This window comes from Ambystoma mexicanum, chromosome 12, assembly GCF_040938575.1.
Source record: "Ambystoma mexicanum isolate Mex_15411 chromosome 12, UKY_AmexF1_1, whole genome shotgun sequence".
Lineage (NCBI taxonomy): Eukaryota > Metazoa > Chordata > Amphibia > Caudata > Ambystomatidae > Ambystoma > Ambystoma mexicanum.
In genome coordinates, this window is record NC_090936.1 from 538,291,274 (window position 1) to 538,867,989 (window position 576,716).

Below are 576,716 nucleotides of genomic sequence, written 5' to 3' on the forward strand. Positions count from 1 at the left end.
AACATTTCTTTTTGAACTCTCTACCTGTTGTTTGTGTGTTGCTTCATGATACCTTCACAAATGGTGTCAGGGGTGGGATGTAGCTCAACTGATACAAGTTGGGGGACCCTAGAATTTAGGAAGCTAAGTGCATGGGCATCAGACCCCTCAGTAGCTACAAAGGGCTCTATTGAGTTTGATGTTTGTAGCAGTAGGGACGGGACTATTCCCCAGTTGAAAGAGGACTGATACCCGCTGATTTTATACTACTTTCACCCACTGATACATACATCAGACTAGCATCCAAATCTGGGCTGGCATGGAGGTTTGGAATTGATGTATTAGCTGGAGTTACAGAAATTTAGAGGTGATGTTAAGCTGTTCACACAATCACACAACAGACCATTCCAAATTCAGCAAGGGGATAACATTGCTCAAGGGGTGCTTGAGAAAGCAATGTCCCCAAGGGTTAAAGAGGAATCTGGGAAGGAGAGAACAGACAGAGGAACCCGAGGCTTTGGAGAGGCGGATAAAACATCTGATGGTTTTCCAACCCTGAACCCAGAAAAACTAAAGAGGAAGAACCAGAGACACTTCCAGACTTTGAATTATCTCTTATTAGCTGAAGCATTTTTACAAGCCCTATCTGAGCCAGAAGGTCATGAGAAAGGGGGACCCTTTTTCTTTTTGAAACATGGACTTCTATATAGAGGAGAGACCACTTCAGAGGGCTTGGTAAAAGCACAGTTGGTTATCCCTAAAAGTCAAGCAGGTGGTCCTGGAGATAGCCCATTCACATCTGATGGGGGACATCTTGGACAGTCCAAAACTCAGGGCCAAATACCGAATACATTTTACTGGGCCAGAATTCATCAAGGAACATACATAGCAATTTTTGTCTGACGTGCTCCTTCCCACTTCTTTCATATGCTGGTAACATAGGTTATTCTTTAAGTGTACCACATTATCTAAATAAGAGTTTATAGGTTCATGATCCTCCACACGCTCTCTGTTATGTCAAAACAGGTGCATTGTTATATTATGAAATCTGCCCATTATATCTTCGGCAGAGACCATAATAGATGTTTCTGTATCATTCGTTATGCTATTTTTTTTTATTCAATTTAATTGATTACAACATTTTTTTAAAATAAAAGAACCAACAAAATTTCCTTCTCCTGGAGGTCGGTCCTTTTGGAAGAGAGAGAACGTCAGAAAATTCGTGGCCCGAAAGGGAAGGCAACAGTCTAGTGGAACAGAGTCGTGCTCCAGGTAAAAGTTCCTTCCCTTTTTCATCTACCCTGTTGCTCCAAGTTGATGTTTTTAATGAAGGTCGCTACAGCAATCACACATCAATTTTCATCACCACTTGTCAGTGCCGTCCACCAGTTGTCTTCTGTAAGTGTGGTGAAAGATTTCAAGATTTTTCCTAGGGATGCTGATCTAACGGATTGCGTCCCTTCACAATCAAGCAGAAGGTGTCTGCTTGTTTCTACTTTATCCAAGTTTTTGCAGTATGTACACTTGTCCGTGGTTGAAAGCTTTCTTGTAAAAAGTATTTAATTTGTTTTAAGTTGGTTCAAGCGAAATCGCGGGAAGGTCCTGCTTAAGCTTTTGTCTGGAAATTTTTCCAAGTAGCTTTTCACTTCATTTATTTTCTTGGGTGACGTGGGGAACAGTTTAGTCAGACTGTACTTGTTTGCAGTTTGTCCAGTGATTATCCAGTCTAATTTAAAGAGCTTCTTGGTCACCTTGTCAGAGTTGGTAAGAAGTAATTAAACAGGAGCGTCTAGCCCTTTCAACAGACTGATGTTCCAGTTCTTCCAGTCTGTCAGTGCTTGGATGTTACCAGCTTCCATTTATTTACTGACCAATTCAAATGCCTTTGGTTTAGCATCTAGGAGAACATTTCGGTACAACATCAGCGTGTTTCTCTCTTTGATGGCCTTTAATGATGAGAGACATAATTCATGTCTGATGAGTGGTATAGGTGTAGTATGTGCCAAACCCAATACTCTTCTCCAAAATAAACTCTCGAGTTTATTACGGATATTTTCAGGTAATAGAAACATTGCATCAGTCCCATATAGGATCAATGGCACCACCTTTGACTTATAAAAGTTGATTACTGCGACGAGAGAAAATCTGCCGTATTTTTTAGCAACTACCCTGGCTTGGGTTGTTAGGGACTTCAGTTTTGACCATAGCATGTCCTGCATTGAAGTCTCTGCAGGACTATTGCTCATTTTGACTCCTAAGTATTTGAAGGTGTTAACTTTTTCAAGATTTAAACCTTCTGCAAACCAATTTGGTTTGTTTTGTTTCTTTCTTACTGATGCTTCCCAAGACATCACCTCGGTTTTCGTCGTATTCAAATGCAGATTGTTAATTTTCAAGTATGTCACCAGGTTCATCAGCTGCCTTTGGAGTCCAATTGACGTCAGGTCCAGCAGAATGATGTTGTCTGCATATAAAAGACGCAATACCTTTACTCCTCCAATCGTTGGTGGAAAACTTCTAACCTCTGCTTCTGTGTCTTGATAGTCAGCAATGTAGGCGTTATATAATGCAGGGGCCAGAGGGCAGCCCTGTTTGACTCTCCTGGCCATGCTGATTTCTTCAGACAATAGGCCTTCTTCACTAAGCCTAACCTTCATCGTTGTTTTCTGGTATAAGGCTTGAATCGGGCCCAAAACTGATTCAGGGCAGTTCATGAGTACCAGTTTTTGCCATAGCAAGTCCCTGTTGACCTGGTCAAAAACCTGGACCAGGTCAACAAAAACCATGTGGACTTCCTGGCCTCCCTGATGAACCTTGGCTTTGATTGTGCTGAGCATAAGAATGTTGGTGGTTGTTCCCATGTTTTTGTCAAAACCCATCTGAAATGGGTCACTAAGTTTTTATGAGTTAAACCAAGTTTGGAATGCTTCCAATGCAAGCCCGCCGAAGATTTTCCTGATGACGTCAAGGGGTGATATAGGACGGTAGTGACACAGGTCCTCTCTATCTCCTCGCTTGAAGATAGGAACAAATGTGGCTTTTTGCCAGGATGCTGGGATGGTTTGTTCCTGGATACAGTTCTTAAAGATTTTGCTGATAAGACGAGACCATGATTCCGGGTGTTGTTTTCAGGTCGCTATTTGAAATCCCATCTGGGGCTGGGGCCCTTGAGTTGTTACGTTTCTTGATTTTGATCAGGATCTCCTCTTCATTGCAGGGGATGTTCCAAGTCTGTATACTTCCTGCTCTTTGGAAGCTCGCTGGAGTTCTCCCACGATTTTCATTGGTGACTGGACCACAAAGCTTCGAGCTTCGAGCTTTGTTATGCTATCATCTTTTACAATATTTCTACATGCCATTATAATAAGGAAGAAAACACAGACCATAATATCGATGGAGATTGCTACTAATATCACATGAAATCCTATCGATTTCTTGGAAGGCAATGAATCTCTGATCTGTTGAAGCTTCTCCATTGTATGAATTTGCAAATGCATCACCTCCTTTCAATAAGTTCTATATCAGAAATTGGAGTATTGTCTTGATGATCACTCTCCAAATAAGCCAACTATTTTTGGGATTCTCCACAAATGTGACAATGTTTACGTTTCTTCAGATCAAAGCTGGATGTTTCGGAAATGTAAGCCAAAAGAATAACTAAGAATGCGTATACCAATGTAATAACAGGCATCATAGATGAAATTTAGAAGATGTCAAAGCTCGAAAGTTTCACATTTTTCCTTGAATCATATTCTAGGGCAAATGTTCCACGATTACTGCAAATTAATTAGTTCATAAGTCAACCCTAATCTAAAAATGTTTCGCTTTCTTTATCCAGATTCTTGGCCATTGATTGGTCATTCTTTGTTGCTCTTCTTGTGCTTCACTGTGGGCACTTGCTTCGCTGCGGATACTTGCTTCACTGTGGGTGGGTGCAGGAGAGGTCAATGCTTCACCTTTATAGGGCTTACTATCATGCAGATGGATCCAGGCTGGTCAGCCCTTGAGCTTTACGGCAGTAGGGCTTAATTCTTCCACCTTCAAAGGTCCATTAAATTGGGGGGTATTCCAGGTGCATAAAAACTGACATACTAGCACTTGGTACCCTGGGTATAATTTTGGAGGTTTTAAGGAGTCTTCCAAACTACTAGGCAAATTGTTGGTTTCATTCACTTTTGACCCCTCTTGTTGCATTTTTATCTGTTGAGAAATAAAAGAAATATTTTGAGTCATTGGGGGTCATTACGAGGTTGGAGGTAAGGGAAAAGCGATGTCGGTAAAGGATTACCGGCATCGCTTACCGCTCCAGGCTATTCCGATCAGTCTAACCGCTATTAGCGGCACCGTAAATAACGGTGCCTCAAATAGCTGCATGGGCACGGGCACGCGGCCCATCATACCGGCAATAGTGGCATGCGGTAAACTGGAGGACATCACAAGTCAAGCGGACATGCAAATACCGGCATCATGAAGGCGCTAAAAGTGGATTCCGGCATGCCGCAAATACCGGCATCGCTGACCAACCGTTAAATGCCATGTGCATTGTTCCCAACTGCCACAGGTGCACACCATCAGCACAGGTAGAGGCATTGGAGTCTGGGCCTCAACAAAAGGAGCACACCCACACACCACACCCCTTTCCACACCAAGATCAATCCAATAGTAGCATCAATACTTCAGCTGGAGGACATGCCTGCATTGCAATACCAGCAACAACACCAACACCAACAGCAGGAACCACAGAGGGGACACAGCAGGAGAAGGAGGGTGAGACAGGCCCAGCATGCCCCACCAGTGCAGCCAGCGTAACCACGCATGCAGCCCCAATCCCAAACATCAGAGCCAGTCCTTCCAACCCAACCCCGGAGCACAACCACACCCTGTACCATCTGGACCGGGACACCATCAACACCATCGTGGACATGATACACAATTGTCAGCCTCATTGAAATATGCACCGCCATCCCCCCTCTACTGAAGGTAGTGTCGGTGCTCCACTTCCTTTCCACAGCCACCTACCAGCGCACAGTGGGGCACATGCATTGCATATCACCACCCTTATTCACTTGCATCCTGAAGCAAGTGCTGGATGCCCTCCTCAAGCACACAACGGAATACATATTCCTACCACGGACTCCCCAGGAGATTCTTGAAACAAAAGGTGGCCTCCATGCCATGGAGGTGGTTTACCGCAATCGCAAGCAATACCACTCCAACAAGGTGCAGATGAGAGGTGACGCAAGCAAGATCATCACACATTGTTGTGCCCAATATCCCGGATAAACCACAGGAATGCTGCATGTCACCATAGGAACAATCAGTGCAGAATGCCTAACATTGCAGAGCCTACTGCCAAAGCTCCCCATCAGAAAATCCTACAGAACTCTAGACATCATTAAATGGACACGGACACAGCTGTATGCGTACACAATGCATGGGCAACAACACGGCCAAGCACACCGTGTATCATCTTGAAGATGCAACCCACACCATTATTCCTTGGCACAGGACACATTGAGGGCCCAAAAATGGCATGCATACATCCAGGGACATGTGCATGTGGTCAACGATAATCTGGCGGCATGTGTATCCGACGCAACCTGCCCCTGCCCCCTGCCAACTGCAACCACCTGGTGATGATGAAGGGGATGAAGAAGAAGTGGCTGCACATCATTGCGGTGCCGATTCACAGGAGGGACGTGCTGTGCATCAGTCAGTGATTGTACAATATTACTGACACACATGGCTGCAGAGGGTGACATGATAGTTTGGCAGAGGGCACTGGGTGTGTGGGTACATGCACACTACACACTGTATCTGAATTAATGACACATGCGCAATGATGAATGTCCACTCAGGTCTTGCTTTTGACACAACGGGTGTATTGAATTTAACAATGTAAACGATAGTGCAATAACCCTCCACCTCCCTCGCCCCCCTTCCCCTCCCCTCCTCCCACAACTCCCAACACACCCACACCCTCACCCCCATCCCCCCCCCTCCCCCACAACTCCCCCAACCACCCTCACCCCACTCCAACTCCCCCCACAACTCCCCCACACACCCTCACCCCCACCCCCTCCCCCACACCCCCTCCCCCACACACCCTCATCCCCACCCCCTCCCCCGACAACTCCCCCACACATGTCCCATCAAGTCTCTAATGCCTTCATCAGGCTGTCCAGACTATTAATTAGCACTCCCTGGACCTGGTGGCGACATGTCTGGCCGGTGCAGGGTGCGCGACGACCTGCAGAGTGGGCTTGTCTGGGTAGAGCTTGACGAGGATGGTGTGGCCGCCTGCTCAAATTGGGTTGCCGGACGTCCTGACTCCATGGCATCGGCTATGCGGCTGACTACCTGCCGCAGGTCGGATACCTCCTCACACAGGCGGCTAGTGTTATCCGCAAATATTTTGCCAATGGAGGCAGTGTGGTCTGTGATGGTCTTGCCTTGAGAGGCAATGTTCTCCTGCCACTCCTGCCTTGCCTGGGCGTTGTCCTCCACGAACTGCCGCACAAGGGCAGTCAGCTGTTCTGAACGCTGCAGCCCTGCGGGTGCACCTGTGGAGGTGGACGGTTCCTGGGTGTCATGCTCGGCCTCACTGCTCTCTATTATGGGACTAAAGGCCCCTTCAATTAACTCCCGCCTAGACTGCTCTGGGGTGGTGGCGTGGTCCGACTCAAGAGATGAGATTTGGGGGGATGCCTGTAGACTGGGCATGTGGAGAAGTTCTGAGGTATCGTCCTCCATGGGTACACATACCTCATCCTGTACCTCCTCCTCAGCCTGGGGTACTGTGGCTGCCAGCTCCCCAGCCAAACTGGACTCTTCCGAGTGTAGAGCCTCAGCGGTTTCCTGTGGCTGTGAAATAGGTGTTGGTGCTTCCGCCTCAACGGCCCTCGGCAGCACCGGTGCCTTGGCAACCTGAGGTGTTTTCACAGGTGGTGCACGGCGGCCCTTGGGGTGGCCCTTCGAGGTGACAGGCCGGTTGGCCTCATCCCAGGCCCTCCTCCGGGGTGTGGTTCTCGGTGGGGTTGAGTCCTGGGCATCGCTGTCATGGTCTGAGCCTGTGGGGGTCGAAGAGAGGGACGGCATGAGTGATGTTTTGATAGGCATCATACATACATTTGTACAATTGATCATCCACACAATCGAGGGTAATAGGCATTAGAGTTTGGATGATCACGTTGTTTGATACATGGGTGGGTTATGCAGGCATACATCGGGGTCACTCATGTTGGCCAAGACCTATGGTATGGAACATGCATATTTGTTGGGGACTGCATGCAGTGTGACTTATGGCATTTACATTTTGTGTGGTATGCGTCAGGTACAGCATTGCATTGATACAGGCATCTGCATGTGTCTGTGATGCGTCCGACAACTTTGCTGGGAGTACGTGTGTGTGTTGGGCCATGGCTTGCCAAACATATTGGTTGACTTTCATCAGACTCTGCATTACAGTGTTTTCTTAGGACACTCACCTCCATCTGCCGATGTTGTGGTGCCACACTCCATGTCTCCGCCACCTTCTATCCCCTCAATGCCAATCATGCTGGCACAGATGTCATCCCATCGGGACAGCTTGATGGGGGAGCTGGTTCCTCCGACTGTTCCCATCGTCTGGCTCCTGTTTGCAGATAGTATGTTCCGTACTCGCAGCCACAAGTCGCCCCAACGCTTCCTGCAGTCTTTTATGGTGCGTGGAGTGTTCCCAACTGCGCTCACTTTCTGTGCCACAAGTGCCCAGATCTCTTTTTTTCAAATGATGGCCTCCCTCTTCATGCTGTGTGCGAACACAACCTCAGCATGTTCCTGCAGGGTCCCAGCTAGCATCTCCAACTCGTCTTCGTTGAAGCGCTCCTTGCGCTGGCGGGCGGCGACCTTCTTGACTGCCTTGGGCATTGTGATGTGTTAGATGAAGCTTTTCCAACAAACAGCAGAGTTCCACAGGTCCTGTGTGCTGAGTATGGCAATGGATTGTGTTTTTAAAGACGGCCGCCGTGCTCCTTCCCATTCCTGTGCGATGACGCTACTTCCAGTTCCACTTATTTACGGTGATCGTTATTAGCGGTCAATGCTAATGCCACATTGGTTCATGCCGGTAGTGCAATCTGCGCTATGCATGATGCTGCGAAGGGCATTTTTCGTGCCTTTAACGGCATGGCGGTAATGCACTTACCGGCATGGCGCAAAGCTTGTGCCCGTGAAGTCATAATAGCCCTCTGTTAGCGGGCTATTGACTACACGGACACGCTATTTGCGCCATGCTGGCAAGGACTGTTACCTCCAATCTCGGAATGACCTTGCTTGTTTTCAAATAATCATGCATCCCATTGCCTACTGCCCTTGATACACTGTGGGAGTCTTTATTTGCCCTTCCCATGTAGTTGAGAGGAGTTCTCACTCTGCATCCAGTCACCAACTCATGGGGCTCTAAATGGTGATCTGAACCAGGTTGATTACGTAAAGCATATAATGCAAAGGGTAGGCAATGCAACCATCCCTTCTTCAATGTAATTTTAAGGTTCAGTATTCTTTCCTTCCGAAGACCATTTCATTTCTCACATATTCTGTTGGCTTGCAGGGTGATAGGCCGAAAGAAACTTATGCTTAATGCCTAAAAGTGAGACTATATCTTCAAAAAGTTCATTCGCAAAGCATTGCACAAACCCCAATCTTGGGAATACCTCGCAGACTAAAAACTTTGCAGTGCATGCAGCATCAGGATGCGGGCACAGACCTGCTTCAATCCATCTGGAAAAAGGACAAACTACAACTATCATGTATCGATAACCATTACATGTTTGCAACATATCCACATAATCTATGTGCAAATGTTGGAACGGGCCATTAGATCTAGGGATTGGTCCTCTCACCGTTTGCAGGGTGTGCCCTGTCATACATTTCTGGCAGACAATACCGTTTACAATGAATTGTGCCACATGTTCACTAAGGTTTGGTATGAACCAATCTCCTGCTGTTGTAGCAGCTAGACTCTCTCGAGTCACATGCGCGGGATAGTGGAGCTGCTCCAATACAACCCCCAACAATGCTAGAGGCATAACTGGCATTTCTGTACTGTCCTGTCTCAAATTGCCTCAGTGGGGGATGAAGAACACCCACACGTTTTTTCCATAGCTCCTTTTCTTCTTTCGATGCTCCTTCTTGTATCTCAATCAACTGGACATCATATTAAAGCCTTCTTTGACAAACATGCATCGCCCTGTCGCTTTCTTTAAATCTTATAACTCATCTTCATACATAGTTGAATATAATGCAGCACGCTGGGCGTCTAAGTCTGCTGCTTTGTTCCCGCAAGAGATTAAATCTATTATTTTTGAAGGCGGTGTGCATTTCACGATGGCTATGGTTGCTGGAAACCTTAGGGCTTCAATGAGCTTGTCTAATAGCCCCACATGTTGCACTGGAGTGCCATCTGCAACAAGGAAGCCCCTCCTCTTCCAACACGCTAGGCCTGCATGTACTGTTGATGTCACATAGCTGTTGTCTGAGTACACCATCACTTCCTCATCCTGAACACTTCTTAGTGCATCAATAAGTATGGCTAATTCTGCATCCTGTGCTGAATAGGTTGATGGCTATCATCTGCTCATTAATACTTTGAAGGTGCCCTCTCAGGCCACCCTTTCTTCTGCTGATCCCAAATGTCTCACCCAAGTTTGTTGATCAATTTTAGATGAACCATCAATGAAAACCTCTTCCCCTCTTCCTAGAGCATTCTCTCTAACATGGGGAATATCATTATAACACTCTTTATATGTAACAGTCATGCACATCATCATCTTCTCCCACTGGTTCAGCTATGAACATTGCAGGATTCACTGTGCTACACCTTACAATTTTAATCGCAGGGTTTGAGATAATTACTTCATACCCTGATGCTCCTTGAGTGGTCAACATACTTTTGGGTTTCTCTAAAATTGCAAATAATGCATTCTCTACAAATAGAGTAATGGAACATCCCATAGTTATACCATCCCATAGTTATACTTGAAGCCTTTTCTGCTGTCATGACTTCTCCATTTGAAAGGGGAAAATAAATAGAATTCTTCACTGTAATGTGGAATCCCTAATACAGTAGTTGTACTAATCGCATTTTTTAATTCATTAAATCATTCAGTCATGTCTTCTGTCGACACTATTTTTAGTTTTAACCACCTCTTTAAGTGCTTTAAAAAGTGGTTGAATATATGTACTGTAGTCAAAGATCCAGGCCTTGCAATAATTACATAGACCTAGAAATTGCTGCATTTGTTTCACTGTGTTTGGCTGCACGGTTATTCTAATGGCTTCTGCTCTTTCAGGTGTCACTTTTCTTCTTTCATGTGTGATTAACTGTCTTTTGTATAATACTTCATCTTGACAATACTGTAATTTTTCTTTGTCTACTTTGTACCCTATTTCTGCAAGTATCGTCATAAGTTTGACATTTATCTTCTGTCTCACTGCACACTAAAATTTCATCCACGTATTGAATTATGGCACTCTCAAGCTGAACATTTCCCAAGTCCTTCTTAAGGACTGTAGTAAAAATAGAAGGGGACTCAGAGTACCCCTCAGGCAAATGAGTATGTTTCAGGCACATTTTACTAGATGAAAAGGAAGTCAAATCCTGTGAGTCTTCATGTAAAGGAATTGAGAAAAATGCATTTTTCAAATCGACAACAGTAAAATACCTGGCTGTTGATGGGATATTGCACAATACTATCGCAGGGTTTGCAACTAAAGGAAACTCTGCTTTGACTTCATGATTATGAAGGCAAAGGTCCTGGGTAAATCTCCACCCCCCCCTTCAATTTCATTGACAGGGTACAAAGCCGTGTTGCTTGGGGAATCTGATGGTACTAGAATGCCTTGTTTCATTAGGGCGTATATATTTTCGAATATTCCCTCATCTGCTTCTCTAAACATCTGGTGCTGTATTGCACGTGGCAAAATAGCTCCTGGTTAAGCTTAATTTTCACTGCTCCTACAGGCCCAGGTCATATGGACTTGTGGTCCATAAGATACTTAGCACTTTTTCCTGAAAAAATGATGGCTTTGTTTTTACCAATGCCATTCTCTGTGGTACTGTCACGACCCTCGCCCAAAACCCTCTCTGGCAAACCCATTGGCCAGGTGGAGTCAGGACTCGGGCCTCTAGAGCCTGGCATCCTCTTCAAAAGCCCTCATGGGGCCAGTCCTGGCGCCTATGGCGCCAGGCTCATACACCATGAACAACAATGTGCTTGGGAACTACTTTATTGTATTGTCAGCCAACATGGAGGCATCCACATAGCTTGGTTCCTAAGAACCAAGCTATGCGGTCTAGTGTTTTGGGTGTGGCAGGCCTGGTACTACTTTCCCTGGTACTACTTTACCTGGGCTATATAAACCACACCCTGACTGCAGAACATGCTTCATGTTACTTTGCAGCTTGCAACGTGACGCTCACCGTGTCCAGCTATTTCCTCGAACCTCAGAGAAGCAGAACCTGCAAGGAGACAAAAGGAACATCATTAGCAGCAGCATCTTACCTGCAGTCTTCATCTTTAAACACTCACAGCTACCGAGAACAGCCTCCTCGAATCTGCACGCCTCCCGGACAGAACGACCTGAAAGAGGAAGATAGAGGCAACATTAAAGAAAGCTGTAGAGACATTTACAAATTACAAACTGCTCAAAAGGCTTACCTGGCCGGTCGCCTCTCGGCTGGCACCACTCCGGACATTCCACTCGCGCTGAAGAACACCGCAACCTACAAGGAAGGAAAACACAGGTAAGCATAGCGCTTACTTACCGCATCGTAGCGCTCTTAATGCGCCATCATTTACCAGTGAGGCTCAACCAAGCCAGTTCGCCGCGCTGAAGCTCTGCATACCTAAGGGAGAAAAAAGAGACATTTTAAACAAAGAAAGGCATGCAGGATAGCAACAAAACTAAAGAACAGCAATAAGACCTACCTGAACAATATTTAACGGGCCGGCGTCAGTGAAGTACTGGACCGCACTCGCCCATGAAAGACAACGCGCCCCTGCAAAGAAGGCAGGACGGAGAGCACGCCTAATTCTACCACAAGGTGAGGAGAGGGCGCCAGAGGGACTGAAAGCATACGGGGATGGAGGGAGGATACTTACCCCAGTCGGTCAGTCTTGAACACAGTCCTACTGTATATTCAGGCAGAACCTTCCCCGCAGACCACATCAGGGCAAAGCTGAGAAGCATACCAGCGAGTAACCCAGCTGGGTGGCGTCCCTGTGGATACCAGGTGAGCATAACAGATACCTCTATGCTCTCAAATATAATCCAAAAAGTGAGAATAATTTGTCATCCCTAAATAGTTCTTCATCTGTCAAATCTGTCAGTCTATGTGGCTATCAATGTTCTCCACCCTCTTCCTTCACCATCTGTCCAACGAAGCATCACCCTTTCTTCTCTTACCACTGCTGCTTCTAATTTCAAAGGAATAACTTGCCCTTCTTCATCATCCAAGGGAATTTCTGGCCTGAACAAAAATGTATCAGACATCCTTATTATTTTACCTGCAAATTTAGGTAACCATGATAATAAAACGTTCACTCTATACAAGAACAATTCCTCATCTAGAGGGACTCCCCTTAAGGCTTTCTTTACTGCAAAGGCTAACATAAATTCCCTCACATTTATATAATGTATCCCCAGGGTTGCACAGACTATAACTTTGTCAGTAAAAGATATCGTCATGTTAAGTTTTGTCATTAAATCATGTCATAGTATGTTCACTAGTGTCTATTTTGAGTATAGCAATGGTAGAGACATGTCGTGTTCCCCTATAGAAATGGGTAATTCATCTGTAAATGGAAGTAAACTTGTTGCCCCAGAAAATCCCTGAACATTCATGGAAATGCCTAACATTGAATGTTTTCCCTCACAGACCAAGGAACAAGTCACTTCAGTGTCTACAAGAAATGAGATCGTCTTGCCTCCTATCATCATTTTGATACTTGGCACCTTTTTGGGTCTGGTGTTACAGATATTACTGAACACATCAGGTTGTCCTATGCACTATCCTATTGTGGGTATAAATTCATCCCTATGCCTGTGAAAGGATTCCCTCCAACCACAGTCACACTCCCTAATTTGGATTTTGCTATATTTTAGACCCTGTGTCCATCTGCCATTGTGATGCGCTTGTCTGTTGCATTGGGATGTATTGCACTTGTTGAGTGGGTGCCTGTTGCATTTTCATAGGTATTTGCTGTTGCTGCCCCTGTTATGACTGTGTCTGCAATAGTGCTTGTTGAAATTGCTGCAGTTGTGGCAATTGTTTCTGTATTGGTACTTGCTGAAACTGCTGTGGTTGTGGCGTATATGCTTGATTCTGTGTGTGATCTTGGGCATAATATCCTTGTGAATCTGTATTATATTGTGGAGCATATCCTAGCCCCCCCTTGGAGATTGCCAATTCTGTTGTTGCATGCCTCCTCTACCTCTGCATATTCTAGCCACATGTCCTATTTTTCCACAATTCCAACATGTCAAGGGCTGTCCACCATTAAATCCTCCCCTTCCTTTAGGATTTTGAAATCCTCCTCGCCCACCTCTTCGAGGCCCATTCCCTCTTCCTCTTGGCATATAATTATACCCATTCTGATCTTAAACATTGGGGGCCATTACAACCCGGCGCAAAGGGATACCGGGCACCGGTAATGACACCGGTGCTGGTAATCCCTTTGTGCCCTATTCCGAGGTCCCTTTGTGGGTCCTTCCTTAACGCCTGGTTTTAGCAGGCGTTAAGGGCGGGACCCGCAAAGGGACTTCAGAGCTAATAACGGTACCGTAATTTACAGTACCGTTATTAGCACCCTCCCCATTCCCATTGAGCCCTATGGGGGCTCAAATGGGAATGGGGACTGACATTTTCAATGGGGACTTACCGGTCCCGCAAAGGTCGGACTAGACCGGTAAGTCCCCATTGAACCAGGGCGGACACGGTACCGGTAATGGTGCTAGTAGCTAATAGCGCCATGACTAGCACCAACCTCGGAATGAGGGCCATTGACTACATTATTTTGCTGTGCGAACTGCATCACTTGCTCTGTGCTTCCCTCAATACTTGTCAACACTGCTCCTTCTATGGCGAACTTTGATCATTTGTTCTGCACCCACATCGCCTCTTCCTGCTTTCTACCCTCAACTTTCTTCTCGTCTTTCTCTTTTAGCATTTTGTAATAATGCACGATTGCCATTTGTATATCTGGCCATGGTTTTGCTTGCCTTCCCATCTGTTTCTTTAACTGCCTCTGTACTGGTTCTTGCAGTCCCAGACATAATATGTGGTAAAATAACACTACCGTTTTACCCCACAGTTCATTCGTCTTTGCACTCCATCTATACTGAATATCCTGAATTAAAGCAATATGATCTTCATCCTCCCTCATCTTCCTAGTCATTATTGCACCAATATCCAATGTATCTGGATATTGTACTCTAAGCGCTTGCCATAGGTCTGCTCTACAGTTATTAAATGGCACCCCATCGTGCACTGTGTTTTGTGCAGTTACTTTTGGATACCCTACCCTTTTCCAAATGTCATCATATCTAACCCATACGATGGCTGATAATAGGCCTTTTATATCGCCTATAGCTAACGTCATTCCTGGCGTCCTTTTCTCCAATTCCTTAATCCATTTTCCTGCAGTGGAAGTCAAACTCCACAGTGTGTATTTTTAATTATTCTTATCCATCTGGGGCATGGTATATATTGTGGTGGACCCCCTCCTTTCTCGAATAGTGAATATCCTTTCTCGCCTGCCTGTTTTCTCCCTGGCAATGCCCTTAGCCTGCTGACATGTGTCGGGGACACATCCCCTGTACTGTGCAATCGTACTTGTGGTAGTTCAGTATATGGTATTGGTTCCAGTGTTTCTCTTATAGGGTCCTCTAGATGTAACCATTTTACCCCTTATCTACACGTGATTCTCTTGAAAATCCATATGCACCTTCTTCTTGCATCTTATTTTATCTCCTTTCCTCGTCTAACATTATTATGCCCCAACTCCCTCTTTGCCTCATTCCCAGGGCAGCCTTCGGAGTAGCCAATGCTGAGAGGAGTCATCAGTCACAAGGGGAGGGCCGCCTAGTCTCACAGATTTATGCAGAACTGATGAAGGAGATACCGTGGGAGGGGAGTGGTCCGAGAACACGATGGGAGACAGCCCTGGGAGAATCCATAGAGGATGCGGATTGGGAGTACGTACTGAAACAGACCCAGAAAGTTTCCCTGAACTCCAAATATAAGCAGATACACTTCAACTTCTTGCACCAGGTCTGCCACACCCCAGCTAGGCTCCATAAGCACTTCCCTACCACCCTGGCCACATGCGGCAGGTACAATTTCGCCCCAGCAGGTTTCCTCTACCCGGCGTGGGAGTGCCCACAGATTCACAGGTACTGGTCTGAGATACTAGCCAAAAGCTCCCTTATCAAAGGTGTAACATTGGAATCAAGTCCCGTTCTGACCCTGTAGGGGTGCACAAGGGCCTTGCTGCCCGTGAGGAGGCGCCTGGCAGGACTACTGTTGGTATTGGTGCACAGAAGGGTGGCTTTGGCCTGGGGAAGGGGGTGTCCCCACAGTGTACAAGGGTGACTGCGAAATGTCGCTTATTGCCATGATGCAGAGATTGCTTTTATACAAACCTTACCACTGAATGCCTGTCCCCAATACTTGATCTCCACAGCCTTGGGAGGATAATTTAGGGGCAACGTGCTCGCCTTGGAAGCAAGACGACACGGAGCAACACAGGTTCGATCCCCGGGTCCGTGCTTAGAAACCTCTGGGTATTAAGTGCGTTATAAATAACCTATCATATCATATATCATATCATATCACAGCGGACTGAAGACTCTATCTGCAGTATTGTTGAGGCCTAGGCCTCAAGTCCTACTTATGACTATATGACTATGCTGTTTTTGGACGGGGGTGGCGGGAATTGGACTCTGGGGTTGTGTTTGTATTTGTTGGTTGTTAAAAATTAGAAAATAAAGTATTAAAAAAATTATTATTATGCTCCAACACTATTGGAACAACTATTGTCTTCCTCCACGTCCTCTAGATCTAACCCACTTAAGGATATAGTTCTATGATCATCTACTCTGACATCATCCAGGCTTTTTCCTGTTCCTCTAAAAGGTGCTCCTTGTTTGCCTTCTTGAGTTCTGTATCCTTCCTTATACCTCATTTGTCTATATAGTTTCCCCATTCTTGTTCTTATGGTCTCTGTATCTTCTTCTCTCCATAATGGTCCTCGTCACCCTTCACATGACGGTTGTGACTGTCTCTCTTTTTTGGTTCAATCTTGCGTTTCTATGGGTATCATGCTTCTACTGCATACATATTCAATCTCATAGGGGGTCATTATGACCCTGGCGTTAAGGGTTTAATGGCGCCGTAAAAGGTGTCGGCGCCGTTAAACCCTTGACGCCTGATTACGAGGTCCCTTTGCGGGACCCGACCTTAACGGCTGGTCTACACCAGCCGTTAAAGTAGGGTCCCGCAAAGGGACCTTGGTGCTAAGTACGGTACCGCAATTTGCGGTACCGTACTTAGCGCCTTCCCCAGTCCCATTGAGCCCTATGGGGCGAAAATGGGAATGGGGAAGGGCCATGTTTCAATGGGGAATTACCGCTCCACCAACCTTGGAATGGGGTGGTAATTCCCCATTGAACCATGGCGGACCCGTTACAACACCGGCACCAACCATGGTGCTAATAGCACCATGGTTTAGCGCCGGTGTTGTAGTGAGGGCCATAATCTTTAAATCCCCTACTTCTGCCCATTTCTTCCTCCTGTCTCCTTATTTCTGTTAATTCCTCTTCCTCTCGCCTTCTTTGTAACCTACGTGCTTTCAATATTTTGGCTTCTATTTCTCATTCTCTTCTTCTAGCCTCTCCTTCTCCCTTTTTGCCTCATATTTTCTTCTTTCTTCATTTACATTACTTGGGCCTCATTACAACCCTGGCGTTGGACCATGGTGCTATTAGCACCATGGTCCATGCCGGATTCCGCCATGGTGGATGGTGGATTTACCGCCCCATTCCAAGGTTGGCGGGGCGGTAAATCCCCATTCACCATGGCCCCTTCCCCATTCCTATTTTTGGCCCATAGGGCTCAATGGGAATGGGGAAGGCGCTAATTACGGCACCGTAAATTACTGTGCCGTAATTAGCACCAAGGTCCCTTAGCGGGTTGGACTTTAACGCCTGCAAAAAGCAGGCGTTAAAGTGTGAATCGGGCGTTAAGGGTTTAACGGCGCTGCAGCCTTTTACGGCGCCATTAACCCCTTAACGCCAGGGTTGTAATGAGGCCCATAGGGCCTCATTACACGGTAGGCGGTAACCATGGCGCTATTAGCGCCATGGTTGCCGCCGGTATTTTACTGTGTCCGCCTTGGTGGATGGCGGAATTACCGCCCTACTCCAAGGTGAGCGGGGACGGTAATTCCCCATTCACCAAGACCCTTCCCCATTCCCATTTTTGCTCCCATAGGGCATAATGGGAATGGGGAAGGCGCTAATTACGGTACCGCAAATTGCGGTACCGTAATTAGCACCAAGGTCCCTTTGCGGCACCCTACTTTAACGGCTGGTAAAACCAGCCGTTAAAGTCAGGTCCCGCAAAGGGAACTCTTAGTAAGGCGTTAAGGGCTAACGGTCACCGGTAGCATTACCGGTGACCGTTAACCCTTACCGCCTTCTGTGTAATGAGGCCCCTTGTCTCATTCTTGTATATATAGCCTCTCTTCTTCCTTGTCTTTTGCTTTCTTATCTTGCTCTTCCCTTTCCTTTCTTTCTCAAACTCCACCAATACCTTTGTCATCTAGTTTGAGCAATATTTGTCTTCCCATCCATTTGTTCTGTTCTATTGTCGTACCCTTAGCTATATCTGTTATTCTTCTTTGTTTCTCTGCCTCTTCATCTATCTCTATCTGTTTGTTCTGTCTATCCTTTTTCTTATCACACTGTTTACTTTCATCGCATTCTCTACTTCTGCTCTCTTCCTCTGTCTCTTCACTAGTATAGGCAGGGGGTTTGTATTGTGGATTAACATAGACCGCTGCTTCTTTCAGTTCCTTTACAGGGTAAATTCCTTTCTCTTTGTCTTCTACGTCTTGTTTCTCGGGAGGGGAAAGTGGAGCTACAGTTGTTGCATCTTCCCCTTTATGCTGCCTAAGCATCCACTCCCTATAGACTGGGTCTTCTTTCTCATTCTGGTAATTTTCCAAAGCTTTACTACTGCCAATCTTTTCTCTGGCTTCTTTCCCTTCTGCGTGTCATGTAAATATGTCGTCAGGTTTCGTAATACTGTATTTGACAAAGAGCCTCCTCAAGGCCAGGGCATAAATGTCTTATTAGTCGTACCCTTAAGCCATTCGGAATGGTACTGCATTATCTCTGCTGTATATCTTTTCAGTGTTCTTCATAGGTTTGTGAGAGGTGTTTCTTCCTTTATGACAAGCTAATTCAGACGGTCAATACTTACTTGAATGTTTCTCTTACTTCCAAATTAATTAAATATACTGTTTCAATATATTTGAGTAGGCACCATCAATTGCCACTCGTATTCCAGAAGATCAGAATATTTTCCCTACCTTTGTTTATTATTTTTTAAAACAAAATATATTTAACACTATTTTTCTGACTCCTTTGTTTACACTTTCTGCTAATTATTTTTATATCGTTCTTGATTTTTTAGTATCTTCAAACGGTCTTTTTACTTCTATTTTGCTTTCGTCTAATTCTAGCCTTTTTTGATCAAGGTCAATTTTTTGTCAAAAAAGTGTAAGGAAAAAATATTTATAAACAATACTTATTTGCACTTTTCTTTCTTTATTTTGTTGTTGTTCGTTTTAAACACTTAATCAAATATATACCCTTTACATGTGTGCACTTCCAATATATATATGTTTCCCTTTACGTACTTCTTTCCTCATTGCCTTAGTGGATCTATTCTCCTTTATTTTTTGCCCCCTCTGGGAGTTTGATACACGCTCTTCTAATAGGCTCTGTCCTTAGGAATCCTTAATGCTCTGATATGGAACTATAGCGTGAACCCTTTCCGTCTCTCTTGAGCCTGTATATTCGAGGTATCCTTATCTCCCTTCCTTTTATAATCCCCAAAAATCCAGTTACTCTTTATGTCTCTTTTAATTACAACATAACACAATTACAATCCCTCACCGCTTATGATTTTACCAACTGCGATGATCTGCTTACGTCTGGCACTCAACTCGAGCCCCGTGGCATCGACTCTTCCATAATCAACCAGTTTGCCTTTCGATTGAACATGAATTTCTTCCAAGGGGGACGTATGGACTATATGTTGATCACAAGATACTTTTGGACACCGCTCACCGCAGGAAACTTGGCTCTCTTCTGGTTTATGGCGGGAGTTGCCGAACCTCTGGGAATTTAGGTCTGGCTTCTAGGTCTGGGGTCAAAGTCGATTAGATCTGAACCGTCCGCACTGCTATCAAATGTGCTCTAGCACCCTGGAGCATCTGTGTACTAGATGGAATTACCAATAAAATATCTCAGACCAAATAATCGGACAGACTCAAAGGAGATGGTAAAATATTGCTTTAATCTTAAAGAAGTAAAGTAGGGCGAATAAACACTCACCAAGTCGATTCATGCAGGATCACACTGTCTTTTCAATTATACTTAGCTTATATAATGCTAGATGCGTCATCTATGATGTCATCCTATGTAGCATACCACAAAACCTATTGAGGGGTGGGATTGGATTAGGGGAACATGTCTACATATAGAAAATATGCGTGTTAGTCCCTCATTGACGGTCTCTTGTCTGTGAGACACACCCTGAGCTACTTCTATACACGTGGCGTAATATACTCGTCATATCAGACAATATGGCAGCAGAATAATACTTTGCAACATTGTATGTAAATGTGCACGGCAGGCTATTCTAAATGGTTGGCAACCCATATCAAACCATGGACATTCGGCTTGCTAACAGCACGTACATAGAAATGAAACCAAGGTGCTTGGAGATACGTCAGGTTTCCCCTTGTTTTCCCATTTAGTCTGCCCTCTCTCATTGGTAGGCCTCATGCCAGTGTCTTCTGTTTAAAGGCTAACCTTGCCAGCCTGCATTGTCTTGGGACATTCAAGGGAGTGCAGGCACACCATTATCTTAACTTCAGACTTAATGAATAGCGCTTGTTTGCGAGCTCTTCATATTGTGTTACAAGACCATGAAATTGTCCATATCGACAATGTATATAACACCGTTTGATTCAATAATGCTGGATGCAGTTGCTCCTCTTGGTCTTTAGAGACTTGCTAACTATATCCCATATACACTTCATGCCCTTTTAATTGTCCAATATTTGGCATCCATAAAGTTTTTGTTCCTCCGAATCTTTGGAAAATATGTACTCGCACATGGTCTGCTCGTTGGACTCCCTTTATGCTTTTCCTTCATCGCTCAAAATAGCATCCTTGGTTCTAAGCTAATGTACTCCTCTATTTTGCAAGGGAAAACAACTTCTTCATCATCTTCCCATGTTAAGCTCCTGGGCTCATATTTTGAGGTAGCTGGGTCGACAGGAGCTGTCATCCATCTTCTTCTAATGGTCTTCTTAAACGTTGAATATATACCTCTCATAAGCAAACATCTGTGTATTCTTTCTACCTTGCGTTTCAGCGTATTTAGAGTTATTGACCAGTGAGTCACTTCATTCTTCTTTATGTTCATGGTGCTGGATCATGGAGTACATGTTTCTCTTAGTGCTTCAATTACATCGTCATTCTTAAGTATTTTCATATAATTTCAGCATAGGTTCTTATCTTCTTTATGATATTCTTTTGCTGTCATCGAACTTTGTTTTAACACACATCCATTCTGTTCATGGCTGCATTTGACAGCTCGGCAAAGTGCATCCTTCTTGGTAACTGTTCTGCACTATGTCAGCTTGCGGGTACACTCTGAAGGGATTTCTGAGTACATATCGTCTCTCCTATACTCTACGAGGTGTAGAATCATTGCAAGGATTCTGGCATGGATTCCCCATCATGGCTCTTCATCTGTCATCCCAATATGATAGTGGCAAGGGGGCAGGGACTAGAGAGAATACAGGAACCTTCCCCTCTACAGAACTGACAGTGGACATTGGGAAATCCTCTAGCCCAGTTTTCCCTCAAGGTTATGGTTGCCCCCTTCCATATTCCTGATGGTTGATTATACAAACATGGGTCTTGATGGTATTGCCTGTGATCTAGATTGGTAGACAATGAATGGATATTAATATCAGACTTCTGTCTTTGTTTCAATTGTTTTTTCTTCCTTCACCACCTTGGGCAACTGACTCTTTCCTTTCTCCCCCTTGGGTCATGGTTGACAGGATTGGAATTATGGAAAATGAGACCTCGATTAGGGAGACGGGAATCAATGTATCCCATGAAGACGTCCGGGACTTCCTCCTCCTCTTCAATTGCCCTGTCAGAGTACCTCATCTCGCCTGGGCTATTCCCACGAAGACAACCCTGGATTTTCCTACCCAGGTGATCCTCCCTCGCTCGTCCACCCCCAGGGGTTGGATCGAAGAGCAATGGCCCTCACCTGGCCACCTGAATAGAGGACTCTTGGGGTCTTGGGGAGAATACCCCTGGGTTTCTCACAATAGGTGGTTGCGTTATTGAATCAATGTAAATTCCCAATGGATGTAGGACACCATTAGTGGCTGCCACAATTGGCCTGCCTGGTGGTTTGGTGAGAGATTTGTAAATTTTCAGAAGATAGAAGAAAGGTATCTCTGGATATAGTTTATAAGAAATGTTTTCGTTTTGTCATTGATCCATTCTTTGTCTTCAGCCTGTTGAACTAGTACTCTTAAATTATCAAGAATTTCATGTACACAATCGTTCTCAAGTACAGAGTGTGTATGGCTGTCACTCAATTATCTATCACACATGTCTTTGTAATCTTCAGTCTTCATGATGACTAGTGCCCCTCCTAAATCAGCTTGTATAATTACAATACTTTTGCTTTCATATAAACTCCTGATGATTGTTATTTCAGTCTTGTTGAGGTTACAATACAAGGATTTCTTATACAAAATCTTTTTTAAGCCTTTCAAGATTGATTCATGGAAGACATTGATGGTTGAATATGGTATGGGAGGAATACAATGGCTTTTACTTCTGAGTGCCAAATATTCACTCTCATTGGTTATTTGTGTTTCCTGTTCTGAAAAATCAAAATTGGCAAAGAAATGATTTCAATTTCATCTTACGAATGAATTTGAATAATTGCATTTTGATGTTAAAACATTGAATGCTATGTGTAGGACCGAAATTCAACTGTCTCTGTAGTACATCGAGTTTGGTAGGGCTCAACATTCTTCTAGATAGATTAACTACTAAGTTATCCTCATTTGTAACCTGGTTTGCATTTTCTGCATGCAGATGTTTTCTCCAACCCTGTCGGTTATTTTCTTCTTGTATCCCTCTCTAAAAAAGTCTCAACAGGTCAGCGTTGTCTTTCTGATTGCTCTTCTGCTAAATGTTGTTGGATCTCATTTGCTTTGTCTTATTCAGAATTTCTATTATCATGCCTTGAGCTTGGGCCTGCAATGTTACTACCAGAGTCTGAACTTGAGAATTCTGTGGAACCACCAGGGGGCGCAAAAGCAACGGTAGCCTGACCCGGCATCTCCCCTCATCAGGCCGAATCACACGACAAGATTACTATATAAACAACAATTTCCTACACCAAGTTCGCATGATTCTGCCCATGAACACTCTGGGCACTACTGGATGAACTCTCTTTAAAAATGGCGGAGCCGTTCGGTAATAACGCAGCTTACGGATCCCTCTCCATCCCTGCCGCGTGCGTGCCATGATGGTGTGCCCAGTGTGACTTTCACACGTTCGCCCCCTTTGCTCCAGCTGCGTACCTCCAGGCTAAACGATCACTAATCTACCCAGCAACTACCTCCTACTTGACAGTGTGGCTCAGTCACCACCACTCAACTTAAGCGTGGATCTGTGAGCATCTCTATACAAGGCGGTCTCGCTCAGTAACCGCCAGTTTAATCAGCGGCAACTGTGACCATCTCACCGACAGCCTCAGCTCACTCCCTCCTGCACCCGCTCCCTTGGTGAAGACCTCCTCTGCGAAGACCTCCTACGCTGCAATTTCACTTCAAGCCTCCGGTAAGGTGCACGGAAGTTGGGATCCTTTTACTTGCACCCACGGCTCACTGTACCCTCCCCCTGCCTGCTTCCTTGACAAAGACCTACACGGGAACTGCGCGGCAGTTTCACTCCATAGCCACCGGTAAGGAGTACAGAAGCTGAGACCCTCTCACTAACACCCACGGCTCACTACTCCCCCCCTCACCTCTCAGGTGAAGACCTCTACCGTGACTGCCAAATTTAAGCTCTGAAACCACTGGCACAGACAGCAGCGAGCCGTGATCTCATCGCTGTCACCCACGACTCACTGTGCCTTCCCCCCGCTTTCCAGGCTAAAACCTCCTGTACAGCAATTACATTCAGTGGCCTCCAGCGAAGAGAACAAGCAGCCGTCACCATCTCACTGATACCCACCGCTTGCTGGTCATTTCCCCACTACACCAGCGAAAACCTCCTGCACAGCTGTTACGGTTTTAACCCACGGAGAGCATGGAGCCGTTACCATCTTTTTTGACAGCACCGGAGAGCACAGAGCCATTACCACCTCATTGACAGCATCTCTCTCCCTGGAGCCCAACGCTGATCACACTACAACCAACCATTTGTACCCTGACGGGCAAATCCGAAGACTCGAACTGCCCAGCCATTCTCACCCGCACACCAACTGGAAAGTCTAACTCCGGTCACCACTTCTGTTACGCTCTTAACCCACGGAGAGCACAGAACCGTGGTTCTGCTCTCCCAGGAGCCCAGGAGCCCACCGTTGACTACACTACGACCAACCATTTGTGTCCTGCTGGGCATAGCTAATGGCTTGAACTGCCCAACCATTCCCACCTGCACACCAACTGGAAAGAGTAACTACCGGACAGCACAGCTGTTACGCTCTTAACCCACTGAGAGAACGGAGACGCTACCATCTGTTGTCAGCATCAGCTCGCTGCACCTTTTCCCCCCACTCCCCTGTCATTGATATGATATGATATGGCGTTTCCCTCCTATGCATTCCCTCCTTGCTCTCCCTGGAGCCCAATGTTGTGTGCCCTACTACCAACCATTTGTGCCCTGCTGGGTACAGCTGACAACTCGAACTGCCCAGCCATTCTCACCTGCGCACCAACTGAAAAGAGTAACCACCAGTCTGAAGAGCGGTCCTACACTGACAGCTAAGACTATCCCCTCCACTCCCCCTCTCCCAACACTATGACCCCCGATTCACTCTCTCTGGAGCCCGTCTCATCTTGCACTGCTATTCCCCTGGACTCACAATGTATAGACTCATTGAAGCAGCCATCTATTTCATCCAGAACTCACTCCTCACTGGAACTCCACAACAATGTGTGTTCCACCCCATAAGCTGCATCCCTACTCACCCTCACCACTCCAAACAAAGTCCCTGCCCTTGACCTTGACTCCTCCTACCCCCTCCCCAATAGCCCTCAGACCACATCTGCCCAGACCCTTGCTCCACCCACCTGAAGAGTCTCTCAACTCTCACTCACTGCCGTTGGGCCACTTCATGCCAAGCCCCACTTCACCTCATACCCTTTGGCCCCACCACCACAAGGGTCAACCTCATTCCTCTTAACCTTGCTCATCAGTTGGTACCCACTCCTTTCTGCCTTACCATCACTCCACTCACTGCAGTCGCAGATTTAAACTCCAGATGTAGCCATATTGTGGCGCACCTAACTACGTCATAGTGGCCCACTGCAACTTCGCTCTTATAGGGTTCTCAGGCATGCTTAATCCCACCTACCAGCTCCCTCCATTTTCCCCTTCCACACCCCACTTCACTGCCTGGCCCTCCCCCAAAGCTCTGTACTTAATCATTATGACCATCTCCAAATTCAACTATCCGTCACCCCTCCAACCCCAGAAGGTTCACTGCCCAACTGCCCCAACTCGACATCACAACCTTATCTATCCCCAAATCGTAGACATCGATAGTGCCTTATGGAATGCAAGATCACTTTGTAACAAGACTGCTGCTGTTTTGGACTTTTTTCTACGTCTAAACCTTCACTTCCTCTGCATTACAGAAAGTTGTATCCCCCCACAACACATCAGTTCCTGCATCTCTCACTTCCTCCTCTTCTTCCTTCGCCCATGTACCCCGCTCCACTGGTTGTGGTGGCGGCATTGGTCTCCTTTTTCCCCCAAAGTGCCTATCCACTCCCTGTCCTACACCTCTTAAAGTTTTCCTCTCCTTTGAATATATCTACAAAATCTTTACCTCCCCACATGCCATATCTTTTCTCATCATTTAACGGTCCACCTGGCCATCTTGGATCCTTCTATGATGACTTTGACCCCCTCCTCGGCCTCATCTCTCCCAGTCCCACACCCCTAATCTTGCTTGGCGACTTTAACCTCCACCTCTCCACCACTTACCTAACCTCCCCTTTCCTATCAATATTTGACTCCTACCTTCTTACCCCTCTCCCTATCCCTCCCACTCACTCTTCCGGCACCACTCTTGACCTTATCTTTGTTTCTTCTTTCACTGCATCTTCTGTATCTGACCTCCCTACCTATCTGTCTGATCATTCTTTATTCTCTGTCTCCCTTACCCCCTCTCCTCTGCCCCCTTCCCTCTCCCCCTCCATCTCCTTCTCCTGACGTGACTTGCATAATTTTAATCCCCCTCTTTTCTACGATCCCTGTGCCTCCTCCCTCCCCCTCTTACTCACTTTTCTCCTCTCTCTGAAAACGAGGCCTCATCCACTCTATCTTCTTCCCTTACCTCCAGTCTTGACCAACTATACCATCTCACCTCCTTCCGCCCTTCCCACTAACCCGCCCAACCCTGGCTCTCTCCACATCTTTCTTCTATGCGCCGCCTCCTCCCACGCATTGAAAGACGCTGGCATAAACACTGCTCTCCAGCCAATCAAGCCACATACCTCTCCTACCACACCCTCTATGACAACTGCATCAATTCTGCTAAACAAACCTACTTCTGAGATCTCAATCCTCCCATCCTCGCTGAATCTTCCAAACCTTGACTCGCCTTCTCTCTCCTCCTACCCCTGATCACTCTATTGCCTCACCTCTTTCAGCCACTGACCATGCAAACTTCTTCTCCTCCAAGGTACACACTCTACGTCAAGTCATTTTACAATCCCCCTCATACACTCACACTTCTCCATCTCCAACAACCCCCTCCACCACTATTTCTAACGTCAGACCTGTCTCTCACTCTAATGTTTCCCTCCTCCTGACTAAAACTCACCCAACCGCTGCTCCCTCTGACCCTCTTCCCACCTCTCTCACCCCCAAAGTCTACCCTCTCCTGATACTGTACCTTACCTCCTTTTTCAACATCTGCCTTACAACTGCTACCTTCCTTTCTGCCTTCAAGCACGCAACTATCATCCCAATTCTGAAAAAGCCCTCAGCTAACACTCTCCTGGCTTCCAACTTTCGCCCCATCTGTCTCTTACCCTTCCAATCCAAACTCCTTGAACGCCTTGTTTACTCACAACTCTCAGCCTACATCTTCAACCTCTTTCTCCTCCCTCCTACTCAATCAGGGTTTCGCTCCACCACTCCACTCTCACCTCAATCTCAACACCCTCCTCACTGCCCGCTACTACAAACACTGTCCTTATTCTCCTTGACCTTTCAGCCCCCTTTGACACTGTAGATCACGCTCTTCTTCTTGACTCTCTCTCCTCCTTTGGCTTCTGTGGCTCTGTTCCAACTGGTTCACCTCATATCTATCCAATCACACCTTTGCAGTCTCTTGGGGTGGCTGCATCTCCCCTTCATACTCCCTCGACTACGGTGTCCCCCAAGGCTCCGTACTTGGCCCTTTTCCCTTCTCTATGTATACCTTCCATCTTGCTCCAATCACCTCTTCCTTTGGTGTCTCTCAACACTTCTATGCCGATGACAACCAGCTTTTCCACTCCTTCTCATCTTTTACCCTCCGACATCCATCATAAACTCTCAGACTGCCTCACTGCCATCAAATCCTGGATGTCCTCTCACTTTCTTACCCTGAACACTGACAAAATCGAAGTCTTATTCTTTCCTACTAATACCCTCTGTCTCCCCCTCCCTCCATTTTCTGTCCTTCCCTCCCAGCTCCCTATCTCCCCCTTTACCCGCAATCTTGGTCTCCACTTCGACTCTAACCTCTCCTTTACTCACCACATCTCTCTTACCTCCCGGGCTTGTCGTTTCCATCTTTATAACATTCGCAGTATCCGACTATTCCTTACCTTCCACACCGCTAAACTCCTGATATCTTCCTTAATCTTCTCTTGACTTTTCTACTGCTCAGCCCTTCTCTTTGGCTTCCCTATCTTCCTCACATCTAGCCCCCCTCAAATCCATCTACCATTCAGCCATCCGTTCTCTCTGTCTTCTCTTTCACCATGATTCTATCTCTTCTTCCATCTCCTCTCTAAGCTGGCTCTCCTTTCACTCTCAACTCAAATATAACTTCATCTGTCTTGTCTTCAAATCTCTCTACGGATTTGCCCCACCCTACCTCGTCTACCTCCTCTCATTCTACTCTCCCTCTCGTTCTCTACACTCTGCTGATCACTTCCTACTCACTGTCACACCCCCACCTTGTGCACCATACCATTTCCGTTCCTTCCGACTTCTTGCTCCACTTCACTGGAACCTTCTCCCTCTCCCTATCCGCTCCATCACCTCGTACTCCTCCTTCCGCACTTCTCTAAAATCCCACCTACTCCAATCACCAACTTGACAATTCTCCACTGCTTTCAGACAACTGTCCTGCCCTGCATATGTTTATTTCTGATTGTTTCATGGCAAATTGTTCCGTATATTGTTCTCTGCTACCTGATTCATGAATTAGTATTAACTTGCTTTTAATGTATTTCTTGTTGTTTCATGTAAAGCGCTTTGGGTAAAAGTGCTATATAAAATTCAATAAATACAAATACAAACTTGATCTTTTTGTGATATTACTGTGTTCCTTGTACCTGTTCATCCACGTGTATACCTTTTCATGCATGTAATCATAAGTGTCCTGTTTGAATCTGCATATTTTTTTATTCTCCAATTCTGTTTTATAGCTTACTAACTTGTTGTTTACGTCTTCTAATATAGTGGCAATCTCGTCCTGACCTAGTGCAGCTGTAAGCTCTATCTTAATGTCCTCTATTTCCACGGTTGTGATTTAATTGAGATGAAAGTTTCTGTATGGTAAGCAGAATCAAATCTAAGAAGCATTTGTTGAGAATTAATTCCTACTTCCTTACTGATTCTTTGTTTTCTTTGCAAAAAGTAGGGCAACTTGGGATGCGTAAACTTAGTGGTTTTCTTTGTACCCTATTGTGCTTGGTCAGGGTTGAGGTAGGACGTTTTCTATTCATTTCTTTTCTGATCAAATACTCTAATTGCTGGATTTCCTTTTTTTATGGATCCCCACCTGAGCTAATGTGTCCTGCCCCTTGGATTACATTGAGAATGGCATCTCCCTTCTCTGTAGAGAAACCTAAGGTTAGCTATCTCATCAAATGACATGTCTTAGTGTGCCTCTGATAATCTGTGTGCAGAGAAGAGATACAATCAAGGTTGTATAAGCAGGCACCACTGATCCTATGCCGCTAAATACTTATATGTAGAGACTGGTATATGGCACACACCAAAAACCTGAAATGCACATTATCAGGAATCAAACTGTATCTACCAACTGATGGAACCCCACCAGCATTGGCGACACCTTTGTAGTATTTACTACTTCAATTCAATATAATAATCAATAGTCAGAAAGTAGATCTTTTTGTTAAATTTTCTCAAATACAGGACAACACCAATAAGATGACTGTAGATGTTAAATCTGCCAGAGATAAGCTTTCTTAACTAAGTAGATGACACCGAGCTCTTGGTTGATATATAACGAGGAGATTTTATTTCATCATATATAATTTGGAACACCCTATGTCTAATTAAACAATGGATGGATGATAACTTCCTAAAGATAAACCCGAATAAGACAGAATTACTATTAATAAATGAAAACCTAACTGCTCGGTCAGCTTTTGGAATATGTCCTGATTCAAAACAAGAGGTGAAAACTGAGGGTATCATCTTTGCTAATAACCTATCATTAGAAATGCATTTACTTACTTTACTTCCCCCAACAAATTTCAATGATGAATGCCTTGGTTTCCTCACAGCTTGATTTCAGCAATAGTATTTACCTGGGCCTCCCACAATCCTCTATTCAGAGATTGCAGCAAGTTCAGACCACAATGGTAAGAATTATCCAAAAAATAAAATAATGTGACCATATCGCCCTGGCATTACGTACACTACATTGGCTGCCAATACACAGATGTATTGAGTTCAAAGGTTTTTGCATTCTATTTAAGAGGCTCCAGCAGCAGTCCCTCACTACCCCTCTACAGCAAATTGAAACTACATGTATCCTCAAGATCTTTAAGATCCAGCCTGGACAGACAGGTAAGTATCACTAAATATCATAGAGATTGAGCACAAGGTTGTGCTTTTACAGTCCAGGCGACCAAAAAATGGAACACAATACCTTGTTCTCTTCGCATTGAGACTAACTTACTGACATTCCGTAAATCTCTGAAACCACATTTGTTTAATCTACCTCAAGTAGCCTTTTCTGCTCAGCTGATTTGTGATCTTCTTTTCATTGCACCAAGATTCCCTGGTGGTTGACAGTATGCTTTATAATGCCCCCCACCCGATGTTCAATACCCAATATCCAATGCCTAACATTGGGACTATACATCACTGTATCAACTTCCTGACTCATTATCTACAGATTACATAGCTGCATCAACAAGCCTTTTGGCGTACCTTCTTTTGCCTCTCTCCACTAGGATATTCCTTCTGCCATTTTTTTAATTTCATTAATTTTGAATGGAGGATAATATACAGCCTTTAGTGTTACCCTGAACTCACTGGTGCTTGGAGTGAGATTTGGTTGTGATGCCATCAGGTGAATTTTGACTACCAGCTTCCATTTGGGACTAACTGGAGTTCACTTCTGTTTATCAGAATATACATTTGGGTGTTAGGGAGAATTCTCTGTTTAGGCTGAATTTCCTAACCTAGTGAGTCCCCCAGCAGCTCTGCTGGATTTCTGGAGTTTGTTTTTTTTCATCCTGCCAAGAGTGAGACTCATTTCTCCCACTCTTGGACATGATTGGTGATAGATTTCTTTGAATGTCAATGTGTTCAATGGGCTATGGGGTCTTTCACTCCATAGGGTCTCATGTGTTTTGCTATGTGTGTTACACAGCACCCTCCGTGCTGTAACACTGGGGTGTCTTAGGTGACCCCCACCATAGACTCCATACCCTGGGACTGACAACTGTCTCCCAGGGCATGTAAAGTCACCATTGGCTTTACTAGACCTAAATTTACTAACAGAACCAGTACAAACCATCCTGTTGTGGACGTACTGGTAGGGGTAATTCGATTACCCCTGGGTCTGTTGTTCGAGGGGGCACTGTCCCGTCCCCCCTCGTCGAGTTTTGGCTGGTGGCAGTGGAAACTACTTTTTATATTCAACCCCAAATATATTCCTATGGGATTCTTCCCATTGTTGGAGGCTAATACTTGTTCACGTTAGTCTCTAACCTACCGCCGGTTTATTTGTCTTTAATAAATCTACCGGTTGGTATTTTCTGCCAGAACTCGGTTTTTAAAATAGCATAGGTGTTCGCCTCTGTAACTCCGAACCAAAGGTTGAGCCCTTTGTTCCACTTTTGGCGGGCTTCTGCACAGAAGCCCTCCAAAGTGGTGCCATTCTGTCTGGGTACCACAGAGGGTGTGGGAGGGGGTTTAGGCACCCTGGACTGAGTTGCCTTGCTCACCACTTAGCGTGTTTTGATTGACAGCTAGGCTGAATGAATGGGGGTTTTCTGCATAAAAGCAGGGCTTTTGGGACTGGATCTTGAGAAGTCGCCACAGGACCTAAGAATCCGAGGAGGGTAAAGCTGAGCCGACCTGCAACGACGACACCTTTGGTGGAGCCCTGCTGAACCGACTCACCACTTTCCAACGACAGAGGAGATCTCCCTGCTGGAGAGTCTTCTTCCCCTGACTGGTGGGAACAACCAGTCCCTTTGCTTTTTCTTCGCTTCCAGGGCGTAGTGGTCAAATTGCCCGTGCTAAGCATCCCGGCAACCGGATAGCCACTAGCCCGTACCGCGGGGGTGTCACCCGCTCCCCTTGTTTAGTATTTTTGGTCTAGGGTGGTTGCAGAAGTGTTTTCCCCTTTTTCCTCAAAATTGGAGGCGGGGACAGAAAAAAAAGGAAAATAACGAAAAAAGGACCCTGCAGAGTCGGATCCGACCCGCGTTAGAGGGACGGATCCGACCCGCGTTAGAGGGACGGATCTGGCACCGCAGGGTTGCAGGGGAAGCTGCAGCGACCAAGCGGTTAAGTAGGGGAGGGGGTCGGGTGGTGGTGAAAGGTACATTTTGGGTTGTTTGGCTGAAGTGCAAATCAATTTGCAGCAAAATTGACTACGGTCAATTCCGCCGCAAATAATTACACTTCGGTCAAACAACCCAGAACACCATTCAAGGCAGCTGCCAGCGCACAATTTGCGCTACAGCTCAAGCCTGTGGAAATGCGCCGGTCACCTTTGAGAATAAGGTGACCTGCTCATTTCCAAAAATGGGTTGTCTAAAAATAGCATATCCTCCGTTCTTTTTTTAAATGCCCCCTCATTTGAGGAACTGGGACAAAATCTACATTTAAAAAAAAATAATAAAAATGGTTACACTATGAGAGAGAGGGAGAGTGATGGGTGAGATGTGAAGTGATGGGCAAGAAAGCAGAGGAAGAGCAGTGGGTCAGAGGAGGAAGTGCTGCACAAGAGAGCAGAGGAAGCAGTGATGCGGTGGGCCAGAAATCTGAGAGCGAGCAGAGGTACAGAAAGTAGAGGAAGCGGTTGGCCAGAAAGAGGCAGTGAGCTGCAGATTGGGAAAAAGGATGAGGGAAGAATGTGATAGAATGGGAGAAAAGATGCAAGATGCAGAAGCAGCACAAAAGAATGAAGGACTGTATATTGAGGGAGGAATTGTAGAGTGTAAGGTGTGAGTTGGGAGTATGATTTGGAGTGTGGCAGGGGCTGGGCAGTGCAGATTGTGACTTGACAGTGTGACATAGCACGTGAGTATTTGTATGACAGAGTGAGAGGTTAAGGAATGTAAGTTATGATGGAGAGTTGGTGAGATGTTTGTGGGTGTTTGGGGGATTGGAGAACATAGAAGGGGAATATTTTCAGCATTACAATTGATAATGATCAATTTAGTTAATACTATTAAATAGGCATGAACATTAAACCAGAAATGTAGCCAAATCAAACACTGTTCTGCCAAGCCAGAGACATCTGGGACTCTTCCTATTAAATTAATACAAAAGACACATAATAATGATACCCTGGCTCTCTTCTAGCCTTGCACTCTACCTATTTCCTGCAATGTGGCAATCTTACACCCTCCAGTTAATACAAAATGTCCCGCAAAAATGCCGCAATAAATAAAGGTTTGTGCCGCAAAATTTGCCATTTCATGCCGCAAAATTTGCCATTTCATGCCGCAAAATCCTGGAAGGTCTGCCAAAGTACTATTCTGGCCCTCACATTCTAATAAAATAAACTCTTATTATATAGGCAGGGCGCTTCGTAAGTGGGGCGCGTCCCGAGGGTTGTGCCAACTCTCACCTATTTGGTGTTTCCATCAAGCGTTCTGTAGCAACATAACAACATTGGCAAGATGGTACCTCACAGTCTAAATTATGTTGCCCTTCTTCACAATGTACATGCGCAGAAACGCAAGAAACACCCTAATTCGAGTGACCTGATACTGATAATTTTGCCTTAAACTTGGCCTTTCAGACAAACACTTCTCAAACCAATCCTCAAGTCCTTCGATCCTCCTTGAGTATATGAAGGGAGCAGGTATCCCTTATAACCATGTGCTTCAGTGAGCAGGGAAACCACCCACCGCGTACTGGTAAAATGTTTCTCTATGAGCATACATGTTTCAAACTTAGTCTGGTTACATGTCAGCATTACTTTCTATTCCATTTCTTTCTGAGATTAGACAGAGTAGTGATAGACACATCAGTAGTTCACACACTGTTCCAAGAATGTTGCGCTATTGACATTTCATGTGAATACTTTTAGGCCATTCGATGAGTGAAAGGCCCAGTGTGAAATTGGCCAGCAACATGGTTCACTTGTTGGTGCCATAAAGTGAGGCTGTACCCCATGTCCCTTTTGGGTACTACAAGGATCCCCTTTTTTTTACCTAATCCATTAAATGTATACAAACAAGCACTTTCTATTACTGTCCACGCTTTTAAGACTGTCAATAACACCTATGCATATGACAGGGAGGTCTCTGTGAATAAAAGTTGTCAGTGCACTAACTCTGTCCCCACATGCTGGAAATAGTGCAAACGTTATGCGGTTCAGCAGGGACAAGGCAAACATCCTGGTTCATTTCCACATTCCTGAGCTTCCAATATCAGTTTGTTATGGATAATGCACCTTTCTTTCAATGCTTAGGCTTTCCCCCAATTCCCATCTTAACATAAGAGGACAAATTAGTCACAAAATATGAAACTAACAGTTGTAAGCAGAAAAGAGGATATAGGGCCTCATCACGAGTTGGGCGGTAAGCGTGCAGAATTAGAGTTAAAGCCGGGAGCTGTGGTGCAAATTGTGTTGTACCACAAGTATGCGGACACGCACACACACGGGCCTGGCGTTAACGCTAATAGCGTCCGTCATCAACAGTGCCATGAATCGGGATACCGACTGAAAATCCAGCGTAAATAGCGCTAGCGCCGGCGGCAGGCAACAGCGTGTGCTATTAGCACACGCTAGTAGCGCTCGCGGGAAACGCATCACCAGTGGAACAGGAAGAACTGTGACGGCCATTTTGAAAATCACAATCCATTAGATATCGGAGCCCCTTGCAGCCATCCAGACAAGCTGAAGAGCAAACATGTCTCAAAAGCGTGCAAGGGTAAGGCAGCACAAGATCACCTCCGGAAACCCACGTTTTCAGATCCAGAGCTCAACACACTTGTGGATGAGGTACTAGCCCACTATGAAGCGCTGTATGGGGCCCGCCAAAAGAAGACCTCATCCCAGCGGCGCACCATCATCTGGAGATCAGTCCCCCAGAAGGTGTCGGAAGTCGTCCATGTCCCCCGGGATGGAGAGAACTGGCGAAAATGGTGGAATGTCCTGCAAGTCCGGGGCAACCTAGCCCAGCATCGGACACACAGCATGGCTACCAGGGGAGGCACACCTGCAGAGCTGGATCTGACGCTCTGGGAGGAACACTGTAGCACCATCATCTTCATGGAGGGATCCATGGAGTCGGAGGAGTGAAAGCTGGCACCGGCACCCTGGAGGCAGAAGGTAAGTCAAACAGCCCAATATTAAATGTAATGACACCATCCCCCAGTTGAAATACCCATGAGCTGGCATTGTGACAGGTGGCAGTGCATGGGAGTCACCACAGGCACCTACGGCAGCACCCATGTGCCACTGCACCTAGGCCACCCCTGTGAGCCCGAGCAGCAGGAAGGGCAGCCAAGGGACCCATCCAAGCGTCATGCACCACTCAGCCATGGTGGGGGCACAGCAGTATCCCATTGGCAGATGGCCGTGTGAAGTACAAGCCCCCCCATAACCAAGTGAACAATCCAGCTGGCCCTGTGCATCAGATGCATGCGAGTGAAGCAACGGCAAGGCCACCAATATACCACTGCCATGCCATCCACATGCCCAAGTGCCCCCCCACCAGCATCTGGCCCCATACTACCCAATCCACTACCAGATGCAAGTAGGTCAGGTCTGTGTATAAGTCCATCAGCCCTGTGCCACACCCCGCTCCCTGTAACTACTGCCATGCATGCAAAAACATGTGAAAGAATGTCTTCCAATGCCATCTCCTGTGTCCCCTACATGCACACAGGCATCACCTGAGGCATCAGGGGAAGAGGATGATGTGGGTCCGTCCAACTGTGCACCCACCCATACCTCCACCAGCACCACCACCCCACATAGGGGCCGTCAGGACACACCAAAGTGCAAGACGTACCCCACCGCTGCCCGACACAGCAGTGACGCACCCAATGCAGGGGCCCAGACCACCAGGGGCAGACCTGCGCCCAGGGTCCAAGCCACCGTGGCTGACCTGGAGGAGGCTGAGGACACCGCCCCAATCAACACCACCCAGGAGAAGGGAGAGCCAAGAAGCCCCAGCAGTGATGACTAGCATGCGGCTGCAGCACCAACACAATACAACAGCCAGCCCCTGGCATCTGACACCCCACCCGAGAGCCAAGCCTGTGTTGATGAGCACAGCCCAAGGCCACAGGGCCAGGCACAGCGCTGACGCTGATGCTGCCACACCCCAGAGCCTGATGTGGATGATAGCTCATATGGGAGCCCAAACAGAAGCCCCACCAGGCAACTTACCCCACCCCATCACCCCGACTTGCGCCTTTGGTGCTGTGAGGGCGCGCCTGGTGTTAACTCTGTGTCTCTGCGGCCCTGGGCGCCGTGAGACCGGATGGATGTGAGGCTAGGCCGCGAGGCCCTTATGTTGCGGCTCCATCGGGAGCTGCAAATAAATGCACACACACAGAATGCAGGTCTGCCCTGGAACTGCCTCCCATGCTCGGGGGCGGGGCTTTTATTAGCACGACCTGCGTCACCGCGTAGTGGGACGCAGGGCGGATGCAACATTCCTCCTTTATTTCAAACAAGACTAACGATAAACACAAATACTATAAATTTAACTTCAAACCAACTGTTCATGTCCAGAACCCTTTGTGCTCACAGTCCACAGGGGGCCGACTACCATACATAGTCTTTGAGCCTGGCGGGCGGTCTCGTGGCAGTTCTCAAACTATATCGCCCTCCTCGGGGACTGACCCCCGCTGCCCCATCGGGTAGCTCACCTTCTCTGTCCGGCTCCCCCAGGTCCGGCTCGCTCCACTGCTCCCACGTCCTGTCACCCGCTGCTGCCTCGTCCCGGACGGTCGCAGGCTCTTCTTCGTTGGACTGAGCTTCTTCATCTTCATGGTAGCCCTCACCATCAGTCCACAGATTGCGTGGCACCGCCTTGAACCATGACGCATTTCTTGTCACCTGGCGGTGCCCTCTCGTTACCGTCACCATGGTCCCTTGCCTGCCACTGACAGTCCCTGGGAGCTCGTCATATCTGGTGTCCAGTTTTGACTTTGTGGGGTTACGTAGCATGACCACTTGGTCTCCCACCCGGTGATCAGACGGTCTTGTCCTCCTCTTGGCACTCATGTGTGCGTTGGCGCTCGTTCTCCTCCTCTCCGTGCGCTCCTCATCAACTTCGTCCGGGGTCCTGCTAGGGTGATGTGGAATCGAGGATTTTATAACTGTGCCAAACATGAAGTCAGCTGGCGGGATGCCCGTTGTGCTGTGGGGGGTGATCCGGTAATTCTGAAGAAACCGGTATAGGTCAATCTTCCACGGGCTGGCGTTCGCCTTTGCCACTCTTAGTACTTTGTTTAGGGTCCTCATGAAACGTTCTACATCGCCATTCGCCTGAGGCCACCTTGGCATGATATGATGGTACTTTACGTTCAGTTCGTGCAAGTACTGTTTGAAATCCTCCCCCATGAAGGGGGGGCCATTGTCACTTTTGATGGTGGTGGTGGGTAGACCATGTGTTGCAAACATTTTCTCCATGGCAGGGATGACCACCTCTGCTGCGGTGGATTCCACTATTTCGACCTCAGGGTATCGGGAATGGTCGTCAATGGCCACCAGCAGGTAGAGGCCTTCCCGTAGTGTGCAGAAGTTGATGCTGATTGCCTCCCACCGGCTACGACCACGTTCTGCCGACTGTATGGGTTCGGGTTCAGGTGGTGCCCCGGTGATCTGACAGGGTAGGCATGTGTTTATCATATTCTCAACTTTCTCGTCAATCTGTGGGAACCACACCCGGTGCCTGATCCAAGCTTTTGTTCGTGCCATCCCTTGATGTCCTTCATGGGCCAATGCCACTATTCTGTCTTGTATGCTCAGTGGGATGACAATCCGATTACCCCTAAGCAGGAGTCCTCCCTCCGTGATCGACAGGTCTTGTCTCACAGTGAACATCCCGGAGAGAAACCCTTTTGCTACCATGGTCTTGTTATGGGTGTTCTTCATGAATGTTTTCCAGTCGCCTGAGATGATGGCATCCTTCACCAGGTCGCAACAGGGGTCTTTGTGGGTTTCCGATTCAATGTCCTCAATACTGACAGCCTTTGGCCTCATGGCTCGCACCACCTGGCATATGTGTTCTTCCGTCTCTTCGGCTATTTGGACTTCCTGTGAGGTCACCTCTCGAGGGTGCCTTGAGAGAAAATCCACGGGGTTTCCGCTGCCCGGCTTTTAGACTAGTTCAAAATTGTACTGCTGGAGATGCAGAAGCCACTTGCTCATTCTTGCAGGTGGGTGCGACGACGTACCCATGAAGATAGGTAGTAGAGGTTTGTGATCTGTTATCGCCGTAAATCTCCATCTGTAGAGGTACAAGTGAAAGTGACGGCACCCCCATAGTACGCCAATGGCCTCCTTCTCAATATGGGAGTACCGCTGTTCTGTCATCGTGAGGGCTCTTGATGCATATGCAATGGGTCGCTTCTCCCCTTCTTTGGTGACCTGCATGAGGATGGCTCCTAGCCCTACAGGACTCGCGTACGCGTACAGCTCCGTCGGAAGTTCCGTGTTGTAGTATGCCATTCTTGTGTCGACACACAGGGACTCCTTGATGTTTTCAAAAGCCTCCTGACACTCTTGCCCCCATTCCCATTTGGTGTTTTGTTTGGTCAGTTCTCGTAGGGGCTCCGAAAGAGGGGCCAGATTGCGGATGAACCTACCACAGTAGGTGGCCATGCCCAAGAAACCGCGCACTTCCGTGGGTGTTATTGGCGGGCTTGCACCTTGAATGTCTGCGACCTTCTGGGGGTTGGGGGAAATGCCCGTGCTGCTGAACCTGTACCCAAAAAATTTAATTTCCGACTTGAGGAATTCACACTTTTCCTTGTGTATTGTTAAACCAGCGTCTTCAAGCCTGCCCAGAAGTGTTTGGAGCCTTTTAAGATGTTCTTCCCTGTCGTGAGCGTGGATCAGGATATCATCGCTCACGTTGAGGACACCAGGAATGTCTCTGATGACCTCTTTAATAGTTTGCTGGAATACTTCGGCCGCCGATGATATCCCGAAACTCAGGCGTTTATATATCCGCAAACCCAGATGTGTCGAGAAAGTAGTAATGTAGCGAGACTCTCTGTGAAGCTTTAGCTGGTGGTATCCTGCTTTTAGATCGACTTTGGAGAACACTCGCGACCCTGTGAGGTCGGCCACAATTTCGTTTATCGTGGGTGTTATGTGGCGCTCCCGCTTGATGGCAGTATTTGGAAGACGCATTTCAATGCAAATTCTGACTTTACCGGGTTGTTTTGGCTATCTTGTCACAACCATCGGGGAGACACATGGCGTAGGCCCAGTCACTTTCTCTATTATTCCGGCTTCTTCCAACGCCTTGAGTTCTTTCTCCACCTGTTCTCGCATATGGAAAAGTGTTCTTCTATGTCTCACTGCCTTGGGCTGCACCGACTCATCAATGTGGAGTTTTATAGTCTTTCCTTTGAGGCACCCTAACCCCTTCTGTAGGTTAGGGTAGTGTTTCAAAATGTTTTTTCAATTTCTTGCGTTTCATCCACTTGGCAGACAAACTTGAACAAACCTAGATCTTCAGCCGCGTCCCCACTCAAAAGGCATTCGATCCCCGCCCTTACGACGTAGATTTTGGATGGTAGTCTGTTTTCGCCCTGGCTGAGGATGGTGCGGAACCAGCCGACGACCGGTAGGGGTTTCCTGCTCCCATACGCAAACAGCAGTGTGTCCATGTCTTTCAACTCTGGTTGAGGTTGTAGCGTCTGGAACGTGATTGTGGGCATGACGTTGACGGAGGCTCCCGTGTCGATGGTCATCCATACTTGCTGATTTTGTAGGGTGACCAAGCATTTGCGCCTCTGGAGATTCTTTCTCTGGGTTGTCTGCCCTTGATCCAACGCCGACACTAAATAGACCTTCCTCCCTTTTCTCCACTGTTCCTTTCCGGATTCATGTGGCGATCCTGTTATATCATCTCCTTCTTCCTCGGTCGATGAGTTAGTGGTTTCGACTCGCCTTGCGTTCGCCTGCTTCTTCTTCTTGGTCCCACCCTTCTCTGTAGAGTTTTGTGGGGGCTGTATAGGGGTGCTCGCTGATCGGCATACCTTTGCATAGTGGTCCTTTCTCCCACATGACCCGCAGATGGTACCTTGTGCAGGACAGTTTCGCCGTCCATGTCGCGGTCCACCACACCATCCGCACTCCGTGGGACCCGGAGTTCGTGGCTGCCACCTATTTTGTGCGTAGTTGCCACCAACCTCATCCCTCGTGAATTGTTTATTCGTGACGTGGGTCACCATGGCTGTGGAGAGTGCAGGCTGTAGTTTTTGTAGCGTTACCTCCATGTTGGCGGCCCTGGCATGTGCCAGTTCTCTTTGTTGACCCAATTCGAGGATGCGTATGAGGGAGATGCCTTTCTCACTGAGCACCATCCGCCTTAGTTTTTCCGACTGGATACCATTGATAAGTTGCCTCCGGATTTCTTTCTCAACATTGGTGAACTCCCATGAAACAGCTAACTTCCTCAGCCGTGTGTGATAGGTGTCCAACGTTTCTTCTCCTGTCTGAATGGTGGTGCAGAAGATGAACGTTTCATAGTCCGGGTTTAATTGTGGGAGGAAGTGCGCTGTCAGAGCATCTTTTGCTTGTTGGTATACATCCTGGCCGTCATCAATGGTTAATGAGTTGAATATGCGCAGTACCTCGTCCCACACATTCAACAGCAGGTGCGACCTCATCTTCCTGGCAGTTGTTATGTCTTTGCATTCCATCGCCATTTCGAATTTCTGGATCCATAGCTGCCACCTGGGGCCAACTGATGATGGGTCGTTGAAAGGGTCAAATGGCTGGATCATCCCCGAGAGGTTCCCATGCGGGCGGGCCTGTGGTGGTGGCAGCGTCGACAGGTTTGCCGCCATTCTGGCCGGCGTGCCGGGTCTGGGGGTGGTTGTGCGGATTGCCATTGCCGTGGTTCACTACCCTCACTGCAGTGTAGACTCTTGGGCGATCCTCTTTCCTTGATGGACGTCAGCAGTGGGCCTTCCCTGATGTCGTCTGTGGATTTAGACCCCTGGATGGTGGAGGAAGAGTCTTGGTGATTCCCCTTGTTGCAGGACTGCCCTTGTGTTGCCTGGGGCAGGTTGATGTTGCCAGGGATTTTAGTCCCCCAGGATGGCAAACGGCAGGAAAAGGAGAGAGGAAAAAAAAATGTTTTTTTATTTTTTTTATTTTGTGGGTGGGGGGGCTTGCGTTGCTGCCTCCCCCCACCGGGTGTCCAAAAATTGTTTGCGATGGCCGCAAACCATCAGCAGCGTCGATGTGGTTACCCTCGTCGCCATTGTTAACTTCGTGTCTCCGCGGCCCTGGGCGCCGTGAGACCGGATGGATGTGAGGCTAGGCCGCGAGGCCCTTATGTCGCAGCTCCAGCGGGAGCTGCAAATGAACATACGCACACAGAATGCAGATCTGCCCGGAACTGCCTCCCGTGCTAGGGGGGCGGGGCTTTTATTGGCAAGCCCTGCGTCACCGCGTAGCGGGACGCAGGGCGGATGCAACACCTGGATGTCATAGAGGCATGACAGGACAGGATTGAGGGCCTTGCAAATGTCAACAACCAGCATGTGAAGGTAATCAGTCCGGTGATTAGAGGGGCCACTAAGACAATGACGTGGGGCAATGCCCGTACAAGGCAAGTGGTCGAAGAATGTACTGCATCCCTGACTGGGTTTGGCCAGAGGGTGTGTGAGCTCTGTGAGGGTCTATCTGCCTTTGCAAAGCAGATGAGGGAGTCAAATGCCCTCCACCACCAGCATATGCAAATGACTGCTTCCATTCCATCGACCACGACAACCCCCACAGCGGAATCCCAACAGGGAACTCCCGGGCACAGGTCCCAGCGCCAGCAATAACAGCGCACCCCAGAGGCCTGGGCTTATGGGAAGAAGGCACAGCCGTATTGAATGGATTGTGCACTGTTGGCCTGATTGCCCATCACATGGACACATTGTTGGTCGGGGAGAGGTGGGGCTGTGTGCTGGGGTGTTGGTGGTGGGTGAGGGAGGTGGGACTATGTGCTGGGGTGTTGGTGGTGTGTGGGGGAGGGGAGACTGTGCTGGGGTGTTGGTGGTGGATGGGGGCAGGGTGGATTGTGTGCTGGGGTCCTGGTGGTGGGTGGGGGTATGGGGGATTTTGTCCTGGGGTGTTGGAGGTGGGTGGGTGGAGGGCAGATTGTGTGCTGGGGTGTTGGTGGTGGGTGAGGGGAGGGAGGATTGTGTAATGGGTGGTGGATGTGGGAGGGGGATGGGGTTAGGATAATTGACATTAAAGCCTGTTGAACTCAGACAAATGCACAGACATTCCTGATTGTGTACTTGTGCTCTTGATTCAATATGTGCAGGTTGTGTACTGGGTCGGGTCACCGTGCTAAAATTAATTGTCTATCAATGCCTGTCGGGCCAGTCACCCCTTCTCTCACCTTCCCCCTATGTGTGTCAGCTTTGCCTCCAGCCACATGGTCATCTTCATCTTCTTCCCCTGGGTGTTGCCTGTCATGTCGGGTGGGGGGGTGGGAGGGGGTAGGGGCACATTCTACATCAGGCAAATGTTGTGCAGCATTGCACATGTCAATATAATTTTGCCAACTTTGTCTGGGGCATACATCAGGGCCCCCCTGTGGTCGATCTAGGCACCGGAATCGTGCCTTTAAAAGTCTGAAGGTGTGTTCTATGCAGATGCGTGTCCGGCTGTGGGCATGGTTGTAGGCGTGGTCATGTGGTGTTCGTGGGTCATGCACAGGGGTCATGGGGTGGAATAACAACATCAGTCATGCATGGGTCTGCAGACTCAATACATTTGGCCAGTATGAGCCATGGGCATTCTTGTGTTCATCAGGGCCATGCAATATGTATGTGTGATGGGTGTGCATCTTTAGTACATCATGCCATGCATTACTTGTCTTGTACATGCACCCTGGGTTGTTGTGGCGGCTGTCCTGTGGCAGCTGACGGTTGACTGCACATGGGAAGACAGCTGTGGCATGGCTGAACACGGCCCTAAGATAAGGAGTGTATTGGGCACTTTTACTTATTATGAATAGGCAAATACTCCCATTAAATTAGAACAGGGAGTAAGAATACTCCGAACATTAATTGGGAAACAGACACCTAGAACCTTGTGCCTCAGCTTGCACCCGCACTGCTCTATGGATATGCTCAGACCAGTAGACAAGTAGTTAATGTAGTACCACATGTAGGAGTTACTAATATAACTCCCTGATCAGAAAAAGTAGGCATTCATCTTTTAATGTTCATGAATTATTAGACCGAAATAAATATTTGTTCGTCAACATTTCCGTTTTCCAGTTGAACCATATTTTTATGCGCTTATGGATTATTCTCACTGGGTATTTGAATTACATTTTTACTCCCTAAAAATAATTTTGCTCGCAACTTTAAGAAATAGGGTTTAGAATACTCTCACTTCTAATTCCTATCTGGATCCCTCGGTGGACATGATGTTGGGTGATGCACTGTGGATCTGCGCAACAGCACATTCAAGGTGCATTGTGGTTAATGTGGTCTGATGTGTCATTGTGTTTGCATCAGTGTGTGTCCATCACCATGTGTGTGTCCAGGTGTGGTGGACATATGCATGCGCCCTTGGATGCCCCCGTCAATGGTGCAGGTGCTGCACAGGTGATGCCAGTGCAACCTCTTGACATGCAAAGCTTCCCCCCCCTTTTTTTACTTGTAATAATGTCAGGGCCACAGGTCATCTTCACATTTATGGAGTGATAGTGTTTGCAGTTCCTGTAGACTGCCTCATGGGCCTGGGACGCCACTAACGCAACATGGGTGCAGTCGATGGCTGCTATCACGTTGAGCACTTGTGTGGTGGCATAAAAGCATGCCTTCATTTCATTCACCTGGGCCTGGATGGTGGGCAGTGCGATGTGCTGGTTGAAATGGTGCAGCAGGGCATCCAGCACCTGACCAGGACTGTGCAGAATGTTGATTGGGCCATGCATCATGGCCACGGAGTGCTGGAAAGTGCCCATCCCCAGGAACTGCAGGACTGCCATCCGCTTGACCATTGGGGGGTATGGCTGTGCGGATGTTAATCATGCTCCCAATTCCATCTTGTATTGTGGCCCGCAGCTCAGTGATGGTCACCCTGTCTAAGCGGTACTCAGTTACAAACTGGGTGTCACTGAGGGCCCAGGGTGCTAGCTTAACCCTGGGGATGGGTGCACACCTTGCTGGGGCTCTTCTCATCCTCCTCCTCCTCCTCATTCCCCCACACCACTGTGCTCCCTGTGCCCTGGCCTGGTTGTCCAGCATATGGAGCTCCAGGCGCAGCATGAGCAACTGCATGTCACAGCTTCCAGCAGAGAATGGCAGTATGGTTTTGGAAAATGTGTTTGGGGTCTGGATGGGTCTTAATTAGCCCTCTATTGTGCATTGTTTGCACTTTGATTCCCGACACCTGGGTTCATTTACCTCCAGCTGGAGGCTGGGGGTAATTCCACTGTGTTAGTGGCGGTTTTCTACCGGTATTACCTCTGGACATGTAGTGGTGATAGGTCTGTAATAGTGCTCTATGTTGACAGCGGTATTACCGCTGGCTGAAATTGCACCGGCTCTAATAGTGCCGGCTGTTTAATGCCGGTTCCTTTTGGGTCTGGCGCTAATTTTGCAGGGTCATGATCAGACGGAGTGGTATTCCGGACGCTAATACCATTGACGCCGCATTTAAGGGCTACCGCACAACTCATGATCAGGCCCATAGTCAAGGCATTACTACGTGCAAAGTTGGACCTCATTAGTTATCTCTGTTCTATAGCAAACATCCCAAACCCATCACATAATTGTTTTGACAAGATCCCATATACTAGGGTTGGACTTTTAACACATTTTCTGTGAAGGCAACACGTAATCCAGTACTGTGATGACTGAACTGGCTAACAGAAGAATTGAGCATCACAATGAAAGTGTACTGCCTCTGGAAAAGGGCTCTAGTGGGCGCCAGTTGGACTGTAGTATCCTCTTCTGATGGTGCTTTGCAACCAGAATACTTTACCTCTAGAAGAACCCTGATGACTACTGAAATGGCTTTGGAAGTGTCTTATAATTTCTTTCCGAAATGAACAGAAGATGTGGCAACCAGTTGAGGACAAAAAAGCATTTTGTTACTCATATATTTCCCCCCATTCTTACCTGCATGTGTATTGTGACGAATCGAGAGGTGTTGTCACTGCTTTAGATGGGGAAGCACCTTCCCATGAGGCCAGGGAGGTGAGGCTACCACCCGATAGTCCCCCTGGGGGTGGTACTCAGTGGGAGGATCTCATGGGGAGGGAGGACCCACTTGAGAGTAGTGATCGCTTTGGGAGAATGTGGTATCCCTTTGACCCTCTCACCTTCTCTCAGAAACCTTCTCCTACACCCCCAACGGTGCCCCAATGTACTTTTACTACACATCTCAGGTGGAAACCACTGGGAAGGAAAACATCCATAAGGCATCCAATGGCAGTACTGGGACGAGAAAGAGGACAAGAGCAATGAAGATCAATACTGATAACCAAGGCATGCGATCCAGTCGTTCGAATCAACCGTTTGGCCTGCTGTCATTCAAAACAGAAGAGGGAACAGAACAGTGGCGTCTTCTACCTCTTTGAGCAGATCAGGAGCTTCTTAGGCTACGCGAAGGAGGTCAGACCAGAGAAGCAGACAGAGTTGGGGAAAGAAGCGTGTCCGCAAGGGTCCCACGAAGCACAAAGCTTCCTGCAGTGGGGGAAGTACACTCGCCGGAAGTGGGGATAGAAGGAGCACAGGAACTCACCATTCGGCTGCTGGAGAGGCGTGCGGGACCCCAGAAATGGTTCTGGCTAGCCAGAGAAGCCTCTGAAGACCGTGGGAGACATGAAACAACTGGAGAGAATCCGCCAGCACCCTGCAGGTACTAGGGTAGCTGAGGCCGGGGTTGGGAAGACCCAGAGAATGTGGGAAAGATTAAATGAAATAAGGACTAACATATGTAAACATTTGCCAATGCACAGTAGCACAGTAAAAGGGGGGGTGAAACCCATATTGGCAAAACATATCCCAAAGAGCAGTAAGAGGAAATGCAAACTTTGCTTTTACAGTTGACATTCACAGACCTTGGCAGTGGAGTAAACCAAGGCTGCAGCATCAAGAGACAACATATAAAGAGAACAGTAAGTTAATCAAGCAAAGGGGGGGTCTAGGACCTGTGCTGGGGAGGTGCACCCCGGCCAGTGATAAAGAGAAATACAAAGCTCACGTGCACAAATGACACTCAGAGACCTTGGCAGGAGAGTAAACCAAGGCTGTGGGTGGAATTGAAATCAGAGAGAAGGACAGTGAGAACAAGATCGTTGAGTACCCCACTTGGCAGGAGAGTGGGCCATAACTTAGTAAAATGTTAAGGTCCGACTCAGACAAATGATTCTGTGTGCCCAATATATGAACATTCTGTTTGGAAAGCAAGGCACTCTAAGTGTTTGCATCCATCCTTTGGAACTCCCCTCTCGCTGTGTACATTAGGAACATGGACACACATCTGCTCTGCCCTTCCCTTGTTCATGGACAAGAAGTTGAATTCATATTATCTCATGCTTTCTATACCCACCCTCGGCTAATGTTATTGTCAAAGCACCAAACAACCACATGTAGTTGGTAGGGCTTTAACATAAAATGGCAAAGCATAACATAGCACATACAATTGTTGATGGTATTGCCTATGAAGATAAAGCTAACAATCAGTTTTAAAGACAATAATAAGAGTCGGGGCGGTTATGAGTATAACTATAGCAAATGGTCAGAATCCGGGGATTTAAAGTTTGCGTATTCTCACTGCAGTTAATTATGAATGAGTATACATTAAAGTGGGAGCAATATGGGTTGTATGGAATTTGATAGAAGTAGGATTCTTCTTGTGATACTTTACAAAACATCATCAACAAATAGATAAATAACTACATCACAATGGACAGAATCTAAGAAATCAATCCAGAGAAGCAAACATTTTAGCAATGCGGATGTTTGTAAGTGAGTGAGTAAATGTTTGAATAAAAGAATGAGCGAATGACTATGCTAGTGTGTAATTGAGTTTGTGTGTGTGTATGCCAGTCATCGGGCATACCGCTGTTCATACCTTGTCCTTCTTAGAGGATGGCGGTTAGGGACGTAGCATTGCTTCTGCTACACTGCAGCCTGATATGCCAGAAGAAATTCAAGGTAACCGAGGGGAAAGGTGCTTCAAAGACAAAAGCCAGATGGAGGCAAAAAACTGTCTAAGTGCTTTGTTGGGTGAGCCCAGGCAGAGTTTTCAAGGTGCTGGCAATTGTAGAGAAAACCAGCTGAACAAATGGCAGCCAGGCAGAAGGAAGGAGGATGGAACGAGCACGGGGCAGAAAGGAGATAGGCAAGGAAAAAAAGATGCAGAAGGGAAGCCTGTGGTTCATCAGGGAACCAAAGATATTGAGGGTCAATTATGCAGAAGGGGTGTTGCACAGGACAGGACTGAAGTATGGAGAGTTGTGATGCGCTGAGATTTCCCTGTACCTTTTGTCCTGGAAGTACAGTGACGAAAGAGAAGCGCCGCCTGGCATATTTGATGGCAAGCACGATAGTGCGTGCAGGTGGGTGCCATGTTTGAACAGGTGCCTGCTATGTTGAATTGAGAACAAGATCAAGGAGAAGGCTGGTGCAGCACCTGGACCTGATGTAGAGACCGGAGCGGGTTCCACGGCATGAACAAGTGGCAGACCACAGAGACAGACAGGACCAGAGTGGCTTCCCACCCATGAGGAAAGTATCTGCAAACATCCCATGCTGCAACTACAGTGCACCTGCCATGTATTGTACGAACCAGCCAATGAGAGAATACAGATCAGACGAGGCGAAGGTGTGCAGTTACAGTGTGTATTTGTATAATATACACTACTCGTGTAAGAGTCTGTGTACCTGGGCCAAAGTGCAGGTTTTCATTAACACAGTAGCACCACTCTATATCCTAAGGCAACAGCTCCCTCTAGTGGTGACAACAGGCGAAGCTACTGCATTTGACAAACATAAAGGACAAACATACATTTGGCCTTTTATTATATTGTTACATGGTTACATTGTCTTTAGTTAATATCACACAAGACCAGTCAATAAAGGAGGCAAGGTTAAAAAGAATGTATACATTTTTGCACCATTGCTGCCCCACCCACAGTAGACAGAAAGGAAAACTATTTCCCAGAATTTGCTTCAAGGACATGAAATACCATCTTCAGGGAAGAACATGTAGAAAGTGTTAATAAAAACATAAACGGTAAGTAAAAGCTTTGAGTTGAATTAGATTGGACACTCCAGTCTAAATACAAGCAGGGAAATATTTTAAAGCCGCTCTATTAGAAAGGGCTAGTATGTGACTTGATGTGTGTCTCAACTGGAAGCAAGTGTGACATTCCGGTGTAACATTCCAGGTCCAGAGGCAATGTGGAAAATCAAATATGGCAACATACCTCTGTAGCGATTTCATGTTATCTAGGCTAGATCCGGTCTACATCCTAGACATTCTTCTCATGAATTTTGAGGTCACATACTGCTCTGCTTCGTAGTCCCTAACAAGCAGAATCTGAGTGCAGTGGGTTATATCTGTGCCCAGATGTTAGTTCATATGTGATTAGAGATGCACAGGAATTCTGTAGGCTGGAAAAATCCTGCATAAAAAGATAATCAAATGGTTATCTCCGCTCAACACAACAATGATTTGGAAAATCAGGGATATGATAGTACAGAAAAGGAGGTGAGAGAATAAAGGTAATAAAATGTGAGAAGTTGTCTTTGGATTATCATAATGAGTTAACTCAAAGTGGTTAAATAACGTGATATGCTAGGATGCCACGGAAGATTCAAGATCTATATAAAGAGGGAAGATGTGTTACCATTAAGCACTTCTCTAGTATGCCCTCATCTGGAACAATGCATGCTGTTCTAGGGACCGCATTTCGAGAATTAACATGGTTCTGATATGCAAAATGATGTAAAACAGCAAATGTGATAAGAAACTTATTTTAACTTGGGTATACTGGAACGAATGGATGATTGAGGGTTTAACAAAGGACTTACTCTTCCCAAGGGGGGGTACATAAAATAGATGAGACAGGCCATGTTTAGTCGAAGACTTGTGTGAGGAGCCAGGAATGAGACGCGGACACAGAGAGTTCATAGTTTTGGCTATAGACTTTTATTTCAAACAAAAAGGGGTTGGAAAATGGCCTGCTGTCCCTTCTCTAAGAGGTATTTTCCCTATCTAGACCAAAACTGAGGGTCTGTCCGATGTCAAGATGTCCAAAGCACAATGTCCTGTGTCCAAAGTTCTATTCTGGCCCTCACATTCTAAAAATAATTTAAGGTAAAATGGGAAATGTCGTGGCCTTGAAAGTGTACAAAAAAATGTTCGAGTTCAAAAGGAAAGAGGTCATTCTAATACAAAAAGTTCCCAATTGGATGACTTTCACAGTTTCAGGGGATTGTTCCCTTACCCAGGTTTTCCACTTATAGATATCCAAGCTCCTAATGGTAGGAGCCACCCCTACAGATAAGGGGTGTATCAGCTACTTTTACTCCCTAAAAATAGGCAAATTCTCACCAAAAATAAAAATACGGAGTAAAAATACTCCCAACAAAAAATGGGAAACAGACACGTAGGACCTGGTGCACCTGTTTTCACTCACACAGCTCCATGGACCAAAAGTGCACATAGTACTATAGGAAGAAACTTCTGTTATAACTGCTTGATTGGAAGAAGTAAACATGCATCTTTTAATGTGTATGAATAACTAGGTGCAAAGAAATAATTATTACCAAAATATTTCCATTTTCCAGTTAAAACATATTGTAGTTGCTTATAAAATACTCCCACTGGGAATTCGACTTACATTTTTACTCCCCAAAAGTCATTGTACTCCCAACTTTAAAAAAAACAGGCATTAAAATACTCCCACTTGCAAATCTTATCTGGAGCACCGGTAGGACCCTTCCTTAGACTTCTCTGTTCAGCAAAATTGGTTTGTATGTTAAACAACTTAGCTATCAGTCCTAATTTCATAGGATACCTGGTGTATTCCTTTGCCAGGTTTCTTCTCCTCTTTAATGTAATTTCAACACAGACTTCGGCTATACCTGATGTATCCTCACATCAGGACTTCCTCATATGATCTACTTCATACAGTTGCCAACTTGACTTTGCCTGGTATACTCTCCTGCCAGGGCTTTTGCATATGCTTTGCTTGACACACTTGCAAACTCGAATCTGGCTGGAATACCCTACTGCCAGGGCTTTTTCATGTGCTTTACTTAACAATGTATTTTATTCACTCCATTATTTCTTTTTTGGAAATATTGAGTCTCACATTCTGTCTTATATGCTTAATTTATTCTTATTTGCCTTCGGTAGGGTTGCCAAAGTTATGTTATGTTATAGCTATTTATATAGTGCACAGTCACCCGAAGGCATCTTAGCACTGAGGAGGTCAAAAGCTACTAGAACACGAAGGCACCAATAGACCCAGAACAGGAGGTTTAAAAGAGATGGGTCTTCTAAGCTTTATGGAAGGCCAGATGATTGGACAGTAGCTTCATAGCAGATGGAAGACTGTTCCATAGCTGTGCCGCTGCGATGGAGAAAGCACAACCTCCTAGCCGAGACCAGCGGAAGGAGGACACACACAGCAAGCCAGCAGAAGCTGACCGCAGTAGGCGGATAGAAACATAGGGCTCAAATTTTACACACATGTACTCTGCACCTTGACCATGCATAGCCCAGTGCACGATACAGAGCGCCTTAAACTGAATACGCTGCACCAAAGGTCGCCAGTGGTGAGAGCATAGTACGGGATATATGGAATGCATAAGGGGTACCCATTGCCACCCTAGCTGCCAAGTTCTGGAGGCGCTGTAGCCTGCCAACCTGACCCTTGGGTTGCAACAGGTACAGAGAATTGCACTAATCCAGCCTGCTCAGAATCATAGCTGCTACTACAGGTGGATGCAGTATTGCTGAGATCAAGTGGAGCACTTTCCTTAAGATCTTAAGCTGAAAGTGCACCTGTTGGCAAACTGAAGAGACTTGGGCCATCATGGAGAGATCAGCCGACATAATCACTCCAAGAGGACCCAAAGAAGACAGCCAGAAAGAAGAAATCCAAAGTGAGGGGTCAGGGGGGGAACCCACTACCAACACCTCAGTTTTGTCCCCGTTCAGCTTCAGCCAGTTCTGACCCATCCCCGCTCCAACGGCAGCCAGGTACTTATTCAGGCACGCAGACACCTTGGCCTGATCTAGATCTAGACAGATCAGCAACTGGGTATCGTCTGTGTACGAATAGCACCTGATCCTGAAGGAGCGGATGAGGCGAACCAGCAGAAAGATATAGATGTTGAAAAGAATCAGGGACAAAGCAGAACCCTGGGGAGCACCACAACTAAGATGTGAAGATTGAGAGAGAAAAGGTGTCAAATAGAGAGTTTGAGATCTGTCAGCCAGAAAGGAGCCAAACCAGGCCAGTGCCTGACCCAAGACACCAATCTGGTGTAGGGTGACGTGATCCATGCTGTCAAACGCTGCTGAAAGATCTAAAAGGATCAGGGCGCCAACACCCCCTGATCAATGAGCCTGCCCATAACATCCTGTACGGATACCAGGAGACTCTCTGTACCCCTGCCTGGATGAAAGCCAGACTTGGCCGGGTCAAGCATCCAGGAAGACTCCAAAAAGGATGACAGTAGGGGCGAGACTAGTGATTCAAGAAATTTCATAAGATAAGGAAGGAGGGAGTTAGGACGGAAATTAGACGGAAGAGTGGGGTCCAAAGACGGCTTCTTCAAGAGAGGAATAACAAGAGCGGCCTTAAGCTTAGGCAGGATAACTCCCGACTGGCAGGAAAGATTAACAGCAGTAGTGATCTCGCTCAGAAGACTGGCAGATAGCTGTTTCATAACTCCAAGAGGCAGCGGGTCGGTAGGGACACAGGACTTAATCCTTTGCATCGCCTTAGATACAATGTCTTCCGAGGATAAAGGAAAGAGATGCCACGTGGTACTGGGAGGGTCAATATCTTCATAGATAGCCAGAGTGGGCAGAGGGAACAAGACTACCTATAATATTTGTGTGAATAGTTTCAACTTTAGTGGTAAAGAAAGTGGATAAGGAGTCACACAGCTCCTGAGTCGGTCTTACAGCCGGAGTACATTTAGAGGAGGATGACAATGATTTCATTACAGAAAATGGGTCTTAGGCTGATTTATTGCGGTTTCAATCCTTTCAGCAAAATAGAGTTTCTTTGCTGCAAGAATGGACGCCGAATAGGCTAAGAGGCCGGCCTTGTACAGAAGTTTGTTGGCGGAGTCATAGCCATGACGCCATTTCCGCTCTAGTTGTCTCACCCGCATACGCGCCAACCTTAATTGGTGAGTAAACCAGGGTTCAGAAGGGAGTCTGCAGGGTTGAAAACTGCGGAGAGGAGCCACCTCATTGGTCGCGCCCAGAAGCAACGTAGCCAATAGGGACATAGAACAAAGAGGGGCCACTGACCACTTTTCCTTAACTGAGCAAACCAAATTCTGTAAGTTGGCTACACGCCAACTGCGCCTTAGAGTGCGCTCAGGTAAGATCTTAGGTAGCTGACAAATTTCTCAGAATGGTACAGGTTATGAAATAGTGGTCAGTCCATATCATGGGTTCGGCTGAGGAAAAAGAAAGCAGAGCTTTGTTAGCCAGCAGAATGTTGAGAGTGTTGCCTGGTCCAGTGCCCCGGTAGCCCAGCTTCAGTCTTATGGACTTGACGGTTCTCTACGGCATGCTTCGGTTCTGCCGCGGTATGCATGCAGCGGCTCTTCGTCATCCCGTTCCTTCTCCCAGGGTTTTCCAACCTCGCTTTGTGGCTTCCACTTCCCTCGAGTTTGCTTTTTTCTACTATGCGCTTCTCTGTTTTCGAGTGGCGTGGATTCTGCTCTCTGGTACCCATGAATGCCTGGAAGTCCTCCCTTCTCTTACTCTCATGGCTTCCTCGTGGCGGGACAGCTCCTGCAGTCTTCTTTCCATGGCCTTCTCCATGAGCTGGTTAGCTCCACGATCTTCCCAGCAGCACAGTGCTCCCTTGATCAGTACTGAGAGGACGAGATTCCACTAGCCAGCGTCTCCCTCCTGTCAGCTGGTTCAGTGTTTTCAATGTCCGGGCACCAATTATGCAATTATAAGAGAGCCCGAGAGCACGTGTATTCCACTTAGATTGAGGGCGGCAAGGATGCAAGCAGCTTAACGGGTGTGCTCAGCAGCCGAAGCAAAACAGGAAGTGAAACTAACATATGTTTTGGAGGAATTACGGACTTGTCAGAAACAATAGAAACAAGGCGGTGTGCGGCACAGTGTGTCTAGTGAGGACTGAGGACAGACCTCTGTGCATTTCGTTCCGGATTCCAGCGATCCCTGTGACAGTCTGTTTACCATTTCCACAAAGACTCTTCAAAATCACTGCGCACGCGCGGAGCGCGGCGCGGTGTGCGGCACAGTGTGTCTAGTGTCCAGTGGCCTAAGGCCGAAGAGCGAAAAAACGGAGACAGACAAACGGAGCCAAACGGAGCCTGAAGCAAAGAGCGGTGAGCAGCAACCAAAGCTTTTCCCTCCCCCTTTCCCCCTCCCTCCTTCCCTCCTCTCGCCTCTCCTCCCTTTCTCGCTCCTTCTCTTTTTATCCCCCTATCTCTTTCCCGTTTCCCTCTGCCCCCTTCCCTTTTCCCCCTTTCTTTCTTTCTCCTTCTTTTTCCCTACTTCTAGTCCCTTCCTGCACCCTTTCTCTGCTGTCTCTCCCGCCACTCCGCTCCGGGGACACCTGTGAAACAAGACACTAAGGCACTGGAAATATCCCGATCCTACGCAAGTCTCGCTTAAAGACTTTCCGCCTTACTTGAGCGTCCACAACCCCCGTTCGCGTTTCATTTCGGCTATCCAAAAATATCAAAAAAGGAATGGCGCCGCTCTCACCGACAGAAGTGGAGGCCGGGAGGTGGATGCGCAGCGACAAAACACAGTTAGATCATGGCCACAGGGTGGCCAGTGCTACGCTAGAACACAACAGCAGCATGCCAAATGCCTCGCAAGAGGGGCTAGAGGGGCAGTCTTCAGATGCTTTTCCACTGACCTCAGGAGTAAAAAACACAAGCATCATGACCCCAGCGAATCCTACAGCCACTGTAAGGGGGCTGAAAACTGGAGACCAAATAGATCTAAACGTGCCACCCGAGACCTCCCTGCAAAAAGCGACCGTAAATAAACAGAAAGGCTATCTAAACCTGGAAAGAACAAAAGGCCCTGCCCCTGCCCCTTCCACGGATTCCACACAAACGCCCCGCCAGCGTACCGCCTCGGTGAATGACACCAGGCCTGAAGCTGTTGGAGGACGGCCTCGGCTGGGGTCTGCATGGCTAGGGTCTCTTCAGGTGGAAGGAGACATGGGGCAACCCACGCACCAACGGCATCTTACACCAATGCCGAGTGAAGACATGAGGAAAGGCTCGGTAGGCACAGGTGAAAAAGATGCCCTAGTCCAGAGCGGAGAGGGGGGAGGCCTGGCAATGGCCATTGTACATAACAGTGTCAGAAAAAGGGCCCCAATCGCGGCGGCCAAAGACAGAAACATGCTGGACAGAGACAGAAAAAAGCAGACCATTTCGCCGTCGGAAAGGCCTCCCTCCCCGAAGACACTCGAAAACGAAGAACGAGAGGAGCCAGGGCCGGGGGACGACGCAGATGACTCCGTCTTCATAGAGTCAATGTCGGATGGCGGAAACATATCCAGCCAAGACCCATCAGCAGATGAAATAAAAGCCCAAAGAATTCAACTAGAAAAAGTACAACAAGAAAAAGAAGATCTCTTACAAGAGTCAAGGGCCAGAAATCCAGAGAACAAAGGGCCCAGGGATCAAATTGTAAATTGTGAGATGACGGTGTCATCTGATCAGTCTACATCACAGGACGAACAACATAAACAACTTAGAGATACAACTATAAGGAAAAAAATCTTTAAAAAAACCAAGAAGGCTGGAGGCAAAGCCAGGGCAGGGAATGATATGCCACCTAAAAAGAAAGGCCGGAAAGCAGGCCCTCAAGCGGGTGAAGTTTCGAAAAGACAAGATATAGTGTTACTCTCAGCTTCCTTGAGGGATTACTTTATAAAACAAACAAAGCAAAAACAAGCCACAGACCAAGAATTGTCAGACGCTGAAATTCTGGCGGCTATCCGAGAGCCTCCCTCACCGTGTAAAGCCCAGAAAATTGATCAGCCACAGGAAAAATCATTACCAAGAGTCAAATGGCACGCTCGTACTTCACCAAACAGAACGCATAATATTGAAGTCGTGAAAGGAAAGCCCCCGGCAGAAATGAGTGCGAAGGACCTTATGACATCAGAGAAAAATGCAGAACAATTAAACATCCTAAGGACAAATGCCGAATGCATTAGTGAGCCAAGTGGGGAGACACCTCACTCAGGAGATTCAAAACAAAAAGACAATACTCAAATAATAAAAACGGTAACAGACCATCAAACGTCAGACCCATCAAATGTAGTCAGTGAAGGCCCACACAGCTTATTGAGCAAAAAAGACACTTTAGACCAACCCGAATGCCAAGCACCCGCAGCCATGGCAAATCAAGAGACTCAGACAAGACTAAAACCAAGCGAAAGACAGTCCTACGTCGAAGATCAAGCGGCGCGGACGAGATCGCATAGCCAGGCACATAGTAACACATCATGGGCGGAATCTTCAACCAGCTTACAAGGCGTGATTGCAGGAGGGGACAAAAGATTCTCTGAAAAATTCAATCAGCTCCATAACGAAAAAGAACTCTACACACCAACCAGAAACAGGAGGCCAAGTGACATCCTGGCAGGGTTTGAGAAAGAAACACCTTCAGAAAAGAAAAAAAAGGCTGACTTACTATCAATCATGTCAGCCTTTTCAATAGCGCTCAACCCCTTCAGCAAACTGTATGAGGCGATTCATGAGGCCCTAAAGGACAACACGTCCATGATCACCTCACTTAAGGATAAATTGACCTTTATAGAAGGATACCTAACAGCAGTAGAAAGGAACTCAAACACCATACAAAAGAGCCTCGAAACCAAACTAACGAATTTCGAAAACAAGCTGCTCAATATGGATCGACAAACCAGGCAGACACTAGCAATGACCTCTCAAAGTACTCAAACGGAAGAGATGGCCAGAGTCACAGAAGTGGCTCCGATTTTCACGAAAGCCCGTGTCAAATTACCAAGAGATGTGCCGGATCAGAGTCGAGCCTTACAGACAAAAAACATGAGGAAACAGGCAATGGAGAGCCCCCTCCTGTGTGTTCCTCCAAAGAGTCTCCCAGACACTCGAGTGACAGCATCCCTCACCTCCGCGGTGGACCCCCCCGTCGACAGATCCGACAGAGCCATTCCCAGCAAAGAAAAGCGCCAGGCGACCACAGTGGGAAATCACTCACAGCAAGATCGCCCCGAAACCGCGCAAAGGTCCCCCACGCTGATCCACGCCCTCGATTCATCTAACTCTTCTGACGACTCGGCCTGCGCTGAAGAGGAAATCTCAAGCCCGCAGCAACCAAGAATAACTACCCCGCCGGCTTGCGTTAGGACGCGATCTGGAGCAAGGAGGGTTACACATGTGGAGGCTCCAAGCGACCAGGGTAGATCTCGCTCGAGCACCCCCACCACTGGCTTGGAGGTTATCCAAACCTTAAAGAAAATGGAAGAGAAGCCAGTCCCTAAAAAAGAGACAGACCGTCGCGATGAACGGATCCCTTATCGCGAGCATAGAAAATATAGGATTAATTCCTATAAAAAAGACCACGGTCGATCAAAACCGGCCGAAAAAAAACTCCTAAAACTCGAAGGGACATCGCTATTTAAATTAGAGCAATCTTCATCTAAAGATAGATACATGGTCCTAAATAGAAGGACAGTCTTAAAAATCACAGCAAAAATTGACAAATTGCGGCATCTATCCACAAGGGACCTGGTTCTGGTGGAACCCTACCACAAAGACCATAAAGCTAAAGCATATCTACACATAAGGTCGAAAGCCCTGCATGAATGGCCCCTTGAAATAGCAAAAGAGCTACAGTGTTTAGGCCTAAAATTAGAAAAACTAAAGGAAAATGAAGATACGACAGGCTCTCAAAGATACGCCCCCTCGAAATTTGCTAATAGAAAGGAGGAGTTGGACGCTGGCCAAGTCAGAGAAGAAAGCGGGAATGGGGAAGACTACCCCCGGAAACGGGACAGAAATCATCACATACCACTTACTACGCCAAGGCGACGAGTGGAAAGCTCGCGTAACGCCTATATAAAGAGGGACCAGGCGACAGAGATCAAACCAGCTCAATCCCCTTCCACGTCAACCAAACCTTGGAAATGGATTGCAGACACGTTTGGCCGTAAGAAGAAGGCCTAGCAATCAATCCATGACGCCGTCAATAACAAGATCCAGGTAATGATCCCAGACCAATTTAAGGAAAAGACCTCACTTCAGATGGCGTCGTGGAATACAAGAGGATTCAGCCACCTAACTAAGCCCAGCGATGTAAAATTGAACCGCTTCGACCTAATTTGCCTGCAAGAAACATGGCTAACAGAGAAACCTACTCTCGAGGGCTACAGTATCGAAGTTTCGCCAGCTCAGAGACCCGCATCAGGAAGACCCTCTGGAGGGTTGTTAACAGCAATCCGGTTAGGCTCAGGAATCTCACCTAAGATCAAAATCTGTGAAAAATATGGTATGCTGGCAACCCTAACAAAGTGGAATCCCCAGGCTCAAGGGAAAAATGTCCAGATGAGCCCTGATCTGGTCATAATAAACCTTTATTGGAATCCCGAGAAAACAGCTACGAAAACATTCTGTGAGCAAGTTGCAACAACAATAGACGAAATTAGAGTAAACTTCGATACCCCCAACATAATCCTTTGTGGGGATCTCAATGCAAAATGTGGAACCCAATCGATAGGCAACACGATGGCAGTAGCATTGAGGAAAAGGGACAAAAGAGGTCAAGCATGGATGGACTTGATGAAATCGAGACAATTTCACAACGTCGCCTCTCTCCAAGAACTCGAAGTGCAGATACCAACCTGGGAGAGAGCGCCGGCAGCGGCAAATCTCGACTACATCTTTGTTACAGAAGGTTTGATTCCATACTTTGTGGAATTCCAAGTGGAAAGAACCAGAGAAAGTGACCACAACCTTCTATTTCTGTCGTGGAGGGGGGAAACCAAAGAGCGATCATTTTATCCCTTTGTAATTGGTGTCAACACGCAACAAAATCGAATTCGGCTGACCTCCGGCAACATAAACATATTGGAGAACAAGCTTCGCAAAAACCACATGGAGATAAACAGCGCTAGGGAAGCGTCTCAACCTGAATATGTCTCTTTACTGATACCCCACAAAGTAAGCTTTGGGGGAAAGAATGGAACTCAACCCATACACAAACACACGTTTAATGCAACATTGGTCGAAAAACGTAAAGACCGTACAAAATTGAAAAGAGCGGCAAAAAAAAGCAACACCAAAGAAGCCTGGGCAAAACATCAAGAAGGGAAAGTAAAGTACAAAGCATGGCTTAAGCAAGAACGACAAAATCTCTATCAGAACGATGCAGAAGCAATGATGAAAGTCTGTGTGTCCAAGAACAATCGTGACTTCTGGTCACTACTCAAAACCGTTAATGGACAGAAACCAAATCAGATCTTGTGTGACGTCACAGAACAGCAGTGGATCACCCATTTCGCGAAATTATACGCACTTCCGACCTCTGGCACCCTCTGCTCTATGCAAAACCAACCCCCAAAGGAGGAAAACGGGGGCTGGGCGGATATCACCAGTCTAGACGAGATTCTAAAGGCAATCAGAAGCTTGAAACAATCCAGGGCCCCCGGCCCAGACGGTCTATCTAACATAAATCTGAAACAACACCCTGAAGCATGGGCGAGGGTGATTAAAGAACTGTTCGAACAGTGTGTACATCAAAAACAGATACCGACTAACTGGACAGAGGCTGTACTTGTTCCCATCTACAAAAAGGGACCAAGAAACATACCATCCAATTACAGGCCCATAGTCCTATTAGACATTATTGGAAAAATCTTTGCGTCACTGATACTCACCCTCTTTAAGAAATGGGCTAAGAACTCGCCGGCTACTGACACTTTTCAGACAGGCTTCCAAAAAGGAGCGGGAACAGGAATCAATCTTCTGATCCTTAATACAATCAAAGCAAAGGTGAAGGAAGGCGCCCCCAATGTCCATATGGCCATGATCGACCTATCTCAGGCATTTGACATGGTGGATCGTCAAAAACTTTGGTCGAAATTAACAAACTGGGAATGTCCAAAAGAGATCTTGGATCCTATCATGTCCCTCCACACGAAGACTTCTCTAAGAATTCGATTATGCCAACAAGGAACACTCTCAGACAAGATTGAAACCAAGAGAGGAGTGAAGCAAGGCTGCCCGTTGGCTCCAGCTCTATTCATAGCCTTCATTGGCGATTTCCAAACCACCGAGGAGCTCGTGCGAGCCTTCCCACCTAAGTTGGGAGAAGTCAAAATTTCAAGGCTATGGTACGCGGACGATCTAATTCTGTTGGACCAGACTGCCATAGGCCTCCAAAGACAGTTAGCTAATCTGTCAGTATACATGGAGAGCAATAATCTAAAGATAAACACTACAAAAACCAAAATTATGTCATTCTGCAAACATACAAGAGGAGTTCAGCAATCTCACTCCTGGTTTTTGGAGAAGTCAAAAATTGAGGCAGTAAAAGAATTTAAATATCTGGGTGTGCAGTTAGACAACTCCACTAAAGACACTGCCTTGCAGCACACACTATGGGAAAAAACTCGAAGACTCACAGCTCAAACCCGTGCTGTAGACAAGAAATTCGGAAAATTCTCCTGGATACCGGCAGTGCAGTACTACAAATCCAAAGTAGTCCCAGCTTTAACTTACGGCATGGCGTCAAATTTACACCTACCACCTGAAATTTGGGCGAAGTTGGAAGGTCACATATGGAGATCAGTGTTATCCTTACCAAATTCCGCCCCCATAGCTGCCATACGGAGAGACCTGGGCTTACCTTCTCTAGCCTCAGTGATATTACAAGGTGCCGTCCTACTGTACAGAAAAATTCTGTTACCCAGCTCGTTGCCGATATTTCGCATTATGGAAGCGGAAATTGTAAAAAAGTCTTGTAAACCCTTATGTGATTGGGAAAGAAAGATTCTTGAAAGCCTAGAAGAAGTGGCCTGTTCAACAAAAACGCTCCTGAGCAACCCGGGAAAAGTAAAGAAAAAACTGGAAAATCAAGACTGGATACGCACTACGGAAAAAATTCTTTGCTATAAATCATTAAAACATCTGCCACCTACTACAAATCGTCTAAAAGTCCCTCTGAACTATTGCGAGAAATTTCCAGAGAAGAACCTGAGAAAAATTTTCATGAGAGCCAGGCTGAACTTATTGAATACAAATGAAATTATGGCTATCAGAAGTCCAGGAACCAATGCGCATTGCCGGCTCTGCGCTGATCATGCCAAAATAGAAACAATCCGACACCTGCTCTTGTTTTGTCCAGCTTTAGCAGGAGAAAGAAAAACGTACTTAGCACCACTCACTTCAGATCTGACAATAATGGATGAAGAGACCTTGTGGTTCCGTCTGATCGCAGGAGATTCTCCAAGATGGGCTAGGTCGACAGCCAAATTCTTGGAGGGAGTGTTAAAGAAAATCAACCCTCCGACGACAGCGCCCTCTGATAGTAGTACAAGAGAAACCACAGCCAGAGCAAAGCCCGGTGTGGACTAGCATGACACATCGAGAGTGGTGTCCTAAGTACAAGTACAAAACTTAAAGCAAAACTCCAAGCATAGCGAAGCATCTTTTGTTAAAACCAATAGGTTAAAGCAATAAAGGAAAAAAAAAAAAAAAAAATTATGCACTCGCAAGCACTCGAGCGCAGCTTGCGCTTATTGTCTTTATCGATCTTCATTACTCCACTCAGCTTTCTTGTCAGAGTACTTTTACATTGATTTAAAGGGAATTCATTTTTTGGTGACTTACAGACAGGGCATGGGAAGATATTCTTAGTAGCTTCCATGGGTGGGTGAAGGGAGTTATGACAATATGTCATTAAGGCATGGGGGATGGAGAGAGTATCCCTTAAAGGAAAAGGAGGATACCATTTCTCGTCGGATGATGTTGTGTCACTCCATTGAGGGTTGCCTATACCCCATGTGATCTTCCCTCATATAGCCGCCCCCCGGGTCAGGATCAGGTAGCGGCTGCCGTCCCCTAGCCACATGGGGAGAGGTCACTGCTGGGAAAGGTGTGATTACACCATCCGATTCATCACACTTGTCTGAGTGCTAGTGGTCATAAAATGAGACAGGGGCAGTTGAGTGTGTGTACATTTAGAAGTGGCGGAGGGAAAGAGAGTAAAGAAATTCTATTACCGCTGTGCAGACATCGAAGGTCAATTATCATGAGAAAGCAAGTGTAAAAATAAAGCCAATATAGTGTGCATCCACCAGGAATAGACAGCAATGAACTTTCTCATATTTACATGCTAATACATTCTATTTTGTCAGGTGACAAGTCAAAAATGAACTCTGATCTTCTGACTTTGGAAACTATAGTCAGGGGTAACCAAAGATCATTAAATTGAGGAAATCATTGAGATCACAAGCAGAGGGAGCAGTAAAAGAACTTAATTCTTCAATATTCTGGTAGGAGGCCCCAGGATTGATGCTACTTCAATAACAGTTTCGATTGGTTGTTCATGTCTTAATCTTCTAATTGCAGGTCGCCCAGATCCTGATAGGACTAATGCAGATCGTCCTGGGGATCATATTAGCATTCTCCAGCAGTGTGGTCTTGTCCGTTGGATTGATAAGCGGCATTCCTTTCTGGGGAGGAATCTTTGTAAGTATACTAGTCATAGTGGAGGATTTGTGGCACTGGATCCCACATCTAATGTATGTCTGCCCCCTTGACTATTCTTTACCAATTCTTACGATAAAGCATGATCATCAATGCCGTCCACATGCAAAGATGTGCTGTCCAAAATTGGATTACGAAATATTTTTCAAATGCTTCTATCTGCTGGCTGGATTTTCCTCTGCAAACTTAAAATGTATGATTTCTATGTTGGAAAGTAGACTATAAATAGTTTAGCAGATCCAAATTTTTATTTAGCCTAAGAGCACATTTTACTTTTAGTACTGGATGGAAAACATGTACAATTAAATCAGAAGTTTTGATTGTTCAAAACATATTACCTGATCCGACCTACACTTTTGAGTTAATAAGTCTAGGATGAAAGGAGCACCTGATAGCACAAACTGGTAATTATGACCTGTTTTTATCAAGGGCCAGGTTTGCTTACAGCTGTTTTAGTGTCCAATGGTAATGGTTCAAAGGAAAGCAAATAGGGAATAGCAGGTTCTCTTTTGCAGTCAGATAGAAAATGAGACATACATTGCCAACATCAGATCAGGCATTCGTAGTCTCAGATAAAGAACACTGATTCACCAAAGTGAAATAGCATTTGGAAAATGACCCACTGAAACCTCCACAACAACTACCCGGGTTTCCATTTTCTGAGCCCACAGGTTTGGAAAACGTCCCTTTCTAACTTTGTGAGTAGCTGCCAGCTCTCGGATAGCGCATCCTCCCAATGCGTTATTCGAGAGGATGCACAGACCACATCTTAGGATACACACTCATGATTGTATCAGAAAGGCCTTAGGCGTACACCTTCAAAGCCCCTCACTGTAGCTGGCAGACTCCACGTCTCCTCCCAAAGTGTATGTGTAGAGCGCTGGGGAACAGTAACTTGGACTCCAGAGTTCATAGTGCTATCAAGGATACACTGACCAGAATTCAGGATCCTCTGATGGTACCAGCTAGGTTTCACATGTGCAGTGAAGAGCACAAAGAATCAGCGTCACTGTTTGTGGATGTATCAGGTATAGGACTGAGGTTCAACTGCATTCATTATTTGAGAGGACTAAGGAAGAAGCTGGGGGAAAACAGCAACCATTTGATATCAATGTGAAAGATATAGTCCCTCTCCCTGCAATCCTAATAAACAATTTTTTAAAATATACTTGAGAAGTACTATGCTGGGACAGCAGGCAGATTTAGTTACATATTTGTTATGGGCTTCTCCTCTTAGTGCCACATTGTGACTACTTGTTCACTGTTTAGTTTTGAATAGATATGCACATGACATATTAATCCCATGATAGCCTCACACCTTTTTCTGGGCCAAATACTCACTCCATGTTTACGCCCCACACTTCATATATGCCAATGCATCGAATGTGCCTATGATTTAGGCATGGATTCAAGTGTTTTATTCTAAAGTGTTTAAATCGAACTGTATTTTGTTGTTTTCTCACCAGTTCGTTGTTTCCGGATCCCTGTCCACCGCGGCAGAGAGGAGACACAGCTTATGTCTGGTAAGTGTAATTTTCCAGAGCAAGTCTAAACTCTCTGCTAGGACTGGCCATCGGTTGGGTTATGTGTTCACAGGATTGTTGGTTCTGTTCACTGACCATTGCAGAACCTGATCAAAGTGAAGAGGTTCAGGGAAAGGGATGGAGAAATCAAAATGAAGGTAGGGCGTCATAGGAGGGTTGAACAGGTGATGTCGATGGGGAGCATATGAAAAGAAGAAAGGGAGAATCCATAGAGGTGAGGGAAAAGAGAAGAGAGAAGAGCATCCGGAAGGAAAGGCATCAAGCTGGAGGTATATCCTTCACTTTACCTAAAGAAAAATGGCAGATTTACTAGCACGGAATTACTGCTCGCTATAAATCCCAAAATATTCCCATGGGGCCATAATGCCAGGGTAAATATGTGGGTTGGTGGCTATGACAGTAAATGAGGTTTGGTGATAATTTCAATGGAATGGAAGACGTTTTTGCGAAACAAATAAATGGGGTATGTTCTCATGAAAAGGAAATAAAATGGGTAAGTTATTGGCCCATTTAATTACGCAAAAACAAATGACCAAACAATATGCATGGCTTGCAGACAATTCACAAGCAATCAGGAAACTATTAACAATATATTCACACAATGTTAGAAGTCCCTATATACATCCATAGGGCACAAAGAGAACATGTGCTATGAGAAATTCTTTCAAGATCTAAGTATTCCTAGGCTGTCTCCTGCAGAGGCAAAGAAGATGATGCTTCTAATCTCAGAAGAGGAAGTTAAGCTAGTGGTATGTAGTTTAAAATCGAACAAGGAACTGGTCTTGATGGGTTTTCCACAGAGTATTATGAATAAAATATAAGCATACTATCCTCCCATCCTGTTAGATTGTTTAACTATGTTATGACCACTGGCATACTGTCAGACCCTATGCAGCATGTTAATATTATACTGATATTGAAACAGGGAAAAGATCATACAAACTCTGGCAGTTAAGTTTGTGGGAATTTTTTTATTAACAGACCTACTATGCAATGTTGCTCCTTGCCCCTCCCCCGCTCCCTTCTCTTTGCAGTGGTATCAGAACCCTTTGCTTGCCACATCTGGGCGTACCAGGAGATCATGGGGTTTCCCATAGGACCCAATCAAGATAAACTAATGATATATGCAGATGATATTCATTTCACTTTGCAACATCCAGAGTCTGACCTTCCAACAATATGACTATGACGGTATCCCTACATATTATCCCCACCAAACATCTCGCCATATATATGGTCGTCTGTAACGCCATATGCGATATTTTTGGGGGGGATAATTTGTGGGAGCGGGGGTTGTGGGTTGTGTCCCCTGCACATTTTAAAATAATGCAGGGGTTGCCGGGGTGTCACCGGCAGGGTCCATGCCTCAATATCGCTGCAAAAATATGGCGATATTTTTGTATCACGATATTTTTGTGGGGATATTAACACATGGAACCAATATGACATGATATGACAGATAAATATGGAATATTATCAGTTTTAAGATAAATTTGGACAAAACCGATTAATTGACCTTGTCTGCTAAACATGTGAGTGAACAGCAAAAAAAGATAGGTCTTACATGTAAGGACTCATTGAGACATTTACAGGGTAATTCATAGAATTTCGCAGAAAAGTGTCGCAAGCGGCTGGCGCAGAGTGTCCGCGTGCGATTGTCTGCGCCAGGCACGTGCGCTAAAACCGATTTCCGCGCACAGCGTATTCATGGATTTTAGGCTCCCAAACCAGCCGTGGCGCAGAGTATCGCAGCGACCCTGCAGCAGCGCCAGTAACGCCCCCAAGAACGCCCTCGCGCAAGGAAAAGCCATCAAAATCGCTAAATCATCGCAAAGGGCTGCGCTAACCCTGGACCAGTTTACAGGGCTGCCAAACAAGGAACGCAAAGCGGGTAACGTTCATATCAGGGGTACGCGGGAAGTTGTACACGCGATTAGCCAGGGTACGTGTATTACAGGGGTACGCGGGAAGTTTAACACGCGATTGGCCAGGGTACATGTATCAGAGGGGTACGCGTTAAGTTTTACACGCGATTAGCCAGGGCACGTGTATTACAGGGGTACGCGGGAAGTTTAACACGCGATTGGCCAGGGTACGTGTATTAGAGGGGTACGCGTGAAGTTTTACACGCGATTAGCCAGGGCACGTGTATTACAGGGGTACGCGGGAATAATCACACGCGATTTGGCTGGGTAGGTGTATTACAGGGGTACACGGGAAGTTTTACACGCGATTTGGCTGGGTACGTGTATTACAGGGGTGCGCGGGAATTATCACACGCGATTTGGCTGGGTACGTGTATTACAGGGGTGCGTGGGAAGTTACACACGCGATTAGGCTGGGTGGGTCCTCACAGGTGTTCCCTGTACACCCTCCACGGCCCCTGCAGGCAGTCCACAAAACAGGGGACTACCCTGCACACCTGCTCATGTCCCCCTGCACCTCCACAACCCAGCCACCAGGGGCAGCCTCCACCAGGCCCCCACCCATGTCTCCCAGCGTGCTACGTGTATTTCAGGGGTGCGCGGGAAGTCCCACTCGCGAATAGCCTGGGCGCGTGTATTTCAGGGGTGCGCGGGAAGTTCCACACGCGAATAGCCTGGGCGCATGCATTTCAGGGGTGCGCGGGAAGTTTTAAACGCGACTTCAGCAGGGTACGTGTATTTCAGGTATGCGCAGGAATTCTCACACGCGATTTGGCTTGGTACGTGTATTACAGGGGTGCGTGGGAAGTTACACACGCGATTAGGCTGGGTGGGTCCTCACAGGTGTTCCCTGTACACCCTCCACGGCCTCTGCAGGCAGCCCACAAAACAGGGGACTACCCTGCACACCTGCTCATGTCCCCCTGCACCCCCACCCCCCAGGGGCAGCCTCCACCAGGCCCCCACCCATGTCTACCACCACCCCCACCCCCCAGCCACCAGGGGCAGCCTCCACCAGGCCCCCACCCATGTCTACCACCACCTCCGCCCCCCAGCCACCAGGGGCAGCCTCCACCAGGCCCCCACCCATGTCTACCACCCCACCCCCACCCCCCAGCAGTGCAGGGGCACCCTCCACCAGGCCCCCACTCATGTCCCCCTGCACCCCCACCCCCCAGCCACCAGGGGCAGCCTCCACCAGGCCCCCACTCATGTCTCCCTGCACCCCCGCCCCCCAGCCACCAGGGGCAGCCTCCACCAGGCCCCCACTCATGTCTACCACCCCACCCCCACCCCCCAGCCACCAGGGGAAGCCTCCACCAGGCCCCCACCCATGTCTACCACCCCACCCCCACCCCCCAGCAGTGCAGGGGCACCCTCCACCAGGCCCCCACTCATGTCCCCTATCACCCCCACCCCCCAGCCACCAGGGGCAGCCTCCACCAGGCCCCCACTCATGTCCCCTATCACCCCCACCCCCGAGCAGTGCAGGGGCAGCAGGCAGTCAGGCAGCAGCAGGTGGGAGCGTGCTCGGGCTCTGGGGGGCAGTAGTTCGACCTTCCGGGCAGGAGCGTGGTATTCCGTGTGCGTACGCGTGGCCAGCTTGGTACGGAGTGATTTTGCACGTGAAAATCCTGCACGTCAGCGTGAAAACTGAGGAAAGGCCCTCAGCGCGTAAGCGAGTCTGTGACGTGACCCGCACAGGTGTTTCCCACACAGCACGTGATGACAGAGCACACGTGGAAAGACTGCACGTCACAGTGTAATCGCGTGTGATTGGTGGAAATGGCCCTATACGCAGAAGTGACAAAGCGTGTGATTGGTGGAAATGGCCCTACACGCAGAAGTGACAAAGCGTGTAATTGGTGTAAATGGCCCTACACGCAGAAGTGACAAAGCATGTAATAGGTGGAAATGGCCCTAGCGCGTACACGCCGCGTAAGTGACGCTGGACGTGTGTGCCTGTATAAAAGGTACGTGTAGAACACGTTTTCCTTGTACGTGCTTTTCGTGGAGAGCGAGTGGGTGAATTCTGTACTTCTTGTCGTTTCACACGTGATTTACTTCACGGCGTTTCTAGTTCGTATTCCCTGTTACCTCTGACAGCTTTTTCTCTTTTTTCTCTTTTACTGGTTTACCTGAGCCTGTTCCCTCAAACAGTGTTCCCTTCTACTGTTGTCCTGTCTCCTCAGACAGCGTACAAATCTTCTTTTGGCGGGGGTGTTGCCAACCAAACGTGCTCCTTTTACACGCTCGTTTACCTGGCAGACGGTGAGTCACGCACGTATCTAACATCTGTGCTAGCCCCGTGTGTAGCCTACCCCTTCAGAGGTCATTCTAGGCTGCGTGTGACACGCATACGTTCATTCTTGTGTTTCTGGGTGCCACAGCGTAGTGCAGGTTTTTCTTTCTGCACACGTGGTCTAGGAGGGGTTGCGTGCACGTCATCTCCCTTTTTTGGGCCTCCTGTGCGTTGCGTGACCCGTCATCTTTCCCCAGGGGTTACATTCAGCCTTGCTAGAGCACTAGGGTACAATTACCATCTGGTACCCAACCCCTTTGACCCCCAATTGCCCAGGACAATAGTCTACATCCACTCCCATACGCACATTAACATCAGTGCCATGGCTGGGAGGCGAGGATTCTGTAAGGGTGGCAAAGGTGGAAGAGCCACAAGTGGTGGCCGTGGTGGATCCGGTAGGGGACGTGGTCGTAACTTGCAGGGTGAGCCTGTCCCCCCATGTGTGGAGGACCAGTCACGGGCACCCATAATCCCCCCCCCTCCCATTGAGGCTGATGTGGCTGACACCATCCATGCTCAGCCCTTGTTGGACCAGCCCATTGTGGCACCAGACCTGGCTGACTCCATGGCTGACTTCCAGGTCAGCAGGGCTACGACACGTGCGCTGGTGCACGTTGATGCCATCATGCCACGTGGATCTGGGGCAGCAAGGTCATCTGCTGCACCAAGGAGGCAGGGCGGAGAGGCTGCAGGGGCAGCTGCGGCTCCATCCACCCCAGCCCTCACACACCCAGCCAGGACAGTGTCGGTCCTAGTCCATGCTGCTGACATTCCCCCTGACACCATCACACTAGAGCTAATGCCTGCACCAACTCCCATGCTGAGTGTGCAATCCCACACTCCTGATACAGAGTCCACCAGGGCTCCTGCCCCTAGTGTCCAGAGCGGCGCAGGACACTCAGGATCACCACCACCTTCCAAGCGGAAGAGGAAGAGTGCTCGTCCGGCACAGGCTGATGCCCCAGACACGGCTACATAGTCCGGCCCGTCCAGGAAGCCCAGCTTCACGGATGACGAACTGAATGCACTTGTCGAGTATGTGTCCGGACATAACAACGAGATGGTCATTGTTGCAGGATCCAAGACCACACCTGCACAACGCCAGGCACACTGGCAGACCGATGCGGACATCGTAAGTGCCCTTGGAATTGTGAGGCGCACAGCCAATGATTGCTATAAGCGCTGGAATGACCTAAAGCGCAGGGCAAAGAGTAAGCTGGCCTCAAGTCATGCCGCAACTCTAGTGACTGGAGGTGGGTCTCCAGTAGTAGACATGGAACTCACTCCACATGAGTCAGTCGCTGGGACCTACGTCACGGAGGAACAGATCCAAGGCGTGGGAGATCTGGCTGATTACGAGGCATTGTCCGGTGAGTGCACATGCATGTGTGTGTCATCCATGTGCATGGTGTGTGTGTGAGGGCTTCTGTTCGGGTGCCAGGTGAGAGTGTGTGCGCCTGAGTCGTATGGGTCAGCCATGTGCTTCATGCAATCCTTCCTGCGCAGCTGCATTTGGCCATAGCAGTATCCCTTCTGCCAACAGTAGACATCTAGCCCAACTGCACGCCAGTTGCCCTTGAAGTGTCACCTTGCCACAACATATTTGCTTCTTTTTCACTGTTCATTCAGTCAGTTTGTTTGCATTCCACCACTTTCACTAGGCATGTCGCTGTCCACTAGTCACATGTCTGACATGGGTATGGTAAAGTGGAGTGACTTTGTTACCTGGATATCATTTATACACACATGTCCCTGTGCAATTGGACCATTTCAGACTGGCAGCTCCAGGTGAAAAATCTGACCTGTTAGAATTAGAAAAGCAATTACATGCGGGAACTGGACTGAATGAATAGGTGCTGCCCTCCTCTCCATCTTCACTCAATAGCAATGGTACATGCCATCTGTGTGATGGCATGTGTGTTTCACCTGCCAATCACAGGCCAATGTGTGATGCCACTGCCAGGCAGCATGCAGAAAATGTGTTCATCTTCCATCTTGGTGTCATCAGTGTGTGCCATTTGCCTGCACTTCATACGCAGTGAGGGTGCATGCATGGGAGGGTTTTAGTCATGTGGGACATGTGTCAATCAAGTACTGGTTCTCTTGCTTCTCAGCCCTCAATGTGTGCCATGGTGCTAATGCCTGTTTCCATTTCTTTGTTTTCATGTCTTTGCAGGGGAAGACGCACCTGATACTGCTGGGGTTGTGGAGATGGTGCAGACCCAGGAGGGGTCCGAGGGCCGACCAACCACCAGTGAGGGACGTGGTGTGGTGGTGGGGGAGAACCCACAAGTGCTGCAGGTCGTGCTCTCAAGGGGTGTCTCTGGCTGCACCTCCCCCGAACTGTACTCAGGTGTTGATTCGGATGAGACCTACGTGCCGTCGCAGGTGAGTGTTCCAGGGAGGGATTCTCTTCTGTCTCACCCACCTGCACCAGGGTCAGAACCCTCCATGGGGATGTCAGTGTTGGCAGCTACGCCTTCGGTGGTTACGGATGCAGGGTCACACTCCGCGACATCTGATCCTGTTCCTGGGCCAGCAGATCAGAGGGGGAATGCAGTCCTGCAGCCTCAGGCAGTGCCGGCACAGCAAGGCGCAGTTCGCCTTGCCCCAGACAGGTGTGGTGCCCGCCGACGTGGTGGCCGTACGCCACCCGGCAATACCGCATGGGAGCAATCCATTTACGCTATGGCAACCCAACAGGCTGCATCATCCGAGATGATGGCTCAGGCCATGGATAGGGTGGCCACTTCCATTGTCCCCCCAGAAAAGCTGATGGAGCGACTAGAGCAGGCAACCGACTCCATCTGCCAGTCACACAGGGAGGACATGTTGGGGTCCAACAGGGACAGGCGGGCGGCACTGGCGACTCTGCAGGAGGCCATCTCCATTGAGTCCCAGGGCCACAGGGAAGCCCTGAGGCAGGAGCTCCTTCACCTCAGGACGACTCTTGTTGAGCTTGAGGCTTCAACACACCAAAGGACAGAACAGCAGCTGGAGCGTCTCACCCGTACGCTCTCATCTGAGATGCAGGCAACGAGGGCGGAGGTCCGGGCATCCCGTGAGTTGTTGCATGGGGACCTCCGCACACTCATCCTCCAGAACCAGACCTACCACACCCGCATGCTTGCAGCCATGGAGGAGCAGACTAGGGCCTTGCGTGGGCTGCCTCCCATAGTGCAACCACCTCCGGATGCAGCTGCACAGGGTGATAATAGCGACAGCAGTGATACTCCCACAATAGGGTAGCCGTGTGGGCCATGAGCCCATGGAGGTGTTTCATCTTCCCAGGATCCACGCAGGTGGGTTCTGGTGTGCATCCTGTCCTCGGACCTCCTGGGTGGCCTCCCCAACCCCCCCGGGCCCATCAATGGCCATTTTTGATTGTTTCTTATTTTTATTTTTATTTCTTTTATTCCCAATTTTTTTGGGACGATCTGTTGGCTTCCATGGTTCCTGTGGGCATACGCTGCATTGTGGCTGGGCACATGCAGGCTTGTAATGTATTTGGTTCATATGCTTGGGTTTGAGTCACACACACCCCTCCTGCTTCCCGTTTCCATGGGCTTGTAAAGGGTGTGCCCAAGTGACAGTGAATTACACAGTGACGTTGGACTCCCATGAGCTGTGTGGGCAGTCTGTAGTCAATACTGTGTATACATTCCTAGTGCATATTGCTGTTGTGTTGTACACTGCATGTTGCATTGATGTGTAACTCTTCTTCTGTGTCTACCTCCCAATTTGCAGGTCCCTTCCTTATGTCCACACAAGGACCTCTAGTCTGGAGATGGGGTCCATGTTGGCAGCAGTGCACCTACAACTCTACATGGCGACAACACTGCACAGTTGGTAGTGGTGGGAGTGCAGGCATTTCCAGGTGGTGAGACTACTAATATGTAACATTTGTGATGTCATGTTAATGGTACTACGTGCTCAAGTATGTTGTTGGTCCGGCATTGCTGTGAGCATTTCAGGTGTTGCAGGTTTCTAATAGTGCCACTGTACATAGTGAGACTGATGTCATGTTGTGGGGATTACTTTGTTTACCTGCAATTAGCATGACATGGCACGGTGTGTCGTGTGGCGGTGCTGGGGTTGGGTTGGCTGACATGGCACTGTCCTCTTGTTGCATTTTGCAAGTGGGTATTCATTTTAGCTGCTTCAATGTGTAACTTCACAAAACTGCATTGGTGGTGTCTGTGTGGGTAGGGATGCACACATTGTGACACTTCCAGGTGAACAATCTCAGGCTGACATGGTATTCCCGGTTCATTCTCCAGACATTCAGGATCAGTGTCAGGTTGAGTCATCATTGATTGTCAGATGGAATGTGCCAGGGCAGTGTGCACTCCACAGGGGTGTGATTTCTATGTGAAATAATTAGCCACTAGCTGTGTACGGGCTGCCTCCCCCGTGCCCTTTCCCCTCCCATGCGCAGCGGCTGTGCATGTGGTTGGGGATGTGGGGCCACCACCATGTCCACGGCCAGGCCCCGGCGTGTTGCAACGTTGTGCAGGACACATGCTGCCACTATGATCCTGCACACTACTGGGGGAGCGTATAACAGCTGCCCGCCAGAACGGTCAAGGGAGCGAAAGCGTGACTTTAGCACTCCGAATGTGCGCTCCACTATGCCCCGGGTCGTAATGTGGGCTGTGTTATATCTTACCTGGGGTGGCGTGGTGGGGTTCCGAATTGGCGTCATCATGTGGGGGCTGAGAGGGTAGGCACTGTCCCCTGTGGAGGTGGTGATTGGTATCATTGGTGGGGTTGTGACCTTGCTCAGTATCCAACATGCATGCATGTGCAGTGGCATACATACTCACCAAGCAGCCATGTATCGCCATGCCGCCCAGCTTCTAGGTCCCGGCTTAGGGTGGACATTCGGTAAATGAAGCTGTCGTGGGTGGAGCCGGGATAGTTGGCATATACTGAGGTGATGATTCCCTTGGCATTACATGCTACCTGCACGTTGATGGAATGCCAGTGCTTGCGGTTCCTATAGATGTGCTCAGATGCCCTGGGGGGACGTAGAGCCAGATGGGTGCAGTCGATGGCACCTAGCACTTTGGGGAATCGTGCCACAGCGTAAAAATCCAGGGCGGCAGCATGCCTTTCTGCAGGGGTTCTGGGCAGGTATATGTGCCTGCGGACTGATGGCCGTGCAGTGATGATGTTCAAGACCTGGTGTAGGCAGCGTGACTGGGTGGCCTGTGACACCCCACCCACTATGGCACTTGTCCGCTGAAATGATCCAGTGGCTAAGAAGTGCAGTACATTGAGGACCTTCTCCAGGGGGCTGAGTGCTTGGGAGCACAGGGTGGGTGATGTGAGGTCATCCTCCCACTCACTCACCAGGTCCAGCATAATGTGTGGTGGAAACCTGTACCTCCCATACACCTGGTCATCAGGCATCCCGAAAAGGCTGGTTCTGGGTGTGAATATTCTGGCCCTGACTATCCTCCTCCTCCTCCTTTGGTAGCCCACTGCCACTGCTGCTAGGAACGGTATGTTCATCCTGGCGTCTGAGCTTGTTATTGTTAAAGTCCGCAAAATTATGCTTTGCGCGTGTTCTAGGCGAGCGTGTGACCCGCGCACCCCTGGAATCCAGTTCCCAGTCCAATAGCGTGTGGAAATTCACACGCACCACGGGATACAGCGTGTGAGCCGCGCACCCCTGGAATCCAGTTCCCAGTCCAATAGCGTGTGGAAATTCACACGCACCACGGGATACAGCGTGTGAGCCGCGCACCCCTGGAATCCAGTTCCCAGTCCAATAGCGTGTGGAAATTCACACGCACCACGGGATACAGCGTGTGAGCCGCGCACCCCTGGAATCCAGTTCCCAGTCCAATAGCGTGTGGAAATTCACACGCACCACGGGATACAGCGTGTGAGCCGCGCACCCCTGGAATCCAGTTCCCAGTCCAATAGCGTGTGGAAATTCACACGCACCACGGGATACAGGTTCGCTGACGTACTTGCGTGTGTAAGTGCCCGCGCACCCATTAAATACACGTACATGGGCCAATCGCGTGTACGCGCACTTTTGTCCAATTACACGCGATGACACTCTGACGTGCAGTATCTCCACGTGTGCCCCGTCATCACGTGCTGAGTGGGGAACACCCGTGCGGGTCACGTCACAGACGCGCTTACGCGCTGAGGGACTCTGGTCCAATAGAATCGCGTATGCGTGCTGACGCGCTTACGCGCTAAGGGCCTTTCCTCGGATTTCACGCTGACGTGCAGGATTTTCACGTGCCAAATCACTCCGTATCAAGCTGGCCACGCGAAAACACACGGAAGACCACGCTCCTGCCCAGAAGGCCGAGTTACTGCCCCCCAGTGCCCCGAGCAGCCTCCCACGTGCCATCTGCTGCTGCCTGCCTGCCTGCCTGCTGCCACCGTGCCCTGCCATTTGGTGCCTGCACATCAGCCATCTGCAGGGGTCCAGTTGCTGTGTCCACCCCTGCTGGAACTGAAGACTCCCGACTGGGATTACATCGCTCCACAGCCCAGCCCCAGGACCCAGTTGCCCACCCACACCTGCCTCTGGGGTTGCCATGTCGGGCACTTCCACATCTGGCACCAGTGGCAACCCCAGGCCAGAGGGGCAGAGGGGCACCAGCTTCACTGTCACCGAAGTTGGTGTCCTGGTGGAGCATGTCCTGGGGCAGTATGATGCCCTCTTTGGATCGTCCCGCGCCAGCAAGGAAGGACGGCAGAGGATCTGGGCCGACTGTGTGGTTGCCATCAACGCGGAGGGGGTGGCAACCCGCGACGTCCTGAAGATCAAGAAGCGCTGGGAGGACTTGAGGTCCAGGACCCTTGTGAAGGCCCGGCGCCTCGTGGAGGGGGGCCGGGGCCGCATGAGTTCCATCCAGATGAGGGTCCTGGAACGCGTACGCCCAGCGCTCCATGCCCAGATCCTTGAGAGGGAGGCCCGTCTGGAGTTGAGCGGTAAGTGTCCATGCATTACTGTGTGAGACAGGGCATGTTGCGGTGTGCTGGTTCTATGATACTTGCCTGTATGTGTGCCATAGGCCATGTATGCATGTATGTGTGCAGGGACATCATGGTAATGCATGTGCGACCAGTGATGTGTGATGCACATGGTTGTTGCATGTGTTGAAATGCCGCATGGGGAGCCCTATGCAGATTTAGAACATGAGAGCATGCCAGTCTCTGTACCTGGACATGGGTGGGGGTGAGGGATGGGTGCTGATGCCAGGTACATATATGGTAGCCATGTCTGTGTGCCTGACCTGCGTGTCTGTGACTTGTGCATGCCATGGATGCATGACACATGTGTGTGACAATGCACAGATTCAGTAAAGCAGCCAAATTACCCTTGTATCCGCTGTGTTTGGTGTGTTTGGGGCCAGATGGATGTGACTGAGGTGAAGTGTGTGCATGTGATAGGCATGAGCCATGATGCATGTGAGTTACATATCATTGAATGTTTCAAGAGTCCATTGGACATGCATGGAAATGTCCATGGCATGCACCATGCCTGTTACTGTGTGTGTGTTTTGCCTGGACTGACCCATGTGTTGTGGAGGGACATGATGGAAGTGTACTTTGACAGTGGTGCTCATCTGCTATTGCTTCCTGTCTAGGGGACCATTGTACAGTGCCCTGATGCTTGTGTTCTTTGTCTCCCTCTACGCAGCGGCTAGTGAAGAGGAGGGCGGAGACGGTGCTGTGGAGCAAGGCGGCGGGGATGCCCCCACGGCTGCAGCGGAAGGGGTGGGTGAGCCCCCACAGGGGCCTGCTACGGTGGGAGACGTTGAGGAGCCATCCAGGTTGGTGGTTTGCACAGAGGAGGAGGAGGCCGCCACTGGGGCACACATGGGGCCTGGTGGGGGCATCCCTGCTGGTGCAAGTGGTGCAGTCCAGGGCCAGGGGCAGGAGGCAGCACAGGTCACCGTGGAGGGGCCTGTGCATGTCGCTGTCCCTGACCCTGTGAGTGCACCACCATGCACCAGCAGGGATGCCCCGTCCCAGGCCTGTCCGCAGGTAGAGGGGATGTCCATGTCACCTGACTCCCCTCCACCTGCGGACGTGGGAACCCCTGGCCGTGCGGAGAAGGTCCTGATTGGGGTCGCGATGCGCACGGCTGTGATTCGTGATGCCGTGCGTGCTTCCCGGGAGGAGCACGCACGTCATCACGAAGTGCACCGTGCCGACGTGGCCCAATTGGGATCGGCCATGTTCGGGGGTTTCCTGCATGTGTTGGCCAATGTGGCGGCCCTCTCCACCTCTGTGCAGGCTATCCACCAGTCGTTCTCCTTGCCGTCTTCCAGCCCAGATGCCACCAGGGCCCCCTGTGGACCTGCCCCGACCAATGCAGCCAGCTCGGTGGGGATCCCATCCCTGCCACAGTCGGGAGTCAGAGATCCAGCAGGGGTGGACACCACAGCAACTGGACCCCAGCAGATGGAGGATGTGACGGCATCATCGGGCAGGGCACGTGCACGACGGCGTCGGTGGTTTCCATCAGCCTGGATGCCGTCGTGCTGGCACAGGCAGTTGCGTCGGAGGCAGCAGCAGGCTCAACGTGGGAGGCATCATGGCTCGGGGCCATCAACATCAGGGGTGCAGGCATCGGCCGGAGGGCAGGAGAACCCTGGAATGGGAGTGGCTTCCGTGTGGGAGCGGTTGTGCCAGCGGATAGGTGCGGAGCGGCAGCGGGCAGAGGAGGAACGGCTCACGATGGTCAGGGCGGAGGAGGGCGCTGAGGCGGGCTGAGTGCCTCGAGGGTCTTCGCAGGGAGTTTGAGCTTGACACTGCGTTATCCCTGCGGGACCTCGGGGCCAGGGAACATGCCCGCCTCCAAGCCATTGACCAGGAGTTCGATGATGCCCTGGCCCATGACAACAACCAGTGAGCCGTCCGCATAGCCCGCTGCCTTTGTATATAGTTGTATAGTTAGGGTTAGGTTTCCTTTGTTTTTTTGATTTTTTTTTGGTAGCGATTGGACAATGCACCACTTTTTTGTATATAGTTCAGTTTTTAGTTAGTAGTCATAGTTAGGTTTAATTTGGTTGGGCTCATGGACCCAGGATCATCTTCTTCATGGTTCTTCATTGGCTTATTTTAATTTTTCAGATTATTTTCTTGGACATTCATCTTGTTTTGTTTGATTTGCTTTGTGTTTTTTCTTATTTCATTTCCATTCTACTTGCTGTTCAATACATTATTTTTTTTATTCTTCAATGTGTCGTATCATCTCATTGCTTTCGTGGAATGTCATGTTGGGTGTTTTGTCATTCACTTGCAGCCATTGTGTGTGACAGACATGTGTTCAATTGCATTATTTAAATTGGGGGGGTAACATGTAATTGCCTTTGATATGTGGGTGGGTGTGATAGTTGTTTGTGCCTTTTGGCAGGGGAGGATGGGCATTACGGACATGATTGGGGAATGTTGGGACCCAGGTGCAGGGGGCATGGATTGGACATGGGTGGGGGCCTGCTGGCAGGTGCCCCACAGTGCTGGGGGGGTGGGGGTGGTGGGAGACATGGGTGGGGGCCTGGTGGAGGGTGCCCCTGGTGGCTGGGGGGTGGGGGTGGTGGGAGACATGAGTGGGGGCCTGGTGGAGGGTGCCCCTGGTGGCTGGGGGGTGGGTGACATGAGTGGGGGCCTGGTGGAGGGTGACCCTGCACTGCTGGGGTTTGGGGGTGGTGGGAGACATGAGTGGGGGCCTGGTGGAGGGTGCCCCTGGTGGCTGGGGTGTGGGGGTGGTGGGAGACATGAGTGGGGGCCTGGTGGAGGGTGCCCCTGGTGGCTGGGGGTGGGGGTGGTGGGAGACATGAGTTGGACATGGGTGGGGGCCTGCTGGCAGGTGCCCCACAGTGCTGGGGGGTGGGGGTGGTGAGAGACATGAGTGGGGGCCTGGTGGAGGGTGCCCCTGGTGGCTGGGGGGTGGGGGTGGTGGGAGACATGAGTGGGGGCCTGGTGGAGGGTGCCCCTGGTGGCTGGGGGTGGTGGGTGACATGAGTGGGGGCCTGGTGGAGGGTGCCCCTGGTGGCTGGGGGGTGGGGGTGGTGGGAGACATGAGTGGGGGCCTGGTGGAGGGTGCCCCTGGTGGCTGGGGGTGGTGGGAGACATGAGTTGGACATGGGTGGGGGCCTGCTGGCAGGTGCCCCACAGTGCTGGGGGGTGGGGGTGGTGGGAGACATGAGTTGGACATGGGTGGGGGCCTGCTGGCAGGTGCCCCACAGTGCTGGGGGGTGGGGGTGGTGGGAGACATGAGTTGGACATGGGTGGGGGCCTGCTGGCAGGTGCCCCACAGTGCTGGGGTGTGGGGGTGGTGGGAGACATGAGTGGGGGCCTGGTGGAGGGTGCCCCTGGTGGCTGGGGGTGGTGGGAGACATGAGTGGGGGCCTGGTGGAGGGTGCCCCTGGTGGCTGGGGGTGGTGGGTGACATGAGTGGGGGCCTGGTGGAGGGTGACCCTGCACTGCTGGGGTTTGGGGGTGGTGGGAGACATGAGTGGGGGCCTGGTGGAGGGTGCCCCTGGTGGCTGGGGTGTGGGGGTGGTGGGAGACATGAGTGGGGGCCTGGTGGAGGGTGCCCCTGGTGGCTGGGGGGTGGGGGTGGTGGGAGACATGAGTTGGACATGGGTGGGGGCCTGCTGGCAGGTGCCCCACAGTGCTGGGGGGTGGGGGTGGTGGGTGACATGAGTGGGGGCCTGGTGGAGGGTGCCCCTGGTGGCTGGGGTGTGGGGGTGGTGGGAGACATGAGTGGGGGCCTGGTGGAGGGTGCCCCTGGTGGCTGGGGTGTGGGGGTGGTGGGAGACATGAGTGGGGGCCTGGTGGAGGGTGCCCCTGGTGGCTGGGGGGTGGGGGTGGTGGGAGACATGAGTTGGACATGGGTGGGGGCCTGCTGGCAGGTGCCCCACAGTGCTGGGGGGTGGGGGTGGTGGGAGACATGAGTGGGGGCCTGGTGGAGGGTGCCCCTGGTGGCTGGGGGGTGGGGGTGGTGAGAGACATGAGTTGGTGTTCATTAGTTCAAGGAGACATGTGCCTTTGCTGGGGGGCATGCCCATGGTGGGTGGGCTGCCTGCGGGACATGACCAGGGATGCAGGGTAGTCCCCTGTGGTGTGGGCTGCCTGCAGGGGCCGTGGAAGGTGTACAGGGTACACCTGGGAGGACCCACACTGTCAAATCACATGTGGAACTTCCCGCGCACCCCTGAAATACACACGCGAATCCCGCGCACCCCTGAAATACACGCGCCCCCAGGCTATTCGCGTGTGGAACTTCCCGCGCACCCCTGAAATACACGCGCCCAGGCTATTCGCGTGTGGAACTTCCCGCGCACCCCTGAAATACACGCGCCCAGGCTATTCGCGTGTGGAACTTTCCGCGCACCCCTGAAATACACGCGCCCAGGCTATTCGCGTGTGGAACTTCCCGCGCACCCCTGAAATACACGCGCCCAGGCTATTCGCGTGTGGAACTTCCCGCGCACCCCTGAAATACACGCGCCCCCAGGCTATTCGCGTGTGGAACTTCCCGCGCACCCCTGAAATACACGCGCCCAGGCTATTCGCGTGTGGAACTTCACGCGCACCCCTGAAATACACGCGCCCAGGCTATTCGCGTGTGGAACTTCCCGCGCACCCCTGAAATACACGCGCCCAGGCTATTCGCGTGTGGAACTTCCCGCGCACCCCTGAAATACACGCGCCCAGGCTATTCGCGTGTGGAACTTCACGCGCACCCCTGAAATACACGCGCCCAGGCTATTCGCGTGTGGAACTTCACGCGCACCCCTGAAATACACGCGCCCAGGCTATTCGCGTGTGGAACTTCACGCGCACCCCTGAAATACACGCACCCAGGCTATTCGCGTGTGGAACTTCCCGCGCACCCCTGAAATACACGCGCCCAGGCTATTCGCGTGTGGAACTTCACTCGCACCCCTGGAATACACGCGCCCCCAGGCTATTCGCGTGTGGAACTTCCCGCGCACCCCTGAAATACACGCGCCCAGGCTATTCGCGTGTGGAACTTCACGCGCACCCCTGGAATACACGTAGCCCGCTCCCCCAGGCCCGATCGCGTGAGGAACTTCACGCGAACCCCTGTAATACACGTAGCCCGCTCCCCCAGACCCGATCGCGTGTGAAACTTCACGCGAACCCCTGAAATACACGTAGCCCGCTCCCCCAGGCCCGATCGCGTGAATAACTTCACGCGAACCCCTGTGATGCACGTACCCTGCTGAAATCGCGTGTTAGACTTCCCGCGCACCCCGGTATACACGCACACGTATTTTTTGTCAGCGGGTGTCCGTGTTTGTGGGTACCCCTTTGCACGTCATTTTTCCTGGAGGGCCACAGTATGGGACATTCATCATGGCAGTATATAGGTGCTATTTGTTGGCGCACCTTTTGGCGCACATTTCTTACAGCCGCAGAGACGCTACCGCCTGCTTTCTTGTGGCGGTCGTGTTTGTGCCTGTGCGCTGGTTTGAGCGTGCGCTTTTTTGCCCTATTCTATTCCATGAATACGTGTTGTAGGCGAGCGTGTGGGCGTTCCGCGCACTTGTGCCCTGTACTTCCCCCGTGACGCCCACGTTTTGGCAAGTTGTTCCCCATTCCGAGTGTTACGCCCGTGTTCCGCCTACTTTTGTTGCGTGCGCCGCGCTATGTGCGAATTTCGCTGTGGCCTGTGCGATTTTCGCTGTGACCTGGCGCACGCTGTTAGATGGCCTGTGCGCCAACGTGCGCCGCGCACTTTTTTATCGCACATCTGCTGGTTTTCTCGCGCACGGCCTTCCATGAATCGACGTGCGCTGCTTTTCGTGCGATTTTCGCAATTGCACTGCGATTTTCGCTATTCCACTGCGATTCGCACGTTTTTGCCCACTTGCGCCGCGCTAATTATTCCATGAATCGGCCTGTTAGTGTTTTATTTTATATGTGAATCTTAGAGAATTAGTCTCAAAGAGCATCAAAAGAATTTTGGAACCGACTCATTTGAACTCTGATAAATGGAAGAGACTTGCATGAGTAGTTGCTTGATCCAACCTCCCACGTCAGGTAGTAGTGAGCCAACCATTTAAATATACTCTCTCAGTTGGGGGTTCCTACCTTAGCCACTGCCCCAAAGACTGTACTCGGGGACATAAAGGGGGCACATCAGTTTATACCTGGCCCTGGCTATCTACTAGGAAACAGCACAATGTGTTTAATAGGTGGCATACTCCACCTTGCGAGGCGAGAGGGTAATCAAGAGCCATATGGTACTAAACCATATGTGCAGACATACTCATAACCTCCCACTGTAGGGTCTATATTGCATCTGCTGTAGCATTAGCAAATATTTCCAGTGAGGCGGGCATATTGATCAGTGCCCTTTCATGTTCAACAAGCCCCAGAGTTGAGAGGTATACACAAAGTAGGGTATCATCCCAGTCGGGGTGGGCAGTGTGACAAATCCCCGGATGTCGTCACTTCTCCCCTATGGGGAGCCCCTTCCCGTGAGGCCAGAGAGGAGAGGCCACTACCTGATAGTCCCCCTGAGGGTGGTACTCAGTGGGTGGATCGCATTGGGAGGGAGGCCACCTATGGGATTAGTTACTACCTGGGCAGAACATGGTTTTCATAAAGCCAGCAAGGTGGGGAATACTGAGACGAGGAAGAGACCAACTGACTCACTGGGAGTCCTCAAGTTCAGTACTGAGACGAGGAAGAGACCAACGGACTCACTGGGAGTCCTCAAGATCAGTACTGAGGACGTTCAGCAAAAGCTTTGCTGTCATCGGATCATGTCTGGAAGCAGGAAGACAGATTGTCAGCTGATCGAGGACGCTGTATAGCGTGGTCAATCTGGGTCCCGATGCCCGAAAGCAGGAAGTCGCTGCAGAGCATCCGCAGAGCTCGGAAGCAGGAGGAAATCTCTGAACGGGGGCGAGAATCTCAGAAGCAACCGACAAGGACCGGTGAGCAACCAGAGGAGGGTTGGGAAACCGAGAGGCTTGCTGGGAACCCCAAGAAACTTGTATACTGTGGGATATGGGTCAGGGACTTGCATCCAAAAAAGACTGGCTTCCAGAGCCATCTTTGTCATGGCAGTCCCTGGCAGCGTGGAAGACCATGGCTGCCTAAAGCATGAGATAAAGAAACCAAAGGGGCCTGGGAGCCGAGTGAGTGAAACCAAAATGGCCCGGAACCCAAGGGAGAAAAGCCAGGGGTTTGGTACCTGAGAGGAGATGCCAAAGGGGTCTGGGACCCGGAAGCAACTAAAAGTGTCTGGGTCCTGACTAAAGGGATACCTAGCAGGATATTGAACCGGGTACAATTATTAAAAATGAAGAACAGCCAAGTGGAGATTTGTATCCATACCCAATAACGAACCTCCAAAACCTTTGTGATAGTCACAGTGCCTGGGAGGATAGTAAACCAGGCAGGGTGTGAACATGGTGAACATTGTGGAAAAATCCAAGGGAGGGGGAAATATCCCCATATAGTTATAAATACTGTGGAAAGTGTCAAGAGAGGACAAATCATTATTTTGGTATTGTAAATATTGGGGAAAGACCAGGGAAGGGAGATATATCCCCTGGTGTTTGTGTGCATTATAAAAGTAATCAATAGGAAGGGATCCTTTCTGTTCTGTGTGCCTTATTGGAACCTCAATCAAAGGAACCTTTTTTTTTTGTCTTTTGATTTGCATCCCTCAAGAAGAACATTTCATTTTGTATCACCTGGAAGTGAACTTTCAGCTATTAGTCCAGAGAGAGACACCTTTATTCTAAGGCAAGAAGACCACCCCTTTTCCTTAGTTAAATATAGTGCAAGGGTTGGAAATAGGTTTTTGGACACAGGACACTGGACTCTTTGCTTTAGACTGACATACTGAGGCATTCCTTAGTATTATTTGAGGCCGGGAATCCCTCTTAGAACTAGGCTCAGACAGGTTTTCCTCTTTTGCTTTGCCGCCAATAAAGGTCTATAGCCAGAAACATGCCTCCTGTGTCTAGGTCTCCTTCTTCCGCACCCTTACAGTGACAGGGGGATTTCCCACCACTCCCCATCGGGGCCTGGCCTGGGTCTCATGAACATTTGTGCGGGGTGTAAGCACATATGATAAAGGTATTACTATGCCTTTGGTGCATGTACCCATCCAATTCAGAGGCAGGGTCTGGTGTGCATATTGTCAGCATAGACATTGGATACCAGGTTGATCTAAGAATGAAAACTTCTATACAGGAAAATGCTCACCATCAACATGGCAGCAGGCACAGACTGGGAAAATCAGACGTGTTCCGGGAACATAGATTGTTAGTGTTGTTAACAGTGCCCAGGGAAGATACATATACACCTTTCCCAGGGGATGCTATTTTTTGACCTTCCTGGTCATTGTCCTTCTCATTGGCTCAATTGCAGATGACCCCATTGGGCAATATCATAGCAGTGGACAGATGCCCATTGACATAAATCAGAGTTTTTATACACGTTGAGTCAGCTCCAGAAATGACAGGGTATAGGTAGTATTTTTGCATGCAAAAAGGGGTACTCGCTCAGCAGGGTTCTCTCAGAGGTGTTGCTCTCAACGCTGGCATTTCTTGCGGACACCAAATGCCTGAATCCAGAGGCAGTCCCTGTATGATTGGTTCTGCGGGGCAAGCAAGGAGGGGCAGTCCTTGCTGGTGGTGTTCAGGACCATTTGTGCACACCCAGCAGTTAATTAGATTGTTTGTGCGAGCCATGGAGGCTGATAGATCATAGACTGCATTGCCTGTCCATCCAGAGCTTCCAGCCAAACAGTGTTACAGACATTTACTGAAAACATGAATTTAGACCCTTCCTGGCCACAGTATCCATGGTGCAAGAATCCGAGAGACGGCAAACGTTGCTATAAAGAGCCTTTGGCAGTAAGAACTGTTCAAAATCATCTCTGTTCCCACCCTCCCCTTTCGCCCCTGGGCAGGCCTCACACTAAAGCAGCCATGTTCTGACACACATCCATGCAATAAACCGAAATTCCAGTTATTGCTAACATATGCTCATGTATTGGCACCAAATGTCATTACATATCAGCTCCCATGCTAGTACCTGTGCAGTACCTCAAGGATCCAGCCTTTCAGCCGCTACTTTTCAATATCTACATGAATCCCCTCTTGTAAATCATCACTCTGGCCTTACCTGCTACACATATGAGGATAATGCTCAAATGATCTACAACCTTGCCCAGCCTTCAAACCGAAATCAACCAGACAGTCTAAATTGTCTCTCACATATAGATTCATGGATTACCTGAGTCAATAAAATCGAAACCCAACTAAAATGGAACCCATGATCCTGCCCCAGTTATTGTTCTCTTTCCGTTCCAGTACTTGTAGTTTTTTCCTCATGATAAACAGAGAACAACGCTCCTAATATAAATACAATATTGGGACTGGATGAGCCACTCATGCCTAACATGGGACTACTTGAGATTTAATTTCATTGTATTTTTGTAAACAGTGTTACTCACTCTTTGTGGCATTTTGGCACTGGGTATGCAATGATACGCAAAAGTAAAACAAAGTTGGAAGACAAAGACCAGACAAAATACTTAAACATAATTAAAAGAGGGCACAAACGAATTCCAAATGCACATGTTAGAGAGAGGTACCCAAAAGAGGACTGTAGCCACACAAACGGACTCATCACGACCCAGGCGGTAAGTTACCGCCTGGGCCGTGACTTTACCACCATGGCGTAAACTACGTTTAAGCCATGGTGGTTGGCGGACTTACCGCCCCATTCGGACCTTGGCGGGGCGGTAAGTCCCCAATCCCCATTTACCCTTCCCCATTCCCATTTTTGCCCCATAGGGCATAATGGGAGTGGGGAAGGCGTTAATTACGCCACCGTAAATTACGGTGGCGTAATTAACTCCATGGTCCCTTAGCGCCATGGATTTTAACACCTGCTAAAAGCAGGTGTTAAATTCGCCATGGCGCTAAGGGACCTCGTACTCAGGCGGTAAGGGTCGGCGCTGTTTACGGCGCCGTAAACCCCTTACCGCCTGGGTCGTAATGAGGCCCAAAGTCTATCGGTGGGGGATGCTGCACCACTCGCAAGGACTCCTGCGGTCTGCTGCGTGCCAGCACCAACCACCATCGGCATTAATATCCCCCACCAACACATCTGCAGGAACAGTCAGTGGGATCCCACATCCCCATTGGCTTTCAGTTACACGTCAGCTGAAACTCCTGGCACCATTTAGCATGGTAGCCTTGCAGCCCCAGGATCCCCTTTTTAGTTGGGTCATCCCATGAACAGGAGACTGCATAGGGCTGATTTGCAAAGTTACTGTGGTGTTGGGTGCTGCAGATACCCATGGAGAAGAGAAAAGAACCCCATGGAGCAGTGGGTAAGACAAAGTTTGGTGTACCTGCTCCACTATAGGAATACAAGGAATTTTCCTACCTAATTTTTGAAAAAATAAATGCTTAAAAACACAGAGGCACACTCAAGTTGAGAGATATTGCATGTATTCATTTTGTGGAGCTTTGTAGGGTGATCATAACAGATGGCATTACTCGCACATTTGAAGCTGCCCTCTGTATATGATGACAGTCATAACTTATGACTTCCGGCGGTGGACTTTTGCATTATGTTTCACTGCGAAAATGTCAACCTAAAACCATGTTGGTCAACGGGAAGTGGGTTAAAGGATTAAAAACAAAAAACAGACAACAAGCATTAGGGAAGGAAGGGTCCTCGGCATTGCCCACGAAGGAAAAAGAGAAAACAACCGAGCAGAGTTGCAAAATAATTACCTCATGTTGTCGACCTTTTTAAGAAAGAAGTTTTTCAGAAAGATGTTTTCATATAGAATGGATTCCAGCATCTGGTGAAGTGATACTGTATCTTACGCATGAAGACTATGCCAGGTGTATGAGTGTTCATTGCCAGGATACAACTGTTCCTCACATGCTAATAAAACGGAGAGACAAAGTCCCGCTTGAAATTATTTGTTTGGCTTTTGATTCTTGGGCACTTCAGAGGGAAAGCATTGGAGGAAATTGCTTATTTGCAGATGGGGTGAATACAAGGAAACGCCTATGTGACACCTTGGTGTAGGACACAGCAGTAACATTCATAGAACACCTATCTATGGTAAAAAAAAAACATACTTTTTTAAAATGAGCCCCCGCCTTTAGGCACAGTTTAAAAAAATGTATGTATCCACTCTGAAAGGTTTTTGTCTCGAAAGGCTCTGCCTTAGAGCAATCTTGGACAGATCACTGTACACATTTGCATAAAAATGTTTTGGGGCAATATTCCGTCCCAGCACAGGAATACAAATAATAATTCAACAATTTTTGTTGAACATTTTTGCATTTGTGTTCCAGTTTCATCAAATGTTTTTTGTTGTCTTTAAATTAGGCTGAGTTGCGCATTGTTTTACAACATGAAGCTTAGCAACACAAATCACGATTTCTCATACTGTCATAAAGTGTTTTTGCTTTTCTCCTCTAAAAGGGGACTGGGCATAGGAGGGTCGCCAAATTCGGTTTTGCCCAGGTTATTGTCTGAGAAAAAGACTGTCCCTGAACAGGTCTTTAACTGAGTGAATGGCTCTGACAGCAACAGTTCACGCAACAGCTCACACTTTATACATTTTCAATAAGTGCAGAAACAGGATCATGGATTTGCACCATGTGACAGCTCCATAATATGCGCTGGTTCTCCTGTCAAATACTTGATATTGCCATGAAATGCCAGTGTACTCTCACTATGTGCACATATGTGTCACAATGTTTTTTATAATGTGCCACTATGGTGGTCTCAGATGCTTGGCTTGTTTCAAGGTTGGTATATTGTGCCATCTATACAAAAAGAAAACTCACTTCATTGAACGGCATATGAGTGTTACGGGCTAGTCCTGCTCCCCCCATTACCAGTTCTCATCCAGCTCCCCCACGCCACCTCAAGCATTCCAGGCACTTGGCACTTGGACACAAATAATACACAAGAGGCCAGAAGTGGGGTGAAAAGCAATGTAATGCAAACACACCCCAGTGCATAGGAGGGCTGCATTCTGCTCTGCCCCTCCCAGTCCTGGTTCATCCTTATATACAATGGAATAGCTAGATCTTTTGTCCACCCATTACCAGCACGTATCATAACAAACAGGTCCTTTTGCCAGACAGGGGGAAGAAAGTACATTCTGCAACGGCAGGCTGTTTCTGCGAGGCAGCCTCTGGCAGGCTTGGAATTTGAGCCAAAAGCATCATCACTGTGTACTTCTCATGCGGGTCTGTTCATGTCTGGCAGTCTGAGGCATCACTGAATTCCACAGCTCAGCTCTGCTGTGCTCTGCTCTGCGACACCGCTTGGCACAGGTGTTCATATGTTAGACCAGTCTCTTAGGCAAGTCTTTAGGCCAGTCCGTTTGTATGCGTTAAATCTCAAAGAAACCAAAAGAAAGTGCAGAATCAGAAATGTAACAATGAGAACACCTGTTACCTGAGTATAAATCTCATTAGTCAAACAGTGACGAAAAATATATTTTTATTATTTCATGAATAGTTGCTTTTAGCAAACAAAAAATGCGTGCCTGTTTTTAAAAACATCTGACCATACATTGTGGCCCCACCGGGGTTAACCAGACCTTAGTCTGTGAATGCAAAGGAAAAGTGAGAATGTAAGAGGATGGTAAAGTGGGTGAAAGGCAAGAGACAAAGGGATGGGGGTGATGATGAAAGGAAATTGGAGTGTGGGAATCATTAAGGTGGACCATAAATCGGAATTGCAGAAAGGAAGGTATGTTCTAAACGTGCCTGCAATCAACAGGATTGTCTGTGTGAAGGGGCAATAGGTAGTTAATAGGAAATAGTGCTTGGCTGTGTGGTGGGCTTGAGATGTGTCCCGGCTGCCCATTTAAATAATGGTGGCTTTTAGACCTGGGATTATCTTTCAAATAATGGGATAAACTCACAAATAATGGTAGTAAGGGACCACCAAGCCAGGAGGCCAGCTGTGGCTCAGTCTAGAATAGAAGGTGCATGTAGTTGGTGAATAAAAGGGTATGATGGGCTGAAATGGCTTTGTGGACACATTCTAGGATCTGCTGAAGGCCTAGCACTTAGAAACAGGGGGACCCATTTGATATTCTGATGATCTAATGTCTCAAAGTGCAGGCGCTGCACTTCTCGGGGTTCCTGCATTGCTGCACTGTTTAGGGGCCTGCTTGTTACATGACTGTTAGCAAAAGGTTATGACTCTCTTGTTGCATGTACAGTGCTATGTGCCACAGTAAGGCCAGCTCACATGATGGAGGTGCAGGGAGGACATCTCTATTGCTGCGACTACCACCGTAAACACCAGTGCACCCAAGTATCAGAGCTGAAGTGCCGGCCAGCCCCTGAATGGCAGGTACAATAGTAGGAAAAGGTGGGTGACTCTGAAGGCACATGCTCTGGCAATTGTATATGAATGCACTCATACATATACAAACAGGTGCTCACACATGCCCATAAGCCACCATAGTTTCCAGCTTTGACTATTGCAATGCCCTCTTTGCGGGTACCACGGACTAACACATTCGAAAGATGCAAATCATTCAAAATAACACACTAAACATCCCCAAAGCTGAACAAATCACTGCAGCGGGTAGGAACGCACACTGGCTCCCTATTCGTGAATGGGTCCTCTTCAAATTAATGTCTATCACACATAGATGCCTGTCCAGGGATGCCCCTCCCTACTTAGCACAGAAAATCTTAAGAACCTCCTAGTCAAGACCTATCAGAGCAGCCTATGCCCACTGCATCGTCCAGCTCAAATTTAAACGGACCAAAGCTGGGGGCTCCAGCTTCCCGACCTTCCAGGCCAAACACTGGAACCTTCTCCCCCCTACTCTGCGTGCTGAGCACTCCTACTGGACTTTCCGAAAAGTGCTAATAACGTTGCTGTTCTTGTAAATGTGCCGTGATAAGTTCTATGAAACTCTATTAATCACAAACAGTGGCTCGCTTTTGTTGTGAAAAAATGTATGTACTCTTGACTGCTGAATAACTGGATCACATGTACATTTGTGTAAAATGTGTATATTGCCGATTCGAGTAACAGGTCACGTAATCCAGCGCCTTGATGCATCTGGGCTTAGCACGCTATACAAATGCAAAAAGAAATAAATAAATATACCCACAGGGGCCTTCCCTGCAGAGATTTCCGAGACTCTGGATCAGCCCCATGACAAAGTAATGAATTAACTCTGGGTTTAGCTCTGCCCTATTGTCACCCTGATATCAGTTTTCCTGTCAACCTAATTCTAGCCCACTGCTTGTTCTGCTGATCACCCCTTATTGACCTCCCGCACCCTTAATCGTAGTGTGATATAGCTTATTCCAGGTCCCATACATGTAACTCACTCTCTCCCTCTCCTACTGATCTTTCAGAAACAACAGAATATCTGGGAATCTCCAAATGCCACTTTAGGCAGTGCTTCAGTTAAGCCATTTTTGGACGATTTAGTGTCCATAAACGGCAAGATTTTTAAAAATGTTACACAAATAGGAGCCATAATTCCACCGATTGCACTTTGTTGACGATATAACTTCTATTTGTGTATCCTCAGAAATATTTTTAAAATTGCTGACAAATATTTGTTACCTTTGAACACCTCTCAGTCCATCCCTCCACTCATTTTTATAGATGTATACTATCGTTTTGTTCAGAAACTTGAAAAGTGTAGGTCAGAAATATATTGGCTGACTCTTTACCCAACTGCTGGATTCCATTAATTTGCACGTACGTATTTTGACATCCGAAAAGTAGAAAGACTAAAGACTCACACATTTTTAGGTATTGAATTTTATGATTTCATCTCTTAAAAAAATAACTGAAGCTCTCCTTGAGGCTGTACAGAAAGACACGCTATGGAAAATAACACGTAGGAGGTGTGCAGAGAAGCAGAGGGAACCAAAATGAATGAGTGTTGATAAGCCGTAAACACATGCAGTATACTGAGCACCCCTCTGCATTCCCTCTGCAGGTGAAGGGGAGCCTGGGGATGAACATCATCAGCTCCATCGCAGCTTTCCTTGGATTCATCTTCTTTGCCATCGACTTGGGCATCTGCTCCACACACTTCTGGTACTCAGGAGGAGGCTATGGCGCAGGTCACGAAGAGCAATTCAGGCATCTTGCCCACAGCTTGCTGGTAAGTCTGTCAAGCCTCCCAGAAAGAAGGGATAGTGACCTCTAGTCCATGGTAATCTGAGAAGCTTGCCAAGCATTCGCTAGATGTAGGCAGGGCAGATGTTCTCTATTTGACAGGAAGTGAGTCATTCTGGGAAGCTATACATTTGTTAATTTCATTTTGTGGAAACAGATAGTGTTTGAATCCTTCTCTTTCCATATTTAGTCTCTAGATCAGGCTGGTAATAACTAGGGCTTATGCTTTCGTGAGTGTTTCCCCGCTTCCACCTTTGGTGCATGGAAGATCTATGGGGAGGGGGGTTGCTTCCACCTTAACTGAAGCACTGGGGGTCCTGCTGGTTGATATCTGCAGAACAACCATTTGACCTACTCCCCCCCCCCCTTGTCAGTTGAATCACAACGTACAGATTGATGTTTTGTATGAAGCCCAGGTGGGGTCTTCAGTTTTAGGTTCTGAATCGATTTCATAAATTGGACTTGGTCCTTTTATGACCAATAAGCTTGGTTGGCATATCATTTGCTTATTTTCTGCTGGTTGTGCACTTGCGACTGGTTGAGTCCTTGTGCATATCCCTATTTTATAAGGGAAGAAGGTGATTAGAGAGGAGTTATGGGAGTAATGCCTCCATTGTGCTGGGCAATCACCATTAAATAGATTTTCCTCACTCGTGGCATTACTTTTATCATTGCGTTCCTGCCCAGAAATGTCAAAACGGAGATATTGAGGATGCTGATATATATAGCAAGTCTATGTGTGACTCCTCCCCCCTTATTGGACCAGGTAATTGGGGCGGGGGAGTCAGGGGAAGGGGCTACAAAGCGGTGAAGACCTCATGGTGTAAGTGAGTAAGGTGACAAAGGTGGAAAGACCAAGTAATGGTGATTAACCAGTGTAATCTAGGCTTCACAGTCCCTGGAAATAGCCTTCCTACCCCTGTTTTTGAGCAGTTTTTCACAAGGTTGGAATAAGGGCACTAGAAGAGCAGTAGAAAGCCTGCATGTTCTCATGCAAGAGGACAAATCTTAGTTTTGTAAATGTGAAATGGACTAGTGTAGCCCCATCATTTATGAGAATCAATGTTTTTGAAGATTTCCGTAGCTTGAAAACAAAAACTACTGAAGTAATACCTCTGCTTTTCTCACGGCACTCCAAACTATTTACCCCATGCAGGATTTTCAAGTATTTTGAACCCTAGGGTTTGAATTCTTGGTGCTGTAGAATTGCTTTACTCTAGACATTGTGCAGAATACTTTGTGACATGTAAAACACACGTTTCCATTTACTTTTTTAGGCTGTCGTGAAAGGGATTGAGGGTCTGCTCCTGCTACTCATGCTTCTGGAATTCTGCCTCTCCATTTCAACCTCCGCGTTCGGCTGCAAGGCTGTGTGCCGGGATTCTACCTCTGACGTGGTAACCAAGATGTCTCATGTTCTCCCTTTCACTCTAGCACTCCCCTAGTTGTTTCGTTTTCCAGACCTCTTCTTCTCAACCCCCTTTAGTGATGTTTCTTATTGAGGCGATATACACCTTGGCAGTAGGCCGATCCTGCCGGTAACGCCCGCTGCACAAGTTAAGGACCCGAGTGAAGTGGAGGTCCCTAATGTGGACGGCTGTGCCATTACCGTCAGGGGCAGTCCGCCGCTGAAGTGTATGTCACCATTAGCACCCATGTAGTTTTTACGTAGGTGCTAAGGGTGTTTACATTTTTTTTTTAAGTAAACTTACTTTTTTTTTAATTGTAATTTTTTTGTTTGACTTTTTATTACATTTCATTTCATGAATCCAAACTAAACTTGACAGATCATCATGTCAGTTTGTTCGAATATCTGTGCAAAACTTCATTTTTCAGATAAAGCAGAATCCATAAAATTAGTTACTGCACAAGTCAACCTTGTATTTATTCCTGTAATTAAATAACTCCACCTTTCTTCCAGGTTATTGTTTTTTGGAGTGAAAATTGCGAGATGCAGCGACCTTTGTGCTGTGATGGCTGTGCACTCAGTTATTAGATGTTTGGCAGATTCAACTGCGCTGTTGCGGTATCTACATCGATTATCTGATGTTTCTGGGTCACGCTTCATCATCAATGTGGCTTTAGTCTTATAAAGATTGAAGCGCAATCTCTCTAAACGTACTTTTACCTTGCGTTGCGCCACTGCGCGGTCCTCCTGAAGTACGTGTTCTATGTTAATGAGCACAATGTCATCAACAAGGAAACGCAGTTCAGAAGGACCAGGGGCGCCGCACCACAAGGTAAAGGAAATGTTTACATTTTTTTTATTTCAACACCCTTTGCACTCATGTATAAACTAGACGGGTGCTAAGAGGTGAGGCAACAGCGGGGTAGCGAAAGAGGAGCAGGGAAGGGCCCTGGAAATCCCTGGCCAGCAGAAACCAGGCAGCTTGGAACACAGGCTTATACCAAAGAATAGAGCCCCTACACAAAACTTCCTGATTGGCCAATACCCCTTTCCAGGTGCTAATTTAACAGCAGAACTGCTCACAGTCTATTGATAATGATGTCCACAGCCACAGTGCTAATGGTGATCTCAGTCTGGCTGGTAGGGATTCATGTCATGATGGCGATGAACAAGGTGTTCATCATAGCAGAGATATTATTGATGCTGCAGATTGTACTGACAGGTGTTTTTATGGCAGTGCTGCTGAATTTAGCCATGGTAGAGTTGTAATGATGATATCATTGTTTGTCATTATGATGGTTTTCACAGTGAAGATGCCCGGTACCTGTAGCGCATAAAGTGGCATTGACCATGAAAGAGACAGGGAGACAGAATGTTTTAATGGCGCTAATAGTAGTTAGGGTGATGATCATGGTATACACGTTGAGGTCTGAGATGGTGATGAATGTGTTGATGGTAATTCACTGAAAGGTTTCCTTCTTCATAGCTGACTGGCCTGTAATTGCTTCTGGAATGCTTTCCATTTGCCAGAAAGGATCACATCCGGTTTATTGATGCTAGAGCTTGTTGTGGGGGAGACGCATACTTCCTTCTAAAGAAGTGAAAGGACACCAACAAATGCCTGGGATGTTCCTGGTATTATGTTGTAGGAAGTGTGTCAAGCAAACATATTGTAAACAACACAATGCGAGTGTGGTAATTTTAAGTGCAAAATTAAGCATTCAATTGTATCACAATACCGGTTCCAAGGAACCAGTTGTGTCACTTAAACAAAATTCCAATCAAGATGTAATATGTGTTTTCATGTGACCATCCTAAAACAATGCATTTTGGGAATTTTATGTTCAAGGAACTCGTGCTTTTAACTTACAAAATGCTCAAGTCATCTTTAATGTTGGGGGCACCCTGATTCAACCATACCTGCATATGATTTGAAAGGGCATTTCGGTTCTAGACACTTGACTAGGCTGTACTGACAAAGAGTCGTGAAACCATTTTATTTTAGATCATGGATAGATTTTATGCTCGCAATTCACGTTCATGTTAGCTGGCAGCATCATTGATTGAGATATGATTTCATGGGCATGTGGCTAAGTGAACTAATTGATCCACTACCAATATCTGGAGTCATAGACTCGAATCCCAGCAGATCCATCCAGCCTTTCATCTTTCTGAGAGGATAGCAATAATGCAGGAGTAAAGGCCATAACCGGTGGTAAAGCAACAAGGCTAAAGTTAATAGACCTGATCGAAGCAAAGGCCTATAAAGCAGGTTACAGGTTGTTACCACTGAGTATGACTCGAAGAAGTGGGCATTATGGCTGCTAGCACCATGCGTGCTACACCTTTTGTGTGAAGCAATGGGCCACTAAGCACGCAGCTGGTTGTTTCACACAGCAAATACACCCAAGATTTCCACAATGGAAATAGAGAATGGGGCTCTATGGGGAGCCCGTCTTCAGTGTTCATGATGGGCTGGGGTTAGTGGTGGCATGGACTGTGGAGCTGAATTGGTAAGGAACTGTGCAGTGGCAGGTAAGGACGGGTCTTTGACTATTTGGAGGCTTGTGGGATGAGAGGACAGGTGTGGACAAAGGGTAGAGGGTAGTAGGCAGGCAGAGGCAAGGGGCAGTGAGCAACTCAGAGGGCTCGGGGGAAGTGGCACTGAGCCACGGGGTGTAACATGTGATTGTATGTGTAAAAGAAACCTGAATTCTGCGGACTCTGAATGGTTGGTCTAAATTCACCGGGTGCTAATGCCCCAAGCAGCCATCCATCCTTCATTGCCAAATGAATATCATATCAATGATTTTTTAGAAGGTTGTTAAACATTCTCATACAAAAGCACTTATGGAATCATGCTGTATGCAGCCTGTGCCACACAGTGCTTATGTGATGGTGGCAGGTTAGCTAGTGGCAATGGCTTCCCCATTTCCTCCCCAAAAAAAACATAGGCTCACCTTCTAAACTCCACCCCTGATTCCACTGCAGCCAGATTATGACAGGGAGCAAGCAGGCCATCAGCTGGCCTTAACCGATGATATGTCAGGACTGGCAACAGCAAAGAAGGCATCATGAAGAGCTGCCAACAACCCAGTTGCAGAGCATGGAGCTATCTGATTTCTTGCCTCCATAATAGCCACACACCACGTCAGGGAATACGTGATCTTTGTTCGGGAGGCTGGTGGTTGCACGCCTGACCTAATGGAATCAATTTCCAAATGCACATGTACAAGAAACCCATTCCAAGAGTGTTGATTTGCTGTGGAGCATGCACATTCGTTTTTGGGCGCACTGCAGCAGTGCAGGCATCCTACTGTTAGGGATGGTTCTCTGAACCCTGTGTTCAAGGTGGAAGGGTATGATAGTTTATGATAGTTTATTTATATACACAATGTGTTTCAAAGCGCTTCAAGGCAAGGAAGGGAACAAGGGAAAATACAACGACATTCTTACAGGCCATGAACAGTAAGGATGTGAAATGAACTATCGTACTCGGCCTGACGACATTTCAGATAGTGCAAGAGCTAAGACATAGATAAGGAAGGGAGGGGGAGAGTGGGAAGGAAATGGAAACAGACACGCGACTACCGTACTAGGCCTGACGACATTTCTGGTAGAGTCGGAGGAAAACAAAAGGTGAGGGAAAGGGGTGCAGAAAGGGAGGGGAGAAACAAAACAAGTGACTATCGTACTAGGCCTGACAACGTTTCAGATAGTGCTGGAGGGAGGGGGGCAGCAGTAAGGGGATAGGGGAGCGACAGCCGAGGTTGCTATCATAGTAGGTCCAGGGACAATTCTGACAGAGTAAGTGCATAGAAGAAAGTAAGGGGAGGAGGGGAGGAGATGGGAAAAGGGAGAAGGGAAAGGAGGCGTGAACAGAGAGTAAGCCGTCAAAAAGAGTGGAGAAGCAAGAGGGGAGAGCGAATACAATTGCAGAAGTCAGTAGTAACACATAATGTTGCAAGCCAGGATACAAGATGAAGATGGAACAGCTTGATTCAGGGCCACCATAACTACAAGATGCAACGGAAGTCCAAAATGAGAGTTGAGAAAGGGTGACACACTGTGAATCAATGCAGTCCATAAAAGTAAAATCCAGCGTTGGCCACAAGACGGTGATGGTGAATCCAGAATGTATCAGGACAGACTCCTGTGTGCGGGAAGGGTGGGGGGTGCACAAGGGAACAACACGGGGGGACCAGAGAGGGTGGGGATGGCCTGTGGGGACAGAGGGAGTAACACATGTTGGTGCATGCTTACCTGCTGTCTTAGCAGAGGGTCGGACCCTGGATCCTCCTGGTCCGAACAGGTTCAAACAGCAATAGCCCTTTTCTTTGACTGCCCTTCACTTTGGACACCCGGGCGAGAGACGCCCTTCATCTAAGAGTTAAGAGCAGGAAGGAAGAGGCAGGGCTAGAAGGTGGGCGGGATTAGGACAGGTGACCTAGATCCACTTACAGCTGCTCTCCAGCTGCAACGGAAAAGAGGCTGGAGGGCTCCTTAAGTAGGGAAAACAGCAGCAAGCAGGAGGGCACCAGGTGGGCAGGCCTTGCTAAGTGGTGAAAAGGAGCGGCAAGCTGGAAGGCACCAGGTGGGCGGGGCTTGCTAAGTGGTGAAAAGGAGTGGCAAGCAGGAAGGCACCAGGTGGGCGGGGCTTAGGCCAGGTGACCTAGATCCACTTACACCTGCTCCCCAGCTGCCCTAAACCAATGCAAATGTGTTCTTTATAGTTTCCTTGAACAACTAGACACTTAACTGGTAAAGCAGTGATACTCTAGTATTAGGGTTAGGGCCAGGTGAACAATAATACAAAGTCCTACAGCAACACTCTGAATTACAGGATATCCAGAAAAAGGTTATTATGAAAATAAGCTCTACATTTCCTAAATGGTACGTAAATGACGACATGCAGCTACAGATAAGCAAATAGTTCAGAACATGTTCTAGGTGCATCGCTTCCAGCTTGACCCTTCTTGTTAGGGTCAAACATCATTAAAAGCCCAACTGAGACTTTTGGCGACCAAGTTTGATAGTTGGTAAACCAGTGTTACATGTGGACTTGTTTGAGCTCAACCATACTTCATTCTCCCATAGGAACCAACAAGGGAGTCTGACTGACTGGCTGAGTGAGATATGGGTCCTGAGGCTGAGTGGCAAACAACTTTAAATATAGGACCCGACGTTGGAGCTATATCTCAATGGATACATAAGACTTTACTTCAGAATTGTTCAGCTGCCTTTTCAAAGACATTCCCAGAGGTGTACACCTTTTGATTTTGGTGCCTTCGGTTGTCCGATGAAAACACTCAGGTCTACACAAGGTTTCTGATCACCTTTGGTGATGACAAAGTGGATCTTCAACAAGGAAGGACTGCTGTGGAGCTACTGATAATGCTGCGATGCTACAGAAAAGCTGAATTAGTGGAGCTCGGGTATGGTGTAGTTGTCTAATTGCTGAACGTGTATTTCTAGTGCTGGTGAAGCAGATATCAAGCCTACAGCCAACCCAGCCTCCTAATTCCTTCCTTAATGCCCATCATCCACTGGCCCAGGGAGGGCACCCCTCTGCTGTAATCACTTTCCAAGCAGTGCACAGAGACATGCACAGGAGGACACCAGGGGCATGGGTAACCAGTAGATCTAAAGTCCTGTTGTTTGTCTCACGCAGCAACCACAGGCACCTGGCGCTGCTCGTCCCCCATGCTCTTGTTGTCCAGTTCTTCTGCCTTGTCATATTGGGTCCAGGTAAGGTCGGGGCAGCAAAGCTTGATGGGGGAAGGGGAGTCTTGAGTGCTTGCATCTCAGATATGCCTCAGATTATCACCAGCGGTTTGGTTCCTTCTAGTCGATTGAAGAAGTCTATGATAGGTAGTAATGTGCTGTTAGAATGAGTTTTGGAAGCATGCTGGGACCAACGGAGCTTTCCCATGATTCCTCTTTGGGTAGGTGCCTCCGTCAGTGTTTCATGACTCTTCCATATGTAAGTGTGGAGACACCCGGGTTAAATAAGGACTTGGGGGCTCAGAGGTCTCACAACTCCCATTCAAAAGATTACTTCCATCCAAATATTTTCTCATCACCCAATCACGGGGGGGATTCCACATTCAACATTCACAGAATTCCTCCCGGGTTTTCCCTCCAGGTGTGGACTCAGGACTAGACCAAGACACTATTCACTAACAGGTCATATCTGATTCTGGCAACTAGCCCTTTCTCATTCTGGAAGCCTGTAGCCATTACTATGGTAACATCCATATCCCACTCACTCTCTGGTAGGAAACAATGTCTACCTGTTGGACACAGTACTGGATTTGAACAGGAGTCCAGTGTAGGGACCCCTTAAAAAATTGTTGGAGGTATGCTGTGCTAACTCATGGAGGATGTCATGACCCGGGGAAGCTCACGCTCCCAGCTGTGTGAGAGTACTTGCAAACTAAAATAGAGTGCCTTTTGGTCAACCTAATTGTAAATGGTGTTGGGCCTCTCTGGGGCAGATTCGGGTCCCTTTGATGAAGACTCATCAGGGAAACAGGTTGATTAATCAGTGAGGACATAGTAAAAAATACAATTTCCTCATGCCAGAGACACATGTAGGACTTTCAACTTCACACTGTGCAGAGACACTGCCTTGGTGTGGCAAATTAACTATCACTGAGTGAAGAGGAACATGCATGGCAAAGCTGATGAAGGTCTAGGGGCAAGGCTGAGCCGGCCGAGAGCAAAAGCAAGTAATTGGTTGCAAGAACTGGCAGAAGCCACAGAGCGGATCCATATATACCAGAGAGCAAGTGCACCACATGGTCAGAATAAGAAGTACACTTGCCACCTATAATCTTATAGATCATAAATTGAACTAGATGGGGAGGATTGGTTCTCTTGGGAAACCCACATGCAGCATAGGCTGATTGCCCAGCAGCTGGACAAGGAGTGAGGGCAGCAGAGACAGCAATGTGTTTGGAGAGATACAAAAACAAAGGATTCTTTCATAGTTTGGAATGCTTAGAATCCACACCAACACACACACACACACACACACACACACACACACACACACACACACGATGCTCTAAATGCCCTCTGTATGTATCCATGTATATAATTGTGTTCTTACAGCATGAGCATAGCTAGTAAGCAGCATAGTGGTGTGAAAGAAAGGGCAGCACTTGCAAAGAGGGATGGTGTTCTGTAGGTTTATTGAGGTGGGGATGCTTCTTATGCAGGATTGTGGGATATGATGAAATGTTGCGGTGGAGGTGGTTCCTGCTCATGAGGGATTCGTTAAAGGGTATTGTCTACAGTACTTTCTTAAAGCGTATTGAAGTGGAAGGTTGGCTCTATCTGAGTAGGATATGGTAACAAACAAATATGGGGCCTCTTGTTCCCTAGTCACAGTTATCTCTATGACACAGAAAATGGTTTTGTATCCGTTTTAGCACACACTGTATGTAATAAATGATATAACATGTTTCTGGGCTTCTTGGGAGAGGGTTGGAATTGGGGGATCCCACAAACTGAGGATGTACTGATTTTGGTGTTTGCCGTAGTTTGTCATAATGACATGCATATCTCCTTTCTAACTATTTAAAACTTATTAAACCATGTCATGAAAAAAGGTTATGCAATTAAACAAGTGTTTAACGTAAAGTCACATGGAACCCTTTGGGCTCCACAGTTTACTTTAAAGACTTTTGATCTGTGTAGGATATTAACCCCCATGCTTTTTTCAATAACTCTTTTTAAAAGGGCACATCATTCCGTGCCAATTTACCTAAGCAAGTCTTTCCCACATGCCTTCTCTATTCATGTTTTGAGCTACTTTTGTTAGGTCTCGGCTTGAAAATATTACAACTAGTAGAAACGTATTCTCAGGGGTAGGACCATCATTTGCAACAAGCTTATCCCTAGATTGAAAAAAAGCCTTAATTTGACCACATAAAGAATATTTGCTCTAATCAGTCACCGAATTGAGTCTGCTTTCTCCTCCCTGGATTGCTGGCTTCTGGAGACTAAGGGGTTTCAAGCAGTATACATGTAATGAGTGTAGAAATATTTATACTAGAATTGTTGATCAAAGTGATGAGAGAAATGCTGACAGTGATGATTATAGAGGTGGTGACAATGGTTGTGAGAACGGTGTGTGTAGGGTCAAGGTCAGAGCAGGTACATTTTATGACATATATTAATGGTCAGATCAGTGGTGATGGTATTCACAGATTGATTGATGTACAGTAAATGATGCTTGAATGGACACAAGCACTACAATGTCAGTGGCAATATTACTGTCAGAGAAGAATACAGGAAAAATAGTCTATCCAATTTAACGTTAATCTCACACCAGAAATCTCCTTTCAATCTACAGCCAGTCATCATCATGCAGAACGAGCAGCCTAGAACAGATGCAACATGTCCGCCGCCGGTGACACCACCTCCAGTGTACAACGAAAAGGACCAGCACCACTGGGCCTGACCCAAGAGGGGACGAAGTCTGAGGGGAGCGCAGTGGACATGGAGTCCCCCTCATGATAGACTTCGGCAGAAATTCACATGGCCCCCGTGTGTTTGCCAGGGGGGCATATCTTGCGTGTGAACACATATTCATCCCTGCTGCTTGCAATGTATCATTTATATTCATAGGTGGTAAGAGACAGGACCTAGTTTATGAGAGAATGCTTATAAAGTCAGGAGGATAGAGTGGCATGATGAACAGCATAGTAGGACGAGCTGGGAAGCAGGGATAGTCGGCCACATAGACAGAGGTAAAGAAAGAGCGTGGACGTAGATAACAAAATGCACATGTATAATCAAGTGGATGTTTTGGTGATTTCTACAATCTCTGTTTTGTTCATAAATGATTCTAAAACTAATTGCTAGATGGCTCTTCATGGAACAGTAAGGAATTTTGGGAAAAGTGTGTCATTGCTGACTTTAATTGGCATTGAAAATATTTTCCTGAGAAAACTAAAAAGCAATGGATGCAAGTGCTTGACCCTACACCTCCTAACCTCTGGGTAGCATTTGATTCCATCATTTCCGTTTCTTATCTGTGTCATTGTAAAAGGGGGCAGCCACATGCAAATTCTTGACCCTGCCTCCAAAAGAAGTGCAACCCAAAATTCTAGGCTGTGTCCCTGTTGCACAGCAATACATGTAAGCCTAGGCATGTTCAACCTTTTTTGGCAGCAGCAGCTAGGGGGTCTAGACACAAAGCACAAGACCACATCTGGGCCACCATGTCATCCGCAAAACTCACTGAGAAGACAAATAAAAGTGATGGATGGAAATGCTGGCACAAGCACATCTTAACCACTGGGAGGTTCTCTGTGTAGCCTTCCACTCCATCATGTTTAGCTCTTCAGTGCCATTATGGAAGAGTTCAAAGCATATGCATATTATTCTTGGCTGGCCAGTACAAGGAACAGTACAGCCTTAGCTAAAATACAATATTGCCCTGTGTTCTGTCATTGGAAACCTGATGACGCAGAGCACGGAGGAATGCAAGCAAGCAGGATTTGTCATGTTTTTATAGTGTTGCCCTGAATCACTTGACTTGACCAGCCCTGCGATAGGGTACATGCTTAAGATCATTACAGGCTTTTCAAGAAAGTTTGGTGGGAATCTGAAAATACCCTGTATGAGATCCTGTGAGAGGTACAACTCCAGTGATTCCTATACAGGAAATGCTCCTGGCACCCAAATGAGTGGCATGGGAACCATTTGGCTATGTTGTAGACCATGGAGAAGGGATGTATACTAATCCAGATGTTTTTCAGTGATCATATCAGGACAGGAACAGCTTTTGTCGTAGAGTCTTGGATCATACAGTCAAAGGTGTCCTATTGGCAAGCTTATCCACCATTAGAGCATGACTCCACAAAGGGTCTGGCTCTTTAGATGAGTGCAAAGGCCCATGAAGTAGTAGGCATGGGGAGTTGTGTTCACTTGTGTAAAAGGGCACCACTAGTCCTTTCGAGATAAATCCATAAAAGAAAAAAAAGGAAGTTTAGAGGAGCTACTGTACAAATGACACGGGGAAGATTACAAGTAAAGGCAGGAGGTCAAACAGTGGGCAGGGAATTGGAAATAATGCCTACTTCACTTAATTCCCATGATGAAGGTCAGATCAGCCCTAAATGGGAATGATGTATTCTCCATCATAAATAAAGAAAAATGTCTCCAGTTTCTGTTGGTGATTATTGCTGTCCAGAAGTAAGTGGGTGGAATGTAAATGAGGCTTGGGGTGTTGAAAGAAATGAGACTGCTCTAAATGAAGGCTGGTAAGATGAAAATGTCTATTAATGGACACACCTGCCATCTAAATAGACTAGATGTTTCAGTTATGTCATGCCAGCGATTTCGCTAGAGCAAACCTTGCTCGGGAGCAAGCAATCACTTTCAAGTATTGGGCTTGAGGAATGTTCTTGTACAAAAATAGAGGGAGTCAGGGGAGGTTACAGGTACACAGTTCACCAAATTACTGATTCTAAGACTTCACTTGGCATAGAGTAACGAAAGTCATTTTAATGATTCACTTTTTTAATTGAATTTGAACTGGAGTGATGACAAAAAGGGTGCACATATTACATGGAAGAGAGCCATTTGACACAAACAAAGCAGACTTGCAACATATCCCTGAATGGCAATCGATGCAAGGGTGGGTGACATCTCAAAAGGAGAGGAAACTGGTGGATCACAAAGGAGAAAGGTTTGGTACAGACAGAAGATATTTGAACTCTCCACAGCAGAAGCCATGCTGTCCTATTTGCTGTGGCTCACGTGGGAGATTTTGATGATTTGAGTGGAACCAACTGTTTAGTAACAGCCTGTGTTAGTAACCATTTGCATGGCCACCAACCACACCCTAAATGTGATGGACAATTTTCCTTTCTACTTGGAATTTTAAACTTATTCAAGTATCTCATGTGGAGGTTCAGAAGAAGGGTGAAGACTCTTTAAGGGCATTGATACTTCAGGTTTAATTAAATAATAATTGCAAAGGCCTACCTATCCCTATAGCAATATGGGATTCCCTACCTAAAGGAATGACTAAGGTACTCATCAGTTGTCTTTCTCAATCTCCAAAAGAATACGTCCACCGTCCAAACTCTACCTATCTGACCCCATCACTAATACAACAATACAAAAGGGCATGTGAATGACGCCCTTCCCCAACTTAGTGCTTTCGCACTTTCCTTCCTAATAGGTGATCTTTCCACTTTGGGCCTAAGTGTACTTGATTCAGGTTGATTTATCCTCAAGGATATTCATGCTTTCCACTCTTCATATTCTCTCTTTCTTCTCATTCACCCCCCTTTTCTACAAAAATGTATTCTGTCTGCTTGGCAGTGTAGAAATATATTCCCTTTATGACTCAGTCCTTCAAGTATATCTATAATTCTCTCTTTTATTCTGATCATTCACATTCATGAATATTGGTGTTATGTTTTTCTCACTTTCAGTTACCTCCATTATCTCACATTTCCTTACATTCGTACAGTTAAAGGAATAGTGCGCTCTGCAATATTATTGTCCCGAAGATTCGGGCGTGTGTTTTTAAGTATACGTTGATTGATCGCACAAACTTTTCCACTGCACCTTTCTGTAGTTTTCTTCTTTTGTACACTTGCGAAATCAGGCAGCAGGGCATGGCCATCTTGTGATCATCTGATCTGTTGCCGCATCGCCCAAAGTGGACTGCCCTGGCGGCACTAAATCATATCCCCCGCCCTCAGGCTGACATCACCAAACCTAGTGATATTCTCAGCCTATCTCCATGACGTTACTGGGCAGCATAGCCAAACGTGCCCAGTCATCACCTACGTGACGTGACGCAGAACCCAGAAATCAACACACATCAACCCACAACACAGCACGTCACAATTCGGAATACAAAACTATACTTTAAAAGGAAATAGAAAATAGTACAATTTTTAAAGTACTGTTTTTTCACAATCAACGCTCCGAGAACATCCAGCGAGTGCCATATTCAATGAATAGGGTTATTTTCTTCTTTTTTTCTCATTTTTTTCTCGGTCCACAAATGTTTATCGTGAGTCACGCAGTGTTCCTTTTGGGAAGGTATAAGAAGCCATCAGATGCACCATGAATCACAAGGATTGGGCATCAGCTTGGCTCCTTATCGCAAATGGGCCTGTGTCGATCATCCCAAAAAAGGGTCACTGTGACCCAGCCATTCAAAAGTATCTGCAGCTGGCGGTTGAAAAACCTGTCTGTTGGGATCTGGAATCGATGACAATTGCAGAAAGGCACGATGTAGCTGTTTGGAAAACATAACAGAAATGTGTCTCAATAGCCGATCTTTATTACAATTTATCATTTTACTGATTAATTTGGCCCGCGTTAAAACTAATCATGAACACAGACGTGAAACAATAGCAACAAAGAGAAAACAATGTGAAAACTAGTCCACAATTATATTCAGAGGTTAAGGCTATGGAGTATGTTCAGCTTGAAATGGGATGCGGAAGCTGACGCTACAATTCGAATAACACATAGGCGGCATTTTAATTAAATATTAGCGTTGAACCTGGGGGAACCGAGTGGTGGTCTACATGCATCTCAATGCTGGACTCCCCATGTGCCTGGGAACAAAGACAAGTATACACACAGGTTGTACTTGCGTGTCGTTGCAATATGCCACAAAGAACAACCCAGTACAATGTAACCTAGCAATAACAGTGGGCTAATGATAAATTGAGTTGTTGGTCTATATAAATGGTCAAAAGTAAAACTTACATTATATTCAGCATTTCCATTCTCTTAGCCTAACGCAGAGACAGCGTTCAGATGAACGCTTTTTCTTAAAATGAAATTGCATGATCCCTTGTCCAGTTTTGGAATGGTGAACCTTATCATATTTGACGTTATTACACCCCTCCCTTAATTCATTCCTTTGGGAATCATGCCTTTCTCTCAAGGTCGAAAAACAATTGCACCTTATACTGTGTGCGATATGTGGGTTTGCTGAGCGCAAAAGCAAAAAATCAAAGCTGCTGACCTTCACTCAGAATGAAGATACATTCTGAGTTTGCAACATCCTGTCTCGGAGCATCCATGAGAAAGGGACTTCTGAGTCATAGGCATAGGAGGAGAAATGTGGGGGCTGTCAGTGCTCGCTGTTCTTGGTACTGCTGAGGGGTAGGGGAAACTTTGCAATGACAGAATGCAACCTAGTCCAAAATTGTAGTCGAGGGTACAGAAAATGGAGTCCAAGTGTGTCTAGCAATAGCCCCACCTCTGCTTATGTCAGGGCCTTCTTCCACATGGCAGCCGAAGGGAAAACGATGCGCCCCCACGAGTGCAAGAGCCGGGAGTCACTTTCGCATATAATGTATGCGGGTGCGGGGCTCAACGGACCCACTCCTTCCTTGCATTCGCAACGACCCCCAACACATGCCCCCATGAATATATTGGTCAGAGTGCAGCTATTTCTCACCAACAACCCACTTTGATCAGTGAATGTCCCACAATAGGTTGACCAAACTGGGAAGTGTGAAAGCACAGCGTTACATTGTATGGCATTTGTAAAAATGGAACTTGTTGAAAAATAAAATTGACAAAGAGGATGGATTTCAAAAGACACATTGCATGCTTTTTTTGGACACTTAATAAAAACATTGTTGATCAAAAAAAGAGATGGTAATCATTTGAACCTGGAAGTGAACTGTTCCACGAGCTCTGCTTTAGGTGGACAGGGCACGTTAGCAATGTTTTGTGGCAATGTATGTGTATTCAGAACAAAATCGCGTATGTATCTCCAAGACAGTCATAATAAGATCTTTCACAAAATTGAATTCCATTTCCTCATATATTGGCTTGACCACCCATTTCTTTCTTCTTTTCGTAAAGGCTATTGTGTAGCGAAGCATCCCAAAGTTTCCTGCAGTCCTCAATTGTTCACGCCCTACATTCTCATTATGCGCTAATACCGCTAGTAATGTCCTATATTTCATACCGTCTATGACGAAATGTAATCTCTTTGGCCTGTACTTTATGCACATATTGTGGAACACCTCCAAATCTCCAGTGTGACAGAATTCTGTGAGTCCCTTCAGATCTCTTGATAAGAGTTTTATCAAATACAATCTTCTCAAGGGCTTTGTGTGGAGGTGAAGATGGAATCAACAACTTCTTCCATTCATGCTCCGGCGACAATGCACATTGGTGGAAATGTTGGTTTTCTGTCCAAGAGTAAACGTTGGAACAGTGGTGCATTAGTGACCGCCATTTCTCTAGTAGAATTTCAACAGACCCATCACAAGTTTTGGAGGTCCACCAAAGATGGCTGCTTAAAGACTGGGACCACTGTCAAATATTTTCAGAACCTTATTTTTTCCCTGCTGCTGAGATTTTTTTATTGATGGATTTGGCAACGTGCCATACATCAAATTGATGGCAAATTTTTGGGAACTGCTCTCGCATGTCTTGGCTATTGAAACATGTCTGTCCATGGCTATTAGGTCGATTTGCATTCCCCTCGATTGGAGATCTTCCAGTGATTTTATAAAACTGAGTTTCTCCATGGCCACTGAGGATTTACATTCGGACACCTGCTTGACCACCGAACTCACCATGTTTTTACTTTCCATGTCCTGAAAGTGGTATGTGCAGTACTTTGCTGAAAATCTGGGGCTGTCACACTGTCCATCGCCAGCTAGACTGAACCGTTTTTCAGAGAATGTACTTTGAATAGACATTTGTTCAATTTTCCAAGCTTCACTTATGGCAGGGAAGAGATATTGACGTTGATATTTACAGTACTGAGTTTTAGAAATGAAATGGATTCCCACAAATTCACAGAAACTGGATAACTTACTGAAACTAGAGCCACTGAAAAGTAAAGCAGCTGCACACAAAAGATTCCTAGCTGGCAGTTTCCCCAGCATTGGTTGAGTGGACCATGAACATTTTTCATGCGGCATTTCACAGGTGGCATATATTTTGAGGTTAGTGCCTTGTGATACCCAAGTCACATTCACCAATGGCTTCCCAAATCTTTCCCTCTCACTGAATGCACACATTTCAGCATCATTATAATCTTCATCAAGTAGCTGTCGAATACAATGTATTTGGGCTCCTTTATTAGACTATCATCCTGTATTAATGTTGTTTCTGACTGAACTATGGTTGACATATCAGCCAATTTGGACATACTGTAGATGAGATCTTGGTCTAGTTCCTCGGTCAATTGTATTGATGCTTCAGTCTCTGTCATTTCAGCATCTTTTACTTGAACATGAATCAGCGAAAACATCAATGTCGATTGGTTTTTAGGTGGCCCTTGTTTGGCGGGTGTCGATTGTGTCATGCATGTGGTCTGCGACTAATTCAAAAGCACCTTCATTACATTCAGTTCATCTTCATCTGGTGGAGCAGTCACATTGTAGCAATGGTCCAACAACACTTTGCTGGCATCGCCGGTCACATCAAATTCATTTTCTGGCCATTGGGCAAAAGCATCTTGAGTCTGCTTATTGATTTGAACATGCTGCACCTCAAATAATAGTTGCTCCATGGTGAAATCAGTTTGGCAAGCAGCATCTCTGATTTCTGTCACTGTCTGTGTCTGCATAGTCCGTACACCATCGGGCAGGTAGAAGACAGGTTTGAAAAACATGTTCAATGTAAATCCAACATACAGTGTTGGACAACTTAGATTTAAAAAAAAGCATGTTATGAAGGCACCAGCACAAAACACTGTTTGAAAATGAAATTGTTTGTAACTTACTCCATCTTTCTTGCTTTTCTGTGAAACTGTAACGACAGCACCAGCAAGCTTGTTCACAGACTCGGATCCACGTGCCTCCTCTTCTATATCCAGATCTTGTATACATCCCAAGAAAAGAGTAACCATTAAAAATAAGTCATTCGTATTTGAAATCAAATTATTCCATCGCACACATGCCTTACCCAGATACCCTCGTACACCGTGTGCGTAATTTAGTCAAAATATACATTTCGAATTTCACCTGATTGATGGATAGTTTACTCGATCAAAGATGACTGTGCGAAACACACTGATTGAAATGTTGCACTTAAGCAATTTGCAAAAGCTGCTTGTTTATAATAATCTCACTGTCTAATAGTATTAGATATATGACCTACTTTCTTTCATTCGAGGGAACTGTCAGTATGCATACTTTTTGCTCCTGATCAACTAGGAGGGATGATGTAATTGTAGTAGAAGTATCGGCATCTCCCTGTAACACAGTACTTTTTTTGTATGGATGAAAAAATGTAAATTGAACACACACAATTTTATGCAGACAATGGTACATAGCAATAAAAAACCATGAATGAAACATTGTGTAAACGAATGACACGATACGTAAATATGATCATATTATCTCAAATTCCATGCATAAAACAATTCCGGAACTGAATAGCTAAATAAGACTACCTGATACACGCTTGAGGTTGTTGTTGACTCCAGGCATGACATGAAGGCAGAATCTTGCTCCTTCATATTCAGTGCATAGTCATGGAGTTGTAAAGGGAACATTTGATTTGATTTAGAAATGCTAATCTTAAAAATTGGCATGTAAAGAGACAGATTATGAAAAATATGCTTATTTCAAAGGGTACTATAGCATAGTTATCTGTGCCCATAAATCGTTTTCTATGATGCTCCTAAAACTAAGGATAGATGTTTAGCGAAATGGGGTTTAATTATAAAGCAATACAATCTTGTGAATAAGTATTATAAGGGACATTTACACCTAAAACACCAATCTGTCCATTTAGTTACCTGTTCACTACCCCAAGGGCTACAGCTAAATCCAGAACCGTGACTCACCTGAGGCGCCCTGTGCATGAATAGAGTCGGAATTGCATTTGGGAGCAATTTACAAGTCGTTCTGAGTCGATTCTTCTTTGTGTACTTGGATTGGTCGTACAAATTTGTGGCAAAGTGCAGGCTGCAGACGCGGAAGCGATCACTCCTTGTGTCCTTCAAAACTTCACGGGCTCTACTTTCAAGCTCTTCTGGCTTAAATCCGCAATATCTGGCCCATTCTCTTATTAGATCTATATTCCTCAGGAATACATTCATTGTAGTGCCTTCTGATTTGTGATGGGTCTTAGAAGGGCAACCGAAAACAGTACATGCAGGCATTGTTGAAAATTCTCTAAAGAAAAGGTCAACAATATTCAAAAATTACTTGGCATAAAAGCGTGAGAAAGAAGTAATTATACCATACTTTTCTTCTATGCAAGCTATGTTTTGATCACCGAAACAAAACCAGTTTAGCGTGTCCGGCTGTATTATAGGATAACTTTCATAAACAATTTGTTGATGTGACGAAAATCATAACATGTTACTAGTCCCTTGAATGTACTATCGTGCATCAAAAGGAAACATACTTATAAACACGGTCCACGAAGGATGCAATTCGGTGCCAATTGACACTGAGGACAATTGATATATATTGATAACACAACAAATTAAAAGCAAGCCAATCGCAATGAGATGAATGAACATAACAGTACTGGGTACGTGCTTTCGAAATAGATAGAAATTTAGAGATCAAGGAGATATGATTAGGTGACCTGCCCCTACCTTGACCAACATACAGTTAGATTCTGCAAGCAGGGTACTTATTGGTAGGAGAACAGGTAGATGTCCACAGGTAGCACGACGACGAGCTGACTCACAGTGGTCACAGAGGTTCTCAGGTAGCACGTTCACGAGTTGACTTGCAGTGCTCAAAGATGTTCTCATGTTAAATATCAAGTGGTTTATAAAGAATTAGAAAAGAGGGTGTGTATGTGAATGAATGACATGTATATGGCGTGGTCTTATGTGGATAGCAGGGGCACGGCCTGCTTCAGGTGTCCATGCCTGGAGACACGGGGTCTGGCTAGGCCATGTGTACAATGGGCACTGGGCGTAAGATACCTTTGAAGTGTACATGGTGTTTGGCACCTTGGCCGTTCCCACCCCCTGCCAGCCCCCGTTGGCAGCGCACATCCATTGGTGCAAACTATCTTTGATAATGGAGTGGGGGGAGGGGTGATGGATGGGCCTGAGGCGTGCAGACAAGGCCCGGATCACTGCTGAATGGAGACACATTTATGTGGATTTCAGGGGCACGTCCTGCTTCAGGGGAGCATGCCTGGAGACACAGGGTCTGGCTAGGCCATGTGTACAATGGGCACTGGGCGTAAGATACATTTGAAGTGTACATGGTGTTTGGCACCTTCGCCGTTCCCACCTCTGCCTGCCCCCTTTGGCAGGGCACATCCACTGGTGCAAACTGCCTTTGATAATGGAGCGTAGGGGGGGGTGGATGGGCCTGAGGTGTGCAGACAAGGCCCGGAACACTGCTGAATGGAGGCACACTTGAATCACTGAAAAAATGAAACAACCATTGATGATAGTTCCGTTGTGTTTTATTTTGTTGCTGATTTTGATGGAACAAATGTTCTACACATTATAAAGTTCTGGTTGCAGCACAGTGAGGGAAAATCCCATGTACTGACCGATGTCACTCAGGAAAGCTTCTCTAATGGCACCAACGACACAGGCGGGTATCACTCGTCGAACGCGATGTCCAAGCCTCCCATGAAGCCACCATGTAAACGAACAATAGGCCACCAGCCTGTACCACCTGTGAAAGAGAAAGAAACAAACGGTTTTTAAATGAACAAAATAAGTGTATTAAATCTTAGTTGCCAATGACAAATCTTGTATCCAATGACATTGTTACCAGTACAATGTTACCTAGACACTGTACAATATTGAACGTCTATGTATTACATTACATTTGGGACACAAAGAAATAGAATTGCAAAACTGCATTTGTTTGGCAATGATAGATCAAAGTTCCGACAATACAGGGGACAACCATGAAATGCTAGTGGCCTAAGTGACATCACAACTAGAGTACACTTACTTGTTGCTTGGATTGGGAGGGCGAACTGTTGCGCGAAGTTTGTGCATAAGCACCATCATAATCCTCAACACGGTCCGTGTGAGGCAGGCTGTCCTGAAGTCTGGCAGCTCGGTTATGCATTGTGGCCGTGTCTCGCCTTCCAATATGTAGGACAAGCATCCTGAGTTTTCTTGGCAGCAGCAGTTCTCCTCCTCGGTTGGCATTAGCACGCACCGAGTGCAGGTACACCAGGTGGAAACGCCGTCCATGCGACTAGGCTCAGCCTCTTGATCTGTTGAATCGTCCTCCCAACTGTCGTCCGAAGCCCCATTGTTTGTGCATCTTTCACTTTCTAGTAATTCCTCCGGCTCGTACTAGAAGGGCTGTATTGTTGCCATTATGTGGAGAATTTTTTTTTATAGTAATGGTACTAGTATCTGTTCTCACAGGCTACAAGCAACGAAGGTAGCTGACCAGAACACAGAAAAAAGGCACAGAATACTCAAAAAAAAGACAGTGAAAGAAATGGAAAAGCAAATCTTATGTCTGTTGAGAAGCGCTCTGTTTATACTTATTGCGGAAAGAGGTGTCATGCCATTTCCATGGAGACACATCATTAGCTGAAGCGCAGAGAACGTTGACACGAGACGTGCAATGGCGTTGTGAAATGGGCAGAACGCGTCTACTGATCTCAGCCTGAGGGGTGGGGGATATGATTTGGTGCCCCCAGGGCAGTCCACCTTGGTCGATGTGGCAACTGATCAGATTATCACAAGATGGCCACGCCCTGCTGCCTGATTTTGCATGTGTACAAAAGAGGAAAACCACGGTAATGTGCACTGGAAAAGTTTGTGCGATCGATCAATGCATACTTAAAAACACATGCCCGAACCCTTGGGACAATAAAATTTCAGAGCGCACCATTCCTTTAAGGTTTATCAATGAATTCACATTTCCCTTAGCTCCCCTTCAGGGAATTGTAGAATTTTCTTTCTCAGACTGTTAAAGTTCAATTTCAACAAACTTCCTCTCATGGCTTTCTCTATATCACTGAAATTAGTTAGCCGGTGAAAATAATGTTCTTTCACAATCTTCCTGTGCCTCCCAGGTTTCCTGTTACCTTCCTCTTTACTGGAAAACCTCTCTGGGCTTCTTACAGGCTTCACGTAGGCTTTGCTCCCACCGCACGGCCGTTCCACTTTCCTCAGCGCCTCTCACATCTACTCATTGTTCGTCCGCTCGGCCACTCGGTATGGTAACAGGGAGCTGTGCACCTTGCTGCAGCTGCCCACTGGCGGTACCACCACTGTTGTATAGACCTTTTGTCCACCACAATTCTGTTGTGGTCACACCACCATGCCTCAAACCCCCTAAACGTGCACCTTCTCAGGCTCTCAGCTTTGTAAGCCCCACTCAGTGTGTTCCTTCTAAGCCCTGCCGCTACGCTGGCTTCCAAGTGTTCTCCTTGCTGCCTTCCAGCAAGTTTTTATCTCTCTGGCTCTGTGTCCCATTGCAGATTGCCACCTCTCGGCATCACGTAACAAGGGCACCTCCCTTGCTTGGCAACAACTTCTTCTCTTGCTTCTCGTCCCTCTTCTCACTTCATGTCTGGCGAGTCTTCATATTCAATCCACTCGTCTCAGCGGAATTGAATACTTCAGCTTAAAGAGACAGTTTCTTTTTCTTCCAAATAATAGCATCTTCTAGCTTCTTCCTCTTCCCAGTTTTGATATATGTTATGGGTTGACAGTACCATATATGCTATCATGTTTTCTGGTGTAGGAAGTTCCTCACAGGAACTGGAGTCCTTGTCCCCTAAGGGGGAGTCTCTCCCCGTGAGGTCACACTTGCCTCATCCCCCATGAATGGTGTTTCGGAGTGGGCTCATCTCCCTAATCTCACAGGGGGAGCTCCCCCTGGGAAGAAGGGACAAATACCCTTGATTCGTCACACCCTTTTCATCTTTTTTAATTCCCCTCTCTTGTGAATATGTAAACCCTTTGTGATTCCGTGCAGAGTACTGGTGGCTGGTGAATTTTTTGCATCAATATTTCCCACAAAAGACTGCAAGTGGCCTAGCATAGTAAGGGAGCCTCAAGCAGTCACGGGTGGTTTTGGGCTTTCCCCCTAAGAATTGTTTTTCAATAATTGGTCACAATTGTGCATTGCACTGAACAGATTTAATGACAAATGTGCTAAGACCCATACAATTCAGTTCTCTAGAGTAATACATGAAAAATAAAATAGATGTCAGGTTATTAACAGTACACAAGAACATTTTCCAACACATTTTCGTGATGCCTTTGCCCACAATGCATGTCAGCATTGTCATTGTCAAAGACACTTTATGGTGCCTTTGCAGTGCCCATAATAAATCCCTGTATTTTGCCACTTTTAAAAGGCATTTCAATTCTGGCTTTGCAAATATATGCCAGTATTGCGACTGTAAGAACACACTAGGCTATCATTATTGGGCACGGCCCAAATTAGTGTGTTTATGATGAGGTAATACTGGCAATATTAGGCATAACCATCACTAGTATGTTCTTAAAGTGGCAATCCTGGCATTATTGGGCACAGCCAACATGAGTGTATTCTTAAAGTGGCAATACTCGGATGAATTTGCACAGACAACTTACGTGTGTTCTTGCAGTGACAATACTGGTATATTTTCTGTGGTCAGGAAAGCCCCTTATGTCGCTTATGGAGAGTTTATGGCTATCACTAACAAGGAAATCTGTTGGCTAGAGAGAATGTGTTCCTTTCCCTCAGAGAAATTTCACATTTACCATTAGTTGTGTTTATTACTGAGAGATGGAATGTCAAGAGTAATGACATGCAAGAGATTATAGAAAGAGAAGCAAATGAGAGCTGGTTCAGATAGGAGGAGTGCTGTCAATACTGTTAGCGTATGAAACTGTAATAATAAAGAGAAGAAAGAAGCTTACTGAAGTCTGCTGTCTTTTCCTGATGGATGCAGCATATAACAATTGGCAACAAGCTTAACTAGCCATTTCACAGCCACATTGAGCCCTGGTAGCTGACACCGCTCTTGAAGTCCTCCAATCCGGTACGCTTGTGCAGAATTGTGCAACCGATAATGCTACCTGCAACACTCATCAAGAAGGAAATGAAGACTGGGGACAGGGAGGCCAAAATAGTACATTTTTAAAGGGGAAAAGCGACACAGTGCAATTTTGGCAATTCTTGAATTAAGTGCTAAGAGACCAATTAATGGTACATAAGATAAATGATCACATAAGAGAAATCATATGGGAAGAATCAGAACCTACACTTGATGAGGTTATTCGTACTGCAAAGAGTATAGAGAAGTCATCTGAGGCATGCAAGAAGGTGACGAAAGACAGAACAGTGGACAATGCACAAGTATGCGCAACCAGTGACAAAGGAGATTAAGGAAAGGTAATTGTAAGGAAGGCATGTTATCAACAGTAAAACAGACACAAGTGATCACAGTTCAAGGGTGTTTATTGAACTTCAAAAAGGGTTTGAAAAACACCTATCTGATCCTATATCTACAGATGGGAGCAAGATACGACCATCAAATAATAATAATGCAGTCCTAGTGGTGTCTTGTCAAAATTAAAAGGGCCTATACTAATAAACCTATTGCTAATCCTTACCTCTAAATACAAATATTGTGGGAAACAATGTTATGCAAAAGAAAGAAGGTTTTCAAAAAATGACATGTTGGGATGTTCAGGCCGTTGGCCTCCCTTCCCCACATTCTGAGCACCGAACAAGGTGGTACACTCGAACCTAGCATAGTCTCCGGCTTCTCTAGCATGGGGGTGCAGTTCAAACATTAGCATCAGGGCCTTCTGTGCCCAAGTCTCTTTGCCGTTCTGCCTTTCAAAGTCTCTTCTTTCAGAGGGCCTGATGGAACAACCAAACAATAAGTTATTTCCATTTTAGGATTTCATACGTACTCAATTTCTCACGTGATTCACTAATCACCTCAGATCCCTCTCATATCCCCTTTCGACACCATGTTCAACTTTTCAAATGTGTTCCTGTGCACCCCGGATCCCCCTCTGTCAGGCTCAGATCCATTTCAATTCAAGGTTCTCGATTTCTCAGGTGACTTTCTGTTCTCCCCGGATCCTCCTCTGCCGGGTTCAGATCCCCTTTAACACAATGTTCAATCAGTCGCCCTCTGCCGGGCTCAGACCAACTTGAATTCACTTTAACACAAACTTGCTTTATTCTAAAGCTTTCTATTGATCCCCCTTCTTCGGGCTCATATCAACTTTATCTATGTTGTCATCAACTTACTTGACTGTATCAACATCGAAAACTTTTGATTGTGCATCAGATTTTGCTTGACCCGTTGCAGGACCACTTCGATGTACAATTCCTTTGCCAATCTTTCACCTTTCTTAACCCTCAGGTGGATGCCCTACAGAGACATTCGAATGAGCAAACATGCGATGCCGGGCCACTCTGTCAAGTGCATTGTCTGTCGATTTCAAAGTTCAAAGTTCAATTAGTCATCTGTTGTTTACTTTTACTCGTGTTGGTTATCACATGCATTTCATACACTGGTGGCTTCAGCGTTCACCATACAGTGTTGCTGTTTGCAACGTTGGCTTCAACACAGACCGGTCTGATATCAGTCTCCCTGACTCTCTGGGTGTGCTGACTTCACTGGTTCTGCTTTGTTGTAGGATTCAAGGACACCACCATGGTGGCAAGCGATTCTCCCCGCCTTAACTATCGACGCGGCAGGCCCCCGAGTTCCTCAGACACACAATGCAGGATTCTTCAGCCTTTCTTCTTGGTCTTACAGTTTCTATTCTTGAAGGTACACGAAAGTAACAGTTCCTCATCTAAAAGGTCCAGGGCACTTTCCTTCTTGCGATCCCCTTCCGTTTTACTGGCTTTCGCCTCGTATTAAACTTGCCATCTTGGAACTGCTACTTCCTTGTGTGTTTTGCCTTGCTCAGAGGGTGCTCTTGTGCGCCTCCTTTTATCCTTGTGGGGAGGTGTAATGGAAGTCAGGAGTGCATGATGGTCAGTAATTGCCTAACCATTGTATTAGGACATGTCAGGTATACGGTTCCGGTGTTAGTCCGTCTTCTCTCATAGCAAGCTGTCTGTGAGAAAGTGTGTGTGAAGGGGGGGGTTGAGTTCCTAAATATCCTACCTGGTAGGATGGGGTAAAGGTGTTACAGGGAAGGGGATATCATGTCTCACCTTCTGGTGTCCCACTCCCACTCCCCGAAGGCCCCTCACCCAGGTGATCCTCCTGCACTGGTCCACCCCCAGGAACTGGATCCAAAAGCGATGGCTGTGTCTTGGCCGCCTGCATGGCAGATCCCCTAGTGAGTGAGACACCTTCTGGTTTCTCACAGCATGAAGAAAGAGTATGTAGAAAAGATGCAAGTTAACATCAGGTGTTATAGATGTAGAGCCTGTGGCCATGTTGCCACTTCTAAAACCTGCATAGCCTTTGGAAAAATGTGCAATGTTTGTGCAAGGAAGGGACACATTGCGAAGGCCTGTAGGAACAGAAGTTGAAATATAAATTTTGGCAAAAAGAGGAAAGATGTGTTGATAAGTGATAAAACCATCAGCAGATGTGAAGATGAAAAACAAGAATTGCATGGTGACGGTTTGCATCAGAAGGATGTCTTGATGATATGGGACCCAGATGAAGATTAAATTAATTTTGCGAAAATTGAGAGGCCCACCTGTGACATAGATATTGCAGGAGTAAAGGTGCAGTTAATGGAAAACTCTGGCTCCTTACATACCATAAGATGTATGAAAACTCATTACAAACAAAAATATACATGTCAAATCCAGTCACAAAATGTCGACTTCCTATCTCGGTTTCCAATGGGAGTGAATGGGGAAGATGAAGATTTACAGGAAAGGGTATGTGGTGATCCTCCAAATGGTGACCACAAAAGTGATGGGTGGAAGGTTTTGAATGAATCTGTACCACTGGTGTTGCTCTGGGCAACCTTCCACACCACCGTTTTTTAGCCCGTCTGCGCCATTGCAAAAGGGGTCCAGCCATATGCAAATCAGTCTGGTTCTGTTACCAATGGTAGCAGCCCAGACCAAACTGCTACGCCAGGTCCCCTCTGCACGGAAACACAAGCAACCCCAGACATGTTTCGGCCTTGTTGGGCCTCCTCAGTGAGGTGCAGCTTGGTTCCCTATGGCGCAGCGAGCAAGGGGCCCACGTCTGGGCATACCCTCTCTCACAAAGTGAGACAAACTGTGACCACAAAAGTGATGGGTGGAAAGTTTTGAATGAATCTGTACCACTGGCGTTGCTCTGGGAAACCTTCCACACCACTGTTTTTTAGCCCGTCTGCACCATTGCAAAAGGGGTCCAGCCATATGCAAATCAGTCTGGTACTGTCACCAATGGTAGCAGCCCAGCCCAAACTGCTAGGCCAGGTCCCCTCTGCACGGAAACACAAGCAACCCCAGACATGGTGTCACTTCTCCCCAGAGGGGAGTCCCTTTCAATGAGTCTTGTGTTTAGGTGACAGTGATAGACTAGGAGTTTTGACTAGGATGGTTCCTTTTCTTTTGACACACAGACTTCCTGACCGGCCCAAGTTTTAGTTTTGTTGAGGTATGGAATCCACCTCTAGTTTTAGGGATAGATAGGATTTAATTTATGTGTGAAATAAAGGTTTGTAGCAGCAAACATGCCTTTGATTGGTCTGACTCCTCATTCCAGGCCACCACACAAGGAATCATAGAAAAGGCTGAAAACAGAGTGGGTGGCTCCTGAGGGGATGGTTATGAAACCTGACAATGAGCATTAGACTATACATAGGCCTTAGAGGACAAAATTGCAACATAGTTGTGGATACATATCCTCTACCAAACATAATGGAAAGGATACATAATATTGAGGACGCTGCAATATTTTCAATGATAGAATTGCCACAAAATTAAATTAATGGAGGAAAGCTGATAGGCAAACTATTCAAAGAGATTTCTGGCATCATGTACTATGAAGATGACTGTCATGATCTCTGCTTCCAAAAGGTCAGGGTTTTCCCAACTCCCTTGGAAGCAGATCCATAACCCAGGTTCCGAGTGCCAACCAGTCCCAATTGGGACCTTTTGGACCCAGTCCTGGCGCCAGTGGCACCAGGCTCATAAATATGCCTAGTCCCAGCGCTGGAAGCGCCGGGCTCATAATGCTTGGGTGGACTTACCTGCAGCAGACCATGCTGCTTACTTGCCTGCCAGTTGAGCCTCTGATCCTCTTCTGTTTGGAACTACTTTTCCTGTTGGGTGGGGCAGGAGCCACTCCCTAGATTCAGAACACTGGAACTCTTCTGGAAAGCAGGAACTCTTTTCTTACCTAGGCGTGGCTGTGGAAGGAGACACCTAAGCACTACAGGAGGCTATTTAAACCACACCCGATGGATGAATCTTGCTTTGCGTTATTCTGCATCCTCTGCAGCAGAACGCTCATCGTGTCTTCTGCATCTGATCCTGGGCCTAAGGAGGAAAAAGGCTTACCATCCTGAATCCAGTCTTCAGGAACACCTATAAAGACAAGAAAGAACAGGTTAGCATTACGGTCTTCAGTGACAGCTCTTCACTTACCTGGTCCATCGGCTGTCACCAACGCCTCGCGCTGCATTCCGGCATCTGAAAGACAAAGGCTTACCTACTCTTCGTGCGCTCCGGAGGTCTTCACACTGCATTCCGGCATCTGAAAGACAAAAGCTTACCAACTCTTTGCACGCTCCGGAGGCCTTCGGCGCTGCATCCCACATCTGAAAGACAAAACAAGGTGCGTTTAAAGACATTGGGGAACTTTAATACTCACGTGCCATTACTCCTTTCCACATCCAACCCAGTGGGTATTCCGGCACCCTGCAGCCGCTCCGAACTTGTACCTGCAAAATAAAAAGACAGTTAGAGCGCATTGTGAAGCAGGCAACAAGCGCTTACTTACGTGCTTCCAGGCGCTTCTATTCATCACACGGGCTCCATCTTCAACTCACTTCAGCCCGTCATCCGCCATCGCCGGAACCCTGCAAAACAAGAGACATCATTACTAAAGACTTTAAAGACATTAGAATTACTCGAAACTTACCGTTCGTGCAGTAAACGACGGACAGCAGTCCTCTGAAGTCAAGAGGCCTGCTCCCCTTATCCAGTGAAGAAACTGGTTACAGCACCCTGCCCCGAGGCAGATGGAGAGCACAGCGTTCACTTACCTAAGGTGAGAGCGTTAACCTTTGGGGTTCTACAGGAGAAGAGAAAGGGAAGAAGAGAGAGACATTCAATAACCCAGTTCCTTAATCCCATATTTTCTATCTGCAGACATCTTACCCTTCGAGTCAGACATACAGTGCACAGAGGTCCAGCCCAAAGAGCCAGCCGTGTGTTACACATCACCTTTGAAGATACGGTATACGCCCAGTCAAGACCGGCGCCTCTACGGGAATCAGGTGAGCGGTACAATGACATATTAATATACAGTAATGTGATATTCATGACTGTGTTTAGTTTTCCCAGGATTCAACATTGTATTGTACACAAAGTTATACAATAAACCCTAACTGAACTTACTCTACAAGGGCATTCCCTACCTAGTGTAGAATCTATGGGAAAACCTCCTAGCATTCACAAAATTAACTGTCACACTAAACATAATAAAGATTCAAAGCAACATAAAAATAACATAATTAAAAGGTTACCAAACACCCAGTGTCATGGATGACTTCTATTGTTCCTGGGCAGATACTCCTCCCCAGGAATGTCCCAAAGTCAATTTTTTCCAAGGAAAGGACAAGTCTTAACTAAGTCTTGAAATGTTCCAAAGAAACAAAAGTTCACACACATAAAAATCCACTATCAAAATTCCCTTCTTTGCTCGATGAACAGATTCCCCTGTTAAAGTTCCACAAAGAAAGATAACAGCACAAATGGAGTTTCCTGGATGACTTCCTTCCAGGAGTGAATAGGTAAAGTTGAAGACAAAAGTACCACTTCTGCTTACATCAACTTTTCTGCTTTCAACATCTGTCTTTTTTACACAGTTTTGTCAGGATGCTTCTACTTAAGGTTTGCTCTCCCTTCAGCAATTTTCCTTCTATTATTAAAGCTTTGCGAGCAGGCTCCCTTGCCCCACAGTTGGCTACGGATTCTACTTCGTCCAGCTTTTACAATTCTGTCAAGAAAAGTGACGAACACAGTTGCTACTACAACTTCTGATATTAGGCAAATTTTGCTGCTACAACTGCAACTTTAGGCAACTTCAACAAAACTTCTTCTACCTCTACAGGTTGGCAAGGCACTCTTCTCTCTTATGTGGTAAGAAAGGGCAACCTCTTTGTCAGTCCTCCAGCTACCACAAAATCTGCTTCTAGCTTTTAGACACTTCTTCTCCCTTCAAATAGTCCATGCAGATTTTAAAAACAGCTTCTTTTAACAAGTATCCAACTCCCTTTAGCGCCTTCATATACACCTTTCCTCCAATGGTTACCCCAACCTCAAAGCTGTTGGGCCACCCTTCCAGCTTTGGATGATCTTGTCACATTTATTTTAGAGGACTTTTGGGTAACAACAACTTCAACAACTCCAAAACACTGGTGTATAGTTCTTAATTGAGCAGGATTCACTTTTTTAGAGTTCACTCTATGGGCTTGGGTAATAATTGTTCCTGCTTAAGCTTCAACCACTCCTGTGACTTCTGCTTCAGCATTTAATATGTTACAAGATGTGGACTTCTTACTGAAAACAAAATTAGGCACACACAATTTCCTTTCACTCTTTAATTGCCACTTCAAAGAGAGATGCCTGCTCACCTTTTGGTCAGCATTCAGCCTCCAAAGTATCGGGAAACATTTTCTCATGCACAGCCTCTTTAACACTTCTGAAAAGTCAGTTCTACTTCAATTAAGCTTTTACAGAAACGTGTGTTACATTCACTTTATTAGAAAGGCTTCCCACTTCTGTAATGAAGGTCTATTTGCTTAGATGTATGCGCGAGTGCAATTAAAGCTGGCTACAGTTACTGGAAAGGTATTTCTGTTGTTCAGGCGTATGGAGCTTCATTTTCTGACTCCCCAATTACAATGACTGCGGGTTGCTGCTGCTTCTTGGCTTGGTTTCTTCTCCTGCTGTTGCTACGTGCACTCTTGGGACCCACATACCTCTGCTGCACCGGTGTCTCCGATCCGGCCTCATCAAGGGAGAGACTTCTACTCTCCAGATCCCTCGGCTTACTTCTAAACACAAGCCTTGGGAGAATGCAAAACTTCAGCTCTGAATTCACAGCAATTAGGCACACCTGGAAAGACTGCCTGTTGCTTCCAGTCCGTTCCAGTGTTGCCACAGCTAAACAAGGTTTGTGAGCACGGGACCAAATTAGAGCCTGCAGGTAAAATGGGCCCTTCGTCTGCTCCGGCATCTCTTCTGTGGTCACACCTCTTTGTGAACTTCCAGCCTTATGCTCTGCTTCTTCTACTACTGCCAACCTTCCAGCTCCTGTTCCAGCTTCTTTCTACTGCTCCTCCCTGCTGCAGCCTTTTATGCCCCTCAGGTGGGAAAATTGGTTTCAGGTACAGGCCCTTAGGACTCATTGCCTGGCCTTACCAACACCTATTAGACTTGCCTGCCTGACTTCGACTCTTGCATGCTTCTTCAGCCTTCTTCTTCTTCACAGTCCCCGAGGGATTCTGGGACTAGCAGTTTATTTTGGGAAAGTTCAATTATTCTAATTCTTTAAAGGGTTTTAAAATGGATTTCCTTCCCATGATATTATTAAGAGAGGAATTATAAGGTTTAGCCCTTTTAGAGAAAAGAGGGGCAGGAAAGGCACATGTTCACCATTCCTGTTGGCATACCTTTGATATTGTGGAGGATATGGGTTTTTTAGGGATTCAAAAGAATGCTTCTAGAAAGTTAACATCTTTAGACATTTGTGTCTCAGATTTTACTGGCTTACATTTAACTCTACACTGACAAGATGCTATAACCTCTCTGGGAATGATCTTACGGTCATTCAAGGGGTAGTACCATGTCTCACCCTGCAAAATCTCTCCACCTCCCTGGACCTGGTCTCCACCCAGGTGATCCTCCCGCAGTACACCACCCCCCGTACTGGTATCAGGAAGTGTCTGCCCTCTCCTAGACACCTGGGAGGAGACTCTAGGCAGGATTTAGTGGGGGATCTGCATGATTCTCCACACCTGGCAGGAGAGTACACCAGGTCAAAGGACTTTGTAGCATTTCATTCTGTTCTGGCAGGAGAGTACACCAGAGAAGAGAGTGTTGCAGCAGTAAGCCTGGCAAGTGAGTAAACCAGGTGGTAGTTGATAAAGTACTGTGGTGTGGCAGTGAAATGTCATAAAGAAGAAGTGGAAGAACCACTGAGATGTCTCTGTGAAGTATAACAGAATCATCCTGACAAACTTACATAGTTGAAGCTAGTGCTGCGTAAACTGATGCAGAAATATCTAACATTTCAAAACTATTTTTTTGTTGCAGAATAATCCCAACAAATATCATCTTGATCCTAATGAACTAAGGAAGTTGTGAGGGGTCAGAAATGTTAGGTGTACAAATTTGTAAAGTGTTTTCAAGATTAGCCATTTTATTAAATAAAAAGATTGGATGAACGACTAACTATCCCTACCCTGATGAGGATTTCCCTGCCTAAAATAAACTCAAACACTATAACACAGGGTTGTCCAACATGCGGCCCGAGGGCCACAATGCGGCCCTCCAAGCCATTTTATGTGGCCCTCGAGGCCCAAGAGCACAGACAAAGCATTAGGGTTACCTTTGTACATTTTACATTTATTTTATATGCAGTGAGTGTTGTGGCTGCAGTTTCACGGTAGGAATCGTAGTACACACACATTACGATTTCCATTGGCTGAGAAATGGAAATACTGTTACCATGCCAGCAGGTCGTAGTAGTGGAAATAAATACAATAAATACATGCCTTGTACGTAACACTATTTCCATTGGCTGTTTCTCAGCCAATAGAAATCATAATCACGTAATGTGTGTGGGTGGCGTGACGGGCACACCGCGCCACCTTCACACATCTGCGTTGCCGAGCCCATGGCAGTGCCTGCGTGAGCCAGCAACTCAGCCCAGCCCAGGTTCACAGTGCCATGTGTGGTGCACACCGAGGCCTAGTTCTCCTTGCCTCCAGTGGGAAATACTGCCTGCTATATTTTCCGACATATGTTTGCGGCATGCATTGCTTTTGAGCCTCCGAGATACTGCTGGCCAGATACACCGAGACACAAGTATCTGGCCAGCAGTATCTCGGAGGCTCAAAAGCAGCGCAGGCCGCCTTAAAGTTTGAACATCCCACCTGGGGAGGGAGGGTACAATTTGCAGCACATTTTGACAAAAACCTCCCCCTTGGGTACTGTTCAAATTGCGTCACAAAAGGAATGATTTTCCACATGATTTTACCGCATGTGGGAATGATTTCTTTGCCAAAATGGCTAGGCAACACAATCATGCCATCCATACTCGGAAAAGCAGCACAGCAGGTAAAATGCCTGCCTCTGTTGGAGGAAGGCCAGCTGGGCAGTGAATTTTCAGAGCGCATACCACCGTAGCCCACCAGGTCCAAGACACTGTGGGCTTTACAGCAGACACCATGAGGTCAATTCCCTACCCGGTTCCTACAACATGGCCCTCAGCTCGGCTGGAGTGATCCGGCGCACCGGCCGCCCCTGGGCGCTGGGCGAGGAGGGCACCCAGCCATGTCTAGTTCTTCATACTTTAAGATTGTGCTCACATTGAGTTTCTTCAATTAGGTTCACCTTTGGGTGATTGCTTTTCCACATTTTATCTGTTGAATTGGATTATTCTTCTTTCATTAACACAGAAGTAATGAATGTATTACAGTAGATACACTGCCATATGTATTAAGCACACTGCACAGGCAGCATCAATCATTAACACAGAAGTGATGAACGTGTTTTACAGAGATAAGCTGGCATGTGTACTGGGCACAATGCACAGGCAGCATTAATTATTAACACAGAAGTAATTAATGTATATTACAGAGATAAGCTGGCATACGTATTGAGCACACTGCACAGGCAATCACTCATTAACATAGAAGTAATGAATGTGTATTACAGAGATAAGATGGCATATGTATTGGCACAACAGTGCACAGGCATCAATAATTAACACAGAAGTAATGAATGTGTATTATAGAGATAAGCTGGCATATGTATTAAGCACACTGCACAGGCAGCATCAATCATTAACACAGAAGTGATGAACGTGTTTTACAGAGATAAGCTGGCATGTGTACTGGGCACAATGCACAGGCAGCATTAATTATTAACACAGAAGTAATTAATGTATATTACAGAGATAAGCTGGCATACGTATTGAGCACACTGCACAGGCAATCACTCATTAACATAGAAGTAATGAATGTGTATTACAGAGATAAGATGGCATATGTATTGGCACAACAGTGCACAGGCATCAATAATTAACACAGAAGTAATGAATGTGTATTATAGAGATAAGCTGGCATATGTATTAAGCACACTGCACAGGCAGCATCAATCATTAACACAGAAGTGATGAACGTGTTTTACAGAGATAAGCTGGCATGTGTACTGGACACAATGCACAGGCAGCATTAATTATTAACACAGAAGTAATTAATGTATATTACAGAGATAAGCTGGCATACGTATTGAGCACACTGCACAGGCAATCACTCATTAACATAGAAGTAATGAATGTGTATTACAGAGATAAGATGGCATATGTATTGGCACAACAGTGCACAGGCATCAATAATTAACACAGAAGTAATTAATGTGTATTATAGAGATAAGGTGGCATATGTATTGGGCACACTGCACAGGCAGGATCACTCATTAACACAGAAGTAATGAATGTGTATTACAGAGATAAGCTAGCATATGTATTAGGCACACTGCACAGGCGGCATCAATCATTAAAACAGAAGTAATGAATGTGTATAACAGAGATCAGTCATGTTTTGTACAGGACAATGCTGGCCTAAATTGGGAACAGCCAGGATAGACATGTTGCTAGAGAGGCATATTTTGAGCACAACCAGCATGACAATGTGTTACATCAGTGACAGTGCTGTTTTACACTGTGGACACATTGAGCATTAAAATGTGCTGTGTTGTACAATGTTCTTGTCTGCTGTTGGTGACATGGAATGTACATGTTCCCCTTTAGAACTGATTGTAAACTTATGGCTTTTTGGTCACCTTTTCTGCTGTAAAATGCACCATTTCGACCCCATATTTGAAAAAATATTCTTGGAGGGGGATCCCCCCAAACTCTCCCTAGATCCTTATAGCTCCCTCGCTATGCTCGGTCGCCCCCACTATTTCAGGAAAATATGAACACATACACACTGAAAGAAATCACAAGCAACTGACCTCGGATCATTTGATGGAGGGGCCCCCTTAGATACTCACTGCCCCTGACACCAAAAGCTATATTTGGGACTGTATGGCGCATCATTGCCTGTGATGCTTGTGTCAAAGGTCACACAATATCGCTTTTTAATATACTGCTTTGGGTGAGGTTGTTGACTTTTGGCTCGCCGGCCCACTGGGTGACAAAAAGTGAATGCTTCGGCCCCACATTCAAAAAGGTTGGACAACCCTGCTATAACAAAAGGATATCTGCCCCTTACACTTATACATTCAATAAAGCAACAAGGAAATGCATGGCAGTTCAATTCAACAAACATATATATAGCATAAAATTAACTTCACAATATGATCACTGTCTCTTCTCATAACCTAGGTGAATGCCACTTCTGCAGATATGAGCAAGGTTTTGCTCCACAGTTCAAAAAGAAATAAGGAAATCCTGGTCTGCCACAAAGTTCTTGAGGTTTTAAACTCGATAACAAAAGGTTCAGTTCTATCAATAATGTACCAAAGGAATTAGTATATTCTAGCTCTTGCTGCAGTAAGAATAAGTTTCACAATTGTGTTCTTCAAGTAAAACAACAATTATCTTTGTCAGGATGATTTGACACAAGTGTTGTTTTCTGAAGAAATGTAACTCCTCCACAACAGATTTACACCATTCTTCTTTCAATGTCACAATTAACATGAGTTGTCTTTGTAAGAACCACAGTTCAGCACTTTTATCAACTACTGCCTGGTTTGCTCACATGCCAGGTCTTCAACATCAACAACTTGCCATACCTGTATACTCTCCTGCATGCTCAATACTTCACAAAAGAACAAAGAGTTCTTCAGTGGTAACTTCCAACTTAGAACAACAACAACTTCACAAAGTTTCTTTGGCATAAAACTTTAAACCGATTTTGGGGGAAACAAGGAATTCCATTAGTGTTCTTTATGGCTCCTTGGCAACTATGCTCCTCTCCCTATGGAAAAGGGCAGCCTGTTTGCCACCTTTCTTTACCCTCTACACCAACAACCAAATAGTGACCCAAATATGGTCTTACTCTGCTTCTATCTTGGCTTTGGCAATATGTGTTTATTTCACCTGATGATCTGTATTGTACAACACATGAGCAGCAAGTCTACAACTCTTGGGTTTCCCAATATTTCCCTCTCGCCTTGAGCAATGTTTGTTGTATTGATATTGATGGGTTTTTTAATACTCTTGGCTTGGGAATTGCTTGTACGCTTTTGTTTTTATTAAAGCTTCCCCACAGGGTCTCTCGGCCTTCCACAAACTCATACGCTTGCTTGCATTGTCATTTTTTAAAAATAAGTATAACTTTCGTTGTTTTCTAATAGTTCCGTATTCAAAATTGTAATTACTGCTTCTTTCACTCACACATGAGTGAAACTGCCTGCTGTGAACACAAGGACAGCGTCGGAGCGCTCCAGAGTCACTTAAGGTATGAACTCACTGGGAAAGGTTGCTCGCTCACCCTCCACTTGGTGTTTGCAGGTCTTCTGTCATTGTGGCTCCTCTAGATCTGACGAACAGCCTCCCTTGGTTTACCTCTGCTCACACCACTCATAAATGGAGCTTCCTCCACTCTGGGCTTCCTCCACTCCGGAGAGGCTCAGGTGCAACCCAGCCACCTGAAACTTCAAAAGAGGGCATACTTCCATTGCTACTTCTGCTTCCCACTGCGTAACCTCTGCACAACAAATCTGCAATGGGCAAGCGTCCTTTTCTCATGATTCCCTCTGCGCGACCTCTTCAACAGAGACAATTTGAGGCAAAGACCCTGTCAGTGCCAGCACCACTTTTGGCTTTACAGTGGTCCCGGCACATTCTCCCACCTCCAGCTTCACTTTCAGCTGCATACATGGCCTATGCTGCTTTCTCCTCTTCTGCTGCTCTCCTGATGTCTGCACCTCAGGGGGCTTTTTATGCCTCTTAGTCTCACTCAGGTGTAGGACATCTTCACTAATTGACTGACCGCTCCTTCAGCAGTGCTTTTCTGCTTCTCTCTTCCTCGTCCCAGTACTGAGGGAATTATGGGATTTGAAGTCCCTGCCAACAAAGTTAGATTTCCTAACCTTTTCTACTTTGAAATAAGCCATTAACAGATTGGGGTTTCAGGGAAAATTAAACAAGGGGGTTCCCCCTTTCATCCTGACCTTGCCCCTCCCCAATGTGATCCTCCCACAGAACACCACCCTCAGGGTCAGGATCAGGATCAGGAAGTATCTGTTTTCCCCTGGCCACATGAGGGAGATTCCAGGCCAAGGTTTTGGGGGGAATCACTCTGATTCATCACAAAGGGGGTCATTACGACTGCGGCTGTAAGGGGTTAACGGCGCCGGTAAGGATGCCAGTGCCGTTAACCCCTTACCACTACATTACGAGGTCCCTAAGCGGGTCCCACTAAGGCCGGCTGATAAAACCAGCCATTCTTAGCGGGAGCCGCTAAGGGACCAGGGAGCTACTAACGGGCCCGTTATTAGCTCCCTCCCCATTCCCATTGAGCCCTATGGGGGCTCAAATGGGAATGGGGATGGGTATTTTGAATGGGGACTTACCGGGTCCTCCAAGGTTTGAATGACCCGGTAAGTCCCCATTCAAGGAACCCGGACACGAGTTTGGAGGCAGCCATGGCACTAATAGCACCATGGCTACCTCCAAACTCGTAATGACCCCCAAAGTGTTCTTAGTTTATGAGAAGAAGATTGTTTTGTGTTCTTTGTATCACAAGTGGAAAGATGAAAAACCTTGTTGAACGATTTTGAAGTACTGGAACTTTTGTTGTCAAATTAGAATCAAAAAAGCAGGGCTCTGCTGAACAGCAACGATAATGGTAGACTGAGCTGATAGCTCTGCGTCCAGCTAAATCCGTCACAACAAATATCCTGATATTTTGGCACAATTCACAGATCCAATGGCAAAACCCTGTATCTGACTGTGGCAGGGGTAAAGTGAGCACGTTTCTGGTCTTTCAGCCTTGGAACAGCAGAGTACTGATAACAAACGCTGCCTTTGGTCTGGCCTCACACAGGCCGATGGTCATATCTTACAGAGGCTGAACGCATGCAGGTGACGGAGCCCCATCCAGTTGACTGTGCTTTGCGCCATGAGAACCGAGGATTGGAAACACAGCTGGGCGGGCAGCAGCAGGACAGTGCAATGTCCTCTTGCCGGGTGGCGCTGTACTGCTGGTGGGCATCCTAACACTTTAGGAGGCATACAAACTGGAGCCGAACCACTCCCTCTGCTAGAGCTGGACACAGAGTCTGGGATTGGTGATTCCAAGCGGCGGTAAACATTGGGTACGGAGAGTGCCTCTTTCGTATAGGTATTTTGGAGTCAGTCCCCCTCGAGCCACTGCTGGCATACGACACAGATTTGGGCCCTGAGAGGAGAACAGGAGAGACAGCCTGGTGTTGGTGCGGGCCTAGCACAGAGGTCCCGGTCGGCGTTGGGTGAGTGTGAACTGGAGGTGATTCTGGAGCACCAGCTGAGGAGTTGGGAAGAATACAACACCACGAGATATTTGTGGCCCTGTGTGATTTGTGAAGTTGGGAGCCCTGATAGTGTGGTTGTATTCCTTGGCGCAGCACCTGCTCCCTGCCAATATGACCAAGAACAGTGGTAAACACTCAAGGGCCAGGTGGACTCCTTCACCAGCATCCCTCATAAGGAGGCAGAGAAGAGCTATTCTGCTTTCGACTGTTCCAAGTGGTGCCCCACCCAGGGCCCCCAATATAACCCATATATGACAGCCATGCAAGCCGGATTTGCAGCGGTGAACACTAAACTTGATGATATTGTTTCTACAATAACTCCTTACGCACCAAGTTAGATAAGGAAAGCGGATAAATAACCGATGTGGAGACAACAGTAGGGGCCTAGAGGATACAACAGAGGAACATGGCTGTGAGCAGCAAATCATCAAAAAGGAACTCACAGTGGTACGTTTGAAATGTGATGATCTAGAATCCTGTTCCCACCGTTATGACATTAGAATTGTCGGGATCCCTGAGAAGTCAGTCCATGACCCCATGGAACCCTTTGTTGAGGCCCTGTTGCACTGCATTTTTGAGGCGACTCAATTTTCTGCGCAGTTCCTGGTGGAAAGGGTGCACCGCTCACTCACCCCAACTCCGAAACCTGGGGCCCCACTCTGCACTATCATTGCCAGGCTAATGAATTATAGGGACCCAGATCTTGTACTTAAACTAGCACGAGAGAGGGGGACACTCGATTATGAGTCAGCAAGGGTGCATTTCTATCTGAATTTCTCGGTAAGTGTGCACGCGGCCAGTTGGACATATGACCACATCAATCGGTTTCTTTGTAAATGGCAGGTGTGGTATGCCATTATGCTCCCTGCAAAGCTGCACATCCACCATGGAGGATGGGCACATTTTTTTGAAACCCCGGAGGTGGCCATACCATATATTGAGAGTTCTATTGTGGTGCTGGTGTGCCAAGCTCTGGGCGCAGACTAGCAAGAGGGTACATCGGAACGGGCCGCATCAGGAGACTGATTTCTTTCCATATACTGAGACCTAGGATGAACCTGCCGCACTCTATGGATACTGTTGAGTTGTGCCTTACTGGACGCTATGCAGTTCGTTGCTTATGCTCTCAAGGGAAAAGTTGAGGTTCGCATTGGGCTACCTGATGTTACGTGGGAAGGAGGTTGGCGAATACAGTCAAGTTGGGGTGGATGGTGAGGGAAGGGTGTGGGGGTTTGGCGGCAGGGTTTATAAAGTTAAAATGTTGGATGGGCATGTTGAAAGCAGCAAAATGTGGGACACTATGTGAGGTCTTGTATTGCATAAGACAGACAACAGTATATGCCCGGTGACGGAACAAATGGGGGCGAGCTCTCGATGCAACCTTTAACATGGAACGCGCAGGGCTTGAATAATGTTAATGTTAAAGGACATTTGGACTGCACACTATCACCACTGGAATGGTCCCCTGGCGCTCTGGCGGATCTGAAAGGGAAAGGGGCTGCGGGTGAGTTAGTAGGACCGAGCGGGAAAAAGTTCAAGAGAGCTGTGATTTGCTCTTGGCAGCTTTAGTTTGGTTGGTTGTATACTAATTGACCTTTTCACAATTGACCTTGGGAGAATTGACCTAATTTAGAAAGTCAATTACGACATATATATGGGGGGAAACCCCCCACAGCCCCCCACCCAATCCAAAAAACCCGGCAACCCCCACCCAATCCCCTTATATTATTTATAATCCAAAACCAACCCAAAACATATATAAAATAACTAAAATAATATAAAGGTCAATTGTGCAGAAGGTCAAGTAGGACCACTATAATTAGGTCAATTGTGCAAAAGGTCAATTGTAAAAGGTCAATTTGGGTAATACCGTTTGGTTGACACCGTTCGCTGAGCATAAGTGTGCTTTTCAGTTGGTAGCTGTCGGGTTCTGTTGTGCAAGGCTATGTGTCATTTGTTTTGTTGTTGTGGTTTAGTGAAGTGCATGCAGTTTGGGTCCCATCTGTAGATTTAGGATTAGAAAGGCGTTTATCAGACCCTTGTTGAAGTTCAATAAACACCCTCGAACTGTGGTCACTTGTGTCTGTTTTACTGTTGATAACGTGCCTTCCTTACACTAGGCTGCAGAGAGCTGGTGAACACTTAATTACAAACCACTTCTGCAGGCTACAGTGGTGTAAAACAAACTTTGGGGGTCCCCCTGCGAGCCAGGCTGAGGGGACCCCACAACTTGGCAACAAATCACGGGGCATGCCACACTCTGTTCCCGCCTAGATTATCACGCTTGTGCAATATTCCCGGAACGTGCTGCTGCAGGGGTACCCCGCACACTGCACTAGGAGAACGATATAAATATGTGTTTTAATGCATTATACAGCACACCTTCTGAGAAAAATTGGCTAAAAGGCCAGAGCGTTTGCAATTGTTTTGTAGGGAAACACTAATCCAAAAGTCCAATACATGCAAGTCACCAACAGTGCACAGGAACATTAATACTTTGTTTAATATAATACTTTCCTATTAAAAATGCCATGGCACAATGAAAGCATGTCCAACTGGCTGCACAATGTAGACCAGGCCAGACACGTAATAACCTATTACAGTAAAGCATGGCAGGCCACATTTAGACATACCTAGACTGGTTTCACCAAAATGCCAGTTGAAGCAATGACACATATTATGGTTATTTTATCACAGTTGCCCAGAAAAATATACAATGCTGTAGTAAGAAATGGCTAGACTGGCAGCACCCAAATGCCAGACTTGCCAGGTAATAACACTTAGCAGGACTGCTTTATCAGAGAGGCCCAGTTAAAAAAAATGTCAAGCCAAACTAAGAAATTACTAGACTGGCTGCACCAAAACGCCGCTCTAGCCCCTAATACCACATATCATGCCCGCGTTAGCCTGGACATGGATGACCATTTCGATTTATCGCACAATCCCCATCCCACCCCCTCTATGCCACCCCGTGCCCAAACCTCCAAAATCAGCTTCTCAGCCCAGAATGATCTCCTTGTCCTTTTCCTTGTCCCAGTGCTTATGTATGAGGCTCCTTGCCTCATAGGTAATTACTGGGGTGAGGAAGAGTGGAACTAGGAGTAATGAAGATTACAGGTAACTAAGCCAGGCATTATCTCCATGTCCCTTGACCTCATCCCAGTTCTTGTGTGTGAGTCAAAGTGCCTCATACACAAGTACTGGGATGAGGAAGAATAGGGATATGAGTAATTCACATTACCAACAAATAACCAAGGGATTAAACAAAAGTTGTCAACACCATTGAGCTGACTGGGCTTCACCCCCCCCCACACCTCTTGACATTTTTGGGCTATGTTGACTCGACCTGGGTGACCTACAGAGCCGTTGCCGGACACAGATGTTAAACGGCACCTGGGTTTTGCTGTTAACAAAGGCCCAGCAATTACTAACGTAAAGCATTTCACTGTTAGTACCTGCATTCAAATGCATAATTCTTTAGGCAATTGAAATCTTGATGTGGGTTTAGTACTTGCATGCCAGGGAATTGATTGGAAGGGTAGAGAGGGGACAGGAGACCGCTTATTCTCACAGCAGTCCATAAGTGGGTACTTTCAGACTTAAAGGAGAGAGTTAACTGCTTGTAACATTGAAGCTGCACTAGAATGGTCTCATTAGTATGCATAAAGAAGTTAGATGCCCCACACGAATAAGTTTGCCCCTCCCCCACCACCCATGAAGTTAGCACCTCTCCCAACATTTGAAGGGTTAGCACGCCCCCCACCCCACATTCCCCGAAATGTACAAACACACGGAAACACGCAGCCAGCCACACATTTAAGTCTGTACCCTTTCACCAAACAGGCACACCCAGGCAGCCACCCATACATGTAAGTGTGCGCCCTTTCACCATACAGGCAGACCCAGGCAGCCATCCATACATTTAAGTGTGAACCCTTTCACCATTCACTTGAGAATCACACACAGCCACCCATACATTTGATTGTGCACCCTTTTACCAAACACTCACACAGACAGCCACCATACATTTGAGTGTGCACCCTTTCGCCATACACTCACACAGGCAGCCACCTATACATTTAAATGTGCACCCTTTCACCATACAATCACACAGGCAGCCACGTATACATTTAAGTATGCACCCTTTCACCATACACTCACACACGCACACGTCATGAGGTTGAGGGAAGCCCTATTACATCAAAAAGAGACCGACTTCATAAAGAAATGATTTCCGTTCAGGACCGAACCATTATGGAAATAATTTCTTTATGAAGGCAGAGTCCCCCATCGACCCATGACATGGAGGCCTCCAGCCTAGAGGCTTCCATGTGATGGGGTGGGGGAGACCTCAGACTACAAAAAGAAGTAGCTTCATAAAGACATTATTTCTGGCAGAGTGACTACAAAGATTTATTTTAAATTTTTTTAAGGTCAAGGGGACCCCCCTCCCAGAGGAGGTTGCAGGGGCTCCCGTTACACCAGTAGCAGGCTACTGAAGCCAGGGCTGGGCTTAGTTGAACACAGCTGCCTGAGACTGCAATCAGCTCCACCTTGTTGGCCTGTTGGTTGGGAGGGCCTTTATAAGCTCACGTTGAACAGAAGCCAGAAGCAGTTGTCAGTCAACTGCTTCCACTAGGAGTTTATGCTCCTGTGACCAGTATTTGAACCTTTCCTGAATCTGATTTTGGCTTTTGAATTCCGTTTGCTCTTGTTGCTTTGTAGCACCCTTTCCAGTCTACTTTTGCAGTCTGCCTGTTTTTGAACCTTTCCTTGATTTTCAACTGATATCTTTTCTGCCTTTCTGACTCTCTATAAACACTCTGTTTTCTGTAAACATTTCTGCTTCACAGACATATCCTGTTTCTGCCAAGCTTTTCTCTCTTTCTCTCTGCAATCCCAGCCTTTTGAAGTTTTCCTGTGTGTTCCTTGCCTGCAAAATTACCCGACTTCTGTCCATAGTTCTAGTGCCTGTTCTTAAGTACTCTGAGTTTCCTGAATCCATCATATACGGTGTGTTGGCTATCTTGTCTGAGGTCTTTGCCTTTTGTATTCTGATATTGCAGTCTCTGCTTTGTACTTTGTTTCTCTATCCTGTCCGTACCTGGTTATTTCTTTGAACGCTGCTTTCTACCTGCATTACATCTTGGTCCACTGTTGTGCCTCCGCTTTGAATCTGATTACAGTGTGTCCCATGGATTGGTCTCAGTTCCGATCAGATAAGGGAAAGACTTCTCTTGCCTTCGCCTAGTCCATTGAATTATTACCTGCCTCAGGATATGGTCTCCAGTTTTACCCTGGCACTGAGTACAACAGTCTCTTCAGCATGCCTAACTCATGACACTGCTGTATGACTGTTAAGAGTAATCTGCTGGTACCGACCCCAAGGGCTTTCCACATTCCCGGAGACCCTTTCTCATATTCCAGAGTACACCCTTTATTCTGATCAATCCGTGTTGCCCAATATGTTTGCTTGTCTTTGTTTTCTCTCTGTCTCTTTACTTATCACCAGCTCCTGTCCCTGCAATTCCTGTGAATACCTGTCTTAACTCAGATTAGCTTGGCATATCACCTATTTCTGTTATATGCTAGCGCTGCCTCAGGAATCTCCCAAAATCGACAGTACAGACTGTGAGATATAGCTTTGGCCTGTGCTCTCTGCCAGAACCTTGACAACTATCACCCCCAGACAGGTAGGTGTGGGCACCGCTGAGTAACCTGAGAGTACTGCAAGACCGTACCTAAATTGCACTGAAAGGATTCCATTCGATCCATATGACATGATCGGCATACCCTCATCGCAACTAGATATCAGCCATGATTCTCTGGTAAATATATAGCACTCCATCTTAATGTTACATAGCTGTATCCCTGCTGGGGCACAGCAAACCAACCCACATACGTTTGCAACAACTCACTACTCAACTTCATATCACACATCACCCTGACATCAGAATGCAGCTAAGTCCCCATGAAAAAATGTGGTCCAGTTGCGCACATAATCAGTCTCCTTGACTCGCCTACACCCCTTACAGTCTATCACAACACCCATCCACTAACCCGATCTCCATGGGTCGCTAGCAGGGACTTAGCGACCCCTCCCTAGCCTCGTTGAGGCTAAAATGCACACATGCGTTCTTAAATACTCCTTTCAATTCTCATACCTTGGACTTCGGTCCTCTAAGGGCATTCAACCCACAACACTTCGAGGCCATACCAATGGTATTAGGCGCTATACAAATGCCATATAACATAACAAGTGCATTTCCCTGGAGCCCTTCTGGCCAGTGAAAGAGGATTCTCTTATGCGGCCCAAGTGGTGACCTGCTGTGAGTGCCATCAAGATAAATGTGAGTGCAGGTTTGTGGCAGCACCGCAACTTGTGATGCGGCTAACTACTCGGGCATTTGAAACTGCACTTTGCCTGTGGTACTAGCATTTGGGCAAGTGATGCTGTATCTTATACATGAGGACAACTGTATACCTGGGACAGCGTTCTCATGGAGCGGTGGGTGGGCCGCAGCCAGAGTGAGCAGTCAATGCCACAGCAGAATTCTGTTCTCGCCTGGGGGAGAGTGATTGCGGCGTGGCCGTCTGCTGCAGGAATTTGATTATCTCCTGCCTAGTGGGAGAGGGAACGTGGCAGAGCTCGGACGCCGTTGTCTGTTTTGCTTCTCATCTGGGGGAGCAGGGTGATTGGTGCAATGCCGCCTGGGAGGGGGAGCTGGGGGAGCCTGAAGTGGCACGGCCCGTGTGCGGCAGCCTGTCCCACCCTCCTCACTGGGGGAGTCTGAAGTAGCATGGCCATGTGCTGCGGCCTGCCCCACCATCCGGACTGGGGAACCTGATGTGGCACGGTCTGGAAGCCCATCCCGCAAATCTTACCCCAACATGCTGCAAGGTGTTACCCGCAGCCCCCACACATGCCATCATGAGGAAGGTGACTCCTGCCTGGGGGTGCATTGTTGCTGCATGCTGGTGCCTTTCCTAAGGCAGCCCAGTACCGCCACCTGCCACCTGGCCCACTACAACCAACGCCTGCCACCTGGCCCACTGCCATGCCAGAGCTAAACTAGCTGTGGCCCTCCACTGAGATGGTGCTCATGCGGCTTAGAGGGGCGAGGGGTGAGTAACACTCTCCCACCCAGACACCCTAATGCCCTGCCAACATCCAGAGGCACTACTGCCTGGGGGAGCCTGACCGTGGCGCTGCCTGCAGCCTTGCCCTAACGAGGGGCCCTGAACCATTGACGACACGATGCCCCGCAGCCACTCTGGGGCCACACCCCCTAAGTGTTCCCGCCTGAGGGAGCCTAAATGTGGCGCGCCTTGATCGTTGCCTGCAGCTGCTCCACCAGCGGTCAGGGCCATCATGAGGGGAGTGCAGTGGGCCCAAACTGGCCCGGGCCTCGCGCTCAGGGGGGCCTTGCGCAGGTCACTGTGTCATGAGAATAGATTAGCCGAGGTCAGGCATGAGTGTGCTGCCATTGATTTGCTGCTGGCTTCAGTGCCAGCCTGCAGGCATCAGTGATGCACAACAAAACAAAAGTTGCGCGCACTCAAGACATACATTTCTCAAGGTGTGAATCACACCATCAATAATGGGCTGGCCTGGTCTCACTGCCTCCTGCCCTGGCAGGGATGTGTGAGCTTGCTCGGCCAGGGCCCAGCCAGGCCCAGCAAGCAATCAATGACAGTTTACTGCCACTGGTGCTTTGGGAAGCTAGTCCAATACATGTGCGACTTGTATGGGCACTTTGGTTCCCTAGTTTGTCCTTTGTGCACTCTTAAAAGGATTTCTTCTTCTTCCTCACTGTACGGGTGCGATTGGTGACACGGAGGGCACTTATGTTTGTTTTTAATGCCATCCAAAGAGCATTCCATATGGCAATGCCTTACTGTTGCCCAAATAGCTGAAATAGGTTGTCCTTGTGTTCCTCCATATGGTAAATGTGTCCACTTTTGGTGCATCAAACACAGTGCACAGTTTTGTCATGCAATGTGATGTACGTGACACCATTTGCATGTGAGAAGTGCGGATATAAAGGATGCCCCAGAAACGTGCACATTGTGTCGTTTGTGCTGTCAGATGCACTGTTGTTTTGTGTGTCTTTTGCCCAGCATTTGATGCTGTGCAGCTCACTCTGCATTTTTGTTAATTTCTTTTTTAATTCATGCCTCGCTATGAGAGGCACGATCATGCACATACATCTCTGCATGCTTGTGCATCTCACTGAGATGCATATGTGTTTGTGAATCTGCCCCAATGTCTTCTATTGTGTACAAAAGTTTGGAGAATGTATTTTTATAAATATAATTAAATAAATCATTATCATACATCACATTTCTGCATGCAGGGACCAGTAGACAGAGTGGACAAAATAAATATTGACGGTTGTCATCCTTTTTGGTCTGCCTTTCTATTTTTGCTCATAGCAAGACAAAAGGAAGGTTTTAAATACATCTTAACCTCTGTCATTGTTCTGCCAATCCATTACAGAAAGAGAAAAAGACCATGTACAAACCAGGCTTGATCGCACCTAACAAAAAGGCTTCAACCCAAGATCCTTTTTGGGTTGAAGAAGTTGTGCATAAAATATCACTGCACTGTGAGCCAAATACAGTTCTCTGGATCTGGAGTCATGCATTTGAGCAAATACCTCAATGTGTTGAGCAACTCTATAGTCAGGTTTTATTTCAATAACAGAATGCAATATTAACATAAGCTCTGAAGTGAATCACAGAGCTGCAGATAAGACACTGTTGTTAAATAATTCGCCCAGGATCACACACTTTGGTTAAATGGGATGTGGATCATTTAAGCAACGAGCACATCTTCACAGGTTTAGTTGCCATAGATATTTCTAATAAGTGCTTGAAGATAATGCATTCACTACTTTCAACAGTGCCAAATGCTTTGCTGTGATACGTGCGTCTTGACTATGATAATGCTGTGTTTTTAGGGCTCCCCTTTTCAGGTCTCTCCCAAATGCAACCTTTTCACAACTCACCTGCTGGACTTATTGCAGGCCTGAACAAACATGCCTGCATTAACCCAATTCATACTAAATTACATTGGTTTGAAGAGGGTTTCTCAGTCTTTTGCAGCAATGTTTGTAATGGAGGCACTGGAGGAAATCATAGGGATTGGGTGACCTGCCATACATATCACTATGGCAAACGTGGAGACTGTGCAGTGGCTGCCTATGTAGGATTTTTGAAAGCATTGTGCAACATCCGACGATTGGCGGGGGAACACTGAAGGAGGTGAACACGGTACACCTGTCTCTCAGGCAGGGCCGTCACAAGGTTAGGACTGGTGCAAATAATTGTCTTGGGCACCAATGGAAAAGTGGCCATAGTCGCAAATGGCAATTCATTCCTTTTGTGACAGACTGTTTGAATAGTACCCTAGGTTGAGTTTTTTGATAAAATATGATGCAAATTGTGCAAAATAAACAATATCCAGCCACAATGCTAAAAACTACTAGCCACATAGTAAAGTAACTCACAAACTGGCCCAGCTCAGAGAGGTGCAGTGTAGTGCTCTTTCTTCGCACTGAGTTTTTATCACTACTCAATAACTAAAGGTAATGGTCATGTTTCGGCTTATTTATGGTGCCACTGGCCAAGTGCAAAAAATGAAGGGGCCTCATCGCATTTTTGCCCCGGGCCTCACCTCACCCAGTGACAGCCCTGCCAGCGGTGGTTCTAATTTGCTGCCAGGGGTCTATGACAGAGGGGCGCTTCGAAGCCGTGGTCCTGCACGTCAAGTGTGCTCAAAGTGGACACCGCAAGGACACATGTCAGTGCCCGGGCCGTGACATTGGACTAGAATAATGTTTAAATGTATATATGCCATTATACTCCCTGATGCAACAAGGAACACCGATAGATATCCAATGCTGCGATACTTCATGGCCTCATGCTTAAAGTGGACCCTCTACAGAGACTTGTCACCAGTACTCCCTCTGTGTTTTCTGAATTGTCCAACTACTTTTGTAAACATTTTTTAATTTTTAATTCCGGTTTAAAAAAAATGTTTCTCCTGATATTTAAACGGCGTATTGCATTTTCTTCTATGAACATTTAGTTTAGGGAGGCGAAGCCAGGAAAACCACGATTTGTCATGTACGAAACTGGAAATTGTCGACTCTGGTGGCATGGGGCAAGCAATTTGGCTAACATGCATGTAAACAGAAAAATAAATACATAACATAAGAATACCCTTTTGTCCTGCCTTCCAGCCCAAAGCTCAAGCCTGTGCCGTTTATCTCGTTCGCTGCGTTAGCACAAGCTCTTCCCCTATCACTGAAGCGAACACCGGGGTCACCCAGGGGATGATGTGCTAATGGGAACCGGGTTTCTCCGAACTGACGGGAGACGGCAGGAAGCAGCTCTGACAGAGAGAGCTCCTCCTCCTCCTCCTCCTTCCCCTCCCCTAGCTCCCCACCAGAAAGCCCCGAGTTAAAAAAAAAAGAAGCGGCAGATAAACAAGACCCGTACAGAGAACGTCGCAAGACTCCAACAGTCCCATAACGGAGTTGCTGTGACAGAGGTAGGTCACCTTCCAGGGAGGCAAGAGGGGTCACGGGCGATGCAGCACCTGAAACGTCTTGCACTTTTTAAGTAGGGCATGCTATGGGCCAAGAATGAGTAAGCTCCCCCTAGCAACAGCGCCGCGAGAAACTTTCTCTCCTTTCCACGCAAACCCCCCCTTCCCCATCCCTCCCAACAGAGCCCTCAAAAAGACAATACTCTGCAGCTGGCATCTTCTTAACAAAGGCCTAGACTTATCAGTTTAACTTTGCCATCATCGTTTTCTTTGTTCATGTGAATATTTAGTTGATTGGGCACTTCTATTTGAAAGGCCGTAGTACATCTCCCGTTAACTAGCAAGTTTGTATTTTCTTCAACACAATGTGCGTCACAAAGTAAAACGCCATCTGTAAAGCTTGCTATATAGTCATAATCTCTGCTATTTTGGCACAGAAAAAAAGGATAGTATTTTTGTTAATACTCACATTTTCTGAAGCACTCTGCATTAGACATACATGCCAACATTCTGACACTCCTGGGAGCGAGATTTCTACAGAGAAATCGGGAGACAACAATTTCCCCATAGGAATGCATTGGGGAAATAATGATTTTAGGCGGGAGAACATGAAAAATAGCAGTATTTTTCACTAAAAAATCGGGAGTCTCCTGCCTAAATCGGGAGGGTTGGCATGTATTTTGTGCTAAACAATGGCTAACCCCCTGCACTGTCGTGAGCGGGGTTTAGATTCTGTTAAGAGGCACAGAGGCATTATGCAATATCATTTTTACTCTCGAAAGCAGCAAAGAATATAACATACTTTAAAACGTTAGCTCTTTTAAAACATGTAAAACCAAAATTAACATTTTAACAATTTTGGAGAGGACCCCAATCCAAGATGGCAGCCTCATCCCTCTACACCAATGGGGGTCCGAGCTCCCCTATAAAGCCTTATGCACATAGTCCCTTGTCCTCTCCTGTAGCTGTTGGGCAAAGGCAAGAAAAGTCCAAATGAGCGCTGAGACCCATCCAGATAGCGATGTCCAGCTCCTATGGAACTCCTTCTGGTCACTCTGCGAAACTCCTGCACGAACCACATCCTCAGAAGGGCACCGCAACAAAGCAAACACTTAATGAGGGATGGAGGGCAGGAGGGCTAATCCTCACTTCTGACATGATACAAGTTCAAAGCTCTTGCAAAACCACATTAGCAACATGTTGGACCTTGTTGTGACCAAAGTTCTTAAAAGTAGACTTCCTAGACCAATCAGCTGCTTTAAGGTTATCTTGCAAACTACCCCCAAAGAAAACAGACTTAGAAGCCATAGCGCCCCTACAACAGTGGACCCCGAAGAGAGAGACATCCACCCCTGTCTCCTTCATAGCCCACCGCCCGAATGTGGCGGAAGAAACCGCTCCAAAGGGCATCCTAATGGAAATAAGTAGCTGAGAGACAGCGGGAGGCCGGTAAACAGCAGTTACATTCATGACATTGCAAACATTTAACCACACATCGTTTCTGATGCTCCCTGAATAAAGGATAAGAAATTGAGGTGATGAAATTCTTGGTCCTACGAGTGACAAAGAAGGTCACGCCTTCAGCAGAATATAACTTATTGTCCCCATCTAATGCCTTGACATACAAAACTCTTTAATGCTAGTTTCGCACACAGCTGCTGATTTGACAAAGAGTCATTATGAGGCCAGGACTGAAACAGGTGAAAAACCAAATTAACATCCCAAAAGGTTGAATACTTAATCCTAATGGACCGTAATGCCTTCCTGACCAGGAAATGTGTTCCAACCGGTTCCCCTTTAACTCGCCTATATGCTTCCCCTCCTGGCAGAAGGTTTCTAAAAAATTGACCCAGTTCTACGTAGGGGCAAAAACAAGATCAACGCCCCTTTCCACAGACCAGCTCGCCCACGCAGAAGAGTAGGAAACCTGAGTGGACCTAGCCCAAGTGTCCCTGAGAAACTGGACAGTGTCCCCTTGAAAGCCCAGGAATCGCAGAAATCTTCCAACCGATGAGAGGCAGTTGACCCTGCAGCACAAGCTTGTGCGTACCCCCCTCCCTCTCAAGATTTGTGAGAAGAAGGGGAAAGGACGGCAGCAGTGGGGAACATCTACAGCCAGCTCTAACAGAGTCGGAAACCACACCTGGGATGGCCAGACTGGGGTGATTGGTACTAGAGACACCTGCTGTTTGTGAACTTGCAGGAGAACCCGAGGAATGAGTGAGAAGGGGGAACTGCATAACCCCTGAGGCGCTTCCAGTCCTGTAGGAAAGCATTTTCTGCCTTGGCCTCCGGATGCACACATCAACTGAAGAACCGAGGTGCCTGGCAATTGAGGCGAGAGGCGAAGAGATCAGTGCAACACGGACCCCAGACCTCTACCAGGAGCTCAAAAATGTCTACGTCCAGTCGCATCCATCCCAGAGAAACCTGGAATTCCAATCCGCTACTGTGTTCAGTAGACCTGGGAGATAATCTGCCTGCAGCGTTATTCCCCTGTTGAGACAAATGCCAGAAATCCAAAGCCAGATCTACTAGCCCCTTGGATCACGTCCCTCCCAGCTTGTTGATTTATTGTACCGCAGAGACATTGTCCATTCTCAGAAGGATGCAACAGTTCACTTTGTCTTTGGCCAGACTCTTCACCGCAAAGGACTCTGCCAGAAGCTCAAGACAATTGATAGGCAGAGACCTCTCTTGAATAGACCACTTTTCGCTGTGGGTATTTCCTGACACGTTGCTCCCCACCATGACAGACTGGCATCTGATTCCAACACCACACTGGGAAACGGACCAAAAATAGCTGTCCCGAAGCCACCACTGGAGCTCTTGAGAGTATGGAGCCCCTTGCCTTAAATGAGCATTCTTCAATCTTTGAAGGGCGTGATAATGAAGGGGAACCGGAAAAATGGCCTGAATATAGGCCGACAACATCCCTATTCTTGCTAGCTACCAAAGGGAAAGAGACCCCCTCTTCAGCACAGGCTTGATCTGCCTACGAATGCCATGAATTCACTTCGGGGAAGAAGGAGCTGGCACAACTGAGAATCGATAACGAAGCCCAGAAATTGGATGCATTGTGAAGGCACGAGGACCAACTTGTCTAGGTTGATGACAAACCGCAGGCTCTGTAGAAGAGAGGTTGCTAGCCTGAGATGGACATGAATCAGTTCCTGCTGCTGGGCCAGCAGAAGCATGTCGTTTAGATAAATGATTATCCTGACACCCTTCATCACTGGGCGTAAAAGCTTTGTGAAGCACCACGGAGCTGATGTCAGCCTGAATGGGATAGAGGTAAACTTCCAGTGCCAATCCTGCCACTGAAACTGCATATACTCCTGATGGGGAGGATACACTGGAACTACCAGATAAGCGTCCTGGAGATCTATCTCGCACATCCAATCCCTGGGAAGGAGAGAGTCTCTGAGGATATCAATCCCCTCCATTTTGAAGTGTAAGTACCTCACAAACTTATTGAGGGCTTTGAGATTTATCACTGGGCGGAACCCCCATCTGGATTGGGTACAAGAAAAATCAAACTGAGGAAGGGAGAATCACTGCATGAGGCGGGATCCACAGCTCCTTTGAAAATTAGATCTTGATTTTCCTTGTCCACCAGATCCTGTTTTTCCTGACTGAAAACCAGCGGACGAGGAAGAGCCTCCTGAAAGGGAGGGGCGGGGGGAGTAAAATTGTATCCGAAACCCATACACTGTCTGCAGAACCCATGCACCTGAGGTTGGAGCTGCCCAGCTGGGGAGAAAATGAGCTAACCGCACCCCTAGTTCTTTCTGGTAAGAAACACTTTAAGGCTAACTGCTCACCAGATAAGGCAGTGTTGGCATTACCTAGGAGGCACATGCACCTTTGAATCCAGCCCCTGAAGACTGGCATTTCCACTAGCAACTAATATGGCCTTCACTCCACAGAGCGCGGGTGTTGAATATTTCCCGGATCAAAAAAGGGCTCCCCCATAGTGTCTTTCAGCACTTCCTGCTCCTTCCTAACCTCTGTCTTCCTAGCTTGCTTTATTTCTTTTGGGACTGGACTCCTCCGAGGATGTGAAGGAAGAGGAAGAAGGGGAATCTCTATGTCTCCTGCTCCTTTTCTGGGACCGGGAACCCAAATCCTCCGTGGAGCCTTCTGCATTGACCTCTTTCTCCAAGTTCTTAGTCGGGGCCACACATTTCCCATGAGTATGAACCTTGGCTCCTGAACTACCCTGTGGAGCAGCTGCCCCCTCCCCCCGGAACAGTGATCAGTAATGGCTGCAATAAGGCGGTCAAAGGCCAAATCCAACATGGTGTTAAGATCCCACAATGCACCATCTACTGACTCTTGTACCACCCTTCACATCTCCTTACTTCCTGTGGCCCGGATCCCACCTCGTCCTGCCTACTAGGAACCCGTTCTGAGGAACTACCACCCTCCACCAACACACTATATTACCAGCCCCAGAACCTTCAGACGCTGCCATACTACCAAGCAACCAAACCACCCTTAGCTTCACCAAAGGACTCCTCGAGCAGAGGCTTCTGCTGCCTCAGCAGGCCAGAGCCATGCTTCAGAGGACAGGAGGAAAAAGCTTGAGCAGGCCTTGTTGTAGTGTGATTGTGCTGAGAACCCTGAGCAGCACTCTGGCTCTTTAGAGTGCCCCCGCCGCTCCTACGTGCCTAGAAGGCAACCTCTCCCATTATGAGCACACTGGCCCCACACGTGCCCCCTCCGGCACTGTCACAAAGAGAGCGCACAGCCCTGTTAATGCAGGCAATTAAGGACGATTGCGCACTGATGTATTCACCGGTGCATGGGCCTGGGCCACACATGCCCACACCAACGTGTCGGGGCGCACTCCACACAGACTGCAAGGCCCTGGAACAAATGCTGACAGCGCTGAAGAAAATCACCTCTGCCGAAGTAGGAGACAGCAGGTAGATCCGCGAACAGCACAGTGCGAGCCCCCACCCTCCTGAGCGCTTGCGCTGAGGATTAATATAAACAAACTCTCCCGGGCAGGTGCCCGGGCACCACCAATGCAGGAATACTATGATGCAACCTTACAACGTTCCCCAATTGACACTATGAAACAAGAATACTAATGTTACACTAAGAAACAATCTGCATAAGAGCTCATTACAGTAGAAAGTACTTATCTGCTGTGTCGAGGAGCAAAGAAGAGGCCAAGGGTCTATGTTCAGAAGGCTTTATAGGGGAGCTTGGACACCCATTGGTGGAGAGGGGCATGACTGCCATCTTGGAATGGGTTCCTCTCCAAAATTGTTAATTTTGTTTTACATGTTTTAAAAGAGCTAATGTTTAAAAGTATGTTATTTTCTTTGCTGCTGTTTTTCGAGAGTACAGAAGATAACGTGTAATATGAAGCCTCCGGTCTCGACATAAACTATATGCACTAACATAGGCAGTTTGGTACTGTTCGAGCATGGAAAGAGACTGCTCCCCCTGCGCAGCCCCTACATCTAGAGGCCTCTGAGGTCACCCCATGGAGGTGCGAAGATCTCTTCGCCCTCCAATCCTGGAGCATCCCTGAAAAGGGGCATTCCTCCCTTTCCTGCCCAGGGCAGCCTTTTTATTGCCCTACTTCACTTCCTGAGGGGTCACCATGCCGGTGACCCCTGCATCTTGTGCCTTCTCTCTGTAGAAGGAGGCAGGGGGCTCAGCCCTCTGCCATTTTAAGCCTTAGCACCCTCAGCCCTTCTGGGGCCATGCCAGGGGCTTCCACTATGTGTCATTAAGAGCAAACTTATAGTAGAGTAAAACTATACATCCCAAAATGTCCCATTTAATTCAGTAGATGCCAGCCCTTGTATTGACTTTCCATTCTGGGATTTGTAGTCCTGTGTGTGTAATGAGGGCAATCCAGGTCTACAAGTACCAGAATGCAAAGTTAAAACTAGGACTGAACTATTACCTCCCGAATAGCATGGGGCATGTTAGCATGTATGTAAAAGAGAGGAGATTTTTTTAGGTGTGCATTATTTTGTATTCTTGGAGTTTTAGTGTTTCGGTGTTCAAATTAGGATGTGGAAAATAAAGCTACAATTATCTTATGGCCTTAACATTTGTCTATAATGCAGCGGTCTTCAAACTTGGGGGCCGGTCACCATAAGGGGGGCCCGAAGGATGGCCACAGGGGCATGAGGCTCTTCAGAAAGTGAGTAGGGTGACTGCTTTCAATAGAAAATATTAACAAATATGGCATCTGGGGGACCAGTCAACACTATTTTTACTCAAGGGGTGGCTTGACACCAACATTATTTACTCCAGAGGGTGCTCAGCATGAAATAGTTTGACTAACACTGTCACTATAGGGAGTATTACATTGGTTGGATTATAATGTGATTTGTGTGTCGTATATTTGAACCAACTAGAGCTCTGAAGATATGTGGTCAAGTGCCTGAATTGCTGAGCAGTTTTAAATTCTGGCTTCATTGCATATCCAAAGTATGTGTGTTCCCGGGCAAACACTTTATTTTAACTGTCCTGTCCTGACTGCAAACAATTGGAGATCATAGAAGAGATTTGTAAAATGTCTGCCTTAAAATGGGATAGATTTAATGTTTATGGGGGAAATGGTGTTGCCTCGTGCTCCTCTCCTAGTAGCCCCCAGCTGTCGGCTAGAATTGAGGTATTTTAGCGATGGACCTCCTTTATACCATATGACTTGATTTGACAGGAGAATACATATTCTCAACAGTAATTTAGGGAACCACATTTTCTAACATAGCGCACCAACAGCAGCAGAGCAACATTAATTTGCTCTCCTGCTCCTGCTTGTTACTCACCAGAGTAGCTTGGACCATGCAGGTCTCTGCCCCAAAGCAGAATGAGTGAAACTCTTTGCTTTGCCATGTAGTTGTTCTGTCATTGGATCTTTTATATCACGACTTTGGCCCAGTGGAGTAACTTTGCTGAAAATGTTGGGGGGGACATGACATCTGAAAATAAAGTGCCCCAGCCAAATAAATGGGGACAACATGGTGTACCATGAAAGTTGGGGGGGGGGGGGCAAACACCCTTGTCCCCCCCCTAAAATTACGCCCATGCTTTGGCCGCTTAATAGTGTTTTGGTGCTTCAGCACCTGCAAGTGAGAGATGTGGGGTAGGCGACTGTTGTAGAAGGAGCAGTGCAAGGTTTGCTTTATTGTAGTTTGTGTGTGCAGACCAGAAAAGGCAGGGCTCTGTGTGGTGTGTAAATATGTAGGTGGTTTGCAAGTTATCTGGAGCGGCGGTTAATGTGGGCGCCAGGTTGTTACTGTGAATTGTTTGTATGATTGTCTGTTGCCTGGCAGAGGGGTGTTTAAGAAAATGGTAGACTGTGGTGCTGGTGTATCTGTGGTGGGTTAGTTCGGTTCTAAGGGAAATTTGCAGTGTGCGTTCCATTGTGTTAACATATGGTGTTTTCGATTTTGGAGTGGTGTGCTGTTAGTTACAGTAGGATAGTCAATGATATAGAGGTGGTTATTGTTGCCATACCTTGCCCAACAGACCACCCAATAACTGTAGACAACCTCTAACTTTGGAAACATCGGAGGAGATCGCATTTATTAATTTATATCCACAGAAACCATTCTTTATACAGCTTTTATGACTGGTTATACTTTATTATGTGATGTCATGTTCTGCAACACTGTGACACAAATTCGGGGCCTAAAATATGTTGCCAATTGCCCAGGGCTTCCCTTATGGTTGCCCACTGACACCTCAAAGACTCTCCAGCCACAGTGCCACTAAGGTTTACATGGGATTATGGTACAATGCAGCTGGACATGCACCATGAACTAGCAACAAGAAGTCTTAAGGCACTGTCAAACCCTGTGAGAAGCAAGTTATTTAAGACATGTAAAGCCTGTCGGAGGAGCCATGGCAGAGCTAGGGTGATAAATGGGGTCTGTTACATGTATGTAATTCTATGCGGGGACAATGGTATGTTTCCTCCCCACCCCCATCTTTTGTGGCACACCATTTTGTGCCACTGATTTAGCAGGGGCCCCTTTCATTTAGATTTCATGTACCACCCACTCCCCCCACCCGCCCTCAACATTTTCAGCAAAGTTACTCCACTGGTTTGTTGATCCCTCCATGTGTCCCGCCCGGTCCACCACTTGCTGCTCGCTTAGCCCGTGACTTGTATTGACATTGCAGCTTGCAATTACGCTCCGGAAGGTGCTATGCGCATTCACAAATTACAATACATGCATGACAACAAAGTCTTTTTATCTTTGTGGTATTCCCCTTCCTCTTCCAATCCCCTGGCTCTGTACTTTTTATTAGGTCTGTAGTCCAGATGTGAGCAGTGTTTGTTGGTGGCATATCCGCACCGAAAGTGCTACTTTTATCTTTATACGTTTACTTTTTGTAGATGCCTGACCTGAACCCACACCCCCGCCCGACACATCTATGGCTTTGGTGCTACTATAATATTTGCAAATGCCCCTCCACCTGGGACCCATGTGGCAGCCTGCCTTACTGGTGTGGACTGACTTCAGCCTTGAACTGAGGGAGCAAGGATAGTGGCAACACCATTTTGATAAAGAACATCTAAAACACTGGGGTATAAATATGCGCGTGAGTGCTGTTTGTGTGTATGTGCAGGTGTTTGCGCAAGAGAGTTTGAATGACTGAGTTTTTGCATGTGTATGTATGTGTTTGTTGGGGAATGGTTATGTTATGTTATTTTGCATTTATATAGTACCTTATATACCATTGGTGTGGTCTGAAGGCGCTGGTAGGTTGAACGCCCTTGGGAACCGAAGTTCAGGTCAGTAGAGAGAGTAGAGAGAGTTAAGGTGCTAGTGGGCACCGGGTATGTGTGCAGCTGGTGCGGTATTCGTGTAATAGCTGCTTCTTAGCATTAGGTGTGGTGGTTGAGAGATCTGGAGTATGTGTTTGTTCTGGCAGGAAATATCCAGACCGGATGTAGCCGAGTTAGGCCTGAGGAGAACGCCTGGCTGGGGGTGAGTAACCAGCAGTGATGACTTAGAATGATGTGGAGTCTGCAGATAATGTTGGTATGAGAACAGTTATACCGAATGGTGTCATAGTATCTCTGTGTTCTAGCTGAGTGGTGGTGTAAAGGAGAGTGTAAGCGTGGTGGTATGATATGATGGGTTATATGGTCCGGATTCATCCCCTCTACGCGCTCATCCCCTCTACGCGCTCATCCCCTCTACGCACTCATCCCCTCTATGCACTCATCCCCACTATGCACACCTCCTCTCCGGTACCTCTTTTCAAATGCACTCATTCGCTCATATGAACTCGTCTGCTCTATTTATTTGACGGCCCTACCCACTAGCCCGTTCGATGGGGTCCTCCGCTCTACACATTCCTCTGCTCAGGTCGTACATCCCGTTCCGCTCATCGGTCCGTTCCCCACATTCTATATGCATTTGGTGCTCGTTCATTTTACATGTTTATCCGTTCTACGCACCCACACGGTCTGTGTAATTCATCCGTTCTAGACGTTTGTCTGCTTTAATCCCTTGCGTGCACTACATCTTCATCTGCTCTAGACATTCATCCACCCTACGCACTCACCTGGTCCCCGCACTCACCTGGTCCCTGCACTCACCTGGTCCCCACGCTCACCTGGGTCCCGCTCTCATCTGGTGCACAGGCACCATGGATATGAGGGCCTTACCATGAATGGGATTTACAGTGATACACTGGCAAACATTCTGGGTACCATCATGATTTGTTTACAGTTGGAAAACTGGCATATGTTTGTGCACAGGAATCAGAAAACGTGTTTTACCAGGAAGTTCTGGCATGTATAATAGACAGTCTGCTTGAACATGTGCTTTACATTCTCAGTGCTGACCTGCATTGTGTACAGGGCACCATCATTAAAGTGTTATAGAGTGGTAATGCTGATCTATATTTGGTCACATGGCCTATATCAGACATAGGTACCATGAACATGTGTTTAGAGTGGCAGAGCTGGAATATATTTTAGGCACCATCATGAGAGTGTTTTAATACAGGCATGTATCTGGTAATGGGTAGCATGGAAGAGTGTTTTATGTGGAAATGATAACATATATATGCTAGATGAACATGTACTACAGTAGCCATGCTGGTGTATATTGTGGGCTCAATATACACCAGCAGAAGACAACACACGCAGTGCATTCTGAATTACATTTCAAGTGGTGCTACACGTGTCTTTAGGGATGTGTGACTATACTTTCTCTCAATGCTACTAGAACCCATGTTTCACATGCCCAGTGGTACAGGCAAGCAACATCTCACTTTGCTGTGCTGCATTTGCCTCACTAGGGGCCCAGGGCACAGGCACCTTTGCCCTCCCCAAACCCCACTTAAAACTAAAGAAATTAAAGGATCCAGAATCTCTGGCCACGGTATAAGGAAGAGTACTCCCTTAAAGTCCCTTTGCCATCTTCATCGTTATTGGAATACAACAATGTTTACAAGTGGCATTTCGAAGGCAAAATTCGTACGTCATGACCAGGGCATTTGTGTTCTAGCATAGGTGCAGGACACTTTTTAACAAAGGCCCCAAGACTTCTAGAGAACTCAAAATGCCAAATTCACAAAAATACAGATCCGTGCAGAGCTCAGGCAGTAGCTAACAACCAGAGCCAAGATTACAGTGAAATAAGGGAGGATAGGAACGGCAGAGAGAAGGTACAAGATGGCAATTTCCAGGATGCAAGCAGTATACTCCCAGATTAATTAAGAGTACAACTAGTCTTTGTTAGCCAGGTGCAGCCAAACGACTCTATGAAGAATAACTGAGTGTCTCCAGTTGCAACAGAAAACACAACACTTACATTAATATTAGTTAAATTCTCAATAAATACGGGATAAATCTATCCCACACACGGTCCCACACGTGTCTCACAACTGGAAAACATTTGCTATTCATTAGAAGCTTACACAGATAGGACACCTGCTGTACTCCCTACACGGACACACAGACACGAGACATCGTGCAAGGCCAAGTACAAAGAGATCACCCTGGCTGATGGCTTGGAAAAAGGACTGGTCATTTTGTAATTGGAAGAAAAGCAATCCGTGGACTTCTCTCCCTCTACTCTACATCTGCCTCATGTCTTGACAATCTGTCAATTTTCCAAGGTTGGTTGGCAGAAAGCCAACCTATCAGCGCCTCTGGTGTTATGCCGCCCATGAAGTAAGGGGCCAACCAATTACATGTTGTAGAGATGATGTACTTTTACCTTTATCAATATAGGGGTGGTCTCAGGAGGAGACATCAGGCAAGTATTTTATTTTATTTTATTTATTTTTATTACACGCCCAGACCCTCGGGTGTCACTGCTTGGTTATAAGACAGTTTAGAAATTAATAAGAAACATCATTACAATAGTTACATTACATCAAAGATACAATTTACAGATATTCACAACCATATACAGTGGGCCGGCATCCTGCCTATAGGTGCAAGTATTGGTTAAAGGGATGGTTCGCCCAAACATTTTTATTTCAAAAATAGATAGGCAATATTAAAAAAAAAACATTGGCATTTTTTTTTTCCAATTCCCTATGTAAAATTTTGAGCAATTGAAGCTCAAAATTTGCAAAAGCAAGCACATGGGCACATCCATTTTGTGAAATGGATGCCCGTCTGTGCTGGGTTTTGCTTTTGCGGCACTAATGAAGGAAAAGCCAGCCAGCTGTAGTAAACAAAAGCTACCACTGGGTGGCTTTTCCTTTATTGGTGCCGGGACTCGGAGGACGCGGACCAGAGATTACAGGCAGAAAAGCTGCAGCTGCATCTCGGTAAGTGCTATTTTTTTTTTTTTTAAATAAGCACTAGCTGCGTTTTTTTTTTTTAAAGTTTTCCGGGCTGGAGGAGCCCTGAAAACTTAGAAATAAAACCGCAGCTTTAAAAACGTATTTATGTTTGCGGTCGCTTTTGAAGCGACCGCAAACATAAATACAACGTTATTGTGTTTGAAAACGCTGCGGTTTTTCTTTCTAAGTTTCTCAGGCTCTTCTGAGCCTGAGAAACTTAGAAAGAAAAACCGCAGCGTTTTCAAACACAATAACGTTGTGTTTCTGCCTAAATCTGCTTTCCCATTTGGGGCTCTAGGGCTCCCCGGGAGCCCTCGAGCCCCAAATGGCAAAGCAGATTTAGGCAGAAACACTGCAGCATTTAGCATTGCAGAAAACAACCGCGTGGTGTTTCTGCCTAAATCTGCTTTCCCATTTGGGGCTCTAGGGCTCCCCACGGGGAGCCGGTGGAGCCTGAGAAACTTAGAAAGAAAAACTGCAGCGTTTTCAAACACAATAACGTTGTATTTATGTTTGCGGTCGCTTCAAGGGCTACCGCAAACATAAATACAACATTTTTAAAGCTGTGATTATTTCTAAGTTTTCCGGGCTCCTCCAGCCCGGAAAACTTAGAAAAAAACGCAGCTAGTGTTTATTTTTATAAAAAAATATATAATTTACCGAGAAGCAGTTGCAGCTTTTCTGCCTGTAGTCTCCAGTCCCCGTCCTGTGTGTACAGCACCAACGAAGGAAAAGCCACCCAGTGGTAGCTTTTGTTTACTACAGCTGGCTGCCTTTTCCTTCATTAGTGCCGCAAAAGCCAAAGCGAGCACAGCGGCGGGCATCCATTTCACAAAATGGATGCCCCCATGTGCTTTCTTTGAACTTGATTTGCTCAAAATTTTACATAGAGTCTTGGAGAAAAAAAAAATTGCCAATTGATTTTTTTTTAAATATTGCCTATCTATTTTTTAGATAACAACATTTTTTGGGTGAACCATCCCTTTAAATAACCAGGTTTTTAGCAGTTTCTTATAGACCGTGAATGATGGTTCTTTTTTTTATATTGATGGGTAGGGTGTTCCAGTGTGGGCTAGCGTGGTGAAACTGTTACCCCCGCTCTAGTGGTTTTGAAGCGAGGGGGGGGCAGGAGGAATTTGTCGTTGGATCTTAGTGATCTCTTGTCGACTTTGGGGTGTAGAGTATTGTTGAGATAGGTCCTTTTTTGGTCAGGCATTTGTATGTGATACATCATGTTTTGAAGATAATTCTGGCTTTGATGGGGAGCCAGTGGGCATCTTTCCTAGTCTTAGAGATATGGTCTGATTTTTTTTTTTTCATGCCTAGAGCTGCCCTCAAGACTTTGTTTTGCAGGAGTTGCATTTTGGCTAGGTTAGTGTTGGATGTGCCTAGTAGTAACACATTGCAGTAGTCCAATTTCAATAGGACTAGAGCTCTGGCTAAGGTGAGGCAGTTAGCTGGGTCAGAAATTGTCGGCTGAGAGCAATTAGTTTGGAGGTGTAGGCCATGGATGAGGCTAGCACGTTGATCTGTTTAGTCCTGGTCAGGCTGGCGTCAAGGTACACGCCCAGTGTTTTGACTTGCTTCAGCACGGGAATATTGGTGCCATCGATATTGATGGTTGAGTATTCTTGGTGAAGGGTTGCTATTTTGGCTGGGGAACCTACGATGAGGACTTCTGTCTTCTCATCGTTGAGACATAGGCTGTTAACACCATCCAGTTTTGTATAATGACGTACATTTTGTTGATTGTTATGGTGTCCTGGTCATAGTTACCTGTGAGAGGTATTAGGATCTTGGTGTCATCCGCAAAATTTGTGTATATGACACCCATATCGTCAAGTGCTGAGAACAAGAGTTTAGTGTACGCGTTGTACAACGTGGGAGAGAGGCAAGAGCCTTGGGGCACTCCTATGGGGACTGGGATGGGATTAGCTGCTTCTTTGCCTATGGACACTCTGGAGGTGCGGTCGGTTAAGAAGGATTTCACCCAAGAGGTGGCTTCGCTAGAGAAATTAAACTCGCGGGCAAGTGAATTACATAGTTTTTCATGGTCCACCAAATCAAATGCAGCTGAGTGGTTTAACAGCAGGAGAATGCAGAGTTTCCCAGAATCTCTGATGGCATCCATCTGGATTTTGAGGTCCAAGAGGGCTGTTTCGGTGCTGTGGTTAGGCCTGAAGCCTGATTGTCTGGTGCCAAGGAGCTGGTTAGATTCCAGGTGTCTTTGAATTTGGTTATAGGCTAGTTTGTTGATGATTTTAAGTAAGAAAGGAACCGTGGTTATGGGGCGGTAATTAGTCGGAATGGTGGGGTCTAGATTTGTTTTTTTTTAGAAGCGGCGTGACCCAGGCTTCTTCAATGCAGGTAGGAACTGTGTTGGAGATAAATGAGGCATTGACAAATTTGGTAATGATGGGGGTTAATGTAGAGGCACAGGCTTTGACTAGTTTGGCTGTATAACCCAATTAGATGTTTAAAACCTATAGAGTTTATATGTTGCCAGCGCCACTAACCAATCCCCATTCCCTGTATGTTTTTGTAAACTGATCAAATGTGATGACGTCATTTATGATGAAGTTGTACTACTTAAATCGTTGCTTGTAATGGATGCGTTGAGTTTTTATTGCTTGTATGCTGTCCCTACATTATTTGACTAATAATGAAGCTGGATCTTTCCTTGCACTTTGTCTTCTTCGTCTTTGAGTCTGGCTTGGGTTGACTCCAGGTCCTATCGGTTTTTGGGGATTTTTTTGGGCCTGTCTTAACATTTCCACAATGTTGAATTTGACTGAGTAATTGCCTCCATCTAACTAGCACTTGGGTTGCTGCCCAATTCTGTTTCAACCCTTGTTTTGGGAAAACTGAGCTCTAGAAGTACATAGTACAGATGCTATGTTCATTTTTACAGCTTGTGCGATCCAGTGCTGGTGTGTTGTTGTGTAACAGAATTGTTGTTACTATCCCCAAAGTATATATTTTCATGCAAGTTTATCAACCTCTGACATAGGAAATGAAAGAGTCGCCCTTGCCAGAATTTGATACTGCGTTCCAGGGATATGAACAAAGGTCTCTGTAACCGGTGCTTAACCCATTGAGCCATCTTCTGAAGCATAGTGGTGCATTTTATCTTGTTTTTCCATTGATCCATATATTGTCCACGAAAACGTGACACCCACCCCCCAGAAGTTAGTATTATAGTAAATGCACACAGCATGCACTACAGTAACAGTTAGTATTATAGTAAACGCATACACTGTATGCACTGCAGTAACACAGGATGTATTGCATGATTGTACTTGTCAACAACATCTAGGCAGCAGGTTTATAGCTGCACAAGCGCACTATAAAAGATCCTGTCTTATGTTATTCATGATTGTTTTTAAAAATGGGCACAGACATCTATGCATTAGGCTGCCATGTGTTTCTCCTCTCCCCCTAAGGTGCGGCCTGGGCACGTGTCCCCTTTTACGGTCGCTTAAAGACGTTTCTGTGTACATTGAGAAATGAAGGCATTCCCACACAAGAGAGGGAAAGGATTGGCCGGGTTCACGCTTTCTTAGTTTCTTCATGGAGGAGTACTTCTATTGTCCCAGTATGTCAAAGCTTTGGGTTGTAGTTTTTGATTGCAGTGGGGGACATATTAATATTCAAAGGGTGGGCTATTTCTCACCATGCGACAAATTGAATGTATCATGTTTACATTTAGCCTTCGTGCGTAGGTTTTCTCTTCCCCATTAGTACGTATCACATTTTCTTTTTCCATGACAGAAAACCCTGCTAGACAACAAGGGCTGTACTAACCTCTACAGGCTCTAAAACACCCAGACAAAAATGTTTTTGGCCATAGAATAGCATGCATAAGGAGCCAGGGTAATCTATTCACCAAAATGTCAGAGGCAGCGAATTACCTCAACGTATGGAATAGCATAAAAACTTTTGACTCGTATGATGTCGCACCTCTTTTGACCCTGATGACTTCACAGGATGTGGCATCATTAATAAAGCACAATATCCACACGACTTTTTTTAATATTGTTTTTGGTGAAATTACTTCAACCTTTTTTACTACTCATGCAAAACCAATATTCAGTTAGAATTCACAAGTATACCACGCACATAAAAAGAACATTCATTTCTAATAACATATATAAACACCCTTAAAAAAAAACAAAAGGAAATCGATACATTAACATTCCAATCTCCTTAATATATTCGCACATAGTTTAACATATTGTCATATTTTAGCAGCATATTAATATGAACAATCAGAACAAAGACGTGCTTTCCTATTTCCCTAAAACATATACACGTTCATGTTTTTAATAAAACCCCATACTGCTACAGATACAGGAGTGAGACTCAACAACCTCTGCCACAAGAGGTTGTTGTCAACATAACTAGTGTTGTGCACAAATTGTCTAAAAATATAACATGGGGAAAAAAGATTAGTGGGGGGACAAAATGAAAACATATTTTACCACGTTTCTACTTCAGTATTCTTCTTACTGGTGACAATAAGCGAGATCTGGAGAAATAAGACCTCATTTTAACAAAACCTCTCTAGTGGGTAGTAAATTTAAAACAATGCCTTAATAAGGTATTCCATGCCATGGCATCAGGGAAACATATTAGTTAAGGTGCTGCAGAACCCATACTTTTGTGTTCTCTGCAGAGATGAGCCGTAGAACTAAAAACTTGCTGTTTTTGCTTTTTGCTGGAAAGTCAAACCTTGCTGTTTTTGCTAAATTCTCAGTATTTTGCTTGTATACTGTTGCTTCTCTGTAACTTGCCAGCCCAGTGACCTCACCACTCTCTTTTGTCCCACACCTACAAGCATTAGTCCGCACCCCGCCAGTTTCTCCATCCTCTCCTCGCTTCCAACACAATGGCACTTTCTGTTTCTCCTATCTTTTCCAACTGCTTTTCCATTGACTATCCTTCCCTTTTCACTAAGTCTGGTAGAAGAAGTTCAAAAAGGATATCTTGGCCTCTAACTGTGGTCTTCCTATTGCCGACACCCACTCTAATACTTCCTCCAGACAGACCCTCACCGACATCCTCTCTGACATTCCTTCGCCAGATCTATAGACTCTTCATATGATCTCTGTGCTCTGTCCTATCTCCTCCTCCCATTAATGGTGGCACTCGCTGGGAAGTTCTCATGGCTTCCTTCGACTTCTCTAAAGTCATCATTAATGTCTACCTTAATGGCACTGTCATGGTCCAAGGCCCTCAGGCTAATCTCCTCTTTGATAGGCGCTTCCCTCGCCTCATCAACTTCCTCTAATCTCCTGCTGTCCCCTCGTCTCTACCCTTGGCTACCTTGTCCACTCTCCTCCTCCGCCTCTGCCCCTCTTGGGCTCTTTCTCCTCTGCAGGGCGTACCTCTGATCTGTACCCCTCCCCAGAAGGTCTTTAAGGCTGGCAACCTTCTTCATCTTGCTACTCTCAACTCGCGCTCTGCTGTCAAACACTCCTCTGACATCTGCCACCTCCTTGAAGAACTAGACCTTGATGTCCTTGGTCTTACTGAGACATGGTGCATGGCCAGCTCTGTCACAAGATTTGACACTCTCCTCCATGATGGCTACAAGATCCTCTCCGCACCCAGATCCTCCCGGTCCGGTGGGGGGGGGTGCCCTGATCTTTCCTGAGTGGATTCCTGCCTCTATCATTCCTACTCAGACCTACTCCACTTTTGAATGCCTTGTCTGTAGGCGCTCTCTCTCTCTCCTACCCATTATCTTACTGTGGCTACCATCTACCGGCCTCCTGGTCAAATCACCTAATTTCTCTGAGTGGGCGGACCTCTCTTCATCCCTCCTGGCCTCTACCACTCAACTCCTCCTCTGTGACCTCAATATCCATTTAGACTCTCCTTGTTCCTCCTCTGTACTCTTCTGTGACCTCTGCAACTCCCTCTCCCTGTCCATCCTCCCCTCTGTCCCGACTTACTCTGCAGGGCACACACTTGATGTCTTGATCTCTTCTGACCTCCCCCTCTCCATCCCCCTGACCACTCTTTTCTCTCCTGGAGCGATCACTCCCTCCTCTCCTTTCATCCCCCCCCCACCCCCCCAAGCCGAGCCTACCCCAACACTGCCACCTACCTTCTCGGACATCCGGCCCATGAAGCGGGTGTCAGTTGAGGCTTTCGCCGTCACCCCCCCTCACCCCTCCACCTCTGGTTGTCTCACGCCCTGACACAGCCCTGCCTCTGCTCTACTCTTCAATTTTTGATACTCTTGATGCTCCTGCCCCTGTCATGAGGATCTGTTTGAAGTTCAAAGCCAAGTGCAATTCCTGGTATGACTCCGACCTAGCTACACTTAAACATAAGTGTAGGGCGGCTGAGAGGAAATGGAGGGCTTCTTGTTCATCCTCTGACAAACTGGCCTGTCGCCTGCTCCAAAGGCAATACCGACTTTCTGTCCTCACCAAGAAGAGTCCACATTCAAGCTTGTGTCTCTGCGGTATCTAAAAACTCAGCCAAACTCTTTAAAATCTGCAAGGAGCTGGCCAACCCTACTGCAGTCTCTACCCCTCCTGTTGCCTCCCAGGCTCTTTGCAATGCCATTGCCTCTCACTTTATCTCAAAAACCCAGGACATCCTGTCCACCCTCCACCTCTCCCCTCTCCGTCTGTGCTTGCTGACCCTCGTTCAGCCAACCCCCCACCCTCCTTCTCGTCCTTTCCTCTTTTCTCCCGTGATGAGGTTGCTAGACAAGTCCGATCTATGAAAGCCTTGACAAAACAGGTTCATCCCTGTTCCTCTAAAACTATCAAGGACCACATTGACACCTTTGCTCCGGCCATTGCTGAATTTTGCAACCATTCCTTTGCCTCAGGATCCTTCCCCTCCCCTCCGAAGCACTCCCTTGTGCATCCTCTTCTCAAGAAACCCACAGCTGATAACCTGGGTATCACTGATCAGGCTCTGGCCTGGCTGACCTCTTTCCTCTCTGATCGATCCTCCCAGGTCCAACTTGGGACCTTCCTATCATCTATCTTCCCCTCTACCTGTGGTGTTCCCCAGGGGTCTAACCTCTCTCCCTGGCTTTTTAACCAATACCTGGCAACTCTCACCCACTGCATTGCAATTTTATTCTCAAATTTCCAGTGCTACGCTGACGACACTCAACTCATTTTCAGGCTGCCCTCGCCACCTCCTCTCCCTCTCTCATCTCTGATTGCCTAACTGCCATTCAAGATTGGTTTGCTGCCAATGATCTTTGTCTGAATGCCAGCAAGACGGAGATCCTCCTCATCGGCACACCTTCACCATCCTTTCCCCTCACTATCTTGCCGGCCTCCCTTGGCCCTCCTCCTACCCCCACCTGCGAGGCTAAGAACCTCAGGGTCATCTTTGACTCCACACTTTCCTTCTACGCCCACATCTTTGATGTCTCTAAAAAGTCAAACTTCCTATTGCACCTCCTCAGAGGTACTCTGCCTTTCCTCTCCTTCCCCCAAGAAGCTCATGGTGTCCCAAGCTCTGGTTCTCTCTAGGTTGGACTATTGTAACAGCCTCTTTCTAAATATACCTACCTCTACTGTCCGCCCTCTGCAACTAATCCAGAATAGGACTGCAAGACTTGTCCTTGGTCTCAAGCCCTGGGATCCTATCTCTCCAGCTCTGAAATCTCTCCATTGGCTCCCAGTGGATGCAAGGATTACATACAAAAAAACCTCTGCATTGTCCACAAGGCTTTCTGGGGCCTGGGTCCAAAATACCTTCAGCTATCCCTCTGCAAATACCTCCCCTCTCGAACTCTTGGCTCCTCTATCTCTAACTCCCTCAGGGTCAGTCGTTTTTCAAAGAAACAAGCTGAGGGTAGATCTGTCTTCGGCTGGGGCCTCCCTCTGGAACAGCCTCCCTGCCACTCTAAAACTTGTGGAGAACCGTCTCCGGTTCCGGAAGCACCTCAAGACCTTCCTCTTTGCTTTTGCCTTAGCTCCCCCTCTCCCCTGCTGATCTGTTTTCTCTTGGCACCATGCACCTGGCGAACCCTCTGTCCTTGGGGCCCAGGTACCTGCTCACCCTGCCACCCTCCTGCACTGCTTTCGGGCCACCCCTTGCACTGGGGTCTGTATCTGTACACATACAGCCCCCCCCCCCTTTTTTTTCCTGCACTTATCAGACCTACCCTGTCTGGTGCCTTAAACCCAGCACTTGCCAATTGCTGGCTGCACTACCACTGTTTGTTCCCTTTATTATTTGTTATTATTTAACTGTTTCTCCTTTGCTCCATACTCTCCATTTCACCCCCTCCCATACACTTTTCCTCTCCCATGCACTTGCGCGTTCTCAATGTCACTGGGTCTAGTAAGATCGTTGTTTTGTTCTCCCCTTTTCCCCTCCCTTGCCTTCTCGCGCTCTGAAACACTTGTGTACGAGCGCGATAGAAATAAAATATCAATATCAATACCCGTGAAGATCTTTCATGTTGGTAATCTAGTCAACCCTAAATAACGCAGTCTTCACTCAGCCAGGTCTAATGAATATATCGATCTCAGAAAAACCCAGCCCCTGCAACAGCTCTATACAATGCGCCTTAAGATGATTCATTGTACTGTAGCACCCATTGGCCATTTAAACTGCTAAGTCCCCATGCAAAGAAGCAGCTGGTGGTGCAGCACATTTTTGGAGCAAAGGGAGCAATTTCCAGTTTCCTCTAGCATAAAGTGATTTTTAGGCCAAATTTGAAGCTTATCGGGGCCATAGGCGTACAGTTTGTCAAACCAAGAGCCTGCCTCCAAATAAAGGCTTCCAGTTTCACCATACTTCCTAACATTTCAGAAAGAAACCATTCAAGAAGGTTCCAATGCCTTGGCTGATTGATATTTTTTTAATTATGCCTTTTTTCCAGTGCTCCAGATGCGACAATGCTAAGGACGCAAAAATCTTACTATGTGCGTCCATTAGTATTATCGGTCTGTAGTTCTTGGGGTCTGAATGCCAGCCTTTTTTGTAAATGGCGATTACGTAACAGTTCTGCCATGATTGAGGAAAGATATTAGTCAGCAATATCCGCTTCAAAAACATGTCGATTATTGCCGCCCAAACCTCTGGCGTAGATTTAAAGAGCGAATTAGATAACCTGTTAGGGTCCATAGCTCTAGACACATTGACCCTCTGTATTCTCTCCAGAACATCACCATTATCAAAAGCCATACTACAACCACCTTCACGATATGATAACCCAGCATTATCCGCACGGTTTTTATCCACAGAGCAAAATTTACCCTTAAAATACTTGGCCCACTCATGTTCAGAAATGTTATTAACCCGTAGTGATTCCTGGGTCATCCCCATATTGTTAATAATGCGCCAGTAGCGTCTTTCTTCTTAATAATTTTGCTGTATTGCCGATCTATTTCCCACCTTTGATTGCTCACCCAATTGTGATACTGCTGTTTAACTTTCTTAATGGTAGTTACACGTGGTGCAACATCCATAGGTGATTTACCTAAATTCCTCACTTCCTTCCTCAAATGATTTTTCCGTTCTGTTATCTCCTGATCGAATACATGTTTGTGTCTTTTAACCTTTGTTATATTAGAAGCCCCACCTGCATTTGACGGGATTGCTTATTCACTAACTCCTCAATATAAGTGTGAACAGTCTAGGGCAAAAGTTTGCAGTTTCCAATCATAACATGTATATGCCATTTCTTTCTGCAGCTGTCCTGTAAAAATGGCCATCCTCGGGGACGTAGCCAAGCAGCACCTGAGATGGCGGCATAAGTTTAGAGCTCCCTCTGATAGAGAGAGACACTCATAAATATGGGCACACTTTTATAACACCTTTTTTCCCAAAAGTCACTGTGGAACTTTGAGAAAGCAACAGTTTTCATTTTGATGCGTTTCCTAGCTGTAACGTTTAAATATCACCCTTACCGTGCTGTCGGAAGATTTGTGTGTGAGGAAGCGTGGTGTCCCCGTCACACAGGGTTCGACTTCTTTGGCTCTTCTCTCGGTCTCTGTTGATGAAGTTTTCTGGTATAAGAGAGTGGGGATGTTCCACGCCACGGCGTCCTCTAATTTTCTGCGAAGGCAGCGACAGCAGACTGGTAAGAGTTATCGCTGGTAAGAGTTACACATGTTTACATTTTCCCTCTTTTGAGGTGAATTTGCCCCAGGCACATAAGGCATTACATTTTGGAGATTCCTCGTTTGTCATTGATCTATGGCCTCAGAGGGTGTGATCCGCGATCCGCTTGTCGCTGTTAAGACAGTAATTTCATTTTTTTGTTTGTTGCCTGAATTTCCGTTCGTATGCTTGCCAGGGTGCCCTTCTTCTTCCTCACTCTGCTGTATTGCTTCCTGTTCCACGGCATGACGGATCACATTACTCCCCGGTTTCTAGAGTGATGCTGTGGCCTACTCAATACTGACGCCAGGTGTTGAAATAGTATACTGCGTGCCTCCTATTAATTGGAACTTCTTGTTATTGGCACACTATAGTTTTTTTCATTGCAACTATGGTATCAAAACTACACCTCTATTAGATAACTTTACATTAAACTCATGCATGGAGACAATTCTGGAGGATCTAATCAATATTCGCTCTCCCATTTCCACACTTGACTCTCGATACTTCAACATTCAAGAAGAAATTAAAGGCTTTAAACATGAAATAAAAATGTTCTCGGGCAGATTGGATGAGGCTTAGGAAAGAATTTCTTTTGTTGAAGATGGAGTGGAAAGTCTAGAAAACATGCAGCCAAAAATACTTCAATTGGAGTTGGTGTCACAGAATTAGGCCTCGGTTCTCTTCCAACCACTCTATGACAAGACCTTTTTATTGCTTGTTTCCACAGACCTCAACAAGCGCTCCAAACTTTGCTAGCTACCAGAAAAAAAGCTCCTATTCTTTTTCAGGGTAAAAAAAATCTTTCTCTCCTGGTTTTTCTAAGCCCACAGAAGGCAAAAGAAACAATGTCTAGATATGAGACCTCATAAAAACCCTAGGCATGTGATATGGACTGCTTGATCCTTACAATTCCAGATGGCCCGACCAAGGAATTCACTGAACCCAGCAATCGCTTCAATGGAACTTCTTCTCTCTCATATCCGACATCCTACCCTTCTCAATCTGAACTTCATCCAGAGTAACCCCTGTATAAAAGATCAAAGAATAAACAAAGCAAATTTAATTCTGTACAAAGCCGATCTGTTTTGTCGGCTTCTCCCAATCCTAGCTCCTCCAAAGACGAATCTAGATCACCTATTGAAACTATGGAACCTGCTCTCGCTGCCTTTCAAACCTGAACATATTTCTGCTCTTTTGCAATGTTCCACTATGATTCCTACATATTAACATCCTATCTAATATACTATCTTCACTTAGCTTTGGTATTGTTGGTTTGGTGCTTTATATGTTGCCTTGCTCTTAATATAATATTGTTAGTTCTCTTTATCTCCTGTTGATTAGCTCTCATCTCTTGTCTTCATTCGTCACTGTGCTCTTGTAAATGCCATGCCATTTATTTGGTATTTTATGTGGATTCTCTTAATTTTTCCTACTGATGTTTTTCAACCTTTCCACATTAGCTCAATTACAATCATTGTTTTCTTTTTTATGTCCTTTCCCCTGTTGTAATGTTCCCACCCTTCTATACTTCCCACAAATCCCAGTGCAGGTGTAATGCTTTGTGGTTAACACTGTGCCTGTTCCACCTACTATGCCATGTTTTTTGTCTGCCTGTTCAGTTATATTCATTTTTGCGATGCCCATGGGTCAACTGATCTACGATATATATATAATTATTAATGTCTATTACGGTTATCTCTTGGATTGTTAAGTGACTAAATCACCCCATTAAACTCCACAAAGTCATATCTCAACTTACTAAATTCAAGGTTGACCTCACCTGCCTTCGAGAGACTCCTCTGAACTCTTGACAGCGAAAACTACAAAACTAAAGCATCTTGTACTGTCATACCCTCTTCTCAAATGCTCTGGATAAAAAGGGTGGTGTCTCTATTTTGATCAATATACGTTTAACCTACTCTCTTGTCAATTAAGAAAAGGACCCTGAAGGCCAGTGGACCATTATTGATGCAATTATCAACTAACCACCAGTGACTATATAGTTAATGTTCATGGCCCTACTGCTCCTGACCCCCCTTTTTGGGCTAACTTCAAACTGAAACTTGTGCAGAAAAAGTCAGACTTACTTGTTATCAAGTTTTTGACTTCACTCTTGCTAGAAAACTTACATCCAACTTTGTTAACTCCAGTCTCGCAATAACTCTTAATATGTTAAATAGCCTTAGTTGAATTGACTCTCTTGGTCTCTTGGTGTTTTTGTCACCCTGATGTTAAAGATTTTACTTTTCTCCCCCATCAGTCCTTTACATATTTATTAACCTGTCGCTAACCTCTACCATTATTAATTCTGACATTGGTTCCATAACTATTTCTGATCATGCTCAAGTCTTTACCACTTAAGAATGGAAACATATCCCTACATTTTCCCCAATATGGAAATTGTATTATTTTTTCCTTAAGGACAGCTTGTTCATTGAAAAAACAAATTCTTATATTAAAGATTTCCTTTTCCACAATAGACCCGAACATACTTCAATTCACAACTGGGATGCTTTCAAAGCTACCTTTTATGTAGGTTTATTATTCAATTATCTGCTTTTAAAAAGCGACAATCTAAGTCCAATTCTAACACATTATTAACTTCCATTAAGGATCTTGAAAGGTTGTATTATGGTAACACTGACCCTATTGTTGCTAAAACTTTCATGAGTAAACATATTGAATTTAATAAATTAAGTACTGATAAATGTACAAATTCTGTACTTCATTCCAAGTTTAAATTATATTGTGGTTCCAATAAAGCTGGACAAATTCTGGGCTCTTACTTAAAAAAAGAAAAAAGAAAAATTGTTTATTACATTCATCACCTCTTCTGATGGCAACAGATTAACAAATACAAATTATATTAATAAGGCATTTCTATATTTCTATTCCAACCTATACTCGTCTGATCCCTCTATTAAGGTGTCTGAAGTTCATTCCTTTTTTGAAAGAAACAAGACAAAATCTATAGACCCTATTGATCTTTCTCCCCTTAATATACATGTCTCTTTATCAGAAATTAAACAAGCCATTTTAGTCCTTAAACCTCACAACAAAGCTCAAGGCCCTGATGGGTTATCCATCAATTTCTAGAATGTGTTTTTTTAACTGCATCTCTCCGAACCCTCTACAATTGTATACTCATTTTGCTGAAATTGGCCATAGAATTGACTCCTTTGGCGAGGATCTCCTTTTCCCAAACCCGATAAAGATCCCTCACTTGTCAAAAACTACAGACCTATTTCCCTTATAAACTCTTCCAATAATTTTGCTAAAGTCTTAGCTAAACATTTAGAAAATGATCTTCCCAAACTATTCATATTGATCAATCAAGTTTTATTAAAGATCGCTGCGCTTCCTTCAACACTAGATTACTATTTAATATCTTATCACACTCGCAGAAGTCAAATGATCCCTTAGCCCTTCTCGCACTAGATGCGGACAAAGATTTTGACTGTGTCTCCGGGACCTTTATGTTACACTCCTCAAAATGGCATGGTCTAGCTCCTTTCTTCATCAACATTGTCCAAATTCTATACTCTTCTTCTTCCACCCGAATTCTCATTAATAACATTTTCTCCCTCTTTTCAAATAATGAGAGGTACTGGCCAAGGCTTCCCACTCTCACAATTATTGTTTAACTTAGCATTGTAACTCCTGCTACAGTTTATAAGAGGTATTTCTATTAAAAATATAGAAGTAAAGATTTCTGCTTATGCGGATGATCTTTTACGTTTCTAATCCTGCCTCTTCCATTCAACAAATAATTCCTACCATAAATGATTTCTTTAATGTTTCAGATACAAACTAAACCTTGACAAATCCGAAGTTATGCCTCTCACTAACGCCTGTACTTTAATCAACACCCCATTGTTCGGTATGACATGGCAATCCTCATATATAAAATACCTAGGACTTCATATCGCTAAAGATATTCATAATACTGTTACTTTTAACACTAACCTCTTTATTGAGAAAGTTACTCATTTGATTTCCGGATGGTCCCCTCTTCTTGTCTTGGTGGGGTCGTCTCGATTCTATAGAAATGATGATTAGCCCTACAATATTTTATTCTTAATGATACATGTGGCTATTCATGCTAATTCTTTCAGAATACTTCACTCTTAAATTCTTGTGGAATCATAAAACACCCAGAATTGCCATCAATAAACTGAGACTTCCTAAGCATGCAGGAGGAGTACAATTTCCCAACTTTCAGTAATATCATAGAGCCTTTATTTTAAAGCAATTGGCTTCATTTAGCCATTTTGAAAACTACCTTTGGGGTGCTCTTACCTTGATCAATATTGAGACCAATATTATTGCCCCACTTTCCCTTTCTCACTTTGTAGCTACTTCCATGTGGCCTAACATCACTTCATATACCTCTTTACACTTCTTTACATGCATTTGGGGTAAAGTCCCTGCAAGTTCTTTTTCCTTAACCGAGTTCAATAATATTTTCTTTTGGTTTAATAAGTTCTCCTATTAAATCTAACTCCAATAATTTCTATGGATGGTACTGTGACTTGAACGGTACCCTTGGCTGAGTCTCCCCTGTGCACACGCTCTCCTCACCTGAGCTTTCCGAGTCGATGGTATCTTGCAGGCCTCGACGTGCCAGGTAGTCTCTCTCCTTTTTCTGGTGCCTGGGCTTGTCACGGAGAGAAGCCACTGTGGCCGCTGGGTAAGAACAGCGGCACAGTGACCTCCTTTCCGGAATCAGGCCAGAAAATACAGGGAAAAACCCGCAAGGGAAAAAAAAAAAACCCCTGATAAGAGGTGTCAAGACTTGTCTCAGAAGGCCAGTTGTTCACAGATGAAGAAGGAAGCGGAGGCTCTCCAACACTGAGGTAGTGGCCCTCAAAACGTCCAAGTCCAATGGTAGCACTAGGCCATAAGAGCAGGCGGAGAAGGCAGCAACTGACGAGAGAGAGGGAGAGAGCGACGCAGCGACACAGCTAGCGCCGCCCAGGGAAGGCGGCGGAGAGAAACGGAAAACGAAAGTGCGGTGTTCCGGGGACAGGAACACCGGAGAAAGTAACCACGGAGAAAACTCCTCAGTAATTCCAAAGCGGGGTGCAGAGGAAGAGCGAAGGACCCAGAGTCGAAAGGTAAACAACAACCTGCCGGGAGGCGGGGATTTAAATACTCCCGGCAGCGTTGCGTCCCGCGTTTGGAGCGGCGGCTGCGAACACAGAAAAGGGACTAAAGTACCCTTCCTCTGCGTCTCCTCAAACTCCAAAGCGGAAGAAATCGCCAGTCACGGCGATGGCCGCGACTGCGAGTGACAGGTACTCATTGTGTATCAGGCTTTTTAAACATCCGTCCATAATACTATAGAAATTCCTTTTGGACAGCTTTGTCAACAATATAATATCCCTGAATCTGATCTCTTTTTTCATTGATCTCTTATCAATTTGTTAATCACATCTTTGCCTACATTAACTCAAAAATCCCCCCATTTTAATATCTTTAATTTGTAAACCTTCCATTAAAGCCACCAAGTTATACACCTTCTTATACGATGCTCAGTCTACTGAACTGTGAGTATCATTAGGCAATGGGAATTAGAATGGAATTCCAAACACTCCAGAAATGTGGACCGATATTTGGAAACTATATTATTCCACGTCTGTAGATGCTAATCTAACTCAAACTCATTTCTTTATCTTGCATCGTGCATTCCTTACTCCGTCAAGAATCGGAAAAGTTACTATTAATTCATCCAATAATTCTTGGTTTTGTCACTTACCAAATGCAGATTTCTTTCACTTAATCTAGAACTGTAAATGTTTGCATTCTTTTTGGACAAAAATGTGGTTGTGCCTACAAAAGATTTTTCATTTTCAGGAACCATTGTCACTTAGTAATCGTATGATTCGTCCTATTGTTAATCCGTATTTACAATTGATTGAATCTTCTAGTTTGTTTAATTTATTTATTAGCATTGCAGTCCACAACATTGCTTCTATTGGAAAAATGTCATGCTTTTTCTGTTAATTGCCTACACAATTAAATAAGAAATTGACATTTTTTATCCAATACCTCAATAGGACTGCTTAATTGTGGTTTACTATGCATCACTATCACCTCATATATATATATATATATCATTTACCCCCCTATCTTTCCCATTGTATTCTGTCTTGTATGTTTGTCTTGCATTAATTTCACAAAGTGTAATTTTCATCACTACGTTTTACATTATTAAACCTGTTCACTCAATATTAATTATTTAATCCTAAAATGTTATGCAATTTTTCATGTCATATTTTTGTTAATTTAACATGTCTAAATAAAAATGATTAAGCATAACAACAAAATATGGCCATCCTCTGTTTATTCCCTGGAGTAACCATTATGGGCCCTGGTAACATATTGTAACTTCACCCTTTCTGGATGGTTGGCTCGAGTGAAAGCATGTTATGGTCACTCAGAGACGATGCTATAACCTTCATTGTCATACACTTGCCGAACAGAATTTGGTCAACACAAATATAATCAATTACAGATTCCTGCGCCACCTAGCTTTCTTAGCCAAGTCACCATCAGTAGTGCCATTAACGAGGATAAACATACCAACCATGACCACCCATCTACCAGTTTATGACAGTGTTTATTTAATGCAGAAACATCCATCACCTCACTCAATATAATTGTCCTCATGCACACATGCAGAGTTTAGATCACCTCTAACATTCATGTACTGCCTAATGTGTGCCTGCTCCATTCATCTGCACTTGTTTGTAATATATGCAGGAAGTGATGTAATGGCGCTACACCTCTATGCCAATAGATTTTTGTAATCAAAATTGAGCGACAATCGCCCTCAGCAGTTATTCACTTCACCCAAAGGCTCTGTTGGATGTTAATATTATGCATCAAAGATATATTAGAACTTAATTTTACAGCCGATAATGAACTACCAGGGCGGCCTCCTCTAACGGGTTTAGCTGCTTGAAATGCCAATGAGCAACCATCCATAACTGGCTCAGTCAACAGCCCCAGCTCTTGTAACAATATTATATTATGGGCTTTAAGGCTTTTACACATATTTGCATTTTTGTACAAATGATTGAACCCTTGCGAGTTCCAAGAAACCAATTTTAGCGGGGTGTTAAAGAGATTGTTCTAGTGGAATACCGCCTTCTCCTCTGAGGCATAAAGCCCTTGAAACACAAGACTAATCCTGCACAACAGAATTGTGAGGTGTACAATTGGATACTGATCGCACCTCCTGTTCCGCCTCATCAACCTCATATAAATCTTTCAAATGAGGTACTGAGGATCTGGACCACCTACGGGAGTCACAAATTGGCAGTGTCACATATGGAGTAATGTCATAGCCAAGCTGTCTCAATAGATCAGATTCTTTCAGGATAACATTATACACAATTTTTGATTTTATGTCCAAAGGGACATGATCAACCTGCTCATCCTCGATAAATTCCACATCTGAGAGATCCCTCGTGCAGAACGCTCTCAAATTTGGGATCTCTGCAAAGAGTAAACCATATTTTGCTGATTCATTGCCACAGGCTGTTTCCTGAACGATACACTCCAGTCACAGCCTGTTCTTACGTATAGGCCCACAAGGTACAGGCTGTAATACATTCATACATGAGGATCCTTGAACGAGGCAGGCTTCCATAGGAATATTCCAGCTCTATTAGCCGAAGAGATGGCACCTCTCAAGATTCTATAAACCTGTTTTGCTGGTTGCTTATGACCAGTCTCAGCAACTATACCGATCACAGTAAAAGTGTTACCAGCACCCAACCTCGGGCCTAGGACCTTTACATGTTCTAAGGTATCTTTCTGGGGACCCTCCTTCAGGCTCTGAGCCAATAGGTTCTCTCCAACTGACTTACTATCATGCAATATATTACTCTGTAACTGAGAGCCCTGAAAAAACATAGCAGCAATGACTGGTGCTTCGCTCCTTATGCTGTTGTTGGAGGATTAATGCGAAGTCCTTCTGTAATTCTTTCTCCCAAGTCGTCCACTAGAGCTTTTGTACATGCAGCCATGTTTTTAACCGCCTCAGCATAGGAGCGAACAGAGCCAAGGCCAGAGACTTCATCCGACCCATTGTCTCCAATCACTTCAGGCAGCACTGTCGATGGGGTCACTTGGTACACTTGATTTATGGGAATACCCACTACACTCTGGATGCCCCCTACTCCCCTAGGGACCCATCCGGTTGTGCTGCACAGGCAGGTTGTAATATGCCCCCTTTTTTCCACCCGGTTACCTGTTTAGTATGGGAGATTAACTGCAGAAGAATCCTTAAATTCATAGACCCACGCATGTTATTACATTTTGTTTTTATGTTCTTGCTTTTTCTTTCCTGCTTTCCATCTGTCTTTTTACTCGCATGTATAACCTTACAGTTGGGGACCTTATCAACCGACTGTGTACTCACTCTGATCGAACTGTTGCAATCGAAATGTCCCCATTATTCTTGTCACCTTCGCCTTTGTTTTCAGTAACCGCAGGGACTGTATCCTCCTTGCATACAGCTGGTTTCAATGGAGCTATCCTCATAGTTACTTGGTCTTTCATGGGCCATGTAGGGAAGATAGAATGACACTCTGAAAGCTCATCCACCTGTGCAATTTTTGCCCCGTTTCTTCGTCACAGATTCTAATATCACAGTATGCCACTCCACGTCCATCTTGATGTTTTCACATAGGCACACAAAGGATGACCATACATAGTTCAGGGCATGTTAGACTGAATGATCCTGCCCCTCGCCCCTCCTGCTCTTCATTATCAGGTTTGAATTGCTTCAGGCAGGAGATATGTTTCCTTCGAAGAGAATAGGGTGATAAACCCACTGAGTTGAGTTTGTCATCCAACTCGTCCTCGTAGACAGACGGTGGTGAGTCAGGTGTAAAACCCCCGTCATTGGCGTCCTGTGCCTCCATATGAGCGGTTCAGACTTAAATTCAATAACTCTGTCCAAAACCGACAATCTTCTAATTCCGGAAGGGTTTGTGTGCTTGCTTGCCTTGCTCAGTCTGTTAAAAAGGATGTAATCTTTGCCTTTTATCGACATTGGTTTTTGCAATACACAAATTCTGTTTACTGAGCCCACTCGTAGAGGCCATGTCAGGTGGTAGTTCTAAAGGAGCCATTTGACCGGCTGACAGTTCACCCGCACTGTTGGTTAGGATGGTGTTTTCCACAGCCTCCACAATTGGAGAAACAATTGGTGATGCAAGAAGGCGAAGAGCTTGTGACTGCTTTAAAAGCTCTGTTACTCCCTTCTGATTAGCACCATGCCTCTACTGTGCAATTTGTACATTCACAGAGTTCATTACTCAGTTGTCACTTGTTAGTAGTCACCGTTCCACACCATTCTACAAGCTGTGTATTAACCACACACCCGACTCATTTCTTCTCCTGCCTCTCCACAGGCCGTCTGCAGTGCTGTCTGCACTCCGTGGCAGTTCGCGTTCGACCAGAGGTCTGAAACAAAGTGTTCAGCAATATAAGTCCACCTCATGCTCACCAAACCATCCCGGGGCTGTCTGCACACAAGACTAAATCCAGAAAAGGTTATTGACGTACACAACACTTTTTCAGGTACTAACACTATATTAAGTCTGGTGGTGCTTTGTATGTTGGGGTGCCACGAGCCAAACACAGCAGAGCCATTATATGCTAGGGGAACTGTCTTCATAATGCCAGTGCAGCGTCACATAGCTAGTTACTGTCATCGTATGCCAGGTCTAGCCTTGCATGCCATGCAGTGCTGTGGCAGTGCAGCCATGCAGGGCTGAATGTCTTTTGAATAATCACTGCCTCTACCCTCTTAAAACCAAAACAATATTTTGTGAGTCCTTCCCACCAATGCTCTTTCCTTTTGATTGGTCTACAAGCTTAGGACAAGAACCCCTAGAGGCCAAGTCAGTAAAATCCTTGGTATTTTGTTTAATACCTCTATGACCCGCTCACCCTGTGTTTAAATGCAACCTCCAAATCCACGTTACGCAAAGCCATTCCTTACTTGGAAGAGGCCCAGAAGATCGACCATACCAATGCCGTGGCCATTTAATTTCAAATCTTGACTACTACAAAACCAACTATGTAGGACTAAATAAAAAACAACTTCAACTGAGATTCATCTGAAACTAATTGGCCTGACCAGCATTATACCGCTTTAAAATACGAGAATCTGTTACCCAAGTAGCAAAACGCTTATATGGTCACCCATTGCAAAAACCTACTGTGGACTCGCCATAGTCTACACAATATGCGACCTAAATACATACCTAAAGCTATCTACGAATTGCAAAGGAAATCCTCCCCACTGCACCCAGGTTTAATAGACTCGAACATGTAGGCAGATCCTTTGTTGTCAATGCAGCTAAAATAGGGATTGCTCTGCCCAAACAGCTGCAAACTAATTTCCTTTGGTTTTAAACCAGCGGTTTAAAAACCTCTTTATGCCCTTCCTGTCTCCGGTTATATTCACTGTTGGATGCTTTCTTTTAACCCAGTTTTTGCCACACACCCCAAATGGGGCTACATCAAAAGGTCTCCCTAGGGCAGAACACTTCACCTACCCCTCACCTCCTAATTCTGAACCCTCCATGGAAAGGAACACTTACAGCCATTTTGGCCTCTTAAGATGTTTTAATGTGGCTTTGTCTTTCTTTGGTATAAACTGCACATTGCTTTGGTTGTCTCAGATAGTGCTCTACTTGTACTCTACTATAATTATTTTATTGCACCGTCCCCCCAACCCTGGGGTCATTGTCCCCGCATTGTTCCCCTCTCCCCCCAGCGTTAAACATCCATGTTGTAAGTTGGCTGTGTGCAAAACAATAACATAATTAGTCCTCGTATCCAAGGTACAGCACAAATAACGAAATGAGCCTAGCAAATTCCCTAAAGGCGCAGGAATTGCCATATTGTGTCATACAAATCTATTTTAGCAGGCATAGATGTCATATGCAAGGCACAGTCCCATAGATCCAGATGCTGCAATCATATGTCAAGTGAAGCACAAAAGCAGAAGCACTTCAATCTTATTCCAGGTAAAACCTCACAAGCCATATATGGTCATCTTACATAAAGTGCACACTGTGGTAAGTCTAGGCAATCACACACTTAAATGTGAAATGAATGGTTAAAAGCATATTTACTATTTTGTTCTTTAGAGAACGGTTTGGACTAACTCCTACAGGATCCTAGGGTTCAAACTATAAAATATAAGGATGTTCCTAAAGTAATGCGTGTCCGGAACGGGTCAACAAACAGTTGGGCTTTCTCCAGGTGTCCACCATAATCTGAGCTCAGCCTCCAAACAATAAAGGTATTAACCTATACTAATGTTTTTGACAAATATATATAAGAGGCGAATGAGGTAATGGGATATCTCCCTACACATTTAGGCTGAACAACCACACCACCATCGGTCTCAATGAGGTCTACCAACAAAGACAAAAGCGCACCTAAGCTCCCGACTGGGGAGCCACAGGACTTGAGAGTAACTCGGTTTTGGGGGGACTTCGGGGGGGATTGGGTTGTTTGATGAATTGTTAAGTAACTATTTGTTTTGTTTTATTTGTATATAATCTAAAAATAGATTTTTTCAAAAAGAAGCAGACAATACAAAATAAACCATTCATTCAAGTTGAAGATCGTAAGTCTTTTTGTCTAGAGTCAGAGGGCTTTCCAAAGTCTTTAAAATGGAGGAATTCTCTGATTCTGGACCGCACAGAGCATCAAGATCTGCAAACGTGAATATACACACACACACACCTCCATCACTGCATAAAAAACGTACTTCCAGATGTTCATCATTCATAATCCATGCCCTATTCCAACATTGAGAATTCATTATGCTATTTGAATGATCAAATCTCCACCATGAGATCAAACCTCACAAAATCCGACCCATCTGCAGATCTACGCATGTACACAACTAGTGAAATAATGTCTCACAACGCCTCCACCTTTTTACTGTTTGATCCACACCCCACCCATACATTTTAAAGATCCTACCATCCAAAAAATGGCTATTCCTCCTACACAGATATGTTCTGTGTCTTCGTGCCATCCTTTCTGGCGTGGCCTTACTTTACCCACTCCTTAAATGCAACTGTTCCTTCTTTTTTGTTGTTGTTGTATGAGCTACCAATTATTGTCGCCATTTACTTTTTTATTTGCCTTTTTGTGGAAGCCCTCTGAATGCTCTAACAAGCGAACTTCACCCATGTGCCCATACAGTGCCTCCTTCCTCATATCGCAACTATTTTCCCTAACACGGTGCCATCCCCATACCTCACAATTCCCCACCCTCCATGCCACTGTGCATAACCCACCAAACGCCTCATCCCCTACACCCCACACAGCCCTCCCCCTCGCAACCTCCTTCTGGCCTGGCAGGTGTGTTGTGAGAGCTGTGTGCCAGACCCGTGAGCTGCTGCCGCCGCCGCTGCCTTTTTCTTCCTCCTGGCATGCATGCGCTTGTGTGTGGCATTTTTCATCGGTTCCATTCCAGTGGATCAGCATTTCTGGGGCATCCTTTGATATGGGTGGCGTTGGATGTGATCCCTTATCACGTCATATGCACGCAATATCAGAATGGCCATTGTGGTCCTGGCAATATCAGTTACCCTAACGCACTCTTCATCCGTTACCTTAAAAATTGGGCTGTCTCAAAGAGGTTTAAACGCATATTGATGACGCACTTAATGAAGAATCCAAATGCATACCCTAAATACTTGTCTGATTACAGACCGATCTCTGTCCTGAAAACTGTGTTTCTAGCTCAAATCCCGTTTCACTCGGTAACTAGTTAACTGCCTCTGATTGCCCCTATGGTTTCTGCCTGTGACGAGGGACAGGCAGCCCCCCCAATTGGACATTAGAGAGCAGCTGCTAAAACGCCCAAGATTACTGTCCTGCTAGCATTTTCATACTGCTTCATCTACTTTCTGCATTTGATATAAATCACAGACCAACCACCTCAGGGGCTGTGGTTGGCATGACACTTACCTCTTTCAGTCTCTCCTCGACAGCAATCCAGGAGGACCAACATCACCTGTGGTGTCACACAAACATGCCATATCACTGATGCTCTTTTAATATCTACATAGCGCCATTATCCTGCATTGTTGGAACCTCCAACACCAGTTTTTGCATGCGTCTATGACCTCCATATTCATCTTATACTACTTGCAGAGGGATTCGGGAACAGAGGTCACGTCATTGATTTCCTGATTCATGTCCAGAAATTGATGATGAAACAGTGCCTTTGCTTATGGATTTAAGACCGAGAGGCTGCGATCTAAACAGTACTGCTCTACCCTTTTGTGACTTAGAAGGACAGGACCCAAAATCCATGGAGAAGGTGCACAACCTTGTGGTCGTTTTTGACCGGAGTCCTTTTATTTATTTATTTATTTACTTTTTTAATATTTTTTTTTCTCTTACATAAAGATACAGTCACTAAAAATGGAAGATGCCTGTCGAGAAAATACAGGAGGTCGGACGAGAGAGCCAAGTCATATTGTGGACGAGTGTGTCAGTCGAGGAGGCTGTTGGTTACTCAAACCAGAGAGTGCCCAGGGAGGCTGGTAGAAGTTATTAGGCATGAGTTGTAATGGGCATTTGGTGAAAATCGATGCATGTGGAGAACAGTGCATCCAGGGAACCAGAGAATGATACCCCACTTTTTGACTAAGGAGAACTGAAAATCGGTCCAGGAGGGCTGTCTCAGTCCTGTGTCGGGCCCGAAAACTGGGCTGATACATGTCCAGGATGTCGTTCTGTTCCAAGAATTCCAGAAATTGGAGATAGGCCACTTTGTCCAAGATTTTTAATAAAAACGGGAAGTTAGTGATAGGCCGATAGTTCTTTGCTAAAGAGGGGTCAAGTGAACTCTTTTCCAGGAGGGGGGTTATCCAGGCTTCTTTAAGGGAGGTCGGCACCACTACCTCTGTAAATTAAAGACTTGTTCTGAAAATGTTACAGTTCACACAAACATTCCTGCGCCCAGAATGAAATGTTGCCAATTCACCGAAAAAAACCAGCATTCTTCAAACATTCAGAGAGTTCAAACGCCTTATGAAGGGTGTTTCCGGCATATAGTTGACATGCTGAAGGAAGAGGAGGACTGGGCCCTTCAAAGGCAATACTGTAGTCTGGCAGAAAGGAGACGATGCAATCAAAGATGGCAGAAAGGCCAATTAAAGTCATCGTCTGGCCCCCTCAGCCCAAAGGGAGGCCAAGTGCACCCAGAAGCAATTGCCAATCCCAACCCTGCGCCAATTCCAAGCACTTGTGCATTCAATTGCCAAATGTTCCTGGGGAGGAGGGAGAGAACTATGTGAAAAGCTCCCCGCTCCCGTGCTGGAGTGCCTGGTGCCAGGAAGCTTTTTCACTTAAATATGGCGCCTTCAACACGCCAGCTCCTGGGAGCCCTTGAAAGGCTCCCCCGTGCTGGCGCGGCAGCTGCTCCCAACATAAGCGAAAAACTCCTCCCACGTGGGAGGAGCTTTTCACCTACGGAGGGTAACACTAGTACCATGGGGGAGCTTTTTATTTTACATAGGGTGCCACCCACCACCCATGCCTTAGGCCGACCCTATTCAGTACCTCTGCATCTGTACTATTGCCTAGACCCCTGCCAACGTCTTCCTGGCTGTTGTGTGTTCTGGACCCTCGCTGTGAATTGCGGGTGTTGCCCTTGAAATGCCACCCGTTTTTATTCGAATTCCAGTGGGGAAGATCCACTACTTATTTTGCCCATTCCATCGTGCCAGGGCAGCCTACCAAATGATGGTTTTGTGACTGGGACGAAAGGGCTGAGAGGAGGGGGTGAACAGAGTCTTGTATCCGTGGGTTCTTTGGTTGGTTGGTTGGTGGGTGGGGGGTGCATTTTTCTTTGCCTCTTCATCTGCCTTTGTCTCTCCCTGTCTCCCCCACCCCCTCTCTGTGCCCATCTCTTCCTCAGTCTCTCCTGGTTATCTCTGTTCCTATATGCATTCCTCTTAGCATTTACGTCTTTCTAGGTTCAAATCGTTTCCTTTTCAAGTATTCCTTTATGGTTTTCCCTGTCCGTCTCCCACTCTCCATGTTGCACGTTCCCAAACCATTTAATATTCCAAACAAGGAGCTGTTTGACGGAAATGCGGGAGAATAAACTATTGAGGTGCAGAGGGGTGGGGGCGGTGATATTTTGTAAAGGGAAGGATGACAAATGGCATTCCATTTTTATCTGAAAAACAAGATTTTGTCATTTTTCATGGGGTCACCGCCAGTTATGTGGGAGTTGCCGGATCTGTCTTTTCCTTCCTATGTGACTTTTGCTACTTCCTTAGATAGCTTCTATTTTATCAGTCGTCTTTTGGGCTTGTGGTGGCAGGGGATTTTTTTTGTTGCAACACAGGAGGGCATGGCTGCTACCAGACCCAGATATACTATGAATACTACAGGAGCCACTTCAGAATGTAGCTGGAAATGGGCTCCCGGGCCTGGCATGCTCGAAGCTGTGCCGGCATACCCCTCACTGGGAAAGTATTCGTGACGCAGAACTATTTCGCAATTCTTTCTGCCATTGCTCAAGACGTGGCCGCCTCAGACTGGAAAGAAAAAAACGTACACATGTGTCCGTTTATATTTGCTCAGCTGTTTACGCCAATATTAAGAAAAACACAAGGCTGCTAATAATGTTACTTTTTGTGAGGTAATCCACGCAAAGCAAAACATCCCAGTTTGGAAGGTCCGCGGATCCTGTGGCCAGCAGATGGTGGATACTTTGAAAGTGCTCCGTGGGTCTTGGTTGCATTTCTAAAATGTTGGAAGTAAAAGAAAAATAATTGGGAAACTTACTTTTTAAACCTGTATCGCCTCTTTAAGTGGGCCATGTCTGAGTCATTCATTGTAAGACATAAAGCTGTGTTAATTGCATTATTTCGCTACCACAGAATGCGGCTATCGCATCTCATTTAGTGGTTTTCAAACGGTGGGGCTTTCCCCCGTAGTGAGGCCCGGAGGATGTCCGGGAGGCGGGTGCTCTGGGCACAAGGCTCTTTAAAAGGGAGGCTGTGTATGCTTTTATTAGAAACTATTAGCAGGTCTGGTATTTGTGTTATGGTGGGATGGGGGAGTCGGCAGTATTTTTACTAATGGGGGGGGCATTGGCACGAAAATGTTTGGAACCCATCCGCTGAGCAAGCAAACCCCACACCATGCAGTCCAACATTAAAAAGGTGCTGGGATGGAATGTAGAGTCGAGTGAACGAGGAGACGATGTTAATGATTTATACATGGCCATAAAGCTACAAAAAAATGCCCATTGCTCTTTGGACACAGCCCTTTTGCCAGTGGAACCTCTACGGTGTAGGCACCACATGGCCAGGTATTGATTGGCATTTGGAGCTCAAGCCTCCATCTTGGCCAATGAAATGGGAGTTCCCCTGCTCCTTATACCTGGGGGGGTTTTGGGGAGGTGTGATTTCCCCAGTCAATCCTGATGTCTATGGCCCCTCTGTCTTGGTGAAATTGACAAAGTATCCACCTGGAAGTGCACTCAGCACTCCCTTCCTCTCTATCACGTTAGCTATTCCTCTCTATCCTCCAGGTAAATGTGTCCATCAGGGAGAGAGTCTAAAAACGGGTACCCACTGTCCTAACCTATTTCTTTTCACGGACGCCCCTTTTCAGATATTTTCCATCCCACTGCTCCTCCCTTCTTATCTCTCCGTATATTGTTCCTCATCCCCTAAAGCGCTTTGAAGTTACTTGATTGGTAGTGTTAAGTGCTCTGCATGAAACATGCATACATACGGAAGAAAGCAAGCAAGTCGCAGCAGGGAGAAGCACTGGGAAACAATGGCATGCATGATGGCGCCACTTCGGAGGGGCTCAGGGAGGGAGACTGGCCAAGTCTGCAGGCCAGTGGAAGTCACCCGCTATACAATGCAATCCCTAAAGGTCGTATATGGGAATCCCAACAGGTGTGCGCCATCTCACTTGTCCACTCCTAAGGGATACCCCACAGCCAACCTATCAAGACGGTGCGGGTAGGGACCTAATAGAAGATGTGATATGTGTGTATTAAGCAGGGAAGGATTCCATACAGTGGAACCCAGGGGAAAATGGGATTTTGGGAGCATCCCAAACCCTTAAGAGAAATTGTGAGACCCATTGCACTAGAGGTGAGCCTGCTGATGTCTTTGGGTTTGCTAAGCAAACCCATCCGTGGAGCGGTCAAACTCGACACGCTACACACAAAGATTAAAAAGCCCCTAGGGTGGAAAGAGCAGCTTTGTGCAAGAGGAAGCAGCTGTTCATGGGTGTTGGGAAGCGACCAACTCGCACATCTACAACATGATAACATTACTGAAGTGAGTATACAGTCACCCGTAGTCAAGAGGGATGGAGCAGGGGTCTTCCATCTCAGACTTTTGATTCTGCCTAGGTTCAGGATGCACTTTGAAGTCCTCCCTCAGAGACCTAATTACAGATGTGCAATAGGAAGAAGGGAAATCCATGAGTGGGAGGTGGGCTCACTTGATGTCAGCCTGTACCCTGGCCCCAAGTAAAGGGTGGAAGGGCTCAGTCAATCATGGCCATTATTGGGACACTTGAAACAACTAATGCCTCCGAAATATGCAAGACTATGTAGAAATGAATGCAAATGTATGTACTGTGAATGCTTCCCACGTATAATCAAGATGCCTATAACTACGCCGTGATACCCCAGGGGTTGGGCGTCTAACAAATGTAATAAAATAAAATAAATCCTGTGGCACACTTGAAGCATCCAAACATGGAAGGCATCACACAGGAACCAAGCTCAGCCAGTAAGCACGAAAGGAAAAGATGTACTTTATTGCTTCTTGTTGCAGTAGGAGGTCAGGTGGGAGAAAGGTAGAATACATCCTTCTAGTTCAAGCTCCCATGTAGAAGTCCTGCCTAACTGTCCAATCTGTAAAATTGAGGTTCTCCAGGCTCCAATCCAACACAGCACTCCATTAGTTATTACATATGCATACCACAACAACCTAAGGCAGAAGGCTGCCAGAGCTGTTTGAGTTCTAGAGAGTTGGTGTGTTAGTGTAGTGGCAGGGAAACAGTAGGATGAGGGAAGAGCAGATGGCTCAGCCAAATAGCCAGTAGGCTAAGGGAGGTTAGAGAGAGAGTGGTGCAAGGAGTCTAGTGGGAGCTGTAACCCAGATGCTGCAGGAGCCAGAACTACTGATGGGGAGAAGGTTGATTAGCCAGGGGGTGTGGGGGGGGGGGTCCTGCCCATATTCATGCAGCCCAGGGAAGTGTATGGACTCCCAAGGGCCTGCCTTCAGGGGAGTGTTTTCCAGGTGGAATGGGAGGGGGTAGGAGCCCGATGTCTTGCCCCGGTGGGAGTGTGTTGTAATATCACTGCAGACTTCGGGAAAGTGACATCTGCAGAAGTAAAGGATCATATCCAAGAAGGACGCGTATTTGGATACTTTAAACCCCCTGAGACTGATGGTTCTGCTGGCTAAGAATTGGACATTGGACTAAGGATGTTGGGTCTTTTTAGGCTAGGCCTGTGCACCAGATTTATTTTCTCCTCCATTCTGGACGGGTTGCTTTTGAGACCTCCGCCTCCTGCCCCTTTGTGATTTAGTTGCCATACCATCAGAACCTGGATGTAATTTCTCACACTAAACATATTTCCAGTTCACCAAGGGCTATAGTGAGCTGCAGGGGACAGCTAGGACCCTGGCTTGGATAAGTCGCACCATGATCAGAAACGGACAGCCAGGGAGAAAGATAACCGGGAGAAGGAGGATACCCTTATGTTCCCAGTTTCTCATCCTCACATCCACACGCCATTGTTCGCTGTCGAGTAGGCTATCTTTTGTTTATGGAGCACCCCTTTGGTCTTATGATTGATAACTGAATCTCAGCTGACAATGAAGTGTTTATGATCCCCCTAACGCTTGTGTGTTTGGTTTTCTGTTCCTCCTCACCTCTGACACATGTCTCTACTCCACTGGCAGAGGGTTTCTGTTCCTGTAAGCCACACTTGAAAGTTCACCTAATACTTTACCGACACGTTTTATATTTTAAAAGAATATATAAATAGATTCATCATTCTGTTTCAACACTGACTACTTTTGCCAAGTTCTGATTGTTTAATTGCTAATGTATAGATTATAATTGTTCTTTTATAACACCCTTAGTACCAGCTTGGGGTTTCGAAGCACGGCGTTGCCTTGCTTCCAAGACAAATGTGTTGCCCCTGAGCTATCCTGATGAATATGCAGAGGTTGTACTAAAAATTATATTGGTGTCACAAAGCTGAATAGGAACTTCTTGGGGAAAGTTGGTGGGCTTAGACTTCATCTGGTGGGCTTTTTGTCAAAGTCCATAAAGTCTTCAGAGTGTTTTTAATATTCGGATTTCCCCCACAAACGCAACAAAATAAATATCTTCAACCATCTTCCATATGAAAAAAAGATCTTGTCCAAGATATCTCAATCACTTACAGACTTGCGGTGTGGGTGGTTTAAATGACCCATCACTTATTTCCTGGACATCTGAGTGGAGTTTGCTTTCTCCTGTGTGTTTCTATTCTGCTTCTTAATTCTGATTCACCTTGCCCTCTCTAGAGAGGATCACTGAGTCTCAAGTTCCAGGTGATACTGTACTTGGTTTAGGCGGCACCAGAAATGAGGAATACCTGCCTTCCAACCAGGCCCCAAAGTCTCCACTAAGGACTGACCCCATAAAGCTGTTTTTTATGGGTTGGGTGTGGTATTGCTCATCCTTTCCCTATCCAGAGAAATACTTCTGTTCCCTAATATCCATTTTCCTCTGCCTGCTTGCTGTGGTGAGATGCTTTCAGTTCTAGGTAGACCTTGTATGACCCCCCCTTTTCTTTCTCTATGAACTTTGACCCTCACTGAGTTCATCAGACTCCACAATGATCTGCCTCCTGCTTGTTCCTCCTCCACTCTTATTCACCATGCATGTGGCGTACCTGGGATTATTCCCTTAGCGGCTATTCGTTCTCTCTTTTTCTTGATGTTTTTCTGTCTACCTCTATATGCCTCTCCTCCTCTGACTTCTTGGCGTTTCGTTCCATCTCGGTCCCTGTGTACTTCTGGTACACCTCCCAGATCCTTAGCCTCCTTCTCAACCTACTCGTCTGTTTGTTCCTCCACACCCACCGCCAACACTGTCAGGACCACTTTGGCCTTTCTCCAGCCTATTCTCCTCCAACTTCAACTCCTCTTGAGTCACATACCTCCCCTTGTTCTCCTCTCTCTTCTCCTCCCCTTTGTTCTTGCCAACCTCCTCCCCTTTCCTCCTGCCAACCTCCTCCCCTTTCCTCCCAATTTACCTGCTCCACATAAAAGTCTTTTCCACACCAGATAAATCTTCAGCACTTCCTGCCTCCACATCCCTCCTGCTCCACACCTCCACTCACTCTGGACTCCAATACTCTACTCACTTTTACTTTTTAAGAGCCTGGTCCTACTTCTGGGGCTTGACCTTGCTCAATATTATTCAGGTGTAGGCCTTTTTTATGTATGGGATCAGGATTTCTTACTTTTGTCCAGGTGCCTTATTGTCACGGCACTCTTGTCTCCGCTTCTGTAGACCAAGTTTCCTTAGAGGGATCAGCCAACTTGAATTATCATAGTATGTCCACATGATAGAAGACGTTCATGCAGTGAGCGAATCACTGCGCGCAGAGGCTTTTCACTTGTGGATCCTTTCTGCCCCCCTCTTGATCTCCCACTTCCCCTCGCTATCTCACTTCCACTCCCCCTTTCCCTCTCTCTCTCCATTTTCTCTGCCAAACCATTCCACAACAGAAACTAAGTTTGATTAACACTGCTTGACCATGTCATGCTGCCAAACCAATTCTGGGGGTTTCCTCACTGCGAGAGGGGGTTATGATCAGCTGGCACTTTTGGGGAAAATTGGCCTTTCAAATGAATAGTACCATAGCGTAGTCTTTGGTGACAAGCCCCTGCCATGAGGTCAGGGTTTGGTGGAGCGGATGAGGGGATCTTCCCTGTAGTCCCCAGGCCCTGTATCACTTAAGGGGTCATGGCATTCGGCCCGCATCATCACCCAAACCATAACACTAAGAGCCAGGCCGGGGACTTAATCACCCGGCCCCACAACCCCATCTTTCGTCCAACTCCCTCTTGTAATGTTGATTGTTCCCTGAGAGGTTTCACTTGGGATGTGATTTCGAGGTATAACCGATATTTCTCGATTATCTCATGGCAACGCCCAGCTATCCAATCTCTTTCAGTCCAGTAATCAATTTCTTTCCTTCATGTTTGGGGAAGGTTGCTTTTCACTTCGTTGCTCCCAGTCCACAGGTGACTTTGTTGGAGCCAGTGCTCCAATTGTTGTAGATCCATGCCTATAATGACCAGTATTTATGCCATGACAACAGCTTCTGAAACTGTTCTGAATAGGTACGAAACTTAACCGGGTCTTTGGGTACATTCCTGAGGTTCACTGGAAATAATTATTCAAGATCTACAAAATATGCTTGTGCTAGTGTTTACCTGCTCCTAGTTTTATCTGCAATTACCAGCCTGCGTAGGAAATGAACGCAGTGGCCAAGAAGATACGTATACATTTCGGCCAGGCATACAGTGCAAGACATGTGCTGTACTGCAGCACAAAATGAGGCCCCAATGGTGTTCCACTTTTCACATGCTGGACCAGTTAAGTTATCAATGCAATCACTAATTATTGCAACAGTCATGGCCAATTATTAGATGGGACATTCTTTATTCCAAGATGGTAGCAGCTGACGTATGTTGTTTGTGGTGTGCTACAGATTTTTTGTGAGTCCTGCGAGGTTGTTAGCTGGACCATGCGTTGCTCCGTGAAGTATTGCCACTGATGTACCTACTAGAACTGAACCTGTCGAACATAAGGACTGTGGGATTTGATCTGAACCTTTCATTATATCCACACATAGCCCTAGTGAGAATATTGAATACTTATTAGCATCAATTTTCAACCCACATTTCAAGTTTAAAGGGGGTGATTTTCAGCTGCATTTGGCAGAGTGAAAACTCAGAGAACCCAGACTCTGCAGTATGCAACGCAATTCACATAGGCAAGTGTTGCTTGCATGAAGCATAGAAAAGATCATACAACACTCCCTGGACTCCACTCACCACCAGAGATGATGATCCACTACTGTACTGGTGTAGTACATGGTCCACGTGGCTAGTGGTACATGTCAGAGTATTCATGAAATGCCTCCATGCCAGTGTGCACTGTGAGTGAATCATTGGTGCGGCTGAGGCTATTCTGGCTGACCACAGGAGAAAGTCTCAATTGCTCTTGAACAAGCACTACATTGTGGTAGACTATGGCAATGCACTTTGACATAATCAATACAACAGCTCTGATGTAGACTTGTCCACTTTCAGTCATGAACAAAGACGTGGTACGGGGTAGCTTGATGGCTGTGCTTGTGGTTCTGAAACTGATCGCTCTAGTGGCTGATTGTGTATGACTTTGCTGGCGGATGATCTGATTATGGGTATACAGATCAGCCTCCACCGTATCTTGATTGCTCTGTTCTCCAGCTACTGACCACCACACACAATGCAGGCAGTGTGTTTTATTTCATGACTGAATAGGCAGGCACTCCAGTTTACCCACAAAAAAAGCACAGCAACCATGTCAACCACAATGTATTGGGGTGTCAACACAGGCCTGATGGCTGTGGCAAATACTACACAAGACAATGCCATAGGCTCTGGTATGGACTTCCTTGCATACTTCCAATATAAATGACAAGGTGGTTAACAACATGCATCTCGAGACATGCTGGAAGATTCTTTTTCCACACCAGTGGAGGCTACCGAGGAGGCCAGTGTGGTGGATGCCATTTGTGTTTATAGGTAATTTAGTTCCACCACCTATGTGGTTAGCGTTGCAATCCTGACCAAAGTGTAAAGCTTGCTCTTCTTGCATATCTTGGTAAAAAACGGTGAACTCCTCTACCTGGGTCTTCCCCCTCAGGCAGGAGGAAGAAATGCCACACTCTGGTGAAGCACACTATAAACCTTGATGGGGTAGTGCTGCATCTTGTCTTTTGGGCCATTTTGCCAGTGGCACAGGGAGACCACCTCAGCAGTCCCCAACAATCTCCTCCTACTCCGGCTGCCTCGCCTCCTTCTCCTCCCTTCTGCTACTCATCCACACCCCCACCCTCCTCCTCCCCGCTATTGCATCTGCCCCTTCATACTTCACATTTTGCCCCTCATCTGCCTCCTTGTGTTTCAACGGTTTCCTTTCCTCCACCTGCCATGCATCAACATGATCGCCCCCCCGCTACTTCTCCTCTTCTGGCACAGCTTCCATATCCTAATGTTTCACTTCCCTCTGCCTCTCCATCTCCTACTTCTCTTGCCCTGCATTGGTCTCATTGTCTGCTTTTTCCTGCTGCTCTTTACCCTCAGCTTTCCGATGCAATACTTCCTCAATAGCTACTTCCATTTCCGTTTCCTCCACAGAGACCATCTCCTCCATCATACACCTCGCCGCTGTCACGATCTCCTCCAACATCATTTGCGGGAGAGCCCCTTTTTCACAATCCTGAGGCTGGGTAATTTGAATAGTGGGGAGCCACCTGCCCCTTGATGCCAACCACAGAAGAGGTCAATGGAGGATTCCCCCAGGGACTCTCCCCATTCGCAACCCCATTACACAGGCAACCCAAATACCCCTAAACAAACACTTGTAGCATGTGGCCCAAAAAGGGCTCGGCTGGGTAGGGCTATATGTTTATTCCCAAGGTCTACTGTATGGACTACTGTAACAGCCTCTATCTAAATCTTCCTGCCTCTACTCTCCGCCCTTTGCAACTCATCCAGAACAGGACCGCGAGACTTGTCCTTGGCCTTAAGCCCAGGGACCTTATCTCTCCAGGACTGAAATCACTACACTGGCTCCCAGTGGCTGCGAGGATTAAGTTCAAAACCCTCTGCATTATCCACAAGGCCTTCTGGGGCCTTGGGCCATAATACCTTCAACTCTCTCTTCCTAAATATCTTCCTTCTCGAGCTCTTCGCTCATCCACCTCCAACTACCTCAGGGTCAGCCGCTTCTCCAAGCAACGAGCTGGGGGTAGATCTCTCTCCGCAGCAGGGGCCGCCCTCTGGAACAGCCTTCCTGCCTCCCTGAAACTTGAGGAGAACCATCTCCGGTTCCGGAAGCACCTCAAAACCTTCCTCTTTGCCTCCGCTTTCTCTCCCTCTCTCCCCTGCTAAAATCACTGAACCTTCACTGAATCTGCAACTGGGCCACTCCCCGATCTCGGTCCTTGGCCCAGCCACTCTTCCCTGCACTGCCTACCTGCACTACGGGACTGTCTCTGTATCCTACAGCCCCTCCTCCCGGCACTTACCTTGCACTTGCCACCAGCTGGCCCTATTATTTATCTTGTACTCTACTAACCATGTACTGCACTTTCCCCTCTCCCCTTCCCCTTTTCCCAGTCCCCTCTACCCTTGCACTTGCGCAATCTGAATGACACCTGGCCTAGTAGGATCGTTGTCTGTCTCCCCTTGTTCCCCCCCCCCCTGGCCATGCCCCAAGGGCCAAACGCTGAACAAGGTGCTGAGAGAGGTACATAGCTGGATCAGTAGGGGCCGGAGATGGGGTGTTGCCAAGGTACTAGCTCTAGTGAAGTTAAAATCATGGTAGACGTAGGCCTGAAGACATATAAGACCAAAGCCTAAAGACTCCAGAGAAGCAGAAGTAGGAAGGGAAATGGATTAGAAGGGAGCCATGATGCAGATTCTTTTGAGAAGAAGAGACACGAAGGAAATTTCAGTCCATTCTGCTCTCAATTCTATGGAGAAGGCTGGATCAGAGAACTCGTTAAATCTAATGCAACATTTTGGCAGCCTCAATATTAACACAGGACAACCCAGGAAGGAATTGTCATCTCAATGGAAAATGGCCAAAGTCTGGCAGGACATCATTCACCATCGACTACTCCTGAGGGGTTCCCAGATCCATGATCCCCAAAGAAATGTGAATGATTTATTTTTTTCTTCATCAAGCAAACATTACTTTATTTCGCCACATGAGCTATAAGAGCAACATTAAAAATAATAAAATCAGTACATGCATAGTTAATATACAACATATGGTTTCATTGGTTTAATAAAATACATAAAAGTAGTTGTGGATTCTAAGTACTTGAAATGCTATTAAAAAAAACCTTGGGCCATCAGAGAAATCCAGACAATCTGGCAGACCTCCTTCTCCAGGTCCTGGTTAGATAGATAGCAGTGGCAAATAACAGCAGCAACCAACAACCTTATTCCATAATTTCAAATACGATGTTTCAGGTTTGACTGGTGGATCTTCGAATAACCAGGACAAACGAACAAAAAGTATTGGAGTGATTCGGAAAATAAAACCTTCGCAGAATGGGCAGCTGTTGGACCTAGTGTAAAACCAAAGGTTTGTTATCGGTGCCAGTGGGAAGATATTCAATCTCATTTTCATGAAGAGAGAGTGTTCAAACTGGGACTTAATAAATATTAAATAGCTCTCATATTCATAGAAATGTTTGTCATTCCGATAGTTCCAACCCACCATCGGTGTCAAATAACTTTTTACTCTTCAGGCTTGAGCCCAGTCGATGTATGGATCTTTGATTACCACCTTGCTGTTCGGTTGTAAACGTGTTGGATTCTCCCAGAATTGTTCCAATTGCAGCTGGTAAAGTGATTTGATGTGGGCAAGCCAAGGAACCTTGAGCACCCCCTCGTGCCCCATTAAGTCTCTTAGGGCCTCCTTGTAAGTAAACTCACTGCTTGACCAGAATTCCGCCCAATTTAATAGCGGCTTGAGTGCATTATGGTTGCTTATTGGGGTCAAACCCAGTTCAAAATATGAGGTGGTTTGGTGTGCCTCTAGGAAGCATAAGTGCTCTTTTGAGAAGGTTATTTTCCGTTACAGTTGCGACATTTCTGTGACCCCATAGTTCTGCCCCATAGGTTGCTGCAATTATGGCCTGCCTGGGATCTGTACATCTCCAGTGCTGGCACAATTGCGTTAATCCCAAACTTCTTTGAGAAATTGACAACAGCCATGCCCTACTTTTCAAGGGTGACCTTGGCTTTCTCAATGTGACTGAACCATTTTCCATGTGTGGTGAACGGAAGCCTAAATAGTTGTAGAAAGGAACTTCTTCTATTGGAGAGCTTCCTATTGAATGATATTGTGCAACCCAGTCAGGAAAATCCAATCCTGACTATGAACTGTTTTAAAGTAGAACAAATGAGCTCATGGCCATCGTCCTTATCTCAAACTTCCTTTTCACTTGCCTTTGTTTAATTTGGACCACCTACACTGTTGTCTGGGATCACCTACAGTGTTTTAGGACTTACTTCCACTTTGGTTTTCCGTATAATAAACCTACCTTATCTTGCAGTTGTTGTTGATGCCTTGCTATGTTGCACACTATTGACTCCATACTTTTGTGGGCATCCACTCTTTCCACCACCTCCTTGTGCTGTTTCTGACCATTACTTGGTGACTCTCGGTCATGTCCTAAAATAAGATCACTCCCAACCCCAAGATGGTTCACAGCACCTTCATCATCCCCCAAGCCTATTACATCTATTCCTTATCGTTAAACAAGGTGTCAGTCTGAGTAAGTCTGTGTCAGTCATCTCTTTTTCTCTGTCTCTCTCCACATCAACCTCCTCCTCCTAGGCTGAAAACTGAAAGCTCCCAGAGAGATCCCGTACAACCTTTTATTTGAATCCATCTCTAAAAACATCTCTAAAAAACACAGGAAAGAAGTGTGTCCAATCTAGCAACATAATCACTGATTTTCTTATTTTGACAATAAAGGTCCCATTTCATACTGAAACTTGTTACTGTGTCTTGCTCTTGATTCCTTACAGAAAGCGCAAAAAGACAAAGGGGGTTTCACAAAGTGTTACAATTGTTTTTTGGGTAGAATGGAAAAAGGTAAAGGAAAGAGTTTTTAAAAATCAGAGAGGTTTTCACAAAGAGTTTCTTGAGACTAGCACAATAACAAAATGTCACTCACAGGGACTGAAACATCTGAAAGATACTTAAAATTGTCTGAAAGAGCTAAAGTGGAAGCGTTCATGTACTCGGCTATTGTGAAGCAGGCCTGTTCCTCACTCTAATGGCCAAGAAGACCTCACAGAGAAACAGGATGGTACATGTACCTTTTTATATGACCACCAAGCCTTCTTATGGAGCAGGGGACTGCAAGCTGCAGCTCCTCGGATGTTTTGACTAGGGTTTCTATGATTCCTCACTATTGAGTTTGGTATTTAGCATTGATGGGAGTTGTAGTGTGAAACATCTGGAAAGCAAACGATTGTGGACCCCATTCTAGAACTCTGATTGGTTTAAAGAATCTTCCTGAGATGCTGTGGTTTTCATTTAAAGTTCGCTCTGACTTGCAAGTTCAGCAAATGTCTGATTTGTTCAGCACTAATGCGAGGGTGTAGAGGTTCTGGCTTTTTTTCTTATCATATTATAAAATGGTGTGGGTAATTCCATCTCGGAGAGTCTGTCTCTTAAGGGTTGTAGGTCAAAGGATCGACAACCAAAGGGTCGAATGGTCAAAGGATCGACACCAAAGGACCGAAAACCAAAGGATTTTTTTTTTTGGGGGTGGGGGGGTCCCCCCCAACCCCTGTTTTTCTGGTAAAAACCACTTTTTTTCACTAAACGAAACCCCCCCCCAAAAAATATATAATTTAAAATAAAATTCGATCTTTTGGTGTCGATCCTTTGACCATTCAACCCTTTGTATTCGATCCTTTGACCGGACACCTCTCTTAAGCAGACCCCACTTTCAGAAAGCCCCATCCCAAAAGCATAGTGACACGAGTGTCCTGCTGCATCAGTCTCCTGATTTGCAGCTGCTGCTCTTCAGTGCTACATAGCATGTTCAAAGGTCGCAGAAGCCTTTTTTTGGCAGCTGCTGTGACGGTACGCAACAGATCTCGAAGCAGATGAATCCCTTCCATCTTGAAATGGTTGTATACCACCCATTCGTTTAGATCTTTCAAATTTATTATGGGCCTTATTTTGTCCCCTCTGTGAACTAGGAACATGGTGCTGAGGAAACCGGGACCCTGTTGGTACTCGCGCTCTATCGCGCCTTTGCTTTGTAACTTCGTGAGCTCGCAGTGCAGGAGCGCTGCTTCCTCTTGCGTCATGTGTATGGGGCGACGTTCTGCTGTTTGCACGGGTGTTCCTATAGACTCTAAACGCAGCCCCACTACTGCTTGCAATACCCAAGCATTGCTAGATAAGGCTTGCCATTCGTTCAGGTAGTGGAGAGTTCTCCCTCCCACGCGCTTGCTTGCGGCACTCACCCGCTGACTGCCCCGGTTGCCGGTACGAGCCTCTTCCTCTTCGCCCTCTTGGAAATCTTGTTCTGGCAGGGAAGAAGGTATCCTGCTGTCTAGACTCCCAGTAATTTGATCGTTGAGCTTGGGGTCTTCGCTGGAAGGTATAGCGACTGGACGAGCGACCCTTATGTCATCCGGTCCCGGCAAAAACTCGCCCGGGGAAGATCTTCCTGATGTAACTCTGTGCTCTCTAGAGCAATATATGTGCCCACGAATTGAGACATTTCTTTAGCGAACGCTTCGCCGAACAACATTCCTTTTGGCGCCTTCACCTGCCTCGTAGCTGGCGAGATCACTCTATTTGTTATCTATTTTTAACAGGACTCCTCTTCTTCTTTCTGAAGAGATGGCACAGTTGGCGTTGCCTAGGAGGCAAACCACTCGTTGCGCCCAGTTACCTAAGACTGTCACGTCTACGGGATACCGGTATCTTTTGATTTCTCCGCCAGATCATGATCTTGGCTAGGGGCCCTGAGATGTCTAGGAGCTTGTCCTGACACCCCCTCCAGGCACGGTCTATTCCTTTCCTTATATCACGAGCTGCTTTGGTCACAAAGGTGACCATCTTGGGGTCTAGGTCTGGAGTATCTGCAAGCTTATTCGGCAGCTCTGTCTGGGGCACTCCGACCTCATGCGTGGCCTTACTTCCCTTTCTAGGGGTTTTCTAATGTGCTGGGCCATGTATGCTGCCACTCTGGGTGACGGCTCCCAATCCGATGACTTGGGATGCCGAATGGCCTCTGGATCGAGCATGTCTGTTGTATCGTCGATACTGTGGGGCCTTCAACATCTTTATCGATGTAATCTTCCTCCTCACCCCCTTCATCGTCGGGCGAATAGCCCTCGTCTTCGTCCCCTAGATTGTACACCTCTGGGGCAGGGGGTCTGTCCTGACTTTCTTCCTGGCAAAGAAAAATGGCTTCTTTAAGCCTGGCGACAGGGTCGCCTTCCAATTGGGGAACAGTGTTAACCCTTTCATCGATACCCGGGGGGGGTCAAAGAGTGCTTGCTCTTCCGGGCTACTTTACACCCCTTCTTTTTAACCCCTTTCTGGGGGTGTCCTGCCGACGTTCCTTCCTCAGGGCTGCTAGCCCGTCTTTTCCTGGCTGTAAGCTGTTTCTGCTGTTTAGCCATAATCATTTCTAGAGTCTCCAGCCTTTTCGTAATAGGTTGCACCCCCTGTGAGACAGCTTGAATCAAGGAATCTCCAAGTACCTTCTTAAAACTTAATGATAAGTCAGAATCTTGTTGGGAAGGGTCTTCTACCCACTCTTCTTGGCTCCATTCTGGGGAAGTGGAAGGAGTATTGGTGGGGTGCCAAATGTAGCCATGTCCTTGGTGTTGGCAGAGCCAACTGTGAGGAAGTCAGCAGCTGGAAATGCTTCTGCACACTTCTTAACACGTGCTGTATATTGCTAGCAGCGTGTGTGTGAAAGCAGCTTCCCTTTTTTTTTTTTTTTTTTTTTCAAAAATCTGACTGGAGCTCTATCAAACCAACTTCCTTCATTCTCTGTTCGTGCGCAATAAGCGTGGAAGCTGGATTCCCAGGGGATGCTGAGAACTGTCGAAGGTTCCAGCTCCCCTGGGTCCTAACGGCTGCCGTGTTCGCCGGCGCCGAAATACGGAGAGAGAGAGAGCGGGGCGCGGTAGTCTAATGCGGGCTAAATATGCACGCGACTCCGGCCCCAGCTCGCTCACAACACTCTTCTTACCCGCGATGTGCAGGAAACACGCTGTGCTCGCGCTGCCCTAATGATACGCGCCACGGTAAGAACACGCGTGCGTTCTGAGGCGACTACAAAATCATTGTAAATGCGTTTCGTTTTCCTGCGCGAGCCGTTGAAAATGAGCAATAAGCATTACTAAGTGTATTACAACAAATATCCAAGCAATTAATATCCATATACTGGTAATCTAGAGTTCATCTATCTCTTCTACAGAAGAAACAATAAATCATGTCACTTATCTGTTGGCAGCAGAAAGAAGGAGGAAAGGACCTGGTCAGAAGGGTTCTTATGGAGAGGGCTGCCCTCGGATAGGGGCAGAGGGGAAAGGTCAGGACTACCTCAGACCTAAGACTCATGGGGCTTGTAGTTCCCTGATGCAGATTGATCAAATAAGACTATGGACTAGAGGATCTTTAAACTTCTGCATTTTGTTTTCTAAACTTTGTTTCTAAAAAACAGAAATGTTCAGTATTAAAGTTGAAAGTTTTAAAGTGCTGACATGGCAGTAAATAAAGAAAGAAATAGCATAATGCGAGCCTCCTGTCTTGTCATAGAATTATGAAATCGCCTAGTGGCAGCGTAATCTCGAAATGTAAACCATACCTGGGTTTTGGTATTGTGATGAATCTGGACAATTTGTCCCTTCTTCCCAGAGGGGAACCACCCCCTTTTAGGCTAGGGAGGTGAGCCCGCTCAGCAAGAACCCTCCCTAAGGATTTTCGCAAGTGGGACCTCACTGGGAGTAACTCTCCTCTCCTGTACAAGGACTCCCATTCCAATAAAGGAGCTCCCAGTCCAGTGCCCATTATCCGCCTACATGAGAATTGGAAAGTCTGTTCTTCCTTCTGTTTTGAATCCACAGAATACTGATATTTCTTCAATCTCTTTGGCTTCAGATAATGCTGAATTTTGCATGAACACCACAGTCGAAAGGATGACACACCCTTTTTGTTTGTGATGATGTACATAAAACCAAGAGCAACTTTGAATCGGAAACTCCTATGCAGGGAGGAGAGAGAATCCTATGCAGAGGCAAGTCTCTGACGAGAAGAAGTCCTGGAGGGGTGAAGCCACGCTCGATCAGGGAGCCAGGGGTAGCATGGAGAGCAAGCAAAAACGCTAGCTGGATGCCAGAAGGCTGGCATCCTACTTGACTGAGAAGCCAATGGCATGAAGGAGACGGAGACTGAACAACAACCATCTCAACTGGTGGCATACCCACAAGGAACCCATGGTGGGCCTGATAACCGACACCGAGACAAGACGGCAGAGTGGAGCATGGATCCCTGAACTCCGCATATGTGCATTTGCTGCTGAGATGAGCAACAGAAGAGAAGCAAACCTTCCCAAGCATAGAACGCAATTTAGAGGCACAAACCTTGATAATCCAGCCTGAGGAAGGTGCAGAGGTTACAGGAACCAGATAAACGCAAGCAGAGAGAAAACAAGCCTACAAAAGCCATAGACTTTGGAGAGTCCTGAGAGATGGGAATGATAGGAAAGTAGACATGGTTACGGGAGCCTGATGAATCCGAGTGGGCAGAGACCCTATTTAAATCAAGCTGCACCAAGGCTGCTAGGCAGCCAGAGGAGTTTGGGGAGTCCTGAGAAACAAGTAGACTGTAACATATGAGGCTGGGAGAGCTATAGGGGTCACTGGCCCCACCGAGACCAAGAGAAAGTAAGCTTGTCAGAGGGCTAGAGGTCTTTGGAGAGTCCTCGAATCACAGAGTGGCCGCCAGGGTTTTTCAAAGCAGTTTAAGGAGGACACTGACACACAGGTGGCATGTTTGGGGCTATAGACCTTTATTAGCCAAATGAAAAGAAAGAGAAAACCTAATTTTCCCTAACGCTAATAGGGGGTTCCCTGCCTCAACAAAAATACTAATGGGTTTGTCAGAATGTGCATAACTTAATGAGTCCACCGTTGTGTGTCAAATCCTATCTCTGTCCCTTACCCTTCAAACTACAGTCCAAACAACTCCAAGTTCTGTTCCCAGGAGAATGACTCCCTTTTCCAGGTACTAGGTTAAAACAAGTCACAAAATAAAATAAGGATTTTCTTACAGCCAAAAACTGGAGGTAATGGCTCCCTTCCCCTGGCAGAAAGGCCTTTGTATAGCTCACCACTGTAACCAGGGGGAATGACTCACTTCCCCTGGTAGAAAGGCCTTTGGATACTGTAACCAGGGGGAATGACTCACTTCCCCTGGCTTCTTAACAGTCGTTGCTGGCTGGTGACTACCAAGAGAATTTCTCCCTTCTCCTGGTATTTCTGGACATGATCACGAAGTCCAGGCGGAATTACTCCCTTCCCCTGGATCTTCCTTTCCTTCTCCATTTTGTATTGGGTCCACAACCCTTGGTTCTCTTCTTTTTCCTGGCCCCTTTGGTTCACTCTCCTGCCAAGGACTGGCGACCCTGGGTCTCTCCGACTCTTCCCTGGTGGTCAGTGGGATTTACTTGACCACCCCAATGAGGATGATTCCCTCTTAGCTTTGTTATTGGTTTCTCAGGGTTCCAGACCCTTCTTCTTAGCCCAGCAACTCTTGAGGCGTGCTCCGAAGATATTTCTGTACAAACTGCGTCCCTGTTGGCCAACTCGTACCTCCCGTTACCTTCAGGGACCATTGCGAATGGCGGGGGCACTTCCTGGTACTGGACCGGCAGAGGCAAGTGGAAGACCAGCTCGTCTGCTTCAGGGGTTGTCTGCTCCACATAGTTTGGCTTCCTGCAGTATCAGTACTATGGAGGAACTCTGCAGTCCCACTTCTCACAGGGTTAGTACCACTGCCTCACATGGATGTTGCTGGACCTGTCAACTTTGGGTCCTTGAGAGCCGCCTTCTGCTTCCCACTGCCATTCTCTGTTCTCTGTGCAACTACTCCTGCGCCTGTCAGCACCCATGCCTGTTGCTACTCTGGGGCTGGCTAGACAACTATGTAAGTCCGTTGTTGATTTATATACAATGCTGACCGCCTGGTCTGAGCCCATTGTGTAAATCCTTCATCTCTTTCATGGACTCCATGTTCATAACTCGGCTGGGCCAACTCGTCCCAGTACCTGGATTACCTGGTTTCCCATTGTTCTTCTTCGTCTTGGTGTTTTCAAGAACACTTAGGTCTTCTGCCTTGCAGTAATACATGGATCGCAAGTCTAGAAAAAGGTTAGTAGAAGAAAGCGGGACAAGTGGGGGTGTGATATTCTTATAAGGGCTGTACCCTAGATGTTTGTCCTTGTCCTCAGAGGGGGAGTACCTCCCCATGAGGTCCTCCATGCTGTGTACCACCCCAAGGGGACTATTGGGTAGCTGCCTCCCCTCCCTGGCCTCATGGAAAAAGGCTCCTCCTCTGGCATAAGTGTGTGACGATTTCATGGATGTCGTCAGTCTTCTGTGAGCTAATGGTTTAATTGGTGCTGTAAACGTACTACTGATGTAATAAAAATGTCTTAACCAGGTCTGCCTTTAACCACCTGATTTATAAGCAGTATGCGTGTCCTTCACTGAAGTCCTGTTCAAAACAACCATTAGCAAAGCCAACAGTTTAGGCTTGTGTGTAGGTATTGGGAAGACATTTGCCAGGCACTGCTATCATATGCCCAGGGACATGCACCATTTTCAAACTGCTTCCATTGATGGCCAGTTAGTACCATTACGGCAATGCCTGGCTACCTTTCGCATAGCTACACAAAATCCCAAATGGTTGGCATTGCCTCTGCTTGTTTTTCCTGTGGTGATGAGATGTGTTGGCACAATTCTAATGCCCTCCTTCTCGCCACACATTAGGGTCAAAGCAGACATTTCTGTGCATTTTTTTTATTGCATTAGCATATCGCACTCTGCTCTACTACTTAAATCGTTTCACCATTTCAATCCCCAAAACGACGGTGGAAATGGATACCAAAAAAATTGTGAAAAAGAATGCATGCCGGTTTTCGGAAATACTGCAAGAGAGGTACTTCAGGAAATCTGCATTTGTAACCAACATACCTGCAATATTCTCGCAAAGGTTCAGATTTCCCGGATTACCGGGTGCATTAATGGTAACAAGCAGATACAGAATGCAGACAAAAAATGGCGATCTGCTGCAAGGTCGCCTTTGAGTGAACCACTCGCTACTCCTGGAGTACATGTTAAAAGTGCTATCACGGAAAGATTGAAGAAAGAATGTATTTACAATGCCTCTACAAAAGCTAAAACGAGCAATTCTTAATGTTGTAGCTATACTATACGGGCGATGATGAGAGATTCTGCTAAATGTTCTATAAAACTATTTGGGACTTATTTTGAAACTGGTTTGAAGTGAGGGGTGTGTGTGAACGGACAACCCATCATTAATTTCAACTTATTAGCCCCAATCCTTTTGTTTCATTGGGGGCTGTATTACAGTGATTTTAAAAGATTTTGGGGAAAAGGTTTGGTTAACATGCGAATTACAGATCAATGAAAACTATAAACTAATCCTGGCTGCTGCAGTTGGTCATATTGTTCGATCCTGCGCAAATTTACATTTCTCCTTGTGCATTCATATCCCATGTTCGTCATATATGATGGTATTTCGAAGCAGGCTAAATACTGAAGCACTGTAAATGTAACTAGACCGCACAGCATGGTTTATTTTAAACTAAAGCTGCAATGTAATTAATGAGAGTTCTTTGACTTATAAAAGTTCAGAGGGAGGCACTGTAGTGTCACGAACACACTTCTGTGGAGTAGATCTGGGCTAGTATCTAGTAGCTGTGTTGCTGTGTTGCCAACTGCAAGTCCTGGAAATCTTGATTCTGATCTTGGTTTTTTTGGGTTGTCGCCATTGTGTGATCCTGGGCGAATTCTCCTCCTCCTTCTGATTTATTTCCCAAAATTGTAAAAGCAGGCATGGTTAGGAACGGTCGAAATGCCGATATGAACTGATTACTGGATTAGCAGGTATCCTCTACTTTTAGTAAATTAGAGTATTGGTATACTTGTCAGTGGTTTTGCCATCATAAAGTCTTGGTTACTCGTTACAGTGACTTTAGTGTACTTTTAGATTGGCTGTTTTTCTATTTTTAAGTTGTACATGACATTTGGCACTTAACATATATACATTTAGTAGTATAAACCTTTTCTAAATTAAACAGAATTCCCAATCCCAAGTGTAGGATGCTTGGCAGGGCCAGTCTCCCTAAATCGGAATCCCTCACACTTGATGTGAATGCAGTTCGGCTATCTGTATCATTGTGGAGTCTCGTCTATTAGCACACTAATTCGATCTAGGCAATGCTTAATTTGTAAAGGAATAAGTGCCAAAGCCCACATTTTCTAGCATTCCTGTTGCTCATTAGATCAGGCAACTCCCAACCCACTGGTGCCACCACTGATGGCTGCCCCCCCATACTGTCTGCATATTTGGAGTTAAAGCTACCTGAAGGTGTCTCACCCGCTAGTCCCCAGGTATCTGTCATCCAGGTGGCTATGACACGGCCATCGCTTTTGGATTCAGTTCCTGAGGGTGGACCAGTGTGGGAGGATCACCTGGGTGAGGGGGTCTTCGTGAGTAGGACACCAGATGACGAGATGTGGTATCCCCTTCCTTGTAACACCTTTACCCCATCCTACCAGCCGTATAACTGATATGTCCCAATACAATGGTCAGGCAATTACTGACCATCACACACACCTGACTTCCATTGCACTTCCCCCACACGGATAAAAGGAGGAGCACGAGAGTACACTCTGAGCAAGGAAAAAGCACATGAGGAAACAGCAATTCCAAGATGGCAGTTTAACACAAGGAGAAAGACGGCAAAACAGAAGGGGATCACAAGGAGGCAAGTGCCCTTGACCTTTTCGACGAGGAGCTGTTACTGTCACAAACCCTCAAATAGAAAGCATAAGACCAGGAAACCAGGCTGAAGAATCCTGCATTGTGTGCCGGAGATACCTGGGGCCCTCCTGCTTTGATAATCAAGGCAGGGAGGATCGCTTGCCACATGGTACTGTCTTTCGCTCCTACAACAAAGCAGCGCCAGTGAAATCAACACAGCTGGGGAGACGGATACCAGACCGGTCTCTGTTGAAGCCAAGGCTGCAAGCGGCAACATTGTATGAAAGCACTGAAGTAAACAATGTATGAAATGCATGTGATAACCAACGCAAGTAAACATTGAACAGATGAGTGATTGAACTTTAAAACCAAGATACGATACCCTTGACAGAGTGGACCGGTTGCTCATTCGAAGGTCACTGTAAGGTATCCAACTGAGAGATGAGAAAGGGGCCAGAGTGGCAAAGAACTACACATAGAAGTGGTCCTGCGATGGCTCAAGCTAAATCCTGTGCACAATCTAAAGTCTTCGATTTTGATACTGCCAAGCAAGTTGATGACAAAATGGAGAACGCTGGTCCGAGCCGGAACGAGGGAGATCAATTGAAAGCTTTTGGGATAAAGCATGTTTGTATTACAATGAAATAAATTGGTCCGAGCCTGGCGGAGGGAGACTGATTGAACATTGTGTTTAAACAGATCTGAGCCCGGCTGAGGGGAATCCGATGTGAATAGTGAACCACCTGAGAAATTTAGTGTCTGTGAAATTCCAAGAGGAAAATAATGTATTTTTTGTTCGTTGCATCAGGCCCTCTGCAAGAAGCGACTTTGGAAGTCAAAGAGACTTGGGCTCAAAAGGCCCTGATGCTAATGTTTGAACTGCACCCTTGTGCTAGAGAAGCCAGAGACTGTGTTAAGCTTGAGTGTACCACCTTATCCCGTGCTGAAAACGTGGGGAAGGGAAGCCAACAGCCTGAACCTCCTGTCATGTCATTTCTTTTTTTTTAATACCACATTTTATTGTTTTTTTGGAAATACAAAACATACAGCCCCACACAGTGGGATAAACAAAACTTCCCATACCCCCTCGTCAACAACTCCCCGCTGTGGTCCCTTACCAACGAGCTTCAAAAACAGGCAGCTAGATCTGTAAATGCTATTATTCCATTTTCTTTCATCACATCGCCAATTTTCGTAATACCTAGTTGGGCCCATGCTTGCCATTTAGGGAGTTTGTTCGACTCTGGGAGATCTGTTGTTCCAGAGTGGTTGTGCTAGAGTTAGCTGTTTATCCCAACCTAGGTATTTATGTGTATCTGTCCAGACTAGGGTTATATGCAACAACATGGATTGGTCAGCGGGTCGCTCTTTTTTCCGGTAGAGGAGGCTCATGATGGGTCTTTCCTGTGTGTCAGTGTCTTGTATTATGTTATGCGGTAGAGTGGTATCCCCATGCAATTTATCATGCACTATTGCCATTTGACTAGCCCAGTAGTTGGTCTGTAGCAGGGGGAGTCCCATCCCGCCCTGCCATATGGATCTTTGTAGGGTAGTAAGTGCCATTCGTGGGTGCCCCCCTTTCCATAACAACCTCCTAAGTGTTTGATCTATTTTATGGAACTCATTGGGTGCTATTGGTAGTGGTGCATTTTGTAGTACGTAAAGAAAACGGGGAAGGGCCATCATTTTGAAGAGTGCCGCGCGTCCCAGTAATGTGAGTGGTAGGGACAACCAGTGTCGAACATCATCCTTGAACCTGGTCGCCACTGGATGTACATTTTTCCCCACATAGTTCGTTAGTTTGTGTGTGATTTGTATACCGAGGTATCTGAATTGTTCCCTTTCAATACGGTAGGGGCACACATCTGGTATCGCAATGTCCATATGCTTCACCGGGAATAGTATGGACTTTGACCAGTTGATGCAGAGTCCGCTGAACGTGCCATATCTCTCTAGTAAATGCGACACAACGGGACAGGAAACCCACGGGTCCGCCAGATAAATTAACAGATCGTCCGCGTATAAAGACACACTGGCCCTCATTAGGACCCTGGCGGAAAGGGGTTTACGCCGGCGTAAACCATGGCGTACCTTACCGCCTGAGTACGAGTTCCCTTAGCGCCATGGTGATTTTAACGCCTGCTTTTAGCAGGCGTTAAAATCCATGGCGCTAAGGGACCTTGATGTTAATTACGCCACCGTAATTTACGGTGGCGTAATTAACGCCTTCCCCACTCCCATTATGCCCTATGGGGCCAGGAATGGGAATGGGGAAGGGTAAATGGGGATTGGGGACTTACCGCCCCGCCAACCTCGGAATGGGGCGGTAAGTCCGCCAACCCCCATGGCGGAGTTGGCAGTTTAGCGCCATGGACCATGGTGCAAATTGCACCATGGTCCTCCGCCAGGGTCATAATGAGGGCCACTGTCTTGCCAGCCGTCCACCCATCTGAAGCCACTCATGTTTGCGTGGATCTTAACAGGATTGCTAAAGGTTCGATTGCTAACGCAAAAATCAAAGCTGACAGGGGGCAGCCTTGTCGCGTGCCCTTACCTAGCTGGAAGGGTTCGGAAGTATACCGATTCACTCTTGTTACTGCTACTGGAAGGTGGTATAGTAGTTTAACCTAACTCATGAAGTAAGGGCCTATGCCCATTCATCGCATAGTTTCCCAAATTGCCTCCCAGTGCACAGAGTCGAAAGCCTTTTCGAAATCTATGGACAGTAGGGCTAGGGGGTTTGGTAGCTTAGGCATTTTTTCTAGTGCTGTGTGTAATCTATACATATTTTGCCTGGTGGATCTTTGTGGCATAAATCCGCATTGGTCCGGGTGCACTAGTGTATGTATGATGCGCTGCAGCCGATTGGCCAGTACTTTCGCCAGTATTTTAGCCTCGCAATTAATAAGAGAGATGGGTCTGTAGGAACTGCACTTGTCAGGTGGCTTATCTGTTTTGGGCAAAACTATTATTGTAGCCTTTCTGAGGTCAGGGGGAGGCAACCCTGCGAGCGCGATTGTTGAAAAAGGCGCAGTAGTTGTGGAGAGATTATGTTTGCACCTATTTTCTTCCATATTTCGACACGAAAACCGTTCGGGCCTGGGGTCTTCCTTGACTGAAGTTCTGACATTGCACAGGTTACTTCTTCCTCTGTAATTTCTTGTTCTAGTAGGGCCGCCTGTTGCTCGTCTAGGGTAGGGTAATTTCTTCTAATATATCGGTCGGTGGCAGTGCAAGTGGTGCACTGTACAGTTCAGTGTAATATTTAGCAAATCCCTCCACTATGTCCTGGTCTGTTACTAGTGGGTCTGGTTCTTCTGCATTTAGTTTCCTAACTTGGGTGAGGCCTATGTCCCTACGCTCCAACCATGCTAGAATTTTCCCCGCCTTGTCCCCAGTTTCATATATTTCCGCTCGCATTGCTGCATGCGCTTGTTTTGCATTGTCTAAGGCTATGTGCTGTAGCTGTTTCTGTGCTAACTGCAGTGCACGTTGTGTCTCGGGTAGGTCATGGACCAGATGAACAGATTCTGCATTCCGTACCTTGGCTTCAGCTGCACGTATCATTTAAAGGTGTTTTTTTCTTGTGGGCTGCAGTCCAGGCTATGATTTCACCCCTCAATACTGCTTTTAGTGCCTCCCATAACGTTGTTGGGCTGTCCACAGTGTCCGTATTTATTTCAAAGTATGTTTCGGTAACTTTTTTTATGTATTCCACCAATTCGAGAAACCCCAGGTAATAACCATTCAGTCTCCAACTGGGTGAGGGGAGTGGCCTGCTGGTCTTAATCGTTACCATGAGTGGGGAATGATCTGAAATACCTCTGGGGAGCAGTTGTGCGTCACACGCCTCATGTATTTTACACATTGGTAGGAAGAAGTAATCCAACCTGGATAGCGAAGCATGTGCACCGGAGTGGTACGAATATTCTCTTGTATCGGGGTGTAGGGATCTCCATGCATCATGTAACCCCAGTGCATTGGTAAATGTGGCAAGTTTAGTGCATATATCTGGGTTTCTGGATCGTACGTGTGTCCTATCCAACTCTGTGTTCATAAAGTCTCCTCCAATCAATGTGAGGCCTTCAGTGTTGTCAACAATTAGGGGTGTAATATCGTTAGTCAGGGGGTTAGGAGGTTAGGTGGTGCATATACACCGATCATAGAGATGGTGCGTTCCCACAGGGTTCCTGTCGTGTGTACATATCTACCTCCCTGGTCCTGGGTGACTGCAGTGGGGCTATAGGGGAGTCTTTTGTGTACTAGGATCAATACCCCACGTGATCCCATGGTGAATCCGGCATGAAAGGCTTGTCGGTAGTTTGTGCGACTGAACAGTGTGCATCTTGTGCCCGCCAGATATGTCTCTGTTAAGAAGGCCACATCCGGTGAGTGACGGTTCAGTGCTTGTAGGACTAGGGGTCTTTCAATACTATTTCCGAGCCCGTTAACGTTCCATGTCATCACCCGGATGACTCTGCTTTTATCTATATTGGTGTTCTGCGCCATGTAACTTGTGCATGTGTAGTGTCAGTGTATTGTATATCTAAGAGTGTTCCATGATCGACCAACCCGGGCAGGGATTGAGCTGGATCGTACATCTGTTGGTTCAATGTTGGGGACTCGTTTGCTCTTTCGTTCCATGCGGGTCAAACGCGAGGGAGTTATTGCCATGTACTCCCTGAACTTGATGTAACTTTTAACATAACAACTCACACCCTCCCACTCCCACCCTCTTCTCCACCCAACCTGAAGCATCTGTCGCCCAATACAACAATCAAACACCCTGTCAAACGGACAGGTAACTCATTAACTAATAGTCATTACCCAAGTCTCTGTGCTTTTGCTTTAACCAATCTCCAACTGTCTTACTTTGGTTGTTCCGTTGCCAAACTGACTGTTCGTGGTCACAGTCTAAGTTTAAGTTCAAGTTCCTCGGAGGTGGCCTCGGACGGCCGCCGTTGCTATGTTGTTTTCGTGATGTTATTTGTGGTTCGGAGTGAGGGTGCATCATCCTGGCTGGTGCTCGGTGGGCTCCGCTGCTTGTTCTAGAGCCACTGGTTGCATGTCCGCCGGGGGTCTCCCCCGGGGGGCCCGGTCTGGGCGGGGCCGGGGTCTACCTTCCTGTCTCCTTGGTCGCGCCGACCAGTCGCCCTCAATGTGGGTCTCCACCCATTTCCAGGCCTCCTGAGGGTCAGTGAAGTGTGTGGTCGTACCTTTATGATAAATCTTGAGCTGAGCCGGAAATAGCACTTCACTTTCATGAGGGATAGCTGCCGCTTCAGTGGTTCGAATGATTGTCTTGCACGTTGCACTTCTTTCATGTAATCAGGGAAGAAGGCTATCCGGGAGCCATTATATGTGACCGTTCCCTTCGCACGGGCCATCTGGAGCAGCGCATCCCTATCACGATAATTAAGGAGCTTAGCAATTACAGTCCTGGGCGGCATTCCTGGGATGGGCTTGCCAGAAGGTATCCTGTGGGCGCGTTCTACTGAGAAAAATTTAGAATAGGAGTGAAGGTCATAAATGTCCACTAGCCACTGTTCCAGGAACAGTTCCATGCTCGGTCCCTCCGTCCCCTCTGGGATTCCAAGGATACGCACGTTGTTGCAGCGAGACCTGCCCTCGCCCTCATCCACTCTGGCCTCCAGGGTCTTCAACCGGCGCAGTGTCTGTGACAATTGTTGCTTGATATTGCTAATGTTGTCCTCTGTACCTGAGATGCGTTGTTCCGCTTCCCCCATGCGAGAAGTGAGTTTTTGCAGGTCGTGGCGGAGGAAGGACCCATCCGCCGCTATACTGTCTATTTTCATTTCCATGGAGGTGTGGGAACTCGCAATGGCCGCCATTACATCTTTCAGAGAGAGGGTGTCCTCCGCGTCCGGAGAGTTTGCCAGCGGTGCTTGATCCGTTGGTTGAGATGTCGTGGCGAAAGCATATTGGTCCATTCTGCTTTGTATGCTCGATTTCCGCGGTTTGTCTTTCCCCATGACTGGGGCAAAGTGGGTTTAACGCTTCGTGCTTTCTGGTGTGCTTCCGTGCCTGTTTCGCTTCTCGGTAACTGCGGAGGTAGAAGTTGCGTTTGAGTGCTTTTAGGAGTGTCCCTGCAGGCGCCGGTTCCGGATCTATTGTTGCCTCTCTGCCCAGTCTGAGGAATGCAGATTTTCTCCACTTCTCCTCGCAGGGGCGGGAGGCGAGGATAGGATGGGCCGTAGGCCGCAAGGCCAGTGCCACTCAGGGGGGAGGCCGCCTCACGCCAACTTGAGTCTCTTGCCTCGTCCCCAGAGCGGAGTCCCAGCCTCACCGCCAATCCAACGGCGAGCCGTTACTCCGATGAGGTTGGGGGGGAGAGGAGAGAAGTCGAAAGGATGTTCTCCGGTCCAGAGGATCGCGCACTCCAGCTGAGGGAAGGGGGGATCCGTCCGCTCCCTCTCAGAACAGCATCCTTCCTACCGGGAGGCACATGCAGCGTTGTGCCGTCCGCTCTGCGTATCACCCGCCACTCCCGCTGCTCCTTGCGTCTCTCCCTCCGTCCTGCACCGCAGCTCCGCACACGTTGCCTGCCTCCTCGGTGTTGGGCACACTAACCAGGCGATGGCACAGCCACGTTCCCAGCTTCTTCGTGGACGCCACAGCTCTCTTCTGCACTTCCACTAAGTCGCGGCGGGCATCTTGGTTTCACGCTTTCGCGCCCGATCGGGTTTCGTTGTCATTGAATATCTCGGTAAGAGGCTGGCTTTCTGCTTTCCGGGTCCGTGTACCTGTGCCACACCTTATCCTCTTCGCCACAGATGTGTTTGAACCCAGATATGTTCCACCGAAAAGGATGTTTAAACAGGATTTCGTCGGCGCCCGCTGGAGCTCCACGGACTCGCGTCCTGCCTGCTCGCATGCTGGCCACACCCCCCTCGTCATGTCATTTCTTGAACACTTCTTTCTATTATGTAATATTGTTTCCCACACTATTTGTACTTCGAGATGAGGATTGGCAATAGGTTTATTAATATAGGCCATTTTATTGTGACAAGACACTACTAGGATTGCAGTATTATTATTTGATGGTCATAGGTTGCGCCCATCTGTAGATTTAGGATTTGATAGGCGTTTTTTAAACCCTTTTTGAAGTTCAATAAACACCCTTGAACTGTGGTCACTTGTATCTGTCTTACTGTTGGTGCCATGCCTTTCCTGCAGTGTGCACTACCCAAGCCATAGGTGTGATTTACTGATACCAATCAGCATGACCTAAAATAACCTAACATACTAGTTGTGCCTTGAAATAAACACATCATCATTGTTACCATTAGGCACTGATTCCGTAGGTGGCAAGTGGAACATGTTTACCATGTAGCCACACAATAAAGAGCAACATATTTACCTCCTATATTAAATTGATGGAAACATTCAAGAAAAATCATACTGAACTGATGAACATTACTGTCAAACACTGAAGCTACATCTTCTTCTACAAGTTGGCACTCGTAACAACCTCTCCTCTTCAACAGTGGTCTTTTTCCCAACCTTACCCCTGCGTTGGTGCTGCCAACATGTGACTGCACTCTGCTGTGGCAGTGCTGCTGGTTAGTACAGTGGCAGAGCTGTACCAATGTCATGCAGGCGGACTGGAGCTCTGTGTGGCATGGCCAGCACAAGCTCCCAGCAACGATTGCTGCCTTCCAACTCAAGGTTGTCCATGAACATGGATATCTAGCACTGCCTGCCTGCCCTCCTGGGTCATCTGGATCATGAATAACAGAATGGATGCAGAAACCCTGGCTATTGTACACTGCTGTTGCTTGTTGTATCACTATGACGGACTCGCATATAACGAAATTGGCTCCGAAATAAGTGCTTGGGCTGAGCCCTGGCAAACAGTCTTACAAATAAGCACTGCACCTATGTGCGATTCTCTCCTCCAAGCCAAACCGCATACAATTCTCTTCAGTGCACAGCTGAATGGCAAAGCACTACAAGGCCGCCCTTTGGCCCACCCCAAGCAAGGTCGAAGTGGTGGGCATTAGATCAGCTTTCTCGAGTGATCGCTGGTGTACGGGCCTGTGGTGAGAATGGCATGGTATAAGTTTGTGGAGCGAGGTGAGGAGTCCTGGTAGCTCTCCTCAGTTCACACCTACCTTGGATTATTTCCTGATGCGTGCTTTCAGGAGAGATTGCTGACCCATTTGCCCTGTGGTAAACCTGTAATGGTTGAAAATTGTTGGTTACGTCAGAGGCGCAGTGATGGCAGAAGGATCTGGTGTCCATAGGCCTTGCCCAAATGGCTGGCTGTTTGATGCTTGTGGGTGTGGTTTGCCATTTCCGTGCTGTTTTTGATGAATGCTCGTGAGTGGGTGCTGTTTTTCTGTTATACATTTGTGGCAGTGTCGGTAATGTGGAACATGGCTCTGATAATGGAGAGATGTGCAGCCAGGTACCTGAAGGCTTCCCGGTTGGGCATATATGACACTTGCGTGTGTGTGTGTCTTACCGATTAAGGTTCGAGTCCGTGGTTGCCTTTGATTTTCATGTTTGTTAATATATTATAGTTTCTCCTCTGCTTTACCTCTTTTCTTTGCAGCCACTGACAAACGAGCACGATGGCGTCCAACGTGGCTGATTCTGGTAACATGAAAGTAGTCACTGAGATCTACTCATCAAGTGATCCGCGCGTAGCACAGCTGAGGAAGACCAATCCGCCACAGAGTCACGATTCCAACATTACCCAGGCATTTGCAAAGGCGCAACCCAAGGCACTAGCGGTAAGAGAAACCATAGACTTTGGCCATGCTTGCTGGGGTCATTTGCATGTGTGCTGGCAGTATCTTCCTGATGTCTGAAGCATCCTAGAAAACGACTATACTGTCTTGTTTTGCAACCAACACAAATGTGTAATTCTGGTTTACCGATTTCTTTACTTTATATGTGTTTAATAATGCCCAGACTTGGACAGAATCTGGGCAAACCCCACATCATCTCAAAACCCAGCCAAAAATCCATCCCCGAAAAAGCAAAGCCATGCGAAGGAAAGAATCAATACAAGGGGCATCGGAAAAATATTGCATCCCAATATTTTCCCCAAAGTGTTGTTGGAATAAACCTTCTCGGGAGAGGAGCTCACTGCATTGAGGCCAAGAGTTGGGTCCAGAATCTGGAAGCTGCAGCAGAAAAATCCTCACGTAAGGCCTCATTATGATCTGTTCAGTAATACCGGCAAAGTCACATGCCATGCCCACATGTGGTAGCAATGCAGTAACAATGTTTCACATGAAAAGTTATTCCCCAATTTTGAGTCCTATTGAACCACCATCGACGTTGCCATATTTTTGTGGAGCAAAATGCCTTCACTGAAATGCAGGAAGTTTTCCTTGGTTTTGACATTGAAAACCATAGTTAGGCGTAGCAGTAAAAGAGGTGCTACTTCAAAAGAATTCAATATAAAGAATATTTAAAAAGCCCTACCTATTTTACTGCTGCTGCCTAACTCAAAATGAGGCCTTAGAACTTGATCCTTCATGGCTTTCTAGTTTCTTAACCATACCAAGGATTACTGCTTTTGGTACAAGGGCCTGCTGAGAGAGACCACTTCACAGGACAAACGACTGTGGTGAAATATATATATTTCAGAGGCTTGTGGATCTCCTGAGATCCCATGCTGTTTGTAGGCCGACATCTAGTGGTAGTCGCAGAGTATTACATGATTTGTTTCCGAAACTCGAAAAAGAACGTCTACTGTGCGGGTCAGTAACACTATCCCTAGTGTGATGTCTACTGTACCCATGGTCCTTCACGCGTTGCGCGCGGTCCCTCTGATTGTTTTGTTCCTGCCATCATAGTCAGTCGCTAGCTGCATAGTTCCTTTCTGGCTAACGCTTTTGATTAGACCACGTTAATTTGTAGACTTTCTTTCTATCCTTCACCATTCTTCCCTTTACCGCAGCATCAACTGCTTCGGTGGACCTCAACGGATGGCTCCATTGTCAACTGTGCTTGACTCTCGACGATGGAAGACTGTGGCCTTCACAGCCTCATCGGGCCTCGGACCTTCACAGTAGGGAGAGTGGGGGGAGGTTCATAGAGCTGTACATTTTTAGAGAAAGTCTCTTCTGACACCCTATATTCCCTTTTTGTTGCTGCGCTTTTCATTAGCAATGGAAAATACCCCTTTTAAATTTTGTCATTCCTGCAATAGGAAGTTCCCTTGGAAAGATACGCACAGGGTGTGCAACCACTGTCTTCCCAGGTACCACCCCGATAAAATCTTCACATCCTATAAACCTTTCCTTCCTGAAACACTGAAGGACCGCCAAACTAAACGCTGGGCCAACCAAGCCATGCAGGCCGAGGCCTCCATTAACTTGGTGGGAGAATCCATCTAGTGCAGCATAAACGTCCTTAGTGATGCCGAAGGTGACCAGGGTTCACCGGAATCCCGTGTGTGAGCCCCTGACTCCAATAAGCAGGCCAGCAGCCCTGTGTGACATAGACTACACCCGGCGGCTCTGTGAATCGCACTTCCCGTCACACTAAGCACACAACCCACGTCTGACAGTTGACAAAATCATCCACCGCCGACCGCCACGCTGTGTCCATGGAGAGGTCCTCTAAATCATTGCTGTCCTCTGGGCCATTGCTATCACGTTCGCCGCACGACAGGACTCCAAGAAAGAAAGCCGTTTCGGACACCGGACAAAAAAGGCCCTCCTTTCGCGTGCTGAAAGTCATGCTTTGAAAGGCGCTTCTGAATCCCCAAGGCATATGCCTAAAATGAAAGAACTCATAAAGAAACACGTCCCGGCTACCCTTTTAAAGACAAAGCGATCTTCTACGCCCTTACCTTCCCAGCCCTCAGACTTACAAAATACAGGCTTTTCTTCCCCTGCAGACACCCTCTCAGGGGCTATGCAGCACACAGACTGGGCATCCTCACTACATACATGTACCCCTTCAGCTCTTCCAACATCTTCTGATTGGACCCCTGAACAGTTCGACAGACTTGTGAGGAAAATGTCCTGCTTTGTTGATTTCATGGAAAGACATACTGATGAACTTGGGTCTCTTAGGGACTCTTCACAAGGCGTGGTGCTAGTAACCAGCCCCCTACCAAGAAGCCACGTCTGGATGCATCACAGCCCAGCACATCCAAGCAGACCTTTTCCACGCCCCCAACACAGGATCCCTCTGAGGACCTGTATATCGTAGATCCCTCAGGGTCTCAGGATCCCAGTTCTCACAGTGATCAGGAGATCAATATAATCAAGACCAATATTATGATGACAATGTTGACATCTGTTATCCAGTCGCCAGACCACCAAGACCAACCCGTGGCTGTCTCTCCAATGGACAATCCGCTCCAATTCAATGAGCTGCTCCTTAAGGCCGCCCAACATTTTGAAATAGACACTCAGGAGGCCCAGGTTGACAAGGACTTTGCAGAGGACATCCTTGGGGACAAGAGGTCCGGTAATCAGTTTATCCCTCTTTTGCAGTCCATCCAAAGGCGCATCCAGCCATCTCTGCTTATGCCAAATCTCACGAGGGTGGTTAACCCTCGTATTGGAAAATTGTTCAGGCCATCCCCTACAGACCTACTGTACATCGGCGGTCAGCTGAAGCCTGACTCACTAGTCATGACCACTACTAGGAAAAGGGCTGGCACAGCTTGCCCTCTTTTGAAGCTCTGCCAGATAAAGGGAATAAGAAGATTTACACCTTCAGTAGAAAGGTCGCTTCCTCGGCTGCTTATCGAGCCAGAGTCGCCAATAACACCAACCTCCTGGCTTTTTATAGCTGCCATAAATGGAAAGAGCTAGAACACCAAAACCAAATTGAGGCAGTCCTTGAACCCCTAAAGTCTCAACTGCTAAACACTATATCAGAGGGTAAGCAGGTATCGAACTGCATTCTTAAGAAGAACCTTCATACCAATGACAATGCATGTAACATCATTGCGCAGGGCACTTTAATCAAACGCCACACCTGGGTAAGGCAGTCTGGGTTTAAATTTGAAACACAAATCGCCCTGCTGAACATGCCTATCGAAACAAATGCCCTTTTTTCGGCAAGGCGGTGGACGATGCCATAAAAAGTGCAAAAGAGGAATACGATACACTGAAGTCTCTTGGACAATTAACTAACAAACCCTTTGTCCAACAGGGTTCCTTCAATACTAGAAGGTTTCGGGGGCAGGGTCCACAACGCTCTTCTGGGTACAATCAAGGGGGTCAATCATCATCATGGGGCTCCTCACATGGACAATTCTCCTCTTCCAGCTTTCAAAGAGGCTATACATGGTCCAAGGGCAGAGGCAGAGCCTCCCCAGCCAGAGGCTCCACTCTCCCCAAACAATGACACGCCACTCCAGGGCCCCTCCCATGCCACTCCAGTACGCAGTCACATTTCACGATTTGCCCACGCATGGGAGGGGGATCATGTCAGACAAGTGGGTGTTGTCCACTGTGGCGGGCGGGTACTGCATAAAACTTCTACAAAACCTGCCCAACCTCCCGCCAACGCAAAGAAAGATGACGCCAGAAGAGAGGCGCATACTCCAAAAAGTAATCCCCTCTTAAAACGGGGTGATTACGTGTCATCATTGGATATGAAAGATGCATACTTTCATATTTCCATGTTCGCAGCGCACAGAAAATATCTGCGGTTCAGATAGCGGGAGTACACTAGCAGTTCACGGTGCTCCCCTTCGGCACCGCCTCAGCACAAAGGTGCTTGAGCTAGTAGCGGCGCACCTTCGAAGAGAGTCAATCCTAGTATACCCTTATTTAGACGACTCACTAATAACCGGGAAGTCTCCTCAAATCTGCAAATACAACACCCAAAGAACTATCAACCTTCTGTTCCAATTGGGATTCTCCATCAACGAGAAAAAGTCAAGTCTCGTTTCCAGCCCAATAAAACAATTTCTGCGAGCCATTTTAAAGACAAAGGAGGAGCTAGCTTTCCCCTGAAAAGAGAGAGTACAAAAGATGCTATTGCACGCAAAGCAATGTATTTGCTTGTGATGATGGCCTCATGCATACACTTGGTTCCACATGCGCGCATGCATCCAATACAGGAGTGGTTAGCCAAACAATGGTCTCAGGCAAGTGGTCAGTGGTATCATCTAGTGGTTGTTTCACTAACCCTGGTACAGGCTCTTCGCTGGTGATTTAGGGACAACCTGCTAAAAGGAAAATCCATTTGCAATCGACCAGTTCAAGCAATACTATCCACAGACACCTCACTCTCTGGATGGAGAGCCCATTACCTTCACCACACAGCTCACGGCCTATGAACACACACACCACAGCCCAAAATCACATCAACACCCTAGAACTTCTGGCAGTTCTCAAGGCTCTACAGGCTTTTCAGCAGCATCTAGTAGGTCAGACAGTGCAAGTCCTAACAGACCGCACCAGTGCTATGTTTTACATAAACAAACAAGGGGGCACACGCTCTACAAGTCTGTACAGGCTGTCCCAAACAATTTGGAAGTGGGCACTCAAGCGAAACAAGTCCCTAGTCTCAGAACACATTCCAGGGGAACTCAATGCTCTAGGAGACTCTCTAAGCAGAAACCCACTGCCAGAGGAACACGAGTGGCAACTCAACAGAGATATTCTAAACAAAATGTTTTCCCAGTGGGGTTATCCTCCCTTAGACTTGTTTGCCACAAGCCAAAACGCACAGTGCCCAGACTTGGCGTCCAGGCTTCCCCAACCAGAATCCAAGGGGGATGCTCTGTGGATGAATTGGTCAGGGAAATGTGTCTATGCTTTTCCACCCACACCACTCCTCAGCAGGATAGTGCACAAGATGCACCAGGAACAAGTCACTCTGATTCTGATTGCTCCAATGAGGGCAAGAGAACATTGGTTTCCACATCAACGCAAACTGGCGATAGGGAATCCAATCAAGCTCCCGTCCACCCCCAACATGCTGTCCCAGCACAAGGGGACGTCACTCCATCCACATCCTCATTCTATGAACTTGGCAGCCTGGCTCCTGAAGTCACAGAGTTTGATCACTTAAATCTTCCTCAAAGGTGTAGGGATATTCTAAAGGAGGCAAGAAAACCCAACACCAGACAAGTAGAAAAGGTTTGTGGTATGGTACAGATCACGGTCCTTAACGAATAGAAGGTTCTCCATCCAACAATTTACACTACATGCTTTATCTACTAGATTCTGGCCTAGTACTTAACTCTATCAAAGTATCCCTAGATGCCTTGTCCGCATACACCCTCTCGCAGAACAAGGTTTTTTGTTGGAAAGTGCCTGTTATCAAGGCTTTGATGGAGGGAGTAAAAATATTCTACCCTCCGATTTCAAACCCTCCACCAGGTTGGAACCTTAATGTGGTACTCACAAAGACCCGCCCTTTGAGCCCATGCCCAAGGCCAGCCTAAAGCATTTAACATACAAAACCGCCTTCCTAGTAGCCATCACCTCAACATGACGAGGTGGTGAGCTACAGGCATTATCTGTACAAGACCCTTTCTTTATAATCCCCAAGGACAAGGTAGACCTTAGGACACATCGTAGGTTTTCACCTAAATTCATCTCCAAGTTCCATGTCAACCAATACATTGAACTACCTACTTTTTTCCAAAATCCACCCAACTCAGCTAAAATGAGTCTCCATACATTGGATGTAAGGAGGGTGGCCTTGTACTACATAAACAAAACAAAGCCTCTAAGGATAACAGACCAGCTCTGTTTCCATTGCCCCAGGTAGGGAAGGTGATCATATCTCTAAAAATGCCATCTCCAAATGGATAGTCAAATGCATACAGCTCTGCTATTCACTATCCAAAAAGACCTTTCCTTTCACTAGTAGTGCTCACTCTACCAGAGGTACAGGAGCTATTCTAGCATTTATTGCAAACATCCCCCTAGATGCAATTTGAAAAGCAGCTACTTTGAGTTCCATTCACACCTTTACATAGCATTACTTCATTGACACACATTCTAAAGCAAACTTACAGGTGGGACAAGCAGTGCTAAAACATCTATTTGCTGCTGTACCTTCTCACAACCCACCCCCCCAGATACTGCTCGCTAATCTATGCATAGCATGTGATGTAAGCAGATCCACAAGCCTCAGAAGGCATACATTACTCACCATAATAGTATTCATATGCTTGTATCAGCTTAGATTCACATGTGCACACCCTTCCTGCCCTGCGGAGTAGAAGGTGCATATATGTTTTCCGAACTTCATCTGCTGTACATCTGCTTTACTACACCTGTACTCCCGCTACACTTCATGCAACCTCATGTAGATGTCACACTAGGGATAATATTACTGGCACGCCCTATCTACGTCCCTTTTTGAGTTTCGAAAACAAAAACTGTAGTACTACGCAGCTACCGCTAGATGTCAGACTATGCATAGCATTCAAATCTAAGCAGATACAAGCATCAGAAATACGATTACGGTGAGTAATGTAATATATATCACAGGGCCTGTAGTAGCGGCCCTGTAGTTATGGTTAATTTGCTCAACTCATAGAACGAGCACTTGTTGGGTGGCTTATAACTTCGTCCCCCCCTGGACAAATCCTCACCAGACTTTGCAAATACAGTATGTGGACCCCCTGGGTCGGTTCTGGAAAATCTGGTGAGGTTTCATACAGGGGGGGCAAAGTTATAGGGGTGTCCCAAAATATGTGCTTTTCCTCATAGACGAAATGAAGAAGGAATTGTGCTCACGCCTACAGCCCAAACCACTGGATGGATTTTCACCAAATTTGTGCCAGGAGCGGAGGCTTGGTCCTGAGGCATGCTTTTGTAAATTTGGTGTAAATCCCTCAAGTAGTTGTTTAAAAATGGGCAAAAAGTAGGTAAAGAAAAATTACTGATATCTGAGTTCAGTCCATGGACAGGCCTCCGGGTAGCACGGGGGCATGGGGGATATGGAAAACACATTTTGGGTTATTTGGTGGCCGAAAGAGGGCCTGGAAAGGGAGGGGGAGTGGAATAAAGATGATATGGGGATGTTTTTATGGGTGGAAAAAGGGCATGCAGGTGCCTCAACAGTCTGCGGATACCTCAGTAGTCTGCGGACAACGCTGTGAGCGGACAGTTTGGAAAACACTTTCGGGTTATTTGATTGTTGGAAGAGGTTGTGGAAAGCGTAGGGGAGTGAAATAAAGATGATATGGAGTGGGTTTTTTTGGTGAAAAAAGGGTTTGCAGATGCTGCTGAGTCTGTGGTCAATTTTGGTGTTCGTGGACACCAATTCAATGGCAGGGGGTTCAGGGCGAGTTTTGTTATTTGAAGGTGTATTAAATGTACTTGTTATATGGTTTAATTATATTGCGGTAGTTGTGGCCAGTGGCCAGATTCTTAATATTTGTATAGTAATTCTAGGTACTGTAGGGGGAGTAGAAGTATGTGTCTACAGTAGTAAATCTGGAATCTCTGGTTCGTTTTCTGTGAGAAAGAAAACTGTATAATTTGTTAAGCAGGAACGCTGGAAAGCTTTAATTGCATACCATTTTAAATATACGTTTACTTTTTCTGAGCCTCATAAACAATACATTCTATGTACTATGTTTGGTACAACATAAGTGTGTGCTACACTGTTGTTGTATTGACTTCAATAGTCATTGGGGGAAAGAAAACCCATACAGGATAAAAAAATAAAATACTACAATTATGTCAGTGTAAGTGTGATCGTACGTTTGTTTGAAAAGTGTGTTGTGTGTTATTAAGGGTATGTTTAAGTAGTTACATACCTGTTGGCCTACTGCAACTATCTTGACTTTTAAAAGTACTATTGTAGTATTATGGATGTAGATGGATACCTGTTGGCGTATTTTAACTGTTTATTGTGCTACAGCTTAGTGGGGACATTTGGGTTGAAGCAATATTAAGTAGGCATTTCGTTAGATTTACTGGTAGTAACAGAGGTGTTGTTACAATTCAAACCAACCACTTCTTTTTTTGACATATGCAGTATAGTGCCCTGAAGTGGTTGTGTAACCAGTGTGGCATATTATATCTACTGTTGTGATGGTTTTCTTCCCAAGAGATACTTGGCTGTGTGTGAAGCCAGTAAGCTTAGTTATTTTTGGTACCATCTGCATTGTACATTAGAAGCATTAGTATGGCATATTGGCTATGTGAGTTGATTTGCATGCTGGAACAATTGTCTGAATTGTAAAAATGGCATTATATGCCATGATTTGTATTCTGCAGAAGATGGTGAAATGGAATGGATTCACAATTTGGTATGGATACATATACAAATCGTTCATTAGGGATGTGCTCTTGTGAAACATGGTTGCAGAGAGTGCATGTATGTTTCCACATGTATGAAATTTGGAAGATTTCATTTATAGGGATGTTTTTACTTTTGAGTACTTTTAGCAGGTACATTAGGAATTCTTGTGGATCGTGCTGTGTGTTTAAGGTACATTTGACTATTCCTTCCCAGTAGTCCAATTATTGTCTTATACCTGAGACGGGTATCGTTAATTTCTCAAACACATTTTCGAAATGCCATTTTTTCGAAAACAGATATGTTGAACATTTTTTCCTAATTTATTATTTTTTATTTTATGTTTTATTTTTGTTTTGTTACTAAAAAAAAGTGTCAATAAAAAAGGGGGGTAGTTGGGGGTAACCCCCCCCCCCATTGAAAAAGTAAAATTAAAACATTCGGAATTTCTTTTTCTCGACATATTTGTGTCGCAAAATGGCATTCGAAATGTGACGTTCGAAAAAGTCACTATGAACCACCTGAGACACTGTGTTGTCAGGATTATTTGTGGCATTGCTATGAAGGACGAGGATTTGCAAACACAACTGGTCCGAGCCGTTTAAGTAAATGTTGTGATCGATTGGTGGCAATTGGAAGAGAAGATTGATTGTTACATTTGCATAGGAATTTACTCCAGTTGGGTTGCGGAATTTAAATTGACCAGAGTTCTGTCTGTGCATTGTTTGATGGGCCTGAAGATTTCTTTTTGAGACGAGACATTTGTCTCTTTGCTTTCGGCTGGACATGCAGTTGAGTTTGTACTCGACCGTTTTGTGGTTGTATTATTTGATGGAGAAGGAGTTGGTTGTTGACTGGCTGTGTCAGAAGTGTTTCCTTGTTCCGGATACACAGTGCAGCTTGACTCTGGTCCCTTCCTCTTATTGTTCGAGAGGTAGTCGAGGGGAAAGTTAACGAAGGTGCCAGAGCTGGGATCTGGAAGCCAGGTGCTGCAGTTACGCCCAAGCTCGGGGAGACAGAGGTCCACAGGCTGTACATACCCAGGAGCTCTACACGCCGGACCGAAATCTTTGATTCATTTGGCGGCCACGGCGGACGGATGCAGAGCCGTAGAGCCACTGGGAAGCCTGCTCCCCTTGCTCTCTTGTTGACGATTGAGAGGGGGTGGGGGCTGGTCAGCAAAATGGCGCAGAGCATTTTTTAGTAAGTGGAGCAAGTTTACTTTAATTCTCTTGTTAGCACGTGTTAGCACACTCACATTGTTGTGCTATTGTTGTTCTTAATCCGCTAAGGCAAGGCAGTAACAGGTTCAGCTGACTTTGTTCATCTGAATAAAAATGGACATCTAGCCTATTTAAGCCGAGACTGAGTCCTTTGGTGGGGAAATCCATTTTAGTGGCCGGACAACTAAGTCGTGTGGTGTCCTGCAGTGTGGAAACAACATCTGAGGAAAAGACCTTTGGACTGGCGCAGAGCAGGGGGTTTTCTATCTTTAGCCCCGCTACAATTTTGGGGCAGCATGAGGGGGTTAAATACAATGACTCTGCGGAGCACAGCCTTCACGGACTCCATAAGAGCACTGGAATGGGACGGTTCGTATTCAGAGCAACCAACACCATCCAGTGCTAAGAATGCAGTATCATGCAAATTAGACGACCAAGCATGGACAGACAAGGGCTTGGAATAGAGGGGCAAGTAAGACAGCCACCAATGGAGACACAGGCTGGAACATACTGTTACTACGAAAAAAATACAATGAAAAATCAATTATCATTTTGGAAGGAAAAGAAATAGGAGCCTGAATGATATGGTAATGGACATGGAACTTGATTGGTCACTCCATCAAGCAGAGCAGAGCGAATTGGAAGTGGTGCAACCTGTCTCTAACATCCAAGGAGAATGATGCGACTTAGGGGAGGGTCCTCTGGCCTCACCCCAAAACAGTGGTCAGATCAATGAGGATAGACAGGCAATCGCAGCTTTACCCACGAATACTCCAGTAGTGGATCAGGAGTGCGATGCCATGAGCGCGAAAGAGGGGACATGATCAGCCCTAAACTTTGTATTGAAATCCTTAGTTTCTGTCTTTGAGTTACTTAAAACAGAGGTACACTGGCAGGCGGGAACTCTTTTGGAACTCACCAAAGAAATGACAAACTGCGATTTAGCAGTAGTAGGGCTTAGCTCTGCTATAAATGACGTTGTCATTCCATCCATAAAAGACATCAGGCTGGAGAGGGCGAAACAAGCAAAAGAAGGGTTAGAGTCAAAGGCTACCCTATTCATGGACGTTATGTGGAGGTCATCCAACTGCTGGCCGTGGAGCTAGATATTAGCTGGCTCAGAGCAATGGTAAAAGATCACCAATCGTTAAAAGAAGTCTGATTCAATTTATCAACAGAAATATGGTTTTAATTCAACATAACATGAAAGACATAAATTCATAAATAGGCAAGTGCCTTTAGGTAGCGCGTTTCGTATGCATATGGAAATACATTGTGGTATGCATAAGGTGGGTTAGTAGCATAAGTGACAATTATTTCTTGTATTGCTGGACATCAATCATGTAGCAATTCGCTAACATTGTCGACACATTGGTTGATGGTGTTTTCTAGTTCGGTGCTTGATAGAAAGGAGCAGTGGCTGTTAAGATGGAGCAGCGCTGCTGATGGGCACTGAACTGTCTTCAGGACAGAGATTTATGGTCAATACGCTGTTGCAGAGGGAGTACGTGTGCCTAAGGGTTAAAAAGCTGGAATTAAAACACTTGGTGACCTAAAAAGTACCAGCGAATTGAGAAATGTAAAAAGGAGGGTGACCTTCCAGGGTTATTTAGTAAACGCCATGGCAAAGAACTTAGTAAAGGACCAGCTGCTGGTAAGTAAGTGCAGCTGGAAAGCGGTCTGCGACGTCAGATCTGCTTCCTTCTCAATTTGACCGCACACTTGTTTCCATCCATTTTGGATGCGTGAGAAATCACTGCGAAAAATTGACAATACCATTGTTTTTAAATGCTATGCCTTTTTCCATAATTGACCACATACTTCTCTCCATCCACTACGGATGTCACTAAGATCCACCACGATTAATGGGCGACACAATTGTTGGAAATAATTTTTCAACCACTTTTTGAAGAATCTTGAATATTTACCTCATGAGTAGTGACCTCTAACATCCGTTAACAGTCACTCACCAGTCCACCAGTCGAAATAACTAGGCACCATCACTCTATCTATCAGAACTGTCACGCACCTAACAGTACCCAATGGACATTTTCTTTCAGATTTGGCTGTCTGATGTCGCAGACCGCCTTCCAGCCACACTTACTTACCAGCAGCTGGTCCTTTACTAAGTTCTTTGCCATGGCGTTTACTAAATAACCCTGGTAGGTCACCCTCCTTCTTTTTACTTTTCTTTTTACATTTCACAATTCGCTGGTACTTTTTAGGTCACCAAGTCTTTTAATTCCAGCTTTTTAACCCTAAGGCACACATACTCCCTCTGCAACAGCGTCTTGACCATAAATCTCTGTCCTGAAGATAGTTCGGTGCCCATCAGCCGCGCTGCTCCATCTTAACAGCCACTGCTCCTTTCTATCAAGCACCGAACTAGAAACACCATCAACCAATGTGTCGACAATGTTTGCGTATTGCTACATGATTGATGTCCAGCAATACAAGAAATAATTGTCACTTATGCTACTAACCCACCCTTATGATGACTAGGGTAGCCTTTGACTCTAACCCTTCTTTTGCTACATCCGTCTAACCCTCTAGAGTCAGGCCCCTTCACAAAAAAGAGGGTTTGCCCCCATTATTTCTCACAGGGGCGAAACAAGGCCTGGATATCCCGGCTATCCACGTCTCTATGAATAAACAAAACAAAGAAGAAGGACTTGTATTGCAGCGGTTGCAAAGCTCTCACAGCAACTGACCGATCAACAAAATCCTCCAGAGGCAGCATCATTAGAAATTGATATGAACTTCCCTCTAGATTATACACCCTTGTCTGAATCTACTTTGGAAGAATTTAGGCGACTGGCAAATGTGGTGGAAGATACATCGGAAGATAGTAATGTTCCTCCTCACAAAACAACATGGGGAAACCATGGTGGTCATTGAAGAAGTAGAGGAAGACTGGTCTCTGGTGAGTTGCAAAAATTATAGAGGAAGGAGAAAAATTAAAAGGAAAGAAGGAAGTAAAATGAGATCAAGGACACTTCCTCTGCAACCCAAGAGAGACTGTAAAAAAAACAAAAAAATCTATAAACAAAAGCAATAGGAGTAAATGCCTTTCTTAAGAATATATCACTCCCTGGCAGCGGTGAGTCACCAAAGCTCGCACAGGGAAGAAGTGAAGATGGAGAAGATGCAGGTGAAAAAACAGATCACACTACGTCGATGGACACATTGACTAAACTGAGGAGCCAGAGAAGGTCCCTTCGGAACCCCCGGAAACAACAGACGGAAGGGTTAATAGAGACTACAAATGTAAGCATGGGCTTACAGATAGACCCCCTGGGCCAGCCAGTAAGAGACACACCAAAGGGTGAAAAATTGAGGCCAAAGGACAAGACCAAAACACTAGACATACTGCAAAAATGTAATAATGGAGCAAAAAACTATAAAGGTGCGGTTACAGGAGGAATTCCATGGGCACCAATATTTCTACAAGCGAAAGTGACCACCAAAAATCAGAATGGTCTAATTAACATAGCAGAGAGCACACCACAGATGGAAAAAGTAAAACTAGCACCGATATTCCTGAACCCGGCCACCAAACTGTCTTCAACGTCAATGACTTTGTTGGAGGTGGACTCGGGCAGCGGGATGCCTACTACCATCTTGGATACCCGGAATGGAGCATGAAAATCTGTGGAGATCAAGGTAGCCAGAGGGTCAGTCAATGGGGATATCCCTAAAAATAAAGAACAGCTGGATGTTGTAGAAAATGGAGAGGCAGTCATTGCAGAATTTGCAATCCCAAAGGTTTGGCTGAAACTCTGGGATAACAAGACTCGACACAAATCGCTCAGCCGAAATGCGATCTTGTCCTATTTTAGGAAAGTGCCAAATCTCTATCTTCTTTCATCTGATGACATTGAGGTGGTAACATTTCCCTTTTCTGGAGACTACTATCTGCCGGAAGTCTGTCTCACATCAAGGAAAGCAAAGATGGCAATTTTGCAATTCACAAAGGATTTGGAGCGATATAGTTTACAAGTCCTTTCAGAGAAACCGATGGAGGCAAAACAAGGAAGCACACAAACGGGGGCTTTCGTTGGGCACAGATGTAGCCCACTCGGATAAATGAGGAAAATCTTCAGTAGACATCGTACAAGAAAATTGTCATGATGCCTACCACCAGGCATCCAGACCAAGCCCATCAGCCCCGGGAGCAGGCATCTAGACATTTAGTAAAACCTCAGCAGCCCCGGCTAGGGGCTATCTGGGTTCAGTCCTGGTGCCTTAGGCGCCAGGCTCATAGTAGAAATCAGTACTGGCGCCTAAGGCGCCAGGCTCATAGTCATTACTTACCTCGGGCAGACCATGCTGCAAATGACTCCAATCCAACATGAAGCCTGAAAGGGACTATTTTTCTACAGGGACTATTTTTTACTCGGGTGTGGTTCTAGGGACTTCTTACCTGGGACTACTTTTGAGGCTATTTAAACCACGCCCGACCAGCAACACACGCTTCGCGTTATTCTGCATCCAGCAGTGTAACGCTCACCGTGCCTGCAGCCTGCATCCAGTCTTCTGCCACGCCTGCCTCGAATCCGGAGCTCCTAAAACAAAGAGGAAAGAAAGGGACAAGGTTAGAAAACGAACTTATTTCTATTCCACACCTGATTCTGGATCCATCTCATCTCCGGACCTGTAAAGAACATCATTTCTGCACGCGCCGCACCGCCGCGCCATACTCGCCAGTTTTCACAGCATCCTTCGGGTCGGCGCTGCCTCCATCATTTCTTCGCCGAACTTCGGCACCTAGGAGACAAAAGAAAACCACAAGGTGAGCCGAGGGAACCAACAAATATAATTCTTACCACCATAGACTTACCTGATTTACCACCGGAGGCATCCTTTTGTGACTCTCCATATTTTCACGTGCCGCATCTGTAAAGAGAGACAAAACAACACGTTTTCCACGTGCAACATTTACCGGACAGCGCCGGGTAATACAGACTCTTACCTGAGCGCCACCAGCTGCCACAAGAGCATCTGTTCACGAGCCAGCTGCAAGACAAGAAAGGAAGGTGGGAACAAGAGTGAACATCTGACATATTGAACTCTATGAACTTAATACTTACTGTTCCTCACCAGGAACCTCAGAGTCAATACTCTCCAGAACTCTCCCGAGCCTTCAAACCAGTGAAGAAACTGGAATCGATGCGCCCCTGCAAATCCACGCAGGATGGAGAGCTCATCTTTCAAGAATATGAGGTGAGATTGCTGTGAGGGCATTTCGGAGGTGATTAGTTGGGGAGGACTGTGGGGGTGCCATCACTTGAATCCACAAGTGGCTAAATCCATCTCTCCACTTGCAGGAGAATATTTCTACGGGTTAGGCAGACAAGATGAGGAGGGCAGATCCAGTCAGTCATCGCTGCACTACGCATCACATGGGTGGAGACCGCAGCTGTCCGGGTCCGACCGACGCCCCTGTGGGAGCCAGGTGAGCGTAACAAAAATGTTCTGAATCTGCTACCAGAGCTGCTTTCGCAAGTTCTACAGAATTTGGGAGTAGGAGCCAGCCTCTTCAGAGAAAAAGCTGTTAGGCTGGTAAGTTGGAACGTGCAGGGCTCTAGTGTGTTAAGATTGAGGGAAACAAGAGAAGAGATATTTGGGTGACATGGCCTAGTAATGTTGCAGGAAACGTGGCTGGTGAATCCAATTGGAGCCGAGGTCTTCACAATGTACTGTCTACCAGCCTCTCAGAAAGCGATAGCCAGACCATCAGGGGGTCTCCTGATGGCTTTTAAAAACTCCACAATACACGCCATCTTCCCAATCTTTGAGAACAAAGTTTGCATTCAGGCCTACAAAATCCACCCGAAATGCAAGATGTCTGATCCCGACTTAGTTATTATGAATATCTATTGGAACCCTGCCTGCTCCGAACTTGGAGCCTTTCTCTCACTGCGAACACTGTTGGAGGGAATTAAGTTGAACTATGGTGACATCAATGTGATCCTTGCAGGGGACTTTAATGCGGCATGCATATATGAAAAAGAGCTATAAATCTGCGATACCCAGGAGAAATTCTAATAAAGGACGGATTTGGATGGACTTTTTGGGCTCCTGGGGTTTGAACATGCTGAATCTGTCAACTGGGGAGGAGACAGACGCAAATGCAACATGGCACCAGGGAAATTTGTCTTCAACGCTGGATTACATTTTTGTTTCGGCAGGTCTTTTCACACACCACTCTTCTTTGGTAATAAGGAGGGATGGTGGTAGTCGCTCCCCCCTGGAGCTGTCATTCCCGGGTGTGTTGGCTGAAGTACCTGACACATACCGGCAGGCCGTAGCAGGTAACTCCAATGGGAGAATAAGGCTTGTGAAATATAAACAAGACTGTTAAAAACTAAACTGAAAACTGGAGAGAGTGTCAGACCCAGTTTGGAAGGAAAACTGTCATCCGGGGAATTTTATAGACTTCATCTGGTCTATTCTCCCACCGGGCGATGTAACTTGTGGAAAGAGTCAGACTAATATGCATTGCTTTGATGAGGAAACTTGAGAGAAGAAAAGAGAACTCCAAGTTAAACTTAGAAGGCTGAAAAAAGTGAACTTCACTATGCTTAAATATAGGCTATAAGCCAAAAAAATATACATAGATTATAAACAGTGGTCTGTAAACCGTAGGATGGCTCGTCTACAATCGGACAGAGAAAAGATGTTGCGTCTGGTTAGTGGAAATAACTCAAACGTCTGGTGAGTTGTGGGCAAACTAGAGCCGAATCATGCTAGCACTCTTTGTTACTTGGTCCCAGAGTCAAAATGGACCGACTATCTATCTAAAAACTTCGAGAACCCTCAGCCAGAAGAAAAGGTTGTGTGACAAGGGATCTCTTGGAACCTGCCCCGGGAGGAGCAAGATATTTTGGAAATGATCAGCAAGTCTTCGGCATCCAGAGCGACAGGCTCGAACGGGCTTACTTATCAGGTCCTTTAAAAATGAGTCCAGTACGTGGGCAAGACTTCTAACCCAAGCATTCAAGGAAATCCTTAAACAGTGTAGGTTTCCACCTCCTTGGAAAACAGCAATAATTATACCATTCTTTAAGGGGCGACCGGTTGAATCCAGCAAGTTATCGCCAAATTCGCCCACCTAGACATTGATAGTAAAATCTTTATGAAAATATTGCTAAGAGAAATTACAAAATGGGTAGACTCAACTGGGATTCTGTCTAGCAACCAAACGAGATTCAGACAGGGACTCTTCACTACACTGAATGGGTTCATTTTGAATCTGGTGATTGAGAATACAACTGGGAGGAAAGGAACCCCACTATATGGGGCATGGGTAGACCTGTCTAAGACATTTGACATGGTTGATAGAGCACACCTCTGGAGCAAGCTGAGTAGATGGGGGGGATCCCTGACCCATTGCTAGAGATGCTAATTGAACTACACAGACACCACTCTGAGGGTCAGTTTGGACGAGCAGGGGCATCTTTCGGACTCCATCACAGTGGAGAGAGGAGTGAGGTAGGGATATCTGGGAGCACTCCTATTCATATTGTATCTAGCCGATTTGGGAGGTTGCTTAAAGGGATCTGAGTTGGCCAGCCCGGAGATCAATGGAAGGAGGATCCACTGGCTGGCCTACGCAGATGATATTGTTCTACTTAACGGCACAGCGATAGGCCTGCAGCGCCTATTAACAAAACTTGGTGAATTTGCTAATGAGAATGGTCTAGCAATCATTCCATCAAAGTCTAAGATCTTAGTGTTTAAGCACAGCCAAAAGAAGGTTACATTTTCAAACTGGGTTCTGGATTCACACAAAATTCCTTGCGTGGAAGAACGGACATATTTTGGGGTACAAAATACACAGCTCCCCGACAGTTTATAAAGTGGGCTCAGAGGTGGAAAAGAAGGCTTTGCAATTTATTCCACAAATGAAGAAGCTTTATAACAAGTATTGCACGTTTTCAATCATTCCCCATATCAAATTTTACAAGGCAAAGGTGAGCCCATTTATCCTCTATGGTTTAGAGGCCAAACCTTTGCTTTGGAATATAAATTGGGACAAAACAGAGGCCCTTGTCTGGAAACAAGTTCTTGGACTTCCAACGAGCACACTGTCGTGGAATTTGAGGTTCGAGTTGGGGCTGAATTCTCTGGGCTTCCTCGCAAACTGGAAATTTACCTCACTTTAACGGCAGATTATCACTGCAGAGCATAACCCACTGTATGGCGACATCAAAGCTGAGTTGGAAGGCTCAAGGTTTAAACTATTGACACAACTGGATCTGAAAATAAAAGCCTTATTAGACAACATAGACTCAAACATTGAGACACTGGTTAATACTCTGCAGAAAGTCAAAACAGCAGGGGAAAGGATGGACTGGATCAATACGATAGCAAAAGTAAGAGAAGCAAAAATTCACAACTCCTTCCAATCAATGGAGAAAAGTCTGGGGTCCTGTCAAAATATTTGTTAAAATTTCCAGATAGGAAGTTGAGGTCAAATTTTCTGAGAACAAGATTAAACCTTTGGCCTACCGGGGAGATCCTGTCCATACGTAAGCAAGAAGAAAAAACACTCAAACTATGTAAGATATGTGAGGTACCGCGAGAAGAAACACTGAGACATTTATTAATGTGCTGTGAAGGAACCTGGAATAAGAGATTGGCTCTATTTGGTAAACATGTAAGGAACGATGATCATATTATTACCATTCATTATATAAACATTTTGCATAAGCAAATGTCACCATTTCTTATTTTGACAGAAATTGCAAACACACTTGAGTGGCTAGAAGAAAACTTTCTCAAAGAAGAAATGAGTGAAGATGAAATCTCTAATGGTAAACAATACATATTTCAAATATAAACAAATAATGTAATTCATGGAGAGCTCATTGAAATAATGACTTCTTTTCGTATAGTACCTAGTTTACATGAAGAAACTACACCAAAGATTATTTATGCAGATTCCCAACAATCAGAAATACTATCCCAAACCCCCAACTGTACAGAATGAAATAATGATCTTGTCTTCAAAAGTGGATTAATTTAGCAATGACTTTAAAAAACTTTTAAATTAGGTTAATAATCAAGTTTTTAAAAATGCTGGTACTCTGTCCCGTCCCCTTTCCTCCATACTCTTGGGACTTTCCGCCTTTCAGGACGGGACCGGAGCACCTTTTGAAGTATCAAAAATATTACTGTCCTTTTATTTTTACGCGGGGGCACCGTGCGTGGCTGTAGCCCCGCCTTCCTGAGCCCTGCCCAGCGTATCGCCCTTCAGTCATTTACTCCATGCGGTCGGACGCACTTGCAACGTTGGGATTTTTTGTTTTCCCATCTTGTCCTTCAAACTTCCTGCTCCGGTTCCACAGTCATCTTCATCTCTGTCTATGCCGGAGCGTCAGGGTTTTGTGTCTTGTTCTTCTTGCGAGTGCCAATTCGCGAGGGTCGATCCTCATTCTCTTGGTCTGGAGTATTTAGGCCCAGAACATCGGTGGAATTCCTGTCTTTACTGTGACTCTCTCCATTCGGGCACTTCAGCGTAGGTTCGTCAGGTGGGAGGACGTGTTCCAGTGGTTACCTCTGGCTCTCCTTCAGCAGTTCATCGACGAGAAGAAGAATTGTCTGGGAAGTTCTTTACTTTTTAGGGCACCCCCGCTGGGTGACTTATTCCTTGGATTGACCGGTGATGGGAGGGGCCTCAATAGCTCTAGCCTTACCAGAGTTCACTCTGAGGTATCCAGAAAGAGATCTAATCTGGATACCAGAGTAGTCTCTGAGGTTCCCCTTCGAGGGGCTAAGTGTACTGGGGTAACTCCTGAGGTTCCCCAGTCTGGGGCTAAGTACCGGTTGACTTCTGAGGTTCCCCAGTCAAGGGCTAATCGTACCGAGATTTTTCTCGAGGTTCCCCAGAAAGGGGCTAATAGTACTGGGGTCATTCCCGAAGAACCTCAAATAGGGGCTAAAAAGAAACAGCAGGACTGAGGGTCCCCGTTCTGGGGGTCTTGACACTGGGTGTCAGCCTGAGGTTCCCCTCAAAGGGGCTAAACTCCATACCGTTGAGGGAGCAAAGAATGCAAACAGAAGTCCAAGGTCTTCCAGTAGCGGCTCAGTTGAGGTTCCCTCACAGAGGACTAAAATTGATTTCGAAGTTCCTTAAAATCCTGTCATAACAGAGTGCAACAAAATGGCCGCTCACCCTGCAGTGTCGGAGGTGGCCATTTTGCCAGGTCTGTCCAAATCAGGCTTAACGAGTCTGTCAAGAGGATTGGTCGCTGGGCGTTGCTTTTCATTGCCCGACCTGGATAACAGAAATCCTTTTCAGCCCACAATTGATTGGGGCTCGAGATTTCCTCCAACGCCAACCATTCTGCTTCCTCAAACATCAGCCCCTCTGCATTATGTTGATCCAGTCATGGGTGGGCCATCTTGGCAGCCTACTTCAAGGGAGTCCTGGGGCTAGAGTCTGGTGGGTCGGCCACTGCCCACGCCTCATAGCAGGATTTCCAGGTGGATGCCTTCTTTTGCAAATTTCAGGCCCTCATGCCCTCCGACCCTATGAAGATGTATTTTAAAGATCTCTTCAAGGATTTGTACCCTAAGCCTCTCGAGCCTCAACCCGCTCCTCCACTGCAGCAGAATGTGCCGGAATTGCCTCCTCGGCTTCCAACAGGCCCTCCTCCTCCAGTGCCCCCCACCCCCGCCTCCTCTGTCTTTGGTGCCAACAACTCCTGTTGTGCAGCCACCAGAGCTAAAAGTGCCTGATCCACCACATGTTTCAGAGTAGCCTTCAGTTCCCGCCAAAAAGGACAAGAGGCACATGGACGAAGACAATGAGGACCCGTCCATTCCTATCAGGGCTTTGCATGACGGAGTGTTGGATTTAATGGCGTTGCTCGAAATTTCAACTCTAGAACCCCCAACTTCAGAGGAGGTAGCTCTCTCAGGGGCCCTCACGTTAAAATGACAAGAGCGCTCTGGTCTTTTTCTACAAAAGGACATGCTTGTACAAGCCCGCAACATTTTGGAGAAACGCCATACGGTGCATCACATTAACAGAAAAATGTATGCTTGATACAAACTAGTCATCTGTAGACTTTGCTTTGGTTTTTTTGTCCTCTTCCTTCGTCTACAGTGGTGGCAGCGGCTACCCTTCAGTCCAAGCCTTCTTCCACTTCTACCACCACTGCTTCGCAGGTATTGACTAAAGAAGACCAGATCCTCTATGTACTGGGAAGAACGTGTTTGCCAATGCGGGGCTACAGCTGTGTCAGGCAAACAGAGGTAATACTTGCAGGAGTTAACTAGTTATCTAAGGAATTATCTGAATTTCATTAATTTAATCCTCAGGACAGGTTAGAGGACTTCAAAGAAGGTCTTTCTCATGCCAGGGTGCTGGCTCAGGACCTGCTGGAGTCTGCGGCCAATCATGTGGATACGTCTGCCCTGGGCTTTATGATTGGAATTGATGTTTCCCACCAGGCTCTATGCTACCAAGTGTTCAAGGGAGGTATAAGAAAAGGTGCTTGATCTACCCTTCGAGGGCAAAGAACGTTTCCAATCCTCGATAATTGAGGAGCTACATAAAATAAAAGCAAGTACACTAACAGCCAAGTCTTTGTCTGTTTTAGCCAAACCTTTTCCTTTGAAACCATCCTGTGCTTACAAATGAGAATCCTGATCAAGATTTCTTTTGGGTTTCAGAGGTTTTGAGGACCAGAGGTCACACCAACTAGGTTGTTCCTCCAGTGGGCCTCGGCACAATCAACAGAGACAAAGTGGACGATTTTTATCCCGGGCCTCAGCCTCCTTTTCACTGAAGTCTGCAAAATGATGTTTTTCTTCGGTCCCACGAGTCACTGGCGGGAGGACAGATTTCTTCTCATCTGGAGGTGTGGAAGACCATTACAGACGACCGGTGGGTTTTGTCCGTCGCCCGTGCTGGTTTTAGGCTTTCCCTTCCAAACACCCCACGTTCTCATCTTCCTTTACAACAGACGGGGTGTCCCTCTGTCAAAGGCTGAGGTGCAGAAGCTCCTGAACGTCAGGGCGGTGGAGCCTGTCCCTCCATTGCAACAAGGGGAGGGCTTTTATTGCTGTCTGTTCACAGTGCCCAAATCCAACCAGGCTGGTCTGCGCACTAGCCTAGACCTGTCCAATTTCAATCTTTACCTTCCTCAGTAGAAATTCAAGATGATCATGCCCAACCAGATCAAATCCTTCCTTCTGAAGGACGACTGGCTCAGCGTGGTAGATCTCCAAGATGCTTGCATGCATATTCCAATATGGCCTCAACACCGCAAATTCCTTTCTTTCTCAGTAGGAACGGAACATATTCAGTATCAAGTCCTCCACTTTGGTCTCAGTTCAGCACCACAGGTGTTTACGAAAATTATAGCAGTTATTGCAGTGTTCCTCCGGCTCCAAGGAATCCACGTCCATCCATATCTGGATGACTGGTTACTTTGGAGTCACTGTCTGCAGACTGCAGCGAGCAATCTTCAGCTCGTTCTCCAACTACTGTTCCAACTTGGTCTGTCGGTGAACTGGTGAAAGTCATTGATGACGGTTTCTCAGGACCTGAATTTCCTAGGTTTTTCGCTCGGATACCATCAAAGCCAAGATGTTTCTAACCGAGGACAGGATTACAGATTTGTCAGTCACTTACCATCTGTTTCTCAATTCATCCCACAGGTCAGCCTGGTGGTTTCAAAGGCTTCTGGGCCCGATGGCCTTATGTGTTCTGGCCCTTCCTCTGGCAAGGCTAAAAATGAGACACACACACAACTAGTGCTAGGGAGGAACTGGTTTCAGGCTTCAGACCCAGATTCCCAATTGATTGCGATCCCCGTTGATTATGGTTACAGATCTCAAGTAGTGGTGGGATCCCACCAACCTCTTGGTGGGAGCCTCCTTTTGGGAGCCCCCACCACAAGTCACAATAACGACAGACTCCTCCCTTCTGGGCTGGGGTGCTATGTTGAATCATCTCGAGGTTTTCGATCTATGGACATCCCAGGCCAGGATGTCTCATATCAATTACCTCAAACTCTTGGCAATTCTTCTGGCGTTCAAAGCTTTTCGGCCTTCCATCTTCAGCAAAGTAGTGAGAATACGCACAGACAATTTGGTTGCTATGATCTATGAGAAAAAAACTGGGAGGTACCAGGGCTCTGCCACTTGTGGATCTAGCCATACAAATTTGGGAATGGGCAGTGCAGAACATTATCTGGCAGTAGGCATTGCACATTCCGGGTCGGAACACAATTGCAGCAGATTCTCTCAGTCATATGTCTGTGGCGAACCACGAGTGGGAGATGAACGAGAAGGTTCTTCTCCACCTTTTTATGGAGTGGGGCACTCCGACAGTGGACCTGTTCCTGACCTCAGCCAACAAAAAGCTTCTGCGCTATGCTTCCAGGGAGGGACTCTGTCCATCTTCCTTAGGAGATGCTCTAAGATTTTGTGGGACAACATGCAAGCGTGCATCTTGCCTCCTCTGCAGGAGTGCCAGCAATTGCACTCTGCTATTCATAGCTAGTTGGTGTCCAGCAAGGTTCTGGTTTGAGGAACATAAGCATCTGTCAATACAAAATCCAATCATTTTGCTACAGATTCTCAATCTTCTGCACCAGAACAATCAGCGGCTGTGGGCTCACAATCCTTCAGCATAGCGACATGGTTGCTGAGTTCAAATCACTAGCGCAGTTTAGTCTCTCAGAAGACAATATGCGTATAATTCAGGCGTCGTGCAAGCCTTCAACTAGAGCTCAATACAAAAGCAAATGGCTTTGATTCTGTCATTGGTGCCTTGCCAAACAGCTTGACACTCGTCAAGCTTCTATTGACAATGTCCTTTCATTCATTTCACATCTAGCACAGGCATCCACATTTGTCGAACAGAAGTTATTTGTATGACATCGGGCTTACCTTAGTACAGATGATTGCTCTTTCACACTGACAAATCCAGTCATAAAGAGACATTTTGCTGGGCTTCTTTATCTTTTCCCTCTGGTCTAGCCACCTCACCCTAAATAGGATCTCAATGTTGTCTTCACTGCTCTGTCACAAACCCTTTGAGCCACTGGGTACCATAGAACTCAACTTCCTCACCTGGAAAGTGGCCTTTTTATCAGCTGTTACAACGGCCAGAAGAATAGTGAATTACAAGCCCTTTTTATTGAGCATCCTTTCTTAACCTTTCAAAGGGATAAGGTGGTGCTCTGCACATATCCTTCTTTCATTCCAAAGATTATTTCTGATTTTTACATCAACCAATCGATTTCCTTGCCGGTTTTCTTTCTAGACCCGGCGTCCGATGCAGAAAGAGTCCTCCATACTTTGGATGTCAGGAGGGCACGAAGGTTTTACCTACAAAGAACAAATGACTTTAGATGCTCTTCTGAACTTTTCATTACCTTTGGGAATCCTAAAGGAACCCCTGCCTTCAGGACTTCCATTTTGCGATGGATTGCTTTTTTTATTTCAGAAGCTTATTCAGTACAAGGCCTTCAAGCTCCAAAAGGTGCCCATGCACATTTGTATCGTGGGAAAGCAGCAGCTGTTGCTTTTCAAAAATATTTTCCATGGGAGACCATTGCCAAAGCGACTACATGGGCCTCACCTTTTGGTTTTTTGTAAGCATTATTGCCTTGATCTCAGTTCCCGGGCTGATGCCCAGTTTGGGCAAGTGGTGCTTAAAAACGTATTTCTGTAAGTACACTTTCATCCAGCCGTTTAATCAGTGCTTGGGTATCTCCCAATAGTATGGAGGAAAGGGTGTGGGATGTAAGAGTATAACTTGCTGTAGTGACTATCTTACTCCTAATCCATAGTCCCCTTTCTTCCATACGTCCGCCTGCCTTCCCCTCTAAAAGGTTTCCTCTAATTTCTTAATTGTCTTTTGACTTTGGCGATAGAAAAGGACTGAATGGCGCCACGTAAAAATAAAAGGACAATATTTTTGATGCTTCAAAAAGTGCTGCGGCCCCATCCCGAAGGCCAGAATGTCCAAAAGTATGCAGGAAAGGGGACTATGGGCTAGGAGTAAGATAGTCACTACGGTGAGTAACTTTGTTATTATCACTGTCCTACTTGTACCTGTCCCCGTTGCCCCAGCAATCACCCCAATCAAATTCTCAAAACCTAAATCAAAGACGCTTTGATGAAACTTCTCCTCTTCCCTCCCCAGATGATGACTTTATTGAAATTCCAAACTCTCCCATTCTAATACCCCATCCCTTTCATAAACGCATTGATTTTTTTTCTACTATAAATATCTTGTACATTATTGTGTAATACATTCTTATTCATTTCTTTAAAACCCCAATTAATAGTCCGCAGACATCATGGCTATTCGGATGGACCATTTACGCAATGGTGTGTCCGCAGACATCACGCCCTGTCCAGACATGTCCAGTCTTGCATGATGCACTTTTAATTACTCCACAGACACCGTACCCCTTTTGCAGACATCCCTGCGTTTCCCGCTTGCCAGGGTCAGTGGACACCCGCCACCACCAGGGACACCCCCGGACGTCATCATGTCACTCCACCTGTGCGGCATAACGGCATATCCGTGGACAGTGTCCGTCACCGCTTACAGTTTGAAACTGCATTTCCGGCCAATCTAGGGTGTTTCAAGTTTACCCTTTCAGAGCTCCTACACCCATTCTTTGTTGATCTGTCAACTTTTTACAACTTTATAAGGCCCATTTTTCACATGTTAGTCCGCAGACACTCAGGGGATCTGGGGGCGATTCCACTGAAGGGACACCCACCCTATACTTTTAGTCTTTCTCAATCTGGCACACCAGGAGAGAGCATCTTTTGACAGCTACTTCCAGGAGACTTCCAGGAGTTTAAGAATGGCATCTGTCATGTCCATCTGACCTTTCTGGGGGCCACCACCATCAACACGTGGAGGGCCTGCACAGGGGAACAGGCACGATGATGCGGAGGAGGATGACTAGGGAACAGGAAGATGAGATAGAGGAAGTTCCTACCTCCAGCACCCAGAGAGCGTTATGGGTGTGGCGGTTCTTGAAGACCATTAGGGGTGTACCAAAAGCTTGGGCTGCCAAGGTTAAATGCATTGAGTGCAGGGTCATACTTGGTCGCAGACAACCTGGGCAGTACTCTTTTGGGACCACCCCCATGCGACGCTACACTCGTTCCAACCACCAGGGTGCTCTGCAAAAGGCTGTTTCTTTCTCAACACACCACTCTGCAGGGCGTAGCAGTTTCAGAGTGCTTTTGAGGTTGCAGTCAAGGACCACGAGAAACAATGCCACCAACCTTAGATTTAAGGCACACCCAACATCTTCCTCTGTTCACCTGCCCCTCTGTATCTATGGTTGGTGCGCCTTCCTGCCCTATGATCTCCCACCTTACCTCCTCGCCTACAAAAAATATAATCCCCCAAAAATATAAAGGACAGAAAGACAAAAAAAAGGTTCTTTTAGGACCCACCTTTCACAGTTGAAAAATCACAAGAACTTTTGCAGTCTGTGCAGTCTGCATAGTCCGCAGACAGTACGACAGTCTTCAACATCTGGAAAATTCCAGGCATGGGGTGGGGGAATCAAAATCCATTAACTTGTTTTTAGGTCAGAAACGGTAGCTCTTAAAAGAACTTTAAAAAAAAAATGTTGGGTGTTTTCACAAACTTCTACACATTTGTTTTCTGTTTTTGTTTTTTATTTACTGCAACTACTAAAAAGATACGTCGCAACATATTTCACGAGTTCCCAAAAATTGTTTCAGTGCATTTTGGATATTCAAAAGAAAAATCGGATGTACAACATCAGTCAAATGCACTCCATCTCCTCGAAAAATATTTACGCCATTCAACTTGATGTTTTTCGTTGTCAAAAGATGCCTTTCTTAAATCATATAAAAAAGCACATACACCTTTATTGACATGCTGTCTAGTGTGAGAAAGCAAAGGGTGCATTGCCTGCTAGTCCTCGCGAACTTGTCATCCAGGTTGCCAGGACACGGCCATCGCTTTTGGATCCAGTCCCTGGGGGTGGACCAGTGTGGGCGGGAGGATCACCTGGGTGAGGGGTCTTCAGGGAGTGGGGGTGAGATAGCCGGTGGCGAGACACGGTATTCCTCCCGTTCCCGTACCCATGATCCCTCCCATTTCATAGGATTCTCCATTGTCCCAACTCCCCCCAGGCTCCCTTTTCCACACAAACACTGTGGAAGAGGGCGACTGAGATTAATAATGCTAACTCTGACACATCGCATTGGACATGTCCTGCTAATTGGGTCAGTCAAAGTCAAGCACTTGACTCTGTAAGTGCATACATCTGATACCAATTAGCTCTCCTCACATGGATAAAAGATGGAATATAGACACACGCTCTGCACAAGGTGGAACATGAGTAAGAGCAGATCAACGGACTGAGGGATGAGGGCCACGGGTGGAGAACCCCAGGAGTTCCCTGGAGGAGGTTGTTGCCTCCAAAAGACAGTGAAAGACACATGGAGAAGGCGGAGTCCCAAACTAGAAGGCTGCATTGTGTTTTAAGGATGCCAGCAACCCTCACGGGTGAACAGCAGAATTGGGGAGGCGAGGCCGAGCCTGTGGTATTAAACTTGACCTGTAAACTGGGACACAGTAAAGACAAGAAAGAAAAGCACACAGCCAGTAAATTGGCAAGCGACGTGCGAGAACTGTGTGTGTGCTAAAGAAAGATCACACAATTGAAGCCTGCATGCATGTGGATGAGGCGCGAAGAAAGGCAGACCTTCGAATGAACTTTGAAGCAACGATAGCTGTAAAGTCAGCGATACTGAGTAACGGAGTGGTCGGGCGAAAGGAAGTAGCACACATGAGTCTCAGTGAAAGGTGAAAACTTTATAGCGATAAAGTGATGAACTGTAAAAGCAAGATGATTGAAATTGACCCAGAGAAAAAGGGAGTAAAAAGGTGAACGTTTGAAAGCTGGAAAGTCGTGGTCCTGCAAAGGTCTGTAGAAAAAAAGCTGTGCACATTCGAAAGTCTTCAACAGCAGGAAACGGTCCAAGCCCGACTGAGGGAGACAGCAAGTGTAATAAGTTAAAGGAAGGGAACCTCTAAAGGAAATGAATTCAGGTTGGGGAAAGGAGGCCCTGCAAGTGTTTTAACTTTTCTGTGAAAGGTCTGAGCCCGACTGAGGGGGACCGACGAGAACTTTTTGGTGAACTGTGTTTTGGAAATTGTATAGTAAAACTTTAACATGGAAGGCCAGGTGGGTCTCGATCCACTTCTTGAACTGCTTTTGTGTCAAGAGCTTGAGCCAGAGTGTGTCATCTTGCCTTCAGGGACCACCTTACTCTGTGCTGTCCAACTTGGGGAGGAGAGCTGACTCAGCCACATTTATTCTTTATATTTGAATACTGACTTTCCTTTGCATACATATTCTCTTTTGCACATTTTTTGTACAAGATATAGGGCAGGTATTTGGTTTTGTTTGGATAGGCCATTTTGATTTGACAGACTTAACTAAGAATGTTGTATTATTTGATGGTCGAGACTAATCCCATCTTAGCTATAGGGCAAAGTAGGAGTTTCTCCAACCCCATTGAAACTTCAATAAAGGTTTTTCTAATTGTACCCTTTGTCTCAAGTGTTATACTTGTGATACAATGCCTCCCTTACACTAGCTTCTTCCATTTAAGGACATCAAAATGTAGGATGTCACCATATTGTTTTTGATTTCAGAATAAATTATCTTCGCATCTGGAAACAGTTCTTCTGGACATATCCTTCATGGCAAACTTCAACGAACCTGTAGTCACATAGACCAAAATTTTGCCTCCACAATAATAATAACTGGACGTTTAAAGTGAGCCGTACTCTTACAGAATGGTAATAGTTACCCAGTTTAAGCCACAATCTGCATACCACGAAACTTCCACTTCACTCAATCCAATTGTAGCAGAGACGCCAGGCGATTCAGTATAAACCTTTAATGAATGGATCCAATAATCTCCCACCATCCACACACTCATAGCTACAGGTATCTTCACTACACACAACTAAGAAATCACTTCCTACCCTGTACTCCTGTACACTTCAGCTCCTCCTCCAGACCCAAAAGACTTGATTGGCTAGTCCCCCCAATGTCCACTTTCCATGCCAGACACCCTGAAAAGACCCGGATGGCATGTGCTGGTCTGCTGACTGCTGTGGTGTCTGCAGACTCTGCAGCACCTGCAACACTTTTATTCACATATATAAACAGCCTCTTATCAACTTTTTCACTCCCCCACCCTCTTTCAGCCACAAACAAATGCTAAATATGTTTTCCAGACTTTTTGTTCACCGCACTGTCTTCCGACTACGGAGGTTGTCTGCAGATCCAACATGGTGACCGTTTAAAAAAATATGATGCACTTCATGGTTTTAATTGACCAATCGGCAGACTGCTCTCTGATTTGGCCCAGAGGTGTCTGCAGACTCTTAATCAGGAAATGAGTCAGCGGACCGGACCCAGATATCACTAATTTATTTGATCTACTTTTTTGCCATTTTAAAAGATAAAAACTACTGGACGGATTTACACCAAATTTGCAAAAGCACACTTTTTGGACCAAGCCTATGCTCCTGGCACAAGTTTGGTGAAAATCCATCCAGGGGTTTGGATGTACGTGCAAGGAGCACAATCTTTGTTTTTATTGTCTTTGAGGAGGTCAAAAATGTTATGACTCCCTCTATAACTTTGCCCCCCCCAGGACGAAACCACGCCAAACTTCACAAATCATTTTTGAGGAGGCCAAATAATTCTTTTGCAAAGTTTAGTGAGGATTCGTCAAGGGGGGAATAGTTATGAGCCACCGAAAAAGTGTCCTTTTCTTTTTTTTTTTTTTTTTTTTTTTAAGTTGAACAACTTAATCATAAACTGAAGGCCATGGCTAGTGGACCCAAACGAAAAATGTTGAAAGAACATGTGCAGTTAAGGTGATCAGATTTAATATAATGCAACAAAACCCCTGAAATTCAGTACTCGCATTTCAATCAAGTCCACGTTGGAGAACAAAAATGCCTCACACGAACCAAACACTAATAGCGGGTAATGGCCAGGAGAGGACAGGGAGGACAAAAGCAATTGAGGGGAGCAGAGGGTCAATGGAAAGAGGAGGGGCACTTGGTGAGGACCGGGAATAGTTTGGGATTTCAAGCATAGTGATGTGATGCATGATGCAACTAGGGACGCAATCAGTGACATCATCTGTGATGTCATGTACGATATAAGATGTCTTCAGTGATATCATCTGTGAGGTCATCGTTGTGGTCATACGCTGAGCAACAGATGGCGCATAGTTAAGGTGGACTTGCTCGAATTGTGATTGCTGAATTTCAGGGATTTTGTGTTAAATCTGATCATCTTAACACGCTCTTAACCAGGTTTTTTTCACTGAATATATATTAGATCCCTATGAGTGGAACAGCTACCATGAGTTAAACGGCTAATGTAATCTTAATATGCACTACTTGGACAGGGAGGGAGGGTAAGGATGCCAAATTCACAGCCATATACTCAAAATTCCTAGTACATTTATGAAGTGGGGAGCATCAACGTTTTCTAAGAGTTAGCTTTAGCTAGCAAAATGTAACCGACCGATGAGGAGGTGGAGGGAGGGGAGAGGGATTCTACCCTCCAGATTTAGTTTTGTGGATCAATTGGTAAATGTGGTACATTTTTACCTATCAATTTTTGGGTTACATTTTATATGAAAATCCTTAGGATTTACAGGCTGTTCTGTAGTGGAACACGTGAAATATTAGAAAACTATCGATGCCAAGCCTCATTGCCCCTTGAGTTTCCCACAGTTTTGCCTCATCCAATTCTGCTTCCCCCAGAACTTCCCCTTGGCCCTGAATTTTACCCCATGTCACTGATTGCCCCAGTTTTGTCACATGTTCCGCTTTTATGCCCCAGCAATTCCCAAGTGTCCTGATGTTTGCCGTATGTCACTACTGTTTGCCCATTGTCCTGAGCTTTGCCACATTTCAATTTCACGCAGGCCCTGGCACTGAATATCAGACACTGTCAGAACTTCCTATTGCCTGGGGCTTAAACATGCTACTGTGTGCCTTCCGAGCCAGTGTTCTCCAGTGTGGCTATTTGCAATGTGCACCCAAATTGGGGCATCTAGGATTGCTCCACTGTACAACGCTAATTATCTTTGAAGTCAGCTTACTGGTGCACTTGACAGGTTTCCTTCTCGGCCTCTCTACAATGAGTGGTGGGGCACCGCTCCTTCGCCCATTATGGATTTGTTCCCATTGCCCAGTAAAGACCTATACGTACACACCTCCTAGGCTGCATAGTGGAACTTGTCCGTGGTAGTAACTCGTTTACAGTGCCCTAAAAAGGGATGTTGTATTATGCTTGCTGTCTTGGTTTTCATTGTTATATGTTTGCATAAGGAATGTTTGGTATCCTATAATTACTCAAGAGAACAATCAGAGACAAGAAGAAGGTTTGGATAGTACCACTTGATGCCAGACTGGACAGTCAGGATTCTATCATGAAACCTGCAATCACCAGAACCTGAAGCCGACTGTATATGGATTTAGAGTTGTGTGTAATTTTACAGATGTGGCACATGCATTATTAGTGTCAACAGGCCAGACCCTGGTGAAAGAAATTGCTAACTCTCCAGAACTAGCTCCAAAACATGCATACGCAGGTATGAACCGGCACATATTTGCTACAAGCCTTCATAGCAGCTCGCATTGTAACAGAGGACCTCTCCGACACATATGTATCTTCAATTAGGGTAAATGTAGGCACTGCAACATTCTGGCATTACAGCAAATGTGGGTGCGCTGAAGGGCTGTCAGAAATAGGAGGCAGAGGTGTGCACATGGGCACCCTCGATTGGCCGGAATAATGCAGGCTCTCAGACCTGCAGGAACACCAGTTTCTGGCATTTATCAACTGGATTCAACCACCTTTTGGTCCATACGGATGGACGTCTAGTCTGATACTAAACCACAAAATGACAATGCTACTACTGTAACACAGTAGGTAAAACACTCTTGCCAGTCCTGTACGTCTCTTACAATAGGTCAGGTTTAAGTACTGTGCCACTACAAATGGCATCTCACATTCGTCATTTCAAAGCATCATGCAGCAGACGCTGGGTGCCATGTGAAAGTGACTTCACATGCAGATTCGATTTTTAAACCGGCTTTGGATATGATACTGTAGTACTTGTCGAGCACAAGGCCTTCTCCCCTGGCTACTCGCTTATCGCCCACAATAGACCCTCCAGAGGTGGCAGAGTGGCAATCCTCTACAAACCCCCTTTCTCTGTCTCACTTGTCGAATCCCAGACATGCAACGCTTCCTGTGAATCCCTTCTAGTAAAACTCTTGCTACCATCCACATTCACACACAGCTTCCTACTCCTCTACAGACCCACTGGATACGACTGACATTTCGCCAACAATCTCTGACTCAATAACTACCATTCAGGTAAATCACTCATCTCTTACACTCCTGGGAGATTTCAATATCTGGTTTGATATGCCCAACAACCCCAAGACCATCCTCTGGTCGACAGTCTTGATGCACTCAACCTCTCCCAACATACAACTGGTCCAACTCACTCAGGTGGGCACACCTTTGATGTGATTGTATATCCAGTCCCAAACCGCTTATCTGGACAGGTCACTTTGCCATCCCTTTCTCTATCCACACACCAGCCCCTCCTCCTGCTGCGCTCCCTGCCCCCACCTTTGATCACAAATTCTGGAACAAAGTCAAGGTACTCCCCGACCTAGCTGAACACCTGCTACTCCATCCCCCTGCAACACTGTCCTGTGGTAGACCCGTAACCATTGAATCCTTCGACTTCTGGCTTAAAGAATCACAAATTCCTCTCACCCCCTCGTGCGGTGCAACCTCACGCAAAGGACCGTCCCCCAAATGGTTCACGCCCCTCCTGAGGACATTCAAAAAACTAAATAACACTCTTGAACGCAAATGGCGAGCATCTAACGATCTCAGCAGATCCATGTTTGCCCTCCACCACCGTAATTACAAATTCGAGATCTTAAAGGCCAAAAAAAACTATTACAATAAACGAATTCTGAACTCTGGCAGCAGCAGCAAAGAACTCCACAGGATCATCTCCGAATTTGTGAAAACTACTTGCACCTCTGCCCAATCCACTTTCACACAATCACTCTGCGACTCCCTCTCGCTACATTTCTACAACACTGCACTTGACAGGATGGCAACCCTTAACGCCAAATTGTCCTCCATCACCCCCTACCTTACATGGACCCCTCCTGATCCCATTGCCCTCACGCCCACTTTACCAACCTTCGACTCTTTCAAACCCCTCTCCAGAGACAAGTTCCTTGACCTACTATCAGCCAGCAGACCCTCCGAGTCACCCCTCGACCCCTGCCCCACCTCTGTTCTGAAAGAAATATTCTCCTCTATCTGCGCAGGAGAACATGCAAGAGCCATACTAAATGACGCAATGTTAAGCCACTTCTAAAAAAGGCATCCCTCGACCCCAAGAATTACAGGCCGATATCCAACACCAGATTTCTCGGGAAACTCATTGACAGGACTGCATACTCCCAGCTCAACTGCTTTGTGGAATCCAACAAACTCCTCGACCCTGCACAAACAGGCTTCAGACCTCAACATGGAACAGAAACCACTCTGATCTTGATCTGGGATGATCTCAAGGTCACGGCATACTCTGAGGGTTGCGCAGCGCTGATTCTCCTCGATCTCTCTGCAGTCTTTGACACTGTTAACCATTCAATCCTCCTTGACCGCCTCCACTCCCTAGGAATCTGTGGCACGGCACTCAAATGGATTGCCTCTTTCCTCAGCAACAGGAAACAAATCACCTTCCTCTCCCCTTTCGTCTCAACTGCTCGCGCTGTGAAGATTGGTGTACCCCAAGGCGCATGACTCTCTGCTCTCCTTTTCAAACTCTATCTGACCACTCCACCAGGAATCACTGCGCACGCAACCTCTACTGTTACAACTACGCTGACGATACCCAAATTATCCTAAGAATCCCCAAGACAAGCACCAACCCACGTCCCGACCTTGAAGCTTGGCTCCGTGATACTAACCGATGGATGACAAGTAACCACCTCCTTTTGAACCCTGATAAAACTGAAATCGTGATGTGCGGCAATACTGTCCTTCTCTCAACCACACCTATGGCTCCCCGACCCCCCCCCCCGGCCCGCTCCCTCCAATATAATCAAAAACCTAGGCTGCAATATCGACTCAGGCCTAACCCTCTCTCGTCAGATCAATAATATTTCAAAATGCTGTCGCTACCACCTCAAACTTCTTAAACGCATTTTTCCCTACCTCTCTTACCCCAACAGACTATTGTTATGTCGAGACTGGACTATGCCAACTCCTTATACCTGGGAGCACCGGGATACCTACTCAACAAACTCCAAAGAGCCCAAACGCTGCCTGCCAAACTCCTCCTCGCCCTGGGACACAGAGACCACATCTCACCCGCTCTCCGCACCCTCCACTGGCTCCCAGTCAGACGAAGGGCCACCTTCAAGACACTATGCATTACCCACAAGAAGTGCACAAGACCGGCCCAACTTCCCATCTCACACCCTAAAATCAAGCACTGCCCTCTTTCTAGTGATTCCAACCTCTAATTCTGTAAGGATCAGAGGATCCGCCTTCTCAACCTTGGCCCCTACTCTGGAACTCACTCCCCCCACATATTCGACACACCTAAAACCACATGGCCTCCCACAAAGCTCGAAAAACCTGGCTCTTTCCATAATGCTGATTAAGACCATCTAAGGCTGCTGAGACCTTGCAACCTGCTGACAAATGTTCAAAGAGATCCCAAGTAATGATGCCACTGAATGCGACTATTAAGACACTAATAAGTTTACTCTGAACGCAGCAGTCGCAAACGCGCACTTGAAAACGGGAATAGCGAGCTTGTTGGATCACAACCTCTACCCAGACACTCACCTCTCCTATCACTATGCTCACTCTCTACTCTACGCCAACACACAATTAGAGGACAGCTACAACCCTCGATCAATTTCAGCCTTACTGCTCACATACGAACAATGATATGATATGACATTTATAACGCGCCTATACACAAGTATTTCAAGGCGCGACGAGGCAAGGGAGGCGGTACAGAGGGAAGACAGACAACCATCCTACTAGGCCATCAGATCGCGCAAGTGCATGGGAAGGGGGAAGTGGGAAAGTGCGGGGGGGGAGACAGTGCAGTACATGGGATAATAGAATAATTAACAGTAAGTAAAAGTACGGTCAGCAGGTGGTAAGTGCAGTCATCAGATGTCAAGTGCTGGTAGTGGGACTGTAGGGATTCAGAAACAGTCCCCGAGGAAGGCAATGCAGGTGTGCAACTGGCAGGAGAGAGGACCTGTGCCCGAGATCAGAAGGTAGCCAGGTAATCAGTGCAGTATCAGATTCAGCCAGGAAGTCAGCAGGTGAGAGGAGGAGAAAAAGCAGAAGCAAAGAGAAAGGTTTTGAGGTGCCTCCGGAACCGGAGATGATTCTCCTCAAGTTTCAGGGAGGCAGGCAGGCTGTTCCAGAGGGAGGCCCCAGCTGAAGAAGATCTACCACCAACTCGTTGCTTGGAGAAGCGACTGACCCTGAGGGAGTTGAAGGCGGATGAGCGAAGAGCTCGAGAAGGAAGATATTTAGGAAGAGAGAGTTGAAGATATTGAGGCCCCAGGCCCCTGAAGGCCTTGTAGACAATGCAGAGTGTTTTGAACTTAATCCTCTGAGCCACTAGGAGCCAGTGCAGAGATTTCATTCCTGGAGAGATACAATCCTGGACTTGAGGCCAAGGACAAGTCTTGCAGTCCTGTTCTAGATAAGTTGCAGAGGGTAGAAGCAGCCAGATTTAGAAAGCGGCGGTTGCAGTAGTCCAGCCTAAAGAGAACCAGAGTTCTGGAGACAGTGAGCTTCTGGGGGAAGGAGAGGAAAGGAAGAATACCTCTGAGGAGGTGCAGCAGGTATTGTGACTTCTTAGAGACGTCAGAGATGTGAGGAGAGAAGGAGAGTGTGGAGTCAAAGATGACCCAGAGGTTTTTAGCCTCACAGGCGGGAGCAGGAAGAGGGCCAAGAGAGGCCGGCCAGAGAGTGACAGGAAAGGAGGGAGCGGGTGTGCCGATGAGGAGAATCTCAGTTTTACTGGTATTAAGGCATAGATCATTGGCGGCACGCTACTCCTGGATGGCGGACAGTCATTGATGAGAGAGGGAGAAGAGGTGGCTGAGGGGTTCCATGTGTTAATATCCCCGCAGAAATATCGGCATACAAAAATATGGCTATATTTTTGTATGGTGATCTTTTTGCGGGGATATTAAAACATGCAGTGATATTAAGGCATGGAACCTGCGAGGGACACCCCCGCAACCCCTGTATTATTTTAAAGGGAGCGGGGGACACCCCCGCAACCCCTGCTCCCAAAAACCCTAAATATTATCCCCAATAAAAATATCACCTATGGCCGTTCCTGACGACCATATGTACAGCGATATTTTTGTTGGGGATAATATTGCGTGATACCGGCTGAGGGGAGCCTGAAGATGAGCTGAGAGTCATCCACATAGCACTGGAAGTTGGGGCAGAGTGCGGCAATGCGGTGGGCAAGAAGTGCCAGGTATTGGTTGAACAGCCAGGGAGAGAGGTTAAACCCCTGGGGAACACCACAGGTAGAGACAGAGATTGAGGAGAGGAAGGACCCAAGTTGAACCTGGAGGGTCAATCAGAGAGGAAAGAAGTCAGCCATGCCAGGGCCTGACCGGTGATACCCAGGTTATCACGGAGACGGTTGAGCAGGATGGCATGGTTGACTGTGTCAAAGGCAGAAGAGAGATCAGGAAAGATGAGGACACAGGGGGTTTTGGAATCAAGGTTGGAGAGCAGGTCTTCACATATGTTTAGGAGAGCAGTTTCCGTGCTTCTGGCCGCTCTGAAGCCAGCCTGATGATCATGGAGACAACCAACAGATTCAGTGTGAAGATTGAGCTGGGAGATGGCCAGTTTTTCCAAGAGTTTTCCCAGGAAAGGAATACTTCATGAACACCTCAACATTCTGATACAACGCAGCTAAGCGTCCTACACAGGCCTAACACAGCCAGAACCCAGTCTTGGTGACCAACCACCAGACTGCACACATTCAACTGATATCAAATACCACCACGCCTAATGCTAGGATGCAGCTACCGTCAGGCAATCGCATCAGCTGCGCACTTTATGACACCTTACTCCCTCTCGACTGACCTGGACTACGGTCCCCGAGGGCATTCAACCTACCAGCGCTTTGAGATCACATCACTGATATATAGAGCGCTATATAAACGCCAAATAACATAACTTGTGTCGCTACGTACACGGGACGTGGTGGACCAGTGACCAGATCCCTGCGTGTAGCCAACAGCAGAGCTAATGTGATGCTTTGGGGTGATAAATGGCGGGGAAACCTTTCTGGCTGCCCTCTTTCAGGTTTGTGATCTCAAAGAGGGCCAAACGGCGAGAGAATCACAGCAGTAACTGGTAGCTGGCGCATGCTACTAATTATGCCATTAGCGATCTAGATGCCAGCTGGGAGAAATTAACACACAAGAGTACTGTGCGTAGGTTGGCGCTCAACAAAATGTCATGCTTCTCCATGGTGGCAGCTGGTCTATTAAGTGAGTAAGAGGTAAGGGGGGTCAGCAGGGGTAGGTGATGGGTGGGGGTTGGTGAGGGTGCAGGGGGGCCTCCACGAAAGTGACTGGGCAGGGAAATTGGCAGAGAACGACCTTGCAGATGGCAGCTTTGCACAATGTCCCACTTTGAAAGGGATCAAAAAACAGGGATTCGACAATGCATTAGATCAAGACTGCGATGAAGTTAGCCTGCGATATGGTGGGCAGGTGAGGGGAATTGGAAACTATGCATGGCAGCTATGAATGAGACTAGCACACCTGGTCATCAACCCATAAACAACACAATACATACAGTACAATGTTTTACCCCACAATATATCCACTGATAAAATGGTCAGTGTTTTGATGCAGCAAAAACCATATATGTATTTGTCTATCTAGATTTGTACATTGTTCTGTAATGGAAACGTTCCTGTGGTGAGGGGATTGCTCTGTGATAGATAATCGTTCTCGACTACCGTTACGAGGAGCTGAGTGGAACTACCTATGCTTGGTATGTTAGTCTTTGGTGACCTGCTTAGGTGTTAAAAATGTGCAAGGGGTGTGCCCTGAAGTGTGTGATGTTATTCATAGTCCAAGCTGGGGCGGAATGCAAAATGGTAGGCAATGTGGTCAGAAGAGGTAGAACATGATGGAGAGCCGCGCTGCAACGCTCTGGATTCTCAGTGGTGCCTGCCAGATTTGCAGTGTCACGTGTTGGGAATCCAGAACAAAGATGGCACCTCACAAGTATCCTTTCTTGACAACTGGTCCCTCTGTAGTTGGGCCAAATTAAGCATGTAATATTTCCTAGTTGCCAGCAGAGGCTGAACTGGTGTTTTCCCTTTACTAAACAGATCCTACACTCTTTCTTCAGGTTGTGCAACTACTTCCGCCCCACTTTTGCCCCACCCCACCCGATTCCCTTTCCTCTTCCTGAGATTCTTTCCTTCTTTGGTGATCCTGGAAAGAGGCAGGAATACTAGGAATAGTCTGACAATCTCATAAATCTGTAACTACAGGCTCGGTGAACTGCATAACCATGCAGCACAGAGGCCACTGGCGTAACAGGGCCCCCCCGCAATCCCCGCGGTGCGGGGGGCCCCGCTAGCACATGCCTGGGAGGGGTCACACTTGGGGGAAAAAAATTAATTTTATTTTTTTCAAAATATTTTTTTTTAAATTTCTTTTTGAAATCACTTTGCCTTCATAAAGAAATTATTTCTGTAACAGAAATAATGTCTTTAAGAAGACAGAGTGACTACAAAAAGAAACCTTCTTTTTGAAGTCAGAGGGCTCCCTCTACCCCATGACCCCAGGTTGGAGGCCTCCATGTCATGGGTTGGAGGAGTCCTATGAATTAAAAAAGAAATAGTTTATTTTTTAAGTCACTCTGCCTTCATAAAGAAATGTTTTCAGTTATGGTTCGGTCCTTAACAGAAATAATTTCTTTATGAAGTCAGAGTGATTTCAAAAAGAGACAATCAGCCTCATTACAAGTTTGGCGGTAGCTTTGCCGGTAAAACCAGTAGGCTGCCGCCAAACTTGCACTTTTTTCTGGCACCTGCGAATGGGCAATTACCGGTAATTGGACATTCGCGGGGGCCGGAAAAAAATGCTCCCCATTCTCATTTGATCCTCATAGGGTTCAATGGGAATGGGGAGCTCGGATGCACCGGCACCATTCAGAATGGTGCCGGTGCATCCGACATGCTCTACTCACGGGTGCCGGTATGCCCAGGTCAGACCTGGCAGGCGGGAAGGCACTCGGGAGCATAACTCGTAGTTTGCCGGTCTGGTAACAACGGTACCGGCAAGCTTACCGGTACCGTTGTTACCAGACCAGCAAACTAATACTGAGGCCCAATTTCTTTTTTTAGTAATAGGGCTCCCCTCAAACCAATGACGTGTGTAAGTGTATTGTGAAAGGGTGTACACTTAAATGTGGAGGTGGATACCTGTGTGAGTGTATAGTGAAAGGGTGCACACAAATGTATGGGTGACTGGGTGTGCGTGTATGGTGAAAGGGTGCACACTTAAATGTATGAATGGCTGCCTGGGTGTGCCTGTATGGTGAAAGAGTGCACACTTAAATGTAAGGATGGCTGGGCGTGCATGCATGTATATGGTGGATGGTGTTTGTGCTTGTGTTCAGGTGCACAACAAAACCTACATTTATGGGGGCTGATTCTTCAAATGTTGGAAGAGGCGCTAACTTCACGGGTGGGGGGGAAGCAAACTTATTTGTGTGGGGGCATCTAACTTCTTTACGCATTTTAATGAGACTATTCTAGTGCAGCTTCAATGTTAGAAGCAGTTAACTCTCTCCTTTAAGTGTAAAGGCACCCACTTATGAACTGTTTTGAATGAACAGTCTCTTATTCCCTTTCTACCCTTCCAATCACTTCCCTGGCATGAAAGTACTAAACCCACATCAAATTTCAATTGCCGAAAAAATGTGGCATTTGGATGCAGGTACTAACAGTGAAATGCTTTATGTTAGTAACGGCTGGGCCCTTGTTAACAGCGAAACCCAGGTGCCATTTAACATCTGTGTCCTGTTCTGTCCGGTAACTGCTCTGAAGGTCAGCCAGGTTGAGTCAACATAGCCCACATTTTCTGGGGGTGAGTGCTGCAGCCCAGTCAACTGAATATTGTTAAGCCCCTACTTGTGTTTAATGCCTTAATTACTTACTGGTAATCGTCATTAGTCCTAGCCCTATTCTTCCTTGTCCCTGTACTTGTGTATCATGCAGTACTTGTGTATGAGGCATCATGCCTCATACACAAGCACTGGGATGAGGTAGAGGTACTTGGAGGTAATACTTGACTTAGCTACCTGTATATTCATTACTCCTAATCCCACTCTTCCTCATGCCAGTACTTACCTATGAGGCAAGGAGCCTCAAACGTAAGCTCTGGGACAAGGAAGAGGGACGTGAAGGTAATTCTGGGCCAAGGAGCTGATTTTGGAGGTTGGGGTAGGGCATGGGAGGGAGAGGGGATGTGTGGGCGGTGGGATTGTGCGATAAATCATAATGGTTGTCCATGTCCAGACTAAGCAGGCATGATATGTGGTATTAGTGGCTAGAGAGGCATTTTGGTGCACCCAGCCTAGTTATTCCTCAGTTTATTATGACCTTTTTTTAACTGCACATTTCTGATAAAGCAGTCCTGTTAAGTGTAATTACCTGGCTATATTGGCATTTGGGTGCTGCCAGTCTAGCCATTTCTAACGGCAGCATTGTATATTTTTTTTAACATCTGTGATAAAATGATATGATATAAGTCTATTATAACATGCCTATACACAAGTGTTTCTTGGTGCGACAAGCAATGGTGTGAAGATAGAGGGTGGACAAGACAAATGATCTTACTAGGCCTTGTGTCATTCAAATCGTGCAAGTGCGAGAATGAGAAATGCAAGGGAAAAGGGAGGGGGAAGTGCAAGGAAGAAGGGAGGGGAAAACAGGGCTGTAATGCTCTGAGTAAGTGCAGCCAGGACAGTAAGGCTCTAGGTAGTGCAAGGAGGACAAGGGACTGTAGGGTTACAGTTACAGTCCCTAAGTGTGTGGTAGGCCGAAGGCAGTGCAAGGGTGACTGATCAAGAAAGAGCCTGGACTCAGTGAGACTCTGAGGGTAGCCAAGCAACCAGTCGGTACAGCCGACAGGTAGGTCAGGTAGGTCAGCAGGGGAGGGAGAGAGCGAAGGCAGATGAGAAGAGGAAAGTGTTGAGCTGCTTCCGGAACATCAAGTGGTCCGCTAAAGTTTGGGAGGGGCAGGGAGGCATCTGCAGAGGAAAGAGATCTACCCCCCCCCCACTCTCTGCCTGAAGAAGCGTCTAGCCCTTAGAGAGTTGGAGGTAGCCGGGGGAAGGGCTAGAGAAAAAAGGTATTTTGGAAGAGAACATTGGATGTAGTGTGAGCCCGACCCCAGAAAGCCTTGTGGACAATGTAAAGGGTCTTCAACTTGATTTTTGCAACCACTGGGAGCCAATGGAGAGATTTCAGGGCTGTAGATATGAGCCCTGGGCTTGTGGCCCAGGATAAGTCTTGCTGTCCTGTTCTGTATTAGTTGCAGAGGGCGGAGAGAGGAAGGCAGCTTCAGAAAGATGCTGTTGCAGTAGTCCAGCCTAGAGAGAAACAGGACTCTGGAGACAGTGAGCTTCTGGGGGAAAGTGAGAAAGGGAAGAGTCCCTTTGAGGAGAAGCAGCTGGTGGGTAGTGGGACTTCTTGGCAACGTCCGAGATGCGAAGAGAGAAAGAGAGAGTGGAGTCGAAGAGGACGCAAAAGGTTTTTTGCCTCGCAGGAAGGCGAAGGAAGAGGGGCTTAGGTGGGCGGCCAGGGTGAGAGAGGGAAAGCAGGGGCAGGGGTCCCAATGAAAAGGATCTCCATCTTAATGGCACTAAGGTAAATATCATTGGCGGTGCACCAATCCTGAATCACAGATAGACAGTCAGGAATGAGCAAGAGATGAGAGGAACCTGAAGGAAAGCTGAGTGCCATCCCCATAACACTGAAAGTTAGAGGAGAAGGTAGGCCAAAGGAGCCAAGTAGAGGTTGAAAAACAAGGGTGAGAGGATAGAGCCCTGGGGAATGCCACAGGTGGAGAGGTGGCAGAGAGAAAGGGACCAAGTTGGACCTGGTAGGGGAAGTCCAAGAGGAAGGAGGTCAGCCACTCCAGGGCCTGATCCATGATGCCCAGGTTCTCATGTAGTCGATTTATCAGGATGGCATGGTTGACTGTGTCGAAAGTAGAGGAAAGATCAAGGAGGATTAGGACAGAAGGAATGCTGGAATCAAGGTTAGAGAGCAGATCTTCACAGGTGTTCAGGAGAGAGGTTTTGGTGACTCTGGCGGCTCTGAAGCCAGACTGATGGTCATGGAGACAACCAACAGATTCAATGTGGAGAGTAAAGTGGGAGATGGCCAGCTTTTTTCCAAGAGTCTGCCCAGGAATGGGGTGATGGAGATTGGGCGATAGTTTGCCTGACAGGTAGGGTCGACAGACGGCGTGTTGAGGAGTGGGTGCACAAGGGAGTGCTTAAAGGGAGAGGAAACATTCCAGTGGTGATAGAGTGATTACAGAAATCGGCCAAGGTGCAGCGAGGGTGTCAATATGGTCCTTGATGGTTCTGGAGGAGCATGGGAGCACCGTTTGGACAGCACTTTCATGTCTAGAAACCTTGTCAGGTGTTGTCAGAGATAAAGAGGAGAAAGGACGAGGAGAGGTAGAGATGGCCAAAAGGGGGCCAAGAAAGGGAGAGGAAGAGGTGATAGTGGACAGGATGCCCTGAGCTTTAGCAGAGAAGTGAGAGGCCAGAGCCATACAGAGGGTCTAGGAGGGAACAGGGGAGGTGGAGACTGCAACAGGATTGACCAGTTCCATGCAGATTTTAAAGAGTTTGGTCGTGTTGTTAGAGGCAGCAGAGACCCAGGCTTCAATGTGTGCTCTCTTCTTAATGAGTGTTATTGCTTCGACTGGCATTTTTGCGCAACCAGTCTAGGTATGTCTAAATGTGGCCTGGCATGCTTTACTGTAATGTTATGTGTCTACACTGGTCTACATTGTGCAGCCAGTGGGACATGTTTTCAATGTGGCATGGCATTTTTCATAGCAACGCATAATTTGCATGTGTTGGCTTGGTTTTACCCTACAAAACAATGGCAAACACTCTGGCTTTTTAGCCAATTTTTCGCAGAAAGTGCGCTGTATATTGCATTAAGACACATATTTATATCTTTCTCCTAGTACAGTGTGCGGTATACCCCTTCAGCAGCACGTTCATGCGTATTGTGCAAGCGTGATAATCTAGGCCGGCCCAGAGTGTGGCACGACCCATGATTTTTTGCCGAGCTGGTGGGGGCCCCCTCAGCATGGCTCTCAGGGGGGCCCCCACATTTTGTGTTATGCCACTGACAGAGGCGTAGACAGGGTAGGGCCTGAGCGGGCAATGCCCACCCAAAATCTGTAAATGCCCACTCAGCAGAGCTGTGTGGGAATTTACTGATGTTATGTTCACAGCACGTATAATGCGCAAAGGTCGCCCATGGGCATCTTGGTGCTATACCCTAAGTGGTGCACAGTCAGACTGACAGAACCGGGAAACTAGAATAAAAAGTTGTTCAAAGCGCGGCGAAAGGAAGGATGAACCTCTCTAGCATGGATGTGCAATGGAAGACAATTCCGTGCCTGTGCTGCAGCCACCGAAAAGGCTCGACCACCGATAAGGGAGAACTTTATCCTTGGGGTTTGGATAGTCAAGGTGGATTGAGAGCGCAGTGCTCTAGAGGGAACATAAGGACATCATTTCATCTGACGATAATCTGCCCCTTGTTTGTAGAAGGCTCTATGCACAATGCACAGAGACTTAAAAAACACACGCTTCTTGATGAAGCCAGTGAAGCTGGCGAAGAATAGGAGTCATGTGGGAGTGGAAAGGGGGATGCAGCACTGCTCTGGCTGCCATATTCTGCAACAGCTGGAGTTGGTGAAGTAAGTGAGCCAGTAAAGCAAGATAGAGTTCATTACAATAGTTGATTCCACTTATCACTAATGAGGAGACCACCGGAGCATGGAATTTAGTAGGGATGTCCTAAACTTGAAATGTCCCTTTTGGTCAGTAGATGCCACCTGCTCAGACATAGATAGTGAGGCCGAGATCTCGATGCCTCAGTCTTTGACCGAGAACGCTGGCAGAGGAAAGGGGCCCAGGCTATCGGGCCAGAAGTCAGGGGTCCAGAAAGCTGAAGGGTGAACAGAACCAACAACCAGTACCTCAATCTTCTCTCCGTTCAACATCAGCCAATTCCTGGTCATCCATCCACTCGCCGCCTCCAAGCAACCCCTAAGCCGAACTGCCATATCAGCTGATGTTAATGTCACTGCGTTGGGCCCAACTACATTAGATTCAGGCCCCACTTGTTAGACTATCCTGGCTACGCCTCTGATGCAGCAGCAGGTGCATTCAATGTAGGATGTGTGGAACATCTTGATTTCCCTTACCTTCCCACTGACGCACTCAACCGGAGGCCAACGGAGCGTAAATTGAAAACGCTTGCTGCAATGTAACAATTGTAATCTCAAAAACGATGCTAACTTGGTTTGCCTCCTCAAAGACTGTACCTAACAGAACATACTGGCATATAGGTTTCACTTACCCCACCTCACTCTTGCAACCCATCTCTGCCCATCACTCAGCATATATCCTATTTAAAATGCTCACTGCCTTTACCTTTTTTTTTGGTAACTGGTGATTCATAGGAAATACAAACGCAATCATACAATAGCTAGCCTGCAGACAGTGCTAAGGAAGCCCTTACAACCTTTCCCGAAAACCATTTAACTAGGCATTGTTCACACTTACACATTCAAACCAGTCGCAGAAACTTGAAAATGGGAGTTGCTGTACAATAATCTCGGCCCTACTCTAAACACCTAAGGTGACTAACCCCACAGACCCATAGCATAAGCCACAATTGTTTTGGTGATGACATTGATTTTCTCTGAAAGACCTAAACTTGCCACACAAAAGTGACCCATGCCTGTATGAATTGTAGTACTTTGCAATAAGGCTACATGACCCGAGTTTCACACTTAAAACGTGTAATCCTGGATGCAAAATACTTTGATATCTAAAGCCCTATTCTACCATCCAGAGCTAAACAAAAATGTTTAAGGCCAGCATGAAGAAAATGTTTTTTAGGAAACCAAGGCAGTTGACTTCACGGTGCTGGTTTTGTAGTCTCTGCTGGAGTCTGTTAACATATCTACATGAGCCACCACTCGGCCCCGCGGTGGCGGCCATGGGATTATGCTCCTTTGGCACACTTGATCGTGATAGATCGTGTGCAGTGTCTGCCTTCTGGAGGCGCGCCGAGGCATATCCGTAGCCCTGTCGGTCTGCTCCGCGTCTGGTGAGTTCCCCGGTGCACTTCGCCTGGGTGATTTCGTGAGACTCTGGGGCCAGAGGTCTCACGGGATAGTGCTCACATAATACTTCCAGCTCTGCCGATGAGTTGTCGGCCATCGTTTCATTTTAGGAACACCTTGTACCTACGACTTCATTGCTTATCGGGGATCTGCGACTGTCGGATTGTTTGGGCTCCTCTGTATTGCACATACTTTTCTCTTTTTAAAGTTTTTTTATCATACACTGTACTTGTGCTCATTCCCGGCTGCATATTCTTGTCTCTGCAGACATGAACTGCTTATTAGTGCAGCATCTCTCCAATTCGCTAAAATGTCGTCGTGCCTTCTCGATTTTATCCACTGCATTACGGAATTCAATTTCTTCCCTCTATATCCCACCATCTTGCTTTTTGCAAAGCCATTAAAACCATTTTTTTTTAATCCAGTCTGTTCGGGTCTTCCAGCTCTTGAATACCTGTTGCCTTTTAGATTTTGTTAAAAAGGTTTTCTGTCTGTTGAACTAAGAGGGCCAGAATACATAACCATAGACACGTGAATGTCTACTAGTGAGACGCCATGGCAGTCTGCTGGAAACCTGTCACCTAGCAATAGTTGGATACCAATGTCCTGGAGCAGTAATCACTGTTTGCTCTTTCCAAGACTGTAAAAACGCCATTCTGGAGAATTCCTGGAGTGTTCAAATCGGGGTTTAATATTTCTGGGAGCTTCTTAGGTCCTAGTTGTAGCCTAGAAGAGAATTGTTAATGTGACACCAACAGCTCCCAGGTGCTACGTTTGACTCCTGAGGACAGCTGGTGCCCCACAAACTCGTTGATATGCCATTGCCTCTGTGTGTGTTCTGGGGATTGCATATGCAAAAGCATTATGAAACGCCCAAAAGACATTGAAGTACAGTGGGTCATATGCAGTAGACAAAAATGGGTACTTTGCAATTGTAGTGGTAGTTAGATTTGCGGCACTCTTAAGCATTAACTTCTCATTTCCCAACGGTAGGACCCTACTTAGTGGGTAATGTTCCATATGCAGGAGTTGCTTTTAGCTTCGGCTCATCCAATCTTTGTTTGATCTATGAACTGACGCTCCTGACATTCCGCGGAGCTGGAAGCACCTGCACGTGAATTTCTGGTGCACAGCCGCACTTTTCTCTGGCACAAAGCACTCGGGTGCAGGTCATAGACAGAGCTTTGGTGGATTAAATGTTGTAACCCTTGCCTGGGGAAGCAAGCAGCCAAGAATGCCAGGTTTGGGGTTCATCGCCTATCCGCCCATATTTATTTTGTCTACTTGTATTCAGTTATTTAACAATAACTCTTAGACAGGGAGGGCTCGCCCGACGTTGCAACCACTGGCCAGTCCTCTCTCCTGTTGCCAGAAGTTTAGGGTGGGGTGGCGGCAGCCATAGCTGGATGTTGTTAGAAAGTCATTCCTGTTGGCAGTCATGTCCTGCAACATAGAATGCAGCTGATAAACTTCAGCAGTCTGGGGTTTTATTTCTCAGTTGAATATGGTAAGCATTCTCCCCCCAGCAATGCTCTTAAAATGGGTTTTCACCCTGCTAGTTATTAAACATCCTAATGTGTGAATGTTCAGAATGTTCTTTCCCAAGCTAAAACTCAACATCACTGCTGCTCTTCTTTTTATTTATTTATTTTGTGTGGTCTCTTCAGTTAACTGGTTTAACCACATTAAGTCTTCATTTTTTAATGCCTACTGTGCATTAGGTACTTAAAACATGGCACACCTATCCAGACTGAGCAAGATTGGCCTCTGGGAACTGGTGGAGTCTGGAGAAAGTCCATGTTTACCTGAATTAAAAAAAAATGCCCCTAGTTCGATTTCTTCCTTGACGACCAATGCTCTTATAGGATTCTTACTGTTTAAGGGCAACGGCAGATGGAATTTGTATAGTTTCCACACTGTCATCCCCTCTGGCCATCCAATGCTTTTCTACACAGTGTACATTTTATGAAAGCTGCCAGCCGAAAACCTTAGTCCATATACACAAAATAGTTTAATTCCTCTGATTTCTTTAGCTTATTGTGACTTTACTTTGTAATTCACTCACTTATGCAATTTTGCCAAGTAAAAACACTTTCTCTAAAAAGTATTTATTTTCAGTCAGAAAAGAAACGTTTTTCATGGGATTGTACCACTATAAAACGCTTTTGTGAATTGGGCCCAAAATGTCTAATCTGACTTAGAAAAAGTACTATCGCACACCTGGAGCATTGTGACACTATTTGGAAGTGGCTCAGGTGTGCTAGCTGTTGCCCATTTGTCAGCTTCCCCAGGCTGTCGCCTGCATTGCATTTCAAGTGTGGCAAGTGCTGAACAGCAACCTGAGTAATAATCGCTGCTCGCTGTTGAGATGGATTTCTAGAATCTTGCCTAGTGGACAGAGTTTAAGAGGCCACCCTAGTTATAGTGAACAGGTTAATTCGGAGAGGTTAGCCAAAACTCAATCAAGGTAAGCATGGCGAGCAGCCATGGCAAGTCTCAGTAGAGTGTGAGTTGGGTAGGGTCCACAATGAGGCCACACAGTGAAGCACACAATAATTCAATTTAGACAGGAAAGTACAAAAATAACATATTCATTCTAGGCCCAAAACACACACTAGGAAATGAAACAAGCAGGTGATATTACACAACACTCAATTATAAACAGATACACAATCACCTTAGGTTATTAGGAATGCATTCAATTACTTATTCAACAAAAAGGAAGGTAAGTAGTAATGCAGTAGAAGGGAACCAAGTCACTAGAAATATACCCTCCCTATGAAGAGTGGTGTATTGTGCCCAAGAGTCACAAAGCTTCTTCTTAGTAAAAAAATGTTTCCGGTGTGGGGAGAGTTCTTGCTTTGGTGAAATGTTCCAGAGAAGATATTCAACAAAGTTGCCGGTAAGTTAATTAATGTTCCCATCTTTCAGGTACAGCTGCTTTTAAATGTGATTATCAAAAAGCGATGGAATGGAATAACCAAAGTTTATTCTGGAGAACACAGGGGGAAACTTATGTGATGTGATTACTTACCCTCCTGACTCTGATTTTCCCAAATGACTAGATTGATCGACTGGGGGTCACTGGTGGTAGGTTTTCCCGCCGTTCTTTCTAGTGAGAGGTGCCCAGGAAGCTGTTGCAAGGACTCTTCCGGTCGGTTCCAGGTGCAGAGTGCAACCCTTGGCGAGGAAGAAATTCAAAAGACACCATTGCAGACTTCTTCAGGACACTTCACCAGCAGGGGGAGGAGTGTTCCAGCGACTGCCACTGCACCCAGGCAATGGCAGGCTTCCTTCCAGTTGCGGTTGAAGAAGATCTTACAGAGCAGGATTCCTTGAAGCTGGGAGGCTGAAATGCAACACGAAGGCGACTTGCACCACAAGCTGGTGACGTGATGAACGGCGACTGTTGTAGCGAGGTAGGCCACTGGAAAGCTGGTCAATCCACTGGGTGGTCCAGGGAAACTTCTCAGCATGGCTGGATCCTCGAACACGTTGCAATTGATTGGTCCCACCAGTCCAAGGGTTGAAGCACTGCTCAGGGCCATTGCAAATCAGGTAGTCCAGCAGGGCTTCACCGGGACAAACAAAATGGCTGCATGAGTCCTCTTCTCATCCAAGATTGTGCCTGGAAGCAAGTCCAATCTCTCTCTATTTCTCTCTCTATTTCTCTTTCTCTCTCCCCCCCAGTGTAAAAGAATAGTTTCATACAAAAGTATCCCCGCTGTGTGCAATGTCATACAGTTACCTAAAAGACAAAAGCTGAACATAGTTCCCCACAACAAAATGAGCAAAAGACCAGTGGAGTGAAGCTGAAGGTTTCTCTTCCCTGTAAAAAGTCAGCGCATGTTAAAAAGCAAAATGTTTGGGGGTCCATGGAACTATGGAGGGAAAGTTGCCAAAAGAGAACTCTTTCCTAGCATTCACCGACTAGGAAAGTTGCTTGGCTTTACAGGTAAACCTAAGATGATGCAAGGCAGGTGCACTGGGTTGAAAGTAGGTTCATATGCACTCAGTCACACGTCATTACAAGAATGCTGGTGGACCAGAGGTTTAAATTCTCCCCGGGGAAGGAAGAAAACCACGAGCTGCGGGCTTGTTCCTCTGCAACTGGCAGGGTCCACAGCTCCAAGTCGGAGTGGCACGAACCAACCACCCTCACTGCGTTTTTTGGGGCCTGCAAGACGTGGCATACACAGGGCTCTGCAACCCCAGCAGGGAAGCAGGGTGAGGGTATCACTGGTTGGATGGGAGCGGAGAAATGAGGAAAACATCTAATGAGGGTAAGGGAGAGGTTATGGATAAGTAGGGGGGATTTAGGGTAAGAACAACCTTGAAACCATATGCAATGCACATGCACCCATAACCAGTTAGATATAGAATATGCACACATAATCTGTTACATATAGAATACTCCCCTTAGCAGTGAATACAGCACGAAAAGCACTTAAACACTTAGCTTTACGTCGCAGCTGTGTGGAGTGGCCATTGTTGTCTCCTGTAGCCTCTCAGCCATGTACAGAGCAGTAAAATGCTGCAAGAAAATACTGCAATTAGTTATACACGGTTAACAACCGCATGTGGCTTCAGACATGCGTATACAAGTCTGCACATTGGTTAGTGGTGATGTTAGCACTCGTGGTCACATGCAGGCTTGGCGGGCCGCAAGTGTCTCATTAGCATGCATTGTTAGCGTATTGCTGCACGTGGCTCACAGCATGCATTGGTTCTGGGTGTGCTTCGAAAAGCGTCCTTGGGCGTAACCGTTCCCTTGGTTGCATGAGGGAGGCAGTGAAGAAGCACTGAGAAGTAGGGTTAATGTTTTGGTAAGTAGGGTTGATGTTCACTGCGCAGTGCTCAGAGCAGTGCGTATGTGCAGAGCGTGAATATTAAGAATAGCTTTTGGGTAGCAAGGGGCCAGGAAACTGGTAGAGCTGGGCCCCGGCGTGATTCCCCCAGCTCCCTATGAACACTTATCTGCTGTGTTCAAGGGGACTGTAGCTCTGTCCGTTGGGGTGTGGCCCCTTGCGTGTGGTACCGAGGCCAGAGCTGTTGGGCACACGTCTGATCAGCTTTGCGTCTCAAGCACAAGCCCTGAGTGTTGTCTTGTGCACATGCGCACCGGAATGCCACTCCAATGTGGCTTGTGAATGGTAGTCTGATCTGGCTTGGTGGTTTTCCTTCTGCAGTGCTTTTGCGTTTGTTGTCTTTTGGTTGCTTCTGTCTTTTTGTCTATTTCTGGTCACCAGGACTCCCCATAGCATGTCCCTGTGTGGCCCCCACCCCTTAGCCCTTACAGCAACAATGGTCTCATTTATGTTATTATATTATTATAATAAGTTAATGAACTTTGATAACATATGCACATACTGAGACATGTCTGCCCCATTTCCAAGATGACTAATAACAAAACAAAGCCTACAGCAGATGTCAAGTACTCGGCTCAACCACTATCGTAGACAAGTACTTAGGGTTGAATACCATGCCCATGCTACTTGACCCATGGCCAAGTGTCCCTTCTGAAAACGTTTGTATACAATAACTGCACTGTCCACATCTGCCCATAGATGATGGCAGTGCACCGCGTTACTCTCTCCTACCTGGAGGTCAATCTGTGGCAGTTTGCCATTTACCCAAATCAACTTTTGTCAAGTTCCCCATCTCTGCTCAGCCCACCCATGCCCGCTTAGAACATTTAGTATCCATCAAAATGCACTTGAAAATTCACCCACATCTCCATCAAATGGTTCATCTCTAGTTGTAACTAAATGAAAAGAAGCAACGTTTTGTAAGGCAGTAGACCTAAACATGTGAGTAGGAAATAACTTGGACAAGTCTTTTCAGCCAATGCCCTTAGGATCTTCTTAACCTACAAAAACCATAACTCCAATTAACGCGCTTTCCTTGCCCAGAGACATGGGTGCACTTGAGCGTAACATTATGGAAAACCCTAGAATCTCTTAAAAACCTTCCAGGTTCATGCCCAGTGCAGCACCCATATGCCTGCCACATGCCATCTATGATTGTATGGGATTCTCGATCATCCACCTTGAAGCTACACCCTACTACTCGCAGCCTCTGTTTCCTTCCCCATCATATTGTATCCTCCCACTACACTTTATTTGCAGCGCTGCACTACTTTCGGCACCTTTTTGTATCTAAATAATAAAAGGTTCATAAGAATGTTGTATAACCGCTTAACATTTCCTTTTTTTTTTAAAAAAAATGTTTATTTATTGGAGAGTCCTCATGGGCAAATGCTTTACCTCCCTAGCTGAATCCTAGATTTTTCTATGCAATTCTTTTACACGATGAAATGAGAAATATTAAATCAGATCATATGACTTGTGTTTTCCTCTAGGAAGACTTTCTTAATCTGATCTATTTCAGAGACTATTATTATGACCCTTTACATAAAATATAAAAATCCATATTTGATCTGAAAGTACCTATAATTAAAGGCATGGTCTAGTAAAAAATTTTATTTAAAAAATAGATAGGCAACATAAAAAAAAAACTAGCATTCTCTTTTTTAAAACTTCCTATGTAAAATTTTGAGCTATTCAAGCTCAAAATTTGCAAAAGCAAGCACATGGGCGCATCCATTTTGTGAAATGGAGGCCCTCCTTTTCTGGCTTTTGCTTTTGCGGCACTAATGAAGGAAAAGCCAGCCAGCTGTAGTAAACAAAAGCTACCGCTGGGTGCCTTTCCCTTCATTAGTGCTGTACGCGGAGGACGGGGACCGGAGACCAGAGCAGGAAAGCTGCAGCTGAATCTTGGTAAGTGCTATTTATTTATTTTTTTAAAATAAGCACTAGCTGAGGTTTTTTTTCTAAGTTTTCCGGGCTGGAGGAGCCCGGAAAACTTAGAAATAAAACCGCAGCTTTAAAAACGTATTTATGTTTGCGGTCGCTTTTGAAGGAGGAGCCTGAGAAACTCGGAAAGAAAAACCGCAGCGTTTTGCAACACAACCGCGTTGTTTCTGCTTAAATCTGCTTTCCCATTTGGGGCTCTCGGGCTCCCCATGGGGAGCCCGAGAGCCCCAAATGGGAAAGCAGATTCAGGCAGAAACAACGCGGTTGTTTTCCGCAATGCCGCGTTGTTTCTGGAGGGGAGCCCGAGAGCCCCAAATGGGAAATCAGCTGTAGGTAGAAACACTACGCGGCATGTAAACATAACTGCGTTGTGTTTCTGCCTGCTGTGGCTTTCACTTTGGGACTCCGGTGGAGCACCGGAGGCCCAAAGTGATAGTCGCAGCAGGCAGAAACACAACGCGGTTGTGTTGGAAAACGCTGCGGTTTTTCTTTCCGAGTTTCTCAGGCTCCTCCGAGCCGGAGGAGCCTGAGAAACTTGGAAAGAAAAACTGCAGCGTTTTCCAACACAATAACGTTGTATTTATGTTTGCGGTCGCTTCAAAAGCGGCCGCAAACATAAATACGTTTTTAAAGCTGCGGTTTTATTTCTAAGTTTTCCGGGATCCTCCAGCCCGGAAAACTTAGAAAAAAAAACGCAGCTGGTGCTTATTTTTTAAAAAAATAAATAAATGGCACTTACCGAGATTCAGCTGCAGCTTTCCTGCTCTGGTCTCCGGTCCCCGTCCTCCGCGTACAGCACTAATGAAGGGAAAGCCACCCAGGGGTAGCTTTTGTTTACTACAGCTGGCTGGCTTTTCCTTCATTAGTGCCGCAAAGGCAAAAGCCAGCACAGGAGGGCCTCCATTTCACAAAATGGATGCGCCCATGTGCTTGCTTTTGCGAATTTTGAGCTTGAATAGCTCAAAATTTTACATAGCAAGTTTTTAAAAGGAGAATGCTAGTTTTTTTTTTTATGTTGCCCATCTATTTTTTAAATAACATTTTTTACTAGACCATGCCTTTAAGAGAGATCAATGGTATCATTATAAAAGCAAAGATTGCAAATGTTGGTTGGCATGTTACATAGTATGTGCAGGGCTATCCTCACCAAAAAACGCTTATGGAATACTTCTGCAGCCTCTTTAACCATTCACTAGCAACAAGAAACCTGCCATGAGCCTTCAAATCCGCAGTATAGCGTTCTTTCATCGACCGGTGTAATTTCGATGGGTTTTTTAACAAGTATTCTTTACTGAAAAAACTAATCAAAATATATAGGGGTGTTGGGAAAGTGTTTATAAGGGGTGGGGGATCTCGGCAATACTTAAAAAGGAATAGGGGATGGGTTTTTTGGGGGGGAAACCCCCAAAAATAAGAAAATCCATTTCAATTATTTTTTTCTGTAAAAAATACTCATTAAAATACCTATCGAAATTACACCTGTCTAAATGACATAGAATTAAATCTGCATACATCAAGCCACTCCTTAAAGTCCCAGCAGGAAACACAGTAGACTGAACAAACAACCGAGCAATTTCAAACATTTTGTACCTGACAAAACCCCTAGAAAGCTACATCTACAAACAAATCCTGGAATATGTAGAAAACTGCATTCTACACCAGTGATAAATCTACTTAAGACCCATGAGAGCAACAGAAACTGCACTACAATCTGTAAAGCCAATGGACTCCAACGCTACTTAGGCACTAAAACTACTAGACATATCAGCAGCGTTGGACACAGTCGACTACGAAACACTCATCAAAAGACTCAAGGACATGTGAATCGGCAACATGACGTTACTATGGTTATAATCCTTACTGACTAAACAGAAACAACATGCCTAACCCTCTTCAAGTCAGCACCACACACAACCACCTGTGGAATCCCATAAGCCTCATCCCTCTCGCCATTCCTCTTCAACATGTGCATGACTCCTCTCATTGACGGGCATGGACTCGCCTGCTACGACTATGGAGATGAAACACAAATCATCTACAGAATCAACACTAGTGTAGAACAAGAGCCAACCAATATCAACTGCTTCAAAGAAATAAATGACTGAATGAGCACTAATGGCCTCACACTCAACTATGAGAAAACCAAAATCATGATCACGCCCAACAACCCATCGAACCAACACAACGTCCCATGGCCTTGTGAATTGGGGAAACAAACGGAACCTTCCCTAGTGGTAAAAAACTCTGAATCATAATGAACGATGACCTAACACTTCAACCACAAGTCAGCACAGTGGTAAAGAAGGGCTTCTGCCACCAACACACAGTCAAGCAGATCTTACCTTTCCTACTGACCTTCCCACATAGAGCACTCGCCGTCATCTCCCTTGTCATGTCAAGAATAGACTACGACAATAGTATCTACCTCGGAATGCCTGAATACCTCACCAGAAAACTACAGCAAATACAGAATGCTGCAGCAAGACTACTCCTCAGACTCAGAACATGTCACACCAGCACTGACAATCCTACTTTGGCTACCAGTCAAAAATTAAAAACACTCTGCATGACCCAGAGAGCAAGACGCATCCAAAGAGCAGAAAAATCTCCATCTACAAAACGAACAGAACAATAGAAGCGCTTTGAAACACACTGTGTATAGGCGCTATACAAATAAACTATCATTCAATAATGTCCAGCAATGACACTGCCCTCGAAAAAAAACAACACGCAAAGCAGACATTTGGTGGATCAGCTTTCTCCTCTATGCCTGCAAAACTTTGGAATTCTCCCCCAAAGGAAACCCGAACAACAGAAGATCACCTAAAATTAAGGAAACCGCTAAAGACATGGCACATTAACTTACTGAGCTAAACAGGAAACATTGTTGAAGAGGAACAATCAACACAACATACGAGGAAACGCCCAAAGTATCCGAAACCCTTATGATCCAAAACCTGGATACCCAATGCAACAAAACAATTAATGCAAACCACCATACAAGAATATGATCCCTGCCAGACAAACGTAATCAACGCAGAGAAAGGCACAAATGACACCAGTCAATAATCCTACGAAAAAAGTTCTAATATCCTGCTTACTCACCCTCGAACCCCAAACTAAACACACCGCAGCAGAAACACAAAACCACCACAAACTGCAACAAACAACAGAAAGCGAAAGCTCATATACACAAACCATGCCTCACACACACTCATACCCCGAACACCACCTAATCTCTACTAACTATGCACAAACCCAGCACACAGTGACCTGTTTTTCCAAACTGAAGCTACCAATAGCACATCCAAGCTCTCTGGCACTCTTCCTCTCGATCACAATAACCAGTCTCCCCCCAACCCCCCGCCTCGAGCTTCCCTTCCTTTTCAGATCCGCCACAGTGACTGTAGAACAAGAAGAAAATGGTAGCGTTGTGCAGTACAAAACACAGTACAATAGCGTGCACACTCACTCTAAAGAACCACTAACTCGCCTAAGCCAATACCGTGCCTGCTGCAAAGTCCTTCCCTATAGCAGGCCACTCCCTCCTTCCACCTGCTGACCTCTTCGTCACTGTTCAGCACCTCCTCTGATTTCACCCGATTCACCCACACTTCCTGTCCCCAACATCTTTATTCCTCTCTCTCTCTGATGGTTGGTCCAGCGGCCTAGACAAGGTAGCGCCTGAGCGAGCACGGCCCACCCAAAAATCTGTAAATGCCCACTCAGCAGCGCAGTCTGGGCTTTTACAGCTGTTAATGTCACTGCGTGGGCCCAAATACCTTAGCTTCAGGCCCCACTTATTAGACAATCCTGGCTACTTCTCTGGGTTTGTCACCAGTCCCTATCCAATCCGCTTGATCACTTCCCCTCCACGGGCGTGTATGTGCGAGAACAGGCTTACAAGCGAGTCTTAGCCCAGCCCACTCAGAAACAACTTTGCAATCTTGTACTATCAAGTTAACTGACTGAAACATGCAGCTTTTAAGCATTTTGGTTTGGGAGTGCTCGAGTAATCGTAGGTAGAAATTCAGGCGTTTCTCATAACTGAAGCAGCTTATCATTTTTAAGGACATCCATGCACTGTAAAGCAACTGCATTTTAAAATTCGCAAAGAAAGTTGGGCTTGAAGTCATCACTTAAACAAGTACAGAAAAAACCGAGTAGTGATGTTTTGTGAACCTGTGTTTACAATTGATTATGGGGCAATTTGAGACATGTAAATGGTCCTAATCTTTTTAGATGTGCATTTAAAATACCATGCAAAGGTTTCCCCGGTTTCGCGGTAAACAGGAAAATAACATCTTTGTTTTGTCAGCCACTAATATGCCTTGTGATGAAGCGGACAGGTTTTTTTTTATTTTTTATTTTATCGCAGTGTTTGGCAGATTGTACGACGGCATGGGGAGAAGCTGAGGAAAGTGAAACCTAAGCATGATTGGCAGCATTAAAGCCCTGAGAGACTAAAGGGCGTGTGAATTTAAAAAAGATGCGAACATTTGAAGTCCATGAAAAGGGTGTAAACAAGGAAAAGGGGATGTGTTGCTCACTGTGAAAGTTGGACCCCTACCCTCTTTCCTGAGCCACGAGGCAGTGTGCAGCTCTTTCCTGTTTAGAGCTTCGACTCGAAATAGATGAGGAAAGAACTGCAGGCCATCAGACAAGAGCTAAAGATTACAGCACTTTGCTCAGCCTCCATCTAAAATCAATTATAAATGTCTTCTATCCTCACCCAGTTGGACGTGGCACATGAGTGTGTAGAGATGTTTAAAAGAATACATCTTGAAGGGTTGGAGACTGTATAATCTATTCTGCTTTGTCACAACCGGGGTGCCTGGACATCGTCAATGCGTTTCTTTAGGCACAAGGGGTGGGAAGGGTCGAGTGGGTGAATTTCAAATGTGGGGGTTTATGTTGGGTTTTTATCTTTATTAATTTATTTTGGATTACTTCTTGCTCCCTTCCCTCTTGCTTCAGAAGGGTCTAATTGTAGGTGGATCAGCAGAACTTCTTGAAAAATTATTAGTCAAGATCTTATATTAAAAAAAAAAACTTGAAAGATGTACTTTTAGTTGACTACACTTTTAATGCAGAACTGCAGAATGGGTGACTCTACCCATAGCAAGCTTCATTAAGAGTGAAAATGGCAGTGCATTTATGAAGCTCGGCCACTCAATCAACATTTTCTGGGCAAAGAGCACTTGTAAGTGACACCCCACATGTGCTGATACTTATCTTGTCTGGCATGCACACAGAACATCAGATCCACACAGAACATCAGATCAACCTGGATGTGCTGAGATGTATCTTGGCTGGCATGCACACAGAACTTCAGATCAACCTGGATGTGCTGAGATGTATCTTGGCTGGCATGCACACAGAACTTCAGATCAACCTGGATGTGCTGAGATGTATCTTGGCTGGCATGCACACAGAACTTCAGATCCACATAGAACTTCAGATCAACCTGGATGTGCTGAGATGTATCTTGGCTGGCATGCAGACAGAACTTCAGATCAACCTGGATGTGCTGAGATGTATCTTGGCTGGCATGCACACAGAACTTCAGATCCACATACAACTTCAGATCAACCTGGATGTGCTGAGATGTATCTTGGCTGGCATGCACACAGAACTTTAGATCCACACAGAACTTCAGATCAACCTGGATGTGCTGAGATGTATCTTGGCTGGCATGCACACAGAACTTCAGATCCACATAGAAGATCAGATCAACCTGGATGTGCTGAGGTGTATCTTGTCTGGCATGCACACAGAACTTCAGATCCACATAGAAGATCAGATCAACCTGGATGTGCTGAGGTGTATCTTGTCTGGCATGCACACAGAACTTCAGATCCACATAGAAGATCAGATCAACCTGGATGTGCTGAGGTGTATCTTGTCTGGCATGCACACAGAACTTCAGATCCACATAGAAGATCAGATCAACCTGGATGTGCTGAGGTGTATCTTGTCTGGCAGGCACACAGAACATCAGATCCACATAGAAGATCAGATCAACCTGGATGTGCTGAGGTGTATCTTGTCTGGCAGGCACATAGAACATCAGATCCACATAGAAGATCAGATCAACCTGGATGTGCTGAGATGTATCTTGTCTGGCAGGCACATAGAACATCAGCTCCACATAGAAGATCAGATCAACCTGGATGTGCTGAGGTGTATCTTGTCTGGCAGGCACACAGAACATCAGATCCACATAGAAGATCAGATCAACCTGGATGTGCTGAGATGTATCTTGGCTGGCATGCACACAGAACATCAGATCCACATAGAACTTCAGATCAACCTGGATGTGCTGAGAAGTATCTTGGCTGGCATGCACACAGAACTTCAGATCCACATAGAACTTCAGATCAACCTGGATGTGCTGAGATGTATCTTGGCTGGCAGGCACACAGAACTTCAGATCCACATAGAACGTCAGATCAACCTGGATGTGCTGAGATGTATCTTGGCTGGCAGGCACATAGAACATCAGATCAACCTGGATGTGCTGAGATGTATCTTGTCTGGCAGGCACACAGAACTTCAGATCCACATAGAAGATCAGATCAACCTGGATGTGCTGAGGTGTATCTTGTCTGGCATGCACACAGAGCTTCAGATCCACATAGAAGATCAGATCAACCTGGATGTGCTGAGGTGTATCTTGTCTGGCAGGCACATAGAACATCAGATCCACATAGAAGATCAGATCAACCTGGATGTGCTGAGATGTATCTTGTCTGGCAGGCACATAGAACTTCAGATCAACCTGGATCCAGTACATCATGTAACTGTGGCTGGCAGGCCATCAGTTGCAACCGTCTTCCTCAAAGGCTGTAGAAGTTAATAAGGGTGTTTGTAGACTTTCTATAAATTCACATGCAAGATACAATGTTATCTTTTGCATAGTATTGCCTAATCAATAGAATTCATATGTTTCATAATGTTTTACAATTTTTTTATCATCTTTTTGTTTGAGTAAACTTAGTTCAACTCAATTGCTTCCCTAAAACTAATAGTGTCTCGATACTTTAACCCCTCACGTCCACCTCAACAATCCCCAGTTGTGATTGTGTGCTCGTTTAACATGCTAAGTGTAACTACAAACAGCCTTCTATCATAGGAAATTGTAAATGTCTGGTTTAATGTGTATATGTAGCCAGAGTAAACCTGTATGGCTCTATCCGTCAATGATGCCATCAAGTGATGTAAAAAAAAAGCATTGGCAAAGCCAACAGTTTTGGTCTTTACAGATCTTCATTGCATTTGATATTTATAGGCTTGTTTGAAGAAGAATTAAGGATGAAAGGGGAGGGCTAGGATGAAGGGGAAGGGCTGGGACTGGAACAAAGGACTATGACGAAGGAGAAGGACACATATAAAGTGGAAGAGATATACTTATTATGAATGGGAAGGATTAGGATGAAGAAGTGCTAGGATAAAGGAGAATCACTAAGATGGAGGATGATGAAGGAAAAAGGACTAACATAAAGGATAAAGATGACAGACTAGGACAAAGGTGGATGGCTAGGATGATCTAGGACTAGAAAGAAGGACTAGGACTAATGACACATATGAACTAGGATATGGATGGGGGACTAGGACAAAGGAGCAAGAGTAGGGTGTAGGGGAGGGTCTGGCACTGATAATGAGGATGAAGGAGGACTTTGATGAGGGTCTAGGATGGAGAGGGACCACGATGAAGGAACAAGGCAAATTAGGACTAGGATGAAGGCGAATGATTAGGACAATAAGGATTAAGGACTAGGATGAGGGGGGAATGATTAGGGGAAAAGGAAAACGACTGACATGAAGTGGGAGGACTTGAATGGACGCCTAGGATAATGGAGAATGATTCAGTCAAAGGAGAAATACTAAGGCAAGGAGAAAAATGAAGAACTAGGACAAGGATGAGGAAGAAGGAACAAGACCAATGAAACAGACTAGGATGATAGGAAGACTGTGGTGAAGGATGAGGACTAGAAAAGGGGTTTAAAGACTAGGACGAATGAAGAAGGGCTAAGAAGAAAGGGAAGGATCAAGAAAAGGGAAAGAGACTACAATGAATTGGAGGACTGATGTAGGAGTAGCACTAGAACGAATGACCAGGATGATGGACAAAGCAGAAGGAGAAATACTAGGCTAAGTATTGGGATAAAGGTGAAGGACTAGGACAAAGATCTGGGACAACGGATGTAATAAAAGTATTAGGATGAAGATGAAAAACTAGACTAGGACAAAATAGAAGGACTATGGTGAAGCTCTATGATGGAGAAGGACTAGGATTAAGGACTGGTGAAGGACCATGGAGAAGGACTGGGCTGAGGAACAATGATTAAGGAGGATTGTGATGTAGGAGGACTAGGGCAAAGGCAGGGGTGGACTGGGAACTAAAAGAGGCCCTGGAAATAATTACTGGGGACCAAAAGAGGCCCTGGAAATGAAGTTCAAAGTGGCCCCATGTTAGACATTTTCAGCAAGCCCAATGCTTTTCCTATGAGAACATTTGGGAATACCACACAAAAGAGGTCCAGGGTGCAGAGGCCCACCGGGAAATCTCCAGAGTTCCCAATAGGCCAGTCCACCCTTGGGTAAAGGCCTTTGATGTAGGCGAAAGACTAATATGAAAGAAAGTAAAAAAGGACTATGATTCAGTATAAGATCAAATATGAAGGACTATGATGCAGAAAGATTATGACAAAGGACTATACTGAAGTTCAATGAAAAAGGAGGACTATGACAAAGAATAAAATGGATGGTGATAGCATTGCCAGTTGCCATGGTAACCAAATATTCTCCTTCTCAGCACGCTTTCTCTTCACTCGCCTCTCTGTAGCAATGTTTTGGCCACCATATTTGACAAAACCAAAAAAGTACAATTCAAGAATCTGAAGACATGCCCTGAGTGTTTGGCCAAGTAATCCACAAGTGGTTTCCGTATTACAACAAAGTCTTTATTATGGATTCTATATATAACGTGCTTGTTTGCAAGTGTGCTTCATAGGCTTTAGACAAACATCAGAGTGGTCCAAAGTCTTCTCTTTTCCTTGTTGCTGCAGTTGCCATCTTCACTGGTGTTTTGAATAACAGCCTGTCTTTGCCTTACAATTGTCTTTGCCCCAGACTCTCCTGTCTGCGAAAGTACACGTTGTGGGCATGGTAGTGATCTCTGCATATACCGATACATCTTTTACAGTACCCGGCATTTCCTTCTAGTAAAGGCTGAACTTTGGGCATGTGCAACAAATGTGGTTCTGGCCCATTTCACTTCCATACTTTCTCCAGTGTTTACTTGTACAGATGGGAGTGCCAAAGCCCGGCCAGGGAAAGACACCAGTCCAAGGGCATGTTTTCACTGATGCTTCATCTATCAGTTGCTATGATGGCACAACAGCAATTCTCCACAGCTGCTGGAGATGCCTCCCAGAAAAGGACATCTCCATTGATTCCTCAACGCTCTGGTTCTTAAGTGGATGCGGACCCCTGACACCACCCCTGAAACCACTTCAGTACTGCTCCACCTCATCAGCAGCTGCATCCTGTTTTATTAAAATCGCACGTTGTGCTTTTATTATGGGTTGCAGCAGCAAAAAGCCTACCATACACAACAAAAAATGTGTATATGTCAGTATCAACAAGGGTAATCATGATTAGCTCTTAATGTACATGCTGTTGTGGCTTGTAGCATGTGGAATGAAGAGAGAATAGAACTAGAATGGGTATGCCAGGAAAAGGAGTGAAGAGCAGTCAGTTAAGAGATGGAATAAAAGGGGTTGAGACATGAAGGTACAATGCGCGAGGCACAGCACTTGAGATAATGAGAGTAATAAAGGCATTGCGTAGTCCGGAAATGTAAAAGAAAGAACCTAATAACGTAGAAAACGTGCAACCATACTTGTTCTGCCTGAGTGAAATCGGAATGTTGTCATAGCAACACATCGGAGACAAACAAAGTAACATATGCAAATGAAAGTGAGCCCTGATACGTTTGCAGCGTTAAAGAAAATCGAAATGAAGAAATAATAATTTGCCCAGCTGAGTGGAAAAGCAGATTGAATTTATTTTCCTTACATTGGCGCATGGAGCATTCTTTTGTTTTGTATCTCGTGTTTCTTGGAGGCTACATGGAGCACTAGCGCCACCTGCTGGACTTTGTAAGCAGTAATAAGCCATCTAGTGCACACGTTTAAAATAACACTTATACACTAATGCAGATATACAAATGAATATTTTTTTTTCCTGATGTGAACTAGGAAAAATTATAAAAACGAATAGGCAGCACTTATGAAGCAGAACAAAACAAACAGTAAATATTGAGAGTGTGGACCAGAAATAATAAATAATAAAATCATCTTAACAGACATTAAAGTTAAAAGCAAGAGTTTAACAACATCAAATAAGTATGGTCACTTTATTTTGGATTGATCGTTGATAACATGACAATATAAACATTGCCAGAGCAACACAGTGCAAAAGCAAGGGTTTCAAGCGAATATTGGAAGAGGAATTGATGAGATGACATAAAGGCCATGCGCATACAGTGGCAAGAGTGCTCAGATTAGCAAATAATAAAGGAGATCTCTACCATCCTAAAGAAGTGTTCGTCTCTGAAACCCAAGGGAACACTGTCAACAGCAAAGCAAACTCGGCGAAGACACTGAACATTAATTTCCAAGACAATATTTGAAGCATTAAAGTCATATGATGCCTATACCTTCATTGCAGTGTGCACAACAGCATAGTGTGTAGTGCATGAATAAACAAATTGAAATAACACGGACAAAAGCGCTGTGGATTAACAACATACATTACAAGGGCCGTCACAGCAACACAGTCATGTAGGTGTGACAATGCATGACACATCAGTGTCGGAGTTGCAGCAATTAAATGTCAGACACAAAATCAAAGAAAAACACCTACACTTGTACAGCAATGTCAATAGAACAGCAAAATCAATAACGCTGCGCTATATCAAAACAAGACAGGGACAGACTGTCAATTCAAAACCAGCAATAACACTTAAGGGGATCTTGAGGATTAAACAAACAGAATGGCTGAGGTGCATGGATAGAAAACTGAAAGTTTGATCCTATTTCAGCACAGATACGATATTGTTATCACAGCAGTCTACAGAAAAATAAATCTACAAATCTTATGTAAAACTACCAGCTCAAAATGTCATCTGAGGGTATGAGTGGGGATTTAAATCTAGCTCAGGACATATCTGAAACCCCCATTTCTCGAGTTTAATTCATTACCTACACCGTCCAGAATCACTCAGTCCTGAGCCATATGATGATCATGGGCAGCGGTGGCAAGAGTGGGTGATTGAATTTGAGGGCTTCATGAGAGCACTAGTAAATGAGAATGTTCCAAATAAATTAGACATATTCATGGTGGGAGGAGAAATGAGGAGTGTCATAAGAACATTGACAACAACTGAGGAGAGAACATCGTATCGGCTTCTTCTTGCTGCTCTAGAGGAACGCTTGACAATTGCCCCTAACAAAGATTATGAGAGATATCTGTTTAACCAATGCAAACAGAGGCCACAGGAGACAATTGCACAGTTTGTATTATGATTGTAAGAGAAAGCAACCTATTGTGTGTTTGCAAAGTTTGATAATGAAGGAGCTATTAGGTTAAGAATAATTGAAAGCTGCACGTCGTCAGAGTTGCGGAGACATCTTCTAAGAGTGCCCCTCTCATTGAAAGATATTCTGGAATTGGCGAGAATATATGAAAGACTTGAGAAACAAGCAGCAGATATGGAAAGTGACGGGAAGTTGGAGATACTGGCTGGCTTCAGATGCAATGTGCAAAAACAGTCCCGATACTCGAGCAGGATATTATCTCAAGGTACATGGAATGGCATCAACGGAAGTAGTCAAGGAAAGCTGTGTTCTAGATGTGGATTTAGGTTTCCACACAAAGGTCGATGCCCGGCCATTGGTCGAAGATGTGTGGGATGTTGTCAGAAAAATCACTTTTTGGTCATGTGTAAAGAGAGAACATCTCTATTGTCGACCTGTGGAACTGATGCCCAGCCAATATTGAATGGGAAACAATGCCTAATGATGGAGCGTTCCGAGAATGATGTGGCCACCCCAGATCGAGGACTAATGGTTGGAAGAAAGTGGCTATCTCAGGAAGAGACCCTAAGAAGTAACCGGAGGAGTTCTCATAAAGCGACAGGATGGGCTCTCCGTGAAAGAATGGTCAGCTACCAAGGAAAAGACTACTTCCCAGGGTGTGAACATTATAATTGTGTAAATGGAGAGGAGGATGGTGACAATGAAAGTAGTAAAGTGGGACAGAGTTTGGACAACTGGTAAGAGGAAAGTTGAGGAACATGAGGAACATTTGATGGATGGGGACGAGAGCACACAATGGGATCAAAGGCAGCGAAGGAAGATGGTCAAGAAGATAGACCTTAATGATGAGTCAGAGCCTCTTTGTGACAGAGTTTAAAGGGTCCGGGATCATTGCCCGGAGAGATGAAGTGTCTGGGGACCCGTTCTTTCATGCATTGTTTCAAGATGATTCAGGGGCGGAAGAAGCATATGAGGAGAGAAGAAATGAAGAGGTGCATGAGGAACGGGGAAATGAAGAAGCTGTTGCTGTCATGTCACTTAAAGACTGTGGACATTCTCCACCATGTGTCGCTGGTGAGGGAAGTCAGGGGACAGTCAATATTCGGCCCCAAAGAAATACTCGTAAACCTTCATGTCTGATTGAGCAGATGTTGAGGTGATTTTGCTGGACAGATGGGGAATGAACCTAGATGATAAGCAAGGGGGGGAGGTGTTGTGGCTTGTATAATGTGAAATTAAGAGAGAATAGAACTAGAATGGGTATGCCAGGAAAAGGAGTGAAGAGCAGTCAGTTAAGAGATGGAATAAAAGGAGTTGAGACATGAAGGTTGAAACCTGCTGAATGTAATAATATAATAAGATATACAACACATGCTGTCCCTCATTTCTGATGGAAAACGTCCTTTTTAGTGATAAAAACATATATACAATTCTGTAGGTATTCCTCCACTGTTCATATTTCTTTCTATTGTGACAATCTTTTACCATTTGTTGATGTGCGTGTCTGATACCTCAGTGCCATGAGTGTTCGGAGCACAATGCAGCCTAGGCATGATGACTCTATTGACTTTGCGCCATGTCTTGGGAAGGGGACCTGGGGTGCCTGCCTGGGCACAAGTGACTTGAGGGTGCAGAATCAGTAGTTCCCAGCCATTGCTTGAAGATTTAAGCATGAGAATCGCCTAGTGAACCCCGAAAGGAGACACAGGAAGCACTTGCATGTTTGGAAAACTCTTTCAACCAAGGCTTTTTTTAAAAATGACACTCTTCTTTCAGAAATATTGATCATTCATAATCATAATAACTGCACAGTCCTCAATAATTAATATGGATCTGGGTTCCCCCCCCAACACTCTCAATAGTATTTACAATTTAGGGAAGACCGCCCTTTGGACAGGTTACTCCACCCCACCAGACTGTGATGGTCTTGTCTAACCAATATTAATACCTTCTTACTCCTTTTACTGCATTTTATTGGCTTATCTGTGGGTTGTACGAACTGGTATGGCTGCAGAATTATCACCACTTCACTCAGCCTCTTACCCACTTCTTTCTCTTCCAGCGCTATTGCACACAGCGAGCTGTCCTGTTCCTCCATGGCCTTCTCATCTCTCTCTCTCTCTCTCTCTCTCTCTCTCTCTCTCTCTCTCTCTCTCTCTCTCTCTCTCTCTCTCTCTCTCTCTGTCTCTCTCTCTCTCTCTCTCTCGGATCCCATCTGTGCCATCTACACCAGCAAACTTGCTCATGGCCAGAGCTTTTCTGGTCTCGGTATCTCCCTGGTTGAAAATCTGATCCACAGCGCAGGCCTCTCCAATCGATGTGACCCACATATTGTGTTCACTCTTTTTGGCATTCAAGTCCTACAAGAGTAGTTTACCAATGAGTCAGACCATGAGGACTGCAATAGTACATCCACCTCCTAAGTAGGGAAAGCAATAGGAAAAAGAATAGGAAAAGGCACAACTCTTTTCAGAGATGTCTCTTAAACGAGAAGTAAGTAAATGTGAAATGCACAGTCGACCACAAAAGCTACAGACTGATTAAAAAACTGAGTGCAAGTGGCTTACAAACTTTGAAAATTGAATGCTGAACTCAGAAATTCAGCGGACCTCGAATATCAGACTGCCCGGCTCATTTCTATTTTTGTACGACTCAATTGGCACATACACAATCCACCCTTTCCATGCAGTTTGAAACTACTACACTGTAAAGAATTTAAGAGCGTGAAAAATATGTTCATCTATATAAAGGCAAGACATGAGTGCAGCAATCCTACAGAACACAAAGCCTTCAAGACCAAAAGCAAGCTGCACAGGCTGGGAACAAGACGAGATTTTAATATGGACCATCTGAAAACCTGCATTTAAAACTGTGTTTTGATATCCAACCTGTATTTCCTATCAGAAGGAGGTCCAACTAAACTGACAAGAGCAACAATGGACCATTCTATTCTAAACAACAAAATGCCTTGCCAGTCTAGTGCATACAAATAATATTTGGAAAATTGAAACCAAACTCATGGCTTTTACCCCTGAAGAAGATCCTGCACTATAGAAGGGATTGAAACATGTTGGGCAAGATTTTTTTGGGACTTCTGTATGACTTTCATTGTGTATATTAATTGTACTATTTCACCATGTTTTATTTCGTTAATGGGTTTACACTATTGTATTTTCCGCAATGTGTTGCACATATGGTGTGTTGTGGACCTGTTGTACATTTGTCTAGGAAAATGGGTTTGTATTCTCACATTGTGTATATTTATCACTTTCTTCAACTGTACTGGGGTCATAGATGTGTTGATTATATAATACAACAGAGCTTGAACTTGTTTCTATTTTCAGGTTTCTATATTTTCTGTTCTGTACATGCACTACAATGGCATTTTGTTGTTTAGAGTATGATATCCAACTCCATTGTGCAGCGCGAGGAAGCGAGGGGGAGCACACTCTACCTGCTAATTCTTTCTCCATTTGTACAGAAGAAAAGGGCCATATATATGTGACTTTAGCTTTCTATGTGGCAGCCAAAAACCACCTATTCATCACTGTGGAAACACCAGGATGCATTATGCAGTGCAATGTAAGACGTTCCTGGAGATGTATTGTAACCCATAATTCCAGAAAACCAGAAAAGGCCACAACAACCTCATTTCACTGTTAGTGCCACAAACATCTTTCGCCTTAAATGTGAATAACACCTGTGTTGGCTGTCTTTTTCCGCAAGGCCACTTTTAACTTAAAATAAATGTTACGCAGTTGAACAATACTACCTGTTCTAACCTATTACCTATTTGCAAATAATAAGCTGCAACCCCATTTACTGCTTATTTCTTTCTTTTGTATTTGTACTAAAATAGTGGCGGGATCTAATCGCTTTATAGTACCTCAAATCTCATGAAATGCTTTTGCTGGGCTTAAGCCTTTCACTTGGGCTCTGGGTCCCCTAACATCTGGTGCGGCTCACGCTGCAAGTCTATAAAGCTCTGATCTGGCATGCGGTCAAGTCCCCCACCCGGTGGCACACCACATGCCCCAATGGGGGTAACAGACCTGGGAAATGCATTACGCGCTGCAGCCCTTGCCCTCTTTCTGAGATCCATCCAGTTTCCCCAGTCTGATGCCTGTGAGTGACCTCTGATTGGGATCTCAAACTCTGTCAGATCCACAGGACATGGTCTCACAGGACTATGTGATGAATCAGACGATTCTGTCCTGGAATTGAGGTGAAGAAACGGAATTCCCACACCAAAGCCCAGAAAACGAATACAATCTCCCACCACACCGTACAAGTTAAATCCAAATATGCCATATGGGTATATGTATTTCTGTAAAGTGAAACCACTGTCTCGGGCTACTGAGACGAGGAGACTGTATCTAGAGGAAAAGGAGTAGAATCTCACACAACACTTTTGTCCTTCGGAAGCCTGACAACAAAAGCGAAGGACGACGGAAATTGGGGATTGAAGGTAGTAGTAGCAGCAGCGGCAATATTGATGGCAACGGACGTAGTAGTGGTAGTGGATGCTGAGTGGAGCAGAAGGCTTACACTGGAAGTGGAGCGGAAAGGCAGCCAAGTAAGGAGGAGTGCAGAGACGGAGGAATGGGGACTGGCAGGCTGGTAAAGTGGTGGAACAACCAACGTGGCAACACAGGAGAAGGAGGCGAGAGGGTCTCGAGATCGGGCAGCTGTACTCCATGAGCGCCGACCCGCACGAACGCCGGCGGGGCTCCGTGTTGCATGGAGACAGGAGTGTCCCGCAGGTGAGGAGGACCCCAGAGGCAAAAGCCACTACAGAGACCGTCCTGGTTTGCGGAGCCCGGGGGACAATGGCACGGAGCAGCAGAGCGAGGGAGGGCTGCCGAGGCAGACCTGTTGTCGCAGATTGCAGCCTCTAACCCCACTGCAGGAGCAAGCATAGAGCACCTTTCTTGGGTGGTGCTAGCAGTGACGCACACGGGGTGAAGGACAACATTGTAGGGAGGCTCTGAGTGGTGAAACAGTGAGCTGGGAGGAAGACCATCGGCAGAGCAGCAAGCTGGTACCGCCTGGGGGAAAACGGGAGGGATGCTTTGGTAATTTAAAGAAAAGCATGGAACACACTTGTCTGGGATAAATCTCACTCTGCATTATCCCAGATATAGGAGATATAGTCACCACAAGTATCATTTTCAGAGACCCACCAAGAGGAGCATAAGCTGGCAGGGAAACAGACCAACTCTAGCTGACCCAGGAAAATGTGCTGTAAATAATTGTTCAGGGAACAAGACATTTGAGGCAATTCAACCCAGAGAAAAACACTATCTGGGTGACCCAGGGAAAAAGGGGATGAGAACAGCACCTAGAAGGGAGACCATTCTCCTTACCAATATCTAGAACAAAAGGGTGCATGGTAGTAAGCACTGCAAGATTTGGCAAAATATATAAGTGATTATAAAACTGTACATTGCGGCAAAACCAAGGAAAGACCAGGGAAGGAGATTGTCCCCCTGGCATTGTAAGTGCATACAGTAAGACCAAGGATGAGGATTGTGCCCTTGGAATTGGATTAACCGCCTTACACCATGTAGACACTTGTGCCCGTACGGGGGAAGAGAGCTGCAGGAAATCAGCCAAGTACATATAATATTTATCTCCTTGTAGTAGTCTCGAAGACTTGAGTTTGAGGGTCAGAATAGGTTTTGGACACAGGACTGTGGACATTTCTGGTTTCGACATCCTGACGATCATTGTGTTGGTTTTGGTGAGGCAGGGAAGCCCCTCATAGAGTTGGGGATAGTGAGGCCTTTTTCCCAACCCTCTAATTATTTTAATAAAATCACTGTTGAACAAACCACAATCTTACTCCTGCATCTCGCACCATATCCTGCTGTACTCTGAAATAGAATGACTGCATCTGTAACTATGCCATAGGGTAAAGAGGGCTTATTGGTGGCTTACCTTCCCCCGGCAACACATGCTAGCTGACGATGAGGTCCCCTCAGGAGTCCAGTGAAAAGCAGCCAGTGACAGAGGCTGATGCAGGGGTGCCCTCAATTTTGACGGCACTCCTCACTCCTTCAATGCACCCCAGCACTACTCGGGCTCCTTCTGGCACTCACTAATGGTGCCAATCATCGTTGCCATACTGAAAGTGTGTCCACTCTCTGATCAAGCACTCCCTTGTCTAAGGATTCTCACCCCTAAGACTATTAGAGCTTTGTTCCATTGTGTCTGTTTTTCGTTTTCATTTCAAGTACAAGGAAAAACGGGACATCACATTCTTATAAGTAGAACATTTAAAACAGGCAATTGGCATTAGATGGCTGCATACACAATACTGAGTGAGTGTGTAATTGGGAGTGAGTGAGTTCTGGTAGTAGGATGTCCCTTAAGAAGTGGAATGGGAGTCATGCAGAAGTTCCATGCTGTGTGAAAGAATTGAATGCTGGTTAACCTATTATGCATTTTATTTAACTGGATGTTTTTAATTGTCTTTGGTGTGGGAAAACATAAAGCTACAAGCATACTGTTTTGCTCAGCATGTTTCTATAATGATTAATATGTTGTCACGTTGTTCTATGATGTGATTTGCATACTTTAAAAGGAATCCATATAACTCGGAATCTTCTTTGAGCCTTGGAAAGCAAAACATTAACCTAAAGCTGTACCAACTAGAGCTGGCAAGGTATGTAGTGAAGTGACTATATTGCAGACGTGGCTCACATCACAGCTTCACCACTTGACCGCGTGTTTGATCCTGGGCGAATCATTTAATCTCACTGGGACTTTGCTACCAAAACTTGTAATTCAGTTTGGAGTGTAACTTATTCAAACAGTCTCACTCATGGTTCATTAGACTAACGTTCAAAAGCGACAAATATTGGTTAGGATTTCTGAATGGAGAAAATGTTTTATTTGTTAGTGTTATCACCATGCAAATTATTATTTGTTGTTTCTACATAAGGTGCTCGCTCTGAGGATCTTGATTACACTTGCTGTTGCTGAATTGTTGAGTATCAGCAAATTAACACTGATAAAGACACTTATGCTCTTAAATGCATGGGGAGGCTTTTGACTCTAGAGGCAGGTAGTATGTGGTTTCAAGCGCTGGCAAGAAACATCGTTGGGTGAACGGTATTTTTCTCCACCCATTAAACACCCTTCCCAACATATTTTAGGACTTGTGCAATTATATAAACTTTGAGACCCAAAGTTTGCCGACTGCTGACTTAGAATATAAATATGAGATCATGACAATGAATATTTTTGGGGAATATTGTCTACTTTGCTGTGTTGGCATATTGCATTTCAGTACTTTAATTACAAGTTCTTAAAATCAGATTTTGTATACATTACAATTATATTGTATTGCTGAGGTGGGGATTGCAGTATGTGGGCGCATTCTAGTGTTTCGCAATAGGCGCTATCTTGTCTAGAGCCTGCCCTGTCTGTGCTGCAGTAACTTTTCCTTTTTAATAACTCTTGAGACTGTCCTCCACTTTCCGGGTTTAGTGCTCAGTGCTGTGTTTGGCAGCACCCAACTATCACATGATTTCACCTGTCCTTATGGAAGTTTTTGGCAGTAATCAAGCAACCATTTTACTTGTATTCTTAAACGCTAAAGTGTGCGTAGCAGGTATAATCTCTCTGTTATAGTAGATTTGGAATGAGGAGAGAGGAGACGTGGTCTAGCCTATTATCGTTATTCTAGTTATCAGGCTGCAGTGGTAGAGAGTGGCAGGTCTGTTGATGGTCCTCGCCCAACAATGTTGGTTCCATGTCAATTCGCTAACATCCTTTTTTCTGACAAGTATTTTGCCCAAAAACTTAATTGAAATTTATTTTTACATTGTTTTTGGGGGGGGCTTCCCCTCAAACCCCCCTTAATTAAATTTTATTTTATTTACCTCCGCCCCAATCCTTTCCCAACCCCCACCCTCCCAAAAATGTCAATGGTAATTTTCGGCAAAACTCCTGCGGCAAAACACTGTTGGAAAAACGGGTGTTGGCAAAAGGACGCAATACTACAATGTTCTGGTCCAAATGACTGCCTTACAATTGCTTGATCAATGTGGTCCCATGTCGATCAGTTTCTCTTTTTGCAATTCAGGTGCTATCATTTGTTACTAGGCCCCCTTTTACTACCACCTAGTTTAATAAGTTTACAGTGAAGGCAAGAGACTTGTGGGCAATGCCCTTGACTGGCTTATCTTTATCGCCTCACAGACGGTGCAGATCGTCGTGGGACTCCTGCAGGTCCTCTTTGGAATCGTTGTGACGGTGTCAGAGGTTTCCCATGCAACCCTCACCACCACCAGCGGAGTGTACTTCTGGCTTGGGGTCACTGTAAGTACATTTCCCAACAGGTTTTAGACGGGCTCTTAGATTATTTTGCCAAACAGATATTACTAAAAATAAAGTCTGATTTACATTGTATCACACAAGATAGCAGAAGTGGTATGGAAACTCCTGCAACCTCTCTACTCTGTGCAGTTGCTGTCTAGTCTATAGACCCAAATTCTGAGCCAGATGTGTGGAAAACAGACCTGAACAAGCTGCTATGTGAAGATTGTATTGTAGAGGGCAAGGCCACCATCATCCTGGCCCTTTTGGTACTGTTGGTCTGCCCTGTACACGCCGTGGAACCAGGAACAAGCTGGCAAAAGACGATTTAATCAATTTTGTTAATATCAAGTGATTATACGATTATCCCCATAAGAAACAAAATGTTTTATCAGGACAATACATATGATATGAATCTCCATAATACATGCATTACCAGTATTCAGCATCAGTTTCCTGTGGGGAACCTAGGGCCATGAGGAGAGATGTGAAGAACAGGGTATTTAAGCAGACTTTGAATTACACAGGTATGTGAGATAACTATCTCTTGATTGCAGTCTCTTGATTGCAGCGAGTAACTACAGATAAGAGAAAATACAATTGAACTTGGCTCAAAAACTGGACCATCCTCCAATGGATAAAATACAAACTTTAGGGATTAATTGCTCTTGTGCCAGCTTGTTTGTTTCATGCAATGCCCAACGATATCTTTGCCAAATGACAACCTTCCTTCATTAATTTGTGTCAACTGCAGTTCTAAATCCAAGGACACCCACTATTATAGCATCAATTATACAGATATTTTTTCTTGACATAAAGCATTGGAATTCAATAATTGTATTAGTTTGCGCATTGATTAAACCTTGTTAATCTGGTAGTGTCATAAGAAATAGGGTGTTGAGTTTCTCCTAATTTTAGGATCTAGGCATGGAGCCAAGTTCTCTTCAACACAGTCTAGTAATCTTTTGCATTACAAGAACTTCCACATTTTAAGGGTATCGTCGTTGACCAGTTAAATGCGCAGTAGAACAACATATAAATGTCGTTGGCAAGACAAGACCTTTTTGACGGAAAAGCAAGTTGAGCTAAACATCATTACAAATATGTAAAGAAATGTAGCAAACAGTTAAAGTTAAGAAGAATTGATTAAGATGGTCTTTCCAAGCCATGGTTCATATTGTTTGAATCCCTAGTAACTCGGTTGTGCAGAAGGAAAAATACTCCCTCAAATTCCTAGCTTCTATACAATTAAGAAGCTAGTCTCTTAGTATGGAAAGAGACAGGTTTTAATGGCTGTCTTGAAAGCAGGTACTTCATTAATGTCTCAAGTGGATTTCGGCGGTGCATTCCATATTTGAGGAGCCAGAATAGAGCAAGATGAGCCACCCGCTCATCTTTTGGAACACACAGCACTACAAGGTCTGTATAGTGTAAGTTCTAAGTTTCTTGGTGACGGGCATCTTCATTTTGAATTCAGCAAATGCTAGCCCAATACTGCAAATAGCCTTGAAAGTCATACAACGCACTTTAAAGGATATTCCATGGCCAACTGAGAGCCAATTCCAGGGCGTCAATGACAGAAAGATATGTTCTCTGTATCCAACCTCAGCAATAGGCATGGATATGGAATTGTGTAATGTATTTGATTTGATAATAACGAGATTGAACTGTTTTACTTGTACGGACTTGTGATATGTTTTTTATATGTATTATTGTGAAATATTATTGTGATGAAATGTTGCACTGTAGTTTGTATAAGGTTTGTAATAAACCGAGATACAATATAAAAAATAAAATAGCCGTAAATTCAAATTTTACACTCTTTAAAGCATAGTGATTAAATATGCAGCGGCGTCCAAGTAGAGGGTCTTCACGTAGTCAAATCGCGATAGGATGATTGTTGCAATGACTTTATAGTTTGGCCAAAAGCAAGGACAAAGATAATTTTTCCCAGCACTTTGAGTCGTACAACACCTTTGATCCGTGGCTCCAGAGATAATTTCAAGTCAATGATGAGTTCTAGATTCTAAATTTGGGGAAAAGCTGAGGGGAAAAATTAAGTATTGAGGTTGGGTAGAAAGAGCGTCCACTAGGAAGGATGGCTATAATGTGAATATCTGTTTTCAGAGTTTAGGAGTGAATGGTTTTCTGCCATCCAATGGATTATCTGAAGGATACATTCTGTCATGTTTGTATTTGGAAGTTTAAAAATGTGCTGTATGTCATCATGACAGCTTTGGCAGAATTGACAGATCAAAAAGGTGAGGAGAGGAGGGGAGAAAGACAGAGGTTAAACAACAATGAGGAAGGATTCCTGGGTAACTCCAAGCAGGCATTCCGTTGGGTCTGATGCATAGTGATCTATCAAGACCGTATGCTCAATTCATGTAAGTGTTCACTTATATCAAGAGTAAATAGGCTGGACCCAAGTACAAAGTGATCAACCAAATTAAAAACAAGTGAAGGGTCAATCAGGATGAGAGCAGACAAGCTATCATGATCCACATTTGCAATCAGATCATCCCAAATAGATAGAACTCATTCAATTCCCTGATTTTCTTTCATTAAGGGTCTAAGCTAAAAATATCCTGCTTTGATAGCCTGCTTCATGAGAAGTCTACAATTGAAAAAGATATGGAAATTGAGATTTGTATGCTCCCATTATTAATGGTTTATAGAAAGCTTCTTTATATTCTCAGGATATGCTACCAGATTAGAAGGAAGCACTGATGACGACTCTGGCTGCTTCAGCTACAGCAGGGAGCTCGAGGAGATCTTTGAGGAACGGTGGCATGAACTGGCAGGTGACCAAGCCAATGCAATTTGAGGAACTGGCTTGGTAAATTGCTCTGATTGAAAGATGTTATTAATACTTTCGACCCCAAGAGCCTTTCGTATCGAACAAATAAAAGGTACAGGTGGAAAAAAAAGAGTGACGATTAGGATAAAATTGCATAAGAAAATCAATATGATTTAAATAGAACCGGTCCCTAAAATACATGAAAAACCCCATAACCGTAAAAGACTAGATCAGTTTAAAGCGCATCCAACCTGAACAAATGTAAAACAGATTTTAATACAATTTCTAAAAAAAGGAGTGGGTCCATAAAAAATAAATAACAAAAAGGCCTCAGACCGTATAAAACAAATATACATACTTCAAGCATACACCCTCATAATCATCACAACAAGGAAACATTGCCAAATGCTAAGAGGCAGAAGGAACCAAATGCTCTTAAACCTTCCAAGGTGCCACTAAAAAGGAGCCCACGTACCTTGTAACTTGATCATTAAACTCTCTCAAGAGAAAGGGTGTAGCCTAACTAGTCACCCGTATACCTTCAGCTCTGAGGATTCAGCGCACCTTTTTGAGCCTCATCATTTTTGTTCAGAGGACAGACGAGTAGAAAGTAGAGGCCATTCTCAATCATCCCCCAAGTTACAGCTGCAGTGACTAGTGTTACTCATCTTCCAGGCGTTTCCTAATGTGCTTTAGAGGCAACTTGTCAAAACGAGCCAGTGAAAACGAGCATCTCTCCTGTGGCCTCCTGCGCACCTGGATGTAAAGTTGCATACAAACAGAGCTTGCATAAACACCTTCCCGAGGACGGGTGTCCAATTTGAGCAAGGCATCCATGGACCTACTTTTCACCCTTTCCCATTGTTTCTTTTTCAGCTCACACAGAATCATGACCCTGGAGTAGTTGCAAATGGTATCTAGCCTAAGTAGATGCAACAGGTCTAAAGAGTGCAAGTCCTCCTGGAGTAATTCATGGAACGGGGAAGGAAGAGAACATGACGGGTGCTCTTTCCATGCTCTTGTGTACCAGACTGACTTTTTTGTCACAGAATCTCTTAACAGAATATCTAGCCGGTGAACTATTGGTTCTCACTGAAATCAAATTGAAAGCTAAGTCCTCATTTAGGAAGCTCCTTGGAAATTGCAAAAAACACTTCCAGAAGGACCTTTCATTCAGTCTTAGGATTTGTAGGTTCTTATCTAGCCCCCATAATTCTGCTCCATACGTCACAAGACTTATGAGATGAATTAATATCACGCCGTCTCCTCATCATTTGTGAGTGCACTTTCCGTGGCCACATCTTTTTTTTAATGGCTCCTAAAATATGGGGTTTTCAAAAGATGGCGTGCAAGATTTTCACACCCAGATAAGGGTATCCCTTAACATATTCTAATGGGGCCTCTTCTAGGAAAATGGCTTTACTCTGTGTAATCTCTGTTTTCCAGAACTCATGATTATTTTGATATTATTTTGCCAGCAGCTGTCACGTGAGCACGTATTACAATTGGAATTCTGGCTAGTAGGATCCGGTCATCTGCATATAAAAGTTGGGGAATCTTTTCTCCCCCCTGTGTGAGGTATATTTGGAAGCTGCCAGAATTCTATCCACCAAATCATTCACACAAAGCAAAAGGAGGCAACCTCCTCTAGAATCTCTGAACGGTCTTGAGTTTCTCTGAACGACCAAATCGCACTTGTGATAGTGTGTATTCATACAAACATCTGAAAATATTAAGCAGTCCTCTTTCCATACCCATTTGCTCGGCGGAGATGGAAGGGGAGAAGAGTCCACTTGACAGGCAAATATGTAAGAGGGATGGCACCAGTAACGTGAGGGCAAGGGTTACACATTGCTGTTTATCTTGTGTTGAGATCCTGTTTCATATGGAAGTGGGTAGCGAGAGAGTAACGTGAGAACAGGGAAGTTGTGAAAATTAGATTATTTTGAAAGCCTCTCTGTGGCTTAGTGACCTTTGTACGTCTGTCCAAGTAGAATCTGGATTTAGATATTTTTTTTTATGTAACCACTTGCACGTTTCAAGTACTTCATTTTGGAATGCATGTTTTTATTGCGCCTTCATTCCTGCTCAAGAGCTCTACTGGTGAGTTTACATTCCTCAGTCCCAATTGAGCCAGAGAAGTTGTCCAGCATTCTGCTTTGAGTTTGAGATTTTGATTTGAGTGTTTCTGAAATCCATGGATCAAAGGCCCCTACATCGAAGAAACTGTCAGAAAGAGTAGCAGAAGCTGCTCTGCCTATTGCAAACAACGAGTTGACGTCCTATCAGTTTTTAAAATCTTTCCCATTTCGTTATGAGTACTTAAGTCCATGTGTATTTGGGGATTTGGGAAAGATGATCGAGAAGAATAAAGCAGAGTGTTTGGGCCAAGGTGAATGGATTAAAGGTAAGGTGACAACACGATTAAGAGGAGGGAAAATGGCATTTAGAGTGTGCCATGCTACTCTGGTTTCTACCATACTTGGGAGGTGCAAACGTAGACTTTGCAGACTTGATATACGCCAGTTATTAAGGCTTTACGGTTGTTCAGGTTTCAGAATCCTCAGGGATGCAGAGGTTTTCATGTGATGTCAGGTAGATGGCAACAAAGTTGGCAAAACCTTGCAAAATTTTGCATTGTAGTCTGAAGGCCTATACATTAGGAGGAATGAAATGGGGAATGGTAGCAAGACACTAATGTTGGTTAACTTGGACCTGAAGGCAGAGGCGACCGCATCAGAGAAACAAACTTTTGTCAGAGCTTTTTGATGAACATGCAGTATTCCTTTCAATTGCTTAGTCAGTTCTTTAGGGATAATATCATGAACTGTACAGATGACTTCATGAACGATGGGAGGGAAGTCTTCCCTGTGCCAGGTTTCAGTAAGAAATAGGAGTGAAGTCACATGTTCCAAGATACAGTTGCACAGTTTATATTTTTGTTTACCCATGGACTCCACATCAAGAATGGCTGAGGTTGAAAGCAAACGGATCAGTGGATGGCCCATAAGTTTCTGGTCCCTTTTCCTGGTGTTTCATATTTAGGCATGTGCAACATCCTTACCATTAAATGACAGGGCACTGAAGTTACCAGGTGAGGATTGTGGTTTTATTCACTCCTTCTAGAGTGGCGCTGGACGCAACAGTAACTGGTAAAGGAGAAATGTGATTAAAAGCTCCTTTCAACAGGAAAGATGGCTGTTGCTCAGTGTTGAAGCAGGACTAGCAAATGGTTGTGAAGTATTGGGATAAAGTTTGAACATGGAAAAGCGTTCAGGGAACCAGCTTTCTGGAATTAAATGATCACTTATCACATGCCAGCAAATACAGAAATGATAGCAGAGAATTTATGAAGATTTACCATCAAAATGATTCAGCTTTCTGAGAAGCAATCATGAATGCAATTTGACAAGATTAAAATAGAAAATCTCAATTATCAGCATAACCTCCTGATGACCCACATCAAATATGTGGTGAAACACGTGTAGCGGGACATGAATGGTGTAATATTGAAATTTAAGTTTGATCTGGAACACATGATTTGGAACACATGGTCTATTAGTATATACGGATGTCTTGAATGTATTTATCAAAATATAAATAATAACATTTAAAATTCACTACTTAAGAAAAGAAATACGAGTTTCATTATATTCTAAAGAAAAAGGAGAACCCACAAACCATGTTTTAAGACTGGCCAGTAACCAACCCTATATATTAACAATATACAGTTTCAGGATAATGCGAGGAGATTCCTGAAGTGGAGAGAGACCGGGTTGGGGGGTGGGCGGAACAGATGCATCCCTCTTTATTGAGGTAAGATTGGTCTAGGTTTCTTTAGAATCTAGTGAGAAATTAGGTTAAGTTGCATGTGGGTCCATGAGGAATGGAAAGAGATTTACAAGCATAGACGATATATCTAGTGGGAGGGATATGAAGGGACTCTGTATTCTTGGAAAAATATCGGGGTTACAAAAGGACTCTGATCATTTTGCACTTATATCTTTCGATGTCTCATTGAAATTGAAAACTATGGCCAGGCTTCCTTGTTGGGCTCCTAGAAACATTTTTTTTTTAAAAAGCTTTTATTAACATTAGTTTAAAAATATAAACCTTACAGCTATATAACAGAACAAAGCATAACAAAATCATGACATTAAAAATACTAAAACAAAATAGAGGGGAGAAAAAGAAGAAAAAAGGAAAACATTTAAAAAGTCATTCATCATCTGGGGTGGGGGGATATGGCCCCCTCCATTTAATTACGAAGAGGAAAGTCGAAAAAGCCAGGACTTCAATTACAGGCTGCTAGCAACTAGCTAGAGCTCTTTAATTGTCTAAAAGCAAAAATACTTCCTTCAAAAATGACAGTAACACAAGTGTTATTGAAACTTTCTCCCCTTAAAGTATAACAGACCACCATTCAATGGTACTCTGAGTTGTACAGTTCATACAAAATCTGCCCAGCCACCTTGATCTTTGCGCTTTCAATTCAGAACATTCCATAGTCGGATGAAACAATGTATCTAGCTTTATTTTATATAGGCAGCATTCTTATTTCCTAATGGTAGCAGCCTTATATACTTCTATGATCTCTCATTTTGGCATCAGATTTAATCTGAGTCGTAAGAATTGGCTTCTAAGGTGTGTCATGGGGATTTTTTCCAAGTATCTTAGAGTCTTTCCTCTTGGTCTTTGTTCCAGACCATTGTGGCAAATCTTGATCTAACAATTTCCATTTGACCTTGGCAGGATTGCTTATCAAATTATCCTCAGTTGATCCCAAGTCATGCAAATTGCCAAACAAGATTTTGTCCACTCCACAAGCACTGCATCAGTGTTTCGTTGAAGGGCTGTATTTAGCTTTTTAAAGCCCCCTTCAGGTATGCCCAAAAGTCACTTTTTGAAAAAGGGCAAAGTTTTCCACTGAATGATGGATTGCAGCGAGGAAAGAGCCAATTCTTCCCTTATCAACTGGACTGAAACACAAGAAGGCAATTGCAGAACTGATCTCCAAAAAGATCCTTCCAATTTAGGCCACAGAGAAACAGGTGTGACAAGAGGTCTCTGCTCTCTAAGTTATTATTGGCGTCACTTTAATTCTGTAAAAGTCAATTACAGGTATAAGTGAAAACGTACAGTGTTTGGATTGTATCCGCCTCACCTGAGGTCAAGTTTCTAATCTTGCATCTTAAAGACACTTCTCTCGGGACGTCGACAGCATCATTATTGATTATCATTCCTAAATAAGTGAAGCTGGAAACTTGCATGAGTTTTTTGCCTTTAATAAACCATGTTAATTTAGATGATAGTCTCTGACCAGATCTACCTCCCAGAGCCAGAATTCTTTACTTGTCGACGTTTATTTTGATATTTTTCTCCTCCACATAGTTGGCCAAGGCATTTAACTGTCTCTGCAGACCCACTTTAGTCTGATCCAAGAGGATTAGGTCATCCGCATAAAGCAGTCGGCTAACTGGCTCTCCTGCAACTCTCGGTGGAAAACCTCTGATGTCTTTGAAAGCAGTATAAACGTCCAAAATAAATTGATTGAATAGGGCTGGCGCTAGGGTACAACCCTGTTTCAGCCCTTTGGAAGTTGCAGTGGATTCCGAGAGATTGCCACTGATATCCAATCTAACTTGTAAGCCAGTATTTGAATGTAGGGTGATTAATGCTTCTCTGACATCCCACAGGCAGTCCCGTTCTTTTAACTTCATCCAAAGCTTCTCTTTCAATAGTGTCGAACACCTGGGCAAGATCAATTGAGGCTAAATAAACCATGATCTTCCGCTTCTTTTTGATTGTTGCTTTTATCAGGTTGATTATAAAGAGTTTTAGCGAGGTTCCTAGATCATTTAACGAACCCCGCCTGGCACTTGTCAAATCTTCTCTTGTTCTGACTCCACTCATTCAAAGCCCTCAAAATTAGGGCTCCGAAAATCTTGCCCATCACATTCAGGAGTGTGATAGGTCTATAATTCCGAGGGTCAGACCTATCGCTGTAAGTGATTTCAGTCCGGCACTTCACCTAAGTCGACGCCTAGTGTGTAATGCACAACTGAAATCCTTATTTATTTGTGTCTAAAAGTTATTTTATTCTGAATGATGTACCACTTATGTCACGCCCCTCTCTTGGAACCCTCCCCACCCCCCAGTCACACTGAACCAGGAATCAGGCTGGTTTGCAAAGTTAAAATATTTATTTATATATTCACAATATAATCACACTATTTTTAATGGGGATACAATAATCACCAATGTGGTGATGTCACACTAAGCAATCTCTTTAATCACAAGGAGTAATAATGAGCAACACAATGCAGCACATCAATAATACTTTTGTGGGTGTGTGTTCAAATCAAATAGCAATGTGGTTACTATTTCCCCCTGCACACCCCTCAATCCCCCAATATGCAATCTAGAGAGATAGGAGGAGAGAGAACAGGTTTCTGGAATGCAGAATTCAAGCAAATATATCAATTCCAATTTCCCCCCAGCAAACACAAGAGAGAAACAGAACTGATTGGCGAACTGTCAAAAGGGTTTTACAGTTGTCTTTGAATAGAACGGGTAAAACACTAAATATGGCTTAAATCACTGAAATTGTTTACATTCTAATGGGAGCCGCTTTATATGGTTGCAGACAAACACTAGCAAGGATTTGACACCAATAAGCAATGTGCAAAGTGAAATTTGAGGTCGGGTACAATGAAAAGCTATTTTACATGTGTAATATTTTGCCAAAAAACGAAAATGTGCGGCAATCTGCGCGGTAATCGCGATTACGGACAAACTATACGGAATTGAGTTGTGATTATTGGTCCTATATAAAGCTTATGATGTTGGCTACAAGCAGACATTTAAATTCTGTTTCTAGCATACAATTTGAAGAAGTTATGGATGTTTCCGTGGAGGTCGTTTTTCTGAGATGGGTGCAGCAATGAGAAACGGGGATGCGCTTTTTAAAAGACGAACAGGATTTCTTTACACTAGGGTCAGACTATGAAGAAGCAAATACTACATGGGAGCACAGCCACTAGACCGGGACGCCGCTGGATCAAGTTTTTGTTTACCGAGGAGCTTGCCTTCATCAGGTGAAATATATCAGCGCAAAGATATGTTTAACAATACTATTACAGAAGGAAGATAGTAGGGATGAGATAGAGAGTTCAAGCAATTCAAAATAATTCTAACAATGCAGTTCTGGATATAAGAGAGGATGGATTTGAGATGGGGATTGACTATGGATAGTACATAGGCTAGTGACACAGTTCTATACTCTGGATACTCACTATATGTATTTGAACTAAACCGTTAGGAATTCTGGTCAGTCAAGATTTCCGGACAGGAATTCTGCTGCGCACACTTGACTGGACAGGTTGCTGGGAACACCGGACTGGGACAGCAAGGCGCTCTGGTCTGCACGACACAGCACGACTGGACTGGGTCTGCAATGGCTCTCTGGTCACAGCACAGCACGACTGGACTGGGTCTGCAATGGCTCTCTGGTCACAGCACAGCACAGGATTGGGTTTAATCTGCCCTCCTCAGTTCTGAAGATAATTATTTAGCAGGAAAGCAGTGACCGCACAGCCTGGCTGTTCTTTGGTTCCCCTTATAGGTCTGGGGTAAATTCTGGTTTCTGGAATTTTAAGGCATAGCTGTGAATGGTTCAGCTATAGAGTGGGCCTTTCTGCTTTGCCAAGTTTCTGGAGTCTAGAGCAAGGAATATGGATGGATCTCCTTCAGGGTGCTTCACCAGCAATTGGTTAGTGGGTGAATCTGTGTCTCCCAAGTCCTCAGCTTTCTCTATTTATGCATTTCATAAAGGGGTGTGTATGCTGGATTATCCTAAGCACACTCCCCCTAAGATAGCTATAGGTTAGAATCTCCCCTCTCCCTTGATTGGAGGAGAAAACAGGCTCTCGCCGTGATGATGTCGGTTTTATGAGTCAGAGAATCCTCCCCTTGGCTTTTGAACATGAAATCTACTTTTAGTATAATACATATTTACAATTTTACAAACTTTATAACAATAACATATCTAGATCACATATTTTGAGGAGCAAATGCTCTTCCAAGCCCCGTCATTGTAGGATCTTGTGTCGGCTTTTGACAGAATTCTGCCCTTTTGGGCCGGAACACAATATCTAGTTTATCCAAAAATGTGTACAACTGTGCGCATCGTATATGGGCATAATCGTGTGAAGTTTCATGCTTCTGACATAAATACATTTGCTGCAAAATCAGAATTTTCACTGTGCCTTCCCAGAACATCGCACAGAGTTCTGGCATCTCTTAAAATGTGCACCCAAAAATCCCATTAACAATGCTGTTCTATAATTTTTACAAATTTGCAGTCATTTATCAGTTTTTTTAAAAATATGCTTTCTGTGCTTGTGAATCCACAAATGGTTGTCTGTCCCCGCTTCCTATTCCGCTTCCTTTTCCTTCTGAAGCAATCTGCCCCCTTCCTTCTGGGAGAGGCCATTTTTGACACTTCACAATCTGCATATTCTTTCAGCCAGAGAAAGTCAATTGTCCCCTTCTGCTGCAGCCCAAGATCTCCTCCCCTGATCTAATCCTCACAAAGGTGTGATTTCCTGGCCTTGGTGGGAAGCAGAAGGGAGATGCCTTTTGTTGGGGGGGGGGAGCTGTGGAACTGGTTTGGTGGCTTTGAGTTCAGCTTAAATTCAATGTCATTGAGAGTCATTGAGAGACATAGGTGACCAATGAAGATTTCAACGATGATTTAACACTAGGTAACAGTGAAAGGAGGTAGAGAGTTTAAACCCAGTTTACCGGCTTAGTGGCGACCTTGAAGGTGCTTTGTTAATAAGTGGCCAGGACTTCTTGTAGTATGACTCACAGCAGACAGTACTTATAGCTGCTTGTAAATTAGGGATCAAATAGTACTAGTAATTATAGTTAGGGGAGAAAAACACACGGGAAAGCAGTCACAAACAAACTAGAAGCATGTAAGCATTCAGTAGTCCAGGATTGTGGAATGTGGCCTGATGACCGCTGGTGACCAGCCGGAGTTCAGATTGCCTGTTTTTTTATAAATACGAGAAAAAGTTCCAGCTATTATTGAAGAGATGACTGAAAACCACCACGGTTCAAATATTAAAGAAGCATAGTCCCTAAAAATAATCTGGTGCAAATAAACAAGCCTTTGAGTGGGAGAAGAAACCACCATGAACCGTTGAGCCAGCGCACTGCTGCCGCTGCCCCACATTTTCCCATATCCTTCAAAAAATGTCTCTACGATCCAGGGAAATCCCTTTGCATCCTGGTGAAACCTTTTGTTAAAATTGTACTCTGCAGGTTCTTTAAAAGGTGTGCACCTTTTACACTGTGCTTGTAACATTTTTGGAAACAACTCTCCCGTGCACTATTTTTCACGTTATTTTCCAAGTGTTCATGGTTCATCTTCTGAGAGGCAAATGTTTATGGGATGGGGGGGCATGAGGGAGGTGAGAGCCACCACCTCAGCCCCCTCCTCCTGTTGCTGGTGGGATCCCCAGAGTAAAAGAAGTAATTTCCAGCAGTGACCCTGCCTAAACAGTAAATCAAAAATTAGTTATGGGCGCTCCTATGAGAGCGAACACGGCAAAAAGGGCCCATTCTTTGGGAAGGTACCCACTCTAGAGTCTGCAGCCACACTTTAGCTCACTGCACCTTTCACCGACAGGGAAACATGCAATTGCATATCAGTCTTTTTCCTGCCCACATGGGCAGTACAGAACCGAAATGCTATGGCAATTCCTCTCTGAACAAGAGTACCAACAGCAACCCCATACACGTGTTTCAGCCTTGCTGGGCATCATCAGTGCGGTGGAGCTGTGCCTCTCTGAGCACAGTGAGCAAGGGGTCCACGTCTGGATGACCCTGGGAAACTTAGGGTAACTAGACCTAAGGCCCTTCAGAAAATCAAAAATTAGTCATGGACGCTATTCTATGAAAACAAACGCGGCAAAAATGGCCTGTTCTTTGGGAAGGTACCCACTCTAGAGTCTCCTCCCTTGCCACCACCTCAGCCCCCTCCTCCTGTTGCTGCTGGGATCCCTGCAGTAAAAGAAATGATTTCCAGCAGCAAGCCTGCCTAAACAGTATACCTACTAGGTTTTAAGTGGACTAAGGGATTTGAGTCAATTCCACAGCATTAGTTGGCATTTGTGAGGAAGTGTGGGTCGGCGCAAATAAACAAATCCATTCCATATTAAGGTGATTTAGATCAGACATGTTTGCCTGTAAATGCAGCTGTCAGAAAGGTAATGGGTTTATTGCTGCTGCTGAACCAGTGCAATAAAAACATATTAACCAAGTGTGCCTTTCTGCATTGCAGACACAGCCCTGAATTAAAGCACTAAACAGGCCTCATTTTATTTTAAATGTTACAACGTTCATGAAAACAAAAACCTATTATTCACCTCTTTCATTTGATTGCGGGAAATTGTCGGCCTGTAAAAAAATGCCCAAACACTTGGATTGGGCAATGATTGTTTTTTTCTTTTATTGAAGGGCCGACAGGAGGAATTGTGAAATAGTTTGGGATATATCAAAGAGCAAAATAGGTGTTTAGAACGCGTCTGTGTTGGTCCATCACAATGTGGTTGATGGCAGAATTGTATAAATGAAGGCTGACTTAGTTTGTTTTGAGAAACTAAATTTTTAGTCCTACGTGTGCAATTCTGAAAGGATTTTTGGTTGAGATTTGAGAAATGGGCGAAAATTAGGGTGTGTTTGGCTTTTTTGGAGAGTTTTGATTGGTGGTAGGTGGAGAGGAGTCCAATTGTGATCAGATGGTCAGCAAAGGAAACTCGATGTTCACATTGCTTTGTGCATCATAGATGTCTGCTGTGGCAAGGTGGGACCCTGCTTTGTGTTTGGAGCCAGATAGCAACCGTGTACATCGGTGTGCCACAGAGTTGACCGAGAAGCTGGTTGTTCTGAGGAATCTAGCCATACTTTAAGATCTGCAAGAATGGTTAAATGGCTGAAAGCAAGTAACAATTCTGCTTTGTGTCCTCAGTAAACGCGGTACCAGGAGGAAAGGGCTTATATATGAATCGTTGTATGAGAGATGTGGCACTAAGGAGGCTAGTCGCAATGAGCAATGGTGTCCAGCCGGATTTATGTAACTTGAAGTTCCGCTTAATGCTACCCCCTATGTTTTGACCTATAGCAATAAAGAAAGGCAGCTGCTCGCACACTAAGACACCTCATCCAGAACTTATGCAATATTTCTTTCTTAGTTATATGGGCATTCCTTCTCCAAAATCCTTGTGAAGCGAGCCCTCAAAAGACCCCCTTCTGCCTCAACAAATAACATGTTCAACTTCCTTGCTCTTGGGCACATGCATGCTTCACTCTACTGACACTTGTCTCTCTTAGGTCTTCACCTTCTTCACTATGGGCCAACATACATACATGCATTGCATCCTTCATTGTTACTTTTTCATAGCTCTCTGCAGCCTTTGATGCTGTTGATCACAACACCCTCCTATCCAGTGCGGCAATGGCACAGCTCTTACATCTTCTCCCACCTTGCTGAAATTCCCAAGTCTCTGTCTTGTGGAACCTCCAAATATACATCCTATCTGCCTTCTCATGACCATCGCCAATGCCTCAGTTCTAGGATCTTCCTTTTCTCACAACAAGCCCCAGTGGGAACGGTTTAGGGCTACTTGATTGAAATATGTTGACCTTTTTCCAATATGACTGAATTTCTGGTCTTATTTTGTTCTAAAATGCTGGGGAGGCCCCCCGTAACCCTCCCCCCTACGTCACCCCATTCTAACCTATTCCCTTACCCCACCCCCTATATATATATATATATATATATATATATATATATATATATATTTAAATTTGACCAAAATTCCTGTATACAAATAATAAAAAAAATTCAGTCAAATTTAAAAGGTCCATTTTTTTCGATCAAGTATTCTAATACCACTGGGATAATGTTCTTCTCAATTGGGTGTGACTAAGACCTCTTCATAGATAACGTCCAATTCCTCCTTTCCTTCTCTTCCCCCTCACCACAAGGACCACAAGGTTGAAGTGATGGATTGTTACACTGCTATTTGTAATTGAATGGTGCTGCAATATGCAATGCTCAACGTACCTAATGCTCTGAAAATGTGTTTCCCATAGGGATAGCATAAACAACATACCCAATTCCACCTCCTTTGTATTGCACTTCAAAATCAGTTTGCTTTGAGCCTGGAACCGCAGGCTCATCAATCGCCTACACCAACGGGCATTATAAACTGTGCTTCCTTCTTCTCAGTGTCTGAAAACTACAACACCGCCTCCCTCCCCACTCAACTAATATGCTGATCAGTGCTCTAGTTCTGAGCAAACTAGAATGTTGCAGCACCTTCCCAGTAGGCCTCGTGCTCCTTGTTCCTTTACAAACCTCCGAACTTTGCCACCCACAATCTATTCAACATTCCTTGTGCCTCTCTCTCTTCTTGCTTAGTGATGTTAGGCATGGATAAATGTCCTGTAAAAGTTCTTCACCTTATACTTCAATCCGGCCCCCCCCCGCCACCCGACACACTCAGACCATCTTGCTCTGCACCCTGGGCCACTGCTTCTGCTCACAATCCCTAAACCCCTTCCTATTACACGCCTTAAGACTTTTCCCCGTGCACTGTACTCTGTAATAGCATCAAGCTCGAATCGCGGTCAATTGGCTCCCTCTCCACATGCAAAGAGATCTTTAAGAACCACCTCCACTGCCAATAAGGTCAACTATTAACTCTCGTTCCATGCACCACAGAATCATAGGCCCTGCCGATGCTGGGATATTTCAGTGGTCTTCTACGCAAAACTGCATACCATTGAACAATGATGTTAATATATAGTTATGTAATGCCAACTCATATTCACTGGTTCCTTTACACCACTCCTATGATAACCTCCGTCTGCTCAATGTCTCAAAATCATGTGTATCATTTCTCATTGCGATGCACTAAGAGACTGAATACATATACATACATACCCTGCCACAGATGCCATATAGAGTTGAGTCTTGTGGGTAGCCTATATGTGTGGTATGAGAACAATACTCACATGGATACCTTCCTGCCAAAGATTGCTCATCTTTTTTTAAATGTCTTCAGAAACAGCCTGGGTTTGGAAATCCTTAAGCATTCACCAGTGGGTGCTGCAGCAGCTTTAGACCTGCGTCATCATGGGTGCTACTGGTGCTGCAAGATGCATAGTTGGTATATGCGTTGAGATGCATCGGCACCCAGTCTTCAGTTCCTTTTCTCTGTGCACCACAGACACCACTCTGTGTTTTTCTGTTGTATCGTGCTTGGTGTGAATGCAGGTGGTTGGTAATGCAAGAGAGAATGTTGGTATGTCAGAGAGAATGTTTAGGGGTGAGTGAGTCGTAAATATTGCTGTCGTAAAGGGCAGGTAAGGGGATTGTGGAGGAAAGAACCCTCTAACATGAGGAAGCGTGACCTCAGCATTCGTTGGTACGAGCCAAATACACGAAGTAAGATGACTACGACGGAATAAACTTACAACGCAGCACATTTATCACTCCCTACGCCTTGGTACAGCAGAGGAGTGTACGCTGTGGCAGTGGAGTGGGATGGGATATATCCGTGATGGAATTTGGTTGCAGTTGCATAGAAAGAAGAATAGAGGATGTTTGCGATTTTGTTTTGTTGGATCCAAGAGCATCCAAGAACACGAAGAGAGTTCAGCTTTGATGAGGTGATGTAAACGAAGTATCTCCAAGCCAGGTAGTGTTCCAGAATTAAGGTTTTTAGTTGGAGTTTTCAGTGCAACACTGTGTTATGCTGACATGGGCGCATATATTCCAGTGTATGAGCAACGCTGTTGTGATTTAGAGGAAGAAAGACTAGCAGTGTGCGTTATACACACACTGCCCAACGAACAATGGATATCCTTTGAGAAGCATTTATGAGCTTCATACTGTGGTTTAGGGGAAGTTAAAGAGGAGTAGTTAAGTTGGCATGGTTGAAAAAGTATATGCATTCAGTGATGGTATGATTATACATGTACATGCCAGCAAGTAGTTTGTGGGGAAATAGTTGGTTCTTTGCTGAGATAAAAGTATACATTATAATGAAATAAGGGTGCATGAGGAAAATGCAAGGTGGTATGGGGAAAATGTAAGTGACTAACCACTTTCTAGGATTTTGAGTTCTAGAGCTGTGTTCAGCTATGGACTTTTAGGTTGTGAATTCATCAGCATTAGAATATGAGCAATGCTTTTACTTAAAGGTTTAAAGTTAAGAGTATGGGTTAGTATGACCTGTCAAATGAATTTCAGGTTAAAAGAGGTTTTCAGTAATGCACTTCTCGGACATTGCAAAATGTTAAAATATCTTGGTGAGATTATTTCAAGAGTCGGTGTTGGGTGAAAGCGACAGTGCTAGCATAACCCGATTGAGGAATTTTCAGGGCTAGAGCTGGTCACAGCTATGGACTTTTAGGTAATTGCAAAAATGTAAATATCATTGTGTGAGTGGGTGGTGTGCACCCTTTGAGTATAGTTTGAGTAACGTATGTATGGTACATTGTCAAACCACCCCTGTGTGAGGGGGTTACTGGTTAGTGGTGACACCACGCCAGGTGAGTGTATGGTAGGAATGGGACCTATCCTCCGGTGTGAGGTGTGGTCACTGGTGCTTTTGGACCACGCATTTTAGACAGGGCAGGGTTTAACTGAAGTGAGGAATGGGTGAGATGTTGTAAGTGAAGAAGGGGGGGTGCCTTCCTATTCACGTGAACAGGTGATGTAAAGTATGGTCAGATAGGGGGGCGCCTTCCGCCAGGTGTGGGTGGCCAATTAGGAAACATGGCCAGAGTTATGAAAGGGGGACGCCCCCCGCCTTTCTTGCACCTTTCACTAAAAAAGTGCCCTGCGTGAGTGTCCCCTGTGTGTTTCCCTCTTGTGGATTTGTGTGTGTGAAGAAGGGAGATGTGTTGTATCGTGCTTGGTGTGAATGCAGGTGCTTCAGGTGCTTGGTGATGCATGAGAGAATGTTGGTGTGTCCGAGAGAATGTTTAGGTGTGAGTGAGGGAATGCCTGGAGTGGAAGGTTCCAGAGAGTCAGTTGGAGAGCTCCTGCCTGGGTGATGGGAGCCAGTGGTTCATACTTGTCATCTTAATGGATCTTAATGTGACTGGAATAAAGCTAATTTATGGAACCTGACAGATGTGTCCAAGGAACTTACTTTTCTACATTTTCTTTACATTTTCTTTGCATCATCCCAGAAGACTTTGGGGTTTAAGACGTGCAAGCAATGCATTGAGACATATGTACATACTGGTATAGTGTTTCGTGCTTTGGCGTGGAACATGGGATGGACACTTGACAGGCAGCTCTTGACAAGCCATGCTTCCGAAGGCTGGCACAAAGTGAGCCACTAGGCATTACACATGTCCATAAAGCTATGGGAAGGGAAACCTCTCTTGGTCCCTAATGCACCGGTGCAAATCCCCACAGCAGACATGCTGTTATAAGGAGCCAACCCCAGCAGATATTGAGCAGCAGTTTCCAAGTACGAGTTAAGAGAACCCACTTCATGAGTGAATATTCCTGTCTTTTCTGTTTGAATTCAAAGAAGTGGTGGCACTGGGGTCCATCACTAAGCTCCTAGCAGATCCAGGAAGGAGCGAAACCTGAAAATATTATAAAGCCCAGTCATTTCCCCTATAGTTCATCCTTCCCAACACACCTTGAGGATTTCAGGCAGGTAAGCATGTCCGTTTTTCAACAGAACGCCACAGCACATGCTCCTCTTTTGTTTGACAATGGCATGAAGACAAAGACGCTACACTCATCCTGTATTCGTTTTTAGGTCACCATTGCCGCGGGAATGTATTTGGCTCCACCTTGAGTGCCGCGGGAAGCTGTTGTGGTGCAGAGGCCCCTGTTGCACTCCCTTTGCGACCCAGACTGGTGTCGTCTTTGGCAACCAGACTAATGCCAGCCCGGGTTCTGATGCCGGTGCAGAGTACCTTTCTCTCCTGGTCCAAGTCACAAGACACCAACAATGACCCCTTCATCCTCTAAACAATATGTGAAGAATAATCTGAGCCAACCTACACTTCTGCACATCCTGCAGAGGACAGGGGCGATGACCTGGACTGAACACCCTAGAATGTTTGAGTCAGACCATACTGTTGAAGATCTGCCCATGGGTCTGCACTGTGGCAATGAGCTGGATGTGTTGTCGAAGTTGGGCTATATATGCTGGCTCATCAGGCAAGGTTTTGTCCTTCACCAGTGTGATACCTGGATGGCTAATTGCCTTGGCCTTGCCGATCTTGTTGCCACAGCCCCGTTATAAGCTGAAGAATCATCCTGAAGTTAAACGCAAAACGAGCTAACTTCGGACCAGAAACCTGTTTGCATTCTCTCTGTGACAGTAAACTTCCACGTCACTCCTGGTGTCCAAGAATCCTGCAAACAATCACACGCTAACAGATAGGGACCCTGACATTTTGATAACTCACTCTGAACAGAAACTGGTAGTAAACACATCCAATCCTGATGCATTCCCAAACTTGCATAGGGAACCCAAACTGTTCCCCTCTAGCTTAGGCCCTTTTTTCAGCTAATGCTTCCTGTACCTTAGCCCATTACTCAGCTTCGTTGTGGGATGTGGTCCATAAGGGCGCAAAACACATGCCTCGTGTGTAATCCAAGCCTCTTTCTGAGGTGGCTACTGGTGGCAAGGATGCTGCCCAACGGCTCCCAAGGTCTGGCCCACAATAGGTGGACTGTTTCAGCAAGCCCTGGGGCAGCAGAGAAGGGGTAAGGAAATACTCATACATTTCCCTGTCTACCTCTTTTGCAGGCATGCATAATACACACATTTTAGTTATTTTTAATTGGTATTTTAATTGGTCAAATAATTTAATTGGTATTTTGTTATTCTGTGGAGAACATAATTACTAGACCATCATCATCATCATCATCATCATCATCATCTGTGTCGTAGCATTGTTACTGCAACAGACACCTTCCTCAACTCCCCCCATACCCTCACTGCACCATGATACAAATACACATACACAGTTCCATATGGAAGAACACATCCAGTCACAAAATGGTTGCAATTATTGATTCCCTAGTGTAAGGGGTTACAGCTATTTTTCAAGATACAACTTCCCCTCAGCTTCCGGGTCCCATCTGGTTTGTGTTGAACTTATTGTGAAGCTGTACGAGTCCTTCTCCCTGATGATTAAGGATTAAACTTTCATGAACAGCAAAAATCAGATGTTTTGCATATCATTTTATTGCATACTATTGAGTACTAAGTAATATAGTCAGGCACACGCACTGCCATTCAATACGTGGCTATAGCTTGCATTGTAGCTAGCAGCAGTTGTGTAGCTAATCCACTTTTGTTTGATGTAGGTAATTCCCCGTTTACAGGTATGCCCAGTAAGCATGAAAGTTGGATAGGTTTGTGCTCTGAGTTCCCTAATACACTTTTCCCAGTATCGCATAATTTTGGGTCTCTAGCACCGGATATGAATAAAGGTCCCAAATCCCACACACTGTGTCCAGCATCCCTCCGTCTCTCCCATAAAGAAATGCATGAGTCATTCTGGGGCCAGGAAACAGCTTCTGTTATGGATACATAATGATGTTTTGCCAGCTCTGGTCCAAATATGACCCAGGTCTTTGCCTCCATGCCCCCTCCCATTGTTGTGCTAGGCTGTTCTCTTTTCTGTTTCAATATTTTTAGCAGAGGACATCGAAGTCTTTACAATCCAGAGTCGTAGTCCTTAGTGCCTGGAGACAAAAATAGAGACTTCTCAAATAAAGTGCAGGAACATTTCGTAACTATGTTCTCCATTAATAAAGACAGGATTTGTAGATTATGCGTACTCTTAGACTCTTCTACCCTAAGATGCCGTTTGCCATTGTACAAAATATTGAATTGACCCATTTGAGGACACTTGTGCTGTTAAGGTGCACACTGCCCGTCTCCACTTCTCAAATATAAGCAGGCATGACATTATGGTTTATCACTGTGGCTGGACCCGGCAATGTTGACAGTCACAAACTAAGGGACGTTCTATTCCAGGGACCTTTCTTGTCTGTGAAGCCATCTTGTATCTTGGCTTGCAACATTATGTGTTACTACTGACTTCTGCAATTGTATTCACTCTCACCTCTTGCTTCTCCACTCTTTTTGAATGCTTACTCTCTGTTCTCTCCTCCTCTCCCTTTCTCCCTTTTCCTATCTCCTCCCCTTACTTTGGTCTATGCACTTACTCTATCAGAATTGTCCCTGGACCTAGTATGATAGTAACCTTGTCTGTCTCATTCCCCCTCCCCTTACTTGCCCCCCCGCCCCTCCAGCACTATCTGAAATGTCAGGCCTAGTACGATGGTGGCTTGTTTTGTTTCTCCCCTCACTTTCTGCACCCCTCTCCCTCACCTTTTTGTTTTTCTCTGGCTCTACCAGAAATGTTGTCAGGCCTAGTACGGTAGTCGCCTGTCTGTTTCCATTTCCTTCCCACTCTCCCCCACCCTTCCTTATCTATGTCTTAGCTCTTGCACTATCTAAAATGTTGTCAGGCCGAGTACAATAGTTAATTTCACATCCTTACTGTTCATGGCCTGTAAAAATGTCATTGTATTTTCCCTTGTTCCCTCCCTTGCCTTGAAGCGCTTTGAAACACATTGTGTTTAGGCGCTTGTTAAGCAGAAACCTGTGCAGTTCCCTCTGGGACCACTGCAAAAGATTTAAGACTACAGGTGTTGGCAGTAAACCCACTTGGTAGCAGTCTGTACCACACAGATTCACTGTGGTAGCTGTGGCTGAGCAGTCAGACTTCCCTCAAGAAGAGTTAGGCAGTATATAGAGGATACAGGATATGTACAGAGGCACAGTAGTACAAGCAAACACTGACCAGAGCTAGGTGTAAAAGTATATACATATTTATTTTAAAGGCACACTCATAAATTACACTAGCACAGAAAAAGGTAAGTAAGTCAAAACACAGTCACTATTACTTATATGTACATCCCTAGTCATTTGTTGGACAAGTCTAAGTTAACACCACTTATTTCCAAACAGAGGTGAGCGCTGAACGTCAGATGGCACTCCAACAAGTTATTAGAAAAGGGAGGGAAAAAACAGAAGTAATGAAAGCAGCAAGGTAAAACACGTTTCACATAAGGTTAGAAAAGGCAGTCAATTGTGGAACAAGGAGAATTGGTTTGTGGCCCGCTTTAGAGAGAGCCAGGCGAAAATATGCCCAAGATCACACAATGTCACAAGTCTTTGCAGGTGAGTAGAAAAGGTTTTACTGAATTTAGAAAAAGTTTAGTTAGGGTGTCCCAGGCTTACCCAGGTTCGAGAGCCGAGGGCTAAATCTACCCCGTACAATCGGTGGCAAGGGAAGCCGGGCGGAACACAGTACCTTTAAAAGTGGAAAGGATCCTCCAGCGGTGGTAGTTGTTCCTGGTAGTGGGTGCAAGTCGCGGCGTCGTCCAGAGGAAGAGGTGATCTCGACGTGGAGGAAAGCTGCAGGTCGTTGCACTACCAGGGATGAGACCAGCCGTGGAGTTTTCCGGTCACAAAGGATTTTACCCCTCTTTCGCGGTTGAGGTAAAAAGTGGTATCCCGATTGCCGGGGTGCTTGGCACAGGCAAGGCGGCCATGAGATGCTTCGGGACGGCGAAAAGAAGGCAGCAACTGGCTGTCCCCACCAGTTAAGGGAAGGAGACTCTCCGGCGGGAGATCTCCTCTGTCGTCGGAAAAAGTGGTGAGACGGTTCTGCAGGGCTCCACCGGTGGTGTCGTCTTGGCAGGTCGGCTCGGCTTCTCCCGCTTCGGCTTCTTAGGTCCTGTGGCGACTTCTGAAGAACCAGTCCCAAAAACCCTGCTTTTATGCAGCAAACCCCCATTCATACAGCCTAGCTGTCACTCAAACATGCGAAGTGGTGAGCGGGGTGGCTCACCACTTGGGCCAATCACACCAGAGTGCGACATGAGTTGGCAAGGCAACTCAGTCCAGGGTGCCTAAACCCCCTCCCACACCCCCTGTGGTACCCAGACAGAATGGCACCACTGTGGAGGGCTTCTGTGCAGAAGCACGCCAAAAGTGGAACAAAGGCTCGACTCGGGTTCAGGGTTACTGAAGTGAACCTAGACGCCATTTTGGCGGCAAGTTCTGGCAAAAAATCCCAACCGGTGAATTTATATTAAATAAATAAACCGGCGGTATCTTTAACATTGCACCAAAAAGTGGTGCATTAAAAACAATGGGAAATCCCATTGGGGAATATTCCGGTGGAATATTTCCGTGGTATCCACTGCCACCAGCCAGAACTCGGCGAGGGGGGACGGGACAGTACCCCCTCGACAACAGACCCAGGGGCAATCTAATTGCCCCTACCAGTACTTCCACAGTAAGATGGTTTGTACTGGTTAAGTTCCTAAATTAAGACTAGTAAAGTCAATGGTGACTTTACAGACCCCGGGAGACAGTAGTCAGTCCCAGGGTGTGGAGTCTATGTTTGGGGGTCTCTATGACACCCCTGTGTTACTGCACTGAGGGTGCTGTGTAACACACATTCAAAAACCAATGATAGCCTATTGGGAAAAAATACCCCCTAGCCCATAAGCACATAGCAAGTCACAGAAACACTCTCAAGTCATGTCCAAGAGTGAGGGTAAAAGAGTCTCACTCTTGGCAGGAGAAAAATAAACCCCAAAAATTCAGCAAAGCTGCTGGGGGACTCCCTAGGTTAGGAAATTCAGCCTACACGGAGAATTCTCCCTAACACTCGCCCCCCCCAGACTAAGGGACAGGAGGATTTAACCCACTCCTGGATGAACCTCATACCTCTAGTTGATGACATACATCCTAGAGAGTCCATCAGCATTTTGATGGTGTCACCCTGACCTGTGCTCAATGGTGAAATCAAACCCTTGGAGGCAGATTGACCATCTCAATAGTTTGGGATTTTCCCCTTTCATTTGCATTAACCATCTCAAGTGTTGGTGGTCAGTCTGAATGACAAAAGTAGAACCATACAAGTATGGCCTAAACTTCTTCAGTGCCCACACAATAGCAAAGCATTCTCTTTCGATTGTTGCCCACCTTGTTTCAGGGTCCTTCAGTTTTCTACTGCTGAAGCAAATGGGGTGTTCCCTACCCTTCTCATCCAGTTGGCTAAGAACTGCACCTATACCTACATTGGAAGCATCAGTCTGTACAATGAAAGTTTGGTGGTAGTCAGGAGCTCTGAGTACTGGAGCTTGGCAAAGAGCTTTCTTCAGGTTTTCAAAGGCCTGATTGCATTCCTCATTCCATTTGACCTTTTTAGGGAATTTTGGAGAGGAGATCACATTCAGAGGAGAAGCTATGGTCCCATAGTTCTCAATGAAATTCCTGTAGTACCCAGTGAGGCCTAAGAAGGCTCTCACCTGGGTCTGAGTAGTAGGTGTTGTCCAATTTTGCACAGCTTCAATCTTGCTGAGCAAAGGCCTTATTTCTCCACCTCCTACCTCATGTCCAAGGTAGACCACTTTACTCTGTCCAATTTGGCATTTGCTTGCCTTTATGGTCAGATTGGCCTGCTCAAGAGCCTGCAAAACATGTCCTAAGTGGGTCACATGTTCCTCCCAGGAGTGGCTGAAGACTGCAATGTCATCCAAGTATGCCATGCAGAAGTCTTCCATCCCAGCTAGAACTTGGTTCACCATCCTTTGGAATATTGCAGGTGCATTTTTCAGTCCAAAAGGCATAACCTTGAATTGGTATAGGCCAACTGGGGTAGAAAATGCAGTTTTCTCCTTGGCATGGTCTGTCAGGGCTATTTGCCAATAGCCTGACGTAAGGTCCAGTGTGCTGAGGTACTTGGCTGCAGCAAGTTTATCCACCAACTCATCTGTCCTTGGCAAAGGGTGGGCATCAGTCTTGGTGACTGCATTAAGAGCTCTATAGTCCACACAGAATCTCAACTCTTTGGATCCTGCCTTTGGTACTAACACCACTGGGCTAGACCATGGACTAGTAGAGGGCTCTATTACCCCGAGATCAAGCATCTTCTTGACCTCACCTTTGATGTGGGTTCTGACATGTTCTGACATTCTATATCCTCTGCTTTTGACTGGCAGACAGTCACCAGTGGGTATATCATGCTGTCCCCAAGGGGTCAAGCCTGGTGAAAGTGAGAACCGGGGGGCAAACTGATTTAACATCGCTTTGCACTCCTCCTGTTGCTCAGGGGTCAGATCTGAAGAGAGATTAACTCCTTCAACCTTTTCGTCCAAAGGTAAGCCTCTCAGGAGGTCAGGTAGAGCTTCACTCTCCTCCTCCTCTTCTGATGAAGCTAGAAGCAAGGCTCCTACTTCTGGTCTAGAGACATAGGCTTTGAGGCGGTTGGTGTGGAAGACTCGGGGAGCTTCCCTGGGTTTGCCCAGATCCACCAGATAGTTGACCTCTCCAAGTTTTCCCACATCCTTGAAGGGTCCCATCCATTTGTCTTGCAAGGCCCTCTGCCTTGTTGGAAGCATAACTAGAACTAGCTGGTCTTGAGTAAACTCAACCATGTTAGCCTTCCGATCATGCCAATGTTTGATCAGAGCTTGGCCAGCTTTCAAGTTGTCACTTGCTTCTGCCATCATGTGTGACATTCTCCTTCGGAGACCTATCACATAGTCAGTCACTCTGACTGGCTTGGGGGAAGGAGCACTCTCCAACCCCTCCTTAATCAGGGCCAAGGGGCCTCTGACTGGATGGCCATAGAGAAGTTCAAAGGGAGAATAACCTACTCCCTCCTGAGGGACTTCCCTATAAGCAAATAGAAGGCATGGCAGTAGAAGGTCCCACTTCTTCTTAAGGGGTTCTTCTAAAGCACCTATCATGCTCTTCATAGTTCTGTTAAACCTTTCTACCAACCCGTTTGTCTGAGGGTGGTATGCGGTTGAGAACTTGTAGGTGACTCTGCAGGTTTTCCACATGGCTTTCATGTAGTTGGACATAAAATTTGACCCCCTGTCAGAGATCACCTCCTTAGGAAACCCAACCCTGGTAAATATACCAAGGAGGGCCTTAGCCACAGCCTGAGCTGTAACAGTCCTCATAGGAATTGCCTCAGGGTACCTAGTAGCATGGTCTACTACAACAAGGATAAACCTGTTGCCTGAGGAGGTTGGAGGATCAAGGGGACCAACAATGTCAATCCCTACCCTCTCAAATGGGACTCCCACAACTGGGAGAGGCACTAAAGGTGCCACATTCTTGGAACCAACCTTACCAGAAGTCTGGCAGGTATGGCAGCTCCTGCAATATCTATCTACTTCAGCCCCCATCTTTGGCCAATAAAAGTAGAGGGAGAGCCTTTCCTTGGTCTTCTTGAAACTCAAGTGACCAGCCAAAGGAATCTCGTGGGCTAGTTGCAAGAACTGTTGTCTGTTCTCTTGGGGCACTACCAGGCATTGGTAGGCTCCAGGTTCAGATTCAGTGGGTTCACTGTAGAAGAGGCCATCTTCCCAGTGTAACCTATACTTCCCAGGCTCTTGCCCATCAGCCTGAGAAGCGGCCTGTTGGCGGAGACCCTCCAGAGTTGGACATTCTCTTTGTCCCTTACGAAAAGCTGTCCTGCTGGGTCCACCTTCTGCCAGTAAAGACTGCAGCTCAGGATGGTCAGCCGGGTCCAGGTCTCCAATAAGTTCTGGGCCTCCTACTAGCTCTTCTTCAGAGTCTAGTTCAACCAGACAGGGTTGTACCTCCCTCTCAGCCTCAGCTGGAGGTGGAGTTACAGGTGTAACTTTGGACAACCTCGGGGAAGTCCTTGTTGGAAGCACTGGAGTGCTTGCTGTAGGCTTTTTCCTAGGAGTCTTGGGTTGCCCCTTTGCTCCTGATCTGGTAGTTACTGCAGTAAGTTGCTCCAGTGGGAGAGGAGTGATTTCTGTCATCATCTCCTGAGATAAACCTTGCAGGGTTTTCTCTCTTGCAGGTTTGGTGAGCTCCTGTAACCTTTTACTAGGAGGTCTGGGGGTATGTGACACAACTCCAAGAGCTTTCAGGTCATTTCCCAACAGAACCCTTCCTGGCACTTCCCATTGTATACTGACAGGTATCTGCACAGCCATATCATTACACTGGATGAGAACTGGTAACTGGGGACACATCTGCACCGGCCCTCCAGCTAACTTGGTGAGGCATTTGGGTGCCTTAGCAACATCCTCTGCCTTGAAAAATGATTCATCCACCACAGTTATGCTGGCCCTAGTGTCCCTGATGGCAGGAGTCTCCTGACCATTCACGTGGACACTGTCCTTATAATACTCTTTAGTATTATCTGGGATAGAATTATACACATCTAAATTTTGTTGTTCCCACAACCCCAGAGAGACTAAAGAAACACTGGCTGAGACTCCAGTGGGTTCATCAGCCAGTAGTAGAAAGTTTCCACTTGCCATAGTGACTTCCTCCTCTGGAGCGAAGGCTAAGGAGACAAGCTGGACCCCTGAAGGTTTACCCTTACATCTGGGATCTCCTTTCACATGGTCAGTAGCCTTACAAACATAACAGGCCCCAAAGGTCCTTTGGAATGGAGGCTTGTTCTGACCTCCTTCTGGTTTAGCACCAGAAGGTATACTACCCTGCTGTGGTTTCCCGGGTGGCTTACCCTTATGGTTTGGTTTGGGGCCCTCTTTGGAATTAGAATTATTAGAATTCTCTTTGGAGTCTTTCTTAGGCTGTCTTCCCTCATCCTTCTTCCGAGTTACCCCAGAATCCTTGTGAGTAGCCCGGTTGGCAACCCACAAGTCAGCAGCCTTAGCTAGTTTCCTAGGATCTAATTCCCGTGAATCAGCCAAGTGCTGTCTGAGCTCAGGAGAGCAGGCATCATAAATTGACTCCATCATTACAAGATTCCTCATTCCTTCATAAGTGTTCACTTTGTAACCCTTAATCCATCCCTCTAGGTTTTTCAACCCTTCACACACCCAGGTAGCCCATGGGGTACCATCATGCTTTTTGAGGCTCCTAAACCTCTTAAGATACTGGGAAGGGGTCTTCTCAAACCTAGCTATCAAAGCTAGTTTCACACATTCATACTCTTTCCTATCCTCCTCCCCCAACTCCATTACCGCATCAGTTGCAACAGGGGGAAGCCTAGAGAACAACCAGGTGAGTAACTCATTACCTGTGATGTTCTGGAGCCCATGATTATACTCAAACATAGACAACCAATCCAAAACATCCAACCTCGGCTCATACATACCAATCAATTCCTTAGGCATCCGGGGTCTTTTAGGACTGGAACTTCTAGAGGAGCCAGAGAGAGAAGCATTCTCAACAGACAATTTTTTTATTTCTAGCTCATACTTGAGCTCCATTTCCCTTAGCCTTAGTTCTTTGTCAGTTTGAGCATTAAGTTTCTTGTACTCTAATTCAAGTTTCATTTTCTCCAGTTCAAAGTATTGAGGGTTAAATGTGGGACCTGGCAAAGGTCCAGTAGGTACAGCTGGTAGAGCAGACAGAGGCCTAGAGGGAACATCTACAACAGTTTCATCCTCCTCTTCTGGTTCTGACCCAAGATCATCAATACTTTGTTCAATATCAATATCATTGCTGTTCTCTACATTTGCTGGAGTGATAGGTTCCTCTGAACCATCATCCAGACTTTGGTTTTCTAACAACCTTTCTATTAGCTCCATTTTCTTTCCTTTAGTCATGAGATTCTTATGCTTACAGAGAAGCCTTAGACAATCAGCAGTTTTTGTAGCAAGGGATTCTTGACTATAACTTTCCATAGTAGACAGGTTAGAAAATGACTTTTTCTTTCTTGTGCTTAAGCTTTGTGGTTAGTTGCACTAAGGTATCTCAAAAGTACACTAAAGTGTATACTCAATACAAATCCCACCGCTGTACACCAGTGTTAAGCAGAAACCTGTGCAGTTCCCTCTGGGACCACTGCAAAAGATTTAAGACTGCAGGTGTTGGCAGTAAACCCACTTGGTAACAGTCTGTACCACACGGATTCACTGTAGTAGCTGTGGCTGAGCAGTCAGACTTCCCTCAAGAAGAGTTAGGCAGTCTATAGAGGATACAGGATAGGTACAGAGGCACAGTAGTACAAGCAAACACTGACCAGAGCTAGGTGTAAAAGTATATACTTATTTATTTTAAAGGCACACTCATAAATTACACTAGCACATAAAAAGGTAAGTAAGTCAAAACACAGTCACTATTACTTATATGTACATCCCTAGTCATTTGTTGGACAAGTCTAAGTTAACACCACTTATTTCCAAACAGAGGTGAGCGCTGAACGTCAGATGGCACTCCAACAAGTTATTAGAAAAGGGAGGGAAAAAACAGAAGTAATGAAAGCAGCAAGGTAAAACACTTTTCACATAAGGTTAGAAAAGGCAGTCAATTGTGGAACAAGGCGAATTGGTTTGTGGCCCGCTTTAGAGAGAGCAAGGCGAAAATATGCCCAAGATCACACAATGTCACAAGTCTTTGCAGGTGAGTAGAAAAGGTTTTACTGAATTTAGAAAAAGTTTAGTTAGGGTGTCCCAGGCTTACCCAGGTTCGAGAGCCGAGGGCTAAATCTACCCCGTACAATCGGTGGCAAGGGAAGCCGGGCGGAACACAGTACCTTTTAAAAGTGGAAAGGATCCTCCAGCGGTGGTAGTTGTTCCTGGTAGTGGGTGCAAGTCGCGGCATCATCCAGAGGAAGAGGTGATCTCGACGTGGAGGAAAGCTGCAGGTCGTTGCACTACCAGGGATGAGACCAGCCGTGGAGTTTTCCGGTCACAAAGAATTTTACCCCTCTTTCGCGGTTGAGGTAAAAAGTGGTATCCCGGTTGCCGGGGTGCTTGGCACAGGCAAGGCGGCAACGAGATGCTTCGGGACGGCGAAAAGAAGGCAGCAACTGGTTGTCCCCACTAGTTAAGGGAAGGAGACTCTCCGGCGGGAGATCTCCTCTGTCGTCGGAAAAAGTGGTGAGACGGTTCTGCAGGGCTCCACCGGTGGTGTCGTCTTGACAGGTCGGCTCCGCTTCTCCCTCTTCGGCTTCTTAGGTCCTGTGGCGACTTCTGAAGAACCAGTCCCAAAAACCCTGCTTTTATGCAGCAAACCCCCATTCATACAGCCTACCTGTCACTCAAACATGCTAAGTGGTGAGCGGGGTGGCTCACCACTTGGGCCAATCACACCAGAGTGCGACATGAGTTGGCAAGGCAACTCAGTCCAGGGTGCCTAAACCCCCTCCCACACCCCCTGTGGTACCCAGACAGAATGGCACCACTGTGGAGGGCTTCTGTGCAGAAGCCCGCCAAAAGTGGAACAAAGGCTCGACTCGGGTTCAGGGTTACTGAAGTGAACCTAGACGCCATTTTGGCGGCGAGTTCTGGCAAAAAATCCCAACCGGTGAATTTATATTAAATAAATAAACCGGCGGTATCTTTAACATTGCACCAAAAAGTGGTGCATTAAAAACAATGGGAAATCCCATTGGGGAATATTCCGGTGGAATATTTCCGTGGTATCCACTGCCACCAGCCAGAACTCGGCGAGGGGGGACGGGACAGTACCCCCTCGACAAAAGACCCAGGGGCAATCTAATTGCCCCTACCAGTACTTCCACAGTAAGATGGTTTGTACTGGTTAAGTTCCTAAGTTAAGACTAGTAAAGTCAATGGTGACTTTACAGACCCAGGGAGACAGTAGTCAGTCCCAGGGTGTGGAGTCTATGTTTGGGGGTCTCTATGACACCCCTGTGTTACTGCACTGAGGGTGCTGTGTAACACACATTCAAAAACCAATGATAGCCTATGGGGAAAAAATACCCCCTAGCCCATAAGCACATAGCAAGTCACAGAAACACTCTCAAGTCATGTCCAAGAGTGAGGGTAAAAGAGTCTCACTCTTGGCAGGAGAAAAAAATAAACCCCAAAAATCCAGCAAAGCTGCTGGGGAACTCACTAGGTTAGGAAATTCAGCCTAAACAGAGAATTCTCCCTAACAGCGCTATATAAATAAACTATCATATCATGTATCATATCACACCTCTCAGTTTATCTCCTGCAACATCCTCACCAAATTTGTCCATTTAAGTGGCCAAGTTTAGCCTCTGGCAAATAGGTCACTGCTCGGCTGCTTGGTAAGAGGCCTCCTCTTTGTCATGAAACATAGTTGCCCTAGTGGTCCTCACTATGGAGCCACACCAGGCCATCATGTTCTTCTGTACCATTACTAGTGTAATATCTGCAGTGGCAGTGTGTGAGAAAGTTATTAAAAACATGGCAGTTTTTTTATCTGTACTGAGGCAAGTCTGCCCAACCATGATGCTGCTAAATACTTCCATGGAAGCAAGCCTTCCCAAATTGAACAGATCACCTGCAGGTAATTTGCATCATAGTTGAATGTATTCATATATATTTTGATCCTGAGGGGATCCGTAGAGATGGGGTGTTTCTGAAAGGACCATCAGGGCTACACTATAGAGGGTCAAATTAAGGGTCTTGGTCTTATCCAAATTTATTTTAAAACCTGAGGCCAGCTGAAACACTTCCTGCAGATCATGATTATTGTTATAGAGGTTTCCGGTTAAATTGGGGTCAACTTGATATTGTCGCAAAGTGGTAAAGCTTATGGCCCCCACCAGTATAGCTATTTTCTGTAAAGCCCAAATGATCTTGGATTACCTATGTCAGTGGTCCAACTGCCACATTGAATGGCATAGGGGACAACAGGCATTCATTTCAGGCAATGGAAAGGCAGTGGATAAGTGGTCATTCATAGATGTCGGCACAGAGTACATTTCCGTTGCAGCCCCGCCCCCTCATCTGAATCAAAGTAAATAGGTGCACCAGTGGGCTAGGACTCTGAATCCATTTTGCCAGGGCAACAAACATCTTTCTTTTAGTTCTGGTTCTGTTACCCTGTAGGTGTTCGCTATGTGGGGCGGGAATTGGTGATAGTGTAAAACCATCCAGTGTTCCTGGGTTTTATGATCAGTGCTCATTTCAGAGTAAAGCTTCCTGCGGAGTGGATGTCTCCCTTGGGAGGATGTTATCTGCCATCACAAAGGAAAAAAGAGAGGCAACTCCTAGGGCTACAGTCTTTCTGGGTGCAGCGAAAAAAGCCTGGCTTGGTGGACTACAAATAAACCTTCCACAGCTGACTGTGTGATACCAGGTTTATGTGGTGGTAATAATTATGAAAAGTTCCCTCCACCATACCTTCAAGCTGGTAAGACTTATATTTCAAGTTTAACATGCCACCCGGACAGTACACTCATAATTATGGGGTTTTGGAACAAAGGTGTCAAATGAGCACCTGTGACCTCTGAACCTTCTCTGTGCCACTGGAGAGCAGGTGCTCCATATCAGGCTACTGATGTAAGATATACTAAGAAGTGTTGCTGTACTAAATACATAAACACATCTTCTCATAATGTTTCTATTTATTTACACTAGAGATAATTAATATCTGTCACTTCATCAATTAATCATTAATAACCCCAATTTTAATGATATAAATCAGTTTTGAGGTAGTCGACGTCACATTGATGTTTTGGCATGTGGTTTTCATAAAAACGCCTTTATCGGGACCTAAAAGAACCTACCTGAATCTCTAGACATTGGACCCAATTGTCAATCATATCTCTCCATTAATTCATTCGATTCCATCTATGAATATAAGGAAAGATCAAGAATAACAGATTTATATTCATGAAAATATTTCAAATGATTCATTCTGCATATATTTCTTAATTATAAGCAAAATGGTTACGTCCGGACTAGACTCCTCACCCCAATGAGACTTTAGATTGTACAGCATCATGCAGGCTTTGGGAAAACCATATGCCAATCAACCACCTCAGGTTCTGACACACAGTAGGTCTCATTACAAATGTGGTGGTCCGGAAAAAAGACCCCCACACTACGAGTCTGCCTGCCCAGGCTGCTGCGCCCGGGAGGTATGGCTATGCTGGGTGCGGCTGTCCCGGCAGGCAGAGTTGCCATGGAAGCACTGGCACAGTCAGCGACGGTACTTCTGAGTCCCCATTCCCATGGAGGACTCCATGGAAATGGAGACTTACAAGATCTGCCGCCTGACTTCCCGCTCCGCCGGGACTTGTAATGTCCTGGTGGCACCGGGAAGCCAGGCGGCGGATCTGGTATTATGGGGTCAGTGCAACCACCCGGTCGCACCGGTGGGTTACTGCCGACCTCGTAATGAGGCTCAGTGTGTCTGTATTTACTCAAAAGAAACAGACAAACAAATGTTGTCAAAAGTCTTATTTCTACAAACTAGGCTGCCCTGCCATCAATCCATAGATATTGTGTGATACCCGTATATTCAAGTTGCCACACGACCAGAAGATCGGCATTATTCAAAGCACATGTTGTCCAGGCAATAAGCCAAGCGCGTTCAGCTTGCATTTGAATATTTCTTTCCTTTTGCTGCAGTTCGACACTACAATAGATACAAATAAGAGACTAAATCCTTTTATAGGGATCTAATCTTAATTCTACAGCACAATAAGGTGGCTTGAACTGCTCAAAACTCTTTTCTTTTTCTAGCACGAGCCCTCTCCTGGAACAGAAGAATCCTAACCAGACAGACTTCATTATATAGTCTCTACATGGAGTTATCAAGACCTTTAACTCCATTTCAAAATAAAAGTCTGAAGCTGCAATGATTTTCTTTATTTTAAAAATAAAATGTATTTAGTGCCCTATGGCCTAAATGAATAGGCCTTAAAACAGTACACTACAGTACAGTGTACTACAGCACACTACATAGATTACATTTAATTAATACAAATGTAAAATAGTGTATACAAAAACAAACCATTTACAATTCTAATTTTCGTAAAAAGGAATACAAAGCAATCAATAATGATCTTGAACAGTAATCCGAATAAAAACTCTCCCAAAGGAAACTCCCAGGTGTTGTCTGATGCCTTCAAGGAAGTAGCCAAAAATATTCCTGAGAGAAGTCAAACCTGAACATTCCCATACTAGGGGCCTCATTTCGACCCTGGCGGTAAGCGCCCGTCATTACCGCCATGGCGTAATGAGCGTTTACGCCGTGGGACGATGGCGTAAAGAGCGCCACATCACGACCCATCGCGCACGAGCATTACGCCATGGCGGTAATGCAAATAACGCCATGGCGGAAAAGGCCCCTACCGGCATCGCTAAGCGAGCAAGGTGCCCTTCCGCCAGCGTAAGTAGCGGCCACCGTAATTTACGGCCACCGTAATTAGCGGCGGCCGTAAAAGGCCAAACCGGAAATAGCGTCATCGCGCCGGAACGGGAAGCAGCCCGTCGGCCATCTTTAAAAACACAATCCATCGCCATCCTACCAAACAACACCAGACCCAACCCTGACACCTGTCCCAACAAAACACCCACCCACCCAAGTTCCCGAAAATGCCAAAATGCGTGAAAAAGGCCTGTGACCGCCTGCGCCAGGAGCGATTCAGCCGGGAGGAACTCTGCATGCTAGCGGACACCCTGCAGGACAACGCAGGTGTTGTTTTCTCCCCTGAAATGACCCGGACAGCAATCGGGAAGAAGAAGGCCATCTGGGCCCTGGTGGCTGAGCGTGTCAGCGCGGTGGGGACCGTACCCCGCACCCCACAGCAGTGCCGGAAACGCTGGGATGACCTGCGCATACGGGTCAGAGCCGTCATCTCGGCAAACCGCAACCTTGCCCAGGGAACCGGTGGAGGGTCAGAATCCCCCCTGAAACTCCAACCGTGGGAGGAGATCTGTGCTGCCACCATCGGCATGGAATCCATCGAAGGCGTTGGAGGGATGGAAAGGGGAGCCCCGACATCAGGCGATGAAGGTAGGTGCCTCATACAAGACATGCCATAGTCACAGCAGTCCAATCATGTGTAGCACAAGGTTGCCCTAGAGTGTAAATGCAACACAAATCAATACTGCCCATAGCCACATGCGAGCACCACCCTGCATACACTGCTGGCACCCGCATACCTGCATCCACATACCACACCAAAAGGAGACAACCTGCATGGCACTGCCTGAAATCTGCCTCATCCACTGGCCAAAATAATGTCAACCATTGTCATTCAAAAGTCCGTATACCCATCAATAACGCCCTCCCACCTTTGCTCCACCACAGGCACAGAATCACACCCAGAGGACCAGGAGACCCCTGCGCCGAAGAGGGCGAAGTCCACCAACAACCTCCCTGCACCCTCAACCTCAGCTGCAGTGAGGCAGACCCCACGACAAGCAGGTCCCACTGCAGGCATACCGGAGGTCCCACCGGCAAGCACCCCTGTTGGCAGCAGGCCAGCAGCAGCTGCTCCACCTCCACCGACATTGCCTGCCACAGAAGGCAGGGGGTCAGCGGCCAGCAGCAACATCGGGGAGTCAGCTGCAACAGCTGCATGTTCTGACTCGGACATGGAGCAGGAGGTCAGAAGCCCCACTGACCAACTACATTCCCCCTGTTTCTCAGACGCCAGCCCCCATGAGGGCGACACACAGGGGCACACTGAGGCAGAGGAGTGGCCTTCCACCCCATGCCCTGTCCACACTCCACAGGAGGGGACCAGCCCCTCCATCACTCCACCTGCACTGGCCATGGGCCAGCACGGCCAGCCGTCCCTCGAGGACATCACTCAACGGCAGCATCAACTGTCCGCAATGCTGGATGAGCATGCCGCGGAATGTGTGGGGGCTAGGTTTAGCATTGAACAGGCCACGGAGACACTAAGGGCGGAAGTGGCGCAGAGCACTGCCACCCTGAGGGATGCCATGCAGGCCATGTCCAGGGACATCTGTGCAGAACTTGCGGCCTTGCGTCGTGCGGTCATTGGCCTCACCCACACACGACAGGACGTGCATGCACAGGAGCAGCCAGGGACATCCTCCACTGCCAGTTCTGCGCAGAGCAGCCCCGTGCGCCGTTCCGGACGCAACCTGCGCTCCACAGCCAGGGGTGCCCCGGGTGCCGGGAGAGGGGGCTTGTGACGGCCTGTGGACACTGTCACAGGCATCTGTTGACAGCTACTTGGGGTGTGTTGGGGTGTGCAGGGGGGAGGTGGGAGGTGGGAGGGGGTGTGTTGGGGTGTGCAGGGGGGAGGTGGGAGGTGGGAGGGGGTGTGTTGGGGTGTGCAGGGGGGAGGTGGGAGGTGGGAGGGGGTGTGTTGGGGTGTGCAGGGGGGAGGTGGGAGGTGGGAGGGGGTGTGTTGGGATGTGCAGGGGGGAGGTGGGAGGGGGTGTGTTGGGGTGTGCAGGGGGGAGGAGGGAGGTGGGAGGGGGTGTGTTGGGGTGTGCAGGGGGGAGGAGGGAGGTGGGAGGGGGTGTGTTGGGGTGTGCAGGGGGGAGGTGGGAGGGGGTGTGACACGACAGTTCATAGTTCCAATACACTTTTTTCTTTCAAAAAAAGGAAATGTGTGGACATTTTCATTGCGTATGTGTGCTTTATTGGTGTACAGTCCACAGTGTGCATGCCCCAGAGACACACAGTGCCCCAAGTGCAGTCTCCATGCGATGAACACCAGCCGTGTGTGCTAGAAGCAGTGGTTGATGATACTTTGGCGCATGGCACGCCCCTCCTGTGCATCGCCTCCTCCATGTGGTGGCGCCCCATCTGCACCCTCCTCATCCTCATCCTCATCGTCAGGTGGTTGCAGTTCTGCGTCAGGGGCACATTCCGTCTGACGCACATATTGTGCAGCATGACACATGCCATGACGATCTTTGCCACCTTCTCATGGCCATACAGGAGTGCCCCACCAGACCTGCTGAGGCTTCGGAACCGTGCCTTCAGGAGGCCGAATGTCTGCTCTATGACCACACGAGTACGTGTATGTGCACGGTTGAAGTCCTCCTCGTGCTGGTTCTGCGGGTTCCGGACTGGCGTGAGGAGCCACCTCTTCAGGGGGTAGGCTGCATCACCTGTATGTAGGCGAGAATGTATGTGTCAGTCATGTTGTCTGATCAGGAACATGATGTTCCACCATGGCTGGCATGGAACTGTTACCTTGGCTCACTTCTACATGCACTAATTGATTCACACTATGCAACCAGTATATGCTCATTGCTGCCATGGCCTGTTTTGCATGCCATCACCCTATGTATGCAGAGGGGTTTTGTGCATTGTGAGTGGCCTTCCTCTGTATCCGTTCTCTGTGTTACTCACAGCCAGGTGGAGTATGCATCACCCCCCCCCCCTTTCTGCCAGGTGGAGTATGCATCATCCCCCCCCCCCTTTCTGCCAGGTGGAGTATGCATCATCCCCCCCCCTTTCTGCCAGGTGGAGTATGCATCATCCCCCCCCCCTTTCTGCCAGGTGGAGTATGCATCATCCCCCCCCCCCTTTCTGCCAGGTGGAGTATGCATCATCCCCCCCCCCCCCCCTTTCTGCCAGGTGGAGTATGCACTGGTACGTCATTCCCATGCCCACTTCCATGACATAGCACTCACCGAGTAGCCAGGATCTTGGGCCTGCATGTCGCTCCATGTAGCGTGGTATTGTGGAGTTCCTCAGGACCATGGAATCATGGGTTGATCCGGGGAATCGGGCACAACAATGTGTGATGATCTTGTTGGAGTCACAGACCATTTGCACGTTGATAGAGTGGAACTGTTTCCGGTTGCGGTACGGTACCTCCATGGCACGTGGAACCACCAATTCCACATGGGTGCAGTCGATGGCACCAATGCAACCGGGTATGCTGGCTAGTGCATGGAAACCCACTTTGGTGTTTGCAATCTCCTGGCCAGTCCGTGGTAATGAGATGTGGTCGTCTGTGTGCTTGAGGAGGGCATCGAGCACTTGGATGAGTGTTCGTGAGAATAATGGTTGTGAAATGCCATGCAGGTGCCCCACTGTGTGCTGGTAGGTGCCTGTGGCCAGGAAGTGGAGTACAGCCACTACCTTCAGTAGGGGGGGGGTGGCGGTTGGACTTTCTATCATGCTGACGATGTCGTCGTGTGTCATGTCTACGATGGCGGTGATGGTGTCCCGGTCCAAACGGTACAGGGTGTGGATCTGCTCAGCAGTGAGGTTGTTTGGATTGGCTCTGATGCGTGGGATTGGGGGCTGCCTGCGTGGTGGCACTGGCTGTGCTGGTGGGGCTTGCTGGGCCTGCCTTGCCCTCCTTCTCCTCCTGCGTCTCCTCTGTGCTGCCTGTTGTTGTTGTTGTTGTTGCTGTTGTAGTAGCACATGCATTGCTATCAGGTCCTCCAGCCCCAACATTGCTAGTCGTATTGGCATCATTGTGGAGTGTGACTGGGTGTGGGTAGGGGTGGGGTGTGGTCTTTTTGTACTCCCCTGAGTCTGTATTGCCTTCACCTGTGCTGTTTCTGTGCACCTGTGGCAGCTGCATTCACTTGAATTGGCCCTTTACGGTTGGTTCGCGATGGCGTTATTTGCACCATGGCGGTAAGGTACTTAGCGGCCTCGGTGATGGCGTTAGGTGCATGTCCGCTTGGGTCGGCATTTGCGTGCCTTTCCGCCATGGCGCTAAGTACGGTGTGGGCGGTCGCGTGCGCGCACCCTTAGCGCAGTTAGCGGCAGCGTTAACTACGATGCCGCTATTGGCATCGTAGTTTACGGTCAGGAGTCATGATCGGACCTGGCGGAAAACGATGGCGGTAAGCATTTACCGCCATCGTTTGTCACTTAGCGCCAGGGTCGTAATGAGGCCCTAGGTGTTTTAACAGAAATGGAACAACGGCTACAAGTGGCTTTCTCAACACCTTCAACCTTCCAGCTGCATTTATTCTCCCTGGTCGGCAACAAATTTAACTGGACGCGTAACGGGGTTCTAGCAAAGGCCCAGGATGGGTAAAATAGCAAGTAAGATGCACAACATCCCAATTTTCCAATCAACCCGGTTTAATTCAATATAGCTCCTATAGGTCTTTGATTTTTCTCATGTGCAAATCCAGTCATGTAGGCAAATCTTTTACCTGGCCAGCATGTTGTTAATTGCCGCGTCTTCCAAACTAGTAGATGCCATCTTCAGATAATATGCCACATGACTGGATGAAACCACTCTCCTGTGAGGACATGGTCCTATCCATCTGCACAAAGATGGAATTAAGGGGTGGATTACAAATCTTCAGACACAACTGTGTCTTTTTCCACCCTATTTTCGAATTTATCAAATTCAGTTCGAATAATTGCCACTGGGACTGATTTTGGGAGCCTTAAAATACGTTTCCAAAACAGCCCTTCCGCATAGTAAAAGTCATACTCAGCCAACTAATAGTAAGTGGCCAACAGATGATCGGACCCATAACAGATGGTCAGAACTACTTTTGATTCATAGAAATTGAGCAGAGGCTTTAGAGAGAATTTTCCAAATCTTCGATGTAGTGATCTCATTTGACATAACATATGCTTTGTCTTGGCAATCACCTGCTCAATCAAAAGTGTTTTTTCTTTTTCAGCCAGCAGAGCCTCTTAGGGATGGCAACAACACATTCTTTTGATCGCTTTAAACAATTGATGCCAATACCTTTTGAGCAAGCAAACTGCTTGTTCCATTCTCTAAGGGCTACAAGCCCTTTTCTAGGTCAATGGTTGTTGAAGTGAGAATGCTGATAATGTTCAGCAAAAAGAAATCGAGTTTGTTCTCTGTGAGGAAGACACTGTGACATTGTACTACAGGAACGCATATGAGAAAAACATGGCCGCGTGTGCTCCAGTGCTTCTCTAGCTGCTCCCTCACATCGTTGGTCCTGGCATCCTGTTCGTGTGCGTGTGCTCCCTCCAGTGATCGAATTGGGTGGAGGCGGTTCGGAGCGGTGCTCCTCTACTTTTATTTTTCAAGTTTTGCTATTTGTATACTTTTATTTTAAAAAGAAACCATTCCGGAATGGTTTAATTTTAAAATAAGTGTATGAAGAAATTGAAACTTGCAGTTAAGTGCACTGCACTGAACATTCCTTTAAACAGCTGGTGGGTTTATTTGGGGGTTTGGGTTACCCGTGTTAGGAGGCGTGGCAATGCGGTTTGTGGAGAGCAGGGCCAGACCAGCAGGCAACATAGTTCCACTACCTTTTTGTACACCTCGAACACTGGCTCCCTCGCAACTTGGCCATGTGTGCTCTCTTGTTTCTCCAGCCGTGCGCGCTCCCTCGCATCGTTGCTCCCCGCCTCCTATTCCGCTTCCTCCGCCTCTGCGGTCCCTTCCTTCCTATGGCATTTTAGCACTTCCCTTCCTCAATCTATTGTTTACTGTTTTTGACACTGTATTGTGCTCCTGGATTCCTCCTTCTAGGTTCCTGTTGTGTTCTCTGCCTTGTTGATGGTATGGACTCTGTGTTGTTCTCTATGGTTCTGATTTTGTATTGTTCTCCACAGTTTGTGACCTGCATTCTTCACTTCTAGGTTCCCTGTTGTGCTCTGTGTTTTGCTGTTGGATGTGTATTGCATCTGATTTGTAGGTCCTTTGCTGTTGTTCTTTGTTGTGCTCCCCTCCCTTTCATGTCCCCCCCTTGTGCCTACCTCCTGCCCCCACCCCGCTGTCACCCCCCATATCCTGCTTGGGCTCCCCCTCTCACTCTCCCACCCCTCTTTCCTCCCTGCACCCCCTATGGTGCTCTCTGTCTCATCTCACCGATCTTCTCTAACTGATTTTCTATTGACCATCCTACACCTCTCACTAAGTCTGGCAGGAAGAAGCTCAAGAGGGACATCTGATCTCCAACCCAGACCTCCATATCGCTGATACCTACACCTGTGCTTCCTCCAGACAGACCTTTACCGACATACTATTTGTCGTTCCCTCTCCAGGCATATGGAACCCCCCATCCCATCTGGTCTCTGTTCTCTCTCCTTTTTCCTCTTCTCCCATTAATTGTGGCACCCAGTGGATGGCCCCCCTTCCACTGAACTAAGATCATCATTAATATCTACTTAAATGGTACCGTCTTGGTCCAGGGCCCTCAGGCCAATCTCCTCCTTTTTGATAGATGCTTCCTGCACCTTATTAACTTCCCTTCCTCTCCTGCTATCCCTTCTGACCCCTCTCTGGCTCCTCTGCCGCCTCCTTCCTCAGCCACCTCTACGGCACCCCCTGCTGCTTCTCTGGCTATGTTGTTGCCTCCCTCCTCTGCCACCCCTGTGGCACTCTCTTCTTGGTCTCCGACTACCCTGCATTTTCTTCCTTCCTCATATCCCCATCCTCGGGCACCTTCAACAATTCCGCAAGGCGTACCCGTACCTTGTACCCCTCCCCGGAAGTCCTTCAAATGTGGCAACCTGCTCCACATCGCTACTCTCAACTCTCTTTGAGCTGTCAAACATTCCTCTGACATCTGCCGTCTCCTGGAAGAGCTTGATTTGGATTTACTTGGTCTCACCGAGACTTGGTTCACGGCCAGCTCTGTCACTAGTTTCGACACTCTCCTTGCCAATGGCTACAAGATCCTCTCTGAACCCAGAACCAACCATCCCAGTGGGGGTGTAGCCTTGATTTTCCAGTGCAGGCCTACTCCTCCTTTGAATGCCTGGTCTGCAGGCTCTCTATCTCTCCTGGCCTCTCTCTCACTGTGGCCACTATCTACAGGCTGCCCTCTTCCTCTCTGAGTGGGTTGACCTCTGCTCCTCCCTCCTTGCTTCTGCCTCTCAAACTTCTCCTCGGAGACCTGAACATCCACCTGGATGCTACCAGGCCTTCTTCGGGACTCTTTTGCAACCCCAGCGATTTGCTTTTTTTTTTTCTCTCTCTCTCTCTCGCTCTCTCTCGTTTTCTCTCTCGCTCGTTCTCGTTTGAAGCCCAAATCCAAGTGCAACTCTTGGTACAATTCCGACCTAGCCACCCTTAAACGCAAGTGTAAAGTGGCGGAGAGGAAGTGTAGGGCATCAGGCGCACCCCTTGAAAAACTGGCCTTCAGCCTGCTCCAAAGGCAGTACATACTCTGTCCTCTCTAAGAAGAGAGCCTACATCCAAGTCCATGTCTCTGCAGCATCTAATAACTCGGCCAAACTTTTCAAAATCTGCAAGGAGCATGCCAATCCTGCTACAGTCTTTACGACTCCTATTCCCTCCCAGACCCTCTGCACGGCCTTGGTTTCTCGTTTCACCACTAAACCTCGGGACATCCTGTCCACCCTCTCTTTACCTCCTCCTCTACCACTGCTGGCCCGTATGAGGTGTCTCTCCTCCTCCTCCTTTCCTGTGTTCACCCCAGATGATGTTTCTAGACAAGTCAGATCTATGAAAGTCTCGTCAAAGCAGTTTCTCCCCTGCTCATCAAGAACCATCCATGACCACCTCGACACCCTTGCTCCAGCCTTTGCCGATTTCTATAATCTTTCCTTTGCGACTTCAACTTCCCCTCCCCCTCAAGCACTCCCTTGTGCACCCCCTTCTAAAGAAGCCCCGAGCCGATCCTTTCTCTCCAGCTAACTATCGCCTGATCTCCATCACTCCTTTCCTGGGCAAACTTCCGGAAAAGCTGCCCATATCCCAGCCTAATCTGCACACTGAATCTGTTGGTTATCTCCACCACCACCAGAGCTGCCAGAAGCAGGGAAACTGGTCTCCTGAACACCTGTGAAGAACTGCTCTCCAATCTTGACTCTAATCTCCCTACTGTCCTCATTCTCCTCGATCTATCCTCTGCTTTTGACATCGTCAACCATGCCATCCTGCTCAATCGCCTCCATGACAAACTGGGTATCCCTGATCAGGCCCTGGCCTGGTTGACCGCCTTTCTCACTGATAGACCCTCTCAGGTCCAACTGGGGTCTTTCCTCTCTTCTATCGCTCTCTTTCTCTCTCTACTTGTGGTTATTCCCCAGGGGTCTAACATCTCTACCTGGCTTTTCAACCACTCCCTGGCACCTCTTGCCCACCTCATCGCTACTTTCTGTTCCAATTTCCAGTGTTATGCGGATGACACCAAGCTCTCTTTCAGGCCCCCCTCAGCCACTTCTGCTCCTTCTCTAATACCAGACTGTCTGGCCGCAATTCAGGAATGGTGTGCCGCCAACAATCTCTGCCTTAATGCAAGTAAGACTGAGATCCTCCTCATTGGGACACCTGATCCCTCCTTTTCTCTCTCTCTCTCGCCTCCCACTTTGGGCCCTCTTTCTGGTCCTTCCTGTGAGGCTAAGAACCTTGGTGTTATTTTTGACTCCCCCCCCCCCCCTCGCCTTCTCACATCTCTGATGTCTCTAAGAAATCAAACATTCAGCTGCACCTCCTCAGAGGTATTTTTCCTTTTCTCAATTTCCCCCAGAAGCTCACTGTCTCCAGAGCTCCGGTCCTCTCTAAACTGGACAACTGCAACATCTTCTTTCTAAATCTGCCTGCCTCTACTCTATGACTTTTACAACTTATCCAGAACAGCACTGCAAGACTTGTCCTTGGCCTCAAGCCCAGGGATCGTATCTCTCCAGCCCTGAAATCTCTTCACTGGCTCCCTGTGGCTGCAAGGATCAAGTTGAAGACCCTCTGCACCGTCCACAAGGTTCTCTGGAGCCTGGGACTGCTCTATCTCCAACGTTCTCTTCCAAAACGTCTTCCTTCTCAAGCTCTCTGCTCAGCCACCTCCAACTCTGAGGGTCAGAAGCTAGTCAAAGGAAAGTTGGGGGCAGATCTCTCTCCTCGGCTGGGGCCTCCCTCTGGAACACCTCCCTGCCTCTCTCAAACTTGAGCAGAACCACCTCTGGTTCCGGAAGCAACTCAAAACCTTCCTTTTTGCTTCCGCTTTCTCTCCCCTGCTGACGTACCTGACTGCTCTACGCACTGGCCACCTGGATACCCTTCTGAACTGGGACCAGGCTCCCTGCATGTCCAGTTGCCCTTGCACTGCTTCTGGGCTCCCCCAGCAATTAAAGGTCTGTAACTGTAAACCTACAGTCCCTTCTCTCTGCACCTATGAGCCACCCGCTGGCTGCACTTGTCAAGTTACCTGCACTGCTCCCTTCCCCTGCCCCTGGCACTTCTCCCCTTCCCTCTTCCATGCACTTGCGCAATTTGAATGACACAAGGCCTAGTAAGATTGTTTTGTCCTCCCTTTGTTTCCCTCTCCTTGTTTTGTCACGCCTAGAAACACTTGTGTACAGGCGCGTTATAAATGCCATATCATATCATGGCTGCTGAGGTGAGTGAGGTCCAATTATTTTTTGAGCAGTTCGAGCCACCTTTTTGTGCTGTAGAATTAAGATTAGATCCCTATAAGAGGATTTATTCCTTGTTCTTCCGTTTTCTCTTATTTGTATATATTATGGTGTCGAATTGCGGCAAATGAAAAAGAAAATTCAAATGCAAGCTGAATGGCGCTTGCTTTATTGCCTGGAAATCAAATGCATAGAATAATGCTGGTCTGCTGGTCATGCAGTAACTTGAATGTATAGTTATTACACAATATCTATTGATTGATGGCAGGGAGGCCTAGTTTTCAGAAATAAGACTGTTGACAACATATGTTTGTTTGTCTCTGTTTTAATAGGGAGACACTGGGCCTCATTACGAGTCCGGCGTTAACCGAGGCGGTAAAACCGCCTGGTTAACGCCGGACTCGTATTACCATTCCGCCTCCGTGATTCCCGGAATTACCGGGGCATCACAACCCCGGTTTACCGGGAATCACGGAGGCGGAATGGTGTAAATCCCCATTCCCATTGAGTCCTATGGGACTCAATGGGAATCGGGATCATGGAAACACCGGCAGCATCTTGTAATGCTGCCGGTGTTTCCTCGTCCGCCTGCAGGCGGGCGGTGTTAAACCCGCCAGGTCAGACCTGGCGGGAACATCACCTCCCGCCTGCAGGGGTCGGGATCAGGCGGTCCGGAAACAACGGTGGCGGCGGGTTTACCGCCACCGTTATTTCAGGACCGCCACGGTCGTAATGAGGCCCACTGTGCGAGAACCCGATGTGTTTGATTGGCATATGGTTTTCCCAATGCCAACATGATTCTATACAATCTTAAGTGTCATTGGGGTGAGTAGTCTAGTCGAGGCCTTAACAATTCTGCTTAAAATTAAGAAATATACAGTATGGAGAAAGATTATTTTAAAATATTTTCATAAATTTTAAGCTCGTCTTGATATTTCCTTATATTCATAGATTGAATCAAATGAATTAATGGAGAGATATGATCGGCAATTGGGTGCAATGTCCAGAGATTAAAAAAGATTCCTTTAGGTCCTGGAGGAGGTTGTTTTATGAAAACCAAATGCCGAAAAATTCAAGGTGATGTCGACTAGCTCAATACTGGGCTATGTTAATAAAACTGGCATTACTAATGATTCATTCCTGTAGAAAATAGGGTAGGATGAAGTGAGAGATATTCATATCTCTAGTCTAAATAGAAACATTGGGAAAAGCCGTGTTTACGTATTTAGTTAGCTTATTTATGTATAGATTTATTTTTTCTCACATTATTAGGTGTTATCCTGAAGGGGACAGCCAGGTGTTTTGAATTTGTCTTTGAGATTATATGATTTTTGTCGCTAATTTGTTACTTTTTTTGTCTACACATTTTATGTGCTATAGGACGCACCTTGTTAAATGGCTTATTCAAGCTTTTAAATGTCTTTTCAATGTTATTGTGAATGCGTGTATTTGCATCTTGTTTATAGTCCTCAGTGCACTGTAGTTGGAGGATAACAACTGTATATTCAGGCTACTGATGCAGCAGGCCACAGGTGTACAATATGCTTTTGGCATGGAGCTTATGAACGGGGAATCTGATTATAAGATTTCCCTTCCTGCGATGGAATTCCCTGTATTATTTTATTAATTTAACTAAATTGATAAAAGCCAGGGCTTCTCCACCCTCACCAGATGGCAATTGCTCACATCAACAATACAATGAAAAATGTGTTGGCAGGGTAAGCCCAGGGCCATATATGAAAGAGATAAAATGCTGCTTTAAAAGCCTACAAGGGTTTCACTCGAAACTTGGCTGCAGCCCCACCGATCTCCATGGGAACTATCCATTTATGCATCAAAGAAAGGTTTAAGGTCCCCTGTCAGCATTCTGCCCCTTGTTGAGTGACCAGACTGTGTAGACCAGGGCTGTCAAAGTCCAGGCCTCGGGGCCGGAATCCTGATTGGTCCTCATTAATATGTCTCTTACCACCTTGAACATTCAGCTCATCGGCAGCACGTAAGCAACCAAACCAAGGTGTGAGAGAACAACGTCAGACAACTGCCTTTATTAGCTTATTAGCCTACCATCTCTCATCAGTTAGGCCCTAAGCCAAGGCTTCTTCGTTGTAGTTGACCTTGCTGACTGTTCTCATCCTCAGAACTTTAAAGGGAGTAAGGTACATTGCTATCTTTGTCTCGAGCTTCGTTTTCCAGTCCCGAATCATGTGTAAGGAGACCATGATTTCATCCATTTCCCCTTCTATTTAATGTTATTTGATTCAATTATATTAGGTGCTATTACTCTCCTTGGCCTCTGGAGACTTGGTTGCTCCATTCCCCATGTGCTTTCTGCATCTTTAATTGAACAATAATTGGCACTCGCAATTGTTCACTTCTTTACTTAATATAAGAGCAATATTTCCTGCATACATAGCTTATCCTCTTGAACTCCTTTCGAGCCATGTAGTTGCTCTTGCTGTGGCATCCTTGATTCTGTGCCAAGCAAATACCATTTGTTGTCGAATAGATTTGTATTCCAGTGCCTGTTAGCATTGCAGCCTTGATATCCCTTCTCGTGGCTTCTTGCTTACTATTATACGATGTGGATGTCCATTTTTTTTTAGCATGGATGCTTTACTTGTGTTGTATTTCCTACTTTAGCAAGCTTCTATGTGTCTCATATACCTTTCATTTATGCATATATACATTTATTCTCTTTTCACTGATTGTCTTAGTGTAAATGGCTTTCCTTCAAATTCTCATATATGTTTACTTCGTCACTTTCATTGCATATTCATTCTTTAGATATCCGTACATCGAGTTCAGTGCATCTACATATCTTCTCTCTTTACTGGCGTCACTTTACTTCACCTATAGTTCTTCTATGTCCATGCTGCCTGCGGGCTCATGTCTACCACATCAGTTTGAGGGTACATTTGATACGATTGTCTGAGCCCATAAAGTCTCTCATACCTTTGATGTGGTATTGGGATGGTGTCAGGTGTCCTGCACAGTGCTTTTTTTATTCTTCCAGTAGGATGAAGGTGAGGGTCCCACATTATGCAACTGTCTGGTGTACAGGAACTCCCCCAAAGTAAAGTACCTGCAGTATCGTTCTGTGTGTCATATAGGGGAATTGGTACTTAAACGCCTTCGTCTCTTCGTCCTGTCCCATCTTTACCACCCAGTTTTCTCCATTTAATTGCCATTACCCATCTCCATGTGAAGTAGGTGTGTCTGAATAGATGATATTTTGGCCAGGCACTCTCCAGTAGGGGGGTGTCTCAAAGATTCTGACCATATGGTTGTCCAAATTCACTTTCTGGGAAGAGGCAGACTCGCCAACGCCTCCCAAAATTTTCTGATAAACTTCACCTTGGGCATAAAACAATTTAACTTGCATTTTAGCACTCAATCTAGAGTACAAGTAAACGTTCAACTTCAGTGATCCATCTATTGGAGAAGCAGGATTTGTTCTGCTGACGTGGTTGTCACCTGTAGCCTTCCTTGGGCTTGTAGTACCGGCTGAAGTTACATCATCTGTATCATCAATGCTTACAGAAAATGGGTATGAACACTCAAATATTCCACCTTCTGCTTCATAGTTACTTGGCCTCCTGCATCCTTTCTGGCATTTCCATACCCACATTATTTAATCTTGCAGATCTCCAGGGTTCCCTCCCATTACTAGCCATTCCAATTTGCAGGATCCACAGTGCCTCTCTTTGACTTAAATAAAACAATGATTCTTCCAAGAGAGCAGCAGGCTGAAAGGAAACTTCCAACTTTGTCACATTGCAGCTATTCGTATCCTTAAGAAATATTAGTCTCCTCTGTTTATTAATGGAGCCTGGTCTTTAAATATGAGTAGTGTCTGTTCGTGAGAGGAGAGTCCCATCTCGCTCACTCTACACAGAACCTACTCCACTGTAGTGTACAGCAGGATTTCCATTGGTCCTGCTCCATAGCCTCTCCTCTGTGATCTTACATTTGTACCCTGTCAGGCTTAATTCCAGTGACTTGCACCCTCAGTACAAAATGCAAAAATAGCTGCTGCATCATAGAGGCGGTATCCACCATTTCATCTCTTCAAACACGCCTTTGAGACACAGGATTCTACATCACTGGTGATTTTGAAGGTCCTCTACTCTGAAGAGGATCTTTTAGCACATGCACCTATCCTTACAGGCTGCTTTGGTCAGATCCAGTTCTTTTTTAGCCCCTGCACAGCCAGATTGTTTTGGTCAACGTGTTTGTGTTAACATGCCATTTTTTTTTTAACCTCTCTGATCTATATGGGTCCCTGGTGCATGTTTTTGATTTCTTCTATGATTTGGGGACGCAAGTAATTTGTCAAAGATGACATAGAGTTGAGTGAATCCTGCTTAGCTAGTGGAGGATGTGTAGGCAACGTCTTCCAGGTTGCACCCCTAGGGAACCTAGTTTCCTTTGCAGCCTCATCTTCATCCTTGGGACCGTATTGCATCAGCAGCATGGTTCCTCTAGTTCTAGTTTCTGTGAGTTTGCTCCATGGCTGCATACCCCCTAGATCACTATGGTGTTGTACAAAATATGGTGGTATAATCAAATTGCTGGTCAGTGGCATCCCTACCTGAGCTGACCACTCTTCCTAATACCAAGTGTCCCACCCTGGAGATATATGTTTCCTCCATTACATCTGATTGATTACTCTGTGCCAATGTGCCCCGCCGGGGAGGGACACAAACCATAAGAGTCCCCCCCGTTTTGTTTCCAGAAGAACTTTAGCACATACTTCACTTACATAGAATCTCAAGAAATCCGATGCATGTCCTTCGACTAGGAACCAAATTTTGAATCAATCATGGACACTTAGTTGCAAATGCCATCCCAGCTATCGAGAGAGGCAAGCTATCTGTCCTGCAGTGTCTGCTGGAACTTTTTATTTTTTATTTTAGTTTTACTGTGAAGTCGAATATACTCTCGATGAAAGGCCATTTCATATGCAGAAGCTGGACACTTTAATGACAGCTAATGAAGATATGCTATCCTGTAACGATCATTTGAGCTGTGATCTTTCTGCTTATGAAAATCTAACAATCTGTGCATTTACCCAAAGCACTGTTGTGCTTTTCTGCACTTTTTTAAATTTAATTTAATTGAGACTTTTAATTCGGTTAATTCCACAAAATGAGAGCTCCAACTCTTCTGACAATCCCACCTTGGATTTCAGATATCACAGGATTTAAAACAGTTTGGTATCCGATCTGCGTTGGCCTGCCCACCAGCTTGCCGTTATGAATATAATTTGGCTTGATGGCTATTGGCCTATCATTCCACAAATCTGATGGATCCACAGATGCTCGTTTTTAATCCGCTGGTATTATGGTCAGTAGAAAAGAGTAATGGAATGCATTGTATTCGTGTTCATTTCACCCGGAGGGTTAGCATGTGCCTTTTAATATATCACATGTGTATCATCAACAGTCCAACTCAAGAAGTACAATGTTTCAGGATTCACCTTTTGCCAGGTGGAGGCCTATATCTTGCTTGTCAAACATCTCGTATGCTTCTGCTCACCCCTGAACAGGCAGTGGTACTACTTCCTGTTCCATGGATCAGGCAAACGGAGGATAGAAATGGAAGATCCCAATCCCAGAGTACCAAAGACAGTTCTGTGTTTGATGTGACTTCGACCCAGATGAGGTTTCCATTTCTGAATTTGTTTTTGGAGAAAGAACGAGGCTGTTTAGGTGGAGATATTAAAACATCTTTTTTTCCAGGAAGGAGGAAGGCAAGGTGATGTTGTAAACCAACGTTTTCAATTCAAAGAGAAAATGAAGGAAGTGGCTCCAGTGATAAACATGGGTCTGCAACCTTTGGCTATCCGGATATTTCGGACTTCAGCTACCATCAGCCATTGTCACATGTTAATGGTGAGGACAGTGGAAGTCGTAGTCCAACACAACAGGCGAGCTGCAAGCTGCAGACCCCAGTTTTAAAAGCACCTCAAAAGGGAAAGCAGGCATCCTCTATCCCAGGGAATTGAGGATGATAGTATATTTAGCTATGCCTTGTGGGGAATAGATGGTAAAGTACCATTTCTAACTACAAATCTTGTTCAGGATCTCAGACTGTTAAGTTTACATTTAGAGATGGTGGAGCTGGAGGTGTCAAAGAGGGAAAAGGGGAAGGAAACGGGCAAATGAAGTAAGGGAGGGTCTGAGAGAGGAATCTCTAGAGGGGTTGGAATAGTTCATGGAGGAAGTCTAGGGCTAGGGAGTTGCCTTGATAATGGGTTGGTTGATTGACCATCTTCCAATCTCCACATGCTAAGAGGGTGGACTTCAAATGTAGATGTGAGCTTAAGACCTAATTCGGTGTTTGAAGTAGCCTATGAGTTCAGTAGGCATTTGGTAAGGATTGAAAGAAAACAGTCAAAATCCAGGAGGAAGGAGTCAACAGGGTTAGTGGGCAAATAGGTGATGATTGGGGGTCTTGCTCTCCTGGATCGACTTCATCGTAATTGATTAAGGTGGTTGAAACCATGTCCCCGAATGTTGGCTGAACAATCACAAAATAACATGCAGGCCGGCGTGTGGGGTGGTTTCAGGAGCTCTAGGAATTTTGGATGAAAGGGACAGGATGAGACAATGCGACGGATGCCAAAGAGAGGAATAGGAAGAAGGTAAGGAGAAGGAGGTAGTGGTTCTGTGAATGGGATGGAGGGGAGGAGTGCTAGAGACTAGACCGGGTATAGGGAAAGTGTCAGGTGGATGAGGGTTTGTGAGTTGGACCCCCGTCAAGCGGGAGAGAGGGGGCTTGTGGAGTTTACAGGCTAGCCACCATTACTAGAAGAGGAAACCGGGATAAACAACAAAACACAGTAGGTATACCCAGAACTTCGAAAATTGCACATGTATCTAAAGGACTTAACCAGGGATATATCACTGCAGATTTGTATTACTCCTGTGCACTCAGATCTGTAAATTATCCGAATACTTTTATTTCATCAAGTAAATATAAAAATTAATATGGATACTTTTTTGCATTACATGTGCTCATCTTATTCACATCATCTAAAAATATATCAAATATTCTCCCTACACAAGATTCATTATGCAACTCCTCTGTTAAATACTCTACCATATCAGCAACACGTTAGAATATTTGATTTGTCATCTACTGCTTGTCATTTGTTTTTTTAGCTAAAGTGCTATGTACAATCTATGTCATTATTCCCATGATGTATTATTAGCACATATCAATGTGCAAAACACTCCTCATGTTTCAGTTCATGGTTTTGACAATGTGGGTATTGAACCTGTGTCACAATTGCGCTAGGTTGGTTGGTAGTTTACCTTTGATTACATTGTTCTATGATGTAGAAAAAGATTCAAAAGCTCGACGTTTGTGATGTTGTAAGAAACCGTGACAAGTAAAAACGCTTAATGTTGTAGTATATATTGGTGATGTTTAATTGCACAGTTTAGCCGACACGTGTTTCAACCCTACAATGGTCTTTTTCAAGGTGTAGGTGTCGGTGCAGGTAGGGTAGGCTTTAAAGAATAATGCTCTTAATTCAAGCCTCCGAATGAGATGTCCTTTAAGGCCTGGGGGACCTCTGCAAACAGTTGAGCGGTCTCTGCAAAGTGATTCAGTTCATAACCACTTACTACAAAACCTTCATTAGGAGTATAAATCATTTCCAACCATTCATATACACTCATTCAAAGAAGTATTCTATTGGGTAGGTGATATTTCCTTCCTTCATTTTTCATCTTCTTTGCACACATGCTAGATTCTCATATAATCCTTTATGCACAAGTCTGCGGGTGACAAACATAGTTGAGGAGAGTATTACCATCTCCAATGTATAGTTCTTTAAGTGTAATGTGACCTAGCAGTTCCGGCAGGTCTTACACTTTTGGGGTGGGAACAAGCCTGATTTGCATATGGTCTTTACCCTTCTGTAATGGCTTGGCAGGCGAAAAACCATAGTCTGGAGTGTTGCCCAGAGCAATGCCAGAGGTTAAGATTAATTCTAAAGCTTCCAGCCATCACCTCATGTGTTTTGGTGATAGCCATGACAGAGTACTGCAGGTGGTGAGAGTTAAAAGGGTGTGTATGGAAGAAGGTTTTTTTGCATGGGGATTGGGCCTTGAAAAGGCCTACTGTGAGATTGGTGGGTAATATTAAGGGGTAAATGAAGAGTAGAATTGAGACAGTGGAAATCCAGTGGGATAGATGAGGTTGAAATTGTTGGGAAGTAGTAAGCGGAGTGAGTTTGGAAGTAACAACTAGGGTGTCATTAAAAGAAGGTGGGGAGTTTGGGTGATACGCTGGCAGTAGTGGGTGAGGAGGTGGAGCAGGAGCAGAATACCTGTGGATAGTTGGCGTAAACTGCATGCGAGTGGTAGGGAGAAGGTGGTTGGGAGGCGGATGAGGAAGTAAAAGTGCACTATGCAGGCAAACTCAATGCTAGGGTCAGCTGCAAGAGTTAGGGGGGAACAAAACCATTAGTGACCAAAATTAATTTAACAAAAGCTGGTAAAGGTAACATTTGATTCAAAGGGCTTGTAGGGAATTAAGTTAGATTAATGCAACCGGACTGAAAACAATATATTGGATATATGTGTGGTTGCTGCAGATGTGATGGTAAGGGGACACTGGGGTTTATTAGTCTGTTGACTGGTCCCATCAAGACCTGGGATAATGCAGAATGCAAACAAGCAAGCTCTGACTCCTCTCCCCTCCACATACAGCGTGTTCTCTTGATTTATCGTTGGGTAGGGACTCATTTAAATTCCCCTTAATCTAGAATGCCCATGGCAAGCCCACATGTAGCGGGTCTGTCTGGATTGTCTCTGATCTAAGTAACTTTCCCTGGCTCAGCTATTAAGAGTGTACCATGCATCAGCTAGCAAGGAACCATACCACCCCGTTTCCTAACATTATGGGAATATTCCATAATGGCATGTTTCGACTGACCAGTCCTACACCTACCTATGAGCCACAGTAGGTTAACTTGTATGGGAAGGCACCTCTCATAGCCTATTGTGAGAAACAGCCAATCTAAAATGGCCTATCGGATACAATGATGGACATCATGCCCAGCATTGTATAACTTCAAGGTGGTGTGAGAGGACATCATGTACACTGTGAGGGGCACTGGTCACAATGCACATAAACGTATAAGGAATGCGAGACAAGGTCATTTTCACCATGAGGCATCACTTGAGCCTCATAATGTGGTAGACTGTGATACATATGGCTCATTATGCATATTAAATAAAGTTGTATACGAATTGTTCGAACTACAGTTGGTCGAATTACAATTGAAGGTCAATTGTTACATATATGCGGGGGGACAACTCCCGCAACCCCCGACCCAATGCAAAACCCTCTACCCAAACCCATGATATATATAAATATATATATACGGTCAATTGTGCAAAGGTCAATTCGGACCCTTGAAATTCAGTCAATTCGGGCATTCGAACAATTGTGTTCGAACAATTTGGGTAATACCATTAAATAATGCAAAGTTTGTCATAGTTCTTCTTAAAGCATGGGTATCATAATGTGTAGACCAGATCACCATTGTGCAGCAACATCTCTTCCACAACAAAAGTGCTTCATAAATTATAATCCAACATATCGCTCTGAGTGGGAAATAACCTGTTCTTCTTGCCTGCAGTTTTTTATTTCAGGCTGCCTGACCGTGGATGCGGAGACCAAGAACCGTGTCTGGCTGGTAAGTACAATCATGGTTGTTTGGTAATTACATGTGGTGTTCCCAGGCAGAATTGCCCTGTGGCGACTAGATGTTCCAAAGCTCTACCAGCTTCTCCTCTTTCAGGGTGGGGTAATCGGGGAGTGGTGATAATGTTGGCAATCCCTTTGAACTTTTGATACTCAGCACAGGGTATTCTTGTAATTGTTCTTTCTGTTGACTTGCTCCTCTGTGCACTCTGGAGCTGGTAGTCCTGACTGAGTTTCCTGTCCAATAGTAATGGAGTGAGCATGAACGAGGTGAGACAATGATATACCCAAGCCAACACACCGGGCGTGCAGCACACGTGTACTTTTTTCCTATCTACTCTTCAGCCATTTATTTATGCTATTGGATTAGTATCCGTGAAAATGTTATGTGACTTGATGTGTTTCAGGTGAAAACTAGCGTTGCTGCCAACCTGGTTGCATTTATTCTGGCCCTGGTAGCGCTGGTGATCCACATCATGGAGCTCACTGCCGTAATGACGATGGTAGATGAAGAGAAAGACTCCGAGGAGGAGGAACCGAGGTGGACGCAAAGGGGAGCAGGCGTGCATGTGAGTATCTCATTAGGCCTCCAGAGTAGTGCATCCCCATCAATCTACTCACATATTGTATCGCATATCTTGCTTCACTGCTTTAGTTCCATGTCATATGATATGATAGGTTATTTATAACTCGCTTAATACCCAGATGTTTCTAAGCTGGGGACCTGGGGCTCGAACCTGTGGTGCTCCGTGTCATCTTGCCTCCTAGGCGAGCACGTTGCCCCTGAGCTTTCCTTGCGGGACAAAGTAATACTTTGTCTGTTTGGAACGGTCTTTCCATACACAATCTGTTCACTAAGTAAGGGCCCATCAGCACTTTACAGCCTATAGGAACACTGCACCAAGCTTCTGTAAACGATTCTGCAGTACTGTCGCACGATCGTGCAGCAGCACTGCATAATATAGCAGTAAAGTGCCATGCTCCTATAGTAACAGGCGGCTGCACCCCTATGTCAAGTTATGTTAGGTTAAGAGTTTTTATACTATGCCAGTCAGCGCAGCTAGACGGCAGTAATTCAGCAGTGCCAAAGCTTGTTTCGAGAGTGGTGTATTGCACCCCTTCCAGGGGTCCTCCTAGACCTTGGTCTGCGAGAGAATGGAAAATGGGAGCAGAGATAGAGAAAGAGTTAAGGGTAGAAAGGTTAAACATGTGAAAACAATGTCTAGTCCAGAAAGGGAATGAGGGGTAAGAAAGGAGTTTGTGATCGATTTCATGTCTTTAGGGTTAGTGGGGAAGGAGCAAAGCCAAAAGGGCACATGTTCAATGCTCCACTGAAGAAGTGCATGCCCACGTGGCCAGTTACTGGCACTTGCAGGGAAATGCTGAAATGGGTAAGTACTTGCATGATGGGCTTGAGATGTGCTCCAGCGTACCGCTTCTAGCATGGAGACCTCAGGGAGAAATCCAGAAATGGCCAGACGAACTGTCGGAAGTGACAGAGGCCAGAGTGGACTCTGCATAAGGCGAATACGTTGGACACTCGAGGAAAGAGAGATCGTGTATGTGTGCCGGCCATATTTGCATGGCCACATACTGAGGGACAGGTGCAGTGGGAAGCAATAGCATAGGATGCTAATACTATATTGTAATATGTTTTCTGGGAGTATAGTCACTTCATAGATCTGTACCAGGGGCTGAGTGGTAACAGCTTCCAGGTGAAAGCAGCCTAACACTGGAACTCCCTACCACCCTCTCTAAGGACACCTCAAACTTGCACACACTTTAGACGCAACTATATCCATTGGATAAAGAACAATGACCACTAATACTATCCAGCCCATTGCACCGCTCTATACCGTGTAAATTATGTTTATTTGTAAACTTTTTGCCTTCCATTGTCCCATTGTAATTATTGTAATGCATTGTAACCTGTAAGCAAGCTGTGAATAACCTTGTTGCTCCTGCGCCCTCATACCCTTGGGTCTGGTGCGCAATACAAATGAATAAATTAAACTAAACTAAACTGAGATTCTTACATGACTGTCCCCCTTAAGCTTACGGAAAACACTGTGGATAGTGTCGTCGTGTTGCTCCACGTTTTTAATATATTTTGGAAGTATTGTTGTCAATAAGGTGAATGCACTGATCGCTTCAATAGAAAATACCTGCAAGATGTTTCTGAAGCGTAACTCGTTCCTTTATCAACGGACCTATGTAAACAAAACTGAATCAAATCAAAGTGTCAACACTCAAAACCTACTCCTGTTTTAACACATTCTATCCAATATGTTTCAGCATGTTCTTCTTAACTGTACAAGTTACTTTTATGTACAAACTGAGCACATTTAAATAGAAGTTTCGAAGCGCAATCGTCGTGATGTTCATTCTTCCTCTGCAGCCAAGTGACATCTGGCGTGGTGATTCAGTTTATTTCAAAAACTGATTCTTATAGAGTAGTGAAAACAGACTCCTGTCCGATTGCATTATCAGATGTGTAGGGCCTTCTTAAGAATATTTTTAACAAAAGAGCTGGTTTGTTTCAAAATAGCACCCACCAAGGGATCATTTAATCCTCCCGGATTTTGTGAGTTCTATATCCAAGCCATTGTCGCGCTCTGAAACACTTGTGTACGAGCGCGATAGAAATAAAATATCAATATCTAAAAATAGTTCTCTTTTTTTAATGCAGCCATTCTTTTTCCACAGCTCAGACGTTTTGGGGCAATATCTAGTACTTTAAATCATAATTGGGGTTTCTGGTTTTCATTGATTGTTTTGCCTATTTCATTGGTGCTGTTCCAGTGTTTTCCCAACATTTTCAAATCTGTGTAGATCATTGTTTTTACATTGTTTTGGGAAATAATGGAGCAGAACCATGTTTTTGAAAAACATGTTTATTAATATATTTATTAATATATATATATTTTGGAGTAGAAATATCATGGGATATACAATGTTCTCAATGGACAGGCTATTGAGGGAACAGTCTCTCAAAAGGGGTAGCCAACAGGCTGCCGGTAAGGAAGCCGGCAACAGATGTCAGTAAGACGCTGTCCCTGGAAAGGATGTAGGCACTTTTGCATACAGAATGATGCCCTTTATCAATATCCAGGGCAGGCTCTGTGATGTGTGCGGGCTTGTATGACAAAGGATGTGCAGGAATCTCTCGTCTGCATATATATTGACATCATTGTGAAATCAGACAATTATTATGTTGCAGGAAATGACATGAGTCTTTGATACTTCGTGGCATCATGGGAAGCAATATTACAGGAAATTGTCACGAGTAAACCAAAAAACGAACACAATTTGTGATGTGCACTAGAATGAGTGGGATATTTTGTTTCTATAGTACAATGTGCATGTAATCCTTTGCAAAGCCTTATACTTTTTATGGATAAGTAACAACGAGAACAAAGGATTTGACAAGATCACCTACTCCAGTTTAGTGATGATGCCCAGTCTGAAACATAGAATTTTGACCACATATATCTAACAGACTCCAATTGGTAGAAAGATGTGTTTTGTCTTTCAAGAATATACACATATCATAATAAACATTCCAACAAACATATACATCCTTGTAGAAATATGTTAAGCAAAAAGAGGATAATTGCGGCTTTGTTTCCCCATCTTGTACAGAAGCCTGAATGTATCTGAATGCAAAGCAGCATGAGAGTACACAATTTGTTGATGGGATCACCTGGTTTAGTCCTAGTTTTACACATGGATTCAAGTGGACACTATGGAGGGTCAACAGGGCCTCCACGTGCTGAAGTAGGAAGGGCCTTAAAAGCGTAACAATACCGTGCAACAATGTACTTTGACATGGACTCCTTAGACACCCACCGCCCTCTCTCCTATTGTTTTTCTTATCTCAACATGTGTGCAGGAACAGAAGCAAATAACCTGGGAGCATGAATGCAGACACAATATTACATTGTTTTTATTTGTAAAAGAAAAAAATGATTGTGTTGTAGCCAACCTTTAGCCATTTTCATTTTTGGGGCCAATTGACTGCATGGTCGTAAAAACGGCTAAAGGTTGGCTACAATGTCTCAAAACAGACCCTGTTAACTGAAAAAAAAATCTACTTTAAAAAAATGAAAAAGGATGTAGATTTTGCAATGCCTCTCCGTGTCTTAATTTAGCACTACATGTATAGGAATAGCGACAAAGACGGCCTTAGGGCACTTTCATGTATGCTGCAAAACATCCATGTTTAGTTTAAAAAAATAAGCATTTGTCTCTATTTTGAGGTATTGTGGACCACTTAGAAATATGTTTGTTTTTGGGGTGCGTGGATTCATGGTCACATAAGAAGGCACAAAACAGTCTACAATTGCTCAAAGTAGCACCTGCCCACTAACAAATACCTTTTACAAAGAAAAAAGATGTAACATACATTTTATGGTGCCTGTGCATGTCTTATTGAAACCCTACTTTCGAGGGAGCGGGGGAAAAGGTTTTTGTTCATTTTTTGTAAATATAAATAGGCCAGTGGTCAAGGGCTATTTTGAGGAATTTTGGCCAATTTTGAGATCTGAATCGGCAGCCACAAAAATGGCACTAATTTGTTTACAATGCCTCAAAATTGCCCAGAACAACCAGTATATATATACATATATATATATATATATATTCAAGTGAAAAACTTTAGTTGCAGGGACATTAAAGTGAGCAAATACATTGTAACAAAACCTTTGAAATTCAAGGAAAAACCTTTAGTTGCAGGGACGTTAAGGTGAGAATTTAACGCAACAAAAGCCCTGAAATTCAGCTAAAGCCACCTTAACTTTGTGCCCCTTGTTGTACAGTCTATGGCCACAATAATGACATCACAGATCACATCACTGACAACATCACTAATTAGATTACAACAGTAACTGGCATTAAGCATGGCCTTTAGCCATGGTCAGTGTGCATGACCAAATATATTTTAACTCATGAATGGGTACTAGTCATGGCCTTCAGTTATGGACAGTGGTCACAACCTTCACCGATGAGCACTGGATATTTTAAAATACCAAGAGGCTAACAGCCATAGATTGTGGCCTTTACCAGTGGATACAGCTTTCAAATGTGCCCACTGTATATTATATACACTGATCAGGCACTATAGCACAATACTGACCACAATCTTTGGCTGGGCCCACTATATATTTTAACATATAAATGATGGGCCACTAGCGATGGCCTTTGACCTTGAGCAGTTTGTACATCTTTTGGCATGTTCACTGTATATTTTATTTTAAAATAATAACATGCAGAAAGCGATGGACTTTGGTTGTGCCCAGTGTGTATTATATAATACTAACCAGCCACTAGCCATGGTCTTCAAAACAATACTAGCCAGTGGCCACAGCCCTTTGGCTGTGCCGACTGTATAGTCTAACATATTAATGTGCACTAGCTATTAGCTATGTCCTTTAGCCATGGCCACTGACTACAGCTTTCAACTTTGCCTACTGTATATTTTAAAACCATAATGGGCTGCTAGGCATGGCTTTTATCCATATACATTGGTATTTTTGAACACTAACCGACCACTAGCTGTGGCCTTTGGTGCTGGCCAGGGACCCCAGCCTTTGTCATGGCCAAGTCCACGGCCTAAATTGCTATTAAGGTAATCAAAGATTTCATGAGCTAACTTATAAATTAGGTTATGTCTAATTACATTATTGATTTAATCAGTTATATACAATGTAATTAGTGTTGCCACCAGTGATGGGATCTGGGATGTCATCATTGTGATCATAGGATGCGTAACAGGGGGCACGAAGTTAAGGTGGCTTTAACTGAATTTCAGGGGGTTTGTTGTGTTAAAATCTCACCTTAACAAACCAGCAACTAAGTTTTTTCCTTGAATTTCAGTTTTTTAAAAATTCCATAGATTTTTAGAATGCTTCCAGGTCACTAGCATGGTCTTCGGCCATGGTCAGTGGGCACGCCACATTATATTTTAAAACACTTGCAACCCATTGCTCAAAGACATTCATCAATCATAAACTGATTTTGTCCTGTTTTGAAAGTGGTATTGTTATGTATAAAAGATTGCAGGCTTTGAGAACTCCCAATATTTTTAGGCAATGCGCAGTGAGATTAAATTATTTGTCATGGACCACACACTTTGGTTAAGCAGCTCCAAGCCCCTTGTTTTATGGCCGGTCTCGTGGTGACTGTTGTGATACATCACACAACCCCAACTAACCACATTTAAGCAGCACTGAAATGGGCGAAAAATGACCGGTTGCAGGAAATAACATGCCCAGGTACTTTCTGCACCCATAGCGAAAATCAAAAGCTGGCACCGTTGAATATACTCACAGTACATGAACATATATCTTAAACTGAAATATACAAATGTAGTTCATTTGCCCTTCCCCTTAGAAGAAAGTGCTCAAGACAAAATAGCATTGGACTTTAAAAATAAAAGTAATGAACACTACAAAAATAACTAGAGAGAGGAAATGTTCCAATAAATATGCTGGCAAAGTATAAACGGTGCTCACCTTTTAAACCCAGCAAATTGTTGCGAAATATTCCCTGGAAAACAAAAGCCCAATATGAAACAAGTGCTTGCGGTCCTGTGAGTAAGCATCTGCACTGGGAACATGACAAGCTGAGTAAAATCCTGGTATCCAAATACTTGAGCAAGCTTACCAACCTCAAAAAAAACAAGGGGTTGTGTCTGCCCTCTGAAGAAACGTTATGCTGTCCACCCACATGTGTCTTTTACATGTGCCCTGTAAAGCAGCCACAATTACTCCTCACCCCCCATGTGTGGCTTTCAGCAGTGCTCTGCTTTATAAAGATAACCTGAAAATTACACATACCATAGTGTCAATCAAATATATAAATCCTTATAGAACTATGTTGGGCAATAAGTGTACAATTGCGGCATTATTCTCCCCCATCTTGACTGAGACTACAAATACCATAATGCAATTCAGCAAAAGGCAAACAATTGTCTGAGTGCAAAACGTTCAAGGACTGACCGTAGCATGGTTCAAAACAAATTGTGGATGCTGTGTTTTATGAGATATTTAAAACTAAGAAAACCTACAGCGTTAAGGACTTAGGACTGTCTCCCATCCAATGCAGTAACCAGGACTGACATTGCCTAGCTTCAAAGCAGGTTCTGAACCTGCGTAGCTTCAAAGCAAGGAAAGGGCCGGCCTGTTTCTCTAAGTGGTCTTGTAACTTTGGCTCATTTGTAGGACAACATTGCCTGAGGAGGCTGGCCCGTTCACTTTGAAGCTAAGCAGGGTCTGTCCTGGTTACTGCATGGATGGGAGACCTGGATGGCAATCAAATATAACAATGAATATCGGGATAACAAGTGGGAAAAAAATGCTTTCCTGCCCCCCAGACCATCACCAAGTGCCCCCTCATCTGTGCCAGCTCCCCTCACTCCCCAGATGGCCTCCTCACCTCCCTTGCCCTCTCACTTTCCCCCACAGCACACGCTGTTTCTGTGACACAGTTTGCTTTGAGATGTCAGCTATTCAAGGCTACAGAAAGCTTTGTGTTGCCAACTCAGTCGCTAGACCCCCTCCAACTCCCATATTTCACTTGGTGTCCTTTAGCCACCCCTCCACCTCTAGCCTGATGGCATTTGCATGCTTTTTGACCTGCAAATGGATTTTTTCTTGCGTTTAATTTTTTGATATTCTCGGCTATAGCTGCTGTTCGCTCTCGCATAGATCAGTCTTCCAGTTTCTTCAGACTACATCTTTATTTAGCTTCAAAAAGTGGGCATTAAAGAAAAATATATAACACACTAACGCATTTCACCCGACCTGGGCTTTGTCAGAATGTGCACTATATTGTTTCATGGAGACAAATATACAAAATCATAGTCCTTCAACTATTATTGTGGCCCACATCAGGTCTTATTCTTACAATGCTGGGGCAGAGCGTGATCTTTGACTTTTTGGATATTTAGAAGCGCTTGAGTTTACAAGATGGGGAAAGTAAGGGAAACCGACTATAGAAAGAACTTAAACTGTCCCACTGATGGGCAGAGTCAAGCATTTATTATTTATCACTCACACCTGACTCCACTTGACCGTTTTCACAAGTCTTTTTCAAGAGAGAGAACGAGCTGGAGATGGTGCCTGCACCAGACGAGTCAAGGCACAGAGACTGACGGGAGCAGAGTGCTGTAGGAGAGTGGCATGCCGATATGCTTACCTGGTGTCTGTGAGGAGCTGCAGCTTGGTGAGGGAGCTGTCTCCAAGGAGCCGTATTGAGGCTGCCTGCATCCTGCTGGCAGCGTCCAGGAAAGTGATTGTTCCCTTGGAACCTGTGCCGGCCCCACGGGTGTCTGACGGGCAGGTGGCGAGTCCCTGACCACAACCCTGTGTATCTTGAAGGGATCGCCAGTCAATGCGACGCTGCCAGGTGAGTTTCTTGAAAGCAGTGAAAAAGCAACTCAGGAGTGTGCATGTGACTGTAGTGGAGCAGGACAAAGCCACAGAATATAAAACAGCACAGAGCGAAAAGCAAGTAACAGAAGTTAAAAAGGTTTTTAAGCTGAAAGCGATTGGAAAAGAGTGCGAAAGACACGAAAGTGGAAAGCGGAAAGTGTATAAAGAAGTGCTAAGTGAGTACAAAGAAAGAAAGGTGCAAATGAGCACCGGGAGGGCAGAAAGGCGGCAAGTAACTTCTAGGAACTCAACGTGGCAACAGTAAAGACAGACACTAGTGATCACAGTTCCAGGGTGTTTATTGAACTATAAATGCAGGATGGAAAAACTCCTAACCTAAATCTAAGATTGGAGCAAGCGCCAACCATCAAATGAAAAATAGGTCTGTCCTAGTGGCGTCATGTCAAAATAAAAGGGCCTATACTAACAAAAATATATTGCCAATTCCTTACAACTAATTACAGAAAGAGTGTGGGATAGGGTTTCAGTAAAGAAAAGAAGTGTTCCAAATAATAAGTCAGGATGTGATTGCCGGGGGTCTCCCTTCCCCACATTTTCAGCACGGGACAAGGTGAGACCTTGGAGCACAGCACAGGCTCGAGGTTTCTCAGCAAAAGCCGACAGTTCCATTCCTGCTAGTACAGTACACGCTCAAGCTTTCTCTGCACGAGCTGACCGTTCCGTTCCAGCTATCAGGTTCTTCGATCGTAAAGTCTCTTTGTATTAAAAAGTCTCTTGCCTTCGAGGCCTGGTGTATCCAACAAACACAAACAAAAAGTGATTTTCCACAGTTCATGTTGGTTGATGGCTTCACCCCTGGTATTCAACAATCCTAAGGCAGTTCCCTTCTCAGTGAACTTTGGGTGACAGCTTTCCACCCGTGGATCTCCCTTGACGGGGCTTGGATCCCAAATGACAAGGGGGACACTTTTTTTCTCACTGGGCCTCATTACAACTCAGGCGTTAAGGGTTAAGGCCGTCGTTAACCCTTAACGCCTGATTCCGATTTTAACGGCTGCTTTTAGCCGCCGTTAAAATCCATGGCGCTAAACCGCCTTGGTGCTAATTACGCCACCGTAATTTACGGTGGCGTAATTAGCGCCTTCCCCACTCCCATTATGCCCTATGGGGCAAAAATGGGAATGGGGAAGGGTAAAATGGGAAATGGGGATTTACCGCCCCACTCACCTTGGAATGGGGCGGTAAATCCGCCATCCACCATGGTGTAAACATAGTTTACACCATGGTGGTAAAGTTGGCGTACTTAACGCCTGGGTCGTAATGACCCCCACTGTCTTGCAATATTTCTTGCTTTCACAAATCTCAATGTCTTTTTAAACAGGTTTTTGGGCTTTGCCCCTCATTACTGGTTTCCCTCTGCCGGGTTCACTCTCACCGACCTTTGGTTGTTGGCTTCCCTCTGCCGGGTTCACTCTCACCGATTATTATAGACAGTTCATCATGGGACTTTAGGCCTTGCCCCTTCTCATTAGCATCCCTCTGGCGGGTACACGCTTGCTAATTTTTACAAAATACAGTTCATGTTTTTCACCATGCGGGATTCACTTCCCTTAACTTTCTCAATCATCTGCCGGGCAAAGTCTTTCAACGGTACAGAGGATTATACAAGACCCCTGTATGACCACTTTGACCTCTTGTCGCCTCTTCAGCAAGGGCTTCTGGTTACAGTAGTATTTCTACCATCAGGTAATCACCCAGAGTTTCCTGCCTGAGCACCCACGTGGTACCAGTATCCTCTATTGCTGGTTTTCCCCCTTGTTCCTCAATCGTATCTTTAACCTTTCAAAGTTCAAATCAGCCGTTAGCTACTTTTCGTTCAATCTCTTATTGATTCGACTCACCGGCTGTGATGAACCGCTTGCCTTTCTTTATCCTTGGAGTCAAGGTTGGTACCACCGAGACCAACGTTCTTCCCCGGCTTGGTTATCAGCGGAGGAGGGTCTCGCTTACCATAGACATCTGCTGCAAGACATGCTAGTCTTTGTTTGCAGTCTTATGTTTCCGTTTGCGGAGGTTTCACGGGCCAGGCTAGGAAAGGGCAAGGCCACTTCTCTCTTTGTCACCCCCTCAGTCTGCGCCGTCTTTCTCCTACTCTTGAACTGCCATGCTGAGTTAGCTCTTACGTTGTGCGGACTGCCTTGCTCGTCCTGTGCGTTCGTGTTCCACCTTTTATCCCTGTGGGCAAATGAAAAGGCCGTCAGGGGTGTGTGATTTTGGTCAATTGCCTGACTTTGCATTGACCCTTGTGTTGGGACATGTCAGGTAAACAGTTTACAATTAGTCCTTTGTGTTTTATGTCGAGAGAAAGTGCTCATGTCAGAAAGGGGGAGGGGTAGAGTGTTCTGCGGGATAGGAAGCGAAAGTGGTGTTATATGGAGTTATAACCCTCGTATTGATGATCTCGGAAGGGTAGGTTTTGTAGGATTTGTGAAATGAGTAGGAGGGTTTGTGGAGCAAACAGGAATAACTGGGATCATGAAAACAACTAGGGGAATTGTGGGAACAGTAGTTTTCTGTCATAATAGATTTGGTGTTCGGAAAAGAAAAACCAGAGGGATGTAGAGCCGAACGATGGGGAGTATTTGAGTGGAGATCAGGAAAACAAGGATTTTGGGACTTGTGGGTTTTGATGGTAACAGGGTGGTCGGATTTTGTTAAGGGAGCTTCTTTGAATGGAAAGGAAGTATAGGTGGAATAACCAAGGAAAACCTCAGGGACTTTGTCGCCCTCCTCCTCAGTATAATACTTCTTTGCCCTCTGGGCATTCCCCTGAGCATAACCCTGGGCTCCCTACCCAGGTGATCCTCCTTCGCTCGTCCACCCCCTGGGTTGGGAAATGAGTGAAAGCCCTCCCTTGGCCACCTGAATAAGGGATTTCTGTGGTCTGCTTGGGAGAATACTGTCCGGTTTCTTACATAACCCACAACGAAAAGAAGGGTGCAACTGGGCACCGAAAAGACAAGCGAAATGTGCAAAAGACACAGGAAGGAAAAGGAAAGTGTCAGGGGCAAGGAAAAGGTGAAAGCAAGCGAGAGGCGGTGCAAGTGTGCACGAGAAAGTAAGGAAGGTGCAAGTGTGCACAAGAAAGAAAGAGACAAAGGAGAACAAGGAGTGCGTGAAGCACCTAAGGGTGAAAGGCTTAAGAAGGAAAAGCAAGGAATATAGAGTGGGAATACAGATCGGAGTGGTCACGCCTAGTAGGATCAAAGAACTTGACGGTTTCGAAAGTCTCTGATTGTGCCCCACAAGTGAAATGTGTATGAAAGAACTGTGTTTAAAAGGGAAGGTACATCCTGACAAGTTCAACTTGTATTTGAAACCGAAAAGGGCCTAATGATGAAAGCAAAGCACATCCTGACAAAACAGAATTTGTGTTGGAAACTGAAAGGGGCCTGAGCTTGTGGGAAGAGATCCCTGATGTCAGGAACTCACTGCAGAGCCCCTGAGTCCTGCCACTGTGTTCACGGGTAAGGAGAGTGCCTTGGCCCTCATTGATTCATCGCCTACCACGGTTGTTAGGAGACCGGTGCAGGACGAGCCTGGGGTCCTAACGCTAGTTTGCGTCATCCACGTTTCCGGCTCCGGGCGTGGTATCTACTCACGCTGTTGGGTCCTTTCCTCTAGTGTGGGTGCATGTCGCGCCAGAAGCCTTTGTAGTAGGAGCATGTATTTAAGACCTCAGAGACCGGAAAGCTCCATTCTCACAACGGTCATTTTTGCTTGTTTCACTGCAACCCCCCAAGCTAAAAAAACCTCCTAGAGACCTTCTTTTGGTATCGTGCTTCTTTATGCTTTCTTTTGGATTAGGTAATTAGATTTTGGTCTTGGTTTTGCCTTATTTTAAGGTAATCTCAACAGACATCATGTTCAAGGCAGAATGCCAGTAACATGCAGGAAAGCCTTGTTGCCTTCTGTGAATGTGTCCTGGTATATCTTGCACCCATCCTGTATAATACTTACCCATATACTTGTCTCCCCCTTACAGCTCCTGTTGCTGGGTTCCCTTTCTACTATCATCCGGAAGGGTGTGTGTCAAGTAGCACTCCGGGGGGGCGTGGCTACGAGAGCCATGTAGGAGGACGCGTTCCAGCGGAGCTCCCGAGATCCTGAACAGATCCGGCCAAATTAGTGCGGTACGACTGCTTATTGAACACCGACGATATGCATGCCAGCGTGTGAAGGTGCTACCTAAGCACTGTGAACTTTTGGAGGTCATAGTAGCTACGACGGCGAAGATCGGAGAAGAAAGGTCGAGAGACGCTGAGAACAAAGGGCGACCCAAAATGGCCGACATAGGCCCGAGACGGAATTGAAAAGATTTGCGGGAAGACCTAACCAAGTCAGCGTGCAGTGCGCCCACTCATCATTCAGCAGACCTGCACATCCTCAGAACCATGTCCAGTAAGGCAGTGCGACCCAAGGCGAAACAGCCCACGCTGGACGACTTCACCAAAACGTCCCCGGGCCCGGACGCCACCAAGAATAAGGATGCACCGGCCGTGGGTGGCACGACGACTTCGAGCTCTAACCAAGAAATCCTGACAGCGATTGCGGACCTGAGAGCGGCCTGGGAGTCGAAAATTAGAACTGGCTGTCTCTGAATTAAAAACGGCATTGGACCTCAAAGTTGGGGAGGTCCAGGAGGACGTCAATCTACTGAGACAAGACGTTAGGGTTCTGGCAGAGCGCACAGAGTCCCTGGAAAAAGAAGTTGGCCCGAATACGGCGGACTGTGCCACCCACAAGGCAAAACTGCACGCCCTAATCCAAAGGGTGGGCAACTTGGAAAGTAGAGCGGAGGAGGCGGAAGGACGAGCCCGTCGCAACAATATCCGCATTGTGGGCCTACCGGAGGGGACGGAGGGCCGTGACCCTACTGACTTTGTTGAGACCATGTTGCTGCAGGAGATATCCGGAGGGGCCTTATCCCAAGGCTTCGCAGTGGAAAGAGCACATAGAGCCCTAACGAGGAGGCCGCCTCCCGGAAACCCGCCCAGACCCATCATTGCCAAAATTCTTAACTATCGTGATCGTGAAAGAATATTGGAACATTTTCGAAAAGGAGGCACGATCAAGAGAGGAACAGCAAACATCACGGCGTATCCGGATTACACCCTAGCTGTGCAGCGGAGCCGCATGAACTTTGGGACTGTGAAACGGAGGCTGAGGGAGGCAGGTTATAAATATATGTTGCTTTACCCTGCAAAACTGAAGGTTATACAGGCGCATAAAACTTTATTTTTCGAGACCCCAGAGGACGCCATGGAGTGGCTCGACGCACAGGGGTGCCCTCAAGAATCGGCGGACCTGCCCCAGAAGGACTCGGAAGAGCTGCGGAAGGCGTAAAATGGCGTCGCAAGATGGCGCGACTCATGGACTCTGAGACTTGATTATAGTCGGTTCGGAACCTTCGGTATGGAAGGTCAGTTGGTTGCACTGTTTGTCACAAACACTGGGATTATTATCGAACGGGAGCCCCATGGAGCGATACTCTTTCCCCACAATTGCTTAGTTTAGGTGGCCATTAGGGCGACCTCACCCTACTGGGCTCCGTGCACTGATCGTGATTGCGGAACTAGATGTGGGGGTGCCTGAGCTCTGTTGTTGAAGCTGGGCAACAGTTGGGGTGTGTGGTGTTGGGAGGAGGGCGGGTGAGGGAGGGGAAAGGGAGTTGGAGTTTGGTTGTGTGTGTGGTTAGTTTGGGAATGAGCTTATTCGCGGAGTGGCTGCAGTGGGACGCCTTCTGTGTCATGAGAACCGCTGGAGGTTCCTGTAAGTGGGGTGGGAAGACACATAATTGCCATGGGTGACCTCAAGATTGCCACCTGGAACGTCCGTGGTCTCAATAATTACCTGAAAAGAAATAAAGTCATGTTATATCTTAAACGACAGAAGATCGACATTGCCCTGCTACAAGAAACGCACCTGACCCAACATAAACTAGACCTTGCAAAGAAAAAATGGGGTGGCACGGTGGTGGGCTCCCCGTACTCGGCCTATGCCAGAGGTGTGCTGATCTGGGTGGCCCCGCATGTCCCACTCAGAATTGTACGAGAGGAGGTAGACACGGAGGGTAGGCTGGTAATACTGAGGGCACTGATTGAGAACAGAGGACTGAGTATTATTAATACATATGCCACCAATCAGAATACTGCTGTATACTTCAAGACTCTATGTACACGCCTGGGCCCGTGCGCAGAGGAACCGATCATCTGGGGGGGGGGCTTCAACTGTGTTCTTGACCCCAAGATAGATAGGTCCGACAGTAAAGTGGACAGGCCCACCCCAGCGGCTAGGGCTTTACGGGTACTATTAGACGACTTTGGACTAGAAGATGTCTGGAGATTGAAACACCCCACGGCCTTGCAGTACTCTTATTATTCGGCCCCTCAACAGTTGCATACGAGACTAGATTACTTCTTTGCCACGCCAGAAGTGGCGATAGCAACTACACAGATTGAATACAGAGCGAGGGTCCTGTCGGACCATTCGCCCTTGGTGATGGCCTGGCAATATGGCCGCCCCATGGGGCGGATTCCAACATGGCGCCTTCGGGCGGAGGCGCTCAGAGACCCGGTCTTTAGAGAAGATATTAGAGAGACGATTATAAGGTACTTGAGGAGAACACGGGCAGTGTGGATTCGGCTGGTACACTTTGGGAGGCCTTCAAGGTGGTAGTGAGGGGCGACGCTATTTCCAAATCAAAGGGCCTTCAGGGGGGGGTTCTAGCCGAGCTGGAGAAAGTGGAGAAAGAATTGGAGCGTGAATGTACCAGAGCGGGGGGACACAGCCCTAGTACTCGAATTACAACAACGATGCTCGGAGCTTTGGGAGCGGCTTTGTGACCTCAACTACAGGAAATACGTGGAGAGGCAGCATGCAGGCGGTGACAAAACTGGTCGCCTACTGGCATGGCTTTATAAGAGGGAAACCCCCAGGGCCCCGATCTTGATGATAGAAAGGGAAAATGGGAAGGAGGCTCACACTCAGGAAGAGGTTAACGCTGCTTTCTTAGATTATTATAAAGCACTGTATGAGGACAAAGGGGAAGACAATCTGGATAAAATCAGGGACACACTGGAAGATATGGAACTGGCTAGGATTAGTGCAGAGGAAAGGGAGGAGTTAGATGGTCCCATTACGCTAGATGAACTGGAAGAGGTGGTGAAACGGCTGCCTACTTGCAAGACCCCGGGCACTGATGGACTCCCGAGTGAGTTCTACAAAACGTATAGCGCAGAGATACTCCCCCCCCATGCTGGAGATGTATAACGAATCATTTGAGGGAGGGCGATTGCCGGACACGCTCAGAGAGGCGCTGATCGTGCCGCTACCCAAGCCTAACAAGCCGAGACAACACTGTGGGTCGTACAGACCGCTGTCGATGTTGAACCAAGACAGTAAGATCCCGACAGCGGTCTTGGCGGACAGGCTGCGCAAGGTCATCGGCAGACTGATACACTCGGATCAGACAGGTTATGTCCCTGGCAGGACTATAACCCATAATCGTAGGCGGCTCCACCGGGTGATAGAAGAAGGGAAAAGAAGAGATGAGGAAATGGCAGTGATCTCCTTAGACGCAGTTAAGGCATTTGATTCGGTAAGGTGGCCGTGGCTGTTTGCGGTCCTGGGGGAATACGGGTTTGGGCCAGGCTATATCAGATGGGTGAGACTGCTGTATAGCCAGCCAACGGCTAGGGTGCGCACGGGATCGGTGATATCCGATAAGTGGCGCCTAGGTAGGGGTACTAGGCAGGGATGTCCTTGGTCCCCGATGTTATACATATTGGCCCTGGAACCCTAGCGGTATATCTTAGACAGCAATATGACCTGGTGGGCATCGAGGTGGGAGGAGAGAGCCATTTGATATCCTTATATGCCGACGACTTGCTGCTGTACCTAAAATATCCGGAAGAGAACCTCCAGTATGTTTTGGAGGTCATGCAGAAGTATGCCGAATTGTCCGGCATAGCGGTTAATCCCGGCAAGTCGAGCATGTTCCCCCTAGGGTACTATTCGAGGGTCCCCACGGAACGCTTACCGGTATTGCCCGTGCCTTGGGCAGCCGAGTCCTTCCGATACCTCGGAATAGACATATATCACACTGTGGTAAACGAACATCTGCACAATACTGCGGTTGAGGTGGATAAAATCCGTGCGTCCATGCGATTTTGGGAAAAGCTGCCGCTGGCGATGATAGGGCGAGGGGCGTTGCTTAAAATGGTTGTCCTGCCTAGACTGCTGCATTTCTTCAACAACATACCATACTTAATACCTAGGAAGTTCTTTACCAAACTCGACAGTATGTGCAGGGACTTCCTATGGCACGGCACTCGCAACCGAGTGGCGCTGTGGAAGCTGCAAAACTTCTACGATAAAGGAGGGATTAAATTACCACATTTTGAGGCCTATTATGTAGCGAGCCAATTGCAATATGTTACACAGTGGCTCTCTGATGAGGAATCTCCCGAGTCCAGGTTGGTTGGGACAGATTGCACCCCGTTTTATTTGAAGGAGATCATCTGGGTCCCTAGACAAGACTTAAACCTTCGCCCTGGCATGCTGTTACTTGGGTGGAAAATGTGGCGTAGAGCATGTCGGCTACTGGAAAGCCTGGATCCGTGTTCGCCGCAGGTGCCACTGGTGGCCTTGACTGCGGGGGATGGTCAACTTAGGAAAACGATCAGAATGTACTGGGAATCGGTTGGGTTGGCCACGTTAGGAGATATATGGCAAGATGGGGCCATCAAGGATTTTGCAGACCTAGAAGAAGAGACTGGGTTACATGGGGGCCAATACGTTACATACCTCAGGTTGGTACGGATTATCCGAAATTCTTGGCCTGAGACGGTGTTAGCGGAGGATCCGGACGCCCTGATTGATACAATATATGATATATCGGAGAGCGGACACGAGATCTCCAGATTGTATGAGGTGGTGATGTCCCGGGTGGGAAAGGACTTGATAGACTTGAGACTAGAATGGGAAATGGAGGTGGGGGCTCAGATGACTGATGGGATGTGGGAACGGGCTCTGGGATATCATACAAAAGTGTCCAGAAATGCTAGATTACAGCAAATCCAACTATATATCACGCACAGAGCGTATATGACCCCCAAGAGGATAGCTAAGTTTGCGAACACGGGCAGGCAGGCATGCCCGAAATGTAACGAGGAGGACACGGACATGACGCATATGTTCTGGTCCTGCCCAGTAATCGAAGTCTTCTGGGGAGAAGTGTCACAGAAGTTAGCAGACAAAGGGGTCCCGATAAGCATTGACATGACCTGGGCTTGCCTCCTAGGGGGGGTCCCCAGACCGAAGAACACCAGACATCTGGGGAAACTGAGAGACCTAGCGTATATACTCGCTAAGAGGAGGATAGCCATGAACTGGAAGCAATGCTACAAACCTAGGATAGAGATGTGGTGGAGAGATCTGCAAAAGTGGGCGGAAGCTGAAACCATGGTCTGGCAAGAGGCATGCAGTAAATGCGGGGAGGAGGATGTGGGCAACCTAGTAGCCTGGAGGTTGTTAGTCACTGGTCTGTTTGGGGTACGAGGAGAACCTACTGCCTCGGAGGAGGAAGTCACCCGGCCACTCCAGGTCGATACAGAACTACCCTGTCGATAAGCTCTTGGGGGGGAGGGGGGAGTGCAGTGTTGTGTTTTCTTAAGTTTCAATTGTCCTATTGTACATAATGTCACAAGTTTGTTTGTACTGTTTTCACTTAAAACAAAATAAAATATTTTAAAAAAAAGTAGCACTCCTGCCCTTAAGAAGGCGCATTGTCTGGTTGTAAGCTTACCAGCAGTGCGGCTTCCATGGGGTTTCAGTGCATTTATGTCTGGGGCTCCCGAGGACCTTGTTTCTGTGATCAAGAAGTCTCAGTGACTGACAGATTGTGAGAACCTTGTTTTTCCTCCTCAGCCATGGAGGTTCTCCTAAAGGAATTAGAAGCTGCAGTACGAAGTACATCCCATCAAGAAAAAGCCATGCTCTATCAATCCCCAATTATACATATCTAACCAGGCTCGGGTATAGTTTGCTTTGTTTAATCTAGAGGAAACTGCTTTGGCGTGGGCTACTCCCTGTATCCATGGAAACAGTCCATTACGCCAAGATTATAATGGGTTCTCGACTGTGTTCCAAACAATGTCTGATAGGCAAAACGCAGGTCAATCCATATGGCCAGAGCTACCCAAAATCCGTCAGGGGAACCGGGATCTTCTTCACTACATAGCACAGTTCTGGGGATTAGCCACACAGACTGCCTGGCCTGAAGATGCCCAGTTAACCATTTTCATCAAGTGGTTAAGGGAAGAATTAAAAGATGCTCTTAGCCAAGTGGTAGACCCTCCTGCCACATTACCAGAGTATATAACTCTTGTGATAAGGAATTATCAAGGGGCCAATGATCGACTGGGTGAGAAGCAGAGAATAGCGTTTAGGAAACCCACTCTCCGTTGGGATAAAGAAACTCTCACTTCCACTGAACCAGAGCCCATGCAGTTGGAGAGTACTAGCGGTCACATATCCACCAAAGAAAGAGAACGGAGACTGCATCTACACCGCTGCTTTTATTGTGGTGATGCTGGACACTCAGTGAGAGCCTATCCACAAAGGTCCTCTCCTTCAGGAAACACTGCAGCTTGACCTCAGTAGGGAATCGGAGAGTGAGTAATCGGCTTAAGCATTCCCTTCAATATGTATGTGCCTTCATGCCCACCCAAGCAATGCACTTCTTCATAGAAGTAGATTTGTTCCTTGAACAACAAGAATGGAAAGGTATAATTGCCCTCATTGACAGTGGCACTACAAGGAACTTTATAGACATCCCCTTTTCTCATACAAAGCACATTTCTTTAATAGCTTAAACGCATTAGGAGCCTATTTTGTCCGTAGATGGCTCCTCGTTAATCTCTGATCCCATCACCTTATGTACTACCAGTTTGTCCATGTTATGTGCCCAGTACCATCTGGAAACCCACGGTTTTGACGCTATAGCTGCCCCACACTTTCAAATTATGTTGGGTTCCCCCTGGCTCAAACATCACAATCCCTCTATAGATTGGAGACAACAGACACTTAACATTTTTACGTCTCTATGCCCACTAGAGCCTTCCTCACCCCTACTCAAAGACAAAATAGTGAAAGTAAATTCTCATCCAGGTACTGGAACAAGCGCCCTAGTAATTCAAATGGGTATAACTATGGAATACTCTTCATATCTGGATGTGTTCGACTCCAAGGATGCCGACAAACTCCCTCCCTATAGGGAATACGATTCTCAAATTGAACTACTGCCTGGAGCAAAAATACGTTTTGCTATGTTAGTGATATCGTAGAGGGACTTGATGGCCTTAAGTAAATCGGCGGGACAATTCCATGCTTCCATCTTTGCCCATAGCTGAGAGCGGACTACACAGTCGAAGGCCTTTCTTATGTCTATAAAGCCAAGGTAAAGTCTGCCGTTACTTTATACGCCTTTACTTTAAGCAAATTTAGTAGACATACGTTGAGCTCAGTTCCGACTCCTTTTGACATGGGTTGTTTCTTTCAGTGGAGGTGTTGCAGGTGATGGAGAAGAAATGATGCGAATAATTTGCCAATTGCGTCTAGCAGGTCTATCGGTCAATAATTTCCAGGATTGTTTCTTTGGCCTTTCTTATATATGGGCACAATTATCACAGATCTCCAGGAGGTGGGAATAGTTTTGGTCTTCAAAATATGGGTAAATAAGTTGAAAATCAATGACACCCATACTTCTGGCATGATCTGTTTCATTGCATTAGTTATGCCGCCACGCCCAGGTGATCTGGAATTAAGCCTTCTTAATAAGTATCTCAACATCATCTGCATCAAGCTGTAATTGCCAGCCTTTTGTGAATAGGGGCCGGAGCGTAGAAATTAATTCAGCTTTGTGCTGGAATAATTTTTGGTAAAACTCAGTCCAGACTTCTTCTTTGATCGCATTCGCAAGATGCATGGACTGAAGAACCCTGTTTCCGTTAAGCAGCTGCCAAGTGGCCCTCACATCCTTTTTGCTGATCGCTCTTAGCATCTGTCCTGCATCATTCTGTATCAGCTCTGATTTCTGATGCGTTAGCCAGTTCTTGAATTGTTTAATTCTTTTGCAAATCCGCCCTGCTTTGCCACAGCCTGGTTGATGTTTTATCTGTTTAAGATCCTTATGTAGGAGTTTCTTTGCTTCGACAATGTTTCTGTCATAGACGTGTTTACGACGCAATCTTATGAAAAGAGCCTTTTGTCTCCATGACTTATACGACAGGAGTAATGGTATATAGTTTACCTCATTGTTGACCCGGATGTGTCTTAAGATTCACGGCAAGTATTGTGATGTCTTTGCTGCTCAGCTTTAGCCGAATGAGGGCCTGGTTTGAGTCAATCGAGACCGGCCAGTAGTTCGGAAGGAGGGACGATTGAGCAAGCCAGGTAAGTTGAAGGAGTGCATGATCACTCGTTGTTTTCTCGATCTCAAATGTAGTAATGTGAGGCAGTAAGCCGCTAGAGACAAAGACATAGTCGAGGACACTAGAGACAGTACCGTTAGACCAGGTCAGTTTATATGGTTGTCTCCCTTGATACAACCGTTAATCAAGTGCATATCGTGCACCAACATCAAATTCGTCAGATGAGTAGCTCGCACAGCACGACAGGAAGATGGAATTGGCTGCCTTGTGTCGATACTAGGACAGTTGAAATCATGCCCAACAATGATAAAGTGGGGGTTAAAAGTGGCCATCTTTTCATCAATCAGAGTGGTTAGAGCAGTAATATAGCTGAAGGAGTCCAATAAGCATTCAAGACTAAACAGCATTGTCATTCTTCGTTTGTTTGAGATTTAAAGTTAAGCCCAGTGGCCTGTAAAAATGATTTGGGGGGGGGTCGAAAGATTCAATCTTATCGATAACATTCATTATAAATGACAACAGCCCAGAGGCAGGTCAGCCCTTCAGGCCTTTGTAGGCTGGATCCCTATAAAGAATCATTACCCTCTACCCCACATTCAAGAATTACTTAACCAGGCCAAAAACAGTCACATGTACACTAAACTGGACCTGGAGGGTGCCCACAACCTGGTTCGCATGGCAAAGTGAGAGGAATGGAAGACCGCCTTCAGAACCTGTTACGGTCATTTTGAATATTTAGTAATGCCGTTCGGGTTATGTAATGCCCCAGCAGTCTTCCAGCATTTCCTCACTGATGTGTTCCGAGACATATTGGATGTCTCAGTTGTAATATATCTCGATGATATACTGATGAACACATCTCACATGTAAAAGAAGTCCTGAATCGTCTTTGTAAGTACATATAGTATGCTAAACCCTCCAAATGTGAATTCCATCAGCAACGTATTACCTATCTAGGATACATCATTATTCCTGGAGGTATAGAAAGGGACCCTCCAAAATCACATCTGTATAAGATTGGCCTCGTCCAAATTCAGTTAAAGAACTTCAATTCCTAGGATTTGCCCATTTTCATAGGCGATTCATAACCAGTTATTCCAGGATCCTCATCCCACTCACTCTCTTACTAAAGGAAGACCTAGCCTATGATTGGACTCCCAATACAGAAGAGGCCTTCATGACACTCAAAAAATGGTTCATTTCGGCTCCCCTCCTTCTTCTCCATGTCCCCGATTTCCCTTACATCATGGAAACCGATGCGCCCAACTATGCTCTCTGGGTTCTCTTAATGCAAAAAGAACCCAGTTCCAAGGAAACACATCTCCTGGCCTACTATTCTTGTACATTCACCTCTGTAGAAAAAACAATAGTATTTTTGAGAAAGAACTTCTAGCCATCAAAGACTTATTCCTAAACTGGCGACACCTCTAGAAGGAGCCAAACATATGATCACAGTTTACACCGACCACAGAAATGTAGGGTTTCTTAAAACGGCCCAATCAATGAACCTAAGACAGTGTCATTGGATTTGTTTATTTTCTAGGTTTGATTTCATAGTCACCTTTAAACCCAGCAATAAAAACACCAAGGCTGACATGCTCTTGAGCTTACAAAGATTGATCTGACTCTCCTGAAGGTATACCCTTCCTTCTGCCGGAAGGGATCATCTCCATTATTGATAACATATTGCAGCACTATGAGGAGATATTATGGAAACGCGAATCTGCAAAACAGCTCTGTGTACACCAGACTATCTGTGCCACCACTCAACTCCGTCCCAACTCCTGCACCAGTCTCACGCCTGCCCTCACTGTTAAATCCACATGTGAATATTTTCCACAACTGGCCACACAAGCACTGCAATATCCTCCTGGATGTTTCTGCCAGAACTGGTTCTGCACGTCTGCTCATGCGTTGTTTAGCAACATTACTGAATGTGCCCACCTGGGCATATCCACCAGAATTGGCAGCGTGTGTATATCCACACATGTCGTATAGCAACGCTGTTGTGGCCCTCCTCCATCCCTCTGTATTCGGGCCCTACACCATTCGCCACTGTGGCCCTCCTCCCCTCGCTAATGTCACAAGCCTGCCTGAACAGCTCCTCGCCTCAAGATAGGGTGCTGCTTGTTTTAGGGCACCACTTACAGACATGAAGCAGCACCACACGGCCACGCCTCAACATGGCTTCCAGCCACGCCTCAACAGGTGTTCTGCTTGCAGTAGCCACTGCATCAGCGGTACATCTTGCCTCACAGATGTAGAGCAACGCACCACTGCTCCGGGTCGGAGGTAACACAGTCTCACTACATCACTCAGCTTTGCTGTATCTCCCAAAATCGACGGAAGACACACTCAGGCATTGCATATCCGTTGGGGCTCCCCTGCCGTATCCCGCTCCTTGACATTGTTCAGGTAAGCAGAGACGGCAGGAGGTTTCAGATCTTATTACAGGTACATCTGCAGGAACCCTGCACCAACATGCTCTTGACTTCATAGCCCAAAAGTAATCATGTCCTGGAATCCTCCTAAGTAATATGGAACCTATGGCTGCCTCCCATATTATAACAGTTTTGTATTGCCCAATGTAATGGTACTTAATTTGTTGACCTGAAGGGCTGAAGCACACTTGCCAGGATTTCATCTTGTTGCACATATATCTTTGATGGGAGTTCCTTACTCATGAAACGAAGCACTACCTTGAAATGAACTCCACAGTAGTAAGGTCATGCATCATACATTGACACATTGTTCCGACATGTTCCATCAGAGCTGCACAATTCCACCATAAGCACAGGATTCATACACTGTTCCCAAGTGATTGACTGAGCAAGCCAACATTTTAAAGACTGCCCATAAAAAGAGTTTTAAGGAGTCCAATATGAGCGAATTGGATAATTACAAAGACCGTCTTCAGACTAAAAAGAGGTGGGTCATCCACTAGAGTTAAGGGTTGTATTCAATACGCCCAATTCAACCCTCGCTTCATAGGATTGTATTTGATTTTCTGAAATCATAAAGTACCAGTGGTATGTAGTGTCTTTCCCTGTGCAGAGGATAAGTGGATTAACATTTTATTCAAATTCATGGTGCATATTTTATCTGCTTCGGAAGGATAAACGTCCAAGTGGTTCTTATTTGAGGGGCTGAGTGGACTTGCATGGATTCCAACCTGTGATCATGGGGGTCAAACACAGATTCATTCTGCAGCCCTGGCTACTGAAATGGTTCTCTTCCAATCATTCACACACTCGCTTGCTCTCTCACTCACCTGCCCAGTCTCCAGAGGCAAGCCTGTATAGCAGTAAAAATGCACCCTAACAATTTACAAGATGTCAAACATTGGTATTAACCTGTCCCACAATCCCCAAAAAGGAATAAGGATACCAAACTTACCAATTACTGTTTTACGGAAGATTGCACATTAAAGCCACTGGAAACCAACATGACAGAGTGAGGTTAGTTGGGTCAGTGTGTTATGCAAACCAAGTGCATCTTAAGCTCGACTTCCAGCTTTGTCAGCACAGCTTTTTTTATTCATTCAATGTTGATAAAATGATCACCGCTGAGTTGCATCACAGTGACATCCTTTATCAGTGTTTTGAGGCTTGTGGTAGCCTACATATCTTCTGTGTATTGGCCAGTGTTATGGAAGTGCTTCGAAATCGCTTTAACTGAGTCTCTGGCAGCTGGCTTCAACTGCCCAGCAGGTAAAGGATCCTCAATAATGACTACTGAAACAAGGGAGGGCACAGGACAATAATTCAACCTCTTGACAGTACACAGATGTTGATAAGGGTACTAAACCTATACACCACCTATTTCAATACATCCAGGGTGAGGCAGAATGGGTTTTGAGGGCAAGTCACCACTCCTTTTAGAAACTCTATACACTCAAACCAGGATAATGACTAAAGGCAGCGCTAACGGGGACATAGCTATCTCACGTGGTACGGGACAATGGAGTACTCTGTCCCCATTCTCCTTTCCCTAGTTTGGAACTCCTCGCTGCAGATATAAGGCTATCTTGCGGGAACCCCTGCAATTCAGTTGAACACCATGGCATAGGAAATCGTTATATGCCGATGATTTGTCATTAACATCAAATTTAAATAAAAATGTCCTCCAGTACTGTATGGCAAATCCAGGGAATTTGGCTCAATGTCAGCATAGAAGGTAAATGAAGTATAGACCGAAATGGGACCTGGAATGTATCTGCCCTCCAGGGGACACGTATTAAGTTTGAGGTATCTAGGGATTAAAGTGCCTCATTATCTTAATAGCATGTCTGAAGATCACTTTCTGCCACTAATGAAGGAAAAGGAGGGACTGTTTGAGAAAAACGAATTTCTTCCTCTTGCAATAATCACCAGTCAATTGTGTTAAATGTGGTGTTCACATTTAGAAACCCTGTTACTTTCATCCAAACACATTGTTTAAAAACTGCAGTCTAGGATGTCCATCTTAATCTGAGCTGGGAAATCACTCGTAAGCCTTTATACAGCAGTTATTTCTGCTCCCTGTGAAAATTGTTTTTGTAGAAATGTATGTTTTTCAGCTAATTTGAATACCCACAATGCATTGCTTGGTGGCTCCGAACGAGGTGACTATCCAGGTATGGCTACTGGATGACACTTTGGTATGTGTTGCTTGCTAGCTGAAAAGGTAGACACACTTGGAGGGTGATTTGAGTGTCTGAGGAGTCTTTTGAGGAGTGTCATTTGTTGTCAGTTCATTGAGTAGCTTCATGCTATTTAGTGTGTTTTGAAGCCATTTCTTGCTCATCTTTGTCTAAGTGTTCACTGAAAAAGGTTGTATTTTTCTCATGGCTCCCCCTTTTTGTACCCCTTCTAGCAAAATTAGTTTAACACACCTATTTAGAGCACCAGAAACACAAAAACAACAACGAACAACTTTACTCAATGTGCTTGTCATGGACTTTTTCTGTATTGTAGTAGTAGTTGCAGTATTGTATTCATTGTAGGATTGTTTTCTTTGCTCCCTTGTTTTTCCACTTTAATCACTTAAGGTTGTTTAGATTCCATCTGTTCTCGGGGTACGTTTTGAGTTCTCAGGTTGAGCAGTAGTGTGCTGAAAACAAACTTACAAAGTTCTTGGAGTTGCCATTTGTGGCAGTCGTGGTGTGCCTACGCCATAAGAGAAGGGGGGGGAGAAGGCTGAGGAAGAGAAGAAGTTGCTTTTCTCTTCGCAGGAGGCAGAGGATTTCCTCATGATTGAAGAGCAGGGGGAGGAGACCTTATACAGCTTGTAGGTGCCGGTTTGCAGACCCAGGCGAAAGGGCACCGCTGATCCTGCAAGTCAGTGGGGAGACTGAGGCATTGGGAGAGGCCATAGAAGTGGGGGAGGTGGCTGGTCTATCGGAGGAAGCCTAGGGGTGACCAGCACAAGGGCAGGGGAGGAATGGTGCCCCCACATGTGGCCGCACCCACAGAGGCATAGGGGGAGCATGAAGATATGTCACACATGTGGAACGATGGAGTTGCCTCAGCAAGCACCATGGAGTTGGTGGTTTGGATGGGTCCTGAAAGGGTGGGGGGCTGAGATGAGGCTGCTGATGACTGTCAGGAGGCGGCTCTGGGTCAAGACCAGCTTGCAGAGGCCCTACAGTAGGAGGTGGACCTACCTGAAGAGGAGGGGGGTCAGGTAGAAGAGGAGATGGTAGATGAGCCCCTTCCTGCCGTGGTGGAGGGGGAAAGATGGAAGTAGCCCCTCAAAGCAGTGACTTCAACCCCTCCACAAATCAGGCAGGGTCCTTGTTGTGGAACTATTTTGCACTGCTACCAGGGAAGAATTTCTTGGGGGGGGGGGGAGCCTGAAGCCTTATACATGATGCAGGGCTGTGGGAAGCTCATCAATTGAGGGAGCATGGCAAGCAGCAAGGTGTCTGTGCCATCGGGATGATGGCAATGAGGAACTACATACAACAGGGACACAGGAAGTCTATTGGACGTATGTGTCCTTGGAGGCTAGTGACTATGCAGCCACCAGTGGCCCCTTCATTGGTGGTGAGGTAGAGGGCCCTACATCCAAGGATTGGGGTGCAGCATTTTGGTGAGATCAGGCATGTCGTGGCCAAATCTTCACACTCATCCAGCCTCCCAAATCAAGTTCTGCGACACTGGCAACTGTGGCCAGCGGCAGGCTCCTTTTGTCAGCACCACCCCATCAGTGGTTGAGGATGTAACACCACACACAGCCCACATCTCTGCACAGGACCACCTAACCTAGATCATACGGCATTGGGGGAACCTTCTGCCTGTATTGTTGGGGGTCAGTTAGTGCAGGGGAGCTGGACTTCATAGTGGTGGCCTGCAACCTGAATTGACAAATGGAGATCCATCACTATTCTGTCCTGTAGGGTGTTGTGCAAAAGGGGAAGAAATGAGGCAGTCATAGGGGAGGGACTGGCCTCACAGATCAACTAGACCACACGTGTGACTGGCAGCAGTCTATGAAGGAGCTGGAGAACTTTAGTAAATGCTCTGTGGGAGAGCTTGGGACGGTTAGTCGGTGGCTGAGCCCTCTGAAAAAGGCAGAGAACTTGAAGGGGTGGCTGCATCCTTTACAAACATAAACAAGAACCCTAAGGGATGGCTTTGCCCTCTGGAAACCTAAAAACATGAGTATCTCAGTGGATGGTTGTGCCCTGTAAAACAACTGAGAACCTTAAGGAAGGGCTATCCCTTGTGATGAAACCAAAGAACACTAGGGGTTAGCTGCACCCTTTGATGAAACCTGACCACCCGAGGGTGTGGCTGTGCCCCATGAAAAACCGCAGAAACCTATTGGGGACAGTGTGGGAAATCTTGGCATTGTCCTGTGAGAGAAAAAAAAAATTAAGACATGGCTGCACACTGTGTGAGGAACTGAAATTTAAGGGATAGCGATATCATGTGAGCAAGTCCGAGAACCTTAGCAGGGGACTTTACCCTGTAGGAGAACATGAACTCTTTTTGACAAGTGTATGATCATGATTCTAAAACATCACTTGCAGAATAGTTCATGCTATGGAATATTTAAGACCGACAGTGGCCAGAGCTGTCGCTACCAATCACAGCTACAACTATCCATTTCCCAACCACAAACACCACGAAACAACCCACTCTAATTTTCAGTGCCTGACATGTATTGGGTAACAGAACATTGTACGAGCTGGTGTGTTAGCTATGGGTTGGTGCTGTTCCATAGTGTTCTGCAATGAAGGGACTGTTCATGTTCATAAATGTCAAGTGTTCAACATGAAGCAATGCAAGTCTATACCTGCAGTTATAGATAATAGCCCCAGGCACACTAAAATCTCTCTGACCTCATGCTTGTGTGGGGCAACTTAGCCATTCTACAGCAATTTTCAGAGGGGTCACTTGCTGTACCAATAGTGTAAGGGGTCATCTCTTGCCATGGGTGAAGTTTCCAATAGATTGGCATCAAGCATCCGTGTGGCAGATGACACATAATTGAGGATGGCGTCCCACAGATTCACCTCCCCCATAGGCTGCACCTGCACTACTCACCACGCTTTCAGCCGGTGTCAATGATGTAGTGCCCATTGATGCCATAAGGCCTCTTGAACTCGTCATGTCCAGTGTAGTTGGCAAAATGTGGTCCGGGGGATTGTTCTTTCTCTAATATATGGTGTAAGCACTGCAGCAAAGCATCCTCACATATTTGCAGTGTTTCCTTCTTGTGATGCTTTGTGCGAGAACTCCTCCCCTGAGACATTAGAATGAAAAGTACCATCTTTTTCTTTGAAACATGGGTCCACAAAGGATGCCAGCATGAACTCAATGATACCTTTGTCAAACAACCTATGGAACACCACGCGAGGTATAATGCAGGCCCTTTATAAGCCATGCAGCATGCACATGACCTGCCATGACACAGTCCCTTTCCTTATTGGTCCGGGTTAGCTCAAGCAGGTACACCAAAGGGAGAACCTCACTCATGGATGTGTTGGCAAACCCTTTTCATGGCCTCCTCAAAAGGTTATAGTGCATAGCAGACAATAGACGGCCACTCATATGGTGTTAGACATGCCCCGTCTAGAGCCCTGCTATGAATGTTGCAGTGATCTGTGTTGGCATTGCAATGCTCGCAGAGCCTGTCCAGCATGTGCAAAGCAGAAATCACACGAGCGGCCCCCAACGCCTTCCAGTTGTGCAGAGCCAACTTCTATCATATTTCTAGTTGGCCAGTTGATTTTTTTGCATGGTAAGCTCAGCCAAAATGGGAATTGGCCTTTATAGCCGGAGCTCCCATTTCTTTCACAGGCTCACAATCAGTTGTAAAGTGTTTGGCCATGAGGTGAAGGGCATGCACAAATCGGGGAATGTGCATTGTCTCGCCAATTCATGCAACAGCAGGGTCATTTGATCCCTTGCCCAAATGCAAAGTATGAGGTCTTCGCCACTACTTCCACCCCCTCCACCTTCTATCAAATGTCAACTCCCCTCTTCATTCTGCTTTGAAACACTTGCATGCAAAACAATTTCCTGATGCCAGAACTCGTACACATGCTGCCCACTTCAATTACACCAGGGATCCCTTTTGGCTACTGGAGGAAGGAAAGACCACTCAGAGGGTTGTGCTAGCCATGTAGCAAATGACCTCACCACTGATCCTTATGTCCATGGTGAGGTGAACGTGTTGGACCATGAACTGCTGTAGTACCCAACCCAATGCAGCCATAACATTGTTGTACACTTCCGGGACTACTTTGAGAGAAAGAATCAGCTGGGAACTTCCCAGTGGTAATCGACTGTTCCCATAAGGTGTCGAATCCTGCATTTTCCACAAATAAGTAGGGTAAGAGATTTGTTGGCAACATTATAGCTAGTATGGCATCCAGTAGGTGCTGTCTGCTGGGGGAGTTGTGATATTTCTGCCCACACTCAAACGCTCCATAACACTGCGCTGATGCAACGGGGAACACTTCCATGTGCTGCTGTAATATAGCAGGTTGAAATTGGTATCCTACTCCCAGTGCCAAGCCCTGATGAAGCTGTAATATTTTGAAGAGTAATTGTGCAGACTGGAGGAGTTCTGCTGTTTGCCTGGCGGTAGGGAAAGAATGCACCTCAGATCTTTCGACAAATCTGTGCATGGTGCCACTACTTTTGCAACCGTTTAGATGTGGTATCCAATTCTGTCCCTGACTTCCCTCTACAGAGCATTTTTTGGCAGTGTGTGCAAGTAGGCAAATTCAGTTGCTTTTTATTCTCTGTGAATTACTGCAACACTTCTTTAGTAGTGAGCTAGCAGTTGGAAGCATAGGCTGGTTTCAAGTGGGCATGATGGCGGTGGTTCTGGTGGTGGTCTAGATGCCACATAATGTGATATGCAACAAGTGGCTGTTTCTCAAAGTGACTTTACACGGGTAGGCAGTACTTTCTATGAATCCTATAGCCTCTGTATTGGTGGTGCTATTCTCCTCTTCCACCACTGTATCAGTACTTTATAAAAGAAATGCACGATTCTGTCAGGATTCTTATGGTGCATAATCCTTGTATACATCATAATCCATTTTATCATCCCATTTGTCTGAACCAGTGGAATGGGGAGGCAGGGATGGAGACCTGGGATTTTGAGTCTCTTCTTACTCTTCGAGTACTCTGGTGTTCTGATATTAGTTGGATCTGCACACCTCCCACTTCTGCCCCTAAAATGCTGGAAGACATTTCTACCTCCTCCCTTGGTCTCGGCCGAAGCTCATTGTTTTTGCAGTGCCTGTGGGTTTTCTTGCACTGCAGCATGCACCCATGTGTGACCTGTGAAGGGGGTCTTGAATGGGAGTTGGATGATACTTTCGGTTGACTACATGCAATTCTGGCCACTCCAATGCACACAGCAAGTATTGTTGCAGGAATTAAGGCTACAAGCAGCGGATCTCCCCAGTTCCTCTAAATTCTTTGCATGCTGGCATGTTGTTCCAAATGTGTCTGTGTGTCACTCACAACCATACCAATATCTGCTGCTCCGTCCTCGCAAAATCAGGTGAGAATGATTCTTCCAAAGGTTGCCCTCGGAATTCCTGGCACCTCTCAAGCATCACCAATGGCGCGTGTCTAGTTTACTCACTTCAAGTCAGGGACACCCACTACTTTGTCACCCATCGATCAGAATCGCTTCTGCTCCATCCAAGCAAAATCAGATGTACATGCCTCCAATACAAGCTGACCTCAGGGATTCCTAGCTTCTCCCACTCCTGCTCTTAGGAGTGCACATTTCTCATCCACTCACTTCAAGAGGGATACAACCCACCTCCATGAATCCTTGCTTCCCCTTCCCAGAGAAATCATTTGAGTGTGCCTCTCCCAAACCCTCTGCCCTTGGGGATTCTTGGTTCCTCCCACTCCTCCTCCCAGGTGTCACCAGATACACATCTCATCCACTCAATTCAAAAGCTGGACACTGACATGGTTGGGATCTCCCGCCGCTCCTCCTCCCAGTTGTCACCCAATGGTACTTGTATCAACCACTCACTTCATGAGACATACAGTGACTGGTTTGTCTCCTGCCTCCCCAAACTCAGGAAATGGTACTTGTGTTGTTCAGTACAAAAACATCAGTCATTTTGAGGGCCTGAATCCTGATGGGTTTTCAGATTTTCCCTCATTAGTACCCGGCGAGGGTCAATGAGCTCATTGGCCCTTGCTGGGTTGTTACCAGCCCGACAAAGACTTTGTCGGGACGGTCGCATCCGCGTCCTGGATGCCATGAAAAGGGAGAAGGGATTATGTGTAGTCCCTTCTCCCTGTTCCCCGGTGGCCATCTTTTTTTTACGTTTTTCAAAGGGATGCCATGGAAAGGGAGAAGGGACTGCATACAGTACCTTCTCCCTGGTTGCCATTTTTTTCGTTCATATTTTTTCTTCAGTTGTTTAAGCTGAAGGCGTCACGCAACTTTAAAAAAGTAACTTTTAGTACCCCAGTCTAACGGGCCAGGGTGCTAATAGCAATAAACCCTAAGCGGGGGGGGGCACTACCGCGACTGGTTTTGCCCCGAGGCCTTTGGTAATCCCCTTGCTTCACTCAGGCCTGTAACTATGGGCCCCGGGGCATTGCCAGACGCAGGAGTGCCCCCTGGCTCGGGCCCTTTTGCTTATTTAATATTCATGAGGAAAACCTGTGCATACATTTAGAATCATTGTATGCAAGTTTATCTCATTAATATTTATTAAGGTATCCTGAAACTCTAACATGTTTCCAGCTCTCAAGGCCTGGAGTTGGACAACCCTGATTGACTCTATATACATTTCTCATTAGGTATTGCACATTTTCACACGATTTCATCAGTGCAATGGTTCCCAACAACTTTTAGAAATGAGATTATACATTTCATAACACCAATACACTTTACAAGTGGTATCATAACATTTCAATTACAAGTGGTATTCTACATTTCACTACACAAACATACTTTACAAGTGTTATCACATTTCCAAACACCAATTTGTGTTTCACGGTCTTGGGGGTAGGCATTTCTTGTGGTGAGGCAATTATTAGGATTCGCCCCTCGATCATTCTATTTATACATTGAGCAGTCTGAAATCAATAAATAAGTCACTACTTGTTGAGTGCAAAAATCCACCATATAATATTTGCACATGCCAATTTCCTATCCTTAAATCAGAAGGTTCATTTAACTCATGAGTTTAGGAAGAACACGTTTATGCAACCCAGAGGCTACTGGTGTATTCAAGTCACCATAGCATTCAATGTAGATAATTTAAGTAGGGCTATTAAAAAAAAATCCTCCTGAATGATGAACTCTATTTAGCCACAAGATTATTTTTGTTTTGGAGATAAATTCTTAATCCTACGTACATTCGTATTAACAAACTAAACTATAACCTTACTGCCTTACGGGGGCAGCATGATCCTGGGATTTCAAGAATCCGTTCAAGAAAACTCCTGTGTGTATTGCCTTAACATACCGGAGGAATGCCCTTTTAAAGCCATATTATTTTAATGGCAGCTTTTCCAAAAACATCAGCCTCTTGTGTAAACCTGTTTTCAGTCAAAAGTAATTCACTTATGTAAAGGGAACCTGAACAAACTGCAGATTGTGATGTCGTCAGGGACACGTGACGTGGGTCACAGAATGCAGGAGGGAGCCGGAAGGCATGTGGTGTGGCGTGGCGTGGCCGGAAAGGGAGGGATTAGTTTTAGATTGGAGTGCAGGATTAAAGCTGTTGCAGAGCTTGCGCTCTGTCTTTTTTAAGGGATACTGTGTGGGCCGCGCCACGGAGCTCTCTGTTTACTTTGTCAGAGTCTCACCCCGCACTGCACTGGCGACGAAGAGCGGAGGACCCGCCTGTCACCCTTCAGTTGTTGCTGCAGCATTGTGGCACTGGGAAGGGCGGGGAGTCCAGAGACTACGCCCTCGCAGGCTGAAGTGACCTGAGGCCAACAGTAACAAGGCAGCAGGAAGGAGATTTCACATTGAAAACAAGCGTCAAGGTACAGCACAGCAGGAAAGGCCCTCAAGTGATGGATGGGCTCGTTGGAAGGTGGCTGAGTAGTGGGGAGGCCTCTATGCCACCAACGAAGTCAGAAAAGTTAAGAAAAAGTGGTACACCCCCGAGGGGCAGAAAATCTAACCCACGCCCAAACACTATAGATGATGCTTTGTGAGGCACAGGACCTTTCAGTCAGACAGGCAAATCACTGCCAAACACAGCAGACCACAAACCAGCTGGTAACATCCACATTTGGCGATGGCTGACGGAAGACACACAGAGCAGTTTGTCAGACCCAGACAGTCTCACAGTATTGGAAGGCATCACAAAGAAAGACAAAGACATCAGATTCAAAGTTCCAACAAAATAGCTTTATTAACTTAAGTATCAGGATGGTTGAAGGCCTATCTTGCCCCATGCTAAGGTGAGATTTCCCTACCTGAACGAAACTAAGGAAAGTCTGAGTCAAAGAGGTCAACTTGAAAGTCTGTCTGTGTCCAAAACCTATCCTTGCCCTCACAACTAAAGCTAGATAATGTGTAGGGATGTCAATAATGAGAGAAATGGTGATCAACATAAAGCTCTGAGCTTCTTCCATATCCCAGCTTCCCTTTCAGCTCCCTTTCCCCAAGTTCAAGAACGTTCCACAAAAGTATCAAGATTACCTTTCCCCAGTTCAAGGCAATACTGTTCTCCACAAGAAATAAATAAATAAAATAAATCCTCGGGGTACCCTTCCCCAAGTTCAATGGAACACAGTTCTCACAAAAGAGGGGGTCTTGAGGCTCCGTCCTCCGGACAGTATTTGCAGTTCCTCATATCTCAGGGTTCCCTTACCCAAGATTTAAACTTAACACTTTCGCTGGTTTCAACCTTTCAATGTTCAATACAAAATATGTCCACTTGGCTCTCCTTCTGGTTCGCTCCTCCAGTTCACTCACAGTGCTCCTTGGTTTATTTCACAATGTCTTTTTACTTCCATCACTTAGGGCTCACTGGTCTAGGCAGCATTGTCAGACCACATGGTCCACTCATCACATATCACGCAACCAGGAACCCTGTTTGGCTCTGCATGCCTTTTACACTTTTCTGATTTTCTCCTGGTTAGTCTCTTGGCTTTGTCACCCGGGTTATACACTTCTTGCCAGCATCTGATTTTGCTCTTATATTTCCATTTATAAAGTTCACTTTACGGTGGTCTTTTCCCTGCCCCACCTTTCTGTGATATTCTTTCACACGGGCACTTGTCAGTAAGTTACTTTCCCTTTTGGTTGCTCTCCGTTGCTGACTTTTCCCATAAAGTGTTATTCAGTTCTTTGTGCAATAAGCTTACTTTAGCTCGGTTTCCAAGGTTTTCATTCATTTAGGTGTTCAACATATGTGAATCAGCTGTGTTTCAAAGTTTCATTCAATACGACATTCAATAAATGTATTTCAGCTTTTTTAAAAAAGTTTTAATCAGTTCGGTATTCAGTAAATGTAATTCAACCTTGTTTCAAAGTTGCATTCAGTTCAGTATTTAATGAACATGTGCAGCCCTTAATTGCTTAAGCATAACCTATTAGGAGCTCCCCGGTGCTGGGTGCCTTCCCTGTCACTCACCGTTCATGGCGTTCCTCTCCGATGGCTCTGCTTCTCTTCCTCGTTCTTGTAGACTGCTGGGCCGGCTTATGTGAGCCCTGCTCGCATTCCAGATGCCGTCCTCCACACGCCAGCGGCACTGCTGCTTCGTCTTGGATGCAGTCGTAGTTCTTTCTTTCCCTCACCTCATTCGCAGCCCCAGCTGCATTCTGTCCCATAAGGAGGCTCCCACGCCTGTGGTGGCATCCCAGCCCAGCTGGTCTTGGGCTCCACAGGTCCTTTTGAATCTCGGCCGGTGTCCTGGTTCTCGGGTCCCACCACGGCTGCCTCCTCGTGACACAGGTCCCCTTCTGGTCTCTGCCACCCAGGCCTACCAGTTGCTCCCTGTGCTGTTCTCTGCTTCTCCCTGTGCTGTTCTTTGCTTCTCCATGTATACACCTGCAACCATTTAACTAGTTGCAGGTGGTGTGAGAAACCAGAAGGTGTCTCACCTGGTAGTTCCCACAGATCTCTCTCTCAGGTGGCCAGGGCGCAGCCATTGCCTTTGGATCCAGACCCTGGGGGAGGACCAGTGCAGGCGGATCATCTGGGTGAGGGGTCTTCGGGGAGTGGGACACCGGATTGCGAGACGCGGTTCCCCCACCCCCGTAACACCTTTACCCCCATCCTACCAGGTAGGATATGTGAAATTCTGCCCCCCCCCCCCCGCCCCCTAACCCTCCCTTCCCTTCACGAAAATGTTCACATGGACAGCCTTCTCTGGGAGAAAACAGACTCACACCCGAGCAGTGTACTTACTTGACAAGATACTATGGTCACGTGAGGTCAGGCAATTACTGACAATCACTCACACCTGACATCCATTAAACTTCCACACTCGGATAAAAGGCAGAGCATGAGAGCACACTGAGGCAAAGCACACAAAGGAACAGTAGTTTCGAGATGGCAGCTGAACAAGGGGAGAAAGACTGCAAACCAAGAAGGATTCGCAAGGCGGTAAATACCCTTTACATTTTTGGCAAGAAACCTTTAATTTCAGGAACCCTGTAGATTGGAAAGCATAATGCCAAGAAACCAGACTGAAGAGTCCTGCATTGTATGTCAAAGAACACAGCCCCCTGTTACTGCTCCAGGTGCATTGGCGGTCTGCAAAGTTTCTAGTGGACACAGGAGCAACCATCAATGCCATTAGTGACAAAATATATAGAAAAATACCAAGCGCCCCCAGACTCCAAGAGGCAGAACTGAACATTTACTCGTATGGATCAAAGACTCCCCTACCTTGCAAGGGATACTTCATGGCTGAATTTGACGCCATGGCCCCAAATTGCTGGTATCCATGACGTCAAAATGGCAGGGGAGCTGCATGGCCAGATATAAGGGACAGGCCAAGACTATGCCAATCCATGTGCTTGAGGCAGCAGTTGGAAGTGGTTGTATATTGAGCTTCAAGGTGGCTATAGACATGAGACTGATCCACATCTTGTGTCGCCTCATGGCAGACAAATATATTGACGCCATCGAGAAAATGGAGCAATTATTCCCCAAATTGTTCAATTGTTGAACAGAAAAGTCAGACTACACATTAATCCAGAGGTGTGACCAGTATTGCAAGACTACAGGGGGATACCCGTGAACATTCAGCGGCAGGTGAAGGAAAAACTACACAAGCTGCTTGTGCAGGACATTATTGAGCCGGTCACAGGGCCCACTCCTTGGGTCTCTGCCATTATCTTGGTCCCCAAGAAAGGGTCAGGCGACATCAGAATCTGTGTTGACATGTGCAGACCTAATGATGCAATCATGAGAGAGGCACCAAGCTCCAAAGATCACTGACATGATTCACTTGTTGAACGGAGCGCAGGTTTTCTCCAAGTTGGATTTAAACAAGGGCTACCACCAGCTGGCTTTGAGTGAAGAATCCTGGTACATAACCTTTGTCACGCATCTGGGGCTTTTTAGGTGCAAGTGTCTCCGTTTTGGAGTATCCTCAGCTGCCGAGATCTTACAGGCAGAGATCGACAATGTCATCAAACACATCCCCAACTGCCTGAACTATGGTGATGACATATTGATGTTCGGGAAAGATCAAGACCAGCACGACAATACACTGACAAGGGTGTGCATGGCACTAGAAGCAGCTGCACCTCACCCTCAACAAGGACAAGTGTGAGTTTCACAGGAGGGTAATTCTTCGTATATGTATTTTCAGCCCAGGTAATGACCTCAGACCCAGGAATAGTAGCTGCACTAACAAACACAGACCCGCCCACCAACATGTCCGACCTGCGTTAATTCTTAGGGCTAGCCAGCTACTGCACCTGATGCGTATAAAACTTTGCATCAGTAAGTGAGCCGCTCCACATGCTCACAAGGAACCAATCCGATTCACGTGATCAATGGAATAGCAGGAAGAATTTGAAGCCATTAATATGCACATATCAACCACCGAGAACATGGCATACTTCAACACAGCTAGAGACACAGAGCTCACGGTCGATGCCAGCCCGGTGGGGCTAGAGGCCATCTTAGCTCAGGCATTGTGCCATATGCTAGCAGGAGTTTTTTGAAAAACAGAACAGGAATACTCTGAGGCAGAGGAGGGTTTGGCCATAGTGTGGGCTTGCAAGCATTTCCATTTATTCTTAAATGGTAAGCCTTTCTCCATAGTGACGAACCACCAAGCACTTCTTTTCATATTTGGGAGCCCCCAGGCCAAGATGCCTCCCAGAATCGCAAGATTGGGCCTAAGACTGCAGGACTATCAGTTTCGAATCATACAAAGGCCTGGAAAAGAGGCAAATCCAGCTGGTATCTTGTCACGTCATCCAATTACTTCAGCAGAAACGAAGGCTACAATTGCAGACCAATATATTCACTGCATAGTACAAGCGGCCATCCCAATAGGTGTTGATGTCACGCAGATAGCTCAAGATTGCAAGAACCAGGCTGTCCAGATCATCCTACAGTGCATGTAGTCAGGCAAATGGAAGCAAGCAAAGCAGTTGGGAGAGGGAACAGTTCCTGAAGTGCTGCGAGAGGTTGAGAGACTGCTGCTCGTAAAGGAGGAATTGGCGCAGGTAGAAGGAACACTCTTGAAAGGGACCAAAATAATCATACCCAGACGCTGAGACGGCAAGTACTAAACCTGGCCTAGAAGGACACAGGCATAGTATCCACCAAGAGACTCCTGCACCAGAAACCCTGTTTTCTTCATCTGAACGGCCAAGGTGAAGCTCTTCTAAAGGACTGCCCCACATGCACAGTGCTCAATCCCCACACAAGACCTGAACCTCTGCAAATGATAGAACTTCCCGAGAAGGCATGAGACGAAAACGCCATTGACTTTTTTTCAGACCTATTGATGGTGGTCACTATGTACTCGTAGCGATGGATGAATACTCCAGGTACCTGGACATACAGTTGGGGACCTCCACAGTGGCATATCTCTGCCACTCAGAGTATTTCATCTATGTTATTTTTCCAGTCATTTAAGACTTTGTCATTGTAAGATGTTTCTTTATGGCGCAAGATATCAATTGCTGGTATCTGGTTGTCGCTTAATATTTTCAGGTAAAGATCCAATTTTTTCCACGTCATTATAGAATGTAAGGATTGCGTGGCGATTTCATACCAGATACGAGGCATCGGATACGATGGTGGTAGTGCCAGAATTTTACACCAGAAAATTGCTTCCACCCGTTGCCAAACAACGGGATCAAGGTTGATCAAGGTCTCGCTTCCATATAGCAGAATTGGTGTCACTTTTTGCCTAAAAAGGCTATTACGGGTTTCATTGAGAATTTCCCATATTTGTGATGAATGAATGCACCTTGTCTGGCAAGCGAGAGCACCTTCGATTTCAGATAAGCCGCCCATTCCTTGTCAGATTTCAATTGATTGATCCAAATACCTATATATTTGATTGTAGGTACTTGCACCAATTTTTCCTTTTGTAGGAATCATGTTGATGTTTTGGATTGGATAAGAGGTATCTTTGTTAGAGATATTATTTTCGCTTTTGATGTGTTGATTTTCAATTCATTCGAATTCATATAGGATTCCAGGTGGTTAAGGCTTATCTGCAGACCGCTCAGTGTTTTATCAAAGATGACAAAATCATCAGCATACATCATTACTAGTAGTTGTATCGCATTAGATTTGGGTGGATTAATTGATGGATTTCTCATCCAGTCTTCAAAATATGAAGTATAGAGATTGAAAAGCGTGGCAGCTAGGGGACACCCTTGTTTCAGGCCATTCCAAGTTTTAATAGGCGCTGTCACCACTCCATCCAAAGTCATACGGATTTGAATACTTGTTTTCGAGTGCAGTTGCTTAATGGGTTCTACTATGTCTATAGGACATATCCAGCAAATCAGTTTGATCACATAGACTCTGTCTGTTGACTAGATCAAATCCAAGTTGGAGGTCAACAAATGCGGCATAAATCCGGGATATGATGGTTCTTATGGATTCTTGTTTTAGCAAATTTAACAGGAACAAATTAATGTTTTTAATAAATCCTGTTTGTCGTACTGCTTGATGGTTATTATTCAATGCCCATGTTGTTCATATTTTCAGCAAGAATGAGGCAAAGATTTTTCCTAGTGGATCCAGCAGGGCGAAAGCGATAATTGCCTGGATTCTACCTGTCGCCCTGCTTGTAGATGGGAATAAGGATTGCTAATTGCCATGTCTTTGGTAGTTGGTTTTTTTCAGCTATCAGGTTGAAAATCTGTGCGCGTAACGTTGTCCAATCTTTAGGATTACGTTTAATTACAGCGTTAGACAAACCGTCCGGACCAGGAGCGCGAGACATATTCAGATTCTTAATCAAATTCGATATATCTTCAATGTCATAGTCCACTGACCATTTCATTGTTTGATCAATGTGCAGCATTACGGTCTGTGTAGTTCTTTCTTTATATAGCTCTGTGAAGTATTTTATCCAATTGGATTCCGATACATCAGGGATCAGTTCGCTTTGGAAATTTGATCGCTGATTAAGCAGACTCCAAAGTCCTCTGGAGTTTCTATTCTTTAGCGCCTCCAGGATCGTTTCAGCATCACGTTGTTTAGCTAAGTGTCTCATAGATTTCATCCAATTTGTATAATGTCGCTTCTCCAGTTTGATCTGCCTATATTTATCTTCATCTGATCCTTTTAAGAGAGCTCTTATCCTCTTGCGTACTTCTGTTTTTTTTGTTCTTAATGAGTGGATTGAATGAATGTGGATGTTGTATTCTTTTTTTTCCCATCGCAGATTTGGACTTTCTGGAATGATCTCAGTAACCAATCATAGTTCAATTTTGCAGCACTTTTCCAGGTGGTCTTTTCAAATGTACTTGACAGCATTCCTATTTGTGACTGAGTCAAGCGAAGTCTGTTTAATCTGCTATTGATTTCCAGTGGTGGAAGATGGAGTTTGGGTTTATATAAGCCCAACATAGAGCATGCTAGGGACAACATGTGATGGTCACTATTATCAGAATGTATATTTCCGGTGTCATGTAATTTGTCCTTTATCCCCTGTGAGATGTAAATTTAATCTATCGTTGCAACAGTAATTCCTTGCGACCATGTTGGTAAGGCGGTGCCACAGTCATTGCTGGGGGTAACAATAAGGAACAAATTTTGATCTTCAATTCTTTTGTCCATTTTTGCGCGCTTGGTGACAGGTCAGAAATTGCATATCTAGCTCCTTCCGGCGTGTAAAGATGGATATTCAAATCCCTGCAGATAATGAAGTCAATCTGGGGGAATTTTCTGATTGCTAGGTCAATTGCTGAGAAGGCAATGTCCATGAAGCTCTCATCATTAATTGATACCGGGTTCCAATACATGTTTGGAATCCCCAGGTTTTTTATTATAGTTGCAGGGGTCTTCTCGTTTCGTTGTTCAGCATCCTGGGAGTAATATTGTAGGATGGTCAATTGTGCCCAATCATTCAGGTTATTTGCTTCTGCAACTTCGAAATTTGCATCAACCTTAATCAATGTTAAAAGTCCAGAAGAAGGTCTTCCTTTGTTATTATGTATTGCAGGATTTGTAAAGGTGAGGTACTCCTCACATACTGGCGGCTGAACTAGGCAGGTTTCCTGAAAGCATATTATCTGAAACTTGGCAAGGTCTGATCTAATCAATTGGAATAGATGTAGATGTCCTTTCGTATTCCATGAGCATAATGATATCAAATTATTTGTATACAATCTTGATTGTTACAGATGCTCTTCATTATATTGATTTGTGAGCGGCCAATAGTGTGATTGCCCCACTAAGTGGTCTGATTCATGGGTCAGTTTTCCCTCTACTGTAAGTCTATGCTTTAAGAAAGATGTTCAACTCGTGATTCCACCTCATCCTCCTCCTCCTGTGTGTGGCATTTGCTCCCATTTATTATCGGGTCATGTGCACGTTTCAATACTAGGAATCTCTTCACTGCCATTTTGTCAGGAGGTGGCGTGTTCATTGGACCACTGATTTGGTACTCCAGCTTCCCATTTTATCTCTGCGGTTTATTTCAGCACCTCACTACTGGTACTTTTCCTGTCTGTCACTGAATCTTCGTTTTGGCTCGGCAATTAATTCAAGTGCTTGAACTCTCGAGGTGAGCTTCTGTCAAACCCTGCTGTGCACATGGAATCGCAATCTGGTTTCGAACCTGCCGGCAAAAGCACCCACTTACTTACCCTTTATGTGGAGCCGATATGTCCTAAAGCTGGTTTTCTTCATTCTGAAGTGTGGCTCAATTGGGGACGCCATGTTATGGCCTCGCTCTCCTCTTGTCATATGACACATATCCCCTTGGATGTCGTGTCTCTTAGTTGATTTTTACAGTGATTGCATTCTCAGGGCCCCCAGGGTAGGATTGGGGGTTCTCTGGAAGATCCCATGTATACCCCCTCCACGATCGCATCCAGGAGTGGGTTGCTCCTCCTGGGCTCAAGAGCTTGCCCAGCCTCCCTCTGTAAGTGACAAACAGGTAACCTTGTCACAGTTTCCACTCATAAAGCACAGCCAGTTATGGTTTCACTTCCCTAAATGAGTGGTATTTTGCTCACTTCTATGTTGAAGAGCTCTCCTGACAATAGAAAGCACGTTTGATAGTGCTAACGTCGGGACTCGGGGGCTAAAGCGTTCAGAGAGGACATTACAAGGAGGCGGGCGGGTGAGAATTCGAACTAGCTTTAGTAGTTTTATTTGGTAAACACATTTTGTTACAATCTTAAACAAACTCCTCAGGTTAATAACCAGGCAACAAAGCTGGCCCAGACTAATGGTGCTCTATTGAGATTCGGCAGAAAATGTGGTGGCTAGCCTTGGAATCCTCACTCCATATTTATCGAACTATCCACTGCAGTGGCTTTTCATGGCACAGGCATCTAGAGCTATGTCAAGGTTAAACACCTCCACATTAAGGTCCTGTGCTAACCTCTTGGCCTAGCTCCAGGTGAGTTCACTGACGTACTTGTTTTGCCTCTGGAAAAATAACCACCTGCTGCATACTCATGCTATCATCCGTAACATGTTGCCGGTATGATTAGTGCCGGTTACGGCATGTTAAAAGTGAACTCACAGCACTAGGTTATTGCCAGGTTTATGGGGATCCGTCGAGTGTTGTAGCTTGAAGTGCTCCAGATCAGATTTTACACCCTATTTTTTTAAGTTGGTAAAATAATTTTTTACAGAGTAAAAAAGTTAATCCCATTCCCAATGGCAGTATATGCAAGTAAACTAGTTTTAACTGTATAACAGATGTGTTTGTAATAAATACTTCTTTGTATCTAGTTATTTATATACATTACAAGTAGCATTTTTACCTCTCCAGGTTAAGCAGTAATAATCATAGTTTCTTTCTCTGGCCATATGTGTACCGCTAGATCAAACCTATCCAGGGAGGGAGGGATGGAGGGAGAGAGGGAGAGAGAAGGGGGAACAGGCACCTTGTATGTCAGTTTCCAATGTTTTGTTGGGAGTATTTTTTTACTCCCTATTTTCTTTTTGGGGGGGGTATTTTCCTATTTTCAGGGAGTAAAAGTGGATAATACACTACGTATTTGTGGTGCTGGTTGTAAGTATAAGCAAAAAAGCAGGGGCGTACTTCCCTCAAAGCTTACTGCCTTAGGGCTGGGGAAATCCTCACTACAGCAAAATCTTCCCTTAAAATGAGGGTTATTATTTCTGAAGAAAGCCTCTTCAGAGGTGCATCTTGATAAACTTGAGAACAAATATGTTGCCTCTGGCTTGTGTGATTAAAAAGTGAAATATGTCCTTGGGGATACATGTTTTTGTGACAGGACCACAAGGGAAGATTCCATGCATGTTCTTTTTTTATTTTTGCCCTGCTTGTAACCTATTAAGGAGTAAGTTCCTCCTCAATAGTCTTAGATCTACTGGGTTTAGGCAGACTCGGACAGCTATATTTTATTTACTGTCTTTCCCAAATAGACATATTGCATCTGCTGTGTATGAATGCACCAAGCAAGCACTCCTACTCTGGAAGCTCAAGGTGAATATAAAGGAATTGATGTAGGATGGATTTTAGTTTTCCTTTTGATATGTAGTGTGAGGGTGCAGAAGTAAGGCTCAGACACAATGGTGGCATGTTTTTGGATACAAACATTTATTATATGAAAAAGGGTTTGAAAATAAATGCCTTTCTGTCCCTAAAACTAAGAGGGGTTTCTTGACATTTAAGAAAACTAAGAAAATTGTCAGAATGTCGACAAGCCGCCTTCTGTCCCGAACACTGTTAATTTAAGCCAACTGTGCAAGGATGATCTCTTTCTAAAGTAAAGTGTTTTTTGTAGATCCAATCAACAGAAATGTTCCCAGTCTGTTGGTTAATCACAAGTGGCTAAAATAAATAAATGTTCAAAACTGTAGGGCTCCAAGGTTAGGGTCATAGTCCTTTACCCTAGAATCCTTCTTATAGATGTTCTCTCCTTTTTGGGGCCTCTCAGGCCTGTACTTGCTTAGCCAAATGTCCATAGGCAGTTCACAAGAATATATTCCTTATGCTTCTCCTATTTATCCCACCAGCATGGCACAGTCCTTTTGGCCCTGCGTAGGATTTTTTTTTGTTTGCACAATGTATTCTTCACTTGTTTTGGGTGTGGGTCCCAGACCCTGAGCATTCCAAATAGCTTGGTTTCTTCCTTGTTAAGCAAATGTCCTCTCCTGGATTATCCCTCTTTTGGGTGTGAGTCCCAGTTTCTCAATATAACTGCTTAGTTCACTCTCCGGCCAAGCAGTTATCTTTTAATGAACTTGTTATTTGGGTGCAGGTCCCAGACTCAATATTCAAACCGGCGTAGTATTGTGTCTTATAACCATGGAAGGATGTCCATTTAGAATGATGCCAGGGAAAACGTCTAGTTCTAGGTGGAAGAGGGGAGGCAATAGAACTTCTGCATCGTGTCTTTCATGTTTGCCAAAACGAATGCTGGCATGCTAAAGTCCTGACCATCTAGTAGGACATTCATTCAAGATACAAGTCTTGATATGGTTTAAAAGCAGCTGCTTTTACTTGCCTATTACCGATAGTCTGCTTTTAAGACCCTTGCATGCAATTCCAGTTTACATCTCACCCATAAGAACGAGTTCTCTTGTAAGGCTACCAGACCACTCCATGAATCTTCAAGAATATAATGCTCGATGTTTTTGCTCGCAATCCTTCACTCCTACTAGGCAGTAGCTATGTATATCCATATGAAGTAGGGTTCTTGCATGTGTGTTGTTCTATACATGAAGTTGTACTCAATCACATTAGAAGGGAGGGTTTTCAGCACACCTCTTCATTGCAAATACTTTTGAAGGCTGTGTTGTCACACTGTAAGGTAATTCTTAGGCGTCAACATACTTCGATGTCCCCATAGTCTCCACTAACTCGAAGTAACCATTGGCACTTCTGAAATTCGTTGCAACATATATGATCTAGTGTTTGAGACAAGGGACAGGGCAAGATCATTCTCACTGTATCCTTGTACCAAAAAAAGACCAGAGAATTAACTACTCTGGAAATCTTATGGTTAAACCTGCATGAGGTTACAAAAGGGACTTCCTTCCCAACCCTGGTCTCATTTCAATGGGAGATTCTTGAGTCCATTTCCCTGTTTGCAGTGGTCCTTATATATTTCTAAGGCGTGTGCTTTTGGGCTAGCCTTATCAGTGCAAACCTCTGCCATCTATCCTGAATATGGCTTTAGGGTCCATATCCTATTCTGTTAGTGGTGGTGGCCCTTCGAGAACACCGTTGTTTGAACATGTTCATATGTTTATCATTGGCTTCCACAGTGTGACTCTGCCATTGGCAATTTGATCCTACGGGGCCACGCTCCATTGATAGGGGTTTCTTTATTGAGCATGTTTCTTATTTAAGAGATCTGTGTAGTTATTCCCCCTGCCCACATCATATGCCTGCTCCCAACCCTCAGCCCGGGGCCCTATGCATCGTGAGCGTCCATCAGCTTGGGTGTTCTCACTTCCGACAGTACTCCCAGTTCAGAATGTGTACACCCCTTCTCTCCAGGGCAGGGATTCTTTTGTTTCTCAGCATGGTCCAATGTAAAATATAACCAGGCTGGTCGGAAGTGGCCAATGTGGTATTGAGAGACAGGTAACATAGTAAAGTCATCTTCTCTGCAAACATTTGTTTATTTTTTTCTGAAATAGTATGCATTGCTAAATATTGTGCAGTCGGTCAATACCCCTGCTGCAGAAGGTCACAGGTTCTATCACAGCCGGTCACCCTTCCTGGTATGATGAGCTGGGAGCCTCTCATTTGGGTAAGGGGGATGCTTGTTACCTACGGGAGTCAAATAGCATATTGGATTTTGATCACTATACGTTGTTCATGGTATTTGTAATACATCTAAGCTTTGAAAATTCTTACGTTTTCAGATGATGTCATCCTTATCCTTTAGGAGGCAGGTCTGTGCCAGAGAAGATGAGTAGGTTCTCATGTATGTCAGCGCGCACATGGCTTGCTACTCCCTATGTATGACCTCTAAAATGGTTGCTCAGTTGTGTTGCCCAACAACATGACTTGTCCACTGTCGAATGGATAAGTTCCATTCATATTGGCTAGTCCCAAATAGGACAACACTCTGCCTTAATGAAGTCTTTGGTTTCCTGGAGAAGATGCTTTCCTGGGCTTTTTTTCACTTGCTCTTGGCTTAGCGCTATCATTTATTTGTTGATTGTTTGATTTACATTTATAAAGCACTTTCAGCAAGGCGTTGCAGATATTAAAATGCAGTACTATACAAAAGTGAAAAAATGTGGAACAAACTAAATTCAAGAGATGAGCTTTAAGAGAATTGCAAAAAGATGAGTGATAACAGAGCAAACAGAAAACGGCAAAGGAGTGAAAGCGACAGTGAGCACAAGCAGTACGAGGGATAGTCAAAAGGAACGTAGTGGAAGAGCGAAGGGTACGAGTGGTTACATAAAGTGAAATCAAGATGAAGGGTAAGCGGCAAGCCCATGGATACGTTTAAAAATTAAGCACAAAAAAGAAACCTATTTGACCTTCCGTGAGGTGCTAAAAAGGATCATTAAGGCCGTTTTACTGAGCGAATATCAGTGACAGTTCGGAGTGTTGTGCTTTTTCTTGTATGTCTCAGTGGGATCCACCTGCTTTTCTTCTGATTTTCCTCTTTTCACTCCACAGACACTGAAAATCGGATGCAACATAATGTTCCTGATCTTCATCCTTCTGGAGCTGGGTACCACAATGACAATTTTAGCCTTTGGGTATAAAGCTCTGTGGAATGTCCAGCGATACGACCCCATGGTGAGGACTATGGACGTGCGAGGTTTATACAGCTAATTATGAATTTAATGACTACTGAAGGAGCCTTGAGGATTGGTGCCAGGGGTGCAGAGTCTGACCCTCTGAAAGGGTGGATGACTCATGAGATGGATGCAGCATTGTAGAAAAAGTCCACTTCAGAGTTGGCTCAATGGATTGGCAAATCAGAAGGCAGCCTTTTGCTTCCAAAACTAAATTATCCAGGAATTTGTCACATTGAAAAATAACCTTTCACTACCAGAACAGACTTGGACCTGGTTGCAATGGTGGTCTTAACACAGGGGCAAAGTGTGGTGCATTTTCCAGTCCTCTGGAACGTGAGGAAAGTGCTACGGATATCCATACTTATGTTAACGTCTGCCTAACACCTTTTTTAATGCTATGGGGATTTTCTTTATTTTTGGAGTGGGGCAGAGAACTGGATGCACATTCCTGCCTTGCTTGCATTCCCTCTAGGCATGCAAAAGCGTTTTGTTTTACACCAGCATGACGACTGTCATGCTAATGTAAGCCCTATGGATTCAAATGTAATCCTCCTGTTTGTAGCACCTACTAAAGCAAACCGATTCTATAAGAATCCATTGTAAAAGTCTCATGCAATTGTTTGAGACACTTTTACTTTTTCCAAAGTGTAGTGGGGGAAAAAAGGAGTAAAGGGATATGTTTACACTATTTCCCCCCACTACGTTTTTCCGATTTAATGACAATTGCTTGGTGGGAACCCAACGATGGTGGTCTGCTCTGTGCATTAATACTCTTAAAAAGTAGACCTACTCGGCCTGATTTACAAAAGCGTTTTACAATGGCATAATCCCATTGAAAAACACTTTGTAAATCAGGCCCATTGTATTATGCCACTTGGAATAGATGACTTGGCGTTGGGGCATGTCAAGATCTTTTATCGTATATAGGGATTTTGTTTGCCCTACATAGATTTGGGATCGGGTGGGTGCCGATTATTGTATTTGGAAGTAGTTTGTTTCACTTTTAGCACATCTGCGCCTCATGTGAGACCGTGGGCAGGGGAGGCAGAATAACCTAGAACTGGTGTAGCCATCTGAAATTTAACACCATATATTTCACTTTTAGAAATTAATGATTCAGAGTTAAGGGGTGCAAGGATAAAATCTACCACTTATTCTACTATGTGGCACAGGGATTCTGGCAGTAGTTTACTGATTTGTTAAAATTTAGTGTGGGGGTGGTGTCGGAATACTGCATGTAATCAATGAGGTAAAGTTTGATTTCCTAGGCATGGGGAGCAAGGGGCAGCTGGGCATCACCACTCCTACTTAGGGTGGGATACGCTAGTGCAAGCAATGCGTGGTAGTTCTTCATTAAGGAAGATTCAGAAGTTTGATGTAAGGATGGAGTCTTCTGCCAATGGAAAGGCATGGCATAGAGCTCAGACGCTTGGATACAGATTTGGAATGGAATGACCATGCTGGTTTGCTCCAGGGTAATGTTTACTTCTGGGACTAGGAAACACCTGGGATGTGAGAAAAGGACGGAGAACGGTTCTCATCAAAGACTAATTGGCTATAGGGGGTTTCCTTTGAAGGAAAACATTCACCTACAAGACTGTATGGCTCATGGGACTCCTATTAGAGCATAGACCCTTCGCCTATGGGACTGAAACATATACAATGGTTTTCAACCTCTAAGACTGATTGGTTTAGTGGATTGTTATAATGCTACTGATTCGTTCATTGCCAGCACTACTGGGATTGTGGTCGTATAGTCCACTTCTAGCTCTAGAAGTCCTCCAGGCACTCAAAGGGACACAGAGCCTGAGGGGCGCAGGCGACAGTCAAATTATGTGGGGGACAAGGCACAGCCCAGGGTCATTATGACTGAAACAATCCCACAAGCTGTAAATAAGCTGCAGGTCTAAGTGTTGCTTTCCTTGAACGCCCATAAACATGTATATTGTGAAACACCAAATTATTCCAGTTTTTCAAACACCAGTGAACTCTGATTTAAATTTTGTTCAACAACTGCAAAATCTACTATTCAAATGCATTTTGGATGACTTGTGGGTTCCCAAAGCATGGGCGAAGGTCATGGCCCAGGCAGAGTGACCAATGGCAATGACTGTCAGCCATGGCCAGTGGCCACTTTGGGTAGATTCCAGGGGGCCCAGGGCAAAGTGACCACTGGCTATGGCCACTAGCCTTGCCCAGTAGACACAATGGTTGGCTTGGCATTGGCAGGACAGAAAGCCATCCCACTGGTCAGTGCAGAAGCATTTTGTACTAGGGCGATGAGCTGGCCAATGAACAGTGTCATAGGCCATATCCAGTGGCCACTCCAGGTGGCTTTGGAGGGCACATGCCCAAGGCTATCTTGCTAAAGACCACTATGGGTGGCTTCAGGCAAGCCCTGTGGGCAATGTTCATATGATAAGTTTATATCATTAACCACCCCCTGAAAAAATATGTGAAAAACCTTTGGCTCCTGTCTAACACAAAGTGGTAAAAAAAAAGTCTGAAAACAGGCAAAATGACCTTAACTTTCTTTCCTTCTACAAACATGCTGTAAGTAGTGTAAATGTGACCAGATATTAACATTTGCAGGAGACCTATGCAATGGATTCCTATGGAATCTCCCTGCTTTTAACAGGTGTAAAAATTGGGCAGATTTCTTGAGAATCTTTAGGAATTGTGAGGTACCAGAAGTAAGGCTCGGACACAATGGTGGCATGTTTTTGGCTATAGACTTTTATTGATCAAGAAAGGTTGGGGGAAAAAGCCTCTCTATCCCTAAATCTGAGAGGGATTTCCCTGCCTCAAAAGAACTCATGAAAACAGTTTATGTCCAAAAGTAAAAGTCTGTCCCAGTCACGCCGCCAAAACCTAGTTCTGTCCCTCACTCTATAAACTAACAGAATGGTGCAAGGATGATCTCACTCAAAATTAAAATAGTGTTCATCAAACCAATATAAATGTTCTCAGCCAACAAGGCTTCCCAAGGATTTAAAACAATGTTCAATAAATAATGTTCCAATATTAGGGGTTGCTCCTTTCCCCTAGGCTTCAAAAAGGACAAATGTCTTTCCAGTCTCTCTTTTATAAAACACAAAGTGGTTTTCCAAACACTACTACAACACATTTCTCAGTCTTAGGATTGTACAGCCTTTTGGTTCCAGCTTTCTATTTGGGTGCAAATCATCCCAGACTTGCAATACTTGGGGGTCTTGGTATGCTATCCTGCCAAGGCACAGTTATTTCATATATTCACCTTCTTTCTCTTGTAGGGCTCCAGCCCCTGGTATATCTGATCAACTCTGGGGTCCCAGACCCTTCTATCCTTAGTCTTTCCTGTGGGTGAGGGTCCCAGACTAGCAATGGATGTCCACAATATCCTGGTTCACTCTCCTGCCAAGATAATGTTTCTTTTATCTTGCCTTGTCATGCATTCATTTGCCATACACTCATAATTGATTGGAGCAACTTCTGGGTGCTTTATTTTACTTGCACCACTTTGAGAATCTGGCCCAAGGTCTGTTGAGGTCGGATTTTAACACATATTTTCACATCAAAAGACACAGACGAAAGATAATCAGACATCTTTTCTTTATTGGTAATACATGAATAATTAATTCTGTGTTCAGAGCTATACACAACAAAGTATAATTAAATAAGTATAGATGTTTATTCTTTGACCATAAAATATTGTAATATTTTTGTGCTAACAGAAAAATGTACAAATGAAGTACAGGAAAGCTTTCTGTGTGGGCTGAATTACAAATGTATAATTGTTTCTTAAACATCCAGAAAAGCAAGTCCAAATAATGAGAGAAAAATGTGCCTTGTTATATATGGACATAGCAACCTAAGTTATATGGTTTCCAGCCAACCTGCACACTTGCAGTCACAGCGAAGACTCCCCTCTCACATCATACGCACCCTCCTTAATCTTTCACACAGAGTTAGATGCAAATGCCACGGCAGCAGATGGATAACCTGTTTTCAAAGGCTGTGAACGACATGCTAACTTAACCAGTGACTCTGTGCTTAAAAGTGAATACCCCATTAGTTCCCTATCCAATTTGACTGTAAGGCACAGCTCGAATATGGGTGATGGGGCGCATCTTAATGTACTCTGGAATGTAGGGAGGTATGTTCCTCTCATCGCCCCCCGGATCCTACACCCTTGCAGAACCGTTCATGTCTGTAGTTAGATGGGAGTCATGGCTTTCACTCACAAGAAAGTCCAAGGTGAGGCCTTGATATTCAAGTTCCTCGTACTTCTTGGGCTTGGTGGCTAAAAAGGGGTTATAGCGTACATTTATGTTTTAACTGGAATTCTTTTCTCTTGTTCTTTTTCAGAACTAAGAAGCACACATCTTGCTATCCCTCGTTGGGCGGTGGCAATCTTACCAGTGCCACAATAACACCTATATTTCAGTAATTAACCAACCTTTCTGAGGTTCTTTTCTGGGAGCGTCATGGTGGCTGTGGCAGCAAAATGAACATGATTGGAGAAGAGTGGAAATCCTGTAGTGGAAGCCTTTGAACTCTATGTTTTTATGTATGAGGCACACAGGCCTATTGACAATACATGACACAAAGGATTGGTTATCCGATTAGAGTCCCCAGAAGGCTGTTGTGTTCACTACCTAGCACTCTAGCAAAATCCCAAGTGCTCTCTCGGTTCACACCTGTGGCAATTGGCTGACCGTAGATCTGGTCATCTGAGCAGGAGCCATGCAGCCAAACCTCCGGGACTGGATTATTTTATGATCTGTTTTTATCAGAAGGAAATGCATGCAACCCCACTGCCTGTCGCTGAGAGATTAACTCCTCAGCCTTACACTCTTGTGTGCTGGCCAAAGTGCTTTTCATGTGGAGAAGACCACCCCTTCTTTCTGTGCTCACCCAATCCAAGAGGTTTTTACTAGAATGTGAAACCTACACTCTCTCACATCCCTAGTCCCATTGGCTGTCACCAAAAGCTGAAAACCTGTCCCTCTGCTTCAGTAGGTGGCAAAACACTACTCTTCAATCAGTCCTGTTGTCTGCCTTAAAAAATAGAAAACTACAACCTCTCACTCTACTTACCTAATCCCAGTGCCTGTCAATAAAATGTGAAAACGCCACCCTCTTATTCATCGCTCACTCCTGACTTTAACTGCAGTGCCAAATATCATTTGACTGTCGTTCACCTTAGATATAAACAAAGGAGCCGTCAGGCTTTCCCCAATCTGGCTTCTTCCCATGGGAATGTCTTATAAAACGTGCATTTCACTTTCAATTACGGGGCCCTCAGAAGGGCCTTAAAACCTGCCGATTTCCAGTTGGTAATGTGTTTAGTTTTGGGTGGTAGTGCACTCTAGTTACTCCTATGTACCTTCTTAAACTACTCCAATTAACCGGGGGAGAACGATGTACCTGCTCACTCTAGTCATAAAGTCCACGCCGTTTCTCTATAATTTCCAGTTCCCAGTGTGAAAAGAAATCCACTCCCTCGTACTGTGCAAAAACAATTTAGGTTTAGTGACCCTCTCTAAAAGGTAATGGTTCATTTTGTGACCCCCATTTTTAATCCCATTAACATTAACTGTAAGATTAAGGTCCTGTCTTTTAAACGCCCCACTCTTTAAAGCAGGACCGCGATCACCGAGAGGTCAAAGCCATCTATTGTTTTACTGCTGTCATCTACTTCATTGTGTTACCAGGAGTTGAAGACCATCTGTACTCTTACGTCCTGTCCCCTTTCCTCCATACTACATGGGCGTCCCTTCCAAGGGATGGGAGACGGACCTTTTTCACCAGAAAAAACTCTCTTCCCCCTGACTCCGCACTCCAGCACCACACCTCAGTCGCCTTTTCCACGTCTACGGGAATGGGCCAATTTTACCAGCGCTCATGCGTTTGGCTTTGGCCATGTAATTCCACGTGCAGATACTTCTTCTCGTCTGTCTTTTTTGTCTTTTTATCATTCAGGTACTCGGTCCTAAGGCATCACGCTCCTCCCTGTCGCATGTCGACTTCTAAAGGGTTCAGCAGGTGTCCATCCTGCAATGGGCTCTTTCCAACTAAAGACCCCGACTCCCTCTGTCTACGCTGTCTTGGCCCAGACCACGGCTGGCAAGCTTGTACTGCGTGCAACGCGCTCTCCTCGAGGTCTCTGAAGAACGGGCTAGCCAGGTGGCGGGAGCTCTTCCAGAGATCGCCTCCAAAGAACTTCGTCTATCATTGACCCAAGCCCAAGGTAGGGCTGCTCTTTTCCAGTGCACCCCTCAAGGGAGACTCCTTTCCAAGGACTCGCCCGCGTGAGAGGGACCGCTCAAGTCCTCTTACCAGCACGAGTACCGAGGCTATATCAGCTACCAGCTGATAGGCAGAGGGGTCAGTAGATCCTCCTGGTGACAGTGCTGAGGGACCAGAAGGTTCTTTCACCGGGTTTTCACCAGAGGTTCCACGCCCTAGTACTGACAACATGTCCGAGGGGGTGCCTATACGCAGTTCTATCGGCATATCCACCGTGGTCGAAGCACCTACCAGGCCTCGGCCTGAATGATCCACACTCAAGAATCCGGGGCAGGGCGGGTCCCAGTGAGTCAAGCAACACGACGCAGGCACGTGGAAGGCAGCTCAACAAAATGTCTGCCATTCCAGACATTCCTGACCTCTGCCCGATACCGCACCAAGGCAGGCAGCAGGTGGAGGAACGTGTGTCAAGGTGGGACTGGTGTCAACCAAGTATGTGGCCTACAGCCTATCCTTCATTTGCGCAAGGTAGGTTCACGCTGCGTCCATACGGGCACGGCACACAACGGCTCCAGCAGCCGCCCGCTACCCCATCAAATATCGCCTACCAGTCTGGCCTGTGAGGACAGATTTTTTTGAAAGGTTCCTTGGGCTCATGAAATCTCCTCGGTTGTATCATCCTCAGGGGCGCCATCAGGGATGTGCTCCCGCCAATGCCTACGGCGCTGCAGGCCCCAGTTCAGGCGCCCCTGACCCTGTGCCACCTCAGCTGCCCGCTGCGGCCCCCAACCGCTTGTGCAGGCGGTTCCGTACCAGCCTTCGCTGCAGCCTCCAGCTCCGGTCTCCACACCCCAACCTTTGGCTCCCAGCACCCCTCCACCGGTGCCTGGCCAACGGGACCCTCAGGTGGACACGGATGAGGAGGAGGAACCCTCAGGTGGACACAGATGAGGAGGAGGACCGTGATGCACGTTATCAGCTAAGGCCTTCCACTAACATCTTGCAGGACTGGCAGAGTACTCGGGCCTTCCTCAGCCCGAGGTTGAGCACCCAGCAGTGGGGGTCCTTGCCAAAGTCCTCGCGCTGCGTCCCACAGCAAGAACGGGGATCCCGATGCAGAAGGACGTGGTCGTCTTGGCCAAAAGGGGCTGGTTCAAGCCCCACTTCGTCCAGCCAGTCAATCGACGCCTGTGCGCCAAGTACAGGCAGGTTATTGTTATTTTTATTATTATTATTTTAATTTTTGTAACGCGCCACATGCCCGTGGGCCTCAGGGCGCACACAAAGAACAAAGACAAACAAAGGACAGGGCAGAAAGAAGCGTCTGACCAAGAGAAAATTATTCTGGGTTAAAAAAGTGAGTTTTTATGGCCTGTTTCAACGCAGTGTAGCTTTGGATCTGCCGTATCCGAGCTGGTAGTGCGTTCCAGAGAAGAGGTCCCTGTACATCAAGGGTGGTACCCCCAAACTTAGCTGTCCTAAATCTGGAGTGTTTGAGAACGACGGCTGTGGATGAGCGAAGGTTCATCTTATTAAACTTAATGATAATGCGATCAAACAAATATATGGGGTTGCTAAGGCTCAGGCATTTGTGCGTAGTGGTCAACACCTTATGTGTAATATGATGTTTTACTGGGAGCCAGTGAAGTTTCTTCCTAAAGGTGGTGATGTGGGTGCGGCGAGATTGGTTGAATATAGTGCACACAGCATTGTTCTGGGCCACCTGTAGGGATTGGACTTTCATGGCTGTAGTACCAGACAGAAGACTATTGCAGTAATCTAATCGAGAATTTATCAGTGCTGAAGATAGAAGAGCGCAGTTTTTTTCAGTGATAAATGGGCGGATATATCCTATTCGCTTGTTAATTTGTCCACAGCTGGACCTTATGCTAGAGACCTGAGATTTCATGGATAGCTCTTCATCCAGAACAACTCCTAGGGTCTTCACTTTCTTTTGGACAGTGATAATGTTATCCGCAATAGGAAAACTGGCGTAGTTAGAGTCAAGTTTAGTCTGAGTGCTTTTGGAAGACACTATCAGGAGCTCGGTCTTTTTGTCATTTAAAGCCAATGAGTTGCAGGCCATCCAGTCCTGGATGGCTTTATATATGTAGTTAATGATTTCAGTGTCTTTGCTGTATAGACCACTCAGTTGTATCACAACCTGCGTGTCGTCAGCGTAATTCGTATATTGAACTCCCAGTTTACTCAAAAGATCGAGAAGGAGGCGGATATATAGATTAAAGAGTAGGGGCAACAAACAGGAGCCCTGTGGAACTCCACAAGTCTGAGAAATGGGGGAGTAGTGATTATTACCTACACATACCTTAACCATTCTGGGGCCTAAAAAGGAGGCTATCCATCTGGATGCTGTCGTGGAACAGTTGGTGACCTCTCCGAGCCTAGACACAAGTAAGCTGTGATCAACCAGGTCAAAGGCTGCGGAGAGGTCAAATAGCATGAGCAGAGCGGCTTGGTTTTTGTCTGCTATACCTGCCCGGGTAGATTTAAGATCAAGCATGGCCGTCTCGGTTCCATGACTAGCTCTATAACCCGACTGCCGGGTGCCGAGGATTTTATGTTCCTCGGCGTGAGCCTGTAACTGGAAATATGCCAGTTTGTCTAATATCTTAAGGATAAAAGGCACGTTTGTTATGGGCCTATAGTTGTCATTATTGGTGGGATCCAGGTTTTCTTTCTTTAATAAAGGTGTTATCCATGCAGATTCAGCAGGTCCGGTATTAGACCTTCATCAAAGGATAGATTTATCAGTTTGGTAATCCAAGGAACCAAAGTGTCAGTGGACTCCTTAAAGATACTTGTCGGACAGTCTTCATCGGGACAAGAGGTGGCCTTGAGGTCTTGTATGACCTTGGAGACTTCTTTTTCAGTGTAGCGAGTGAAGGAAAAAAGAGGGATTGTGCTTGTGTGATAGAGGGGGATACACTCTTGCTATCTGCCCACTCTCATCTGCACTCTTTGGTGATCACTGCAGCATCACTATACTCCAAGCCGCAGTTGTCCTCTGCCTCTTCCTCTGCGGCACTGCTAGGCAAGGAGTACAAGATCTTGGAGGCCTAGGAAGAAACTGTATTCCAACACGTCCCTGCATCTTGGTCAATCCCGCACGGATGCCAGGCTGACAGCCGTTAACCAGAGGCTTTGGCGGGAAATTGCAGAATTCCTCCCAGAGCTTCCGGCGGAGAGCCAATCACGTTACAAGGCGGAACTGGCAGAGGCCAAGATGGTGGCACAAGACATCAGGGAGTCCACAGTGGCCCACATTGACACCTCTGGCCGGACTATCTGCATTGCCACGGACATGAGAAGAAAAGCCTAGCTCTGTGCTACTAAATTCAACCCGGATGTCCAGGAACACATTTTAGACCTTCTGTTCGAAGGGGGTGAACTCTTCCACTCCACCACAGACAAGGAGCTGGACAAAAAGAAACAGTTCACGAACGGCCAAGTCTTTATTCATCCTTATAAAGACCACACCCAAAACATACACCCAGTCACATCAGCGCTCTGACAAGGGGCATACATACGGAGGGTTCCACGGCTTCCAAGAGCGGAGGTCCAGGCAGCCTGACTGTTCGCCGACCCAACATCGGCGCAAGCAACAAAAAAGGTGGGGATTAAGGGCTTTTTCTAGTCGTCCTCCTCTGCAGCAGCCTCAGAGGGAAAGAAGGCATGACACGCCCCTTTGGGTCCACGTGTCTCCAGTGGGGGGCAGGCTTGCTCTCCAGGCACATTTTTGGTGCCAGCATTTTGCTGACCACTGGATCCTCTCTGTAGTATCCACATGGTACCGCCTTCCTATCCCAGCCTCTCCTCCCTCTTCCCCTCTGCTCCCACAGGTTGGGACAGCAACCCTTTTGGTGGAGATCCTTTTGCTCGTCGAGAGCCAGGCAGTGGAGGAAGGCCCAGCCTCCCAGCTAGGCTTGGGCTTTTACTCCAGGATTTTCACCATTCAGAAAAAGAACCAGACCAGCCTGAGAGTTGTGCTGGACCTTTCCACCCTCAACCTCTCCCTACCTCTACAAAAATTCAAGATGGTTACGCCAGCTTTGATAGCGGAGACATTGTGCAAGGGAGACTGGATGTGCTTCCTGGATCTGAAGGCTACCATTTTCAATAGAAGGTGCTTCCTTTCGGCCTCAACTCAGCCCCAAGGTCTTTACCAGGCTGATGAACACAGTGGCAGCCCTCCTCAGGTCTCGGGCCACCACATCTACACATAACTCGATGACTGGCTCGTCAGGGCGACAATCCGGATGCGGTGCACCACACTTCCCACGCTCTATGAACACACTGCACAAGCTGGGTTTTTCACTCAACCTCAAGAAGTCGCAGCTGCAGCCTACTAAGAGACTGACCTTCTTAGGCCTCACTTGGGACACATGCCCCGAGAAGGTATTTCCCTCGGACCACAAGATCACAGCCATCAAGAGGGCCACGGTGCACTTCCTCAGCAGAGAAGTGACCTTGGCCTGGTGGTACCAACACCTACTGGGTCTCATGGCAGCAGTCCTTTTGGCCGTCCCACACATGAGACTCAGGATGAGGAGGAAACAGCTGCACTTTGCAGCATCTTGGAACCAGGAGTGAGGCTCCCAGTCGGAGATGATCAACATTCCTCCGTCGCTTCACCCGGACCTCCAGGGACTGCAACCTGCGGACAGGCAAGCCTTTCCGGCAACCTACCCCACAGGTCACCATCGCCACGGACTCCTCTCTCGAGGGTTGGGGGGGCCACCGTGGACAACCACTGCTTCCATGGCACCTGGACCCGGCTGGGGCAGGGGTACCACATCAATTGGCTGGAACTGAAGGCCATCTGCTGGCCCTCAGAGCCTTCCTGCTGGTAATAGGTGGGCATGGTCGTCCTCATTCAGACAGACAACTCGACCAGCATGTTCTATGTCAACAAGCAGGGAGGTACCAGATCCCCTCCACTGTGCAGACTGGCAGTCAGCATGTGGGAATGGGCCCTGGAGAACAACACCTCACAGCTGTACACCTGCCGGGGGAATCCACCCTGGAGGCAGACAGGCTCAGCAGACTGGGAGCGCTATGAGTGGCAGTTGAATGACCTAGTACTGCGGGAGATCTTCAGCAAATGGGGTCACTCCAAGGTGGACCTCTTTGCCTCCTGGGACAACAGGAAATGGCAACTGTTCACCGCCTGGCAGGGACAGGGCACGGGCTCCCTGGGCGATGCATTCCAGATTCGGTGGGACGGAATGACAGCATACGCCTGCCCGCCCACACCACTGATGCACAGCGATATACACGTTCAAGGAGTCTCGCCACCTCAGCATCATTCTAATAGCCCCGTGGTGGCCAGCCAGGCCATGGTTCTCGGAGCTGTTCAGCCTCTCGGAGAGGCTGCCCATTCGCCTTCCACTTGGCCCAGCACATCTTCTGGCGCAGAAGGGGGGCAGGGTCATCCACCCCGCTCCACAGAAACTAGCCCTCACAGCGTGGTTCCTGAGCAGGTCACTCAAGGTCACCTCTGCCTTTCCCAGGCTAATCTAGAGATCCTACAGGGCCCCAGGAGCAAAGCTACCAGGGCCCAGTATAAGAGCAAGTGGACCAGGTTCTGCCACTGGGCAGACTCTAAGGATATCAACCCCCTTGCATGTACCTTGGACGACGTGCTCTCCTTCTCGGCTCACCTCGCCCATTCAGGCGTGCATGTGGACACTTGCTGCACTTACTTGGCAGCCATGAGGGCCTACAGAAATTCGTAGGAGGAGGTCTTTTCCTCTTTCAACCTGATTGTCAAGAAACATTTGACGGGACTCGCCAGACTCCATCCACCCATCAAGAGGCCACACCCGTTGTGGGACCTTAACATAGTTCTGGGTGCCCTGGCGCACAAACTGTTTGAACCAATGGCATCCGCGGACATCAGCCTGGTCACCATTAAGACGGCCTGAGGTGCCTTCTGCGTTCCATCTGAATGAAGAAATAGTGATGCCTACGTTTTTTGCTGAGCCCAAAGATGAGGCACAGAGTTCTGCACTGCCTAGATGTCAGGCATGCCCTAAAATTCTACTTAGACAGGACGAAGGGCTTCCGCAAGTCGAACATACTTTTTGTCCCCTTCGGTGGATCAAGACCGGGGTATCAGGCCTCCCTAGCCCCTTGGATGTATAAGCCATCAAGGAAGCTTACGAGGGACAGCATAAGCCACTGCCGGCCAACATGTACGCCCACGCGGTCAGAGCCAAGGCAACGGCCATCGCATTCCAGCGGCATGTCCCCTGCAAGCCATAAGCAGGGCTGCCTCATGGGCCACCCCTTCGGCTTTCTGCAAGCACTACTGTTTGGATGCTGGCTCTAGATCAGATGTGGCTTTCGGGTATGCAGTTCTTAGAAACCTTTTTGCTTAAGGAGGATCTCCTCTCCACCCTGGGGCTACACTCAGTTGTAATCGCCCATGCAGTATGGAGGAAAGGGGACGGCATTGTAAGAGTATAAGTTACTCACAGTAGTGACTAATGTACTTGTTAGTCCCCTTTCCTGCATACGTACCAACATCCCCCCCTAATAAAACTGGTGTCATTGGGCAATGTTAATCTATTGTCGACGCGTATATGGGGACTGAGGTGTGGCGCTGGAGGGCAGAGTCAGGGCAGCCCATGCTCCCAGGGCCGCACCCCCGCGCACCTCTAAATTTAAAGTGGAAGAAGGTTTTTTCTGGTGAAAAAGGTTCCATCTCCTGTCCCCTGGAAGGGACACCCATGCAGTATGGAGTAAAGGGGACTAAAAGGACTAAGAGTATGTTAGTCACTCTGGTGAATAACTTATAATGTTGTCCTCCTTGTCCACTCCCAGTACATAGGAGTGGGATTTGATGGCCCGCTCTAGCACTCTTATCTAGTGTCTGCACTCGCCACTGGATGGTAAACGTTTACATGTCCTCTAATCCTTTTTCTTCATTGACGTTGTGTCGTTGTGGGAGGTATACCGATTTGACAATCTTTCTCCATCTGTTCACACACTCACCCTTGTAGCAAATACTGCCACCTCTTAAATGCTCCCTTTAACGGAGAAGCCCAACTGGAATCCACTAAACCTGGGGGGCTAATATCCATCATCTAACTTCCCCTTTGTATGGAAAACCATCTAGTGGGTCATCTTGAGCAAATGGTCAGAGTGTGTCCTGACTAATGCTGTCTTGACTAGCATCGTTCAGGATTCCCACATTACCACAGAGGAGAATTGGTATTCTTTGCTGTCCTTGAAGAATTAGTTCTGTTGCTGGAAATTGAGTGGTCTTGGTTTTTGGACCTCAGCCTCTTTTGACAATACCTCAAGCCTCTAAAAGACATGGAGGGGTCCACTCCTTGCTGTGCTAATCGTTAATTTTCAGAGAGCATTGGTCAAAATATAGGCCCCTCACCTCTGGACTCAATCAGGCATATGTACCATCTCTTATGCTTTTGTAGGCGCAGTGTGTACAAGTCCATTCTGAGATACAGTGCACTGGTCCTCCCTAGTTATAATTAAGAATGTTGTGCACAGACGAAATCAAGCCCCTTGCTCATTCTGTCTATAATAAAGCAATGGCTGTTGGGAACTGGCTTTCTCCCACCAATTAAAACCTTGTAATAGGACTAGAACCCAACTTGGCTACAGACCTAGCACTGATCCTGCTGTAGCATGCTTCCTTTAGCCAAACAACAAAGATTAGGTCGTTAAGCAAATCCTTGTGCATTTGACTGAACTCATGACTGTCTTCTACAAGCCACTTGCAAAGAAAAGAGAAGGAACATGTTTCATCCTTTTTAAAGCTCCTATAGAATTATTAAGCACGCCCACTTTGCTGATCAACTTACAACTAACATGCAAGCAATGATTCTTTTGGAATTGAGATCAAATATTCAGAATTCACTCAATTGAACAGGCTAGGATCGAACTGTTAATCTATATCCTGAGTACAAAGGCTGCAGCATTTGATCCCTAAACTAAAATGTTCCCTCTCAGTAGCAAAATATAACCTCAACTAGGCTGGTGGATGACCTTTCTCTTTCCCACGTGCCGCTTACCTGTAGAACGTGGGCCCACTCTGATCAGTCTAATGGGAAATTCAATTACATTATGGATAAATAAACCACTTTTCCATCTGAACTGCTTCATCTAACTGCACACATCTCTAACCACCATATGTTTTCAGTTGCAGCACTCCAGTATTATTATGACATATATATTTGTTAATGTTCTTCTAGTTTCTTTATTGCTATGCTTTGACAATCATTGTAAAGTTCATTAATGCCCTGCCATTATACTTCTCTTTATATGCTATGTAAATAAATGTATGCCTGTCCATGAGAAATGATAGCCCATTCTTTTACCACCTCCCTGACACACTTGTCCAGTTCCATAGCTTGTGCCTGGGAGATAATGGTGCATTCTCATACCCTGCCCTCTCCCCAAATCTAGTGATTATAGTTATTATATAAAATGCTTGTTTGTGCTGTGGTTTACAATCACAACTTTCACAATTATAAAACCTAGAACAAGTTAGAGAAAACAAATTAGAAATCTGTAAGGCTATTAATATGTATAAGATGTTTATTTTCAGGTTAGTAACAATTGTGCGCTCACAGTCCTTCAGAAGAGAAAGAATTCAATTTCAGACTTGATTGTGGTGTTTAAATTAGGTTTAGTCCTATGTTGTGCAGATTCATTGTATTGTTTGTAATACAACATCCTGTTATTCCAAAGATCAAGGTTGGTCATACAAATTGGTTATTTTATATCATACAGTATCTTATATTTCCAAAGTCAAAATCTGTATTCATTTCATACATTATATATTTCAATCCCTCTCTCGACACGTGTTTACCCATAGTTTATACTATGGTTCATCAGGAGAGAAAAAGCTGTAAATAAACAAAACAATGAAAGAAAAGGTTTTTTTAGGAGAAAAGGTGATCATTTACAGAAAGGTGGAAGAGAACACTTGATTGTTGATAGCTAGATGGTAAATAAGGATAATGGGCATTACCTTATATTTTGTTGAGGGTGTTCACCCCTTGTTGTTGTTTAGTCAAACTTGGTTTTAAAGGTTTTGTCTTCCTTTAGAATTCAGTTATAGGACCTGTCAGTGGATCCTCTGTGCAATATTATCCTGTGTGGGTGAATATAATGATGCGATTTTAAATTTAAGATTTAGAAAGTTCAGACATGTGCCCATTAGTCTGACCCATAGTTGTAGCTCTTAAATAGAAGAGAACTTTATATGCTAAGCTATTAAGAGAAAGCAAATATACAGTCCAAGCATTTGTTGTTTTACTTTTAGTTAATGCTATTTTAATGGCATTTCTTCTCTACAGAGTATTTAGATAAAGCTGCAAGTATTTATTTCTTACTTACCTATTTTGTTCCATTCAAGTGAGACTTATAAACATTTCTGAGATTTGTGGATCTACTTGGAATCACATGCTTTGAATAGGCCGGCATCTGGTGGTAGGTGCAAAGTATTGCATATGTTGTTTTAGAAGATTGATAAAGGGACATCAACTGGTTGTGTTTGTAATATTATCCCTAGTGACGTCTACTGTACCCATGATCCCTCATGCATCGAGGTCCCTCGGATTGCTTTGTTTCTGAAATGAGGGAGTATGGAGTATATGCGTTGAGAATAGGTAAATTGTGATGAGGTGTTAAACCTATGATTTGCCCTAGAACCTTCATCTCCAAGAGGGGAGGAAAGGTGGGCGCATGTGAATCTAAGCAGATGCACGCATCAGAAATAAGATTATGGAAAGTCATGTATGCTTTCTGAGGCTTGTCGATCTGTTTAAAATCGCATGCTTTGCATAGATTAGTGAGCAGTACTTGGAGACGGTGGTGGGCTTTTTGAAAGTAGAGCGGCAAAAGGATGTTTTAACACTGCCTGACCCACCTGTGTGTCACCTTTAGAATGAGTATGTAAACACTAGTGTTGTATGAAGCTATGAACAGAACTCCAAGTGGCAGCTTTGCAAATGGCATCTAACGGGATATTTGCAATGAAAGCTAGAGTAGCATCTGTGCCCAGAGTTGAGTGTCCTTTGGGCTTGAAGGGTAATGTTTTCTTAGCAAGAGAATAACAAAGTTGGATGCATCTGACAATCCATTTTGAGATGGCCGTTTTAGAGATGGGACCCCCTCTCTTCCTGCGGATAGAGATACAAACAAACTGTTTTTCTGAGCGGTTTAGTCTTTGAAGGTAATACAGGGCATACCTTCTGACATCTAAGGAATGTAGATTTCTCGCTGCTGCATTCTTTGGGGGTTTTGGAAGAAAGCAGGAAGTTCTATGGATTGATTTGGAACTTTGAGATACATTTTGGAGAATAGCATGGTACCACTTTGTTTTTGTGAATAATGACAAAAGGATCTTTCATTTGATGGGCTTGTAATTCACATGTTCTCCTTATTGATGTGATAAAGACAAGGAAAGCAGTTGTCTATGTTAGATGTTTAAGACTGGCTTTGTGCATTGGCTTGAAGCCCTCCCCACTCCCCCCCATGAGCTTTGTAAGCACAACTTTCTAGTCCCAGTCTGCAGTTGGATTTGAAACTGGTGGATATAATTTAACACCATCCATGAATGCTTTCACCACAGGCACCTACCACCAGGAAACATTACTTTGTGATGTTGTGTAGGTTGAGAGAGCCGCTAGGTGCACTCATAGGGAATTAAAGACTAATCCTGAGTTTGAGATATAGTAAATAGTGTACTATATGTGAAGGTGACCAGTCAATTGGGGTTCTGTTACGTGCTTTACCCCATATGACAAAGCGTTTCCATTTGTTAAAATAACAGTGTCTTGTGTTAGGTTTGCGTGCTTCCTTTAAAATGTCCATACACCTTTGGTTTAGGTTTAAATAACCAAACTCTATGACCTCAGGAGCCAAGCTGCAAAGAGCAGCGTTTGAGGTCATGGGTGGAGCATTGTCCCTTGGTTCTGTCACATTTTGTATGGGCATGGCAGTTTCATTGCAGGACAAAGCCATTTTTAGTAGGTGTGAAAACCAGGTTTGTCACGCCCACATAAGAGCTATCGGGATTAAACTTACTTGTTCCTGGTCTAGCTTGTGGACTATCCTGTTAAGAAGCAGAGTTGGGAGAAAAGGGGACACAAATCACCCTGACCAGCTGATTAACAGAGCGTTCCCCTTGGATTATGTTTGGGGAAACCTAGATGCATAGTCGTGGCATTGTGCGTTCTCTTGTGTAGCAAAGAGGTCTAGGTTTGGAAACCCCCAGTTTGTGAAGACATTGTGTAGGATGTTGGTATACTTTGCACCTACCACTAGATGTCGGCCTGTGCAAAGCATGTAAATCTAAGCAGATACAAGCATCAGAAATATGATTACAGTAAGTAATATGTGCAATATATGTTTATGTCGTCAAATGTGCTGCTTTCTAGGTCTAAAATGTTGATTACAAATGTCAACACTGCAATACATAAACTTAGGGATTCCCCATTAATATTATGCCATATCTCTTACTATGACATGTAGCTGCAGCGCTCTAAGAATTTTTCAAAACAAATTTCACATTTACGTTGGGGAGTGTGGCACTTCATTAGCAGATGTTCTAAGGTTCCCGTCTTAGTGGAATTTTCACAAAGTCTAAACATGCTCTCCAAGCATGAAAATGTGTTTCTTGAACTGCTAATCTCACACATGGGGAGAAGAGTCATACGTAATCTGAAGAAAATTGTTCTCCAACCTCTATTGGCAGATTTCCTCAAATAAAGAGGCAAGTTTACCAGAGCTTTCTCTCTCAAACAAGTACAATGAAACAATGTATATTTGGAATGCTCTGCTCAAGTGTTACTCCAATCCATCAGGGTCAATGTTTTTTCAGCTTTCAGGGGGGCATCTGCCATCTCCTGTTTGCTAATATCCCAACTGTTAAGTATAGATAAAACTTTGTTCCTCCAGCTGTTAAAAACGGCACAAGTGTTTTTCTTTTAACTCAAAAAGTTGCGTTTAAAGGGTCAGGCCGAGGATTAGCCACCTTATGGGAAAGTAGTGTCTTCCAATCAATATAAAACCTTTAGGGACTTAAAGCCTAGTCTTAATGTATGGCTTGAATGGGGACTCCCTTTTCATATTTTGCCTTCCACTCTCTGCCAGTCAATTTTGGCTAATCTAGTTTCACCTCCAAAGGTTAGACATGGAACAATTTTGCCTTTTTAAAAGTGGACAACTTCCCATATTTAATGTCAATCTTTCTCATTTGAGAAGTGGGAATTCAAGATTTAGAATGCAAATCTTTTTGAGCTGACTTCAAATTGATGATTTGTTCAATGTTGACCCCCAAGTATTTCCAATTTTCTACCACTTTAATCGGTTTGTTGTTGATGTACTAAATAAATCTGACTTTTGGGTTTGTTCTTCGATGTAATGAACATCGATATTTTAGTGTTTGCAGAATGTATTGTTAAGTCTTTATTAGACCAGTATTGAAATAAAGAAGTTTTTGTTTTGTAACCCTATGGGGGTTTTGTCTAGAACTACCACATCATCCGCATAAACCAAATGGCGGATGGGTAATGATCCCAATTTTAGAGGGTAAGAGTTATGGACAAGTAAAGCTCTTCCCAAATGTGCTTTGGAAAGATTAAAAACAGTCAATACAAATATTCAGCCCTGGCGCAACCCTCTATTGTGTGTAATGAGTTCTGGCAGTGCTCCTATCGAATGCGGACACAATTTGGCCCTATTGACACCATCGAAGGCATGGGATGGATCAATAAAGGCCAAATACATGTTTTGTTGGATGGAGCGAGCATTTTGTTGTAGAAGTGATAAAATGAAGTTGTTCAAGGAAGTGTCTGTCCCAGGTCTAAAACCTGATAGGTAAAAATTGCCCTTTTAGTCCCTTTTTAATCCATGTATTCAGATTCTCTAAAATCACAACCGAAAAGATTTTGCACATACTATCTAAAAAGGCAAAAGACCTGTAATTGATTTGGTAGATCTCGATTTCCCTTCTTGAAAATTGGGATCATTTAAGCTTTCCAAGATTTAGGATATGAGTGAGACTTTAAGAAGGAGGAGAATCAAGCAAACAAAGTGTTGGACCATAAAATAGGCTCCTCTTTCAACACTATCAACACTATCATAGGAATCCTGGGTACGAGAAACCTTTGTCTACTTTTTATGTGCAGTGATCACATAGATCCCTTTTTATGATATGTAAAATCTGTTCTTCGTCAGAGACTAGCAGAGACCAAAGCCATATTTCGAAAAAATAGAGCTAGTTTGGGCCTCTTGTTGGAAAGTATTTGGGTTATTAAATGCCAGAAATGTTTGATTTTGGACGGGTTTAGGGCCACCAACATATGATCTGGATCTCTTCGATAAATTGCTGTTTGTGTAATTTGAGCACATTTTTATATTTCTTTTTTTGAGGTCTTTGTGTAATTTGCAATTGCTGAGTGTTACTTTTCCTTAGTTGTCTCTGGTTATATTTGAATCCCCTTTTCTTTTCAGCTATATTTTCATCAAAATGATGGGTTTTATTAGATGTGAAGGAAAAGAGTCTGTTGTTCTTTATAAATGCTTGTGACCAGGCTTCCAGCTTTTGTGGAATGTAAGAAATTTGACGTTTTTGCGAGAAGTCCCTATTTAAAAGTGCTGTAATTGTGTTATTTAATTTAGACATTTTAGGTGTCCAAGAAAGTTTAGCCTTCTGGTTTTTTACCTCAAGATTCATTTAGTTTTGTGTACATTATTTGTAGAACAGTTAAAGTTGATAGTGGTGTAAAGCATGGCATGGTCACTGTTTGGAGGAGAGAATCTTAAATTTTAAACAATTGCTAAAAACGGTTTTGAAGCAAACATATAATTGGTGAGGAACTCTGTCATCTAGACCAAGTAGGCTAAGCAGGGACACCCTTCTCTATTTGGCCATTTGGCATAATTGTATGAAGTCCAACATTTTTGCCCCTCCAAGTTTAGAATTCATTTTGTGAGGTGTATAAAAAATGTTGAAGTTAGAAAGACAGTCTACGTTAAAATCTCCCATCACCAAAATATCACTGCACTGACCTAAACACCAAGAGTTTAAAATGTAAGCAAACGCCTTAAAAAAACTGGACTCAGCCAAACGTAGGGGGTTTCTGTAGATATTAATAAGAAGCAAGTTTGAAAGCAACTTCATGTTGGGCTCTTTCCGTGGTATTTTTACCGCCAGGATCTCTGGAGTGTTGCACTCCCAAATGGCACATGAAAGAATTAGGGTATTATGAACTGCTGTCAAGTGACCCCCAGATGTACCTTTAGAAGTGGGTTGATCAAAGACGGAAAACCCATCCAAATGAGGCTTGGAACCACGTTTCATGGAGACAACATATATCACATATCCTATTTACAAAGTTGGATTGATTGTTAAAAAGATGGGAATGCCCTCTAGTGTTCCATGAAATCAATGAGATCGGGTGGCAAGCCAAGACGTAATTTTCCCAAGATTTCCCAAAGGAAGATGATTTATAGAGAGTGGCAGTTATTGGGGGACGTGACTCTGGAGAACGATTTTTTTTTAGCGCCGTCCTCTGTGTAAGTAAATTGTCTTTTGGTAGCGAATGGTTCATTTGACAGGGAAATGCAAACATAGTTTCCCTTGATTTTAAAACTGCCCAAAGACTCATGTGCATTGTTGCCAGAGTTTCCATGGGATTGGCTTCCAAGGGTATAAATATCAGGACCCAAAACGTGAATCAAATGAGCCTCTTCTAACAAGTAGAATATTTAGTCTTGAGTTTAAATGGAATGCAACTAAATCCAGTCTGTCATGCCTAATGAATTCCACTTGTCTTACGTTTGCAAAGGAAATCATGCGTATGTAAGGTATTTCAGGACAAAGTTGTGGAACTGTCTGCCTATTTAAAGGGCTCTGATTTTCTGATGGAAATATCCATTCCAGACAGACTGATGTGAGGCAATTATGCTTTAGGATTGGTGAGAATTGCTTCTTTGGAGCAATGTATTTTGGTAAATGTATTTTGTTTGATAGTTTGGGCTCTTCTTTCTTCTAAATTTTGCCTATTACTTCATTGCTTTGTAAATCTCTTCCCTCGTTCTCTGGGATACCTCTTTGGAGAAAGTTCTGGAAGGTTAATTGTAGAGCTTTGACTTCTAGTGTACAGAGTTTGGATGTGATACTGTCATTCCGAGGAACTCCATCCTCCAGCTCCTTCCGCTCGGTCAATTGAGAGGAAGGCTCTTTAAAGTTAAGTGATTCATGTGACCGCAGCAGCTGCTCAAGTGGCTGCAAACTAGAAGCCTGTTCAGAGTTCTCAAGTAGAGGAGGTAAAACATCTACTTTAGGAGCTTCTTTGTGAGAATAAGTAGACAACATACTACAGTTTAGGGAATTTAAGGACCGCTGCGCTTGTTCCCCTATAGGCTTTATATAGTGTTATGGTGGATTTAAGAGGCAGTTTAGGATCAGTATTGGATTGCTCTTTCTAGAAGTAGTGTGGGGATTCACAAGGTGTTGTCGCTTCTCCCCAGCAGGGAGCCCTTTTCCATGAGGCTAGGGAGGTGCGGCCGCTACCCAATAGTCCCCCTAGGGCAGGGGTGCACAACTGATTTTGACAGAGGGCCGAAAGTACCTTACATGAGGGCTATAGTGGGCCGAAAAGTAAATGTGGGCGGGGCGGTAGGCGGGGCGTGGCAGGAGGCTTTTTAAACCCCCAATTTGTACTAAACACATGGAAAAAGACTGTTTTTGAGGGGTAACGATTTTTATTTGCATTTCAAACTTACATTTTGTACTACACATTTTCCATTGTTATAATTTATTTCTATTTAGTTATTGTATCTCGCCTGTTTAATTAACTTATATATATTTTATTGACCCTAGATTGGACATGCCGTTATTTTGGACTGCTACAGTTTGCTATTTGGGTTGCCCAAGAGGAGTATGGCCTTCGTTGAGTCAGGTTTCCTCAAAAAGCCAAAGATGAACATCTCCTAACTGTGCCTGTTTTAGCTTTATCATTGGGTTCACTTTTGGAGTGCAACACTATGCCCCATGGCCCCCTCACCCCCAACCAAACACTATCTATGCCCCATGTCCCTCACCCCCAACCAAACACTATGCCCCATGGCCCCCTCACCCCCAACCAAACAATATGCCCCATGTCCCTCACCCCCAACCAAACACTATCCCCCATGGCTCCCTCACCCCCAACCAAACACTATGCCCCATGTCCCTCACCCCCAACCAAACACTATGCCTCATGGCCCCCTCACCCCCAACCAAACACTATGCCCCATGGCCCCCTCACCCCCAACCAAACACTATGCCGCATGTCCCTCACCCCCAACCAAACACTATGCCCCATGGCCCCCTTACACCCAACCAAACATTATGCCCCATGGCACCCTCACCCCCAACCAAACACTATGCCCCATGGCCCCCTTACCCCCAACCAAACACTATGCCCAATGGCCCCCTCACCCCCAACCAAACATTATGCCCCATGTCCCTCACCCCCAACCAAACACTATGCCCCAGGGCCCCCTTACCCCCAACCAAACACTATGCCCCAGGGCCCCTTACCCCCAACCAAACACTATGACCCATGGCCCCCTCACCCCCAACCAAACACAATGCCCTATGACCCCCTCACCCCCAACCAAACACTATGCCCCATGGCCCCCTCACACCCAACCAAACACTATGACCCATGGCCCCCTCACACCCAAACAAACACAATGCCCTATGGCCCCCTCACCCCCAACCAAAACCCCCACCCCATGGCTCCCTCACCCCCAACCAAACCCCCCACCCCCCAAATCAGCACACACAAACCAGCACCAATACAGACCCGAACCCCCACCCCCAACTCAGCACACACACAAACATGCACCCATACAGACCCGAAACCCCACCCCCCAACTCAGCACACAAAAAACATTCAAATCAAAACATTCATACACATCCGACACCCCCCACCCCCGCATCTCAACATACACACAAAAAACATTCAAATCCATACATTCATACACATCCGACACCCCCCACCCCCGCAACTCAACATACACACAAAAAACATTAAAATCCAAACATTCATACACATCCGACACCCCCATCACCCCCGCATCTCAACATACACACAAAATACATTCAAATCCAAACATTCATACACATCCGACACCCCCGCATCTCAACATACACACAAAATACATTCAAATCCAAACATTCATACACATCCGACACACCCCCCAACCCCCGCATCTCAACATGCACACAAAATACATTAAAATCCAAACATTCATACACATCCGACACACCCGCCCCACCCCCCCATCGTAACATATACACACACACAAACATAAAGCAAAACAAACCCAACACACAAACAGACCACTTACCGGGGACGTGCTGGAAGGCAGGTAAGCGGCAGGTAAGCTGGAACGCTGGAATCTTACTACGGCTGGCGTGGTCCAAGGCTGAAATGCCTTCCGGCATCAAGCCTTATGGACCACGCCAGCGGTAGTGCTGGCCCTCCATTGGTGCAGCACACACGCATTACGTGGCTCGTAGGAGCGACGTGGTGCGTGTGTGTGCTGAGCCAATGAGGGCCAGTGTTTTGTCCGGCTCGGAAGACAACAAAGACGTTCCTAATGGAGGGTGGCCGCGGGCCGCCCTCCATTAGGAAAGTCTTTGTGCCTCGCGGGCCGGACAAAAGAGCATGGCGGGCCGCAACTGGCCCGCGGGCCGTATGTTGTGCACCCATGCCCTAGGGGTAGTTTAATGCAGTAATACCTTATGGCGTGGAACTCCGCCTCTGGGAATAAGGACGATCAGCTGTTGTACATCCAATGAATGGTGCCACTCCCCAACATTCCTTAACCCTCCCTCAAGTCTATGTATTGTTGTAACATAGGTCCTAAAACCAAAGGTACTAGGACGAAGAAGAACAAAGAAGACATAAAGATCATGAACTGTGATAAAACTGGTATGAGGTGGCCCCAAGGAGGCATGAGGATTAAGCCGATAACAAAGGAATTGTGTAATCCTCATGGCAGGGACTGGATACAATGTATAAAAATGAACAAAAGACTTTTAGATCAGAGAAGCCCGGCTGCAGAGCTGAACGTGGCCGTAGCGAGAAGCACCGTGGTGGCAAGAGCAGCAGTATCCAGTCCTGTCGTGGAAAGCAGCAGGCACCTGAAGTCTCCAACGCAGGAGATTCAAACGCAGAGCGAAAGCTGTGGAGAAGCAGAGAGGGGCAAGAGGATGCCAAAGAAGATCTCTGCCTGCCGAGTGAAGGCAGACTGCATACCGAAGTCAGGAAGACACTTCAAAGCCACGAGTGCAGAGGAGGAAGCCTCCAGAGCCAGAGAATGTGCCCCAGTTCCAGGAAGTCCTGTCAAGGTACCAAAGCCCCATGATAGGTAAGATGAGGTACATGAAAACAGGGGTTGACATAGAGGCTAAGGTGTTTTTTCCCCAGCCCAGTATTAGCAAGGAAGTTAATGGGCATAACAAGAGAAGGGTATAGGAACCCAAATTAAGAAGAAAAGCATCCAAGATAATTTTCCTCAGCGCAGTGGTAGGGAGGAATTCACTGACCACCAGAGAATGGTCTGAGTTCCCAATAATAAGGAGAAAAGCATAGAGGAAATCTTCCTCGGTGCAGTTGTAACGACATCACTAACCAACAGAGAAGGGTCTAGTACCCTAAGAGTGAAAAGGAAAGCATCAGAGGAATTCTTCCTCGGCATAGTGGTAGTGTGGAAACCACTAGCCTCCCGAGAAGGGTTTGGAACACCAACAGAGAAAAAACTGTACCAGACAAACCAGGAGATGGGAGTCATTCTCCTGGTATAGGACAAAGAGCTGTGATAAAGACCCCAGGGTAAGGGAGTCATTCCCCCTGGCCAAATTGTGACTTGAACAAAGCAACACCAGGGGAAAGGAGTAATTCCCCCCTGGTTCTGTTGGGAATTGCATAAGACTATACCAGAAGAAGCAAGTCATTCTCCTGGACATTGTATAAGGACTGGGTGAAGCCGGTAAGCCAGGGGGAGGGAGTCATTCCACCTGGTATTTTCTGTTAAAAGAGAATATTTGTTGGAAGCTGTTAAAGAAGCAGGGGAAGGGAGCCATTTTCTTGAAGGAGGAACTTTTTGTTCGTTTATTCTTTAGTTCTAGTGTGAGGGTTAGTGTAGGATTTGACACAGGACTATAGAACTTTGATTTGACAGACATTCTGACAATTCCTTTATATTTTAGTCCGAGGCAGGCTAACCCCTCTTAGAGATTGGGACAGTGAGGTATTTTATTTAAGAAACAAATTGTATAACCAAAACCATGCCACCTTTGTGTCGGCTTCCTTCTTAGACACCCTTACAGTAGATACAGATTTTTGTGTTGATTTTAAGTTGGGTCTTAGCAGGTGCAATGGTGCCTCCAGGTTGTAGCTGTGATAGTAAGAATTAGCAAAAATACGAAGGAATTTGCGCAAGCCTTTGTTTTTACATGCAGTGAGGTTCTTCTCATTTATTTATTTTTTCCTTTTTATTTCCGCCATCGGTTTTTAATCCCACCAGGGTTTTCTGCAGTCAATTCCTTCCTCGTTGAGGCCTCCAGACAGATGGTCGCCATGGATTTTGTTAGTTTGAGACAAGAAACATTACAGGTGGTCTTAGGTTGGTAATAGGCCAAAATGTCGCCCTCATAATTGCGATGGCCGAAAATAAACACACACCCTTATACCACATATATATGTGGGGGGACTATGTGATATTATAGTAATATGGGTGGGTGGCAGGGGGTCTCCCCCTGCATATCTACGTGGTGTAAAGGAGGTTTCATTAAAAAAAACAAATGTTGGCATTTTCAGCCGTTGCAATTATGGGGGTCGCAGTGATCACATAGATCCCTTGGGTTGCATTGCTAGAATAGTAATCCCCTTAAAACTGAGATCAACCCTTAAGGGAACTTCCGAGGTTACTGCAGAAGTCAGATTAGGTGCTTTAGCACAAATCTAACCTAAGAATTTTATTTTCGCCTTAGAAGAATTAAAACATTTGTTGTTTGAAATCCATTTTCATAAAGTTTTACAAGAAAGTTTTATACAAATTTAAGCGCAAGGAGATGGTTGGCTCAAAGTTGTTTGTTCATCCAAAGGCTCTATGAGCTGCAGTTAATGAGTCTGACTGGGCGACAGCTCGTTGGGGAATATTAAAGGGCCAAATGACCTGCCTGAGTTACTATTACCCAAATTGAATAGGTTTGGAGATACCAAAAAATCCACCTATCTCCTAACAGCCAAGTCCGACATTCTCAGGGCTGGGCTGGTTGTAAAATCGGCAGGGGGGGTCAGATGTTTTTGGTTGACGATGTAATGAGTTCCACGGTCGTAGGTGCAGGTTTAACCGAAGATGTTGTATCGACCAGTCTCTGGTTCAATGGTAATACAAGCTTTGAGCGGCTGTTCCATCAGAGACCTCTTCCGCCAGCAATTCCATGATAGATTCATCGCCAACATTGTGTGATTTTTCCTTGGGTGAGTACGTTGTTTTGTTTCCCCATCTTTCTTAGCTTGTTTAGAGGGTAAAACATGCATCGCTCCTACTTGTCGAATAGGACAAGTCGGAGCACTCAGGGTCAGAATTACTGGGCCTGAGATTGGGGTCAACAAAGGGAGAATGACCCACGTTTTTGCTTCTCAGTGTATAGATGACCCTGGGGGAAATGAGAGGATGTGAAAAGAAAAAAGCAGTCATTACCCAACCCAAACCACCAGGGCCAGCCCCTCCTTGCACTCCGCTCCCTGAGGTCACCCACCTTCAGGCAGTTTGTTGTTCCTTTTATTCCAGCTCTAACAGTCAGCAATTGATATGCAGACTCTGGGAGCCCACCACACAACCGGCAGACTGCTGACTGCACTTTGCCTTGTACTTTTTACATGTGTGCTACACATGCCAAACCCATTCTTATCCTGATGAAGGGGGACCGAGCCAACAATCTGAAGCAATAGTTAAGCTATTGTGATTTATACCACACAGCGCTGCCATTTTTATGGTCTCTTGGTGCTCGGGAAGATCTGAAAAGGAAGGCGCTTGGGAGGGTTTAGTGGCATTGAGAGGGAAAAGCGCAAGAGAGCTTTGATGTTCTGTTGGTAGCTTCAGTTCGGAAAAACAGGTTACTGTGTGCTGGTTTGTTTTTAGTTGGTACACAACGTGTGTTGTTTGGTGCAAGGTTGTATATGGGTGGTTTATGTGTGTTTTGGTTTTAGTGTCCTGTTGGGTGTTGTGGAGTGTCAGAGCGTTGGTAGTTTCCTGTTTTTTATTTATTTCTTTGTGACATATGTATGTGCCTGGTTTGTTCAATGTTGGAGGGTGGGTATGCAGAGTATTAGGACGTTTTGGGTTGATCCGTCGTGTGGATGTAATATTATGGTGTTTTGAGGTCGGGTGCTTTTCTTTGGGTGGCCCTGTTCCAGGGGGATCAGGTTTTCTGTGTTTTTATTGTGTTGTGTTGGCCGTTTTCCTCCGCTGTTGTATGGTAGGCCCAAAAACCGATCGAAAAAAATCAATCCAAAGAGGCAATAATGGAGTGCATGAGTTGCAAGAAAAATGCTTTAATACATCCAAATTAAGGCTGGGAGGGTCAGTCTGCTGCTTAGAACTGAAAACGCTCTCGACCCGCTCACACTGAGTTACAACATTTAAAGACAAAAAACACAAAATTTGAATATGTTATAAATATCAAGTACATGTTAATCCCACGTTGCCTATTGGTTCACACCTATACAAAAATCTAAATGCAACCTCTCTATTAGTTAGCATATTTTTCCTGGGATGAGTACTGTTAAGACGGATTTCTGAACTCTGTCCTGGTGGCGCAGAAGTTCAGAAGGCCAACCTAATTACTTGGAACAGGGTAACCTCTGGACAAGCCAGACCAATCAAGGTAGCGATCGCGGCGGTCAAGACTAGGTCTCAAGAGGGGTGAGGGTGACTGAAAGCCCGCAATGAGCACACAAAGCAAGAGTGCTTACAAACTACTCCAAACAGTTGTTATATCAAAAATAGATACACATTTATTTTAAGGCCTTTAAAATAATGACCGTAGCGAGAAAATCACAATATCACAATATTAAACCAACCCATACCATATCAACACAATATATATACAAATACACAGTCGCAAGCGTTTAAAGCACGAAATATGTAGTCCACCTGAAAGGGAAGGAAAACAGGCAGCGCGATAACGCTTTAAACTCAGTTCGCCTTCAGAGGCACCTAACCAGATGGAAGTCCGAGCCCTGCGAAGAGTGAAGCCTTGTGCTCAAAGTACCTGCCACGCCGGTGCCAACGGGCAAAAGGGGAAGCTCTTCGGAGGAAGTCAGGCAGTTCGGGTTAGTGCACAGCAGAAGGAGAAAAGGTTCCGCAACTCAAGCGCAGCCTCCACAGCGGGCAGAAGCAGAGCACGAGTACGGCCAAAAGGGTGCTGTTTTTACACAGCAGGGAAAAGCAATGGGATACTGCAGGAGGGCGACCAGATCCTAGCTAAACTACTCACCGGTCCCCGAAGCAAGCAGACCCAGGCTTCTCCACGTCAGTTTCAGCAGCTGGCAGGTTCAGAAGAGCAGGGAACGCCTCGTAGTCGTGTAGAGCAAAAAGACGTCCCAATCGACGAAACCAGCACAGTTTGTTGCCGCAGCAGGACAACGGAGCGGCTGTGTGTATTCAAGCCAAATGTACACTCCTCCCTTCAGACTTGGGAACGCCAAGTGTACGAAGCGTGGGAGAGTGACAAGGACTCGAAATACAACACAACCTGGCAGCAGTTGCAGAGCAGGACTTCCTTGTAAGCTGGTCAGTCAACTGGATGGCCCAGAGACACTTCCGAAGGCTTACTTGGCAGGAGATGATGAAGTCGCCGGGAATAGCTGTTCCTGCTATTCCAAAGGTCGAAGCACCAGTACAGGCCTTCTGGTTCGATCCAAGGAGGAAAGGGTTTCACAGGACGACAGCAGTGCAAAGGAGGATTCCTTCAGCGGGTCACCAGCGATTCCTCGGTCCAGCCTCTTGGTTGCAGGATACTTGGCTCCTGTATTCCTTCGTTCGTGAGAACTCAGGAGATCGACATGGTAGTGGTGTTTCCAGCTCCCTCTTATCCACGGTTCCCTTCGCGCCAAAACGGAGGGGAGCCAATGGGAGATCCGCTCATCAACACACATACCATACGTGGACCAATCACGGACCACGGTGGTCCCAGGCATTCACACCACACCAGACTCTCTGGCACCCAGGATGTGTATTGGGACCAGACATCCCAGCCCACACCCTGGAGGCACACAAACGACATGTAGAAGCCCGCGAAAGCAACCACGTTTTGCGGGAAAGTACATGCCCAAATAAGGAAGGCCCCGGGTCGCCCGACCTGGGGAAGGTGAAGGGAGCAAGACGGTCAGTGACAGGACAAAGGAGCCTCGTGGACTGGCCATTTTGGGAGCCAGGCCACCATTTTGGGTTCAGTGCGAAAAACGTGCTCAGAACGCCAAAAGGAGCTCAAAATAAACAAAACGATCGCTGCCACCATTCCAGTCCCTGAATGACTTGCACCGATCAAATACCATCCTAAAAGAGTATCTAGGGCCTGTAGAAGGCTAGAGACCCAAGAGAGCTGTAATTTAGCTTACAGTGCCCTCTTGTGTCATGTTGCACTAAAGCCGCAACATGATTAAAGAAACTACGGGAAACAGCGTTCCCCGGTACTGACTGTCTTAAGGGCATGTCAGTTTCCCCATAAGAAAAGAGCGAAAGCCCAGAGGAGTGCGGCAGAAGGCTGCACTTCTCTGGCAAAGTCAAGAACAAGGTGAAAACAACAGCAAAAAGTTTAGGGGTTGCCACATGGAAGGAAAATTACTTACAATTACGAAATCTTTCCTAACAAGTACGTTGCGGTGTATGGCGCAATGTGTCAGGTGTTACTGGTGGCAGACAAGATTACCTGAGGAAGGCATCGACCTTTATTGTGCAGCGTTTGGAATTTGGAATTAGCTTTGCAGCGTTGGAACCGTGCTACAGCCTGCATTATTCTACCTACGCTGTTTACTATTCAAGGGAGGCAGACCCGTGGAGGTGGGCCCTAGAAGGCAGCTACATTACGCCAACCACGGCGCTGTGTGTGGCGTAGTGTGTCAGGTCCTGAGTTTGAGATATAGTAAATAGTGTACTATATGTGAAGGTGACCAGTCAATTGGGGTTCTGTTACGTGCTTTACCCCATATGACAAAGCGTTTCCATTTGTTAAAATAACAGTGTCTTGTGTTAGGTTTGCATGCTTCCTTTAAAATGTCCATACACCTTTGGTTTAGGTTTAAATAACCAAACTCTATGACCTCAGGAGCCAAGCTGCAAAGAGCAGCATTTGAGGTCATGGGTGGAGCATTGTCCCTTGGTTCTGTGACATTTTGTATGGGCATGGCAGTTTCATTGCAGGACAAAGCCATTTTTAGTAGGTGTGAAAACCAGGTTTGTCACGCCCACATAAGAGCTATAGGGATTAAACTTACTTGTTCCTGGTCTAGCTTGTGGACTATCCTGTTAAGAAGCAGAGTTGGGAGAAAAGGGGACACAAATCACCCTGACCAGCTGATTAACAGAGCGTTCCCCTTGGATTATGTTTGGGGAAACCTAGATGCATAGTCGTGGCATTGTGCGTTCTCTTGTGTAGCAAAGAGGTCTAGGTTTGGAAACCCCCAGTTTGTGAAGACATTGTGTAGGATGTTGGTATACTTTGCACCTACCACTAGATGTCGGCCTGTGCAAAGCATGTAAATCTAAGCAGATACAAGCATCGGAAATATGATTACAGTAAGTAATATGTGCAATATATGTTTATGTCGTCAAATGTGCTGCTTTCTAGGTCTAAAATGTTGATTACAAATGTCAACACTGCAATACATAAACTTAGGGATTCCCCATTAATATTATGCCATATCTCTTACTATGACATGTAGCTGCAGCGCTCTAAGAATTTTTCAAAACAAATTGCACACTCATGTTGGGGAGTGTGGCACTTCATTAGCAGATGTTCTAAGGTTCCCGTCTTAGTGGAATTTTCACAAAGTCTAAACATGCTCTCCAAGCATGAAAATGTGTTTCTTGAACTGCTAATCTCACACATGGGGAGAAGAGTCATATGTAATCTGAAGAAAGTTGTTCTCCAACCTCTATTGGCAGATTTCTTCAAATAAAGAGGCAAGTTTACCAGAGCTTTCTCTCTCAAACAAGTACAATGAAACAATGTATATTTGGAATGCTCTGCTCAAGTGTTACTCCAATCCATCAGGGTCAATGTTTTTTCAACTTTCAGGGGGGCATCTGCCATCTCCTCTTTGCTAATATCCCAACTGTTAAGTATAGATAAAACTTTGTTCCTCCAGCTGTTAAAAACGGCACAAGTGTTTTTCTTTTAACTCAAAAAGTTGCGTTAAAAGGGTCAGACCGAGGATTAGCCACCTTATGGGAAAGTAGTGTCTTACAATCAATATAAAACCTTTAGGGACTTAAAGCCAAGTCTTAATGTATGGCTTGACTAGGAACTCCCTTTTCATATTTTGCCTTCCACTCTCTGCCAGTCAATTTTGGCTAATCTAGTTTCACCTCCAAAGGTTAGACATGGAACAATTTTGCCTTTTTAAAAGTGGACAACTTCCCATATTTAATGTCAATCTTTCTCATTTGAGAAGTGGGAATTCAAGTTTTAGAATGCAAATCTTTTTGAGCTGACTTCAAATTGATGATTTGTTCAATGTTGACCTCCAAGTATTTCCCATTTTCTACCACTTTAATCGGTTTGTTGTTGATGTACTAAATAAATCTGACTTTTGGGTTTGTTCTTCGATGTAATGAACATCGATATTTTAGTGTTTGCAGAATGTATTGTTAAGTCTTTATTAGACCAGTATTGAAATAAAGAAGTTTTTGTTTTGTAACCCTATGGGGGTTTTGTCTAGAACTACCACATCATCCGCATAAACCAAATGGCGGATGGGTAATGATCCCAATTTTAGAGGGTAAAAGTTATGGACAAGTAAAGCTCTTCCCAAATCTGCTTTGGAAAGATTAAAAACAGTCAATACAAATATTCAGCCCTGGCGCAACCCTCTATTGTGTGTAACGAGTTCTGGCAGTGCTCCTATCGAAGGCGGACACAATTTGGCCCTATTGACACCATCAAAGGCATGGGATGGATCAATAAAGGCCAAATACATGTTTTGTTGGATGGACCGAGCATTTTGTTGTAGAAGTGATAAAATGAAGTTGTTCAAGGAAGTGTCTGTCCCAGGTCTAAAACCTGATAGGTAGAAATTGCCCTTTTAGTCCCTTTTTAATCCATGTATTCAGATTCTCTAAAATCACAACCGAAAAGATTTTGCACATACTATCTAAAAAGGCAAAAGACCTGTAATTGATTTGGTAGATCTCGATTTCCCTTCTTGAAAATTGGGATCATTTAAGCTTTCCAAGATTTAGGATATGAGTGAGACTTTAAGAAGGAGGAGAATCAAGCAAAGTGTTGGACCATAAAATAGGCTCCTCTTTCAACACTATCATAGGAATCCTGGGTACGAGAAACCTTTGTCTACTTTTTATGGTACACTGCGCGTCCCAAAATGCCAATTTTCACAGCAAATTTCACTGCATATATATGTGGGCCAGTGGGTAAAGTTGATAATTAATGTGGGGGGGGGGCATAAGGAGCTACAGGGGGTCTCACCCCACATATATATGCAGCGAAATTGCATAAAACAAAAAGTTAACATTTTGGTGATGTGCAGTGATCACATAGATCCCTTTTTATGATATGTAAAATCTGCTCTTCATCAGAGACTAGCAGAGACGATGTTAAATTACCAAAGACCAAGCCATATTTCGAAAAAATAGAGCTAGTTTGGGCCTCTTGTTGGAAAGTATTTGGGTTATTAAATGCCAGAAATGTTTGATTTTGGACGGGTTTAGGGCCACCAACATATGATCTGGATCTCTTCGATAAATTGCTGTTTGTGTAATTTGAGCACATTTTTATATTTCTTTTTTTGAGGTCTTTGTGTAATTCGCAATTGCTGAGTGTTACTTTTCCTTAGTTGTCTCTGGTTATATTTTAATCCCCTTTTCTTTTCAGCTATATTTTCATCAAAATGATGGGTTTTATTAGATGTGAACGAAAAGAGTCTGTTGTTCTTTATAAATGCTTGTGACCAGGCTTCCAGCTTTTGTGGAAAGTAAGAAATTTGACGTTTTTGCGAGAAGTCCCTATTTAAAAGTGCTGAATTGTGTTATTTAATTTAGACATTTTAGGTGTCCAAGAAAGTTTAGCCTTCTGTTTTTTTACCTCAAGATTCATTTAGTTTTGTGTACATTATTTGTAGAACAGTTAAAGTTGATAGTGGTGTAAAGCATGGCATGGTCACTGTTTGGAGGAGAGAATCTTAAACTTTAAACAATTGCTAAAAACGGTTTTGAAGCAAACATATAATTGGTGAGGAACTCTGTCATCTAGACCAAGTAGGCTAAGCAGGGACACCATTCTCTATTTGGCCATTTGGCATAATTGTATGAAGTCCAACATTTTTGCCCCTCCAAGTTTAGAATTCATTTTGTGAGGTGTATAAAAAATGTTGTTTAGAAAGACAGTCTAGGTTAAAATCTCCCATCACCAAAATATCACTGCACTGACCTAAACACCAAGAGTTTAAAATGTAAGCAAACGCCTTAAAAAAACTGGACTCAGCCAAACGTAGGGGGTTTCTGTAGATATTAATAAGAAGCAAGTTTGAAAGCAACTTCATGTTGGGCTCTTTCCGTGATATTTTTACCGCCAGGATCTCTGGAGTGTTGCACTCCCAAATGGCACATGAAAGAATTAGGGTATTATGAACTGCTGTCAAGTGACCCCCAGATGTACCTTTAGAAGTGGGTTGATCAAAGACGGAAAACCCATCCAAATGAGGCTTGGAACCACGTTTCATGGAGACAACATATATCACATATCCTATTTACAAAGTTGGATTGATTGTTAAAAAGATGTGAATGCCCTCTAGTGTTCCATGAAATCAATGAGATCGGGTGGCAAGCCAAGGCGTAATTTTCTCAAAATTTCCCAAAGGAAGATGATTTATAGAGAGTGGCAGTTATTGGGGGACGTGACTCTGGAGAACGATTTTTTTTTTAGCGCCGTCCTCTGTGTAAGTAAATTGTCTTTTGGTAGCGAATGGTTCATTTGACAGGGAAATGCAAACATAGTTTCCCTTGATTTTAAAACTGCCCAACGACTCATGTGCATTGTTGCCAGAGTTTCCATGGGATTGGCTTCCAAGGGTATAAATATCAGGACCCAAAACGTGAATCAAATGAGCCTCTTCTAACAAGTAGAGGCATCCTTCCTATTTAGTCTTGAGTTTAAATGGAATGCAACTAAATCCAGTCTGTCATGCCTAATGAATTCCACTTGTTTTACGTTTGCAAAGGAAATCATGCGTATGTAAGGTATTTCAGGACAACGTTGTGGAACTGTCTGCCTATTTAAAGGGCTCTGATTTTCTGATGGAAATATCCATTCCAGACAGACTGATGTGAGGCAATTTTGCTTTAGGATTGGTGAGAATTGCTTCTTTGGAGCAAAGTATTTTGGTAAATGTATTTTGTTTGATAGTTTGGGCTCTTCTTTCTTCTACATTTTGCCTATTACTTCATTGCTTTGTAAATCTCTTCCCTCGTTCTCTGGGATACCTCTTTGGAGAAAGTTCTGGAAGGTTAATTGTAGAGCTTTGACTTCTAGTGTACAGAGTTTGGATGTGATACTGTCATTCCGAGGAACTCCATCCTCCAGCTCCTTCCGCTCGGTCAATTGAGAGGAAGGCTCTTTAAAGTTAAGTGATTCATGTGACCGCAGCAGCTGCTCAAGTGGCTGCAAACTAGAAGCCTGTTCAGAGTTCTCAAGTAGAGGAGGTAAAACATCTACTTTAGGAGCTTCTTTGTGAGAATAAGTAGACAACATACTACAGTTTAGGGAATTTAAGGACCGCTGCGCTTGTTCCCCTATAGGCTTTATATAGTGTTATGGTGGATTTAAGAGGCAGTTTAGGATCAGTATTGGATTGCTCTTTCTAGAAGTAGTGTGGGGATTCACAAGGTGTTGTCGCTTCTCCCCAGCAGGGAGCCCTTTTCCATGAGGCTAGGGAGGTGCGGCCGCTACCCAATAGTCCCCCTAGGGCAGGGGTGCACAACTGATTTTGACAGAGGGCCGAAAGTACCTTACATGAGGGCTATAGTGGGCCGAAAAGTAAATGTGGGCGGGGCGGTAGGCGGGGCGTGGCAGGAGGCTTTTTAAACCCCCAATTTGTACTAAACACATGGAAAAAGACTGTTTTTGAGGGGTAACGATTTTTATTTGCATTTCAAACTTACATTTTGTACTACACATTTTCCATTGTTATAATTTATTTCTATTTAGTTATTGTATCTCGCCTGTTTAATTAACTTATATATATTTTATTGACCCTAGATTGGACATGCCGTTATTTTGGACTGCTACAGTTTGCTATTTGGGTTGCCCAAGAGGAGTATGGCCTTTGTTGAGTCAGGTTTCCTCAAAAAGCCAAAGATGAACATCTCCTAACTGTGCCTGTTTTAGCTTTATCATTGGGTTCACTTTTGGAGTGCAACACTATGCCCCATGGCCCCCTCACCCCCAACCAAACACTATCTATGCCCCATGTCCCTCACCCCCAACCAAACACTATGCCCCATGGCCCCCTCACCCCCAACCAAACAATATGCCCCATGTCCCTCACCCCCAACCAAACACTATCCCCCATGGCTCCCTCACCCCCAACCAAACACTATGCCCCATGTCCCTCACCCCCAACCAAACACTATGCCTCATGGCCCCCTCACCCCCAACCAAACACTATGCCCCATGGCCCCCTCACCCCCAACCAAACACTATGCAGCATGTCCCTCACCCCCAACCAAACACTATGCCCCATGGCCCCCTTACACCCAACCAAACATTATGCCCCATGGCACCCTCACCCCCAACCAAACACTATGCCCCATGGCCCCCTTACCCCCAACCAAACACTATGCCCAATGGCCCCCTCACCCCCAACCAAACATTATGCCCCATGTCCCTCACCCCCAACCAAACACTATGCCCCAGGGCCCCTTACCCCCAACCAAACACTATGACCCATGGCCCCCTCACCCCCAACCAAACACAATGCCCTATGACCCCCTCACCCCCAACCAAACACTATGCCCCATGGCCCCCTCACACCCAACCAAACACTATGACCCATGGCCCCCTCACACCCAAACAAACACAATGCCCTATGGCCCCCTCACCCCCAACCAAAACCCCCACCCCATGGCTCCCTCACCCCCAACCAAACCCCCCACCCCCCAAATCAGCACACACAAACCAGCACCAATACAGACCCGAACCCCCACCCCCAACTCAGCACACACACAAACATGCACCCATACAGACCAGAACCCCCACCCCCCAACTCAACACACAAAAAACATTCAAATCAAAACATTCATACACATCCGACACCCCCCACCCCCGCATCTCAACATACACACAAAAAACATTCAAATCCATACATTCATACACATCCGACACCCCCCACCCCCGCAACTCAACATACACACAGAAAACATTAAAATCCAAACATTCATACACATCCGACACCCCCATCACCCCCGCATCTCAACATACACACAAAATACATTCAAATCCAAACATTCATACACATCCGACACCCCCGCATCTCAACATACACACAAAATACATTCAAATCCAAACATTCATACACATCCGACACACCCCCCAACCCCCGCATCTCAACATGCACACAAAATACATTAAAATCCAAACATTCATACACATCCGACACACCCGCCCCACCCCCCCATCGTAACATACACACACACAAACATAAAGCAAAACAAACCCAACACACAAACAGACCACTTACCGGAGACGTGCTGGAAGGCAGGTAAGCGGCAGGTAAGCTGGAACACTGGAATCTTACTACGGCTGGCGTGGTCCAAGGCTGAAATGCCTTCCGGCATCAAGCCTTATGGACCACGCCAGCGGTAGTGCTGGCCCTCCATTGGTGCAGCACACACGCATTACGTGGCTCGTAGGAGCGACGTGGTGCGTGTGTGTGCTGAGCCAATGAGGGCCAGTGTTTTGTCCGGCCCGGAAGACAACAAAGACGTTCCTAATGGAGGGTGGCCGCGGGCCGCCCTCCATTAGGAAAGTCTTTGTGCCTCGCGGGCCGGACAAAAGAGCATGGCGGGCCGCAACTGGCCCGCGGGCCGTATGTTGTGCACCCATGCCCTAGGGGTAGTTTAATGCAGTAATACCTTATGGCGTGGAACTCCGCCTCTGGGAATAAGGACGATCAGCTGTTGTACATCCAATGAATGGTGCCACTCCCCAACATTCCTTAACCCTCCCTCAAGTCTATGTATTGTCGTAACATAGGTCCTAAAACCAAAAGTACTAGGACGAGGAAGAACAAAGAAGACATAAAGATCATGAACTGTGATAAAACTGGTATGAGGTGGCCCCAAGGAGGCATGAGGATTAAGCCGATAACAAAGGAATTGTGTAATCCTCATGGCAGGGACTGGATACAATGTATAAAAATGAACAAAAGACTTTTAGATCAGAGAAGCCCGGCTGCAGAGCTGAACGTGGCCGTAGCGAGAAGCACCGTGGTGGCAAGAGCAGCAGTATCCAGTCCTGTCGTGGAAAGCAGCAGGCACCTGAAGTCTCCAACGCAGGAGATTCAAACGCAGAGCGAAAGCTGTGGAGAAGCAGAGAGGGGCAAGAGTATGCCAAAGAAGATCTCTGCCTGCCGAGTGAAGGCAGACTGCATACCGAAGTCAGGAAGACACTTCAAAGCCACGAGTGCAGAGGAGGAAGCCTCCAGAGCCAGAGAATGTGCCCCAGTTCCAGGAAGTCCTGTCAAGGTACCAAAGCCCCATGATAGGTAAGATGAGGTACATGAAAACAGGGGTTGACATAGAGGCTAAGGTGGTTTTTCCCCAGCCCAGTATTAGCAAGGAAGTTAATGGGCATAACAAGAGAAGGGTATAGGAACCCAAATTAAGAAGAAAAGCATCCAAGATAATTTTCCTCAGCGCAGTGGTAGGGAGGAATTCACTGACCACCAGAGAATGGTCTGAGTCCCCAATAATAAGGAGAAAAGCATAGAGGAAATCTTCCTCGGTGCAGTTGTAACGACATCACTAACCAACAGAGAAGGGTCTGGTACCCTAAGAGTGAAAAGGAAAGCATCAGAGGAATTCTTCCTCGGCATAGTGGTAGTGTGGAAACCACTAGCCTCCCGAGAAGGGTTTGGAACACCAACAGAGAAAAAACTGTACCAGACAAACCAGGAGATGGGAGTCATTCTCCTGGTATAGGACAAAGAGCTGTGATAAAGACCCCAGGGTAAGGGAGTCATTCCCCCTGGCCAAATTGTGACTTGAACAAAGCAACACCAGGGGAAAGGAGTAATTCCCCCCTGGTTCTGTTGGGAATTGCATAAGACTATACCAGAAGAAGCAAGTCATTCTCCTGGACATTGTATAAGGACTGGGTGAAGCCTGTAAGCCAGGGGGGAGGGAGTCATTCCACCTGGTAGTTTCTGTTAAAAGAGAATATTTGTTGGAAGCTGTTAAAGAAGCAGGGGAAGGGAGCCATTTTCTTGAAGGAGGAACTTTTTGTTCGTTTATTCTTTAGTTCTAGTGTGAGGGTTAGTGTAGGATTTGACACAGGACTATAGAAGACATTCTGACAATTCCTTTATATTTTAGTCCGAGGCAGGCTAACCCCTCTTAGAGATTGGGACAGTGAGGTATTTTATTTAAGAAACAAATTGTATAACCAAAACCATGCCAACTTTGTGTCGGCTTCCTTCTTAGACACCCTTACAGTAGATACAGATTTTTGTGTTGATTTTAAGTTGGGTCTTAGCAGGTGCAATGGTGCCTCCAGGTTGTAGCTGTGATAGTAAGAATTAGCAAAAATTACGAAGGAATTTGCGCAAGCCTTTGTTTTAACATGCAGTGAGGTTCTTCTCATTTATTTATTTTTTCCTTTTTATTTCCGCCATCGGTTTTTAATCCCACCAGGGTTTTCTGCAGTCAATTCCTTCCTCGTTGAGGCCTCCAGACAGATGGTCGCCATGGATTTTGTTGGTTTGAGACAAGAAACATTACAGGTGGTCTTAGGTTGGTAATGGGCCAAAATGTCGCCCTCATAATTGCGATGGCCGAAAATAAACACACACCCTTATACCACATATATATGTGGGGCGACTATGTGATATTATAGTAATATGGGTGGGTGGCAGGGGGTCTCCCCCTGCATATCTACGTGGTGTAAAGGAGGTTTCATTAAAAAAAACAAATGTTGGCATTTTCAGCCGTTGCAATTATGGGGGTCGCAGTGATCACATAGATCCCTTGGGTTGAGTTGCTAGAATAGTAATCCCCTTAAAACTGAGATCAACCCTTAAGGGAACTTCCGAGGTTACTGCAGAAGTCAGATTAGGTGCTTTAGCACAAATCTAACCTAAGAATTTTATTTTCGCCTTAGAAGAATTAAAACATTTGTTGTTTGAAATCCATTTTCATAAAGTTTTACAAGAAAGTTTTATACAAATTTAAGCGCAAGGAGATGGTTGGCTCAAAGTTGTTTGTTCATCCAAAGGCTCTATGAGCTGCAGTTAATGAGTCTGAGTGGGCGACAGCTCGTTGGGGAATATTAAAGGGCCAAATGACCTGCCTGAGTTACTATTACCCAAATTGAATAGGTTTGGAGATACCAAAAAATCCACCTATCTCCTAACAGCCAGGTCCGACATTCTCAGGGCTGGGCTGGTTGTAAAATCGGCAGGGGGGGTCAGATGTTTTTGGTTGACGATGTAATGAGTTCCACGGTCGTAGGTGCAGGTTTAACCGAAGATGTTGTATCGACCAGTCTCTGGTTCAATGGTAATACAAGCTTTGAGCGGCTGCTCCATCAGAGACCTCTTCCGCCAGCAATTCCATGATAGATTCATCGCCAACATTGTGTGATTTTTCCTTGGGTGAGTACGTTGTTTTGTTTCCCCATCTTTCTTAGCTTGTTTAGAGGGTAAAACATGCATCGCTCCTACTTGTCGAATAGGACAAGTCGGAGCACTCAGGGTCAGAATTACTGGGCCTGAGATTGGGGTCAACAAAGGGAGAATGACCCACGTTTTTGCTTCTCAGTGTATAGATGACCCTGGGGGAAATGAGAGGATGTGAAAAGAAAAAAGCAGTCATTACCCAACCCAAACCACCAGGGCCAGCCCCTCCCCGCAATCCGCTCCCTGACGTCACCCACCTTCAGGCAGTTTGTTGTTCCTTTTATTCCAGCTCTAACAGTCAGCAATTGATATGCAGACTCTGGGAGCCCACCACGCAACCGGCAGACTGCTGACTGCACTTTGCCTTGTACTTTTTACATGTGCGCTACACATGCCAAACCCATTCTTATCCTGATGAAGGGGGACCGAGCCAACAATCTGAAGCAATAGTTAAGCTATTGTGATTTATACCACACAGCGCTGCCATTTTCATGGTCTCTTGGTGCTCGGGAAGATCTGAAAAGGAAGGCGCTTGGGAGGGTTTAGTGGCATTGAGAGGGAAAAGCGCAAGAGAGCTTTGATGTTCTGTTGGTAGCTTCAGTTCGGAAAAACAGGTTACTGTGTGCTGGTTTGTTTTTAGTTGGTACACAACGTGTGTTGTTTGGTGCAAGGTTGTATATGGGTGGTTTATGTGTGTTTTGGTTTTAGTGTCCTGTTGGGTGTTGTGGAGTGTCAGAGCGTTGGTAGTTTCCTGTTTTTTCTTTATTTCTTTGTGACATATGTATGTGCCTGGTTTGTTCAATGTTGGAGGGTGGGTATGCAGAGTATTAGGACGTTTTGGGTTGATCCGTCGTGTGGATGTAATATTATGGTGTTTTGAGGTCGGGTGCTTTTCTTTGGGTGGCCCTGTTCCAGGGGGATCAGGTTTTCTGTGTTTTTATTGTGTTGTGTTGGCCGTTTTCCTCCGCTGTTGTATGGTAGGCCCAAAAACCGATCGAAAAAAATCAATCCAAAGAGGCAATAATGGAGTGCATGAGTTGCAAGAAAAATGCTTTAATACATCCAAATTAAGGCTGGGAGGGTCAGTCTGCTGCTTAGAACTGAAAACGCTCTCGACCCGCTCACACTGAGTTACAACATTTAAAGACAAAAAACACAAAATTTGAATATGTTACAAATATCAAGTACATGTTAATCCCACGTTGCCTATTGGTTCACACCTATACAAAAATCTAAATGCAACCTCTCTATTAGTTAGCATATTTTTCCTGGGATGAGTACTGTTAAGACGGATTTCTGAACTCTGTCCTGGTGGCGCAGAAGTTCAGAAGGCCAACCTAATTACTTGGAACAGGGTAACCTCTGGACAAGCCAGACCAATCAAGGTAGCGATCGCGGCGGTCAAGACTAGGTCTCAAGAGGGGTGAGGGTGACTGAAAGCCCGCAATGAGCACACAAAGCAAGAGCGCTTACAAACTACTCCAAGCAGTTGTTATATCAAAAATAGATACACATTTATTTTAAGGCCTTTAAAATAATGACCGTAGCGAGAAAATCACAATATCACAATATTAAACCAACCCATACCATATCAACACAATATATATACAAATACACAGTCGCAAGCGTTTAAAGCACGAAATATGTAGTCCACCTGAAAGGGAAGGAAAACAGGCAGCGCGATAACGCTTTAAACTCAGTTCGCCTTCAGAGGCACCTAACCAGATGGAAGTCCGAACCCTGCGAAGAGTGGAGCCTTGTGCTCAAAGTACCTGCCACGCCGGTGCCAACGGGCAAAAGGGGAAGCTCTTCGGAGGAAGTCAGGCAGTTCGGGTTAGTGCACAGCAGAAGGAGAACAGGTTCCGCAACTCAAGCGCAGCCTCCACAGCGGGCAGAAGCAGAGCACGAGTACGGCCAAAAGGGTGCTGTTTTTACACAGCAGGGAAAAGCAATGGGATACTGCAGGAGGGCGACCAGATCCTAGCTAAACTACTCACCGGTCCCCGAAGCAAGCAGACCCAGGCTTCTCCACGTTAGTTTCAGCAGCTGGCAGGTTCAGAAGAGCAGGGAACGCCTCGTAGTCGTGTAGAGCAAAAAGACGTCCCAATCGACGAAACCAGCACAGTTTGTTGCCGCAGCAGGACAACGGAGCGGCCGTGTGTATTCAAGCCAAATGTACACTCCTCCCTTCAGACTTGGGAACGCCAAGTGTACGAAGCGTTGGAGAGTGACAAGGACTCGAAATACAACACAACCTGGCGGCAGTTGCAGAGCAGGACTCCCTTGTAAGCTGGTCAGTCAACTGGATGACCCAGAGACACTTCCGAAGGCTTACTTGGCAGGAGATGATGAAGTCGCCGGGAATAGCTGTTCCTGCTATTCCAAAGGTCGAAGCACCAGTACAGGCCTTCTGGTTCGATCCAAGGAGGAAAGGGTTTCACAGGACGACAGCAGTGCAAAGGAGGATTCCTTCAGCGGGTCACCAGCGATTCCTCGGTCCAGCCTCTTGGTTGCAGGATACTTGGCTCCTGTATTCCTTCGTTCGTGAGAACTCAGGAGATCGACATGGTAGTGGTGTTTCCAGCTCCCTCTTATCCACGGTTCCCTTCGCGCCAAAACGGAGGGGAGCCAATGGGAGATCCGCTGATCAACACACATACCATACGTGGACCAATCACAGACCACGGTGGTCCCAGGCATTCACACCACCCCAGACTCTCTGGCACCCAGGATGTGTATTGGGACCAGACATCCCAGCCCACACCCTGGAGGCACACAAACGACATGTAGAAGCCCGCAAAAGCAACCACGTTTCGCGGGAAAGTACATGCCCAAATAAGGAAGGCCCCGGGTCGCCCGACCGGGGGAAGGTGAAGGGAGCAAGACGGTCAGTGGACAGGACAAAGGAGCCTCGTGGACTGGCCATTTTGGGAGCCAGGCCACCATTTTGGGTTCAGTGCGAAAAACGTGCTCAGAACGCCAAAAGGAGCTCAAAATAAACAAAACGATTGCTGCCACCATTCCAGTCCCTGAATGACTTGCACCGATCAAATACCATCCTAAAAGAGTATCTAGGGCCTGTAGAAGGCTAGAGACCCAAGAGAGCTGTAACTTAGCTTACAGTGCCCTCTTGTGTCATGTTGCACTAAAGCCGCAACATGATTAAAGAAACTACGGGAAACAGCGTTCCCCGGTACTGACTGTCTTAAGGGCATGTCAGTTTCCCCATAAGAAAAGAGCGAAAGCCCAGAGGAGTGCGGCAGAAGGCTGCACTTCTCTGGCAAAGTCAAGAACAAGGTGAAAACAACAGCAAAAAGTTTAGGGGTTGCCACATGGAAGGTAAATTACTTACAATTAGGAAATCTTTCCTAACAAGTACGTTGCGGTGTATGGCGCAATGTGTCAGGTGTTACTGGTGGCAGACAAGATTACCTGAGGAAGGCATCGACCTTTATTGTGCAGCGTTTGGAATTTGGAATTAGCTTTGCAGCGTTGTAACCGTGCTACAGCCTGCATTATTCTACCTACGCTGTTTACTATTCAAGGGAGGCAGACCCGTGGAGGTGGGCCCTAGAAGGCAGCTACATTACGCCAACCACGGCGCTGTGTGTGGCGTAGTGTGTCAGGTGCCCGCTGTCCGCGTCTTGCAGTCCATGGAAAATAAGATCTGCAAGGTGAGACTTTAATCTCCTCCTACGAAATAAACTGTTGCAAAACACCTTTTTTTTCATCCCAATTGCCTACCTTTTACCGAGGCCACAAACGACTAGAGCTACTTTTGCTCGACATTGTACTCTTCATCTACTATAAGGTGGCCCAGTACTATATCCCTACCAACTGCTACCTGCTAACCTAATAATTGAGAACATTTGGAAAAGTGTGGTGAGGAGTAATCGCCAAAAGATATACATTCAGTGAGATTGGGTGTACGGGGCCATGGGTGAAGGTCCGCGACCCCCAGAACTGGCGGTACCTAAGCGTTACCTAAGCAAGACATTTTTTGGAGAAAGTTCTTTTTTAGTGGGTTAGTAAAACCCTCCAGCCATACTTAAGGGGGCAGAGACGTGTAAGTGAATGCTGGCATCTAGCCTTTGAACTTCCAAGTTTGTTGGTAAAGGCAAAACGTTCTCGATTGGAGCCACAAATTGAGAGGACAGTGGGCATTAGGCCTTTGAACCTCTCAGTTGGTGTACAAGAAAAACTATGATTGCCTCTAGGTTGTTATAAAAAACTGGTTGCGTTATAAAAATCCTCTGAGCTTGTTGAGATTGAGGCAATACAACCCATACACAAGGAAGAGCAGAGAAGGTAAGGAGTAAGAAAAGGAGAAGAAGAGCAATAAAGAGGAGAAAGGAGGGAAGAGGAAGATAGGTAAAAAGTTTTAAAAAAAGAAAACAAAATGAAATATAACCTACGAAGTGGACTCTTCTCAGATGACACCAGAAACCCAAAATGGGATGGCTCATATGTGGAAACAACTCAAGAGGATGTTCAAGCTACAATATCAGAAATAATGAACCCACCAAACAACTAATTAGTAAGGATAAATGAGCAAGTACATGCACAAGACTCTACCCAAGTCCATTACTTGGGGGGAAAGAACAAGGAAGACCCCTCAGAAGCTGTGACTACGTTGAGACGGGGGTCGAGGATACACCACTACCACGTCCAAAATTCATAAAAAAATGGAAGACCTTTTTAGTTAAAAAATGCATAGAAGCGATGGCGATCGAGCAGAGACGAGTTTGTCTGAAATAACTTCCTTTGCTAGGTGTTTTAATGAGGAGTTGGATTCTGCATCCCCGCCGGGGGGAGGCGTAATGAATAAAGACTACATGTCAGAAAGCCGAATGGGAGTTTCATGTACTACACCTAAGGAAGTGGCTAATCAACCTCAGCTCACAACAGAGAGAGTAATCAAGGGAAAGATCAAATGGGAGCTCTGAAAGGAATCATGTAAGTGAAGCTACACTCTCAGCATTGAATTTTGTGCTGAACTCGCTGGTTACCGTTTTTGACCTGCTGAAGTCGGAAGTACAATCTCAAGCAGGGTTACTGCTGGAACTGACTAAAGACACTGCAAGCTATGAATCAGCTTTTGTGGAAATTAGTAATGCGGTAAACACAATCACAGCTCCTGCACTAAATTACCTGCGAATTGAAATTACAAAACGGGTCCTTGATATCTCGGCTATCCTTCATTATTTGCGAGTGAAGAAGACTGAAGATGAAGATTCTCGAGCAATGATGCAAGAACTCTTAACACAACTGAAACCAGTAAGGATTCCAGCAGAAAGAGAAGATGATGGAGTAAGGGAAGAGTACACAAATCTTACATTTGATGATAGCCCCTCTCTGAATCCATTTTCGAAGAGTTCAGAAGAATGGCTCAAATAGTGGAGGGGAAAATAGAGCCAACGACTTTATCTCGCCAAAATCCATCAGAAAAGGGACAGTTGGATTAAGAGGAAAAGGATATAGCATGGACAGAAGCGGAAAGACAGAACCATCAAAAAAGGAAAAAACTAAGGAGAAGGGAGGCCAAGAAGAGGAAACAAAAAGCATCATCTCCGATTGATAAGAGAGACACAAAAAAAGAAAAATCAGAAGAAATAAAAAATTAAGAAATCAAAGATAACATCTTCCTGAAAGCGCTATCCATGCCAGAATTAGAAGTGCCGCTGATAGGTCCACAACATCTGTCCTCAGGATTAGAGCATAGTGACAAAGGCCCACGAGAGTCACTCCATCTAAAACTGAGCAAGAAAACCACACAACATCCTCAACAGAGTATGCCCCAAACTTTCTCGGGAGCAGAAAACCAAGCTATTGTGATTGTGAGCCTTGGTGTTGGATTACAAACAGACACTATTGAAAGAATCTCCCCTGAATTGGACAGCACTCAAGGAGGCGAAGGGAAGGGGGCTGCAAGAAAAACAGGCCAGAATCGCATTGAGATAAACTCAATCTCAACATAAGCATATATTCCAGTTAAATCGACACCATGGGCTCCCATCTTTTTGAAGAAAATAAATGTGCAACCAAACGTGGTAGTAAATTCTCAAATAACAATCCAACAAATGCAAACAAAGGAACTAATAATAGCACCAATTTTATTAAAGCAAGGGGAACAAACCTCTGTGATATCAGAGGTTGCTAATAGCATCTCTACTACCCAGGAGACATTGCCAGTCCAGCCGATCCAAACCCTGGGCGCATTGAAGAGTAATGACTGGGAAAATCATCTGAGATCGTAATCCCTAAAGTCAATTCTGCTATTGAACAAAGAGGCGTGGAAGGCGATCTAGCATTTGAGAAGAGAGAAGAATATGAATTTTCTGCTTTTGCGGTCCCGTGGGTCTGCCTCAAGGCCTCAGAAAAGAGTTTAAAATATAATTCTTTGAATAGAAGTGAAATATTGGAAGTATTGAATCTCTATTTCTTTGCATCCAAGGACATGGAATTTGTCCGCTTTCCTGTAGATAAAAATGTTGATATTGCAGAGGTTTGGCACTCAAATCAAAGAGAGCTAGACTGGCTATTCTAGCGGCCACAAGAGAATTAGAGAAACAAGGCCTTGAGACTTTCTCTTGCCTTCTGAGGGGGGACATAAATAACATCCAATGCCAAGTAAATGATGGAAAGTCGGGGCACTTAACATATCCTCAAGGTCTAGAAGAACCCCAGATGGTCCCAAGAAAATCTGTGATCAGAGGAGAAGATCACCAAAGCGCTATTTCCCTCCTACCTGAAATCTTGACCCAAGTTCTCCAGAACATTACAAGGCATAATCTTTTTAACATCGGTTGTTCCTGGCAGATGTGAAAAAAGGTTAGCATCCATCCGTCCAAAGGGGCGCACTGAGTTCAGAGAACTTAAAGAAATATCAATGCCACGCTTCTTTTTCTCCCTCCTTTTACTCCTCCTGGAGAGGGGTGGGTCTGTTGTCCATCTGGGTGTCTGTTATGTGGATCCACGTCTTCTGGTCGGTGACTTTGAGCGCTGTGGGCATGCCGTAGATGACATCGCAAGGTGCTTCAAATCTTGGTTGATTCCACTTCCATATGAAGTTGCGGATGAATAGGTGCTGAATCCTGTTTTGCTGTTGGTGTGTCCGTTGCTGGTGGAGCTAGCTCTCTTGGGTGGGGACCAGTCTGGCGGGAAAAAAAGTCTGACATATTTAGTTAACTCCCTAAGATATCCCTGAAATTCATCACCTAGAATTTTTGCAGAATTTTGTGCATCGAACGCTGTGTGTTTGGGTGCGAGTGGGGTATGCAGCTCCACTGCAGCCTGTTGCTATTTCATGAGGAGTAAGATGATGGCTGGTTACTGTGAGAAACCTGAATGTGTCTCACTTAGTAGTCGCCAGGGATCTGTCAGCCAGGTGGACAGGACACGGCCATCGATATTGGATCCAGTTACTGGGGGTGGGCCAGTGGGGGAGGATCACATGGATGGGGGCTCTTCAAGGAGTGGAAGTGGGACACTGATGGGCGAGACGCAGTACCCCCTTCCTTGTAACACCTTTTCCCCATCCTACCCCATAGGATATTTGGCAGCTCTAACCCCCCCCCCTTTCCCAACACAAACAATTTCTTACACAGAGAAAGACAGTGGACTAACACCAGAGCTGTTTACTGGACTTGACACAATAAAAGGATCGGCAGAGTCAGGCAGCTGACAGCAACCATGCCCACCTGACGGCCCTTTGCCTTCCCCACAGGGATGAAAGGTGGAGCACGAGAGCACACTTCGAACAAGGCCGAACGCATGAGGAAACGGCTACACCGGACTGGCAATTCAAACAGAGGAGAAAGGTGGCGAGACTTGGAGGGAAGACAAAGGGGGAACTGCCCTTGCCAACTTGGACCCAGGTAGCCTCCGGAAAGGGAAACACAAGACAGGGAACAGCTGGCGTCTGGTGTGACCGGTGTCAACGGTACACGTGGGCATCCCGCGTTGATAATGCAGGTGGGGAAGCACGCTGGCTACTGTGGTACCATCCTTGACTCCAGAAGCAAAACAAGCCGATGGGTTCAACACAGTCAGTGAGTTGGAGGGAGCTGATAGGAACTTGGGAGCAAAGAACTTGTGTGTGTTTCAACTTTTGGGAAAACCCAGAGAAGAGCCAGCTGCAGAGTGATCAGGTGCTGCAGGAGTGCTTATACAAAGGACTCTTGCTGGCCCCTTTTTGTTTGTGTTCAAACTACTACTACCAGAAGGCCCTTGGAAAGGGCTGCATGAGGGGTCAGAGTGGTCCTACAAGGGTCACATCAAATCCCCTGTACAATCGAAAGTCTCTGACCCATTGCCGAGAGAAAGCTAGGGGAAGGAAAGCTCTACTTTCTGAGGAGGTTGTGAACATTCTAAGCAAAGGCAAGTGTGAGCCCGACAGAAGGATGCCGAAAGAAAGCTAGGAGAAGGTAAACCCTGCTTTCTGAGGAGATTATGAACATGGTGAGCAAAGGCAAGTGTGAACCGACAGAGGGATGCCAAAAGAAAGCTAGAAGGGAAACCACGCTTTCTGATGTGATAAAGCAACTCATGAACTGTTAGAAATTCATGAACTGTGTTAAAGATTGCTACGTGAACCCAACGGAGGGGTGCCAAGGGAAAAGCTAAGCGAAGTAAACCGTGTATCGTGATATTATTGATATTCAAAGTGAAAAGTCATAGTGAACCCGGCAGAGGGAGGTCCACGTTGCAAGAAGGATCCGAGCCCGGGTGAGGGAGATCCTAGGGACGAATAACAATTGCCCAAGGTGCAAGATCACTGAAGGAACTTTTGTTTGGTTGTTTGTTGTTTTGATCCAGCAGGCCTTCCAAGGCAAGAGACTTTGCAGAAAGGAGACTTGGCCCCTGAAGGTCGTGGAACCGTTGAATAGAATTGTGAACCTCGTGCTGGATAGGCCCAGGAGTGTACTGGGCTCAGGAGTTCTGCCTTGCCCCGTTCTTAAAATGTGGGGAAGGCAGACCCAGCCATACCATCCTGACTTATCATTTTGTGAACACTACCTTCTTTTCTTGTGAACATTATCCCACACTCTTTTGTAACTTAGTGGTAAGGATTTGTAATAGGTTTTTTAGTATAGGCCTTTTTTAGTTGGCAAAATTCTACTTAGGACTGCCTTATTATTATTTGATGGTTGTAGCTTGCTCCCATTTTAGCTTTACGTCTAGATTAGGTGTTTTTCTCACCCATTCATACAGTTTAATAAACACCCTTGAACTGTGATCACTTGTATCTGTCTTTACTGTTGCCACCATGAGTTCCTTACATTACGAACAATGCTAATGGCAAACAGTAAAGCCTGCTCTTTTTCAATGTGGTTCAAATCTTAGCAAGTTGTTGTTTCAGTAGGCCATTTAGGCATTCCACAATCCTGTTGGCTTGCAGGTCATAAATTGAACACAATCTGTGCTTTATGCCCTATAAAGAGGACATTTCTTTGAAGAGCTTGTTAAAGAAGTGAGTTCCGTTGTCAGATCTGAGGACATTTCACATTCCCCATCTGGGAAATACTTTCTGCACTAGGAATTTGGCTGCCGATTTGGCGTCAGGGTGGAAAAAGGGGATCTGCTTCAAGCCAGCAAGAGAATGGGCACACCACAACAATTAGATAATGAAAGTTACTGCACCTGTTAACCATGTCCACATAGTCAATGTGGAGGTGTCGGAAAGGCCCCGAGGAGTGAGGTGTTGTTGCTTTTAACGTCTTTAGAGGGAAACCTGTGGTGTAAATTTTACATGTCGTCAAATTGGATATGAAATCATCAAGATGTTCTTGGAGGCTCTGAACAAACCATTCTTCCTGTAAGGCCGCTGCAATGTAAGCAGGGCAGTGCAACTGCCCAAGGGAAACTGTAAGAAGTTCCTGGGGCATGACTACTTTTCCTGTCTCTAAATTAAAAAGTATGCAAAACAAAAGAGGTGATGGCTGGAAGGTTTGGAATTAATCCTAACCCCTGGCATTGTTCTGGCAACCCTCCAGACCATCTTCCTTCGCCTGCCAAGTTATTACAAAAGTGGAAAAACTATATGCAAAACAGACTTGGTCCCACCACAAAAGGAGCAGTGCATCCCTTCTGCATAAGACCACAAGCATCCCCAAACATATTTTGGCCTGGTTGGCCCTAATCAGTGAAGAGTAGTTTGGGCCTCTAGGCCCTGCAGGCAAGGGACCCACGCCTGGGCATACCCGTCCCACTCGGGGTGACTTACGCAAAATAAGAGGTGATGGCTGGATGGTTTGGAATTAATTCTAACCTCTGGCATGTGAGTGATGGTATGCCCAGACATGGGTCCCTTGCTCGCTGCACCATAGGAAACCAGGCTGCACCTCACTGAGGAGGCCCAACAAGGCTGAAACATGTCTTGGTTTGTTTGTGTTTCCGTGCAGAGCAGAATTGGCCTAGCAGTTCGAGCTAGGCTGCTACCATTGGTGGCAGTCCCTGACTGATTTGCATATGGCTGGACCCCTTTTACAATGGCGCAGACAGGCTATAAAACTTTGTGGAAGGTTGCCTAGAGCAATGCCAGTGGTCCAGATTCATTCAAAACCTTCCACCCATCACTTTTGTGGTCCAAATAAAATCTGAGGAGGATAAGGAACACCCTCATAACTAGAATGGTGTTATAACGTTTGCATGGGGGTAAATCCGTGATAAAGTCTAATGACAAGGTATGCCAAGGAGTAGGTGGTATGTCTAACGGTTGTAATAACCCAGCAGGTTTTTTCTTTTCCCCTTTATTTTGAGCGCAAATGCCACAAGACATGACAAACAACTTGACATCTTTTCGCCAGGTGGGCCACCAAAACTGTTTCTTGATTTTGGCTTCAGTTTTAGCAATGCCAGGATGTCCTTCCATCAAGGTGTCGTGGTAATGAGAAATGACAAGTTTCTGTAGTTCGTCTTGTGGCAAAAATAGCCGGCCTTGGTAATAAGGTAGATTGTTGGTGACAGAATACTCTGGACCTTTCCTTGCCTAGCCCTGTAAGGCATCGCAATCAAAGAGTTGATGGACCTTTTCCTGAATGTCCTCCAGAGAGTCTATGGATGTCAGACCAAGAATCCTCTGTTCAGGAATTATGGGTACAGGTTCTAAAGCTTTTTCTGTTTCTCCCATTCCTATTCGGGACAGGGCGTCAGCTTTTCCATTTTTACAACCTGGTCTATAGGTTATTACAAAATCAAACTCAGTGAAGAACAATGCCCAACGGAGTTGGCGTGAAGATTGGGCCTTGGCTACCTTTAGGTATTGTAAGTTGCGGTGATCAGTGATGACCGTAATGGTATGCCTGGCGCCAAGCAAATAGTGCCGCCAAGCCTTGAAGGCGGACTTGATGGCCAACAGTTCCTTGTCGGTTATAGCATCATTTAATTCGGGAGCCGAAAACTTTCTTGACCAAAACGCCACTGGGTGCAGCTGGTTAGTTTTGGGATCTTTTTGGGAGAGCACTGCTCCCATAGCTGAGCTGGATGCATCTGTTTCCACAATCTAGGGAAGCTCTGGGCGCGGGTGTCGTAATACAGGAGCGGACGTGAATTTCTTATTTAACTCTTGGAAGGCGTTCTCGGCTTCTTCTGTCCATGTAAAGCATTTATTCTTTCGCAATAGTGTTGTAATGGGATGTACAATGTGTGAGAAGTCTGTGATAAACCTGCGGTAGAAATTGGCAAAGCCGAGCATGCTTTGCACTCCTTTGACTGAGCTTGGCGAAGGCCAATTAAGAATTGCGTCCACCTTCCGTGTATCCATCCGGATTCCTTTCGGGTCAGAATAAATCCAAGAAACTCTACTTCCGTAGTGTGAAAGATGCACTTTTCCAGTTTAGCGTATAATTTATACTGGCGTAACTTTTCTAGGACTGCTCGGACGTGCTTTACATGATCGGATTCTGATAGGGAGTATACTAAGATATCGTCGATGTAAACGACTACACAAACATCGATGAGCTCTCGGAAGACATCGTTCATGAAGAACTGGAAGGCTGCTGGTGCGTTACACAGTCCGAAAGGCATCACCTGGTACTCAAATAATCCGTACTTGGTGCGAAAAGCAGTCTTCCATTCGTCACCCTCTTTGACGCGTACCAGATGATATGCCCCCCGAAGGTCTAGTTTTGTGTATATACAAGCGTTCTTTACCTGGTCTAGTAGTTCAGGGATCAAAGGCAATGGGTACCGATTCTTGATAGTTATCTGATTCAGCGCGCGGTAGTCAATGCATGTTCTAAGGTTGCCTTCCTTTTTTGGCACGAAGAACAAAGCGGAAGATGCAGGGGACTTGGACGGGCGGATGAAACCATTAGCAAGATACTGGTCTAGGTACTGGCGCAAGTGGAGATTTTCAGGTTCCGTGAGGGCATAGATTCTGCTGCAAGGTGGTTGTGCTCCTGGTATGAGATCTATTTGACAATCATACGATCTGTGCGGTGGTAAGGTGTTTGCCTGCTCCTTTTGAAAGACATCCTGAAAGTCTTGGTATTCAGCAGGTAATTGTAAAGCAGCTGGGATTATTGGGGCCAGTACTGAATTTAGAGTTCTCTTTGGGTAACAGGTGTTAGCACATTCTGGGAAGGTTAGTCTCTTCTCTCGCCAATCAATACAGGGATTGTGTTTTTCCAACCAAGGGAGTCCCAGTATCAGTTGAAACTGTGGAGCCTTGATTAAATCAAACACCATAACCTCTCGGTGTCCATCCTGACCCAGCAAAGTCATCTCTGCAGTGGAATGAGTTACGGGCCCAGAGGCAATTTCAGTTCCATCAACAGTGGTGACGACATCGGTAGTGGTCTTTCGGGTGAGAGGTAGATTCATCCTGGAAGCCAATCCGTAGTCCAAATAGTTTCCTATGGCTCCACTATCTACGTACGCCTTTACTGCGTGCATGCGTGATGGCTGCTCTGGATCTATAAGGACCATGGGTATGGTGAAATGCGAGGTCAGAGTGTCCTTCTTTAAGCTCGGCAAGCTGACCTCTACGCTTGCCGGGCGTGATCGTTTCCCGAGTCAGGTTTCAAGTGGTTTTCGTCTGCTGCTCCTATAGTTTTCTTGGGTGGTTTTACAGGGCAGTTCCGAAGGAAATGACCAGTAGCTCCGCAATATAAACATAATTGCTGTTGCCGTCTTCTTTCCCTTTCCTTCTGGGTTAAGGGTCCTCTAACCCCCCCCGATTTGCATAGGTTCTGAGGCATCTACCCCCTTCGAGGGTACGTAGGTTTTAAACAAGACCTTGTTTTCAAACTTGGTTGGATCAGCCTTTCTGGTTTGAAGTCTGTGATCTAACTGGACCACAAAATCTATATATTCTGCACAGTCTAAAGGCGGGTTCACGACTTGGGCTAAAACATCCTTGAGTTCTCCCCGAAGCCCTCGATGGAATAATGTAATTCGCTTGGCTTCAGGCCATTCGGTTTCCACAACTAATCTATTGAAAGTTGCGATGTAAGATAAAAGATCCTGATTACCTTGCCGTAAAAATAAAAGTTCGTTATCCAAAGCCTGTCCTTGGGAATGTCGAGCGAACAGTCTTTCCATGCTAGTTCGAAAACCTTGGAAATCTCGAAGAATCGGGTCATCCTGATTTACTAGCGGAATGGACCGGTCCGCTGCACTGCCGCTGAGATATGACAGTACAAAAGCTACCTTGGCTTGATCGTTAGGGAAAGCTCCAGGTCTACATAAAAAGTGTAAGCGGCATTGATTCATGAATATAGCAAACCTTTTAGGGTCTCCGGCAAAGCGGTCAGGCGGAGCCAAGGGAACGGCTCCAGGAAGGTTTATCTGCACAGGGTTACTCGGTGGCACCGGAGCTGGGCTGGCCCCGAGTCCAGGTAGAGGTGCTTGTCCAGCCTGACTTTGTAAAAGCTGTCTGGCCAAATCATCAGTTTGTTCTTTTGACACTATCAATTCCCTCCTGAGGGCATTGGTTTCCTGGCGGGCGGAATGCACTTCGGCCCTTAGTTCCCCTAATAATTGGGCCAACTGATCGGTTTCCGAGATCTCCATGACGCCCAGGTGGGTATTTGTGGGTAGGCTTCGCGTTCTGTTACGCTCACCTGATTCCCACGGGGGCGTCGATCTGGACTGGCCCGCTGTTGCTTCCACCAAAGTAACACGTAGAGCCGAGATGACAGACTGGACAGACCCACTGAGCTTCGTTTGTTGGGCTCGTACGAATATCTTTCTGCATTGGAGAAAGGGAATTAACCTCCCGTAATATGAGCGTTAACCCGCCTTCCCACTCCACTTGTCTGCCCACTGAAAACACTCCTGAAGTTCCCTCTTAATGTCACCTGAAGATTTGGAAAGATGAGCTCTCCATCCTGCGTCGAGCGCAGGGGCGCGTAGACGACCAGTTACTTCACTGGCGTGGAGGAATTGGTGAGTTCCAGTATTGACTCTAAGTCCAATTGTTCGTAAGAGTTCAAAAGTCTGATCTTCACTCTGCCAGATTCCTTGCAAGTTGCGGATTTAAACCACCAGAAGAGTTCCAAGTGGCAATTGGTAAGATCCTGGTAAGTCTATTGTGGTTCTCCCCTTTGGGGCCGGGGTACAGCGATGATGCAGAATTAACTGCGCCGAACCGAAATGAGGTGAGTTCCCCCCTGTGGTAAATCAGGTAAGTCTTTGGGGTTAGGTTGTATTGTCCTTGTTTTTTCCCCTTAGGGGCCGGGGTGCGGCGGTGATGCGGAATTGACTGCGCCGACCCGAGATGAGGTGAGTACCCCCCCTGTGGTAATCAGGTAAGTCTTTGGGGGTGATTTGTATTGTCCTTGTTTACCTATCTGTTCTTGTCTTCCCCAGGTGTTGAAGAATGGTCTGGAGATGCTGGATTCGCGAAGGAGTAAAGGAATGCAGCCTCGGTTGGTGAGTTCAGCGCGGCTCTGCGAGGTGCGTGGCAATGCACCTGAGAAGGCTTCTCTCTTCCAGATCGACGATGTGCTGGATCAAGGATTCAGGTAAGGGTTTTGTTCTGACATCTTCTCCTTCTCCTTTTCTTGTTCCAGGTGTTCCAGGACTGAAGCGGCCGTGGCTGAAGACTGGAGCTGCTGAAGACACGGTGAGTGTTACGCTGCAGCAAGCAGAATAACGCGAAGCACGTGTGGCTGTCCGGGTGTGGCTTAAATAGCCTTGGAAGAAGTCCCAGGTAAGTATTCTTCCACAGCCCCACCCGAGAGGAAAGGAGTCCCTGAGGTAAAGTAGTCCCTTTAAGCCTCATTTGGCTTGTGGCTTCGTGCAGCATGGTCTGCATCAGGTAGGTATGCAGCATGGTCTGCAACAGGTAGGATTTCTGTAATGAGCCTGGCGCCCATGGCGCCAGGACTGACTTTATTCTTATGAGCCTGGCGCCATAGGCGCCAGGACTGTAGCCAAAGAGCCCCTAACTGGGGTTTTTGGGCATGCTTCAAGTGGCATGATGCCTGCTTCCGGCGTTGCTGGGCCTGGTCTGGCTTTCCGGGGGCAGGCATCGTGACATTTCGTAGGCCTTCACTAGGACCCAACTTCCAGGCTGAATATCGTGTCCTGGGCCCATAAACCGTACAGGTAAAGCTGATTGGACCCGATGATAAATGAGATACAGATTTTTAGTCAACTGGTTACAGTAGTCTACAAGCAATACATTTTCTACCTCCCTCAATGCTTTAGGCTTTGGAAGACCCCAAATGTTAGCAGGTCTCCCCATCACTACCTCAAATGGAGAAAGCCCAGTTTTAGTTTGAGGTGTGGTACGCATGGCTAATAATACAATAGGTAAGGCATCTGGCCATTTCAATTTGGTGTCGGCACATGTTTTTGCAAGCTTATTCTTTAGAATGCCGTTATGTCTCTCTACCAACCCAGCACTTTGAGGATGTCTAGCCGAGGGAAATCGCTTTTCAATGTGTAACGCTGTGCATATCTGCAAAATTACTGCTGCAACAAAATGGGGACCATTGTCCGACCAAATTACCCTCGGAAGCCCAAATTGTGGAAAGAATTCTTTTACCATAGTCTTTGCAGTGGTCATGGCAGTAGCATCTTTAACGGGGAAAGCCTCGACCCATTTACTAAAAGCACAAATAATCACAAGAACATATTTTAGATTGTTACACCGTTCCATCTCAATAAAATCAAAGTGGATGACCTCGAAGGGAACAGAAGGGGGCCCAAAGCTACCCCTTGGAGTTACTGTCCCCTTCCCCACATTGTGCTGTAAACAAATCATACAATTCTGAACATGTCGCTGTGCAGTCTTCAAAATTTTATTATTCACCCAGACTTGTTCTAGCATTTTCGTGATCTGTTGAGCACACACATGCGTAGGACCGTGTGCCATCGTAACCATTGCCAGCACATATTAATCAGGGAGCAACCATTTTCCTTCAGATGTATCCACCCAACACCCATCATCATCCAGTTTCCCCATTCCTTCGGCCCACCTTTTAGACTCTTCTATTGTGGCATCAGTTTGAATATCTCGCACAGACCCAATACCCTCATCCATTACATAGGCATCTTTTGTTTCCCTTAGAGCATACATGTCTGCGCTAAGGACTGTGGCCGTTTGCCTGGCTATCTGGTCAGCAAAAACGTTCCCTTTTCCCACATCATCTATGACCTTACGATGTGCTGCACATTTCATGATCGCTAACTGCCTAGGGAGTGAGAGTGCCGAGAGCAATTGCACTATCAGGGGACCATGCTGGATCTTGGTCCCATGTGAGGTTAGGAACCCTCTTTCTGACCAGAGCCTCCCGAAGTTGTGAGCCACCCCAAAGGCGTACTGGCTATCAGTATATATGTTTGCTGTATGCCCTTCGGAGAGTTCACAAGCTCGGGTCAATGCTATAATCTCTGCGGCCTGTGCGGAGTTATGCGGAATTCTCTTAGTTTCAACAACCGTACTCAACGTAGTAACTGCATAGGCAGCTGTAGATGTACCATCTGGGAGTTTGAAGCAGGAGCCATCCCAAAATAGCTCGCCTTCTGCATTACCTAAAGGAGTATCTATAAGATCTATCCTGCCCTTCGTTTCCTGTTCAGTGGTATACAGGCAGTCATGTAATTCTTCATCACCGCAAACAGTATTTTGCGGGAAAGGTAGAAGTTCAGCCGGATTAAGAACACAACACCTCTTAATTTGAATGTGAGGGGCAAACAGAATTAATTCATACCTTGTCAGCCGTGCAGAAGTGAGGTGTTGCGTTTGGGTTTTATTCAATAGGACATCTACAGAGTGAGGTACCATCAAAATTAAATCATGGCCTAGGACCATTCCCTCACTCTGTTTTAAAGACGCGGCAGCAGCAGCGACAGCTTGCAAACATCTTGGCAAAGCGCATGCGACAGGATCAAGGGCGGAGGAGTAGTAGCCGCACGGCCTATTCTTCCCTCCGTGTTCCTGTGTTAACACAGCCAAAGCACATCCATCACATTCATGCACAAACAACACAAAGGCCTTGTCATAATTTGGAGTACCCAGAGCCGGTGCAGAGCATAACACGGTTTTGAGAAGCTCAAATGATCGTTGATGTTCCGATTTCCATGGCAGCGGCAAAGAAATGCCCTTCTTCGTCAAAGCCAACATCGGTTTTATCACTAGTGAAAAGTTCGGGATCCACAACCTACAGTAAGAAGCCATACCTATTAAGGCTCTGACTTCCTTCTGCGTATTTGGAACAGACATGCCAGAAATGAGTTTTATTCTTTCAGGTGTCAATCTTCTCCCCTCCTTTGACAGGAGGTCGCCTAAATAGGCGACCTCCTGACAACAATATTGAAATTTCTTGAGCGAAGCTTTATGACCGTTTTCGGCCAGATGAATAAGTAACAATACAGTGCCTTCTTTACAAGCACTTTCAGAATCTGCAGCCAAAAGCAAATCATCGACATACTGAAGTAGTGTACAAGTAGGTGGCAATTCAAGGGTGTCAAGCTGCTCTTTCAAAGCTCTACTATAAATGCTTGGACTTTCAGTATACCCTTGAGGTGCCCGAGTAAATGTAAATGAACGTCCTCCCAAGGTGAACGCGAACAAATATCTACTCTCCTTGTGTATAGGAATGCTAAAGAAAGCATTCTTTAAATCCACAACACTAAAGTGCGTAGCAGGGATCATTGTTAGTATTGTTGTTACATCAGGCACAATTGGAAATTGTGGGGCGACAACTTTGTTAATAGCACGAAGATCAATTATGAACCGGTATGGGATTGCATTGTTGCCTTTCTTGTATACAGGCAAAATCGGGCTGTTACATAAACTACCTGCAATCTCTTCAATCACCCCTCGATGCACAAAATCGGAGACAATGCACTTCAAAGCACGCTCGCCCTCAACTGATATTTTATATTGCGGAATGCGTGGAAGTTTAACTCCATGCTTCAAAACTATTTTAACGGCTCAATCTGTAGCACCCCGACATCATTGTCGTCAGCCACCCATAAACATTCTGGAACAACACTAAACTCAGGAGGCAATGGTCGAGTCAAAAACTGAGAATTGGGAAGTTGCTGTGGTGAAACCGTCAGTCGTACTCCATCAGAGGAACAATTAATTACTGCATTCAATTTCTTCAACAGATTTAACCCCAGCAAATTCTCTCCACAGTTCGAAGTCAGAAGGAAGGGACAATGGTCCATAAAGGGACCCAAAGAAACAGACACCGGCGAAGAAACCGGACAAATAATTGGTATACCAGAAAACCCTACAGAAACATTTGTTTGCCCTGACAGTGGAATGTTTGGAACCCGGGAATGATCAATGGATCACTTCTGTGCTCCAGTGTCTATCAAAAACTGATGTTTCCTATTCCCCACTAACAATTCAACATAGGGACCTTTCTGATTAACGGGAATAGGTGAGGGTTCCAAACCCTGCTTCGGGCAGTCCTAACGGAATAAATTGTTATCAGAAGGAAGCTCTTCAGAAAGGTAGGCAGCAGAAGGGTGATCAAATATGTTTCTTGCGTCCACACTCAGTCTGATTTTCTCGTGAAAAAGGTTGCTGAGGATCTTGTGAAAACTGACCTCTATCAGGGCCCCCTGCTCCAGGGCGACCTCTAGGTCGTCTACCCATACTCCCAAACGCATTGTTTGGCCTTTGTCGAAGGACGGGGCACTGTGCTCGCCAATGACCTTCCTGGCGGCAATAGGCACATTGATTAACATTCACAGGACCCAAAGGAGCGTTTCCTTTTGGGACATACTGACCTCTGATCTGTGACGTACTTCCTCTGGGATTTCTAACAATTTGTTGTAACAATACTTTTGTCTTCTCTATTTTCTCTTTTTCATTATTCACTCGGTTCTCATAATACTAAGCCATGTGCAAAACTTCAGATTGGGATTTCGCCTGCCAAGCGCTCTCAGAGGACATAATCTGTGACTGGATGTCGGGCAACAACCCACGTACAAATTTGTCCACAAACAACCTTTTCCCAGACTCTGTACCCAAGTCCTGTCCACTGAAGTCAGAGAATACCTGTTCCAATCGATTAAAGAATTCGGTGGCACCTTCAGTTTTTCCTTGAACACAGGCCGTAAGCTTGTCCAAAATAATTCTTTTCTCAGGAATTATGGTTTTCAATTTTGCGACAATTCTATCAGGCAAAGTAAGTATTACCTGAGGTGGTTTCTCACCAGCTGGTCTTTCCCCATCAAACCTAGTCATGTTAGCCCACCTATCTCCCAACCCTGGCACATTGTCTATTGTCCGAACCTGCTTCCATAAATCTACGGGTAGGAGTACAGGGAATAGCAAGTCAATATCACTTAAGGTGAACACAGAGGACTGCAAAACGGACTCTATCTCTTTGTAAAACCCTGTCGGGTTTTTCCTGATATCGGGAATTGATTGTCTAATAGTGTTCACTTCCTGTCGTGAAAACGGGACGTGAACAAATTGCGATACATAATGCGCAGGGATATCCACAGCGGGTGCACCAGTCCCAGCGTTAGCGGGAATCTCAACCTTTGGGACAAATGTCGGAGGAACCTCTCTCATAGGCAACTGAGATATAGGTAACTCCGACCGCTTACTAAGCAACAGAGCCAGGTCGAGCGCTAAGGCAGTCGAAGAAGTGTCGGGCGAAAAAGCCCTTTTACAAATTCCCAATAACTCTATAGGACAACTAACCTTCTTCCTTACACATTCTTCCTGCAGGTACTGTACCATTACCTGAATCACCTTCCTTTGCATTTCTACTGTATACTGACTATACGTGTCATATACTTCATCTGGCGGTATCGATGAATCCGAGATCCATCGAATCGCATCTTTGGTACAAATTAGTACTTCCTCAGGTGCCGATCTACGTCACGGAAGGAACCGTTTCTGCACATACATACTGTCGTCTTCATCATCCTCATCTCGTGATTTCTCAAAGTCCCTCCTATACTCAAACAATCTTTCAACATGACCATGTACTTTCTCCTCTGTGTCCCTCGAAAGTGCTAAAGCATTTAAATCCCTCACCCCTTGTGGGAGATCCGAATTTTGTAATCTACCCCACATCACACATAAATGAGTCCCCAAACCTTCGATAAAAACATTTTTCTCTGGAAAATTGTTCAAATTTGATAATGTGGAAAAACGTTAACTTGATCTCCTTTCTCCGTACAATGCTTAGCCCATGCAAATAATTCTTGTTTCTTGTCTGCGGAAACAGTATTACGAGTGACAATCTTTGACCCCGCACCCTGATCAACTTCAGTCAATACAGAACCACTCGGGAGCAGAGGTGCGGGCAAATTCAATAATGGTGCAACTATCGGCGCAAGAGGAAGGGGTGGCGGGATAGGTGGAGGAACAACAACTAGAGGAATAGGAACAATAGGTTGTACAGGGGGAACAGGAATAACAGCAGGAACAACAGCAGGAATGGGCAGAGCACCCGGGAGAGGATCATACGGAGGTGGCGCAGAGGCACCAGGCCTGCGTTCGTTTAACAATTTTTCAATAAATTCTTCAGAAACATGGAAATCTTTAGAGGGATACATTTTCTGGATACCTAGTGAGAAAGCCCTATCCATATTTTTGACTGACTCCAAATGTTTTTCTTTATCATATAACAACGCTTTTTCTGCATTTGTTTTATGATGGCGTGCATGTTTATCCCTGCTTTTAAGCTGCTGCAATGATTCTTTTTTCCAATTCTGCAAAACATCAAATGCTGCAGGTCTGGCCTTCTTTTTCAGCAAGACCGATTCTAGGTATTCAATACGGGGATCTCGAAACTACCATTGATTGGCCACTGAAATTCGGAGGCATGTCTGGTCTGTCTGTGCCAAATATCATTAAATACATACTTCCAATGCCATACTTAGAGTACATAGTACATGCCGGCGACCCCTCCTGTGGTGCCGGGTGGCTAAATTCCAAAGATTGTCGATCGCTGCGGAACAGAGCCCTAAAGCAGCTAGACAATTTCCCAGGCATTTCACAAAAAATTGATGTTACCTGGTCAATAATTGTGTCTGCAGATACAATACGCCAAACTCAAATTGTCAGGTTTAAATTAAGAGCCGGGTCACGACTGCACCTGACCAAACCTAAGGAGGACCGTACGGTTTACCAAAGAACTTACCTAACGAATTTTACCTTGTGTTTGGTGGTTTCGACAAATCTGCCCGCCTCTAAAATGTACCCTCGTCAAGATGCCGTGTCAGACCACACGACTATCGTCCAAGGATCGGATCGTGCAGCGCTGCCGAGGTATCGCGTCTCGTTCAGTCTGGCCCGCAGTATCACACCGTCCGATCCCGGTTCGATAGTCTGCGTCAACCTTCAATGATCCGGCATCAATCTTGAGGGTCCCTATCCGGGCGCCAACTGTGAAAACATAAAAATAATATGAGGCCGGGAAGCCCAAAAAAAAACACACCAACACAGGTTACAAAGAACATACAAGTGCTTTATTTAAAAGCTACAACAGTAACAAAGTCAATTGTCAAATGGATAGCTATTCGGCTCTCAGAGTAACGTAACGAACTTCAACGAAGGTTCGATGCATTAGTGAGAGAGACCGTACATTGGAATACTTGGGCTTTTTATATTCTTTATCCAGCCCTTGGCCAACCCCCTCGCGGGTTAACCATTCTAAGAATCTGGCTTATGGGCTCCTTACCAGGTCAATCCTATAATATATGCATTTTGATTAGTTTCGCTGATATAGTTGTACATTTACACATAGGTCAGCAATAGGACAAGGTCTCAGTTCGCGACCCCGACAAGTGGCCTGCAGGCATATTAATTATTTGTGTGTACGGATGTCACAACGGCCAGAATCTTACTCAGAATGTCATTCGGCCTCCATTTTGATGTTCAGGGTGACTTCCATATTACAAGAGAACCTAAAATGGCGGCTTAATCCAAGATGGCGACTTACATTACTTTCTCTAAGGTCAAGACCTTGCCGCGGAGTTTGTTCGCATATGATGTTTTAGACAACTTGGCGTAGGCCAATACACATACAATTGCTGCGATAGGAGGCATAATATTGTTTCAATTCCGACAAGTGGCCACCGGGGATCTCGCACCCTTTAAACGGTTTGTAACGATAGACACAGGGACAGGCATTTGGTAGGAGCGTTATATGGAATTATAGCAGAAGGCGCAAGGAGATAGGCATGGCACTATATGGAGCAGTGGGAAACTGTAATGGGGCAGCCGCTGGAGGGGAAACTTTGGACTTTGTTATGGGCAGATATAGCCAAGCTCACGCAGGCCATCCAGATTCAGGAGATGTGGGTTAAGATAATGGTCCAATACATTCTAATTAAGTGCGTAAGCGCTCTGCTGGAGCGGATGTGGGGAACAGGGGTTGTGGAAGCATGTCTGGTGGCATTACCCAGTCTTACAGCATTATTGGGACATGACCAGTGTAGCAATGAACAGTATTTTTGGGAGTCAGATGGCAGTCAACACAAGGATGGCCATCCGGGGAATGGGCGGTGTTCTGAAAAATCTACCCTTGAAAGCTCAAAGTAAGACATACATCATCCTGATAGTGGCCACATGGCTTGTGGTGGCACACAAATGGAAACAAAAAGTTGCCCCCACAGAACACACAAGGGGATCACCAAAGGTTTCTCTCAGACTGGGACATTGTCCTGCATCACCTGTAGCGGGACCCGTGGGCCGCATGGTGCCCGAGGAAAATGAGATTGCTAGGGCTGGTGTGAGTACTCACTCCACTTGGGGGAGGGTGCCTTCACAGGAAGCTGGGAGATATGGCTGAAGTTTCTAGGGGAGACCAGGTCTATGGAGGTGCAAGAGGTTATCAAACAGTGCAAGGGCCCGTACAACGGCTGGCCACTCACAGAAACTTGGGACCGGGAGCCATCTACATAGTTTATCGACTTGGAGGCTGCCGGGACTGGGTGCGTTGTTGGTTACATGTGTTAGGATCAAGGGGGGAGAGGGGAGAAGGTGGGGCCAAGAAGGTGTTCTTACTGCTGAAAATGCCAATAAAATAAAAAAAGACATTTTTAAAAGTGCATTGTTACTGTGCTGCCCTTACCAGCCAAACTCAGCTCACTGGCCCAGCACGAACACACCCACACACACACACACATTATTTGACTCAACATTCACTCGCTTCTTCACACACAGCATTCACTCACTCATTGCAAGAGGGGATCATAAGTGACCTTCCCATACATTGTATATCCCCCTGCACCTGTTCCAAATAGGCACATGGAAAAAAATGTTCCCTGTGCTTTGAAAAGTGCACCTCTTTTGAAAATCGGTATTTACTTGAAAATGCACTAAACCCCCTTTCCACCCTCTGCCTTGCGCAGTTGTGCATTTGGTGGGAAAAGAGCACCTCAATGTGCACAACTATGATGCACACATTTAAATGTCCTCGTTGCAGTGTTACCACCTTTTTGGCACAATTGAAGTGAATGAGCATTCTGAAGTTGCACCAAACACGTTTTGAAATTGTGGCACGATGGTTCATCACCACTGATCGCTTGTTTACGCGGTACGTTAATTTCAGAAAGTGTGGCTCGAGGTGTCGGAGGTGAATTAGGAAAGGGAAAGGACACAGGAGAAGGAAACCAATCAAGGGTGCATTGGGTTTTTACGGGTTCTGCAGTCATTAACCCCAGATTTTCTCATGTGCAGGTATTATGTTAAATACCATTATCCAGAGCAGATACTGTGACTGGAATCGTTATCCTCAGAGTACGTACAGTGCAGAGCAGGTATTGGGTCTGTAGTTATAAGCCCAATGGCAGGTATTCTGTCAAATGTAACGGATTAGCAGATACTTGTTATGTCCTGGCCTGGGTGCACCCAGGCTAGGCAGACCAAGGCTGGGGGTAGCCAGCCGACATGCTGGGGGCACTCAGCAGACCATGGGCTGCGGTCACGCAGCAGGGTTATAGGCAGGCATCATCCTGCATATGTCGGGAGCACCCAACATGACTTTTCGGCTGAGGACACCCAGCAGACAGCTCTGGACTGGGGGTACCCAGTCAGCCCGTGAGCACATGGGCTCCTCCCTGGCCTGGGGCACCCAGGCCTGCTGCAGCAAAGAATGCTGGTGTTGCCAAGCAGGGGCACCGGCCTCGACATGGTAGAGTTGGCCAGCAGGGGCTCTACTGGCACGGCGGACAGCCATGATGGACAACGTTGCCCAGCAGTTGCACGGTCATGGTGCAGGGCCTGGCAGGCCCAGTCACCTACGCAGCACAGCATGGTGCTGCTCAATTACAACACATCATGAATTAGCCTTAAACTCCTTGGCATCGCGCCACAACTGGCACCTTTTGCAAATCTACTTAAAGATGAGTTTTCCTCTGGAAAACTCCCTATATGAAGACTTCCTCATCATGTTGAGGGAATCTCATCCTAGGTCGATTGAATGTTTTCAGAAGCGTATACGTATCATTTTATCTGATATCAATATTCCCGCTGAGGACTTACAACTGAAACTAAGTATTGCCCATAAACGTTTATTCCTGAATGATTGGGCGGCAACTTGCTTACAAATATCGCAATATCCATCCTCCACAGAATATGCGTTATACAGACATTCACAAGTGCCCCGCTTAGAATACCTTATGCTATGCCCTAGTGTTGAAACCAGGTCACTATATATGCGCTTTCGCTTAGACCTTCTACACACCAAAATGCGAACGAAACATTGGTTTAATAATAGTAACAATATTTATGATACTACCTGTAGATTCTGTAAAATGGCAGAATCCAGTGAGACCTTAAAACACCTTTTCCTCATATGTCCATTTTTTGAAGCTGAGAGACTAAAAATCATTACCTCCTTTAGTCCTACTAACACTATTTATGGAAGAGAACTAATTTGGACTTGTATGTGTGGATCTTGTAATTCGATAATTTTGGCGACTGTACTATTAGTGAAAATCATTGATGCAGCAATTTCTATGCACCTGGAGATTTAGAGCATATGTGAAATGTGGATGTTTCTTTATGATCTCTATAAGGAATACATATTTAAATCCTGTATGAAGATCTGTTTTGTAGAAAAAGGCTAGTGTGAATGTATTTGTAGATATATTTGTTATATATGTTGCTGTTTGTTTCTCTATTAATTGTTATTTCCTGTGTGCGGACCTATTGAGACCAAAAAGTTTATTTTGAATGTATCTGTATATATAATTGTTATGTCTGATAATCTTTTTTTTCTTTCTTTTCAACCAAATGTGGAAAAAAAATAGTTTTGCAAATATTTGTTTTTAAACTCTATGTAAATTTTATGTAAAGATCTGAAATGATTGAGTTCTGTACAGAACTAGGAAGTCATTTTGTAAAGATGCGTAAGGATCAAAAACAAAATCATTTGATAAACTTTAAAAAAAAATAAAATAAAATAACAACACATCACCCCGTGGTTGCATACTCGAAGACTAAATGAGTGGGAGACCGCCCATTCCTTTTATTATTCAGGTCATGTGGTTACTGCCAGCACGAGCCCTTGGAGATACCAAGCTCCCAGGAGGGGTGACACATTACACTCCTCCTTTTTCATGGGGAACAAACAAATGACAGACTTCACTGGATATCTCAACACATCGCAAATATCAATACTTGGGATAGTGGGTGCAAACACAAAGATCACAATTAGCATATACCCCAGGTGTGGTTAGTAGCACGTTGGAGGTTTCATTACAATATCACAGGACCCTTTATTAACCTGGGTGAGTGACGTATACAGCCACTGAACAGCGCCAATGAGAGCTCCTGGCACCACATAAAACACTCCACACATACGGATGTTCACATATTTACATTGCCCACTGACTGGGCCATTTTATGCAAGTCTGGGTTTGCAGGCTTCCAGCCTTCATGGGGATGTCTATGGGGTCCATTTTACGCATTTGTGGAGTTGCGGGAGACCAGTTTATGCTTTTCACCAATAACAGTTCAGGACAGTCACACCACAGTGCAGGGTCGGGAAAGCCGCACCAGGAGGTTTTGGGGGGAGGGCAGGGGCCACATTGACACGCTCTCTGGATGGTTTTGGTAGGGCGCACCACTGGTGGCAGGACAATGGGTCACTCCTTCTACTACTTTTCCACTTAGGGCAGCTGACAGGGAGATACTGGTGGCAGGGTGTCTGGGCCGCAGGCCTAGGAGGGCTCACAAGCACTCATGAGAGCTGCAACCCTGCCTTTCCCTTCTTCATTCTTTTCCCTTTTTTGTTGTTGTTTGTTTTGGTTTTGGCCATTACCACCACTGGGCCCAGGAACTTCATCATGCCATGGGGATATGTGCCCACACATATTACTTTGACACCACCCAACCTCACCCGGATCTCGGGGGCTGCCGGCACAGCGGACACTCTTCATCTGTGTCTGAGGGCACCGCAGGGGGGGGCAGCATACATCCCTGTCTCTGTGCGGGAGATGACTCCCTTTTCGAGGCAGCAGCCGCTCCTCATCTTCTCTCCAGGTGGGAAGCCCAACTCTTCTTGCTGTTGCGGATGCCGCAGGGGTGCAGCTGCTCTGTTTTCCGCGGCCGCTCTATTTCTTCTCACTACACTTTGGAGTGGGCGAGCGAGGACCCGCAGCTCCTCCCGGCTCTTTTTGGATCTCAGCCCCACTCCAGGGACCGCACAAAACTGCCGGCAGGTCCCCAGCACTTCGTTCTCTCACCTCCACGGGCCTGGCATTCTTTAGGCCATGCCCGCTCTTTCTGCAGCCGACGCCGCCTGCTCCTCTCCTTCACCGGAACAGCAAAACAGCCCCTCGGCGGCCCGTGCTACTTGACAACATGGGGGCCCTGGACCACCTCGTCGCCATTGTTATGTCCTGGCCTAGGGGCACCCAGGCCCGGGCAGACCAAGGCTGGGGGCACCCAGCAGACATGCTGGGGGCACCCAGCAGACCATGGGCTGCAGTCACGCAGCAGGGTTATAGGCAGGGATCACCCTGCATATGTCGGGAGCACCTGACATGACATCTCGGCTATGGGCACCCAGCAGACAGCTCCGGATTGGGGGCACCCAGTCAGCCTGTGAGCACATGGGCTCCTCCATGGCCTGGGGGCACCCAGGCCTGCTGCAGCAAACAACGCCTGTGTTGCCCAGCAGGGGCACCGGCCTCGACACGGTAAAATTGCCAAGCGGGGTCTCTACTGGCACGGTGGACAGTCATGATAGACAGCGTTGCCCAGCACGGGCAGCTGTCATGGTGGAGGGTCTTGCAGGGCAGGCCCTCAGCCAGCTACGCAACACCAGCATGGTGCTGCTCAATAACGACACATCACGCAGTGGTTACATACTCGAAGACTAAATGAGCCGGTGACTGCCTATTCCTTATATTATTCAGGTCACGTGTTTACTGCCAGCACGAGCCTTGGGAGATACCAAGCTCCCAGGAGGGGTGACACATTACACTACTGTGTCTGGCATCGGTATCCCCGATCCGGTACTGGGTCTGTAATTATTTGCCCCAGGGCAGGTATTGATGTAGCTGATGAACAGATATGGCGTACTGTATGTATCAGAAGTCATTCGCTCCAGAGCAGGTATTGTGTATGCACTCATTCGCTCCAGTCAATGGATGTGATGGGCCGTTACCATTAGAACTAGAGAAGGAAGTGTCTGCCAATATTCATCGGGTGTTGTTTCTGTGTCTGCAGCAATTAGACCTAGTACAAATACTATGCCTGCAGTTATTATATATGTAGTCACTTACACGAGGTCTGTGTAGTAGCTGCACAGCAGTTACTGCATCTGCGAGCATTCCAGGGACTGAACCGCCGTACCGTAAATGAGCTTCGCAGCAGTTACTGTGTCAACAGTACCAGCTGCCCTGTGTAACTTCAAAACCAGATGTTTAGAAAGTCACGTACTTACAATGTTTAATTTCAACACGTGACAAGTACAATACAACAAATTACAGCTTCAACGTGCATTTCCAGAGGTTGTAAAAGGGCACCTCTTACCAATATAACAACAACTTCTGAGTTAATGGATGCTAACAATAAATACATATAAAATTCACTACATGAGCTGGATTGCATGCACTGGCCTGGTGCTGCTTGGAATCAGGACACGAACGTTTTGTAAAGGCAGGCCTTACATGCTTTCATTATCAATCACAAATATGAGACCTGATAGCATTGTTTTTTTTAAAGTTTGCCGACACGTTAGGAAATGCCTTTAAGACGTCATGACGTTTACACGTTCTGTTAAGTCGTCGTGGCGTTCTTAAGTCACGTGGCCGTGGGGGACCTACGTGCTTAGTTAGGAAGGGAATCACGGTGGAAGGAGTACGCCATGCTGTACGGGAAGGTATTTTTTTTATTGTGTATTTACATCTCGGAAGTGTTTCCAAGTGCCGGTGGCTTTGTTTTTTTCTATTTCCATTTCGTTTGCTGCAACAGTGGCTCTTTGTGTGTCTTCTTCCCGGTATCACCCCACCTCCCCCTCTCGAAACAGAAATGGTGTATGGCCATGCGGTGCACGCCGAGAGAATTTCAAGACGGATGGGTTTTTTCCAAATTCGGCTGCCAGCAGCAATTCGGAATATAAAGCATGTTTCTTCCCCTTTATCTGCGTAACGGATTTCACTGTTAAAACGGCAATAAGTTCACGCAGTTGGAAATGAAGCCCGTGCCGATCCCCTTTTTACCACAGCCGCATGCTTGCATCTTTTTCTGCACAGGCTCACGCGGGGGCTTGGATGTTGCTGTGGATGCCAAGCCCTCCTGTGCTGGGGGTGATATGTTCCGCCATTGGAGCGGGAACGAGTGTGGCATGAAGTTCCCTTGGTGTGATTTCTATAACTTTAATGTCTTTACAAGGTGAAGGGTTCTGATTTGAACGGTGCAGCGAGATGTGCCGAACTTTACTGTTGAGTGCTGCCAGGCAGTGCATTGAGCTGTGTGGGTCAGTCTGTTTGTACACAAGATGTATGTCTTGATTTTTTTTTTTATATATATTTTTTTTTTACCACCTCCTTCCCACGGGCATTTCTTCCGTTATTTTTATAGGACAGAGTTCCTTCATTTGCCTGCATTGTCTCACTGACTAGGTGGCTGCATGTGCATGTATACAGTGAAAATGCATATCCCCTGCGCCCTCACCTTGGATGCCACAGGGGAGAGGAGGCTGTTACAATCGTCTGTCCTGCTCCCTCCTGCAATCGCCCTGCTTCACTACACACTCAGCAACACTCCTAAATGAACACATAGGAGACCAGAGGTAGAAGGGTATTTGCATATAATGAAAGCATGTATCCAAACCGCCTGGGTGGACTGCTCTGCTCCCCCAGGCCGGCAACATCCTTATATACAGTTTAGGTGGCTATTCCATTCCTAAACATTACTCATGCCAAAGGGGATGCCTGCGGCCTGCATCCGGGCCCATGTATGGAGTGTAGCAATCGGAACGCAAGTGTTCAAGTTCTTATAATGGCCTGTTTTTCCTGAACACAGGGGGGCAATGTGGCCTTGGGTTCTGGTAACGGCTTGTTAGGTCCTGTGTGGTCTGTGTACATTCTCTCATCAATGGTTTTCCATCCCTGGTGGCATGACGGTCACACATTCCAGTCCGTGACCTTGCAGGTGCCAGATCCCATCTCCTTCTGCGCAGGGGCCTCCAAGAAAATAGAAAAAACACATAATTAGATCATGTAACAGAGGCGATATGGGATGGAAGCACGCATTGCTGGTGTTGTATGGTCCTGGCAGCCCAGCAATATGCTGTGGTGGAGCTGGATATTGTACAACACCGTCCCCCACCCTCCCCCCCGCTTTGGTTACCCCTCTGCCTCGTCACCCCTCTGGTCCATGGGATGGCTCTGGCTGGGTCAGATCCGGCATTGGATGTCTGGCTGGATCTTGGGCCCCAGTCTGCCTCGGCCATGACCAGGCTTTACCAAGCCCCCAGCTTTGCCCAGCTATCACTCGTGCATTTCCTAGCTCTATTTGCTCATCCTGTTTTTTCTTCGGCTCTGAAACGGACACCACAGGAATAAATGGGCCATGAACATCACTGTGGTGGGAGAGCACTGTAGAAAGCAGGCATTCTACATGCTGGGCACATTGTTCAAATGCGCATTTTACACGTTCATAGGAAAGTAATTTCAGAACTTGCGTTGACTAGTTTATTTTGAGATTATTTTTTTTTTTTCAGTGCACCACACGTCATTTGTGTCACTTGCTTTGTGTTTTATCACAGGATATATTTTGTTTATCAAACTGGTTAATCCCAAATAAATGCTTCAGTTGGGCTGACAGCAGTTATTAGGAAATTAAACTGGCTTCATGGGTGCCAACTTTTGGTTTTCACTACAGAGGCTGAAATACCCCAACCCATTGCCCAGCACAACCTATCCCTTGGACAAACACCTTTTACAGCGCTTCCTTTTTTTGCTTATATCAGTTATTTTACAATAATTCAGTTATACAATTACTGATTACACTGCACACCATGACAGAATTTTTGAATTTGCCCGCCCCCCCCCTTAACAAAAGAACAAACCGGGGAGGAGAGAGAAGGAAAAGCAACCCCCATTTAAACAAAACTTGCTCTTCGGTGATAACAGGCTCTTGATTCGCTGGAGCCTGCCACCGCCAGGCTCCTATTTCACCACCTCCTTTTTCTAGTTTGGAGTCTATTCATGACGTTAGTGACATTTCCCGGTCTTCTCACTCTAGGCTCTGCCGTGGGGTCTGTTTACTCATCTCCCATTCACTAACCTCTCCAAACTGAATTTAACAGAATATCTAAGGCGAAGTCGGACACCAAGGAACCTATTTTCCTTTCTCTGTGAAATGGAATTGCCGATACCACGGGTTGACAACACTAGGATACGCATGCATTGGTGTACTGACATACAAAATCACCTCCCTCCAACTTAAAATGGCCAAAAAGAAAGTCACTGCTCAGAGCAGCAACACCCTCTATTCATACGGACAGTACCACCCCACCCTTCAGCTTCAAGAACATTTCTATCACTGAGACAGAAAAAATCATACTCTTGCTAAAACCCTCACACTGCAAAGGAGACAACTGCCCAGCCCAAATTCTAAAGGATGCAGCTAGAGACCTAGCCCCTTTCATCTCGAAGCTCATCAATGCCTCATTCAAGACAAACCTAGTGCCTAATAATCTTAAAGAATCTTAGATGCTTCCACTGCTTAAAAACAAACTTTTAGACTTTCATCCCGACCAATTACAGACCCATCACCACAGTACCCTTCTTACTTATAATTATCGATAAAGTAGATTATCTGCAAATACAGGACTACCTAGAAGCCAACCACCTATTATGATCACATGAGTCTGGCTTTCCCCCCTCTCCATGGCACGGAAAAAGCCTTAATAGACCTCAAGACCCAAATTGACGAGTTGAAGGACAATGGGAAATAGGCTATGCTACTCCTTCTTGACCTATCTGCAGCCTTTGACTTGGTGGATCACGCAGTCTTATTCAACCACCTTAGGTCGGCTGCCCATTTCTCAAGTGATGGCATAACCTGGGTTCAGTTCTTCCAAGCTAACCGTACAATGAGTCTGCTCCCCCTCAGCAGCTGCTGATCCTGTACAAGTCTCCTGCGGCGTACCTCAGGGATCATGTGTGTCTCCCACCATGTATAACCTCTTTACTAAGCCCCTGTTCAACAAGTTGGACATACTGGGTGTCACCTACACCAATTACGCAGATGACACCCAGATCCTCATTCCCTTTTTGGGCAACTTCCTGGAGGACTCGGCTTTAGTAAATAAGATATACCTCCTCATTCAGGCATGGATGGCATCCCACGGCCTATGCCTGAATGGCGACAAAACAGAGTTACTGATCCTAGGTTCAGAGACAGCTATTAAAAAACTCAACCCCAGCTATGCCTCCTTCAACATTGACAATAATGTCATCATAGTGATGCCTGCAGTCAAAACCCTAGGCTTCTAGCTTGACTCTGCACTCACCCTTAAGAAGCAAGTCAATTCATAAGCATTATCAACAGCATATACTTGCAAGCTGATCCAAGCATGTAGCTAGTTTCTTTCTGAAACTCGCTGCATTACCCTGGTCAATGCACTTATAATATCCAGATTGGATTATTGTAATGCCTTGTACACAGGAGCCAATAAGTACATTATTGACAAAATGCAAAGATTTCAAAATAATGCCCTTAGAGCAGCTCTAAATATCCCTAACAAAGATCACATCTCTACATTTAGAAGAGATGTCCACTGGTTTAAGATTAATGACAGGATCCTCCTTAAACACTGTCACGTCCAAATGTCTGAACAATATAGCTCCACCTTATCTCGTAGAAAGAATAAACGAGCAAATCACTGCCCGCCCCATGAGATCTGCCAACATCCACACCTTAGAGGTTCCTAGATTTAAACGCACCAGAGCTGGCGGCTCTAGCTTCCCAGTCCTAGCTGCACAATCCTGGAATACACTCCCTTTGGATCTTAGAACAGACCAACCTTACTGTAGATTTAGATGAAGAGTCCTCACCTGGATACAGACTAACAATTCCTAAACATGCCGTTATCGACCCCTTAACTTATCTCTTCCTGTACTTATACCATGACTTCACTTGCTACCCAATGCCTGCTAGGCCTTACCGTTCTCAATGTATCTGTTACCATTGTTCTGCTTGAATGTAGTCTTGTAATACCTATACGTGACCACTAGTCTTTGTAAACTATGTGGCAGTAACTGTTTATTTCCTGTATGTATATACACATTTACCCCTGTAACTAAGATTTAAGTATACTTGTAATGTTTGCGCCCAGCTACATGAGGGTTTGGTTGCGCTCTTATCAAAACAAACCCCTCTCCTGCCCATCGTGCTACTTTTCTCCACTCTGCTTCTGTGCACACTGTGCCCAAATTTCACTTCTCCATCTGCATCTCAGGGGAAACTCTATTTCCTCCTAGCTGGGGCCTCTCAAGATCATAACTTTCCAGGAAGGGAGCGCATTCCATTTCCCTTGAGCGGGGTTTGGCCATGTATCTGTCTAGTGGGCTGTTCATTCTATATGTGTCGAGGGCCTTGGCGGCCCATTGCTTTTTGCTGGGGAGTTCGGCCCTTTTCCAACCTCCCCCACCACATGTGCCAGTAGTCTGCCGTCAGCCCGCATTTCCTCTAGCAGTGTGGGTCAGCACTTGGGTACATAAGTGATGGTCTTGCCGGGTCCCACTGCCACCTGTATAAGAGTTTTAACCCATTAAGTTTATATTGGCAGGCCACTGATGTGCGGTGGGCGTTCTCACACAGCCTTTGTCTGATCATCCTCCATCTGAATCTCCATATCCCTCTGCCATTTACTCCTGTACACCTGTCACAGCCCTGTGCCTCCAATAGGGCCTGGTATAATCCTGAGATGAGCCCCTTCGTCCCCTTTCTTGTATCCAACTCCTCCTCTGTACATGTCAGTTCCCTTTGCAGGGCCTCCTTCCAGTGTCCTGACAGGAGTACCCCTTTTGAGTTACAAGTATTTAAATGCAACATCTCCCCCGCCCCAAAAATATCTTCCAGCTCACTTAACTCTACAAATACAATCTTTTTTCAGGACCTGCCCCACTCTTTCCACCCCTCCCTCAAACCAGTCTTGGAATCTCTCCTGTCCGGGGATCCGGTCCCTTATGGGTGGTGCCCAAATTTGACTCGGTGGGGGGGGCAGGTTGTTACCCCCACCCTTTCTCTCTTCCTTCTCCAGAGGGATCAGAGCGGACCAGGAACCTTTGCATCTGTACCTTTCTTGGGGCAGCCTCTCATGGTGCCCACAACCATTCTCCAAGCGTGACTGGGTGGAATAGGTGGTTCTCAATGTCCACCCATTGCTTCTGTTCATCTCCCTGCAAGTGGGGGGACCAGAGCTCTAAACTGGGCTGCCCTATAGTATGTGCGCATTTCCGGTAGCCCTACAACTCCCTTTTCCCTGGGTTGTACCAACTGTCTAAGCTGTTTTTTCCCCTCCCAACGGAATCTTACCATTCTCTTCAATTCTCCAAGTGTGTGTCCGGCAGCCCTATTGGAAGTGCCTGAAAGAGGTATACTAATCTAGGAAAGAAGACCATTTTGAGGGCTATTAGGCGGCCTAGTAGTTTCAAGCAGGTGTCTAGCTCTCCAAAGAGCTGGTGCAGTAGAGGGGGGGGGGGGGGGAGTACGTTTTTCTCATATAGTTTGTCCATTTCTCTGGGAATCCTCACCCCAAGGTACATCAGGCTATCTTTCTCTACCTGTATCCCCAACCCTGCCCATTCCGTTCTTTGCTCTTCCATTGTCTCTCCCAGCGGGAGGATTGATTTGTTCAAATTTACCTTTTAAAACCGATAGGTGTCCATATTTTTCCACTAGCTGAAGTACTCTTGGCACTGTCACTTCTGCGAGGTATACAATTATGTCATCTGCATACATACTTAGTTTATGTGATTCATATCCTACCCTTATTCCCTTTATCTGTGCATCTTTTCAGATTTCCCCCCCCAATGGGTTCCATTACAAGGGAGAGGAGTGGGGACAATGGGCAGCCCTGCCTAGTGCCCCTGCGAAGACCAAATTCCCTGGGTTTCGCCCCGTTCACCACTACCCTTGCCTTGGGACCGGAGTAGATGGATTTCCCACTCCTATCTTCCTTAACACTATGAACAAAAACCTCCATTCTACCCGCACAAATGCTTTTACCGCATCTAGGCTTAAGTGTGTAGTCTCCCTGGTTTCCCCCCTACCTGTTCCATAGGATCTAGGGTTTTGGCCTTGTCTTCCCGCTATAAACCCCACCTGATCTTATTGTTTTGGTTAAATTCAACTTTAAACACATTAAAAGGAACAATATATCAATACACATAATTATATTTTGCATATAAACTGTATCAGCAAAAGTCGGTCAACCTGCTGACCTACCCCAGTAGCCATCTACTACTGAGTGTCTATGCATCCCTTGATGTACTAAAATCACTCCATTGCCAACAGTACCTTGGGTGCACCGCTGCCATAGAAGTGACTTAAAGTGGAATTCATGTATGTCTTGGGTGCCAGGCCTTTGCCGTCGTGTATATCTGGGGCACCATATGTTGCAGAGAGTCTGCTGCTATATCATCACTGTATCTTAATGCAATTTTGTTCTGTTTCTTTTGGTTGTGGTGTCTGACAAACTACATGGGCATATTTTACATTGTCACCCAGCACCTTCAGTGCGGTGACACAGGGAAGTCTTTTAGATTTCCCAAAATACCTTCTCTGGGATAAACTACTGTTTCCAGGGCAGTAAAGTCAAATTGACAGCCAATGTTAAGGAGCTGAGACACTTCGTGAAGTTTGTCTTGCACAATGTTATAGAGATCTTTGATAATGTTAAAGGTATTTGTATAGCGCACCGTCCGCAACTGAGTTGGTCTCCAAAAATGTGGGGGGTGGGTGAAGAGGGCGTAGGAAAGTGAGAGGTGGTGTACTGTTGGCAGCTTCAGTTCTGTTTTCACTGTGTGCTGAGCTTGGGTGTGCATATACGATCGAAGCGGGTCCTTGCGTGCTGTTGCGATTGTGTTAATTTTGTTGCAGTGTGGTCAAGTCCATGCGCTTTGCTGTGAGAGGTGGTTTTGTGGGTTTTTGTGTGAATTTTGAGGTTTTGGTTAGGGGGCTGTATGTCTCATAATTTGTGTAGTTCGGTTTATGTATCAGGTTGCCGTACTGGGTTGGTATATTCTTTCGCTTTGTTTACTGATTGTCTAGTTTCAGGGCCTGGGTTGTGGTTGGCCCCCATCTAAGTTTTGACCTTAGTACACGGAGGGGGCGAGCATAATCCCTGCTTAGGTAGTGGAGTTATATTATCATTCCCTGCTCCTTCCCATCTATTTCTCTCGGTGCTCCATTGCTGCCTGTGCTTTCGAGGGATGCCAGGTGCTATTGCTGGGTCATACCTTGCTCTCCCTTCCTTGATCTGGGGTGTTACTTGGTATGATTTGATATGGTTTGTTTTTAATTGATTGGATATTTTACAGATCCGTATATCCTTATTTTATAAGGGTTGATGATTTAGGGTGGGTTCTTTTCGCGACCTAGTTCCCCTCTGCATGTTCTTAGCATTCTTTCTGGTTATGTGGTGAAGAGCCATGATTTGAGTTTCCTGAATTGTAGGTGATCTCTTGTGTTCCGTATGTCCAGGTTTTTGGGGCGAGGTGAGAAAGAGGATCCTGAGTTTTCCCTTGTATGATTTGGGTTCCAAGCAGATGTTGCTCCTGGATTTGAGAGGCCTTTCAGTGTGATGTAAGTTTAGTTTTCTTCTGAGGAACTCTGCACCTTGGTCGTGGATTGCTCTGTGGGTTATGCACATTGATTTGAACTTGATCCGCTTTTTGATGGGTAGTGTAGTGTGATCAGCGCTGGTGTGATTTCTCTTCTAGGCAGTTTAAGGAGCAGTCTGGCCACCGCATTTTGTATTGGTTGGAGTTTAATTAGGAGTCGTTCAGGCAAGCATAGATATAGGCTGTTGGCGTAGTCTAGTCTGGACATGTGATGAGGGCTTTGACGGCAGTTGTTTTGCTGGTGAATGAGAGGAATGGTAGGATCCTTTTAACCAATCGCAGGAGAAAGAGAGATTTCTTGATTAGGCGTTTTGTTTGTGGCTCTGGAGCGAGTTTGTTGTCAGTCAGGACTCCCAGGTTTATTTTACAGTCGATGGGGCTGAGGGTTTGTCTTTGACCATAGGTTGTAGAGGTTGCCTTCTGTTTTTTGTGATCATTATTTCTGTTTTGCCTGGGTTGAGTTGAAGGTAGCTTCACAAAGGCAGTTCTCTAGTATTGTTGTCTTGTGAGTTTTGTATTTTGTAGATTATTTGTGTCATCAGCGTACTTGTAACTGGTGAGGCCAACAATCATTTTAATTGGCTGCGACGGGTAGATGTTGAATATTAATGACAATTCTTGTGGGATTGATTTGTAAGGTTTATCCATATTGGTTTGGTTCTGTTTGTAAGGAAGGATCTGCCTCAAAGTAAGATTCCGAATTCTTCAGTCTCATGGTAGGCTGTCGTGGTGTGTTGAATGCTGCAGAGAGGTCTAAAAGTATCAGAGCGGTGATGTTTGAGTCTGCGTTAGCCTTTAGATCATCCCAGATTGAAATAAGTGCTGTTTCTGTTCCTCATCGGCCTGAAGCCTACTTGTGCCTGGTTTAATAGGTGATGTCCTTCTATGAAATCTTGGGTTGTTGTATATTTGTGTGTTTCCAGGAGTTTAGCTGGTTAGGGGATGTTGGAGATGGGTCTGTAGTTGAGAGGTCCTCTACGTTTCCTGTTGTGTCCTTGAAGAGTGGTTTGATGCATGCTGATTTGAAGGGTTGGGGCACTCTTCCCGTTTAGATTGTTTGGTTGAGGACATTCCTATAGTATTCCATCGGTGTTCCTTGCACAAGGATTGATTTGTGGATGTCAGGGGGGGGGCAAGGATCCACGCAGGAGCCAGGTGTGTTGCTTTGATTGACGAGTTTGAGTCTCCACTGATGTGTGGTGAGTTTTGGAGTTTGTTATGGTGTTCCTTGCATCAGTCTGGATCTTCAGTGTAGTGGTTGCATGGTCAGTTGGATGATCATGATTTTATTTTTGAAGTGGTCTGCGAGGTCCCTGCATAATTACTTTGACATTGGAGTGTTGTTGCAGCCGAGAGGAATTTTTATTTCGTTTGTTTTTAAACAGTTCCTTTTGGGCGATTGGTGCTTTGAGGATTCTGTTCGTATTTCCTTTTTTGCTTTTTGTATGAATCGGTATGTTGAAGTTTGAATTTTTTTTCTGCAGTCTTTATTGATCTTGCATTCTAGTTTCGTTTTTTCCTTTTTCGTGGCACCTTGTGGGGTGAACCATATTGCGGTTGCTCTTTTGCGGGATGGATTGAAAGGTTTTTCTTTTGCGATCTCGTCGATTGTGGTAGTGGTCCAGTTGTGAGTCTATTTTAGTGTCTAGCTGCGCTTCGCCCATGGTCGTTTGTGGTTTGGTGATCTCCAGTCGTTCCGTTAAGTTGGGAGTTTTTTATGGTTCTCCAGTTTTTTTTCATGGTGATTGGTAGTTTTTCTTGTTTCCTGGTTATTTTTGAGGGCAGTGATTACAAAGGGGATGATGAGATAGTCGCTCCTGAGGATCTGAATCAGTGGTGCTGTGGTAATTAGTTTTCTGTTGGCGAAGATTGCGTCTAGATGTCCTGCCGTGTGGATTGCTCCTTTGACCAGCTGATGTAGTTCAACTGTTAGTTGGCCGTTAAGAGATTGTTTTGAGGGTGTGGTGTCTTTATCGAACCGGATGGTCTCATATAATTACGCTCGATAGGTTGGTGATTGCCTCTATATTGAGTTGTCTTTGAAGGCTGCATCGTGCGTTGGTGGTCTGTATATCGTTATGAATTTCAGGTTTGTTCTAGGATTTGTTGATACACTTAAGATTAGGGATTCACATTTGTTGATGATTAATGGGTCTTCCGCTTTAATTTCCAAGTGTTCCTTGTAGATTGCTAGTCCCACCACTTTGTTTTCCTGTTTACTTGGATGCACTTGAAGGTATCAGGCAGGCAGTTATTGAGGGTGATCTTGTAGTTCTAGCCATGTTTCGGTTACGAAAATGATGTTGATCCCTTCGTCACTTAGGTCGTAGATTTCGGTGGCGTCTTTGGACATTGATCTTGTGTTGATTAGATTGCAGTGGATTCTTTTGGTGTCATTTGGTTTATTTCTTTGTTACTGGTTTTGGTTTGTGGGTGTTCATTTAGGGTGCTTTTATGTTGCCTCTGAGCGGTAGAGGTTTTGTGAAGGCGGCTTCGTCGTTGAAGCGGTCTGAGCTTGATAATTGGGTCGCTGACTTCTATTTATCTCGTCATTTGGTGTGGTTATCGATGGTGCCCATCTGTTCTTGTGATGTAAGGGGGATGGCGTCATCTCATTCTTTTCTCTTGTGCCGCCTTTTATTCTGTGATTCTGCTGTTTTTTTATTTATCCATCTGGAATAGTTGGTGTTGGAGTGTCTAGGTTATTTGGTTGGTGCGAGGTAGGGTATAAGGATTTTTTTCTTGTGATTGTTCTGTTGATAGTATTGTTTTGCGTGGTGTAGTCTGTATTGAAGACGCCTTCTGCTGGGACCGGTTAAGCTTGTGTATTTGTACTGTGTTCCATTTCTCTTTGCATCCAATTCTGTGTCGGGTCATTTTAGTTTTAGTTGGGAGTTGTTGTTCTGGGTGTTTAATAAGATAGGTCTTGTGTCAGTTTCCAATCCTCTTGGGTTGTTCTGTCTGGAGGGTATGGAGGTTTTAGAGGGTTTGTCTTGTTCAGTCAGTTGGATATGGTCTTCTATTATAACGGGAGGGCTGTCCTGGGGGTGTTGTACGTTCGAGGAAGGGCGTATGGATTGGGCTAAGTGTGCAGGTAACTGTGGTGGGGATTATGATACTAGTTACAGGTTTTGGTGATTGCTGGATTTCCTGGATGGCGGGTTCCTAGGATCGGTAGTACCAGCTACTGATAATGCCTAGACGACTAAGGGACAAGAGGTGAAGAGTTCGGACTTCCACACCCAAGAATACTATAATTGGAAACCACCTGTAAAATTCTGAAGCGATGTAGGTTTCGGCAGGGAGCAAAGCTTATTGAACAGTTTGATTTCTGATCCTTGGACAGCAGTGTGTAGGTTCGGTTCCGTAAGGCCGGCTGTGATCAAGATTGGGACCTTTATCGGGAGAGTGTTTTGGCTTCGCAGATGGCAGGGGTGGTGAAGTATCAGGTTGGAGACGCCTGGGTGACGGGGAGGTTTAGATTTGAAAGAGGTTGGTGGTAATGAGGGCACAATTGACTCCTAGAAATCGTGAGGAAGGTTCAAGGCTCTAAGTGGGCGGCAGTGATTTGACTGAGACCTAGACAGAAATTACACACCTAGGCGGGAGAGGCTCTGGCTACAGTGTGGCAGGTTTAAGTTGGGAGATAGGGGTGGGAACACCTGGAGTAGTCTTCCTCACAGTGCATGTTGAGGAGACGAATTGGACCCGAGGGTCTTGTATTGAGGTGGAGAAGCCTGGGTTTGAGAGTGTATATTACAGGAGGGCATGCTGAGATTCGAGGGTCCTGTATAGTGGGAGAGGCCCAGGTTTCAAAACCGCTTCAATGCGATTAAAGCAGTGTCAAATGCAGTTTAGATGTAGTGTTGGTGCACTTTCAAATACAGGGGGCACACTTGAAAGGGAATAGTGGGAGTGAGGCTTAAGTTGAAATGCAATTTCAAATGCACTTTAAAGCCTAATGGGCCTAAAGTTTCACAATGCAGTCTGGTAGAGAAGGTTTTTATGATGGTGTCCGCCAGGGGCTAATTGACAGTAGAAAATGAAATCCCTGTTGGGCCGCAAGCTGAGAGGCTTGTGATGGGCAAAGCTGCAAAAGGAAACCAATGCAAGTCTCTACTGAGAGCTAGCAATGCTACACAAGAGGTAAGTACCCCATAGTTAACAGTACCTTAGGTCTGAAAAAATGTGTTCTAGCTGGCCTCTGTGCCTTTTGTAGGCCCTGCAGAGCCTGTTCCTGGGCTTCAGTCAGGGGGACAAAAGGGAGGACGTTTGAGGACTCCTGCAATATGTTTTCGAAGGTCGGCAGCAGCATCAGCAGCACTTTGCGGTTTCGGCTTCTCGCAAATAGCACCACTGCGGTTCTCGGATACCTTGTGGACTTTCTTTGCTTGTGGAGTCCGGCACTCAGTTGAGGTGGCTCAGGCTTGGTTACTTCTCATTTGAGGGAGTGCCTGCGGATCTTCCTGGAGCTCGGGTCTGACTTAAAAACACTACTCGATTCTGGTGTTCCTCTCCCTGACACTCTGTTCCTGCAGTAGCAAATGGAAGTACTGCCAGTTTAGAGTGGATTTCCAGATGTGTCGATTGATCCCACCAAACCAAGGGGGAGAAGTCATCCTTTGCAGGGCTTCTCTAGTCTAGGTGATCTTCACCGGGCAAACCAACGGTCCAGGAGTTGCAGCAAGCGCCTCTTCCAAGTTATGCGGATTCGTTTGTCCAGTGGTCGACTCTGCCTTCCTTGCAAAAGACCTCTCCTTTTTTATGCAGGTTTTTCCCAGTCATTCACAGCCTAGCTGTCAATCACACAGCAGGGTGGTTGTCCTCCAAGGAAAGCCACCCCGCCAATTTGGGTGCATTCCTGTAATCGAGGAGACTAAGCACAGTTTCGGGCACCTCCCTCGCTTCCTGCCTTGCCAGACACGCTTGAGCCAGAGGCCAGCTTCACTGGGGAATCCCGCCAAAGGCAAAGGGGCCAAACCTGGTTTGGCGCGAACAGTACATCTCAGGACCGTTCAACAAGGGTGCTATGCATGAGTGGGTGAAAAAGCTCTTCCTTCTCGGAGTATGTTGCCGAAGGGGGGTTTGACCGGAGTGTAGGTGAAGTTGTAGAGCGTCTAGCACTGTTGTGCAGGTTGGTTGATTGCGGGACGTTTTGCGCAGTTGTGCAGTTGTTGACTTTGGTTGCACTCTGGTGTCTTTTTCTGCCAGTAGGCTGTATGTTTGGGTAGTACAACATGGCACTTGAGCATGTAGTTCTGACATGTTTTAGTGGTGGTGCTAGCATGGGCGGCAGACGTTGGTTGTGGAGTTAAGCTAGCTCGTAGTTTATATTTTCCTATTGTGATAGTTGCCTGACCATGAGTTTGACCATCTTGTGTTTAGGTGACATGTAGGATTGCCCGTGTGCATAGGTTTGGTCCCCTGTGCTTGCATGGATTCTGATGCGCCTGCCTCTTTGCAGTGGTGCCTGTGCTTTAGTGTTCTGTGCTATGAGTGGCCTTGCTATCTTTTCCTTCTGTTATGTTTCTTGGGAGGTGCAGGTGGTGTTGGTTGGGTTCTTGTGGTTTGTGGTAGGGTTCCTGTGGTTTTGGTGGTTTGAGGTGTTGGTCTTGTTCTGATGGTGATTTGATTAGTGGTTTCTCAGAACAGTTAGTAGTTCGGGATAGTATGACAGGATGTCGGTGAGTTGTGGAGCTGGCTTGTGCCCAGGGACCTGGTGTGGAAGGTCAGGTCAAAAGGTTGTTATGCTGGGTATGGATGTCTCGGAGCGTAGGTTAGTGTTGCCTTGTGCAGCAGTTTACCCTCATGTTAGTAGGTAGTGCTCGGGTGTGGCAGGCCCAAGGTCCTGGTGTGGCAGGCCAGGGACAATGGTTGCATTGTTCATTTTGGAGTGTCATCCTTTTGTGCATGGTAAGCCTTTGGTCTGGTTCCGAGATGGTTGGATTGGTTGAGTGGTGGGTTGGTTCTTGCTTCCTTTGGTGAAGGTGTGTAGTAACCTGCATGTTGTCTGCTGGGGACTGCATATGGAATGCAGTGTGTGCAGGAGTTTGGAGAGTGACTGTTGGTGGCGACTTCAGCATGGGCCTGTGAGCTGAGAATATGTACACTCCCTGTGCTCCCATCTAAGCCTTAATATGGAACTGAAGAATAAAGTTCCTGTTTGATATCCCTGTCTCCTGCCTAGTTCCTGAGTCCCATGCTGGATACTTCAAACTACTGAAGAACAAGAAATGATTACTAACCGTGGGACTTCAACACTTCTTGGTTCATAACCCCTCCCCCTGGTCATTTTTCTGATAATGATGTATTACTAACAGCTGCGGCATAACCTTTACAGTAATCACAAATGTCACTAGCCAGCTTATTCTTTGTGGCTTAAAAAGGCTACAGGTTTATTACATATACACAATCCCATTTATTCTGTTGTATTTCATGATTGTCTATACTGCAACTCCTTGGTTACATTATTAATCCTTGGTTCCAAACATATTTGCAATAAAAATCATTTCTCCTTAAGCAGCAACCAGCTGACAAAATCACGTTTGTCATACCCCCCCTCAAATTGTTATCTCCATGTTTTACCGCCATCACCCCAAGCTCCAGGATGGTCGAGGGTGATGTCCCTGGCCTTGGGCAGCTGTCTCTTGTGGGTTGATCGTCCCCAAGCCCAGCAGTGGTTCCAAGGATCCCTGGCAGGGTCCCCGTCCATTCCCAGAGGGATACCTTGTTCTTAGCACTTATTGGGGGGGGGGGGGGCGGGGAGGAGGGACAGGGTTAATGGAGAGGGAGACCTACTATTGCAAATTGTTTTTAGTTATAAACTGGTTGCACCGTGAACATTTATGGAAGGGGTGTATAGGTGCCAACTACAGTGGAGATTGGAGTGTAATAACAATTAAAAAAAAAAAAATCCCCGCAGTTTGGATTGGAATAAATAGTGAACTTGTTTATAGGCATAATCTGGTTTTAATTATAATTGCGCTTTTTTTGTTGATGTTTTCTGTGTGTTAAACTTTGGGAAGTTAAAAGTATTGATTTTAATCTGCAACAGTTTTGGGTATAATTTGGATTTAAATGTAATACGACTGCTTTGTAAAGTTATTAAGTGATTTTACTCATTGATTAAATTGTTAAACTGTTGCTTTCCTTTTTCTGTTCATAAATTGATATGGTTTTCTTAAACTTGTAAGCTCACCAATGTGGTCGGACACGCACGACTAGTTGTGGGTGTGCAACTGGTGCATTCCTTGGGGATGTGAGAAGTTGACTTTTATTCAAAACATTAATATGGCATGCTTTTAGGCAAAGTGGTGAAACGCCTGAAGTTACAAGGGCATCGCCAGTAAAATCTTACAAACTAATGCTTTGTAACTAACAGCGTCTTTTAAGGCAAGCCCTGTTAAATCAGGCATGCATTGAAATATAGCATGACAATATAATAATGCAGTTGATGGACTTTTGAGGGGTAAATGTTTTTCAGGAATGAATACAACCTGGGTTAAACTTGACATTCTGCACAAAATAAATGCCTGTTCTTGATGAAAAAAGATTCTCTCCCAGCCTTGCTTCCATTTTATGTAGGATCTACTTAAGTCAGTCCCTCCTAAGGTCACTTTTCATTGAATATTCCTAGTTTTGATTGTCTAATTGATGTTGATTGTTTTGTACCAAGAAGTGCAGTGGATATATTCCTAATGTTAATTGTGTTGCTGCGTCCTGATGACTCATCCATCACACAGCACCTCCTTACCTTTTGCACACTCATTCCTCCAGACCCACAAGAACACCTTACGCCAACCTACTGCCCATTCCTTGAGTTAAGTGTGCCAGAGGTGGGGGTGCTAGCTACCCCTTCATTGCTTCCAGGCAATGGAACTCCCTCAGATCTGAACCTTCACAGCTCTTGCTAACCCAGACTATTTGCTTAAAAATTCATACATACCGCCTCTAAGGCACTACCGAGCCTCTTCTGTGTGTTCGATGACGGACAACTCTATGATATACAATCTGGATATGCAGCCCAATATGTAACCCTGGACGGCAATATCACCCATGTAATCCATATCCAAACACATGGGCTAATGTAACTAAGCCGTTTCCCTGTAATGTAACTAAATGTATGTAACTAAGACGTTTGCCTAGTGCGCTTCATAAATGCAAAAAAATAAAATGACGCCCATGTACAAAAGGTTGGGATCCTCAGGGTAGAGAGCTGAAACACATTGTTTCAACATTGTTCTTGCCTGTGGTTTTTCATCCCTGGGTTGATGGAGACTAGTTCCCCCGTGGGAAACGGGAGTACCCACCCTGTTAATAATGGCCTTTTAGTGTTCAGCCATACTAACGTAGAAGGTGGACAATTGCGCTCGATTTATATACTCTATCATAGTATTAGCAAGATAGACCCAAGGATGTTTGGGTACACTGTGTTCTGTTCCTCATTGAGTCAAATTGTCATTTGCATGTGTTTGAATTGCACGTTGAGGCACTTTTCTTGGATTAAAAGAATGTGACAAATCTAGAGTGAAGCCTCATGTGGCCAGAGAAGGGCAGAAGCTACCTGACACCGATCATGGGGGGGGGGGCGGGGGGCATGTCTGCGGGGGACTAACTCGGAGCAGTAGGAAAACCATAGATCAATCTGGCAGTCATAAATCCCCATGATACACGTACACCTGTACATCCCACATATATGGCCTATTGTAATGTAGAGGAAGAAACCTCGGGCATTTTCAGCAGCCAAATGCCTTGTTTGTCTCTTAAGTACTGGGACCAGTAAGAGTGCAATAAACATGCCTAGAAGCTGTAAGCCAATGCTGCATTCTAGTCTTTGGAAGCTTTTAACTAATAAAGAGAGTTTAAAACGGGCACCTCTGATGGAAGTGAGCCTGAGGTTGTCTGCAATGTGTGCGAATGCCAACAAGAGTGCAAGAAGCTTGTAAACTGCAGCGCTGAGGCTCAGTCGGACTTGTGAGGGAGAGCCTGGTGACTGGGAGGAACCGCCTGGAGCAAGAGAAGCCGGAGTGAAGACAGACCGGATGGACGCCTAGTCAGCATACCGAACGAGAAGCCAAAGAGGAGACGCTTAGTAAGCCCAGTGAGGTAGAATGAGTTTGTGGCGCCTAGCAGTGAATGTCGCGTCTCACAATATGTGAGTCACTGGATGCAGAGTTGATACCAGTTAGAACATTGGTGAAAGCAGGTTTCGAGACCCAGTATTCCAAAGGAAGGAGTGTTGTGTATATGAACATTGTTAAAAGTGAGATGGAAACCTGAAGCCTTAAGAGCGTAACTGTGATGCTTTAGAACAGAGTGGACAAGGGATCGGAGACCCTACCCATGCAAAGTAGAGATGAAGTAAATGTTGAAAAAGGGGTCAGTGACCCATCTGTGGAAAGCTGTTCTGACGTGTTTGGAAGAGTAATTCAAGAAAGAGACGGCCCTGGCAAGTTAGTGCACCAGGCAGACAGTATGAGGCTCATTCTCAGGAGGGGGAGATGAGACGCAAAGTGATATCCTGGCAGGAGAGTATACCACGAGTAGAAAGTGAAGCAGTATCCAGGCAGGACAGTATAACTGGTGTAAGGAGTGAAGTAATATCCTGGCAGGAGAGTAAGCCAGCAGTGGGAAATAGTGATATCTTGCAGGAAAATAAGCCGGAAGTGAGACAGGGGAAGATGAAAAGATACATTTGTAAGGAAGTAAACCAGAAATGGAGAAACCAGCAAAATAGTAAACGAGGATTAAGAGGTGGTGATATCTGTCGATGGCGTAAACCAGAAATAAGGAGTGACATCCTTGCAGCAAAGTAAACCAGTTGTGAGACAGGAGGTGATGTACTGGCAAAGAAGTAAACCAGGAGTGAGAAGGTAAATTGAGTGATGTATCCTGTCAAAGGAGAACCCGGCGTGCAAAGGTAAACAAATGTAGAGCTGTAAAAAGGGGAGACCAATGACCCAATACCCTGGCAGGAAAATACACCAGAAGTTAAAAACGATGGAAGTGTGACAGATTGAAACAAACAAGGGGACTGTGTGCTTAAGAGGGGGGAAGGAAGGAATAATACCCCTGAAGTAAAGTTGAATTGCAACAAGGCATATTAGAACACTTTAGCGAGTATTCTGTGATGAGGATTTGTCCATCTACGGGCTATACGCACTAGTGTAGCCTGCAGATTCATTACAGCCCGTAGATCGGGCTGCATGTGTATTCCAGAACAGAAAGAGTTAACTTTACGTTCCGAAATATATGTTCGTAGACTGTGTCAAAGTAGGCTCACGGAAGTTAAAGAAGGAAAGCAATGGAAAGGCTTTCCCAGCGCTCATGGACATTAAATAATTAAATGAAATCAAAGGAAATGCTTTTCCCAGTGTTTCAAAAAGGGCCTGACAATAGCTGCATTAAGAGGAAATGTATAAAAACGAAGAAATGAGAGGAAACGTTGCCGCACTTCTGAAACGTTCAGAGGCGCATGAAAATGGCAAATGAGGAAGGGCACATATAGTTGAGTAAATTAATTGGCTGTTGAATGTATGTACATGTGAAGCTTGCAGAAGTTTATTAACTTGCATATTTGTGTTGAGTAACTAGTGCCTAAAGTTTGGGGGGGGTGGGGAAGAGAGACGCACACCTAAAGTATTAGAAGAGGGGGCAGGAATACACACCTGATTTCCACTTTGGTACGATGCTCCTCCCACCCTAGCACTTTCCACCACCCTATAAAAAATGAAACCTGTTTAATTGAAGTACAAAAAATGTCTGCAACATATTGACCATTTTGCAATTTTTTTTGTACTTTTTTAAATTTGCAGCTAACAGGTATCGGAGCGCATTACATGAAGAGGATTGAGTAACGGGACAACATAGATCAGTGAGCCCTAGTGTCGGTACCGGGGGATTAGGTCTGTGTTCAAATGCCATTATTTGAGGAGGAGGAGGGTTTATAAGTTTCTTCCTGAAGCTTAGTAGTTTGATTCTACTCTCAAGTTAGCGGGCAGCTCATTCCACCTACTAATAGCTTTTGGGGGAGAAGGCCCTGCCCGGTCGTTTGCCCTTTTTGATGAGATAACGTGTAGGAGTCCTTTGTCGCTGGATCTAAGATTGCGACTTGGCTCGTACCAAATAAATTAGGTATACGGGGGCATTCCCGAACGGACAGCGATGGACTAATGTCAGCGATTTAAAGACATTGTGGTCCTCCACGGGTCACCAATGGAGAGCTCTCCTGTCACCTGTGATACTCTTAGTTTGACCTGTTATGGTTATGGCATTGTTTTGGATTACTTGGCGCTGTTTGATGCATTTGCTGCTGGCGCCTAGCATCGGTGAGTTTCCGTAATCAAGCCGGGATAGGATGGTAGCTCTGGCGATTGTTGACTCAGCAGAGGTCTAATGCCTCTCGTCTTTGGTGGAACTGACCGTTTCTTTTGAGGTAAGCAACTTGCGCCTATGCTCCCAATGAAGCCTGCAGATAGACAGTCTTTACTTTTCGGGTACTTTGATAACTGACTCTTTGATCATAAAGGAAGAGTACGTGGTGTCAAGTTTATTTCTGGCGCAAGACGAGCCAAAGGTCATTAGCTCAGTTTTAATGCCATTTAGACGCATCCAATTAGTCTTCCGTGTTTCAACGGAGTAATATATAGCTGATGGCTTATTGCTATCACTGATGTAGTTTCTGCTTATCTCAATAACTGTGTATCCTCTGCAAAATTTGTAAAGAAGACACCCATGTTTGTCAGCAGGGTGCATAAGCAGCGTAGTTGCAGGTTGAAGAGCAGCAGAGAGAAGCTAGATGTTGTGGCACGCCAAAATCCACTGGCCTTGAAGTGTGTGTCCCCCCCCCCCCAGATCTTGGAGCGTCTGTCTTGAAGAAAGGCGGTTACCCAGTCAATGGCATCCTGGGACCAGTTTCCTGATGAGGCCAGGGGCCTCTCAGAGCTTCCGATGATCCAACAAATTGAAAGCTGCCGCGAGGCCCAAGAGAATCAGCAGGCCTGCCTCACCTTGTCTAAGATGCTCAGCATACATCAATTTAACATGTCTCATTTATTCAACTTTAATTAAACCGTGAAGGTATTCGATTAGCTTTATAGACCTGCAGCTCGGGCTGTACCGGGCGTTATGGTCCCTCATACCTCGTTTAACTGTCTTCAGGGCCCATAACGCTCGGTACAGCCCTCGCTGCAGGTCTATAAAGCTATAATAAGCGAAGGAAATGTAAGAGCAGATTGACAGGATGTCAAAGTGTTGGTAATGAAGTAAATTCTGTTTTCCCTAATGGAATTTCAAGAAATTAAAGACTTTAACAGAGGTTGCTGCCCCTCCCCACCTCTTTGAACTGCGTTCAAATATTGTGAATAGAGCGATATGCCGGAAAGGAGACAGCCCTTCTCACCATTTTTGTGGAACACGATTGACCTTCATCCAGAGGTGCTGTATAAAGGAGCCTTAAGCGAATGGAGGAGCCCTTCCTCTGGCAGAATGTTTTTTTTTTTTCTATTTTTTTTTTAACTTTTTTTCTGTTCTGCACCTTAAACTTTCAGAACTTTTGAAGCAAGCTATAAAATGGATAACCTACTTGGGTATCGGGTTTAGAGTGTAAGGGTCAGATTAGGATTTTCGGACGCAGACAGTCCTTAGTTTTGTTTAGGCAGGGGAAACCCCTTCTAGACTTAGATTTCCCCCAACCCTTGTTATTTAAATATCAACAATGTATCCAAACTGGTTACTGTTTCCTCTTGAGCCATTACAAGACACACTACTGCACTAAGTTATTGAATGAAGATGTGTTTAAGCTAAATCTGTTATTTTTTTTACACTGAATCGTGCTATACAATTTCTACTCTATTTTTTCAAAAAATAGTATTGTGTGCTGAGGAATTTGAAACTCGAGGGATGTTTGACCTGATTTAGTTCATTGCTTAAAAAAAAATAAGGGGATATTGATGCACATTGTGTATGACAGGGTAAGGTCGCCTCCCTCACCAGTGTTGATTGTGCTAATTGTCGATACAGCCAGACTACCTGAATCTGGGTGAGGTTAGCCCAAAGGTTGTGGTCTTCTGCATTAGTCCTTCTCTGGCCCGAGTTCTCTGGCTTTCTCCCCACCAGCATGGCTACTCCTCCCCTGTTCTCTGGGTCACTCATTCCTCCTCCCATAAACTGCCTTGGGCTAACGGGCCTCCTTGTACCTTCCTGTGCTTATTAGCTTAGACCCTCATTCAGCTCCTTGAATGTTCGTACTCGTTCCTCTTCTGATAACTTCTTCCTCTGATCTCACTACTTCCTCCTTTTTGATGTTCACCACAACCTCTTATGCTACCACTGCAACTTACTTTGATGTTACCACCTCCTCTTCTGACAACTACACCCTGACCACCAGAACCCCCCTAATCACTCACCCTCTTGCATTTCCTCACTGCTCAGCCCACCCGGCTCCAACAAACTATTAGAGCATTTCTCCTGGATTTTGGATGCACTTTAATTGCACGCTTTTTGCTATTGAGCACTAGTGCATCGAGAGATGTGTGCTTTAGTTCATTATGGTTTAAGCTGTTTCCTTCTTGAGGTAACTTCCACATTGTCCTCCAAGGTCTTGTTTTGTCGGGTGCAAATGCAGTCCCTATGGGTACACTGTCTTATAATCTTGCTCCAATAAAGCTTGTTCTATGTTCTTCGGCACGTTCCTTCTCTGGGACAAGGAGGTTCAAGCAGGTTTCTCCTAGGTTTCTTAACTTAATACTGGTTGCCTATTCACCTATGGATATTTTTAATATCCTATGGTAAAAAGACAAGCCTATCCCTAATCTGCAGGGAAATGTTCAGCCCCAAACAGATGCACACAGCCCAAAACAGGCCCACCTATGGAGCTTTGGTTGCTCCCGGGAAGTACATGAAGCAAAATGTACATTAAAGTTTGCAAGGTGAAGGGCAGGCGTGGACAGCATTTCTGGTCCAAAATAAACATTTACTTGGATCTGAACACAGCCATGCAGTATCCGATCTCAACCAGCAAGTGGGGCAAACTCTGGGAAATGGTGAGCTAGTACATCTAACTTCCCCATGAGATGCATGTTTTAACTCATTGATATATGGCCCATGTGCTTTATATTTCATCTAAATGTGTCTTAATGCATCTTTATTTGCATTCCCAAAAAACAAGTTAGTCACACAGGTGGTTATGTGTATGTCACTTGATGTGTTCCTATATTTTGCACAGTATAACTTGTTGAGAAAGTGCATGAAGCATTTCGTACTGAAATAAAGACCATCTTATCTAAACAACTTAATTCGTTAAGCATTTGTAAAATGTCTGCCCCTACTAATTGTCAACTTCAGACATCAGGGTTTTTTTTATAAAATCTTTGGGGTGCTCCGTTTGATGACCATCCGGTTAGGGAATTGGGTGTGGCATAGCCTCCTGAGCTGCTGAAGGGGTTTCCCCGCTGATTCATGCCTATTTTGCCATATTTAAATTGACTTTGGCCATACTGGCTGGGTGCAATAGTTTGGGCATATCTCAGCTTGTTTTTTCCAGCTCTTAGGAATCCAGACAGGCTCCCTGCATTCTCCTACTGCCTCCCTTCATCTTCTAGGTTGAGACTTCCAAGGTGGAACCGTTTTTCCAGCTGTTTACCACTGCTTCACGCAGTTTACGGCTAATGTCTCCTGTCTTGGTGCTGGAAGCTGTCATTGCCTATACGGCAGTTGGGGATACAAACGCCCTGCCTCATATGTACTTTGGGGATGCGTGAAGGCATCATGAACCAAGACACAGACAGCAGATTCAATGTTCAACTCCAATGTGTGTTTTAACTTGCATGTCAGGATGGTGTAAGGCTTTCCCTTACCTATGCTAAGGTGGGATTTCCCCACCTAAAGAGTCAGTAAGTTCAACTTCAGTCTGTCGGTGTCTAAAACCTATATCCCTCAACTTTTTCCCTCACAACTAATACTACAGTATGTAGGGATGTCCGCACCCAAGTTCAAATGGTTCTAAAAAAGAAAACGGGACTCTAATAGTTCTAGTCTTTTGGTTTGTATCAATATTATTAAATGTCACTCGTACTCCTTTGAACTTGTACCCAGCAAAACACTTTACCAATTCAGCAATTATTTCACACAGCATTTGTCTTCATGCTTTTCTTGGTCCTCTCAGGTTGGGGCTGCTTAGTCTAGGTTCAGGTGTCGGACCACGCGGTCCACCCATTACAGGTCACACAACCGATAACCCTTGGTACTTTGATACGGTTTAAGCTTTCTTAATTCTCCATCTTGGACCAGTGTTGGCATTCAGCATCCGTTGTGGGTTTTCCTCCCTCTCTGGTAAAATAGGGCTTTAGCACTGTTTGATTAGGCTTCGCCAAAACTTGCATTCATCTTGTGTGGCGGTGTATATCCTCTTCCACCTCCTTGCATTCACACTGTACAACAGGGCTTCTAATTTGCTTTCCGTCGTTTCTTAAACCGTGGTCACTGGATTTAATCTGCTTCATACTTTCACATTGTTCATCATTGCTTTTATATTTTGCTTGCACTGTAATTGAAAATGCATCCGCTTTTCATTCCGCTTGTGCCGTGCTTGTGTACTTGCATTTTTTTTTTTTTGGTTTGGTATTCAGTAATACACAATATACTTTGTAACACTTTCCTTTGGTCTCCTGACCCCCTTATGATCTTTCATCTGACCGGCACTTTCACTTGCCCAAACCCAGCCTCTGAAGCGCCCCGTTGTGACTATTCCCTTGTCACTCACGGGTCTCCTGCAGCTCCTTCGCGTGCCTCTGGCTCCCTCCTCTGGGGGTTCTTGCTCCCTGTTCACTCGTCGGGATCTCAAGTGGTGCTCTTCGCGTCTGAACCTTCCTGCTGCTCTTGGCGGCTTCAGTGGCCCCTTGGCTCCAACGGGGGCACGCGGCCTCGCCACTGGCAGGTCTCTCTCCCGCTCACAGCCCCGTCGGGCGCTTCTCTGCCTGTTCTGTGATGCTCTGTGCTCTCTTCACCCAGCTGGCTCCTTCTTCCACATGGGACACCAATTCTTACACGCTGGGTTTTCTCTCTCAGCTGGACTCTTGCAACCTGGGTACTCTCTCCCAGCTGGATTACCTGTCCTGATTGTTCTCCTCATACACGTATAGCTTGTCAGTTGGCTTCTGGTGCAAATCCTTTGCCTGACTCCAATTAGTAGGACTTTCCGCTGTTTCATCCATGTCTGTGTGTACTGCTCCTAGTTGCCTCTTCCTCGTCCCAGTACTATAGTGAGTTAGACAAGGAGAAATCGAGGGAAATGATCTGCTATTGGCTATAAAGACTGGGAAAAGAGTTAGATTGATCTTCAGTAGGGAAAGTGGGATACCATGTCTCTCCTGTGGGTGATCCACCATCGCTTCTCCACTCCAGGGTCAGGATCCAAAAGCAATGGCCTTTCCCTGGCCACCTGAGAAGAGGATCCAGGGGGAGTTGGGTGAGGATACCCTCGGGTTTCTCGCAGATGTGCTAGGATCATTCTCCGCTAGGCTGCCACTTCTTTTCCACCAAAAAATCAGCCAGAAACTATCTTCATGAGTTACATCATCTTCAGAGTCTTCCTAACTGGATTCTTCACACCTGCCTTAATGTGTCCTAGTGGGAAGGTTGTTTGGTCTTCTTTTCCATCATGGTGGTCTTTGTTGGCTCATGATTCAAGCCCCTGGGCACCAGATCCCGTAAACGGTATATACTTGGTTGTTACGGTGTGCTGGATCGTTTTTACCAAATATGCCAGTGTAAGTCTTTGCCTCTTCTTGGGTTGGGCAATTATTGAACCAACTTGCCTTCAGGGGTTCCTCTGTTCTGGGGATGAGACTTTTGAGGGGTGCGTCTTAACCCTGGGGTCCTCCTGCTTTGCTGTAAATTCTCCTAGGGCATCTAGTTTTGCAACCAACTTCTGGATTGCTTCATTGGGGTTTTCTCTGCCACTTTTAGGTTATTTGCCATGTAATCTTGCACCTATGGGGTAAAATGGTCTTGCCTCCATTTTCACCATACTAGTGCATGGCCTACTGACTTTGTACCATTGACTGTTGTGGAAGTTTCTACCTATTCTGGAACTGTCCTCAATACTTTGGAGTTACTTATCTGCCACAGGACAAGGGGTTGAGGGATTTCTAAGCCAAGAATTTGATTTAAAATTATCAAGGAATGTTAATGTATTTTTACAGCATCAAATATCCTTTCATTTGCCGAAATGTTCAGGCCCCCTTATTCATATAGATGAACTGAGCATTTCAGGAGGGGCTGGACAATAGTGCAAAAAATGCACTGTCCAGTCCCTTTGCATACATACTAGTGTATGAGACACCAAGTAACCACGTGGTTGCTTAGCTTATTTTACACACAGAATTGGCCCTCTCCTCCCACCCCAAATGGGGGGGGGGGGGGGGGTGTACCTCACGCAGCAGTTTGTAGGAGGCCTGCAGGAGGTGCCCTCGCCACCCTTTTGGGGTGAGAGGGACACCTAAAATTGTGGGGCAGTAAGGTTTGGGTACCCTGGGGCCAGAGTGGCACACCATGTGCCCCTCTGCACCAAGGAGAGTTAATACCACTGAAAATGGTAGACTGCATTTTGGGGGGGGGGGGGTGGGGTGCTGTGGAGCACCCCAAACCGACATGGAATTTTCTAATAGGAAGGGGTGGTGACCACTGAATTTCACAATTTTTCTTTTTCTTTTTTCAGTTGGGCACACCATACAGACATGGGCCTATGAGGAAAACGGGGGAACCCCATGCATTTCTGAAGAGGACACCCGTGGGAATACAGAATACAGAGGTCTGACTTGCACGAAGCGGGCCAGACTTTATTTCCCAGAACACCTGACAAAATGAACTTTGGGTTTTATCCCCACCAAATATCACACTTTGTCAGCAATTGTGGCTAATAAATTCTGGGCAGCTTCGCACAAGTCAGACCTCTGCGGATTCCCACGGGTGTCGGGTTCCCCGTTTTCTTTGGTGGCTTGGACACCCGAGGCACATATCTGTATGGTTTGCCCGTCAGGAAAAATCGTTTCAGCTGTCTTCAGACTTTGGGTTGGGGGTGTTGGCTTTCCCCTTTGCGTCCAGGTAGGTGCAGCCACACATGCGAGGTACCATTTTCATCGGGACATCTGTGGGAACGCGGGAAGGTATGACATTTGTTTTTTTTTATGGTTTTCATAATGTTTCAACCATTTGCTGGTGCCCTTCGTCACACAACCCTTTCATTTCCCAAATGTGCCCTACATTTAGTTGCTGCTTTAGGCACCATACACTTTTGTAGCCTGCACAAGTCACCTACCCTTGAAAAGGTCTGCCTGTGCTCTTTCAAAAAATGTATGCTTGCTATTCCTCTCCACATTGGTTTTCCTGATTTACACAAGTTAAGTACTTCTGATCAGTCCGTAAGCATAAAACTCCTGTGTACCATGGCTGGGTTTGGCTTTTAGTACTACTTGTTTTGTGAAACCCTACAAAAAATGTGTGCTTAACTGCAAGAGTCGGGGAATGTAGCGAGCATTGTTTTTCTCAAAATTCATAGAAGCCATTGCTGTACCAAGCCAACCATGTCCACCACATCATTTTCCTGCCCCCCCCCCCCCCACTATGGCATTCCCTCCCCCCCAACTATGGCATTTCCCCTACCTAGTTACCCGACCTGCGCAAATTGCCCCTTCCTGAACTTGGAAGTTATGTCTACTTTTCAGAAATGTATGCCTTTCTGTCGTCCAATACAGCTTTCCTACCCTTTTCTTCCATTCTGTCCATGCATGGGCAAAATCGCCCAGCTCTCACAAAACGGTTGATAACCACATCAAAATATATTTTTTTCGTTTCTACTCAACCTGTTCTTGAAAGCCAGGAAATTGAGGAATTCAGCACAGCAAACCATTTGTTCCTAGCTCTTACAAGGAATAAACCAGATTTCTTTGTACATCATTTTATTGGCATTTTATTTAAAAACACAATGTTTGCCCTTTTTGGTTATTTTCTCTCACCCCGCTACAGCAACCTAGGATTCCTGGGTGGCGTTACAATCGCCCACATGTGGGGAATTAAAGGGGCCAAATTTGGCCGAGATATCTTGTGTAACAAAGTTACAAGGCATTGAATCGCAACATAACAAATCACCAAAAACTTGGCACTGGGAGGGAACCCATGGCACTTAAAGGGTCAATTCAAACAGTTGTTTCAAAGAGGGGGGGGTGTGTATTGGAAAAGTCAGGGGTAGTGTATTAATATTCACAGTACTAAAGAAGTACATTAAAAATGTATGCCAGCACTTAATCGAAAAAGAATGAAATAACACAATAGCAAGCCACAACAGCGGGCAACTTGGAAGTGCTGCGATAGTCTTGTTCCAGCTACCATAGGCCATGTCCAGCCTTTGGGATCCTGAGCTGGGGAGGGCTGAAAGGAATTTGAGCATACTCCAGGGAGTCCTATTTATGGTTGGGAATGGGGGAAGCAGTAGAATTGAGGTGAAAAGGTGTTGCTTTAAGTGGCACACATAAATTAAATGCATACATAGTTTGGGAGGGGGGGTCATATTGCAGGGGAGCCATTTTTTCAGGCTTTTTAAAAACATTTATTTTTCTTCTGCAGTTTTTCAGGGATAGCTAAGGAGGAAAAGCTTCTGATCCTTGATCGGGTTAGTGGAGGAAGTGGAAAGGTTGTGTAGGGGGTGAGGGCTGCCAATACATACAAAACAAAGGGAGAGCAGCTGTCGGGGAGAAAACAAAGAGGAGCATCAGTGGTACAGACGGAGCAGACACACTTGGGTGAAGGACCTATATAGGGGCCAGTGGAAGTGGGTTTGGGGAGGGGTAAGGTGGCACAGTAAGTAACAGGGCCCCTGCAACACGAACATTTGTTCGTGGAGCAACCACTGTATGCTCGCCCATAATTTGTTCCTGAACTGAAGTTTAGCAGGTGCATGAAGCTTCTGAAAACCAAACGCAAAATGCCATGCTTAACAAAACTGGAGGTCAACACGCTTGTTTGGGACTCTGAGGCATGAGGCCCTCACCCTGCTAGCTAAAGAACAGACTAAGCAATAGATATTTTAGAATGAGAGGATAAACTCCATCAATGTTTTGATAGACGGAGCCTAAGTCAGCAAGATCATGAGGGGAATAAGGAGAGGGTTTTCAAGTTACAGCGTCGACCAGTTGGGGCGCATGATTTTTATTTGCCAAGATGGCAAAAGAGGACGTGGAGAAAGATGGCAGGGTTATGGACTAGGAGAGACTTAATTGGTTGAACTTTATCCATGCGATTTCCTTGGCCAATCAAAACTGCAAAAGACTTTTTCAACAAACTAAATTTCCCTGTAGATTTGCTGTTGAATGTTTTAAATGCTGCTCAAGAAAGTAGAGTAAGGCATAATCCTTTGTCTCTGACTTTAATAGAATTATGACTTTCTATAACATTAAGTGTTGAAAATCTGAAAAAACAGGCTATATTTTTCATCCATGTTTAGCAGGACAAAATACTGTATATTTTTGTTGTCCTGTGTAAAATAGTTTTATTACCTTCTATTAGATGACCCAGAGTGTTCCATCTATGTGATGTAGGTAAGACTAAGGAGAATGTCATATTATGAAATGTACAGAAAAATGTTTATTATTGATATTGGTTCTTTGTGTCAGTTGTGGTGTCCCAGCCTGCTGTCAAGACGTACTGGGGGTCTGTGCCTAGAAACTTGAATTAAATCATTTGCCCATTTAATGCTTGACCACCTTATCGCTTATAGCGCAACATGCCCAAAGGTCTCAGTGCGCAAGTAGTCCAGTGAGCAAGAAAAGAGAATGGTCAGCCGGAAGACATAGGATGTGACACAATTGATCAATTGTTAAAGGTTTAAATTGCAGGAATATTGCGGCGATGAGGAGGGAGAGAGTTTGAGAGATGCAACATAGATGTCAAAGCTAGTACCTCCAATTCTTCAATTTGCAATTAGTTTGGTAGTTTATTAAGCTTGGTAGATCGAAGAGGAGTATTGAGAGGTTTGGACAATCAATCTTCTAAGTAAGAAGGGGCGGTGTTGGCCAGACTTTTGTCTGTCATAGTGAGTAATTTGAGAGACGCTGGTGGATTGGAAGCCAATGTAAGGACCATTGTGCTTGCGTTATGTAATCTGAGCGCCTAAGGCCACAGCTCTGACCACATTACTCTGGAGGTCTGTAATATATTAGTTTTTGATGTGCTGGACAGAAGGGTATTGCAATAATCTTAGAATTATAAGGATCGTAACCAAGGAGGAAACATTTTAGACAGATGGGGTTTAGTATCTGTCTGATTGCATGTGTGTACACAAAAGCTATCTAAGTCTGGGTCACATGTTTTTTTCATGTTTAAATTAGAGTCTAGATAAACTCTATGGGTATTCACCCAGGAGCAGGTTTGAATAAAAGTATGCTATTTGAAATTGGGAGTATCTGGGGTCCAGCCTAGATAATCTTTAGCTGGAACCGGCTCAACTTTGGTTTACCATGGTTTAATGCAAGTGAGTTTGTGCACATTCATCTCTGAATGAGCTCATTAATACGACCAAATTCAGCTGAATCCTTGTTGCAATTACCTGAGGGATGGGAGACGTCCAGGAGATCAACCAAAGGGTCGGTATATAGGTTAAACAAGGGCCCCCTGTGGAACTGCACATTACAGTATTCCACAGTCCGACTGGACAGCTCTTGCTGTCCTTAGTCCCAGAAATGAACCCAGCCAGGCCAGAGCCATACCAGAGCAATTGGCCACCTCCTCCAACCTCTCAGGCAGCAGACCATGAGCAACGAGGTCAAAAGCTGCCTAGAGGTTGAGTAACGCGAGTAGGGCAACATGTCCGCAGTCTATAATCATGTCAGGGTTAGCCTGAAGATCAATGGCGGTCTCTGTGCCATGTTCCTAGAAGGTTCCTGAAGCTTTAAATAAGCAATCCTAGACAATATTTTATGTAAAAACACACTGCTAATTAATAATTACTAGGAACGTTAGGTTCCAGTGAGTCCTTTTTAAAGAATCTGGTTAATCCAGACATTGAGTCACAGGCACAATAGCAGAGGCAAAAGAATTAACATTTCCTGAAGGATATGAGGCTGGAGGAAAATCTTTCACAAAAATGGCTGGACCCCTTGGCATGCTGTGGGTTTAATACCCTTAACAATCACTGTTAAATCCTTCTCAGTGATTTAAGTTAAAAGCAGGTAGTAGAGTATGAGAACTGATTGCTTTTAGTGGCAGTCATCTACTGCTGCCTGAGGGCTGACTATAGGCTTTAATTTGTATCCGATGGGTGTCTATCTCACTAGCAAAACCCTCCTGCATTTTAGAGCACCAGGTATCAATCTTTGGTTCAGGAAAGTATTTTGTCCTACCCTTGAATACTTGAGTTCCCTCAGAGTATTTGGCAGCCGCGACTCTAGTAGCACAATGTTCACGTTTGGCAGTAATCACCTTCTTATTGTTCTTTGCTGCTTAAAGTTCCTGGTTGGGAACTTTTTGCCATCCTTTCAGATTTCCGCTTTGTCTTGGATACGATTATTAAATCTCAAAACCATGTTTTACCTACTTTCTCTACCTTTAATCTTTTTAGTGACTAAAGGTGCAAAAGTATCTGCAATACAAGTTTCATCGTATTGGTCTACAAGGATCTTTGTATTATCTGATGGAAGCATGTCCATCTGTGAACATAACAAATCTAACTGAAGATGGAGAGATTCTGCAAAAATTCCGTACCTGGGGTTCAGCTCTTAAATTATTTACTTAAAGTTCATAGGCAAAGAGATGGGGGGGGGGGGGGGGGGGTGAGTGGTCTGGCCACAAGCATGGAGAGATCAATGGTGAAACAGTAATTTTATGAGAGCACCCAATTGGGGATATGTCCCTCCTTGTGAGTGGTGACTAGGTGAATTGGTCCAATATTGTCTAAGACTGATATTAAGCATCTTGGTCATCCTTATGATGAGCCCAAGGGTTAAAGTCGCCCAGAATCAACCAGCGCGAGGAAGCTTTCATATCGCCCAGTATAATTAACTGGTCCTCAAACTGAGGTGTTGATTAGGGAGGTCTATATCAAACGGACACTTAAGGTACTATTAAGATGAATATTTATTTTAATGAATGTAAACTGACAGGGTACGGGTGCATGTACTCAACCTTTTCTGATAATTGCAGTCCTGCCATCTCTACCCTCAGCATGGTCTGTCCTGAATATAGTATACCGAGGCGGTTTGGCTGATTGTGCAGAGTGATTAGTGCCGTCAGGCAGTTGATATCTAAGCATTGGCTTGCTATCCATCAGCTACTTCAGAGACATGTTTAGCCAGTGAGCAAGTATTTGACAGTGTAATATTTTTTATAATATGCTGATTATGTACGTAGGTATCATTAACCTCTGAATGGTAAGTCATAAAATGATATAACTTGGATATATTTGTGTTTTCATTGTCTGCTAGTGCTAGGCTCTGTATGTTATTGCCGACGATGTTACAAGCAAGCGAGGTTGTTTTACTTCTTGCCTGTATTATTTAGGAGCATTCAGTTGCCTCAAAAGGGTGCATAGCAGGCAAGTGTATGAGTAGAGGGCTGCCACAGACCAGCTTCTCAATAACGCGCCTGGTATGCATCTAAATATTCACGCAGCCTCGAACACTGCTGGGAAATTTAGTTAACCAGGAAAGTCAATGAGTGCACAGAACAGGGCAAAGTAAAATTCAATACAAGATAATAAAAAGGGCTGCCAGTTGAAGTATTTAACAAAAAAACGAGGTGAGTCCTAAAACGTCAAATTGTGCAACTGACGGAAGATAAAAATATGTGCAAAGCACTTATAGCAGCAGATCGAGTTGAAAATTGCAAATCAATGTAAATATGTGCATCACGTGCGGTTTATCATGGTTTTGAAGCCCATAAAACATTGATGGACTATGTCCCTCTCATTCTAAAATAACTATTGGATTCTTAGTCTCTGTTCAGTAGCTAGCAGGGTGAGGGCCTCATGTCTCGGAGTCCTTATTCTCTGAATCGGCACCTACAATACAAACCAAGTCTGAAGAAGTGGCCCTCACCGACCGGGTGGGCAATCGTGTCAAAATTCACCACATTAAAATATCACGCAATATAGTCGGTACATATAGTTATGACTGTATTGACAATTGCAAGGGTGGGATAATCCTTTGCCTCGTTAATAGAATTATGACTTTCTATAAATGTCAAGACTGTAGGCTCAGATTATGCTTGTTTAAAGCTTACTTTCCACCAACATTCTTCTGTTCAATTGGTCTAAAATAAACTCATAAAGTTGACCCTTTCGACTGCTTTCATAATATCCTCCAGTGCAGCACCTACGTTGTACGCCTTGGAGGCCACCGCCCCCCTCACTGAGTGCACACCCTAGATTTCCCCATCAATACCCACTTTGTGCTTACACCATCTCTCCAGGGAAGCCGTTGTTACCGCCCCATAAGGTTTAGTTAATGCTATGAGCAGTGAAGACTCAACCGCAGGTCTTGGGTGTTCTGTCATGGCCTCATAAGCAGCCATCCATCTGACTGGGCACGGTTTTGGATGCTATGGGAATGATGCATAGGACACCGTGCTTAAACCTGTCTTTGTCCTCTTTGAGACAGAGAATCTAACCCTTGTTGGACACTGTTTTTCTAGTAATCTTTAACGCTCTCAAATCCGATGCTCTCTTGCAGGAAACTAGACATAATAGCGTGGTCACGTTGGCTGATGGGCCTTTCCTGGAAAGTTCTGCATTGTGTGGTCAATCTCTAAAGCTTTAACCCCTTGTTCACATCCCATAGCCATGTGTACTTTGGTGTAGGTGGATTTAAAATCAGTATTTTTCCCCCCCACAGCAGCCTACATACCAAGGGATGTTCTCCTGAAGGTAGACCCTTAACCCACCGGTGCTCTGGAGATCTTGCCGATCATGCTGCATTGTCCATTAGGCCTTTCCTTGTGCCGCCAACTGCAGCAAGAAATTCACTACGTGAACCACATCTGTTCCAGTGGGATGCACGTTCCCCTCCAGACACCAGCTAGGCCACTGCCCACGCTGATATACTGTCCTGGTTCCTGGAGGCCACGGTTCCTATTGCATGCAGCTTCTCCAGAAAGAGACTGCATAACCCCGGATCCCTGCAAATCGGCCATACTATCAAGTTGAGGTTGCCTGAGTGCACCAAGGGATGGCGCTGGCCCCAGCACAATCGTCTCCCACCTCAGCAGAGAGATAGACTTGTCGCTCTCCAAAAGGCTTGGTAACCATGCTTGCCCCTTCCAGTCTGACATTATAAAAACCAGCCAGACTCTTTGCCTTCTTGCCTGTGCCAGAGTCCTCAATCATTATGAATGGGGGAAACGCATATTCTCTGCCCGGCCCCCATGACTGGAGAAATGCATCTGTCGCCTCCGCCTCAGGGGTCCAGTCTCCAACTGAAGAAACGAGACAGCTGTTTGTTCAGTCTTGATGCAAATGGATCTGTCTGACAGGAACCCTACCGGGACATCAGTTCCTAGAATACCTCATCCAGTTACCAATAGCTGGCATCCCTCAGACACCTAAAGTTCTAGCCTGCTCTCTCGTTCTGTAGTGCAGGTGATTATTCCGCCATCACTGAGACCTTCCTCTGTAGGCATAAATGCCAGAAATTCTTTGCTAGATGCGCTGGCATTCTGGACCTCGTACTGCCCTGTCCTTGAGCAGCCCACACTCTTGGGTCCAGCATTCCACTGCAGAGGAACCAGCTAGTAATTCTAGGCAGTTATGTGAATATGACGCTCCTCTCCCGGCCATCTTCCTACATTTCCCCACATCTGGCTCCCCGCCCATGGCTGGCATCTGACTTACAAGGCTGACGAGGAGCCAGATGCTCTCCCATGCCAAGCTTCCATATGGTGTAACGACCACTTCAATTCTGATCTTGCTTCCTGATATCTGAACTCGCACAGAGCTATAACTTCCTTGTCAGGGTTGTTTTTTAAATTTTTTTTTCAATGGCAAACTGAGAATACCTTAAGTCGTGTACCACGAAACCTAGGAACTCCATCGATTGTTCCGGGCATAACTGAGATTTCTCCAACTTTACTAGGAATCCTAGCTTCTGCAAAGATCGGTCACAACTGTCAGTTGTTCCTGAAGCAGTTATGTCTTGGTACATCGGACATATGTCATCTAGGTATATAACGAGGCGAAAACCTTTTTGGTTTTGACGCTGGTCTAAGCCACCAAATTTCGCCAAAACCGTTGTTACTGAAAAGAAGGGGCTCCAAGAATCCGTCTTCTGGTTGGCATGACAGCTGGAAAAGCTATGGTGTACAATGACTGGTGCACTGTTCATTTCTGTTGTAATAAGTGGATGTAATCTAATAGTAGCTTTTCTCCCAATCGGGAGTACTGTCGCATGACTTTCAACACGCGCAGTGGTCTCTTTAGGAGACATTGCTATCGCCCTGCATTGACCTCGTGGTTGGGGGCGGGGAAGGAGGCTGTGACTGGGGATCCTGCTGCTTCCCCATGAGGGGTGAGTATGCAATTGTAAGGCGCTGTGTAAACACCACTGCTCACGGGGATCTTCTCCTAGCAGCCAGAATTAATTCGGGGCATTCAGCCCCTGCGCCTCCCAACAGTGTTCCAGTGTTGCTGAGTGGTAAAGCATAATTCCGACTACTATTGTGCTGTTTTCTCGTTGCCCTGCGGTGGCAATAAGTAACCCCAGGCTTTTGTCGACTAAGCTGTCCCCAAACCCCTGGTGGAGCCTGTCCTGTTTTGTATGTGCTGTCGTCAGTACAGTCAACTGTCACTTGATGCAAACCTCCAATTGCAATTCCCAAAGTTTTTGTAAGGTTTTAAACTTTTGTGGTGGTTTTTTTTTCTTCTTTTTTCCTCTAACTCATGTGTTTTCCTTCAAGGGGGTTCTCAATACTTTATAACACACATTTAAATTGTGAAAGAACATGGTAGTGCTTCATAGTTTAGTTACATATTTACTAGAAAAATACTACCTTTCCTCTCCTTCACACAAAACACTCGCCATCGTCGGCGTCATGTCAAATATCGACTATGCAAACAGCCTCTACCTCAGTATACCGGAATACCTACTGAAGAAGCTACAACGGTTCCAAAACGCAGCAGCCAGACTACTCCTCAAACTATGCAGAAGAGACCACATCACCCCTGCCCTGGCTCCCAGTAAAACACCATATCACCTTCAAAACAATGTGCATAACGCACAGGGCAATCTACGGACAAGGAGCAGAATTCCTACAAAAGAAAATGACAATCTACAAGCCAACGAGACCCCTCAGGTCAACCAACGAAATCCACCTGGAACTAAAACCTTACACCAAGAAAAAAATTCGGAGGCACCGCCTTCTATCACTTAGCCGCAAAAAACCTGGAACATCATCCCAAAAGAAATGAGGAACACCAAAGATCACCTTAATTCAGAAAATTGCTAAAAACCTGGCTCTTCAATACCAGAGACTAAAACCGAAACAAGAGTAAGACAAATGACTCAACAGGAAAGGACCTTGACAAGCTCCTAGAACCGACAGAGAAGAACTCAGAGCACCAGTAGGGGTGACGCTGGACAGAGTGGTCCACTTGCAAGACCGAGGCAACAACCCCAGCCAATCCTTACCATCCCCATCCGCCCGTACAGCTACAACTAGGTACCACCGGGTTGTGGAACGGACGAGATACCACCAATCACCACACTAACTGAGGTATGGACACTAGCAGGTGCGGTGGCCATTTGAGTGAGGGTGAGGAGCATGCAGGGTTCTTGAGGGAGCGGGCGGAGGGCGCAGCTAAATGCTCGAGGGGCTTCGAATGCAAAATGGGCACAAACCTTCCGAGGCACAGGGTGCCCAAGCACCACATCGGGTGAGATTACGCGAGCCCAAATGGTCAATCCAGGATAGATACCAACTAACCAATACCACTAACAATTTCCTTCTCTGCATACCTCTCAAACTCCAAACCAAACCTCCAGGGCAACAAACCGCACGAACTTCACTACACTGCAACAAAACAATAAACCCACAGACTCGCTCATCAGTACATGACTACTGGCTGCATACACCCCAGGCGACGGACCCACCGGGCTGAGGCTGCCAACAGCACATCACTGCATCTTGCACTTTTCCAGCCTCCACCCACTAACCCACCTCTCCCAGAGCGCCAGGGGACCACTCCAGTGGTGATAGTGCACGGTACAAATGTCCTTTAACATTAACTAGTATTTATCTCAGACTTTATACTTGCATATTATGAGTGTGCAGAGGTGCGCTGGCCACCCATCGCTTCAGTGCTGCTTGTGCAACACATTCGACAGTGACCTGTGCACTCACCTGTATCCCATTTGGCCCATGGAATGCGGTTTTATTCTGCTTTCCTGGTGAGAAATGGAATTAAAACCGTGTTCAACCTGAGCCTGTTGAGCGTGCTCAGAGATCAGGCCCTGCTGCATAAATCGAGCCTGTTAGCCGAAGCAACGGAATAAACCAAGCACAATTCCTTGGGTGGGTGGGAGGGGCTACACTGTTAATGAAATAACATTGAAGGAGCAAAATACTCGCAAAACATGCGTTTTCTTTTTCTGTCGCTCTGCATGTATTGACAGTCTGAGTCGCATTTCACTTAATGACACTAATTGCATTTTGCAAAACCTTTTCAGCCTCTTTGCACCTACACAGTAATGGAGCTTTCGTTCATGAAGAAAGACTATTACCCCTGTGCTAGTCGAAGTCACTCTTACACACTTTCTACGCAGATTATTTATATAGCAGTGTATTTAAAAAAATAAATAAAGACCGGCACGTAAAATTAAATTTAGTTTTGTTTCTCGGAATCTGGCTGAACCACAAAGCGGAGTGATTTCAAGCCCTTGGCTGTCATTGCACTCTGACCTTTAAGCCTTTGCTACATCTATCTATATTTGATGTTTACAAAAGATGTTAAAGTGACTTTTGTTACGAAAGAAAATGAAATGTTTGTACCAAACCCAGCATGCATAAGGTATTCAGTGATTCCGTCATACAACTCTCACATACACATCTGACGGATATAAACATTCCTATGTTCCCAGAATGCTCCGGTATGTGCAAAGCAGCCAGAGCCTCATTGACTCTATTGGTGCCACTCCCCATTATCATTGGGAGTACATGCTAATCAACACTCGTACTGTTAATGTTCATACCATTGCATACATTATCATTTTATTATAATAAACGCATGTCTATGTAAGGTATGCCACACAGTGCATAAGTTACGTTTATAAGTAACCTTTACATGAATTAGATTTTAAATATAAGTTATGACCTTTCCTGTAAAGCAGATCCTAAGACAGCCGGAAATCTAATTCCATAAACCACAAATCTCAATCTTATTTGTATTGCACAGTCTCACCAACTCAATTAACAAAACTTTTATATTGCCACAAACGCAAGATGGCATGACACTTAGCCTAAACCACACACAAAGGTAATGTGCTGCAAAGCCAGACCCATTTTTTAGTTCCACCTTTTGGGTTATTGGGTATTTTGGACAATGGCACAAACAGCAATGATGGCAAGTGTATCTACCACTTAATTTCTTACAAAAGCTGACTGCACCGTTGCTTCCCACCCATTGAATGTTCAAGATCGTCCTTATCCATTGCTCCACTGTGAGAATGCACAAAGGTTCAAGAATGTTCTGCAACTGTCTTTACTCCACTTAGGTGTTTATGCCCACGTAGAGTTTACAAATTTCCCTTGTGATTTTGCCGTCTATTAATGGCGTTCCAGCCCTAGTGATTGGAGGTACATGGGCTGCAGCAGGTGGTAACCTGCCTTGTCTCCTTTATACCACCTTCTAGCACCGAGCTGTAACAATAAGGAGGTTTAGTTACATTTTTAAAGATACACCAGAGCCATTTATTTGCATGTCATACGTTAAATATAACATTTAACAAGGCTGCATGTAGAAATGTAGTTATGTTGCCAGAAGCATTCATATTACAGACCAATCTAGGTACTTCTCATGGGTCTACAGGGCAACTCGGGAGAAACCAGATATTAGTATTAATACCAAAATTCCTTGTTACAATCCTTACAATCTGGCTTCGTGTGTCCAGTTGGTAGACCGCTTAGGCTCTGCTCACTTCCTCTAAAATATTGTTTTCTGATCTAATAGAAAGTAGGCAGTTGGCTTTGGCAAGTACCTCTAATGCACTCAACTGACTAGAACACACTGCCATCTCTCGGCAGCTGAGGTATCAAAAGACTATTTCAACTACCATAACCACCAAGATAACAGGCTTCATTTGGGATTAGAAATCCTGTCCGCCTTAATGTCATTGTGTTATGGAGCAAAAATGAGACAAGATGGTGGTGACTGGGTGTAGATTGGTCAAGACAGATTTGTTGAAGGGGCGGAATCTGGTGATGGTGTAGAATCTGCCAGACGTGGAGTAATGTTTGTGAGGGAGGGGGCATGCACTCTATGGCAGCAGTATACTAAATACTCCAGTGTCTACGCTCCTTCTATCCTATAGAGTTTGGTTATGGGATCGTACAGGAGAAGGTTTGGATTTTCTTTGTAACCAGACGTAGTCATTTTGCCAGTGCTCCTTGAACTTGTATTATGCAACCCTGATAAAATTATCACAATTGGGTGAGCCATATGACTCACCTGGTTTTGAACACCCACGTAATACAAATCGATTCCCTGAAGGCGTTTTAAAACCGATAGATGCAACAAATAAGAGTACAGGTACTCAATCGGTTTAGACGGTTTTGGTGCTTTTTGGTGGCATAACCACAATCCAACACCTCATAAATGTTTGCCACAAATATACAGGAGTGACCCTGAACTAACCAAAGAGGATTGCTTTGCCCACAATATGCGTCTGGTGAGGGTGCCGATTTTTAAAAATAGGCAACCCTCCCCACTCTCTAACAACCACCCACCCAGCTTACCCCACATGCTTTCCCCTGACCCATCCTACCATCAATCACACTAACCCCAGCCACCCTACCAACTACCCCAAACTACTACCACCACACTTTACCCACCCTACCCTTGCTCTACCCCGCCTCCTCTCTACCGCATACACCCACGTCAACCCTCTCTATCCCCTACTCAGTTTACCCTCCACGATTCTACCCTCTCTACTGCCCACCTACCACCTCTAGCTTCACCCAACCTATATCCTCTTCACCCATCCACCTACCCTCACCTCTCTAACCCCTCATTGTTCCTCTCACTCAATCTATTTCTTACCCCTTCGCTAAAATGTCCTCTTGCGCATCATTGGCACAATCTATGGCTTCCTCCCTTTCTGTATTCCCCTTCTCATGCTCTTACACACCCCCTATCGCATCCTCCTTTAAAACGTTGCACTCTCCTCCTTGCACTCGGGTGCCGATAAATGCATAATGCAAAGAACGGCAGTAATCACAAACTATTGGCATTCCCAATGCTTGTTCTCTTAGCTGGCTGACCATCAGCTTCATCAGCTTGGTGAAACACTAGGGAACTGACGTTGGTCCACAAGGCAGACATGTGAACTCTTCCTGCGACTTATCTGAAGTTCTGGCGCAATGAGTACCGTCGGATGTGCGTCTCTAAGGTCTATCTTGCCTAGCCAGCCTCCCTGCTGCATGATTTCCCTGAGGTGGATGCCTTCCATCTTGAAATGTCTGTAAACTATGAAGCCATTCAACTACATGAGATTGATCACTGGTCTGTTTGCGTCTGCCTTTTACCAGGAACGTATTGCTTATTAACCAATCTGTGGCATCTGAAGCTTGCGCAGTGGCGTTCATCCGCCCTAACTCTCAGACTTCTGCATCTATTAGGTAGTATTCTTCTGTGCTGACTATTGGTCATGGGGGACCCGACTGTACTGGCTCTTGAAAGGCATCTGAGTGAAATCCCTGGACTGAGTCCCGAATCCATGGATCTCCAGAAATTTCTCTCCAACCCTACGCACTTCGCCTCCCTTCGGCAGGGATCTCTGCGCATGGGCAGAACTCGATACGCTGATTTTGAACTCGCCTGCATTTTTATGCTGTTGCCTTGCAGCGTGTCGCCAGCCTCTTCGCCCCCCTTTTTTTTTTTTTAGAGGTAGGATTTTATAAATGTTCCCCTTCTTGGTCTCTCCAATTTGCTCTGTCGTCATAAGGCCTGAAGGAGTACCGGCTGGCTGAGTGGCCTCTGCCCGCCTGTCCAAAAAGATGCCTGGGTTTTATCCAGAGCTACATGTGTATTGGCAAACTTTCAGCTTTTATGAGCAGCCCCGAAACAGTTTGCCCGTGGCTACATCTACGGCCTCTGAAGTTGCCAATGAACTCAGCTTTGGCTCTATCTTTATGAGAATAGAACTTCTCTCTGGCTAGCATTCTCTCAGAAAAAAACATGGCAGTCATCTGCCAGGCTTGTATGCTTAGGGCTGTGCCTAGACCTGCACAAAATGTGACCCATGTTGGGTTGGAGCTTCTTGTGGCTCGTTTGGGGCCTTTCACCCTCCTCACTGGAACTCATTGTAATAGCCCAAATGAACCTACCTGGGCCTGTCGCAGTAATGAAACTCTGTTACAACACTTTTTCTGAAGTCCAACTAAGGGTTTAGTAAAACCATTCAACTGAGACCGTACAAGACTCCACTCTTTATGGCTGTCCCACCTGAGTATATGGTAGCGTAGGCAGGCTTATCTTAGGAGGGAGAGAGGGCTGTAGAAACGGTACAAAGGAATTGTAATACAAATGGTCCAAAGAAACACATGCACCATGTATTCTAAAAAGAAATGGTTTATTTACATACAAGTTGGCCCAATAATGTCCCCTTAAAATTTATCACATTATATATAACCACAATTATAAAAATGCAACACTATGCTTGAAAGTATTTTGTATTTTTGTATTGCGCACCTGGCCCAGAGGCATCTGGGCGCATTTCTTGAGAAACTGTACAATTTATTACATAGAAGGTACATGAGTTAAGTTTGTAACAGGCATAGTAGGGTACAGGCGTAGTGAAGTACAATAGGCGATTGGTCAGGGGCCAAAGGCATAATTACGTACATATGCAAAATAGTTTCTAAAATGGATACATATATTTGCATGAGTATGCAGTTTCTAGAGTGTTTACAGGAGGTGAATGAATTGGAGGAGAGGGTGTACGTGCATGCGGTAGCATGGTCCTGTTCAGAGAGCCAAGATTTGTCTTTATTCTTAAATGCGAAGTAAGAGGGTTCCGATCTGTGTGTGGAGGGTAGTGTGTTCCACAGTTTGGCGGCTGGGAAGCGGGATCCCCTGGCCTTCTGGAGCTTGAATCTGTATCGCTAGTGAGTGGACTTGAGCAGTTCTTGAGGGTCTGCTAGAGGTGTGGGCAATGAAGCGGTTGGCAAGGTAGACTGGGGGGGGGGGAGGGCGGGGCTGGTTGGCTTGGGACTAAGAGTTAAAGCAAGAGTTTTGAGTGGTATTCGTGGGGCAACAGAAAGCCAATGTAGGCTTAGTGTCTGAGATATGAAGTTTCATAGGGATCTTGAGGGACGCCCTAATGGTATTATTCTGGGTAACCTGGAGCTTGTTGTTTCTTTGACTGGTCCCTAGGTAGAGGGCATTGCAGTAGTCAAAATAAGGGTTCTGGCAAGGATAATGCAGTTAGGGGCCGTTAGGGGTCTACATGCAGTTATGAGCTTGCAGGTGTAGGCTGAGGCTGATAGAACAGCAATGGTTTGTCTTGAGTGACAAGTTGAGTCAAGGTAAATACCTATGTTTTTGTGTCATTGGAAACCTTAATGGTGTTCCCGTCATTATTGAAGGATTTGAAGGCATGGTCTAATTTCTTGAGTCTAATATGTGAACCTAAGATGAGTAACTTGGTTTTTTCATTTAGACACAATCCATGATGTGCCATCCAGGACTGAGTAGACATTGTTAACTGCCTTAGAGTTGATTGTGTGGTCGCCAGCGATGGGGATGAGTATCTGGGTGTAATCTGTGTAATTGGTATAGGTGACACCCAGATAGAGTATATCGAAGAGAGGCTTCGTAAAACATTACACAGTGTCAGGGAAATGCAAGAACCTTCTGGGACCCCGCACAGGAACAGTGACGGTTCAGCAGAGGCAGTTGGTGAGAATACCAGCATGGTTCTGTTTGCCAGGTAGGATCTGATCCAGGAAGTGGCTTTGTCTGTGAAGTGGGCAGCTGTTTTAAGATGTTGGCACAGAATTTGGTGGTTGACCAAATCAAAAGCTGCCGATGGGTCAAGCAGTAGTAGTATGGCCATTTGTGTTTTTTAGGTCAATAAGGGCAGTTTCTTTTCCGTGTCTAGGACGGAAGCCCGATTGGCGGAGGTCTAGAAGTTTATTTACAAATTTAAGCCTACCTTGAATCTAACAGTCTGCCCTAACAAATATTTTTAGTAGGGAGGGCACAGTGGTAATGGGTCTATAGTTTGCAGGGTTGTTAGGATCAAGGGTGTTTTTTTGATAAAGGGGATGACCCAAGCATCCTTGAGGTTGTCGGGAACGATCCAGATTTAAAGGAAGCGTTTATAAAGATGGTGACTAAGGAAGTAAGGTTGTGTGCGGCCTCATTTATGATGGGTGCTGGGCAAGAGTCACCTTGACAGTTGGTGGGTTTGAGTTTTTTGATAATGTTTTCTACTTCCCAAGTGGAGAAGGGTGAGAAGCTAAATGGGTTTAACGGGATATGATGCAGTTATGTTAGATACAGGAGAGCTAGGTGCTGTATCTGGGACTAAGCTGCATTTTTTTTCGTATTGATTTTAGTTTGAAATGTGGAGATTTTGTCAAGGAGTGCTTTTTGCTTGTTTGTGCACCATGAGGTGTCAGCGTTGTACCAGTTGGGTGGGTTATAGGAAACTCCAGTTCTTGAGAATCTTGAAGAGCTCTTTGGTGTTAGATTGGGCCTGCAAGATGCGTGTGTTGTAGGTGTCTTTTGTTTTAGCTATGAATATAGCTTCTTTGTAGTAGGAAGATGCAGTGGTCAGTGTGTTTTTATTGGCGGCAGATGGGATATTTCTCCAATGCGCCTCTGCGTTTTTTTTGTTTTTTTTTTTTTTTTGTTCTGCTTCGCGGAGGCCTCTGAGATGAGGTGTAAACCAGAGTTGAGATGGGGCCGTGGTTTTGGTTTACGCATTTTTAGCGGGGCTGTAGAATTTAGAGCTTTTAGGATAGTGTGGTTGTAGGTGTCCCCTAGGACTAGGCTCGGGGCTGTATGGTGAGAGCTTATTAAGGAGGATTAAAGGGAGCCGTTTCTCAAGTCCTTCCTGAGCGATGTTCGTTTTAGTGCAGGGATGGGTGGCTTTGATGGTGAAGGTTATTTTTTGGTGATTGCACGGTATGATGGATGTCAGGTTAATTGTGCAGTTCAGGTCCGCAAGCCAATCAAGGGTTCTCCCCTTGATGTGAGTGGGTTCCTGGATGTGGCGGGTGAAGTCGAGATCTGTTAGAGAATTGGCCAGGTCAAGGGCTTTGGTGTCATTAGGGTCTTGGAGGTCAAGATCGAAATCGCCAAGTAGTATTTGTGAATTGGTCTTGGTAGCAAGGATGGTGAAGATCTCCTCAGCGAAAGAGGAGATGGGTCCTGGCGGCCTGTAGATGAGGTGCATTGTGGCAGTATGATTAGAAGAGATGGGTAATTTGATAGAAGTTCAGCAGATGGTATCTGAGGGGGTGGAATAGGTCTTGGCACAAGGGAGCTCTATTGGATAATGGCAATGCCACCACCTTTTGATTGGTTGGTACTCCTGTCGCATCTAATGGCGTAATTATCTGGTATTGCCAAGGACCGTGCAGGGCCAGCTGCAGCATGAAGCCATGTTTCTGTAATGGCAAGGAAATCAAGGTCTCAAGTTATGATCAAGTCGGCAATGTTAAGGGCGTGCGCTGGGAGGGATCTGGCATTGATTAGGGCACCTTATGATCAGGGAAGCTTTAGTAATAGTAGTGTTGTTCGAGATAGTTGGGATAATATGGGTAAGGGTTGTGGTGCCGGTGGAATTGATCACGTTAGTTGGATTTTCTTGGTTAGATGAGGATTTGCTCTTGGTTCAAGGGTGTGGGCGGTAGGTTTTGGTGCAGGTTTTGTGGCAAAATCTAGAGCCTAGTCTGATTTCTGTGGTAGGTGGCGCAGGGTTGGTTTGGATGCGAAATGTTGTAGCCAAAGGGCTGGGGAGTTCAGATGGGGGTTGGTATCTGACATGGTGACTGTATGCATAGGGCTGTGTGGGCATGAGATGAAAGTGGTAGGAGGTAGTGATCGGATAAGGAGTTGGTGATGAGGCTGGCAGGGTTGTGTTGCATGTGAACTGAGCGGGAGAATGCAAGATCAGGGGTGGTGTTGCGAGTAAACCAGGGATTTAAGGGTGTTTTGAGGAATGGGATGAGTGTAGTTTGACCAGAGGAGCCAATGTATTAGGCAGTCGTGTATAGGTGCTCTGATTAAGCGGCAATGGGGTGGTGTAGGACAGGGCAAATTCGAGATGTCCATGCAGCAGAAGGTTGGAGCAAATGAATGTTCATGCACACAGTTTTAAGATGGCAGCAGCACCTGTAGTGATTGCTGATAAGCACATGAGTAGGTCTGCCAAGGTGGTCGGTGCGGCACGTGAGTGGCGTGTATGGTAGTTGGCTAAGCATGATGCACCTTGAAACAATTAACAAGATCAACGAGTGAGGGGTTAGCTAAGCAGCAGGTACTATGAAGCAATTAACCTAAGCAGTGAGTGGGTAGTTGGCTAGATGGAAGGCACTATCAAGCAGTTATGATAAGCAACGAATGAAGTCGGGCCATTGCAATGACAGAGGGATACGATGGATACAAATATCTCATGACCGATCTAAATGGCTGACGTAAGCAGCAGTGTAAAGGCTGGTAAGAGCCAGTGAGGGTCAAGGATGAGTTAAACTAGTTAGTGCCCCCTTATGGGGTGGCATGGCAGGCAAGAGTAACAGCAAATAGACAGGCGAATGCAAATGTCCAGTGGTGGCAGGATGGTTGACTAAAGGCAAGGACCTGAGCGGTGGGGTGCCAATGCAGAGAGGTTGGCCAGCCAGGGTAGGGTGTGTTGCACTGGAGTTAACGGCAGGTGATGTAGTAGGTTGGAGCCAGATGCAAAGTAGGGTAAGACGTTCAGTAGCAGGCGGTCGGCTGGTTTACCAAGTAGATGGTGGTGGTCGGGTAGTGGCTAGGCATTGATTACAGGTTGCAGCACAAGCAAGCAGAGTTTCAGGCCCAGGCCTCTGTCAACCCTGGACAGGCTCGGGACAGGAAATGGCCTTGAGTCTGGCCTTTGTAGGCTGGGCCGGCTACACGCCTGCTGGTGTATCGGGTCGTCCAGAAGAAGGTGGCTCCAGCCAATGGGTCACACCAACGAATTTGGGTTGGTAGCTATGGAGATGGGGTCAACAAAATGATTGTAGCGGTCGGGTGAGATCATGCAGCCATTTTGGATTGCGGCGTGCTCCGTGAAGCAGAATAGTACGGAGCAGGTCGAGCAGCATCTTGACTGTAGATGGAGGCAGTTCACCTTTAGTAATGGATGGCTGCACTCACAAGGTATTCAATCCGATTTCCAGGAAATCGGGGCGGGTGAATGACGAGAGCATGTGTGCATAGGATGCTGTCTCGAATATGGTTCACAACCTTACCTCGTGAAGGGGGAGGCCCCTTGACGGTGGCGTGAGCTGCTCCTAGAGTTGGAGGGAGCTCCTCCACCTCAGTTGCAGTTGCGTAATGCAAAGTGCACAGACAAGCATATAACCTTATTTGGAACACCGAACCATAGTCCTTTTGCAGTTTCTTTTTGGAAAGGTCCTTCTGGAATTTCTGTGCCAAACCAGGTTTGGTCCCTTTGTTCGTAAGCCTTTGGCGGGCTTCAGGACTGAAGACCACCTCTGGCCCCTGAGTGTCTGGGGTGGGCAGGAAGTGAGGGAGGTGCCCGATCCCTGTGCTAAGTCTCCTAGGAGACCCAAATGCACTCTGGTGTGATTGGCTGGCTGGCTGTCTGGCAAGGACAGCCACCCTGCTGGGTGAGGGACAGGTAGGCTGGAATGAAGGGGAGAACTGGTGAGTCTCTTGGACTGGAAAGCAGAGTTGACCACTGGAACGTAAGAGCCAAAGACCAGCTGGAAGAGGACGGCTGATGCAACTCCTGGACTGTTGGTTTGTCCGGTGAAGCCCTGCTGAAGGTTTGAATTGCCAAGTTCATCTCAACAAAGAAGCCCCTTCAAGGACTACGTCTTCCTTTTGAGTTGGTGGGACCAATCAACTCGTAAGCCACTTGGATACCATTCTCAGAGCTGGTTAGGTTTAACTAGGGGGAAGGACACCAGTTTGTGTGATTGACTACAGATACACGAACATTACTCCATTTTTGTCAGCGTTTTCCTACGATCCCGTGCGGTGCAGAGTCCCCCGAAGTTTTCCCCACTTGTCCCCACGACTGAGGCTCGGGAACAGTGAGATCTGCAGGAACTGCCAGGAACCAACGTCTTCAGCTGCATCTTTTTTTTCATATTAAGGTACTGTGCCAACCCGATTGAGAGAATTTACCTCTCACGGTGAAAGTTGGTGGAATTTTCCCAACCTGCAGGCCTAATCAGCTTGTGACCCAACATGATTCTTTTTTGTACAAACTACTTCTGAGAACTTTGGCAAAGACTATACTGTTTACTACAAGAACTGTTCTTTCCTATCCAAGACGCTAGCCCGTTGACTTTGGCCTAGGCGTATTGAACTGAATTGAGTCCTCTAGTGAACTGAAACTATTTGCACCGCCTAAAAGTATTTATCTATTAACTTTTTACTCCCTTTCAAAGTAACTGAAATGCCATATTGTTCCGGTTTCAGTGGAGCCTAATTTACTCAAACCTATTGGTTCAGTACTGAAGAGTTTTTGTATAATAACTTGCCTCCTTCTAGTGAATGTTTTCTAAATGATTGTGTAAATAAATTAATAAGTGTGGGCATTTTTACCAACATCATGTCTGGATGTGATCATGACCGCAAAGAGGATCCACTCTGCACAGCGATCCCTTCAGTCAAGTTTCTGTGATCTGTTGCCACATGATGAATATATCTATGAAGAGAAATCTGTGGTAGAAACTTCAATCAGAGGGAACATTACTGGAGGGAAGCAATCTCTTGTCCTTTTACATTTGTTGCTTACATGGAATTGCAACTTTTATTCACCAGTTTCATTGTCAGCATTTATCCCATAAGGCCAGTCTTGTCTGCCAATTTGCTACCTCCATTTCCATTCTCATTTCTCCCCACTCCCTCACCATCCCTCCCAATTCAACATATCCCAAACCATATTTAGTTTCCATCCTTGCTGAACCACTGCCAGCTCATCCCCGGTTTCACAGTAAATCATATTCTTAAACTGCCGAATTCACTTCCCTTCAGAAGAATTGGTCCTGAAACTGTAATTTCCCACAATCTACACTATTGTATTCTGCGTTTATCTAATATTCAAACCAACTTTGTTGAAAAATATCCATCTCCAGTTTCTCAAACTGAACTTAGCACTTCATTTAAACTATTTTAATGTTACTCTTTTCCTTGCCCTTCTAGCAAGCCATTGTTCTTTGAATCTTGGAACACAATGATCAAATGCCTTTACTTTGTGCATTTTCAGTTCATTTTTTGTGGTCCTTTTTGATCTGTGATGCCTCTTCCCAAATTATTCCACCCCCCCCTTTTCAGCCATTCAATGTTGATGGGGTTGGACTGTCTTCTGGCTCTATCATCTCTATTCTCTGAAATCTTTGCCCCATCCTTCACAGTAAAAACTTTCTGAAAAGGGTATGTCCATCTGTAGCTGATAACCCTTCTGGTTAGTTCCTCTGTTAATTGATTCATCTTCTTTCCTTTGGTCAGTGTTGCTCGAGTGACATTTTAAAAGATTGTGTCTGGAGCTGGCCCTAAACTTGGTGTTTGTTGCCTTTTTAGCTTCTCGTAGAATTGCTTCCTTGATGATCAAATCATGTAGCTTTACCACCATGTATGTTAGTTCATTTGGCTTTTTGTGCCACACCACACACAGAGCAGTACACAACAAAGGCGCTGAGTTCTCGGGGACAAACTGTGTCTACATCAACCGACGAGAACGCTCAGATCAAGCATTCTGCCTGGAACCGAAACCCTACATCAAAAGAAAACTGAGGCTCTTCCTTCTCTCACCAAGCACCGAAAACCTGGAATAACCTTCCAAAGTACATACGTAACACAAGAAACCACCTACTATTCACAAAACGACTCAAAACTTCTCTTTATGTCATAACTAGAAAGACCGATCACAGGGGCACACTCGCAACTAAAACATAAATGCATGGAGAGACGGGCCCTGATCCACACCAAGCAATCGACAGAAAAACCGTAAGGAAATCTCCCACAACCTACCAACGACTAACCGAGAGACCGCCGTAATAGGACCAAAGACCCAATACATAGCAAGACGAAGACCGAAACACCAGGACGACTGATCAAAAGGACCATGACCCTTAACTGCAGCCATTCTCAACAGACCTATTCTCGGCAGACTGCAAGGCAATAGGAAACCCTAACCATTAGCTCGCATCCAGAGGGTGAGAAACTGAATAGGCAACCACATTACACTAAACTCATCAAGACACTGCGAGAAGCACAATGTGCAATTAAGCGCAAACAACTAAACAGCCCTAAGGAAATTACCCTACAGAAACTGAAGAACTAACAAAGATGGTCATGATGGAGGGAAACTATCAACTGAATACATAGGATGACCAAGATGGGTGCAGTAGAACGCCTCATCAACAGCACTCTGACCCTGAACCTTTGAAAGCTTCAACTGACCAGTGTCACATTAGACAACAAGAGAATAGATGGTACCAACCCAGCTCCACACCCGAAGAAAAGGTTCAGACACACCATCACTCCATACAACATTCACTATGATACAGCTGGATCCGCACAACAACACCACCACGGGACGGCCCACAAGTAACCAGCAACACCACCACTCACAGGGATGCAGATCAAACGGAACCAGAAGTACCGGAATCAAATTCCAACCCTCAATTTTCTGCATACTCGACCCACACAACTCATGCAACCATTTCTCTCCCAGCAATCTGCACACACTTCACCACATCAACAGCACACAATGTCTCGCCCGATCCGATGCATGCACCAAAGCCCAGCACCTGGTGTATACCGAGCTGAAGCTGCCAACAGCACACCACCTCTCCTGCTCCCGACTAATCCTACCTGCCCTCCTTCCTATTTACAGATCCACCAGAGCACCTTGGGACCAATTCCGTTGGTGACAGTGCGCTATATAAGTACCTATAACATAACAAACCTTGAGTGTAAGTGTCTACTTGAACCACTGTGATTGTAAGACCTCTGTGTAGCATCCTTGTACTGCTCGCATTCCCTCTTGAGATAAGCCTGGCTGCTCAGCTCGCTGTGTAGTACAGACTTGTACTAAAGGTTGGTTTTGCTTACACCTGTAGTCCTAATTGTATGTGGTGGTCCCAGAGGGTACTGCATGCAATTCTGCCTAACATCCATACATAGAAAGGTAAACCTTGTCTGATTTGTCTTGGGAGGCAGTATTTCCATATGGCTCAAGAGCACTGTTTTACTGTTGAGACTTATGCAAATAAGCTGCTTTTACTTAAAGGAATTACTCAATGAAAACCCAATGACCTGGTTAAATTGAAAGATGTATTTAAATTGCACACATTCTTCCCCTTAAACTTAATCTGTGAACTCCAGCGTGCTAGTATTTTTATTAATGATGCGCAATCTTAGGCAGGGTGGTTTGCTACTCAGACCCTGGTTATCTAAACATCCATGTCAAAAGCATAGTAAACGCATGTTCCCAGCTGCACTGATTTCCTGACATCTGAAGCACCTGCTTTACAGTGGCAAAGAGCAGGTGGAAAGGTTGCATATGCCCATTTGAACATACTGACCCGAGGTCCCTGCAGAGAAAGGTTGCATTTAACTTCTGCACCTCTGACCCAAAAAATCTGATTTTGGTATGGTCTGATGGAGGAGACCATCATTAACCCATTAAGTGCTAATGGCGTGTATGTCCGGCCTGAATTCCTGTAAGGAATCCTAGTAGGGTCCGCCCGCTCCCACACGAGCCTTAAGACATAATACTACAGGAATCGAAATTGAGATGTTGACCAGGAGCAAAAAGCAGTTCCTGTGTATCTGGCATAAAGTTAGACAGAGGAGCTAGTACATAGTGTGCAGCAAATTCTAACTTTGAGCCAGATCCAATTCTTAACTTTGTCCATTTTATAGTATAGCTTGTGGGCCCTGAAGACCGAGTTAAAGGCCCAAGCACAGCGAGGGCCTTTAACGAGGTATCAGGGCCCATAACAATGGAACGGCCCGAAGGTGAGGTCTATAAAGCTATTAGAACCCATGGAACAAAAGGACAAAAGTTCATTTAAAAATATATATTTTTATTAATACATTGTTTTTTTAGGGCCTTGAAAATTCCCTATGGAATATTTGTTTACAAAAAAAATGAAACTTAACATTACAAAAAGCTATTAGAACCCAGGGCCAGAGGGGAAAAAAATCACCCAAATATAATTTGTAAAATTATATTGTTTTTTGGGGACTTTAAATTATAGTAAGCTATTCTTTTCACTAACACTATTAAATGAAAGACGGTATTCGTAGGAAAATGTAATTTTCACTTGGGCCACTACAGGGGGGGCGAATCATTGTTGATGCACTTCTTTCCCAGCTGAAGAAGACAATGGTCAATTTGCGGGCTATAATGAAACTCCAGCTATGCCGGTTCTTACAGCCTGCAAATTGGCCAATGGGAAAGGGTTATTCACTCGCCCAGGGTGCTAATATGCGCTCTATGGGTGTATTCTTTTTTCTCTCCTTTATATACATTGCCAAACATACACAATATTGCATAGCAAGGTTTGTACGGCACCACTTGTACAGGAGTCAAAGGTAGCTCTTGGTTTCAAGCTAACAAGGCTCCCCTTGGCTATAACTAGGAGCTAAATGTCTCCCAGCACCTGGCAATTTCGAACCCTGTAATACTGTGTTGCAAAACAATACATGTACCACCCTCTTGGCAGTCACAAGGTATAAAACCATTTCCAACAATGGTTCCTGGTACAGGTTTGCCGGAGCATGAAGTCCTTGTGTCTGTCTTCTGATATCTCTGGTCAGATGGATAATCCTAGTTAACGGTTCCAGGTGGTGATTGCAGACAAGGCTGGAATGGAGGGGCATCTGTCTGTGGTTTCAGCACATTTAGAAACGATGGCTTGGTAACTACCATTGCATTAATTCGTCCTTCTGTTTCAGAATGTGTCTTAAGGAGCGTTGGGGACACACATAGGACCCAATTTCCACTTAGTATGTCCTACATAGAGCTGAGAAATGTTTATAGTTTGAGTCTTGTGTAAGTTAGACGCGTCCTTCTTAGATACTAGTTCCTTGATGGGTCATGCATAATCTGTGAAGACAATACTCGGAGCTGCTTTTAGTTCTTCCTCAAATTTCATTTTTTTTTCTTTCCTACCATTCATAGGCTGTAGCATGAGAAAGGAGACTCTCGGTTGAATACCCTAATCTCTTTGGTATTGATGGCCATCTAAGTTATTCCTTGAAGTTGAATTAAATAATTCAATGCAGACATATATAATGGTTGCATGTTTATGTTTAGATGAACAAAATAAGCATCTAAACATAGTCAGAAGGGTTGAAATAATAAATGGTATTGAACCAGCATCACAATACTGGTCAAGAGCTGCTTTTGCCAAGATGGATCCAAGCAAAGCTCACTCAGTGCTGTTGCATGAATTTTAAGACTGCATAGTTCTCTGGTTACAGACACAATTGAACATGGCGAATAATCCTCTTTAGTCACATGCATGATTTTTTAAGGACTCTGCCCAAGCACCATTCAGGTGGAGCTTGTATACATTCTGATTGGCTTGCAAGTGGATCTAGGGTTTGACTGTCTCATAGATCACAGATGTGAAAGATAGATATGGTCCCCCAATAGTGATTTTTCTATAATACATTAAGTAGGCTGCAGATCACATGACAGGCTCTGCCACTCAGCTGCTCTGGCCACTACCTATTTCACCAGTCCTCCTTGGGTGTCTGCCTTGTTAGGAAAGATTTCTTTATTGCACCTTTACTTCCATTTTTATGGACCTCCAAGCTTTTAACTTTAATTTTTGATCCTGACCTGTACTTTTTATAGTTCAGTGAAGCTTTAAGCTTCACTGCTGTTATTCGCTAATCTGTTATGGGGAAACTGAAATGTCCTTCAGGCTGTCAGTACTGGGAAACATTGTTTACCTTAGTCTAGTTATTGTTACTACTTTCAGTAACTTATCACTTGTGTTCACTTTTATTGCTGTTCAATGCATCTTTCAATGTAGTATACTGGCGTACACTTTTGTTTTTGCCCTAGACCGACACTCAAAGGATTTTTGGTTACATGTGCTAAATGGACAACTGGGTGGCGGCAGTGGCTTTTTACCATTTCATTTGCTGATTTTCATTTTAGCCTTACTGTGTTTGCCCACTAACTGTGGCTAAGTTTGTTTTGGTTTGTTTTTTTTTTCTTTTTGGCCATCTTTTTTTTTAGCCTTCCTGGCTTGGAGGAAAATCCTTATACAGACTTCCAGTGCCCACAAAAGCAGAGGCTTTTGCGGGCTACTGGAGGGCTATGTGTTTGCTGGCAGGATGTGGGCTGGGACTGTCTGGTCCCAATCCACAAACTAGTTTCAGTGTGTGTGTGCGTGTTGTGAATGAGTGTCTCCGCCAGTGGCTAAAAGGAGTTTCGGCTCTTACCTGGCTTTTGGGATAGGAAGCGGATCCCTGCACCGACTCTTGAGATCCTGCAGCAACCTGAATGATCCAAGACTCCTGTCCAGCTGCGAGACTTGTAAAGCGACTAGAGACCCATCTGAAGGAGGCTTGGTGACAAACGTCTGCTGCTGTCCTGGAGGAGCCCTATCTTGCTATTGATCTTCAGCAGTCCTGCGAAGGAGCTGTAACCCATGTAGTGGAGGGGGTGGGGATGGCCGGGAAATCCGTTCCTGGCGTCTGCTCTACCCTGCGAAGAGCCTTCAGAAGTGTCCCTGGAATGTCATGTGGCTGACCAGCTCTGAGTTTGGGCTACCGTGCTGCAGATGTCGTCATTCCGCATTGTGGCCTGGAACTTTGGGGAATCCTCATTTCGGAATCCTAGCATCAAGGGGACCCAAGTCTGACCGCAACAAGCGAGACCCTTTTCATCACCATGCTGCGGTGACCACCCTCCGCCCTTACCTGAATCTATTCCAGTCCTGAGGGGTCCTGCATAGTGGTTTTTCTGCATTATTCATCCGAGAGTCCTTGCAACAGCGAAAGACACCGACCGGAGATCAGCTGGAAGCTGCAACCCCTGCGAATCAAGGACTGAGGCTGGCGGCGGGAAAAGCAACCTTGTACCTGCTCCCATCGACCTGCCAAGTCCTGGGAAGAAGTACAGTGGGTGGGTGGGGGTGGGGGGTGAGTTAGTGGTTCTTACCTGCCCCTAAAATTCCTTTGTTTTCCTAACTTTCATAAAACCTTTGCTATACTTTGGCTTTGCCATTGCTTGCTCACACCAATGTTCCGAAAGTTGGGGGCACTTGTGTTAGAATACGCTGTCTTCTATGCCTTGCAACTGATCACTGGACCCACAGAGACCCTATCGTCGTTTTTTTTTTTTTCTCCCTGTATCACAAACTGTTGGACCCTTTCCTGAACTTTTGGGCTGAAGGCCCCAGACAACATGGGGAAAGTTGGGGCTCATTCTCTGTGGACCTGTAGTATATGAACTAATCTGAATTCTTTTACAGGAGTTTGATTTGTATTATGCCCTACTCTGGTGACTGTATGTAATCTATTAGTGTTGTGTGATACATCTTCCTGTTAGTCCTCTTTCATAGTGATATTTGGCCATAAATAACTATTTTTAAACATACTGTATGTAATCTGATTCCCATTATGTGTATTCTTTGTGAAGCCTTTACAAACTCGCCACCTCTTGAGACTTAGCCTAGATCTCTCGTCACTGCTACCTTGAACAGGTTAGGCTACAGCTCTCGAAGCTGTCCCTGTCACAATATAGGTTGGCCTTCTATAAATCTGTTCGCCAGGCCAGAATATAGGAAATCCGTCCTAACAGTCGGACGAAGAGAAGGACCATGGCTATTTGTGCCATTTTGGGCCATGGGCCAGACACTGTTCTATTGCTCTCTCCCAAAAGTAGTCCATATCACTTCTTGTCGCTAAAAGACCTCACAATGTGTCTCCTCCCTCCAAACCCCATCCTCGCTAGGGTTCGTATTGTCAAGCTCCCCCCCGGGCAGCTTCAACAAACTACCCTAGCGAAACTCATCAAAAGCGCCCGTGTCTCCATCCAACACCCATGGACTAGACACCCTCGCCGACTTCCTCTCGTAATACAAACTTGACGCCCTGTTATCAGTGAAACATCACTTGCCCCATCCTCACCCCATGTTTTGATGTACCTCGAGGCTACTGCGTCCAACATGCCAACTGATTAGGGAGGGCAGGAGGAGCGACTGGCAATGCTCATTCATCCCCTCTCCCGGAACAAGCTTTTTGAATCCCTCATCACATTCCCCCCTCATCTGCAGACCACCTCACAGGAATTAATTATTTTTTTCCCATTGCCGACATCCCCAATTTGGTCTCCTCTGCCAAATTGGCACATTAATGTCTTTAAGTGATTTTAACATCCCCCCAAGTCGCAGGCTGACCACCTTTGAAGCATGCTTTTTGCACTGACCAGTTGCATGAACCTTGAGCAAATTGTGCTCTTCTTCCCAACGCACAACAAAGGCAACGCCTAGACTTGGTCTTTGCATCATCTGCCCTCATCACCTGCGTAGACCTATCCCACTTGCATGGTCTGACCACGCCATCTCTCACCCACTCGACTACGGCCCACAAAGGTCAGGCTAAATGCACTCTCCAATCAATACCACTCAGTAAAACCTTCCCGTTCAATGAGCTTAGAAGCATGCTTTGCAGACTCCACCACCACAGGGCATGCCTACGACCTCCTAGAATTATTGAACTCTGTTATGGAACTGGTGGACACTCGTGCCCCCTTAAATACCAACTGTGCTAAGACCAAACCATCTGCCCCTTGGTAGACCCCTGACCTCCCCTCCAAAAAACCTCAGTCAGAGCCCTAGTAAAACCGTGGTGCAAAAACCATAACGCGAAGGCCTCACCAACCTCACATCTCTCTGCGCAAACTGTAGAATTCTTATGGAGGCCAAAGCTGCTGGCTACTCCACCATTATGGCAGCCTAACTGGTAACGGGAGCAAAGCCCTCTTTGAAGTAGTATAACATTGTACTGGCATTAACACCATTTTATTTTTTTTATTGGAAAAAATAGACATGCCGTGGGCAGTTGATTCAATGTCTTTTCAGATTTAGTACCAGCTGTACCCCGGCACGGACACTACCCCTCGGGACTGAATAAACTCCTCTTCCCTTGGATCTTCTAAAAACGATTGCCTCCCTCAAACCTACTTACTCAGACAATATCATCCCGGCCTCCATCAAACAAGACTGGCATGGCGCTCAACATCCTCCTGGCATAATGAATGCCTCCCTCACAGAAGGGTCATTTCTGGACACCCTCCAGACTGACCTCATTCGACCTCTGTTTGGAGAAAAAAAACACAACCTTAGATCCAGACAACCTGGACAACTATCGGCCCATTATGAATATTGGCAACGTTTTGGAAACGGTAGCCGCTACACAACTACTCGCCAGTGCGAAATGTGAAAATATCTTTCATCGTCATGAGTGTTCTTGTAAAAAAATAACTGAAGATAATTCTAATTGTTAAAATGTGGACTTGTTGTTTTGTGATCACTTTGAATAACTGGTGCAAAGACGTGAGGGTGGCATTTTAGCCCAAGATTTATTTAGAATCTTTTGTGCACTTTTGCTACCCTTCTGTCATAAAATTGGTAATCTACAAATTGTAATGAAGGGTAGTATTTTACTATTGAGTGGTTGAAGGTGTAAAATGTGTGAAGGCCATTATCCTTCCAAGGCATAAAATAAGCAGGGTCATATAGCCCTTTGCTATGCAATTCTTTAGGTTTGCTAATTAAATTGGCAATTGGGTAGCAAAGCTAGCTCTATTTAAGTTAACCTGTTCAATGAAAGCACAACTCGCCCTGCATTCCTCTTCCCTTCAGGGCTCTTCCTTCTTTTCCCTGTTCACTGCAAGTTCAAAGGTAGGGGCGTGGGCAAGGGAGACTAAGTAAGGATTCATTTTATTGAAAAGGCAGTCGTGCAATTCTATTCCTAAAAATGTAAGTTGTTACATAATAAGTACAGTAGTTAACAGTAAAGTGTAGGTTAGTACACCTAAATCTCAGTGTCAACTATATTTCCTTTTGTTGGGGACGCAGCATATGAGTGAACACTTTTGAAAATGTACATTATTGTGTGGCCAAAAGCTTGCATGCCAAACCTATTTCTGTAACCTGCTGGTTGCATCTAGCTTGTAAATGATGCCCAGTCCACAAGATGATCCAATACTCTTTAGCACCCTGTAACAGCTACCCTGAAAATGAGATGGCCGCAAACTACAATATTGCAGCTAGTTTCCTCAGTTCTCTGCCTGCTACGCCTTCGACTTTGCTTTCTTTCCCCTTACATAATATACAAAGCAAACGAGATATATGTGCCAGGTAATTATCAAGTTCCATTTATCTACAGATCTACTGCCCTACCATACAGCTTTCAGAGCTTGCTTTGCTCCGATGATTGCACAATACATTTCTACATGTGGGAGAGATCTGGCCAAACAGTTTTCAAAACCTTTGGATCACATTTATTTGTGTCTATTCCTGCAGCTAACCTTTCACATTTTAGAGACTCATACAGGGATGGCAAAGTAGAGTACATTTTATGTAGGGTGTTTACCGTTTGCAGGGGATGTTTGAAACCTTTATTTAACATTTACTAAGTCTGCAGTAAATGTCAATGTTACTGTGCATGGCTGGCCTTTGGGTGGCAGCAAAGTGCCAAACAAAGTGGGTTTGTGGTTACATGCACCAACACATTTAAATGTGGTCTGGTGCATTTCCTCTTGTGTTGAGTAAACTAAGTTACTCGACCTGCACATCTAGTGGAAAAAGATTTTGCAAAGCTTAACTTGGCTCACCTAATGTCTGTCTTCAACAGTTCACATTACTGCTGTATTATTGCTCATTTTATTTCTTTGGTACAAATAACTTCTGGTGAATATTGGTACATAATTGCTAATCAAATGTGTTTGCTAATCAATTTTTGTAAACTAAAATATGGTATGCCTTGCCTTCAAAGGGTGATGCTTTTTGAGTCTCCCTCCCCTTTCTGGACAAACACAGGGTTGCACACCATCTTTTTAGAAATAATGTAACCACATCCAAAACAAAAAAATATACATATATGAAATTCCAGTATCAATGATACAGAATTATCAATGCACTAGTTGCCTCCATTTTCTATACTACAAATTGTATAGAGCTTTGTGAACACGCACCTCACCATCGTTACTTGTGGTTTACCCTGAGCTATGCATTGGACATTGAATGAGGACTCCGGGTTAAAGCTTTCATTTGCTAAAAAGCAATTTAATCAGAATATCCCTGCCTAGCTAGTCTTTCTACTTCTCCTTTATTGAAAATGAATACCTCCCTCTTGCTTAAGACATGTCACTTTTAAACAGCGTTTTAGAAACTGCAATTTGAAGACTGGCTTCTTTGCACACTTGCATGTAAATCGCTTGTAAAAAGGAAAATGTATGTTTAGCCTGTGTTTGCTAAATGCCCTTCAATTTGTTTCATTAATGTAAAGTACATGTCTCATTTTCAACAGACAGCTTAAAGACGTAAAACTTAAAGTAAAGAGACTAAGGAAAGAGTCACGGCGTAGGGCCCCAGCCGACACTGCTGGATGGTTTTATGTGAAATTGATAATTGGACTGCTGTACATTAATGTGTCATGGCCGAGGCAGCAGAGACCCCAATACGGAGGAGCCGGCGTCTGGTTAGAGGCGGCCCCGTCGAGATTTCTGAAGAGGCAGATGTATACGGTCACCATTTAAAGGCTACCCACAATAAGCTGGAGGAAGAGACTAGGCAACTAAAGTGGAGACAGCTGCGAGACAATGACATGGAGGGGAGCCTGAAGACCATTGAAGATGAGATCTTGCAGAATGGCGATGGTGTGGGAGACGCACCCATAGTCCAACTGGCCGTGACAGCGAGTCTTGACAGAAAAGAGGTAGAGAAGTCAGGAAGTGAGAACAAGAGTAAGCAGCAGGAAGCGCCAAAAGATCTCTGCAAGAGACCACTCCTCAGAGTAAAGGAGACCCAGGCAAACCCCTATTCAAACGAGCAGGTGGTGGTGGTGATCCCAAAGGGAAAGCCCAAATCTGGCAGGATTTGGAAGGATCCAAACATAAAAAGGTAAATGTTGTCTGGTTGCTTGGTTCTGGCCCCCACTGTGGTTAAGTGGGGTCTGGGAGGGCAGTAGTTCTGTATGGATAGAGCACTGTTTTACTGTTAAGACTAATGCAAATAAGCTGCTTTTCTGCCTGTACTTTTGTATATAATACAGAAAAATATTTAATGGGCACTATGACTGAGCAGAATGACCATGTCATAGCTCTCATAGCAGGGATTGAAATTGTAGGGAATCAAATCCTGAGTAGTTGTAGCAGCACTTTAAGGAATTACGCAAACACACAATGACCTGGTTAAATTGAAAGATGTTTTTAAACTGCACATATTCTCTCCATTAAACTGCATCTGTGTAAAGCTCCAGCGTACTATTGTTTTTATTAAATAGTGCGCAAATCTCAAGCGGGGTGGTTTTGCTACTCAGACCCGATTAAGATCCATGCCAAAAGCACAGATGTTCCTGGCTGCATTGATTTCCTGACATGCAGTGACACAGATTCAAAGTTCACATGCCCATTTTGACAGATACTCTGACCCTCAAAGCAAAGGTTGCATTTAACTTCTGCAACTCTGACCCAAAAGCGTGTTAATTGTGGCTCTTTCCATCTGGTAGGGTAAACAAAACCAAACCCTGAAGTGCTAATGGCGTGTGTGTTTGTCCTGAATTCCCATAAGGAATCATACTAGGGTCCTCCCACTCCCGCACTTAAGCCGTATGACATAATACTGTATGTTGTTGCAAAACAATACACATACCACCCTCTCAGCAATCAAACCATTTCCAACAGTGGTTCCTGGTACATGTTTGACGGAGCCATGAACTCCATGCGACCTAGTCCATTCTTCCTGGTGATGTTTGCAGATCAGGCTGGAGTGGCATCTGTATATGGTTTCAGCACGTTTAGAAACTATCGCTCTAACTTCAATTGCACATTACAGCTTGTATCCAACAATGCCCATTTGATCTTCTGTTTCAGAATGTATCTGAAGGAGCGTGGGTATGCATATAGGGCCCAACTTGAACATTGGGCCTATATAGAAATTACAAATATTTATAGTTTGCGTCTTGTGGGCGTTTTCTTCTTGGATACTAATTTCTCGATGGGTCATCCATACTCTGAAGACTTCTGCTCGCAGCTGCTTTTAGGTCTTCCTCATCTTTATTTTTTTTTTGTTTCTAGCCTGCATAGGCTGTAGCTTGAGAAAGGACCCGCTCAGGTGAATCCCTTAATTCTTATATGGCCATTAATACCACAAATTATTTATTCCTTGAAGATGCACTAAATAAAATGCAGAAATATACTGGTTGCCTGTTTGTATGTTTTAGTTGAACAAACTACTTTAAAGGCTTTAAGAAATTAGCATGGAAACTTAGAGGTTGAAATAATAAATGGCATTGAAGCAGCATCATTATACTGGTCAAGGGCTGCTTTTTCTCCTGATCGATCCAGGTAAGTTCACTCGTGGCTGTTGCACGATGGGATACATTTGAATGTTAGACTGCATAGCTGTCTGGTTACAGACAAAATTGAACATGGGGGGGATTAATGTCACATTAAGGATTTTGTCCAAGCACCATTTCAGGTGGAGCTTGTATACATTCTGATTGCCTCAAGTGGATCTAGGGTTTGACTGACTGCTCTCTCCCCGATCACGATTTGACTGTTCTTTGAGAGCCATATTCCACCAAGCTGGACATACATGGTTCCCTATAGGGATGTTCTATAATGCGTGAACAGCCTTGAGTATGCTGTTGGTCACATCACCCAGTCCTGCCACCCAGTTTCTCTGCCCACCACTAGTTTTCGTGCCTTCCTAACCTCTACCCAAGGACGCAAGGTCAGCTCCAGGCACCGCATTGAGTAAGCTGCTGGTCACGTGACCAGGCCATGACAGTCGGCTGCTCTCCCCACCACCTCTTTCACCAGTCCTTAAGCGTTGTCCTTGGCAAATGACAGACTAAGAGAAGGACCTAAGCTGTTTGTGCCTGATGGGTCCAAGGACCAGACATGCTATTCTGTAGTTCGCCTAAAAGTAGTCCCTATCACTGCTACTCAATAAAATACATCACTGTGACGCCTCCCTCAGCCCATCCCCGCTAGGGTTCAAATGGCCAAGCTCCCTCGTGGGCAGCCTTGACCAACTACCCTAGCAAACACCTCAAAATCCCCCCCCCCCACACCCTCAATATCCAACACCCACGGATTACGCGCCTTCTCCTTTTCAGTGCTTGCTCAGCAATTAGTCATGCTTTGGGGATTGCTGACCACCTCTCCTAATACAAACTTGATGCACTGTTCATCACTACACCCCCAGGTTTTCAACGTCATCCTAATCCAAGGCTACTACGCCCAACATGCCGACTGGCCAGGAAGGGCAGGAGTAGGAATTACAATCCTCCACAGGAGCGACTGGCAGTGCCCTGTCCCCTCTCCCAGAAGAAACCTGTTTGAATTGCTCGCCTCACCTTCCAACTTATCTACAGACCACCTCACAGGTGTGAGGCTGACAACCATCTTTAAAGCTTTTTTCGCACTTACCAGTTCCATGGACCTTAAATTGTGCTCTTCCGCCACGCACAAAAAAGACAACGCCCTAGACTTGGTCTTCGCATACACCCATATCACCTACGCAGACCGTATCGCACTCGCGTGGTCTGACCACGCCACAATTGCGCACACTCACCTACTCGACTATGGACCACAAAGGTCAGGCTAAATGCCTCTCATTTAAAACCTTCCTGCTCATTGAGCTTAGAAGCAAGCTTTGCAGGCTTTACCACAGGGAATGCCTAGGGCCTGCTAGAATTATACAACTACTCTGCTATGAAACTGGTGTACACTGGTACCCCCCTCCCCCCCCCACCACCACCACCCCCAAAAGCCCAGCTGTGATAAGACCAAGCCATCTGCACCTTGGTACACCCTCAAGCTCCCCTCCAAAAAAAGCTCAAAGCCCTAGAGAAACTATGTGGAGAAAGAAAACGGAACCCTGGAGACCTCGCCATCCACAAATCTCTGCGCCAACTGTAGGATTCTGATTACCAAGGCCAAAGCTGCTGACTACTCCACCATTGCGGCAGCCTCTAACGGGTAATGGGAGCTAAGTCCTCTTTGTAGTAGTATAGCATTGTACCTGAATCATTACATTTTTCATTGAAAAAAAAAAAATAGACAAAATCTGAGACACCATTGAATCAACTGCCCAGAGCATTAGCGCCAGCGGTACCCAGCACAACACTGCCCCTGTGAACTGAATGATCTCCTATCGTTCTCCCCTGGATCTTCTAAAAACCATTGCCTACCTCAAACCTACGTCTTACTTGACTTTCATCCCGGCCTCCATCATTAAATGAGACTAGCCTGGTGCTCAACACGCTCCTTGGCATCATAAATCCCTCCCTCAGATCGTTAATTCCTGGACACCTTCAAAATCTGCCTCATTCGAACTCCTGGAAAAAACCAACCCTGTATCCAGACGACCTGGCCAACTATCTGCCCATTACAAACCTGTTTATTGATTCTCCAACCTTGCCTCTAAAATTCACTGCCCTCATCCTAATTGATCTTCTGCTTTTGACACGCTCAACCGCACCACCCTGTTCAATCGTCTGTGACAACCTGGGGATCACCAATCAGGCTCTGGTCTGGCTGACCTCTTTCCTCTGTCCCTCCCAGGTACAACCTGGGTCCTTCCCATCTCCCTCTCTACCTGTGGTGTTGCACAGGGATCTAACCTCTTGCCTTGGCTTTTCAACCAATGCCTGGCAACCCTCGCCTACTGCAGTTCCATTTTCTGCAAACATTTCCAGTGCTATTCTGATGACGCCCAACTCATTTTCAGGCTTTCTTCAGCCACCTCTTCTCCTTCCCTCATCTGATTGCCTAATTGCCATTCAAAATTGGTGTGCCGCCAACTATCTTTCTAAATGCCAACAAGACTGAAACCCTACTCATTGGTACACCATCTTTTCCCCTCTCTGGCTGGCCTCCCTTGGCCCTACCCCTACCTGCGAGGCTAAGAACCTCAGGGTTATCTTTGACTCCACACTTTCCTTCTCCGCACACATCTCTGACGTCTCTAAAAAGTCAAACTTCTTACTGCATCTCCTTTGAGGTATTCTGCCTTTCCTCTCCTGTCCCCAGAAGCTCACTGTCTCTCAAGCTCTGGTTCTTTCTAGGTTGGACTACTGTAACAGCCTGTTTCTAAATCTACCTGCCTCCACTATCAGCCCTTTACAGCTAATCCAGAACAGGACTGCGACTTGTCCTTGGTCCCAAGCCCTGGTATCGTGTATCTCCAGCTCTGAAATCCCTTCATTGGTTCCCAGTGGATGCAAGGATTACATTTAGTACCCTTTGAATTGTCCACAAGGCTTTCTGGGGCCTGGGTCCAAAATACTTCGATCCCTCTGTAAATACCTCCCCTCCCGAGCCCTTCGCTCTTCTAACTCACTCAGGATCAGTCATTTTTCAAAGAAATTAGCTGGGGGTAGATCTGTTTTTGGCTGGGGGCCTCCCTTTGGAACAGCCTCCCTGCCACCGTGAAACTTGAGGAGAACCATCTCTGGTTCCGCAAGCAGCTCACGACCGTCCTCTTCGCTTCTGCCTTCCCCTTTTTCCTCCCCTGCTGATCTGCATTCTCTCGGCACTGTGCACCTGGCTACCCTGTTCTTCAGGCCCAGGTACCTGCTCACCCTGCCACCCTCATGCACTGCCTCTGGGCCACCCCCTTCATTGGGGACTGTGTCTGTACCCATACAGCCCCACTCTTTTCTTCTGCACTTATCAGATACACCCTATCTGACTAACCCTGCACTTTACCACTTGCTGGCAGCAATACCACTGTTTATCACCTTATTTATTTTACTTATTCTGTTCTCTCTGCTGTTCCGCACTTTCCACTCCCCCCCCCCCCCTTCCATGCACCCCCCCTTTCTCCCTTCCCCCCATGCACTTGCACGCTCTTAATGTCACTGGGCCTAATGAGAATTTTTAGTTTCTCCCTTCCCTTTGCCTGGTCGCCCTCTGAAACACTTGGCAATATTTTGAAAAAAGTAGTCTCTACACTACTCGCCAGTATCAAACCACTTCACCTACTAAATGACTTTCTGGCCCCAAGTGTAGCATCAAGACAGCAATCATCCAGGTGGTGACGGTGCCTTCCAAATCATGATTACGGACAACTACTGCCTCCTTGTTGTCTTTGTCCTCTCAGCTGCATTTGACAGCTTTCCACTGCATCCTCCTCTCCTTGCTGACAGGATGGAAATATCTGACTCTCCTCAATTTGTTTATTCCCCCCTGTCAAAATTAACTTGTTGCATTCTGATGCAGAGTCCCTCATCCTCTCCAATCCTTTTGAACCTCTCAAAGATCCCAATATAGCCGTCCACCAGTATGTGGGCAATACAGTTGTACATGAGTAAATTGCATGCATGACCTAATTTGTCTCTGCAATTAGCCATCATCCAGACCTGTATGTTGATTGTCTACCTTAAACCAAATCAAGACTGAATTTGTCCTCATTGGTCCGCCTGCTAAGAACACAAATTTTGCAATAATGGCTCTATGAAATGTGCCTAGAAGGATTGCATCCTTAACGCTTGGACTTGGCAAAATCCTTAGGCTTCACCATTGACAGCAGCCTGTCCTTCAGGAAACACCAAGCGAAGAGGACCCTAACAGCCTGGCACCGACTCTCCACCCTTTACAAAATCAAACCCTTCATCCTGTTGCACGACTTCCTGACTGTAGTGCAGGCCTTTGTCTCGCACATCAATGGAGGTAATGCTCTAGTGATGTGGCTCTCAGCGGCTCACTTGGCTCTCCTAAAAGCAGTCCACCACACAGCAGCACTTCTTATTACGCGTACACGGTAATTTGACCGATCACCCCTGTCCTACACAAACTACATTGCCGCATTCTGCAGGCTTGGATACTGTTCAAGACTGCATGTAGACTCTACAAAGGAGTCAAAAGTAGCACACCAGCTTACCTGGCGGCTAAGCTCCAAATATGTGGTGGCACATGCCATGCGTGCAGAAAATCGACCGGCTTGAATCGCAGCTCGTTGCAAAGAGGACCTTCTCTTGTAATGCACCCATCCAGTGTCTTTTCAGAATGCCCCCACAATTCTCCAATTTCACAAATCTCTGAAAACATGTCTTTTCAACAGTACCTGACCAAGGAATAATTCCAATGGCTGCACATATCACACAGACCAACTCGCAGTACTATGCTACTATTAATTGCTGGCTACCAACACCCTGTACAGCGCTCCGGTCCTCTCGAGCTAGGTCCATGCTCAAAACAAAATGAATAATAAGTGCATCACTCTCCCGCAACCCATTCCTCCATCTCCTTATGCCCCACCCCCCTCTACTAACCCTACCCCACTCCCACCTGCTTGACCACACCTCACCCACCTTTTGCCTGCGACATAACATCCTGCACTCGGCTGCCCTCTCACCTGCACTTACCCTAGCTCATCCCTTCCTGCCCCTATCCGCCATGCCACACCAGTCGAGCCCACCTGTAAAATAACAATGCTTACTTTAAAAATTCTAAACTTATCTTCAAGTTAGTGTTTGCTGTTACTTTACATTAGTAGTGCACATAATAAAGACTAACTTGCAGACATTTTTGGCATTGCGGGCTAAATGGAGCCAAAATATTCAATGCGTTCTCACCTAGAATTGTACCATTAAACCGCTGCAAACACATGTTAATGGCTTTGCTGATACATATACATTTTTAAGATTTCCCTCAAGGTCAGAAAGTTTGTGTATATTATTCTTGTGCAAATCTTATGCTGTACTTTTAATTGTCTGTGTGCAGGTTTTCTGGCATGGTGAAAGACCGCCCGCTGCATTCATCTTGGGCGAAAAAGGTGAAGGCACGCCAGGAGATGCGCATTGTTAAGGACTTTGCCAAACACCTGCGAGATGAGAAAGCGAGAGCAAAGGAGGTGGGCACGTTCAGCAGTAATTGGAGGGCAAGAGCAGGAATATTGGGGTGAAATTAGAATATTGAGATTAAAATATCTTCATACATTGTGAAAAAATGAAAAATTCCCAGCCTGCCAAAAATTCACTTGCCACCTCAATTCTCCACATACACACTTCACACCACTTACTCGCCAAGAGCCTATTTTCACCAGCTAATGGTGAGTGCAACATTACGATTTCTGTTTTCGAAACGTGAACATCTTTTAGTCAGAAGTGTCTCCTGTAAACAATAACTGATTTTAATTTTAGTAAAATGTGGACGTGGTGTATTGTGATTATTTGTGGCAGCTGCCCTCATGTCTGAATGTTTAAAATGAACATTTTTACAAAAAATCTAAATTGCGGTCTACATTGAGAGTAATGTCCACGAGCAGAAACTCATTTGCTAGCAGCGATGGGTTTAAAAAAAATATAACTGGTACAAAGACGTGAGGGAGGTATTTTAGCTCATGGATCTGTTTAGGCTCTTTTGAGAATTTTTTTCTAGCTTTCTGTTATCAAATTGGCAATCTACAAATTGTAATCTAGGGTAGTATTTTACTATTGAGTGTTTGAAGGTGTGAAATATTTGAAGTCCTTAATGCTTTAAATGTTGATGCATTTGAACCTCCATCCCCTTTTGGGACAAAATGTAGCCAATTTAAAAATAAACATTGTACATATAAAATTTCAGCATCAATGGTAAAGCATTATCAAGGCACTAGTTGCCTCCCTTTTTATATACTACATTTCATTGAATAGACATTTGTGACATCTTTAGATTTGGTTTACTCTGAGCTATGGATTGACAATTGTGTCGGGACTCCGGAGTAAGCTTTCATTTGCTAAGAAACAATTGAATCGGAATATCCCTGCCTGTCTAGTCTCTACTTCCCCTTTTATTGGACATGGATACCTCCCTCTTTCTTAATAGACATGTCCCTTTCAAAAGGCGTTCTAGAAAATGCAATTTAAAAGACAGGCTACTTTACACACTTGCTTGTAAAAAGCCATTTATTTTTGCTAAATTCCCTTCAGTTGTGTTTCTATTGCATTAATGTAAAGTACAATTCTCATTTTTAGCAGACAACTTAAAGGCGGGAAAATGGGCAGTGAATAATCACCATTTCATTTTTGTCTAGAGCGGTTCAGCACTAATAACTGGCTTTTGCTTGGTGGTGCACCAAGGAATGGCTAAATTTACATTTGTGCACACAGTGAGATGTCCTTTTGGTCCCAAAATATTTCTTGTGGTTTAAGTGCCGTACAGAGAAAGGTAGCGAGTGGTGGGGGACAACGTAAGTCGTTATCCCCCAAAAAGTGAAGCAGGGGACAGGCCCTTATCACAGTACCATCTTTGGCATGTAACAATTATGTGCTTGGTTTCGAAGCACTTTTGCCACGTTCAAGTCCTTCTCGATGGTTTGGGCTGGCATCTGGATGCCTCGAAATGCAGCAATCGTTTTTCGGGTTTGAGTGGCAAAAGCAACACTGCAGGTCCTGTAGTGGCTTGAAGTGTGCCGAGCATGGTCGATCAGTCGGATGTCTCCAGGCATTGTAACAGGATTCCAAGCTACGTCTGGATGGTTAGGCGTTCTTAGAAAGTGAGTACTATTTCTAGTGTAATAGCTATCACAACCTTAACAAAACTGGGCCCCAGTAGTGCTTAATCCCCAATCTAGTCCCTTTTTGTAAATAAAGGTGCATTTTCAAACGTTCTGTAGCAAAATAATGAAATCATTTTGCATACTGATTTGGAAAAACCCATTTTACTCAAATATATATTTATGCTGGGGGATACGGGGGTCATAGATATATTTTGATGGGCGGGAGGACAGAATGGTGAAGGGGTGGGGGATGAGTCATTGTGGCAGCAGAGGGAAGAGCCTTCAAACTTAACAAATGGAATGTGCTAAGAACATTTTTTCAAACTTTAGGCAAAAAATACAGAAAAGTCACATTTTAAATTTTCAAAATTGAGGTCCATTTTTCTTTAAGGACAGTGACGAAGAGCAGGACTATAAGTAATTAGCATTGAAGAGTGGTAGGCCAAGTGGTCACAGGGAATGCCGCTGTGAAGGTTTATAAAATATCCTATCCTCGATGATTTTGAAGTAGTAAAGGAGCCTAACAATCAAATGGCACTGTTTTTAAGGGATGATCGATTTGTTGACCAGGAGCAAAAAGCAGCTCCTGGGTATCCTACCTAAATTAGGTAGGAACTACCTCTGGAGAACCAGGAGTTAGTATATAGTGTGCAGCAAATCAAGCTTTGCGCCAGATCCAAGCTCTAATATTTTGTTCATTTTATACGATCTGATATTAACTAAAATTTCCCATGGGCATATTCCTACTTTTTTTTTTTCTTTCTCCTCCATATACATTCCCAAACGTGCAGGTAAAATGGCATAGCAAGGTTTGTATGGCGCCACAGGAGTCAAGTAGCTTTTGGTTTCAAGTTAACTAGGCTCTCCTTGGCTATGACCAGGAGCTAAATGGCTCCCAGCAATTGCAAACCCTGTTTTTGAAAAGAGCTATCACAATCTTATCAATTTAAAACTGCACAAATGTAGCTCTATGTAAGCCGGCATATTCAGAATCATTTTAGAACCTTAGAGGCCAGTGTGTTGCAGGGACCCCCGCACAAAGAGACTGCTCTATGAATAGGACACAGCTCGAACTGGGGGAATCAGTTGCGTTGTCTTGGGATCTCCTGCTTTCCTAACTCTGATCTGTTTGTATAGGAGAAGAAGCAGCGTCGAGCGGAGAACTTGAAGCGGCGCCTGGAGAACGAAAGGAAAGGAGAAGTTGTTCAAGTGGTAAGGTTTCTTCCTGTCAATTTTTCTTTTGTCTGCCTTTAAATGTCATCTAACGTGATAGCATTCACTCTCTATACACTGTTTGCATAACTTTTTTCCATGCCAACTTGCTTTTTCTGGCACTCTTGCTTGCCTTTCTTCCACATTCTCTTCTCCCATTTCCCCTTGCTCTTCATTCCATTGTTTGACTGCCAGCCTTCAGTGTTCCTCCGTTTTAATATCTTGCTCTTCTACTTTATCCCCCCAGTGTAAAACATGAAGGCAGATGGCCACACGTCATTCACCCTAATTATTGGAGGGGAAAAAAATCGGTGCATGATATGACTGACCATGGAAAGCCATTGACTGCATAACACCAAACAAGAGTGTTGCATATTTTATATTGCAATAACTAATAAACAGGACATTAATTAGAAATGTTGCACCCTATTCTCCTGGTTAAACAAACATCCTTTCTGATGCTTGTGGATCTGCTTAGAATCACATGCTATGCATATAGTCCGACATCTAGTGGTAATCGTAGAGTATTGCATCTTTTTCGAAGATCGAAAGGGACGTCGGCATGGGCGTAACTGTAAACCCTATCCCTAACGTGACTTGTAGTGTACCCAAAATCTCTCGCACGTCAAGGTTCCACCAGATTTTTTTGCCTATGGTCGTTTAGTCAACTTCGACCATCTCGACCGCTGTATCGTGGGTTTCCTGTTCGCCGACGCCTACATCGCCAACTGCTTGGCGACTGTTGATCGCAATGCCAGCAGTCGTCGAAGCCATGCAGCCTTTGCCCACAGGCCTGGCCTTTACAGTATGGAGAGTGGGTCCCTGTTTTTTCTTCTCTGAGAATGCATTTCTTTCACCCCTCTCCTTTTTTCCTTTTGGTCTGGCTGCCGCTCCTCTCTGCTATGGAGAGGACTCTGTCCGTCTTGTAACGGCAAATTTGATTGGAAAGACACCCATCACCAATGCAACAGGTGTCTTCCTCGTGACCACAAGTGCTTGTGTAAGGCCTGTAAAGTCTTTTGGCCCAAGACAGGCAGACTAATCTGTGAGCGGCCTATACTATGCGGGCTGAAATCCTTCCCCCACCGGCGCTTCGGTCGAGGAATCCGTCGGCAGCCATGGCTCTAATTCGGAAGCAATCGATCTTTGCGCAGAGCTTATGCGCTCTCATATGCCCGGTGACAACTGTACCCACACCATGTGTACATAAGCACACAACCCGTAAGGCATCTTCAACTGGTTCGTCGAAGAAAACCAACACCTGTAGGCCCACAGAAGACTTCGGCAGTGCCTTCCGAACCTTGCGGTTCGGCGCCCTCCACGCAACTGCACTGCGGCATGTGAATGAGTCTAAACCTTCCTTTGGAACGGGCAGATACCTTAAAACTCCCACTGCCGCCCAAAGGTGCTCAAATCAAAGGATTCTGTGGTATTGGCAGTGCATACAGTCGCGCCAAAATACTCTACGCCATAGTGCTTCCGAAGCTCCGCGAGAAGCTTTTGGTTACTGTTTCGGCAGCCAGGGACTCCGGGGTGGGGGGGGGGGGGGGATCTATTTTATAAAGATCTAAGGCCTTACTTAAGGGTTCATCCCCTTCTGGCAGCCCATTCCACCCCCTGACCCTTCAGCTTCCTCAGAATGGACCAGGGAGAGGTTTGAAGAGTGTATGGCTGAGTTCATCAACTTTTCAGACCAGTATGACAGTGCCTTGAAGAGACATGGGGAAGTGGACACATGCCCCATCCCCTGTAAATCTTGGAAACTTCACTCCGCCGGTGCCCAGTTTCCCCTCTTTAGTGGAACCACAGGTACACCACGATGATCTTTGGGGGTGACCCGGCAAAGCCGGGTCAGGATGTTTTATGGAGGTTTTGACCTTGACACCGTATCAAGACCCAGAGTGATCAGGCGGATGACCAGAGCTCGTGGTACACAGACACATCACTGACCTAGATGTCTATCTGTCTGGATCCCCCTACTACTAAGCTGCAGCAAGATTGGTCACCAGTTGATGACCAAATGCCGTTTAACTCCCTCTTAAAAAGAGCAGCCAGCCATTTTAAGATTGCTACGTACAAAGTGGCCCCCGACTCGGACTTCTTGGAGGACATCCTCGAGGAAAAAGCTCTAGTTAGCCAAGCCATTCCCTTATTTTCCATTAAAAGGCGCCTGGCTCCTTCCTTACTGTCCTCTTCCCTTACCTGGGCAGTTAGTCCCTGTGTGGACATTTCTCCGCACGGCCCCCCTCTGATCCCCTCTACATTAGGTGCTGCACCAAGCCAGACTCCTTGGTTGTAACAACCACTAGCTAGCGGGCAGGGGGTAACACTGTCCTCGCCCTTGGTAAGCGTGTCGCGCCTCTGCAGCTTACTACATGAGGATTGCTAACACCACGCTCCTTGCAAGCTATAGATTATCAGTGGGGCCTAGTACTGGATGGCCTTCAGGAAGTTCCAGAGCCTACCCAATCAAGCCTGCATGCGGTCGTGGCCGAAGGCAGACAAGTTACCCAGAATATCCTGAAGAACACCCTGGACTCTGCTGAAACCACAGAGGGAACCTTACCCAAGTGGCATGCCTGTCTTGAACAAATCCGAAAAACCAAAGCCTCCTTAATTAACAAGTCTGTGGAGGAATCCAAACAATTTGGGAAGGTGGTCGACGATGCCCCAGAAACGGCAAAAAGGAGCACAAGATATTAGTCAGACAGATTTCGGCTAAACCTGTTAACCAGTGCAGTGGCACTAAAGACTGCCTGTCCTTTAGTGGCCAGTACTTCTCCCGCTCGCCCCAAGGTCAGTATGGCTTGGTGGTAATTTCCTGTATCAGCAAAGAGGCTCTTGTAGGGGCAAGGGCAGAGGTTGAAACTCCTTCCAGAAGCTCCCCGGCCTCGACCTGCAAGTGACTCGTCAGTAAGGCTCCCCTCCCACGCTTCCCCTGTCGAGGGTCTCCTGTCACCATTAATCCACGCTTGGGAGGGGATGACATCAGATCAATGGGTACTAATGACCGTCACCCACGGGTACGGTATTGAGTTCCTCGGACCACCTTGCTGCCACCTACCTTCTGTCGCCAGAGCACCTGCGCATCCTGCTGGAAAAGGGCGCCATCGCCAAGTCGTCCGCCCCGCCCCCCTTTCAGGTAAAAAGAGGATTTATTCAGTGTACTTCCTTGTACCCCAAAAAAGATGTCACCATGCACCTTGTTTTAGACCTTCACCCTGCGAACAAGTATGTCAAACCAAGTTCAGGATGACCACTGGCGGTAATCCCACTGTTGCAGCAGGGGGATTACATGGCCACGTTGCACATGAAGGATGCATACTTTCATTTTCAATGTTGCAAGCGCACAAAGTACCACAGGCGGTAATCCCACTGTTGCAGCAGGGGGATTACATGGCCACGTTGCACATGAAGGATGCATACTTTCATTTTCAATGTTGCAAGCGCACAAAGTACCTCCGGTTTATGATGGACACTCACTATCAGTTCAAGGTTCTTCCCTTTATGAACACCCCTTGGGGCTGAGGCAATGCTAAAGGTACTGGCAGCAGTGGTGAATCACCTGCGCAGGCAGTGCATCCCAGTCTATCCCTACCTCGATGACTGGATCATAAAAGGGGATTTGTACGCAACATGCCAGACAAATACCCAAGAGACGGTAGAACGCCTCTTCAACCTAGGATTGTCGCTCAACGAAAAGAAATCCAGCGGGACCCCTAGCCAAGTCAGACAGTTTCTAGATTTCGAACAGAAGACAGAATTGTTCTCCCCCCCCCCCCCTCCCCCCTCTAACTAGGGTCCAAAACAAGCTTTTCCAGATCCCTCACTATATAACCAGTCACCAGGTGACCGTACGCAAGGCCATGTCTTGACAGCCTCCGTTCAGTCTCTGCAGTGCTGATCAAGGGAGAAACTTCTACAGGGAAAACACATCGCCACCCCTGCAGTAGAGGCCACTCTCACCAGACTCCTCTGTCTGGGTGGGGGGCTCATCGCCTTCAACAGACGATGCACAGCGTGTGGTCTCCAGCAGTAGCGTCAATCACATCAACCTGTTGGAACTACTAACAGTAGTCAAGGCACTGAAGGCTTTCTCGACACACCTAGGGGAAGACTGTTCTAGTCCTCATGGACAGTACCACAGCCATGTACTACTTGCACAAACAAGGGGGCACTCACTCTCTAGGGCTATCCAGACTGTCTCCAAACATCTGGAAGTGGGCACTCAAACACAATGTTCCTTCTCTCACCGTTCCAGGGGAACTCCATCTTCTGGCAAACGTACTCTGCAGAGTTCCCACTACCCGTAGAGCACGAGTGGCCGCGACAAGAGGACATTTTACTCAACATCTTTCCAGAGATCGACTTGTTCGCCACACTGGAAAATGCCCAGGCTATGCCTCCAGATACCCACAGAACATCTCGAAGGGGAACCTTCTCTACGTAACATGGCCCAGGAGATTTGGCTACGCTTTTATACCCAATTTCCCCTTAACAGGATGGTGCACATCTTGTGCACTATTCCCCCCCCCCCCCCCCCCCCCCCCAATACTCGGGGAGGCACCGAAACCTACCACCAGACATTGCTACTCCAGTAAGTGGAAGCGCTATTGATTGCTCCCCTAAAGACATTGTCCTTTTCCTAACTGAACTGTTAGATTCAGGACTGGCTTTCAATTTCCCCCCCCCCCCCCCCCCCCGAACCATTGCAGACAGCTAGCCTTAAGGCACTCGCCTACTAGACTGCCTTCCTAGTCGCCATGCCCTCTATAAGGAGGGTTGGTGAACTACAGGCCCTTTTCAGTTCAGGACCCCTTTGTTACGATTCACAAGAACAAGTTGGTTTTGCGCACGCAACCTGGTTTTGCGCACGCAACCTGGTTTTGCGCACGCAACCTGGACTGCCCACCTTCTTCCAAAACCCCACTAACGTGGCAGAAGGGAGCCTCCACATGGTACATGTGAGCGGTAATTTACTATCTCAAAAAGACAAAGCCATTAAAAAACAAATCAGTTCTTTTAACAGTGGCAGCTGGTAGAGAAGGGGACCCTGTCTCTAAGTCTGCTATTTCCAAGTGGATCGTAAACTACATCACTGTTGCTCTTGCCAAGAGATCTATCCTTCACGTTAAGAGCTCACTCAACTCTGGGCACATGGGCTACCATAGCATTCATTGCAAATGTTCCTCTAGATTCCATTTGCAAAGCAGAAACTTTACTCACTACTGCCTAGATACAAAGGTCTGATTCTCAGGTGGGACAAGCGGTGTGAAGACATCTTTGCTACTGTTACTTCACACAACCCACCACAATCTCTGGATACTGCTCGCTAGTCTATGCACAGCATGTGATTCTAAGCAGATCCGCAAACTTCAGAAGACATGCATCACTCAACATAATCGTATTTCTGATTGTGTCTACTTGGATTTATATGCTCCCACTCTTCCTCCCCGTCTTGGAGTAGAAGGAACGTAGATTTCTTACGCCTTCTCGCTTCTGTTCTTGCTCACGCAAACTATAAGGCTCCCTCACGGCAGAAAGAAACTACCGGTGGGACCTCGATGCCTGAGGGATTTTGGTACACTACACGTCGCATTCTGAATCGCGTTAGTTATGCGCATGTCGACGTCCCTTTCGATCTTCGAAAAAAAGATGCAATACGCAGCGATTACCACTAGATGTCAGACTATGCACAGCATGTGAATCTATGCAGATATCAGAAATACGATTACGTTGAGTTATGTCTTTAACGCGAGCACAATATAATTGGGTAGGCTTGCTAGGAGTATAGTTTCCATGTTCTGGTTTTATAAATGTTTGTTTGAAACTGGAATAGGGGGTTTAAACTTTGGAATCATGAGGTGGTGTGGTTTTCCACCCTAAAGTCATGAACTCCTGGGCAAACCATAATGTTTCGTGCCTAGGCGCACTTGTGCCAAATGGAGAGAAAACAAAGTAGGGATTTAAGAAGTGCAGAAGTAAAAGAATCTTTTGGACTAATGTTAACTGCTTAATTCCAAATTGAATGACGAAACCAGGCCTCAAATCTCAGCTTCCCCACTTGATCAAATTGTTATCATGGCTAAATTACGGTATAAGCCTGTAAAATTAGATCACCTCGTAGAAGCTTTGTGTTTGTTGCCTTAAGGCAGTGCTTTAGCCTGCCTTACATGTGCAACTTTTTCGTCTCACTTAAAGCAACACTGAGACCTGTATAACAATTCTATATTCTATATTCTATATTCTATATTCTATGTTCTGTTTGAAGCAAGTTTGATAGAAACCCTAAATGCAGGGAGAACCTTAAGCTCAGGCTTGCCCAACCTTTTTTAAAGTGGGGCCAAAGCATTAACTTTTTGTCACCCAGTGGGATGGCGGGCCAATTTCAACGACCTCACCGAAAGCAGTATCACATTAGAAAGCGATATTGTGACCTTTGACACAATAGCATCACATGTAGTGATCAGCCATCCAGTCCCAAAGATTGCCATTGGGAGGGGGGGGGGGCGAGAGAGGGGGGCACTGGTTATCTAAGGGGGCCCCGCCATCATAAATAATCAAAGGTCAGTGTTGTGTGATTTCTTTCAGTGTAGGTGAGTCTCCTGAAATTGTGGAAGCGACCAAGCTTAGCGCGAGAGCTATAACGTTCTAGGGCGGGTTTGTGGTTCACCCCCACTTTTTTTCTTCAAATATGGGGTTGAAATGGTGCATTAACCCATATAGTTTACAATCCGTTCTAAAGGGTAAGATGAAAATTCAATTTCTTTTTAATATTTTTTTAATTCATTACAAGCTTTTGCAAAATTAGTGAATATTGTGATTACTTCAATGTCCAAAGAAAGATACAGAGAAGAAAAAGGGACAAAGGTAGAAGAAAGGTAAAACATTTCCTTGTTAAATGGAGGAAAAAGAAAACCACAACTTCAAGAAAAGAACATGGAAAAGTCAACAGGCCTTGCGTACTCGCCAGGTCCAAATCTCATGAATAAATGCTGCTGCCGCCAGTACCATTGCCCACTCCCCCCCCCCCCCCTGCTTATAAGAAGGCTTCACCATTCTTGAGGGGCAGTTCAACTGTCCAAAATGAATCGTTCTTTCATTGGTCTGCCCTGGATAGAATAGTAGTAGATGTTTTGGGGTTTCCACTAGGCCTTTCTTCAAGCAGAAACGACATTGGATGACTTTCGAGATACAGTTGGCAATCTTGTAATTATCTCGTGTAACAAGTTCATTCCAATTCTGAAAAATTGGACCTTGTGTTGATTACTCGGGAATCTAACAAGGTACTTTTGAAGCTGGCTGAATGCCCTGACCACCTGGTCCAGATGATGCTACAGTTTATAGGAACTTGCTACATCGTTGGTGGTGGTCGGTTTGAGCTCCCCAAATTGGTTTTAATTTTGCACAGATTTGTTTTTAGGTGTTCTTCCGTAGATCAGTTCCTTCAGCTTGCATCGGATGGCATCTACTCAGTCCTTCAGTGCCCCGTTAGACCCTTTCATGATTTTCTTGTAGATTTCAATAGTTGTTTGTTAGAGCCCATTAGTCATTTTCCAAAACGGGGCCAACCTCTTGCATGCTACCGTTGGCCTTCATAATAAAAGGCCAACTCTCTATGCAGGATCTGAATCGGGATAGACATTGGGACATTCAAGAGACTTTCCAGAAGATGCCTTCAAGGGTTGACCAGACTTTGATGGATAGCAGCAATGTTTTTTCTGAATCTTATGTTGGGGTTGGGGCGGCTTTCATTTCATAATGATCCACTACCGGGACCATTGAGAGACAGCCACATTTCCTGTGCAAGATCTTGACTTGTGCTTTCGCTCCTTGGCGCAACAAGTTTTGGATTGGTGCATCGGTGCTGCTGTTGACCAGCACTGCCAAGTACTTAAATGACGTAACCTGCTCAATTTCAGTTTTGCACAACTGCCTCTTTTTTTTTTTTCTCCCCAACACTAGAATTTGTCTTTTCTGTATTGATCTCCAAGTTGTTCTCCTCAATGTGTATTTTATTTTTTCTCCAATCCGGCCAACTCGTGTATGGTCTATTAAGACCAGGTTGTCTGCATGAAGGAGGCGGCTTACTTGGACCTCGCCTGTATGTGGTGGGGGGGGGGGAAGCTTCTTACTGTGTTGGATTCATAGCGGCCAAGAAAAGATGCAAGAGGCCCGGGACAATGGACCGCCTTGTTTTAGACCTCTGGTTGTTTAATTTCCCTCGACGATCGGCCTGTTTTGATCCGTCGTACCCTCATGCTGGTATTGGAATGCAGCTGGACCAAAGGGTCTAGAATGGATCTTGGGTAGTTCCAGTTAGACAGCTTCTTTCAGAGTTTGGTCGAAGGCCTGCACGAGGTAATTGACAGAGTTCTTTCCCCATACTCTCCCTTTCAAGATACTTAGGATCAAGATGGTCACGCCGGTCCTGATCCCACAACAAATCCGGTTTGGAATGATTGCTACATCCCATTCGACCAGACCATTTGTTGTTCTTGTCGGGTGCGATGAGCCGACGATCTTGCTAATTACATCAAGAAGGGTGATTGTCAGATAGTGAGGTCCCTAAGAGGGAAGACCCTAAGACCTATCGCCCTTCTAGAAAATCAGGACCACAATCATTCTTCAAGACTCTGGGAGAGAACGATTCTGGACTATTTGTTTGAACAGGAAATGGATGAAGGAGGCTCACGATTCCAAATTTTTATTTTAGCATGGCGTTGGTTAGGCCATCCGATCCTGGAGTGCGAGATTCATTTAAGATCACCAGCTTTCCTAATATGTCCTCGATGGTGAGGGGTGTCCCATAGCTGTTTCCTCGCTTATTTTGAAAAAGCTAGGGTCTCCTCAATAAAGATATTGAAAATTGACAACCCATGCGTCTTCCAAGACACTGATCCGCGGTAGAGTTGTGTTCGACAAATAGTCAATCTCCTCCCACAGATTATTTTCAACAGCTGGTACACTTTTAGTCTGTGTGCATGCAGCCAGTTTTTATAGTTCTTGGATGCAGTTTTTGCTTGAAGGAGATCATCCGGTTTATTTGTGATCCATGCTCTTTGGTTTACCCTCATTGCTTTCATCTTTGCACTCTGACGTTGCTCTGGTTGCATAACTCTGCCCCCCCCCCCCACCCCACTCCCACTCCCTCTCCCTCTCCCTGCCTGGGTCTTCCAACCAGGTACTAGAGTAGAGACAATTGGAGAGGGGCGTGTAGTCTACTGGGGGCGGCATGCGAGAATCGACTGGATAAGAGATCAAATGAATCCTTTGAGATTCGCAGACTAGTTCCTCCATTACAATCTGTGACCGCGAGCAATTCGATGTCAGCGTCTGAGGCCTAGGTCATTGTCAACAAATCGTGATCACTATTGAGTGTTTTGATGATTTTTAAATGATGTGGCAGATGGTAAAAGGCTCCTTGAAACATATATTTGAGCAACCCTTGGCCATCTCTTGCCCAAGTCACACAAGGAGGTAGGTCTTCCACCATTTGTCCTTTTCAGTATGTGCGTGTCCCTGGAAACCATGAGGGATTGCCAAGCCACTCTCAGCATCACTGGGCTTTGGTGTAAAGAATCTTTTGTTAGTCCTGAATCAAACACCTGGCGTTCAGGTCACCACACAAGAACCTATCGGTCAAGTTGTGAATTTCGTACACGCCGTCGATTAAAGATGCACCCAATCAGGAAAACAGCGTTTGAAATTGCGCTCGGGGTTCCAATAGATATATAATTGCCAAGCGTTAACTTCTGCCTGGTTATACTTTGCAGTGTTATTTGGCATCCTGTTTGCACAGGAAATCTCTTCCAATCAGATCTTCCCCCGGATTTAATTGCAGTTAAAAGGCCTCGTGTTGGATGACCTTTAGTGCCTTTTGTGGCTGGGCTAATAAGGATTACCAAATATCCATCTAGACGTTGCTTCTGGCAAAGCCAGGTCTCCTGGAGAAATGAGTCGTAGTCGCCCAAATTCACATAGCTTTTGGCCATGAGATGACCATACCCCCTGGTGTTCCAGGATGCCATTGTTGTGTGGCACCCCTTGGGTAGGGTAATTTTGCCTCGTCATTGGCAGTTGGGTGTGCTTTATCAGTTTGACCGGTGTGAGGTCGAAACCCAATATTTGCAGACTTTGTGCTGCTTCCAGCAGTATACCTTTCACAAATGGGGACGTTTTATGGATTTAGCTGCTAATCATACGAGTCTAGTCTACAAATTCAATAAGATTTTACAAGTTTGGGATATGTTGCAGTAAGTCCATTACACATTTCCGGTTTAATATCAATTTGCTCTTTGTGCACAATTCTTTCCAGTTTCACTGTACATGCTGGTCCTGTTTGACCCCCACTGCCTTCCCCCTGGTTGAAAGTGACGTTTCTAACGACTTGCGTTGCTAGGGACTTATCCTTCCATTAATAGTAATTTAGAGTGGACCATAGTCGTCAACATTGTATGGTCCTTCAAGGTGTGCTTCATGTAGTTTTGTGAAGGGTGCAAAGGCAATAGTTATTGAGGACATTCTAGTTAGTAGATCTGGCTTGGCCGATAAGGAGTGGGAGCCGGGTCAGGGGAGTTGGGTCTCGGACCGTCACTCCACTGCATGTAGAAAACTGAGCTGGATTAGAAGTTCAAGATTTCTTGGTGAGGGTTGATCGAGTTGACTCCAGGAGTCTGCACACTACATCCAACCTGGACTCTGTTCCTCTGTGAATCCCAGTTGTTAATGTTCCCTTCGACCTTCCCCATCCTTGTGGCTAACAACGCCTGTATTTAGGTTGTGGGCCGAGGTGATCTCTCAAATCCACACCTGCTGACTGTCTGGCCTTGGTGGCCTATCTAAGGGTTTTTCACTAGCAATAATGCCAGTCCCTCCACCCTTGTAGCTGTCAGACTGGGCTGAGCCCTGTTTCATTGTTGGAGCCGTCTGGTTTGTATGGTAAGTATTTGGCTTTTGGTGCCCTGTCATGAGTTGATTGCCGCTTCTTGTTGACCTTTTGTCTGGGACGTCATCTCCTTTTGTACACCTGGCGATCTGGGTCGTGAGGGGTAGGTTAAAACCACCACCTGTTCCATCAAAGTTCAGCATCGGACATTCTCCTGTTACCTCAGACTTTTTTTTTCTTGGGATGGTTAAATAATTGTCTGAATTAAGCGAGGCCACACCCTCCACTTTGTTTATATTTGCTTTGAGAGAAGTCTCTGGTGTCAGTGTGGTATCAACAGGTCCACACTGTCTCGGGAGGATAGCTCGGGGGGCAATGTGCTCGCCTTGGAAGCAAGACGGCACAGAGCACCACAGGTTCAATCCCCGGGTCCGCGCTTAGAAACCTCTGGGTATTAAGCGCGTTATAAATAACCTATCATATCCTCATTAAGTCTCTTTGATTGGAAGCTGTTGGGATACCGAGCAGACTAACTTGCTAAGGATCAACAATCCAACATTATACTGGACAATGACCTTTCAATATGCCCATGAAGTGTGTGTTTTACTTGTGAGTGTTAACACTTGTTAGTAACTGTCTATGGGGTATTTTAAGTGCTAGGAACTTTGAGCTGGCAGATGATGTGCAATTAGTCTGATGGGGGCGATTGTAAGTACATTTTTTACTAGCTTGAATGTTTGCCAGCATGAACAACTTTTTTTTTTCTTTCTGTTGAAACGTTTGTTTTGGACTTGCATTGGACCGTTTGACGGCATTTTGTTCGGTTTATTTAAGAATGTGCACAAATATGATCAGAAAGATATTTTGGAAAAAAAATCACTTGGCCCGGTCACGCTGAAATCGCTCTTGTGTATTTTCTGTTTTCATGGCTTCCAGCTCCAAATTCTTGTAAAGAGAAGAAAAAAAGTTATTTCCCTTAAGTTCCTTGCAGTAAAACATGCCTAATTATGAACACATTGGGCGATTGGTGCTATTGGCACAGTATGATCTCCATAGATGTTAGTTTTTCTTTGTGTTTCCCCCCCCCCCCCCTTTCACTCAAAGGGGAAAGGTTAACTGCAAATATAAATAAGCATTGGCCTACAGTTTTGGCTTTTGTGTATGCTTGGGAAAGGCACTTGCCAGGCACAACGGTAGTGATATTAACTGGCTATTGATTGTAGTAGGTGCAAAATGGTACCAGTAGCTGGCCATAAAGGTGCCTGGCATAGGTCTAATACTTATACACAAGCCAAAACAGTTGGCTTTCCCAATTGTTTTTAACAGGATTTCAGTGAAGGACGGGAGTTGTGCTTATAAATTGAGTGTCTGAAGGCAGACCTGGTTGACATTTATATTACACCAGTAACTCGTCTACAACTCCAATTAAGTCATTAACTCTCAGTCCTTTGAGAAAATACTGACAGGCACTTTTGTGATGGTAAGGCTTGTTTAAAGCGAGCTCAAAGTTCCCATGAAGATGTATTTTGGGCGGGGAAGGGCAGGAACTGGGTGGGAATGGCCTTGGGGGTTAGCAGTGACGAAACGCCTGCAAGCTGTGTGCCCCTTTTATTTGCCAATTCACACCGTCTGTACTTCAATACAATAGTTTCAGTTTATAGCCCGAACTAGCAATGCAGACTGAGACTGAGCTGGAGGGTGCATGTTAATGCCAGCTTGCCACATGAACAGAATGCCTTTTTCGTCCCAGCCAAACTGAAACTGTGCGTGGCGTTTGCAGATTTTGCAGCCTAAATTGCTGTCTTCTTTCCAGCCCCTTTTCGCTTCCATTTTTTGTTTACCTTGCTCTACACTTTCTTTTGCACGGTTTCCTGTTTCGAAGCAAGTCACCAATTTAACTTTGTGCACTTCTCATTGTTGGGATTTTTTTTTGTTCATTAAACTGAAGTTGATGTGTTTTTTAAATGGTCTCGCCAAATGGACATTTGGGACGTTTTGTGGCTTTACACTTTGTCATTGAATGAGAGTGACAATTTTTTGGGAACCTGCCTACTCAACAAGGAACTGTAGCTCAGTGCTTTTGACCACCTTGTTTAATCTTTCACCCACCCATTCCCACCAAACACAAATCTATAGGTGAGATTGTGGATTACTTTTTTATTTTTTTTATTTAAACAGATTGTGTGGTTTCCTTATTTGAAACCTTCAACCTGAGCATGTCCGTTTCATCGTGATTCTTTGTTTGGTATACAGTATCTTGGTAGCAGTGCTTGGTAGCATCTTATTAGTCCTGGGTTATGTTGTTGATCTCCTCTGGTTTCTTAAGGATTAAAATCACTAATTTTATGAGTGCTAATGTCGTTTTCATTTTTTCTCCTTCTACAAGAGGAGTCCATCACTCATCGACATTCCTTGTCGTGTAGCTTCTAAGGATGTCCCCCAAGCACTACTCTCGCTCTTTCCTTAAACCGGTACACTGTAGTATGAGGTGTTTCAGAGATTCTATCTTTTTTTTTTTGCACATTCTGCAGCTTTCCCTGATGTCCAGCCTTTTTCTTCTTTGAACATTTTACCAACAGGAGAAATATTACAATCTGAATCTCAGGAAAGGTCTCGGAAGTACCAATTGGGGAATAAAGTCAGATAGCTCGGGATCTGATTCAGTTTTCGTGGCTGGGCCCAGAAGTCTTCGTAACCTTTATATTTAAAGTTATCTTCTTGGGTTTCGATCCAATCTGCCATGTATAGTTTCTTTTTAGTTTTGTCTGGGTTAATCCATAAGTCATCCTGACTCGCTGAGGTTCACTAGGATCCCTCGACATGACTTTTGCCAGTCTGTTAGGATTACATCGGATTGGTCTTTTAGGGCTTTTTTCAACACCCCAAATCCACCCGTGGTGTTTTCCTCAAGACATTTCCGATAGAAACTTAGTGTTTTCCATACCACTATTGTTTTGAGTGATGTCAGAGCCAGCTCTCATCTGCTGTATTGGGGCTGATTTAGGCAGCTGTAAAGCTTTCCTCCAAAACAGACCCTCCAGGATTGACCATGTTTGAGCTTGTAAGGGGATTGGTGATTCTACCCCATATGTTAGTATTGGCACCACTTTCATCCTTTAAAAGGCTATTAGAGGTGATAAGGTAAATCTGCAGTATCTTTTACGCAGAATTCTCCCTTGGGCAGCTAGATTGGTTGCTTTTCTTTTTAGCCCAGCTATTCTTGGCGTATTGTTCTTCGTGTTGTCTATACAGACTCCTAAGTACGTGAATGCTTCGACTTCCAGGATTTTTTTTGTTTCTCAGAGACCATCCTAATTTTTTCCCCTCTGGCTTTACCACCTCCTGGGCCTAACTTCAGAATTCTTGATTTTTCTGGGTTTATAACCAGGTCATTTGAGTCCACATACGACTGTAATGATGTAAGCTGTCTTTGCAAGCCGATTTGGGTTTGGTCCATCAGGACGATATCGTCTGCGTAAAGCAGTCTCCCAATTGGCGTTCCTGCTATTTTTGGTGGAAAGCAGCGGGTGGACTCAAATGAATCTTCCAGATCTGACGTGAACAGATTGTACAGTTCCGGTGCCAGCGGGCATCCTTGCTTTAAGCCAATTTTTATCTGAATTTTGTCTGTTAGTGTACCCGCTGTATCCAGTCTGACTCTGATGTTTGTGTCCGTGTACAAGTCCTTGATGTTCTCCACCAATGACTGAGGACATTCCCAATTTTCCATTTTCTTCCATAGTTTGGCTCTTTTTATGGTGTCGAAAGCTTTCAAAAAGTCTACAAACGCGATGTAGATTCTTTGGTTTTTGTTCCTTTGTGTTCTGGCTTTCAATAAGTTAATCAGGAAAATGGTGAGTGCTGTGCCTCTCCCCTTCACAAAACCCGATTGCCAAGGATCATGACGTCCACTTTGCTGTACCCAGTGGTTTAATGCTTTCAATAGTGTGGACGCAAAGACCTTCCCCCACCACGTCCAGTAATGCAATCGGTCTGTAGTTGTCTGCTGATGTTCTGAGACCCTTTTTGAAAATGGGTACCACTATTGCCTTTCACCAGGAATCCGGGATTTTTTTCTGTTAATATGTGGTTGAATAGAAGTTGAAGGAATTTGGCCCATTCACCTATGTTGCTTTTCAGTATTACATTCGTGAGCCCGTCGGGCCCTGGGGCTCTCGAGTCTTTAAATTTTTTCAGGATGTTTTCTATTTCCTCAATACTGATATCTATTACTGCCTCATTTTTGTTTGTCATTGATTTCCGCTTTGGGTCGATGTAAATTTCCCCTTGCAGCTGTGTATAATACTTAACCCATGATGAAGCACTTATTGGGTTCATTTGACTTATTGCTTGAGGCTTCGTTGATTGCCCAAATTTCAGCTGTGTTTTTAGATCTTATTTTCCCCAACATTCTTTCTGCGTCCTGGTTTAGCAATGTCTTGAGTAAGTGTAACCAGTTTCTGTACTTTTGTTATAACTTGTGTATCTCTTTACTCCAGTTGTCGCGTTTGGTCTTTTTTAGTAGTCTAATCTCTCCTTAATGCTTTTTTCCTTTCTCGTATGCGACTGTCATACTGATTTTGGTGAGTCGTTGTTTGATGGTTACTTCCAAGCTTCCTTTCTGTAACAAATGCTCTGAAAAGGGGGGGTGTAGTCCATCCTTTTTTGGCTTTGTTCGTTTTCAAGCGTCAATCATTTGTTTTAGGTTATGGTTTAGTTCTCTTGTTTTCTCTGGTCTGATCCTTAATTTAATACCCCTTTGGTCTAGGACCACCTTCTGGTTGTAGGTTCCAATCTTGTTATTGCTTATGTTTTTGCACGTCAGTTTTAACAGATTGTGGTCACTTTCTACTGTTGGGATTACTTTCAAGGTCTGGGTGTTATCTACAAGTTGCTTGAAATGCAAATGTAATCCAGGATCTCTACTGATTGTGTTCCCTTCCAAGTAGGTTTTGCTGGTTGGTCCCCCTTCACCTTTCCATTCAGAACAACAGTCCCTTGATTGTACCATACGATTCCACATTGTTCCTCTTTTTTCCTTTGCTGAGGCAGTTGTTGTATCGTATTCGGGTTGGTTGTCCTTGTTCAGGCATGAACAATTTAGATCTCCTGCCAATATGAATATTGGATCAGTCCATTTTTCTCTTTGTTCATCAATTAGTTCTGCTATTTTATCTGGTAGGTTTTCGTTTGATAAATTTGCTGGGTTCCAGTATATGTTGATCAATATTAGTATTTTACTGGCTTTTTGTCAAGCTGTAACACTGCCATCTGGATGAATAAATTTGGGTTTGACTCCTCCAGGATTTGCCAATCCAGATCGTTTTTGATGGCTATAAGTAGGCCTGACATGGGTCTGCCTTTTTGACCTTTGACCGCTAGATTTAGCAGAACCACGTAACCTTCCAGTGTCGGTGGTTGCAACAGCCATGTTTCTTGTAGGCACATCACACTAAAGTTCTCTTTTTGAAGCGCTCCCTTAGTAAAAAGGTGGGTAGAGCCTCTAGTGTTCCAACTTCCCAGGCTCCATGAACCCACACTTTTTACTGTTTTATGTTATTGGGTGTTTGTTTTGTCATCAATCATGTTTTCCAACCATTTCCACCTTGCCACTTCGTTTTCTTCTCCTAGATGTTGACTTCTATTGTTTGAGCTTTGTGTGTTCTGGTTGCCCCTTCTCACTGCTGATGCTCTATTTGTTTTAACACTACTGGTCTCTCTCTTTTCTGTTGATCTGTCTCACCAAGTGTTTCTTTACTCTCTCCTGGGTTTTTAGGACTTCGTCACTTTCTTGTAAGTCAAAACCCATTGGTCTTAATTGCGGGGCTTCTTCCAGTAGTAGTTGTCTCACCAGATTTGATCTTGTGTGCAGAATTACTTTATCAGTGCGATCTTCCTCGACGAATTCCACGATCGCCAGGTCGTCTGTTATAATTAGTCTTAATGCCGGTATATGGTGGAGTAATCTTATTACATTGGTTCTGTTGTGAATTAGTCGGTCTTCATAATGAAGGATACGTTCTAGGACATGCCCTGGTTGTTTATAACTGTCACCAGCACTTGTTTTGCGCTGTAGGTCTCTTCCCCCCTCTTTTTGTTGATGCCGATCTCTTTCCTCCATCTCGGTCCGCTTTTTGCTGTATCTTGTTTCACTTTCCCGACTGGTTCCGTGGTTCCGGGTCTCAGACCGCCCCACGTTCCTTTCTCGACCTCTACGTTCACTCTTCTGAGTTTTTTCACTTAGATCCCGGTTTTTTCTCAATGCATCCTTTTCTGTATGAGTATCTGGAACTTTTTTGTTGTCTGTCTCGTTTTCGGTCTGTATTGACATTATAGATGAGGTATCACTCACTATAGTCTGTATGCTCCTCACTCAAGGAGTCTTCTGCCTCTACCTCTTTGAAGCCTCTTATTCCCTGTTTGTCTTCATCATCTGAGACCGGGTATGTAGAGATCCAGCTGGTCATTTTCAGGACAATCGTCTTCTTCGATTTCTAAGATCTTTTGTCCTTCAGTCTTTTGTTCTGACCTTTTTCTTGTTTCTTAGCTGTCAATTATACTCTGTTGTTCTTTTGGTATTGTCAAATTTTTCATAAATGCCCGGCTTTTGCTACTGCTTGTGGCTTTTACTGGTGGTTGATTTTTCTGTTTTTTAGTGGGTCCTGTGATCTTGTGATGACCTCTGATTTTTTTTTTTTTCCCTCCTGTGTTGTCTCTTGTTTTGAAGATCTCACACACGTTCCCCTTTTTCTTTCCTTTCTCCCGACACTTATCCGCAGTGGTGGGGTCTTCAGGCCTTGTCGTTTTTTTTTTTTTTACTAGCGATAGCCTCCACTATTTCTGTAGAATTGTTTAGCCCTTCCCTGGCACTTCTGTTTAGGGTTTCTTTTTCCACTTCAGTCTCTAGTGATTTCGTTGGCTCATTTCTTATATCTGGATCAGATGATGTGCTCTTTATTTTTCCTCTCAAAAGATTATTGCTGGTGCAGTCCTCGGCCAGGGTGGGTCCGTCTTCGTTTTGCCTCCCCCCCCTTCTCTTCACTTTGGGCTGCTCGCGGTCCCGTAACGGACGCACTTTGGGTTTCTGCGACCTCTTCTACGTTTACCGGTGTTGCCGTGGACCTTTCTCCTTTGTTTTCTTGCTCGTTGGATCCAGCTTTGTTTTCTTTTTCTATGACTGGGCTGACCTCTTGTGTGGTCATTATTCCAGAGTCTTTCCTTATTGGTTCCTTGCTTTTTGGATTTGACTTCCCTAGTTTTCTCTCTTTTAGTATAGGTTCGATTATGTCATGTAGCAGTTGGGTGACGTTGGCGGTACGGTTGTCCAAGTTGTTTTGGATTGCTGAGATAAAGCCCTCCACAAATATTGTTTTAGTGTGAACCATAGCAAGTATTGTAGAATGATCTTAGTGTGTCCGATATCCTCGTACAATTTCATGAAGGGTGCTAGGACACCTGACAAAGTTGCGACCATTAGGAAATTGTCTTCCATTGTTCGGCCTGATATGACCTGGTCTACGCTTCCCACTTGGTTTGGTGGCAACGTTTGCATCAATTTGTCTTCAGTAGCTACTTTGGCACTCGTTCCTTTTGCTTTGTCAACATTTTTGATTCCTGTAAACTTATCTCTTAATGCGTTCTCCATGTCCATTGACGTTTCCAACAAAACTGCGTCTGAGATTTCCACTCCTGTCGTTTTCTTTAATTGATTCGTACAGGCAGAGCTCCTGCTGCCAAAACTGAGGCTAAGGGTCTGTCCTGCGTTTACTGAGGTAACTATGCTCCCTCCATTTGTGATGGTTGGAGTTTTGGTCCCCCCTTTTGTTAGGTTTATTGGCAATGGTCCTGCAGTAAATGGTTTCCATATAATGCTTCTGGGGGCACCTTCCTTTTGGTTGGTCGGGTATTTCGTCCTCTTAACTGTATATCTGGCTGGGGGGGGGGGCTAAGATGGTTCCTTGGGTTTGCTCCCGCACAGCCTTCCAACTTTGCTGACTCCACCCATGGCCTTTCTTCTTCTGCCTCTGAGTTTTTTCTTTTCAGGATCTTCTGTATGTGATGCTCCCCCGATGTTGGTAAGTTCGATTTTTCTATCCCACTGGATGCAGGCCCTAGACTGGTGTTGTCACCTATGCTTGCCTCATTTGGGCTTGCCCAATGCTCAATAGTAGAAACATTCCATGTTGGATTTGGCGAACTGACCAGATTTTGCGTTTGGGTTTCTACTGGTTTATCTGTTTTTTGTGTGACCTGATTTGCCGAATGCTCAGCGGCCGTCTGTTGGCTTCCTGCTACAATTTCGATGTCATCCATGGCGGCTCCTGTGACTTTGGGTGTTTCCCCAGTATTGGGTGCCCCCACCCAGTTATCTATGTATAGAGCTGTGCTTGCTCCAATTTTCACTTGAATGTTAAAGGGGCAAGGGTTTTCGTTTAATAGGGGATCAGGGACCTCCAACTGTAGTTCTGCCTCCGCAACCCAGGAGGGGGTGGAACAGGTGATATCTGTGTCCCCAGCTGTGCCCTCAGCCCCTCCAGTTTGTTCATTGTCTCTCCTTAAGAGCATTTCCGTGCTCTTCTTCACTTAATCCCGATGACCCGTGTAGAAGAATAAAAAAGGAAGGCTTACCTTCCTTTGTGTTTTGAAGTTTAGAAGATCTTTTACGGCGCTGGGGTCTAGCACTCCACACTCCACCTACCATGTGACACCGGACACTCTGACACACTCCGCTATGCTTCGCTTGACTTCCGGTTTATGAAGCAAGCAGGCGTAGGGAGGTGGAGCGTCAGTGCAGGCAGGGCAACAGCAAGTGAAAGCAGACTCCTGTGTCTGCGAAGTGAAAGCAGACTCCAATGTAAAGTTCCAAGGCAGCAAAAAAAAAAATTGTTTTCCAGCAGTGATTTCTAGCAGCAGTCCCAAGAAATCCTCAGTATTCACGGCACACCGGACACTCTGACACACCTGTGGATTACGTTTTGATTTCATATTGAGGTCCTGTCTAGAATCTTTGTCCAGCAACTTTATCCTTCATTGTCCCATTTCTGGATATGCCTAAAGCAGAGCTCCAAGCCGAGATTTCTAGTCTTCCCTCTGTGGCCAAGGCTTTCTTGAGAGTGCAGTATATAATATTTGGCTGATACTCTACCATAGGATTGCCGTAAGTACTCCAATATGATTGTACAAGGAGTGTTTCTGTAAAGCCTTTATCACATTGTTCATCCAATCACTGGGACTCTGGTGACCCTGCAGTCTTTCGAATAAAGGATTGATTAATCAAGATTTATCTGTTTTGGAAATGGGTTCCTAAGGGCAATTTCTAAAGGCTGTGTTTTGGAATATTTAACAATCTTGTTTGTTTTTTTGACTTACTAGGTCTTGCTATTCTCATGTTTGGGCTTCACAGTGCAGTTTATCCAAATTCTTGTTTCTCCACTCTTAGATCACGAATCTCGCTAAACTCAAGCGAGCTAAGAAGAAGCAGCTTCGCCGGATCGAGAAGAGGGACACACTGACTCTACTTCAAGGCCGTCATGGTGCACAGAAGAATATGGGCAAAGTGAAGTCCATGGGCAAGATGAAGCCCAAAACCGAGGCAGAGCAGAACACAAATTGAGTGTTGTGGGAGTGAAGGAACATTCACACTTGCGGTTTGTCAGAACCTTGTTTCAAAATGTCAATTGTGATGGAATGCACACAACACTTGCCTCTATGAACTGCGTGTTTCTGGTGCGTACCAATGTTGGAAGTTAGATGCCTCCACTATGCACATATTGATGGAGCTGTTGGAAGTACACATTAAGCTTCCTTGTAGAGGTGAGTTAAGCAATGCCTTGCGTTGATGTAATAAAGGACTTTATTCCATATAAGCCATGGTCTTGTTTTAACTGCAAACAATTAACCCCTTGAGTGCCATTTGCCCTAAGGTAGTATACTAAAATAGACATGACATGTGTCTTGGATTGCAGGAATCTAATCTGTTGAGTGATTCACCTAACTACCCCTGCTCTTAGGGTTGTCACTCCTTTCTAAATTAACCACAAAATAAAAGGTTGCCTGGTAGGCTTGGATATTTCAGGCAATTGCATATAATCGTATACTTAAATTGATTAAGGTGGTGAGGCTCAAGCGCAGCCAATGCGAATGGAGAAATCAGTCTAATGTCTTAAAAAAAAAGTCATTCAAAAGATTTGGCTCCTTGTAAAACAAGGTACTCTCCCAGAAACTCTTATTTGCCTTTAAAGAGTTTCTATCTAAGGCAGAGATGAGTTCAGACCTACAAGATATCTACAGAAACTACCACTGTATTCTCTGTGTGGGTTGCCCCAGTTGTAGGCTATTGCAAATGTGGCAGTTGTGTGGCTTGCAATTTTACTAATTCAAAGTAAATATTTGAACATGACAGGATGAAATGGGTGAACTGAGGACACATACAAATTGTGAAAGTAAATGTGATCTATGTAACAATGTCCTTGTAAATTGTTGTACATGGGCAAAACCATCCACCAAGTGAGAGCATGGATCCTGTATACGTATCGGGGTCTCTTGACAAACCTCTAGCTGAACACTATAAACACACGGGACATACCGATAAAACACCTTGCATGGTTTGTGCTACAAATGTTGAAACCTCACCCAAGATGAGCATATGTGGGAGTGCATCGATATAGGTTGGAACAACAATGGATCTATCGTTTAGAGACTGTGAACCACAGCCTGAATATCTGTTGAATGGAATAACCTGATCCTAGATTCATGAACATTCAATGCCTTAAATTCTATGAAATGGATAACAGGAGGAAGAGTGAACACAACTGCATCTGTATGGTCTATGAAGGAGTTAATGGGGCCTTAATGTCTTAAATTTGAAATGTTAAATGACGGCAGGGGTATTGCAAGTGTTCACTTCAGAGAAACTGAATACATACGGATGCCAAGGTCCATTATTACCAGTTATGTGGATCAGAACATTGTTATGAATTGGGCATTGGCACCACTGTGTTTTACAAACCGACATGGGCCACGTTCTCATGTTTTTAAAAAAATCATGATTTTTAATAAGTAATTGGTTATTTGTCATGATTATTAGCCCAAGGTTTCGTAGCGCGGACAGAGGGATCGAACCTGTTGCAGTGCGTCTTGCTTCCAAGGGGAGTGTGTTGCCTTGAGCTATCCTCCCGAAACAAAATTAGTCCTTCGAATTTGTATCGATGTATCAAGTTGTCTTTTGGTGATACAATGTGGCACTGTTGGGGTCCTATCTCAGTGGATAGACTGAAGGCATTTTCAATGTGGCCCTTTGCATAGATATCACACTGTTGGCACTATTTTTACAAAATGTTACAGGCAAAACATTAATTAGAATGTTTTCTCAAACGGAATGTGTTCTCTAAATTTGTACCTAGGCTGTATTAAATGTCCTTTTCTTGGAGACCTGATATATAATTGGTAAAAGATTGCATTGTGGGTCACCCCTTAATGAAGTGCATGGGTGAGGATGAATTGTAAAAATGGCTGTTCGCATGGACATCATAGCAGGCTATCCACAGCAGTGTAGTAAGAACAAATTAGTCTGATCTTAGTGTCTATGCCAAGAGACTTGGTCTGATTGGTCCTTCCTCCCTTTCTGTGCACCCTGCATGTGTACATTGATTAGCGCTACTTCGTGGCGGGTTGTGAGGACATGAACTGTTTGCAAAGGGTCCCAGAGGTACTAAAACTAATTCTGTGGGGTGATAAGTGGAATATACTCCACATATGACGAGCGAGAGGGGAGGCAATGTTGCGTGAATAGTAGTAGCACAGACATAGCCTTAGGTAAATAAAACACTGTGAAGTAGAGCGCTGGCTTTTGTTTGAAGTAGCACCAATAAGGGAAGCAGGGCATTTTTGTCATGCATACACCAATCCTTGGTCATATGTTGAACTCTACAGGTAGGAAGGTCTGTAGTGAGTGATTTGCTCCCTACTTGGAGAAAGGATCTGCTGGATAGGTGATACTTGATACTTGATACTTTTTTCAGCTTGCGAGTCTTCAGGCCTGCTAACAAATCTTACATCTGTTCTACATAGGTTATAGTGTGGGTAAAATGAGGTGCTAGTTTCAATGTCATTTATATGAAGGTGTCTTGTGGTAGAGCGAGTGCTATAGAAGTGTTTTAATCCAGTTATTGTTGATTTAAAGTCCAGTAAGAGAAATCGCCCACAATTGATGGATCTAGATTTGGGTGCATGTAGGCTATTGATTGTGGTGTTTGAAAATGTAACTGAAAATGAATGAATGTGCTGTTTGGCTGGCTGGAGGCAGGCTTTTCGGCGGCTGCGAGATTCAGCTTCTCTCCACCAATTGGAAACCTGTTCCAAGGCATCTCTTATAGTGGCTTCACTCCAGCATTTGTATTTCCCTTCACTTCAGTTGCAAACAGCAATTTTCACCAGCCCTTTCAAAACCCTACATACTCACAGGTTAGTACAAGAGCAACAGGCTGTGCGCACCCGCGCATGCTGAGTGGCAGCAGAGTGGCCGGAATTGCGAACGCATACTAACGCTCAATAAAGTGGCACAGGGTAAGTGTCACTATAAACTGTAGAATTATCAGAATGTCTTACGCATAGCTATGCTGGGGGTGAAAGCCCAGTGGACTGGACCTTCAAAACCAGCAGGGGTAGAAGCATTCCTGAAGAGGACGGAAGAGTTACTGCAACCAACCTTATTAGTCTTCACTCTGGATCCGCACCATAAAGTAGACCTAATTTTTTACAAAAAAGGAAGCGCCTCTAAGACTGGGGACAGACCTAGACTGGCATTCTTCAGTGAAACGGGTCCAAGCAGACTTAATTCCTGTGCAGTGACCAAGCCGATCTCTTGCCGACATCCCAGATTCCGCTCCTGGCCGAGGCCAGACTAATAGACTCTATGGAGAGCAAGATGACAACTTAACCAGAACAGTCTATTTCTGCACTTTCCCAAGGTTGAGAGAAAGTGTTTGGAGAGAGGGAAGGTGGTCCAACAAGGGACCCGATATTGAAAGATGTGGCACAATTGATGGTAATGGCACAGGTTCACTTTTTACGAATATCTCCATTCACCAAAAACTTAAACTTCAATTAAGTTTACCCTGAGCAGATGCTAATGAAAGGCAATGCTCAGTGAAGTGTCCATTGTGTGTGTGTGTGTGTGTGTGTGTGTGTGTGTGTATATATAATATATATATATATATATATATCTGCACTTTTAAATGTAATAGATGAACATTACTCTAACAGGGGACCAAGAGGGGCGAGAGCTGGATGAAATCCAGAAGCGGAAAGGCAATAATCAGCGTCTCCGAAACTGTATCCAGACTCTTTGGATTCTTCCACCACTACCTCAGTTTCTTTCATTCAACCCCCCCACCCCCACGAACGTCCTTTAGGTTGATGACCCCGGCAATCCCAACAATGGAATAAACCCTGATGGCTATGAATACGACCTTACTAACATTGCTAAAGTGTGAGGAATGTGAGGGCCTCCTCACTTCTTTCCCTATAATATCCTCCTGCCAGGTGGCCAGGGAAAGGCGGATGCCAACTGAGCCTGGGGGGTGCATATGCGAGAGAGGACTACCAGTGGTATGCACCCTGGGGAGGGGAGTTGGGATGGGTGTTTCGCACCTTGAAACACTTGTGTATAGGCGCGTTATAAATGCCATATCATGCGATAGGGTGAGACATGGTATTCTCCATTTCCCCTTGAGGAAATGTCCTCAAATCCCCTAGCCTTTATAGGCTGTAGTTACTCATCCCTCTGCCCCATTTCCCTATTGACAGACACTCTATAACGTGCACCACTTTGGTACTGAGACTAGGAAGAAGCAACAAACAGACGACATACTATCGGAATGACAGTATGTAGTCTAGTCATTGGAAAACCAATTAGAGCAGGAGGTTTAAATGCCCGCAGTGGAGAAGACAAGCTATCAGAGTCCAAGCCCAAGATTGCAGCTGAGAGGGGGACAGACATCGGAGGGAGGGGCTGGGAGGACCAAGCCTACTGCAGAGGATGTGCACCGGCGTGTGGCTGGGGACTGGCAAGGCCCAGTAAGGACTGCAGTGAAAGAGGCATGCTGGGAGAAGGTTGGTGGTGTTCGCGGTATCCGGAGATGTGCCTGCTCTGCCTACACTGCTCCAGAGCTCATCGGAGCCATGTGGAGATGCTGTCCCTGGAAGCAGTGTCTGGCTGGAAGGAGAGCTGATGTGAAGGTCCAGCGGATACCTGGTGAACCTCTCGCTGAAGCCGTAAGAAAGCCCGGTGAGTCGCCTTGCAGCATAGGGGACCATGGGTATGGCGAACGGAGGGATGAAAAGATGAAAGAAGCTAATGTGGAGTAATTTACGTAAAACCAATAGGAAGTTGAGAAAGCTTGGGAGCTAGCATTGCCCAAGTCAAGAACTGCAAACCCATAGTAATGTGAATATTAGCCTGCATCGCACCCTTAGATATTTGTTAGGGTTGCTTTTAGTCACATCTTACCACATTAAGACAGTAAATACTAGCCTGGGCCACATTGGAACAGTAGTGTGAACATTAGCCTGCATCGCACCCTTAGAGAATTGTTAATATTGCATTGAGTCACACTGGCAAGTTTTCTCGACCTTCGGATCTAGGTGTTTCTCTTGTACCCAAACTGCATTGGCCTCGCTCCCACTATACAGGATTCTCGGATCTAGGTGTTTGTTTTCTTCTCTTTTTTTTGTGCTCAAACTGCACTGTGAAACCTAGGCCTCTCCCCCACTGCAAAGTGTTCGCAGGTGAGTCTTGGCCGTCTGGTCCCTGTCTGACCCAACTTGTCCTTCCCACCACCCCATGATCAGTGTCTGGAACCTAGATGTTTCGGTTGCTGTCTGCTGTTGTGAAATCTAGGCCTTTCTCCCGTTATTAGTAGTCTCAAATCTAGGTGTGCTATCACTGCCTCCCATCCCTTGAAACCTAGGCCTCTCCAATGGGCTTGGTGGCTTGAATGTTAGTGTTGCGGCCGCTGCTTGTCATTCAGTGAAACCTAGACCTAACTCCCATTCCTAGATGTCTCAAATCTAGGTTTTTAACTACTGCATGCCACTCCGTTGAAGCTTAAGCCAGTCTCCTTTTGTTTAGAAGTCAGGAATCAAGGTGTTTAATTATTACTTGGCAAATCTAGATCCCTCCTCTCGCTCTGATATTCTGAGAGTACTATCTCTTTATAAATAAACTGGTGAAACCTATGATCCCCACTATCTTGTCTTCCCATACATCTAGCAATTACATCAGTACTGACATAACGGATTCCTAGGCCCACCCAGCAGCCACTAATGGCTAGTGATTACCATAGCCCATACCCTACCCAACCTGCACCCCATAAATCCCCTACCCAACCTGCACCCCATAAATCCCCTACCCAACCTGCACCCCATAATCCCCGTTACCGAACCAGCCAGATTACCAACGTCTAGTACTCCCAATACCTTCCTAGACAGCCCTCCCATAGAAAGCGGAACACCCCAACCGAAAAGACAACCACCCTTGGCGAGCATCCAGGAATTGCAACACGAGGAGAAATTCACATTATCCTAGCACAAGGCAAAGCAAGTGGCAACTGCCCCTGTAAACTCAATACCCAAACCAACTCTTCCACTGAAGACCCAAAATGCCCTGACGCAGAATCTGATGCCGACAAAGAGTGCAGGAACATGGTACAACTAATAGAGACACAAACTCATCTGCCACCTTGCATACAGAACGAACCCCACCAAATAATAAAATCAGCAGAACAAACCTCGTTGGAGAAAAATCCATAACTTATACTGCAGAAGCTCGATGTTTCAATGACCTGGACCTCTTCAGACAAGCAAAGAACTCCCCCCGACAACAGAAAAAAAGATGGGAGGAACCAAGAAGACAATGGGATAATACCAAACGATGCACTCCATATATCAAGAACAGAAGGCCACTACCGATATCCACATCAAACCGTAGCAGATGAAGCAGCAGAAGCCAACCATCAATTTAACAGACCGATTCAATGAAGAAGCAGCCACCACGGAACATCAGCCAACTGACATTAACACAAAAACACCCGAAAGGAACACCACAAATAAAAACAGGTAACGCGAACCAGACCGAAATGATCCATTGCAACCTGATCAACACAAGGTCAATGTCCAAACATGCCATCTACGACCTCCTCTGTGATTGAGGTATCTATGTCCTATTTGTAACTGAAACATGGCTAGATGACAATTACAAGATCACTCTCAATAGCTGGCCTGCCTGAAAACTTCAAATGTTTCCATGCAAACGGGAAAACCAAATAATCCACAAGGAATGCTGGATGATGTCTGAGGGGAAGCTCCCTCTTCAAGCCCTGCTCCAGCTCTGGATTGTAGAATGTCTGTGGAGGACACACTCCCAGTGCCTCTGTCTCCATCCGGACCACAAGGATGTGAATTGTGATAATCTGCCTTGGTTTTTCAAAGTGCACCACCAGGGATCGTCACAGTAGGTTGGTGTGGCTCGATGCCAAGGCCTCTACCCCATGCAGCAAGCAGGGGCATTCCTTGCCCAGGATCAGCTGGTCCAAAGAGCAAGCTTCTAAGCTCTTTGAAGGCACTCCATCCGTGGGGAACCAAGACAAGGCCAAGCACAGCGAGTCCGTTTCTGTCGGATTCGCTGCACAAGCGGGGCCCGAGACTGACTGACAGCGCGCTCATCTACACACACTGCCTCCATCTCCAGTCATTGCTGCAGCTCCTCCTCAAAGAGGAAATCGGTTAACCATGGAATCTGTGGGAGAAGCTGGAGAAGACCAAGGTGCAGGGAAATGTGCCCAACCTGACCCCGAAGGCCCAGATGAATTCATCATAGACAATCGAGCTGGTGGTGGCTGACCTCTCCGAGCTGGTGGTGGCTGCCCTCTCAAAGGCGAAAGGGGCTGACCCAGTCCAGGGGACCCCGGCGGTGCCCAGAGGGGCTCTACCCCAAGGCGGGAGGCCTTGGCCAAGCCGGTGGAGAAAACACCAAAGAGGATGCCATCCTTAAGCCTGAGAACAAACCCTCAGGATGCAAAAGAAAAAGGGGGGTGTGAGGGAGAGAAGTGGAGGCTTCAACTGTGCTCCAGGGCATGTATATTTCTTCCTCGAATGAGGAGGACCTGGTGTCCGGTCACTCGGTCCCAGAGGACACCAGGAACAATGATGATGGGAACAAGTGGGATGATGACAGCGGAAATGACGATGTGGGTGCTCAGTGAGCCTACCCGCTGCCCCTTCGACCACCACTGGCCCCCCTCAACCCCCCCCCCCCCCCCCCCCCCCCCCCTCCTCCCCTAGACACCTCCCAGGGATGTGTAGCTGGACATACTTTAGATTCTCCACACACTGGGGTCAGATCCAGTAGAGCATGGGTGCACAACATACGGCCCGCGGGCCAGTTGCGGCCCGCCATGCCCTTTTGACCGGCCCGCGAGGCACAAAGACTTTGCTAATGGAGGGCGGCCCGCGGCCGCCCTCCATTAGGAAAGTCTTTGTTGTCTTCCGGGCTGGTGAAAACACTGGCCCTCATTGGCTCAGCACACACGCATCACGTCGCTCCTACGAGCCACGTAATGCGTGTGTGCTGCACCAATGGAGGGCCAGCACTACGGCTGGCGTGGTCCATAAGGCTTGATGCCGGAAGGCATTTCAGCCTTGGACCACGCCAGCCGTAGTGCGATTCCAGCGACTTCCAGCTTGCCTGCCTGCCTTCCAGCACGTCTCCGGTAAGTGCTCTGTTTGTGTTTGTGTGTCGGGTTTGTTTTGCTTTATGTTTGTGTGTATGAATGTTTGCGTTTGAATGTATTTTGAGTGTATGTTGAGATGCAGGGGTGGGGGGGTGTGTCGGATGTGTATGAATGTTTGTGTTTGAATGTATTTTGAGTGTATGTTGAAATGCGGGGGTGGGGGTGTGTGTCGGATGTGTATGAATGTTTGTGTTTGAATGTATTTTGAGTGTATGTTGAGATGCAGGGGTGGGGGGGTGTGTCGGATGTGTATGAATGTTTTGATTTGAATGTTTTTTTTGTGTGCTGAGGTGGGGGTTCGGGTCTGTATGGGTGCTTGTTTGTGTGTGCTGAGTTGGGGGGGTGAGGGGTTCGGGTCTGTGTGTGTGCTGAGTTGGGGGGGGGGGGGGGTCAGGGGTTCGGGTCTGTGTGTGTGCGCTGAGTTGGGGGTGGGGGGTTCGGGTCTGTATGGGTGCATGTTTGTGTGTGTGCTGAGTTGGGGGGTGGGGGTTCGGGTCTGTATGGGTGCATGCTTGAGTGTGTTTGGGGCATAGTGTTTGGTTGGGGGTGAGGGGTCCATGGGGCATAGTGTTTGGTTGGGGTTAGGGGGCCATGGGGCATAGTGTTTGGTTGGGGGCGAGGGGGCCATGGGGCATAGTGTTTGGTTGGGGGTGAGGGACAGGGGGCATAGTGTTTGGTTGGGGGTGAGGGACAGGGGGCATAGTGTTTGCTTGGGGGGTGAGGGACAGGGGGCATAGTGTTTGCTTGGGGGTTGAGGGACAAGGGGCATAGTGTTTGCTTGGGGGTGAGGGACAGGGGCATAGTGTTTGCTTGGGGGGTGAGGGACAGGGGCATAGTGTTTGCTTGGGGGGTGAGGGACAGGGGGCAGTGTTTGCTTGGGGGGTGAGGGACAGGGGGCATAGTGTTTGGTTGGCGGTGAGGGACAGGGGGCACAGTGTTTGGTTGGCGGTGAGGGACAGGGGGGCATAGTGTTTGGTTGGGGGGGTGAGGGACAGGGGGCATAGTGTTTGCTTGGGGGGTGAGGGACAAGGGGCATAGTGTTTGCTTGGGGGGTGAGGGACAAGGGGCATAGTGTTTGCTTGGGGGGTGAGGGACAAGGGGCATAGTGTTTGCTTGGGGGGTGAGGGACAGGGGGCATAGTGTTTGGTTGGGGGGTGAGGGACAGGGGGCATAGTGTTTGCTTGGGGGGGTGAGGGGGCCATGGGGCATAGTGTTTGGTTGGGGGGTGAGGGACAGGGGGCATAGTGTTTGCTTGGGGGGGGTGAGGGACAGGGGGCATAGTGTTTGCGGGGGGGGGTGAGGGACAGGGGGCATAGTGTTTGCTTGGGGGGGGTGAGGGACAGGGGGCATAGTGTTTGTTTGGGGGGTGAGGGACAGGGGGCATAGTGTTTGGTTGGGGGTTAGGGGGGTGAGGGGGCCATGGGGCATAGTGTTTGGTTGGGGGTGAGGGGGCCATGGGGCATAGTGTTTGCTTGGGGGGGTGAGGGACAGGGGCACAGTGTTTGGTTGGAGGTGGGAGCCATGGGGCATAGTGTTGCACTCCAAGAGTGAACTCAATAATAAAGCTAAAACAGGCACAGTTAGGAGATGTACATCCTTTGCTTTTTTGAGGAAACCTGACTCAACGAAGGCCATACTCCTCTTGGGTAACCCAAACAGCAAACTATAGCAGTCCAAAATAACGGAATGTCCAATCAAGGGTCAATAAAATATATATAATTTAATTAAACAGACGATATAGAATAACTAAATCGAAATAAATGATAGCAATGGAAAATGTGTAGTACAAAATGTAAGTTTGAAATGCAATAAAAATTGTTACCCCTCAAAAACATATCTTTTTCCATGTGTTTAATACAAATTGGGGGTTGAAAAAGCCTCCTGACATGTCCCGCCTACCGCCCCGCCCACTTTTACTTTTCGGCCCACTATAGCCCTCATGTAAGGTACTTTCGGCCCTCTGTCAAAATCAGTTGTGCACCCCTGCAGTAGAGGATGCGGACGGCACCTCCAGCACAGGGCCCGCTGACTGCCAAAAACTATGTTGCCTCATCTATCAATCAAAGATGGGCTGGAGAAGAAGTACCGGGTGCTGGAGTCTGCACCCAAGTGCCTATATTCGCAGCCCTCCCGGGACTGTGTGGTCTTGGCGGCAGTGAAGAAGAAGTCTTCTAATCCCTCATCTTCAGCATGCAGACAGTGAGGGGAAGAAGTTGGATGCCACGGGTAGGAAAGTGATCTATTCAGCAGCGACGACCGTCAAGGCAGCAAATGCACTTGCAATCCTGTACTAATACGACAGGGAGTAGTGGTATAAGATGGCACCGCTGCTGGAATGTCTACCTGATTGTTGAGCTTGAGATCCTCCAGGAGGGAGAGGTGGCATCGGACCATGCCATTATTGTGGCCCTGGACATCGGACACTGGGTTCCAACAGATGGGGAGCGGTGTCTGCCTCAGTCGTGGCTGGTTGAAGGCCACCAACTTCCGTCAAAATGTCCAGATGAGGGTGCTGGACATGCCCTTCGGGGACAACCTCTTTGGTAAAGCCGTTGGCGAATTGTTGCAGGCCATTACGATGGACACTGAGATGGCCTGTGCCCTGGGCACTCTTCAGCTGCATCGTCCATCCTTTTGTGCCTGTGGCAGAAAATCAGGTAGCTTGTTGAAGGGGTTTGGCAGAGGGTCCTCCTTGTACCATCAACCCTCACGGTCCACGACCCAAGAGGCCTACATGGGCCGCTTCAAGGCTTTCGGTGGAGATGGACGTCGCTGCTCCCAGGGTGGCATGTAGGCCCCGAAGCAAGATTGAACCGGGTAGTACGTCGGGCCCATACCCATGCATCCCAGTGGGAGGCTGGCTGGGGGGGCTTTGTCAGCAAATGGGAAAAGACTCGGTGCTGGACGCTCTCGCCAACAGAAGGAGTTCCAGCGGAAGTGTCGGTGGATACCACTGGTGGTGCGGCAGGAGCAGCACATCCCTCAGCTCTTGCAGGAAGTACGGACCATGCTAAAAAATAGGGGCGATAAAGCTGATTCCGAAGCGGCTCCGGAGTCTACTCCAGATCTTTCTTGGTAAAGCAGACTGAGGCTGGAGGCCCATTCTAGACCTGCGGCACCTCAACGAATACCAAAATTCCCAAAAATTCAGGATGGTCACATTGCAGCATGTGCTCGGCCAACTGGAGGAAGATTTTTCTTGTTGCTGGAACTGGAAGACTCTTACTTCCACGTCCCCATTTACGAGGAGCATCGGAAGTTCCTGCGCTTCGTGTTACAGGGAAGGCACTACTAGTTCAAGGCCCTTTCCTTCGCATCGAAGTCACTGTCCAGGGTGTGCAAAAAAGTGCCTAGTGCCAGTGGCGACCCATGTGCGCCTACAAGGGAATACATGTGTACCTGTACCTCGACAACTGGCTCATCCGTGCCAAGTCCAGGGAAGTAGCAGTTGAACACAGAGGTCTGTCTGGCTTCTGATGGATCTGGCGTTCTCGTCAAGTATCCAAAATCCTACTTACTGTTGCAGAACATGGTCCCCTGTCTGGCAACTGCCTTGCAAAAGAAGATAGCGGCCGTTGTACATCAGGAAGCAAGGGGTTACTAGGTCCCTGGCGCGTTCTAGAGAGGTACAGGACTTGTGGCACTGGGCAGTCGCACAAGCGATGTTCCTCATTCCTTTTCACCTGGCAGGAGGCAAGAGCACCATCGCTGACTTAGCAGGGAGCTGCGTTCTTGCCGCGAGTGGGAACTTAGACAGGATCAAGTGGACAGCCTCTTCCTCAAATGGGGCAGGCCCCAGATCGATCTGTATGCAACGGGGACAAATTCTAAATGCCAGAGATTTGCCAGCAAGTTCCACCAGCCGAGGAGCGGGTGCAGGGATGCATTTTCCTTCCTGTGGGAAGGCCTGAAACCTTTGTCACTGGCTGAAAGGATTTTGCTTTTGCTGGATGTGGCTCATGCTTTGAAGTTCTTTGTGCCACGCACTAAGTTTCCGGAAGACGTCTCAACTATTCGTGAACTTTGATCCAGTGAGCCATGGGACGGCCTTGTCTAAGGCTTCCATCTCCAGGTTGCTCTCCGGCTGTCACGCTCTTTCACCAGCATGGGGTCTGGCATGGATTCACATGCTCATGAATATTCCCTGTCGTCAGGCTGGGAATCCTCGGTAAAGAAAAAAATCAGTATCAGTTTTGTTTCTGATCCGTCTTTCTTAGTAGTAACCAATCACTGGTCTCTGGGTAATACTGCCCCCTGCCAATAACTGCCCTCTCCTTAAGCCCCTCCCCTGGCAGCCATACTCAGATTTTTACTGCACGTTCAAGTGTTGGGAGTCCTCGTGCTATAGCTCTCGAGATTTTACTGCGTTTTGCGATTTTAAATTTTTTTTTTTGAGTTTAATCTCATTTTTTCGGTCAATCGTGCCTCCGGCTCCACCGTTTCTACTTCTGATCAACGGGGACCCGTTTCAGAATTTTCTACGCCCCTCAAGGGTGAAGTTTTCGTCGAGTATGCTTCTTGGAGTCCAGAAAACCGTGAGGCCTACCCTGTGGACATGGCCCACGACAAGGGAAGCTCGACGCCCGGATCCAAGCTGTTAAGGAACTGCCCTGGATGCGGATTGCTAAATGTGGTCAAGGAGGACGAGCATTCTAGATGCCTCTGCTGCCTTCACGGAGACAAAACGCACATGGAGAAGGAATGTGCGTTTTGCAAGAACATGTCGGAGCGGACCATAAGGGATTGACGGATCTGCCTCACCAACTGGCTGGAAGGAAAGAGCCCAGCTGTAGGTGAGAAGGAGGTCCAAGCAGTCTGCTAAGTCCTTTGAGGGCGCTCCCGTGACGGGGGGGCCCAACAGAAGGCTAAGCACCGCAAGTCTGGGAGCGCCGAACGGTTGGGCTCCTTGACTGCCAGACAGGGCGCACTTTCACTGATGCCATCAACCACGAGCCAACGTTCTAGCTCGAAAGAGGAAGTTGGAGAACCCGGGTAAGCTTCTGGAGAAGCCCCAGTTGATCCAGATGGAAACAGCCGAGGGGGAGTAAGGCGTTGTCCCTCCCTCCAAGGTGAAGGCCTCAGGCACGCCAGAAGTCGTGAAGGCCCCGATTCACCCGGCTATGGCATTTATTGAGGGAGTCGTGACGGCCCTGGCGAAGCCTGTGGAGGCTACCCCAGTGGAGACTAACTTGGGGCCCACAGTTTCCCTGCCACCGCAGAGGGAATCCTCTTTTCATCCCATCGATAAGACCCCCGTGAAGACCCCGGTGGAAAAAGAGGGGTGGGGGCCGGTGGCCTTCACGGACACTGACTCTGAGGAGGAGCTGGTTGAAGTCGTGCAAGGCCTTGGTTTGAGGAGGTCCAGTCCCACGGGAGCAACCCAGAGGAGGCGGGCGAAGAAAGCGACGGTGGCACTTAAGAGGTTCCCGAGGAGGAGGAGAAACCATTGTGCCTGTCACAGCCATTGTCAGACAACTCGGTGGCCATTTTGATGGCAATCCAAACCTTATGCACGGAGATAAGGATGAGATTGCCCCTACCCCCAACGGACGACCCAGCAGAGCCGGGCCCGTTGGGAAGCCCTCCAAACAAGCGGAGGAGAGTTCACCCCGCCTTTCCAGCCCTCACGGCCTTCTCAGCCTTCATCTCCTTCCCCTGATCCTAGGGATGACAGGAACAGATACAGCCACGATGGGGACAGATGGCGACTGGTGGTGACGGGATGGGCCTTCCATCAGCACCCCCTCGGACCTGCCCGCCCGACGAAATTGGTTCCTTCCACGCCATGATTTCCAGGGCATCCAAGCTCTTCCAGCTCTGCCCCGAGGAACAGAAGAAGGAAGGCTTCCTCTATCAACGGCGCGGGGCAAAGAGGAAGACTGTCCTCGCTGTGCCATTGCTTGACGACATCTGGGACGAGGGACTTGCTCTCCTGAAGAACCCGTCCACCACACCTGCCAAGAGGGATCGGTATGAGAAGTAGTACCGGGTCCTGATTCTGCCCTTTTGTGCCTCAGGGCGCAGCCGACCCCGGTCTCGGCAGTGGCCAAGAAGAAGGCGGCGGGGGCGACTGCCTCGACTTCAACCTCCAACTGTTGCGAGGGAAAGAAACTGGATGCTATGGGACGACAAGTCATCTCGTCTGCGGTGACGACAATTAAGGCGGCCAATGCTCCAGCGATTGTGGTCCACTACGACAGGGAGTTGTGGTACAAGATCACCCCCTCCCCCCAACCCCCCCCCCCCCCCCCCCTGCTGGACTTCCTATCGGATGACAAGAGGGCGGAGGCCCGGGGGATCCTACAGGAAGGTGAGGTGGCGTCAGACCACGCCTTAACAGTGGCCATGGACACCGGGTTCTGCCAGTTGGGCAACAGTGTTTGCCTTCGATGGCTCAAGGCAACAGATTTCCGTCCAGAGTTGTAGACCTGCCCTTTGACGGGAGCAACCTGTTTCGAAAAATAGTAGATGAGTCACTTCAGGCCATCAAGACCGACATGGAGACGGCTCGGGCCTTGGGAGTTTTGCAGCAACGACGGCCGCCCTTTCGGAACTCTGAAGGCAAGCAAGGTGCCTCCAAAGGATTCGGTGGCATCTCCTCGACGTACTGCCAAACAGCCTGTTCCTCGTCACAAGAGACCTACGGAGGGTGCGGCAAGTCAGGAGGTTGCTGTCGCCAAGGAGGACAGGGCGGCAAGGCCACCTCCAAGCAGGACAGAACCGACCAGGGCGTCGGGCCCCCACCTGAGCACCCCGGTGGGAGGCTGGCTAGCGAAGTTTGTCAGCGTGTGGTAGTCCATCTCCACTGACTGCTGGGTGCTGGATGCCCTGGTCGATGGGCACACTCGAATTTCTAAAGAAGTGCCCCCGTATGCCTCCCGTGGCCAGGAAGGAAAATCACACCCCCACAACTGCTGTTAGAAGTAAGGGCGATGCTCAACAAAGGGGCCATCAAGCCAGTCCCGAAGAGCTCTGGGGCTCCGGATATTCTCAAGATACTGCCTAGTCAGAAAGAAGACGGGCGGTTGGTGCCCCATCCTGGACCTGCGTCGGTTAAACAAATACATCAAGGCCCAGAAGTTCTGGATGGTCATCCTCCAGTACGTGCTGGGACAGCTGGAGGTAGGCGACTTCCTGTTGTCGCTGGACTTGGAGGATGCGTACTTCCACGTCCCAAGTTTTTCAGATTCGTAGTACATGGACGGCACTACCAATTCAAGGCCCTGCCATTTGTATTGAAGTTGGCGCCCAGGGTATTTACCAAGTGCCTAGCGCCAGTGGCGGCGCGGCTGCGCCTGCTAGGGATCCACGTTTACCCCTACCTGGATGATTTGCTCATCCGAGCAAGGACAAGGGAGCTCGCCGTCGAGCACACGGAGAATCCCAGGTCTGTGAGCAGTTGGACGGTCTTCACCAACTACCCCCAATTCCCACCTGGTTCCGTCACAAGTCGCACTGTTTCTGGGAGCCAAGCTCAATAGTGGCTGGATTGGCTTCCCCTTCAGAGGAAAGGATGAAGGCCGTCCTGGGCAAGGTGCAGCACCTGCTGGCCACAGACGTGAGGTCCATCAATTCACTCCTCGGCATGATGTCCTCTTGCATCTACCTGGTGCGCCTATGCAGGCTGTGGATGCGTTCCCTGCAGGAGTTCCTTGACGCCCGTTGGATGCAAGCGGCGGGCAGCTTCGTAGACAAGATCCCGCTCAACGAGATCTTCTGCCAAGCGTTTTGGTGGTGGGGCACCCGCGCGCACCTCGCAGTGGGCAGACTTTCAGACCCCAGCACACCATTACTGTGACGGATGCCTCCCTGGAGGGTTGGCGAGCGCACACCCGAGATCTTCACGCGAGAGTCCTTTGGCTCCCAGAGGAGAGGTCACTCCACATCCTGGAGCTCCGAGCAGTGTTCTGGGCTCTCGGGTCGTTCCTCCCGTCCCTCAAGGTGGTAAGGATATTCACCGACAACACCACCACAATGTTCTACATCCGGAAGTGGGGGAAGAACCAGGTCCCCGGCCCTATCCAAGTAGGCCCAGGATCTGTGGCATTGGGCCGTTGCCCAGGGGATGTTTCTGGTGCCCTTCCACCTACCGGGGATAAAGAACACCATTGTCGACTCCTTGAGCAGGGAGCTGCGCTCATGCCACGAGTGGGAACTGCGACAGGACCAAGTGGATCAGCTTTTCCGACGATGGGGCAAACCCCAGATCGACAGCGGTGAACTCAAGTGCCAGAGGTTCGCCTTTCCCCAGCCGAGGCGCATAGGCAGTGCTTTCTCATTCCCCTGGGACGGCCTGTTCCTGTATGCCTTGCTGTTGCTACTGCGACTCGCCAACCAACTCAAGAGGTCCCAGTGCAGGATTATCCTCATCGCACTGACGTGGCCGAGACGGATTTTGTTCTCGGACCTTCTGGACTTGTCAGTGTCCCCCAGTCAAACTATCGACGGACGCAGATCTTCTCTCAAGAGAAGGAGCCATCCTCCATCACGACCCAGGGTCGCTGAACTTGCAGGCCTAGCTCCTGCGGCACTAGAGTTTGGAGGATACGATCTCCCGGCGGACTGCAAGGTGGTGTTTGGAAAAACCAGGGCATCCTCAACTCTCAAGTGCTATGGACACAAATGGAAGAAGTTCTCTGTCTGGTGCCGTGCACAGAAGATTAACCCTCTGCGAATTACGGCCCCGCAAGTGCTGCCGTACCTGCTGTTGCTGGCCAAGGCGGGGCTGGCTCATGCCTCCATCAAAATACATCTGTCGGTGATCTCCCGCTACACCAGAACTACGGGACGATAATCTCTCGGGTCTCATCGCCTGGTGAAGGAGTTTATGAAGGGACTGTTCCGTTCATTCCCGCCGGTGAAGCTCAAGGTGGTGCTGACCAGGCTCATCGGGGTGCCTTTCGAGCCTCTGCATTCGACACCATTGAAGTTCCTGTCGTGGAAAAGTGCATTTCTTGTGACCATCACCTCTGCACGACGAGTGGGAGAGATCCAGGCCCTATCCTGCAAGCCTCCATACTTGACTTTTCACGAAACGAGGGTGGTGCTGAGGATGCACCCCTTCTTCATGCCCAAGGTGCTGTCGGACTTCCATCTCAACGAGCCCTTGGTGTTACCATTTTTCTTCCCGTCACCTTCGTCGCCGGCCGAGAGGACTTTGCACTCGCTGGATGTAGCTAGAGCGCTGAAGTTCTACGTGGACCGCATGAAAAGTTTTGAGAAGACATTGCAACTGTTTGTGAACTTTGGACCTGTGAACCAAGGGAAGGCCCTCTCGAAGGCTTCCATTTCCAGATGGCTCTCCGGCTGCATCATGCACTGTCACTGGTTGGCAAACCGACCGTTGCCTGGCCGTCCGAGAGCCCATTCGACCAGAGCGATTGTTGCTGCCATGGCGTTCTTGTCTGGTGTTCCCCTGCTGGACATCTGCAAGGCTGCTACGTGGAGGTCGACGCACACCTTCACGAGATTCTACTGCGTCGTCAGGGATGCCAGAGAGGAGTCCAGGGCCTGCCAAACAGTGCTGCGCAACTTGTTCGCCTGAAGGTGGGCCTGGTGAGGCGGTAAGAGTTGCTTAATGTTAAGCCTTGCCACCTACCATAGTTGTGCATGTGTCTACTGCTATGTATACTTATATTCATGAGCATGGGAATCCATGCCAGACCCCATGCTGGAGAAGGAACAAGTTAGTTACCTGTAACTGTTCTCCAGCATGGGTCTGGCATGGATTCACATGCGAACCCTCCCTACCCCTCTGTGGCTCTTCACTTGGTCATACTGCCACTTTACATGCTACCAAATCTGAGGATGGCTGCCAGGGGAGGGGCTTAGGGAGAGGGCAGTAATTGGCTGGGGACAGTATGACCCAGAGACCAGTGATTGGTTACTACTAAGAAAGACCGATCAGAAACGAAACTGATTTCTTTTTTTGCTTTACTGAGGATTCCCAGCCTGACGACGGGTAATATTCATGAGCATGTGAATCCATGCCAGACCCATGCTGGAGAACAGTTACAGGTAAGTAACTTGTACCTTCATTGGTTGGCAAACTGACCGCTGCCCAGCTATCCGAGAGCCTATTCGACCAGAGTGATCTGGTGTGCCCCTGCTGGACATCTGCAGGGCTGCTACCTCTAGGTCCACAGGCACTTTAACAAGATTCTACTGCATTGACAAATTCCAGGGAGAAGTCCATGGTATGCCAAGCAGTACTACGCAGCCTGTACGCTTGAAGGTGAGCCTGTTCCGGAGGTAAGAGTAATTGCTTCTGTTGGGCCTTGCCACCTACTGTGGTTGTGTAATGTTGTACTCCTATGTATTCTTTATTCATGAGTATGTGAATCCATGCCAGACCCCATGCTCGAGAAGGAACAAGTTACTTACCTGTAACTATTGTTCTCAAGCGTGGGTCTGGCATGGATTCACATGCAAACCCTCCCTCCTGCGCCACTGTGGATCTTATACTGCCATTTTACGGGTTACCAAATCTGAAGATGGCTGCTGGAGAAGCTTAGGGAGAGGTCAGTCATTGTCTCGGGGCTTTATGACCCAGAGGTCAGTGATTGGTTTAGAGGAGAAATACAGTTTGTAAGTGAAGTGAAACGGTTTTTCTTTTAGCAATGAGTCCCGACCTGACGATGGGGAATATTCATGAGCATGTGAATCCATGCCAGACCCATGCTGGAGAACAATATTTACAGGTAAGGAACTTGTTCCTTTTCCCCAGTAGTAGTTACTAGGGAGTGGAACGTACTTTCCATTGAGCTACGTATGGAGAAACGTCTTACCTTCAGGAAATGTTTAAAAACCCTCCTCTTTGAGTGGAATTAATTAGTTGGCTACTGTTTTGTTGTGTTTATGGAGCGCCCTGATGCCAGCATTCTTTTGTGCTATACAAACAGAACATAATTGGAGACATTGGGGAAAGTCTAATATTGTGAATACATGAGGCTGTGGGGAAATCGGTGGTACCCAAGCCTATAGACACTGCTTAAGTTGTGTGAGCAAGAAAGAGAAAGCCAAGCATTGGAAGGACCTCCGTGCAGGAGGATGTACCAGGAGGGTTGCAAGAACCAAAGTGGCAAAAGTGAACTGGTGTGAGTGAATTGTTGAACATTGTGGAAGCAAACTGGATGGTTTTCCTGGCAGGAGAGTATACCAGGGAAATCTAGATAGATCCTCTTTGCCAAGTCTGAACTACTATGAGACAAGTCTGTCAAGGGAGTATACCAGGCCAAGAATGAAATCCAGGGATAGTCTGGCAGGAGAGTTCACCAGACTTCCACCACTGTGTCTCCTCCCCCACCCCCCCCCCCCCCTCACCACACAATACAAGGAAGAGTAGACTTTGTTGCTTGAAGCTGCTGCACCCACTAGCCTAACTTCCAGCTAGGCAAACATTTGCCCAAGCACCTCATTTTATGTGGCCTGCTGCAGAGTATCTTCCTGTTCACCATCCTACGGGCTAGATGCCATCGGCCCATTCTGTTTCATTATGGTGACATTGCACTTTTTATTTTGCTTGCGGCACCATTAATTCTACAACAAAAAATGGGTGCTCCACTTATGCCTTCTTTTGGGCCTCATCTCGCCCTTACCTGCACCCTTGTGTGCGCTTCAATTCCTTTCTGCTGATGCATACAGCCCATCTCGCAAGATTTTGGCAGCACTGCATTGTTTTTGAGTCTTCAGTAACGATCTGGTAAAACAAAGTGGGGGGGCGTGGCCAGCGAGCGCGCAATGAAGATGTGAATTTGTCAGCGCTCCCATGGCCGCCTGAAACCTGCAAAATCCTGCCATATGGATTGTGTAAAAGCAAAATAAAGATAACTCCGGGCGGCGGAACCTCGGAGCAATACCCGTGGAGAAGAGAGCCAAGTTTGTAAAGGGAAACCCGAGATATCGGCGTTGGAAGTTTCGCCCGGGAATTCCCTGAGCCCGAAAAAGATGGCCACCTCCAAGACCTTCTGAAGCGTGACGGGGACCAGCGAATGCAGCCCACGAGCCCCGACTGCTGAGCGCAGCAGCCGTGCCAGCATCCCCGGGGCGATCCGAGGGTGCGCCGCCGCTGAATCCTGTCATCAGTCCCCTGTACGGCCAGGGCCGGGAAGAGCTGAGTGGGCGGGCCTGCGACATCGGCTGGAGCTGCGTGGTGCAGCCAGGGGACGGGGTGCGGACGACTCGGCCCGCCCCCGGAGGTGAACAGATTCCCCCAGAGGGAGAACCTGACACAGGTGGTGACAGCTCCGAGTTCACCCCTCCGGATCCCGGGACTAAGGTGAACGGCCACGGGTAAGCCGCCATGCGGGACCTGCCAACCCGAATCCGATGTGGCCATAGGGAGTGCCCCTGGGGGAAACTGCAACATACCCCCATAGACACGCAATAAGGGCAGAAGCATACCGACACCTCCAGTGTGCAAAAGAAGCCAATCCTGACAAACTGGGTCTCCTCCACTGGCACTGACAAATATACGGGGCCCTGCACAAAGCAACACCATGGGCAAAGAAAAAAGCAGAAAGACCTCAACACAAAGCACCATGGACCAATATGCCACAAGCACATCCACCGTACAGAGCACAGAGGATCATGGGTTGACCCCCTCGCCCCGCCCCCCCCCCCCTCCACCAGATGAGACCCTGTCACTCAAGGATGTGATGGCCGCCATCGCCAGCTCGCGCTACTCGGTGGAGCAAAAAATGGACGCCATCTCTACCAAGTTCTCCTTCCTCCGCCATGACCTCCAAAAACTGTCATCCCGAACTGGGGAGGCGGAGCTACTTATCTCCGGTGTGGAGGATGGCCTCGGTGGGGTGCACCAACAATTGGCGCAAGCATTGACCAGATTGAAAACCCCTGGAGGCCCGAGTGGATGAGGGAGAAGGCAGGTCCCGCCGCAACAATATTCTCATCCTGGGACTGCCGGAACGGGAAGAAGAACCCAGCATGTAGCTTTTTCTGGAGGAGTGGTTGGCAGACCTTTATGCGCCAAAGACTCTCTCGAACTTTTTCTCGGTGGAACGTGCACACCGCATACCCGCAGGCTGCCTGACCCCGGGCGCACCCCCAAGGACAATCATCGCGAGACTCCTCAATTATCGCGACAGGGACGCCATCTTACAAATGGCCTGAACCAAAGGGACAATGAGATATAACGGAGCCGGAATTGTGTTCTATCCAGATTATACCCGCGAGTTCCAGAAAGCCAGACAATCCTTGGAGCACCTTAAAAGGAAGCTCCACTCTATGAACGTGAGATACGGGCTGCTGCTTCCGGCCCAGTTGAAAATCCAGCATGAAGGTAAAACCATCCACTTCACCGATCCTCAGGAAGCCTGGAAATGGGCCGAGACCCATATCGCAGTGGACTGGACTGCACCTGTTCAAAATCGCAGAGGTAGACCAAGACCCCGAACACGGGGAGATGGACCCGCCCATCAACCCATACCGGAGATCGCAGCGGACCTGTATGAAGACCGCGATCCCTGCCAGTTCTTTCGCAGAACTAATTACCGACTAGCATACCATGCAGGGTACACGATGGGTTCCTGGGGAGCCCTGATCCTTTTACATAAGCGACTCCCTTTTGATCTATCTGCTGTGGTACAGGACAATGTTCCCTCTTATTATTTTCTTCTATGTGCGGCACTGGTTGGCTGTTGTGCGCACATATGTGCGCAACCGACTAATGAGGTACGCCACTTTGTGAGCATGCATATTTAGTGAACTACCGTTGCAGAAGAGTTTGGAAAGGAATGTCTTCTTCCCAGCCACTGCAATTCTTTACAAATCTTAAGACACTTTTTCCAAACACATAGGCTTTAATAAAATATTTCATATGTGATTAAACAGAAAACTCAACAACCAGTCCAAGACTAACTTCGAAGGGATTGTGTCCTCCGACGTATTCCTTATCTTAGATCTCTTTCCAGCTTTGCTGGCCTCGTAAAAAAATTTTCTCTAGAGGGTGCTGCGTGTCGACCTCCGTCGATGTCCTCGACGTCATCATGCCTATAAAGGTGCAGTGTCCGTTGCTCAGTTCTGTTTTTCCGCGCTTACTCAGTGCCTCGGAATATCGTTGCTCAGTTTCGTAGAGAATTCAATTTCCTCGATTCGATCAATACTCGATGGCTTCCTCGTCGGAACTGACGACCCCTCGGTCCGGCTTTAAAAAAATGCCGAGACTGGGAAAAAGATGTCGCTGACTGACTGTTTGTCTGTGGTGTTTGGGAGCTGAACACCATTGTTCGAACTGCGAGGACTGTATGTCCATGACAGCTAAAGTCCTGAAGGAGCGTAGGGGGAAGCTGGAAAAAGTAAGACTTATAAAGCTTCTTCTTCCTCGACGAAGTCGAGACATTCGTCTCCTCCTCACCATTCGCGTTCCAGGTCTCGAAGCGGGTCCCATCACTCCTCGAGATCGAAGCACTCGAGGAGATGTCGAAGATACCCTTCTTCGTCCTCTTCCTCTGTTTCACCTAAAAGAATCCCTTGCCCCACGAAACATAGTTCCCGGCTGAATGGGAGGAATTCAGCAAAAATATGATGAGCGTCTTCGAGAAAGCGGCCTCGACCCCCTCGAAGACTGCCGAGAGCGATGCTCTGGTCGAAAGACCCGAAGGTCCAAAACGCCGCGAGTCGCAGTACCCAGCGAAGGAAGCTTCTCGAGCGTGTCACGAACCCTCGAGTAAAGCTAAGACCTTGAATCCTTCTTCGAACATTCCGTCGACAAATGTTCCGTCGAGGTCGGTGTCTTTGACGCCGTTGTTGAAGGGACCTTCGATACACGGGTCTGTCGACTCTACACTGGCGCCGACACCAAGGAAAGTGACGGTTGCGGCGCACCCAGTGGCTATTCCCAGGTCTTCGATGACGATGTTGTCGAGATTGTCGACATCCTCAAGCAGAATTCCAATTCTATCGAGGACCTCGAGGCCTCTGCCTTTGTTTTCAACGCCACGTTCGAAGCCTTTGGCGTTGACGACATCGACGTTTTCGCGGCCAATTACAACAAGTTTGGCACCCTCTGCCTTGGAGATGGGTTTCACACCCTTTGTGAGTTCAGACCAATTGAGAACAATGTGCTCAATTATGGAAGAGGGAGAACTATCTGACCAAGAAGAGACATTTGAGTTGCAGGGATCTGCAACCCCAATTCAAGAGGAGTTATCCTCAGAGGAATGCAGATTAACGGAACTCCATGATTCCTTACATGAAGCAAGTGGTTTAGACACTTCCCCTGAGGTGGAGTTTGCTAGGCCAGACCCGGGGGAGCATGCTGAAACCCTTTATAGAGCCTTAATGGCCAGGATCACAGAATTTATGCGGTGGTCAACACCTTCACAGGCTTTCCAACAGGATGACCTCACGGATATTCTTGATAAAGGTCCACAGGAGGATCCTGTAGTTCCTTTTCATAAAGCTCTTCAAAGGAAAATCATGACGAACTGGGAAACCCCAGATGTCGTCCCGGCAGTAAATAAAAAACTGTCTACTAAATACAGGGTATCTTCTGCAGACCTGGAGTTTTTGTCCAAACACCCATCCCCAGAAAGTCTGGTGGTACAGGCAGCATCTTCTACTGACGTCAAGACTGCTTACCCTACCGTCCCACAGGACAGGGACGATAAAAAATATGATGCTATGGCTAAAAGTTTTTTTTCGGCATGTAGCATGGCGTTAAAATCTATTAATGCTACTTGCACCCTTGCTAGATTTAGCCATACACTTTGGGAGTGTGCTTCTACAGCGGCTGACTGCATCCCGGAGGGAGAAGAAAGGGAGGCGTTCCTAAATATCATACAGGACGGTAAAGATGCTATGTGCGAATCCCTCCAGACGGGCATTGATTCGGCTGATAGTATCAGCAGAGCAATGGCGGCAAGTACAACAACAAGGAGATTTGCTTGGTTGAGAAAGTCTGGTTTTGCCCCAGATGTGCAAGCCAGGCTCTTGAACATGCCATTTGATGGCTCTTCTTTGTTTGGGGAAAAAGGCGGATGACAGTTTAGAAAAACTGCAAACATCAAAAGCAGCAGCAAAATCCCTAGGTGCTGCAATCCGTCAGACACCTTTTCGTCCCACGGGAACCTCTGCGAGAGGCAAGTCCTTTCGCTTCTACTCCGCATTCGGAAGAGGTAGAGGACGACCGGCTGAAAGGGGACAAAGAAGAACTATCCGAGGTGGACGGGGTAGATATTCAAAAGCTGCAGCAACAGCAGGTGCCTCTTTACCATCGGCATCAGCCGCCCCAAAACCACTCTGGACTTCCCTCACAAGACACCTGTAGGAGGCAGGTTAACTCAACATCTGGTGGAATGGCAGGCTATCACGTCAGATGCTTGGGCATTGGAGACAGTTGCACAAGGTTACTGCCTGCCTCTCCTACGCATACCTCAGTCATCCACCGGGGATCAGCTCTCAAAAAGCTCCAGATCCGCTCCTCTTGCAGGAAATTTTAGACCTGCTAGAGAAAGGTGCCATAGAACCGGTACCTGTAGCGGAGAGGAACATGGGCTGGTACTCCCCTTACTTTCTCATTCCAAAGAAAGACGGAGGACTGAGACCCGTCTTGGACTTGCGAGAATTGAACAAATTCCTCAGGAAAGACAAATTCAAGATGGTAACTTTCTCAGATCCTTCAGTTCCAGGACTGGTTGGTATCTCTGAGATGGATTGGCACATGGAAATAAGCGTCCTGAAGGTCCAAACACAGGAAATACATGAGGTTCGCAATTGGCAACTCATCAATTTCGAGTGCTGCCATTTGGGCTGACCTCCGCCCGAGGGTCTTCACCAAGTTAATGGCGGTAGTGGCTGCAAGTCTAAGGAGGGAAGGGATTCACGTCTACCCCTACCTGAACAATTGGTTGATCAGGGCTGTATCTTCGGAACAAGCTCAGATCCAGCTAGATCACGTTTGGGAACTAGCTCAGGAAGTCCTTCAAGAGATCTTCGCCCTTTGGGGAACCCCTCAGGTGGATCTGTTCGCCACCAGTGTCAACAGGAAGTGCGATCTGTTCTGTTCAAGGGAATTTCCTCCGAGAGGAGCTCTGGGAGACGTGTTCATAGTGAACTGGGAGTTTCCGCTTCTGTATGCGTTTCCACCGGTCTCTGCCATTCCTCAAATTATCAGGAGGTTGAGAAGATTCCGGAAAACCATGAGCCTAATTGCCCCGGATTGGGCCAGGAGAATCTGGTACCAGGATCTTCTAGACTTGTCCATCTGCCCTCCAATTCGACTTCCACTCAGAGAGAATCTGCTCTCACAGAAGGGGAGGTCAGGTTCTCCATCCAGACATCAAAACCCTCAACCTTCACGCTTGGCTTCTGAAAGGCTGAGGTACAAGGATTGGGACCGCCCTGATGATGATATGGAGGTGTTGCTTTCGGCAAGAAGGCCAGCAACAAAATCTTTATACCGCTGCCGTTGGAACAGATTTTGCAGCTGGTGTAGAGAAAAGAATATCGACCCCTTTTCATGTGGTACACCAATGGTTTTGTCCTTCCTACTCTATTTAGCGAATTCAGGCCTTCAAGTTGGAACCATCAAAGGATATCTCGCAGCGCTATCCATCTTTAAGCGCACTGCGGAAGAACCATCCCAAGTTACACTTGGTAATACAGTTTCTAAAGGGGTTAACTAACGTTTATCCCCTAAGACCATTCCAGGTTCCCCTATCGGATTTAAACTTAGTCCTAACTTTCCTGATGGGCACACCTTTCGAACCACTCCACTCTTGTTCGTTAAGATTTCTTACCCTTAAGACTGTTTTATTAATAGCACTTACATCTGCTAGAAGGGTGAGCGAGTTACAAGCTCTTTCTTGTAAACCCACTCATACAATCTTTCACAAAGACAAAGTTGTTCTGCAAGTGAAGCCTAATTTCCTCCCAAAGGTGGTTTCTGAATTTCATATCACTCAGAAGATTACCCTTCCATCTTTCTATCCTCCTCATCCGGGGAAAGAGGAAGAGAGGTTACACAGGCTGGACCCAAGAAGGGCTTTAAGTTTTTACATTAGTAGACTGGCTAGGATAAGACAAGCAGACCAGCTGTTTGTAGGCTACGCAGGTCACAAGCTGGGGTTACCGATAACTAAGCAGACCATTTCCAGATGGATCATTTTAGCCATTTTGGAATGTTATAAACTGGCAGGAAAAGAGCCCCCTCAAAATCTTAGGGCTCATTCGACCAGAGGTATCGCAGCTTCATCGGCCCTCAAAAGAGGAGTGCCGGTTAGAGACATATGTGCGGCTGCCACATGGTCGTCCGTCCATACCTTTACACGGTTTTACAACTTGGATTCCTCCTCCAGTCAAGAGACTAGGTTTGGAAGGGCAGTATTGCACTCTATTCATCAATAAGAGGAAGCATGAAGTTAGGCTCCCAGAGCAGTATTCTGTTATTGGAGGTGGGAGTACTATCTAAGATAAGGAATACGTCGGAGGACACAATCCTTTCGAAGAACAAGTTACTTCTTACCTTGTAATGTTCTTTCGATGGGATGTTCCTCCGACGTATTCCTTATCGACCCTCCCATCCATCCCTGCAGTACTACTTCCCTTGTTGTTGCAGCTTACGCTCCTTCAGGGTGATTAGTCTAGTCCAGAAAGAATTATTGTGGGCTACAAAACTGAACTGAGCAACGGACGCTGCGCGCGGCCTTTATAGGCAGGATGACGTCGATACGGCGGCTGTCGATGTGCAGCGCCCTCTAGAGAAACTTTTTCCGAGGCCAGCAAAGCTGGAAAGAGATATCTAAGATAAGGAATACGTCAGGAACATCCCATCGAAAGAACGTTACAAGGTAAGAAGTAACTTCATCTGCCAAAGGACCTTACAAACGTACTTCTATGAAGAGAAATATCACTCATGTCACGTGTATTCCAAACACAAATATATTGTGCGATAACTGATGTGGCTGTTAAGAAATTCAGAAAGAATACAACATTTGCCGATGGATTAATGGCAATTAAAAGCAATGTGTCAAAAAACATGCTGATCAGAGTTCAAGAACCACTTTAATGAAGTAATTCAAGGTCCAGGAAAACATGCTTCTAATAATGTGTAAGAATGCTATTTGCATCAACATAATTGCACCTCAGAATATGATCAAGAATTCCTGTGCCTCTGCTTACTATCCACATTATGTTGTTTTGTGGGTAGTGATAACACCATTCATTTTTACTCCATACAAATGTGCCTAACAAAAACAATGAACGTGTGCGTGTGTGTGTGTGTGTGTGTGTGTGTGAATGTGGTGAGGGGACTAGAACTTAGGTGGCACGTATGTTCCATGGATTATGGTTTGAGGGGAAAGAGAGGCAGAGGGAGTAGAAGTGTGTTACCTGCTCTCCTTACTCACCGTCCTCCCTGTAACGAACAATACAGCAAGCTTACATTTTGTACATATCTGGCTCGGGAGTGGTTCCTGCTTACTACTTGATCATCGCTGCCACCCAAGATACTACACATTGCTTCAACCCACAAAGCCCCACTGATATTTTATTGAGTTAGTGACCAGAAGGAACTCTAATATTAAAGCCCGATCTTAAGAGGAATTTTAAGGCAAAAGAACATCTTTTAATACACAAAGTATCCCTATTGGCAAAGCTAATTACTTTTTTACTCCCTCCAAAAATCATTTAAATCCAGGTAGGGAGCAAAATCTGATTCGAGCCCTACTTCAACCCACGACCTAGTGAAATTACAAGGCACATCATAAAGTTATTAGTTTTGCCCACACTTCCGCTGCACAGCCTAGATGAAATGTAAACAAGAGCCTTACTGAGGTTTATTATTTAGCCCTGTTGAAGAAAATCACATACATATGCCTTTTAAGTTGATAGCATCAATTCATCAGCGATACAACTGATGGAGTGTCTTCTGTAACTATGGATCCCTCTTCTGTAATTCTTTATTAGTTAAATAAGCTGCAGGGAGATGCTAGAGACGATACACACAGAACACATGGTTATATTGAAAAGCCCTCAGCAGCTGAGCATGGAAAGAAAAAGAAGGTGCTGTTGTCTAGACGGTGTTAAGTGAAACAATTCTTTTCACTTTACAGAGAAAAAAAAGATTGATTTAGAAAGACTGCTATGTGACCGCACAGATCAGTTTTTCTAAACCTTAACTGTCACGCCCCTGCCGCACACAAGTGCGCGGAGGGGCTGACCTGCATGGCGAGACCCAGAGGAGCCATTGCAGGAGTGTCAGGTGAGTGTGCGTCTGTGTACCTATGTGTGGGGAGTGTCTTATTCTGGGAAGGGGGTGGTGGGTGGTGAAATGGGGTATTTGTGGGGTTAAAACCCCTGATTAATAGGACAACCAGAGGGAGAGGGCGGGGGTGGGGAAGGGATCAACTTGCAAGGGCAGTATGTGATATTTCGGCATTTTAAAGCCAACACAAAAAGGGCCAGAAAAAAAAGTTTTTTTTTTGTGTTCGGTCTTTCAAATGTGGAAATATCACATAGAAACATTAAGAGGAAACTGGAATTTCCTATAAGCAACACATTTCCTTCAGTATACTGCTGCAATGTCTGCCTTGGTTTTTGAAATGTGCTGCTTTGTTCGTCACACGCAAGGAGTGATGGCCTGTGCTGTTCCACCTTTACCTGCCCTCTGTACTAGCCGCCAATACTAGTTGAGAGAACACTGTAAAAAGTGAGGGATTGTAGCAATAAACCTCCACTGGGAAATTCACAGACCCACAATACTTTGCATGCAAGGCATATTTAATGCCTCAACATATGTGAATTTTTAAGAATGTAATAACTGCATGTATACAATTCTTTTGCAGTACATACAAGATTGTTTGCAACATACCCCACCCTTATATCATTGCGTAGGATTACACAAGTGCTCATCGAAACCGTTTTTGTATAGCACTGAGTTACCATATAACGTGTGAAGATCTACGCCCAAGGGAACTCTGAACACGATGCAGATTGTGTGAAAAGCATTCTTTTGTCTGAATATCCAGTGCCCTGATACTATGGACTAGTAATTCCAGGCATAGTCCATACCCATTATCCCTTGTAGGCAAAGTAAATGATATTGCAATGTTGCTTGCCACTTATAGGGTAATGATAGCAATGCTAAAGTAGGAAATGCTGAGCATCACATTCGTCTTCTCAAAAAGGGCAAATTAATATTTGAGTGTTATAATGTGTTAACTTGGAAGGGGGCTGCTTCAAAGCACTTGTGACATATGTACAAAGAAGAGGAAGTATGGGATAAGGTTACACATCCGAGTAGCCTGCTTACTTACAGTCAGTATCTGATACTTGTGCTGGTAGTTCGATTATATATTGTGGGTGACACTTTTGGTAAGGCACAATGAGTAACAGAAATTCTGGTGCGTGATATTACAACAAACATAAAACAAGTGGATGTAGCTACACATCTGCTAACCTTTCGCAGAGCCAAGAAAGGAAGCGTCAAGGTTGTCCGGTAGTATCTTAATGTGTTCTGGGGCAGAAGTTAGTCATAAGGTGAAAGAGTGGTAGTCAAGTTTAGGAGTCATGGGTGGGCAGGGACCATTATTTGATTAATGAGTGCAGGTATATATTGGTTAGATTCTTCTTTTCATAGCCAGTTTTTCATATTTTGTTTTTAACCTTGTGTGTGTGTATTTTGCTGTTAGGGATTTTAGATGTTTACGGTCACCCTTGCAAATGCAAACGAGCAGAATATGAAGACTAGTTGTTTATTTTAAGAGAACATTTCAGGTAATTGCTTTGTTAAATCCTTTTGAATATGTGAGAATTGTCTGTGTGCACTACTAAAATTATTCTGAGCGGCACCCAGAAGGAAGCTGGGCAAGCGCACATGCGCACAGCTTAGGGGAACATTGGTACAGGACCCCTCAGGCCGTTTTGTGATAATCCGGGGCACGCTGAGGGGAGAGACAGTGGCCATTCTAGCGATTATATTCCCCGCCGGGGTTGTGGGAGGGTCTCCTGAGGGAGGTGATGGCCCTGATGGCACAACCGCAAGCAGAGGTGTGGCTTCGGGGGGGATTTTAACGATATGTGCAACACACTTGACCGGACCCACATCCGCAGCCGAAATCCAGAGCGGCCCATGCGGCTGGTGACCTTCACATCAGCGCTTGGTCTGAGCAACGTGTGGAGAGAACTCCACCCTACAGACCAAGGATTTTCCTTCCTCTCGGGGGTCCATGCATCCTTATCCAGATTGGATTACCTCTTCCTCCTGGCCCCAGAAGCATATAGGGTTATATCGGCAGATTTCATTCCCCGGGGCATATCAGACCACTCTCCCCTGGAGGTGATGCTCCGTACGGATCGTCCCCTGCCACCCAAAACATGGCGGCTAAATGGCTACTACCTGGGCCTCCCCGAGTTCGTGGAGCACATTACGGACAAATCCAACAAATTCTTTGAGATCAATACGGGCTCGGTAGAGGACCCTGTGATATTATGGGAGGCACATAAGACCGTGCATAGGGGGGGAAATGTCAGCGTGGATCTGTAACCAAAAGAGAACATCACAGGAAGGTGACGGAGGCAGAGTAGGAAGTAAATAAATGGGAAACTAGATATATATCTAACGCTTCCCCGGAAATACACCGATCCCTCCATAACACGGTGCTTGATAACGCACGGCAGGCGCATTGGGAATCAAAGACCAGAATTTATGAGCAAGGGGACAAAGCCGGCAAACTATTGGCATGGCTGGAAAGACGGGAGGAGGGGCACAGAGACGTCAGACAGATTACTGGCGGCCCGAAGGGGCCTGCTCGAACAGACCCAGAAATAGCGGAGGCCTTTGCCAAATTCTATACTACGCTTTACGCCGCCCCAACGGTCCCCACAGACGCTTCTCTCCTGGATGAGTTTGTGCTTCCGCGGTTATCAGAATTGCAAAGGACTCACTTAGACAGGGGATTAGACGAAACCGAAATAACGGAGGCCATGACCCAGCTACAATCTGGGAAGACACCTGGCCCGAATGGCTTCCCGGCCGAGACCTGTAGGAAATTGGGCAGCAACAAGATGGCTGCCCCCTCCGGGACCTATTCTTTGCTGCCAAATAACGGGGCACCCTCCCACAGGATCTACAAACGGCCAGCATAGTGGTCATTCCCAAAAAAAGCCCCACTCAGACCAAGCATGCCCAATCATAACCCAAATGTTAAAAACCTATGGGGACTTCAGTGGCCTCAGAGTAAACTGGGGGAAATCAGTTCTCTTCCCAGTAAAAGGGGATGATCTAGCAATCCCCCGGGACTCCCCATACCGAATAGAAGGGGAAGGCTTCTGCTACCTGGGCATATGGGTTTCCGGGGCTCTCTGACACTCTGCGTCACAACCTGCACCCATTAACGGCCCGCTTCATGGGGGACGTACAACATTGGATGCACCTCCCCCTCACACACATGGGAAGGGCAGCCCTCTTCAAAATGATGGCACTTCCACGGTTTCTCTATGAATTGCAGAACGCCCCACTGGCCATACCAAATTTGTCCGGGTGGAACGCCTCCTCAGGGAATTGATATGGAAGGGGACAACCTCGAATTGCGCCGACCATGCTGCAGCGATCGATCTGGGAGGGGGGTATCAGAGTCCCACACCTGAAGTCCTATTACTGGGCCAGTCAACTAAACATAGTCAATCCCCTCCTCCATGGGGACCGCAACCTACCACACATTAGAGCAGAACTACCCTTCAGGCAAGAAACCCCACCACTCGCAACAATGCCTACCCAGACCGCCCCCCTCCCCTGCACAGACCATGTCCGTCGAAATTGCGATCGTCGGGAGACAGGCACACAAGCACATAGGCTGGAGGAACAAGATTAACATGGCACAACCACTATGGAATAACCACATGCTGACAGAAGTGTGGAAGCTGCCCGCCTGGACCCAGTGGGTGAGGGCAGGAATAACCACAATAGGAAATATCTAAACAGAGGGCTCTATTCTTTCGTTTGAAATGCTCCAGCAGGAATATGGTATTTCGGCAGCAGAACACTACCACTACACACAATTATCACATGATAGGATAAGGTATTTGTAACGCGCCTATACACAAGTGTTTCAAGGCGCGACGAGGCAGGGGGGCGGGGAGGGGGAACAAGGGGAGACGGACAACGATCTTACTAGGCCAGGTGTCATTCAGATCGCGCAAGTGCAAGGGTAGAGGGGAAGGGAAAAGTGCATGGGGGAAGGGAGAGGGGAAAGTGCAGTACAGGGTTATAAGCATACAGGATAAATAACAAGGGCCAGCTGGTGGCAAGTGCGAGGTAAGTGCAGACAAGTGCTGGGAAGGGGGGCTGTATGGATACAGACACAGTCCCGTAGTGCAGGGGTTGCCGTGGAGGCAGTTCAGGGGAGAGTGGCTGGGCCGAGAACGGTGAATGGCCCAGTAGCAGTTTCAGTAGTATTAGCAGGGGAGAGGGGGAGAGAAAGCGGAGGCAAAGAAGGTTTTGAGGTGCTTCCGGAACCGGAGGTGGTTCTCCTCAAGTTTCAGGGAGGTAGGAAGGCTGTTCCAGAGGGAGGCCCCTGCAGTGGAAAGAGATCTGCCCCAACTCGTTGTTTGGAGAAGCGGCTGACCCTGAGGGAGGCGGATGAGCGAAGAGCTCGAGAAGGAAGATATTTAGGAAGAGAGAGTTGAAGGTATTTTGGCCCAAGGCCCCAGACGGCCTTGTGGACAATGCAGAGGGTTTTGAACTTGATCCTCGCAGTCACTGGGAGCCAGTGTAGTGATTTCAGTCCTGGAGAGATACGGTCCCTGGGCTTGAGGCCAAGGACAAGTCTTGCAGTCCTGTTCTGGATGAGTTGCAAAGGGCGGAGAGTAGAGGCGGGCAGATTAAGATAGAGGCTGTTACAGTAGTCCAGCTTAGAGAGAACCAGGGCTCTAGAGACACTGAGCTTCTGGGGGAAAGAGAGGAAAGGAAGGATACCTCTGAGGAGGTGTAGCTGGTAGTGTGATTTATTAGATACGTCGGATATGTGAGGAGAGAAGGAGAGTGTGGAGTCGAAGATGACCCCAAGGTTTTTTTGCCTTGCAGGTAGGAGTAGGAAGAGGGCCCAGAGAGGCCGGCCAGAGAGCAGCAGGGAAGGAGGGAGTGGGAGTGCCGATGAGTAGAATCTCAATCTTACTGGCATTAAGGCAGAGGTCGTTGGCGGCACACCATTCCTGGATAGCAGAAAGACAGTCAGAGATGAGGGAAGGAGAAGAGGAGGCCGAGGGTAGCCTGAAAATGAGTTGGGTATCATCCGCATAGCACTGAAAGTAGGGGCAGAGAGCGGCGATGTGGTGGGCGAGAAGTGCCAGATACTGGTTGAACAGCCAGGGAGAGAGGTTAGATCCCTGGGGGACACCACAGGTAGAGAAGAAGTCAGAGAGGAAAGACCCCAGTTGGACCTGGGAGGGTCGATTTGAGAGGAAAGAGGTCAGCCACGTCCGAGCCTGACCAGTGATACCGAGGTTATCACGGAGACGGTTGAGCAGGATGGTATGGTTGACAGTATCAAAGGCAGAAGAGAGATCAAGCAAAATGAGAACACATGGAATGTTAGTCAAGGTTCGAGAGCAGGTCCTCACGGATGTTCAGGAGAGCAGTTTCCGTGCTTCTGGCAGCTCTGAAGCCAGACTGATGGTCATGAAGACTACCAACACATTCAGCATGGAGATTAAGCTGGGAGATGGCCAGTTTCTCCAGGAGCTTGCCCAGGAAGGGAGTGATAGAGATTGGGCGATAGTTAGCTGGGCAGGAAGGGTCGGAAGAGGGTTTCTTAAGAAGGGGGTGCACAAGGGAGTGCTTGAGAGGGGATGGGAAGACTCCAGAGGCGAAGGAGTGATTGCAGAAGTCAGCAAGGGCAGGAGCCAAGGAGTCAATGTGGTCCTTGATAGTTTTGGAGGAACAGGGGTGGACCTGTTTTGATGAGACTTTCATAGATCGGACTTGTCTTGAAACCTCGTCGGCAGAAAAAAGGGGAAAGGAAGAGAAGGAGAGAGGAGGGGTGGCTGCAGAAGAGCCAGAGGAAGGGCAGGGAATAGAGGGGGGGGGGAGGGTTATAGGAGGAGAGTGAGGACAGGATGTCCTGAGTTTTTGAAATGAAGTGAGAGGCCAGTGCCATGCAGAGGGCCTGGGAGGGGACAGGAGAGGTAGAGACTGCAGCAGGGTTGGCCAGCTCCTTGCAGATTTTAAAGAGTTCGGCCGAATTGTTAGATGCCGCAGAGATGCGGGCTTGGATAAGGGCTCTCTTCTTGGTGAGAACGGAGAGCCGGTATTGCCTTTGGAGCAGGCGACAGGCCAGTTTGTCAGAGGATGAACATGAAGCACGCCATTTCCTCTCTGCCACCCTGCACTTGCGCTTAAGGGTGACGAGATCCGAGTCATACCAGGAGTTGCATTTGGCTTTGGGCTTCAGGCGGATTCTCATGACAGGGGCAAGGATATCAAGATTATCAGATATAGCAGAGTGGAGAGGGCTGTGTCAGGGTGGGAGTCGGCCGAAGGGGGAGGAGGGGGCAAGAAGGTATCGGCGAAAGCCTCAACTGACACGCGCTTCATGGGTCGGATGACCGAGAAGGAAGGTGGCAGTGATGGGGGTGGCTTTGCCTGTGGGGTAGGGAGGGTGAGATGGGAGGAGAGGAGAAAGTGATCACTCCAGGAGAGAGGAGTGGAGAGAGGGACAGAGAGGGGAAGGTCAGAGGAGATCAGGGCATCAAGAGTGTGCCCTGCAGAATGAGTCGGCCCAGAAGGAAGAATAGAGAGTGAGAGAGAGTCGCAGAGGTTGCGAAAGAGTCCAGAGGGGGGACGGGAGGCATCCAGGTGGATGTTGAAGTCTCCAAGAAAGAGGAGTTGAGTGGTTGAGGACAGGAGTGAGGAGGAGAGGTCTGCCCACTCGGAGAGGAAGGAGGAAATTTGACCAGGTGGCCGATAGATAGTAGCCACGGTAAGGGAATGGCTAGGAGAGAGAGAGAGTCGGCAGACAAGCCATTCAAAAGAGGAGTAGGTCTGCATGGGAGTAACAGTGGCAGGAATCCACTCACGGAAGATAAGGGCCACACCTCCACCCCGCACGGTTCGGCCTGGGCACAGAGAGGATCTTGTAACCGTCGGGTAGGAGTGTGTCAAAGCTGGTGACAGAGCTGGCCGTGAACCATGTCTCAGTGAGACCGAGTACGTCATGGTCAAGTTCCTCAAGAAGGCGGCAGATATCAGAGGAATGTTTGACGGCAGAGCGAGAGTTGAGAGTGGCAATGTGGAGAAGTTTGCCATCTTTGAAGGACTTCCGGGGAGGGGTACAGATCAGAGGTACGCCCTGCGGAGGTGAAGAAGGAGCATGAGAGGGGGTGGGGAGGGAGGGAAGAGGCAAGTTAGTCGAGGACAGAGGAGGGGGCACAGCAGGAGAGGAGAGGAAGTTGATGAGGCGTGGGAAGCGTCTATCAAAGAGGTAAAGGTTGGCCTGAGGGCCTTGGACCAAGACGGTCCCATTAGCATAGACATTAATGATGGCCTTAGAGGAGTGGAAGGAAGCCAAGAGGACATCCCAACGGGTGCCACCATTAATGGGGGAAGAGGAGAAAGGAGAGAGCACAGAGACCATATGAAGGGTCCATAGGTCAGGAGAAGGCACGAAAAAGAGGATGTCAATGAGAGTTTCCTTGGAGGAGGCACTAGTGTAGGTGTCAGCGATAGGGAGGCCTGGGTTGGAGACCAGGATGTCCTTTTTAAACTTTTTCCTACCAGATTTAGTGAGGAGAGCAGGATAGTCAATGGAGAAGCAGTTAGAAAAGATTGGTGAGATAGAGAGCACCATAGAATAGGAGGGAGTGGGTGGGGGAAGACAGGACAAGTGCAAGTGGATAGGAAGAGAGCGGCAGGCGTTCGTTTACCACAAATTCAGAACACAGTAAGGGGTATCAGGTACACAGTGGAGAGGCCACCTAAGTTTGAAAATCCTGCAGAGGGAGAAAAACCCTAGTTTACCACAAATTCGGAACACAAAGAAGTGTAGCCACACTGCGAGGAAGTGAACAGGTAGGGGTGGGGTGGGCCGGGGGAGCAGGTGGAGCTCACAAGATGAAGCGGTGGAATGGCCCTGGCGTCCCCTGCGGACACCTGTAGACACCCGGAGCCGCAAAGGAAGGAGCCGCCCTTTGCCTAAGGGGGCCCTTAGCCGCTGGGGCTGCCGGGCAGGGGCTGCCCTGGTAGCACCAGTAAGAGGAGGAGGAGGAGACACGGGCCAGCAGCCAATCAGGGGGGAGCTGGGAGGATTGGAGGCTGACCAAGGAGAAACACGGAAGGGGAGAGAGGGGGGCTGGGGAGAACACACGGGGAAAAACAATGGCAGCAGCCCAAGAATGGGCAGGAAAACAAACACACGGCCCACGGAGGGCTCAATACCTTATCTGGGGGCCTGCAGTCACCGGCTCTGCCTGATGCACTCGGTGGCCACAGGCAAGCACTTGCCGATGCCCCAGATTACACGCCTCTGGAGCGCAACTTACTTCCACAATACATCCCCACCAAGGTAACTACCACTCTATATAAAGCTAATAATGCATTCGCCACCCCAGAGCTGACCAGCCTCAAAGCCAGATGGGAACGGGATGTCGGGAACATTGAACCTGGGGACTGGATTCAGGTTCTCATGCATCCATGTGAAATCTCTATAGACTCCAGAATAAGACTGATACAGCTAAAGATACTTCACAGGGTATACTACCCCCGAGTGGCCCTTTTTAGTTGGGGAAGGGCAACGGATCCCAACTGTTTGAAATGCTGGGGGGGAAGAGGGCACCTTCATCCATCTCCTCTGGGACTGCCCTAAAATCGAGACATTCTGGACACAATGCTTACAAATTTTGGCAAGAGCACTGGGTCGCATGATAGAATTGCGACCCGCAATAATGTTACTGGGGGGTCCCAGATGAGAACATCTCGAACAAATGGGAGGGCATTCTTCTCTCCACAGCAATGGGCCTGATAAAACAAGACATTGCACAGAAATTGGGAGCCCCGGAGTGCCTGACAGCGGCTCAGTGGTCCCACGAAATGGACATCTGCGCAGCGAAAGAACTCAGAATTTATACAGCATGGGGATGCCCGGCAAAGGCCACAAAGATCTGGGGAAAATGGGAAGAACGTGTGACCTGAGATCGGTCAGAGGGGTGGGAGAGCGGGAAGCGCAGGAGCACAACATGGACACGGCAAAGAACATTACTGGAAAGGTGATGTACAGAGTGGCAAGAGATGAACAGATTGATGATCGACCCGGCAAAGGGAGAGGGAGGGTGGGGGGCAACATTTGGTATGTTGTATGAATGTTCAAAAACCATCAATAAAATGTTATTCAAAAATAAACACCCTTTTCATTTTTTTTAGCCCATGTGTGCTCCTGCATTTCGCAGATCTAATCAATGCTATTAACATTTTGTGTGCAGCAGAGCATTACCGACGATTAACTGTTTCTGCCATTTGGCGTTCACAGGTGAGGAATTTCCATCTACATGAAGGCACCATTGACTTAAAACATTTGGCCTTCACTACTACATGTTTTCAGAGGACGACGATGAGGAGGAGCTCTGTATGGTGCTCTCCATTGCCCCATCTACCCTTAACTGCTACTATCACCTATTCTACCTCTCTCTAAACCTGGAAGGAAAATGGTTAAGAAATCTCTCCTGGTTTCTAACCCAGTCCTGCCCATCGCTGACATCCTCTTTGTTGCCCCCTCTCTGGACCTCCCCATATAGTTTCAATCCTCTCCCCTTTTTCTTCTTCGCCCAATAATGTTATGTTGATAATAATGGTGTAACCAGATAGGAAGTACTCTTAGCACACTTCCCACCCTCTAGGTGTATCATTAATGTGTATAAGAATGGCACTGTCGTGGCCCAGGGTTCCCCACCCAACCGCCTCCTTGATCAGTGTCTTCTCTCTCTCTCTCTCAATGGCCTCCCTTCTCCTGCCCCCCCCCCCCCCCCCCATGTCCTCTTCGCCACCTCCGGGCGTACCAACCCCTGTACCGCTCCTTGAAAAACATTTAAAGGTGACAACCAGATTCACTTAGCTATGCTCAATGCTCGCTTTGCTGTTAAAACACTCCTGATATCTGTCTCATTGAAGACTTTGACCTCTACATCCTCACCCTTACCGAGATGTTGAATGTCAGCTCTGTCACTGCTCTTGACACTTCTTCCTGAGGGATATAAGATCCTCTCCAAGCCCAGGCCCAACTGGCCTGGAGGTGGAGCAGACCTGATCTTCCTTGAGTGGGTCCCTGCTACTATCATACCCACTCAATCCTACTCTTCATTTGAATGCCCTGTCTACAGGCTTGGTCTCTCTCCTACCTTCTCCGTCACTATTGCCACCATCTACATGCCCCATCCTGGCCTCCCTCTTCCTCTCTGAATGGGCTGTTCTCTCCAGATTTCTACCTCCTAGCTTCTCCTCCTCTGAGACATCAACATCCATCTTCACTCTCCGCAAGTGGCCACTGTACTCTTCTGTGACCTGTGATTCTTTCCTCTCACCGTTCTTCCCTCTGGTCCAACTCACTCAAACACACTTTAGATGTGCTCATCTCTGCAGACATCCCTATTGCTAACCTGGTCACTACACCACTCTCCTGGTCTGACCATGCTCTCCTCTTGTAGCTCCTGGGCTCCCTGGTTAAGCTGCTACCCTCACTGCCAGTCTCCTCCGTCATACAACTGATGAAGCGAAGTGTCAGTCACTGCTTTTGCTGCCACTTTAATCTCCCCTCAAACCCCTACAGTTGACTCCCCCTTTGACACAGCCCTTGTTAACCCTCACCTCTCCAACACCCTTGCCCCTGTCATGAGGATCAGCATGAAGCCTGCCTCCAAGTGTAACGACTGCTATAATTCCCATCTAGCCTCGCTGAAACAAGTGTGCAGAGTTGAACGGAACTGGCAGACTTCAAGCTCATCCACTGGCAAACTGGCCTGCCGCCTGCTCCAAAGGAAATACTGTCTCCCCATCCGCTCCAAGAAGAGTACCCATAATCCAAGCCTGCATCTCTGGGGTTAACAATAATACGGCTGAACTGTTCAAAATCTGTAAGGAACTGTCCAATCCTACTGCAATTTCCACTTCTCTTCCTTCCCAGGCCCTCTGTACTGCACTTGCCTTCCATTTCATAACTAAAACGTAGGACATCATGTCCTCCCTCTCCTCTACCCCCTCCATTCCAACCCCCCACACCAACCTGTTCTCAACCCTCCTTTGGCCTGTTCTCGCTCCCCCCATACTCCCCTCCTTCTTGCCCATAGCACTGGATGAGTTCTCTAAAGTTGTCTGCTCTATGATCCTCCAAACAGGTGCTTCCCTGCTCTTCCAGAGCTATCATGGACAACATCTAGTCTCTTGCTTCTGCCTTGGCTGACTTCTGTAATCATTTTGCCATTGGTTCATTGCCACGGTCTCCTTCCCACTACCTCTCAAGCACTCCTGTGTGCACCCTCCCCTAAAAAAATCCGTCTGCTGACCCTTCATGCCACTACCCCCTTCCTGGGCAAACTCTTTGAGAAGTTGGTCATCTTCCAATTGATCCACCACACCGAATCTGTTGGCTGCCTCTATGGCCACCAGTCTGGCTTCAGAGCATCCAGAGGCACGGAAACTGCTCTCCTGAACCCCTGCTCTCAAATCTCCATTCCCCCTTTGTTCTCATTCTCCTCGATCTTCACTCCGATTTTGACAGTCAATTATTCCATCCTCATTAAACTGCTTTGTGTGATACCCTTGGCATCACTGACCTGGCACTGGATTGGCTGGCTTGCTTCCTATCTAATCGACTTTCCCAGGTGCAACAGGACCCTTTCCTCTCCTCCACCTCACTCTTTACCTGAAAAGTTCCTCAGGGTTCTATCCTATTGCTGAGGCTCTTCAACATCTTCCTTGCCCCTCTGACCCACTTGATCTCCTCCTTCTCTCCTCGCTTCCAGTGCTATGCTGATGAGAAACAGCTCTCCGTCAAGCTTCTGTCCACTACCACCTCATATTCCTCTCTCATTCCCAACTGCTATTCAGGCATGGTGCAGGCTTAACAATAACCTTCTCATTGAGACCCCTGCTCCTTGTTTCCCCTACCACTCTCTGGCTGCCCTCCTTGGGACCTCTTCCCCTCACCATCCTGTGAAGCCAAAAACCTTGGTGTCATCTTCGACCCCACACCCCCCCCCTCTCTCCTTCTTCCCTCACATCACGGATCTTGCCTAGAAGGCCCACTTTGAGCTTCACCTCCTCGGGCATTCTCCCCTGCCTCCTCTTCCCCCAGAAACTCAATGTCTCTAGCGCTTTAGTCCTCTCTATGCTTCACTATTGCAAAAGCCTCTTCCTCAATCTGCCTCTTTCCTCCCTTCGCCCCTTCATCTAATCCAGAATAGGACTGCAAGACTTATCCTTGGCCTCAAACCCAGGGACTGCATCTCCAGCCCTAAAATCTCTCCTCTGGCTCCTGTGGCTGCGAGGATCAAATTCAAGACCCTCTGCATCATCCACAAGGTTTTCTACGGTCTGGGACCCCAATATATCCAACTTGCCCTCTCCCTAAATGCCTCCCCTCTAGAGCTCTTCGTTCCTCTAGCTCCAACTCTCTGCAGATCAGACTCTTTGCCAAGCAGAGTGGTGAGTAGATCTCTCAGCAGGTGCCTCCCTCTGTAATGGCCTCCCTGGCACTCTGACTCGAGCCGGACCTCAAGTTCTGGAAACTTCTTACGACCCTGTTTTTCCTTACTTCCTTGTTCTTTTGACCACCATTGCTAATGTTCCTATCTGCCACTGAGACTGTTGGCATGGCCCCTTATGAGTCTCACAGGTTACTAGGCCCTCCTTGACCAGTCTATATCAGCACTCTTTGCCCCCAGCCCCCCCCACCCCAAACCAGCACAGCCCTTCTGGGCACCCTTACCTGACTAGCCTACTGGGTTGGGCATCCCTTTGAAGCCCACCCCTGTACTTGCCTTTAAACGGTGGTCCACCCCAGGCATCCCTTGGCACTTAACCGCCCCTCCGCCCCCAGGTTCTGCTCATCACTTACCTAACCCCTGGGCTGCCCCACCCCTGCATTGTATGCAGTGTGCTCCCCCCCCCCCCCCACACACACTCCCCTTTGCACTTCTGGTTACTGCACTTTCACAATCTGAATGTCACAAGTCCTATTAGGACCGTCCCTGTTATCC

At 46.1% G+C, this 576,716-nt stretch overlaps 2 protein-coding genes across 5 annotated transcripts; both read left to right on the forward strand.

Moving 5' to 3' along the window:
- The first annotated feature begins 138,074 nt into the window (after positions 1 to 138,074).
- Positions 138,075 to 387,529, forward strand: LOC138513754 (membrane-spanning 4-domains subfamily A member 15-like). Of its 3 annotated transcripts, XR_011281808.1 has the most exons (9): positions 138,137 to 138,216; positions 169,539 to 169,707; positions 204,656 to 204,836; positions 276,761 to 276,880; positions 330,468 to 330,524; positions 330,940 to 331,101; positions 377,156 to 377,278; positions 381,628 to 384,417; positions 384,449 to 387,529. XR_011281808.1 is itself a non-coding variant. In XM_069628842.1 (7 exons), exons 2-7 carry the CDS (start codon positions 204,675 to 204,677, stop codon positions 381,631 to 381,633), a joined length of 630 nt encoding a protein of 209 aa, XP_069484943.1. In that variant the 5' UTR covers positions 138,075 to 138,216; positions 204,656 to 204,674; the 3' UTR covers positions 381,634 to 387,529. The 3 variants fall into 3 exon arrangements, 1 of the variants encoding a protein (XP_069484943.1); XR_011281807.1 differs by lacking the exon at positions 169,539 to 169,707 and having other exon boundaries at positions 138,075 to 138,216; XM_069628842.1 differs by lacking the exon at positions 169,539 to 169,707 and having other exon boundaries at positions 138,075 to 138,216; positions 381,628 to 387,529.
- Positions 387,530 to 446,391: 58,862 nt separating this feature from the next.
- LOC138513755 (coiled-coil domain-containing protein 86-like) lies at positions 446,392 to 535,595 on the forward strand. Of its 2 annotated transcripts, none has more exons than XM_069628843.1 (5): positions 446,392 to 446,482; positions 504,448 to 505,040; positions 511,874 to 512,003; positions 514,767 to 514,841; positions 535,169 to 535,595. In XM_069628843.1, the coding sequence occupies exons 2-5, from the start codon at positions 504,574 to 504,576 to the stop codon at positions 535,340 to 535,342; spliced, it is 846 nt and encodes a 281-aa protein (XP_069484944.1). In that variant the 5' UTR covers positions 446,392 to 446,482; positions 504,448 to 504,573; the 3' UTR covers positions 535,343 to 535,595. The 2 variants fall into 2 exon arrangements, with proteins under 2 accessions (XP_069484944.1, XP_069484945.1); XM_069628844.1 differs by having other exon boundaries at positions 446,442 to 446,472.
- The last annotated feature ends 41,121 nt before the right edge of the window (positions 535,596 to 576,716 follow it).

Excerpts from the sequence above, each read along its gene's own strand:
- LOC138513755 (XM_069628843.1), top strand. The coding sequence starts at position 504,574 with ATGGCCGAGGCAGCAGAGACCCCAATACGGAGGAGCCGGCGTCTGGTT. Across the intron at positions 505,041-511,873 it reads AAGGATCCAAACATAAAAAG|GTTTTCTGGCATGGTGAAAG; the intron begins GTAAATGTTGTC and ends GTCTGTGTGCAG. Across the intron at positions 514,842-535,168 it reads AAGGAGAAGTTGTTCAAGTG|ATCACGAATCTCGCTAAACT; the intron begins GTAAGGTTTCTT and ends CTCCACTCTTAG.
- LOC138513754 (XM_069628842.1), top strand. The coding sequence starts at position 204,675 with ATGGCGTCCAACGTGGCTGATTCTGGTAACATGAAAGTAGTCACTGAG. Across the intron at positions 204,837-276,760 it reads CGCAACCCAAGGCACTAGCG|ACGGTGCAGATCGTCGTGGG; the intron begins GTAAGAGAAACC and ends ATCGCCTCACAG. Across the intron at positions 331,102-377,155 it reads AAAGGGGAGCAGGCGTGCAT|ACACTGAAAATCGGATGCAA; the intron begins GTGAGTATCTCA and ends TTCACTCCACAG.